Here is a 572,475-nt window from a genome sequence, read left to right as displayed (position 1 = left end):
TAGCTGTTGGTCTTAATGCATCAAACACTGACACTGGTGAGTAACCCCACAGTGGAAAAATAGACACAATTCTGGTCAGTTGCAATACTGTAATACCAGTTTCAAATTGAGCTCAAACTATTTAAGGTTTTGATACACAGCGAAACATTCTGGGCAACTGTAACGACTAACGGTGCCAATAAGTTTCAGGGCAACCGTGTTGCCAAGAAAAACATTTTGGACCCTGTGTTTCAATGTCTGTTGCTGGGATTGGTGCCCATATACAGCAGCCAATAATTCACTCGGAGTGTGAACAACACAGCAGAACCTGAATGTTCTTTTCTACTGTATGTAACACCCGTGCTAAGTAAACCAGCTAGACTGCCACAAAATTTCTTTAAATTTCCTTTATGTACATGGCATAGAGGTTGACAGGAAACAGGAAGAGAGAGCAAAGGTCCCTTGCCGGAATCAAACCAGGGACGCTGCTATTATGTGGCATGCGTGGTAACCACTCAGCTACCAAGGTGCTCCTCCTCTATTTCTTAAAGAAATATAAATATGATCATTTCTGAAAACTAGGTAGCAGAAATGTAGAATTTACCCTAACCCTAACCCTAACCCTAACCCTTTTTTTACATTTTGAGATCTGTAAAAAACCCCTATACGCATTTTTTTAAAGCCAGACTTTTCCTAATCTGACCTACAGTATAGAAAAATATAAATAAAATGCATTATCTTATTTTATTTTTGTGCAGCTGATACACATTTTATATATGCAAATGTACACATTTACAAATTTACTAAAAGAATCAAAAAGTATTCAAACATGTTCATCATACTGTATTCTATAAAATGTTCTCCTGTAATATATTGATTGTAAATGTCTTTTTTCTGCATAAGATTAATCAAACTGATGGGGAATTTATGAATGTGAATTGTTGTAGAGACTAATTATGCGTCAGAATATGAATAGTATGTAAGGGTTAAAGGGTAAATCCTACAACAATTAATTAACAATCCTTTGACCAAGCCTCTCCAACCCCAGCTGTGGCTGTAACATAGCTTCAGTGGTTGCTTCCTCTCCCAACTCTATTGTGTCTGTTTCCACAGCACAAAATTCGGCCTCGTGACAATAGCACCTTAGCCTATGACTTCAACATTATATTGTAAATCTATATTATTTAACAAGTACATTTTAGATTCAGTTGTCAGTCCACCAGAGGCTCAAAATTCTCAGGGTCTTTGTCGGCAGGATCACAAAGCGTATCCAAAAGAAACTCAGCAGCAGCCTCCATACTCTGCTGGTCTGATTCCACAGCATGATAATCAGCCTTGTAACATGACGCCACATCTCTGATCCCAACATAACATCATGAAACTAGTCTTATTTCCAAATATAGTGTTATTTTAGTGCCTGCTTTTCCTTTTTCTTTTTCTGCTTATTGCTATCAAGTAAAAAAACATGTTGGGTGGAGTATTTTTGGAGACCCCCCTTTGAAAGTCCTTGAAGGCCCCATTACAAAAAATGAGGAAAAATAGTTTGTAAGTCCAAGGCAGATCTCCAAAGTTTTGCAGTTATGGTTTTTATTACAGGGGAGACGGAGGATAGTTACTTTCATTCATATATAAGCACTATGCACATCAGAACCACAGGAATCAACTTGTAAATTTGTGAAGTCATCCTTTTAAAGTCCAGCGTTGACAGTGTTTGCCCATTTATAGCAGCAGAGTTGATGCGTCTGTCTGTATTGTTTCTCACTAAAAGCAAGTGGAAGAGGGAGGAGGAGCAGAAAGCATTGCAGCCTCATCTCATTGAGGTGTGCTCTCCCACACCATCTGTCTCTCTGATTCTTTGCCCATTCTTGCTCTATGTTATGACACCACCATAATCTCAGTTCATCCTTGCTCCATTCTGACATTTATCTGACTCTCTTTGTCTCTCTCTTTCTCAGTGCCTGCATGATGCCACCGCACGTCTAGGCCTTTCCTAATCCTGCTGCAGTGACAAAGAGGATCCCCCTCAGTCCCCGGACACCTCGGTGCTACATATTTGGCACCTTTACTCATCCAGCTCGTCATCTGCAGCTATCAGCTATCAGCCACTGATCAAACCTAACCCACTCTCTGTATTCGGGCTTTCCTTTTCCAGACTTTAGACTGGGATTACACACTAATCTGCTCCTGAATCCTGGTACACCAGCTGAGTCTGTTGTGGACCTCTGACGGCAACACTAAAACTTTTTATTGCTCTGTTGATTGGAAGCCAAAGCCATAGCTCATCTGTCAGTGATGAAAGACTCCTTGTTATGAGGGGCTCTGGGACCAAAAAGACTGAAAGCCATTTCTATTCTCAGCTTGTCTTCGGTAGACCCTGGCTGTGGCAAAATAAGCTTTTCTCAAGTGCAAGTTTTAACTTAAGCCATTGGAAGCTGTGATACGGAGAGGATTGTTGCGCCCTGAGACTGAAAGGTTGAGCAGGGTGCATTCTGTCTTCATTACCTGATCTGAGCTGCTCAGTCTAGAGCAGCGTTTTTTCCAGATGCTGCCATGCCCATCATTAGCAACGCCAACCATGACTTCAGCAATCTGTCCGTCAGCGACGACAGCAGCCTTGACCGCATCTTCACAGAAATCCCTGAGACTGAGACCATCAAGGTATGAATAAAAGTTGGCAAACAACATTAAATGAAAAAACAGAAAAATATCAAACACTTGAAGTCGTGGAAAAGTCATTGTGGTGCATGCATTGAAGCTCTTCATTTTTCTCTCTACAGGGTGTGTACTACAAAAGGGCTCAGTTCATCCGGCGGCCAGAAGACCTGGTGTCCGTCGACCATGGCTTGCTGGCAGTGATCAACGTTGGGGGGAACCGCTACACCTTCCCCTGGAGCACCCTGGAGCAATTCCCCCTCACCCGACTTGGCCGTCTCTGTGGTTGCCGATCACCAGAGGACATCGCCAGCGTCTGCGATGACTATGACGAAGCCCGAAAGGAATTCTTCTTTGATCGCTCGCCGTCCGCCTTCAGGGTCATCCTCAACTTCTTGGCTGCAGGGAAACTGCGCCTGCTACGGGAGATGTGCGTCCTCTCCCTGCACGACGAGCTTACCTACTGGGGAGTGGAGATGGCCTACATGGAACGCTGCTGTAAAAGGAAGATGTACACGCGCATCGAGGAGGTTCACGAGCAGGAGAGGCGAGAGGAAGAGTGCAGGCAGAGGAACGCCATGCAGCGTGTGTTGGTGGAGGAGACCAGGTACAGAAAAGTTATGAACTGGCTGAGAGATATGGTGGAGAACCCACAGTCTGGCTTACCAGGGAAGATCTTCGCCTGCATGTCAGTGATCATGGTGGCGGTGACTGTGGTCAGCTTGTGTATCAGCACCATGCCAGACCTCAGGGAGGAAGAGAAAAGGGTGAGTATGCCTTCGTTTGTTGGCATGTTGTGGATGTTGCTGTCAGCAGCATAGGACCCTGAGTCCAAGTCTGCCTAATACTAAATTATCAATTATAATTCTTTAACTTGAAAGCCTACTGTGACCCTGTCGGTCAGAGAGATTTATCACGAGTGGTGTGAGCGATCACAGTTGTTTGTTCTCACGGTTCTCTCCTGCTCAAAGACATAGTGATCATGATGTTTCATGATCAGAGTAACAAAGCTTCTCATAACTTATATGAACCCTATGAAAAGCCATTTGAATTTTTTTCAGATTCTGTTTTTTCCATTTTACAATTTAAGCTTGTTTTGTCATCATGGTGGATAAACTAAATATCCATAATTGAATACGAATGTAACATTGAATGAAATGAGTGAATATCAATGAATTTGCAACAATACGACACAATGTTGCACTACTTTTTAACTCAGTACACTCAGGCATTAGCATGAAGAAGTGAAACAGATATGTAAAAGGTATGGCCTGATCTTACACATTTTTGTGAAGGATTGAACTGTGCGCCATAAAGAAAATAACATTGGTAAAACAAGACTTATAGTCCATCCATCCAGTACATATATTCCCTTATTGGTCTGGTTCATACTGTTACTGGATTACTGGCTTTTTCATCATATTTCCCTAACCCTAACCCTCCCACTTCTGTTTCCACAATGCAGAAATTATAGGACCCTAAAAATGGATGCTCATTGAGGCATTATCTCAAACTGAATGCTGAAAAGTTTCTACATCAGTGTATGTATTAAGTGTTGTTTTATTCATTTCAAGTCACAGCTGACATTTTAAATAGTCGGGCTTCAAAATTCAGCAAAACCATAACTCCTTGTCGTCACACCCTCTCAAATATAGCTGCAGTGCGGCGGTATGTGTGTGTTGGCCGTGCATGTCCTGTGATCTGTGTCTACCCGGTAGCAGCGTGGGATAATGAAGCCCGAGCTGCTCACTGAGGCCTGTCCAGTATCTGTCAGTAAACACTGGGGACTAATGAAATGGGCTTACTGTATCCCTCACCAAAGACACCCACACGCACGCATACAAAATGTGCACTTTAAGTAGACGCACATCCGGTCACACAAAATTTACACAAGTAAAAACACGCACATGCTCGCACAAACACACAGTCACATGCACATCCAATAGTAATGAACTCATCCACTGTAACCGATACGGCTGTCTCTGAATTTTGCACACATTTACTCTCGAGTCTTCTGTTCCCTTCAAACTCAAATTTGACTGTGGCTTCTCACTCGTGGGTTTTCATGGGATTCCTGCTACTTAGTTGATGTTATATATACATTTTCAACTGCAGACTGAAGACTTTCCATGTTTTCATTAGTTTGCCCCCATCTGCAAAGGCACAACCTGATAAAGAAAAAGTTCCCACACCTAAAATAAGAGATAGTATGTATAGTATATGTGGATCCTACTGTACACATGTGCTGGAAGCAATTGTCTGCAGGAAGAATCAGCGCACCTGTTCAACAGCAGCTCTTTGGGGAGTCACTGCCTCTGTATTGATTTTGAAATGAACAGTCAAAGGATCGAGTGCAGGAGCGAGTGATATGGGAGAATTTAGGAAGGCAGGGGAGAGTGCTGCCCGCAGAGGGCTTGATTAGTTGTAAAGGCTGAAGAGAGGATTTGGAGCCCCCCCCCAGGAAAAGAGTCCAGTCATCGGTAACAGTCACAGGAGTACAGATGGAAGAGCTTGTGTACAGGATTAGACAGATTTCACATGTATGATTCAGTGGATGCTGTAAACCCACAGGACTGGGTGATGCCTTTGATATGGACCTTTTACAGCATATGATAGGACAAATCTGTATGAATTAGCCTTGAGGATAAAAAAGCCTAGCAGAGTCAGATGCTCTGCTAGATTTATTATCTGTACAGTGACAGAAATGACAACAAAAGAAGCAGGTGCACAGCAGAATTCACAAGCACGCACATATTCAGGCAGAGACAGACACAATACTATTGTTGTTGAATGCAAAGGGATTATATTTCTCATTCCCAGTCCATTGTATATTATCAAGATTGCATTTTGAATGTAAACAGGAAATTGGAGTTGTCTGTTTGTGATCATTTTAAGTAAACACGGTAGCATTGATGGAGACAGTGGAGCTCCTTGGGAGAAATCATACTACCCTTGGGGGGCGAACAGTGCACTTATTCAATCTCCTTCTTACACACCCAACCCCTATACACACTTGGCATTAGCACACTATATTGATTCCTGGCATGAGAGTTTAGATAAACTTTATACTGTACGTGTGTGTCTGACATTTCATCGCCTTGTGAGGACACTGTGTATTGTAGGGACATATTTGGCATGTGTGGCTGTCCAAGCATCTCTTTCCATATCTATGCTCATTTTTGGAAAGAGGAGGGCAGCTCCCTCCACAAGTAAATAAATCCATCTGCTGCTTTCATCTTTATTCTCTCTTCACAACCCCAAGTTTCAACCCATTCTCCTGTGCTTAGCTACCGAACTCAGTCAGAGGAGTCCAGCTAGCCTAGCCTGGCAGGAGCAGCAGGACTCCTGTCATCTTTAATTCACATGGCCCTGCTGTTTGTCTCTGTCTTTGGTCTGCATTGTACTGGAGCGGGCCAAAATTCCCTCATCCACTCATCATTCATCCCCCTTCTCCGCCTGCCTCTGTTTGGGTAAGGAGTGTGAAAGGAGAGATAAAGTAAGTGGAATATGGAGGAGGAGGAGAACAAACAGAGGATGTGTCCGAGACGAGGAGAGAATGAGACATGGAAGAGATAGAATATGCTTTGGGGAGAGAATTAAAAAAAAAAAAAGGAGAGAACAGATGAGCGTGAGATTCTGGTGGAAAGAAAGCAAGAGATAAACATTTCTTCATTTTCCCCCTCTTCTGTTTATCCCTATGTAATGTGTTTCTGCTTGTCCTCAGCTGATCCCTTCTATCAAACAGTATATCTCTATGAGCTAAATGCTTTGGGAGGGGCCTTTATCTTACAGCTCAGTTCCAAGCTCACTGATAATAACCACTCTGTCATTCCTCAGTCTCCTGCTGTGGACGTGTGTCTCTCCACTGTATAAGCACTCTGCTCTTTATGTAAAGACTATCTACATAATTCTGGAGCCACTATTATTCCCCCGGACTTTGTAAAGATGCAACATTTTGACGGGAAGCCCAACCCTTAACTTGATGTTGTTTTGTAAATGCAAACAGATGCACAATCAATACTGATATCAAGTCAGAGGGTCAAAACAGGATTGTTAGATTTTTGGACCAAACCCATATAGAGGTGGATTTTGGATGGCTGAAATGTTTCAAGATGTAGTCTTTGACATCATTGATTTAACTTTTGGACATAAAGGATCCCAGATAGCAAAATTCTTTTGGCCCATATCTGGCCCACACCTGACATGGTCATCCGGCCCACATACAGCATGGAATGATGGCACTTGGGCGGTCCGCTCATGTTTGCCAAAAGTGGGCCATAACCAAGCCATCACAATGCCAGATGTCAACCAAAAACACACCAAATAAACTAGTTCGGCCAAGACTGGCCCAAATATGTTTCAACAAAGGTGGGCCAAGTATGTTTCCTTATATGTGGGCCTCTTTAGGCTCACATCCGGATTAGTCATTGCCATACTTGCCATATTTCGGCCAAAGATGGGCCATATTCGTTTTGTGATATTTGGCCCAAATGTATGGGCCAGTTTAGGTTCACGTCTGTTTTGTCCGGGCCAGAAGAATGCCTACAGTGCCGGATCATTGCCTCAAGTGGCCCACATTCGCATGCTATCTGGGATGTGACATCATAGGTAACTCAAAGTAAGAATTGGGACTAGACTAAAGTTTGGAAGTCTTGTTACAGAATTTGTTACAGAAATATACTTAAATATCAGAAGTCATAGCAATACATTTGTACAATGAGCACACGCTCTAAATTACAGATAATGTGACATGTGTTTGAATTATCAGAACACTGCATATCCCCAAAATCGATCAAAATACTGCATTATTTGGAAAGCTCAATGCTCACCTGTTTGTAATTGGCTAAATGCTACATTTCCATAGTTTAGATTTAGATAGTTAAAGCAGCATTAATTGGTTTGTTTCACTTGGTGGTATCGGTACAAACTGTAAACACAACACTGACATATCAGCTTAAAAAGTTGTTAATATCATAGCTGGCAAATCATGTCTACATGCCTACCGATTACATGTGTATCACATACATAAGACAGTGCTCCGCTGCAGCTCTCATCCTTAGGGAAAGAGTGTCATCAGAGTAGATCTTACCTCTCCATGGATGGAGTCACTGCTCCAGCAAGTTCAATCCTACCTGTTGTTTCATCGTCGCTACCAACGGACATCTCTTCTGCTTCCCCTCAGTCAGGACCATGCAGAGAGCAGCATTATGCAGCCACTTTCCTGTGTTTACTGTCGAGGTCTTCCTCCATTTCAACAAGTCTCGCTCCACTGTGACAAGAACAACCTGGAGCTTGATAGATCTCTGCATGGATGATAAGTCCTCTGCTTTGAAGATGTCATCCTCTCATCTGTGTCTGCAACATTGCTGATTTTCAAACATCCACCTCTGTCTTCAGTCCGTGATTCCAAGGTAGCAGAACATACAAGGCTCAGACTGCCCCCGCCTATCACCCCTAAACCAGTTAGCTGACCAGCTTTCACGGCTCATATGGCTCAACCAGCCTTTGTTTCACCCCCTCTTCTGGACATTTGTGTTGAAGCATCCAGGATTCGCATTTGAATTATTAGTATTCTACTGTGTTGAAAATGTTTCAACGCTCCCCTCTTCCACATCTTCAGCCTTCCATGATGCTGATAATAGCGGCCCAGTCTGCTTCATCCAGCTGGTCACAGAGGCTGTGTAATGCAGAAAGGAGTACAGTAGAGGGCTCCTCCTGTCCTCATAGGGTTACAATATTGTAACCTTCGATATTTGCTCCTGCTGTGACCACCGTGACCTTGCTTTAATATTTTAACAAACCAGGCTATTCTTTTCTAAGTATTGTTAGAATAACCTACCTGTGGGGGCCTCCTCTTCATTGCATAAATTTCTACTCTGTAACCCAGCGCTGACCCCACTAATCTCCCTGAGTCAAATCTCTGGCAGGACCGAAATTGTGTTTAGATTGGAAAAGAATGGAGCAAATGCAGTTTTACCCTCCCTGGAAAGCAGCAGGTCTCAGCACACATTGATAACCTGCTTGAGTTTACATCTCGTTGCTGTTCAAATGTCAAACATCCACCAAAGACACTGACTTCCTTTGCACATATGTCTGAGTCGCACTTTTCAGCAAAGCAGCAACTTTCCCTGCATTCATTTTCATTTCATTAATTTACCACATATCCATCAAAGTGTTTCACTCTTCAGCGAGTGTCACTCGGATTCATGGCTTTAATATTCTCGTCGGATGATGGAGTATTTTCAGACAGCCTCATCTGATTTGCTCTCTTTTTCCTAATTCAGTCATAATCTGGCCTGGGGAGTAATTGAAGTGGCCATTTTATGTCTTTAATGCCATAAATTGAAGTGGGATTTGCTGTTCAATAATTACGTCCCATGGCATCAATCACCAGTATCTAGAGAGAGAGAGAGGGACAGAGAGAGTGATGGAGAGAAAGAGAGATAGCATGACTGCAAGACTTAAGCTTCACACCGTGAGATTTGTCACGTTTTCTGATTGACTATCCGCTTGTTCTTGTCAATAATCTTTTTGAACCATTGAACCTGTCTGGGCAAGTGAATGTAGAGAGAGCAGACGGTTATGTGATTTCTTATTCTATTACAAGACCAAAAAAGAAAGAGACATACTGTAGCGAGACAGAGATCATGTGTCTTGTGCTGTCTGAAGGGAAGATAAAGTAATTCTTTAGGTATTGGATGGGAGGGAGGAAATGGAGGAGTCAGGGTTGAGAAGGAAGAGTAAAAGATAAAAAAGAGAGGAGGATGTAAACACTAAACCAGGCATGAAGCGTCCTTCCTCTCCTTCTTCGACCTCATCCTTTCTCTCATATGAGATGTTCAAAGTTTAAAGAGTGTCTGAGACACAAATGATATTACCTGGGCACATAAAGAAGAGCATACACACTCCTAATACATGCTTGTACATTGTTGCCATACTTTGGTACGTAATAATGTTAGGCATGTATCCAAAAAGTAGAAATGAATAATGAAATAATGATTGTGGAATTATGACACTTAAAGGAATAGTTTGTCATTATAGTTTGATGCTTATTCTCTTTCTTGCCCAAAGTTGTGAAGATTGGTGCTGATATTGTCCTGTACACTAAATGTGAGATTAGACACATCAAATAGCAATAGTAGTAGTAGTAGTAGAAGGACAAACAACTACAAAAAAGTAATTGAGCTACGTTACAGAAGGGCAGAGAGAGATATTATTTTTTCAGTTCTTCTCTGACAATAACAAGCAGAATAATTTCTGATCTCCCGATAAAATTATTTTCTTGCTCGTCCTTGATCGTGAGTTTGTCTTTTTCTATGATCTTGACAAGCGGCAAAAACTGTAACAACAACCTTTTGTTGTGATTGCCACATCATCTTTGCATGACTCGAAAAATACGGTTTGTTATATCAGTATCAGACAAAGCAAGAGACATCACTGCATGTGTGTGTCCTCTGCAGGGATTGTGCTAAAAAGGATCTTTAGAGATAAATTGCTTGTAGCATAGCATACTACATTTGATTTAACACATGCTAATGTAATTAAGGTAAAGTGTGCATAGTGTCAGTTTATGTAAAAGCGTGTTATCACATTGAGTCTGTTTCAATAGAGCTGCAGTAATGAAATATCAATGTTGCTGCCTAGAATAATAACCTGAGAACAATCACTGTCAAGAATCCTTCTCTTAGTGTAATTTAAATGCAACACTGGTCATTCACAAGGTCATTCATTAATCATATTACCACCTACTTCTCTTTTAAAAATGGTAACTCCAATTTTCCAGGGTGTGAAAAAATATGGGTCTGCTTGTAATGAGTAACTAGTACCACAGTGATCTACAGTATGCCAGCGGATCCAATACTAGCTCACTGGCAGTCTCATATCTTTATTAGACCGGCTGTTTAACAGTAAGGCTTATTTACAGATCACAGGCAGTGTTCTGACCACAGAGCTGCTTCTCGGATATTTGTGGTAAAGCCTGTAATACAAGCATACTGATGTACAATAGTGAACAAACCCTTGCTATAATAGGATTTCTAGTCGTATCTCCTGTAGCCTGAAACTACAAGTGAAATTTGCTCTCTTATCTGCCATTCTTCATGACTGTCCACGTCCATTGAGAATCATTTGGAAAAATATCAAAGTGTTGGCTGTGATGAAATCTCACAAGATTGGTCTGGCTAACTATGTGGTATTATGTGAATCCACAAAGCCATGTTTCCAAAACTATTTTGACTGAGGGGGAGTTGTGATATAGGATCCAACATTTTTTACTGTCTGGACATGAAAGCATGAATGAATTTCCCCTGCAGCTCCAAGCAAGACAGCTAACAGTGATCTACACAAAAAAAGACTCAATTGTGAGTCTTGTTGTAGCATTATACAATCATATTGAGGGTAATTTATTTCTATACCTGAGATGTGAAACACAAACTGTAACAGCAGAAACAAAGTAATAACGGCAAGGCTTTTAATGTCTCAGTTTGTGTGTGTGTTCATACACTCTCCGTCTTTCTGCGCTACATCTGCCGAGCTGTGAAGACAAAGCACGTCATCGTCATGAGCTTCATTTGAGTGTTTAACAACAGAGGCACAATATTAGGAATGCATTCTTCATGTGCCTCATTTTTTATCGCCCCCCTCGTCGTAATTTAAGCCTCCATTAAATGAACATGAAGGGAGCATAAATAGAATGCGTCTGTAAACTCTGTTGGCTCAGTAGAGCGAGACAGAGGCTGGCAGTCAGAGCGACTATAAGTCAAGGAAAGTAGACTTTACAAAGGTTGATAGCTGGAGAGGATGGAGGGAGATGCAGATAAGAGAGGGGTAACTACATGTCACCAATAACTCACACACACACACACACATATATGTATAGACACACATTTACAGCATCAGAAGGACCTGACCTTGAAGAAGCTGCAAATTGCCTTATTATCAGAACTGATATAACATGAAATGAAAAATTCCAGATGATAGAGAAGTAGAAAAATATTTCTAGTGAGGAACATATTTTATTTTTCATCCTGAAGGTCACAGTTTCACCAACAAGGTTGTCTTATCACGTGACACATTATCATGTGTGACACATCATCCTGTACAGTAAATGTATCAACATGTGACAATAGAATAATTATATGTTTAAAATCATTATAGACAGCTTGACCTGTTGAGTTTTAGCTAGGTAGCTGCTGACCTATGGTGCTTTAGCAGGTGAAGTGAGAGAGAGAAGAACACAGTTGTTTGAAAATATAATTGATGGGGTCCACTTGAAAATACTGTATTGTGTTGACATGGCTGGTCCCAATCATGCCAGTTGTAGGTGCAACGTGGTAATAGACCATGCTGCTTGCAGGCAAGTAAAGGACGAGGAGCCAATTCAGCTAACTGATTGCACCTGAAGTCTCTAGGCCCCATTCTTGTGCCAGCATAGGGCACAAAGTATAAATGACACACCAGTGAGCTGCTAATTTACTGGGGCGGACTGAGGTTCTTTCCTTGACAATACCGATTTGGTATCTTGGTGACTTGCCATGTGCCACAGGGGGAGGAGAGGTGCAGTTTGAGCGTGTTGGCATTTCAATCCAGTGTTGCACTGGAATCTTGGTGCCAAGAATAAGTGCACCTTCTGAAAAATGAATCCAACTTAAAAAAAGACATCATATGCTTTTGGCAGCTTATTTAAAATACTGTACGTTCTCATATTTGAAACTTTTTACATTATAGCCAATCATATGTTTCCTCTGAGGAAAACCCTCCTGAGGATTCCCTGTGTTTAAAGGGGGTGACCTGATTGGCCATGACTGTCACATCCCCCAACACAAACACTCATAATGTAGGTTAATGCGTTCTTTCTGATCCCAGCCCGTACCCAAGGGTATGAGAATATCAAAAGTGTACTGGACACACCCCTGGCACTTAGCTGGGCACACTCGATTGTGATCTTAACTGCTGGGGACATGAAAGTCAGCAGTTGGTGCTCTCAGTTCAACAAACCCATGTACAAGGATTACAGCTACAAACACACTGTGTCTACTTGATGTGATTGTCCTTGATGACACCACAAAAAAGGAATACAAGTGAATGTTGACACTGGAGTTATTTTGTCAGTATTGTTCACTAAAGTCTTGGAAGTGAAAATTGTTCTAAAGATTGATAACACTATATCAGTTACTTGATGTGATATAGCACTGTGTTTATTATAAAATGAAAGTCACAAGTAAATGCATTTCAAGCTGAATTTGAAACACATATGATTATATTTTGTCTCTTTTTAGAAAAAAGTCCTACTGATGACTTTCCTCCTGGTGGATCATTTTTGACCCACAATGATTTTCCTCTACATGGCAAGACAGAAAAACATAGAATGAATTATGATAACGAAGAACAAATTAATTCATTATGTCTTAAAATCCTGCATGATATCATTTTGTTTCAAAGATATTCCAATGAAATATTCAACTACATATCAAATACTATTGAAAATTAATGTTGATAGGCACTCAATATGTTGTGTATCAGAGGGTTAAGGTTAGAATTGGGTTTTCGTTTGGCTTTTATGTCACTGAGTGTCCTGAGTTTGTGACAATTCTTGTTGTAATAGTTGCACAGTCATGTCTGTAGAGTAAATATAATTTTCAATCGTATACACCCTCCAACCACAAGAGGATTTGTAAAATGTGTATATTGAGCTGTTAACGGCCAGATTTATATAAATGACATTACATGTGTGTGAATATGCATGTACAGTACAAACAAGTGTGGATTACCTATGTGTTTTTGTATGCAGGCATGTCCTCTGTCTGTCAGTGTATAACACATTCCATGCCTATTACAGCCTATCTTATGAGCTGTATTCTTTCTGTCTCATGTGCTGCATGGCTGCCAAGTGGGATTATGGGAGAGAACAGCAAAGTATGAGGTGTTTATCCTGTCCGTGCCAGGATCGGATTGTACAGCATAACAGATGAGTGCAACACAATGCAGTGGTGCCTCTTAGATCTGAATATGTGAGTTATGGAGTGTGTTGATCTACAACTGTTAGACCTCTGATAGTTTCTTCTAGATATTGTCAATATATTATTATCTTCACATTATTAAGTTGTGACTTTTTAATCATAATTGTATTCATAATCAGCCCCTCCTTTCCAAATCAGAATCACCAGACCAGAGCTAACAATGTGTTTGGCAGCTGGCTGATGTGCAGTGGACTATGAGAAAACTTTGTGCCAATGATGGCTGAATTTCTTGGCCTCATTTTGGGAGCCGCTGGACCAAAACAATATATTTTGAATACCACTGCCAAATGCAAAACCCTTCATAAAGCGTCTGTACTGTCATTGCACAGTTACTACCAGTAAAATGTTTCATTACAACTGAGCCTTATATGGTTGTACCAGTTGCTAATTACCTTCATTGCCAGTCAACAAGTAAAGGATGCTGACCTTACCTGAAACCCTAGTGCACTTGACTCCACTCATTCCCTGCAGTGCCACTCACTCAACTGCACAGTGGACGAGCTAGGTCTGGTCTTCTTCTCATCTCAACAACAGCAGACTGAGCTCATCGTTAGCGTTCAGTTAAAAAATGGACACAGATGGAAACACTTCAGGGATGACTGTTATCATTCATTGTCCTTCACGGGCTCAATGAAAAGTTGCTCTTGCATTCATCTGCAGCAGACTTCTCTCCATCCATATATCTCCTTCACACCCACCTTTTTGACCCTCAGCGACCAAAAATGACAAATAACAACCAATGACTGTGGCAGTGTGCTGTAATTAAATGCATTATTGACTAGTAAGAAATGATTGACTAACTCTATATAGATCTGTTATAAGCCTTTAAGGCAGAAATATCTTGGAGTGGGCTCATCTGGGGTGATTTTGAGAGAACTGCCAACAACCAAGTGAGATGGAGGACATTGATTAGTGGCCTATACTCCCTAGAGAAGCAAAGGGCTTAAGTCAAGTAAGTCCTAAGCCTCAAACAACTTTCAGGTTGTAGAAAATCCACCTCTAGCATGACACTTTCTTTGTCACTTTTAATTCATCAAGAAATTCTCTCAAATGGACTATTTGGTTGATGTTAATAAGTAATTAAGTATATTTAGGTCCAGATGTCCTGCGGCCTCCCTCCTTAAATTCTGATGAGACCAGGGCTTTGAACGAACAGCAGAAATGACCACAGCAAGTTAACAGACAACGCAATTCAAACATTTCGAGACACGGTTCCGATACAGGTACATCTCATTATGTTACTAATGTAACAAAACTCACAGAAATGAGTCGTTTCACTTGAAGAATTTGATCCATTCAATCTGAAAACATTTGGAAAGTCTAGAATAGCTGCATGATTAAACTATTTTATTCACATTCAGGATAGCACAGAGTTAACAAATGGTCAGCCAGCTGGTGCAACGTACCATAATTACTGGAAATGGAATAACAAAAAAATTGACAGAGCAAATGTAAGGAGGCTTGGTACTAAAATATGAGCAAATATTAAACAGAGGGAATTAGAAATAAAAGCTTCTCTTGGACATATGATGCCTGATACCTTGTGCAGTTGTTAGGTTATTTAAGTTATTCTACCTACATAGTGTTCTTGATATTTGAAACCATTAAAAACAAACAGAATATACTACACACACATTACACAGAAAACAAACACAGTAGTCGCTCCACTCCCATAAGTTCTATCCTAAGCAGCTGGTGTCCACCCCTGCAGTGTCGCTCTCTATGGTCACTGCAGCACATCAGAATCACATTCTGCCAGCGGCTACTGCAAAATCAAACATCCCCTTCACACTGCTGCTTCACCCCATCATAACTGAAGTCAAACGCACCCTTTGTGTCCACACGGCCTGCAGAGCCGAAAGCAAGCCTGCACACTATTTTCTTTTCGATCTTATTTTCTGATATGTTTACTGATGCAAGAAATTGATGAGACATGCTGTAATAGATTTAAAAAACAAACAAACACACACACACACACACATATAAAGCTTACTGCTTGCAATAATAAAAGTGGATCCTCTGCTGTGTGTGTTTGTATACTCAAGTCTCCTTTGTGTGTACATTGTTCATGCAACTACAACAGCTTGAATTAGTGAAACACTAACCTTACAGTATTGGGGACAAACCTGCTGGCCTTCATTTGAATTGTAGCATGTGTGAAAAATTAATTTGCTTCTGCTCTGAGTTCTGTGTGTCTATATATACAGTATATGTGTGTGTGTGTGTGTGTGTGTGGTACCTGATAGGCACAGAAAAGAGACTTATGGGGTATGAAGGGAACCCTATGCTTCAGATATCACCTCATCTTTTCCTTATCAGCTGATCTTGTAATCCTCCTCTATCCCTTTTACACCGCTTAGCCACCTACTCTCATCTCATATTTTCTCTTCTCTCCTCCGCTACATCTTTCTATTCCCCCTCGCACATCCACACTTTCATTTTTCTCCATTAGGATGTTTTGTGCGTGAACAAGCTGTTGGTGTTTGTCAGTGATAGGACAGTCTGCAGCCTGTATTATCTTCACATATGGAGATAAAACTGTTCAACTCTGCTGTCAGGCTCATGTCAGTGTTCTGGCATATGGAGGTCGTTATAGTGTCATTAGACCAGCTGGAAGTGTGGCAGTTTTTTAAAAGGAAACTCAAAACCTACCTGTTCAGTCTGCCTGTTGATTAATAATTTAATAGTTTATAGTCTTTTTTATTTGGTGTATTGTGTTTGTTTTGATGTTTACTATTTTATTATTTTCATTCTATAGTTTTATCTTCTCTATTAATTTTGTTGTTTAATCTCTTTCTTAACCTGGCTTTAGTCCAGCTTTTATTAAACTTCATCTTTTATTTTGTCTTTTTAATCTATTTTAACCGAGTTTTTACTCTAACTTTTAATACACCCTTTCTCTTATTCTCTCTTATTTTAGTCATTTAAAAAAAAATATTGCTATGTATTTTCACGTATTTTATTTAAATTTTTAAACATTTGTATTATTCTCTTGTGTGTATTGGTCTCCATTTCTGGCTTTAATTAGTTCTTTGTTTTTATTCCTTTTTTAAAATGTATTAAATGTGTAAATATTTATGTTGTCACTTGTTCTGTCTTATTATCAGCTTGTCAATCAACTAACTATAAAGCACTTTGAAATACACTAGCCTGTATGACAGGTGCTTTCTAAATAAAGTTTGATTGATTGATTGATTGCCTATAATCAGTGGACATTGTGTCTTACGGGGCTGAGTAGCAGCTCGTCCCTCTTCAATCATAATACATATCAAGGCTTCTTGCAAATGAATGGGTGCAAGCAGCAGCACAAGTGCATGTTTACCTTGTGTACTCACATGCAGCTCTCAGGTTGCAGGAGAACAGCCTGATGATGGATGGAAGTGTTACACAATACAAGCCCTTTAATTACCCATGACTAGTGAATGCAGTGCTTGATGGGCTATATTTCTGGTGAAGGCCAGCAGTATGGTGTTCAACCACACCCCCTATTCTTCCTCCATCTCCATTTTTGCTACCTTTCTCTCCTCCTTTCTCTTCTTCCTTAGAGAGGCTTTAAAAATAAGCTTAGGTCAGTATAGCAGAATAGAGAAGCAGTGTTCAGTGGCGCAAAGGAATGTATGTTCAAGGTCTGCTGCAAGGGAAAACTGATTGATGGTCTGAATCTTGTCTTTTCTTTTGTTCCACTTTACACCCAAACTTTTGGGTCCAGTTGGATTACTTGATCGTCATGGGGGGCTTTTTGTCTGATTGGAAGATGGAGCCCAACATATATATATATATATATATATATATATCTTTTATCTCTCTCTCTCTCTCTCTCTCTCTATATATATATATATATATATATATATATATATATATATATATATATATATAGAGAGAGAGAGAGAGAGAGAGAGAGATAAAAGAGAGCCATGAATGTAAGTGACATACTTGTGAAAGAGGTGGAGAATTGAATTTAGAGTTATAACTAAACCCCAGGGAGCACTTCTTTGAGTGATAACCAAAGTTTAAACAGAACGCACTGCAGTTTGTAGTCGTGGTGTGGCACGTTCATATGTCTTCATATCATTAATGGTGATAGTACAGCAGTTGCATCCATCCTAATTGCCAACTGAAGAAATGTGGAGCTTTATCTCATCCACAAGTAGGAAAAAACACATGAATAATTCAGAACAGTAGAAGCATTCTCTTGTCCAACAATGAAAAGACACATTTACACTTCAAACCCTTAGTACACAAAGTGACCCCGCTGTCAAGGCATCCAGCAGCTGTCTCATTGCACACTGATGGGTCACTAGCAGAGGGTAAGATGGGAGGCTCTCAACAAGAATGTAAAACTCAGCGGATGCTGGCTAAACAAGAAGATGTGGAAAGCAGTAGTGAGGATATGCATAAATAGCAATTTTTACACAAACTGTAGGCTCCAAATTAAGAATCAGGTTTTTTTTAAAAATCTTTATAAAGAGGAGGGAGTGCGCACGGAGGTCAGGATTAATTTATATTTAACTGCTGAGTCAGTGAAAGACAGTTGTGTGTGAGTGTGTGTGTGTGTGTGTGTGTGTGAGAGAGAGAGAGAGAGAGAGAGAGAGAGACTATGATTCACCAACTCTAGCTCTCTGATCATCTGCCCAGCCATTAATGCAAATGCTGACATCAAAGTGCTGAAAATGATTATAATTATGCAATAAATGCCAGATGTTAAATCAGGAAGCTAAGTATAAAACATCCAATTACATTGCGGAGCCAGAGCCAAATATTAGCTTGTCAATATAAAAATCATTCAGTATAGACTTCAACAGAGTCAACGTCTCTTCTCCATCACATTTCACAGCATCACATCTGTTTTTTGTCTCCTCCCAAGAATAGAAATGAAAAGGGACATGATGATTTGGAATGATTTTAACAATATTTTGGATGTCAGCCACTCATTTTTAGCTCAGCTCAAACACACTATTTTCCACATCTTTAAAATATGGTGGATTTCATGAGTTTCAATTTTTGACAACAAAAACCTACATCAATAATGTTTTTTAAACTCATAAAAGACAGGTCACCATTTCAAATGATTTTAGTCACCATTTTTGGATATGGATTGTGAATAACTGTGACAGAATCTCACAAATAGTCCAGTTATCCATCTCTCACCTATTGCAAGGACATTTTAAATCAGTCACTCACATACTGCACAATGAAATAGTCTTTTTAACTTTATTTTCTATAGTCATGGCCAAAAGTATTGGCACCCCTGCACTTACTACGCTACAGTAGGAGACCAATGTTGACAATAAGGCATAAAAAAGCCAGACTAGAGTTTGCCAAAATTTACGTGACAAAGCCAAAATCCTTCTGGGAGAATGTACTATGGACAGATGAGACCAAAGTAGAGCTTTTTGGTAAAGTACATCATGGTACTGATTACAGAAAATGAAATGGAGATCATGGGTCTTCCAGCAGGACAATGACCCAAAACACACATCAAAAAACACTCAGAAATGGTTAAAGACAAAGTGCTGGATGGTTCTGACATGGCCAACAATGGATCCAGATCTGAATCCCAGAGAACATCTATGCAGAGATCTCAAAACAGCAGCTGGAAGAAGGCATCCTTTAAATCTGAAAGACCTGGAGCAGTTTGCAAGAAGAGTGGTCCATAATTGTTAGAGGTGTTGGAGAGGTGTAATAAAACTCCTAAATGGTTACAGGAAGTGATTGATTTGAATGAGATTGAGTTCTGTGTGGAATTGTATCAAGTTTGACTTTTTGTTGTGTTGTTCCAATGCAAACCAAAGAAATACACATGTGAAGACCAAAACATTTGTAATTGCAATAATTTCCTGCGAGAGGTGGTGCATTATCTGACAGAAGGGCAAGGGTACCAATATTTTTGGTCATGACTGTAATTCGCTTTTGACATTTGATCACAATAAAGTACAGATATCACACACAAAACTCTACAGTGATTATGGTTAATGGAGATTTTCCTTATGAAGTTGAAGAAAAGATGCGCAATGAATATGGGTTTGAATGCATGTTGTAGGAAATGCATGAAAATGCTCCTCTTCATTCAGGTATTCAAGGTTATTGGCTAACCATTGTCAAAAAGGTATGAGTGAGGCCAAATTATTAGATTATTTCTTATTGTGCCTCTGCTATCTCTAACCTTCCGCTTTGTGTGATTCTGTAGCATTTGAAAAAAAAAAAAAGTAAAAAGAAGAGCTATAATGAAATAACAGCAATTCCCCATGTGGTCGCTGCAAATGTCCCTGCTCCTAATATGTCCCTGCTCCTAATATGTCCCTGCTCCTAAAATGTCTTGTACAATGATTTTTACCCTTGCTGTGGTCTTTGTCTTAATTTGACATTGAGATGTGTTAATACGGATAATGTGAAACCCCGTGTGAGACAGCTGCTGGGGTGAACAGTGCCTTTGCTGAAATGAGCTGTCACTGACATTAGTTCCAGAGAGAGTCATACAGACGAGATAAGGTCAGGGAGATAGTGGGTATTGTGCGAGAAAAGAGAGAGAGACAAAAGTAGAAAGCTTCTAGCTGTAACAAATGGCCTTTCATGCAGACGGTGAGAACAGCACCACGAAACCCTGATGGTCCTAATGTCAGCATGAGAGAGAGAGAAAGAGCAGCGAGGAATGGAATAAATGGGGAGATAGACTGTGCACATGAGAGACATAACATGTGAGCCGAAGGGGAGAACGTGTCTGAAAGATTGATACAGGACAGGCAGCTGGAAATCCCAAAGTGAAGCAGGACTGGATAACACAGAATAAGTGTGAGGAATGTAGGCAAGATGAAGGAGGAGGACAGGTATAAAAGGTTAATGTTTGATAAAAGATTTATTGAAGTGGAAATTCTCAACAAGGGAATACGTCTTTTTCTTTTGTAAATGTCCTCTGTTTGAGGGACAAATATCCCCCAGCTAGTCCTTCAGACCTCTGGAGGAATCATGGGCTGTTCCAATGAAAGCATTGCGGTTCCACCTTTCACTGTGCATGCTCTTTTCAGTGCAATACCTCTGGACTCACGCGCAGTGATATCAGTTTGATACGCTGAAACAAACAAGGAGAATGAATTCAATAAAATGGATATTTATCATTTTATGTATGGGTCAATGAGGTTTTTTTGTGTCCATGTGGTTTAGTCAAATTTGAAGGGGTTATAATGTAAAAATAAATGTATAAATACCTTTCACCTTGCTTGTGCTTGCTGACTTGCTTTTGTGGACCAAGCATGAAGTTTCTGCTTTTAATCAATTTTGAGAGATTATGGCAAAAATGTCTAAGTGGTGTAACCATAAAAACTTTGTACCAAATAATTCAACTTGCTTAAAAACGCTAAATGCTCAATAAAACACCATATCAACTAGTTTGGCATGATCTTACATTATAACTTTATTTATATTAAATAAAGGTAATGGAATATAAGTGTTGTAAATATCAAATTTTACTTGTATAAGTTCACTTAAATACATTGTAGGTGGATAAAATATTTAACATTTATCATTATTTTGTGGTAACACCATTTAACATTTTCAGGAAAATGTTAAATGGTGTGAAATGATATAAAACCAACAAAAATACAAAATGTACATTTTAACAACCCTGATTTTAAAACTATTTTAAATAAACTATTTTTGAATTTCTCATCTTGCCTTCCCTTATTTTCCAACACTTGTTTGTGTTAATACAGATTTGACACCGAAAAGATCTGTAACCGAAAAGATGAGATTTGAAACCGAAAAGATAAGATTTGAAACTGTAAAAAGAAAAAGATTTGGATGAAAATAAATATTTTATTCAAAATTTAAAAAAGATTGTGCAAATACATTGTTGTATTTTTCAAAATTCACTCAACGTTTCAAATCTCTTTTTTCAAATGAAGAAAACTAATGACCCAGATTTGGCACTATACTTAACAGCAATAAAGACTATCACATGAATGATTATGAAGAATGATAATGGTTAGCTACAATTAAATTAATAACGCATGGCCTACTTAACTGAATGACAGTTTATCTGTTATATTTTAATGCATGCTAATAAAAATGAAGCAAAAGACATATAGAACCAGACCATTTAATAACTGTAACACACATTTATTTCTGATTGGAGTGACAGCTGACTGAACAAATAAGATCAGAATTAATCAAACCTGGCTGTTAGCGTGGTCTGCAGCAGGCTAGCTGCACAGAATAAATCTCCATGCTAAGTTATGTGCCCCTGCTTTTGAAGAACTGTGTCACGTCTAAAGTCAGCCAGGATAACTGATAAATCCCAGCTTTATCTGCTATCTAGGTTTTGTGGAATGGCCCTTTGATATTGTTATTGGACATAACTTCAGACTATACCAAATACATTTTTAAAAAGTCTTTCCTAAGGCATTTATTAGTTCCTGAGTCTGGGTAAGTGGGAAAAACAGTAAAATTCCTCCAGACTATTCTACCTCCGAACTATCGCTTTAACCAAATCACATATTTAAACTATTCTGCCTGTTGTTCTTTGATAAATAATGTAAAGTAATGGCTCTTCTCAAGCTGTTAGGAGCCCCTCTTCGGAGGCCCACCTTCCACTTTGAAAACCTCTGTGATAACAGAAACGGTATGTGAACATGTCTCAACTCAATAGTATCACTGCCTGTAAGAGGGAGGCAAAACATTACAAATTACGCAGATACATGTATCTCTGCAGGAATGAAGTAAAGGGATAAAAGTCCCAGTGGGATGAGAATCGGTGAGAGAGGCAGAGAGGACATGAGTGATAAATGAGAGTGAGAGGAATGGTACACGCATGTGAAGGTACATCATGCATAGAGAAAGAGTGGAGGGAGTTGTGTTTCACCTGGAGGAACACTGAGCAAATGAAGGATTTAAAGGAGAAAGAGAGCTGTGTGAGGGGACCAACAGAGAATGAAGGATGAGAAGGAGGGAGTCCGGAGAGGGTGATGGAAGAGGAAACAGAATGAGTAATGAGAAGGTGGAGACAGAGGCAGGAGGAGAAGAAGAGGGTGGCAGGGAGAGAAAAGAAGGATGATAAGGAAGGGAAATGGATGAGACACAGTCTGAGCTGGAGAGATGAATGTAGAGAGTGAACAATGAGAAAAATGGGAGAAAATGAAAAGCTAATGAAAGAAGGAACACACAAAATAATGTCCACCCTTATAATGTGGTTTCATACTCAGTGATAAAATGTTATTTTGTTCATACAAAGTTAGGAACTGAAAATAGAATATCACCCTCCCAAAAATACAGAACATGCATACTGTCCAAAACATATGGATACTCTGTCTGTTTCACACCAATCAATTGCTGAAGGGACGTTTCTTTGACAGTTATTGTATCTAAAACATTCAAAAATGAACAGCCTGATTGTCTCTATGATGGGATAAAGTAGTAGCAACCACCATGGAGAGGCTTATCGGATATTCAAGTTGTCGAGCTGTCTGCCAATTTTACTAACTTTCCAAAACTTGTGTATTTCAGTTACATTTTGTGTGTATAAATGAGTTCAACACCATGAATGCCTTTGTGAAGAGACAGTCCGAAAGATAGCACTGTTATCCCTATTGGTAGAATATCTTGCATCGTTACACCGACAAGCTTTTTGACCTGTATTTAAGTGTGGTAATTTGGGACTCCCAAACTCTGCAATTTTCTTTTCAGCAGAAATTGTATTGCATAGTACGAGGAAAATGCCATCCATGTTTATTTTGGTACAAGAACACAGGATAATTGTTCTCATGGGATATGTATGGTCGTCAACAACCAGAATTCCACACATTACTGACCATTCATTCAGTGTGTTACCTTTGGCTTCTCCTGACCTTCAAAGACTAAAAAGTGGATATCAGGTAGTGGAAACAATCTTTTATGTGTATCTTACCAGTCTTTGTAGGTTTCAGCTACAGTTTTCAGGTTTGTCCCCAGTTGTCAAATATCCAACTAAAAATCTAGGACTCTCTGTCTGTCTGTATGCGTGTATGGATGTATGTCCTTCAGATATCTCAAGAACCATTCATCCGATCTACTTCACACTTGGCAGGTGTGTTGCTGTGGACATAAGGGTGTGCAGTGTCAAATTTGAACATGTGACATGCTCAATATTAATACCCTTTGCATAAACTAGAGATCAGCAAGCCTCTATGCTCTGCAGCAGTGGGGTGGAGCTTCTGGGTTCTATGAGTGACCAACAGAGATACAACACTGTGAAGACAGACAGCAGTGGAAAGCTTTATGACAGAGAGAAAGCCTGTAACAGAAGTGAAACATTATTTTCTGATTATTTCACACCAGTTACAATTTAAAGCACATAAATAAACCTTCTACAGGAGATTTACTATAAGGAGAGGCACTCTTGGTTTCTGTTTAGTTTTCCTCCCTTGAATTTATCCTCATTTATTCAAGTCATGCGGCAGTAAATACAAAGAACAACAGGATAAATCTATGTTGTTTTCCCTATGTATGAATGCTGTGTGTTTCAAGTACAGCAGCTGAGCAGTTTGCATGTGTGTAGAGACAGAGTGAAAGAGACATACCAACAGCATGGCAGAGTGAGCAACGGAAGAGGTGGAAAGCGTTCTCTGAAACAGTGAGCCTGCAAATGAGATAAATGACTTACAGTCATCATCAGTCATCTGCAGTGTTTTCATGTCACCTTTTACTATCAGCTCAGCTTGAGAAAAGTTTTTTCACATGGCATGCTCTAAAAAGAGAAAAGTGGACAGTGAAAACAGACACACTGTCCTACGGGCAGTTCAAAATCAATATGACTCATAAAAGCATATCTTTTGGGCAAATATACCCACTGAAATGATCTGAATGGGCATAGCACTAGTTCACTTACATATGCTTCAACGAAGGACTCCTTTAATGGAACAACAACTTTCAATATGCCAAAGAGAAGACCCATTAGAAGAATTATAATTAGCTATAGACACTCTAAACTCATCTTTGAAAGTAATATAGAGTACCAGTCAAACGTTTGGACACACTTTCTCATTTAAGGGAACAAGAAAGTGTGTCCAAACTTTTGTCTGGTACTGTATGTGCAGAAGATGGGTATTTCCCTTCTGAATTCAACACAGCAGACAATATTTTTTTCAGCCAGCAACAACTATGAGGACAAGTACACTTTGTATGAACCCTTTTTTTCCTCATGTAAGAAAAAAGGCGAGAATAAATTGCATGATTATGGATATTTTCTGCAATGGTATTTGGGAATGTGAGGAGGCGGAATAAAGGGTCCACATTAACTTCACATAATGTTAATGGTAACATCTCCACAGAGTTTCCAGGTGCACTATTATGATACAGGCTGAAAGAGCAGGATACCTGATGATTTGGCAATCCTCAATTTCTTCTTTTTTTTTTTTCAAATATGTTTTATTGAGCACCAACCATACAACGTGTATACAATGTGAAACAGTGCTTGAACATATGAGACAGTGCACACATTTTTTCCCATTTTTTCACCCCCCCCTTCCCTCCTCCCCTCTCCCTCCTCCCTCCAATATACCATCTCTATCCCCTACCTGAAATCCCACTCCCCTACTCTTAGGTGACAGACACAAAAAAAAAAAAAAGGGGAAAACAGGACCTAACAAAAGTGAAACTAACAACAACAACAGAAATAAACACTAACAAAAAAAAAAAAAAACCCCTTTGCATTAGTGGTTAATTACACTGTGAGTCTAAATGATATATTTCACTCAGAATATTTCACTCATCAGGTATGATGTCTAGGGAGTCTATGATGGAGAGCAAGGGTCTCCAAGTTTTATCAAATTTCCTCAAGGAGCCTCTAAGGGAGAATCTTAGCCTCTCAAGTTTTAGATTATATAGAACCTCCTTAATCCATCTGTCATGTGACGGAGGCAGAGCCTGCTTCCAGTTAAGTAATATCAAGCGCCTGGCAAGCAGGGTACAGAAGGCCATAGAGTGTTGTGCTTCAGCAGTTAGAGTGTTGCCATATGGTATACCAAAAAGGGCAGACAAAGGATGTGGGTTTGCTACACAGTGGTAGGCCGTGTGAAGAGTGTCAAATATTTTAGACCAAAAGTCCGCTAGCATTGGACACGACCAAAACATGTGAATGAGGTCTGCAGGAGATTGGTTGCACCTATTACAAGCATCTGCAACATTGGGGTAAAACTTGGACAATCTGTGATTAGTGTAGTAGGTCCTATGTATTAGTTTACTTTGAATCAGTCCGTGCCGGGCACAGATGGAGGAATCATGGACTAACTCCAGAATATGGTTCCATTGTTCTTCTTCAATATGCCCCAAGTCCTGCTCCCATGAGTCTCTGGTTTTTTGGGGAAAATTAGAGAAGGTGGAATCAAGGGCTTTATAGATAAAAGAAATAGCTCCCCTCTGATCGGGGTTTATTTTCAGAAGTGTGTCTACCAAAGTCTCTGGAGGGAGACCTGGAAAATTAGGGTAGTTTTTTTGTACAAAATGCCTAATTTGAAAGAAACGAAAAAGGTGAGCAGACGGAAGTTGAAATCTGGCTGACAGGTCGGTGAAGGACATGAAGGTACCATTGTCATAGAGGTCTTTGATAGCTGTGATACCTCTGTCACTCCAGAGTTGAAAGGCAGAATCCATAATAGATGGTTTGAAACTATGATTGCGGGACACTGAAGCATCGAAGAATGTTGCAGGCTAAAATGCTTTCTGAATTGCATCCATATTTTAAACGATTGAATGACTACGGGGTTAACACTAATTTCAGTTGTTGACATAGGAAGCTGGGAGCATAACCATGACTGTAATGAGGTCTTAGAGGAAGAAAATTCCACTTGGACCCAGGCTGGCTGATTGGCGGTGGTTTCGACTGTCCAGTATAGGAGTTTTTGGCAATCCTCAATTTCAAGCTGTACGCATTGTTGACTAGCAGCAGCCCGACAGCAGCAGCAGTAGTCTAGTCAGTGAGGTGGAGAATTTGAAGCAGGTAGTGTTTATAGTTGAAACGTTCCAAACATCACAGAATTGAAAATTACTTCATTGGACAAAACTAAGATACTTTGATATCTTCGGGCATTAGGTGTTGTCAGCTAATTTGTGATTGTTGCTCAGACGTGCTATTAAATTAAACAACTTTATTACTGAAGGTGATACTTCGTCCCAAAAGCAAGTCATATGGTCCATATGTAAAAATACAAAATGTACATTTTAACTAACCTGATGCTGTTTTAAGACCATTTTTAAAGATTTTTTTTTTGCTTATGATAGAGAAAAGAGTGAAAAAGTACAGTGACACAATTATTTTGGCCGTACAACAAAAAAAATGTGCCTACCAAAGTGAAAACCAAGCCTATGCCCCTGAGTGACAGAGATAGATATATAATGGCAATTGGACAAAGCTTTGAAGAAGAGGATCAGTTACCAGCAGGGTTCTACAGTATGTGCCAAAATCACTTCTGTTTTTTTATCGCATTGGTCTTCATTGGCGCTGTGGTTGGAGGGCATGCAAGCCTGATTGCTTTCTGTCACCGTTCCCACTGAGTCTTATTAATCTTTGAATCCTGTCCTAATGAAATAATTGATTGATTGTGTCACTGTATTATCCATCAGTATAGCTACAGTAGCTTTAGCATACAGAGTGACTCTAGCTCATGGTTTATTAATGATTACTGACGGTGATTATCTAACCTCAGGATTTTTGTCTTCTCCCTATCTCCCTATGCCTTTCTCCCCATCTGTCTTTCTTTCCGTCAAATCCCTGCTCCTCTTGCTCTCAATCTCTCCGTCTCTCACTCTCATTCTCACCCATACCTGTCTCTACCTCAGGGCGAGTGTTCCTCCAAGTGTCACAACATGTTCATCATAGAGACGGTGTGTGTGGCCTGGTTCTCCCTGGAGTTCATCCTGCGGTTCATTCAGGCCCGCAGCAAGCTGGACTTCCTCCGCGGGCCGCTCAACATCATCGACGCCATGGCCATCCTGCCCTACTATGTGTCCCTAGTGGTGAAAGAGGAGGACGCGGCCACAGAGCACGAAAGGCCAGGAGGAGGTAAGGGCTACTTGGACAAGCTGGGTCTGGTGTTGAGGATTCTGCGGGCGCTGAGGATTCTCTACGTGATGCGGCTGGCTCGCCACTCCCTTGGCCTGCAGACACTCGGGCTGACTGTCAGACGCAGCACCCGGGAGTTTGGCCTCCTCTTGCTTTTCCTCTGCGTTGCCGTCACCCTCTTCTCCCCGCTGGTCCACTTGGCTGAAAGTGAGCTCACTGGCACCCATGACTTCAGCAGCATCCCTGCCTCCTACTGGTGGGCCATTATCTCCATGACGACTGTGGGCTACGGCGACATGGTGCCGAGGTCCATCCCGGGACAGGTCGTAGCACTGAGCAGCATCCTCAGCGGGATCCTCATCATGGCCTTCCCCGCTACCTCTATCTTCCACATGTTCTCCCGCTCCTACCAAGAGCTCAAGATGGAGCATGACCGATTGTTCAAAGAGGAATGTGCAGCTGCTGCGGCTGCTGCTGCTGCCTCCGGGGAGCTGCAGGAGGCGGGAGTTGATGGAGGAGTTGAAGGAAGGTTGGTGGATTCGGCTCCGCCTGGACTAGGATTACGTCTGGAAAAGGATAGTATGCACTCACTAGAGTCTTTGGCTCTGTTAGGGAAAGGTGGTGATGCTGCAGGAAATAATAACCATAACCTGCCAGCTGGAGCTTTTTGAATGAGCATCACAGTACTCGCACTGACTGACTCAATCCAAAACTTCCAAGAAGACACTGTATGAGTTCCCTTAAATCTGTGTTGCAAACAGTAAATGTACTGCAAAGTGACCATCTCCTCAAAGGCACCACTTGCCATGTGGTTGTGAACACATCTTTATTGCTAAAAGGAGATCAAAATAACATTTCTTTTGCTCTTCGGTCTACTGATATGGAGCAGAAGTGTGCATCTGATCTACGTGTATAGACACACATAGACTGCACAGAAACTGAAAGACTTCTTAAAACCCTTTAAAGTGGACGGTCCAGTTTGCCTGACCTCCCCAAAACAGAAAGCCTCCTCACCGCAGCAATATTAGTAACCGTCTGCTTCCATAAACATGCAATATTCAATCCAAAGTTGCTTTTTCCTTCCACTGTGAAAATACTTCTAAGCCCAATTGCAACTTTTTGTTTTATTCTTATTACATTTTAATATGTTGACTACAGTATGAACTGAAAATTTGTTTCATACTGTATAGTCTACATTTCTGCCATGAATTCAAATAAGTGCTCCTCTTACTGTAGTTTATTTTTTGAGAAGCTTGAAGCCATGTTCTGAGAAGAAATATAAACAAAATGATTTTTGAGTTTTGGCTATATAGGATGTAATGTATGTTTGTATGATTGGACTCAAAGTGATGATGGTTTCTCCATTCTCTATTATGGATTCCAGGTAAACTGTGTGAAGCTATTGCAGAAGTAATGATAGAAAATTGTATTTTTTAAATGAGGCAAGACATGAAAGGATGGAGAGAAAGTAAGTATTTGCATTAGAGAGGGAGAGGGTGAGTGAGTGAGACAGAATGAGCGCTAACAACCATGAAATGTACTTTGCAATGCTCCAAATAAAAGCTCTCCTAGTAATCTGAGAGAAATCCATTTTCTGGGCTGTAGTTTTTTTTTTGTATGTTCTGGGTATGATGGTCTAATCTCCTTGGATAACCCGGGATGCTCAATCAGAGTCAAACATTTCTGAGAGACGAAGAAACAGAAACATCTGTCCAAGCTAGACACCCAGATAAGTATTCTGTGACAATCCCCTTCTTACGTCACCTACTTGTTTTTATGTGCACAATTACACCACTCATGGAAGGGTGCCATGTCTCATTACAAATCTGCAGTTTGTAGACGGGGGGGTTGGGAGGGTGGGATCTTTGTAATGCAGCACAACTAATGAAGCTCTGCTTAACGTTAGATCTCCAGGTCTGGGATAAACCAATCCTTTCATCCTCTGTCAAATCCTGAGGTGGCCTCCAAAATGAAACGGGGAGGGTCATGCTCCTTATCCTGAGAGGAGTGGTCAGCCACACTATGGGGTCCAAGAGGGATGTGGAGGCACGCACAAACATGCCAGATGTGGATTTAATCTAGATTAAAGTTGGGATTAAAAGTCCCCACGGGCAAACAAGCCTGAAACGTAACTTTATCCATTTGCTTTAAATTTGATTTGACTTTTTTCCTCTGCAGAATGGCGTATTTTGGCATCTTCGGCGTGCCATATGGCTTCCCATTTCTCCAACTAGTGAGATTTATAGGTACAATGGAATTTGTAATTGGGGCCCCTGCTGTAACATATAGCCCACTGTATATCAGTCTAAATGCGACAATCCAATTTTGCATGATGAGATAGATATATGATGGATTACACAGACTAAGGCTATTATCCATCTGCATAGGTAAGAGACATATCGTAAGTATAAGCATAAGAAATACTTTTAATACATTGTTTGAACTCTTTCAGGGACATTTGCTTAATGTAGAAGTCTTAACAGAATAGTTTGACATTAAAGGAAATGTGATGATTCCCTTTATTGCTAAAGAGGTTGGATGCAAACATGAATGCCACTCTTGTTTTTGTCCATTAAAGGTGCAGTGTGTAGAATTTTGTGACATATACTTGAACAGACTGGGCAGAAATGGAGTGTAATATTTGTATGTTTTAATTAGTGTGTAATCACCTGAAAATCGTTTTGTTTTCGTTACCTTAGAGTGAGCCCTTTATATCCACATTCATGTTTTTTGCGAAGTTCATGGCCACTATGGGTTCTCCTGCATGCTTGGCTGCAATGTGCAACCTCACCAACTACTTCTCCCTGTAGGTTATATTGCTTTCTAAATCATGTGGGAGCAGTTTGAAATTCCCAGGTGATTTCTTTATTTTTTTGTAGTTTTTCTTGAATTAATTACTTTATAGATTAGAGAGATTGCAGCAAAATTAAAAACTATAGTTATAAAGTTGACAGGACAGAGGAAACAGGATTTATCCGGGGCACGGCTGCTTTACTCCAAACAATTTCACTGCATGAACCTGAACTATGTCCGTGTGTATTTGTGTGTGTGTGTAACAGCTGACCTTTTGGATGTGTAGAAGAACACCGAACATTTAGATCCTGACCGATCCTGTCAGCGTGTCTGGACATTTAAATAATCAATGAAGTCACGCCGCTGTGCCTCGTGCGTAAATGTGCATGTCTCTCTGCGGGACATCACTGGAATCATATTCCCAAAGCTATGAAAGAGCATACTTCCTGAAACTTTTGCTTTAAGAGTGAAATTTAAAAGGGATATACCATGCTTCTTTATACCTATGTCAGATGTCTGTGTCAAACATGGTCAAATAATCGGGTCAGATAGAGGCTGAACTGAGGTGCTGTGTAAAAGGCTAGTATAAGACTACAATAACTAGAATCATACAAAGATATTCCAGTTGAGCCCCAGAATATAAATATAGGCCTGAAAATGTGCGTATTTGCTCCATTCTCCTTTCTTAACGTTATTATTATGCTGAAATGGTCACAAGATCTGGCATGCTTCCTTTAAACTAATGAGAGTCACAGAAATCTTAATTGTAGCCCATTAGACAAAACAAATAGGCCACTATAAATGAGAAAAAAAATACAGACTACATCAATACAACTTTTTATACTTAGGTAGACAGTAATTGCAGTAAAGACAGCATAAAACACTGCACAGGTTTTATTGTGACAGATGGCCATGATCAATCATGTTCATGATAATAGCATTCCATACTTCTATTAAGCAAAAGTTGTTAGCATCTTTTCAGTCATAGATCTCTTCCCTAATTTAAGACCATTTACTCATCACAGTGTAAATCAAAGGGTGGATGATAACTGTAATTATTTAAATGTTTCTACACAAACCTTTCACTATGTTTATACTTGATAAATGACTCACATTAATTCTGTTAATTGACTATTCTCGACCTGAAGCCACGAGAACTAAATCGAGATGATTTTCAAGGCACTTGTTCAGTCTCCGATAGCTCTCTGAGAATGAATTGGGGTGATACCGTAAGGCTATTAGGCCACATCACTAGACTGATTAGACATTACATTACAAAAGCACTTAAAGACCCAGTAAATGTTCAGTACTTTCCAAAGAAACAAATAGAATAGAATAGAATTATTTTAGCATATACCATCTTATTTGTGCAAACACACTCACATTCTTGCACGGACTTACCCACACACACACACGTTTTTATTCCACCGTGAGGACCCGTCACTGGCAGCAGCTTGGTGGGACCCTTTCTGAAGGTTGGATCCCACCAGACTGCTGCCAAAACAAAAAGGTCAAGACCAACCAGGGTCACCGTGAGTTCCGATTTCAGCCATATAGCCCTTTTAGAATTGTTTAGTAATATCGGTAATGGTGATTAAAATTAGGCAACACTAACTCAATGCAGGTCAGCAATGTCACAGTGGTACAATAGTTTTGTGTTTTTAAACAGAAGGTTGGTGATTTAAGACCACCCAGGTTCATAGTGAGGTCCCATTTCTGCCATATAATCCTAATATAAATTTTGTATTGTGTGTAATTGGGGATTGAAAATATAGAGCACACTTGGTTAATATAGTTCCAATTTCTGTCACATAGAACTTTTAGAATTTTTCAGTAATGAACATAATACAGGAATAAAAACTATACAGGTTAGAACACACGACAAGCATAAAATCTCCTGTTTAAATGTTGAGTAATATAGCGGTGGTATGTTCAAAATGAAAATTAAATGGAGGAAAAAAACCCAATAATATAGCTTCTTTGTTCCACATCCCAAAAAATGCATGCTGCAGGCACGAAATGTATACTTCCCATTGAAATACACTACTCTGAAAGTCGTGTTGTGTGACATGAAACAATGGAAAATTTGTGTTCATGGACACGAAACAATAGATCAAATTTCACAACTATTTTATGAAACTGCCATGAGACTGGGTTGCAAACCAGAATAGAAAAACAGAAAAACACAAATACACACACACACACTAGCAGGAAAAGCAGAGGTTGTTTCTTGGGAACTCATTGGGATGGATCTCCTGTCTACTCTCTGTTTTAGCCCTCTCTTAGGATCAGCAGGCTCATCACATACATTGCTGCTGCCAAAGACATCTACGCTCCCCTGCTGAACACAAATTGTACAGCTATTACAGTTTCACTCTGGAGCTAGAATAAGGCTGCCTTCCTTATGGTATCAACACAGTCTTTTCTTTATTGTACTTTCTTTTTTTGTCCTTTTATCATTGTTAGATTGTTTTCTTTTCCTTCCCCTCTATGAGTCTTTGTCACAAATCAACTCATTAACTTGGTGACTGCTCATGTGAAACTGTATTACTAAAGCATTATTCCAAAAGTCATGCACCACTGGGCAACAGCAGTTAATGTATTCCAGAAGTTAAAACATGTACACAAATCCATCAAGAATTTGTAAAAGCATCTCTCTCTCTCTCTCTCTCTCTCTCTCTCCCTTTCTCCCTCTCTCTCTTACATACACCTACACAAACTTGAGACCAAGGTTTTATCGTGGGAGTTTTTCTTGCTCATTGAGAGTCTAAAGGTTGAGGTGGTCACTGCATGCATTCATTGTTCCCATGATGTGGGCATTGGGAAGCCCTTTGAGACAAGTAACAGTGATTAAGAAGGCTGTACGCACAAACTTAACTTGCAAATGAGTTGTCTCTTGCTGCTTTCTGCTGCAGCTGCTGGTAAAGTAAGCGATGGAAGGTTGAGAGGGTTCAGTGTGGTGGAGTGTGAGACGTTTTCATAGAACAAGGTGATGATGATGGAAACACAGCGGACACGCCAGATGGATAGTCTGTCATGTGTGTAGCCCCTACATCTAAATAAGGCTATAGCCTTACTACAGTCCCTTCATCTAACTAAGGCTATAGCCTTCAGAAGTAGTTTTTCTTAAAATTATACAGCCTCTGTATAATACAAGAGAAGACTCAACTAACAATTTGGACCAGCATCTCAGAAGTCTAAATTCACTCAGGAGAAATGGGCATCGAAAACAAACTGTTATGATTAAAAGGTAAGTAAAACAACTTATTTAATTTCATTAATCAATTCTTCTTTTTTTTCTCTTTCTCATATTTTCTCAAAATAACATTTACCAGACATAACTATAACACTAACACATGTATAGAAATAAATAAATACAAAAATAAATAAACTTTTACAAATGGTATAGCAAAATCAAAATGTTTTCTACAAACCCCACTAGATTCTTGTTCTACATGTTGCCAACTACCTCTGTGGTGATTTTCAAGTTGATTCACTGAACCATTTTGAGATAATCTGATGCTGAAGTCATACACAGCATACAGTACAAAATCTGCTTTCATAGGCAGATGAAAATATTAATTAAAAATAGAAATCAAATTGTTTTCTACAAACTCCACCTGATTCTTGTTCTATGTGTCCTCAACTACCTCTGTGGTGATTTTTAAGTTCTTTCACTGAACCATTTTCTGATAACCTGATGCTCTGATGTGTGTGTGTGTGTGTGTCTGTCCATATTCCAGGACATCCCGTCATCCCAGCAGCAGCCCAATCAACCAGTCATTTCCCCCTTCTTTGCACCTCTTATCAGTTCATCATCCTGCCGTCCACCAGGCTCACCCTAAACTGCTTTGATTTGTCTACCTTGTATACCTGCATGTTATCATGTGTAACAATGAAGATGTGGACCCACGATCAGGATAAAAAGATGAATGGCAGATCCAGTTATTTAGTCTCTTCATCGGCTTTGAAGTTTATTACACAAAAGCACAAAAACACTACTGACAAGCGGGAAAGAGACTGAACCAAACTGAAATCATCACCAGAACACCAGACAGTGAGCAGACTGAAAACTAAGGAAACTAACACAAAATTGTGTAGCACACTCAAGGTGCTATGTTCCTCTTGTTTTTCCATGTGCTGAAAGACAGCAGTGGTGATATTAAGGTTATGAGAGTGAACTGAAGTGAATGATGGTGCAATATTTCTGGACATATGTACATTGTGTTTATTATTTTATGCTGATGTGTATATAATTAAAGGGCAAGTGTTTTATTTTTCTAATGCCAAGTTAAAGGAAAAGAGTAATTTGATATGTTGTGATGAATGTAAAACAATATTTTATCCCGAGGTGTTCGCAGGCCAGCCGAGAGACATAGTCTCTCCAGCGTATCCTGGGTCTTCCTCGGGGTCTCCTACCGGTTGGACGTGCCCTGAACACCTCAACAGGGAGACGTCCAGGAGGCATCCTGATTAGATGCCCGAGCCACCTCATCTGGCTCCTCTCGATGCCGAGGAGCAGCGGGTCTACTCCGAGCTCCCTCCGGATAACTGAGCTTCTCACCCTATCTCTAAGGGAGAGCCCAGCCACCCTATGGAGGAAGCTCATTTCGGCCGCTTGTACCCGCGATCTTGTTCTTTCGGTCACTACCCAAAGCTCATGACCATAGGTGAGGGTAGGAACGAAGATCAACTGGTAAATCGAGAGTTTCGCCTTTCGGCTCAGCTCTCTCTTCACCACGACGGATCTGTGCAGAGTCTGCATTACTGCAAAGGCCACACCGATCCGCCTGTCGATCTCCCGCTCCATCCTTCCCTCACTCGTGAACAAGACCCCGAGGTACTTGAACTCCTCCACTTGGGGCAGGATCTCATCCCCGACCCGGAGAGTGCACTCCACCCTTTTCCGGTTGAGAACCATGGCCTCGGATTTGGAGGTGCTGATTCTCATCCCGGCTGCTTCACACTCGGCTGCGAACCGATCCAGTGAGAGTTGGAGGTCACGGTCTGATGAAGCCAACAGGACCACATCATCCGCAAAAAGCAGTGACCCAATCCTGAGGTCACCAAACCGGACCCCCTCCACACCCTGGCTGCGCCTAGAAATCCTGTCCATAAAAATTATGAACAGGATCGGTGACAAAGGGCAGCCCTGGCGGAGTCCAACCCTCACTGGAAACAAGTCCGACTTATTACCGGCAATGCGGACCAAGCTCTGACACCGGTCATACAGGGAACGGACGGCCCTTATCAGGGGGTCCGGTACCCCGTATTCCCGGAGAACCCCCCACAGGACTCCCCGAGGGACACGCCATGGCTTCTCCAAGTCCACAAAACACATGTGGACTGGTTGGGCAAACTCCAATGCACCCTCAAGGATCCTGCAGAGGGTGTAGAGCTGGTCCACAGTTCTACGGCCTGGACGAAAACCACACTGCTCCTCCTGAATCCGAGATTCGACTATCCGACGGACCCTCCTCTCCAGCACCCCTGAATAGACCTTACCAGGGAGGCTGAGGAGTGTGATTCCCCTGTAGTTGGAACACACCCTCCGCTCCCCCTTCTTAAAAAGAGGGACCACCACCCCAGTCTGCCAATCCAGAGGCACTGCCCCCGATGTCCACGCGATGCTGCAGAGTCGTGTCAACCATGACAGCCCCACAACATCCAGGGCCTTGAGGAACACAGGGCAGATCTCATCCATCCCCGGGGCCCTCCCACTGAGGAGCTTTTTAACCACCTCGGCAACCTGCACCCCAGAGATAGGAGAGCCCACATCCGAGTCCCCTGGCCCTGCTTCCTTACTGGAAGGCATGTCTGTGGGATTGAGGAGGTCTTCGAAGTATTCCTTCCACCGATCCACAACGTCCCGAGTTGAGGTCAGCAGCACACCGTCCCCACCGTACACAGTGTTGACGGCACACTGCTTCCCCCTTCTGAGATGCCGGATGGTGGTCCAGAATCTCTTCGAAGCCATCCGGAAGTCTTTTTCCATGGCCTCACCGAACTCCTCCCATGTCCGGGTTGGACACCCTAATGCTTGAACATGGTGTTCGTTATGGACAATCTGTGAGCACAGAAGTCCAATAACAGAATACCGCTCGGGTTCAGATTGGGGGGGGCGTTCCTCCCAATCACACCCTTCCAGGTCTCACTGTCGCTACCAACATGGGCGTTGAAGTCCCCCAGCAGAACGAGGGAATCCCCAGGGGCAGTGTTTTCCAGCACCCCCTCCAAGGAGTCCAAAAAGGCTGGATACTCTGAGCTGCTGTTTGGACCATAGGCACAAACAACAGTCAGGATCCGTCCCCCCACCCGAAGGCGGAGGGAGGCTACCCTCTCGTCTACCGGAGTAAACTCCAACATACAGGCACCAAGCCGGGGGGCAATAAGTATTGCCACCCCTGCCCGGCGCCTCTCACCAGTGGCAACTCCAGAGTGGACGAGAGTCCAACCCCTCTCGGGGAGACTGGTTCCAGAGCCCTTACTGTGCGTCGAGGTGAGGCTGACTATATCTAGCCGGAACTTCTCAACCTCGCGCACCAGCTCAGGCTCCTTCCCCACCAGAGAGGTGACGTTCCATGTCCCTAGAGCTAGTTTCTGCAGCCGAGGATCGGACCACCAAGGTCCCCGCCTTTGGCCGCCGCCCAGCTCACACTGCACCCGACCCCTTTGGCCCCTCCCACTGGTGGTGGGTCTGTGGGAGCGGGGTCCCATGTCCCTTATTCGGTCTGTGCCTGGCCGGGTCCCATGGGCGAAGGCCCGGCCACCAGGCGCTCGCCCCCGAGCCCCACCCCCAGGCCTGGCTCCAGGGGGGGGCCCCGGTGACTCGCATCCGGGCAAGGGACACGAAAAACCAACTGTCGTACTCATCATTGGGGTTTTCTGAGCTACCTTTTGTCTGGCCCCTCCCCCCGGACCTGTTTGCCATGGGAGACCCTACCAGGGGCATAAAAGCCCCCGACAACTGAGCTCCTGGGGTCATTGGGACACGCAAACCCCTCCACCACGGTAAGACATCTGTGTTATTTCAGCTGAGTTTAAAGTAACTAGAGGGTAATTTTTGGTGCATGTTCTCTCACATGAATAGGCCTATAGTGTGAGAGTAAATTAAGCACATTTCTTTAATACCTCTAAGTCTAACTCAAAATGTGTACTGTTATGTTATTTACACATGGTTCTGAATTTGGTTGTGATAAATGATATTTTGAATGTTAATGGTTACTTACCATAAGTATTATTGCAACACTGTTCTCATGAACATGTGAATGTGTGAGCACTTTAATGTTTAGTTCTCATAAATGATGCACTTAAGACTAAACGTTGTACAACTGTAATGGGCATGTAGAAGAAGAATCATGTGGAGTTTGTAGAAAACAATTTGATTTCTATTTTTAATTAATATTTTAATCTGCCTATGAAAGCAGATTTTGTACTGTATGCTGTGTATGGCTTCAGCATCAGATTATTAGAAAATGGTTCAGTGAATCAACTTGAAAATTATCACAGAGGTAGTTGAGGACACATAGAACAGTAATCTGGTGGAGTTTGTAGAAAACAATTTGATTTCTATTTTTAATTAATATTTTCATCTGCCTATGAAGATTGAAATTGTACATACTGTATGCTGTGTATGACTTCAGCATCAGATTATCTCAAAATGGTTCAGTGAATCAACTTGAAATTTACCACAGAGGTAGTTGAGGACACATAGAACAATAATCAGGTGGAGTTTGTAGAAAACAATTTGATTTCTATTTTTAATTAATATTTTAATCTGCCTATGGAGAGAGACGTTGTAGCTACTGTACTGTATGCTGTGTATGAATTCAGCATCATATTATCTCAAAATGGTTCAATGAATCAACTTGAAATTCACCATAAAGGTAGTTGAGGACACATAGAACAATAATCTGGTGGAATTTGTAGAAAACAATTTGATTTCCATTTTTAATTAATATTTTAATCTGCCTATGAAAGCAGATTTTGTACTGTATGCTGTGTATGACTTCAGCATCAGATTATCTCAAAATGGTTCAGTGAATCAACTTTAAAATTACCACAGAGGTAGTTGAGGACACATAGAACAATAATCAGGTGGAGTTTGTAGAAAACATTTTGATTTCTATTTTTAATTAATATTTTCATCGGCCTATGGAGAGAGACGTCGTAGCTACTGTACTGTATGCTGTGTATGAATTCAGCATCAGATTATCTCAAAATGGTTCAGTGAATCAATTTAAAAATCACTACAAAGGTAGTTGAGGACACATAGAACACGAATCTGGTGGAGTTTGTAGAAAACAATTTGATTTCTATTTTTAATTAATATTTTAATCTGCCTACGAAAGCAGATTTTGTACTGTATGCTGTGTATGAATTCAGCATCAGATTATCTCAAAATGGTTCAGTGAATCAACTTGAAATTTACCACAGAGGTAGTTGAGGACACATAAAACAATAATCAGGTGGAGTTTGTAGAAAACAATTTGATTTCTATTTTTAATTAATATTTTAATCTGCCTATGGAGAGAGACGTTGTAGCTACTGTACTGTACGCTGTGTATGACTTCAGCATCAGATTATCTCAAAATGGTTCAATGAATCAACTTGAAATTCACTACAAAGGTAGTTGAGGACACATAGAACAATAATCTGGTGGAATTTGTAGGAAACAATTTGATATCCATTTTTAATTCATATTTTAATCTGCCTATGAAAGCAGATTTTGTACTGTATGCTGTGTATGACTTCAGCATCAGATTATCTCAAAATGGTTCAGTGAATCAACTTGAAATTCACTACAAAGGTAGTTGAGGACACATAGAACAATAATCTGGTGGAATTTGTAGGAAACAATTTGATTTCCATTTTTAATTCATATTTTAATCTGCCTATGAAAGCAGATTTTGTACTGTATGCTGTGTATGACTTCAGCATCAGACTATCTCAAAATGGTTCAGTGAATCAACTTGAAATTCACTACAAAGGTAGTTGAGGACTCATAGAAAAATAATCAGGTGGAGTTTGTAGAAAACATTTTGATTTCTATTTTTAATTAATATTTTAATCTGCCTATGGAGAGAGACGTTGTAGCTACTGTATGCTGTGTATGACTTCAGCATCAGATTATCTCAAAATGGTTCAATGAATCAATTTAAAAATCACTACAAAAGTAGTTGAGGACACATAGAACAATAATCAGGTGGAGTTTGTAGAAAACAATTTGATTTCTATTTTTAATTAATATTTTCATCTGCCTATGGATATAGAAATTGTAGATACTGTATGCTGTGTATGACTTCAGCATAAGATTATCTCAAAATGGTTCAGTGAATCAACTTGAAATTCACCATAAAGGTAGTTGAAGACAAATAGAACAAGAATCTGGTGGAGTTTGTAGAAAACAATTTGATTTCCATTTTTAATTAATATTTAAATCTGCCTATGGAGAGAGACGTTGTAGCTACTGTACTGTATGCTGTGTATGAATTCAGCATCATATTATCTCAAAATGGTTCAATGAATCAACTTGAAATTCACCATAAAGGTAGTTGAGGACACATAGAACAATAATCTGGTGGAATTTGTAGAAAACAATTTGATTTCCATTTTTAATTAATATTTTAATCTGCCTATGAAAGCAGATTTTGTACTGTATGCTGTGTATGACTTCAGCATCAGATTATCTCAAAATGGTTCAGTGAATCAACTTGAAAATTACCACAGAGGTAGTTGAGGACACATAGAACAATAATCAGGTGGAGTTTGTAGAAAACATTTTGATTTCTATTTTTAATTAATATTTTCATCGGCCTATGGAGAGAGACGTCGTAGCTACTGTACTGTATGCTGTGTATGAATTCAGCATCAGATTATCTCAAAATGGTTCAGTGAATCAATTTAAAAATCACTACAAAGGTAGTTGAGGACACATAGAACAATAATCAGGTGGAGTTTGTAGAAAACAATTTGATTTCTATTTTTAATTAATATTTTAATCTGCCTACGAAAGCAGATTTTGTACTGTATGCTGTGTATGAATTCAGCATCAGATTATCTCAAAATGGTTCAGTGAATCAACTTGAAATTTACCACAGAGGTAGTTGAGGACACATAAAACAATAATCAGGTGGAGTTTGTAGAAAACAATTTGATTTCTATTTTTAATTAATATTTTAATCTGCCTATGGAGAGAGACGTTGTAGCTACTGTACGCTGTGTATGACTTCAGCATCAGATTATCTCAAAATGGTTCAATGAATCAACTTGAAATTCACTACAAAGGTAGTTGAGGACACATAGAACAATAATCTGGTGGAATTTGTAGGAAACAATTTGATTTCCATTTTTAATTCATATTTTAATCTGCCTATGAAAGCAGATTTTGTACTGTATGCTGTGTATGACTTCAGCATCAGATTATCTCAAAATGGTTCAGTGAATCAACTTGAAAATTACCACAGAGGTAGTTGAGGACACATAGAACAATAATCAGGTGGAGTTTGTAGAAAACAATTTGATTTCTATTTTTAATTAATATTTTCATCTTCCTATGGAGATAGAAATTGTAGATACTGTATGCTGTGTATGACTTCAGCATCAGATTATCTCAAAATGGTTCAGTGAATCAACTTGAAATTCACCATAAAGGTAGTTGAAGACAAATAGAACAATAATCTGGTGGAGTTTGTAGAAAACAATTTGATTTCCATTTTTAATTAATATTTAAATCTGCCTACAAAAGCAGATTTTGTACTGTATGCTGTGTATGGTTTCAGCATCAGATTATCTCAAAATGGTTCAGTGAATCAACTTGAAATTTACCACAGAGGTAGTTGAGGACACATAAAACAATAATCAGGTGGAGTTTGTAGAAAACAATTTGATTTCTATTTTTAATTAATATTTTAATCTGCCTATGGAGAGAGACGTTGTAGCTACTGTACGCTGTGTATGACTTCAGCATCAGATTATCTCAAAATGGTTCAATGAATCAACTTGAAATTCACTACAAAGGTAGTTGAGGACTCATAGAAAAATAATCAGGTGGAGTTTGTAGAAAACATTTTGATTTCTATTTTTAATTAATATTTTAATCTGCCTATGGAGAGAGACGTTGTAGCTACTGTACTGTATGCTGTGTATGACTTCAGCATCAGATTATCTCAAAATGGTTCAATGAATCAATTTAAAAATCACTACAAAAGTAGTTGAGGACACATAGAACAATAATCAGGTGGAGTTTGTAGAAAACAATTTGATTTCTATTTTTAATTAATATTTTAATCTGCCTACGAAAGCAGATTTTGTACTGTATGCTGTGTATGACTTCAGCATCAGATTATCTCAAAATGGTTCAATGAATCAACTTGAAATTCACCATAAAGGTAGTTGAGGACACATAGAACAATAATCTGGTGGAATTTGTAGAAAACAATTTGATTTCCATTTTTAATTAATATTTTAATCTGCCTATGAAAGCAGATTTTGTACTGTATGCTGTGTATGGTTTCAGCATCAGATTATCTCAAAATGGTTCAGTGAATCAACTTGAAATTTACCACAGAGGTAGTTGAGGACACATAAAACAATAATCAGGTGGAGTTTGTAGAAAACAATTTGATTTCTATTTTTAATTAATATTTTAATCTGCCTATGGAGAGAGACGTTGTAGCTACTGTACTGTATGCTGTGTATGAATTCAGCATCATATTATCTCAAAATGGTTCAATGAATCAACTTGAAATTCACCATAAAGGTAGTTGAGGACACATAGAACAATAATCTGGTGGAATTTGTAGAAAACAATTTGATTTCCATTTTTAATTAATATTTTAATCTGCCTATGAAAGCAGATTTTGTACTGTATGCTGTGTATGACTTCAGCATCAGATTATCTCAAAATGGTTCAGTGAATCAACTTGAAAATTACCACAGAGGTAGTTGAGGACACATAGAACAATAATCAGGTGGAGTTTGTAGAAAACATTTTGATTTCTATTTTTAATTAATATTTTCATCGGCCTATGGAGAGAGACGTCGTAGCTACTGTACTGTATGCTGTGTATGAATTCAGCATCAGATTATCTCAAAATGGTTCAGTGAATCAATTTAAAAATCACTACAAAGGTAGTTGAGGACACATAGAACACGAATCTGGTGGAGTTTGTAGAAAACAATTTGATTTCTATTTTTAATTAATATTTTAATCTGCCTACGAAAGCAGATTTTGTACTGTATGCTGTGTATGACTTCAGCATCAGATTATCTCAAAATGGTTCAGTGAATCAACTTGAAATTCACTACAAAGGTAGTTGAGGACTCAGAAAAATAATCAGGTGGAGTTTGTAGAAAACATTTTGATTTCTATTTTTAATTAATATTTTAATCTGCCTATGGAGAGAGACGTTGTAGCTACTGTACTGTATGCTGTGTATGACTTCAGCATCAGATTATCTCAAAATGGTTCAATGAATCAATTTAAAAATCACCACAGAGGTAGTTGAGGACACATAGAACAAGAATCAGGTGGAGTTTGTAGAAAACAATTTGATTTCTATTTTTAATTAATATTTTAATCTGCCTATGGAGAGAGAAATTGTAGCTCCTGTACGCTGTGTATGACTTCAGCATAAGATTATCAGAAAATCGTACAGTGAAAAAACTTAAAAATCACCACACAGGTAGTTGGCGACATGTAGAACAAGAATCTGGTGGAGTTTTCAGAAAACATTTTGATTTTGCTATATAATTTGTAATCTGCATTGTAGGCCTATTGTATGATTTTGTTTCATCAATTTGTTTTGATAATTTAACAGAATGTAGTTAAACAACAACCAAGTAATGACCGGTATATGTATTTCAACAAAGAATAAAAAAACGAAAGAAAAAAAAAATTGATATAAATTGCTGAGTTCACGAGGTGTGCCTGAATGCACCACGAAGATGCACCGTACGAGGCAGTGTAAGAAAAAAAAAAGTGTAGAGAGCGCGACAGAGCTTTTCAGAAGCATAGCTGGCGTGACTGCAGTCTGCTAATGCTAGCGTTTTTTTTTTCCTTTTTTCTTCTTCTGCTTTTCAGTGAATATTGCTATAAACTCAAACAAATTGGTATAAACTCACCGGGATTTTACTACGGCAGAAAGAGCAGTAGTAACGTGACTGCTCCAGGTTTAGCTCTTCTTTCAATCAACTTCAATTCAAAACACTCTGGGTTCGGCTCAACTGTCTGGTTGTCTGGATCAGCTGTTGCTTTGACAACTGGGTGACACAGGCTTTTATAGTGTGTGTCTCTGGTACAGCAGTTATTCACAACGGTTATTCATTTATTTATTTATTTATTTTGTTAATTAATATCATTATTAAAATCAAACACACATGAATTCACTTTTCTCTAATCAATTTTCTAAGTTATCCAATTTATTTTATTTCACTGTTTTGGTAACCGGGGGTTACACTTACCTTTATTAGATCAATGTGTGGATGACTCATAAAATTATAACAACTGATTAGTCTACATCTAAGTATGGCTATATAGCCTATAGCCTTACTTTGATGAGATCAATGTGTAAAGGACTCAACAACTGATTAGTCTACATCTAAGTGAGGCTACAGACTTACTACAGCCCCTACATCTAAGTAAAGCTACAGCAATGTGTGGAAGACTCATAAAATCACAACAACAGATGAGTCTACAACTCCGTAAGGCTATAGCCTTACTACAGCCCCTACATCTAAGTAAAGCTATAGCCTTACTACAGCCCCTACAGCTAAGTAAAGCTATAGCCTTACCTGGATGAGATCAATGTTGTTTGGATGACTCATAAAATCACAACAACTGATTAGTCCACATCTAAGTTAGACTATAGCCTTACTACAGCTGCTACATCTAAATAAGGTTATAGCCTTACTCCAGCCCCTACATCTAAGTAAGGCTATAGCCTTACCTTGATGAGATCAATGTGTGGATGACTCATAAAATCAATACACCTGATTAGATCAATGTATGATTGACTCATAAAATCACAACATCTGATTAGTCTACATGTAAGTAAGGCTATAGCGGTGATTGTTGGTGATGTACAGTATTTGTGCTTGTGTGTGTGCATGCGTGTGTGTGTGAGTGCATGTTGGCTCATTTGCAAAAATGAAATACACATAGTTAATGTTAGGCCTACACACATTAAATAAATAAATGGCACAGAGATGAATCAGTTATTTGCTTGCAATATGTTTGATTTGTTGCATACCCTATGGAACAGTAATTACTAGCCTAAGTGAAGTATTGTGCTGATGTAATTACGTGTGTGGGTCAGTATATGTTGGCTCATTTGCAAAAGTGAAATGCACATAGTTAATGGTACATACATTGGTTAGGGTACAATGCACAGTGGTACAAATAAATGGCACAGAGCCAAAGATGACCTTGTATTGAGTTTTTATAGGCAAAAAAATGTCAACCACTTAGGGATGGGGGGCTCATAAAGTCCTGTAGTGGGGGTGCGGGGTTGGGGGGCCTCATACAGTTCTGTAGCCCAGTTGCCTCCAGTGATGTTAATGCGCCTCTGTGTGTGTGTCATCTGCTTCCCTCTTCGCACTGTGAAGTGAGAAAAAAAAATCTTGGCAAATGTTTATTGAGTGAATGAGTTTAAAGAAATACATTTGAAAAAGATAAGCGGGAAAAACTTTCTACTTTGATGATATTGTCAAAATGTTCATTCTCGCTTGTCTTGCCAGACTTTCTTAATCCACTTTTAATTGTACTGTAAATTATCCAGCTTATAGGGAAAGTTTTACTTGACTTAGTGAATAATTTAGAGTCATTTTTTAAAAATAATTTCATTATTAGTGATGTGGCCAACTTTATGTATTTCTAAGGCGACAGAAAGAGCAAGGAGGATGTCAGAAATTGTATAGTTTATGTAAATTGAGAGCAATGTTTGAGAAATATTGTGAAACTAGAACATATAATACAAAATCAATCCAAAGATGAGACATTTTTTATTAGGTAAGTACATTAGTAAGTTTTATTATTCAGTAGTCTAACACGTGTTTAGACAGCTTCAATTTTATATGCGTACTACATATATGTCTGATTTTTACACTGTGGAAATCCTTGAAGGACGCAAGAAGCTGGAAGGAAAGAAGGAAGGCTATTTTAAAAATCATTGCCAGCTTTACTTTCATCCTATATTTATATACTGGTGACGGCTCTGCAGCTACAGTTAAGTGCCGCCGGGTCATCTGAGCTGAGAGGTGCTTTGCAAAAACTGCAATAAGTTCTGTAGTGAAGCCAGCCAATTTGACTTCCAGCATTATTCCTACATGAATTGATAAAGGTTTAATAAAGGAGAAAAACTGTGTGTATGAGTATGTGTGTGTGAGAGAGAGAGAAGGGAAGAAGGACGCTTATATCTGGCTCTTGGTTCTAGAAACGCCTTTTATTTAGATTTATGATAGCCGCAATGATCATCTCTGACTTTTTCACACTGGACGCTCGGGAGTAGTTGTTTTTTTTCTTGTTGCATGTTTTCTGCTTTTTTTAATCTCTAAATGTAACTTGTGTTTTTTCAAATGTATGAATATTTTGGCATCCGTCTTTAAGAAGACAACAAGAAGCAATTTATGAGCCACAGCAGTACACAGGTTACCGTGGGCAGTAGCTAACTGTGCTTTTAGTTCTGAACAGTCTCTAAATAAAGACTAAATAAACTCCCACTCTCAAAACTAGCAGGAGAAATAACAGATATCCCCTCTAACTCCCTGCTAATCACAGCTACACTATCTCACATAAATCACTGTCATACAGTAGCTCAAATAAGTGACAGGCTTTACAGTGTCTAAGCTGATGACATGTTCAGTGGCATCCGGGAAATTGCAATCTTTTTTTAAATTATCTTTAGCTTTCTAGGTGATCTGACTGAACACAGAGATATATTAACAGTGAAGGAGGCTTATCTGAAACTTATATGAGGCTTCAGCAGTCAAAATCAAATTTTGCCACATTTACAGTCTTTTTAGCATCAAATTCCCTCTTTGTGTTCCCCTGTTGAGCTGTGCTGGAAGTAAACAAAAAAGAGGGATTTCGACACTAAAAACATTGTCTACTTGATTTGATTTTGTACAGTGTAAGTGCATTATGAAGGGATCTTCTGATCAGTGGTGACCCCAAAAGTCATTTTTAAAGGGTGGCCATGGTCCACCCTAGCAGCACCATGCAGCACAATTGCTTTTAATGGCTAGTATGAGCAGGAGGAATGATTATGATAAGAAAAAAACACATATTTCAGTGTCATTTGGGCACCTGACTATTGTTTTAAGACAAACTGTGAACTCATCCGTTAACATTTCACCCAGTCTGTTTCAGTCTGTTTTTACCAATGATGTTGGTCTCTCTTATCTCCTGTTGGTGCAATTCAATGACACTATTACTAAGCTATTAGTCTTAACAGAAACTACATGATCTTACTGTGTGTGCTGCATAAATCATCTGGTCACATTCAAAATGATGAAGATTTTTGCAGGTGATAACAGAGTACTCGTTTTGTAGAGATAACAAAAAACATGCCTATGTTTTAGTGAATGTATTTCACCAATGTTCTGTGTTTTTTATTTTTAAATATTAATATTTTTCCCGTTTCCCGTCATTAAATTTCAGGAATCAGGAAATAGTTTTGATTGGATTTCCCGGAAATTCCCTTTCCTAGGATTAAACCCAACAGTTTGCAATTCTTTATATTACAATGCTGACAGATCACCACATGACAGATTACACACTAAATGTGCAGACACACATGTGGCCTACAGGTTTACATAACCAATGACATTACATAAAAATTACAATCAAAAGAACAATAACCCAACACTGAGCACTTACATTTCAAATATTGCTTCCTTTACTGCATATATGGACTCCTGGAGATATTTATCTCCATTAAAATGAAAGCTCTATTGTAACTCTCATCAAAAACACACAAATGTACTTAAAGTTGATGAAAGATTGTCACAGCACAGAGCAAGTTGTAGCTATATTCTACTTTGCACTGACTGACATGTGAAGCATCATTTCAAGAACAGAGTATAGCAGTATCTGGTATAATAATAATAGTAATAATGTTTGCTGCCAATATATAACCAAGTGTTTGCTACGTTGTAAAGGCAATGTCATCACAATCAAGACCAAGTTGCAGTGGATGTCATGCAATGGATTGAAATCTATTGGAATGTGAGATTATGCTCTCTTTCTCTCTCTCCCATCATTTCATCTTGTAGAGTGTGGAAGGTCGTACTGGGAAATGCATCACAGAGTTGTTTTTCTTCTCTGTTGTAGCACATGTCTTTGAATTCCTTCTTAGTCATGAGCTACATGATGAGCCAGTGTTGGCTGCTCTCTGCTGTTTGCATCATGTTGGATGCACACCAAAAGATTTCTGATAAAACGTAGATCCCATTATATAACACAGACACAGAATATCAGGATGAAAACCCCTATAGCGGCTATATTACAACATTTAGATAGAGAACCCTGCTTAGTCAGAAAATATAGAATTTAATCAGCTGAACAGGTCTTCAAGGAGTCCTGAATTGTCTTCTATCTGTAATTTAGAGGAATGAAATGCAAAAGTGAAGAAACTCTGTGTTGGAATACGCTAACAAGTACTGTATGGCCATAACCAATTTACTGAATAACACAAAGCCTTTATATCAATAAAAAAGGAACAAGAAGTTATTTTGCAGGGTTTCTTCCCTGCTTCTCAAAGTGGAAATGTGTAAGTCGGTTTAACAGAGCATTGTGGGGGGGAATTGGGAGAGATGTGGGGGTTTAAAACAAATTTATAATGCTATAATACTGCTGCAAAACAGACCACCTTTTTGGGTGACAGAAATGAGGAGAGACAGAGAGACAGCAAGGGGTAAGATATCAAAGAGAGGAAGGGGGAGGACAGAGAGAAGGAGTCTGCTTTATCTGCCATCTTATCTGAAGCCAAGCACATTATTCAGCTTCATAATGAGCTGAACTATGTGCTCGGACTCAGAATTAGTCCTTGATGTGGTGTTTCCTCTGATGATCCACCTTTCTTTTAAAAAAAAACTTTAAAACCTAAAACGTACACTTGCAAAAAGACAGTAAACAGCATACGAAATGGACTCACACAGAGAGAAAGTACATGGGAAAGCTCAGCAGGACAGCTATGAAGCCTGTAATGAAAACAGAGGGCTGTCCTACAGGAGGCTCTTCATAGTGAACCACTAGTCCTGAGCTGTGCACCACAATGTTCGCTTCAGTTATGAATGAGTCAGTAGGAGAAACACAGTTAGAAACAAGCTACTGTAGATGCAAATGAATGAATGTATTCTGTATTATCAGAAAATGCAGTTCAAACATCTTTAGGGCAAAACTTTTACTGGTCTGATTTGTGGTCTTGTGGCATTAATTGCAATCATAATGTGATATAATGATGAAAACATATGACAATAAATGGCATCAAAATGTATAGCTTTTTTTATAATTTTGCATGTTGTATTGCTGCCAGATTGTCTTATATAAAACGTTGAGTGTGGGGGTTTCCCTGCTCCTCAAAATCAGTGCAGGTCAGCGTTTGAGAATTTCCATTATTGCTTTCAATCACAGAAAAAAGACACTTTTTCCTTTTGACCCAAACAAAGATGGCAGCTACTGTAAATGATCAATAAGATACTGTATTTGGAGTTAAACATCAGGAGAATATAATAATATGGACTCCTGTATGGACTCATGACTTTCTAATAACATTGCACAACTCTGACGAAGATGCAGAGATGTCCATTTCTACACTGATTATAGAGTCTCAAAACTGCTCTCTCTGTCTGACTTTGTCTTTGTCTTTGTCATGAAGACTAAAATGATGCCTTCTGGGAAGCCAGGTATGCTCTATCAAATGAGTAATGGGCTGATTTTCCTTTCTTTATCTTTTGCAGTAACAGAAAAATTGCAAGGCTTGATCATCTGAAGACACTTTTACTCTGTTCTAATTTGTTCATTATGACTATTCATTAATCAGGACTTTGTGCATTTGTGATGTTTGTCAGATATGAAAATACTTTTGGGATCTGCTTTAAAAGCGGACATCAATCACAGTTAGTATCTATAAAGATGAAATGAATGAGCATGCATGTGTGCAGTTTATCTCATGGTGCAAGCAACAAATAGATGAAATTATAGTTTCAAATGTTATTTGATGAATTGCACTTTAATTAAGGGCCCTGCCAGGGATTTGGGGCCCTATGAAAAGATATCACATTGGGCCCCCCACCACACACAGGTCACACCAACCATGCACCGTTTGTGTAACCACACCTCTACCTGTGAAGACTTGCAATTCTCTTGTAGTCCAATACTAACTGTACAATATCTACTAACACTGAGCTGTGAAAATAGACAGGGCTGAACCATTTCATGTAAATAGAGGGGGGTGAATGGGCAATACAGAGGCTTTGGGTGGCTCATTTTTGCCAGAGACCAGAAAAATAAAGTGTTAGCTGTAAATAAAATAGTTTATTAATGTCTATTGATGATTATAAGTTAATTTAGAAAAAAACAAACAAACATGTTCTAATATTTTTAAGGCCCCTGTCAATAACAATAAAATGTTCTAACCCCTTCAAAGTCTAAATTGGCCATATACCTATTCCAAACATCGTCAACGAGGACAGTTACAGTTTCTGTATCTTTTAGATTTCCTTTCATATTGTATCTCCCTCCTGTCCATCCTTTTCCCTTTCTCTCACTTTTTTTCTATCCCTAATCGAAAAACTGTTAACCACTCAAATGGAAACAGACCACATAGCATACTTGAAGTTTGTGTTAAATCAATACCCTCATCATGAATTTACACTAAATCATTTTTCCGTGGGTTCTTTGTTTAACTGTTCAGGGAGAGGAGCTGCAAACAAACTCAGGGGAGTTATTCCCCTGAGAAATATTTATTTACAAAGAACACTCTAGGAAGCAGCTGATCCCACTCATTAAGGTCTAGCTCTTCCTCCTGCTTGCATCTACCTGTTTACACCTGTTTGCACTTCCTGGAAACAGTCTCCAGACTCAACACACCTTTCACCTAGAGAGTAGAGCTCGACATGAACAGGTAAGATAAACCCTTAACATGAACTGTTTATTTCTTTGAAAAGACAAAACAAATGTCCAAGACTAGGTGTTAAATCTTCTTTTATGACAGGTGAGTACATGAGGAGAGGCTGGAATGCTTTTATTAGTGCTGCTCTTGTTTACTGTGGTGTTATGGTGACTGAAAGACCAAACTGGAATGTATCTCAGTTTTGGTAGCCATTGACATGGAGGCAATGTTGTGTCAGTGCATGTGTAACAAAGGCATCAGGAATCCAGCAATATCAGCAACTGTAAATGATGTAGATGATTGAGAGAAAGACATCTATAGTGGTTAGACACAAAATTGTACAGGAACAGTTCAACATTTTCACGATGAAGATGACGATCAGAAGTCACTGCACCCAGCCTATAAATAGTTCACAGTTCACGTAAATCCCTGTAAAAGTTCAAACTGTCATTTCTGGAAGTTGTTTTATGTTTCAGTTAAAACGATAAGAAAAGATATAACATGTTAATTAGGGAGCTTTAGAGGTGGATTTAAGAAAAAAGTCTAATTACATTACAAAATGACTGCCTTTAGAAAGTAACTAGTTACATTACAGCATTACCTTCTGAGAAAAGTAACTGGTTAGAGTACTTTAGTGTTACCGAAAATGAAAACCTCTTTGTGATTAAAAAAAAATAATGGTAACAGATTACCTTTTTGAAAATGTAACTAAACAACTGAGTACTTAAATTGTGGACCCAACATGTTACGTTACTCGTTCCATCAAAAAAGTAATCAGAGTACTCTAATGTGTTTCCTTCAACACTGGAAATAACAATTTGTGATTTTACAGGGAGTTACTAACAGTGACTGTTTCCACCTGCTGCCAGGCTTAATGCTAAGCTAAAATAATTACCACCTGACTCCAACTGAGAAGGTGTTATCAACCTTCTCATTTTACTCTCAGCAAGAAAGTGGGAAGGTTCTTTGCATAAAATATCTAACTCTGTCTCTGTTTTTTTTAAATGACAAATTATATGGTAATTATTTGGTTCCTACAATGATTATCCTCAGATAAACTGTGGTTTCTCACCTAAACGAGAGAGCATTTGTTTACCAGCCCGCAACGTTTGTAGAAATGCGACTGATTAAAGTTCTAGCTAGAGTTAGAAAAGGTTTTCCATGGCTGGTGGATGACCTGTGTGCAATCAGCTAGTTGGCTGCTTCCACTCTGCTCCGCCATCTGGGTAGGCCCACACACATCTGTGCTTTCTGGGAGTGTGCCACAGACCACAGAGAGGCAAGCAAAGGGCTGAAGCACTGAAGCTGAGGAACCTATGGGTACAGTGCTAGAAGGGAAAGGTCATGCAAGTATATAGTGCTTCACTTTATTTTGTTTTAAAGCAAAAATATCACTAAATGCTCCAACCAGTAGCTCAAAAGTGAAACTATAAAAAATTATTCAAATAGCAGCTATGTGGCTGAGAAGTAGTGTAAAATACATTAATAAATATTAAATTACTGTTATTATAAATTAGTTATTATTAGAATTGATTCTCTGCAATAACATGGACCTGACCTTTGGACCCCACTACACATAACACATGTTATCCCTGAGTACTTCAAATACCTACACACTTGGACTTGGAATTAAATGTAATTCCTGTGGATGAGTGGATTAAAAACAAAAACATGTTTATTACAAGAGACACTGGCATGTTTTCTTTGTATCACTCCTACAAAAGTAGCTTAGGGAAAAGAGGAGGAGGGTTTAGTGACGCACCTGTTCCCGTACCCAGTTTGGCACAGTATGACCTGATCCATGGATTAATGGTTATCCACATCAAAAGGTCAAACCTATTTCCCCCCTGGCTTGGCTTGGAGTTTGTGTGTGTCTGCAGAATTTCTGACAAGGCTGTCAGCTGCTTTCCAGGGGACCCCATATCCCACTCCCCTCCGCTCTCTCCTCTCCTCTTCATTCAACGGTATAAATCGCACTCAGCTGAAAAGAAAAGAAAAAAAAAACCCACCAAACTTTCTTGGGGGCTGAGAAATGTGTGTGAAGATGGATGAAAGGATATCTGCAAGCTACAGGGGTGTGTGTGTGTGCGGATGTGTGCTGCAGCATGGTAGTGGCAGTGTGTGTGTGAGTGAGTACGCATGCATGATTTGGTTTTTAAGCAGGATTGAATCTTAAATGATCATTGACTAAACCATTTTTGGAGAAGACAGAGCGAAAGTGCCGAGGGCCAGTTTTACAGAAACCTGACTAGCGTGAGAACTAGCCCACAAACACAATCTTAAAAACTTTGCTCAACCAAGGAACAAGGAATACAATGTTTACAACCTCACAATTTTAACCAAATTAAATCATTAGAGACCAATCAAGCTCTGTCAGGATGCATAAATGAATTCATATTCATGCTTTAGAAGCACATTTCACACTGTTTCTGACTAACTACAAGGACAGAGTCATTGTAAACACATTTGCATCCACTTAACCTGATAAGAAAAACTAAAGAAGCACCATTATCACTGAAGGGCGTGTGTGTGTGTGTAGGTGTGTGTGTATCAGGTATTCCTCATGTTGTGTGGCAAGCCTCCAGCAGCAGCATTTGAGATAAGACTTGATTCTTATTGTGGACAACTACACCAAGATGGGTTGTGATAGGCTATGATTGGCCAGACTTTTGGCATCCACCACAAATCAGAGGGGAGGAGCGGACTCCTCTCCCTGTATGATTACCACCTCATTGTTCTTTCACAATGACCTTGGCTCACAACACAATCAAGTGTCTGATTGCATCACATATACACCCCTCGACTAGCTTGTTAGCTTTTATGGCAATTACTCTGGTGCATGTGTGAGTGGCTGTTGGACACATTGTGGGTGCATCAGTATTCAGAGAAGTTCCTGGTCTGTCTGCTGCTGCTTTGTGCTCGGTACATCCACAAATCTGTCCATGCTGTTAACACAAATCACAACGCCACACTGGCTCATGTCAGTTGGGCAATATTTCTTCAACTGGGCAGTTATTTGTGGGGAATGAAGCCATGCTGTACTTTGACTTATTTTCAGTGGTCACTAGGGCTGTATCCCCCCAGTCTGAAGATGAGTGACACACTTGCAGCATAATCGGCAGTTGATAGATAAGCAGCCATGCTAGCAGCACTGTGAGGCTGGACTTAGGCACTGTGGTGCTTTGAGCTAAACATTAACATTAGCCCGCTGACATGCTAACAATGACTAATTTAACTAATAAGCTGATATTTGGAAGGTATAACTTTGGCATTTTACATAATGTAGTATAGCATGTTAGCAAACCAACATATGCTATTTAGCACTAACTCAAAGTCTTAAATCTCAAATCTTAACCCTTACATACTTACATTCATTGTTGTATTCATAATATACTATAAAATATAAAGAAGTGATTGCGCATGTCTTTTTTCTATAGATAAACACTTTGTCTGCTCTCTGAGGGTTAATCAACCATTTATTAATGACTGATGGTGAATTTATGAATGTGAATTGGTGTAGAGACTAATCTATGCTCATACTGCTCATATTCTGACTATGAGTCAGAATATGAACAGTATGGGTTAAAACAATACAAGCATGCGCATGTATTATCGGAACTGTTTTTGCTAATCATTCCTTACTGACACCAAAGAGAGCTATTTCCAAAACAATTTAGGGACAGAGGTCCACAGTCCTGTTTTTATGTAGAAAATAAACTCCAAAGTTTAGTTAGTTTAGTTAATATTAGACACATGAAGTGGGTACCTTCCTAAGTTATGTCTTTTCTAGTTAAAGATTCCCTCACTGTGTTGATGAGCTGCAGTGTACAAAGTACAACACAAAAAGAGGTTATTGGTACAAACAATACTAAACTAAACAGACTGTGCTTTATACCCACTCTTAATAAGTCTAACACACTACTGAAGTCTTATATTGGCTGAACTTAAGAATGCATTTTTGCTCAGAATGAGGTCTGTCCATTGGCCCCCATCACTGACAGTACATTGAAATTGCTCTACAAAAGATTTCTTTCTTTGTTGCTATTATGACCGTGAGGAACAGCTGCCAATAACTCTTAACCTGATGAAGGAAAGGTTGGGGGATCACTGTTAGAATTCAGTCTGAGGGGGCATGAATGTCTGTACCAAATTCCATGACAAGCCATAAAATTGTTATCAAGACATCTCACTCAAAACCACAAGTGACAAGTTCATGCTGGTGCTACAAAAACAGTCAAGAGATCACCTCCATCATTAGGATTCATAATCTTGGAGCCATGAATGTCTGCACAAACATTTGTGCTAAAATTAGATGTTGAGATGAAATGAAATCTTAGGGACTGAAGTCAGGGGATTCGCCAACGTTATCCCATGAATGTCTGTACAAACATCAATCTATCCAATAATTGTTGAGATTTTAGTTCAGACCAAAGTGGTGGGCTGAAAACCAACATTGCCAAGCAGATAACACAGAAGCCACTAAAAGACTAAAGCCTGGGTCAAGCAATACATTTTCCTTTAAAGACTGAGTAAAAACCTCATTTCACAGTCATTGAATGAACAACTTGTTGAAGTTTTTGAAATTTGAAAAATAAGATAAAAACAGCAGCAAAGGTTTAGTCAGCATTCACCAAAAACAGTGTGCTGAAATTCTCTACAAGCTTGAGATTTTTTTAAGGTTTTGAATTGCATACATTCTAAAAATACAATACATAAAGGCTATGCTGGCTATTTGAGTGTATGGCATGCACCCTGATGAAAATTTAATGTTCATGGATGAGACCAGCAGTATGTTTTAGTCTTTTTCCATGCTGCAGGGTTAGTAGTATGGATAGCTGAGTGTAGAAAAGACAGTGTAACATTATTTCTTCAGGACTTGTTTGGTGACATTTAGGGGCAGCCTGTGCAGACAAACAAGTCTCTGCTTCAGCAACAACTCAGACATAATGTCAGACACAGTGAAACCTGAGGAGCTGTCAGCAAATAATACAAACAAAAAGACATCAGAGGAGTCCATCCTCCTCTGGAAACCCAGCTAATGACACTTCTCTGTGTGCCCACTGTGTCGGGCCTCACCAGTACATATTTATTATTCAGAAGGTGTCCTCTCCATCTTTACCACTGCCCTACCCTTCCCAGTCATCCCCATCATAGATTTATAATTTATCACCCGCGCCTATAAATCTTTAATTGTTTTTAGAACACCCGTTGGGGATGTTCTGCACCAAAAGCAAGCTTTTTCAAATAAAATGACCAAATATACTCTGAAATGGGGCAAGCGCTGCACTTGTAGATTGAAATCTCCTTATTCGTATTATGTAATTATCATGATATTTTATTGGGATCTTATGCAACAGAATCTTGGAGATCAATCCCCATCGTCTGGACGTTGGGCAGATGCAGAGAAACAAGATTCTTTTTCATTCCACCCCCCTCTATCTGTCTGTCTTTCTTTCCAAGCTCTAAAACCCGAGCAAAGCTGCGACACAGTGACCATCACCAGAAGACAGCCAAATGAAAGTTTGAAATCAAACAAAAAATGTGATCCTACAATAATATTAATAAGTATTTAAAAATACAACAAATAGAGCATGATGGTGAATGTATGTAAAAGCAGGCCAATGAGTCATCCCAACTCTTAAAAGTAGTTTGGTGTTGTGCTGACAGTACCAAGCTTTTTAATGTGAACAATTTACCATAAATGATCATTTGTTGTCCTATTAAAGCAACACTACAAATGATCTTTGCTACTGTCTGCTGACTCAGGATTCCTTGCAGAAACCTGGGCCAAACAAATTACACATGGCTTTGTAAATCTGCTCGTCCCCAGTGACAATCCGGCACACCCCTAACCTTGATGCTGTGCCTCTTTAGTGAACTGTAACACTCATAAAAGAGGCAATTCACAAGATTCATTAATAGTTTGCAAACGTTTATTGGTAGGCAGAACCACTGAGATGCAGTTAAAGGTAATTTATGGGTCATGTGTCTGAGCTGTTTGTAGGACATAAAGCCATTGGACTGTAAGATGTCTTGGCGTGTTTCAGATAATGAAATATGTTTGTTAGTGAGAATGTCAACATGACATAAAGCATGCAGATTTAAAAGGACAACACACATTAATCAACATTTTTCGGTACACGGGCCAGTGTTGTTACAGTATGGCTGATTTTCAACTGCAGGCCATTGGCTAGATGTTTTTAAACCTATAAAGTGATATAATTCACAGAATGAAGATTAGAAGATGCCATACAGACAGCAAGTACAACAAAACAAGAATTCTCAAGACAGGACACAAGACATGTGGGGCAACAGTAAAACATCAGTTCATCAATAGGGTTGAGATGGGGGGTCATCGGTTCAGCAACACATTTCTCTGCAATTTTGGGGATGATGGGTAAAAGACTGATAGGTTTGTAGTTGCTCACATCAGTCAAGCCTCCTTATTTATGGACTGACACGACAATGGCTGACCTCCAGTACTTCCTTTCTTTGATATAGATATTAATCATCTTTGTTATTGGATCAGTGAATGTCAAACATGTTTTTTGGGTTTAGAGTTTTTTTTTTTTTTTAGCAAATTCAGAATTGTATTGTTAACTGGTCAGTAGTCAATAGTCACTGAGGCTAGTCGGTCACTCTAAAACTGCGCGTAGGTGTGAATATGAGTGTGTTTTTTTTAACCCCTTTATGATTTAAATTATTTGAAAAATGGCAGCAAGACGAATATTTCAAGCTCAACATCCATCTTTCATCCAATCTTGAGAATTGTCTCTCGATTCAAACAATTTTTGTTTGTTTGTATAGTTTTTGAGGGTTTTTTGACAGCATCTAACTGCATTTCATCCACTGCAAACTAAACAATCTGAACACCTTGTTACATTGATGTTCACAGGATTCATGTTAGCTGCCTGTAAGACAGCAGGAGAGATGTCAGTATAGGGACGCTTATCACTTATTAAAGGACTTTTTGATCGCCCCACTGTGTTACTTGCCCCACGGAGAACATTGTGTGGGGTAAATTGCCTGCATGTTGCATTTTTGCTCTTATCACTTGTTCCAAGTGGGCATGACATACAGCATATGACATGTATTGTCTTTGCACCATTGAGTTAAAAAGAACTGAAATCAAAGTGGGAGAGTTTCTGAGCATTGAACTCTTTAAATTATTGTCTAGTGTTGTTCATCTTGTCATCTCTCATTATTTGTTTATCCTTTTGATGATATTATCCTTGCTACAGTAGATATATATAGAATTTCTTCACTGTCATTGTCAGTTTCTAATTATTCAGAAGAAGGCAAATCGTGGTGTTAAATGCAAGATATGATTAAATTTCCATTCATATCTTATTTTTGTCTCTTATTCATGACCCTGAATCACATGTACACACAAGCTTACGAAATATTTGATGAAACTTTGCCCTGCGTGTATCTTTGTCTCTAGCAACACTTAGCCAATTACTTGTATATACTTTAGTACATTACATTTTATTTTATTTTATTTTATTTGCTATTGTTATTTTGCTATTTTATTATGTATAGTTTGTTCTTTATATTCTTATATCTATCTATCTATCTATCTATCTATCTATCTATCTATCTATCTATCTATCTATCTAGCCAGCCAGCCAGCATGCCAAGAAGAGAAATTCAGAGTATATGAGTTACAAAGGTCTCATGTCGTGGTTACTCTGCTCATGTGCACATATGTTACACATAAGTTCACCTGGGCATAAACCCTTTACTCAGCATGCTTTTTGGCCCACCTCTGCAGTTACTGTCTCTGTTTGACCCTTGCTCCCTTTGGAACATACATCGTGTTTTCCCTGAAGAGTGCCTGTTGCACAATTTGTTGTGTAAGTGATACCACCATCACCACCACCACCACTTCATGTGACATGGAAAGAGTGCCAAAGCCATTTGGTGATAAAACCAACTTGGACAACTCACCAGGAAGAGCATAATGGCTTTAGTTTGACCATGAGAAGTAAGGTGAATTATTTTACATATAACATCATGTGTGTCAAATTTGCGAATCATATAACAATATTGTTTTGACTTATCTCATATTGCAAGCTTTCTAGGTCATGGTCCAGATTTGGGTCAAGACCTCTTTCAGTCCAATCACACATGAGGTGGGTAATCCTTTGTAAACAGGTTCTTAAGCAGTCTATGAAGCTCCATTATTATAATGTGTATTATGTATTTTCATCAACTGAAAATGGAATTGAGCTAAATCCTATCACGCATGGTAAATCTAATCTGCTTGTGCTGACTATTGTCCAAAAAAGACAAATAGCTCACCATGGTAAATTTTTAGTTTTTATTTCCTTCTCTAGGTTGGCATAAACACTGTTATGTCATCCAAGATTGGCTCTCTTTCATAAATGATCTATTCTGCTTAAATAGAGTGGTTGTTAAATCCAAATAAATCAAATGTAGTAATGAAAAATGCCATGTTGGCGTATACCTAAAAAAAAGGATATTCAAAGAATCTTAGAAGATAGATGTTGTATGGTGGATGTAAACTGCTTTGGATGAGTACTGCTTTGAGAAACAAGGAGAGCAACATAAAACCTTGATAAATCATGAAAAGTTTGTCAGTGTTCTTAAGAATTAAGTTACATCGCCACCACTACTACTGGTTTAATGATGATATACGTTTTATCACAGTAGTCCCAGTTGTGAGTAAACTGTAAACCTGAAAATTCATGTCACGGTTGGGTTAAGATAAGATGTTATAATGTTAGCAGAAAAAAGAAGACAGCAGCTGTAATAGATAATGACATGAGATGATAAAGGCACTGATGATTCTCACACTAAATGGGCAAAAGAATATTGACATGTGAACATACCTCGTGAGATTTCTCATTCCAAACAGTTTCCGCTCTTCTGGGAAGGCTTTTTTCCAGATTTTGGAGCATTCAGCCAGATCATTAGTGAGGTCAGCCAATAAAGCCTGTCAATCTCAGTTAGCATTCCAGTTCATCCTGAGGGTGTTGTGTCTGTGTGGGCCAATTGTTCCATACCAAATTGTAAAAAAACATTTTTGTATGGACTTTGCTTTGTGCACAGAGGTATTGTAATGTTGTAAAAGGACTTTTGAACAAGGGCACTATAAAAGAAGGAAGGGTCATTATCGATGTTCTAAGACCTGCTTGGTGCTAGGTACCAGTTCTATTGAAGCCTATATTATATGACCTTTCATGAAGGAATGCCTCTACCAAACGAAAGAACACACTTTGTTAACATTTGTTTATTAGCTGTATGTCTCTAAATGGGGCGGCTGTAGCTCAGGAGGTAGAGTGGTCATCCTCCAATTGGAAGATCCACATGTCGATGTGTCCTTGGGCAAGACACTTAACCCCAAATTGCTCCTGTTGCTGCGCCAACGGTGTATGAATGTGAATGAATGGTTAAAATTCCCCCTGATGGCACCCTGCATGGTAGCTCCTGCCATCAGTATATGAATGTGTGTGAATGGGTAAATGACATGTAATGTAAAGCGCTTTGAGTGGTCGCAAAGACTAGAAAGTACAGTCCATTTAAATAGTATCAAATTATGATAATAAGCAGGGAATAACAGGGAACATTTCAATAAAGTGTAGTGAAGTGTCCCTTGAAAATAGTGTTGTTTAGGATAAATAAATATTGTTAACAAAATCAGTACCCTGTATTCTGTATACTTCCTTATTTCGATCAGGAGGCACCAAAGTATGTTCATGTGCCTTACAGTGACGTAATGACTCCTCCTTGTTTTATAGTTTCCTTACTATTGAACAACTATTGGAGGCATACTGCTATATATAGTGTAGTATTAATATCTACTTTCATCAGAACTAAACATCAAGTGTGTCCACATATGTTTGGCAGTCATTAAATATGCGTATACTTTGTTGGCAAAGTTTTGTAATTACTGTGTAAAAATGACTCCTGTGTTCCTCCCTAGACATCTGAGTACTGCAAAACCCAGTGCAGATCAATATGAACTCTCCAAAGGCTCAGAGGGTGAGGGTAGCCATGACACCATCAGAAGCTCCTGAAGGTTGCTACGCCTGGTTTGTCCTGCTGGCCTGCTTCATGGTCTTTGGATTAACCTTTGGTGTCATCAAGGCCTTTGGTGTATTCTATGTTGAGATACACCAATACTTTGAAACCACAGCAACAAGGACATCCTGGATCACCTCGATTGCAGTGGCTATCATTCATGTTGGGGGTGATTATCACAATCTTTTTCTTTTACAAAGATGTAACTGCTGTGTTCATGTATTAAGTCATTTCAAAAACAGGAAGGTACTACACTGGTAGAAAGACGTCAGTATCCGTTTGATAGCTATAGATTACTACAATATTCCTAACTTTCATATTTGTATCTTTCAAAATCCCCTCACCCATTTTGACCTTCATTTCACCTTCACTTTTCACTTCATTTAGATGGCTCTCTCTCATTAATGTTAAAAAAACTGTGAAACTGGATGGCAGATGAAATGTCTTGTGTTGAATGAACTTAATCTTCAGGGCCCTTTACAGACATTTTGGCGGGCAGCTGCTCAAGTGGAGAAAAAAAAGGGCAGTGATAAATCAATACATGAATCTATATTATACATCTGTTGGGTTGTCTCATGTAATGCTCAGTGTTGCTGCAGTATGAACACACTCACACTCGTACAGTGAGCAGAACAACCAACCAGAGTAACCAATAAGAAACGTTGATCAATTTTTCAATCAAAAGGGAATCAATTAAACTGTCAAATTGAGCATCATCAGAACAAATCACCCTGAACTTGATCTATATCTACACTTTTACACCTTACTGATGCCCTTTCACAAGTAAAAGGAGTCTTGTTCACCTTCAAAGAGTAAAAATTAAAGCTATCAGTCTTGTTGTCCTGCTTCAGCTGGACCACAGAGGAAACTGCACACAGAGACGGGATGGAAGGAGGAGGAGGGCTTAGCGTTGGCTGGCAGAGTGTTTAAGTGCAGGGTATGAAGGTGTGAGGGGGATGGGGTGGGGGGTGGGCTTTAATATAGCCTGCAGCTAATTGCTCTGGTGACATCTTAAAGCCTCTCTCCCCCAAAAGCCCTTGGAACATGAATACTACTGCTAACAGAAGAGTTGCTGACACATGAAGAGAGAAGGAGAGGAGAAGAAGAGATAGGCTATTATACTAGATTTCACTCGTTTTCATTGACACCAAAGTTACACTAGACAAGCTTGCTTTTTGCAATGGTTAATGGTAACTCACCTGCTGTTAGGCTATCTGTATTTAGATGTTTTAATAGTGTTTTAATTTCTCAAGAGTGGCACAACAATGCCTATGCTAAGAGCAAACATTATGGTTACCTGACCAATAAAGGCAGGGACATGTGGATCATATTTCCTCCACAGGTAGTAACTCAATTGGGAAGGGAAAGTGAAGGGGTTAGGGCAGGTGCTTGTGTGGACCTGCAGAATTATTACTCAAATGTAGTTGTTCGGTGATACAGCACACTTTTAACTGAGAAGTGATGACATGGGCCAAATTTCAAATTAAAATACAAATTTAGAAAAAGAAATAGAAAAAAAATGTTGTGTAAAAAGGGCACTTGTCCAGTTAGAGGCCAGAAGGGCAGGTGCTTAAGTACTACCTGGGGTCTATTTGTGTTTGGGCCTGTTAATCTCACAGGAAACTATTAGGAAAAGTACAATAAGATTACGTTTGATCATTATGAGTTTGTTTGTGAATTAAATTATTATCTGCTGCAAATGCTCTAGACATCAAAAAGCACTGGGATTTATTGAAAACTTCTTAAACCTCTGAAACCTCATACGGTTTAACTTAACTTATTTATTCAATGGCAATCTTAATCAAAATGTTTTCAGTATTCAGTTTGCATTCAATTAATAAATAGGACCTCTCCCTGCTGCAAAATACATACATGGCCATTACACTGTAATTTTGTTGCCCTGAATAAAATGACTGTAAATGTGCTGCGTATTATACATGCATGTCCTGTGTGTCCCTCTGCAGCTCCGATAGCATCTGCTCTGAGTGTGCGATTCAGCCATCGCTCTGTTGTGATAATTGGCGGACTGATTTGCAGCGTAGGAGTGGTGATTGGGGCTTTTGCAAGGAACATGACTGAACTGTACTTAACAGTGGGATTCCTAAATGGTGAGTGGTTTGATGCAAATACACACATAAAAGAAAAACACACACACAAATATGTAATTCACTGGTCTCCTTCTCTACAGGTTTTGGCTATGCACTGACCTGGACCCCCACAGTGACCATGCTTGGCTTGTATTTTGAGAGGAGGCGTCCTGTGGCAAATGCCTTGGCCAGTGCAGGAGAGTGCATCATTACCTTTATCATTACACCTCTGTTCCAGCTGTTGATTGACAACTACTCCTGGAGGGGTGCTATGATGATCCTGGGGGGTCTGCAGCTTAACCTATGTGTGTGCGGGATGCTGCTGAGACCCCTGAAAGTCACCAGAGATGTGATTCATTCAAGTGAGGAGGAAGGCTTGTCCCTGGAACTCCTTAAAAAAGAGGACTTGGATCAGGACAAACCAAGCTATAGTGGGTCAAAGGAGCTGAGAATATCTGAAGGGGCTGATCATGAGACCATCACTGCTGAAGATGGTAAAATATACCAGGCCCCAGAAGAGATACCTAATTCAACTATGACGTCACAAAAATCAAATAGCAGAGCTAAGAGGGCCGAACTCAGGACCAATATCCTTCGTTATGTAGATTATACCCTCATCACCAATGCACGATTCATGATCTACTCAATGTTTGGGTTGTTTGCTGCACTCGGTTTCTTTGCACCAGCTCTATTCCTCGTGCCATATGCTCGTAGTAAGGGGATCGGGGAGTACGAGGCAGCTGCACTCATGTCTATCTCTGCAGCGATGGACCTGTTCGGGAGGGTGTTCTTCGGCTGGGTGGCAAACTTGAGACTGGTGGAGATGGTACGTTCAGTTGAGTAGTTAACCCAAGCAATGGCTTTTAAAAAAAACACATATGTGAAACCAAATGGCATAGTTTCAGTGTCTGCACCATGTGGCACAGTGTATGCGATTAAATGAAAAGTTTAAGCATTTTTTGATGTCTTGCCAAAGGTTAAATTAGTAGCTAGAGAAAATATTAAGTTGCCAGCAACTGGCTAGCTTAGTTTAGCATAAAGACTGGAAGCAGGGGGGAAACAGTCAGATTGGCTCGAAATAAGCCAACTAGCTACTTAATTAACATATTGATTGAAAAATTGACTTTGTGGAGCCTCCTGTTGTTGCCTGGCAACCTCATGGTAGATGCCAAATTTTTTTACACGAATGGGCCAGGCTAGCTTCCAATCTTTAAACTAAGCTAATTGGCTGGCTGTAAATGTCTGCATATAGCACACAGACACGAGAGTGGTATCGACTGTCTCATTGAACTCTTGGCAAGAAAACAAACAAGCATATTTTTCAAAATGTCAAACTGTTACTTCAAACGAGCAACGCAATACCTGTTAGCATGACAAGTGCGTCTGGGTTGATGCACAGTCTGTTTCTTTCATCTCTACTTCCATCAGGTGCAGCAGCTGACAGCTACAGTGATTCTGCTGGGCACCGTGTTACTCCTCTGCCCATTGACCTCCTCGTTCTGGGAGATGGCTGCTTTCAGTGCAGCTTACGGCCTGGTGTATGGCGCCACGGTTGCAATCCATATCACTGTGCTGGTTGAGATTGTGGGCGCCAACAGGCTCGGAAGCGCACTTGGGTTCTTCATGCTCATACGCAGCAGCGGAGGCCTGCTTGGGCCGCCCATAGCTGGTGAGTGAGAAAGATTATTTGATTATCAACTGCAAGTACACAGTATACCTACAAGAAATGGATTTGAGCTTTGATTTATTACTGCAATGTTCCCTCTGATCCATACCACCATGTCAACTGGCTGACAGCACGAAAATTAACTGGATGTTAACATTTTTATTAACAGAGCTTTAGAAAAGACCCAAATCATTAAGTCAAGGTTACAATGTCTGTCAGTCTCCTGGTTCTATTCTTCCAACACATTAACTCTCACACAATAGATGTGCTTATGCACCATTCTGCATTATAACAGGCCAGTGAGCCTATTCAACCACAATCAAATTTTTATACCTCCTTAAAATGCAGCATCACCCTTCGGTTAATCGTGGATTTCGATGCTTTATGGTCGTGTTAATTTCATGGACTATCGCTTTCCACACATTTATTCCTGTTAAATTGAGTTTCTTCTCTGCTGACTCTCCATTTGGTCTGTTGGGACATTTTTCCCAATTCATATAATATGTATTACAAAACATGAGAAAAGCTGTGGTAACATACAGTGGGGAGAACAAGTATTTGATACACTGCCGATTTTGCCGGTTTTCCCACTTACAAAGCATGTAGAGGTCTGGAATTTTTATCATAGGTACACTACAACTGTGAGAGACGGAATCTAAAACAAAAATTTTATTGCATGACATAAGTATTTGATCACCTACCAACCAGTAAGAATTCCGGCTCTCACAGACCTGTTAGTTTTTCTTTAAGAAGCCCTCCTGTTCTCCACTCATTACCTTTATTAACTGCACCTATTTGAACTCGTTACCTGTATAAAAGACACCTGTCCACACACTCAATGAAACAGACTCCAACCTCTCCACAATGGCCACGACCAGAGAGCTGTGTAAGGACATCAGGGATAAAATTGTAGACCTGCACAAGGCTGGGATGGGCTACAGGACAATAGGCAAGCAGCTTGGTGAGAAGGCAACAACTGTTGGCGCAATTATTAGGAAATGGAAGAAGTTCAAGATGACAGTCAATCTCCCTTGGTCTGGAGCTCCATGCAAGATCTCACCTCGTGGGGCCTCAATGATCATGACGAAGGTGAGGGATCAGCCCAGAACTACATGGCAGGAACTGGTCAATGACCTGAAGAGAGCTGGGACCACAGACTCAAAGAAAACCATCAGTAACAAACCTGGTCAAGAACTACAGGAAATGTCTGATCTCTGTAATTGCAAACAAAGGTTTCTGTACCAAATATTAAGTTCTGTTTTTCTGATGTATAAAATACTTGCATACTTAAATGCAAATTAATTACTTAAAAATCATACAATGTGATTTTCTGGATTTTTGTTTTAGATTCCGTCACTCACAGTTGAAAAGTACCTATGATAAAAAATACAGACTTCTATATGCTTTGTAAGTGGGAAAACCTGCAAAATCAGCAGTGTATCCAATACTTGTTCTCCCCACTGTAACAGTTGCATAAAGAAAGAATTTATTAATTGCCAAATAGGACAATAACTGTTACTTTGGCAGCAGAAGCAAGCTGTAAATATGACACTGACATATGATCACATTGTAATGGTTGCCTATTTGCACATCCAGAAGTTGCAGCACAATATTAGCATTCATTTGGAGCTGTATGTCCAGATTTTCTTTTAGCTCTGCTGTGGTCTCTATCGACCAGAGGAAATATCAGGATCTTAAACTGCTTTAATTCTACACTATCTTCACTGGCTAGTTGCTCTTTGTCTCTCATTTGGAGTTGGATAGTTTATCATAGCTTGTTCAATTAGCACATGCCTGTTACACCAAATAAAAGTGCACAAAATGTGTGATGGGTATAGAATGAAGTACTCAGCTAGTATCAGTATCAGTTTAAGGGTACTTGGATTGGTACTGGTATTGTCATTTTTAAATGAAACCCATCCCTAGTGATAATCCTCTTTGGGTCTGTCACTATACATGAGACCGCTTTCACATTACACATGGTCATTTGATTATTTAATATAGAAACATTGATGATGATGAGCCAATTTTGCGTAATCCACATCTTACTTCTCTCAGTATAACAATCCTACTTGTCAATTTTCTGAATCCTACCGCCACTCCAAAATGTATTTAAACAAATTTGTTTTCACAAGGGCTGGATAGCATGTCAAATCTGGCAGCTAATTTGCCAATCTGTTTGCAATCAACTTCATTATTTCATTATACTGGGAAACATACTTAAGCAGTTATGAATTTAAAATGTAAGATTATGTTCTTCACAGCCAGCAGACTAAAATGTTTTTCTGTCCTCTCAAGACATGCACTGCAGCCCCACCGGCGCTGTCCTACAAACGGGCGAGCATTTGAACTTGATTACTGAGGTTGTGACCCATTTTCACACACACAAACTATAAACAATAGCAGTAAATAAAGCCTGAAAAACACCCAGCATTGACTTTGGCACTCAGGCACCATAACCCCTGCCAGAGAGTGTCCTGCCTGTGAGCACAGCCAGCAGTAAATCAACTGGGGAAACCTCACCAACTGAGTGGAGGGAAAAAAACATATTCTCATAATTGTACTTTGGGTTGTTCATTTGATGATTTTTATGGATTTCTAAGAAGGCTGTTAGCAAAAAATAAAACAGGGAATGAGAGCAATTTGAGTTATTCGAGTGTGACTGCTTTTCTCACCCTCTTCAGAATTTACTGTATGTTTCAAAAAATCTTTCCTTTGGCACAGTGTGTATTTTTTTGTATTATAAATGAAGAACAGTCCATTGTGACTGTTCTTATATGAGGAAAACATAAACAAATACTTTTTCACTCCCCTCCTCACTCTTTTGAAGTTGTATTTCTTTGTTTCCTTCTAATATCTGTATCAGCCTCCTCTCCTGAAAACCTCTTAATCTGGATTCAAGTAATCCCACCGCATGTAAATGTAATGCAATTTAAGATTATGCTAAAGGCTGAAACTGACCTCAAATAAAGTTAAGTGCTAATGAAAGAGAAGCAGATCCAAATATAGCCTGTGGTGTCCTATTTATAACTCAACACGCTCCCTCTGACACACAGGCTATTTCTAACTTATTTACTGTACCATTTGCTACTTTGAGCACTTCTGCTACTTTGAAGAGCAGAGAGTTGATGGATGTTGAGGATGCATCAAAGCTTTCTAATTATGTTTCCGTCACAGGAGGAAGGCACTTGCATTACCGCCTCAGGATAAAATTAATCTTCGTGCAATCCTCTCGTCCTTATCTCTGCCTCAGTCTTTCGCCTTATTCATATCTCTCTGTCTCTGTCATTAAGTAAAGGCAAAATGATAACATCGTTACGATATTGCTCATAATCAGAATTATTCAAAAACTTCCATAATACACACCCAGCCTACATGGGAATGAAATGTCGTTCCCGACAGATCAGGGTGTTCACACTTAAAAGCAGACACTTATATGAAAACAAAAGACATATTTAACAAATTTTAAAAACATTAAAACAAAAGATCATACAAATAGCTTTAATCTCATGAGACCTAAGCTTTTTTTTGGCATACATTTTTAATTTCTCCTAGATATTTGGGATTAGTAGGATTAATTCACCAGTGTATTCACTGAATGATAATACAGTCCCAATGTCCTCAAACAAATACTTCCTGATAAGCAGTGTCGTAATTTGTTGCTTTTGCTAAAATCAGTCAAATCTTTATAGCATATCCAACTGCAAACATTATTAAGCATAAATAAACAAGTTTCAACCATAAAATTTGATAAGGTTTTGTACCCGGTCCACTTTTGTCTGGGGATCGGCTGTTGATTGATCACTCATTAATGTATTGTGCTTTTGCTGCCACTAGGTGGCACAAAAATGTGTATGAAAGAGAACAGGTCAGAGTTAAGCAGAATTAAGTATAAGGTCCAGCAAACCCAAAATGTAATGTTCCCATACGAGGACGCAGGGTCGCAGTGCTGATGCATTTACATGAGCAATGTGGGGTAACTCATGTACTGGTTTTCGTAGCTTGTTGTTATTATTAAAATTTGTCAAATTTATATAGCATATCAAACTACAAACATTATTAAGCATAAATAAACAACTTTCAACCATGAAATTTGATACATTTTTGTACCTGGTCCACCTTTGTCAGGGGATCGGCTGTTTATTGACTTGTTGTTGATGGCTGCCATCTCGTTTTTTTCACTCATTAATGTATTGTGCTTTTGCTGCCACTAGAGGGCACAAAAATGTGTATGAATGAGGAAAATGGGTCAAAGTTAAGCAGAATGAAGTATAAGGCCCAGCTAACCCAAAATGTAATGTTCTCATATGAGGACACAGGGTCACAGGAGGTTAAGGTAAAGCGCTGATGCATTATGGGATAGCTTATGTACTGGTTTATTAAAAAAGTGTTGATGTACTTAAAGTGCTGGTGCATTTGTATCCAAATGTATCGTCTCATGATGTTGGAGGGAGGGATGGGGGGAGCATATGGAGAGTGCTCAGAGCTAGAGGAGACACATTCCAGTCCGCAGTTCAATTATCATTAGATTAAAATATTACAAATGTAACTGTGGCAAAGCTGCAAGTCACTCACACATGTACTTTTCCTTTTAGGCTTCTTCATTGACAAGATGAATGATTACGGCACAGGTTTCCTCATGGCCGGTGTAGCTCTCATCGTCTCCGCTCTGTTCCTGCTGCTTCTCCATCAGATGAATCGAATGGTCAAGGGGTCAAACTCCAAGAGCAATACGCATACAGACAAAATGGAACAAAGCTGCTGAGGAAAGAATTCAAGAAAAATAGCTGAACGAGACATGAATGAAGGAAAATCTGTTTTTATAGCTGATGGATTTAAAGGTGTGAATGAGATCTTGATCTCACAGTTATAAAGGGGAGATCTGCCCCTTATGGAGTCCACTGTGGTCTGTCTGCAGGTGATTATGTGTCAGGAAATGATAATTTGTATTAATCATTAAGAGCCAGTAACTTATACCTTCATTCTATGCAGATAATCTGTCCTGTTTAGTATCATTGTGCAAATACTGAAAAGGAAAAACAGAACCTCTGAAGAAGTAAAGTCACTCAGTTTTTTACAACTAAACTCACTTTCTGGAATGATCTAACCTGTATTAACCCTGCAACAAAACAGCATGAATATAAGGAGGGTTTGCTTTCATATTTCACCCAGATGAATGCTCAATAATCTTTCTACAGAATATACATCACAAAGAAGCACAAAACCTTGTGATTCTAATTGAATCAGAAGTTTTAAATGAGTAATATCACTGCGCCAAGAGGTGCTGAACAGGGGTGTGTACAAAGAGAACAGTGTTATGCAAAAAAAACATGACTGTTATATGTAATTGCTTTATTTTGGTGTGTCACCTTCAGGCTGGTGCACAGAAACAAGATGCAATACTGTAATATACCTAAAAGGAAAACTGCAGATGTTGTTTATTTATGTCACTAACTTCTTAACTCAATCACAGGAACCTGTTCATTTAAAAAGTAAATTATGTGTTTTTCAAACATTGTGTTAAAGTCACTGATTTTTGTTCTCTAATGCAGTTGTGTCGTGCTGGATTGCAAAGTGAATATATGGCAATGGCTCCCTCCAGTGATAAGCTACTGATATTGCATTTGGAACCCACACAGCTGCAGCACTGAGCTGCTAAGTGCAGATAAATGCAAAGATGATACCACACAGAGCATTATCAATATATAACTCAAATAACCAAACAGCAGTGTTTTGGTTTTGGTTTGGTTTAGTATTCAAACTGTGATATCCTTGGCTTTTTACACTTAAACAAACCTAAACTTACTTTGAAAAACAGTAAGTGTTGAATTACATTGCAGAAATAGCAAAATAACATCTTAATGGTTCAGTGAGTTTCCATCCAAAGTCTGTCCCCATGCAGCCTGAAACCCAATGACAAAAGCCTTTCTTCATTTTCCCCCCCCTTCTGCTGCAGAATGTTTGGTATGTGCAACCATCAAGAAAACTAGCTTTCATAACCCTGAACCAACAAGAGGCACCAGATAAACATCTTCAGCCTGGTATAATGCAAATATAACAATGTAAACAAACATTGCACTCTCCATAAACCTGCAATAACAAACTCCACACTGTGGTATACAAATAATGGAAGAGCCCCCACCCCCCCTCCCCACGCGCTAATATACAAGCTACACACACACTCACACTCACACATACAAAACTCGCCACAACAAGAGAGCTGGTCACAAAATACCACATGCCTTTGATCTGGCAGACAGGAACAAAGACATAATCCATGTTTCACAGAAACTCTACATGAAAACCAAACACACTCACACACAGTATGAAACGCTTGACTGCCAACAGAGAGAAGAGGCCACCTATTATCAGAGAGAGGAAGACTGCCGGTTCAAAACTATCAGCGTTTCCAATCCAGTGAACCTAAAATTTACTGTTACTCAATACGTCAGGAAATTTGATCGTTCAATTACAGCCTACCAGAAATATAGATTACTAGGCACCTTATTTAAATGTCATAAGTAATGTAACTATTTCAATGACTTAATCAAACTAATGGAACTTATTACATTTGATTACTATTTATTTCTAAGAAATGTTTTCAGCTGTTAAGGTAAAAATTTAATGACCCATTTTTTCTCAGTAACTGTAACAGATTACATCTATTTTGTAATTCAATTATGTAACATCATTACATGTAACTAGTTACTCCCCAACACTGCTGTCTGTAATGCACAATGAAAGTGTAATATAGATTTTTTTATTGAGGAGATTCATAAAAAAATATAAATACTGCAAACAATTTACTTAATTAAGCTTTACTTATCCAGGAGATCTATGTGTGACAAGCTAATCGAACTCAAAGGTTCACTTACTAGCTTTTTGACTGAGATGTGGCCCAAGAAATACAGTTGAAAGTTCTTAATAAGGTAGTCAATGGAGCTGAGAAGAAGGAATAGAGAAGTGGTGAGAAGAGTGCAAGTGCTTTAACTTCTAGCAGCTAAGTGGGACAAATTCAGTTTTCACCTGGTCAGCAGCCCACTGCGCTTGTGTGTGTTTGTGTACAGACAGAGAGGAGCAGCAGGGATATGAAGTTGTCCACGTTTGACCCTTTAAATATCAACTCCAATAAAGCAAAGAACACAGTAAGAGCTTTGAAGTCCGGCAAGACTTACTAAAGAACCTCCCGGTCAATTTGACCCCACTGCGGAACCCCTGGGCTTTCAGGGTCGCTATAGAAACAGCTGAAATACTTTTGAAAAGTTTTCTGCTTTCACTTTTTTTTTTCTAGCCGACCTTGCTCCCAGGGGTCATGTTGTGGAATGCTGCACAGCTACCTGAGTTCAAAGTGTTCGGTAGTAGCACGAGAAAGACGGGAGTTGAGAGGAGGAGGAGGCAAAGAAATAGGAAGGAGAAGAAGATATGGGGGACAGCAAAGGGAAGAAAAAGGATGATTGCTGCATGTGAAAGAGGCAAAACCAGCGGGGAGAGAAGCTGAGAGAAAAAAGAGAAACTAAAAACTGAGGAGGAGCATGAGAGGGGAATGAAACAGTGGGCGAGCTCAGAGTAACAAAAAAAGGCAAAGGAAAATGAAAAGAGCCAAGGAATGTGAAGAAAGAGAAAGAGAATGACAGAAAAGAAGCAATTATGCTGGGGGAACCCTCAGAGCTAGAACTGAGTACAATCACACTCAGACTTACTAGTTGGGGCCATTACAGGATAAAGGATAATGATACAGGAATGAAATAGTCATGAAGGGAAAAGCAGTGCAGTTCCAACACGGTTCTAATGTCCTAACTGATTACAAGAGAATGGACAGACATGGTGGTAATGAGTAATGATTAGTCCAGCTACGGGGGGTTTAGCTTAATGAATGGAAGTAGCAAGCAGACCCACACACCACCTGCACGGGCGAGCAGAAACACACTCTGAAAATGCACATTGACAGTCTCGTGCCACAAAGAATGATGAAAAATATATTTGTGTGAGTCCCCAATTCAGTCTCCCAAAGAATGTGGGGATAGATCTTGTGTTCAGGCAACATAGGGATTAGTTCTGCATATAAATATACTAATTTTGTATCTAAAAATGTGAAAGCAAGACAGAGAGTAAGATGATACAGGAGTCAGACAGATGTTTCGTCTTCATGAACCCCCTTTGTCTGTTCTCAGACATTCCTCACAGCCCTCTTTCCACCTTTATCAACACATCTGCGTTTCTTCTGTCCTCCAGCATCTTGTTATGTTCTGTTTTTTTTTTTCATTCTCCTTGATCTTCCTCAATATCTATTTTTCCCATCAGCCAGTGCCAGCCCGCAACTTCAAAACATCTGTCCTTTAACTCATCAAGGCCACACACATAAAACGGCACATAAGAAGGAACAAAACAACATATTTCAGACACCAAGAAATACGTTTTAAAAGGATTGATGTAGAGGTATATAATTAGTAGAAAGTTTTCCATTCCTGTGGGGATGTATCACATTGGACAGTTTGTTAGTGGAGTGGATGGCGCCAGTCCTACTCTCCTTGTGTCTTTATAGTCAAATAAATAATATAAAAACCACTACACAGTCTTCTATTTCATCACATTGCTCAAACTGGAATTGGACGAAGAACACATTTCCTATAACTGACTAAAACGGCTATAAAGTCCAAGATTTATCTGCCCTCTTCAGCAGCTCATGGTTTATATTCTATCGGACACACATTAAAAGCAAATGCCGGGGTGCAACTAATGTTCTCTGGACTTTTAAAATGTGACAGTAAAACAGATCACGGCAGACTTTTATTGCTGTTGATGCACAGCGCGCCAATGTACAAAGATTAGCTTTAAATGAACCATATGAGGCAAAGTGTTGTAGTAACTTTTTCCTTGGCTAGAGCAAAAGGATGGCGATGTGTCTCATTCACCACTTGGCACAAACAGCACAGGATCAACTCATGTAATAAAGCTCAAAAATGTATCTACAACTGTATTCTGTGTGTTAGAAGTACTTTACATGTACTGTGTTATTGTTCTGCGTACATGCTCAAAGGTTACAGCCTATACGTGCAACTTTCGCTTCTGTCCAAATCCGGCAGGTTTACTCATGCCAACCAATCACACCTGACCTCTGACCTTTCAGGCTGACCTCTGACATAAGCTGACAGTGCTGATTTTGAATGAATGGCTTTGACAGGCTTCTGCTTTCTAGCGCACCAGCAGCCCACTAGAACAGCACGCTAATAAACATTAAAATGACAACAAACTAATAAATAACCAAATCGCCTGCTCATCTGCTCATTTTGTAGCACTGGCTTTTTTAATATGAAAATAAGCAATTCAATTATTAGTTTTTGAATTCTTATATTAAAATAAGAGCAAATGTAGTCTGTAGAAAATAGGGTTTTTGTTTGTTTTGCTGTTGTTGTTGTTGGTTCCCCTTTCAAAATAATGTTTCCTTTAGTTAAATAATTCCACAATCTACTTTTATCCCAGTGGATAAAAATGATTTCCAAACAGCTCAAGATTTTTCACAAAGCATTCTTGACCGTTTAACAATTTCTGAACGCCTCCTCCCTGATTATGTGATGCATAAAATTCCCATTACCCACGTCATTGTCCCAGTCTCCCTGCCCTCACTTCCAGTCATCTCTCTACTGCTGTGGTCCATTTAAGTCATACACTGCACAATACCAAACAAAATATGGGTCAATGAGGGTTTTTTGTGTGGTTTAGTTAAATCTAAAGGGGTTCAAATGTTAAAGAATAAACATATGAATAACTTGCACACATTCTTTTTTTGTGGACTAAGCATCAAATTTCTGCTTTTAATCCATTTTGAGAGAATATATTAGGAGGATTATGGCAAAAATGTCTAAGTGGTGTAACCATAAAAAACTTGTACCAAATAATTCAACTAGCTTAAAACTCTAAATTTTTAAAAACACCATATCAACTAGTTTGGCATGATCTTACATTATAACTTTTATATTAAATAAAGCTAATGGAATATAATTGTTCTAAATATTATATTTAATCTGGGGAATCATGGAGATCAGGAAACATTTCAAGTTGTATTTGTATAAATACACTTAAATACACTGTAGGTGGGAATATATTTAATATTTATCATTCTTTTGTGGTTACACCATTTGACACTTTCAGGAAAATTCAGTTTTACTTTTGGTTAAACAAATGGTGCAAATGTCATTTCAAACTATTAACATATTTTTGAATTGCCCATCTCTTATTTGTCACTGACCCATATACACAATATACCTACAGTATCACAGCATATAAACTGCATTCATGTCCCATTAGTGTATGTTACTAACTTGACTTCTTCTCCAAAGTACTCAAAGTTCTCTCAACCCAAACAGTCAAGACTAATGGCCACCCACCTAGAGCCAGGTTCTGCTCTAAGTTCCTTCTCGTTAGAGGGAAGTTTCTCCTTGCTTCTGTCAAGTGCTTGCTCATGAGGGAATGTTGGTTTCTGTAAATATGGTCTTGACCTGCTCTACATGAAAAGTGTCATGAGATAATGTTTTGTTGCGAATAAAACTGACTTTACTTGACTTAAATGTCCTGTCCCCTGAAAAGCCATACACTGTCAACACAAATAAATAGCTGTGCATAAACTTCCTCAAAGGGCACATATTCCATCCAGATGCACAGACTGCACTTCACTTATAAAATATGACACACATATTCACATTTGGCTTGCATAAAATCATATAATCCTGACATGGGGAAGCCCTAACTGCTGAGCCAGATCTATCTCTGGACAGCTACCAACTATTACACCATAAATCTGACTGGAATTCATTTTGACCATCAGAGAGTAGAAGCATGTGATATGAAACCCCCCGAGATTCACAGACACTCCACTCTGCAGAAACACCTACAATGCATCTCTGCCTCTAAGTGAAAAACTTCTCACATGAAAAATGAATTTGTGTCTCTGAACAGCTTGATCATCCGTCATCAGACTTTATTATCTCTGAGATGCTCTCTTCCTTCAGTCTCTTATATACTTATAAAGCTCTCAGCATATGTCCTGTTGAGTTATGTGTATGGAGTTACAGTATGTGTGTGTTCACTTAATGTTCTTGTATCTGTGGCTTGGATTCAATGTCTCACACTATATCCTGTTCATGAATACAATTGTTTACTTTATTTATTATTCATGTATTTTCCAGATTTAGAAAGGAGGCAGGATATGGGTGATGTATGTGAGAACCCGTCTGGGAATATTTTCGCTGTGAAACTGTGCAGCTGCAGTTTTCCCCATTAACTGTGGAAGAACTGTAGATAGCTCAGTGTGTGGTACAGCTTTTAGAAAAAAGTTCACAGGATAATACATCCAGAGCTATATATGTAACTCATTCTAGTTAATAACATCCCATTTCACCATTTTTTTGTCACAGTAACTGTTCATGGCTCTCCGAATGGTTGAAGTTGGTAAGAAATTATATTTGTTCTCTATAGTTATTGCTTTATTTATAATATATATTATTTTGTTATATTTTCTGTAGGATGAGATCATTTCTAGATATCAAAATTATGTTGATCATAAAATACCTTCCTGTCTTGTTTTAAATAATAAGGTTAAAAAAACAACTATTCTGCTGTAAGTCTACTGAAAGATTTCTATGTAATGACAACAATGTATTTCAATATACAGTATGATCACATTGCTTAGGCTACAGTTTGTTATATTTACAGGAATAAAACATTTAAATGTGAATTTTGCTGGATGGGTGCATAATTAATCATTGTGAATCAGAATCATTGTGTTTTCATTACATTAGAATGAGCCCTCAGAAGGAGCAGATCCTCTTCCACAGAGGCCGCCATATTTCTACAGTAGCCCAGAACAGACAAACCAAAATCCTACACACTGCACCTTTAAATTGATAGTTTGACATTTTGGGAAATGCAATAATTTTCTTTACGAGTGTTAGATGAGAAAATTGATAGCACTTTAACATCTTTTCATTAAACATGAAGCTACAGACAAGTAGCCAGTTAGCTTAGCTTAGGTCACCTTAGCTGACTGGAAGCAGGAGGAACAACTAGCCTGACTCAGTACAAAAGTAATACTGACCACCTCTAAAACATAACCTGCTATTTAACACATTATATCTTGTGTGTTCTTCCCCAATTTGTGCCAAGCTGTCTACTGGCGATAGCTTAGCATACAGACATGGAAGTAGCATTGATATCCTCATCTAAAAGAAGAAACAATTTCCCAAAATATCGAATTATTCCTTTAATTTATTTTTTTTAGGTTAGATATATTTGAACTTCCCGCCACATAATCCTCAATTCCAAAATACTGTATCTTAAATGCATGGTGCTAGCAAACAAGCTCATCTCTCTTTCTTTCTCACACTTTCATTCATATAGTCTCTCCTACGCCAGCTCAAAATCTCCCCCTTTCTGCTTTTCTCTCACTCTTTCTCTTCAATTTTGTCTTTTGTGGAAGTGAAGCCGGGGCCTCTCCGTGACATGAGCTCCGCTCCTGTAAAACTAATAATGACTGAGATTTGTGCGGGCTTAGCATTCTTTCTCCCTTTCAGCACAAGTCACTGAGAACTGGTTGAGGGGAGGGGACGGGGGGAGAGGGGAGAAAGGTCCAAGTGGTAAAGGTGGTGGTGGAGGGGGGGTAGGAAGAGAAGCCGAAAGTGAGACCAGTGAAGCACATGAGATGGATAGTGGAGACAGAGAGGCCCCCTTTCCCTGCGAAACACCACATGGTTCATTCTTTATGGGTCAATGCTACAGAAACCACACTGAATCTTCTTCAAACATATACAGACACAGGCATGTACTAAGACACGCCAAATATTCATCAACATTCATACTCATTCAGATGCTTTCAAGTGATCCTAGCTGCATTATCATATGAATCAAGCATATCCTTAAGCAAAATCAGGGATGTAAAACACCGATTTTGTGCATGTTATAAGTAACACCATATTGAAGTCTAAGGTTAGCAATCAGCAAGTTTTACGAACCCCATACTTAGCAAAGCCATTCATTTTCCTCCTACAATACCACACGCAGGCAAAATGTGAAGAATGCCACAGAATATAAAACATAGCCCAACCGCACATGACACAACTCTGTCAAATTCACATAAAGATCCCCAGATGTGCTGCGAGATGCAACAAGAGGGCAAGGGGGAGGTCTCACACACACACACACACACACACACACACGCACACACACACACACACACACACACACACACACACACACACTACTGCCCTCTCTAACGCCGTCCCCTCCCTCCTATCACCCCCTCCCCTCCTCTTCCCTCCTCTCTCCCAGAGACATGTGCGCACACTGTGCCAGCAGACAGTTTCAACTCTCAGCAACTGATGCACAGACAGCTGCTGTTTTTCCCTTCCCCTCCTTTTGCTCCCCTATTCTCCTTCTTCTTTCGTTTCTCCCCTACACTGCCTCCATTCATCCCTTTCCCCTTCCTTCCCTCTACTCTTGTCATTCTGCCGTGCACTTTTCCTCGGGCGGATATAAAGGCAGGTCCTGTTTGAGGGAGAGGGCTTGTGTAATCTCTGGCTGCACATGAGCACCAGAGAGTCATTGCTTCAGCTGGAAACGTGAACGCAACAGAGGACTTACAAACGCCTGGAGGACTAACTTTTGGAATAAGGAAAGGAAGAAGGAATACCTCTCAGACAGGAAGGGAGGAGAAGGAGGGAGACGTAGAAAGAGATTGGAGTTGGGGGTGCAGGAGCACTACACAGACCATGCCGGGCTCTCTGGTGCTGCTGCTCTCCCTGTTGGTGCTGTCCACAGGAAGTGATGCCAGGAGGATCAGGAAAAGAGGACTCAACCATAAGGTGGGGCTGCTAACCTCACCTTAAACTCTTTTATAGGTGCACAAATGAGGGTGTGAATTCCTTCTTACTGTATGTGTGTTTTGAGATAATCTTTTAAAGTGGAAGTAGGTGAAAGCTCACATCGATACAGTACAATACCGGCTCTGTTACAGAGAGCTGGTTTCACACTGTGAGAGCAGTTTTGAGGCTGAGGTGAGAGGTGGTCAAGTTGACCTGAGACCTGAAACCTGAAGCTGGATTAAAAAAAAAACACTTACATTTACTAAGCACATTTACCCAAGTACTGTACTTAAAGGAATTATTTTACTTTAATATATATATATATACTTGTTTGCTTACTTGCAGAAAATGATGCCAACCATACACTAGAAGACTTTGAAAGGTTTTTAAAAAAACGTTTTTAGTCACGCATTAATATTTTGCAAACAGTGGGAATTTTGCTGAGTCACTATTTGCAAGACCATAAGATTCCTTTTGAGATTATTTCCAATCGTTATTTCTGCTCTTGATGGAAGTTTACAAGAAGAAAAACTGTTGAAGAATGCAGCAGCTAAAGACACAGCTTTTGGCCACATCTGGCCTTGTGTGTGCAGTGGTTTGTTCTGAAAAACCAGCTAAACTCCACAATTCCACCAGTTTCTTCTCCTTTTTCCACAGTCCAAGAGAAGTGAGACTTGTTCATATTCTTGCGCCTCCCCAAAGTCCCCACTGTGTTTACTATCTACCCATTTTGCTGTTTCCTGTTTGGTGCAGGAGAGAGTGTATCTATTGTTTGTTGACAATGTTCATGTCATTGAACTTCACTATTTGCATGAACCAAGACGAAAAAAACTCAGATAATATATTAAACATGTTTGATATGATCAGTCAAGATATGAAAAAGACTGACCTAAGACTTACACCAAAAGATGACGGGGGTGCACCACAACTCTTGCAAAACTCTCAGGATTATATTACAACGCAGGAAATTCAGCAGCAGTGAATTTAATTTAATGTAAGGCCAACATTACATGAGAAGATCGATACCATGGTAACATTTCAACTCTCAGCAAGAAAGTGAATAGACAATCGGATTTTTCACACAAAACATTTTTAAAAGAATCTTTTAAAATATAATACGAGCATTTAAAAAGTAAGCTATCGTAACAATAACGATACAACAAATAATATACTACAGATTCTGCTGAGCACCTGTGTTTTTTACACACATGTCCAATTTTCAATACTGTGATGAGTCTTTTTACAATGTATTTTTGCCTAAGTAAATAATCTTAAAATATCTCTCACCACTGGAAAAGAATACGTTTTGGACCTGGTAGCAACCTGAGTGAAAGTTTAATGATAACACTTTGATTTTTAAGCATGAAAAATCGACATGGACAGGAGCGTTTTTCAGTTTGGATGGAGAGCAGAGATTGGAGTGTGCAACAGGTTGGAATAAGTCGCTGATTTTCAAGTTTCCATATGAGTAATTGAAGAGCACACTGGATGTACAACCTTTGTCCGTGTGTGTGTGTGCGCAGTGGATTATTAGGGCAGGAACTGAACTTGCAGACTGGGCCCCTGCTTGTTAACTCAGCTCAGTGTAGCTGATTGATCATCTTTAACAAGGGCTCACTGTAGCGTGCTGCCTTCTCTTTTATTTTCTCCCTCTTTGCTTTCTTTCCTCCGCTCTGCAACCTCTCGTGCTTCAATGTTCTCACTTGCTGACTGGTTTATGCCCTCATTGGCCCTTTTCGCTCTCCCCCTCTCTCGTATGAAGCAGTTAGCCTTTCACCCTCTTTTCTGCCCCGCTTTCTCTTTCTCCTCGCCCGTGTGCTTCTCTCTCCTCTCAGTATACCACCCCCTGTTTTCCCTCTTTCGAATCTCTTTCTCTCTCTCCTCCTCCTCCTCCTTCTATCAGGATGGGCCAAAAGCACCGACTTACTGGACTCTGCTTCAAAGCTGCTGTAATTGGAACATGCTGAGACGGCTGTGCAGATGGAGTTTGCGTCTTTCCCTCTGAACCTTTTCATCTTTGCATCTTTGCATCTTTCAATCTTTCTTTCTTTTTGTTTTTTGTAACCACCTCCCCCACGTGCACATAAACACAAACACCCTCAGCCTCATCATCCATAACACCGGGGTAGTGCAGAAAGACAAATTATAGTCACTCAGTGTTTCATGTAGGCATCAGTCTATGAAATAGTGTGTCTTGGAAGGAAAATTGGTACAGAATAAAATGGTAACGAACCCCAAGGCCACCAGCGTGCTCAGTACCTGTATCACAGTCCATCTTGTTCTTTGTTTGAATATAGGTTTCACCTGATTGCTAAACACACGCCCAATTCAAATGACTGTACTCACAACCTCTACATGAAGCCAATAAGTAGGAATGTCTCATCAAGAAAATTAGCAACTACCTTAACTAAAACCCCAAAAGCTCAATTTAATTACACAGTACAATAAATATGACGATGATGATGTTTTTATACTGTTTTCCTTTACTTGATATTTTGCTTTGCATGCTGCAGAATGAATACAATACAATAGCAAAAATGACAGTAATCTCTACATGTCATTTTCAAAGGCAAAATATAGTTTGAAAGACAAAGAAAGAATAAACAAATGTCAGCTCATGTCACCCCCTCATTCCCTCTTAATGTACTTCACAGGAATTCATGTTACCCATTTGAAATACATGTACTTTTAGCCTAAATGTTGGATTTGCAGGATGTGAGTGATGTCTTGTTCCAGAAATTAATATAACCTGACAGCTTACAAAATACATCGAGTTTAAAATATAAAAGCAAGGGCAGGCTTGGCCTTGACTTCCTTTATCTGACCTGTATGTAAGCTCTTACCAGAAAAGTATCCGTTTGACCTGTAGTTCAGATGTTCTGACTCACTGGAGCGATGGCCTCTCTTATCTAGACCTCCTTCTCCCACATAGTTCAAAGGTCACCAGTAGCACTTTCTTCATTTCCTCTTGGTGAAAATGCCTGTGGAAAAACAGAGATAACAGGGAGGTTTACTTCAGGGAGAAACATGTTTAATAGATAGGTGAAAAAACAGGTGAGGTGAAAGAGAATGGTAATAATAGTGGCCTTAAGTTTTTTTTTTTTTTGGAAGCTTGTTGATAGAGAGAGTGAATGAAGAGAGAGAGCAGTACTGGTGAGAACAAAGCTGTGAATCAGATGAATAAAATGTTATTTTCTGTTATTTTTCATGGCAGTTATGTTCTAAAGCACAAAGCAGGAAGGTACCGCATTGCCAGATTTTGTATGAATGCAGAGCTTCATCCTGTCCAGTGTGGCCTCTCTGCTCTGTGTGTGTGTGTATGTGTGTGTAGCTCAGCCAACGCTTTCAGTAAAGCAGACACAAAGACCTGCAGCTCTTTATACATCCCAAAAACACAGAAACAGAGACAGAGAGGAACAGAGACAGAGAGCGGAGCAGAGGAGAGAGACTGAAACAGTAATGTAACCTTGGTGCTACGCTACAAGTCCCGACCTCACACCTGCACACTGTTATTGGCTGGGGGCTACACACCCACTGCCCAATGGATGATGCCCAGAAATGTCCCGAACACAGCAAAATAAAAAATAAAATAAGAAAATACAGGAAGAGGGCAAAGTCTCTGTAGATACATACACGCTTCTAGTTGGTCACCGTGATGATTGAGAGCGATTACTTTCATGAGTCTATACTTTTTGTTTTGGGTTTTTCAAGACTGTTTTTGAAAATTAAAAGAACAAATTCAAAATAAAAGGTTTTCCACCCAACAACAGCAACTCATAAATCTTGAATGAACATTTGCGCCTCAAGCACCTCCCACACACACACACACACACACACACACACACACACACACACACACACAGAAAGATTGTTTAGTCTCATACAGCCACAACAGACAGACTCAGGCGCCTGCCTGGGCCTGTCAATGCGCATAAAGAGAGAGTGAGGCTACTATCATAAATCATTACAGTTGCATTTATTTGATGTAGTGTGGATACCATCCTGCTAGCACCTGGTATTAAGACAGGGGCCTTGCAGATGCTCAGAAACACGTGTTCTTCCTGTTCTTGGCCTGGCCGGCTGTTTGACTTGGCCTGGGGCCGCTATGTACAACGAAACAGATCCACTGGGGGAAAGTTCTAGCTTTTAAGGAAGTGATACTTATTAAAGATAAGATTACTGTGTAACAAAATACATTTTGGTACATAAATCATGGATTAAATCTAGCAATTAGAGTGCAATGATGATGATCAGCATGTGTTCAATTAAATTACAGACTTTTGAGAGGAGACTTACTTTTTTCAGTACAAAAGTCTGTTTGAGATTAGAATTACAATGTGTATAATGTGCTTCTATGTCACTGTTGAACAAAAGACATGCATTTTAGGTTATTAGGAGAATAGTTTGTGACCTTTATCCTGAGAATGCGTTGCAAATGCAATACAGCTTCCATGAAAGCTGTATATGACTGCAAGTAATTAACTACAGATGAAATGAATGCAACAGAAACTTAGGAGTAATACAATACACATATTGCATACAACATACATGTTTCTGCAATTACTCAGACAGATACAAATTTAAACACCAAATTAAATATTATGGATTTGAGTCAAAAAAGCATTTGTTTACAGCAATCTATATTTCATTTATTATTCTCAATGGTAGATTGCACTGTGTCATACTAACAGAAGAAGATTATAAGAGTGGTGCTTGTTTTTCTGTAGTAGTTTATGTTTTAGTTTAGAGAAAACACAAGTCATTGGAATTTGATAACCAGACTCAGTTCACAGTAGCATTACAAAGATATACATCAATTCACAGTGTACAGTAGCAGTCAATAGTTTGGACACAGCTTCCAATTACCTTGGAAGAGAAAGTGTGTCCAAACTTTTGACTGGCCGTGTACATATATCACATGAATTATAATTCAGTGGTCCTAGATAGGCTGAGGAAGCAGTATATATATACAGGGAGATAAATGCAGAAGAATGTCATCCAGCATTTTGTATTACCGTAAAAACCCACTGGTGTGTCCTGTTCACCAGTTTTTCTTCAAAAATGTTTAATTGACACTCATAGCCTAACCTGAACCCAGTCTGAGTTAATATACAGGTGCAATTCAGTTAAGCAAATCATTACCATACCATTAACCATTAACCAGACACACAGTTTCAGGTGTATTATGTGTGTTTTATTGCATTTCAAATGAAAGTAAATTGATAAAGTTTTGGAGTATAAACATATGTATTTATAAATATATATAAATAATTACTGGTGCATTCAAATAAACTTGTCTTTAATAGAAAAGTGCTTTTCCCAATATGAGAGCCCCCAAGATAGACTGCGACTTATACACCAGTTTTTATGGTAGTTGTTGTATGTTTTAAAATATATATATTTAGATTAGAACTTATTTTGTGGCAATCAGAAGTTTTGTTTTGTGAGCTAGTGTATGTGGGTCTAAACAGGGCTAATCCCAGTCAGATGATGTGAGCCTGCTGCTGGTCAGAAGCACATTACTGGATTTATATCGGAGCAGATAGCTACTCAATTCAACCTTCACGTACCACGCAGACACACACATGCAAACATTAACCTCAAAGACAAAATCACCTCAACATCAACTGATGCTTAACTTTTTCACCTGAAGCCTGCAGTGTTATAGACATTCCTTTTTCTTTTCTTTTTTTTGGCAGTAGAGGGTTTTCCATCTTATACCATCTTCAAAAACAGTAAGGATTGTAAATCTGAGGGGCCACAGGCATGTCTACATATCAAACTACAGACATAACAGTGTGTGGTTGCTATACTACAAAAAGAAAATACAGGTATAGCAAAAAAAAAAAGAGTTGAGAAGGATCTTTATCATCTCTATTAAAACTGTTTTGAGCTACAGTCATAGTTGATCTACCTCAGTCCTGTTGTGTAAAGCACACCTCATATGGGTTCACTCTGTTCATCTTCAACTCAAGGTTAGAACAACACTCCTTTGCCAGTGTGTCCACATTTCAAGAAAACTGCCTTTCCCCAACTGTGCATCTACCTGTCTGTCTTTCAGCTTGTCTTTCCATCTTTCATCTCTGACTGATTTACAGGCAGACTGTTTTCCTCACGGTTTGTCTTCATCTATCTGCACGTCTGTCTATCTGTCTGTCAAACTGACTGCTGGTATACAGAGACAGGAAATAAGTCCTGACAACCCAAAAACTAACCAGATGTGTGCTGTGGGCTACTTCATTTAATATAGATGGGAGATCTAGTAGATTTGATTTGACACTCTCGTGAAAGAATGTTATGTTATGTCTTGTTTAAGCTTCATGTGTGCACAGCCTTGACCCTGACTCTGCTATAGTATGTGTGTATACGTCTGAGATTGGGTGTGTTTTTGGGGTGGGGGGTATATGCGTGCATGTTTCCTTACAAAAAGGAAGCAGAAAATCTCAGTATCAGTCTGAATGGTCTGATCTCAGCTAAGTTATGGAGTCTCTGGTGGCTTCTCTCCACAAACTCTCCATAAACCAAAACAAAAAAAAAAAGAGCGGTTGAGATCATTTGTTACAGCTAGATATCATACCACTACTTTTCAACACCAAAAAGAGAAGAAGAAAAAATCAAGGAGATGGCAAAGAACAGGGAGGAAAAGAGATAGCGAGAGTGATACAGATGGAGACAGATAGACAGGCAGAGAGGGGGAAAACATGCCCACAGATAGACATGAACATCACACGCGGGGCCCGCTGGCATTGTCTCTACGGGAGAGCAGCAAGGCAGACAGGAGTGTAAATAAACAATGCGGAACATCAGAGAGATGTGTGCAGGATTGTGCGATAGAGCTCAGGATGTAGAGCATGGCGGCTCTTCTGGCACACAGAGGAGCAGACACAAGGGAAGGCTTAAGAGCAAAGCAGTCAAGAGGTGAAATGTTTGTGCAGATCAGTAAAAAAAAAAGAAGAAAATACTCATGTTAGAAAGTGTAAGTGAACATAACACTGAAGGATTGACACATTCACCTGTAGCAAGCACATACATTTCCACACAGTCGCAGCCACATAAACAGGAAGGAAACATTTGACCCTTTGTAAGAGACGTTTGGAGGAGGAGACAGATCGGATATGAGATAAGGAAAGACGGCAGCAGTCATTATGTCATTATCCAATCACAGTAGACTTTGTAGTCCCCATTCATAGATGTAATTGTACCAGGCGACGTCGTGGATGTGCTCTGGCTCCACCCTGTTCACGTATTTCAAGAGCATGTAGCTGGACTAACTGCAAAAATGGCTTTTTAAATAAAAAAAACCTGTTATTCAAATTTTCAAAGTAATCCCAAACTTCTCAATGCATGCGTGTTTCATTTGATCTTAAAGGACCATTATGTAACATATTTACACTGTTATTATATTGTAATATTATATTTCTACTTTGAAATTTCCATTCTGGTGGCACATCATTTTAACTCAGGGCACGCTATCACCATGTAATGTGGTAATTAGAGGTTATTTGATGTATTTCTGTGAGATCAGGTTGACGCCCTTTTCAACACCCCAGGGTGCCAGATATGAAACAATGGTATACAAACACAGTGTGTTGCAGCCATGTAAGCAAACAAACTGGATGAACTGAGATAGATACCACCTAACCCAAACATCAGCATTGAGTCTGAAGAAGAGGGGACAGAGGGACACAACTCTCTCCAATATTTTGAATTTGTTGTCATGGTAAGATTATTCTCTTTTAACTCAGCACAACTCTACAAGAAATTTGACAAAATGAAATTAGAATTGGCACAATTGTTATTTAAAGCTAAATTAATCTATATTTTACATTAACCATGGATAAAATGACTAGGTGTAAAATGAAAGATGTCACCCGTAGTGACAAGCCCATGGATTATCTCCAACTCTATAGTTCCCCTTAGCTTCCACCTGCAGCAGACACCTGTCTTCAATGAAAAGGCTTTGATAAACCCACTACACAGCTCCAAACAAAGTAAAGAAAAGTTAGCAACTTGCTGGTGAACACAATGTTGCATTTAGCTACTAAAGAGCCACATATTTTCATCAGGAGTTGGTTGAGACAAAACCAGAGCTAAAAGGAGAAACACAACTCCAAATGAATGCTAATGCTGGTCTGTGTCTAATGAATTTGTAAAAAAGCAACTATATGCTAACATACATGCACCCACCACTGCGTTAATATGTTGGTGTTGTGATTACAGCTTGTTTTACTGCTCCCAAGTGGCAAAAAAATAAATGATTGCTACTTTAATTCAGTACTCAGCAACATAGTTTGGGAGATAACCAAAAATACATTTTTCCCAAGCCTACCAGTGTAAAAACGTGAAATGATAATAATCTGTTCTTTTAACACAAATCCGGACCCTAAACTCTCGTTTTAAAATTTGACTACTTTAACGATTAGAGTCATTTGCAGGATCTCAAAGTAACTTTTACAAGCTCTGAGCCACACATTGTTCCCTCCAACCTTCCATGGTGCGAATCCAACCCCCGCACCCCAGCACCCCAGCACCCCCTCACGCCCCCAAATAACCATCCACCCACTAATCTCACTGCTGCCAGAACGAATTAATGTGTGTGAACACACATACAGAGTGTGTGATACCACCGTCAGCGCCAAACATTTGCTTTCGTTTTTCCGGTTGGTTTGTAAGAGTGTTCAGTCAGCCTGCCAAATAAACAGCACAGTTTTAATGATCGTGTGCAACCCACAAGCTGATTATCTAATTACTAATCTAGTGTAAGGAGAGAAAAAAAGACCAATTTCTTTCTCTCTCTGTTTTTCCCTCTCTCTTGCTGGAGACTCAGACAAATCCATCCACACTCCTGACAAATTTAACAGATGTGCATTTGTGCTCAGTGCTCACAGTATGTGTTCTCAGCCTTGTCACAAACAACTTTGCATTAATGAAATCTGAGTCATAACCATGACAACTGTATTAACATTATGCATGAAAACAGAAATGCAACTGATTGCAACCTTTTTTTTCCATAGCAGGAGAAAGACATTTGACTTAACTAAAAGTAAATGTTGTTACCAGTCAAGAAATTAACCTTGAGGCGCACCTTAATTACATAACCAACCAGCCAAATCACTTCTTTGCAATAGAAGCGCAAACATTTCAAAGTAGACCACCTACATAGAATCCCAGCAATACCCTACAATTAAAATATCCTTAAATTGTTACCCTTGTTATGCGTTTGAGTGGTTGTTGGTTGGTTTACTTGCTGTCAAGCCAGCAAGTAAACAGCAGTTGTACTCATTTGTAGCAGTAAAAAAACACAATGGAATGAACTGGAAACTTGAGCACACTGTAGTTTGCTATGCAAAAGCAAATACAGAGTATGAGAAAATATGGGAGTTAATGTTTAGCCAAGGGCAGCTGTGCTTCTTGGGATTGTATTGCAATAATTCCCATGTGTACATAACCCTAACATTGAATGGCTGCTTACACTGTGGCACAAAACCTGTGATACTTGACACCAGCTGTGTAAAAGAGTATACAAAGTTCCCTCACACTCTCCGTCCAAACCAATGAGAGGGAATCAATAGAGAGCTGCAGCTTGTTAAAACAATTCAACCACAGAGACAATAGCTGTGATACAGATTCCGTTATGCTGGCTTCTGCTAAGCATGCCAGAGTTTATCTTCTCAGCACCATGTGGGAAAGTTTGTGCATTGCTGATTGTGTGTGTGCATCTAGGCCTACACTTTATCTTGCCAAAGCTGCCAAAGAGCGTTGTTGCTTGGCCCAGGGTCCTGTGGCCTACTTTCTCCCTCTCACACTCACCAGGGAAGTGCTTGTTCCCACAGTGAATCACCTTCCCAATCCAGGTCAAGACGTTTGCAGGCAGGCATGCATACTGAAGCCAAACCCTCAGTGTATTTGCTACAGTGCTGCTATGCTGAAAAGTGACCTCTCAGATCCTTTGCCGCCATCTAGTGGTTGTTACACTAAATTGGAAGTTTAATTTCCCATCTAATAACTTTCATGAATATCTTTCATCATATGTAAAAAAGCAGAACCATGTGTGTTTTTACATAAAAATGTAATGTGTCTAATATACCTTGCATCTACTGTATGACGCCATCAACTCAGTAAAAATAGTATTAACTTGCCAGAATTAGCTTTTAAACAGGCACGTATAAGAAAAACGTGTTTCAAATAACTGAGGGAAGGCATTAAGCCATATGAGATAAGGCATTCAATTATTTGACTTTTTCATGACTTCTTCTTAGCCTTACAACTCTACACAATCATACAGTTTTTACAAGGCCTTCTCATACTGTTCTTAATTTGTTTTCTCACCCACATATGCTTTTTCAGCAGGGCTAGAGTTTGTAGGAGTTTTTAAGAGACCACAGAACCACTGGTGAAATATTTAACAGTCATCACCTACAGGAACCACCCAAGACAGAAACAAACCACATCTACATTCACATTAACACCCTGGACATTTGTCTCTTGTTCTGTTTGTCAGGACTATGAGTATCTCAACCACCCACAGTCCACACAGCACCAGAAGAATGACCGGTGTCCACCACCACCCCAGATGCTACCAGAGAGAGCCTGTGAGGTGCCAGGCTGCCGCTCAGACTCAGAGTGTGAGCGCCATAAACGCTGCTGCTACAATGGCTGCATCTATGCTTGTCTGGAGTCTGTTCAGCCACCACCAGGTCAGCAGAAGTAACAGGCCTCACAGAGCAGTGTTTGTATGCTTGACAATATGCATTAACAGTTTGGTGTGTTCTGAACAGTGCTGGACTGGCTGGTGCAGCCCAAGCCTCGGTGGTTGGGGGGTAACGGCTGGCTGTTAGACGGGCCTGAAGAGGTTCTGCAAGGTGAGTACAAACCACTGACCTGCTGAAATCTGAAATCATTTTAAATTATGAAGTTAATGGTGTCACTACATCTTATTCTTGAATGAACCTACAACACTTTTTTTGAGATCAGGACAGTTTTCATTCAGCACATTAAAGAATAATTTGACTGTGTGTTCATGATTTTTTTTTGGGGGGGGGTTTTTACAAGTCTTTTGGGTGTTAAACAAATTATTCCAGTGCAGGACTGCATCTAATGACTATCATGATTTATTTAGTAGTAAAGTTGATTACGTAGTTGTTTTATGGTTAATTTTGGGCTACATGTGTTGAGGAAATGGTTTCTGCAAGGACCGATTTTCTTAAGCCACTAAAACAGTCCATTTAGAGTAGACACACTATAAAATGGACAGAAGGAAGAAAACATGATCTTTGTGTTTCTCTTCTTAATCTCTATAGATGTTATTCCAAGTATATTAGATTTTCTTTCCATGAAAATGTGGAAAATGTCAATCACTGTCGCCCGAAGCCCAAGGTGATGTCTTGAAATGTCTTCTTTCATTCTGACCAACAGTCCATTACAATAAGATATTCATTTTACTGTCATGGTAGACTAAATAAACTAGAGAATATTCACATTTGGGAATTTGGATTTTTTTTCTCAAAAAATGACAATTAGTCGATGATTGAAATTGATTTAATTGTTGGAAACTAATCGATTAATCAACTAATCATTGCAGCTACATTCCAAAGCCACAAAAAGCTTTCAGTGATCTCAAACATCAACAGTACACAAAGTTCACAAGATAAAAAGCTGATTAAAGTGTGTAAGAATAGCTAAAGGTGGATTGTTTATGCATAGACATGTGTGCTTGTGCTTGTGTTAATGTGCATTTCATGCATGTTTGCTCCTCTAATGCACAGTATGTATTCTGCCCATTAGCTGAGGCCTGCAGTACGACCGAAGATGGAGACGAGCCCCTCCACTGTCCTACAGGCTATGAGTGCCACATTATCAATCCCGGAAATCCTGCCGCTGGCATCCCTAACCGGGGACAGTGTATCAAGCAACGTGGCAACTCTGGTATGGCTAGAGGGCCTCCAGTGACTCAAATAGCTGAGCCATTAGCCATGTGATTGAGATGTGGCTTTGAAACATATATCTCCAATCTTAATTTTTTTTAACTAATCTCTTGTTTATCTATTGTAATGGGACTGCATGCAGGGCTATGCCAGCAGCTGTCTTGAGTTTGGTCTGGTATCTCTTGGCAGATTACTTACAGCCAAGTGCCAAGTTCTCCTATTGAATAGATCTATAAATACAAATATACAAACTAGGTTGACCTGGCAACAGTAGACTGCCACAAGATGTATTTGAGGACTGTAGAGAAAGGTGTTGGCATTGGAATGAAACTAAGGATTTAATCAAAAGAGCATAACGTTTCTGTAGGTCTTTATTATTTTAGCAGGATTCAAAATGCCACATTTTTACTTTGTCTTTCCACTCTGGCTATTTAATCTACAGATGGACGTGGGCTGAGGCACAAATACTTTAAGGACTACAAGGACTACTTAGGTAAGTGGGGTAATGTGGAGAACTTGAAAGCCTGTACTCTTACTGAACCAGATACAATCTGTCTGACCTGATGATGACTTTTCCCTGACAGGTACCAGCTCGAACAATGCTGTAGGCTATGAAAAACATCATCACAAGCACCTGGGATGAAGTATGTTTTCAGCCACACTGAACTTCTTCATATATATCTCCAATATAAGACAAAGCCTCATATTATTTTTGTATTTGTAATATGTGCTCTCAGATGAACGTGACCTCAGCCTCAGCTACGACCATAACACAACCTCAGACATCAGCCCAGTCCTGTTCGATCTGCTCTCATCACACCTGAAACCAGAGTCAGATCTGACCTTTTTACTAGACCTACAGCTGCTACCTCCTCTTTGCAAAGCTCCTGTCTTCTTCTAGCCTCTCATCAGTCACAAAGTCCTATTGGGAGACGAGTCTACAGTACACAGCCAAAGAAAAAATGTTGAGGTTTTTTGTCTCTTTGTCTGATATCTGTGAAAAGATGGAGCAGTTGGGGTTCATGGTGAAGTAGAGGAAGAGAGAGCAGGGCGCACACCAAAGCTTTTTTTTTTTTAATCAAATGTGTCTTTACAACCTTCTCCCTCCCTGTCAGTCTGCCTTATTTTCATACACAAACACAAAAGGCTGGCCAGCACAGAAAACCAAAACCATGTGGCCTTGTATCATTCTGCCTCTCTCATTCTCAGAAAGACACAGCTCACATTTCCTGTCCTGAAATCTGGAAAGTTTTATACACAAATAGGAAAAACTGCAGCTGTGATGGTTGCATCTTTGAACTGAATCCAAATGTGATATAATATTCTAACTAATTACTCTAATTCTAGTAATAAATGCCATATGAGTGTGTGGATTGTGTCAGTTTTGGAAAATTTGGAACCGAAGCAGGTTAATTTCAGCCAAGAGATATATAAGCTGATATATAACATCACTGCTATGAGAAGTAAGTAAAATGAGATAACATAGTTGATTTGGTGAGTAATTTAAAGGGATACTCCACTTGTGAAGGAGGAAACTTTGAACAACTTTCAACAAACACTTTTAAATAAGCGTACAAAGGGATGAGTGATTTTCATCATAAATTGATGGACTGTAATAAACTTACTGAGGTGACTTTTTTAAAAAAGAAGTCATATGACAAATATCTACCAATGCAATATGATTATTCAAGCATTTAAAATTTGGAATTTACTTTGCAAATTGGATTTTATGGATGTGTATAAGCTGCATGTGTGTGTTTTATTTGGTGATAAATTTGGCTTATCTGACAAACAAAACTAATCCAGTTTGTCTATTAAACTATCACACTGTTATCACACAAGACAGATGATGAAAAATGATAATAGAAAAAGCTTATGTGCAAAGCAGATGTTTAAAACTGGTCTAAAGATCTTCTGTGTTATTCTGAAACTCAACTTGCTTCAGTCAACTATTCAACTGTGGTGAACTGGCCAAAACACTTGCGTGTGTCAGTGTCGCTCATATCAATACAAATGGTGCTCAGTTTCATTGCTGCCTATAATAACAGGAAAATAAGCTGGTCTGCAATACAGAGACACACATTAAGCTGAAGGTGGGAATCAAAAGTTGTAACCATTATCTGTGTGCAGAACTAAAGTGATGTCTGAATGTTGCTCCAACTGGTGCTGTAATGCTGCCTTGTTTATTTTAAATAAACTATACATTGTTGAAAGGTTTCTTGAGTTTTGTGTAGATTTCAGATTGAGATGAATTGAGATTTAGGAGTCAGGAAAAAGACGATGTTTTACAAGTGATCGTAAATAAGAGGAAAACTACTCTGGTTCGGTTCTTAAGTATTTGACTAAAACAAGTAAAGTGCACGGGTTACCCCAAAAAATGGGCGATAGATTGTCCAAAACATTTCTAAAATGAGTAAGGGGGTTGGTTTGTTTCAGAAATGTGTAAAATTAATGAAAAATGGATACAATACCCCAAAATTTCTAAAATGAGTAAGGGGGTTGGTTTGTTTCAGAAATGTGTAAAATTAATGAAAAATGGATACAATACCCCAAAATTGCTAAAATGAGTAAGGGGGTGGGTTGTTTGAAAAATGAGTAACATTTATCACCACGGGCATGTCACCTGAAAAATGGGTAAAATGCTGAAAACGAGTAAAGCACGTGGGTTGGGCAAAATGGGCAAAATGACAAAGGGTGACAAATTATTTTAAAAAATGTCAAAATGAGTAAGGTGGGTGGTTTGTTTGAAAAATGAGTGAAATTAATGACTGCAAGGTGTTACCCAGAAATGGGTACTATAGGTAAGGGTGGGAGACAGTGGCTTGCACAGACTTTTTCAAGGACAGGGGCGAAAATTAAAAAAAGGTCACATTCAGCGCATTCTCGCCTACACTCTAAGAAATGATTCATGGAGTTAGTAGGTACAGCTCAAAATCAACAGCTTTTTTCTCTATAAAAAAATAAGTTTATTATGTTTATAAATTATAATGAGTTGATACCTGAAAATAAATAAAAAAGTTTTAACTCAATAATGAATGGATTTTCAACGGATATTTCTGCCTCAACTCAACATGTAGGTGTATTCAGTTTGCACAACTTAAAAATCCATGTCCATGTTAGTTAATTAGCTGAGTACAAGGCTGAGCATGAACAGACCACACGGCATTGCCAGATGGAAGTGGAGGACACCAGTGAGCACAGCACACATCTGCTAACTTTGCGGTTTGGTGAGTAAAAATTGACTCATATTAGTCACAGCAGCTAATCAGTAGTCAATATAAGAAATAGTTTTACTCAACACTAGGTGATTTTTCTTGGTCAGCCGTGCTACTGTGTAAGCTAGCAGTAACTCCTAGTAATTCGGTCTAACCGTATTGCTAAGTTTAGTTTTTTAGGTTGGTTTAGTCAGCCATTGCAGCACCAAAATCCACATTGACGAAGAGAATATTGAGTTGCTGTTGTTAACAGCGCATGTGTATTTCTCCCTTCCCATTTCGTTGCAGGAGTTTGTGTGAATTTTCTTTTGTTTTCCATCTTGAAAAAAACAGTTAAATCAAATGTATTGTTATTAAGTTGCAAGTTGTAGGCATCATAGCTTAGGTCTAACCGTATTGCTAAGTTTTGTTTTTTTAGGTTGCATTGGCACTGGTTAACTTTGTTTCTTTCAAATGTATTTAAAACTTGTAATGTTTGAGCAGCAATAGCCTCATGGCTAGGTCGTTGTAGGTTACTGCACTCATTTGGTTTGTTTTAGTCAGCCATTGCAGCAATACAATTCTACAATTAAACAAACAAATAGCAAACAAAATGCAAACAACAAACGTTCCGTCTACAAACAAACTTAAAACATTTATGCTGATTCTGACCAACCAGGATGGTGATGGGGATGTCACAGGCGAAGTGATGAAGATCGTTCCAACAGGTGGCATACTTGCAACCAATGCAAAGATTGTCCTGGAGGGAACCGAGGTCCTAATGGATGACATGGATATTCCCAGAGCCTGTGCCTTGCTAATGGGGCTAATATATGCACTCAACCTCAGCTACTCAAAAGAACTGAAAAGCACTTTCGAAGTCTTTCAAAAGCTCTTTCTTGAGCTGGATAACCTCAAAGCAAGCCCCAAGATAATGATGCTTAAAAATAAGCTGTTGTGCTGAAAAGGAAAGAGGTATCTAAGATGTCCTCTTATTAAAAAAGAGATGTTGCCATGTTGTTTGGAATGTGTTGATTACTGTGTGTTGTTTAATATTGTATTGTGTATTTAATGTTGAGAGTTTAGACATTTGGGTTGTCCTCAAATTAAGAGGAAATGTTGCGTTATTTGCAATGTGTTGTTTAAATACTGTAAAGTATCTGTACTGTTCAGAGACTGTTTAAGAGTCTAAACTCTAAACTATACAATAGTTTAGAGTCTCAAATTAAGATTAAGTATTGCATTATTTGCAGTGTGTTGTTTACAGTATGTGCAGTGTTGAGAGTTAAGACATGTATGCCATCCTCATTTCTGCAAGAGGACATGTTACATTATTTGCAATGTGTATAGGCCTTGTGCATGTGGGTGTACTGTTGAGTTTACAATGTATCTGAACACCAAAAGGCTTCATTTCTCCGAGTCAGTCTTTGCAAAGCATTTATCTATCATCGGATAGACTCCAAGGCCTGTTTGTAAAGATGATACAGCCCAACAAGTTTATCCAGGTCTTTCCTTCTGTTTTACAATCTCAGTCCGCACAATCTACAACTACAAATGACATGCTGTATGTGTTGATATAGGCAAAACAATACTCTATCGGAATTACACATTTTCTCTTATACAATATATAAATAAATACAGCTCACATAAATGCTATATGACAGAGATATTCATTCAAACCCTGTGTATTTTAAATTAGGTTGTCTAGACCTCTTGATTTCACACCTCAGGGGGTCGGTGCCGATACCTGCGAGAGACAAAAAGTGTTGAATCACACCTTAGGTAGGAGGCTGACCCCACAGCAGACATAGGACGTTAAACACACCCCAGAGGTGGGCCTTTCTCTCAGGTATAAATGTTGATGTTTTCCAATGTTCGGGGTCCTTCTTCAATTCAGAACCGCTCGCATGTTTTGTTGATTGACCTTTTCTTTGCAAAGAAAATAAAACCTTGTCGGCCGGCAGAAGTCTCTATTTCATTCTTCACCAAGAGCACAGAATTTCAACGACATCATCTACAGCATGTTTACACTAAAACTACAGATAAAAAAACATTATTACAAGACTGAGAACTCACACACACTTTGATTGAAATAATAAGTTCATCAACAGAAACATGTGTCAGTTGAATGCTAATATGTACAGAAGTATTTTCAGGAAATGTGTGTGATAATATCTAAACACGTGATTCATACAGAAAAGAACATTTTCATCAGATCACAAAGTAACATAACGTGTGAATCATTCAACATAAAATCTAATATTCCATCGTTTATCATATTTTATCTAATTTTAAAAAAATCAGTAGGCCTATCACAGCACTGTTTCCACAGAGCATGAAAACCTACACAAAATAGCAATAATAACAACAACAATAATAATAATAAAACGTTATTCATAAAGCATTCATACAAGGGATTCAAGTATTATCAACAACCATATTAATTAGTACTTCAGTAAATACTAAATGATTGACGTGTGTGATGGGTTGTTTGTTCAATTCCTTGTTAGTATAGTGGACAGTATATCAGTCTGTCACGTGGAAGACCGGGGTTTGATTCCCCGACGGGGAGGTTTCACTTTTCTACCAGCTGTTCATTATTTACCAACATATCAACAACATGATGCATGATCCTCCCTGTCAAATGCAGACAGGATATAAACCTGTATCATTCACACACACAAATAAAGTCGTGGCAAATATAACTACATTTACTCTAATTAAAATACATACAGTATATATAGATATAGTATGAATTTCTACGCTGTTTTCTACAGTTTTAACTAGTGTTGTACATTGTAAACAGAAATATATTAAGATTTAAATCAATAAAAATAGAAACTGTATTTAAAATGCTTTAATAACATAATTTATTAGGCATGGTGAAGTGTTATCAAATTAGTTTTAAACAAAGTTTAGCAGTTGTGAGGTTTTATTTGTTCTACAATGAAAAAACAAAGAAATCAAATTGTTTCTGCCCAGTTTCAAACCACAGACCTTTCATGTGTGAGGTGAACATGATAACCACTACACTACAGAAACTGTTATAAACCCCCAAAAAACTGTATATGAACATTTAAAGGACATATAACTTTATCAAGTTGCTCAGATGAGATGAGTGCCATGCCATCTTTTCTCACATAGACTACCAGTGCAGTGGAGCTGTGTGCAAGCAGGTGATATTATCATCAGTCAGCTTAATACTTGCATGAAACAATTCACTGGTGTTGTCATTTCTTGTTTTGTACTGTTTTTCCTCAACTAGTATAATCACTGTCACACACTGCTGTATATGAATGACTATTAGCTCTGTTTTATCTGAACACCAACTAAGTTTTTTCCACCTGGTTGCAAACCAAGGACCTTTCGTGTGTTAAGCAAACATGATAACCACTACACTACATACATACATACACACTAGATAGTTTAGATCATGTATGCATGTAGTCAAACAAAAAGGAAACGAAAAAAGGACAGATACCCAGACATTCATTCTAGTGTTTTATTAAACTGTGAGACAAAATCATTCACATCAAATGTTGTCATCCTGCAGTCATTGTTGTTGACAACTCAGTCACCTCATCTTTAGTTGGTAAGGGCTTATGGTTCATTTAAAGAAAAAATCCTTCATCTATTTATATTTGCACTATTTACCTACAGGTTTATATCTTCACTGTATTACTCTGTTGGACAGGAGGAACAAGCCAAAAAATAGAAATGTAATGTATAGCTATAGGCTGCAACACAAGAATTCATGCATGAACTATGATCTACTGCAGGTGTGTTTTCATAACTAATATGACCAATGGATGAAATGACTTTGGCAACCGCAAAATAAAAGGGCTGCCACGGCTCCTACTGCAGCTATGATTAGACTTTAACACAGAGGTCTGTAGGATCTATTCTATGTTACCCGTGTGCAATTACGCATTGCGCATGCACAATCATTTACTTTGGTTGTGCTGACTGTGGGCACTTTGTTTTCTGCTGGACCAGTGTGGGATGGATAGGGTCATATTTTATTGATTCATTTATTGTTCAGTCTATGGGAGAAACAACATGGCTGAAGAGACAGCTTTTCACATTCAAGTGCTTTTAAGAACTTTGTCTCGTCACTTCAACATTTGAATTCATTTATTTTTCGTTCTCATAACAGCGTATACATAAGCATATTTCTAAATTAACTTAAATAACAAAACAAAAAATCAACTCAGTTCATAATAAAGTTCTCAAACAGTGATCGAAACATTATATCTCTACCAATTTTTTGGCTACCAAGAAGGCACTTTAGCGTGTGTTTTTCAACAATTGGAACACCACTGGTGGGAGATGAGTAAGGTGTGCAGGTTACCTGAAAAATGAGTAAGGGGGACGAGTTGCTTGAAAAATGAGCAAAATTAATCAATGTGGGGGTGTTAAACAAAAAATGGGTAAAATGTTGTATGGGTAAAATGATGATATGGGTATAGGTAAAATAATGGACAAAATAAGTAGGGTTGGCAGACTGAGGATGGAGATGATGACGATGATTGATGAGCTGAGTATGAATGAACCAGCAAATGTGCTTTAAAGTAAATCTGAAAATGCTCAGGAATATTCCCTTCACATGAATGCATCTTAGAAATAAAAAGACATATTTGAAAAATATTGATGTTATGAATTAGTCATGATCTGAAGATTTTGAAATGGAAGAGCAGATGAGATATGTGACTCTGATTGGGTTGCAATCCTAACAAAATGTTACTGTAGGATCCAAACTTTACGGAGAGTAGTAGGAAAAGTTCTCGCCCAAACTATATTACAACATCTGATCTGATGCAATAAATAGATTTATATACTTATGTACATAGACTTATGTACACCATGTGAAAGAGACATATTTTCTATTTAAAATTAAATAAATGTTCCCTCAACAACGTAATCAACTGTAAAACAAGGTTTGTTGAAATCTTGAGTAATTTTCTTGGTAGGCCTGTCAAATGGAAAACATTAATTGAAACTAAGACTAATACCATTCATAAACTTTTGATATGCAATATCAGCATTATTTCTTCTCATATACATCATCCTAAGAAATACTGGCAAGCACAACTTTAAATTTAGATATGTTAGACTTGCTCATAATTTCATGAATTATTATTAATTTAATTATCTTGGTATGTTTAACTTTAAATAATAAAGAATACTGGATGGGGGAATGATCTGGCAAGTCTGGATACAAGATCCCAGATTTCATGACATCACTTGAGATGGTGAGATGCTATCAATGTTGCTGAATAATCTTTAACTCATGTAGATTTCTGAATAAGATGGAAAAAATAACTAAAACAAGGAATTCTAATAACTCTTGTGATCCCTTGTTTTGTTTTTTTTATCGCCAAATATCTACAAAACTAATGACATTCCCATCAGCTTCAGCCTCAGAAAACTTTAGGCTAATGACTAGTTTTAAACTAACATGTGACCATGGTTCCAGCATTGTTATTGTGAGAATGTTATATAATCAAACTTTTATTTTTCAGCTTTATTCCATTCAGCATAGAATTACAAACATGTGCTACAACATACAGTATACTACATGACCCTATAAATCATAACAAACCACATATGTTAGCAAAGCTTATGGATTTGTATGCAATGAATTGAAACTGCAGTACATTACAGCGGTATTAGACAGTAGAGAAGTGGGCCTGGTATGCTAGAAGATATCCATCATTGTACATGTAGATCTGCTTGTTGGTGGGGTTGTAGCTCAGACTGGCCACTCCTTTCACAACCTTCTCTAGTGGCAGTGCTAGTGAGCTGTCATGTGTGCCTGTCGCAGTATCGAAGGCATAGAACACCTCCTCACGGTATTCGTCCACATAACGAGTGGCATACAGTACACCACACACCATGAAGGCATTACTCACTGCCTTTTTGAACAGCCTCGTCTCCCAGGTCTGTGAGACATTGAGTGTCTCAGCTTCATTGTCCCATGCTAGCCGGCTCACCACTAGATTACCATGATTACCAACAGTAGCATAGATGGCCCATAGTCCTGTCTCATCTGCCTCCACATCCACATCACTATGGGTACGACAGTCATAGTAACAATATGGGAACTTGTTGTTGAAACCCACACCAATACCTGGAAGTGTCACACGTTTGACGGTGTTGCTGTTCAGGTCATAGCGGCAAACATCTGCAGAGCGGTAACAGTGATAGTACAATGCTTCACCATACAGGACAGCACTGGGACCCTCGATGGCATTGGCATGAGTGTACGATGACGCAAAAGTGAAGTCATTGTGCTTGACAGAGGCTATAAAGTCTTCATAAGTTTGGTATACACGCAGGGTGTTGCCCCAGATGTGGCTGCTGAGGAGAGTCTGAATCCAGTAGCTGTTCTTCTGGCCTTCGCTTTCCATCTTAGCCTGTTTGCCCCATGAACCAGAAATGTAGCTCTTACCGTATGGAGTGGCCTTAGTTACAACTGGGTCGCTGATGTTGGTGATCAGGCCCTTAAGGCAGTACCTGTGCTGGCCTGAAAACAATTAGGATGATCAGGAGGTGTACAGTGCAGCCTAGAGTATACATGTTTCTGCTGTTTCTTCCAGTTACTAGTGCTAATAATAGTTTTTTAAGCTACAGGCTTTCAAACTGACACAAAATGTGTTTGCCTGTCCTATTGTTTTTCTCTATTACTTGAAACATATTTCAAGATTCCCATCATGTTTTGGGTAATGTAAATAGGAAATGTAATATTACCATTAAGACTGTGAGTTAACTAGTTAGCTGTATCTTGAGTATTGTTTTTTTTAGTCATCACTATTTATTCAATTTTTGGCAAATGCCGATGTTGAAAAGCCATGCTTTATAAGCAATGACATTTTGTTAGGCAACATGTTTTATTATGCATGTTTCCTCAGAACTATTGTAATAAATCACTCCCTTACACACATACACACGTTCACAAGACACACGCCTTTACACAGCAGACTTACCTCGGAAATCTTTAGGAATTGATTTGCAGGATTCAACACTGTTCTTCAAGTAGCGCAGTTTGTCTTTTACAGACTTCATATTAATGATGTCTGCCACTTGCATCCTGTTTACATTTGTACGCAGTTTACCCACCTAACACACACACAAAGACAGTGTTTCAATCACTTAGATATAGACATATGTATATATAATAGACATATATATGTATATATGTCTATGATATAAACTAGCTGCTACTCTCTCATATGATATGTACAGTACAACACTGAACCGTTTTCTTCACAACTTGTTTTTAACTATAAAGCACCATCTGGTGGCAGAATTTATACAACACTTAACTTGCAAAGTAACCAGCTGCAATGCAAATTAAACTATTAAGTGAAATAAGTTACTCACAAAAAATACAAACTTAGATGATTGTTCTGTGACATTTAAAAAGTCACATATCTTAATATACTATAATTCAAAAATTAAAAGTAACATTTTTTTTTCAAATCAAACATAACTATCAAAGTCAAATCACCTATCTTTGTCACAGCTCTTCCTCTCACTTCCTCCTCTGTTTTCTACCTTTGCTAAACCTGTTTTTTACAACAGTTAATCTAGCTATGGGCTTGCAGGATCTGCCTGTTTTTGTGCCAATAAATATGTATTAAATTGTGATCTGCATGTCTCTGTCTCTCTGTCTCTTACTGTCACACCACACACTATTAAAGAACAAGCAATGTATGTCAAATAATTTCCAGAGTGAAATTTTTGCTTAACATACAAGTAAAGACAGCTATCACAGTAGGTTTTGTCTAACCCTGTCAAAGACAAAATATATTACATAAGAAAAAAAGGCATTTTCTCATATACTCCTGGATTAGGGTTAGGATTTAAATCCGTGTATCATTCGTTCTTTCTATTTTCGATTGGAAATCAAAAATCAAAAAAGGAAAAAGTGACAAATTATTTTGTTTTTTGTTTCTAACACAAAAAAAAAATGTCTGGTTTTTCATATTTCAATTTTAGGCTCAAATAAAAAATACGAAATGGAAAAACGGGCCATAGGACTGAATTTGATTTTAATATTTAATTGGTCGGTTTACGTGACCCGGAAATGGCTCTGCACGCAGCAGAGAGAATTTATCATAGCCCGTACCATGAATTCCTGCGTCAGGTGATGCTTGTGCTTTAAAAAGTGCAAATGAAGCAGATAATGATAACCACATGGATACCTGTGGGTCTATAAACAGCTGAGAAACAAGTCACAAAATACATGGAGATTGTTATCTTTAGAAAGCAAACAGCAACACCCACTGATAGGTTTACATGAGTGAGGGTAACTGGTCATTGTAAATATATACTTACAAATCTGGGGCCTCATTTATCAAAAAGGGTGTAAAACTGCAACCACATTTTTGCATACGGCGAAAAGACAATTTCGCGATTTTCCATTGATATATCACACCTCATACTCTGCCCCCGGAACGCCTGGACACAACCATATATGGTCAGCACGTGCATATTAATTAGCCATGTGCCCTCTGTGGAGCGGCTACAACGTGACAACAAAGTGACAACAAAGTGACAACAAAAACAAGGGGGGAGGGCGGGGGAAAGAAGCGGAACTTCTCCGAAAGCGAGATACACAGCGATATTGGGCAATAAATCAGTCAGAAAAATTCTCTTGCATTTTAATAAGCTACAATAAAAACAAAAACCTCCCAGATCTCATGGAAAGTGAGCAGAAAGAAGAATAATCTTATGTAATCTGAAAATCCTGCTGATTTTATCAGTCATGTCCTCCTCTTTTAGCGCTTTGTTCCCTTAAACAGCACATAGCTCTCCATGGTCGATGGTCACGACCAATTAAATATTAAAATCAAATTTAGTCGGGTCGTCCGTTTTTTAATTTCGTATTTTTTATTTGAGCCTAAAATTGAAATATGAAAAACCAGACATTTTTCTTTTTTTGTGTTAGATTTAAAAACAAAAAACAAAATAATTTGTCACTTTTTCCTTTTTTGATATTTGATTTCCAATCGAAAATAGAAAGAACGAATGATACACGGATTGGGGGGGTTAGGGTAAGGGTCAGAGTTGACAACAGTTAATGTTGAACACAGACACTGTGCTTCTCCAAGATAAATTGTGGGTTTGTTAGTAATTTAGTTCATTTAATGGCTTAACTTGCATTGCGGTTGGTCCATTCATGAGTTAAGCGTTGTATAAATTCCACCACCAAGTGGTGCTGTAGAGTCAGTAAGAAACAAGTTGTGAAAGAGTCAAGAGAAGAAAAAAACTTGTACGTAGCATGAGAGTAGCAGCTAGTTTATTTCATAGACATACGTATATGTGTCTGTAGTTTATGAAACAGATGAGGAAACATACTGGTGTACTGGTACAGACTGTCGCCACCCACTTTATCACTTCAACATCACATCTGGTATTTGGTACTTTCCCTTTCCAGAGGATTGTGTCATTTATAAATGTATTTTCGAGACTTGTAAAATTGTTTCACTACTTGTAAATTTGTATCAGCGCTTGTAAAAGTATTTTGCTAAGGTAATTTAGTTTTACTTTTGTTTGTAATATTGTTTTGAACTTCCCAGCCACAAGTGCCTGTGTAAACAAAAGTCCCCACACTGTAACAAATAGGCTACCTGTTCCAAATATTCATAACAATTTGCACACAGATCATTCTGTATTCATACATTTGTCAACTTAACCTTTTAAATTGAACTTAAAACAGAACATTTGAAACAATTTAGTCAACGTTTTTCTTGATATATACCACATATTTAAGTATATTAGATTTTAAGTAAATTCCTGTGCTTTTTTTGTTTTATGCTCATGTCAGGGAATTCTGATTCTTAACTTAACATCCCCTACACTACCACAATGTAGCGCCATATTTATATCATAGTGTTCTTGTCATGTGACTCATTTAATACTGTACATCTTTAGTAATCATACTCATCTGTACCTCTTTGGAGAGTTTCTGTGTTTGGGCATTGTTTAACTGGCTGTGGATGTCACTGACGTCTGTCTCCAGCTGGCTGAGCTCCTGGCCCAGCAGACGCAGAGACAAGGCTGAATACAGGCCCTGATTATGCAAATACTGGTGAGGCTCCAGCCGAGCTGTCACATTCTTAATCACAGCCTCAATCTGAGGGAGACGCTCATGAGACAACTGCACCTGAGAGAAAACAAAGACTAATTTCAGTCATTTCACAATGACTGAATATGGAAACAAGATTCTATGTTAAAAATAAGAACGTATGAAATTGTAATTAGAATCACATTAGAATTAATCTAGGTAATTGCATGGCTTGGTTCCACAGAAGCCACATTATCCATCATTATATCCCTAAAATCAGTGGTGAAACTGGACTGGAATTGACCAGTCTGAATGTAACAGTAGTGTCAGTGACTTTAGTTCTCACCTGTTCCTGCAGGTTGTTCAGAGTGACTCCACAAGTTTCAACCTGTTGCAGCACGGCCTCGTACTTCACAGCAGGGAATGACCACATGGTGGAGTTCACCTCACATGCACACGCATCGTTTTTCTTTTTGCCCGCCACACGCTGAGCCTGGCCGTCACCCTGCATTCACACATATGTACATTTTAAAAACATCAACAAAACAAAATGTATAAAGACTCTAAAGAGAGAAAATATCAGTGTAACATCACAATGTCCTCTTATTTTATGCCTATTTTCACAGAGCAGACTAGTAGAACTCACAGTGGATGCCAGTAGCAGGAGGAGCAGCAGCAGCATGTTCAAAGCTGAAGATGTGAATAGTGGAGTGATGAGGAGAGAAGCTGTCACTGAAATCACCTCCACTCTTGTCCTCACTCTGTAATATTCTCTGACTCGCCTTTGCTGACTCACCTCTCGCCACTGATAAGTCACCACACAGGCATTCAAAACTTTTCACAAGGATGTGAAACTTCCTTTCAAAACAGTTGGTCAGCATAGAAATCCCCATATTTCCTCTTTCCATTATGCAATGGCTGTTATTTCCTGTTTAAAACATCCTTTGCTGTGTTGTTTGATGTCAATTTAAAATTATAATGAAATATTATACTGAAGGTTGAGTTACATATTGGTGGGGCAGACGGCACTAAAACTCATTTAAATGTAAAAACAAAACAAAAAATCCTGCACAGTAGCTCATTTACTGCTTAAACAACAAACATAAACCAGCAGAAACTGAGTATTATTAGCTTCATCTTGATTCATTATTTCAGTTGATGGAATTAGTAGGTATATTTCATGAAAAATATTTAATGTTTTTATGTAGTGAAAATGACAGTCAAATATGCGTCTCTTAATTAAATACCTGTTCAGTACAACTTATTCATAGTATTTATGAGAAAACCTTTCTTATAAAGCAGGATTGTTAGGGTTTCTGGATAGCTTTGTTGAACGGTAAATTGATGCATTTATCTAGCGCTTTTAACCAAAGTGCTTTACAACTGACCTCTCATTCACCCATTCACACACACTCACACACTATAGCATGACCATTGGCAGCAGTTTGGGGTTCAGTGTGTTGCCCAAAGACTGTTTGAAATGCAGGAATTGCCAGTCAAACCACCAACCTTGTAATTAGTGGACAATCTTCTCCATAGCCACACCAAACCTGGTTCAAGTCGGTTTATATCATGCCCCAGAGGGTTAGGGTTAGGGTTAGTAGAAGCAAAAGCGTAAAAATGAATTGTGTTCCCCTTCAACATGGAGGACGTTTGCAGCATTTCACATAATTCTGTGAAAACTTACTTGCTTTAATGGGCACACCACCATAGTTTGTGGACTTTGTTTTCGTTATGGCATGGAAAAATGCTCTGGTGTCAGTAGGCCTACACAATATCAACAGTACAACATATACAAAGATATAACTTATTAAACTATAAATAATAATGACAGTATTTCTAGACTATGAACAGCTGCATGTAACACAATGCAAGATGCAGAAATTAGTGATAAAGAACAGAATCTTTACTGAACCAGTAAAAAGCTGTTCTTGAACTTAGTTGTTTTAGTGGACAGGCATCTGTATCTACTAAGAAAGCGCCTTCAGTATTTTGTGTGTTTAGTGTTAAGACTGCTGTATACCAAACAGTTAGAGATGAATGGAGGATATTTTAAATCATGGTTGTATAAAATTGTTAGAGAATTGTGTGTCACTTTGATTTTCTCAAGTTGTCTCAGGTAGAATAGAATTTCCTCCTGTTCACTCTTAATGTATCTGTTGGCCATTATACATGACTAATTCCTGTTATTCTTATTTTATGTTAACATTTTCAGTTTACATTCACATGCTTTCATTTGGCAGAGTTCTATCCAAAACGACTTACAAGTTAGGCAAGGCAATCAAGCATTAGAGGAGAGTGACTCTGAAAGAGTTGTGGCACAAACTCTCAACTAGCTGACCAGGTACAAGTGCAATGAGAAAGAGTGCTAGACAGCAGTTTTATTTTAGTTTTGGCTTTTTAGGTATATATATATAAAGGAAATTAAAGTATGTAGATAAGTTACCATAAGCAAAGAGAAAGAAGAGTAACAATCAACAAAGTACTAAAAGGTTAAGGGGCTTAATTGATGGAAGTGCTAAGTCTTCAGGCATGTCTTGAATGCACAAGGGTGTCAGCAGACCTAATTGGGTTGGGTAACTCTTTCCATCATCATAGAAGTACAAATGAGAAGAGTCTGGATAGTGAGTTCATACCAGGCAGTGCCAGTACTACCATGCACTGTTCATATGCAAACCACAGCAGATGGGAGGGGACTTACAAGTGTAGGAGGGTGCCATTCTATTTGTGGCACTGAGGTCAAGCATCAAAGTTATGAACATGAGGCGAGTTGCCACTTGGAGCCAGTCGAGGGAGACGAACAGAAGTGTGATATGAGCTTGTTTGGGTTGATGGAAAACCAGATGTTCTGCTGCATTCTGAATCCTCTTTAGAGTTTAATGGTGCATGCTGGTAGTCAAACCAGGAGCAAGTTGCAGTAACCCAGTCATGAGATGACCATCACTTGGATTGGGAGTTGTGCTGGATGCTCAGACAGGTATGGACAAATCCTCCTGATGTTACGAAAAGTGAATCTACACAACCAGGAGATTGCTGCAATGTGTTTAGTGAATGTCAGCTGGTCGTATAAACCCCAAGGATTTTGCAGAGCTATACAACCAGGTAGTAATGAAAAGATGGACTTGCAATAAAGACAGTTTTGGACATATTAAGGTGGAGATATCAATCTGTAGTCCAAAAAAGGGCTACCCTGTTGTATTTGCTGCCTTTGTGTCCATACCCTGGAGGGAATACAAGGCTCAGCAAGACCCCAAACCCCTGATGGTCAGGCCAGCACTTTACATGGCAGCTCTGCCACCATTGGCGTATGAGAATAAATACGAATGGATAAAAAGATACACATATTTGCAACTCATTTACCATTTATCAAATCATATGTGTTTATTATTTAGTGAATTTTCTAAAGAGTGTTTGAAATGTATGATTGTCTTTAGTGACAACTGCCACATGCACAATGATCAGCGATCGTGTACTCACATTATCAAACATTATAAATGTTTCTTTTACACAATGAACTGGGTAAACATGGTTAATATTTTATTTTTTCAAATATTTTGCTGGACACAAATGGAGCTTCAGAAGATTCTAAAGCTAGGTTCTCTTATTTCATTCAAACTCTTTTTAAAGGTTGTAGTTGAGTGTTGGCAATCCTGCTTGCCTCCTAATGTGTAAATGTATGTTAGTGAATTATTTGTCTGTTTATCTATGCTAAGCTTTGCTGGTTCAGGATCACAATGGGATGTATTGACCTCTATCAAGTGTACTTAATTTTAACTTCAACAAATACTCGCCTAACATTTTGAATAGCTGTAGTTGTTTGACCATTTCAAAACCTACAAATGTTGCAAACAGTGCAATCTGAAATGGGCGGGGAATTGTATTTTGTGCAGAGTGGTCACTTTCTGTTCCTGAACTGTAAACCTGAATACAATGTTTGCACAGTATTGCTACATCTTCAGGACATGCACATATATCTTAAATCCTCAAAGCACTAACAACTACTAGATACTTCCTCATTTGACTTTTATCGGTCACAGCACTGTGGCCAACATTTTCCAGTCTCTATAGACTGTGACCTTTGAATCCAAAATCATTCTTACATGTTTTCTCTCCACAGTGCTTTGTTACATTCATCTGAAACTAGCACTTGACAAGTTGAAAAGTTGTATACACACCATAAAAATGATGCACTTGCCAACTCTGGTTGAAGATGCTGTTTTGGGGGAACAAGACTCACACCAGTAATGGATTTAACACTGCAAAGACTGTGATATGATTATTCTCTGGGTCACCTAAGAGCAAACTGCTCACTGCACACATCCAAACCCTTCAAGGTTCTCTTGCTGAATTTGTTGATTGTTATAAATACTTGAGACTCTGGCTGGATGCCAAACTTACTTTCATGGTGTATGTGGAAAATCTATCAAGCAAACCAAAGGTCAAAATAGGATTTGTATAGAAACAAAAGTTGTTTCTCTTTTGCTATTTGCAAAAAATTGTGCAAGTGCAATTTTGCCTTTGCTTGATTATGGTGATACTGTACACATTGGTCCTGATTTACCAAAGGTAAAAAACTGTGCAAAATTGACATCTCCCGCAAAATAATGTGGAAGCTGATCTACTAACATGGTGCACTGAGGCTTGCGTCTTTCAAATGTGCAAGATAACATGCACTGTCCATTTAGTACATTTAAATGCATGTATTTTGTTATTTAGCACAATTATTGCACAAATTATGTTTTCAAAAAATAATCAACTACCATGAAATATTCAAAGACTGCCCATTGAAAGAGAGGGTTGCTATAATTCAAGGGGATTATTGCATTTCAACACTGTTAGGGTGCATACAACATGGAGAAGTTTTTGTATTTCTGTCTGCGGGATGAGATTATGGAAAAGTCTGAATTTGAAGTTAAAAAAATGTTCAAACATGAAGCAGTTTAAAACGAGATACAAAGAGATGATTTTTATGAGGTACAGGGACCGAAGTGTTAAACTAACTTGCCTTTTGTTTGTATGTGTGTAAGTATGTGTTTGTAACAGGGTAGGCCTGTATCAGCTTGTTTTTCATGTGCAGTGATCACAGAGTGTTTGTGTTTTGTGTGTGTGGCTTTCACTTGGGATGGGGAAAATTGCATGTTGATGGGCTGATAGTATACAGGTGTGCTCTGATGTAACCTCCAACCTGCAAGTACTTGTGGTTGTGGGCTCTTTTTGGAGTGTTTTCTGATATAGTTGTGGGAATTTGGGTGTTTATGGCAGAATGTTGTATTTTGTGTGTAAAGTGTTAATGACAATGTACAGTGATTTCTTTGTCTCCTCTGATGTTCAGTGTGGAGGTGTGCTGGACCTGTTGCTGCTTCTATATATATAGATGTATATAGTGATATTACACATAATATAAATTAGTAAGAAATGTGTATATTGTATGATGTTAATTAGCAATTAATTTGTATTATTTATTGATAAATAAGTATTCTTGGGATTCATATATATGAGGAAAACTGTTATACTAGGGTTAGGGTTATCATTGATTTATGGAGAAGGGGCGGGATTTAATAAGAGTTCACTTCTTCCCACTCCTTTTCGGATGTGGTTGACAATCTTGCATTGCATTATGCTTCCTGTTATGTGTAAGTCTATTGTTTTCAGTATGGCCATTGTGCTTTTTTTCATATTTGTTTTTCTCTTTTATACATTTAAAATAAAGATTTTAAATCCAAATCAAATCTATCTGTATGTTTTAATGTTCTTGTACATGTCTTTCTTGAAAACGAGAATCATATCTCAATGAGACTACCTGTTTAAATAAAGGATTAAATAAAATCAATATTGGACAACTGCACAGTACTGTAAATACTTAAGGCAACCAAAATAGAAAATTACACCCCCAAAAATGATCTGAATGAGGCTTAAATGCTTCATAGTGCTCTCTCTGTTTTTCTCTGTGTGTTCATCAATAAACACCTGTAACACTATATATAATACTGATTAGTGCATCATTAAGTACGTTTTGCTAACTAATGATACTCCTACATTTGCCCAAGTAAGATTTTGCATGCCGAAGGTTTGCTAGTAATAGAGAATTTTGTTTTGTTTCAGTTAAGCATCTGAATACTTACTGAATACTAGTATAGTACACAACAATGAGGCAAATCATAGTGCTTTACATAAACATACAATGCAACAAGACAGGATAGAAAAGCAACATAAGGCAATATAAAATAAATACAATTTAAAGTGTTATAGCTACGTGTTACTTCCAAAAGATTGACTCCTTCATTAGTATTTTGACTTTTACTTATGTATCACTGACAATTTCTGCAATTTTCCTTCTTCAAGTTAAAAAAAGGTCATGTTGCTGAAACCTCAACCACAAGGAGGAAGTGATCTAATTCAGAAGGAATCATGCTTCAAATGCGTGCTCACCAAAAATACACACACATCTACTCATTTGTAGAGGTGCATCAGAGAGGGAGTGTTTACAATTTAGAGGCTACTGCAACAGTCAGACACATATTCAAACTGTGTTCAGGGACTGTTTCATTTAGCTCTGCTCTCTGATCCACCATGAAGCTGTGTGTGATCATCCCACTGTGTGCTCTGTTCACTCTAACTCAACAGGTAAGAAAACACACAAGATGAATTCATCACCTTATATATTCACATTATTGATTTGGGTTTGTCTGTTTTTTTCCTATAATTTACCATAATAAAACTACTACCTCTTTCAAAAGTGTGTATTCATTACAAATATAGTCTCAATTTTCAACATGTCATTCATTAATATCTCTCTATCTATTTATTTAATCAGGTGCCGTCACAAGATAAGTGTGTGTGTGATTTGACTAACTCAGCAAAGGCATTCCCATATGACAAACTCAGCTCAGTGGAAGACAATGCATCCAAATGTAACAGCAACATCACCCCGAAGAAGGTAACTAATGTGATGTTTTTTTCCCAAACTAGCCTGTAAAGACCATACCCTCATACCTTCTCAGCTGTAAAAATCAAACTTCTGTATGTATGCTGAGTTTTGAGTGATGTGTGAGCACAGTGTGTACCTGCTGTCTCTGCAGACTCTGGAGCTGGAGAGTTTGATGCTTGGTTTGGAGCGGCGTTTGCCTCAACTGCAGGAAGATGTGTCAGTTCTGGAGAGGGAGGATGATGGTGAACTGTATGGAGTTCTCAGCCTGTTGGTGATAGAGAATGAACTGACGGAGATCAAGCAGCTCATCGACAAGCTCAACATGACCAGCCAGAGACACCAGCAGCTCACCACTGACACCACTGAACAGGTAGATCCACACATGTAGACAATAATACATGAGAGAAAGAAGACTAACTGTCTCGTAGAATGGCCGCAATATACTGCCATTAACACTGATGTTCTGGCAAGTAATGTTCTGTCACTTTTTCTTACATGTTTATTTGAGTCTAAATTGTGCAACGATGTCCACGGGTATGATCCACGAGGATCACTAAGAGCTCAAGTAGCTCAATAACCACTTTATAACCCCTTTTGTACAGGGTTGCTAACATTGTCAACTACTTATGAACTCACATTCTGCACAGGTGGAACAACATTATCAAGGTTGAGTTCGTTACAAGGACTAAATGAAACCTCCATTAATTTATATTTTTACTGCTTGGAGCCTCTGTGGTCCTGCTTGACACCCACACCTGCTATTATTACTATTAGTCATACTTCAATCATGCTTATTATTATCATCGTTACTGTTATTTTTTTGTTATTGTGCTTCTCTGTGCGTCTTTCTCCCCCTTCTTCTAGTTCAGGGACCCCTGAATAACAAAACAATTATGATCAGGTTATGATCAGGTTTTTGGTGCATGCTTTTTATGTGTTACACCATAACCTGGTTTCAGAAACCTGACATCTGGCATCCAAACACTGTATCAAGGTTTTACCAGTCGTTAGAGACGTGCATGACAGATTATCAGAAATCTGGATACTGTAAGAATAATCAAAATAACCTAGATAACAGGTCTCTCATGTTTCATATAAATACAGACTAGATACACTAGTTTTTGCCGTAGCCCACTGGTGCTGGAAATTATGATGATAAGTTTATTGGACAGAACAACAAGAACAAGTAAGTAAACAATGTTAAACAGTAGCTAGAGCTAAGAGGAAATGCATAATTCAGCAATCGTTCTTTTCACACTTCATTTCATTGATCAGCTGTTTATGTTGATTTAAAACAAATAAAAATACAAAGATCAGTCCAGCTTTCATGTCTGTTCTTTGGTGTTTAGTAATTACAGAAATACCTGAAAGAAATCTCACATTTAGCTCAGAAACAGCATTTTTCACCAAATAATGTGATGTCTGCTGTGTATATTTCTCAGCTGAAGGAATTGAGAGATAAGATGGCAGAGCTGCAGGAGTATGACACCATGCAGGTGGTGAAGAGACAACAAGCTAACCAGCGTCTGAAGAGAGATCTGGACCAGTGCAAGAATGAACATCAACCCATTCCCCACCCCACTCAACCCCCACAAGGTATCACCCCAAATCTGCACTACACACCACAGTTTTTTTAATTATTGTTTCAGTTGTCTTTAACATACACTGGAAACCATAGAGTTGAAAAGAAGTGTAGGATAAGTTATGTATGACATTTGAATCTTTTCATTTAACATTTTGCCATCAGGTATCTGTCCCTACGGCAAGTTTGTGAACGTTACTGGCCCCGTGGTCTACACACCAGGAGAGTATCCAGGCTCCTACATGTATGGAGCTTGGGGTCGTGATCCAAAACCAGCGGTAGGAAAGGAGAACTGGTACTGGCTGGTAATGTTGACCTCCAGCAACGTATACTCCAACTATGTCCGTCTCTACTCCAGCCTGAGCTCTCTGATTGTCGGAGTGAGCGTCCCGGGTATGAATCTATTATGTACTGAAGACTAAAAGAAACAATTCCAAAAAGTCTTTACCTCATTTCTTTTTAGAAAAATACTGTACTAGGTACTTTTTCTGAGGATCTACAGTCATATATTGCTCTAGTGAGTATTTTGAGTATTTACAGTTGCAGAATGGACATTAAGAACAATGACTGAAGGAGCTCTACTTTTGGAGACTTGACATGTAACCATTGACTTCAGCTTGGTGACAGTTTAGTGGGCCTGAAGAAAGGAGGAAACCTAATCTGCCACGTTATGATTAGCGAAGCAACTCGTTAGGTCATGCAGGACACGAAAGTCATACGCCCCAGCTGTAATCAGCTGACAGCCACTGAGTGAATCAGCACACCCCATCAGTCTCGCACCAATCACAGACAATCTCACCTCGAGGCGGACCATTTAAACCTGACTCCCACTTACACTAACATCCCTCCAACATTGCTCACACTGCTGCTGGTAAAACTTGCCTCCACCACCCCAGCCTCCACCTTTCTGGTTCAGGGTCTCACCATGGCTCTCGGGTCAATCTGCATTTCAAGTCCTATTCTGCTCATTCTGGGGGGTTTTGCATTGCGTCTTGCATCTAGAGTGGGGCCTCCAGCACCAAGTTGAACTGTATTCCATTTGTTACAATAAATGGTTTAATCTATGACGAAAGTGTTCTTGACTGAACATTTACTCTCTTCCAGGTAATGTACTAATTCACTCCTCTAACCCAACTACCAACACCATCCAAGGACCAAATGTTGTGCTGTATGGAGATGCCTTGTACTACAACTGTTACTACAAAGATATTGTCTGTCGATTCAACCTCACCACCAAAACTATTACCACCATGCAGTTACCCGAAGGCACCAGGTTCACTGCTTCACTTTGTCTTTTACCTCAATGTCTTAACTGCCAATGCCAGAATGAATACTTGTATTAAAATGAATAAATAAAATAAATGTATTATTATAATTTATTATTAATGGCATTTATAACATATTTGTGTGAACATGTTTACTGGTTTTGTAATAACAACATATTTAATAATATTAAGTAGAGTGCATCACTCTAAAATATCATAAATATGATGATGAATGTGTAAAATCAGAGAAGAAAAAAAAGGTTTGTAAACATCATGACTGCGCTGTATTTTCTTCAGATTTAACTCCAAAGGTAACTTCTGCCATCTTGATGAGTGCTACCCATACACTGACCTGGACCTGGCAACAGATGAGTCTGGCGTTTGGGTGATCTACACCACCACCCAGGATTTTGGCAACCTGGTTCTATCTAAGGTAGAAGAAGGTGAGCAACCCACGTTCAACCAAACCTGGCACACCTCGGTCTACAAGCAGGCAGTGACCAACACCTTCATGGCTTGTGGCGTGCTCTATGCCACACGCTACATCAGCAAAGAAGTGGAGGAGATCTTCTACTCGTTTGACACATCGACAGGGGTGGAGAAGTTCAACATTGGCATCTTCATCAAGAAGATGTCTCCCAACATTTACTCCCTGAACTACAGCCCTGTGGACCAGATGCTGCATGCCTACTGTAACTCCTTCATGGTCTCTTATAAAGTTTTGTTTGAGTAAATGAAAATCATGAAGCTCAATCTGTAAAATCCAGCGTTAATATCATGTCACAAACAATAGCATGAACAAGTAACAATAAATGAACTAATAAAGGCTGATTCCTCATAAAGAAGTTGGGTGAGAAGTTTTCATTTTTTTAAAGATGTAATGTTTTTATTCTCAAATTTCAAACATTTCCACTTTTTTCAATCCCTGCTAAGCTGCTGTCAGTGACACTCAACACCCTCTCACATTTCACATTAAATACCTACCAAGGTTATTTCCTCTTAACTGCCAATAGGAAGAAACTTAACATGAACTGAAAATATGGCAAAGTAGAATGAGGGATGCTTTATTATCTGTATTTGTTCTTTGTTTGTTCAAGCTGAAGATGCTGAGGAGATGTATAAATCATGTCCAAACCAATATAATTGATGAATACAGTGTGCAAAACACTATACTAACTCTATATTATTTATTAAAGGAAACCATCAGGTAAAGATGGTGACATACACATTTCAATTAATGGATGAGGTTCTGTGATGAACTGTCTTGTTCTCTATGCCCAGTATTTTCAGGATTTGTCAAGATGTACTTTTTCCTATTTAACTATTACACAGTTAGGAAAGTTCAAACAATTAGTCTCTCCAGCTTAAACAAAATGAAATTATTTTAATTGGAAGATTGAAACTACACCCATTTTGACAGAGGACCAAGGGGTTTTTGTTAAACTGGAGACATGAGGTCACCATGGTTAATGAATACTTAACATTACAAATCTAAGACATCTTGGACCTCATCAATTATTTCTGTTCACGAGGTGGTCTAGGGTTATAGCAGGCTACAGTACACAGTTTCCTTTGCATGTGGGACTGTTTGCGTATTTTCTTTGTCTTAGTTCCTTTACAGCACCCACATAGCTTTCACATAACATGCATGTGAGAATGTATGTGAAAATATGTGCAATTGTGGATATATTGTGTGTGTGCAGCTTGTACATCCACAATGAGGGGATGGGGGCTGTAGGGGAAGGCATCTGCAGGTTTTAATCATAACTGCTAGAAGAATAAACATGCAATAAACACTAGTTAAACGGTTTCTGACACATCAATCTGAAGTGATGACTGATGGCAAGCAAACTTATAAATGACAGGTTGGACTGCCACAAATTGGTGCATACAGTATGTGAGTGCAAAGTGTTGGGTTCATTGTGCTTAAAGGTATTTACTAGGTGTTGCTGATTTCAAAAGCAATTTGCATTATTAATTAAAAAAACATATAGATAGATAGTGATCTGAAGGCCATGATACTGTTATTTTATCCATTATGTTATGACATTATGCTTATGTCTTTATTGTTTGTACTGGACTGCATAAAATGGTAGTACAACTGTCCTCTTTCCTATAACATGATACAAACACATGGTTGGCTTCATGTTAATGACCCAAAATTAATCATAAAATGATCTCCAGCAGAGTGTCAAGTAGTGTGAAAGTTCATTTGTGATAATACCCAGTGAGCTGTGTTAGAGTTAGGGTTAGAGTTGGTTTCACTGCTGGTCTACACTCTTTCTGTGCACTGTAATCAATGAACTTTTAAATCAGCATGAGCAGTTTTTATTAGAAGTCAAATCATGTTTCTTGATTTAACAATGCAGTTCAAATCAAATTTTAAAAATGATGAAATACTGCCTTTTAACCTTTCTACACATCATATTACTTTGTATTATTATTCATTTTAACTAAATATTTGAGGTTTTAGTCACAAGTGACACTGGTTGTTTGTTGGTAAACCACATTAAAATACAAGTACGAGATGGATTTCCATTCAATTTGATCGATACATTCATGTTGACCACAGGTGAGATTCTACTAATTCTCTAGTGACCCCTGATTTTTAATGATCAGGTCAAATTTCTATGTATTATTTGTACAATAGTTTATGATCAAATACCAACAAAAGTAATGACATTCCTATCGGCTTTAGCTGTACTTGGTGTTTTATGATAATTACCAAACATTCATTTAATGACTCATGTTAAGATTTAAGATCATTCATAGGAAGTTGTGAGAATGTTAGCGTCCTGACATTAGCATTTACCACTATGTGCCCACAACAGAATAAGTAGTAGTTTGTATTTTATTATATAATTATGTTTTTATTGATTTTTCAGCTTTATTCCATTCAGCATTGCATTAAAACATGTGTTAAAACAGTATGTACCATGACCATGATAAATATTAACAAAACAAAGTATTTAACTACGAACGTTAGCTAAGCTTATGGATCATTATAACTGGACATAGCTTGCAATCGTCTTTAAGCTGTGTGTGTTATGTAAATCAAACATGGCTGCCATTTGGAAACTGCAGTACATTACAACAGTATTAGACAGTAGAGAAGTGGGCCTGGTATGCTAGAAGATATCCATCATTGTACATGTAGATCTGCTTGTTGGTGGGGTTGTAGCTAAGACTGGCCACTCCTTTTGCAACCTTCTCTAGTGGCAGTGCTAGTGAGCTGTCATGTTTGCCTGTCGCAGTATCGAAGGCATAGAACACCTCCTCACGGTATTCATCTACATAACGAGTGGCATACAGTACACCACACACCATGAAGGCATTACTCACTGCTTTTTTGAACAGCCTCGTCTCCCAGGTCTGTGAGACATTGAGTGTCTCAGCCTCATTGTCCCATGCTAGCCGGCTCACCACTAGATTACCATGATTACCAAGAGTGGCATATATGGCCCATAGTCCTGTCTCATCTGCCTCCACATCCACATCACTATGGGTACGACAGTCATAGTAACAATATGGGAACTTGTTGTTGAAACCCACACCAATACCTGGAAGTGTTACACGTTTGACGGTGTTGCTGTTCAGGTCATAGCGGCAAACATCTGCAGAGCGGTAACAGTGATAGTACAATGCTTCACCATACAGGACAGCACTGGGACCCTCGATGGCATTAGCATGAGTGTACGATGGAGCAAAGGTGAAGTCCTTGTGCTTGACAGAGGCTATAAAGTCTTCATAAGTTTGGTATACACGCAGGGTGTTGCCCCAGATGTTCTTGTGAAGTAGAGTCTGAACCCAGTAGCTGTTTTTCTGGCCTCTGCTGTCCAACTGGGCCTGTTTGCCCCACGAACCAGAGATGTATTTCTTACCATATGGACTGATCTTAGTTGCAACTGGGTCGCTGATGTTGGTGATCAGGCCCTTTAGGCAGTACCTGTGCTGGCCTGAAAACAATTAGGAATATCAGGAGGTGTACAGTGCAGCCTAGAGTATACATGTTTCTGCCTTCCACACAGTTACTAGTGCTAATAATAGTTTCTTAAGCTGCAGGCTTTCAAACTATTACAAAAAATATATTTGCCTGTCCTTTTGTTTTTCTCTTTTACTTGAAACATATTTCAAGATTCCCATCATGTTTTGGGTAATGTAAACAGGAACTATAATGTTGCCATTAAGATTGAGTTAATCAGTTAGCTGTATCTTCAGTGCCAGTATTTCTTTATTTGTTGGCAAATCCCCATGTTGAAAAGCCATGCTTCATGAGCTACAAGCAGTTCCTGTTTTCAAGAGGTACATTGCAAATTTACTCTGGTAATTTTCCCACTGCCCTTATATCCTGCGCTTCCTCAGAGAGTCTACTTACTTCTTTGTAGATGTTGTAATAAATGACACAAATTCACAAGACACGCTTTCACACAGCAGACTTACCTCGGAAATAGTTTGGAATTGATTTGCAAGACTCAACGCTATTCTTCAAGTAGCGCAGTGTCTCTTTTACAGACTTCATATTAATGATGTCTGCAACTTGCATCCTGTTTACATTTGTACGCAGTTTACCCACCTAACACACAAACACACACACAGTGTTTCAATTACTTACAGTGACAATATATGCCTAACCTTAATTTAACTTTAAACCAAGTCTTCACCCTAAAAACATCAATGACTGATGTTATGAGGAGCCAGTCCCCAAAAGTTACTGTAAACAAAAGTCCCCACAGCATAATGAATACCTGTTCCACATATTCATAACAATTTGCACACAGATCATTCTGTAAGTATAATTTTGTCAACATAACCTGTTGAAAATTTAACTTTGAAAACAGAAATGGGAATTCTGATTCTTAACTTAACATCCCCTACACTACCACAATGTATATATCATATTGTTACTCATTTAATACTGTATGTCTTTGTCATTTAGTGACTTCACAACATAATCATCTGTACCTCTTTGGAGAGTTTCTGTGTTTGGGCATTGTTTAACTGGCTGTGGATGTCACTGACGTCTGTCTCCAGCTGGCTGAGCTCCTGGCCCAGCAGACGCAGAGACAAGGCTGAATACAGGCCCTGATTATGCAGATACTGGTGAGGCTCCAGCCGAGCCGTCACATTCTTAATCACAGTCTCAATCTGAGGGAGACGCTCATGGGACAACTGCACCTGAGAGAAAACAAAAACTAATTTCAGTCAATTACTATTACATTAGAATTAATCTAGGTAATTGCATGGCTTGGTTCCACAGAAGCCACATTATCCATCATTATATCCCTAAAATCAGTGGTGAAACTGGACTGGAATTGACCAGTCTGAATGTAAGATCAATCTCAGCAACTTTAGTTCTCACCTGTTCCTGCAGGTTGTTCAGAGTGACTTCACAAGTTTCAACCTGTTGCAGCACGGCCTCGTACTTCACAGCAGGGAATGACCACATGGTGGAGTTCACCTCACATGCACATGTATCGTTTTTCTTCTTGCCCGCCACGCGCTGAGCCTGGCCGTCACCCTGCATTCACACATATATATATTTTTTTTAAAAACATCAACAAAACAAAATGTATAAAGAGACTAAAGAGAGGAAATATCAGTGTAACATCACAATGTCTTCTTCTTTTATGCCTATTTTCACAGAGCAGACTAGTAGAACTCACAGTGGATGCCAGTAGCAGGAGGAGCAGCAGCAGCATGTTCAAAGCTGAAGATGTGAATAGTGGAGTGATGAGGAGAGAAGCTGTCACTGAAATCACCTCCACTCTTGTCCTCACTCTGTAATATTCTCTGACTCGCCTTTGCTGACTCACCTCTCGCCACTGATAAGTCACCACAGGCATTCAAAACTTTTCACAAGGATGTGAAATGAACATAAACGTGGAGTTTCAAAACAGTTGGTCAGCATAGAAATCCCCATGTTTCCTCATTCCATTATGCAATTACTGTTATTTCCTGTTTAAAATATCTTCCACAGTGTTGTTTGATGTTATTTTAGTATAATTAATTAATGTATTATACTGAAAGATGAGTTACATAATGGTAGGTCAGATGGCACTAAAACTCATTTAAAGGTTTAAAATAATAAATAAAGAAATCCTGCATAGTATCTCTCTTACTGCTGTCATTATTATATTTATGCAATACTGATGGAAATTTCCTATCATGAACAACTGACATACACCAGCAGAAAGTGAGACAGTGAGCAGTAGTAGTTTCATCTTGAATCATTATATCAGTTGATGGAATTTGTAGGTATATTTCATGAAAAATATTTTAAAATACATAGAAATGTAATGTATTTATTTGAATAAAGCCCTACTGTTAATACTTGTTCACTACAATTTGTCCATAGTATTTATGAGATGGACTTTATGAGAAAACTAAATCCAGCACTTGTATTCCATCATTTAATTGAAGGACAGTTTTGGACATGTTAAGGTGGAGATATCAATCTGTAGTCCAAAAAAGGGCTACCCTGTTGTTTTTGCTGCCTTTGTGTCCATACCCTGGAGGGGATACAAGGCTCAGCAAGACCCCAAACCCCTGATGGTCAGGCCAGCACTTTACATGGCAGCTCTGCCACCATTGGTGTATGAGAATAAATACGAATGGATAAAAAGATACATATATTTGCAACCCATTTACCATTTATCAAATCATATGTGTTTTTGATTTAGCAATATTTATACAGAGAGTTTGAAATGTATGAATGTTTTAGCGACAACTGCCACATGCACAATGATCAGCAATTGTGTAACAAAATGCAAGCATGGGATGTATTGACCTCTATCAAGTGTACTTCATTTTTACTTCAACAAATACTTACCTAACATTTTGAATAGCTCTAGTTGTTTGACGCACAAAAAACCCACAAATGTTGCAAACAATGCAATCTGAAATGGCCCCGAATTATATCTTGTGCAGAGTGGTCACTTTCTGTTCCTGAACTATGAGGCTGAATACAATGTTTGTACAACAGTTAAATCCTCAAACCACAGGTAAGTATTAGATGCTTCCTCATTTGATTTTCTTTCCCACCTTTGGGTTGCAGCACTGTAGCCAAAATGTTCCAGTCCTTGTATATTTTTAACAAGTGACTGTGTTGGTGATGACATCTTCTGTTTCTTTCCTATAAAGCACTTTGTGACTCATTTGTGTGAAATAAATCAATCCAAAATCAATCTAGCATGTTTTCTCTTCGTACTGCTTTGTTACATTCATCTGAAACTGGCTGGATGCCAAACTTACTTCAGGGTGTATGTGGAAAATCTATCAAGCAAACCAAAGGTCAAAATAGGATTTGTATAGAAACAAAACATGTTTCTGTTTTGCTAGTTCCATAACAATAGTGTAAGTACAATTTTGCCTCTGCTTGATTGTGGTGATATTGAACCCATACATGCCTCTTGCTCCACTCTAAAGCCTCTTGATTCTGTGTATCACATTGAACTTAGCTTTACAACAGGTGATACATTTCTTACTCACTTAATTACAAAACGGTGGGTTGTTCTGCCTTAACACATATAAGGAAGCAGCATTGTATGCTTTTTACCTATAAAGCCTTATTGGAAAAAGAGAATCATATGTCAATGAGACTACCTGTTTAAACAAAGGATTAAATTTAAAAAATAGACAACTGGACAGTGCTGTAAATACTTCAGTCAACCAAAATAGAACATTTTGGTCCAAACAACCCCAAATATGAACTAAATATGGCTTAAATGCTTCATAGTGCTCTCTCTGTTTTTCTCTTTGGATTCATCAACAAACATCAGTAACACTATACATAATAAAATACTGATTAGTGCATCATTTAGTACGTTTTGCTACTAATAACACTCCTGAACTTGCCCAAGTAAGATTTTTTGTTTCAGTTAAGCATCTGAATACTTACTGAATACTAGTATAGTACACAACAATGAGGCAAATCATAGTGCTTTACATAAACATACAATGCAACAAGACAGGATAGAAAAGCAACACATGGCAACATAAAAAAATAGAAGAAGTTACTTTTACTTAGGTATCACTGTCAACATATGCAATTATGTAATTGTCTTTCCTCATGTAAAAAAATCTGTGTTGCTGAAATCTTAACCACAAGGAGGAAGTGATCTTGTGTCATACAACATATGCACGCATACCAAAAACGCACACACAGAGGTGCATCAGAGAGGGAGTGTTCACAATTTAGAGGCTGCTGCAACAGTCAGACACATATTCAAACTGTGTTCAGGGACTGTTTCATTTAGCTCTGCTCTCTGATCCACCATGAAGCTGTGTGTGATCATCCCACTGTGTGCTCTGTTCACTCTAACTCATCAGGTAAGAAAACACACAAGATGAATTCATCACCTTATATATTCACATTATTGATTTGGGTTTTGTTATAATTTAGTGCGTATTCATTACAAATATAGTCTCAATTTTCAACATGTCATTCATTAATATCTCTCTATCTATTTATTTAATCAGGTGCCGTCACAGGATAAGTGTGTGTGTGATTTGACTAACTCAGCAAAGGCATTCCCACATGACAAACTCAGCACAGTGGAAGACAATGCATCCAAATGTAACGGCAACGTCACCCCAAAGAAGGTAACTAATTTGATGTTTTTTTCCCAAACTAGCCTGTAAAGACCACACCCTCATACCTTCTCAGCTGTAAAAAACAAACTTCTGTATGTATGCTGAGTTTTGAGTGATGTTCGAGCACAGTGTGTACCTGCTGTCTCTGCAGACTCTGGAGCTGGAGAGTTTGATGCTTGGTTTGGAGCGGCGTTTGCCTCAACTGCAGGAAGATGTGTCAGTTCTGGAGAGGGAGGATGATGGTGAACTGTATGGAGTTCTCAGCCTGTTGGTGATAGAGAATGAACTGACGGAGATCAAGCAGCTCATCGACAAGCTCAACATGACCAGCCAGAGACACCAGCAGCTCACCACTGACACCACTGAACAGGTAGATCCACACATGTAGACAATAATACATGAGAGAAAGAGGATCACTAACACTGCAAACACACTGAAGAGTGGCGGAAAGCGGCACACCACAAAAATATCATTTTTCTGCGGCAGGGGGGCATGACCTTTCATTTCTGTTATTCTTTGTGCCGCAGTAATAAACAACTACCCATGTGAACAAGTAACATTGTTGACGTATCTGATGGTGTTAGATGTGTTCACAGCATAAGAGCTCAAGTAACTTAATAACCACTTTATACCCACTTTTGTACAGGGTTGCTAACATTTTTTACTGCTTATGAACTCACATTCTGTACAGGTGAAACAGCATTATCAAGGTTCACTATGTTTTTCTATTTGAACTTGTTAAAATTACAAGATTAAACCTCCATTAATAGATTTTTTTACTGATTTGGGCCGCTGTGGTACTGCTTGACACCCACACCTGCTATTATTATTATTATTAGTCATACTTCTGTCATACATATATTATTTTAATTGTTACTGTTATTTTGTTGTTTATTGTCCTTCTGTGTGTGTCTTTCTCCACTTTCTTCTTCCTCTCTCAACCCAACTGGTCAAGGCTAATGGCCGCTCACTTAGGGCCCAGTTCTGCTTGAGGTTTCCTCCTGTTAAAAGGAAGTTTGTCATGCCTGGTGTCAACAAGTGCTTACTCGTGGAGGAATGCTGCATCTCTGTAAAGTAAAGATTACAGTAGTTTGAAACATGCAGCTTGTGTGTTGCACATGCAAACACCATAACCTGGTTTCAGAAACCTGAAAAATGCTACATAGAGTAGTCCATGTAAACCTGGATAACAGGTCTCTCATGGTCCATATAAATACAGACTAGATACACTAGAATTTGCTGCAGTCCACTGCTGCTGGAAATGAGGATGATAAGGTAAACAATGTTATAACGGTAGCTAGAGCTGAGAGGAACTGCAGAACTGAGCCTTCTTTGCACAGTAAATTTCAGTGATCAGTTGTTGATGCAATAATAAAAATTTAAAAAAAGATCAGTTCAACTTAAATGTCTTTTACCTGAAAAAATCTCACATTTAGCTCAGAAACAGCATTTTCCACCAAATAATGTGATGTCTGCTGTGTTTTTTCAGCTGGAGGACTTGAGAGCCAAGATGGCAGAGCTGCAGGAGTATGACACCCTGCAGGTGGTGAAGAGACAACAAGCTAACCAGCGTCTGAAGAGAGACCTGGACCAGTGCAAGAATGAACATCAACTAATTCCCCATCCCACTCAGCCCCCACAAGGTATCACCCCAAATCTGCACCACAGTGTTGAGATTTTGTTTCAGTTGTCTCTAACTTCCACTGGAAACCATAGAGTTGAAAAGAAGTGTAGGATAAGTTATGTATGACATTTGAATCTTTTCATTTAACATTTTGCCATCAGGTATCTGTCCCCACGGCAAGTTTGTGAACGTTACTGGCCCCGAAGTCTACACACCAGGAGAGTATCCAGGCTCCTACATGTATGGAGCTTGGGGTCGTGATCCAAAACCAGCGGTAGGAAAGGAGAACTGGTACTGGCTGGTAATGATGACCTCCAGCAACAGATACTCCAACTACGTCCGTCTCTACTCCAGCCTGAGCTCTCTGATTGTCGGAGTGAGCACCCCAGGTAAGGAACTTTTATGTACTGAAGACTAAAAGAAACAATTCCAAGAAATCTTTACCTGATTTTCTTAGGGAAAAACTGTACTAGGTACTTATTCTGAGGATTTACAGTCATATATTGCTCTAGTGAGTATTTATAGCTGCAGAATGAACATTAAGAACAATGACTGATGGAGCTCTATTTTTGGAGACTTGACATGTAACCATTGACTTCAGCTCGGTGACAGTGTTGTGGGCATGAAGAAAGGAGAAAACCTAATCTGCCACATTATGATTACATGTTCTCTCTTCCAGGTAATGTACTGATCCACTCGTCTAACCCAACTACCAACACCGTCCAGGGACCAAATGTTGTGCTGTATGGAGATGCCTTGTACTACAACTGTTACAACAAATATGCTGTCTGTCGATTCAACCTCGCCACCAAAACTATTACCACCATGCAGTTACCCGAAGGCACCAGGTTCACTGCTTCACTTTGTCTTTTACCTCATTATTTTAACTGCCGATGCCAGAATAAATACTTGTATTAATGGCATTTATAACATATTTGTGTGAAAATGTTTTTTAATAACAACATATTTAATAATATTAAGTAGAGTGCATCACTCTAAAAATATCATAAATATGATGATGAATGTGTAAAATCAGAGAAGAAAAAAAAGGTTTGTAAACATCATGACTGTCCTGTATTTTCTTCAGATTTAACTCCAAAGGTAACTTCTGCCATCTTGATGAGTGCTACCAATACACCGACCTGGACCTGGCAACAGATGAGTCTGGCGTTTGGGTGATCTACACCACCACCCAAGACTTTGGCAACCTGGTTCTATCTAAGGTAGAAGAAGGTGAACAACCCACGTTCAACCAAACCTGGCACACCTCGGTCTACAAGCAGGCAGTGACCAACACATTCATGGCTTGTGGCGTGCTCTATGCCACGCGCTACGTCACCAAAGAAGTGGAGGAGATCTTCTACTCGTTTGACACATCGACAGGGGTGGAGAAGTTCAACATTGGCATCTTCATCAAGAAGATTTCTCCCAACATTTACTCCCTGAACTACAGCCCTGTGGACCAGATGCTGCATGCCTACTGTAACTCCTTCATGGTCTCTTATAAAGTTTTGTTTGAGTAAATGAAGATCATGAAGCTCAATCTGTAAAATCCAGCATTAATATCATGTCACAAACAATAGCATGAACAAGTAACAATAAATGAACTAATAAAGACTGATCCTTAATAAAAGTTGTGGGAAAAACATTGAGGGGTTTGGAGTTAGCTTTACACCTTTGGAGTCAAATTACAAACATTTTCACTTCTTTCAATGAATGAGGGATGCTTTATCTAACTGTATTTGTTTGTTCAAGCTAAAGATATGGAGGAGGTGTTTAAACCATGTCCAAACTAAAACAATATGAAACAATCCAAACAAGAAAAAAAAATCTTAATGCTCAATACAAATCAATCATAATGGCAGAAGAAGAATAGTAGTAGTACACATGAACCAATGTCATTATACCAAGATGACCTCATAGGAGCTGTCGACTTTCACAAAACCCTACCAAACTTCACTAGCAGCAGGAAGGGGCTTTGTTTTCATGTACAGAGTGAAGATGTGGGGCCAGGGACAGAAGTGCAAATCATAGGGAGGGGGTTCTGCAAGGATGAACATAGGTTGACAATACTGTACAGCACTTCAAAAAAGGGACAAAATACATTCAAACAGGTTGTATTTATTTTTTGTGCATCTGCATGATGAAAAGTCATACTTCATAAGTTACTAGCAGTAGCTGATACATAAGAGCTTATTTCTATGTAGTAATATCTAAGGATGTACAGAAAACTATGACTGGATAAGTTTTGATACAAAAAGAAAACATGTAACCATGATGGCATTACAGCATTACTCCTGAGTAGATTTATTTATACTGCTATTACTAGAAAATAGTCTATTGGCAAATTGGTGATGCTAAATTAGCATCATAGCACCTGTGTTGTTTCAACATCAATCAGGCTCAAATTCAATTCCTCTCCATTTTTTTGTCGTAAGGGTGCACCTTACAATGCAACCCTATTGTTTGAGAAACAGGTATTTCAACAAACTAGCAAAAGACACTTAAAATCACTTCCTGTGTATGGAAGGAATTCCATTCATAATTGGTCCATACCGGATCTGAGTGCAAAGTGTTGGGTTCATTGTGCTTAAAGGTATTTACTAGGTGTTGCTAATTTATTATTAATTTAGATAGATAGATAGATAGATAGATAGATAGATAGATGGATAGATAGATAGATAGAATCCTTCCCTCTAATAACTCAGCTTTGCAGTTCCATCTGGTGGTAGAACAGTGCATTGCTTCCCTTTTCTCAGGCTTTAACTGTGTTGAGTTAATGGACATTTAATATCATGGTGGTCTGCAAGCCATGATACTGTACTTTTATCCATTATGCTTCTTTCATGTCTGTTTTTTGCATTGGATGGTGTAAACTGGTAGGAAGTACAGCTATCATCTGTGATAATACTCAATCAGTGAGCTGTGTTAGGGTCAGGCTTGCTTTCAGTCACGGGTGACTGGTTGTTTTGTTGGTAAACCACTTTGTTCCACATTAAAATACAACTACAAGGTGGATTTCCATGACATTTGATCCATACATTCATGTTGCCCACAGGTGAGATTCTACTAATTCTGTAGTGATTCCTGGTCTTTCATTATCAGGTCAAAGTTTGAATTTGTACAATAGTTTATGTCCAAAATTACGAAATTCCTATCAGCCTCAGCTGTACTGTTTAGTGATAATTAGCAAACATTCATTTAATGACTCATGTTAAGATGTAAGATCATTCATTGTTGGCATTGTGAGCATTTTAGCATTCTGCCATGAGGATAAGCACAATGCACCACTTTGTGTAAATTTAGCCTGACAGAATTATTAGTATGGCTGTAGACATAAACTTACGACACAAGTCTGCACTGACCAGCCAACAACAGAATAACTATAGTTTGTATTTTATTACATAATCAGGTTTTTATTGATTTTTCACCTTTATTCCAATCAGCATTGCATTAAAACTATTGTTAAAATATACAGGACTGCATTACCATGACTCTATACATCTTAACAAAACAAAGTACAGTATTCATCAACACTAGCAAAGCTTATAGATCATTATAATTGGTCATTGCTTGCAATTGTCTTTAAGCTGTTATGTAAGCTGCCATTTGGAAACTGCAGTACATTACAACAGCATTAGATTAGAAGTGGGCCTGGTATGCTAGAAGATATCCATCATTGTACATGTAGATCTGCTTGTTGGTGGGGTTGTAGCTCAAACTGGCCACTCCTTTCGCAACCTTCTCTAGTGGCAGTGCCAGTGAGCTGTCATGTTTGCCTGTCGCAGTATCGAAGGCGTAGAACACCTCCTCACGGTATTCATCTACATAACGAGTGGCATACAACACACCACACACCATGAAGGCATTGCTCACTGCCTTCTTGAACAGCCTCGTCTCCCAGGTCTGTGAGACATTGAGTGTCTCAGCCTCATTGTCCCATGCTAGCCGGCTCACCACTAGATTACCATGATTACCAACAGTAGCATAGATGGCCCATAGTCCTGTCTCATCTGCCTCCACATCCACATCACTATGGGTACGACAGTCATAGTAACAATATGGGAACTTGTTGTTGAAACCCACACCAATACCTGGAAGTGTCACATGTTTGACGATGTTAGTGTTCAGGTCATAGCGGCAAACATCTGCAGAGCGGTAACAGTGATAGTACAATGCTTCACCATACAGGACAGCACTGGGACCCTCGATGGCATCGGCATGACTATCGGATGAAGCGAAAGTGAAATCCTTGTAGTTGGCAGAGGCCATGAAGTCTTCGTAAGTTTGGTATATGCGCAGGGTGTTGTCCCAGATGTCGCTGGTAAGTAGAGTCTGAACCCAGTAGCTGTTCTTCTGGCCCTCACTGTCTATCTGGGCCTGTTTGCCCCACGAACCAGAAATGTAGCTGTTACCGTGTGGACTGACCTTAGTCATGACTGGGTCACTGATGTCCGTGATCAGGCCCTTGAAACAATACTTTTGCCCGCCTGGAAACAATGAGTAAGATAAAGGAATGTAAAGTACACCCTGAGAACATCTACATCTCTGTTTTTTTTCTCACACAGTTTCACACATCAGATGGAAATGTATGGAAGCATCTCTGGTCCTTCAACTTTCAACTATTACAAAGATGACCATATTTTTGGCAGCATTCACTCTCCTTACTTTCAGGTGTATGGCAGTTTAGCTAACACATTGCCTATACTTGTGAAGGACTACAAAGATGTGAGTTGAACTGTTCACTACAGATGTGAGAACCATGTTGATACTTTGAAACTGGGGTCTTTCAGAAACGTATAGATAGTTTTAAATCGCAGGAAGTGTATGTTCCTGCATTTGTCTACCATTTTTTTTTATTTCTTTTTGGTATGGAATTTGAATTTTTTGAGAGCTTTCTGCTGGGGTTTCCAACGTGTTTTGAGTAATGTGACCCAAAAGTACAATATGGGAGACATGAAGACAATTAGTTAGTTAGCTGTTAGCTGTTCTTTAAGCTTGTATTTGTTCATATTTTTGTGCATCTACATGATGTAAAGTCATGCTTCATAAGCTATAAGCATTAGATGGTAGCAATGCTTAGTATCTTTCACAATATCCATACAAAAGAATACAAAAGAAAGCATGTAACCATGATGACAATAAGGCATTATTCCTGAGTAGATGTATTCATGTGGGGATACTGCTATTACTAGAAAAGAGACTATTGGCAAATCAATGATGCTAAATGAGCATCACAATCAGACTCAAATTAAATTCCTATCCATTTTTTTCTAGTTATATGGGTGCACCTTACAATGCAACCATATTGTTTGAGAGCAGGTATTTCTACCAGCTAGCATTAGTAACTTAACTTACATTTAAAATCACTTTCAAAGTTCAAAAGAGTTCAAAGTTCCATTTTTTAAGAATATCGATCTAACAATCCCTCCATAAAACAATTTCATGGTACAACAATATTTAAATTATTCTGTTATTTAACTGAGAAGCTGTTAAATTATGCTGCTAATGTTTTTTATTTTATATTTTAATATCACTTGGCAACATGCTTTATTTTACTGGATATAATGCACACTTTTCCTCGGAGTGTCCACTTACTTCTTCATAGTTAATGTAATAAATGAGTGGCACGCACACAGCAGACTTACCTTGGAAGTCTTTGGGAATTGATTTGCAGGACTCAACGCCGTTCTTCAAGTGACGCAGTGTCTCTTTTACAGTCTTCAAATTAATTGTATCTGCCATTTTCATCCTGTCTACATTCATACGCAGTCTACCCACCTGACACACACACACACACACACACACACACATAAATACATATTTATGACACTTATCATCCTTTAGTCTACATGTACCAAACTGTACCATCTTATTTATATCATATTGTTCTTGTCATGTTACTCTTTTAATACTGTACAACTTTAGTAATCATTAAGTGTCTTCACTGCATAATCATCTGTACCTCTTTGGAGAGTTTCTGTGTTTGGGCATTGTTTAACTGGCTGTGGATGTCACTGACGTCTGTCTCCAGCTGGCTGAGCTCCTGGCCCAGCAGACGCAGAGACAAGGCTGTATACAGGCCCTGATCATGCAGATACTGGTGAGGCTCCAGCCGAGCCGTCACATTCTTAATCACAGCCTCAATCTGAGGGAGACCCTCATGAGACAACTGCACCTGAGAGAAAACAAAAACTAATTTCAGTCATTTCACAAATACTAAATATGGAAACAAGACTCTAAGTTCAAAATAAGATTTGCATCAATCTAGATAACTGCATGACTCAGTTCCACAGAAGCCACATTATCCATCATTATATCCCTAAAATCAGTGGTGAAACTGAACAGGAATTGACCAGTCTGAATGTAACAGTAGTGTCAGTGACTTTAGTTCTCACCTGTTCCTGCAGGTTGTTCAGAGAGACTTCACAAGTTTCAACCTGCTGCAGCACGGCCTCGTACTTCACAGCAGGGAATGACCACATGGTGGAGTTCACCTCACATGCACACGTATCGTTTTTCTTTTTGCCTGTCACACGCTGAGCCTGGCCGTCACCCTGCATTCACACATATATGAATGGAGAGACTAACTAACAAAATAAAATAAAATAAAGAAACCATAAAGAAAACTTGTCATCAAATGCTACATCTTCATTGATTCCTATCTTCTCAGAGTAGACTAATAAAAGTGTAACTCACAGTGGATGCCAGCAGCAGAAGGAGCAGCAGCAGCATGATCAGAGCTGGAGAAGTGGACAGTGTCTTGGTGAGGAGAGAAGATCTTACTGAGATCGCCACCTCTCCGCTCTCTTTAACATACTCCGAGACAAAATTACTACAAACACACACACATTGTGCTGACTCGGTTCTCTTCACCGATGACTCACTCACCACAGACACTTCAAACCGCTCATGGGGACATGAAACTCTAAAAATTGTCAATTGTTGAATGATTCAATAGTAACATTCCACACTTGCAATAAACACTGTGCATCTACATGATGTAAAGTCATGCTTCATAAGCTATTAACATTAGATGGTAGCAATGCTTAGTATCTTTCACAATATCCATACAAAAGAATACAAAAGAAAGCATGTAACCATGATGACAATAAGGCATTATTCCTGAGTAGATGTATTCATGTGGGGATACTGCTATTACTAGAAAAGAGACTATTGGCAAATCAATGATGCTAAATGAGCATCACAATCAGACTCAAATTAAATTCCTATCCATTTTTTTTCTAGTTATATGGGTGCACCTTACAATGCAACTGTATTGTTTGAGAGCAGGTATTTCTACCAGCTAGCATTAGTAACTTAACTTACATTTAAAATCACTTTCAAAGTTCAAAAGAGTTCAAAGTTCCATTTTTTTTTTTTTTTTTTTTTTTGTCTCAGAGTTTTCCTTTAAACAGGTTGTGACACATCCTGGACTTTGGGGGGAAAAAACATAAATCTTATGTGATGATTGATGGCAAGCAAACTTGCAAAGTGTTGGGTTCATTGTGCTTAAAGTTATTCACTCGGTGTTGCTGATTTCAAAAACTAATTTATTATTAATAAAACGATAGATAGATAGATAGATAGATAGATAGATAGGTAGATAGGTAGATAGGTAGATAGATAGATAGATAGATAGATAGATAGATAGATAGATAGATAGATAGAGGTCCTGTTGGATACAGAATGCAACTGTTTCTTTACTCAAGTTGAACTTAAAAGAACTTACACTTCAGTTCAATCTCCCAAAGCAAAAATTTACTGAAGCTTCTCGGCTCGAAATGTTTCTAAACTTTTTACATTTTGTATAGTGTAATGGGCCCAAAACAAATATGACAGTGAAAAGGGGAAAAACATGGTTTATTATCATTTTTCTTGCTAATGACACCTCAAAAAAGTTTTGAATCAAGCACTTAGTAATTCAGTCTCTAGTGACAAAAAAATATAATATAGGAATAAATGTTACATGCTGCAGTCTGGATCAGACAGTGGATGTTTTGCAGAGTGGTCACTTTCTGTTCCTGAATTTCTAGCTTCAATAAAGAGTTTATGTTACAACGTCTTCAGTTTGGATACAGTATGTGCGTGTCTTTAAAGCCACAAACCAAAGGCACATATTAGTCATCGCTCCTCTTCATCATTTAGACTTCTTTCATACATTGTGGTCACCGCACTGCAGACTGAATGACTTCCTCCAGTTCCTCCAGAGATATTCAGAATCAGAAATATAATTACAAGTATTAAAGATAACTGTATGCAACTGAAGAAGATTGGCTCTTGTGACTAATATATTATATTACATGATTAATATTGATTTTTAATACTAAGCAGCATTTTAATGTTGCACTGCAGGTGATCAAGATTGAGATCATTTGAAATGCATTGTGTACAGTTAGATTGGTTGATCCAGTGGTTCCTACAGAGGGTCACGTTGTATTATACAAATCATTATATTGGGAGGAAAGAGAGAAAACACAAGTTTAGTAACACTTCACAAACAGTGACTTTACATCCTTAGCTAGAATTTTCTCATATCCAAACTACTGAACATCAGAAGTATTTCCAAAGAGAGCTAGATGAATTGAATGTAAAAATGAGTGAAACTTCCCAATCACCCAATTAAGTGCAATAATCTTATATAGGTTACACAATTTGCATTTGATTCTGCTGGAGAAACAACCATCTTGAAAACACTTGTTGCAGTACAAACACTTGCTTTTCAGATATTTTGCTCAGTAAAACCTCAGTGATTTAAGGAAACATAAAACATAACTCAGTGAGGGTTTTTTTTAGTCTTGTCTTACAACAACCCTAACTCAGTTGGCTCAAAAATGGAGAAATGCTCAAATATTTGTTTCTCCTATAATCAGATGAATGAATTCATTCATTCATTAATTCATTTATTAATGTGCTTCTTTTTTAATTTTATTTATTTATTTTTTATTCCTTTTTCATACAGCAGATTTCACCAAAATAATTATCTATACATGAGTAGGTACCCCTTCCCACCCTGCCCATACCCAAGGACAATGCCATCAGGGAGATAAATAAATAAGATAAAAATAAATAAGATAGAATTTAACTACTCATTCATCAATGAAAAAAAATCCATAATTACTTGGCATAACCCATAATTACTTGGCTGCTTAATGGACCAGACCTGCTTTGCTTGTGTGTATTTTTTAATGCACAGTAATGCTATTATTGCATTGAACTCTGTCAGTCTGAGTCTCTTTCCAATTCTTTTGTAATATTTGATAAGTTAAATGTTGTGGAACTACCAAAACAATACACAGCTGTCTAAACAACTGTTAACCTTCTAGGTAGTCCTTGCCGAACAAGGAGTGTGTGATGTTCTAGTTCCAGGGGAGTAGAAAGACTTGAAGGAATTAACATTTTTAGGGTCGCACCAAGCATTGTTGACCATGAAATGTACACCCCTCCGTTGCCTTTCCCAGAAAGTCTCTTGACTTGTGCATGCAAAACACAGAGAACCCCAAAGGTACAATGGCACAGTCTGGTATCTCTTCAAACAACCAAGTCTCTGTAAAGCAGATGATGTTACAATCCCTGGTTTCCGCTGGCTTGCTCTCATTTTTCACAGCTTGTTATGCAGGGATTGCACTATGGCTAGCAGAATGATGGGAAGCAAGAGGCAGCTTGCAAGCTGCCTCAACAGGATGCAGGCTCCTTTCCTTCACCTTGGCCTCTGATGCCTTTGTGGTAGTGCCACTCTAGTGAGCAAGTCCTGAGCATTTCAATAATAAGCAAAGAGCTGCAAGGTCACTAAGGAACACAAAACAAGGCAGCTATATTCTGTGCCACCTTGTTGAATAAAAGCTGCGGTCTGAATAGGGTTTGGAATGTCTGCAGTGGACTGCAGAGTTGTCACTTTCTGTTCCTGAATTGTGGTTTTGAATAAAGTGCTTACATTATTATAACTTTAATTCCGACTACTAACGGTACATATTAGTCATCCACACTCTTCTTCATTTAACTTTCATTCCCATCTTTTGGTCACATCACCACAGACTGAATAACATCTATCTACTTCAGAGATATAAAACTAGGATATTAATTTATAAAAATACAGAAATATTGTTGTACTTGGATAAAAGCTAATAGCTACAATTATGTTACTTAACATAATTAATTAATGTATACAAACTCTAAAAAGAAATGTTTAGACTCAACAAAAAAAATCAACGCAACAGTTTCCAATAGTCTTTCTTGGTTATGACAACTTAATTTGAAATTACATTGAACCAACAAACTATATTACTTTGAGCGAATTAGCTTTTCCTTTTCAGTCAAAGATGTTATTAAGTACTGCTTACTTAATAACGGTTAGCCTAAAGGCAAGTTTTTAAGTTGATAACTCATAAAAATTAAGTTACTCCATTAAGTTACCATATTACTATAAAGTTGTTGTTTTTTTTGGGGTTTTTTTTGTCTAGTTAATTACAATAATAATGCAACTTTTTAAGTAGCAACAATATTAAAAAAATGTGTTTTTCTTCAAGTTTTTCTTCTATTATTATTATTTTTTTTTTTGTAATGTAGTAGCTTTCAAGAAAGACAGTTCAACCACTGCTTTTGCAATTAACTTGGCAATTAACTTGGCAAATGGCAAAAACAAAATAAGAAAACAAACTCAAATTTCAACTGGTCCTCAGTGACAAAAGCATTATGTAATTCCCTATGTGTTATGTATTCCTTAAACATCTTAAATAAGTGTGACCACCTCAAAATCACTGTCTCTATGGATGCATACTATAACAGCAAAAGCCAAGTATTAGCCATGGAACTTTGCAAGTGTTATGGCAAGAGACTGACTGCATAGTAACACAAGTATAATCGTCACAAGTAAGCCCACATCATTCATTTCAAAAACACATACAAAAATATTCTCTTTGGGCTAAAATATGGACATATTTCTTTAAACAAGACCTTTGTTTTGTCCACTGTCATGACATGATTAAACAGCATAACATTAACTAACCTGACAGAAACATTCTAAGTTTTTGGTTGCTTCATCTGAAGAAAATGTGACAGTGATGAATCTGAGATCTTTAGAAAATAGTGTTTTTCAGACGCATGACTTTAGCACTGCATCTCAGTCCGCCCAGGCCAAGGAACAACTTTTGAAAAACTTCAAAAGTGTATTTAAGTTCTTTGCAGTAGCTGATGTTGAGGGCATAAATTAAGCCCATCAACAAGGCACAGGACCTTGGAATATCCTTCTCAACCAAACATTTGGTTCCTTCCACGACAATTGTTGTCATCCAGTGATCTGATCCAGGGGTAGACCTGTCACGTGACTTTCAAAGCTGGTCTCAAACTCTTCATTGTCCTTGTAAAGCAAAAAAAGAGGGAATTATTGTCTTCCATGATTTAGAATTGACCTTCAGTTTGTTTGTACATCTTGATATTTTTCTTGATGCTTTCCAGGTTGCATAACATAACTGAACCAGTAAACAGTCATTTGTTGGTCTTTTCCTTTACATTGCTATTAACAGTCATTTACCATGCTGATGTGGTATGAAGTACATTTTACTTAAAGGGAAGAAATTCCAACTTAATTTTAATTTAATTGGAACAACACAGCTTTACATGTGAATGAACAATATATATATATTATATAAATTGTGGCTGTGACAGTGGGTAACATTAGCATGTAGCTGGCAGCCGCATGCAATGAGCTAAATGTGAATAATCCTTTTCTCAACAGCTCTGTCTTGCTGGTCACACACTTTTATCTGAATGAAAGTCACCGAAACAAATGTAAACCCAATACTTCAGTAGAACTATTAGAATTAAATTTTACTCACCATGAAATGTTGCTTTTATCAAGGTTGTTCAGCCTCCTAACACACCGTCTCTACTAAATTCAGTTATCAAGTTTTTTAAGTTACAACAACTTGAATGTTGTTTTAAACACACCAACAATGAAATTTGAGTATAAATGTAGAAATGTAGAAAATTAATTTGATGTAATTACCAACATTATTATTTGAACACAACTTTAAAAATAAAGTTTGCAACTTAGAAGGTTTATCTAAATTAACTAATTACAATTTTTAAGTTGCGTCTATGTATTAAATCAAGTGGTGTTAACAGGCCCTCTGAGTTACTTTTTAGAGTGCAGTTGCAATAATCTACAATGTGTGTTCATAAATGATGAACACACATATATACATATAATGGACAAATACTGTACATTGATAAACACTTTAAAATTGTGTAATATCTGCTTACAACAATCTTACAGTGTGTTAGTGATAATGAAATACATTAGGTGTATTTACATATCACTTTACAAAACACTTACAAGCTATACAATACAAACAATAGGCAAGGCAAGACAGTTTTATTTATATAACGCATTTCATACACAATGGAAACTCAATGTGCTTTACATAAAACAGAAAAACATGTAATTTGAGAAAAATCTACTAAAATCTATTCTATAGCTGACTGGGAGCCAGTGTAAAGACTTTAGAACTGGAGTAATGTGCTCTGATCTCTTTGTTCGGGTTAAAACTCGAGCTGCAGCGTTCTGAATGAGAACGCACACACATTTACTTACACACAGATCCATTGATGATATAACATTTTGATTAGCACAGCTTGAGAGACTGTGAATGCAGATTGCTTTCTTGTAATGAGGTATTTCATATTTTATAATAGATCTAAATACTGACTGACTTTACTGATTTAATGCTTACGTGTCATTTCCAAAGAACCTTTTTCAAATTGACCCCCCCCCCCCCCCCTTCCCTTCGTAAGAAACTTTTACAAAAGTGTTATTATCAACATCTGTCCTGTCTGCATTTCCCTTAAATACATAAATAAAATCCATGTTGCTGAAATCTTAACCACAAGGAGGAAGGAATCACGATATGTCTCACGCAAGCCCACCAAACATGCACACACATTTACTTACTTATCAGAGAGGGAGTGTTCACAATTTAGAGGCTGCTGCAACAGTCAGACACATATTCAAACTGTGTTCAGGGACTGTTTCATTTAGCTCTGCTCTCTGATCCACCATGAAGCTGTGTGTGATCATCCCACTGTGTGCTCTGTTCACTCTAACTCAACAGGTAAGAAAACACACAAGATGAATTCATCACGTTATATATTCACATTATTGTGTCATTTATTTTCTTTACAAATTCATCACGAATGCAAATCTTTTGTTACTGTCATTGTACTATTTAGTATTCAGTATTTCAACATGTCATTCATTAATATCTTTATTTCGTCAGGTGCCTCCACGTGATCGGTGTGTGTGTGAGTTGATTAACTCAGAAAAGGCATTTCCACATGACAAACTCAGCACAGTGGAAGACAATACATCCAAATGTAACAATAACATCACCCCAAAGAAGGTAACTAATCTAATGTTAGCAAGTTTTATTTCTTAAACTAGCCTGTAAAGACCATAACCTTTCAGCTGTAAAAAATGAGCTTCTTTATGTCCTCATGCTGCGTTATGAGTGATGTCAAAGTGTGTACCTGCTGTCTCTGCAGACTCTGGAGCTGGAGAGTTTGATGCTTGGTTTGGAGCGGCGTTTGCCCAAACTGCAGGAAGATGTGTCAGTTCTAGAGAGGGAGAATGATGGTGACCTGTATGGAGCTCTCAGCCTTCTGGTGATAGAGAATGAACTGACGGAGATCAAGAAGCTCATCCACAAGCTCAACATGACCACCCAGGGACACCAGCGCCTCACCACTGACGCTAATGAACAGGTAGATTTACACAGAAAGGTCAGACAGTTGATTATAATGTAATATACAGTAATCAGTAAATTATACAAATGAATGTTTCTTTGAGTCTTACATGCAATTGAGACAAGAGATGAAGCAATATACTCTTGTGCTATGATTCCATTTGAGCTCCTCAGGTAGCTTAAATGCATTAACATTTTTCTAGAATTATTCCTTAATTATGAAGTCTGCACAGGTTGAGACTGCACCAAGCTTGACAAGGCAGAAAGTTTTAGTTATTAAACAGTAATTCCATATGGGAGCACTATTATCACATTCAATGGGTCTTACATTTAGAATTTGTTAAAACGGCTGAAGTCAGAATTAGTCACATTTGGAGTTTTATTGATAGCCACCTGATGAGTGTTAATCACTCTAAGTTTAGTTCAGTTTGATCTTGACCAGTTGCTGGGAAAATTGTGGTAAATGGAAAATAGAACTCACTTAGCGCCTTTCTTCGTCTTTCGTCCATCGACTCAAAGCATTTTATACTCACACCAATTCACTCACACTGATTCACCAATGGCAGAGGCTGCCACACAAGGTGTCAACCTGCTAATCAGGAGGAGAATTTGATGCATTAACATATTTCAGGAGCAATTTCGTGCACTTAGCAGCTACAGTAAATGAACCACTTTCTTTACCACCTTGTTGCTAATTTTTTGGTCTGTCAGTATTATGATATGTTTATCAAAGCATTTTTTTCTGCTGTCTGCAGTTGTTGATCAGTGGTTCCCATAAAACGTTTAATTACCCCAGCTTAAAAGTGTTTGTTCATCTGTTTAGCAATTCATAAATATAAATTTAAATATCTTTCAAATCTCACATTTAGCTCAAATGCAGTATTTTGTGACTGAATATTGTTGAAAAGGCACTTGTTCCTGCAGGCTTTTGTCGGCTAAATGTGTATGTTTTTGTCTGTGTTTCTTGTTATTGTGAAGCGACCTTGGGTTTCATGAAAGGCGTTATACAAAATAAAATAAAGTTATTATTATTTTGATGTCTGCTGTGTTGTTTTCTCTCAGTTGAAGGACTTGAAAACAGAGATGATAGAACTGGAAAAGTATGACACCCTGCAGGTGGTGAAGAGAAGACAAGCTAACGAGTGTCTGAAGGAAGGACTTCAACCCACCTCCCAGCCCACTCAGCCTCCACATGGTAACACCCAGAATGACACAGCACACGAGAGTGTTGGGATTGTTGTTTCAGTTCTCTTTTACTTCCACTGGAAACCACAGTACAGATTAAAAGAACATTTCTACTTGTGTGACATTTTTTACATTTATTTGCAAATATTTGCTCTGCTCCTTGCAGTGTGTGCAAATAAGACATACAGTAGGCAATCTATTAGGATGCATAACGGTTTGTGAGTTGCTTTATATTTTAGCTAGGGATGAGATTCAATAGCTGTTCATAGACTTCAAAATAAATATAAAATTAAAAATTCTTTAAGTTCTTCATCGAATCTTAACCAGTTAACCTTTCAGTATAATATATTAAATGTTAGTTATATGTATCTGACACATTCTTTGGCTGAATATAGAAAACAGAAAATTATGTTTTCAGGTGTAACAAGCTAAAGCGACAGACAGCTGAAAGAGTGCCTGCTACCTATATGTTTCCATATCCATGTGAGGAGTGATAAAAGGTTTAATAAGAGATCCAGGGGTACTTTGACAACCTTGAACCAGATCCAAAATGGAACCAGCTCTCAGGACTAATACCTTATTTCACCAGAGCAAAATCAATTGAGATCCTAACCACCAGCAAACCTACACTCAAACTCAAAGGCTATTCTGGTTATCTACCTACTGCGTCTGCTTGAAATGAGGTGTCTGACAGCTGTGAAGGGCTCAGTCACCACAGCCAGCTATGTTTATTTAGGGTCTTCACATTTGCAAAATGTCTTTATCTGTATTTCATTTCACATTTCCTCTCAGGTATCTGTCCTCATGGTAGGTTTCTAAACATTACCGGGCCGAGGATTCACACAGAAGGAGAGTATCCAGGTTCCTACCCATACGGAGCTTGGGGTCGTGACCCCAAGCCAGAGGTAGGAAAGGAGAACTGGTACTGGCTGGTAATGTTGACCTCCAGCAACAGATACGCCAACTACGTCCGTCTCTACTCCAGCCTGAGCTCTCTGATTGTCGGAGTGAGTGGCCCAGGTATGGAACTATTGTGTACTGGTCTCAGAAAGGTACGACCTTTCAGTTCAGTGTAAGTTACCAATGTGTTATACAGTCTGTATAAACTGTATGTTAAAATGTAAGCATTGGTGAAGACCTCTTTTGATTGAATGTGCAAAGAGTTTTGGGAAATGAGCAGTGTGGGAAAGCAGCGGTGAGATGTTTTATAGTATTTGACTAATTATTTGTTGAGGTTTTCTGCAAGTGAAATCGGAGCTGCAATGTGATTTGTGATACTGAACATTTATGTGGGGAAAGTGTTTAATCTTGCATGCTATAATGTTGAAGAAACACAATACATCTGTACAACCAATATACAGGACATAATAATAATACTTAATTTTTATTTCATTCGCTCCTCCTCCATCCTCTCTACTTCTTCTTCAAGGTAATATGGAGATCGACTCCTCTAACCCAAACACCAACACCATCCAAGGACCAAATGTTGTGCTGTATAGAGGGGCCTTGTACTATAACTGTTACAACGAATATGCTGTCTGCCAATTCAACCTCACCACCGAAACTGTTACCACCATGCAGTTACCCGAAGGCACCAGGTTCACTGCTTCAAAAACTCCATTGAACATTTGTGTGAAAATGTTAAGATCATCGCTCTTTATTTATTTATTCATTTAAAATTAATTTATTTGTTTATGTATTTATTTCAGATATAATTCTAAGGGGAACTTCTGCAATCTTGATGAATGCTATTCATATACCGACCTGGACCTGGCAACAGATGAGTCTGGCGTTTGGGTGATCTACACCACGTCCCAGGATTTTGGCAACCTGGTTCTATCTAAGGTAGAAGAAGGTGAACAACCCACGTTCAACCAAACCTGGACCACCTCGGTCTTCAAGCAGGCTGTGACCAACACGTTCATGGCTTGTGGCGTGCTCTATGCCACGCGCTACGTCAGCGAAGAAGTGGAGGAGATCTTCTACTCGTTTGACACATCGACAGGGGTGGAGAAGTTCAACATTGGCATCTTCATCAAGAAGATGTCTCCCAACATTTACTTCTTGAACTACAGCCCTGTGGACCAGATGCTGCATGCCTACTGTAACTCCGTCATGGTCTCCTATAAGATTTTGTTTGGTTAAATGGAGATCGTGAACATCAACCTGTAAAAGCCAGTATTAATATCATGTGATAATCAATAGCGTGAACAAGTAACAATAAATAAACAGATAAAGGTTGATTCCTAATAAATGTTGGGTTAAAACACTGACGAGGGTTGGAATCACTTTTACTATAATGGCTGCACTGCACTAATACAAGATGCAAGAAATACAGCACAGTGATGTAATGCTTACAAAATTGCTGCTCTGACTTCTCCTTTTTTCATTCTGTTTCATTCCAGTCACTACTTGTTGTTCTTTCAATCTGTATCAAGCTACTGTCAATGAACTGGAGATGTTTCACTCTAAAAACCTACCAGGAAAGAAGAGGGTTATTTCTCTTTAAAGCAGGAACTTAACATTGAATGAAAATACAGCAAAATGGAATGACTGGAAGTAAGGGATGCTATGCTCTCTCTGTAGTCTCTGTGGTGCTTGTTCATAGGTGAATGTTGGGTAGGGCTGGGTATCGCTACTCAATACCTTTAAGGTATCAACCAAAATTAATCAATACCAAGTATCACAATGTCTCCCGTCAAACGATACCTGCAATCGATCCTTTTTTGCACCCAGAGATAGATAATATGACAATTTATATGGACTTGCTCACAGCCAGTTAACACAAGCATTCTTCAATTTAATGTGAAATGTGATTGGCCCACTGCCACAGCAGCTACAACCAATCTGTGGTGGTGAAGTCTCAGCAAATTTCAGTTAGTGTGCTTAGCAGTTCAGCAGCCAAGATACCACCACAACACTCTAAAGTGTTGCTACACTACACGTCTGTAAAAAGCAAGACACTGCATAAAAGTAAGTGCACAAAATGTGTAATGTGTAATGGGTATCGAGTGAAGTACGAAATTGGTATTGATATAATTTTAAGGATAATTGGATTGGTACTGGCATTGTACAGTGTAGACCTACTCTATGTGCAACATGCCTTGAGATAACTTGTTGTGATTTGACACTATATAAATAAAGATTGATTGATTGATTGCTCTTAACTAGCTGCATTTTAACTTTTTTCATGCTGAAGACATTGAGAAGCTATATCAATCACGTCCAAACCTCCCACCACAACAGATCAACAGAGAGTACAAAATACCATGAACCACGACACATAAAAAATGAATAAAAAAAATTGTAAACCATCAGGAAAGTTGTAACATGCGTTACATTTTCTGTATGGACGGATATTTTACAATCAAAACTAATCTATCAGCTTTATAATTTAATGTAGAACTGTGACAGAAATCATAGAAAGGATATTCTAAATCAGGAACTTGGATGAGGGGCTGCAGCATCCTCATGTATTTTAGCCAGTAGAATCATTCTTGTTGTGTAATAATTATATGGAAATAGAAATTGTCATGCATTTATCAGGAAAACTGTATGTAAACATTGAGTAATTGTTGATTCTGGGATAAAGGCCTGTCTCTATTATACCCTTTTGTCAAATGGTGTGGCGGTCTCTGTATTGGATGTATCTACTTGGAATAAAGTCTAAATAAAGTCTCACTAGTTTCTTGATAAGTACATGGACAGAGACAGCTTACTGTACTTATTTAATTACTATCTATCTATCTATCTATCTATCTATCTATCTATCTATCTATCTATCTATCTATCTATCTATCTATCTAAGCAAGTAAGAGTCCATCTACTGTTATGAATCGAAACAAGCTCATAGGAAGACTCGAACAATATGAAACAATCCAAACAAGAAAAAAACCTATTCCTCAATACAAATCAATCATAATGGCAGTTAAGAAAAATAATAGTAGTAGTACACATGAACCAATGTCATTATACCAAGATGAGTGGCATACAAACTTCAATTAATGGATGAGGTGAGGAACTATCTTGTTCTGACTGTCCAATATTTTCAGGATTTGTCAAGATTTTCTTTTTCAAACTATAACAAAGTTAGGAAAGTTCAAACAATTAGTCTCTCCCGCTTAACCAAAATGACATTCTTTCACTGTTATCATAGACAGATAAAACTAAATACCATACCTTGGACATATAAACATTGACAGTTATTTCAATTATTTGCATTAATAATAATAAATAACTTTTATTAATTCACTATCTATCACACCAGAATCTCTCGCTCTCAGTTTTTTCCCTGCATTAAAAAGAAAAGCATAGCCTTTTCTCTGTCCATCTGCTGCCCTCTTGGGCCCCCTGGTGTTCAGAAACATGACCAACACTACCAATATTTTTAGAAGTGACTTCAATCAATTGCCCTTCAAGCTGTGACTGGGTTTGCCTGTGGGAGCCAGGGCACCTTGTGTTTTACAGGAGGCCTCAGGGAAGAGGGCACCTTAGTGACTGGAAATTGAAGACTGAAACTACACCCATTCTGACAGAGGACCAAATGGTTTTTGTTAAACTGGAGACATGAGGTCACCATGGTGCATGTACTATGAATACTTAACATTACAAACCCATCTTGGATCGGAGGACCTTATCAATTATCTGTGTTAACTACGTGGTCTAGGATTACAACAGGCAACAGTACACAGCTTCACTAGTCTAAATATCTAATTACATACAGTACATTTACTGAATTGGTTAGATTATGGTTAGGCAGCACAGAGCACATACTGCAGCAATGGATTACTTCTTTGGCTTAATTCCTTTACAGCACCCACATAGCATGCATGTGAGAATGTGTGTGTACACATTTGAAAATATGTGCAATTGGGGATATATTGTGTAGTGCAGCTTTTTCATCCACAAAGAGGGGCTGGGGGCTGTAGAGGAAGGAATCTGCAACTTTTTATCATAACTGATAGAAGAAGAAACTTGCAATAAACACTAGTTTTCCTTTGACAGGCTTCGACACATCCTGGATTTTTTTGGGGGAAAAACATAAATCTGATGTGATGATTAATGGCAAGCAAATTTATAATTGGTCCATACAGTATGTGAGTGCAAAGTGTTAGGTTCATTGTGCTTTAAGTTATTTACTAGGTGTTGCTGATTTCAAAAGCTATTTTACTATTAATAAAAAAGATAGATAGATAGATAGATAGATAGATAGATAGATAGATAGATAGATAGATAGATAGATAGATAGATAGATAGATAGATAGATAGATAGATGCCCAACGCACCACTTTGTGTAAATTTAGCCTGACAGAGCTGTTAGTATGGCTGTAGACATAAACCTACAAAACAAGTCTGCACTGACCAGCCAACAACCGAATAACTATATTTTGTATTTTATTATATAATTAGGTTTTTATTGATTTTTCAGCTTTATTCCAATCAGCATTGTATTAAAACATTTGTTAAAACATACAGTATTACCATGACTCTATAAATCTTAACAAGACAAAGTATTTAATCATAAACTTTATCAAAGCTTATAGAGCATTATAATTGGTCATTGCTTGCAATTGTCTTTAAGCTGTGTGTGTTATGTAAATCAAACATGGCTGCTATTTCGAAATTGCAGTAAATTACAACAGCATTAGATTAGAAGTTGGCCTGGTATGCTAGAAGATATCCATCATTGTACATGTAGATCTGCTTGTTGGTGGGGTTGTAGCTCAAACTGGCCACTCCTTTCGCAACCTTCTCTAGTGGCAGTGCTAGTGAGCTGTCATGTTTGCCTGTCGCAGTATCGAAGGCATAGAACACCTCCTCACGGTATTCATCTACATAACGAGTGGCATACAACACACCACACACCATGAAGGCATTGGTCACAGCCTTCTTGAACAGCCTTGTCTCCCAGGTCTGTGAGACATTGAGTGTCTCAGCCTCATTGTCCCATGCTAGCCGGCTCACCACTAGATTACCATGGTTACCGAGAGTGGCATAGATGGCCCATAGTCCTGTCTCATCTGCCTCCACATCCACATCACTATGGGTACGACAGTCATAGTAACAATATGGGAACTTGTTGTTGAAACCCACACCAATACCTGGAAGTGTCACACGTTTGACGGTTTTGCTGTTCAGGTCATAGCGGCAAACATCTGCAGAGCGGTAACAGTGATAGTACAATGCTTCACCGTACAGGACAGCACTGGGACCCTCGATGGCATCAGCATGACTATAGGATGAAGCGAAGGTGAAATCCTTGTAGTTGGCAGAGGCCATGAAGTCTTCGTAAGTTTGGTATACGCGCAGGGTGTTGTCCCAGATGTGGCTGTTGAGTAGAGTCTGAACCCAGTAGCTGTTCTTCTGGCCCTCACTGTCTATCTGGGCCTGTTTGCCCCATGAACCAGAAATGTAGCTCTTACTGTGTGGACTGACCTTAGTCATGACTGGGTCGCTGATGTGGGTGATCAGGCCCTTGAAGCAGTACCTGCAACAGCCTGGAAACAATGAGGAAGATAAAGGAGTGTAGAGTACCTCAACATCTCTGTTTTGTTCTCACACAGTTTTACACATAAGATGGAAATGTATGGAAGCATCTCTAGTCCAAAATTCTGGATTTATACACGTTTTCATTTTAACCTCAAATATAAAAACAGTATTTTTATAAAGAGAGCCAGTGGTTCTCAGACTTTCTCTGTCATTGACCATTATGGATGCAGGAAAAATGTGTAGTCCTCTCATCTCTTTATAAACCAATGATATGTTGATAAACTCTTAACAATATTGGGAAAATTTGTCGCCAAACTAAGTTGAACATTATTTAATTGAAATTAAGAACATGTTCTTCTTTCACCTTCAAATTTCAACTCTTTCAAAGGTGCCAGATTTTTTTAGACAAAAAATATAATGTTATATTAACTACCTCGAAACAATCTTTTGCAATGCTTTTGCTTTCAATCCCTTTATTTACAGGTATATGGATAGATAGAGGTAAGTGTAACTGTTCCCTATAGATGTGAGAACCGTTTTGATCGGATACTTTGAAACCGGGTGTGTCAAAACATATTGATAGTAAACTCAGGAAGTTCCTGCGTTTGTCTACTATTTAATTTATTTCTTTTTGTTATGGAATTAAATTATTTAAAGAGTCTATTGGAAAATTGTTGATGCCAAATTAGGTATTTCTACGAGCTAGCAATAGCAACTTAATTTACATATAGAATCACTTGTGTATGGAAGGAATTTAGTTCAAAATTTTGCAGTTACATTTTTTAAGAATTTCACAACCCTCTGTATAATTATTTCATGGTTCAACAATATTTGAATTATTCTGTTATTTAACTGAGAAGGAGTTACATACGACGGCGTATTAGGGCCATATAAGTGTAAAAAAAAAATACTGACCTGGAGGAGGGGGGCTAATATTCTGAGAAAAAAACTCTTGAAAAAAATTCTGAGATTAAAGTTGCAAATTTGTGAGAAAAAAAGTCAGAAATTTGAAGGCAAAGAGTCACATGATATGTCAATGTCACTGTATCTCCTTATTGCTAAACCCAATTAAAAAGTACAATTTAATAAGTTCTTCCACGACAGGCATAATGAACAACGAGCGACCTCTCTCCAATGTTGCAAAGTGAGGCTACGTGATTGCTTGGCAGAATAAAACACCTTTTTCTGACTTTTTTTCTCACAAATTTGTCGTAGTTACATTATACTGCTAATGTCTTTTATTTTCTAATCTTTTCTATTCAATTGTACAAATTATATTTTAATAGGCAACATGCTTTATTTTACTGGATATAATGCACACTTTTCCTCAGGGTGCACTTACTGTATTTCTTCATAGTTAATGTAATAAATGAGTGACACATGCACACAGCAGACTTACCTTGGAAGTCTTTGGGAATTGATTTGCAGGACTCAACACCGTTCTTCAAGTGACGCAGTGTCTCTTTTACAGTCTTCAAATTAATTGTGTCTGCCATTTGCATCCTGTCTACATTTGTACGCAGTCTACCCACCTGACACACACACACACACACACACATACACACACACACACACACACACACACACACACACACATATTTATGACACTTAACATCCTCTAGATTGCTGAACCATCTTATTTATATCACATTGTTCTTGTCATGTGACTCATTTAATACTGTACATCTTTAGTAATCATTAAGTGTCTTCACTGCATACTCATCTGTACCTCTTTGGAGAGTTTCTGTGTTTGGCCATTGTTTAACTGGCTGTGGATGTCACTGACGTCTGTCTCCAGCTGGCTGAGCTCCTGGCCTAGCAGACGCAGAGACAAGGCTGTATACAGGCCCTGATCATGCAGATACTGGTGAGGCTCCAGCCGAGCTGTCACATTCTTAATCACAGTCTCAATCTGAGGGAGACGCTGATTGGACAACTGCACCTGAGAGAAAACAGAAGCTCATTTCAGTCATTTCATAATGACTGAATATGGAAAAAAGACTCTATGTTAAAAATAAGAACAAATTGAAGAAAGAAATTGTAATTAATATTACATTAGAATTAATCTAGTTATTGCATGGCTTGGTTCCACAGTAGCCACATATACATTATAACCCTAAAATCAATGGAAACTCGAATTGACCAGTCTGAATGTAACAGTAGTGTCAGTGACTTTAGTTCTCACCTGTTCCTGCAGGTTGTTCAGAGAGCCTTCACAAGTTTCAACCTGCTGCAGCACGGCCTCGTACTTCACAACAGGGAATGACCACATGGTGGAGTTCACCTCACATGCACACGCATCATTATTCTTCTTGCCCACCACACGCTGAGCCTGGCTGTCACCCTGCATTCACACATATAAAGTTTTTAAAAACAATTATTGAATGGAGAGACTAACAAAATAAAATAGAGAAATCATAAAGAAAAGAAGTGTAACTTACAGTGGATGCCAGCAGCAGAAGGAGCAGCAGCAGCATGATCAGAGCTGGAGAAGTGAACAGTGAGGAGAGAAGCCTTTACTGAGATCACCACCTCTCCTCTCTCTCTCTCTAATACACTCCGAGACAAAAATCACAAAAAACACACACACATTGTGCTGACTTAGTTCTCTTTACGGATGATTCACCACGGACACTTCAAACACTTCATGTGGATGTGAAACTCTAAAAATGATCAAATGTGGAATTTCTCAACAGTTGCGGTTATTGTTATTCTAGTAGTTCCTGTTCTCCTTCATGCAATAGCTTTCTCTCCCTTTAAAAATATCATCTGCAGCACAAGGACACAATGTCCTTGTTTGAAAAACTGCAGTGCAAGGCCTAGATGCTTGCAAGGTGTCAAAAACGCTGGGAAAAAAATTAAACAAACAATGGTGTTCTATCTTTGAACACCTGCATGTGTTAAAGGTGTGTCAGATGACAGCAAAACGTCATTAGAAGTTAACTTCATTTGTACTCACGCTGGTTTCTAAAGTAAAACTCAATGTTGACACCTGATGTCACTACTGGAAGATTTTAATGCAAAACCATTTAATATGAACATGTGTTTCTGTTTTGTCACTACATCCAAATTATGTATGTCTTCATCTGTTCACAAGTGACATCAGTCACTACTAGTGTTAATTTGCTGCAAGAAACACACACTCAGATCAGAGTGTATTCAGATAGGAGGACATGACCGTGTTTCAGTTGGCACAGGTAAAACAAGTTTTTTTTTGTCAATTAAATTTTTATTGAGAAATCAACAGAAGTAAATACAAATACAATCAACTATAACAAAAGCTGCCTGGGAATACAACTTATTCTTAGAGTATTCATCAGTTACTATTCCTGTCCGATATCGTCTTGAGTCTTGTATAATGTCCATTTCTCCCACTTCTTGTCCAGTTGAGCTTCTTGTAGCCTCAGTATGTGTGTCAGTTTTTCCATTAAAAATATTTCTTCCACAATTTACAGCCACTGATCTTTCGTTGGTGTTGTTTCTTTTCCCCAGTTTCTAGTGATGGCTTCCTTGCCTGCTACCAGCAGTATTCTGATCAAATAACCATCTCTAGTGTTAACGGACTCATCTGAAAATTTACATAGATAAAGCACTGAACAGGTCTTCGACATACCATATCCTAATATTTTCCATAACTCCTTACATGCTATTTCCCAAAATACAGTTATTTTTTGACAATTCCAAAAAACATGAGAATGGTCTACATCAAAAGATTCACATTCTCGCCAACACTTTTACATTTACTTTTTTACATTTACTGTACATTTTGTCATTTTGTAGATGCCATTATCCAAAGTGACTGTTGGATGTTATAGGTGTTATACCATACTTTTGAGAGTTCTCTTTAAGAAGCAAGTCAAAACCAAAACAGTGTGAAATGCAATCCATCAGGACCCGGATGTTATGGGACCTGCAAATCCACCAAGACCTGGATGTTGATGCATCCACCTGTGAGCTAGAGAGAGCACAAAGAATTCCAGGGAAGAAGTTTAAGTTAGTGAATGCATTAATAGTACCTGAAGGTAAATGGAATCATGTCAAGAGTTGGTTAATTTCACTGAAATGACACTTTGGGGCATCAATCATCAATTAATGTGTTTTTTTTAAAGACCCCACAGCTTTTTTAATATAGGCCTCTACCAAATGGTTGAGATGTCAATCCCTAGTAAAAGTATCAAACTGAATTTACAAATACCAAAACATTAAGGCAACATTTTGATGAAATAAAACTGACTTACTCATCTGTCTGGTAGTGCAACAGCAGAAATGTATTTGGGTATTAGATTCAAACACAGTGAAACATTGCATTTCTGCCATTTCCATCTCAACACACCCTTTGAACAGAGATTACACCGCCCCCACTTGTCACAGTAAAATGGCAAATAATGCACATCTGGTCATTGTTGTGAGGGACCTAGGATGTAGTGTTTCTTCTGAGAAACCCTAGTGATGGAGAGGATGATGATGGTCGACCAACTTAGGATGACGGTTTGTTGACTTGCTTCAAACTGGGTTACTGTCAGGTGGAACCTTTTCGGAGGCAATGGTTTCTCAATCAGTCGGCCACAGTCCATATTGTAGAACAGCCGGGAATTTGAGATGCATAGGTCAAGGATGTATCTGAACAGGGGAAAGTACCATCACCTTGACATGGCTGGGGTCTTGTATATGTGCACCAGCATGTCATAAATATCAACGTCTCCCAATTGTTGTCAGGAATGAGTGACAGGCGAAGGGCAGCAATCGGTGTCATGAAAAATGAGGGCGCTGCACCACACGTCATTTTTTATTTACCTTGTGGATTAGCTTGGAAACATTGGTGTCAAAAAAAGCCCTTGACCCAGTGTTGGATGAGGAATCAGTCAAGGCAGTCTACACATTTTTAAAAAACTGATAACTAATGGTGAAAATTCTCAGACATATGGGAATTTTCACCATATGGACCAGCCACACACTCTGTTATTTCTATTATAAATCTATTATTGCATTGAAGTCTGAGTCTCTTTCCAACTCTTTCTAATATTTGATAAGTTAAATGTTGTGAGCAACCTGTTTCAACAGGCCTAACAGAGGGATCCATATTACCAGTACAGTAGGCCCACACAGCTGTCCTATCAATACTTAACTTCATAGGCAGCCAGAATTGCCGAACAAGGAGTGTGTGATGTTCTAGTTCCAGGGGAGTAGAAAGACTTGAAGGAATTAACATTTTTAGGGTCGCACCAAGCATTGTTTACCATGAAATGTACACCCCTTCCTTGCCTTTCCCAGAAAGTCTCTTGACTTGTGCATGCAAAACACAGAGAACCCCAAAGGTACAATGGCACAGTCTGGTATCTCTTCAAACAACCAAGTCTCTGTAAAGCAGATGATGTTACAATCCCTGGTTTCCGCTGGCTTGCTCTCATTTTTCACAGCTTGTTATGCAGGGATTGCACTATGGCTAGCAGAATGATGGGAAGCAAGAGGCAGCTGGCAAGCTGCACATATTACTCATTACCACTCTTCCTCATTTAGATTTCCTTCCCATCTTTTGGTCACAGCACTGAAGACTGAATAACATCCTCCATCTCCTGCAGAAGAAACTGGGATATTAACTTAGAAAAATACAGAAATATTGTTGTAAAATATACTTGGTAAAAGGTAATTGATACAATTATGTTACCACAGAAAATTGGATCTTCAGACTGATATACTACATTTTTAATACTAATGCATCAATGCCTATGCAGCATTTATTTACTTCATAATTGGCCACTAACCAGACAACAATGTATTTCGTTTTGATGATCAGTAATGTAATTTATGTATGTAATGTATACATTATATGTGAAATTCCTGTTTTAAGTGCTTTCTCACCATATACCATCATACCACTGCTAATTGAAATGTTATGTTGGTATCTCATTAAATTTATGTGACAGGAATGTTGACTACTTTGCAGTTACAATTTGACATTCAAATGACTTATCAAACATTCTGCACTGTTTTATATGAAACTCCCCAAGATCTAATTTGGACTACATTTGTAAAAAAAAAAAAAAAAAAAAAACTAGTGTTATACGTTTAACATAAATTAGCTCTTTCTTGCTATTTCTTGCTGTTTTTTGTTGAACTTGGCCACTTTTATTCTCTGCTTTTTGTTGTTATTCTAGTTTATTACATTGTGCCGCTTATTTTCCTTATAAAAACAAAACAAACTAAGTTAATATTATGAAATAACATTTAAATGGTGCTAACACATTCATGACAATGCATTAGTAACACTAATCCATCAACATAACTACTTTCTACATAATGAGACATAAGTACAATTTCTTTATACTTCCAGGTGCATTCATTGACATCTGGCTGGTACAGATCAGCATTATGGTACATTTGTTTAGAATCGTGGTTCTTGCCATATGATGAATGTAAGTCCAATTTTGGCCCCAATCAGCTCCTTAGAAAAACAGCTCAGCTTGAGAGACTGTGAATGCAGATTGCTTTCTTGTAATGGGCTATTTCAGATTTTATAATAGATCTAAATACTGACTGACTTTACAGATTTTAGTGCTTACGTGTCATTTCCAAAGAACCTTTTTTCAAATTGACCCCCCCCCCCCCCCCCTTAGTAAGAAACTTTTACTGAAGTGTTATTATCAACATCTGTCCTGTCTGCATTTCCCTTAAATACATAAATAAAATCCATGTTGCTGAAATCTTAACCACAAGGAGGAAGGGATCACGATACATCTCACGCACGCACACCAAACACGCACACACATTTACTTACTTATCAGAGAGGGAGTGTTCACAATTTAGAGGCTGCTGCAACAGTCAGACACATATTCAAACTGTGTTCAGGGACTGTTTCATTTAGCTCTGCTCTCTGATCCACCATGAAGCTGTGTGTGATCATCCCACTGTGTGCTCTGTTCACTCTAACGCAACAGGTAAGAAAACACACAAGACTAATTTATCACCTTATATATTCACATTATTGTGTCATTTATTTTCTTTAGAAATTCATCACGAATGCAAATCTTTTGTTACTGTCATTGTACTATTTAGTATTCAGTATTTCAACATGTCATTCATTAATATCTTTATTTCGTCAGGTGCCTCCACATGATCGGTGTGAGTGTGAGTTGACTATCTTGGAAAAGGCATTCCCACACCACAAACTGAAGACAGTGGAAGACAATGCATCCAAATGTAACAATAACATCACCCCAAAGAAGGTAAATAATCTAATGTTAGCAAGTTTTATTTCATAAACTAGCCTGTAAAGACCATAACCTAACTCCCTCTCTTAGCTGTAAAAAATGAGCTTCTTTATGTATGTCCTCATGCTGCGTTATGAGTGATGTCAAAGTGTGTACCTGCTGTCTCTGCAGACTCTGGAGCTGGACAGTTTGATGCTTGGTTTGGAGCGGCGTTTGCCCAAACTGCAGGAAGATGTGTCAGTTCTGGAGAGGGAGGATGATGGTGACCTGTATGGAGCTCTCAGCCTTCTGGTGATAGAGAATGAACTGACGGAGATCAAGCAGCTCATCCACAAGCTCAACATGACCACCCAGGGACACCAGCGCCTCATCACTGATGCAAATGAGCAGGTAGATTTACACAAAATGGTTCAATGGGTATTTCAATTTGAACTTGTTAAAATGCCTATAGTAAACCTGCATTAGTCACATTTGGGGTTGTATTTCTAGCCATCTGATGAATGTCAATTACTCTAAGTTTAGTTTGGTTTGATCTTGACCAGTTGCTGGGAAAAATGTGGTACTTATATAGGGCCTTTCTAGTCATCCGACCACTTAAAGCACTTTACACTGCATGACAGCATGCACCCATTCACTGACATTGATTCCACAATGGCAGAGGCTGCCACACAAGATGCCAACGTACTAAACAGAGAGTCAGATACAGTTACACTCACACACTGAAAGAACAGCTTTCATGAGCACTTTTGGGTACTTAGGCTAAATGCACCACTTTCTTTACCAACTTGTTGCTAATTTTGTAGTCTGTTGGTTGGGTAATACAATAGGTCTATCAGAACTTTTCCTGCTGTCTGCAGTTGTTGATCAGTTGTTCATATAAAAACTTTGATAACCTCATCTTAAAAGTTTCTGTTCATCTGTTTAGCAATTATAGAAATATCTTTAAAATCTCACATTGAGCTCAAATGCAGAATTTTTAACCAAATATTTTGATGTTGGTTGTTTTCTCTCAGCTGAAGGACTTGATAACAGAGATGACAGAACTGGAAAAGTATGACACCATGCAGGTGGTGAAGAGAAAACAAGCTCAGGAGCATCTGAAGAAAGGACTTCAACCCACCTCCCAACCCACTCAGCCTCCACATGGTAACACCCAGAACGACACAGCACACCAGAGTGTTGGAATTGCTGTTTCAGTCAGACTGCTGAAAGAGTCAAACCTACACTCAAACTCAAAGCCTATTCTGGTTATCTTCCTACTGCATCTGTTTGAAATGAGGTGACAGCTGTGAAGGGCTCAGTCACCACAGCCAGCTACTGTATGCTTATTTAGGGTCTTCACATTTGCAAAATTTCTTTATCTGTGTTTCATTTCACATTTCCTCTCAGGCATCTGTCCTCATGGTAGGTTTCTAAACATTACCGGGCCAAGGATTTACACAGCAGGAGAGTATCCAGGTTCCTACCCATACGGAGCTTGGGGTCGTGATCCCAAGCCAGAGGTAGGAAAGGAGAACTGGTACTGGCTGGTAATGTTGACCTCCAGCAACAAATACGCCAACTATGTCCGTCTCTATTCCAGCCTGAGCTCTCTGATTGTTGGAGTGAGTGGCCCAGGTATGGAACTATTGTGTACTGGTCTCAGAAAGGTCTTACCTTTCAATTCAGTGTGTGTTCTCATTGTGTTATACAGCTTGTATATTAGAATGGAAGGGTTGGTGGAGGGCTCTTTTGATTGAATGTGCAAAGAATTTTGGGAACTGTGATTGTATGTAACTTTTGTATTTATGGTTGTTATTTCCATAAATACCAAAATGATCCATCTATAAAATATCTATAAACCTTTTACAGTGCTGTATACTGCATGATAATTATATATTTAGAAAATAGAACTAAAGTGATTCATTACAAGATGATTAGTTAAATAGTTGTGAATTTCAAATAAAACAACATATATTTCCTCATTGAAGTTGTTTCAAAAATATAGTTAAAATCTTGTCTCATCTCGATCTCGTGAATCCAATATCGTGTCTCGTCTCGTCTCATGAGCTGAGTGTATCGTCACACCCCTAGGGGATATGCTAAATGTTAGAACGTACAATACACCTGTACAACCAGTACACAGAACATAATACTGATATTTATTTATGATTTAATTTGCTCTTCCTCCTCCTTCCTCTCTTCCAGGTAATGTGGAGATCCACTCCTCTAACCCAACCACCAACACCATCCAGGGACCAAATGTTGTGCTGTATGGAGGGGCCTTGTACTATAACTGTTACAACAAATATGCTGTCTGTCGATTCAACCTCACCACCAAAACTGTTACCACCATGCAGTTACCCGAAGGCACCAGGTTCACTGCTTCAAAAACTCCATTGAACATTTGTGTGAAAATGTTAAGATCATTGCTCTTTATTTATTTATTCATTTATCATTCATGTATTTGTTTATGTATTTATTTCAGATTTAATTCTAAGGGGAACTTCTGCAATCTTGATGAATGCTATCCATTTACTGACCTAGACCTGGCAACAGATGAGTCTGGCGTTTGGGTGATCTACACCACGTCCCAGGACTTTGGCAACCTGGTTCTATCTAAGGTAGAAGAAGGTGAACCACACACGCTCAACAAAACCTGGCACACCTCGGTCTTCAAGCAGGGAGTGAGCAACACGTTCATGGCTTGTGGCGTGCTCTATGCCACACGCCACGTCAGCAAAGAAGTGGAGGAGATCTTCTACTCGTTTGACACATCGACAGGGGTGGAGAAGTTCAACATTGGCATCTTCATCAAGAAGATGTCTCCCAACATTTACTCCCTGAACTACAGCCCTGTGGACCAGATGCTGCATGCCTACTGTAACTCCTTCATGGTCTCCTATAAAGTTTTGTTTGGTTAAATGGAGATCATGAACATCAATCTGTAAAAGCCAGTATTAATATCATTCATAATCAATAGCGTGAACAAGTAACAATAAATAAACAGATAAAGGTTGATTCCTAATAAATGTTGGGTAAAAACATGGATTGGGGATGGAGTCACCTTTACTATAATGGCTGCACTGCACTAATTCTGCAAGTAACACAGCACAGTGATGTAATGCTTACCAAATTGCTGCTCTGACTTCTCCTTTTCTCATTTTCAGTTTCATTCCAGTCACTACTTTGTTGTTCTTTCGATCTGTATCAAGCTGTCAATGAAGCTGACCATTTCCTGGAGATGTTTCACTTTAAAAGCCTACCAGGAAAAGAGAGGCTTATTTCCTCTGAGCTGCTTTGAGGCAGGAACTTAACATTGACTAAACAAGAAAACCTTTGTTGAAATTTGGAACTATATCAATAAAAAATGATTGATTGATTGATTGGTTGATTGATTGATTGATTATTCTCAACTAACTGCATTTGAACTTTTTTCAAGACACAACAGATCAACAGACTGTACAAAATACTATGAAAATAAGATTTAAAAAAAAGGTTTAAACCATCAGGAAAGTTGCAACACGTTATATTTTCTTAATGCATGGGTACTTAACAATTAAGACTAATGTACCAGCTTCATTATTTAATATAGAACTGTAACTGAAATCATAGTAAGGAAATCAGCAGGGTCAGAAATCAGTAAATCAATGAACAGGGGATGCAGCACCGTCAGCATCTCTACTTCCCACAGGTATTTTAGCAAGAAAAATAGGTAAACATTTAGTAATTGTTGATTCTGGTTCTGATACAGGCCTGTTATATGCTTGTTTCAAATAAACAGTCAGTTTCTGTACTGGAAACATCAAATTAGGATACTTACTGTATTTACCTGTGTAATTAGTCTGTATGAGTTGAGAGGAAATGTACTCACAATATGATGTTGACATGTTGTCCATGTCCCATTAAAATCTGTTCATCTAGGGAGGTGTCTTTGCATGAAATAATATATCTGAAATGCATCCAGGAAATGTGATTGAGAGATCTGTTTAAGCTGAGATGAGAGCTGCTCATCATCCAATCAAAACATTTGTTAACATAACTTAAAAAAATGATCCAGTGTCTGACTCTTCAAATTCTGACATAAAGTCTTTATTTCTCACTTGTTACTTGATCAGTACATGGACAGAGACAGCTTACTTTGTATATGTATTTATATTTAACATATTTAAACTTTACAGTACACGTTTGAATGACAACAAAGCAGGTAAGAGTCCATCTACTGTTGTGAATAGAAACAAGCTCATAGGGAAGACTCCCACAATATGAAACAATCCAAACAAGAAAAAAAAGAACTTATTGCTCAATACAAATCAATCATAATGGCAGTTAAGAAGAAGAAGAAGAAGAAGAGTAGTAGTACACATGAACCAATATCATTATACCAAGATGAGGCTACACCCTATTGTTGCCTATAAAAAAGAGAAACTCCAAGGGAAGAGGAACAGAAATATGTCAAAGATTTTTCACAATACAGCAGTGTTAGTGTTCGGATTGGATAACCTGCTCTATAAATAAAAAGTATCTACAAGTGCAAGGAGGACCAAGGTCTATACAACCAAACTGATCCAGTGCCAGCTCATAGGAGCTGTCGACTTTCACAAATCGCTACCAAACTTCACTATTTATAAGCCTTGAATAGGGAGCAGGAAGGGGCTTTGTTTTCATGTACAGAGTGAAGATGTGGGGCCAGGGACAGAAGTGCAAATCATAGTGAGGGGGTTCTACAAGGATGAGCATAGGTTGACAATACTGTACAGCACTTCAAAAAAGGGACAAAATACATTCAGGAGTCCCCCCCCACCCTAGGCAGTTTGGGTAGAAGTTGTGTAAGCGTAAAACAAAGTGTAGCTGGCAGAAAATTGTGTAGTGAAGAATATACAAACTCATGAAAATCATGGGTGAGGTTCTGCGAGGAGTGACTGAGGTGGTTGTTCTAACTGTCCAATATTGTCTTATTGGCTTGCCTTTCCACGTCAGTATTTTCTTTTTCAAACAATTACACTAATTAATTAGTTCAACAATTCAACAATAATTAATCTCTCCAGCTTAAACAAAGTGACATTCTTTCTCCATTGACATTCATTCACTATTTCTCAGGTCAGAAGTTTTTTCCTTTCATTAAAAAGAAAACTAGTCATAGCTTATTTTCTGTTAGTCAGTTACTCTCTAGGGCCCCCTGGTGCTTAGACACATGACTAACACTACCAACATTTAAAAAGTGACTTCAGCTGATAGCCCTTTAGGGTGCGACTGGGTTTGCCTGTGAGGGCCGGGGCACCATGTGATTTTTTTAGGGTGGCTGGGGGTTGCCCTACATTCCGAGCTTGGCGCCCAAATGGCTCCAAAAAAGCCCCGCCCCTTACAGGCCGCCTCAGGGAAGCGCACACCTCAGCGATTGGAAGCTACGCCCCTTCTGACAGGGGACCAAAGGGTTTTTGTAAAACTGTTGACAGGAGAAGGTGACTATGATACATGAATACTGAACATTACTAAGCCAAAAATCAGGGGACCCCAATCTCTGTTAACTAGGTGGTCCAGGATTACAGACAGCAGCACACAGCTGCACTAGTCTAAAGCTCTAATTACATACATGTACTATACTGATGACAATATGATTACACAGCACATCAAAACTTACAGTGACCACATACTGTAGCAATAGAGTCCTTCTATGTGGGACTATTTTCATCTTGTCTTTGGCTTAGTTCCTTTACAGCACCCAGCCCACACAGCTTTCATGTGACGTATGTGTGAAAACGTGTGTGTGTTTGTGACAGTGTTTGTGGTTGTAGATATATGTGTGTGTGTGTGTGTGTGTGTGTGTGTGTGTGTGTGTAGCTTTGGTACATCCTCAGAGAGGGGCTGGGCATTGTAAGGGAAGACAGCTGTGAGTACTCTGGTGGTGACCTGGCCAAATAGAGCCAGAGTCAGGTTGGCCTGGTCCTGCCTCGGTCACCCTGGTCTGGTTTGGTTTGGGTTGCAGTGGGATTGTCATGTTAGAGACCATAAAGAGCCGACTATGGCCAGAACCAAGGCCATGCACTGGAGTTACATACTGATGATGGTGGTTGCAATCATGGTTCTATTCGCTAGCCACATTTAAGGTGCCAATGAAGAATTCCCTAATACTAGACACTACTCAGTTACTAAAATGTCCTAATATTACTGTCACATTCACATGCATATACATGTTAATACATATTTGTATAGCCTATATTTATGTAATGGATTGTCTTGTAAATGTAAGATGACACATAACTTAAAGCTGCACTCAGCAATGTTGCTCTAATGTTGTTCCAAATGGCTGTAACGGGGGTAAATTGAATTAAACAGCATGTGATGTGGTGTGCGTAAACTGCTCATCCTATCTTAGATTCTCCATTAGAGCTTCAGAGTTTTTTCATCACTTAGTCTCTTTCAATTAGTTCAATAATTTTCTCTATAAGATATTTTTCATTTTATGTTTACTCAGTTTCACAGAAAGTGAATATGGTTATAGCAATACAAAGTAGTGAAGCTGCACATTTGTAACAGCAAAGCTCCCTGGTGGTGTAGTGGCTAGGTTTTACTACAGGTGGACTGCAGTTTTGAATCATGATAATATAGGCCCATCTATAGAGAGTAGGCCCACCTCCTCCCACCACAATGGTGTTGTAAGTGGGTACGCTACTGAAATCTATATATGCCAATGATATCATTCTTTTGCATTATAACTGTAGTTTGACACAAAATCTTACCAAGTGCAGCTTTAATCAGCATGTTATACTCTAGCTACACTCTTAAGTCTAAAAAAGCTAACAAATCCTCTCTAAGCACTACAGGTGCACTTGGCTATGATTGGCTGTGTTCTGCTGTCTGTCCAATTCTGGACACACCCACCTGGCACTTGCCTTTTCATTCAAGGAAAGAAATAACTTTTGCCTAACAAACAATACAGAGAAAGATACTCAAACAACAAATTAATAACCTGCTTGAAAAATACTGATGCATAACACTTTTTTATTGTGGCACCCCCTAAAAGTTTTCCTTCCAATATCCTGTACTGCTACCTTCTAATCAGATTATCAACAGCAGCTCTTGATCGCATAATACTATGTAGATTGTTGACAGGCAGGGTTATTTTCTCTTTTCTGTGGGGAGGGGGGTGGGGGAAGTGGTTAAGGTGGTTTAAAAAAGGGCACAGGCAAAGAATGAGGAGACACTTAGCAAACACAAGTATGACACTTCAAGAACAAAAACAGTAGTCTAAATCTTTAAGTGTTGGGCGACTGGTGGGGTTGAGGCGGATATATGACGGTGTGGTTGGGTTTTTTTTTTAGTAGCAATACGTATGGTATTTTACAGTGGAGGAGGGAAGAAGATGGCAGACAAAAGGGATCTTAAGAAGATAGATAAAGACAGAGAGAGATGTCTCCACCTCTTCCATAAACTTTCTTTTCTCTTGTTGTCTCATTCTACTCTAAATCATGTCTAACTACCTCTCACACACCTTTAAACCTTTTTGGTTTTCCAACATTCCTCACACCATTACCTCTGACTCTCCCTTCCTGCCTCTCTCTCTTTCTCTCTCTGTCCCTCTACCCCCCTCCCTCCCTCTCTCTATGGCTCCTCAGCAGGACACTTCCATGGTGTGGGTGACCGTACCGACTCCCTCAGTGCTGTCGGAGTGGGTGCAGGCCCGAGAGCGGGACCCATCAATGGAGCTTGCGCTGGTCAGGGAGGCCGTCCTGGAGCGAGCCAGGCGGGTCATACTGGCAGAGGGCACTGAGAGGATGAGGATGAGAAATGAGCAAGAAAAACCATCATTCAGCATTATATTTTGTGTTGAAGTGTATGATTAGTTAATGTTGGGGAGATGGGAGGACATGCTCATGTGGAGAACTAATGATATCCCTTTTTGCAGCTGGTGAGAAAAGATGCCTGACTGGCTCATACAACAGCCGTGGATGGTGGATTGTTCAGTAATGCTGTTAATGTGCTCACAAACCAACACATCGTCAGCACCATGCAACTTAGGGTTTAGTTTGTGTTATAAAAAAGAAATCCTCCTACAGCAGTAGAACTTAACTCAAACTTTAAAGAGACCTCTGCTCATTTCAAAGATTTCAAAAATGTCTACTCTAAAAGTTGATCTGTGTGTGTCAACTAACACAACTGACTGAGGCACAAAATTGTCACTTCATGCTCAAATGATATTAATTGTGTTTTTGAATATGGTATGATTAAATTTGAGTTTTACCAACCTCTGAATAATTCAGCAAAGCAGTCGAGTAGTTTGATGCATTAATGCAGTAAAACACTAAAACGTTGCTTTGCTGATTATATTAATGTAATTATTCAATAGCTCTTTTTTTAGGTAGATATGTTTTCTATGTAATATGTGTGTAAGCTGAATTACTTTCTTTCTCTATAGCCAACACAGGCAGCAACATTAGCATACATTTGGAGTTGTATTTCTGGCCCCCTGGTCACTGTTTAATATTCAGTATTTCAGTCTACTTTTAGCACTGAAGCTTGAGGCTGTAAATGGTTAGCTTAGCGTAGCATAAAGACCAGAAACAAAATCTTACCAGCACCTCTAAACTTCTATAAGAATCTCCAATTTCGTGAGTTTATCAGAGCTTTTTTCTTAGAGGTTGAAAAAACAAGGTTAATGAGTTTGTGGGTTGGAAAACCAAAACAATGAGCTAAAAGAGACAAAAATGCTTGGAAAGAGTTGAGAGAGAACTTCTTTCATTGAGGTTTCAGTGTCTTGTTATGCAACAAAAGCCCACAAAGCCCACAGGCTTTTAGGGAAATGTTTGAGATTATATATTGTGCTTGTGTGGTTTAAAATCAGCAGTTTAGTGCAGAATCTGCATAGCCCTAAGGACAATTTTCCCCTTTAAGTCATGTTGTTGAGTCAGCAGTTCGTGCAGTTTTAATAAGCTTAAGTTACATGGAAAAAAAACCCTTTGTAACAGTGGATTAAATTCTGATTTGATTTGAAGTGATTTATTGGCCATTCTCCATGTAAGTGTAAACTGTTACTTGCCAAATATATTAAGACATTGTGCATTTGTTATCAATTTAACGTAATAAAAAGGCATTGCTCAAAGCTAGCTGAGAGCCATGCAAAGAGCAATATTATAGATGCAATGGTAAAAGAATGGGGGGAAGGAGGTAAGGGCAGTTTATTTTTCCATTTAAGGAAAAATCATTTTTTGAAAAACAAAGATGGTGGTTAATTTCCTTACGATTAAAAATAAAAATACTAGAAATGACAGCAAAAGTTAAAAAAAATTCATAACAGCCCAAAATATTGTATTTGTAACATAACAAATTAAAATAAATTTCAAAATGCCATTGTCATTCAACAGGGCAGCAATAAGAGGTCAGAGGTGAACAGGGAGGAGGAAGTACCTGGCCCTCCACTCAACCTCCGATCCTTCACATAAGCGACTGAGAGAACGGGGCAAGGGAGACAGAGGGCAAGATTAACACAACTCATGTCCCTCTACATGAAATACATCATCACCCATTAGCATTCACACCACAACCACAATGATACTGCTGCTGAAATAATTACTTTTTACACAAGAAATTACTGTAAGATAAACCAGGACAAGACAAAAAATGTACACGTAAAACCTCTCACTCACTCTCACTCCTTACAGTCATGTGCATGTAGTGGATACTCACTGTAGCCCATTCCCTGCAGAAAGTACTTGAAGGCTTCAGTCAACTTTCCAGGCTGTAAAACAACACACGGGTTATTTTGATGATCTGTTTAGGGTTTTTTTTCTTATTATTTCATTTGATTGCATTAGGTTCTGTGTTGGGTGTGTTATACCTGTGTGAGCTGAGGGAGTCCACCAGAATCAGCCATCTGTCACAAGATTAGAGAAGCTTTAACTATGTTGCTATTTATTTTACTTTACTTTATCACACTTGCATTGTGTTTTAATAGTGAACTTTTTTTCCCTGACGTATTAGATCTAGGGTTAGCGTTAGGTTTAAGTTCAAATAATATACTGTACAAAACCTCATTATTAAAAGTCCCAAAATGTTCTGCCAAGGCTAAATCTTTGGACTCAATAATATAAAAAGTTTGAATGACCTAAATAGAGTTATGAATTTAGGAAATGTTAGTGATTTTTTTTTTTGCCAATATGTGAGTAAGTACCTACTGTATAATACCTGTCTTTTTTTTACTCCTGAAAAGATAGACTTTATTGATTTTTGATTGATTATCATTAATCAGCTGGTCCTTTATTGTTTAAGGATATTCTGTTATATCTGCAGAAGCTGTAATTGACAGAGACGGTTACCTTTAGGAAGGTGGTATTGGTTGGGTCCAGTTTAGAGTTGCACTCGACCTTGAGGATAGAAAAAGCAGGTTGAAATGAATAAATGTGCCGTAACAAGAAACTTGATGAGTTCATGTTGAACCAAACATAACTTGGAGAAAGAAGGGACTTGGAGAGAAGTGTGGCTGTACTGTATGTATAGACAATATATAGATACTACCTCAGTGTGTATGAGAGTGTGTGTGTGTGAGTGACCCAGATACTGCAGTCTGCTGCTGCAGAGATGAGTCACTCCAGCAGGCTGAGAGTACAGCCGCAGTGTACACACACACACACACACACACACACACACACAGATACACATGCATGAATACTCACACATGTGGACACACACAAACACATACATAAAAGTGAATTAACACTCAGATTCACACACATGGGACGTGCTCTTGGCTGCTTCCTGTCCTGCTGTGTTAATCTTTAATCCCTCACACAGGTTGCCAAATTACACATTTTACTGCCTGGAACATATTAAATATGAAAACACTACAACTCAAATGTGTGTATTTGTCTTTCTACTGACTACACGTTTTCTTTATATAGCTGCATCTGTTGATTCAGTATCACATAATTATTACAAATCACATGCAGGTTTGCAAATATTTACAATAAAACAGTTGCAAATGAATTGTAATATATGCAAATGTACTGATTCTAAAATGTATGCCTCCATCGGTCTGTGTGGAGGAATGTGTCATGTTAGTGGGAGCAAACACAGCAGCCTCAACTGGTCCAATCAGCGGATATAAAATATTAACATGACCTCCATCTGTCACATCCAATAAAACTATCGTTGTTTATATCTCTCGCCTCCTCACGCTGCTTCCATCTCTCCGTCTCTCTCTTTCCAAGAGGTTTGGTAACAACATACATCATACCCCCACTCTCACTCACATCCCTCCCTCCTTCCCTATGCACCTCTATCTCATTCCTCCCCCCATCTGATTTGATCTAGGTTTAAACATGCGGCAGATTAACTGGTGCAGAAGCATACAAATCTGGGCCACTTCAAGCTGTGAAGCCCCAGAGACAGAGCAAGGCCATCTGGCCCTTGGAGAATACATACACCTATAGTATCAAATATACACAGACACACAGATGGACAGACACATCCAGTCCCTGGGGGGGTGGGGTCATAGAGAGAGTGAGCCATGCCTCTGCTGGCTAGTGAACCATGTCTTTGCTGGCTGACCTGTTTTTGTTTTATTGAATAAGGACAAACAGTCACTAACTGAATTTACATGCCAAGAACAAACCACTAAATAGAGCAGGAGCAGTGCGAGGAGGGGAGGGGATGATCTGCTATTTAGAGCTTCAGATAGACTCATATTGCTTTCTTAGACGTTGAACTCAGTTGGGGAATTAAAAGAGTGAGACACAGCAAGGAAGAAGTAAACAGAGGCACTACATGATTGGTTCAGGTGGACAAAGTCAGAAAAAGAGAAGAAAGATGATAAACTCACCACTCCCTCTTCAGCAGGGGCGTTGTCTCCCACAACCAGCATCACAGGACACCTGAAGGAATTCATGGTGAACAATGACTTGACTTTGACTTTAATCAGAATTGTGGGAACATTTTATAAAATCAACTAACTAATTGTTTAGTCTATAAAATGTCAGCACAGTGAACACTCAAAATCACAATTCATCAGTCCCAGGTGACATCTGCACATTGCTTCTTGTGCCTGAACAACAGAAGATATCTAACCTACAAAGATATTAAGCAGTACATTTCACATTTAGAAGCTGGAACTTTTGCAACCTTTTCCTTGATGAATTACTCATAATTGGCAATTAGCTGATTATGCTTACAAGCTGATCCATCACTTAGTTATGAAAGGTGTGTGTGTAGACTCACTTGAGGGTCTTGGCGTTGATCACAGTCCCACTGCGGTTCATGTCCAGGTCCCTCCGACTGAGAGAGAGAAGATATGTAAATGATAAGATGTATTTGCATTTCTGTGTGTGTGTAACATGCATGTATTTGCACACTGTGGGGACTTGCCTCCCTTTTTTGGACAAAAAGCAAGTCCCCATAATGTTAATTATTATATTTTAAAGGTTTGGTTGAATGATAAGATAAGGTAATGGTGAGGGTAAGGGTTGGGGTTAGATACATTTCTGGGAAATGTCAAGATAATCAATGTTATGTCCTCTTAAGTGATGGAAACATGACTGTCTGAGTATATATGTGTCTCCACCTGTTATACATGTTCCAGAAAAGCTGCAGGTTGAACTGGTTGACGGTGTTGTTGATCTGTTGCCGGTAGCTCTGCACCAGCTCTGTGTTGTTCATCAGCTCCTCCTGCACACACACACAAGAGAAACTGCTCACCGGCTTGGCAAAGATTGCTAAGACAACAAGTTGAAAAAATTGGAGAGACCATGGGGGTTGTATGTCAACCCGTATTCCTGTATTCTGATCTTACCTGGCTGAAAAGATGTGGCAGCACAGTATCTGGCAGGGCGCTGGTCAGACCTGAAAGCTGGCGTGACAGACAAGGAGATTATTATTGAGCGATAACAGAATGTGTGTATCTCCCCACTTCCAACAGTAACAGTCCCAGATCTGAAACACTTATAGACAAGTACCTTGGTGGCAGCCCAGTCAATCCAGCCTTTGCCATTGGGGTCGATGTTGAGCAGAACCAGACCTTCCACCAGGTCAGGGAAGATCAACTGAACAGAGAGAGATTTTAAGACTGTTTAAAGCTGACTGTTTAAAGGTGAATTTATTACACCTACCAGTTGACTACTACACTGATAAATGACCAATAGAACAGGAGAATCTGGATGTGACTTACAGCAAGCTTGGCCAGGACGTAAGCTCCAGCTCCAACTCCAATCCCAACGATGCTCTTGAATCTAAAAAAAGGTCATTACTCAATTAGATGCTGTGTAAGAGGGCTGCAAGTATTATGACAGTCTGCTGTGCCTGTATTATGTTACAGCATAGTATTATTGCATGCTTGTGCAGAGCCAAGTGCTTGTACATCTCTGCTGTGGCTGGTACTGTGTGTCCAGGCTACAATTACTTCTCATCAGCAGGAAGCTAGCTAACCCTTCAATCGATATTTTCTAATCTAAAGGCTGCTGAAACTGCTCATGAATCAGAGAGGCTATGTAGTATTTAATGCTTTAGTCAAAAGGTTAGCAGTAAAGGTGGATCATACAAATTTACATGAGTAGTAAATCAGAGCTACAATTTTTCCTACAGTATTTTAATACACTGATAGACCATCTTTTCAGCAACAGTGGCATATATCGTCTTTGCCAGCCAGTGGAGTAAAAGGAGAACATGATGTCCTTGAAGATGGCTGCTATTGAAGCAATGGCTGTGTTGGCTCTATGGTTAAGTGTAGAATGTGAAATCTGACAGTGAAAAGCACCAACCCAAAATGCTGCACCACAGTGGGCAGCATCCCAGCCAACTGGTCCATGGTAGGGTACTGGTACCTATGGAGAGATAAAGAACATGACTTCTAGCTATCATTGCTTCACATGCTGCGTTTGCGTGATCGGGACATTTTAATAATCTCTTTCTACTTTAAAACCACAACCAATTTATAGTCATTTTGAATACTTTATTTTCACATTTCATGGAAAATAGTAAGTATAACATTATTTACTTGTGTTTCTCTTAAAGAGTTATAGTTGTTTAATTTCAAGATATTCTGTCAATCCATGGAAACAGGCCAACTACTACATTAGCTATTCATCAGTGGCCACCAGTTTGAGGTGGGACAACCAAAAAATAATGATTAACACATGTTAAATAAAATGCATTTATGTATGTTTTGTACCCTTGTGGCAACTGTGATGCTCCAATCTGCTGCCCCGGGGCATCGACATGGCAAACCACAAAGTGCTTGGTGATCTCCTGCATATCCTCATTATTGAAGAAACTGTTGAAGCACAGCTTGTCTGTAGGAGAGCAAGGGAGGAGAGGAATAAAGCAAGAGGTAGCATGGAGTGAGAGCGGATAGAGAGATGGGTTGTGTGTCGGTACAGAACATGTGAGGGAGAGAGGGAGGAAGAAAGCAAAGGGCAGGGCGAGGAGGGAAGAGGATAGAGGGATGAGAGCAGAGGAATGTGATTACATGAAATATGCACCACAGTCAGAGGACATCAAAGGTGGCCATCTGTACAACTGATCCTGTGCCAGCAAGGAGAAGGCAAAGACTCCTTGCAACAATGCTGATATATACTGTCACATAACACTCATTCACCTTCACTTTAACAGAGGACTGACACTATGAATAACCCTTTTATGCTGTATGTTTTTGATAAGGCAAAAGAAATAAATAGCTCCAACACTAATTCCTCATAAAACCTCAATGACTTGATAGACATGATAGAACACAAGACAGCCAAGTAGGTGGGAACTAGCTAGCCTAGCTTAAGTTTCAGATTTGACTGAGTTTTAGTGTGCTATGGCAAATGTTACAAATCTGGCAAATGTGATCTAAGTAGTCAGTTATTCTGTGTCTTCTTATAGTCAGGTGGATTTTTAAAATGTTTTAGTTTGCTTGAATTTTTATTTATCATTGAACTGTTGCATTGTCACTAAAATGTGTATATTAAGTGGGATAATGGGGAATTAAAAGCATTGTTAAAATATTAAGATCATTTATTTTCTTGTCTGTTTTGAAAGGCATTCTTCTTGAGAGTGACACACAAGATTTCTCTCAGAATTTAGAGCTCTATTTCCTGAACTAGCATAACACTGAAATCTGAAATAACTGTATGTATAATAGATATCAGCTCTCCATTTGCCCTCCTTCCACTGGCGCTGCAGTTGTCCTACTTTCAGCCTGCGTGTGTCAGGCTCGATGAAACCATGCAGCAACATCGTTTCCTCCTCGGGCTGTGACTGAGCAGCGTTAATTAAACGGACCAATTAGCATGACAACTGGGTTGTGGATATAAAAAAAAAGTAGGGACGTCAGGAAGGTGACCTCTCAAATCTGGCGCCAGCTAGTCCGTTTTATTATGCACACAAGAATACCGACGCTACGTGAGGATTGAGGTGAGAAGATTTTCAGTTCATGCTGAATCATTCGTCAGCAGCTCACCGTCTGCTCCCCTACTGACTTCATGACCCACTTTCTCCCTCTGTACTTTCTTATCTCTCGTGTTGATCTCTATTTATCATTTCTCCTCTTATTCTTTTCTATTCTATTTTCCTCACCCTCATCTTCTTCTGCAATCATAAGAACCAAATAGCAACAGATGCCTCCAAGTATTACTTTACTTTCTTCCTTATCTCCTGTCCCAGTTTTACCTCTTAAATCAGTTTGCTTGCCCTCTTCTTTCATTCCCACACTTGTAATCTCTTTCTCTTCTTTTCATTTTCTATTTTGTTCTTCCTCCCTCCTGTTCTCTTCTGTTCTCTCTACTTCTCTGTTTTTAATCGTGGGTCTGGCACACTGCTGTGCCATCTGTGATTGGGACTCAAGTGGAGCAATAAACTCCAGACTAATTTTCTTTTATGTTTTTTTTTTTTTTGTATGTGCGCAACTCCCTGTCATTCCTCACCTTACTGCTCTTTGCTGCTGATTGTGCCCTGCAGTAGAATGATTTAGTGGCTGGCTCTGAATACTAATAGCCCTGTGGTTCTGCAGCAGCCTGCAGTAGCAGAATAAACGTCTATCCTGGTCCATTCTTTACTCGTCTTCTGCATTATATCTGCCATTATAACTGCCATTGTCCTCCATTTTTCCATTGTTAGTCCCTATTATATTTTTTTTTCTAAATGAGATGGATAATTAGTTTATTAACAAAACAAAAAGGCAGCAGGACAGACAACAAAAGCCAGATATCTGCAGTCAGCAAACCCTGAGCAAAGAGATGCGCTGTGGACCGTGATAATGCTGCCCTGCAACCCCCCCCTACCCCCAAAACTTCCTCCATCCCTACCCCACCTCCGCCCATTAAGGCAGCACCGCAGTGCCGCCGGTCCCACCCCGCCTCCCTCCGTAGGATGGGGATGTTTTTCTGACCTACATTTCATCGATGCCTCTCGCACTCACCCTTTCATCTGCCTCACCATCTCCTCCTCTTTTCTATTTTTGTCGCTTCCTTTATTTCTCTCTCATTGTCTTTTTTCTTTGCCTGCACCTACACACATGGGTTGATATCATTTATCCTCCCTTTATTCAATTATTGACCACTCAGCCTGTATTAAGTGATGGCATGTGGGGGATGCTGTGACTTTGTAGAATGACATGAACATCGTGATGCTGGACTTCAGCATAGTGCTTGACATCATTTTTTGTGTTTATTGCAATGAAAAACCTTATTGAATTCATGCAAGACCATTTTATAATATGCAATGATTTCATAAAAGCCATTTTATTACTTGACCTTTTCAGGTGCAAGTAAGTGTGCTCCTGTGACTTCCTCATAAAACACATACAGCATTGGTATGATGGCAACTTCAAAAAATTAACTAAGACTAATTTCTGCTTTGTTTCTTTCAATTATCTGTAAAGTCATGACATTGGCGACAAGGACCTCCTGCTGGAGATGATAATGAGTGTTAGCGTGTGTATGTTTGCATGGAGGCTAATTATCACCTCTGATAAATGTAGAAACACCTCACAGGAAAGTCTGAAACATCTGTCAAGACACACACACACACAAAGACACACATATTGGCGGACACTCACGGTTCAGTCCAACATCATGATAGGTGAGGATGGCGGGCTTGTTTCCTTTTGGTGCACCGCGAATCACCACATGCAGCATCCCATAAGGGGTTTCAATATCATGTTCCTGTAAAACACACACACAAAAAACAACACTCTCACTCACCTGGTGGTTTGCACATATTTGCACCTTTTTGTAAAATCATTTGCACCTGAATCCTCCCAGAGCTGCGAGGTGTGAGGAGGAGCAAAAACACACTGCTACTGCTCAGTAACCTAAAAACATTATTTATCTTATACACTGTAAGATATTTATAATTGTAGCTGATTTTTATTGAGCTTCAGTCAAATGCTGCTTTAATGTTAAAAGCCAATCTGTGCAGGGATGTCCCTCATTAATCTTGAGTGACTCTCACAGTATGAGGGAGATGCAGGGGCTCAGTCATAGATAGGCAGGAGGTTGGTAATTAGCATGAACAATGACTAATCCTAACAGTCAATTATTGGACATTGATTGGCTTAAAATGTCATGCTCTGCAATAATTCAATACTAAATGGGCTGAGAGGAATCTACAGACAACAGTAAAAAAAAAAAAAGAAGAAATTAATCATTTAAAAAAATCAGCTGACTTCAATTAAAAACATGTCTGCAGACTTATTGTGCATCCAAATCTCTCTTTGTTATGACCCACATTTTGTCTGCATCCATTGGTCAGAGAAAGCCAAACTCAAAATCTCAAAATGGAGGTGTGTGTTTGCATGAGCTGCGCAATGTAGACACACACACACACACACACACACACACACACACACACACACAAACATGCTCACACACACACACACAAAAAACAAAAACACTTGGAGCAGAGTGGCGTTTTGGGATTATCATGACTGGTTTAGGCGTTTAAGCTGCAGTGAAGCCTTTATTGATGATGCTGACAGTTTTGTCTATACAGACCACTTAACACACACACACACACATCCAATACACACTGACACGCCTTCATTATTGTCCTCCGCTCCCTTTGGAACGTTTTTTTCTTCTCCCCTTTAGCTATTCAGACATAATAAAAACAGCTGACTGAAAATCCTCTGTCAACCTGCTGCTGTCAATCTGCAGCATCTTTCAACAACCGCCTGCTATTTGTAATACAATACACGTTCACTATGGAGTTATTTAAATCCCTCCCAATTGACTTTCAGTACACAGACAAAGAGTATTTACTCTATGGATAGCTCCTAAAACTCTATATAACCCTACCACCCCCCACCCTCCACCCCCCACAGTAGACAGTCATGCAGCCATCACTTATAAATTAATCCAGACAGATTATCTCTATTATTTCAGCATCAACATGAATGTTATCTGCCATCAGCATTCTAATTTGAGGCAGTTAGTGCACCAGGGGATTTGTGCACCATCTGTTTTCAATGACTGAATTCTGCAAAAAAAAAAATACGAGGAGACATTGCAAACACATGATGACCTTCAGATGTGCAGGAGGAAACACGCTGGGAGGAATTTGAAATATCTTAAGGTGGAAGTGGAAATTGAGCGTTCAAATTAAGAAAATGTCAAAATGATCCATTTTCTTTCATTTTTGCAAATTAATTACATCACATTCAGCAAAAAAAGACAAAAAAGCTGCCTGCATCAATTTTCCTCTGATTGATCCTCCCTTCACTTTCTTGCTCTGCTTCAAGGTTGCTAAAATGGATGATACTGCAGAAGGATTAACACTTCCTCTATACACACACACACACACACACACACGTGTATTTATCCGCAGAGGAATGCGCATCAGTGCATTGCACAGCATCTGTGATAACGTGTGGAAGTGTGTCAGTGGGCCACAGCCAGAGAATGACCCATCATTTGGCCCTGACTCGGCAGTTTCTCAATACACTATACATATTCCACAAGAGCATTTCTACACAAATACAGTTTGATAACTTCAACAAAATTATTCAAGGCTAATATTTAATTTTTTTTTTTTTTGCAAAGAAATACACTAAATTCATCATTTAGTCACAGACATAAGCAGTGCAAAAACCATCACCAGACAATTTTCTAAGACAAAGACATTCTGATCATTCTGTTTTAGAATGTGTGTGTGAATGTGTGTGTGTGTGTGTGTGTGTGTGTGTGTGTGTGTGTGTGTGTGTGTGTGTGTGTGTGTGTGTGTGTGTGTATGTTTGACTCACACACACTTATGAATAAATCTCACTCACTCACAGCAAGCATCCTTCCATTATACACACACTCCCCTGCCACTCACCCCATCCCAGCACTCAGGCATGGCTTCACAGTAAGTGTTCTCTCAGTCGAAGAAGAAGAGGAGGAAGAGGAGGTTGCAGACAGGCAGACGAGCAGCCAGGCCTCTCCTGTTTTAAAGGACTAGGTCCTGGTGAGCACTCGCTGTGTGATGGATAGCTGGGTGATGCTGCAGGCTGCTGCAGTGTTTGCTGCGCTACACTCCCACACACACTCTTAAAACTAGGAGCTGCTGTCTGCCTCCTCCTCTTCCTCCTCTCAACCCTCCCCTTTCTTTCACACTCTATAGGCGCCAGAGAAAGGGAGTGGAGCAGGCCAGAGATGATTGGCTCAGAGTGCTACCTCCCCTTAGCAGCATTGGTCGTTTGTATTGTCAGTCTGTAGTCTGAAGGCACTCTCTCTCTCATCAGCACCACTGCTCTAGTTTTCTCTGTTTTCCTCATTAACCATGTTATTGTTCCCCCTTTTGGCCAAAACAAAACAGCTGTTGTTCAATAAATTTGCATTAATGAGACCAAATCCTCTGTTATCATATTAGAGGACCTGAACTGGAGCGCTGCAGTCAGTCTGGGCATGACATGTTTGTCCAACAAAAGAGCACATTTGTTTCAGCTGCTCTTTTATGGCCAGGTCACACCAGCACTTAAAGCTGCAACATCCTACAGTGAGATAAAGTAATACAGGGAATCAATGTGATCTGTGGATTTACTTTCTCATATTAAGTTCAATTTTGGTGAACTTTCATGCAACTTTGCATCATTAACCAAGAGCAAGCTGACCTGGTTTAAGTTAAGGGTCTGAACAACCTGCCTGGGGAAATCAGGCTGGCTAAGTAACAGATTTTACATCTCTTTTTACAATATACTTTTATTAATTCAGTAATTATTATTTTACCGTCACCTTTTTATTGAGTTGTATTTGAATTGTCTCTGTCTGTTATTTCTGGAAGTGGTTTAACTTATTTTATTCTGGTTGAGTTAATGTCTTTTCTTACATTACACTTTCTCTATTTCAATCTTTAAACTGGAGTTTGAAAACCTAGAATAACTCATTTTTGTGCCATTTGCCATTTTGAATGTTAGCAAACTATTCCAGCAGATACTTAGCAACATTAGCATTTCATTTGGAGTCACATTTGGATGCACCTGATGAATGTAAGTTCAATATTCACTCTCCTTTTTACTCTCTGTTTTCGTTTTCTCCTCCTGAAACAATATGTGGCTGTTTAGCAGCTAAATGCTCCGCTATGTTTACTAGTTGCTAACGTTCTCTGCTAACTGCTGGGCAGCTAGTCGGCATTTAGTTCTTTTTTAATAAAAAAGTAGAGTCAGAAAAGGTCTGGTTAATTTTAGACAACAAAGACTTTTATTAAAGGAAATAACTAGCAATTTGGGGTCTTTGTGCCCCATTGTAATTTTCTGAAAAAAATGTGTGATACAGTATCTTACATACCCAAACTCCTCATAAAGAAGGAACATGTCACTCAGTGTAGTGATGTAGCTCATTGACGTCTTTTTGAGTTTTTTTTAATACAGTATAGAGGAATAATGGATACACACACATTTGTAAATAGAGTTGAGTTCATTGTTGGTTTGGCTCCAAACATGAGATTTGTTGATATTAAGAAAAATATGGAAAATTGAGGCATATTTCCAAGTTCAGACCAATATTATCTTTTAGCAATACAGGGGAAGTGATTCATGCTTTTATTTTTTCACATTTGGACTATTGTAACGCCTTGTTTACCTTAGCTCAGCTTTCTGAAGACAACCCATCACACTAGTTTTAGCCTCGATGCACTGGTTACCAATTTCTTCTAGCATCTATGTTAATCTGTTAATTAAATCTTACTCTAGTCATACAAGGCTTTACATAGCAGCACCTCAGCTCTGGAACAGTCTTCCAGTTAGTATTTGATTTGTTGACACTGTTTCTGCTTTTAAATCCTGTCTCAAGACACATTTTTACAGACCTGCCTTTTTATTTTTGTTTATTTAAATGGTTTCACCTGTTTGATCTTTTTGGATAATTCATTTGTTAATTTTTGCATATGATCTTTTAACTGTGTGCTTGTATTTTACTGTTATACAACAAAAATTGTATTATTATCATTATTATTATTATTATCAGTAGTAGTACTAGTAGTAGTAGTACACATACTCAATCCTTCACCAGCAATGGTTGAAATTTGACACAGAAAAAGACTTAAATAAAATATTATATTGAGGTTTGGTGAAGGGTGAGAAGCATACGTGCATATTCACATGACTCTGATGGTGTCGCTGTCACTATGATGTCACTATGATGCTGACTACAGCACACGCACACTCTCACTTATACACAGACACACACAAACACACACTGGTCCTTCCATCCTCTCTGCTTTGCTCTCTGGTGTCAGTCTCTTTTTCCTGTCTCTTCAGCCCCACCCCCACCCCTTTTCTCTCCCTCTATCCCCTCTTTTCTTTCTCCATCTATCCCCCCCTTTTCCCTGTTGACAGAACACGCGGTGTGCTGACTCAACTTGAAACACCACTCTTTGCTTTCCCTTCCTCCCTCTCTGACTTTGTCCCCCTTTCCTCCACAGAGATTAACTCTCTCCCTGCTGACTCAGCTTGACACTGTCTACTTTAAATATACAAAATCTGCCAGCAAGCGTTTAACAGACATTGATGGGGAGGAGAGAATTTGAACAAATATGATATCAGAACGATATTCAAGCCCCGATTTGATAACATGCTGCAGTTTTTTAAAGATTTAATCACAGTACTCATCCAAACGTTAGCTGGGTTTTCTTCTGTTTTATCATCTATTCAGGTAGTTATGCCACATTTCCTCTCCTGATAACTACTATATATGCAGTGCCATAATGCATTAGCACCCCTCTCCCAATGACACACACATGCATGCAAACACACATCACTGGTTTCTCCATTCATTTTGTAAATGTGATACTTTGTGCTTTTCATTTTAAACTCGTTTAATTTCTATTTCACAAGACTTAAAAAGCAGGTGCTTGCATCTACAATACCTGTGTCTATTACTGCATCATTATACAGTAGACTCGTAAAATGCTCTTATTGACTTACAAATAATTCAGCTTGACATTAGATTGTCATTTTTTGTGTGTAGAAGTCTGTCTATCTTTTCCAAACTGTAAAACTGTTGTTCAGTCCAAACTATTGTTCAAATAAATATAAAAATGCCTGAATGTGAAGAGCACAGATTTACAGTTAAACTGGCACACTATTTACAGAGTCTGTTCATGATCTGAATTGAAAAGATGTTGACTTTAAATCCCTCTCAGCTCTTCCTGATGACACATTCTGCCATAGTTGTTTAATAAAAGTGCGAGCTCCCCTGAGCCGTATGTGCTTCCACGCAGAGTGAGTGATCTTGTGCAGAATAAGATCATTTGTCTGTCAAGGTTTTATAAATAACTGCATGATGAGGACACCAGAGAGCTCTTTCAACAGAAAACAGAGACAAAATGTTGCCTCATTAAATGAGAGCCTTGAAATATTCAGTTCTTGCACTACACCTCTTCTTCTTCTTCAAAATAGAGAATAATAGATTTTCATTATCTACAACTTTTACAGATGAACACAAATGAAAAGGTCTCTAAAAAAAGGTATTAATTATTATTATTCTAGAAGTGAGATAGAGGCAGCCAGCAGGCAGATGCAAATGCTGCTCTCAGCTTTTTGAGACCCTGAAGTGTCAGGTTGAAGTGTGAAAGAGAGGTGTTTCATGAGAAATGTTGCATCACTGCTGTCTGACACTCAGCACATGTTTGATTAAAGTAAAGCAGCCGAGCTGTTATATGTGTGAAGTTGAATTTCTCAAAGAAAAATAACAACCTAGAGGACTTCTCAAACTGATGGCGTAATCCTTTCTGCGAGTTTTATAATTACAGATACAGATGCTCTGATTAGCGAAGTTTAAAAGTGATCGAAGATCGAATGAATGCACTCTCATGGTACAACAGCTCTTAGCACTTCATTTTAATTAATAATTAATATAACATCTTGTAAAGTGTCCATGCTTTGAAAATACACACTGCTTTCCAAACTCCATTAACATATTGCTCAATTTAACACACCTGAGTTCCCAGATGACTTTCACAGATACTCCTCCTGAATCATAACATATGACTTTGTATGACTTTATATTTTGGCTGATATTTAACTTTAACAGCAACAACAAGTTACAAGTTATATAGATTAAAGTACGATATGTAATGTTACTGTCCACACAATTTTTATAACCTATGATTTAATGAAATGAGAGTTCTGCTTTATGAAACATGACACTGATTTTTTTTATGTATGTTTAGTGTGGCAATACTGAGGTAAAATAAATGGTTTTCTGCATGTATCATATGATAAGTCGATTTATAGACATGTGATAATTATTGCACAATAATTCAATAACCTTTAATTAGAAGGCCTAGGCAGTGGATTTAAACGCTGGACCTTATGTCTACATTAATAACTTGTGCTGAATAATCTTTACATAAGCATTACTGTATAATCCCTGTTATATTTTTAGCCTTGTGAAATGACACATATCTATCCTCCACCATCCTCTCTGTCTTTTCTCTGTTGACTCAGGCATTACTGTTTACCCAAGTGAAAAAGCGAGAAAAGATGACAAAGATAAGGGACGATAAGAACACAAGGCACAGTGATAAGAAGAGAAAAGGTAACAGAGAGGAGAGAGGAAAGAAGGAGGCTCAATCTCAACATGAAAACAGCAGCACACACACATCAAATCATACCTTCCAATCTCCTGCTGGCATCAGCTGCTCACAGCTATCCTGCAGAGAGAGAAAGAGGGAGAAAACAAGAAGAAAAAAGTTAAAATTGGAAGTGGATAAAGTGAGACACTCACACATATTTCTCAGGTATTAAAGGGTGAATCCACTGTTGGAGATGAGGGCCGCTATAGTCTCACAGAAGAGCTGCACAAGCTGTGCACTGTAGGTCCAAACCACAGACAGGAAAAACCCAGTTTCCCAGAAGCACCTTAGTAGAACTGCACTGTCTTAGTTAGGGTTAGTTTCAATTCAGGAGGTGTATATTATATTTAACAATCATTGCTGCTCAGAATCCCAGAATTTAGCAGCTAAATTGGAGTTTGTGTAGTGTGCTCCAGTGTATCACATTCTAAAAAGACAGTGAAGATTATTTACTGAAGTGCATGTGGGAAACTTGGAAGAAATCAGCAGTAAAAAGTGAGGAAAGATGGTGATTTAATACAGGATGAGAGAGAGAGAGAGCTTAGCAACCAGATTCTCCCCTAAAACACCCCACATCTGTGAACAAGGATGAGCCGGGTCATATGATTGGAGCATTAAAAACAATTGTCATCTGACCACATTGAGTGTGGTGAGGCGAGTCAGAATCCCTGCGAGCAAGTCTGACTCCCTGACTGCCAAAATAGACTGAAAATTTCAGTGACATTGATGTATGACAAGCTGGCATCAGTACATGTGACAGCTGTGCTAACATCAGCTCAAGTGTTACAGTTTTTAAACACTCTGAATTGAATTAAACATCAAACAAAATAGCATTTTGGATACGTTTTTCATGTATTGAAGAAAATTGTATCCTGCAGTGGAGATGCTCACTTTTCAGTTGGATTTTTTAAGGGGAATCTGTTGCTGACTTTTCCTTTAAGAAGAGATGTATTGAAATAAAACAGCTTATTTGAATGTGTACCAATGTGCTGGAAAGTAACAAACGCTTAACAGCAATATGTGCTTCTTTTTTTATTATTATTATTATTACTGGTTTTGTTCTTTTCCAGCACAAGCACATTCTAACCTGTGTTACTTCAGCACATGTCATTTAAGAGCTTATATTCCTGCTCTGCTGCCTCCGTAAAGCTCAAAAGCGGAGCAGGAACATCTGACACATCTGGATTGAGACATGCACACAAGGTTAGACACCAGTTACGCATGCACACGTTAAGGTCTTAGTTTCTGAAGAGATTTCTGAAAGAAAATATGACAGGATTAAAGATGGATATATAAATACAAAGTAAAAAGGAATAGTGGTGGGTTAATGCAGGTGGGAGGGAAAGAGAAAAGAAAGACTTTGTGTGTGTTATTAGCAGTAAAGAAGATTGGAGGGAACAAAGTTAGATCAGGGACACACCTAGAGAGAGAAAGACATCACTAAATCAGGACCTGAAGCTGCCCTATAGAGGAATATGACATTTATAAATAACACCAAATGAGCTGTTAAGTTTTCCAATATGCTGCTGTATCATCACCAGACCAGCAGGAGATGTGAGGGGGGAAGAAATCCAATAAATTGATGTCTCCTCTCAACTGAGATGTGCAACTGAAAGGCACCTCCTGTGGATTTCATGCAAATGGCTCTCGGTTGTATAAGGGAAACAGTTAGCGGTGACAGTACGGTGGTCGGACCAGCAGGTGGCACTCTTCTCTTTCTTATCACTCCCAATCCAGCCGTACAGTGCTCAGAAGGGTGTCCAGAGGCTCAGCTCAGTGAGAAGGGGGAGATTGTCGAGCTAAAATGTGTTTTGTTTGACTGGAGTTTGCTGCGTTTAGAGGATGTGAGGAAGAAATCATTCTCTAGTGGTGTGATCCTCCTTTAGCTGCATAAGCTGATGTTGAGATGTGTTGAATGTGGCTGCAGCACTGCTGTGTTGTAATGTAAGGTGTGTGTTTCTTCCCTGTCTGATCTTGGAGTGTCTGGAGGTTGTTTTTTTTAAATGTAGATTTTGGCCTAGATTTGGGGCTTTTCAAAAAAAAAAGAAACTGGATCAGAATTACTGCAGCGGTAAATTTTATTCATCAGGTCCAGGAGGAGCAGAGGACTCACTTGATTAAGTCTGATTTTAAGAGACGCCCATGAGTGGAGATGTCCAGACTCAGAGGGGAACAAGTTGTCTCGAAACCAGTGCATCTAAAGGCTACAATACTGTAATATTAAGTTCAGCAGAGGTGCTAACAGATGTGGATGACCCTTTATGTTTGGTGTTGCTGTATTTAACTCGAATTCTACTTCTATTGGTTACCACCGACTAGTTGTTATTATATGACTGTATGTGGTCAGTGTGATGGGATATTAGACATGTTGTAGGTCATCAAACTAGTAAGGTTTTTCAACAGCTGCTATTCATAATCTAGTCAGCAGTGGTCAAATACTTCACTGTACTTAAGTATCAATTTAATTACATTTATGCATTATTTTGAAGATCAAATATTTGCATAGAAAACATATCATTTTATAAAATATGACAGCCATAGATTAGCCTATCCAGCTACTGTAGTCTCACAATTATCTCCCACAACATTTAAATGTTGCTTACACGTTAATGTTTCAGTAATAATCAGATTGGATTTGAATTATTTGTTATGATAATGCATCACAGGTATTATTCTGCTGCATAATGACTTCCACTGATACTTTAAATACATTATACTGATAATATTTCTGCACTTTCACTTTGAATGTGTTGCTTTTTCTTGGAGTTATTTATTTAATAAATTAATTGGTATTTTTTACCTGAGCAAATTATGATTTCCTCTCCACTACTTCTTACACCACTTAAACTCACAATGGAACAGTAATATGTTTTTCTACTACACTTTACCTACTTCACAGCTGTAGATAATGAGTGTTTTCTAGGGTAGATACAACTAAAGACACATTCTGCACAAGAACTACTTTTCATATAAATTCATAAACTGCCTAATATATTTCCTATTAATTTTTGCTCCATGATTTAGTTCTTTTTTTAAAGATGAAATGGTCTTGTCATTAGGTTAGATAGGCGGTCCGGTGGTCTGATGTCTCTGGTGTTTCTGGTTGTTCTGGTAGTTACCGGGAGGACCCCGCTGGTCCGACGGCGGGTCTGGCGGAGCCAGTGCCGTGCGATGACATGCCAGCGGTGAGTGGGGCGACTGGGGGGAGGGGGGTTGTTAAGAGGCGCAGGGCTGGCGGGGCTGGCGGTGCAGGCCGGCCCCCCTGACGCCTCCTCTCCTTTTTCCTGCTGTGTTGTGAAACAAGCACAAGGTGGTTACTGGGTAAAGACCAGGAGCAGACACAACAGCAACATACAATAAACATACACATCATTCATTTTCTGATGCAGTGTTTATGGAGGACCCTGAAAAGCTCCTTTCTAAGCCTTTAAATGTCACAAGAAGGCACCTATGTCCTCTCTTTGCTTGGTTTCAATCAATCGTTACCACAAAGGTCAACCTGGCACTTTCCTTTAATTGGAAGAGAGGAACAGGTTGTGGGTGGAGAGGTGGAGGAAAACCACAAGGATCAAGCCGCCAGCTGCAGCTCTACACCTGAAATACACTGCATTCATGTCACATAAGAATTAAGCCTCCAGGCAGAAAATGTTGTAGCTGCTATGATATACTTTCAGGGCCGCAACCAAATATCCTAGAAAGACTGAGGCCATGAGTCCGTATATGAGACTCTGTGTATATCTAACTATCTAAGAAAGCAAATAAACACAGGAAAGCTTTTTGCCAAACTGCTTTAATAAATAAGTCAAATTGAAATATATTGAGTTTTAAAGCCACTGAAACTAATATCGACCATGGCAGAATACAAAGGACATGACCTCAGAATTCTTGGTGGTAGCTACGGCCCCTTTTCTTTGAATACAGTAAAGTCTGATAATACAGTATATATCACACTTGATTTACAGTATTTTTTCATTTTCACATATTTGAAAGAAAAAATCTGAAGCAGGGTCAAGAATTATGTATCTATTGTGAGTAAAATTCCCCAATGGAATGATTATGATGTTCCTGTTTGGACACTGCAGAGTCTAAAAGCACCAATCAGTCTGAAAACTTCCTTCCTGACTTCTTGATGGCTTAAAAGAAAGTTTCCACAAACAAAAACATGAATCTCTCTGAGTTGTAAAACCTCTCTGTAAGGTCTATGCAGAGAATGCAGCATTAGCCCGATATGGCTTGCAGTGAGTCAGACCATTGTTTTACCACTGGTTTGTGCCAAGAGGTAATCACTCAGTAACTGAACTTAAAGGTCACTAACGCACTATTGCACAACACCACGGCAACAGATCCAAAACGAGCTGGAGGAAGAGAGAAAGAGAGAGGCCGGAGATTTAAAAAATCTAGTCTGAGCTGCACTCATAACAATAAAACCAGCGGACTGACGAGTCATGCAAACATGTAACCGGATCGATGAAGGAAGTCGATGGCCTCGATTATTTACGAGCAGCGGTACGTAATAAGCCGACCGAACGTCTATCTGGCTTGGATGAGCGGATCAATAGCTGGATTAGTCATTCTTATTGATGCACGACATTTTAGGCAACTTCTAATAAGCTTCTGAGTCACACAAACCCCGACCTACTGTATCTCCTCCGTCATTTCTGACACCGGCCAAGTGAGTCACGGCCAATGTGTTTAGTCAGTGGCTTCATTCACCACATTCCTCCTGCACAGAGGCTTATCAGGAGTAGGAGAATACTCCACATTTGTTTATCCTTAGTTCAATATGTTGTTTTCGTGCTATTCTAGCCAGTAATGATTTCTTCGTCTGTTTGCTTTCCCGAACGATAAAAACAACATTTGCTTCTCATAATGGGCTGCCATTCATTTTTCTCTTTGAGCTCGACCGTTCTGCTATATTAGCTCGAGCGCTCTTTATCTACTTTTTTTACACTTCCTTCACACGGCTTTCACGAATAATAGCCGACTCGCTTCACTTAGAAATGGTTGTTTGACAGATTTAACTAGAAAATTGGTCTTTTTTTCAGGCGTAAGTCACGATCGGGCATCTCCGTCGCCTCCATTGTTGAGTGGCTCTCAAATGTTCGAGAGCCCCTGATTCAACCCCAACCTGTTGCTGAGGTAATAAACAAGTGGACTGGAATAAGTGGCCTTTATGTAACCACCCACTGCTTCATCTATGCCTGTTGTTTTTGCCTCTCTCTCTCTTTGTCTTCCACCACTCTCTCTCAGCTTAAATGAGCTTTCATCTTTTCATAGTGTTGTTATCAAAGCGTCACGGTTGGATGGAGTTCATTAATTGCCTCCTCTGCTGGTAAACAAGCACATTGTCTAATTATAAGCCATCACAGCTAATGAGTGCGAACATCTCTTTCTTAATACGGCGAGAGCTTCAGAGTGGTTCATCAGAGTGGCACACACACTGATCAAAGTGTAGACACCTTGACAGGACACACACACAGCGAATAAAGCCGACTGACTGACCATGTCTGAGTCCAGCCCTCTCTGCTCCGGCAACAGGGGCTTCTCCTCGGTGAACTGCTGCTCCTTCATCCCCGCCATCCTGGACAGCAACCTGGAATCACCATGGCAATGTACACAAACACACACACACACAGAGACACACACATCTAAGGTTACACTATCATTTCATCATGTGGGATGTCTGTGTTTGACCTTAAAAAAAATACATAATTCATCTGCATTTGCATTGCTCCCGGTGGGTTACGTGAGGATGGAGGTTTGGTTTCGATTAAATGGAATGAAACGGTGACATCCTTCATGGAGTCATTTCACAAATCCACATTGTGAAATGATGGAAGGAATCAGTTGGCTGATTAAACTTCTGAACTAGAATAATCTATAGAGCTGGTAGATGAGGAACGGATTGGAAACGGAGGAGATGGAATCAAGATGGGAATTAGTTTCACTGCACACCTATCCTGATTTATTGGAAGATGCACTTGTTAAAAAAACCACACACACACAGCTACAATAGGACCAGAAATGGGTGAAAACTGACTGAAGACTAAAGGCATTGAACCAGTGTTGCTTCAGATTCAAACTGGAAGTAAACCCTAAACTTTATGGTGATCTGTGGAGTTTTCTTGTAAACAAACACTTTCTGTTTACAGTCAGTGTTTCTCACCAGCATACGTTTTAGGTGATGCCTAAAACACATTTAAAATGGCATTGTTTACATCTAAATTTGCTGTCTAGCAGTCGCTAATAAAAACTATTACTTTATTACTCTATATCGCCACTAGTGGACATAAACTCTACATAGTGCCTTTAATTGTGCTATAATTATTAATGTGTAAAGTGTCATTTTCCTGTTTATTCTAACAACAAGAGTAAAATTATGAAACACTACTACAGCCCGACCTATACTTGATTTTTGGGTCTGATGTGATACCAATATTAGGGAGTAAAAAAATTCTGACATCAATATACCTGTTGATAATCTTACATATACAGAATATATATATAAACAGACATTTATTGCAATGATCCCTCAAATGTGGTTACCAAACAATTAATGGAGGCATGATATTACAGTTACAGTACAGTTTAAGAATAAATGTCATTTTTATAAAATGATAGTAAACGATGCTGTGAATTTAGTATATATTAAACTTGAATTTTAAAAAAAGGAACAAGTATACATAAAATGTAACATATATAATATATCGGCACATATCGGACGGCATAAACACAAATATCGATATATCTGCAATAAGTCATTATCGGTTGAGTTCAAAGTATCTCCAAAAACGCACTTAAGTGATGTTCTAGTTTGAGAGATAAAGACATGCTCCAAATTGGAGTCGACATAGATGCTTACTGACCGAGATCACTCTGTAAAAGTGGAGCTCGGAAGTTCACAGTCTAGTGTCCCAACAGACAACAAGAACACTGAGGCTGTATTAAGGTCTAATTAAACTGGCCTTTTGTGTTTGGGGACACAGACACACACCATGCACATACACACACACACACACACATACATACAATCATAAACAGACACAACAAACAAACATAACACACGCAAAGAGTGAGGTCAGTACAATAAAGCCACTCAGTGTCCACCAACACAGGAACACTGAAGCGCACCACACACACACACACACACACACACACTAACCAGCTAATTTAGCTTCTATTGACACTTCATCACCTCCCTGAGGTAGTGCTGGCCTCAATGCTTCATGTTGCTGTTGCCTTTATGTTGTCCGTCAAGCTCTCTATATACAGTTTACAATGATAATCTCAGTGAAATGTTTACTGCTCGAAATTCAAAGTAAGTTTTTAATCAATGGGTCCTTGATTTCATACAAAAACGGGCTTCTCACTTCTAGCCAGCAACCATTGATTTTGCCAGCAGGAGATGACAGCTGTTTGTTGTAAGACTTTATTAGCTCAAATCAGCCAGCTAATTAACATTAGCTCTGTGTTTGTGAGTTGGCTGAAAATGTAATACTATAGCTCAGTTAGGCCCGACCCTGACTGTGTTGGTGCCATAGGTGAGATTTTTGATTGGAGCTCCATACCCCTGTCACGATAAGTACTTTTGTTGGACGATATATTGTCTCAGAAATAATTGTGATAAACAATATTATTGTTATTTGAAGACCGTTTTATACCACTGATATAATGCAAATTTCCCCATTGTGTGAGTCTCTACTCAGGACGTACACAGTGAGAAATGGAAAAAAGAAAAGAAAAAAGCAAGTGGGAAGTCAAGTAGAATTTGGTGGCAAGTCCTGAGGTAGCCTGAACAAAACTTGATTGCAACATCAATTAGCATGGCAACTTTTCAATCAAAAAATGCAATGTGAACAGTAATTGAGGTGACATTTTAATACATTTCAGCAGGAATGAATTATTTAAATTGAATGATTACAAATTGAGCCCTCTTCAAAGACAGCACAACGTTATCACTCCAGCCTGGTGTTCGTCCGGAGTTGGTGAAAGTCTTTTGCAGAGCCTCGGGTTACTAATTTAAATACATGGAATTCTAGTTTGTTGGTTCTTTCTTTCTCTCTTTCAATTTTCTTTTTCTTGTTTTGCAGACACTATTATTGTCCAGAGAAAATACACAGAATTCAAACTTCTCTACTGGAACTACTGTTTACTGATAAAGTAGTTCCCAATGGTGACTGTTGACAGTGAGGTCTGTGGTCTGTCTGGATCAGGGACACTGGACATTGCTTATAGCAACACAAACAACATTCCATTCACTTCCACTTTATCAGGGCGGCAGCAAACGGCAAATATTCCAAACCCTGACAAACATAACCAAATCTACCTCCATGTATGATTTTTTTCAATATTGATTTGTCTTTCTAACCCGAAAGGGCTTGCAACACCTTCACTGTGGTTATCAACACCAACCCAGCTCTCTGCCTCCTCTTTTCTGCCTCGTATTTCCATTTTCTCCCTCCAACCTCATTTGTCCTCTTCTACTTTCTCTCTTCTCTCTCTCTGGCAGTTGTTCAGCGCAATCTGTGTTTTTATCCGACACCCTTTAAGAGACAAAGCCCAGATGCCACTTACAGTCACTCCCTGCAGCTGATGAAGTGTGTGCATTTGTGTGTGACCCTGGAGTGTCAGAGCCAATGCTTACAAGGGGAAATCCGCCTTAAGAAATTATACAGCGCATCGTTCCAGCACTGATTTCTTAAAGTAAATCCCCACCTGTCAAAGATATAATATATGACTAATCGGTGCCGCTGGCAACAAGACACAAGGTGACTTTGTGAACAGAGATGGAGCTGGACACAATTTCTCCAAAATCAGCTGCATTTCATAACAGTGCTAACAGCTCTAAAATAGACAATGCACTCAAATCACCCTGAGCCACTTGTTCAAGCATCCACATGCTAATAAAACATCCAAAGTTATTAAATCAGCTGCGGTACGGTACATTTTTAATATAATATGGATTTAACAACATCATCTTATTCTAGTGCTGCAAGGATTGGTGAATTAATCGATTAGACAAGCACAAGTTTTGATAACTTTATCAGGCAGAAATGCAATAGATACAGTTAGTTCCATCTTCTACAATGTGAGGAATTGCTGCTTTTCCCTGTTTTCAATCATTGTAAATTAAATATGTTCAGGACAGAACAAAACATGTCATTTGTAATGGGCATCTTTTACAGTTTTGTTTGCCATTTTATTACTAAAAGATGACCCTAACCCTAATCCTATTAATCACACAAGTGAACCCTAACCCTGCTTTGTGCCCCTGGTAAACAGTACACTACTTGGCCCCCCTGGTACACCATATACTACTTTTTTCTAACCCCAACCGTAACTTAACTCTAACCTATAGTTATGTTTATGCCATCTTGTGTTGTAGGAAAGTGATGCAGTTTAGATGATGTCAAGATAAAGTGACTTGACAAGATGTAGTTGGTTGGCTGGATAGCTTGCTATAAGAATGGACATGCTATGGGACACTACGGTTCAATCACTTCCCACTTCTAACCATGAGTGTTACATTTCCAACCACGACATAGGATATTTTTATAAATCTGTCACATTGTGGTGTTTACTGTTGCCACAACGATAAACACTAACAAAGTATAAACCATTTTTCAAGTGATCATGATATTTTCCTAACCCTAACCAAGTGGTTTTTGTGCCTAACATATTTTGACCACATCCCTGTCATAACATAAAATATAATTGTTATATTAAAAGTAATTTGAAACTGTTTTGGAAAGCAGAATATTACAGTCTACAGGTGATTTATAAACACTAAAAAAAAGGCAGTCAAACCTTCAGAAAAGATGTAATGTTTTGTTTTTCTGTCTTTTTCACCTTGCCTCCCCCTCTCTCCCTCCTGCCGTGACAAGTTTAATAAATGGGTGAATGTGACCTTTCTAAGGCCACTGGAATGGAACCATGAGGAGTATTAATATGACAGCCGAGACCAAACAACACCACCTCTCTTCCTCTTGATCGTCACTTTACAGCTGTCTGTCTGCTGTTTTTCTCTGTCATCACCTTTATATGCACTTCACTCCTCTCCAAAAATAATAAGTCACTGACGTGTTTAAATCCGTCATACATTTTCCTGTTCTGTATTTCTGAATGACATTACTCTGTGGTGATGATGGGTTTTACATTTGCCGTACTGAGCATCATGTCTGGAATCCTTGCGAACCAGTTTGGTGGACCAAAAAATATTTACTCTAGCAAGGAAGACATTTTTTTAACATTCATACAAAACAACTAATCACATCACAGTCACCATACCTGAACAGACAAACACATGCAAACTTAATCCACAGATAATCCAAAGAAAATTAATATTACATTACCGCCCACACTGTCGAAATAGCACAGAAATGAGCACAGAACATCACAGATGCAAAAACAATAGAGAAAGGATCTCAAGGATTACATCCTTATTTAAAGGGTTAGTTCACTACACCCACCAACTGTCTCACTATGTGGAAGGAGGTTTGCATCAACCCAGACTAAAACTCTGTAGAAAGAAAATAGTTCTTACATGAAACTGCTCACAATAAGGTCTGTGGATTATCTTGAGTAACTAGGTCATGATTTTGGGACAGAGACATTGCTGTTTTTCAAATGTATTTTTTTGGTGTTTTGAGCACCATAAGATGAATACCATCCAGTTCCATTGTTTTCAAGGGATGGCAGATATCTATATAGCCAATATTGCCAAAACTCAGCAACTCACACCAAAATGATCTAGATGAATAATAGCACTACTAATAATAGTAATAATAGTACTACTGATAAGAGCGAATATATATCCCTTAAACCTCCAATAATCCCTGCTTTGTTTTGTTTTTGTTTTTTTCCGTCTTTGGCTCTCTTATGTAACTGCTTCCAGCGTTCTATCATTTTGCCTCCGGAACCATCTGTGTACATCAGACAGAATTTTATGTACATTTGCATTGCTTTGAAAATGTTTTCTCCGCCAAAGGCTTTTTTGTTTATTAACTATCAGCACTAAACACTGGCTCTACACAGTACAAACAAACTGAAATATATCTATACAACACTACACACTAACAGTAGCATACTTCTCACTTATTAAACCACAAACTACAGCAATAATGGATATATATGACTATGTATAGTAACAGTAAGTGAACATGCCTAAAATATTACTTAGGCCAAACTACATAAGTGTAATAAGCAAGTTTTAAAGGACCAGTGTGTAAGATTTAGTGGCATCTAGTGGTGAGGTTGTAGATTACAACCTAATAAATACCCCCCCCCCCCCCCCCCCCCCCCCCAAGGGTATAGGAGACAGTGGCTGTGAAACTCACTAGAGCCAGTGTTCGGTTTGTCTGTTCTGGGCTACTGTAGAATCATGGGGGCGCTAAATTAACGAAAACAATTCTTAATTTCATGTAATTATACAATAAATAAAACATACTTTTTTCAATTATATAACAGATCAGACTATCATTGCTGATGCATTAATTTGTAAATAGCATTTACTAGTGTAATTGTTTGAGGTAGTAAGTTTAACAATTTTATATACTGGATAGTTTAATCTATAAGAATACATGTACTTTATGAACTGAGCATATGTCTTTACATGTTAGTTTTGATTATGTTTATACATTTAAATTTAGTGTATCAGTAATATATTTCTTAATGTCAGAGTAAAAGAGTGAAGTGGCATGAAGCTGAACTCAAGTACTGTTCTACTTGAGTGATGTACTTATTTACATTCCACCACTGAGGACTGAACAGCCAGGTGACAATTCAGGCTCTCCTCAACTCTTATTTCTTTTTTTGTCTGTGTTTTTCAAATTCATCACCACTGTTTGACAGTTGTTTCTTTTTTTCTTATTTCAAAGCACTCTCTTTTTCTATCTTCTAGTGTCTCATCCCTTTCTTCCCACTCCAGCATATGACTCTCTAACCTCCTCTGTCACTTCCATTCTGTCGCTCTCATTCCGCTTTCTGTTTCATCTCATCATCCCATCTCTCTTACCCCGGCTCGTTCCTCTCTTTCTCACCATATCTACTCAGTCTGACATGCTTATGTAAGGCAGCTGGTTGTGAAATCAATTACCATTGCATTACATCGGCTATATTTGGCCTAATGACGCCACTGCTGCCGGTGGAAAGATACCAGTGTTGTCCTTTTCAGATTCAATGCTTTGACGTGTGTGCAACTTCACATCTATGATGGCCTTCTTTTTGGTCTTTTAATTAAAAAAAATGTTGATAATACATTTCAGAACTCACAAGTGAGTCTTGTGTGTCTCCTGTAAGTGTATGGGTGTGAATTTGATGGCTTTTAATTTTGGTTGATCTGTTGCTCACTTGGTCTGCTAAACACTTTGATCTGTAGCAAGAAGTCTCACCAATTACTGTTCAGGTTGTCATGACATTTGGTGAAAAGTATTCACAGTACTCAGAGGATGATTCAGAATCATTTTAGTGCTTCTTTGCACATTTTGTTCAGCACCACCATCAAGTCAAAATTTCCACTTATTTGGTCCCTAAGCGGCTATATTGAAAACTTTGGCCGGATAGAGTTTGCTGTAGTTGTGGTTCTCAAGTGCCACCATCAGGCAACAGGTTTAATTCTACCCAAAATATGTCAAAATCAATGGGCAGATTGCTACGTGTAGTCACTGTGTAGTCTTTGCATTTTTTGACTTCCACCTTCAGGATAAACCTTTTTATTGATGCTAAGAGTAACACTTTAAGAATAGTAAAATTCTCAGTATTGCTGTTGGTTCCATTTAAACATTTTAGTTATGCAGCATATAATGGTAAAAAAACAAAAGGTGTTTTTTTAATAGGTTGTGTTTGTACAAGTCTGTACATTTTGTATCTGCATATAATGGGGAAAATCTGATAAGGTGAATATTTTATACAATGCATACAGTTTTGTATATTTTGTCGTTAATGATAGGTTCATATTTGTCATGTGCATCTTAAAACAACACTCACATATCCATCACTTCACTTTAATTGTCCCTCCTATCTATAGAGGTAATCAAATCAAGTGGGGGGGGTTTCTCCTAAAGTCACAGTCTTTTAGAAAAATTACTCTTTTTGTTACTATCCCTCCATCACAGCCTAGTACAGAAATACTGTATGGGGAAACACACAATGACAGTATTTTTGTACCAATTCTTTAATGCATAGTTCTTCCTATGCACAGTATTAAAGTGTTGTAGGAGCAGTGTGTTTAGATAGTTCAGACTTTGTGTTTGGACAGAAAGCAAAGAAAATTGTCTCCTCACATCAGACATGCAAATTTGACTTCTGGATCGTTTGTGTTTATTCACCCCAGACAGTCAATAGCTGGAAGCTAGCTAACAATGGATGCATCTCTTTGAAAATGTGTGCATGTGTGCATGTGTCATAGACACCGATGTGTGACAAAAATGTGATGTCACACATTGGTTTGCATTGGAGCCAGTCTGAAGTTCAAAGTTATGTTTGGAGCCAGGACCTTTAAATAAGGAGTGTAGAATGTTGACTTTTACACTCTGGGTCACTTATCCTGCTACTTCATTTTCATCAGCTAAATTGTGCTTACAGGGCAGGTATCATAATCAAGTAACATTAAAGCCTGTGATACAGTGCTTGGTTTGTGTTCAGTTCAGCCTCTGACAGAACTCAGAACTCACCAGAGACCCTATTTCTTTTTGTTATTTCCCTCTCTCTCTTTATTCCTCTCATCTCTGTATGTGTATGAAACAGATTCATAAAGCTTGGGATACACCTTTTATTTCTCAAATTGAAACATTTCCAACTGGTGTGGATGCTTGTTTCTGTCAATTTTCACCACCGCAGACAAATTTGTGTCTAAGCGTTTCTCTTTGTTGTTGAATTTGTAGACAATAAGCACTACTTCATTACACATTTTGCCTAAACACACAGTCAAAAGGAGGACAATTTTAAGTAGGTGTATTTTGATAAATTGACTACATACTACCACATCTATATATCTAATCTTATCTAGCTTATCTATCTAAATTTAAAAAAAATCAAAACTAAATTTGACACAAAAACAATAATAAAAAAATGATGTCCTCTGCCTTCACAGCTGGTTGATGCAATGGTTGTGTAAACTTCAGATCTAACCCAGATTCACACAAGTCAGCTTCAGAAGCTACAATTGGAGAAGAAAACCTTTGGACTTTAGTACTTTTCTTGGCTTAAAGTGGACTTCGGTAGAATACTTTATCCGTAACTGCTGATGTTTTGTAAGATAACACAAAGACAAAAATGCACATTGGGAAAGGTCAAGTTACCACGCAGTTTTCTTTACATTATCCTAGACAGCAAGTGTGTTTTCATATATGTAGATGATTTTATATGTTGTATACATTCATATATTTTGTTTTTTGGACATATCACTGTGTCTTTCCACACCATGGATCCTTTATGTTTGGTGTCATCTCCTTAAGCGGTGTTGTGCATTTGACACTGCCAGTAAAAAAGACACTGAGTTAAACATTGAGGTCTGTGTTCATTACAGTCCACTTTCCACAGTGTAGGGCCTAACTTCAAAGCCTCCCTTCATCCCTCAACTAACTGCGGTCATGTAGCCAAAGTGTCAGTGGGTGAGAAGTTATGTACCAGCCTGTTTTCTGTCCTCGCTCTCACAAAGAAGAGTTGCCAAAAAAACAGCTTTTCTTTCAAACCAAAGAGGTTTTTTTCCTCTAGTTTGAGGAGAAAATGGCCCTCTTTTACAGCAGTTTAATGAGGAGAACAAATTGAACCTGTCCTCTTTTCTTTTTTCTCCCTCCTTCGCTTCTTTTTTTGCCTTTCTTTTTAGTTCTGCTCAGACAGGGTTGCTATGACAACCCAGCTTAGTCCCATCGGGTCTGCCGCACCTTCTACTGGCTGCTTTTTTATTTTCCCACCATCTCATAAGACCATCCTGTCAATTTACACATCTCCTTTGTTATCATGTTGCTTTCATTTGTTTCTTACTGTCAGCTTTGTAACAAATCACATTTATTTCTTTAGACTTTACTTTTCATTTCATACTGTGTTATTCATAAAGCATCAAAAGCAGAGCTGATACCATTGTATGAACACTATCTTTACATTATATAACTCATAGATATGTCATTATTGCTGTACCCTTTCCATTTACCTGTTTTGAATTACACATAATACCCTCTTTTTTCTCCATTCATAACAACAACTTGCCAAATTACACATCTCGCACAGTAACCTTTTCTTGTTTTCTTCCTCCTCCTCAGGTTTATACAGGCTTATAAGACCCTGTTCCTATTGTCTTGGATTTTTTGTCTGTGCTGCTCAGATACAGACAGATTAAAGGCGGCCACATTATCGTCTTTTTACAATGATCCGAGCAGAGGCAGGGATCCCAACCTCCAAAACAACTTGTGATCATCTACAGGCTCACGTTTGAGTGGAGAACATGTCATCAATCTCTATGAGCTGACACCAAATCAAAAAAACTACTGAAATTAAACCTGCTGATGCAAGTAATGATCATGTTTTCCAGTTGTTTTTTTTCCTGGTTATCATAACTCACTGTGAGTGTGTGATTAGCAGCAATTTTAAAGAATGAGTCTAATCTAGCATTCAAAGATGGTGCTATTTTTAACTTTGACCAAAATTAACTGTTGACAGCCTATAACAAAGAGATCTGTGGATGTTTTTTTTGGAGCCAATGGTGCATTTTTAACACACACACACACACACACACACACACACACACACACATACACACACACACACACACACACACACACACACACACACACACACACGTTCGCTCGTCAAGCTGCCAAACTGTCAAATATATAAGCATAATACGATCACATGGCTATCAAATTTGGAGATATTAATACGACAATAAAAAACATATTAATCAGGGGCTAACCATTATATGCAGTGGTGCAACATATCGTCAATGTACCATGGACTGTAAATATTGGTGGAAATATAGTAAATATTAAGATTTAAATGTACTAAAATGAATAAAGAATAAACATTGGTAGCAGGCATGTAAAGAAGTAGGTTATATAGGATATTTTATGTACTGTATGTATGTTATATGTATTGCATGTTGTTAAATAATAAACATACACTTACCAGGAATGAAAATGTACACTTTCTTTTTTTAATTAGTAAAATCTATTACAACATTCAAAAACTCATATTTCAAATAGAAGTAAAGAATACCTGGTGTGCAATGAGATTTAAAGTTCTACAACAGTTGTGCTGGAGTATCTGAACTCTTTAGACCAGTACTAAAGTAGTTTACAATGAAGCTGGAAGTAGTTTGAAATAATTATTTTAAAGCTGCATTAATTGATTTTGTGGCCACCTGGGGGCAGAAAATCTCATTCAAACACAATATTGACAAATAGCATCATCACATGACTGACGTATTAGCAAACAGTGACCTAATTACATCAGAGATGGAGCAACATTAACATTCAGCTGTAATCATGTTTCTGACCACCAATTACAATGATTAGCCTGCTATTTCCTCTCCTTTTAGCTCTGTGTTCAATTTGTCGGTCTAGTGCACAGCAGGTTTATCACAAGTTTTCCTGCCTGCTGTTGCTGCTGGAGACGGGGCTGATGAGAGTGGACTTGTTGGCTAAAAGAGGCTAAAATTCACCATAGCGAAGGGTCCTAATTTTTATATGAAAATATTGATTAGTCCAGATTTAAATTTGTTTTAAATTTACTGTCTAAAAAATACAACTATTCCCTTTTCTAAAATCCCAAATATTATTTTTCTCAGGGTAAAAGACCTCTGAAATAGCAATAAAACACCATTTCATGTGCATGTATCTGTATATTGCATATGTCTCTGCTACACAACTCTACTAGACGACACCAATTTTTGTGTTATGTACACATGGGTGCACTGTGAAAGAAATTCAGGCCTGCACTTATCTACTGAGACCAGGCTGGGACCGGGTGTTACTTTAAGAGGATGCAGGGACAGTAAAAAGGTTCACAGTGAAGCTTCCTGTCAGACAGAAAATCAATTGCACAGCCATGTGGAGGGGAAACATCTGATCTAATGTACAATCACAGAATCAATACCTGGAAACTGGTACAGCAGAAAGCGAGAGAGGCAGAGAGGAAGAGAGAAAATATGTGACAGAAAACAAGACAGGTTCAGAGTGGTTTGTCTAACATAGAAAAATGTGGAAACTGCCGTCATAAAAGTACTGAAGCTGAAACTTTGGTAGGGGGACACAAGTGTCACATTGAATGTACTTCTTCCCTTTCATTTTTATAGTCTGCTCAACATACTAGAAAAGCTGTACAGTCAATGACTCCAACATGTTGAGTAAAACTGCTGAGGCTCACCAATGTCTCCTGCCTCTCCTCCAGTTCTGTCAGGCTACAAGGTTACCGACTCTGCTCAAGTGTATTAATTAGACATATGGCTGCCACACTTCAAAGAGGATAACAGCCCTCTAAAGGATATGGATACTCTATCTCTCCCTCCCACTCCTCCATACACACCATGCGGGTGGTAATATTTAGAGAAAAAAAATGCCCTAATATGCCGTCGTAGCTTTGAAACTAGTCTTCGAAAATGACTAGCTTTTTATAAACATAAGAAAACATCGGCGTTGAAACAATGTGGTTACACTAACAGCATATCCTCATGAGTAAGCTAGCTAGCTTTCAAGAGTAAGTAAGCAAGATGGGAGTTTTTAGCTAGCTAGCTGCTTACCTTATGTCCTCAAATAAAAAATGGTAGTCATTTAAAAGCCAGTCCAAAAGAAAGGCAATGGAAAAAACAAGTGTGGATAAACTCCTGGTGTGTGTTATAGTCTGCATGTCAGTTAAGCATAAATAGTGTAATGTAACTCCAGTTCTATGAGAAGATATTTAGCCCACTAGCCAAAAGTTACAGAGAGGGGAGGGTAATGGAGAAGATGTAATAATACGGGGACGACAGTGTATTTTTTAATAATAGTAATGACAGCAACACTACATGAGCATTGGTAACCATGGTAACAAGGGTAACTTGGCTAAAGAATGCATGCATGTTGGAGTAAATGGATTATAAGTGATGTTTAAAATACTGAAATACAAGAAAATATACTTCTGAAATAAGAAATTCAAACAAAGACATGCCCCACTCTGCAGTTCAGTTAAAAAAATGCCCCGGCCACTGTTTGAGGAAATGCAGTAGTTAGTAGTATGAAGTAGGGTTAATCAACATTAGCATGCTAACGCAAAAACTAAGATTATAACTACCTTATAAAAGAAAAAGAAGAATGGTTAACTAGGGAAGGCACACATTCATTTGCAAAATATACATTTTTAATTTAATTAATTTTACAGACTGTATGTAAAGCAACAATTGTTAAAGCTGCTTAAACACTTCCAGACAATAGTAATGTAGCCTATATTCCTTCAGCTATTGAATGAGACACTAATAATTCTCTTTTTGTTTAAAACAAATTCTGGTTTATATCAAAACCACATAAAGAATGTGTAAAAATCTACCTGTATTACAGTGAAGTTAAAACTAAACAGACTATATATAATCTATATAAATAAGTAACAGCAGTCTTCATTTCATTTATCTGCCATCATGTTTCCTTTTAGCTGATTTGATGTCTTTCGGCTGGTGTTACTGAATTAAGTGGATGTGATTCCTGGAGGAACTTCTCCAGTCAAGCAGAGCAGAGGTGTTAATAACTGACTGACCTGTTGGTCTGTGGGCAAAGTTGGAGTGCACAAACACATAAAATGAACCGATACACATCCTACAGATATGCGTGTTCTTACACCCCATCACAAGAACAGAAGTAGCCTACTACAATCAGGGCACTACTTACAAATATCTTTTAAATCACAGTGAGTAATCCAGCTCTTTCCAACATTTGAAATGAAACTCTAAATTATTTATAGCTGCTGAATGTCTGGAGGAGTCTTCTGTGGCTTAGCAGCCAGAGCAGGGAGATCAATGTCGAAGTGGAGAATTAAATATTAAATATCAGCTATCAGCTCCAGACCCTCAGCAGCACTTTCTCTTATGGCAGAAAAAGCTTCCTTGTCAGTACTGTCAGATGAAAGCTCTTTAAAAAGTGTTACACACCACACCCAAAAAGTCAGCATTACAGGCTGTAAGAAAAGCAGCCTTACTTTTGGATTGAATGCCATGTATTTCAGCCTTCATGCTATGAGCTTTGCAAGACTATTCAGGTAAAACAAAAGGGACACAGGGAGTGATTTAACTCACTGTTGTAATCTCACACTTTTGACAACACACTCACTCAGAGCTCTATTTTCGCCTTAGCCCTCAGTGGTGGCGTCAAAGTCGGGGGCATAAGACGGTGACTCCCCCTAAAAGGTCTGAGGCTCTGCTGTGAGCTGGACTCATTACAGCAGTCACAGTGCAAGGGTAAAGCTAATGTTAGTTTCTAGCAGTTAAGATGTGCAGAGGACACAGCAACAAGACTCTTTAATCTCCACTTTTCCTCTGAGGTCTGGGCAGGTTTCACAAAGACAAATGTAATGTTAAAGCTTTTTAATGCTACCTGGAATTCAATTGTAGACCCATTTAACATCTGGTATTAGGAAACTAGACTGTTCCCTTTTCTGATTGAATATATATAGAGAAAGCTGAAATACTATAAGTTAGCTGCAAACAAACAAGCTTTTAATCATAGCAGATGAGAAAAAAGAGCACTCCACCTATTTAGCATCTCACTCCTAGCCCTGTCAGATTTTTTTGTTTAGTTTTTAGTCTTCAAACTCAACCGACGCTGACTCAAGTGACATCACTTGAGGCGATGATAAATGACTTCAGATTTACAACAGCTGCCTCTGGGGACTGAGCAAGGCTGATCAATTAAATATTGTAATTAAATAATTGTATTGTGCTGACATAATTGTATTGTGCTATTATTTTACCAAATTATTCAACTTTAACTTTTTTGTCCATACCATGTTGGACACGAAATGCAGAAAAGAGGTGAAAATAAGGGTGGATTTTTAGCTTTTTATGTATGAAGTGTTATCTGATGAAGTATTTAAATGTGACACACAATTAATTGCACTCAACATTAGTTTGATTCGTAATTTTGCAAACATTTTCCATCCAGTAATATAGTTTGATATTGGGAAGATATCCTAATTAATATTGTGATATTGATTCCAGCTATCTAGCCCAGCTCAAGTTGTTTTATAGCATAGCAATTTAAGAGGGCACAAAAAAAAATCATTATATGATGATAATTTAGATACAGAGTTGTATATTTGGACACTTTATAATAACCTACATTATCTACAACCTGCATGCCAAGAATTATTTTATACATAACTGTTACTCAAACCTGCTCTGATATCCTGCTCTATATCCTTAAACATGCTTGCAGGAATGATGGAGTGTGTTGGCTCGTGAAGAGCTGGCACTTCCTGAGATGTGAGCAGTGATTAAGGTGAAGCCTGTCCATGTCTGGGTTTGCATACAGTTATTTGCCTCATTAATTCCATCCTAAGTGGGACTGTGGACAAGAGGCCAGTGCTACTCTGTTGGTCATTTTCACAGTATTTTAATCAATCAAGGCTGAGCACATCTGTTCTTTTAAATCATCACCTTATTTAACACACACACACACACACACACACAGATAAGTGTTCATAAATAGCCCCAGCCTCCGCAAATTTGAATGCAGTGTGTGAAGTTTAATAAAACAGCTTTAATACTGAAAAACTGCACAACCCTGTGTACTACCAGAATAAAGGCTGAGAAGACACTTGCAGTCCCCTATAGCTGTTATCTCCTTCATTCTGTAAATTCAGACCCTACTGTAAATAATAACATCAACCCACTGCCTCATCACAGGCTCTCCCTTTGATTCATAGCCCCAATATAAAGTTGAGCAAGCTTAACAGTCTGTGGACAAAAACCTATTCCCACCAAACCAAAGCACGGTGGCATTTAATATTAAAGGCTTGTAGACTGCTCCCTAGAATCTGCTGATTTAGTCAAGTCAGTGTTAGAATAAAGCTAGAGGGCAGGTCCAGCAAGACTGCACCAGTGTTCCTGAAAATTGCACCTTGTTAACCCTCAGCTCTTGGGTAAATGTTTTTGCAGTTCATTTTGTTGAGTTCATCAATCATCTCAATGTTAGTACCGTTAGTACTGCTACTGTTTCATGTACATCCTGATTTATTCACTAAGTCAGTTCCCATGTCACGTTTGCATCAATAAAATGTGACACATTGTATTGTGGGATTGTTAGCAGCAAGCAGGGTACAATCATGAATATTCCTTTCTTTGTTGAATTTCTTCAATTTTTTATGGGGCACAAAATAGAGCACTGTGCTAATTATGAAGTGGAAATGTCTAGAAGCAACAACAACTCAACCCTGAAGTGGTAAACCAAACAAGCTCACAGAACCAAACTGTGTTGAAAAACAGACTCCACAAGAACTGTTTGTTGGGAGCTTCACAATGTGGGTTTCCATGGCAGAGCAGTGGCACTCTTAAGATCAACATGAGTAATGCCAAGCGTTGGCTGCAGTTGTGTTTATCACACCGCCATTGGACTAGAGCAGTGACACATGCTCCACTACAAATCTGTTATGGTGGATCTCAGGAGAACACTACCTGCCTGAATGCATAGTTAGAGATAATAATGGTCTGGGGCTATTGTTGTTGTTGTGTGGGCTAGGCCCCTTTTGTTCTAGTCAAGGGAAATTTTCTGCAGTGTTTAATGATATCTTAGATAATAGTGTAGTCTTTAAACTGTGTGGCAAGCGTTCGAGGAAGATTCTCTCCTATTTTCCATAGAATTCATAGGAAAAATAAGTGTCAAGAGAAAAATTTAAATAACTTTCATCCTGTACTATTGTGCAAATTTTTGGACCTGTCAAACATAAAACAGTGTGTATTTTTCAATGTTTGAAATTATTCATATTGTATTTCTGTGTACTCTTTAATGTTTTGCCCAACTGCTGGTGTTGGTTGTCTATATATGTTGACAGGTCTAGCTTTGTAGAGTCCAAATCAAATTTACCCATAGGGACAATAAAATATCTATCTATCTATCTATCTATCTATGACTGTGAAAAACGTGATGTATTTATTTGAGGACTATTACAGAGAGGAAGCTTGAGTGATGTGTAATTCACGTTACATGTACATCATGATTTATTCACTAAGTGTGTTTCAATAGCGCTTTGTTGAAACAGATGCATATTCAAACAGGTGGATGGAAAAAACAATTCTAGTTTGGTTTGGAAGAACTTAATCTCAACCCCATCCAGCACATCAAACTGAACTGAAGCAAACTGAACTGGATGAACTAAACTGACTATGTCTTAAGGACTTTTTAATCAACATACAGATGATCTGCTGACAAGTGTGACATCAACCTGTCATCTACCAGCAAACTAAGGCCATCAGCAAAAGCCAAACAATCCATCCTAGCCTTATTCACCAACATTAGCACAACATGACTTGCATTCATTTGGCTCAAGTTGAATGGCACAGTTGGATCGTCCGGCAGGCACTGAAAAATTCAACCAAATGTCCATTCTAGGGGTTGTGTTTCTATGATCCAATCCCAGAGCTGCAGGGTGGATGCCAGCAGGGGCAGACGGATAGACAGTGTGTGGCCACCAGCAGTACACTTATGGGAGAGGGGAGTGTTTGCCGGACTCCTTCCTGAAGCCGAACGGAGAACCAGGTGTCAAGAGGCAAAGCTCAGTGAAGCACGCTGAGGGGATGAATGGTTTCCTGAGCAAACCGCAGTTGTTTCCTTCACAAACACATGGTTTTTACCAGAGTGTCCCCTGAAAAAGAGGCTGTAACCCAGACTGGTTTGTATTTTATTTCCAACTAGGACTAAAGGTGTAAAGCCAAATCATGTAGAGGGATAAAGGGGTTATGATTTCCCAGAAAAAGCTCTATGATATACCCCATCTATAATAAAATAATAATGAAAAACAAATAAAATGGTTGACTCTTTTAAATTATATAAATAGAAGTACTTCTAGTGATATCTAGTGGTAAGTATTTTAGATTCATGACTTAATAATAATCATTTAAAAAAGAATTTGAGTGAAATTTTGTTTGGACTGCCAACTTTGTAAAATGTGTCTTAATGTTAGCTTTTAACATTGAAGCAAAGGCCACCAATAAAATAGCTCTGAAATGTTTTAACTTTATCTTTTGTAAAGTGACAGTTAATCTCATTACAGTGGAGGAGAAATATTGATTTTCTTTTTTTTTAATACTGTGAGCACCACAAATGTTGCATTGGAGACAGAAATCTGAAAGAGAAATACATTTAAACGTTAGCTAAACTATTTCCACACCACCAGATGCCACTAGAGATAAATGGAACAATAGATCTTTTGGGGATTTTGGTTCCAGCCCTAAAACTAGAAAATATAATATACATAAAGTCCATTAAAAAAATGAAGTCACCTCTGCTACTCATCTCTACATTTATTGAACTAGTAGACCACACAGTGATTCATTTCTACGACTAATGGTTAGCTATTGCTAATTAGCGACACTAAGTTTGTAAAATGGATGTGAATGTGAGGAGGCTATTTGAAAACACACTGCATATAATATATTTGGCTTGGTAGGTCACTATTTTCTTCTGCATAAACAATGAACACACAATCAGTTATTAACATTTCTATTTCAGTACAACATCTAGCTGCACAGAATTTTACATCATTGAGGTTTTTTAATAACAGCTTGTCTTGAGGGCAAAAACCAAACTCATGTTTCCACACATTACATGACGCTATTGCCTCTGGTGTGCCATCCTCCATTTTAATAGAAGTCCTCCATTAGTGACCACAGAGCAGCACAGTGCAGACATTCAATAACCAATATGTCAGCAGCAGAGTTCACTTAATGAAGTCTACACATCATGACATCCACTCTGGCTCCAAACACATACTGACGATGAACTTGTTTTTCTGCTGTAACCACGTGAACACAAAAAAGTATTTCTGCCTTTTAACACATGATGAATATGCTGCACTTCTACTGAGGTAATGATCGTCACCATAGCTCTTCTAAGCCTTCTTATATAACTATATTGCGTACACACTAAAGCTCTATAACAAATGAAAAGCATGCAGAGATGTGTGGAACCTGCAGTTCCTTCCAGACTGACTCAGACAATCAAACATGACAACCATTGGCGAGGCTGGCATTTAAAAGCTGATGGGTGACAGCAATAGATAACACAAATTTAGAAAAAAAAATCATGTGTGTATGTGTGATGACAGGACATGCTTTATGCTCCATTTCTTTGTGAGTATATTAATCAAGCCGTGTCAAGTCTTTTTGATGTTGAGAAATGGATCCCATGCAAAATGTATCTCACGCACAGATGGGATTTGACATACAGGGGTAGGTGGGGGGCTGCTAGCAAACATGGGCCTTGTAGATATATGATGTGGTGTTTCACTGAAAGACAGTGAGGGATAAGCAGTGTCACTGATAGTCCTGATCTCAAATGTTATCATACACCTGATGATTTATGGCAACAACAACAAAAAAAGACAACGGACCCCAAGCTAGCGTCTACTAAAAATAAATAAAACAATGCATGTATTCTTTTGCAACTGTGGTGCATGATTACAAGTGAGATTATTACAGAACAATTCCAGCATGAAGGCATGTTTTGTTCAGGTTATCGATCTTTCTTTTCCAGCACAGACTGTAGCTTTGAAGTAGTTCTAGTTTTGTCATTTTTAATGGACAATTTTAAGTGCATACAACAATGTCAGGCATGACTTTGAGTAAAACTAGTACCAGATTTGAAAGACAGCAATATGCCACACACTAACCAGTTCAAGTTCAGGTCTGAGAGAAGCTCTGCTGTACAACCATAACCACAAACAAACCAGCACGGTTGAACTGGGAGCCTATTTAGCAATAAATTCTGAAGCTAATCTTGCGATAGTGTATATTCTTATACAAAAATATAGTCTGACAGCTATTGGATGGTAGTTAAAAAGCATTTGATATGTGTTGTAATATACATTTATTAGAATTATCATTAAGTTATTTTGAAAAAGAACCTCAAAGTCCACTAGCTTTTTGTCAGAGCTTTCAACTGCATCTCACAGTCTGTCTTAATGTTGAAAGGATGAGTGTGTAAGGTGACCTCTAGCGGAATGTACATGGCAAAAATGGAAATATAATATTTGTAAGTTTTAATTAGTGTAAAATCCCATGAAAATAAGAAATGTTTTGTTTTTGTTACCTTAGAATAAGCCCTTGAGCTTGAGGAGGTGTACATCACATGGTTTTAAACTGACGAATCATGTTCAAACATACTTGGCAGGCTCATTTTTATACAGCAAATGATGATATATGCCGCCTAACATCACTGCTGGTCTCTTGTCTGCAACCCCAATCAATCTCATTCTATACTCAATATGGCCTGGTGGCAACAGAGGTGTAGGCTGATCAGTTTCCTGGTAATACTTCAATTGACACCATCTACCTGCCATGCTCCCGAGATGATCGGCCCAATCAGCGTCCATCGTCATCCCATTGGGGAGAAAATGATCTGATGAACTGATCGTTGCAGCTCTTTGCTGAGGTACTGCTGGCTCTAATGTCTCCGCAGCATTTTGATATATGATATAATTTCCTTTTGGAAGATAAATGTTGGTCTCACAGACGAAATCTAACAACAGCTACCACATTACTTTGTCTGAATGTAAAGTGAAGCGCTGCCTCTGTGGCTCTATATGTACAGATATCACCACATTTACATATTATTCATTGATTAAAATAAATGTATTATTTTGATTGATTGATATTTTGTGATTTGATTAAACTAAATAACACATTGGACTTTTATTATAGCTAAATTACAGACTGAATAGCATAACCTGCTTTATTTTTGAGAGAAATAAAATGTTAGTGGAGCTTTGAGTTGAAATTATTTTGTCACAGTACTGTCAGGTAGTTGTGTTGAAGCTGAGCTGCTGCTGTTAGCGAGTACGCTGCGTGGACGCCGCGTGTTGCCACTTCCTGTCTCCGTTGTTTCAAATTAAAATCCCGTTTAGCGTACACGATCCAGCCATATACCAGGTTTTTACCTAGTCTTGCTTTTTGTCAACAAACCTTTTCTAATGTCAGGAAATTTCACCTTCAAATAAGTTATTGTTTAATTGTTACTGATGTTTAAAAAGTAGATATTTAGAATGAGCACAGTGTGGATATGAGAAGTATCTTTATGAAAAAAAGTGTTATTTTGTTTTGAATTTTATTTTGTGACCTTCAAATTAAAATTGCCTTATACGTTTTTGTGTATAATGTAAGATTTATTCTGGAGAAGAAAAGCACATTATTGTTGTAAAATAGTCATTATCTATTTATACAAGCTATTCATTTGAAACAGTGAAGGACTTTTCAAGCATACAAGCTCGCTGCCTGATATTGTTATTATTGTGCTGTAGCAAAATAGAAATGTGAGCTTCTAATTTTCACCTGTTCAGACTGAGTTGGAGGTGTTTTCTGGACTGAATCAACTGGCAGTAAATGACTCCGAGAGAATTGGCATAACATATTTTAATTTGTGTCACATAATTGTGATACAATATAAAAACATCCACTCTGAAAGGGATGAATACCAAACCACTCATGCTGGAAGAGTCTCACCACCACAGTGTGTCACCAGGAACAGGTTGCCGCCAAATGTTGTCGAGGGGAATTTTCAGTTTCAGGGTCTGGCTTTACTCCCAGTCTAATTCCCAGTATCTGTTCCAGTATCTGTTGTGGTTTAAAATGACTTTTTAAATAGATATTTGTCAGATGACAGATGGACTAATGAGTGGTCCTTTTGAAGTCTTATGCATGTTTGTTTAACGACTAGATGATGAATTTTTCATTAGATTTGTGGGGGCATCATTTGTCGGCTGCTGCTTGCGGAATGAGTATATGAAACACTGGACTGACTGGTTGACAGAATGGAACGGATGGACGGAAATGCCATAGATAGATCCACACAGGCTGGATAAAGGAGGGACCTGTGTGGCACGGTATGGTACGTTATGTGAGTTGGTACGGTGGCTTCACGAATCCTACGTACATGGTCTGCAGGAGGCTCTGTGGAACCGTGCAGCCAGCCTTGGGAGGGAAGTTCCAAAACAATCCAGGCCCCATCTAGCAGCGGGTATAAAAATACAAGAGACAAGATCTACTGTACTGGTGTTGGTGCATTGCAGGTGCAAAGGCAGTATTAATATGCACAGAATTAGAAAAGGAGATTTCATGCAATAATACTACATAGAGCAGACTGTGAGTATCATTAGGTAGGAGGAGCCTGCAGAGATTGCCATAAGAGATGGGGGAGAAAAATGTGAAGGTTAACAATTAGTAAAAGAAGAAGAATGGAAGAATGAAACCCCACTTTCAATATTGTAGCTATAAGATCTAAAAGCCAGTGTGAATCTTTAAAGCTGGACTAACTGTCTTTAATAGTGGCCAGAAAGACGTGCAACAACACAGACTGTAATTAACATAAATAATAGTGTAGTCTCATTTCCCAATAGACACAAGGAAGCTATCTAATTAGAGCAAGAGATACAGCAACATCGAGCAAAGAGGAAATATATCAGCATGCAAAACACGGTAATAACAACCCTGCTTTTCCCAGCGACTCACTCGCAGTGCCAACCTCCATTGTTTAGCTGTTGGAAATGCCAGGGAGTGGGAGGGCAGAGGGGGCGAAAAGTGGGGTTTGGGGACTCCAAGGAACAAGAGGTGTTGTTTCAAAACAGAATGAACCAGGAACACAAAAAAAGAAGGTTCAAAATGTACCAAAATCAGTGAATAACCAGTATTGACCAGCAATTCTATGAATCATAACTAACAGATCATTTAGTAATCTGAAAGGACAGTTAAAACCTCACTTACTGCCTCTTTATCCTTGAAGTCAAACTGAAATTGGAATTCTCCTCCCATTCTGTGTGTGGAAATATATGGATACTGAAGCTATTGTGCATATTTTTTTTAAAAATATAGGATAAACCATGCCAGTTTTTGGATTTGAGGGAAAAGCTTGATATTTCTGGGACGGGCGTTTCCCCATGAAAGCAGTTGACTGATATCCTCTCTTCACACATGGTCTTTAGAACTGGAGCAGTGATAAGGTGTGAGCTAGCATTGCTGTGCGGCTCCATGTTGCTCATGTAAGGGGGAAAAAAAAGAAAAGCAGAAGTGTATTGCTCTTTGTAAATCTATTTATAACCCCCCCGAGCTGAGAAACAGACCCGCTCCCAACGGGAAGACAGGCTCAGCTTCGATGACGGGTTTCATGTGCTGAAAGAGCAGTGGCGTAGAGTGAAAAAAGCTAGTAAGTTTTAATAGCGTTAAAAAAAAACAACCCCCCTGCAAGGAAACGGTAAGGGAGGTGGAGTTCTGGATCCTACGAATAAATTATATAAGAGGACCAAACAAAAATGGGACATTGACAGTGTCGCCATGGCGAATAATAAACTTTGTTACATGTTCATCTTTCTGCTCATAGTGAAGTCATGGTTTAAATCACCCACATACTGGAAAAATACATAACTTTTGTGAATCTTATTATCATTTCAATGTCAAAAATAGGATTATCCTGATAGATTGAAGTGTTTTAACAGATTTAAGTGTCTAACTGGATCATTCATTTTACAAAAGAGCACCCAAACATCATATTTTTTTCCACCATCCTCAATCTTTCAAGCGTTGCCAGCAGCGTTCAAGCAAAGACTGGCAGATTCGGGGCAGCGTTAAACCCGAGCCTGCACCAAATTCAATCAACTTTTATGACTTCCACCTTCTGTAAATTCATCATTCACTTGCCTCAGTCTGCTGCAAATCCAAACATGATTTTCTTTTCCTCCTCTCTGCAGTTAGACACCACTTTAGAATTAGATCTGGGGTGTTTACTCAAAGTACACTTTTTTCTTCTAGATGCAGCAACTTCAACACAGCATTAACGTGTCAAGCCAAGTTTAGTAATACATAAAAGTAAGGCAGGCTATCATACAGTAAAGGAGATAGCTGATAGGCAGGGTTTGCTCTGCTTTACAGTAAATGGCTTTGTTTTCCTAACGGGGTCAATAAATTCAACCTGTCGACATCCTATTCACGCCAATGCAGAGGCTGCTGGAGGGAGGTGTGTGTGTGTGTGTGTGTGTGTGGTGTTGGGGGGGGGGGGGGGGGGGTGAAGTAAAGTATGGAGTACAAAGCCTCAGCAGCAGTTTTCACACACATCGTGCCAAGAATCCTGTCCTCATTTTAACATCCTCCTCCTCCTCCTGTAAGTCCTCTAACACAAAAACAAGAGCTCTCCTCTTACTTTACTGGTTAGATCATGAGGAAAGTTCAAATGATATGCTTCACGTAGAGTTTTAGCCTCGATTATGGCACAAAGACACTTCAGAATGACTGGTTTAACACATATTCTCAGGCAGAAACTGTTAAAATGAATGTCATGCTCCAGAGAGACAAAGCTTTACTGTACCTGTGGTGTAGTTCAGAGCTTCACAGAGCTTCACAGGGCGTTACGGTCTGGTTTAGCTGTGGTTTTGGCGTCTGTGTCGGGGTGCGTGTGTCCCTCGGACTGCTAGGAACTGTAAGAATGGAGTACGTTGTCGAATGTGTGTGTGCCTGTGGGTGCACTGGATGAAATGTGAGAGAGAGAGAGAGAGAGAGGAAGAGAGAGGTAGGCAGTCTCTATCTATCTCTATCTCCCTCCCCTTCCTGATGATAAACAGAGAGCACGTGGCTTCACCAATGATGCAGCACACTGAAGATCACAGAGAGAAGTGTCAAAACGGAGGAGAGGAGAGAAAAGTGCTGAAGGGGGAAGAAGAAAGTAATGGGGTTGAGTCTGGTGGAGAGAAAGAGAGAGGATAGAAGTGTGTGTGTGTGTGTGTGTGTGTGTGTGTTTGTGTTCTTTTTGTTCTTGAAAGCAGGACACTGCAGCTCTGAGTTGGCAGATGAATACCAGCTTTGTAATTTCTCATGTTTTTTAGAGTATGCTGGCTAAACGAGAATGAATTCATCTAAATCGGAAAGAGAATGTCCTCTTCTGCACATCAAATTCTGACACACGTTGGGTTCACAGACATCCCCACTTTCACACAGGCAGACACCAGCCCACACGCAACAAGAAGAGCTCTGTTTTTTGTCTGGTTAAAGCTACCATCAAAGGAGCTGACCATGTTTGGTTAACTGGGGCATGAAATGATGGAACACTGATAGCAACGTCAACCGTGTGGTCCTGCTGGCCAATTGATGGTTTCATCATACTCTTGTAACAACTTTAGTGTGCATTATGTTGAATGTAATGTAACATGTCTATGAGGACAGATAGTTGTTTCACCTTTCTTTTCTTTACAAGAACAAACCTTGTTTTCTAGCGTCAGGTTCGGAGTGTCCTATTTGCACCTTACATTGCTGTTGTAGCCTGGTTCAGACCTATGAATCTCAGATTTGTTTTATCAGTGTCTCGAGTACATCTGGCTTTGCACTAGTGAGAGGTTGTTTCCAGTTGAAGGAACAATCTGAGCCAGTCAGAGGTTTTATTTGTAGGACTGAAACCCAATGAACATGGTGTAATCTAAAGCCACCCAAGTCCAACCTTATTCATTTTCTATTAGATGAGATTCACAAAGACAAGTTGTTTACTTCCCTGTAAAGATGAACGTTGCCTAGAAACTCTGTAGTGATTTGCCACAAAAACAGACAAATAAAATGTGATGCAGTGGTGGGAAACAAAGTTTAGTCTTTTCCAGTTTTGGACAAATATGTGGAGAAGAAAATGATTACTGTAGTGTCTGGAATTCCTTGTATAAAGATTAGAGATAGTAGATTAGAGAAGTAAAAATGGAGTTCTGCTTGGCACATTTTATTGGCATATTGCTGGACAAAGTGCTTGTTTCTACAATGTTAGCTACCAAGCTACTTACTAGCTTGTGAGTGTTGAAACCAAGCTCCAATGGGAAGACACTGGGCAGTGAAGACAATTTGACATAGTGGCCAAAGCGTTTGATTCCAACTTCCAGGTCTGTCACATGACACCCACTGGCCCAAAAAGCCTTTTATCCTAAACACAATACAGCATTAGGAGACATTAGCTACACTGGCTAACATGTTAGATCATAGATGTCCCTGTTTATTGTAATAACCATGACCTAAGGGTGACTCACTGGCAGCTATGGTAACTAAACTTGCAAGCCATTTATCTCATTATCTGTCTGCTCAAAGTATAACCCATTAGCTACTTTGTAACTGCCTCCTTGAGCTAATGAAACGCAAAGGAAAAGAGCTTTTTCTTTTTTAAGTACCTATCATGTAATCAAAACCCTTTGATAGCCTCATTAAGCTGGTTCATTAAGGTTTTCTCTCAAAAAAGTTGGAGAAAACTTCTATCTACTTCTATTATCATTGCCAAAGTTGAAGGGATAGTTCAGTGGATGGGTGTTGCCTAGGGCTAGGGGGGAAAAAACGATTCTTATATGCATCGTGATGCGGATGTGGACGATTCTGCATCAACTCACAAACGTCAAAAATTGATTTTTTAAATGTAAGTTAATAACGTTATGTTGACGGAACGAAAAAGGTGGAACTCGTACAGCACCGACGATCTGCAGCGTATATACATGAGTTCACAAAAGGCAGCGGTTGCAAGTACTTTATAGTTGCCTACACATATGTACAGTAGGCACACAGACAAAATCATTGTGTGATTGTGCTACCGCTGATCCATATAGGGGCGCTTATTAATTAGCATTATTTCTTTGGAGATTTCGTTCCACTTCCCTTGCTTTTGGTTATTGGTAGAATTCAGTTTTTTAGATTAAATTTATATCTGAATTCATTTTTATTTCAGCCAAGAGTGGCAATTCATGAGTTTAAGTGATGTTGGTGTATTACATATTGCTAATAAAAAAGAACCAGCTGGCTCTTGCTCTAGGCTACAAAATAACGAAAAATACGCTTAGAGCGTTTGCTCCTTACAGGATGTTGATAATAACTGCAATAAAATTACATATCTTAATTTGGAATTGTATGCACATTCCAAAACTACAGAAACTACAAGAAAATGCTCATTATAGTCAGTATGAACAGGCTCAAGTAAGGTAAGTATTCAGTTCACGCGTATACTTTAAACTCAAGCAATAATTCTTTCAATTGAGCTATAATGCCTTGTATTGAGGTAGATATTACGTCACCATAATGTTTTGTAATACACATGGAATTTTCAAAACTTCAAAATTGGGAAACTCAACCTCATATTAACTTCAACTGAGCCATGCACTGGTCAGTCCATCCATCCATTCTTCACTTTCCTTTCTCTGCCTTGTATGTGTCTCTTTTTTCTTGTGGATAGTAGTCATATTTCCATCTAATTGTCAAACAAATTTGAGCAAACTTTTGAAATTTCAAAAAAAAAGGAAAGAAAAAGGGAATTAGATGCATTTCCATCAACTGGGTTGGAGTGATTAAACTATGCTACACAAAGCATAGCTTCATCTGAAGTTGGTGGTATAGGCTACATTACACATAGCTGCATAGAGTAGAAGAAGCAGAGGTTGTGAACCGGAAACAAAATCAGTCGCCTTTGCCATCTACAAGAGAAAAAAAGTCAGTACTTAGCCCATGTCAGAAACCTGTACAAATGATTACTCTGTTTTTCCAGTGATATGATTGATCAATTAGCTGGCTGTTGGCAGGTTTTGATCCAATCCTCTCAAGTTAACCTGCTGTGGAACAGATTAGCAGCAAAGTTTATCATTGTGATCAACCAAGTTTAAAATGAAGCAGCTTCCAGATACTGGAGAACCTGAGTTAAAGGACAACTCCATCTGCATTTTTTCCAGGTTATTCACATAGAAACACCCATTCAGCTGTTAAGACAAGCAGTGATGTGGGTTAGATTCATCGATTGTATTTATTTGTATTTGTACATACAGGAAAATGTATGTTACTTCTCCATTTTGCTCATTGACTACTTCATCTGTTTTATGGAGGTATTGCAGTATATGCTATCAGGCTAATCTCAGTAGGTGGGCCACCCTGCAGTGAGGCTGGAGACTGTTACTGTGCTGTAACTAGACACCCACAGGCTTAATCTCTGCAGTCTCCCAATATGGCCATCAGTAGTCATGTATCCTACAAAAGTGGCCTGAAACCAAAGAACCAGTTTACTGCAAATTGCTCTAGATGACAGTGCCTGCTAAATGCTTAAATTGTGAAATACAATATACAGTAAAGGTAACATTCTTTCTTTCAGAAGAAAGACGACTACCACTACTGCAAATGACGTGCATTGCTATGTGACATATTTCCTCTAGGAGAAACGGAAGTCTGAAGAATGAGACATGAGATCTTTCATAAACCCACTGACAGCCTGCAGCAGTTTTTTTGTGACGTGCTTATGTCATGTGGAATCATTTGATAATGGTTGACATATGTCACATGCTTTTAGATCAAAGTCTCAGAATTGTCTTGTTCACTGCCTGGTAAATTCGACGTGCTCCTTCTCTCCCAAGCTGCTTCCATCACACTACTAACAGAGACCATCTTTTCCACTGCAGTCAGTCATGCACTGTGATTCAATGTGACAGTTATGTAATGTGAATTAAAACATCATTGACACAGTACCAAATATATAACGATCCGGTCAATTGAAAATGTTATAACTCCTGATGTGAAACTGTAATTATCTCTAAGGAGAGGGTTAACTTCTGTGTCTACTGTCTACATTGACCATGTATTGTTTTATAAGGCCATGTGGTTACAAGAACTTGATTGCCTACAAAAGTTCAGACAGTATTTTTGACTGTCATTAGATTCTTTTTTTTTTATTTCGAATGCGTGACAAAAAACAAAACAAAAACAGCACATAAAAAATGAAAGCACAGTGTTCTCACCGAAAATAGCGAACCTACACCCGACAGAAAATATAATGCACTGTCAACAACATTCGAAATGGAGTGGGAAGAAGTCAAAACTTATTGAATCCCACCCCCACCTCTCAAATCAGTGCTTGCCAGTTCCCAATCAAATCACCCTTTCACAAAATCCTACAATTTCCTACCAACACCATATGCAATGTCAACATTCACATCCATACCCACTGTTATCAACACCACAAATCATTGCCACATTGTTGTAACAGGTTGGTTAGTAATATATATGATATTGTCAATAGATCTCGTGCAGAGCCAAACCAACAATAAACTGATCTACTTACAGTAGATAGACCTCCATTATTATCCAGAAACTATTAAAACACATCAATGAGTCACACCACTGCACTGGGTGACATATGTTCCTTTATCCAAGAAGAGTTTGGGCACTGTAGCTTGTTTGGAAGTGGCTCCAAAGATAAGACAGTAACCCTCAGGAGTGAAGTACCTGTATGGTAGACACCACTGAGCACGCACAGGAACATGGTTCCATGCACAGAACTTCGCTAGCTTGTTGTGCTACATAACACAACCTCTTGACTTTTTGCTGAAGTTATGTAAGAAATGTATAATGTAGTACAAAGACAGGTTATAAATGGTTGCGTAAATGGAATTTCATTTCTACCCATGTGCAGTGCTGTGTGATCACTATTTTTACTCTTTCGAGCCATTTCTAAATAAGCTACAGTAACCAAACCTTCATGATGAAATAACATTTCAACCAGTACAGCAGTGTGGCTCATTGGTGGGTTTTTATAGTTTTCAGACAGAGGTCTACAGCAAAGAGAAATAAGAAGTCAGGCTTTGCATACATGCATAATACTTGTAAATAGGACGAGTTTATTGTTCATTTGCCTCAAATTATGAGATTTGTTGACATTAAGAAACATATAGAAGTCAGAATCATTTACATTAAAATTGCCCACTCTTAACTATTACTAAGTCTTGGCTAAACAAAGAAAACACACATTAAAATCATCCTTGTGTTCCAAATAATGCACCCAAACTACTGATCATACATAATGAGTAAACTGGGGTGTGTTTGCGGAGGTGTTTGTTTGCTAAATACATTAATTTCATGTCAATCCAAGACACTTGCATCATGGAATTATCCATTTACAGCAAATGTTTTAACAGCTAGATTCACTGGAAGAAGCTCTGCTATTTGAGGGAACTCCCAAAGACACCAAGCAGCAAGGAATATTCTGCTGGGAGAGCTAATCCTCTCTAATAAACACATACACTACATGAACATTAAGACTTGGGGGAGTAAACAAAACCAAAAGCTTAGAACACAAAGAAGATGCTGGGGCATTGGAGGGAATTGCAAAACAAACACTGTTGGCATGAACACATGGTTATAATGGGTGAACTACAGGCCTGCATGAGTATGATTGGATAGCACTACTTCAGCTGGTAGCCAAGCAGCTAATGAAGGATCAGATAACAATCTAATAACACAGGAAAAAACATAAACTGTGTTAAAATCAATCATTTTATACAGGACTTCAGGAGATTAAAACAGCATGTACCACATACATAAAACTAAAATGGGACAGGGAAACCAACAGCTGCCTTTCAGAAGATATCTGGACAAAATACTGTGAATTCCAATGAAGCATATCAAGCTCAACCTCATGGAGATTGTTAGGTAATCTATTACACCTGCTCAGAATGGTCAGAAGAATTTAGGCTTTTCCAGCTGCTGGAGGATGTGTGGCTCCCAGGAAGCCAATCATTACCACTTGTTTTGGGCCTTTCCCAAAGTAAATACTTTCTGGTGTATGATTTATTCAGAACTAGTGATTATTTTTGGGATAGACATTACATTTACTTGGGACAAACTCCTTTTTGGGCTTGTACACTCAATAACTATAAGTGTTAAAACCAAATATTTATTTGGAATACTGAGGGTAACTGCTAGAAAAGCAATAAGCCAGACATCCCATCTATAGACGACTGGTACAATATCATTTATGAAATATTTGTAATGGAAAGAATTCGCTTTTTTCATATTACGTTTATTTATTTTATTACAATGGAAAACACCCCATGCTCATGTTATACTTGCTCCATGTATGTTATTTTATAAATTCTTTGATTAAAAAGAGTGGGAAAAAAATGGATCACTGTGTAAAAATAAGTCATTACGTAATTAAGATGACTGTATGTAATGTTGACACGTGATTCAAAATAAATGTTAAAAAAAATCAATGAATAAAATCAATAATTTTACTGGCAAGGTAGTGTCTATTTTTAGTGCTGATTCAAAACGAATCTTTTTGACTCAGACTTTATATGAGGTGTCTTGATACACAATTTTAAGTGACAACCAATCAGAAACAAAAAGTTTCCATGGTGAATGGCCATAACATATAAAAGAGGGTCGAGTGCTGTTCCAGAAGTAAGAAAACATCATTCAAAGTCCTTCTGACATTTGTAATAACATAACTACATGTGTTAAGACCAGGATGGCATTTTTCTAGTGATCGAATATCATTTTTTATTTAATATGTCGGTTTTGTGGCCTTTGCAGGTTGAATGTCACAGCTTGACAGACATGCAATGGGCAATTTGAGGGTTGACGGTTACAACAGACATGTCTGAACAGCAGGATGAACAGGAGAGAACGCTGGAGCTGCTTTTACACAGCAGAGATTAAAAGCCTGAAAAAATGACATAAGAAGATTCTGTTGGTGAATTTTATGTGTATGGACAAAACCAAGTATCATTTCTGCCATGCTGGTACATTTTTATGGCAGCTGTAACTTTTGTATGCTAAAAAATAAACCTTTGCTATGAAGGTTTCAACTTCTGATAGCAAGTGATGAAGTGGATTCTTTAGATGCCCTAAAATATTTAAAGTAAACTCTGGCAACATGCTTTTTTTCAGAATGGCTTACGGAGTTGCGGAAGCCAGTGGAACAGAGGCTAACTGGACATGACATCATGACCTCAGCTCTCTATTGTTAACAGCAGCTGGTAGTGTAATCCCAGAGGGGACAATGTAAGAATATACTACTTTGCAGAGGGTTAGTGACTTTTACAAACAATATTTTTACTAAAAAAAGTGACAGGTCGTTCTCCTTTTTGCAATCATACATCCTACTGTAGAAATGCATTTATGTTTATGTGATGGGCAACAGGAGACTGCTGTATGTTGCTGCATATCACTACACTAGTGGATGTAAACTGCTCCTCCAAAATAAAGTATTTCCAATTGTAATTAAATCCAGATCATCTTATTTTACATTACCAATTACCTTCTATGTCTTACCATAATGTATGACATAGAAGAAAACACTACAACTAGCAATATTCTGTTGACTGGACTCAAACCTTCACCCACCAACAAAATCACTAAAAACCCTCCTGACCAACCACAGAACAGCCTAAACACTGGAATAGACCATTGTATACTTCTGTTAACCACAGATATGATGAATTTCTACATTTCAATACATTTACTATTGTAGCATACCGACATTTCTACAATACGTATCATAGGGAAGGTCATGTGGTTTAGATGACATCTACATGAGCGCACTTCGATGTTAAGAGGAAGCAGGTCAGGTGGTTGGTTAGGGAGTTAGTTGCATCAAAGCAGAAGAGACCACTGTTCGAGATCACTGCTCACTTCCTGTTTCAACCGTCACAACCAGTTTTTAGCGAGATGGTGTGACATTTGCAGCTACTTTTTCTGGTGACAAAACTGGGTATTTTAAACCAAACGCAATCTTTCCCTAACTCTTACCAAGTGGTTTTTGTGCCGCAGAATTCAACCACAGCCTCGATCAACAGACAATCAATTGTAGAGAAATGTAGAGATCCGGCATATCCATAGTTCGCAGAAACTCACAATGCCAACGTTTTATTCTGGTAACCGGCTTGCACTGAAACTGATGTTAAATGTTGTTATGCCTGTCCTAAACCCTACACGCAAAGAGAAATACGATATGAAAGTGCCACAATCAACACACAGGCAGAGGTTTTAAAACTCAGCATGGGCCAGTCACAAAGTCAACCCCCCGGCATGTCTGTCCCCGATGTCCAATCCTCATTGATCCGGTCTAAAAAGCACTCACCCTGTGCAGCAACGTCACAGGAACCCACAGTGTGTGTGCTGCCAACAGACTGACCCCTGGGAGGTCTGAGCTGCTGTTATTATTATTATGACTCATCGGTCTGTTATGCTGCAAATTGGCCTCTGTAGATTTCCATAAGTGTGTCTGTTTGTGTGTAAGACAGATGCAACCAAGGGTAATTAAATGAGGAAGAGAGAGAGAGTGAGCTGCTTGTGCTAAGTACTGCTTTAAATGGCAACCAACCGGAACCAGGCAGTGTCAGAAGGTAACTACGCATATTTATTTAAGTACTGCACTTAAGTACAGTTTTGATGTACTTTACTTAAGTATTTCTATTTTATTTTGTATTTCTACTCCACGATATTTCAGAGTGAAAAATTCCCCCTTTTTTTTTTTTACCCCCGAACATTTATACTATAACTGTAGTTTCTGGCTACTTTTCCAGCTCTATTTTATACTAAAAACTATATAAAATAACTATAATCACATTATTGTAAATTAGACTACCCAAAAGTATAAATTTACATTTAAATATGCTTTTAACATCTACAGTACATATTAATAAACATGTATTAATATTCCAATAATATATTTCTAAATGGGAACAGTTTGTATAACAAATAATATTAGGTTTAGGCTAAGAGTACATTTTGCTTCCACTACTTCTGTACTTTAACTAACGGTTTTGAATATTTGTAATGAAGATTTTATTTTTTTTCATTGTAGCATTGCTACTTTTACTTCATTTGGTCAATATGATGGGCAAACATGCAAAACATTACAAATAAAAGGACCACAATGGGAATTCATATTATGATGTACATCAACATATTAAAAATACATGTCATATTAGTTAGTCACAATATTTATCAGATTTAATTAATTGTAAAAAATGGAGAGTGCCGTTGTGGACAGTCCTAACAACCTATGAAAGTCTGTAGCCTCTGGTGCTGCACAGAGCGCAGTGCCATTACGCACAGCCACTCACTGTTTATTAAATCAGCTGATGACACCAGGCTGCTGAAGTATAACCACATACACCTCTACACTCATCAGACTGGTTGGTTATATCTCCATATTCTTCCTTTATATGAATTAAATGTGAGGTTAGCAGCTCATCAGCTAACTTTCCTTTCAGCAAAAGTAAGTCATGTTATATTATTGAAACGCATTGCTGGTAAATGTGCTGTTATAATAGCAATCCGCCAATGTGACAGCGCTCCTTGATATTAAAGGGAATGGGAGATGACACTCTGATTGGTTTACCACGTGTTACGCCCAAAACATGCCTATGATTAATGAGGGGAATTAAGTCCATCCCTCTTAGAGCATGCGCCTGGTGCAGTGACCATTTTTCCGCCGTTAAAATATCAAAAGTGGATTTGGATTTGCCCCAAAGGCACTTGCGCCACGCACTTCACGCCATGCGCTATAGAACATTAAAATAGGGCCCTCAGTGTTTAATGTTGGACACTTTGTCCTCCATACATGCTGCATGTAGACAGATTCCACATTTTCTATTTTCAGCAAAACTTTCTTGGTTACACCCAGAGTCAATTGAAGCTAATTAACTGGAAGTGTACCAATTAAACACTGTCTCTATTCTATTTTCCCTAGACCAAATTACTTTTTTAGGAAACGTCTTAGAAATGATAAGGAACTAAATCAAACAAAATGTTTTGTTGGAAAGAAAAGTTTGCTTTTGCAAATGTAGGATACTGGAAAATGAATGTAATAACCAAATAATATAAACAGATTTCTAAGCCCAATTTCCTTTGGGTTAGAACCCTAATTATTCATTAATGGGTTGTTACATTGAATGTTGTAATTATAATAATACTGGTGGCTCACTGGAGCACTTTTTAAAAGCACCAAGTCTGAGCTAGCTTCTTTATCATTAAGACTCTGCCAGACGATGAGGCCCCTGGAGGTTTGCTTCATTGCTCTTTCTAAAAAAAAAAATCTAAATTATGAAACTGTGCTAAGTGGACATCTGCTGCTGTACTAGACAGTGGAATTTGAACACCTAATCATTATTTTAAGGAAGATAACATTTTTTTAATTAACATTTAAAAGCCACAGGTGCACTAAGGTGTTACAGGTTTGTACATGCAAATAAAAAGAGGCAGGCTGACTTTTGACTCTCATGAATCTGGAGCTTTTTGGTGTGTTTTCTATTGAACATAAAATTTACAGCTAGTTATCATCTGTTATTTTAGTCATTTTTTGACATTGCCACTAAACTACGTGCAACATAGTATTTAATTTCCCAAGCAACATGGTTATATTTTTCTTCTAATTAAAGTTATATGATAGAGAATTGGGGACCACTGTTATCATGTCAGCTATTTTGATTAAAGCCTCTTTATGTTTTGGGATGGAAAACACCTCTGTGCTTCCTTAAGTTTAGTCCACAGTGATTGTCATCCTGTCACTTCTGTAAATTCAATGTCCTGCATTTTGTCCTGGCATCCTGGTATATACAGTCAAGTCCAGCAGTTCAGTATGTACTATGTTCATATCTCTCTCTTCATCAATGCCACCAATGACACAAAATAGTATTTCTGATTTCTGACTCTGACTGGTACCTGTGTTATAAAAATTGCAACCCATGTCAGACCATCGATTGCCTCAAAATGTCATATGAAAATCGACCTGGTCTAAACTGTATAATTTAGAGAAACGGGCTCAATGAATTGAATTCCTAATGAATGGAATGTCATCACTTTACGTAACATTGAATTGTTTAACATTTGCTAAAACCTCAGCGTGCCACCTGAGCTCACTGCAGGGCACCCGTGGGTCCAGTTCAAATGCTTTGTTTCCCTTCAGCTGCCTGAGCAAAATTTTACATTGATGGATGTGAATAGATTTAATATTTTTAAACTGTAAAACTAAATGACATAGAGCTGTGGAAAAAAGTGAAAAAATATCTCTGGTTTTACTATTTAAAGTTAGCCACCTTACTAGTTTTTTTTTTTTTTTTTTTTAAATGGAGTTTGCTCAATTCTCATTGATACATCTGTTGAAGTGAAGCTCAGTAAAAATTAGTTTCATCCATAGCACTTTTAGGACATTTCATTTTCTCTCAAATTTAAGCATCAAAGTCAAAGAAATATCTATTACGAAACTGTACCTACGTAAGGTTCGCTTACTTATAAAAGCTTATAAAGTTGACGTGGTGTCCGGTAGACACAGAGTAACACTAGTATTAGTTTGGAATCGTGTTTCTGATGACTGAAACATAGATATGACCATAATCCTTTTAACTCTGCTTTGGTCTCCACCAACTCCAGAGAAAATATATTGTCGTTAGCTGCTAAATGCTATAATGTGTTCACCCTTTAGTTGCTAACTTTCTGTGTGTCAGGGAGTGTACTGTGGGAGTTGGGTGATCATTCTTTTTTGTGGGTTAGTCATACAACCAACTTCTTGCACATTACATATTATTGGACCCATTTTTGTTATAAAAAATATTGATTAGTGTAGCATTATGGGCCATAGGAAACACATGTAATATTAATTAATTCCTGTATGTGTACCAATAGGTTATAAAAGAAGAACAATGACCAGCTTTGCTGTCATATCTGCCCTTTCACTTCCAAAGCATAGAGTCCAAAATCATCCCTGTCCAAATACTTGTATCACTATTGCATAGTCAGACACATAAATCATCAGCTAGCAAATAGCTGCCTATTTTTTCCTTGCGACTGCGTGCCACCTGCTACAGATAATGAAGCGAGGCCTACAGCATGTTGGACTCCCTCCTCCTTCCAGCACTGACAACATGGCATTGTATGAGCTGTTGCTCTTGTGCCAACAGAGTGGAGGGGAGTGAGAGGAGGGAGGTGGTGGTGGTGGTGGGGGGGGGGTTGAGGGGGAGATAATACTCATTTGGAGAGCATAGCGGGGGTGTTGCTTGAGATACAGCTAATCCTAACACCTCATCGCCGAGACGTGGCTGGCTGCTGCAGCGTTCGCCTCCGCTGCTCCCTTTCTCCTTCTCCTTACTTTCTTTTCGCCATTCTCTCTCTCTACTTTTGCGGACACCCAGTCCATCTCCCGCTGTCTTTGTTCTCATCTCTAAAGCCCTCTTCTCTTTTTGCCTCTCCTCCTGCACTTATCCCGTCTCTTCTGGGATGAGAACACAAAGGGCAAATGTGCTGGGTTCTTTTTGGAGAGGAAAGGAAAAAATAGAGAGGATTTAAAAAGATAAGATAAGGAAGACAGATTAAAAAGGAGACAGAATTCAACACAGCAGGGAGGACTAGAGAGACATTCTTCTTTCATGTTTGTTCTCTAAATATAAGCTACCGTTAACCTAACTTAAACTGGGCCAGCTTAGCACAAAGACTGAAACAAGGGAAATAATGTTACATAAAGCTTATAACTAAAATAAATGTAATGCATCTAGTCTATTAAGTATAAACATCAAGCCAGGGGATTATCATTTCTACCACTACACCAAAATAACACTGCTCAGCCCAGTGCAGTTCCTCAGGGACTGGATTTTATAGGGATGATGTATTTATTCTGAGTACAGTACCTTGTCACTTCATGTTGGCAAAAACTCATCGGGCTAATAGACACACTCAAACCGACTTTTTCTTCATAACAGGTCAAGAAAACACAGATCGGTGACCTGACAGTTTCTGTACCTCCTGCAGCGGGAGCCATAAATAAATATTCTAGTGCAAATCAGCAAGTTTACAACATCTCCACTGACCTACAGAGGAGTACAACTACAATAAAAGTGTAATAAAAGTGAAAGTCAATTCATTAGCAAAGCAGAACCCTGTAAAATAACTTCTTAGTCTTGTAATTCAATCCAGCATTGGCATAAATGAAGGTTGAGTGAGGATGATCAAATGTTAATTGCATGGTAAGATTGTCTATGATGTACTGGTAGCACACGCTCAGAATAGAAACTCCGCCTGCACAATGTTTCCGCAGTGAGAGAAAGTGATGAAATTACTCGCAAGGCTAACTTAAAGATACAGGGACAAAAAGCTCTGTGAATAAAATGAGATAGAACAGAAATGTCATTACAATTTAGGGTGCTTAAATGTAGAAAATGAGAGACAAACCAAGTGAGAGAGAGGGCAAGAATAAGCCTTGGGCTCCTCTCAGCATTTCATCGTGTACACAAATGATTTCTCAACAAATACCAAATGTCAGAGGCCCTTAAACTAGACAGAAGCCAGAGGCAGCATTAATGTCTTGTATGTCAGCTTCCTGGACGCTCGCCCTCAGTCTGCCCTTTGCTGGGGCTAAAAACCTTTGGCTGAGACTGCCCACCAGGATCCACACACAGAAACAATGAAAGGGCCTGTAATAGATCTGCCTGCAGAGAGGTATCTAGTCAGCCAGTAACGGTTAGATCCACCTACAAACCGATATTCACACTTAAAACCATAAAACCTTCCCCTGTGGGTGAGATTGATGTCATTGTTCCTTGCGGGTGATGACGCAAGTGCTGAATTTATTATGAATTCATCCTTATTTTTACGACTGATGTAACTTCCGTATGAATCTGAAGAACATCTGTAGTCTGTAGGATTTTAATTGACTTCCTCAGGCGGTGCCAGCTCGCCTTTGGGTGTTGACCAAAATGAAAAACCAAAGCTACATGCAGGTCATCCAAATAGGTAATGACAAGAAAAGAAAAGCACTACACTTGTTTACCTCTCCCTACTGAAATTCTCTGTTGTTGTTTTTTTTGTTGCCTTACTGCTGTTTTATTGACGCTGTCAGCAGGTGGAGGATTTTCACATCTGCTTTCAAATACTGGACTTAATGCCTGTAATGTTGATTTAAATATTCACCGTCAGCCTGTGCTTTGCATTTTTATAAAGAGAAAATCCTTGTGTTGCTCTTTGTACACAGAAGCGAGACACTGACTAAGCCAAGAGCAAATGAGGCTCATTGGAAAGAGGTCACGACCCTATTTAAACATTGATTTCTTTATAACCACGAAGATCCTCTCCTGACTTTAACCATGACCGCCATCTTTCCATATATGTAACCAGGTCCATTTTGCTACCTTGGAAATACATCAACCAAAGGGCTTTTTTTGTCCTTATTAATGGATTACTACTAGGCTAAAACCAATAGTAGTGAATTATAAACCCTTTAAAAAGGATGCTTAGCAGGAATTGATGGTATTTTTAGTATAGGGCTTTGTACGGGTAGATACTAGGATTTGTCCAAAAGAAAAACAAGACTAAAATATTTGTTCATGAAGAATTTAAAGAATTTAAGGGGAACGTGTAAAAAACATGAACCAACAGGAAGAATCAGAAAGGAAGTAACATATGTATTAGACGGTAAAACAAATGTGAGTGTTTTCTGTGCAGGTCAATCTGTCAGGACAATCGCACATCAGGATCAATAGTTACAGCCCAGAGGCGCATCAATACGTTCATCAACAGGGACCTATGTACCAACTCGCCGACCCACATTTAACATCTCTACAAGCAGCTATGCCTGTGCCACCATCACACAGTCAGTAAGTAATGCCTTTTCCACGTAAACCCCCACGTATGACCAGTCCTACCAGTCTGTGGATTGTGGGTAAATATTATAACAGTCTCAAAAAAACAGGTGTTTCTGAGCTGTGGTCATGTTGGATACATGTAATGCATGTTGAAATTATGGCAAACAAACTGATCGAGAGATTTGTAAATGATTTAATATAAACTCCTACAACAGGTTATTGACTGTGATGCATTTGTTTTATTGACTTTTCCTGTCAAATAAAATCACAGAAATCCAGGTCATTTGCAGCCAGTTTGTGTGTCCTAGTTTCACAGCTAGTATACGGGGGGGGGGAACATTATTTAGTGTACTGTTCTTAATTTTACTCTCAATTCTTTTCAGTTATATAATTATACATCAGATTCACTTTTTCCTAATGCCAAATAAAATGATCAGTGGAATATGACACAAGGATTGACAGCAGTAGACAAAAACAAGACCTTTTAACTTTATCATAAGTAGCAAAAACACAAAAGCCACTCCATTACAAGTTAAAGTACTGCATTTAAAATGTTGTTAATGTACATTTGAGTCAGCTGACAAATGTAATTGAGAATCAAAATGAAAAGAATGAAGGGATTATGCAGAGAGACCTTTAAAACAAACACACACACACACACACACACATAGACTGAGATGTCTCAATGTCACCTTTGGATAATAAACAGTGCCACTGCAGGGGCAGCAAGCTAATGATATCAGCAGCTAAAGGCCAACACACTCTCACACATACAGTATAGAGGGGGGTGGACAAAATACCAGGAACACAATTAGTTTTTTATGTGTTTGTTTAATAGACTGTCAGAGTAGTTGATTCGAATCTATTGTTGTGGGTTATATTATGATAACTGTTTCACTTTGTTACTGTAATGTAGTTTTCCTGTTTGGCATGCAGCATCATTATTTGTAAGTCTACTTTGCCATGCAAGTTATTTTTCAATGTTTTTCACGCAGCAGTGATTCAGGCGGTGATTAGTGTAAATCACAATGACAAAGGAAGCTTGCACAAGTGAGTAATTAAGTTGAATATCATTAAGAAGCATGAGTCAGCACTAACAGAGGTCTGACAGTAAACCACTATCAACATTAGCATAATAATCACAACTATCTTGATGAGGTTGCCTCACATGGCTGCTTTCACAATAACACAATAACAGATGAAATGTGACACATAAAACACAGATGCAGTAAAAGAATGGGAACAAAACCTTCTGTAACTTCTGCTAGTGATACTGGAGGTATAATTAAAGGGTCAAATAGTTGATGAATGAACCGTTGGTGCATGATGAAATCGAAATGGAAAACTGCTCAAGACCGTCTCAGAAATGACTGAGTTGAATGGACACAGTTTGAAAAACAACCAGTTTTATCAGAAATTAAGTGAATGCAGTGCTAGCATACTGTATCAAGTTTCTGATACTGTATTCTATCTACAAAATCAAATAAATCTGATAAATTGTCTCAAGTGATATCACCAAGCACCATGTTTTCTGTTTGGAGCCAGGACCTTTCATATAAGGAGTGAGGAGTATTGCCTTTTCATGCTCTCGAAACGCGTCCCGCAACCTCAGACCTAAGCTAACGTTAGCTAGATTAGCTACATTGTGCTAACATGGCAGGCGTCGCAATCATGTAACATTAAACTTAATGAAATAGCGCAACAGTAGTCTGACTCAGTGCAAGTTCTGGAGCCGGGGAGAGCAGCAGACGAGCTAATGTTAGATACTTTTTAGCTCAGTTGTGCTAAAAGGGCTGGTATCATAAGCACGTAACATAAACTTTTGTGAAATATCGTGATTCAGTGCAAGGCCCGGAGCCAGGGAGAGCAGCAGGTGGGCTAATGTTGAGCTAATGTTAGCTACTTTAGCTAAATTGTGCTCACAGGGCAGGTATCGTAATCATGTAACATTAAACTTAGTTAAATATCATGGCAATAGTCTGACATAGTGAGAGGCCCAGATTCAGCAGGTAAACAAACACACTGCCCACACAGCAGACATCAAAGTTAGTAGAAGTCTTCAAATCTTATTAACAAAGCAGCAATTTCCTAAATGACCACCACCAAAAATGACTAAATTGTAGGCCTGAATGTAGAGATTGAGACAATAATGTCTATTCCCAGAGCTACATTGACACTTCTTGAATGGGAGTCAATTGGAGCATGCGGTGGCTGTCAGTGGCACGTTGAGGTATTGGTCTAAAGCCGTGGTAGTTGTCGCTGTAAATCGACTTGAGCTGCATTGTCGGTAATTTAAGCATGAGGTACTGACAAGGAAGAATGCATGGGAAATGTTATAGCAGTGCAATGCTAAATCGATGAAAAACTCTTAATATACAGGCTTTATAGCAGGAAAAGCACAGGTGTAACATTGACTGCATTATAGAGGTGCAGCTTCCCGGGCAATTGTGCGCTGGCTCAGTGGAACATTATTGTTACTGTTATTAGTAACACCTGTCCTACTATAAGACAGAATGTTTGCTGTGAAACAGGTCTATAGTTTATATCAAATAAAATAGGCATTGACTGCCTGATGTTCAGTACATTATATCATGCTTTTTAGACTTGACATCAGATTTACAAAGAAATATGCACAAAGGATCCTTTGCCTTATGTCTAATACATGTTGCAATGCATATTTTATCATTCACACAAATACTTACATACTGTAATTACCTAAGACAAGCGAATCTTCCACCAGCAGGGGACAGTAATGCTCCATAGGAACAAGGTCTCTGGGAGGTGAAGTCTGCATTTGCATCCACTCAAACAATGCTTTCATATCTCAACTTGTTATTTGTTAGGAATGTTCAAACTCAAGGCAGAGAAGCTGTGGAAAAATTTGTCACAGTTTGTAAGACATTGCTTTTTTTAGTTAGTTTAGAGCAGCAGAGAAAGAAACAGCTAATCAGCAACCTGCTACTACTTGTTTTGCTTGGAAAATGTGGTGCCAATCAGTGTGCTGGATGACCCATAATGATAATTCTACCAAAGACACATTTTTCCAGCATTTGTTATCTGGCAGAAGGCCCTACAGATTCAGCTCTTTAGTGTGTTGAGCAATACAATGAACTATAGTTAGTATGTAGAACTGAACTCAATGTGTATGCCGATGTATACAACCCTGTAATGATATAAAGTAGAAAAAACAAGAGACTCTTTGTATTTGTAGAGCTGTCACCAACAAACCTTTACTTGATATATGATTAAAAAAAACAAAAAAAACAAAGTTACAATAACCAAATAATTATCAATGAGCTGAATGTCCAAAGACATCTACTTAGTGATGACAAAATGGGCACACCATCATACTGTACAGTTTACATGAAGTTCAAACAATGTGACAGAATAAATAGGAAACAAATGTATACTCTGCAGGATTGATGGATTCCCCACAACAGAGAACATGTCTCAGATGTGGAGGACAGATGTGTCCGTTGAAAATGAAAAAGCAGGTAAGCAGGAGTCTGCTGCTGCTGTGCTAACTGGTACAATCTTCCACCTGTTGGCTGAGGTCAGGTCTGTATGTCAGTTATCTTCCTCTTGCGATAGTTGAGTACCAGACTGGAAGCGGTGAGCTGTGAAGCCTGACCTTTCTCCCAGCTCTGGAAGCCGTTGAGGCCACTCTGCCCTGACCTGAACAACGCCTTCTCCAGACAGTCCAACCGCTCCACCAGGGCAGACGTATCCTCATTGTAGGCATTCTGGGAAGAGTCCATGGTCCGCCTGAATCGACCAATGAACGTCTAGATGAAGGATTAGAGTTTGGGTTGATATACAGAGTTTGTCAGTCTTTGGATTAAAAGGAAAAGGGAGAGAAATCAGATAGAGTCTTGTAGTGAAGTTTTTTTTAACATTAAAGCCTACTGGTTTTTAAATTAGACTGACCTAGTTCAGCCACCTTTGATAAAAAAGACCTAATGTTAAACCTCAGATATGTATAATTTTTATCATTTTGTCCTTAGGCACAACTTCAAATCTTAAAGGGAAAAAAGTCTTCAGAAATATTGGAGACCACTTCAAACAGAGTGTATCCAAATTCAGCTGGTGTGTACAGTCATTCATGTCATCATCTAGAAATCTGCAATCAGGTACAATCCTTCATTTCCATCTGAAAGTTTTCATCAGTGCAGTGCTCAGGGTACATTTTAAAGACTCTCCAGAGTGATGCAAATATGCATCATTTGGGAGCAAATGATAACCACAGGCGGTGTGCAGCAAACAGGTCTTCATAACAAGATTTCACCACTCTCATTCCTGGTGGACTATTTTAAATAAATAAAAAATCAGACTTAAACACAGCAGCTGTGGAAATGTGGATGAGACCAATCAGATTTTCTTCAGAAGCCTGTGTGGTTAAAAACAACCAAGATACCACTTAAATGATGAGAAGGAGGAACCATCAACCTGCATAGTTATTCACCACTCCTTTATGGTGAAGAATAGTGTTTGTGTTTCTGTCTGTCAGCCAATGAGATTAGAGTCAGTCTGCCTGGTAACAGCTGCAGCAGACAGCCAGTAGTCTGCCATGTTTTCTGATCTGATTGCACCCCCTAGTTGTAAAGCTTTAAACAACACTAGCTGGATTTGTATCAGAGGGATATGTGAAGGCATTTTGTACAATACCATCTGACAGTGTACAATGATGTGTATTAAATGTTCAGAAGTGTGTCAGGACTTCAAAGAACCGACTGCATCTGTCCCTCCTGGAAGAGGGAAGGGTTGTTAAAGGGTCTCCTGGAGAGTTTTTCAAAGGGTCAAAAGACAGAGGTGCTGTATGCTGCACAGACTGTAACTACAAATGTCTACATATTGCAGATAAGTTCAATGAAGGACGACAAGCTGTGCACCGCTCATCGACAGCACATATGTCCCTGAGTTAACAGGCAGCATTAAAGAAGGCATTTGAATAGAGTTACACTGCTTCTTTTGAATGTGGCCTTCTATTTGTTTTCTTTTGGATTTGGCACTTTTAAAGAAAGCATATAAATACAATGATTAAGGTACTTTTTTCTGATAATACAGTGGGCAGAAAAACATTCCTTATTGATGTATCTAAAAGAGATGTTCAATTTAATGTCATATATGACAAAAACCCAAAACAAAACAGCAAAGTGTCACATTTGAGCAGCTGGAACTATTAATTATTAAAAAAAAAAAAAAGAATTATCAAAATAGTTGCTACATACATAATTTTCTAGTTAATAGTTGCAGCTCTAATGTAAATGTATCAATGAGTCTGATCGACACTGAATGGTGTTTAGCAGGGGTGTAACAAATAAACGATTTGATCGGAAAATCGGTTTTGATTTAAACAATGTGAGTGCATCGGTACACGGACCCCTGAACCGGTCTAAACGTAGCATGAACTGGCCGATAGCTGTTTGCTCCCTGTCTGCGTCTCTCTCTTTCTCCCATAAAGTCTCGCAATACTCGTCACAGTCACGTCAGGTAGAGCTGTATTTGCAAGGGAAAGATAAAAGTTCATGACTGGCACCGACACTATTCCTATTCACAACGCACCATCGAGCTTCAATTATATACATGTATATACAAAGTGTAAAATCGCACTAAAGTACACTGGTAGTAAAACAAATCTCAACACTCACTTGATGAGACGGTATGGGGAAACAGGCGATGAAGGAGGCTTGCTCCGCTAGCACAAAGACAGACATACAAGACTTCTTCCAGCCAAAACTCAGCCACAACTGGGCTAGAGCAAAGGCAATAATGCCTTCTATAGCCCGGTTCATTGTTAAAGACTGAAGACCATACTGTGTCGTGGAGAACGAAGGCTTTCGGGACAAGATAAAAACTTGTGTAGTTGTTTCTTTGGCTCTAATTTGTGCCAATAGTGAACTTAAATATTGTTTGTTTTTCATTGTCATAAAGGCTTTGTAGAGTTCATACAGTGCAATATGTTACACTAATCAACATGAGATGTTTTTGAATTCACGTCTTGAAGGCAAGAAATGCCACATTTATAGTATTAACTAATGTTAATTCATAATGTAAAATGATTGTCTATTTTAAACAAGGAACTATTATACCCCATCAAACTGAACTGTACTGTATCAAATTGTATTGTATTGAAATCCTACTGAATCGAACTGAACCGCTCCATTTTAAAATGTATCGTTCCTGTGTCTTATCGTATGTCCATGTATCGAGATACATATCAAATCGTCATATATTGGAGAGATGCACACCCCTAGTGTTTAGTAATACTGAGATCTGTTCAAAGCGCAGACCTCACACAAAACTAAAGACAGCAATTTCTGTTAATGGTTACAACGTCAAATTGCACTAATATGGTCATTTTAAAAATGCAATGCCTTTAATGAAGAGTCTAAGCCAGTTATATATCTTTAACAATCAGAAGAAACTGCTTTTTCATCTCCTGCAAGTTGGCTGACCTCCCAGAGGTCACTGGCACATTGTGCCATTGATGAAGGTAATACATCATCATAAACGACAAAGAAGTCCCAAACTTTTTAAGTTGTCATTATTTGTTAATGGTTGTTCAGTATAGATTTGTTGGTAGCTCCCTATGTTGAATGAACTCACCTGCAGCAACGTCTGTGCAATCTCTGGGTTCTCTGGACTTTCAAAGTGCAGCATCTGGGATCCCAGGCCATAGTAGTAGGGGCCCATCTTATGCAGGTCTACCACGTTGGAGTCAGCGTTGAACACGGTCCTCCAGCCTTCTTTGTATACCTTAGGAAGTTCGACCGACAACACCCTCCTCTTCCTCTCATACAGACCCTTGGACAGCCACAGAGGAAGCTCCATCTTTGTGCCCTGAGAGGTAGGAGACAAACTTAAGAGCTGGAGGAATTGTCAAGGCTCCTGCTGTATACTGTCTGTATATTGTGTGTGCTGGTGGAGGGAGAGTGTTGAATCCCTTGTGTCTCAACTTTGGGGTACAGTGATACATTTATGAGAAAAGCTCTTAACCGAGTTCAATAACAGAACTGCCAGACTTAAAGGAGGAATAGATGTTACTAATAACCTTAATAATGGCTCTGTTCTATTAAAGTACCCCAGTAAGCCATGGCAGTAAACCAGTATGAACAATGCCTTGAAACTAAAGCAGTTAAATGGAATTCAACTACCATTCATTTTTATCATTTACACCTTATCATTTAGATCTTTTCTTTTCATTCTCAGGTTCCCTTAGAGGTGAAGAAGGGCTGTCATGATGTGTTTGCGTGTGTCTAACATGAGTCACTTGTATCTCTGGTGAATTGGAAGTGTAGGTTTACTCATAAAGTGTTGCGTTTCATTATATAGAACATAAAGTCAAAAGTATGTCACTCAAACATCCCCATGGATGTGACTAAAACATTGTACTGTGTGGTTAGAAGTCTGGGCTCAGCCAAACTACATTTCAAAAATAGGCAACTTGCACAGTTGGATTCTGACTCATTACAATTATACAAAAAGTGTAAAAGTAAACAGTTAAATTATAATAACATAGCTGCTGCTTTGTAGGATGCAGAATTAAAAAGTGGGTTGCGTTTATGCTGATTTTGTAGTTCGTGTCTTTTCCTGTAAAGGTTGTAAAGCATAAACTGCTAAATATTGAACGGGGTTTGGTGTAACTCTCCCTTTATGACCAAAACAACTACATAAGGACTACTTTTGAGTGACGCTCTGCCAGGAAGGATTATGTTAAGATGAATTCATTTACAAAATCTTCAAACGTCACCGCTTTTCATGTGTTTTTCTTCATACCTCCGGTATATCCTGTGTGTCACTGGACTTCTCCAGGAATCCAAGCCGGGGGAAAGCGCACTCTGTCCGGATAGGAAGTCTCTCATGAGACAGCAAAATATCATCGAGAGACAGGTAATTTTCCTCCATCCCCACGCCAGGTTGTACGGGATGATACGACTGTGTATCCATTTTTGAACCTAAATGTGACTTAAATCGTCTGTAAATTAGAGATAAATACTGCTATGTGACGCAGAGACTTCCTCCTCTGGAGTGTTTACAACTCTGCCTTCATGGTGTTTTGGCGCCAGGACGTGACAACCAATCAGAGCGCTGCTGTGAAGTCTAGACCAGAGCAATCGATTCAATCTGAATCGAACCAAGTCGAACAATACCTCCTTCATTTTTAACGATAAGTTTGAAACTTTGTTTTAAGTGATTATTTTTTTGTTCGTTTTTTTTCTTAATGCTATTTTGACATTTTACAGGTTAGTTATATTTTATAACTGTCAATGAGATTTATATAAATGTGAAATAAAATATGTTTCATATGGTAAATGTAAAACTATAATCAAAAGTTATTCTTATTAGTGAAATGCATTATACATTTCAATGTATCTCTTTTCCATTAGTCACTTGCAATTATGAATTCAGCCATCAGAGGTCAGAATATAACCATTACAAAGTCCCCTCGTGTTCTGTCTAAGAATATAATAATAATAATAAGTAGGAGAAGAAGAAGAAGAAGAAGAAGAAGAAGAAGAATACAGTTAAATGATAATCATGACCAAGCACTGGAAAGTCAACCTTGAATGTGTACTAATTTAAAATGGAAGTCAGGAAAGCAAATTAGGATGCAACATGCTTCTCTCTTTCTCTGTTCCTCTTTTTGTCTATCCTGACACACACACAGCTGTCATCACATTTATCAGTTGTTAATTGAAAATTGACAGCTGGTCTATACTGTAATCTCACATTTTTTCTCATCTGTCAGGACACCATCCGTTTACAAATCTAATACAAGAGGAAGAACAGTGCAGTCATCTTTCTTATTTTGACATTTTTTTAATATTATAGATTATTATATATGTCATTATTAATACTCATCCCACAGATTGCACATCAAAGTCATCAGACATGTTAGTCGGCGCCCCCAAAAAGCAGGCTGCCATTCATATCCTCAGAAAGTAAAACAAGTCATGAACTAAAAAGAATCAAATGAGATAAAGCAAAAATGAAGGTACTCTATTCTTTTAGCTGTGTGTCTGAGCTGAGTGGGCAGGCAGGCGGTACAGTGGGTCTACTGTCGACTGTGGCAGCAGTCTCAGACACTCGGTGGATATTTTCACCCTGCAAACCAGACTGAGGCGGATGTCATTTCCCAAAGAGATCATCCCCCTCCATTAGCTGCAGGCCATGATACACAAGGAACATTGTGTGTCACACAAATAGACAATGAGGTTAGCAGTTATCATTATTATTTGGCTTCTTATGGCCTACTGCTATGCACGCTGATGTTAATCCCCATTCCTGCAGAAGTGAATACTGCCCTCTGTTTCAAACCCTCCACTGTGTCATGGCATCACTAAGGAACTGGGATGATCTCAGCACTAACAAGCTTGTAAACACTTTAGTTGAAGTGGTGCTCACGAGGCATCATAACTGCAATATGATTACATGTGCTTTAATGTTAGGTGTGATATAAGGAAAAAAATAAAGTGGGATTTAAGTCTCTCTGCCGAATTTCATACCAGATCCAAAATACGACTACAGCTGGATTAGACATTGTCACACCATGGTGGCTATAAATGGCAGCGAGCGGTAACTGTATCGCACAATTTGAAATTGAATCCTCCAAAGTTACCAGCTTTACCAACCGAGCCAATGTGGGATGCTTTAAAACATTAGACAGCAACATGATTATGTCAGGAAAAGGTTTCAAATCTAAACATTGCAGATTGAATCACTCATTAACTGGATGAAGGTGTGACCAGTCCCTGCACAGACAGTGTTGATGTAGTGTATCTCATATACTGTAGAGTTGGATGATAATTATTTATGGGTTCATCACAATGGGTCTAACCCTAACCCTTGTGATTTTATCCATTGCTGATATAAAAATGTCTGTTAGTGTAGCTTTAAAGGTGCAGTGTGTAGGACTTAGCGGCAACTAGCGGTTACAGATTACAACTAACTGAATACAACTAGCCTCACTCTCCCCTTCCAAGCATGTAGGAGAACCTACAGTAGCTGCAAAACTGGCCTTCTCTAGAGGTATGTTTGGTTTGTCCGTTCTGGGCTACTGTAGAAACATGATGGTGCAACATGGTGGACTCTGTGGAAGAGGACCCACTCCCTATATAAAGGGCTCATTCTAAGCTAACAAAAACACAATGATTCTTATTTTCACGTGATTATACACTAGTTAAACATACTTATGGATATGAGATCTAATTTCTGCCAAGCCCATTCCACTAAACTCTACACACTCCACCTTTAATATTTGGCTTTTTAGCTGTGAAATGCTCCGCTATATTCAACAGCTAGTCACTATCATTATGTGTCTGTTGTTTGGTGATGGGCAAGTAGTGTACAGTGGGTTTATTAAAACCTTCTACTTATTGCAGGTGGAAAGAAACAAAACAAAACAATGAGCTAAAAGTGGCTAAAACGCTCCATTCAAAGCTGATGGGATTAGCAAAGTTAAGCAATACTTCCTTGTTTGTTCGTAACTATTAGCAGCCCTTCTCATGTCATACATAGCAAGTTGACCCATTGTTTATATAGAAATATTCATCGGCGCACCTTTAAGACAGTATGTAATGGTGCATACATGTTCACAGTCTTTATAATGCCTCGTAATGCACTTCAAGTAAAGTTCCATGAAAGCGCTGCCATGATAAATATCCCCAGTATGGTCTCCGTCTTGGATGGATGATAATTGGCAGTATGCAAGCACAGTTTAAGTACAGATCAGCCCTATAGTGTAAATGGTTAACTCCCATCTTATCAGATCAGAGGCAGTTTTCCTGTTAGCATCAGAGCACTACAGAGGGCCCCTTTGGGACTTGACTGCATTAAATTGTGTTAAATCCCATCCTTGCTGGTATTAATGACAATAAAGGTGACTATGGAGCAATAAAGCAAAAGCATAAAAGCAAGGGGTGACAACTTCAACACCCAGTAAATAGGCTTCTTTTTTAAGGTTAGTGCAAAGTTTTACCTCAAGAATTAGAATCAATTAAAAAGATTAAAATACAGTGTACTGCCTGTTCCCCAGTTTTTTCCAACAGACACAAACACAAATACTTCCAAAAGTACTGGTTGGATTACCCCAAACAAAAGCTGATTAATGGTGTAGCATCTGTTATTGGTAAAAAAAGAAAGATAGTTGTAGTGCTCTGAAGCTGTTAGGAAGTTCAGATCAATGTATTCCTGCCAACAAGATTTGGTCTTGACAATTCTCCCGGAAGCTGAGTTTCCCCTAAAAGCATCTTAGCTGTAAGTCCGTCTCTTACACACTTACTTACAACAGTAGTACAGGAGTAAGAGTGTAAGAGTGAGACTCACAGAAGGAAACGCTTAAGGAAAAATCCACACTTGAATGATAAATAAAAAGCAATCATTGCAATAATTATACAAGATATAATCACCGTCTGTTGCTGTTACTAACAGGAAATTCAATTCAGGATTTCAATCAAACTGCGACTATTTAAGCTGCTTATTGTTAAATGTGTGATCATTAAAAGGAAATGGATTTGTACATTAACATTCCCAGTTGTACCTTTCAACACACAATCCATTGGTGTGGATTTTTTGTTTGCTTTTTCCTGAAGACATACATGTTGAAATGTAGGAAAATAACCGAATGAACTAGGATGTCACACAAGCCCGGTTGGAAGAAAGTGGATACTTGACATTCAGTCCTAAAATAACTCCTGGGGTGTGTTGAACATTTCTGACTTATGTAAGAGTGGACGATGATTCAAGGGTGGATTTTTCCTTTTGAAGCCATGTTACAGGATGATTCTGCTGCAAGAAAAAACAAAAACACCAACTGTTGCTTCGTGTCTCATTACTATGCAGGTATATTACATACTGTGTGTCTATAGGATTAAAATGTTTTATGGGAAACCCAGTGCTGGTCTGGTTTATAAGTTGTGTCTGAGCCACTGAATGAAAGTTGATCATAGAGTCTGTCATCTAGCACAATTTATTCCACCATTTGTTTTACAGTAGCTTTGTAAATGCAGTTGTTTGTATGTTGATTTGTAGTAGTTGTCATACATCAGCTCTTGGCATTCTGAAGAGTGAGTAACACCTCACGTGATTGGAATATTAAACAAATATTGTTAAATATGAACGAATGAATAAATAAGCCCCGTCCAGTGGATCCACAGTGGGACTACAGAGTCCTTTTTTTTTCGGGGTCCAAGTCGCTCACGTCTCCAGTCGGCCACACACGCAGTCAGCCAGACCTATACTCTAGCAGAAACACAATGTGGGGAACCGACAGTAGCATAGACCAAGAGGCGCCTTTTTGTATCACACACACACACACACACACACACACACACACACACACACATACATACACACCCACGCCCACAAACAATCGTACACATGGACACACACACACACACACACACACATACACGCTCTTGAGGCTCTCACGAGAACATGACTAATCCATGATCACATGAAAAATCTGGCAGGTCTAAAAAGAAAAGAGGAGATGAACCGAGAGAGGTTACATGTGTAATTTACAATATGTCATGTCGCTTCTCTGTAGCTGTAAACATCAGCAAAGTAAAGGGAGGACTGCCAGTTGCACACAGGGAACATGGACATCTAGACTGTAAACATTTCAATATACAGACCCACACACACACACACACACACACACACACACACACATACATACATGAGGCTTCAGCAAAAGCTATGTTGTCATCGTCCTAAGCTCTCACACACACACACACACACACACACACACACCCCAACACACACACACACACAATGTACATACACATACCAGGTGAAGCCTGACACACATGTTACACAGTCGGAGTGTAAACTACATTGCTGGCCCGTCTTACCCCCCCCCCCCCCCACCCCCCACCCCAAACTTCTCCCGATCAGAACTGAGCATGCTCAGATGGCTCCTCTCCAGCTCCAGTCCATCTTTACAAACCCCGCCCCCCCTCCTCCATCCAGTACATACAAGACAAGCTGACATCCAAGTTTTGTGTTTTTACTTTTTTTTTTCTTTTCTTTTTTTTAACCCTCTATCCCTCACTGCCTGCCCAGGTGTGCACTCTGGTGTGGAGGATGTCTCAGGAACCAGATCTAAGAAGCAGTTTGGGCATTATTTAAATTGGATTATTATTAGTTACATTGGCGAGTAAGAGCACAGAACCGAGGCGGGGACTATTAGAAAGAAAGCACACCGGGGGGGAGGGGGGGGGGGGTCCGGGCTCTTATGAGACGTCACCAACTTGGAGTTGTGAGATGAGAGGCCCACCGAATAATGTACAAGTTAGTCCGCTCTGCAACTCAACAATCCTCCGTTCATCAGTTCCCTCCACATTCTCATCCTCTTCTTCTATCTTCCATCTTCCTTGTGTGGTTTCCTTCCTCCTCCCTCCTGCCTCACTGCTGCTCTGCTTCCTCACCTCTCTCCAGTTAAGGCCATGGGATGGCTGGACACAAATGTGACTGACGGGGCCTCGATCCGGATACAAGAAGGAAGGCCGATGCCTGGAGGCTTGTGAGGACCTGAGCATGTCAGGGAGGCAACTTGCCTCGGTTGAGTTAGGGAAGAGTCGAGAACGGTGAAGCCCTTTGAGGGACTCTGTTAGAGCGGGAGGAGTGGGAGGGAGGGGAGGGGAGGGAGTGAGGGGGTTGTAAGCAGCCTCTTCAGCAGACATAAAATGGAGGGCTCGGGAGGGGCCCTTTAATGTACGATGGCGTCGATTTGACAGTCACGTCTTTTTTTTTTGGTTCAGTTCACGAGGAGAATTATCTGGGTTAGGATGATGGATTCTGTCAGGATAAGTATGTGTTGATCGCTTTGATTGTTTCTTCAGATTTGGTTGCGCCTGTGTCCAGATATCCATGACAGGACCACAAGATGTCCTAGAGACAGAGGGAGGGGTGGGGAACAGAACGAGAGATTGTGAGAAAAAGAGAGAAAGACGATGCAGCATGTGTGACTGTAATGACATCAAAGCGTTGTAGTTTTATGGCTTATTAAGCAACATATTCAAAGGATGAAAAACAGTCTCGGTGGCTTAAGTGACAATAATGTGCGAGTGTCTGGATGTGTCTATTTGGACAAATATGTTTTTTTAAAGCAGATTACACCATCCACAATCTTTGGAACAACCTATAAAAAGCCTGTAGATTGAAACCCAGGACACCAGTAATGCTAAGTGCTAATGCTAAGGCCGACATTGGCAGCCCTATCATTTGCATGGAGCCAGTTGGTTGATGCACTAGGGGGGAAAAAATGAGGGTCGTCTCGATAAAAAATCAAAAAGTTTTGCATCAACATGAAGTATTTTTATTGTTTCAGTAGACATGAGCATTCATTTAAAGTAGTGTTTCTGTCGGCCTAATGAAGAACCGGTATTTACTGTTTTTCTAGCTCGGTTTTTGGTCTCCACCTCCTGAGAAAAATATCCGTCTTTTTAGCTGCTAAATGCTCCACTATATTCACCAGTTATTCACTAACTTAGGTGAAGGGCAGGTGGGTTCATAAAGGCTCTTTTTCTTATCTGTTTCGGCTTGAAAGAGATTTAATACAAATTGGTGAGACTGAACAAAAACAGTAAAGTTAAGACCAAAACAAACAGCTGAAAGACACTAAAATGCTCTACAGTCAGATGAAAGATCTGTGCGTGTTAGTTTCTACATGTGACTCCTTTTTTTCATTTTTCATTTGATCAGATGTTAAGACAAAAATATTGATTAGAGCACCTTTAACATGCAATACAAGTATTTACCCTTTCTACAACGAATTGGAATTCAATCAAATGCATCTGATCCATCATATTAATGATAGAAGACATTGATTGGACTGGGTATGAATTTTAATGCAAAGTCAGTATCTGCTTTTGTATACTGGTTACCTATACAGTCTTACCTTGCTACTTCAAAGTGTGTATGTGCTTTGTTTCTTACCTTGAGCAGTGTTCTTAATGGGCCTAGTGGTCAATCAGTCAGAGGGGTGTTCAGGGCAAGACCGATTGATCTCAAACCATGAGTCTATACAGCTGCAGACACACACACACACACACACACACACACACAAACACACACACACACACACACACACACACATTCAGTTATATACAGCTGCAATATAGTGGACACCTCCTTAGAATACATAATGTGAACAGTCATAGTTCATTAAGGATAAGGTCAGTCAAAATAATTACAGAAGGAGGAGAAATAATATGACAAGAAATTTCATGAAGCAAGACAGCTACGTAGAAAATAACTGAATTCTAGTTTTAAATGCATTTGGTACAACAGATGCTTGTTGCTAAAGTAACATGTAGGCGTGTTGGATGGACTCCATGCACTCCAACTTTAGCAGAACATGTACAACATAGATATAAATGAAGACCTGAGGGAAAAAGCAGTGTTATAGTTCATTCAGCATGTACTGTACATTATTTTAAACCTGTTTTTCCACACTCTTATTGTTGACTATGGTATACAAGTAGAAAGCAGCTTTAACAGTGTGTTATATTGTTATCTATGAAATACTATACTATAGGACTTTTTCCGCAGAAGACATGCTCACATGCTCACAAATGAATCATGGCTGAATTCCATTTAGCTGCTTCAGTTTTAGGGTCCTGCTATTGTTCATGCTGACTCACTGTCACACTGTCATGACTGATGGGGACACTTGAATAGAATGGAGTCATTGTTAATGTTATTAGCAACACCTTTGCCTTTCCTGCTGTGTAAAAGGCCTATTGGATTTTTTTAATGCATTTAAATAGTTTTATAAAGTAATATATAATAATTTTCGATGGTATTGTTATTATTGATCCTGTGGTTTTGCTTGATTGTAACCATCAATCCAATTTGAATCTCTTTGCAAAGCACTTTGGTCGATGTCTGTTGTTTTTTAAATGTGCTATATAAATATATTGACTTGTCTTGACCTGTTGAAAAGGAGCGATGTTGATTTGGATGGTCTTCATTGGTCAACATTCATCTGTAACTTGCCAGATAAATGAAGTGGTGTAAAAAATGTACTTTTAGTCTGAATTATAGGTTTCCAAAGCAGATAATGGCATCTAAAAGGTTTTGGAAAAACCTCTAAATGCATCATTAATATTAAAACCCCAAATACTAATGCTAATATTAATGTAAACAGTAATTCTAATAACAGCATATCCACACGTATGTGTATCTAATCCCATCAGAAATAGTACCTAATAAAAGTAAAAGTACCTTAAAAGTACCCTAAAATTCAAAATACCTTACTTGACAATGAATGTGATTTAAATTTGAACCAGTGTGGGTTCTCAAGGCAGATAAAGCATTCATGTTTTGGATGAACCTCTTAATTTTAATTTACATTGAATGTGGGTATATTAACCTTCATTCTTATTCAACGCAAATAATAATTGTATAAAGGGCATATCCACTTCCTGTATAAAAGTGTGAAGTTCAATCAAAGTGCCATATTTCCCTGTGAAATATATAGTAATGTAAGATGAAAAAGCTCAAGTGAAGTATTTTCAGATTGTACTGGACGTGGATGTGTTTTTTTCAACCCATACAGGTTTTTAAGACAGATAAAAACATCCAAAAAGTTGTTGAAGTTGGATGAAACTCTTAAAACTGAATTTAGATTGAATATTGGATCATGCTGGATTGCTTTATGGTACAAAATAAGAAGAAGGCAGCGTTCTTCCAGAGCCTCCCACAGTCTCAGTTGATAGCAGATTGCAGGAACGTACAGCTGAAGGAAAAATAATTTTCTGCTTGTTTATTTTTTTCGTTACAGCTGATGGGAAAATCAAAGTAAGTAATATCTGTTTGGGACACTAAACATAGAGCCAATGAGAAATACCAACCAACAGCTGCAGGACAACCAACAGCTTAGAAATGTTAGCAGCTATCAGTCGTCTCCAGCTTGCTCGTGTTTGTTCGTGGTAATTATCCTACGCTATCACAATTAATCTGATGGTGATATATCACAGTTTAGAAATGCTACACGCAGCACCTTTATTATCCAATGATATAATATGAATAACCTCTAAATCAAATGCAACGAGTACTGTCCATCTTTAAGGAATGTCTTTATTGGAGTGCAGCGGATTTAATTAGAAGAAGTGCAAAATTACATAACGGGCAGTGATTCAAATTTGTGTGTGTGTGTGTGTGTGTGTGTGTGTCACCTTTTGTGGTAGATGCAGAGGCACGGCAGTCTGGCTATGGTGTCCCCTTGCTGCAGTTCCTCTAGACAAATCACACACTCACCGGCATCCCTCGCCAACACATCATCTAAGGTGGCAGGCACACACACATACACACACACACACACACACACAACAAGACACGTCAACAGTTTGCACCAAAAACAGTGTCAATTCCACACTCTGACAACATATCAAACACAGCAGAGAGCAGTAGGGTGAGCAGGTTTTAAACATTACACATAGTAGATATACAGTAGTGGTTAGTTTCTGCTTATATCAGAAATTAGTCTGTTTCCAAAGTAGAAGTGTTGCATCCATCAGATGGAAATATATTTTTTATTTCCCCTCCATCTACTTACTGTGATGAAGGCAGGCTCTTAAAGTCTTGAATGGCCTATACAGTATTGAATAGTTAATATATGAATCAATCTAAAAAGATTTTACGTTCAGTCAAATGGTAGTTGCAAATACACCAACTGACAATTAAAATATCATCTTAGTGGTTAAATTGCTTTCGTATGAATATTCCAAGCTGCTTTTAAACTGTATATTTTAAGTAAAACCTACTGTATAGTTATCTTGTTTATTTGACAGATAAAGTGAATGCAATAAGGATCAGGGCCACAGAACAGTGTTTCACAAAGTGGTTGCTGCACCCTAGGGAGCCTTAAGGATAAATACATGATGTCACAACATTACCCAGCATACCACAATCAATTTAATGAACATTTTAAATAATATAACTAGATTTTGATGTTATGTCCTAAAAAATATGAAGAAATAACCAATAAACATTGAAATCAACACATTAAAAACGCTGTGCTTCTAAACTAACTTTTGACGGTTGTCACATTAACTCAAGCATGAAAATATTCTGAGCACATGACAGAAATAAAGCAACTGTCACAGTAACCAGTGGAGATATTTGTCACTGTAAAAACAGCTCAAAGAAATGTTCAAACATATCAACTCTCAGCACAGTCGGAGATGACTTAAACAACTAAAAGCAGGTTGTAGCCTACAGTGGTACTGTATGTAGGATCAGGACACATGTTGACACAAAACACCCGCTGACAAGACATTGATTATTTCAGGGCACTATTAGATGTGAATACAACAGAATCAATGCAAGATATTATATAAGTACATTGTTTTGAACAAACCAATGTTTTAATTACCAATTACCATCATTTTTAAAAGATTATTATGAGCATATGCATATGATATGATGCATAACACACTGTGCATACACTGGGCATGTGAAAAATAAAGTTTTGATGTTCTGAATTTGAAAAAAAATACCAGAAAAATATAGTATGACATGTCAGTGGGATTCTTTACACTCAATCTCTCTGTGGGCCAACAGGTCCCAAAAAATTCATAACGCTTCATTTCACATCTGCCACTGTGGGGCACAACTACAAAGGCTCTGGAAGCCTGACTGCTGCTCCAGTTTGAGATTGGCTGGTTGGTAAAGCAGAAACCCAGCTTCTAATCCACAGCGAGTCAATTAAGAGCCAAGGCGGTCGCAGTTTGTCACCAATTATCTGCTTGTTTTGTTTTGGGTGTCTTTGGTGCTAAGATGACTGGGTGTATTTACTGCATTTGTTCCTGCTTTGACTGCTTATTATTACTCTTCTCTTTGTCTGTTCACTCATGGTAGGAATTCAATTCAATTCAAATTACTTTTTTCCTCCCTCAAGGGGCAATTTGTGGCAAGCTGGTTTGCAAACATGAAAACAAAAAAATTCATTCAGATGCATAAAAAAGCAATTAGAACAGATTAAGGAAAAGCGAAAAAATGACATGAGCTGATGACAGTGGCTAATCTATTGTTCACCAACAGTGTCAAACACCAAAAACATTATGTCGTAAGTGTATTTACATGTATCAGTCAAACTGAACATTACTTATCATGACTGACATGTTTTGCTTTTGGAAGAGACCAAACTTTCTCGATTTGTTTTTTATACAGGATAAAATATGTTTCTTGTGGCATGAAGAGATGCAGCCAATTTTTCCCAGTGGCCACTCGAGGTATTGCAGTAAAAAAATAGACCACCACTGTAAAAGAGATCTCTACAATTGTTGACAGGACACCGTGGAAAGCAAACAATTCTATTATGAGTTTTTATATTTGTAAAACTTTCCATAAGCCGAGAAAAACAATTAAAAAATCAGTGACGTCATCACAATGTAAAGTCTATGGGCTGATTAGGAACTCGTGGGCAGGGCCAGCAGGGGACACACTACTGCGCATATTCAGTGGAACACATAATGTGGAAGTAAGCCCCTAAAATACTAACTTTTTTTGGTGTATGCACCAGCCGAGCAACTCTTATAGAACTGAATGTGCGCCATTTTGGCCCAGTATCCAGCTCTTTTAGCCTAATACATCCATGGTGAACAGTCAATTACTATATAAGTCCTTTAGTCCATTCAAAGCACCTTATTATAGCCTAATAATACTGTAATACTTCATTAAATCTCTAACACACAAAGTTATATTGTAAAAATTCACAGTAAACCATATCTGATTATTAAAATTAACAGTGTTAATTTTAAGAATGATTTATATGTAGGAACTGCATTGGCAAAATTAAGTATGTGTAGTGGAGTAGTAGTACAGTAGTACTTGAGTAAATTAACCAGCATCTCTATTGGTTCAATCACTAGTAATAGCGCTATCTACCACAGAGGGAACCAACAATAACATTCATTAATGTTAAATGTCACAGATTACTGGATTGATACCAACAAAAAAAAGGTATTGAGGATGTGCCAGAATTATAATGGATGATTTTTGCCATCTGTCAAAGAAAATGTGAATGCTGTCGAGCTTCAAGCAAAAGAAAATGCAGTTATAGTTATAGAGAAATGCTGAGTGAGTAAGAATCTTGTAATAAAACATATCATACTGATTACTGACTGGCAGATAGAGTAGACAGAAGGTATGTTGCAGTGTTACAGGCAGAATATGGGGCAGATAAGGAGGTGGGGGTAGACTGTGAGATGGAATAAGAGACAGGAGACATATGCTCTGACTGCAAATCAGCTTAGTTCCTCAAACAAACTCCCATAACCCCGCTCTACTCCTCCTTCTGCCTGTCTATCTCTCTCTCTCTCTCCTGTCCTGACCCTTCTCCTTTCTTCTATTGTTCACTGTGGCACATCCCTCCATCCTTCATCCTCTGTCACCCCCTCGAAGACACCCAGCATCTCCCAGACTGAGCACTCCGGATTAAATTGGAGGAACACGTCTACATACACCGTCTGATGATAATATAGCAGCTCTGCCCTCATCATCCTCCTCTTCATCTTCCTTGAGTTTCCTGAGTATACAAACCCAACCAGGAAACACTCGATTCTCAAAAACAGACACGATTTTGCTAGTTTGACAGCACGCACAGAGTGTATTAAATCTAAAGACAACATCTGACCTGAGCTGTAATAATCAACTAAAGAGGGTAGTTCAATCTTGTTTCCCCTTCACCTGCAAAAACGGTTGAAAAATGAGGTCATTTACTTCCGATGATGATCTGGATGAAGTTAGTGCCCTAACTCATCAGCCGAAATTTCTTGACATTGATTCAGATGGTACAAAATTCAGCTGTGAGGCTTTTAACTGGATCAAATGAGAGTGTATCACCTTTGTTCTAGTTAACCACGACTGACTGAAGATTTCATTGTTAATTTTTATAGCCTTTCATGATCTTGCAGCTACATTTAACCACACTTAACCCCTCATGTACCACCATATGACCTCAAATTACATTTTCCCGGATCTGGAACTAGGTCATTGCAGTAAAGCACGGAGTAACACACTGTAGTACATTGTAGTAAAGGTTTAAAAACCTCTTAGAGGTTGATGTAGGAAGAAGTGTCTATTTAACAAGACACTGGTTTGAAGAGGAAGGAATTTATGTTTGGATTTTTTTAAGAGCATCATGAGTTGTAGGTCTAAAAACCTTAAGTTTGTCCTGATGTTGGTGCTTGAGGTAAGGTCATCAGATATTGAAAATGAGAAAGGTTCATCCTCTGGAACATGACTGTGGTCAGAGGTTTCATGATAATCTGTCCTCTAGATTGTGTTATTTTTTGTGTACAAAGGAAAGCAATAATCATAATGATTTGGCCTAAGGTGACCATGAATAAAGCCTAAGCCTAACTGACAGTGTTTTTTTTTTGTTTTTTTGTTTTTTTTACATCCAATCCTTTGCTTTCTACAATGTATGCATAGGAACTTCGGTATGGTTAAGGTTCAGGAAAGATTGTGGTTATGGCAAACGCATTATGGTTAAGGTATGGTTAGGCTTAGTCAACCTAGGAGCTTGGTTCAAGTTACCGAAAAGGCAAACAATAAACACAAGTCTGTGATTGGATGCAAACCCCAGACTCCTGCATGAAAGTCGAACTCATGCATCCACAACCCCGACCTCCATACCCTTATTTTCTGCTTCATTACATCCCAGGAACACTATACTTCCTGCGCTGGCACTGGATGTTGGCATTAGACTAAAATCATGAGGTATGGAATTTATGTCCTAATTGACACTGTCATCCCCATTCAGAATGACACTTCAGGCTGCGTGGACTTCTTTATATGTCATGTGCATGTTATGCTTTTTCTTATCTATCTCAACATAATCATTACTAACCTGCTCTAACAGCCTACATGGGTCTCATATCTTTACCTTTAAGACATGTTTTAATGCTTTTATTCATCGTGTAATGTGAAAACGTCAGATTTCTACACTGTCGAAGAAATGCAACTTGAGAGTCCTGGTATTAGATCATTTTGAAAAACCTAGCACACCACGGAGCATCACTCCTGCAGGCTGCTGACAGCGCTGTCAGTCGAGAAGTCAGTCCCCCAGGACGGCAGTTGCATGCGGTTAAAAGCTGTTTAGTCGACTTTGCTTTCTTTCAGCACTGGAGCAGTGAAACAGAAACAAGTTGTGCGCTGTTCTGCATCATGTTGTCCTCACTTTCACTGTTGCCATCAGTTATGTATTATGTAATTCTTAGACAAGACTATTTGTAAAGTTTACAGGCTGTCATGCTGTTATCCTGTATTACTCTGCTTACAATGAGGCGGCTAAAACAAGGCAGACTGACAAAATGTTTCTCAACTAATGATTCAAATAATAACTGCAACATGTTTCAGCTTTTTAGAGAGACCGATGAACCAAAAACTCTACAAAAAGCTTTATGACAAAATACAATGAGCAACAAAAGTCAGAGGATCGCAATCAGTGGCCTTTATTACAGTAGTGGAGCATACAAATCCTTAATAAACCAGAACAAATAGATAATTAAGATATGAAAATCAACTATGTGACTAACGAGAACACAGGGAGATAGAACTGATTTGGGATGTGTGTGCTCTCAGGTTGAGCAGACTTCCCCAGGTCTCTCAATCATCAGCTCTCTCCTCACCTGGCCCTCTCTCCCTCTTGACTTTCAGCTGTCTCTCCCGATTGCTGGCTTGCCAACAGACATTTGGCATCCTGCACCTTCCCATCAATTATGAGTTAGGCAGAGTTGCTGCCTTGCTTCTCTGAATCACAGCACTAAATTCCCTTTTTCCCAGTTTTTTCGGTGTCCTCCAGTGACCTGAGCTGTAAGAGCTATCTTTTCTTTTATCTCTTAACCTCCCTCTCTCTTTCTCTTTCCCTCTCTCTAAAACACACACACACTCTCTCTCTCTCTCTCTCTCTCTTGCTTTCTGTGTCTTCATACCACCCCTGACTTCTATGTCTGTATCCGGCCCCCTCTCACTTGGTGCGAGTGGCTATATTTAGCAGGAGGCATTAAAATATCATCATGCAAAGTCGAAGCCCAGAAAAGATCCAGTGGTCAGCTCACGTGGACTTGGTGTGCCACCTATAACCCTCACCTGCTCCACACAAACTCACGCACAGTACACCTACAGTACAGTATGTACCTGACCTCACTGTAGTGTTTAATATACAGATAAATATAGGATGATGGTATATTCATAACAAAAACATTATGGATGTCAGACTTTAAAAAAGAAACTATATATAAAAAGTGTAATGAGAAATAAAACAAAATAGGTTTTTGTGCATTTCCAGTGGTGGAAAGTAACTAAGTACACTTACTAAAGTACTGTGCTTAAGTGCAATTTCAAGGTTCTTGTACTTTGCTTGAGTATATTTTCATTTGATGCTACTTACTTCCACTTCACCTAGTTAACTGTATATAAAGTAGTATAAACTAGCTAACTGTATATAAAGTAGTGTAAACTAGCTAACTGTATATAAAGTAGTATAAACTAGCTAACTGTATATAAAGTAGTGTAAACTAGCTAACTGTATATAAAGTAATGTAAACTAGCTAACTGTATATAAAGTAGTGTAAACTAGCTAACTGTATATAAAGTGGTGTAAACTAGCTCCACCTCCAGCAGCTACAACAGTAACATGCTGCTCTAACACTGATGCTTCACTATTAATAATCTAATGATGTCATATATAATAATATATCACTACTTTTACTGTAATACTGTATACTACATCACTTATAATACTGCAGTACTTTTACTGTAATACTGCATACTACATCACTCATAATACTGCAGTACTTTTACTTTAATACTGCATACTACATCACTCATAATACTGCACTACTTTTACTGTAATACTGCATACTACATCACTCATAATACTGCAGTACTTTTACTGTAATACTGCATACTACATCACTCATAATACTGCAGTACTTTTACTGTAATACTGCATACTACATCACTCATAATACTGCAGTACTTTTACTGTAATTCTGCATAATACATCACTCATTATACTACAGTACTAGTGGTTAATGCTTATTTACTTTTACTGTAGGGGCATCTTTCCTACAGGAGTTTTACTTGTAATGGAGTATTTTTTACATTGTTGTATGGGTACTTTTAGTATCTGGGTAAATCTGTGTGTTTCTTTCCATTATTGATTGTGTTGTATGTAGTGCGTTTCTCCTGCCAAATGTGCTTCACTGATGTGCAGTGGGTTGCTTGTAGTCACCCTGTGCCAAAAGAAAAATGCCCATCTCAATTTCCCAAAGCCTAAGATAACATATTCAAAAATGTTGTTTTATTCCAGCAGTTCTTTACTTTTTTTTCTTTTCTTTTTTTTAATGTAGCCCACACGTATAATGGCTGTAGTTATTCACAAAAAGCTGAAGAAAATAGTTTTGATGTTTAAAACTACACTTGGCTGTGATTACAAGCACAAAGCACAAGTGAAATTAAAGAGATACACAAACTGATTTGAGGCCGCTGTATTGATTAAAATAAAGCTGGAACACTTTGTGTAAACGCTGTCTTAGGAGTCAAATAATTACTCAACAAGCCTTTGTGGAAAACAATGGATACCTTAAGGTCTTTCGGCCTCTAAAAATCTGATTTGAGAGAATTTTCATTTTAAAGTCTTTGTTTTTGTGCTACAACCTGTAACAACTAGCCTTCATTTTAGTTTAAAGAGTCACAAGCCAAAAGAGTTGTATCACAAAAGCAACCCTAACCCTAACATGACACATGACATGAGAATATGTATGCAGATGATTGGCCGCTAATAATGACACATTGAGAAAAGTGACCATTCCCAGAAAGTCAGTGTAGTCTGTTAACCGTCTGCATGTATTGTACAAACATTGCAGTATGCATGTGTAACGGCCTTGCTCAGAGATGTGCTGATGTGTGACAGTCAGCGGGCCCAGGTGATTGACAATAGACCCCTGAGCATGCTGGGAAATGAGATAAGCTGCAGCTCGGCCCATTTTTGTGGGTCTCAAAAACCCATGAGAACAGAAAGAGAGAGAAAGAGAGAAATTACAGAAAGATTACACAGTGGGACAGAAAGACGGACTCACAGAGTAGAGAGGGACAGAGGGAGAATAGGAGAGAGTAATTTGTTGGAAATAAAGAGTGACAGGACAGACAGAGCTAGAGAGAAAAAAAAGAGAAATTATGGGAGTCTTTCTCCTTTTACCCTCTCTCCACTCGTCCGTTATCAGCCATCAGGGTACTCTATCACCCTGGATCCCATCTTCCTTAAGACAGTTTCACTCTCCTCTTTCTGTCTCTGTCACTCAATCTTCTTCTCCCCCCACTGTCTGAATTCAGCTGCAGGGTTGAAACTTACATTATTTTTACTGCACTGGCCTTGTGGGCCCAGTTGACAGCTATTTGTGGAGCTGTAAGATTACCTCCCTTCCCTTTCTGCTTCGAACAACTTTACATGATTTATTCTGTGTGGTTACATTATTGTAATAATCGGAAATGCATCAACACTATACCCACTCTGCATACAGTATGAAACACAGACTTCTACAAGGTGACCTTCTGGCTCCAGATCAGACGTACATGTGCACAGTCTTGAGTCCAACAAGTAACCTGTCAATCAAGGAGTTGCTAGGGGCAATGAACAGACATGTTTGCTGTCAATCACCTGTCTCCATGGAGGCAACCAGGAACACCATCCCAGGCCATAATTAAAACAGCAGCCGGTTCAAGGAAATAAACAGCTGACTGGAAGGTAGACAGTGTGTCTGCGATGCAGTATTACTGAGTCATTTCCTTGCTCCTTATGTACATCTCTATTTCTATTTCATTAACCTCCCTGAGTACCACTATGGACACAGAGTAATAATAAACCTGATGAATGATGTACGGGTGTCATACCTCCTTTCATCCTTCCAAGTCTTAAGAGTGGTGAGGTCAGTTGGTTTCTCAAAACATCTCATTTAATGCAATAGTTAGTAGACACAAAAATGTAAAACAACAGTTGATTATAGCCTTTGTAGCCTAAACTTGACTAAATTGTAACAGTTATTTTAAGGTCAGAGCTCAGAGCCCAATGTCTTCAGATAGATAGGGCGGCTGTGGCTCAGGAGGTAGAGTGGAAGATTGGCGGTTCGATTCCCGGCTCGTCCAGTCCACATGTCGATGTGTCCTTGGGCAAGACACTTAACCCCAAATTGCTCCCGTTGCTGCGCCAACGGTGTATGAATGAGAATGAATGGTTAAATTCCCCCTGATGAGCAGGTTGGCACCCTGTGTGGTAGCCCCTGCCATCAGTGTATGAATGTGTGTGAATGGGTGAATGAGATGTGATGTAAAGCGCTTTGAGTGGTCGTAAAGACTAGAAAGGCGCTATATAAGTACAGTCCATTTACCATTTACCATAGATTGTTTTGTCTAACCAACAGGCTTAGACATTCAAATTACAATTATATATAACAAAGAATAACAGCAAATCATCACATTTCTAAAGCTGGAACCAAGAAACTGTAGATGGATTCAGCCATAAAAAGAACACACCACTCATTTGACTATCCCTTAACTGTCCGTTGACGAGGACATGGACACATCTTTCTTTCTCTAAATGCGAACAACTTGTGTTTATATTTACGCTTGTAAAACTAGCATAAAATGAAGAAAATGAGACACTGCCATGTTGCAAGTAAACTCCTTGGTAAACATAAAATATACAACAGAAATAACATTTCTAATTACTAAGAGGGCCTACTTTTTCCCTTTTACCACAGAAGGTGACATGCTATTTAATGTTGGATGGTAAATTGTGCAAATATTACAGTGCAGTGGCTTAATAAAGGATTGCTTAATCACAAAATACATTTGTCTACATTTGCTAAACTTTACAAGCTACAATGCGTTATATTATTACTTAGAAGAAATGTTAGGATGAAGGATAACAGCCAGACACACAATGATTTACCCAGAACACTCACATGATTTTGTTATCTCATTACTCATTGGTTGACCAATTTGACAAATTCTCAAGTTTGCTGTATTCCTTTTACGATCCACTGCATCTAATAGTATCTTAGTATCATTCCCCAAAAACATGAAATGTACTAAGAAGTAATAGATTAGCGGTCATGAAATTGAATCAGTGAACTGGTGGTTGAGGAGAAAAGAGAGTGGGCCCTGGTGGACAGACAGTGAGGGATGAGCTAACAGAGCAACACAGCAGCGCTTACACAGACGATCAATAAAAGCAAAATAAAAGAGCCTGACGTGCGTGGCTCCCACAGACCTGCACTGGCACACCATGGCCTTTTATATACCACATGGGACCTCATGCAACCAAGCTGAGCATTGATCATTAAGGTTATTGATGGTAAACTTCATTGCATGTGTATAAGGACACACTAAATGTAATTTAAAGATGCTGCTCCACCTTTTCTACTTCACGTTCTAAAATTAAACCTCCGGTTTCTGAACACAATTGTTCAGCTTGTAAGATGTGTTTAAAGCAGAAGGGTCAGCTTATTACAGTTATTCTACTTTTTTTGGCAGTCATCCAATCTGATTAATTTGAAAAATTATATCGAATAAAACTATAAAGCTTAGAGCGTTGCATGTCATAAATTCCTATCTGGAATATGCAATTATTTGCTCGATGAAGTTAACTGTAGATCAGTATTGAGAAGACTACAGCAGTTCCTGGAAACTCTTGCATTCAAATCGACTGCTGTGTTTTCTTCGAATAGTTCTTCTCAGACTCCTGGCCAAAAATGTAGTAGCAGTACTAGAACTTCTTGTGTGGATTTTATCTTGGAATTGTCACTCATTGCTATAGTATTTTACAATTGATCTTCGTGATAAAGCCACAATTTTGGTAGGTGGCACTCAGCCATGATGTGTAAAACTGTTCATACAGTTGTTCTAACAGATCATTTCTTGTATGTTAAAGCCAACAATGGATTTTCTTATAAAGTGTTTCTTGCATGTTCACAAGGTACCAACATGATACTATTTTTTTGTCCTCTTCATTCTAAACTAATTGAGTATTGACTTTGTGATCCCTTTGTTATTTTAACCAGGGTAATACAATTACTCTGTTAGCATTCAACAACAACAGATAAGATTTTGATATTTTAGTGGATGCTGGATTCATGGGAGCTGTAGTTGGTAATTACTGATAAATTATTGTTTTTTGCCCAATAAATATGACAATGTGCTCAAATTTTGCAGTCCTATACAGTAGTTGATATCAATTAATCTTTTAACATCTGTGATATAGCTCTACTCAAACTACTCTACCTGAAAGCTAACGTTAGAACTACAGAAGCTACTTTCGTTAGCTTAGGGAGAGGCTACTTCTAACATTCACTTAGAGCAGAACTAGTTCCCTGTTAAGAGGCAAAATGGTTATGTATTGACAAGAAAATGTGGTGAAATTGGTGTAACGTCATGTTCACACCTGAAGTTCAGTTTATTTGATCTAGATATAGGAAAAATGACATATTGTTGCCTTTTAGTTCTGGTCATGCTAACACTGATTTACTAGATTACAAACAAACAGGGAACTGTACACGAAGAGCCATGATGAAACAGAAGTTTGAGTGTCTTTAGCTTTGGTAATGTGACGCATGACTGAGTAAAATGGTATGTGAGGGTGGAATTTAATTATGAGACATTGAAATTAAATCCTACAGATGGGATTGGATCACTCAAAAGTGGCTGGAGTTTAGCTAATACAGCACAATATGGAGCTATATAAAGATATGGAGCTGAAGAGGGCTGTTGGCCTCCACACACACTTCCTCACCAGTGTTGTTAGACCAGGAGGAGGGGGGCGAGGGTGAAATTAATAAATCAGATTTAAACCACAGGCTTTGGAAATGTAAATGAGTTTTTGCCAGTTGAAATCCAAACACACACCTCCTACTAAGATACTGCTTTTCCACTCCTTTTCCATGAGCTAAGGTTAAGCGTGGTTTTATATGGTGAGAGTCACCCAAAATTACATTTGATTTAGACACATTTATGTAACTGCCCCCAAGTTTAAAATGAATCATTAAGAATATTTTTACATTTTACAGGATTAATGACGAACACAGGGACACCAGAGAGAACCTGAAAAATGTATGACTGTGTCTTCAAGTCATATGGTTACAAAGATACACTGAGAAAACTCTGACTGACAGGAAGTCACGCAGCACTTTACTGTGCCTTTTTTACAGTGTGTGCCTGTTTGCTTGTTGTTGCTAATGTCATAAAGCACAGCAGAAATAAGAATTGATTATGAACATTATCAGCCAAAACTGCAACAAGATATGCTTCTCAGGCACTCACAGTCTGGTTGTGTAATCTGCACCAGAATTTGATTGACAGCTTTCACACCAGAATAGTGGTTAATGCTATCTCTGTTAGAGGCTGTACTTTACGCTGTAATTTTGGCTCCATGCACAGACCTGTAGTTTACTGCTCCAGTGAAGTGAAATCAAATGTGAAAAGAAAAAAAAAATACAGACATAAGAGCCTCAGATGGGACCAGTAACATCTTGTGAAACTAAAGCGGTCACATATTTCAGCGAGTGCTGATGCCACTGGGCCTCAGTTGTGTTTGTATTTCCAAAAATGCTTGACTGAATATTTCAGGTTGTGTAAACGCAATCTATGAATTTTTATGACTTTCCTCATTTCCCTTTTTCATATTTACTAGTTTTTAAAGGACGATCTTGACAACAGGCGCCAGTCTGTAGAAACATCCACCTACCCATGAATATTTATTAGCTCAGAATTTCTCGCAGAAACGGTAACCTTGGCACCATATTGGGAAGACCCAATGAATAGGAATAAAAGTACATAATCTTGAAAAACCAGTGCCAAAATCAGTTCATTATTTACCTTAGTGCCCAGCTTTCCCCTCCAATTAACAACAAGCTTCCTGTCATGGGAAAGAAATAGACAGAGACGATGCTCACCGTTGTAGGAGAGGCGAGGCTTGCTTAGACACATGATGAAGTGAACTTCCATTTCATTGGACGCCACAGACTTGGAGCAGACAGGACACTTGAATCCTAAGAAGAACATCAGAAAAGAAAGGTCAATATTCAACAAACTTATGCAATAAACATCATCATGAACACCTTTAAATGCGCAGTATTTAGGATTAAGTGGCTAACTGAATGATGCCACTTATTTCTACACATTACACCTTTAACCCATCATTACAAAGTACATTTCATGAAAGGGTGTAACTGTACATAAAGAGTACTTGAAGGAAAAGCTCAAAAATTAGTTTCAAATTTGAATGACGATACACATTTATCCTCTTAGGTGATGATCTTAAGTCCAGGAGCCCTGATGATAAATTACCCATCAACAGAATTAAGTGCTGCTGGGCTCCTGGATACCATCTGATGTTAAAATGTGACAAAGTAGGCGTGGATGCTGTGCCACATATCTCTGTCATAAGAAAGCACAGAGCAACCCGGACCACACAGTCTACTTGGAGCATCAAGCACAATGATGTTCAGGTCAAATGTTGAAATGCAAGGCTATTTAATGATAGTGATATTTAATACTTCTTTATTGCCCTTTAAAAATAGGTCCACCTTGGCCATAACAGATTTTTAAAATCTATCATGAAGCTGAAATCTAAAGACAAATAGTCAGTGTCAGAGGTACTTGGAGGCATTCAATCATGTTACACTACTCATTTTCCTTTTATTCTGGAAAAGCTATTGAACCTGAAGGAATTGGAGCTGCTGCATTTCATACAAGGAAACGTTAAGTGAAGCAGGATAAAGGTGTTATATTCATCTAAAGGTCAGCACAATGATTGGAGATAAATACTATGTCAACACAGTAAAATGAAACAAGCCAGTGTGACAAGGAACGACTTGTGAATGGAAATCACTGCCTTCCAATGAAGTGTGTACATGCTTGTAGATCTGAGTGTTTGTGTTGTCCTTTTTACAGCTAGTGTGCTAGGTTGTGCAGCATATTCCACATGTTCACTTAAAGCAATAGCTATTCTTGGCACATCCAAACTTTAAATGGGTTTGGGTTTCCAAGTTGGTCTCAAAGGTTGTCACAGACAGCAATACATGCCAGCAGTCGCATGTAGATTTGTTGTTGGGACAATAAACTAACAGGACGTAGAAACCCACTCGATTTGGGCGACTGAAACCTCATGATGGCTAGACTGAACCTTAATGTTTGTTCAGGTTGTACATGAATGGATGCAACTTGATCAAACATTTAGAACTTATACCAAACCTGAGGCCAAGACAAGAAGACACAGGACAAAAACCTAAAGGAAAATAACACAAAGAACTCATGCACAGTTGCACAGCACACGCATATTCACTATATACATTGCTAGCTACAACTAACATCTGTATAGTTCATTTATTGGCTGTTTGAGGTGATTAAGCAAAGACTGCAAAAAAAAAAAAAGTTTCCCAAATTACACCTAGTGAAAATTGGTACACTAACAATCATCTTTTGTTATCATCTAACAAAAGTAGTTATCGTGACAGGTTTAAGACCAGACGATCATCAAACCGTCATTGCTATCTCTAGATTGCCATTGTATTAAAACAAACTCTGGACCTATCTTTTCTCTGTTCCCCTAAGTGAACATCTGTCGTCTTCAATATGACAAATACCTTTCTTTGATAAATGTTTGAACGTTAACTGGGTTCCTGTACTTGTTTTTCAGAGCATTCTTGCTTGTTTACCCACTTTGATCCTCTCTCACACATTTACACACACACACACTACAGTATCTCTCCTGTTTCTTTTATAATGCCAGAGCCTTCTCACTCGTCCCCTCCTGTGCTGTTTGGATAGGACCCATTAGGCCTAACTATATTAGTTTAACACATAACAGATAATTAGATCAGCTACTGGGCCACATGAGCCGAGTTTGCACACAGCTGAAAACAGACACAACTGCTCTGTGATAAAAAGAAGACTTCTGATCAAAACAGCAGCAATCTTTCACTGTAAACAGAGGGATGAGATAGATTGTGATGTGTTTTAGCTGCTTTTAGTCGTGCTTGCTGTGACCCTATTACTTAAGCTTACCAAGCTTACTGTATGTTTAGTCACTATGCAAATCAAGTTTGGGTACAAGCAACACCAAAAAAACCACACTGTGCAAGCAAGCTTCATCATGCAAATTCTTTTTTAAAACCTTAATCCACTGATGCCCTCATACACTAAAGTGCCTTTTATCACAGCCTTTTTGTTTTCACTGATTTGATTAAAGATTTTAAGGTCGATTATGTTCTCTGGTGACAATGCCACAGTTTTGTTGTGATTATAGCATCCATTCTGAAAATGTTCTCCAATCATGTGCTGCTGCAATGAGATTATTTACATTTATATGACCAGTGGCTTTGCCTAGGTGTTTTCTATGTGAGCAGTTTTAGCTTTTTGAACATTTTACATTTTGAAGTTGTATCTCTTTAGGGATTTTTTTTTTCATTTCTATTATTTTTCTGAAGGGATGTTTTCAGAAGTTTTTCTTTTTCTGCATGGTGTTGGGCACTCCTGTCAGTATTAGATAGGTCTGTTAGTTTGTTTTGTCCTGTTCATTGCCTTTTTCTCTTTGCTTTTCTTTTTTCTTTTTTCCTTGTCCTTTGAGTTCCTTATACACATCAAGGGCTTGTATAAAGAAATTCATTTGAACTTTAAGGAGCACTGCAGGGATTTTGTTTGTACTTCAATCAGAGTTAAGTTAAAAGACCTGTGAGAAACAGAGGCCATGATATCCTGACTTCAAGTCCTTATACAGTACTATATGGTAAACTTTTAAAAAAAGTATCCTACATTTCCCACAATGCACTATATCTAGTTAGACTACTGGTTCCAAACCTTAACAGAGCATAATATCTATCTTGTGATTCTACTTCAAAATTACATCCTTACAGTGTGGAAAGAGTTTAGATAATTTTGACAGAAGAGTAAATGTTTCACTTTCAATTCATTTTTTACAGGCTTTCCTTAATCAGTGTCTTACTATGATAAGGTCCTATATGAACACACAAGTTTCAGCCAAAGTAAGAACAGGTCAAGTGCCCTCGAGTGAAATGACCAACATTTTAGGTGCTCTTCTCACTGGTTTGAGGGAGAATCAGTGATGTCACATATGTCTATGCACCAATCAGGATTTAACAAGACTTGAATTAAATGTTATGACAGCTGTGGGTTTGTTTGCTTATGTTGTCAGACCGCTGTCAATCAAATCTGGTTAAACCACACCCACACCGTTTTTTGAAAGGGAGGGAAAAAATATATTTTTTAGTTGTAAGTGCTGCAAACCTGTTGAGTGTTACCTGTGTGCTGCTAACACCATGATCCATGCACTTAAACGTCTGTGTAGTTGTAACCACAATCAGGTGTTTGTAATGTTTTGCACAGCACTTAAATAAAATAGGGGGAAAAAAACCCTGACATGTAGTCCTGTGACAATTTGTTAGATTACACACACTCAAACAAATTCACTATACACAGACCCCCCCAACCCCCCCTCCTCACACATGGCAGCTGACCCACTTTTCCCTTGGCTGCTATTTTCAGATGCTCCATAGGGACGACCACAGAGAGAGACGGAGGAAATGAGTGAAAAAGAGGTGCAGTAGGAAGGTGAGAGAGTTCAGGCATTCGAGGAGAAATGAAGGGTTATGATACATGGTCCAGCAGGACTCTAGCTGTGAAGGCAGGGAGGTGTGGATGTAAGTGTGTGTGTGTGTGTGTGTGTGTGTGTGTGTGTGTGTGCAGGTTTGCCTTCAACCCAGCCAAGCACCACAAATCCTTGAAGACATTTCATATTCAAGGAGCGCATAAGGTCAGATCAGGACAAAAATAAATCATAGGACTGGATCATAAATTAATTATAGTGGTGCCTGTGTGAGAGTGTGTGCACGTGAGTGTTGTGAGAGCGCACAAGGCATGTGCGTTTGAGCAACCTGTGCCAGTAATCCTGCACTGTATACTCAGAGGATTTGGTTTATGTCAAATTGGCACATTTTCTCTCAAATATTTTTCTTGACTGTCATCACTGTGGACTGCAGGTGATGTCGGTAAACACTCCTGCTCACTCACTGAGATGCGCTTTAGACCAAATAACACTGAAAAGACCAGTGAGTCCAGCTCTCTCAGGACTGATGAGTGCTGAGAAGACAGTTTAGATTTCAATCTCAGATTGTGATATTTGTATCCAGTGTTTAGAAGAGTCAATAATTCAGTTTGGGCATTTACAGTTTGGTCATATTTGAGGATGTATTAATAATAAGGATACTTTTTTGTGCTGCTTCATCATTTAGGCAAGTAAATGAGAGTACTTTTACATAACAAAGATTGCCTCATATAGTTAAAGTTATATTCAAATTAAAAACAAGAATGGCACAGATACTAACAGATCTACTAAACAACAGTGCGCTAAAATTAAATGAGACTGAAACACTAAAATTAAAGTCGGCTGAATTCCATTTAGCTTCTTAAGTTTCAGGGTCCCGATATTGCACGTTGACTCACTTTTACACCAACATGGTTTACTGGGACCCTTGAACAGAGGCATTTGTTAATGTTATTAGTAACACTTGTGCTTTTCCTACTGTGACAAGTCAGGTGCTGGAGTCAGGATGTGTTTAGCCTAGCTAAGCATGACTGGAGGCAGTGGTTAACAGCTATCCAGTTAGCCAGTTCTATCCATGGCACTAAAATAGAGCTGCCTCTAAAACTCACCAGTTAACATATTGAATCTCATTTGTTTAAACCATACATGAACAGAAATGTAAAGACAACAAATCCTGAGATTTTCCTTTGCTTTAAAGGACACATCTAATTCTAAATAAACAAAACATCCATCTACTTCAATTAGGAAAGACACATCAAGTGAACAATTAAGATGTTTAATAGAATCAGGAGAATCTTGTGATGGTCTCATCTGTTAGATCAGTTTAAAGAGCTCAAATTAGTCCAATTAGCCAAATCTGTCCTGTGCAGCATCTGGTGGTGGAAGAGACGAGGACAAATGTAATGAATGTGATAACCTGACAATGTTAATATAAAGGAAGAAAGTCTGCGTTTGTAGGTACCTCAATACCAAAGCAGCTCCTGACTGAGGATATTTGGAGACAGCTGTTATAAATGTGTCTTGTCATTTGCCTGTATGAGCATGTAACCTTTATAAAGAAGATCTGAAAAGGCACACGAGGAATTTTACCCCAGGCCGCTGGCCCTAAACACAGAACTGATGACTGTTGCAACTACAACACTTAACGAAACTTTTTAGCCTTTTAACAATTTTCACAACATGTTATATAAGGAGTCATTTCCATCAGGCTTTTATTCTTGTCACAGTGTTAAAGCATCTGAAACAGATTTCAGACCATCATGGGACAGTCAAACTCTGCATTGAAACCCAGGCTAATGGATTTAAGGTTAGTAGCAATTCAAAGCTGAGATCTAGCTTTGTAAATGTTGTCAGCCTCTCCAGCGGTGAGGGGTTCTTTAATTTTCCTTTTATTGTTTATCTTTTGTTTCCCTGCCACTTCTTAGCTGTCTACCAATATTTCTTTTCTTGTTTCAGTTCATTTTCTTGCCAGTTTATTCTTCCTCATTATCTCCAACAATGTCTGAACAAGTTATACATTTGTACTGCCTTTCTCTTGCAATACATAGAGTTTATCTATAGATAAGATGTACAGTTTGACTCCATGCTCATTATGTGTATGTGTGTGGCCCACCCTGCCTATCCTGTGTACTGTGTAACTGATAAAACAAACAACCCAACCAACATTTCCTGCGGTAGCGAGAATTTAAAAAAATGCCCCTTTGACTCCAACTTTTAGTGCTACACAAAACTGTTCTGGAGCTCATAGCTATTCAAACTTAGCCAAGTCACAATATAAGCCTAGATGAACATTTACGAGTCGCGAAATGATAAAGCACACAAAGTAGTGGGTAAATATTAGTTTTTACTAGATATTTACAGCTGCTGACTGCCAGGAGTAAATGTCACACAGCTTAACCGAACAAAGACAAAACTAACATTAGCTTGCGCATTCATGACCCGTTAAGACTGAATACAAAATGTGGTTGACAAGTCTAACGTGACACTGAATAAAATGTCATATGTCATGCCATATGTCATGCTAATACTGTTTCACTAAATTAGCTAGGTTAGCATAATCTGATATTTCCTACTCATGCTAAACTGCATGAGTAGCATTAGCAACTCTGAAACACCTATCTTCATCTATGTATTTATGAATATAACAAAGTTTTGCATTTATAAATGATTTGCTTTAAGTTTTATCTATCAATTGGTTTCCTAAAACTGTTCGTTTTTGGGAAGTTACATTATTTTACAGTGCCTTTAAGCTAACGATGCTATAAATATTTTAGCATTCTAGTACAAATAGCTGGTGCTGGTGATTATACTCATACTAATTTACCTTCTGTACGCATTCAGTGATAGGGAAACTGGAACGGCTTTTAGGTAAGGAAATCATTTACAAATAATGAATATTATATTCAGACATTTTTTTAAAAAGCATCTCATTCATTTTCATTAGTTTTTTGTAGTGGCTGCAGGGGTTGCATACATTTCCTTTTCTGCATTTAGAGCACACACTTGAACTAAAATAAATGCTGTGTTATCCTGTTTTTTGACAACACTGTGATGTTTTAGTGATGAAAAAACATCAGTGAATCAAAGTTGTACGAGGAAGCAACTCAATGCAGTGGTACAATAATTAACATACAGCAAGCAGCATCGCTCAAAGCTGGATAACGACTCAAAATGCAAGATCAGTTGTTAGACTTCTAGTCTGGATTTTCCTGCAGCTGGTTCATCACTGTGACAATTGCTTCTTACTAAATCATGATTTTTGTCAGGAGGACTGCCACATGATCAGCAGCCATGCTTGATGGGTCACATTTAACCACAGATGACTTTTCATACACTGTAGCCAAATAATGAAATATGAATGAAGTGTAAAGACTAGACTGGAATGCCACAGAGTAGATGCATGTTTTTACCGACGTATAATGATTTCTATGATATTTACGACCAATTAATATCCATACATTTTTATATATTAATGAAATACTGCTTTATTAGTATTTGCCAATTTATTACAAACACTGTTTTAAAGTGTGTGCAGTCACTGAATGAGATGAGTACAAATTACAGTACTTAAGTGGGAAAAAAAGATTTATTTTGGCAGAACATTGTCATCTATCTTTGTTCTTGGATTTTTTTTTTTTTTTTTTTTTTTGCTGCAGCAGATGGATGCTTGAAAACTTCCCTGTCAGACAGACACTGTCACACTTCTGCCTCAAGTGGAAAATATCTGCTCCCTTCAATCACAAAAGAGTTGAGAAATGTTTGAAGAGAAAGTTAGATATTGACTATATCCATTCAAATATCTCACAGCAGAAACAGGCAGTTATCATCATAAGTAATTGAAAACAAAGTTCTGTACTTGTAATGAGTTGTTCTCATATCATGGGTCATAAGCTTATATCAATCAGACGACAGGTGACGTATTGATTCCAATGATAACTAAATAAACCTGTGTGTTCTTTTTTGCAGCAAAGGGATTTCACAGAAAGGGGGAGAAAAATAATTACCCTTGATGCTTTTTTCAGCACAAGTACTTTGCTTTCAACAGAAAAGGGAAGCATCACAAGGGAATAGAAGCACAGATAATAAACTAATGCAAATGATGATTATATAATACAATATAGCCAGTATACAAACAAGTTCTGAGGATTATTAGGTCAGAGGAAGACCGGCTAGCCCACACAGTTCAATACAGGCATCTATGAAATGGAATCTGAGCGTATAAAGCGTGATGTCTAGCCATCAGAGGTGCCCCCCACCCCCAGACGACCAGACCCTCAGACTATCCACCTCTGCTGTACAGTCTGCATTGGACTGAATGCATTGAACAATTGTCCAAGGTATTCACTGACATCTTTAAGTTGTCACTGGCCCAGGATGTTGTCACCATGTGCCTCAAGACCACAACCATCATGCCGGTGCCTAATGAATCCACTTCAGGAAGTCCAAATGATTTCCGCCCAGTAGCACTCATCCCCATAATCACCAATTGCTTTGAGAGACTGGTTCTGCCTCACCTCAAGTCCAGCCTGCTTCCCACACTAGATCACAACCAGTTTGCATATCATGAGGATGCCATATCCATGGGTCTTCACGAAGCCCTGACCCACCTGGACAGTAACAACTCCTACATTCGGCTGTTATTAATTAACATTAACTCCTCATTTAATACAGTGATCTTGGCATCAGCAAATTCCCCTGCAACTGGACTTCCTGACCAACAGACCCCTTCTGTTCGGTTGAACAACCTCACCTTGTCCACTATGACCCTGAACACTGGCATTTCAAAGGGCTGTGTGCTCAGCCCACTCCTCTACTCCCTCTTTACCCATGATAGTGTTCCTGCACATGGCTCCAACACCATTGTCAAGTTCGTAGATGACACCACAGTGGTAGGCCTGATCAGTGTCAACAAACAACGACAAAGCAGTTATCAGGGAGGAGGTCCAGCACCTGGCAGCATAGTGTGCTGACGACAACCTTGCCCTCAACAACAAGAAGACCAAAGAGCTCATTGTGGATTACAGGATGACCAAGGTTGCACTCTCTATTAATTTATTTTCATCTGTATATATGGATTATCTCTTGAGTCTGTAAATATAGACTTGGCAGCACCTTCTTTTTATTATTTGTGTATAATTAATGTTTATATAACCATATATTACATAAACTCTCCCCTCTTAATATTGCCTCTTCAGCATCTTATTCTAGTATTTGCACTTTCTGGTTGCAAAACTGCATTTCATTGGATTTGTACTATGTGCAATAAAAACAAAGCTGAATCTAATCTTATCTAATCTAATGTCATTAATGACCATACCTATAAGCATCTATGTTATTTATGCTCATTTTGTAAGGAATTCATTTCTGTGCATGCTTAGCCCTATTCAGGGTCCCCATATGCATTAAGTGTATGACATCAATCTCAATTTATGCACATGTATAAGACATATTTGGTAGCTATTAACTTCCACCATTACCACTTGGACCATTACGGTCATATTATTGAGTACATAAGTGAAGTCAACTGCTAATGCACACTGATTTGCTAGGAACAGTATGGTGGCAATAGCTGAAATGGGATATCTGTGAACTTCACTATTCTGGGTGACAGTTGCTCCACATGCTAACACTGCTAACAGGATATGCTCTAAGAGTAATAGAAGAGGATGGGTCATTACATTGGGAGACAGCTTTAGCAGACATCTGTAACAGTTGGGTTTGGACTCTGTTTAAACTGTATGATTGCAAAAGCTATTTATGAAATCATGTATTAACTTTTTTTCCCTCTCTCTCTTCTATTACAGTACTATGTGGAGTGTTTCTGCCTTAACGTACATTTGTGTTTCACAACAGGACTTTAAAATGGTGGCATATTGGGTGGAAATCACTGTAAAAACATGTTTTGTGTGGATTATAGAAAACATGAAAATAAAAGATTATTATTCCTCGCATGGTAATAATGTATCTTCAAAATATAATGTATGTGCAGGCAACAAATCTTTTTCTGTACTCGAATTTCAGAATTGAGGAACAAACATAATTTCATACAAGTAGAGCAAAAGGAGACACTCTTCACAGAAGCTCCAATTCAAACCTGCAGTCAATCTCTTTTCCAATCCACCTGTCTGTGGGAGGAATACCCTGAGAGCACATGAGCAAAACACGCACACACCCACGCACACCTTGCATGACTATGCAATAACAACAGTGAGAGAGGCTCAATAGCTAGAGCTGTCACACACTCTGAGCTGAAGTGCTATTAAATGGTCCCATGGAGACGTATTCTTGTCATCCCCTTCACAGACAACACACACACGCACGCACACACACACGCACACTCACACAACACTTCTCAGGCGAGGTCACTCAACTCAATCTCTGGCCAATGCATATTTCATCAACCCTTGGCAGCCCGGCTCAGGCTGAGACCCTGATACAGCTCCCAAATAACCAGTGTCCACTGATGAAGACCTCAAGACTAACAAAGACACTTGTGCCTGGGCAGCGTTGTAAAGTGTCTGTCAGCAGGAAGCGGAGCTACAGATTAACTGTACTGCTACAAGGGATTGGAAATGTTTGCACTGATTGGTACTTTTTGTGCCTGTGCTGCTGAGGGTTATTTGTTACTCTTACCTGAGATTAGAAGACTTACATCAATTTAATCTCCAGGACAAATACATTCAGGATATAATTTAGCACAAAGAAGAGATGAGATGGAAATACACTTTCTCAGTGCCTTCCTAGTCTCAAACATTTATACTGTTGCTTGGTTGGAGTAGGTAGGTTGTGGCTCATGTCAGATTTGTATCCTACACCTGATTCTAACAAAGTTGTATCACGTGTTGCTTGTAAACCACATTTTGAAAATAAGACAAAAGTGAATGAATAAGCTTCAGTTAAAATGACAGGAATAAATAAAAAATAGTGAGATAGAGAAAGCAGAGACATGTCCTTTATTCATTCTTAATTCAGTTTCAGTTCAGGAGGATATAGCTTTATCTCTCCCTTGGGACACGGCTAGTGGGGGGAGCAGAAAGGCCACTCTCACAATTAATGGTATCTTATTCCACTATTACCACTGAGGGCAATACGGTCATCGTCTAGACTACATAACAAGTGAACTCAACTGCTAATACACACTTAATGGTACACTGTGGTAGCATTAGCTTAAATGGGCTACCTGGCAAACTTATTTTGTGCCTCTTCAAACCTTAGATATCACTTTAGCTTGCTGGGTGAAATCCGCTCTGCATGTCAACAATGCTAACGGATGGGTCATAATACTGTCGATAGCTTTAGCAGCACTGTGAAAGTTAAATTCAAACTGTTGTTTTCAGTTTGCCATCATTTTCAACAGAGAGTCTTTTAACAGAACATTATATTTATTAAACATGTATTGTCACTGCATTTTCTGGTAAAAATGTTTGACTTTGAAAATATATCTGCTAGCTTGTTCTTCCTAGTGCTAGCTGCTTTGAAACATTTATTTGACAACACTGACTCATACTGTAAGCGTTTTATAGTATGTGGACTGTTACTACTGTAGTTGACTTCATGTTAGCAAACTAACTTTTGAACTTACAGCAGTTCCATGTTTTTTTTAAAGAAAGTAGTTTGAACACAGACACAAAACTGTACTAATGCTTTCAGGGACTATTGGCATCACTATTGCCTGCTGCTGAAAGACATAGTGATTTTGGAGAAAGGAGATTATGTGTAATTCTAAAGTTGCCGCACAATTGAAATACTTTAAAAAATACATTATCAGCTCATGTATTGAGGTATAATAATATCTAAACTGATTGAAACCACAGGACATGAAAACAATAGTAGACCATTGTTATTTCACTCTGGTTGTGGGAGCTTAGGACAGTTTTTTGGTCAAGGGGTTTTGTAGCATTCTGTCATGTCTTGTTCTGCAATAATTGCTGGCTCACTGTGTTTTCATCCTTTATTTAATTGCTTGTAATTACCCAAAGGTCAGAGTTGTAAAGCTAGTGGCTATTATCACTACTATTGGAGTGTTTTCAATTGCTGTGAAGTATTTGTGTTTGATTACTTGTTGTTTTAAATATACTTTAAGTGACTTTAGGACTGACCTTAGTCTCATTCTCGCACCAAATTAAAAATATGTGAACTGAAAAAACAAACTGCAGATGCTCACAATAGCGAAGCAGCAATGTTTTCTCGCAACACTCAGTTTCAGTGACTAAAACTGTATTATCCAAGTCTTCGCATGTATATTTACTCAATTTTAGTTTTACTGCTGTTGTTTTTTTTATAGTTCTCTTTCAATAAAATTAGATGTAATTTTTAATATGGTTGTGCATTAATGATACAGGAATTTAGGCAGCATTTATCATTCTTGTGTTAAACTTTTAAAGGGACAACATGTGTGTATGTGGGGGTTTTTTTCATTGTGTCACTCCAATTTCAGAACCCAAGCCTTAACTGTAACCAAGTGGTTTTGTTGCCTAATCTTAATCACACTTTACCCATTGTTTGGAATAACCATGACCAAGATTTTGAAAAACGTTGGCATTGAAACTTGGTTCTTGAATGTAACTTGTAATTTCATTCAATTGTGGTCCATTTAAAACTCAGATGTTGTTGCAAGGTTTGAGTTCTGGTATATGAAGATGTATTTTTAAAAGAGGTGGAAAAATGTCACTCAGCAAACACTGACTCGTTCCTTAAGTCACTCACTGATTCTATATCACCAGTCACATAGAACGACACTTCAACTAGTCTTTAGTGAAGATGCTCATAAGCAATGAATGACGGTGAAGCGTAGCAATACTGCAGCAGGCAATACGATTAAAACACAGATGATGAATGATGTCCAGAGGATGATGGCTGGACTGTAGAAAGCCACAGTCACCAAGAAGAGCCAGTCTAAATCAAACCAGTGCCTGGGAGCATAATGGCTGCACAAACAACTCTACCAGATCAAATCAATAGCACTGTGGAATCCTGACTATATTCAAACCGCACATAAAATATCTGCAAAACAATAATTACTCAGCCAATGGAGGCTCAGTTGTTCCAGTCCAGGCAGTTATCTGTGTTAACAGTAGACGCTTTGGTTGATAAGTGTCAATAGCTGCAGAGGACAGACAGACTTTGGAGGAGGAAGGGGGAGTCTGGTTTGGCTGTGCAGTAAAATAAGGATCACAACAGTCCGGGGGCAGGGAGAGAGAGATGAATCATCCAGCCGTCTACTTTATGGTGCAGAAGTGAGGAGGAGGAGGAGGAGAGGACAGAGCGACAGAAACAGAGGGGACAGTAAAAAAGAGAAAAGAGGAAGGCGAGATGGAAAGTTGAAGGGGGAATTGATGAAAAAGAGAGTGCATGAGGGAGCAATAGAGCGAGAGAAAAAAAGTGAGCATACTAAGACTAAATAGAGGGAGTGAGGGCTGAATCATGGGACTGAGTAGGGAGGGAGCAGCGGAGGAAAGAGTGAGAGGTGGAGATACACGGCGGTAAGATAAGGAGGAGGGGAGTCAGGAGGACAGGAGAAGGGCGGATTGAAATGGAGAAACAAGAGAGAAGCAAAAATGAAAAGAATTAGAGATAAAATGGAGAAAAAAGTGTGATTTAGTTTTGAAAATATTTCTGACTAAGGCTATTTTCTCAAACCCATCACAGCGCAGTATCGACAACTGTGCCATTCTTACATTTCCCAATAGTAGCACCTGTGCCAAATTTCTTATCCACAGGATTGCATATATATCAAGCATTTTCCATCAGTTGTTGGACGTGTTAACAATCAATAGTGGGTTAGTCATTAAATACCATAAAACAAAGTGCATGTCGGTATGTACATTGGTCCACTTTGGTCCAGACTGAAATATCTTCAGAACTGAATGAATGGCACTAAATTTTGTCCAGACATTCATGGTTCTCAGGGAATGACTCCTAATGACTTCAGTGGGAAAGTTCAGAACTTTCCTCAAGTGCCACCATGAGGTTGATCCTTAAGGTTTCAAGTGAAATGTATTGGATGGGACTGGAACTATTGGATGTCTTGCCATTAGGGCTGAGCAATATGGTTAAAATCCAATATCGCAATATTTTCAATCAAATATCGATATTACGACAATATTGTTGGGATGAGAAAACTTGGTACGAGTACCTAGTGAGGAAGGGCTGAATTTTCCTGATGTAAAAAAAAGAAAGACCCTTTCTTCATGATCAAATATTTGCAACCAATGACAAGTCTGATAGCTGACACGCTAATCTCAGATGGTGAAAATAGTTAATATATATGGTCCCAGGTAAACATCACTATGTTAGAAAGTCAATGTTATAGCACTGATGTGCCCACATACATGGCTGTAGACTCTTAAGGCACCATATCCAAACAGACAAATGGCTGTGGACAACCCGCCTTTCTGACGTAAGAAAGTGGGGGCTACATCCAAAACTGACAATCTGACATTCACACCCACTTCACACAATGATTGGTCAGGTGTGTGGAGGGGAGGAAGTAAGCTCAAGCTGTCTTTTTAATGTGTTACACAACCACTGGCTATGTTTCATGTTAATGACCGAGTGCAACACTATGAATGCCTTCCAGGAGAGACTGTCTAAAATGTGCACTGTTATCCCCATATTAGTGCTTGTGTAAGAACTAGCTGTTTTCTAGCATATTCCAGCCATTAGTCCAGGTAAACTGTTGGTGTAGTGCATAATAGCTGCAAAATCCAATCCAATTTGAATTAGAATAACAATGTAATGCAAACATATGACCACACACACACGTTTAAAATAATAAATAGAGTGAATAATACTGTGCCACTTCCAGGCTTCACTGGAGGACCTAAAGTAGATGAGAAGTATTATTGTGAGTACAGCATAAAGTAATACTGTGAAAATCTGAGCCAGGGGCATTAGCAAGCTATGTATGGAGAGCAGTGGAAGAGCAGCACTTATTTATTCTGTGTGAGGCCTTTATACAGACAGCCAGCACACAAAACTCAGTGCTACACTGAATAGTACATTTTTTGATAGATTGCACTGTACTTCTCATCCCCTACAGTGTTGATTGATTACAGCCTTAACCAATAATTGATTGATGATTGGCATCCCTATTTCCCACATAGAATATTTAAACCATTTGGAAAGTTTCAGAAGAGCAACAACAGTCACATTACTGCTAATGTGTTTAATTATTCAAATAAAACTATTACTAATTTTGTTGTGGACCTTCCTGAAGGCCCTCAAGGACCAATAGAGGTCCCTGGATTCCACTATGAGAACAACTGCTGCGAAAGATATTATAACACTGCTAGAGATGGGTACTTTAAGATAACAAAACAGATGATAAGAGATGCTCAGTGTTGGGTAGCAGCCTTAAACACAGTGACACAGCAAAATCAGCAACAGAGTGAACATCAAATGTCACCATCCGCACCAGTTTGATCAATATCACCTCTAGTGGAGATGGGGACAAATGAAATCAAGTCAGTACAGGTACAGGAAAAGATTTAACAGGAAAAATGTTGATACATATAATAGTTGACAGGTTTTTAATTTCTGAAATCAAGAATGCTGCTTCAAAGACTTTGGTGCTTTCATTTTTCTTTTTCAGACTGGTTTCACCTCTTTTACTTGCATTGATGGAAGTAGACTTTCACTTCCACTTTCTTGCGCTGTTTCCCTAGAGGAAGGCAAGTTAAGGGATAGAGAATCCTGCCTGTTGCTGGAAGTTGATTGGATGACAGAGTATTAATCAGAGGTGGAAAGTAACTAATTACATTTACTCGCGTTACTGTAATTGAGTAGCTTTTTTGTGTACTTGTACTTTTTAAAGTAGTTTTAAAAATCTGTACTTTTACTTTTACTTAAGTATGTTTTGTGTGAAGTATTGTACTTCGCTACATTTTAAATCACATCCGTTACTGAGTAAAAAATGTTGAATGGCTGAATGTTTTTTTTTTAAAGCAAAGGGGATCATACAGCATCATTAACCAGCATGATACAATAACTTAACATTCATGCAGCCTGTTACACCTGGCAGCTAGCTCTCATAGCGACATATAAACTCTAACACAACACAACAAACTCTAAAAGAAACGTCCATTAGACGTTGTGCTGTCATCTGTCTCACTCTGCAGCTGTCTCACTCTTCGTGTAGGACGAGGCATTGAGCATGATGCGTTCACGTGAAAAGGACAGCGTCGGAAATGAGAAAATTTAGCGAAAGCTGCACAGGGGCACAGCCTTTTAAACATGGGTACTTAAAAGTTTGGTCTTCTTTGGGTCATTTAAAGAAAAGTTATTGCTCTTGTGACTTTGACCCGTAGTGATTCATAGATTTGCATTATGACTGTTGGTTTACAACAGGGTGATTGTAGGACTAGGATCAGACCTTTAGAGGGGCTCAGCTCCTAATCACAATTTGACATTCAATGCCCTGCAAGTGTTTTAAAACCCCCCAATAATAATTCAGTGTTTCCCACACAATATTTAGAGACTATGGAGGGTTTATCATTTATTTTTAGGGGTACTGAGATCAAATTTAGGGGTGTTAGAAAATCCCCCAAAAAAGTCTAAAATCGCTCTGGGTTTACAGAATCCACAATTATGCCATCTTCAATTTAATGGTTGTGTGATTTGAAAATGTTTTATGGGATGGTCTTCACTAAAATGACACATACCTCCATAAATGTTTTAAATGTTGTGTGTCGACATATTTTGTCATTGAAGCTGAATTTGTAAATGTATACCTTTATCTTTAATTAAAACAACAAGTTAGAGATTTATGAGCCATCACTTTGTCCTCCGCCCCCCCCCCCCCCCCCCCGTTATAAAAGTAACTAAGTAACTTTTACTCAAAGTATTTTTTTAACAAGCTACTTTTTACTTTTACTTGAGTATATTTTTAGACCAGTACTTTTACTTGTACTCAAGTAAAATTTCATCAAAGTAGTGGTACTTTTACTTGAGTCAAACATTTCAGTACTCTTTCCACCTCTGGTATTAATTATGTAAATGGTGTTTGATCAACCTTAGGCAAGATAGTTAACCTTTACATAACACATTATTGATGGATTTCTGGTCACAAATTCATGTAAAATAGCTTTACTTAGCAAAGCTGACAGGAAATAATGATTGGTAAGAGTTACTCCAATAACAGTCAGAGGATGAAACTGCCCCAATAATGCTAGATAGACACAGCAGCTACACTCCATGCTAGAGTATTTTACTGTGTCATTATATAGATGTATCACATTCAACAACAATGTATTAAAATTCATTTTAATTCAAGTATTCACATTATTTTAGCCAGTTTAGCTTGACTGAAAAAGTCTGGTTAAAGTACAATTCTACATCTGCTTTTTAGCCCAGATAGCGGCGCAGGAATACACCAAGCTAGTAGCGGTGTTGATACATTCATGGCCTTGATTAAAATGAGGGAAGATTGAATCATCTGGGATAACTGACTTCCAAATACAGTTCTAGCACTACTCGGCTTGACTCGACTCTACTTGGTTTGGTACCAGGTCGCTTTCCATTACTTCATAGTACCTCAACATGGGTGGGGTCCTCATAGCTCTCAATGGATCCTCTGGTCTGCCACCACACACAGGAATGTCTGCACCTGCGCTCATGATTCTGCCAGTGACGACACTCTCTGACCAATCAGTGGCCGGCAGTCTGTTGACGTCACATTTTAGTATCGGCTCGGCTCGCTTGGAACCTCACCAGAGCAGGTATTAAAAAAGCACCGGGTACCAGGTACTACCGCTAACAGAAAAGCAAAAAAAACAGAGTAGAGTAGAATCGAGTCGAACCGAGTAGAGCTAGAACTGTATAATGGAAAAGCCCCACTATTGGATGAAATGTCATACCATTTGAGATTAATTATATCATCACATCATGCGGCAAAATCAGCCTAAGCCAGTATGTTCTGTGCTTATTAGCAAACGTTAGCATGCTAACACTCTAAGTCTAAACTAAGATATTATTAGGGTAAACATTATATCTCTCTTAAGCACAATTTTACATGGACATTGTGAGCATGTTAGCATGCTGTAGACTGTCTTATTAAAAATATTTTCATTTCAAATGGTTCAACTTCAGCTATTACCTGCTGGGATGCCAAATTAACTTTTCACCACATGCTGCTCTGCCTGTGGGATGCTAACACTGTGCAGCACTTTCAGAGATTGCTAATACTGTAATAAGTGTACTGTAATAAATACTAACATGAAATACTGTCACTGAAACCTTAAATACAGTAACTATTTACCTTCAAAGTGGTGTGGGAGTCCAACATTGGATAAATCCCCCAAAAAAGTCATGACCAAACCCTAATTTAGGTGAACCTCTACCAAAAGGGCTAAATAGATAGAACCATGCACACTGGGCATTCTTAAGGTCTTAATATATACAGTACAGGACACAATGTATTTTGAACTTAATTTACAATACCATTAAAAATGTAAGAAGACTAAATACATCTTTATAAGTGCAAGAACAAGAACACAAACACAGAGCAGAGTCACTCAACTCAAGGTAAGCTAAGAGCACACTCAGCTCAACAAGCTCAAGAAGCCTTTGTCAGTTTCCCTGTCTAATTCAGGGTAAGCCAAGACTGAGGACACTGGGGGTTTTTAGCTGTGTAGCAGGCAAGTTGGAAAGTGATTCAGCTGCAGATGCACACACACACGCAAGCCATGCTGAGATTTAGCTCTACAGCAGACAGGCTGAAGGCAGAGATTCCACTGCAGAAGCACAACAAAGCCACTCTGGGGGTTTAGCTCTGTGGCATGGCAGACTGAAGGCGGAGATTTAACACACAGAGGCACTCCAGGCAGGCGGTGTCAGGCAGACAGATCAGAGAGGAGAGAGAAGACACCATTAATACTACAGATGGAAAGTCTGAGAGCAACTCTAGTCACACTGCTTGTCACACTGCAGAGCCAAGCGGGCACAGGGATGGATGGGAGGACAGAGAGGAAGCTAGAGTTAGACTCCCCGTGTTTAGTAATGACACATATTTTGTGAAAATGACCAAATTCCAAATGTGGACATGAAGGGAAAATGCGAGGAGAGATACCAGAACAAGGTATCGGAGAAAGTGGAGGACTGACACGTGTATGATCAAAAGAGTCTGAAACATTAAAACATCACTAAGGGTTCTGGTTGCAAACTAGATGAAAGGAAACTTTAATTTGTCTCAGTGTAACCCTTCACACATCTTAACTGATTGCCTGAATTCGTGAGTTGTTGTAATGTGCATGAAAATTGAATCATTTTCTGTGTTTATCAGAGAACTTTGTTCTCTTCAGCATTCCTCAATTTTTTTTAATTTAATTTTAGTTAGTTTGAATATCTATAGACATAGAATGTCCTTCCAGGAAACTTGACTGAATGAAATCAAAAAGCAGAAATATTACTAAAAATGTATTCAAGCTAGACCAGCTGAATACTGACATCTTTGAAACTGACATTACCATTACCACTCCAGCAAAGAGATTTGTAGTCTTGTTTTGTGCAGTTACAAACCTTATCTAAAATTGAGCGGTTTTCATTGTTCGTCAGTCTGGAGGAAGCCAATCTCACTTTTATTTCCTCTCACCCAGTAGTGTAGCCAGAAATATTAATTTAGCTAGGCCTGTGGGATATGAGGCTTGCAAGAACAGAAGTGATCTGTAGAGCAACCACAACAGTTTGTCTTAAGATTTCATCAGTATTAGTATTTTCTTACTATTCATTGTAACGATAGCAAGCTACTGATATTATTTAATTTCAAAGAAATAAGGGAGTAGAGTAGAGAAGAGAACTATTATTCTTTCATTTAATGCTGCAATGATTTCCCCAATAATATTATATTACAACTGTTGCATAAAAGCAATGTCAAACCTGGAGCTGTGGCGACTGCAGTACTCACTGAACATCTGCTGCATTGAACATGCAACATCACATCAGATATTTTAATACCAAGGGGAACCACACAACTGTAAGGTTTTTTTAAGCTAAGTCTAAAATATATTTGCACAATGTCACAAATGGCAAAAACAAACTGACAGCGAGCAACTTACATACATTAAATAAAAATATCCAACAGTATACCAACGTATGAGATTAATACGATTAGATTCATTTATAAGCTATCATTACACTCGCAATCCCTCAGCCAATAACACAATAGGCTGCACCAGCAGGTCCCATTTCAAAAATTACTTCTACCATCAAATATCACAATTTATACAAAAAGCTCATTAGTATGACTTACATTTGTCAGCACATCTTCAAAGTTTAAAAAAACACTGCAATGTGTCATTTACACTGCTTCTAGACTTTATCAGAATTAGATGACAACCAGAGAGGAGTCACAGAAATGTAGCTGCAGGATTTTAAGTGAAATAATATTTGCACATTACAGTACACACAGGACCAGCTGTTTACTGTACTGCCTTTAAAATCTTATGAAAAAACATGTATCATGTATCACACAAACCCTCATTTTATACTTTACATGCAAAAATATCCCTCAGACCTTACAATACTATGGTTAGTTATTAAAATACAACACAGGCTGAAATGAAGTCATGAATGAAGACATTTTAAGGACCAACCAGCAGATCTTCTACACAGGCCCCAAACAACCACCTGTCACAGACAAGCAACAGCAACAGGTGCTTTAACAACCAACAAATAACTTATTCAGAGTTTCAATGGGCACCACAGACAGCAGCAACAACACAACAGCTTCAGCATCCAGACAAGAGCTCGACCGATATATCGGTCAGCCGACATTGGCCCATCACAGATATATCGGTATTGGTGAATATGTTGTCCCATACGTGCTTTTAAAAAAATGTTTATAAAGTTATATAAACAGCATTTTATGTGTATTTGGTCCTTTTTCTTCTTCTTTTTCAATTCAAATTGAATACATGTCATTTTATACTATAAAGTATATTGTTAAACTGTTACATATGAATATTCATTACATATCTTTGTCACAAGTATTTGATAACCACATTTGAGGAATCTTTGCAAAAAATTGTGTGTTTATGTAAATACTCTGCACATATAACACTATCGGCCAATATATCAATATCGAGTTTTTTTTCTCCCTAATATCGGTATTGGCATTAGCCCCTAAAATCCAGTATGGGTTGAGCCCTCGTACAGACAAACCACAATAAGCACAAAATAAGAGCTACAAATCAACAATACACAGCAAAAAGTAAAATCATGTTCCACAGAGAGTCACGGTGGGACTGTAATGATGTAATGATGGGGATATCATTAAGTAAAGGTAAAAGCAAAGTTATTCAAATTTGTCCATGGCAAGAAACATGAACAGAAGACCCAATAAGTTGTAAACAAGACATTGTAGGTAAATATAAAAGTAAGTCGTCCAAAATTCTTATCTTAGTAGGTCAAAGTTTACAACGGACAGTCAGGGTTCATTATTTTAGTGTCCGCCTTTGTTTTCTCTTCCAAATAAACTTCCAAATTCAGCTGACTTGAAGGTTGAGTGATGATCTTAACTGCTCCTGTTTCTCACTCGATTAAATTTCTTTTTAGCGATGTCACCAGTTCACCAGAACATAACAACTATGAAAATAAGATCCAAGCTGTAATAAACCACAGCTGTCTTCTAAAGGAGTAACACAGACAGAGTGCCAAACCTTAATCAATGAAGGTGGCCAGCTCTTGGTCCTCACAACATCTACAACTACAACAACATCTCAGGTTAGTGTTTCAGTTGTGTTGTACTGATGTAAGTCTTTCTACTGTTGTTGCACTATATCGATTTATTCTTTCTTGCCCCTTAAAATAATCTCTCTTTCTTCACTGTGAACCACCGTTAAAAATTGGTGTCATATAACACTACATTGATTATTTTAGTATAGTTTTACTCCTTCCCCCACTTTCTGCTGTAAAGGGGTCACCTTGCCCCCTCTGTTTCATTTTTGCCATCTTGAACAGCTACATTCAGAGCTCTACAAATAAGGCTATAAATATAAGCCAATGTAGATAATAACTGGATGAGACAGCAGTATTTGTAGTATACGGTTCTGTCTCACAAACAGTCAACACACACAGCCTCCACCTCAGAAAGCTCTTTTGTGCCACAGTCAGACGGGAGGAAGCCTGATCGTCAGCAGCCTTCTCCTGTCATGACCATAAACGGCAGCCCTGGAAACGGTTGGCTTGATTACATCACAACTTACAACTAATGTAACTCTCGCCAACAAACTCTCCTTACCATACCGGAAAGACCAGCAGTTTCCATGGGAACAGGACAGAACAAGAGAAAGAGAAAAGTAGACAGAGAGAGATGGAGAGAAAGAGGAGAGGATGAGATGTTGGGGGTGTGGAGAGAGAAGAGAGCGTACAGAAACAGGAAAGTGAGAAACGTTTCTATTGTGTTCTGTTTGTCACACGGGGAGATAATGTGACCTTAGATGGACGTAAGGTGGAGGGAGGAGAGAGGTAGGAGTGCATCGGAGAGGTGATGTGGGAGGGAGAGAGAAATGTATAATTAGAGGGAGAAGAAAAAGAAAGGATGGGGCCACAGCTTGAAAATGGTGTGGTCTGTGCTTTGGGTTTACACGATCCAGTGACACCAGAGGTTAAATTAGCTTGTTTGCGACGAAAGACTCCCTGAATGCCCAATCAACACCTCAGAGCCTGTCTCTCCAGAGAACACAGTGGGCCTAACTGGGATCGGAAAACAACACGGTGAATATAACTCATTCTGAACAGCAACCACACATACGCCATGCTGTTTCAGCCATCAGGTAACGATGAGGTTTTACATGAGCAATACTGCAACTACGCATGAGAAAGAATCAGTGTTTGCAGTATTAGTTACACTGTGGATTATTTTAGCAATGAATCAATCAATCATGTTATCTACACAAAATTACAAAGATGTTCAAAATCTAAGTTTAGTTTGATCTGGTTATCTGGGTTGCTAAAAGGGCTGAAGTCAATGACTTGACATTTTGGGACCTTTTTATTTTCTTTCTCACTAAGAATTTAAAGCCAAAGCAAAACGTGCTGCCTTGACATCATTTGTGTTGTCATACCAATAGCCTCAAACCAACAGGTTACACAGTGTTTTGTAGTGGTAACCCTAACCCTAACCCTCTTCTTACATCCTTAAAAAGAGACAGGAAACTGGGGTATGACATGCAACACAGAATTAAAACATGGACATTGCAATTATTTGGTGTATCTAACCAGGAGACTACGAGGGATACAATATACTTAAAGAAAAACAAAACTCACAGCAAATGACTAGGGCCAGACCGATGTATCCGGTCAGATGATATTATCAGCCAATATTATATATATAATATTGATATATCGATATCTGTATATATGTTATCCAATATGCACCAATATATTTAGTTATATAGGCAACATTTTATGTATATCTCACCCTTTTTCTTGATGTTTTTTTGCTATTGTTGTATTATAAAACTCCAGTATCAGTCAGGCCCTACAAATCACATATATTTAATATATCTGACATTAAAATGAAAGTATGTTGAAACCAGCAAATGTGAAGCATTTTACCTCGACAACAAACGTGTGGTTCTAATCAATTATTCAACTAATTGTTCCAGCACTAATTTCAGCCACATAAAGCTTATGAATAATGAATGATTTCATGCAACAAGTTTGACCTCCTCCCCTGTTGGATCATCACAAGGGAATTCTAGAAAATGCAAGAAATCTCTGTAAGTGACTGCTGAAGTAGAAGTACATAAACTTAAGACAATTACACCAAGGAAAACAATGCCAGTGTTTCCTCAGAAAATGACTACAATTGACTGAGCTGATCAGATGATATGTGACACTATATGAGGCTCCATGGGGATGTTTTTTCTGTAAATATCACTCTGAGAAAGACATTCACATCAGTCAGGCGCAGTACAGAACTCTGTAAATTTTGCTGCTCTGCACAAGTCAGAGTTTTATCTTTAGAAAGTCTCTTTCCTCTGCCGTGACGACATTTAGTCGCTGTCCATAGCAACAGTCGCTGTGCCCATCGACTGCCGTGGTGACCACCGGAGCCCTTGCTGCTCATAATTGGCCAGCCTGTTGCAATTACAGTACATATGGTGCTGACATGCAGCCACACGACTGGTGATGCAACCTTTACTATCTGTTGAAATTAATGTTTGGACTGCTCTGAATGAGACAAAGACAAAGGTAATTCAGACAGGAAGTGAGACTGGAATGAAATACAGCATTCAAGTGCAAAATGGTAAACAAGTCAATAATCTACTCTATTCAAGACTGTCTGTTCTGGCTCTTTTTCTACTCATTTGTGTGTAAATAGCATTTGTGTGTGTGTGTGCGTGTGTGTGTGTGTGTGCGTGTGTGTGTGTGTGTGTGTGTGTGTGTGTGTGTGTGTGTGCCAAAAGTCAGCCAGAGAGGGAATATTGGGGTCGTGGCGACATTTGTAAAGGTGAGGCGTGTTTGTGTGGGAGCGTGCACGTGTGTTGCTTGTGCGTGCATGTGTGTGTGAATGCCTAGAAAAACAGCAGTGATAGGCAGCTATGTGGTTGTCACAGCAACAAAAAACCCATCTCCAAACCTTGCCTCGAAGCCTCTTCTTCATTCAACCCTCCGTCCTTGTTCTTCATCCCATTCTGCCCCTCCACTTGCATGTATGCTGAATGTGTACGTGTGTGTGTGTGTGTGTGTGTGTGTGTGTGTGTGTGTGTGTGTGTGAGAGAGTGTGTCCTCATATGCCTCCTCTGTGTATGCAGTTAACAAGGAGGAAAGAGACAAGGAAATATGGGGATAGTGTGTAAATGTGTGTGTGTGTGTGTGTGTGTGTGTGTGTGTGTGTGTGTGTGTGATAGAGAGAGAGAGAGACAGGCAGAGGAAACAGAAATAAATTGCAGTGCTGACCTATATTCTCGTATCCTGCAACCAGACAGTTCAGCGGCACAGATGTTCCTCCAATCCCTGTGTTCCTGAAACCCTCGGCCGTGAAATCCAGCCACAACACCCGACCCTATGGACAAGACTCGCTCTAATTGCGCCTGTGCATTATGCATCAGCTGTGTTTTTATTTGTGTGCGTTCGCGTGCCGCTGCGGTGTGAGTGTGGGAGGACGTGCGCCGATTTTATTTCTGTGCCTTCGTCTCCGTGTATATGTTGTATACGGACGCCATTATACACTTGTCAAGAATCTGCATCTGGTAGGAAGGCTCTTTACATCTCCTCAAAATCCTAAACCTGATGATGCAAGCACAGGACAAGCAGCAGCAATGAAGACTTATTTCAGGCCTAAGACGTCCAATCATCTACCAGACAGAACAGGGAGACCGTTTTTTTCTACACTCCATGGCTCAAATTCAGACATACAGTATAATGAAGGTTTCTGTAGAAAATATTGGGGCAGGCACAAAAATGTACATTTTCTGTTCATTTGTTGGTGATTTAATGAAGTAGTAATTTCAGCAGAATTACAGCTGTGTGGTGAATTACAGTGTATTCAAAGTGCAAGCAAAACACTGATTTCTGAATGGTTGATACTTCTATCATAATTCTATTTAACCAATGCTCTAAATCAGTGCACAAAATGAAATTATATTTTCTCACTTGTCACTAATGATGTCCAGCAGTGCAATGTTTTTTGGCTTTTGGTTTCATTGTGCAGTTTTTAAGAAATTGCATCTAAATCTATCAATATAGGGATCAGATCCAATGAAAACTGTTCACAGTGAGATCTGTGCATTCGCATGCATTTTCAGAAAATGTGCTGGTAAAATTGTTTTCAATCTTTTAAGCACCGAAACAAAAAATTCTAGTTGTCTCCGTTTAATTGGATTGATGTAGGAATCAAAGAGATGAATATCTGAAAATCTGTACAAATAAAACCTAAGCTATCTCCATGACTAACAAGTAACATAAAAAAATATCTGCATAGACAATGTGAGGGGAGTCACTGTTCAGGAAGAAGTCTAAGGTAAAAGCCTATGTGCACAAAAACATAAGATGGTAAGTTAACTATGACTCTCACTAGGATTTTCGGTATTAAAAAAATCCAATCCTAGAGCTTAAAATGCTGTTACATGAGCTGCTAATGGTGGGCTAAAGATTACTGTGTTGAGAAAACCTTTTCAAATAATATGATATGATATGATATGATTCAAATTATAACTTAAAACTATGTATATAATAACCTAAAAGTCCACACACTTACATAGCGCTTACATAGATGTTTATCATATTCTGTCCCGCTCATTATTACCTTAAACAATATTAAAACATAATCAATCCACCACATGCTTGAATTCAACACTGATTTGTCTCTATATATGTTAATTAATCAAGGTGTCGTCAAGGTGGTTGCTATCCTGTGACGCTCGTGGCTCTTTCTGACAGAACCTGTCAGTATGCTAACGTTTAGCTATAACAAAGAGAGTCAGTCTTTTCTAAAGTGCTCCAGGAGCTTACTCTTTCTTTCGTTAAGTACCAGGCAACGCACGGCAAGGGTATATTTTCAGTAAAAATGGAGATCATGTTAGGATAGCTAAATATAAGCGGTGGCTTCTCTGAGTGCTGGGAGCTCCAGAAAAGTTATTTTTACGATATAGCCTATAAAGTTATTTATAGGAAACAGAGAGATGTATGCCTCGTTTTGTTTTTTAAAAGATTGCACACATTGAGAAAACTTGGTGGATTTTAGGAGATAAAACCTATTTTTTGGTCAGCTGAGGCGCTGTCCATGGTGTTGAAATCTTCGCATTGGTGTTCAACACTTAAGGGTCCTGATTTTGGGGGGTTTGAAAATATGGTCTGTGTGAAAGCTGCAGTACTAGATAGTACACAGTAATAGTGAAGTCTGTGAAGTATTTCATATCTATGTATTGCTATGTATGATATCTCTGAAATGGGACCTCTGGGATTCTGTCTGTCAAGCTAATGTTACCGCTAACTCAGTCAGACATTAACAACTTTTACATAGTAAAACACTGCGAGTGTGGACTGCAGCTTAATAAATTATGCCACTTTTGAATGTCCTGAAATTTGAACTAAACCAATCTATTTTTCTAGTGAGTTCTTTGAAGTTAACTGTGCTTTAACTGACTAGTTTGAGAAAAGGACATCAAAAACAAACTGCATCATTTCATCTTTTTGCTTTTATACTTCATGCTTGGTTAGACATAGAGCTTTAAATTAAAAACACTGACACATTTCCTAATACTTGTAATATTTAGTTCAGTTTAAAGTTTGTATTGAAGTTAACAGGAGTATATTCTACAGCATAATGTATGTGTGTTTGTGTGTGTCCACGTGCCAGATTTATTTTATTACTATTTAAATCTAAATTAAAAGGTGCTGGAGTATAAAGGTAGAAGATGTGCTCATGTGTCTGTCTGTAATCTGAGAACAATAGCATGAACAATGGCAGACATCTGCTCAGTGAGAGAGAGAGAGAGAGAGAGAGAGAGAGAGAGAGAGAGAGAGGGAGGAAGTGATGGGCTTGCTGAGTAATTGCTTTGCACCTCACCTGGGTGAGTGAACTCTTAGGCAGGAGATTACATGAAGCTTTGTGACAAGAGTCATTGGTTCACCCTCTAACCTGGTTTAGAACAAACTGCATGCATTAGTGTGTTTGAGAGGCTAAAACATGTTTCTGTGTGACTATAATGTGTGTGAATAAGAACGCAATTGCTTAAATATTTAAAATGTTGTTTTTTCTCAGTGGGTTTGGGCACTTTTACCTCTTCCTGGTTCTCAATACAAATACATATTTAAAATTAACAGAATTTGACAACAATAGCACATTACAGTAATTTTATAATTAGATATTTTGATTGTCATAGCAGGAAAATCAGTGTTTCTAGTAACATTAACAATAATTATAAGTTGTTTGTTGTTCACTTTTTAGTAAACCATTGAGTTATGAAAAAGCATTACGTGCATAGTCACCAGATTGAAAGTTAACTTTTTGCATCATCTGCAACAATAACTAGATTTTAACATTTTGAATCTCCAGAAAAAAATATTTACTGGTGGAAATAAAAGACATGATTGTATTGTAAATGTATTACATTCCATATCACTGCAATGCAAACCGCACTGGTATCAGTACAGCTATGCGCATGCAATGTTTGTAGGAATATAAACTCATTGTCACATGGCAATCATACCCACCACTTTTAATTTCCCAATGATGATAATGTCCAGACACACTGCTAGAAATGAAAACAAATTATGTGTGTGTGTGTGTGTGTATCAGAAAGAGTAACATGGTTAAAGAAAAACCATGTGGAAGGAAAACAATTTGACGAGAGTTGTTCTCAATCACTTGAATCCCAACAGTGATAGTGGGGAAAAAGACAAAAATGTTGCACTTACACCAAAATAAAGGTGGCACTATCCTGTGTGGAATTCAGTTTAAAAGACAAAATTGTGCTGCTTTTGTTGCAGCAGGGTAACACAAATCTGTACTAACACTTGAAAACATCATCATAAAATATAATATGATGATTCCACAAACAGCATGAAAACTACCCCAATCCCTTCTGAACTGATCTGACACGCATTCATAAGAGTAAACTTGGTGCATCCATGTAACCCGCAACTGAGAACGTCTGTACTTGTCTGTACTGCAATGCAAACAAATAATGTTGTTTGTTTTAAACAGGAAGTTTGCAACTTCGACTGACTGCAAAATTCAAGTGTCTTTGTCCTGCGTTTATGTTTTCAAATGTGTGCAGTCACAGGCTTAACTGATCTGAAAATCTGATTCAGTTCCAGTGGTGAACTGATTCAACTCAGCCGCTTAAAAGTATTGTTCAAATGAACAATTGATTTGTGCGTTGACCCATCACTGCAGCTCCACTATGTTACAAACAGGCTTCAATAATGGCACCAGTTGTGGCTGCTGGGTAGACCTGTGAAGGAAAGGTCTCTATTGAATTGTATTGAGTTTTACTCATTTCTGCTCTATTCTGTTCAAACAGGCGATGTAATTAAGTGTTAAAAATGCTGTTTTCACTTTCAAGGTGCAGCTGGGGAATTTGCAGCCAAGGTCAGTGGGGATTAAACTTGTTGGTCAGAAAGAGAGTGCAAATGCTGTATTGATTAAACACTGATGCTGTATCGACAGGCGGTGTCAATAAAGAGGCAGGAGGGTGGAGGCAAGGCCTTTTGGTTTTGAAGAATGACTGACGGATATAATGATCAAAGGCTTGCTAAAGCACTGAGCTGTACTGTAAAGACAGTCATTTGTGTTTGGGTTGAGAGCAGGATCTCACCTGTCTGTCTCAGTTGGGTCTGATGTAGTGTATCTTTCCCTTTAAAATCCCTTTCTTCATACATCTGTCTGACACCTAATCATATGATCTAATTATGACACTGTAGAACATTTCAAGCTGGTTCGAGTTAAATTAAAGTTTCCCTGCTGCCTCAAAAATGCGCCCTAATTAAACTTAGTTGAAAGTTATCTCGTGAGTCGTCAAAATGTAAACGCGATTGCATTTAGTTTTGAGAAAACAAGTCAATCAAATTTTAGATATGTCGAATCAACAACTTTTTAGTGACTCTGATAATCATCAAAGTTTTGCTAGGATTGCTTTGCAGTTACATTAAAATGTCTGCATGTGAGGCTGCTCTCAGTGTCAGAACTGTAACCTTTATCATGGTTTGCTTTGTCTTTATTATCATGAAAAGAAAAAAACATGACACAGCAAGTTCCCATCATGTATTGTATGTTTTCTTCAAACTACAAAAAAGGTTCCTTTGGAGAAAAATGTGATTTGGCTTAACTTGAAATGAATAAAACTAGACATTTAACTTAACCTAACCCTAAAACAAAAGATTAACTGATTCCACAGAATTCCTGTATGATGTTTTATAGTGTGTGAGGTCTGGTTATAAAGCTTGACATAAGTCAAAAAAGATAACTAAATTGAGTCTATGTGGCTTTATTCGTCCCAGCTTCCCAGCTCTGTCTGTCTCCCTGCCTCGTCCTTCAGTTACATCACACTGATGCCCGACCACAATGAGCAGATTTATCCTTTTCTATCTGCTTCCTTTAATGATTCATTCACTCTGACTGTCTTTCTCTCTTTCTCTTCCGGCTTATTCATTCCTGTCAAATATGTATGTTTTTCGACATATTAATTTCAAGGACTGCAGTCTTTAGTGGCAGTTCTCTGGGTTCAAACTCTTTTCAAACTGTCCAGCCTTTCATACTTGTCACAGATGTGGAACATTTGGACTAATCAAAGCAATCATACGGCAATTTTATAAAACAAAGTTTGGTTTCTGTTACTTAACGTCTGTGAATGTTTAAATCTACATATTTTAGACTTTTTTGAGACAAAGTTAAGTTCTACCAGGTGCAGTTGTATATTTAAATGTAGAATACAACACAGTAGCTTTGGCCAGTGTAAACATGTTGCCTCATTCATACAGCGGGTGTGGAGGGTAATGGTCGCGTCATTTTCAGACAGGAAAAGTATGCAGTTGTTAAATTTCTTCCAAACCAACCACCAATACAATGTTTGGAACAAATCTGAGAAATAGGCCAATCCACAACAAAATCATGGTTCGTTTCTTTCAAAAACATTTTATATAGCTGAGATTTGGGTGTTTTGAGTGGAAATGACAGACCATTTTGTCCACTTGTAGCTAATTGTTTCAGTTTTCTGGCATGGAATCCCCACTTCTATCCTATCCAATCACAGGACAGATATCAGACCAATCACAGGACAGATCAGATCAGTCACAGGACAGATTAATCACAGGACAAATTGGACCAATCACAGGACAGATCAGATCAATCACAGACAGATGAGACCAATCACAGATCAGATCAGATCAATCACATGACAGATATCAGACCATTAACAGGACAGATAACAGACAGACAAACCTGATGTACGCTAGCTGATATATCATAAATCATAAGTGTAGGTTACTGGACGGAAAATTGAGTTTCATGTTTCCATGTTTAGGTCCATATTATACATTCCACTGTATATGCACAGTAGTGTTTCCCACACTGGCCCTGCTTGGAAGTACCCACTGGGCTCATAGACTTTACATTGTGATGACATCACAGATTTTAAAATCACTTTTCTCAACTTGAGAAAAGTTTTTCAATTATACAACCTCCATGAATCAAAACTTCATAATAGAAAGATTCATAATAGACCTTGTTTGCAGTTTGAGGTGTCCTGTCAACAGTTACAGACACCTCTTTAACCATGGTGGTGTATGGAGAGAAAAAATGCTTTTTGGTTGGGTTCAATACTGCAGGTGGCTAACGGGAAAAATTGTCTGCAAAGCTATCTGTGTATTTGTGTTGGTACCATATTGTTTGTGTTGAATGACCCTACATGGAAAGATAGTGGGGTAAGAAAAAACAGGCATAAGACGAGCAGCTCATAGACCCATTGATGCTAGTTAGAAGTGTCTCAATCAGCCCAAGAGACCTGGAACACAATGAAGCTGCTTACTGTGGACATTACACTCCATCTCTACCAGTCCCTGTAGGCTACATTGCTTTTTAAATTACGTCAAGCAGCACAAGCTTTCCAGGTGATTTCTTTATTGTGTGCTGTATTGATGTATGAGTGTTTTCTTTAACGATTTACTTTAAAGATTAAAGAGGCCGCTTTCAGTCATTGTAAATGTTTCCACGCTCGCAGTAATGTCTCTGCAGCAAATATCGTGGGACATTTAAATAGCAAAACTAAAAACTGTACTTATGAACTTGACAGCTCTGACGGAGAACAGGATTGATCAGAGGCACAGCTGCTTTACACCAAACAATTTCACTGTATGAACTTGGACTTTGTGTTTGCTGACCTTTTGGATGTGTGGAAAGACACAGAACATTAACGTGTGTGGAGATTTACATAATCAATGAATTAACACTGCTTTGCCTCATGTGTAAATACGCACAGCTTCTCTCTTTAGTGGGGAGATGCACATATCAGTTCTGCTGCACGGGGGAATCGCTGCAACTGAAATCATCTTCCCACAGTCATGATGGCCTTCTCAAGCGCCACGCTCACTCATTTGGTTTTGTATAATGGGCTGATCAAGCAGCCCACATAGCAACCAGAGATTTCTCCCACTGCTCCCAATAGCCAGTCCAACTCTGAATTTAGGGAAAGCTTAGACTTCTCTAGCCTATATTACCTGCTGCCCCTAGGGCTAATAGGGCCTTTATGGTTTAAACTACCAGTTTTACACATATCTAACAATGAAAAGTGGTAGAGAAGAGGTAGAATACAAGTGACATCTTATTTTTATGTAGTAACTAGCAACCACATGCAGTTTACAATTGATAATCTAAATATGTTTGAAAGGAGTGGATATATGCCAGTGGAACACTAGTGGAATACCATTTAGAAGCTGAATATGCCAACAAATCAACAGCAGCATATCAATATTTTCTAAGCTGTGTGCATATCGACAGGAAAATTCAATAAGGCTCGTAACACCGAAGACATTTGACATAACATAGTAGGAAAACTGAAGGTGTAAATAATAAAATTAGTGATGCCTAACTGAGACGCTTGAATAAATGTGAGATCGTTAACGTTATTAACGATGTGCTTTCACTGCAATGACAAGTCTAATTGTCTGCTGTCAAAAAAAAAGCCAAAGTAAAATAAAACTCTATTATAGTTGTCAGAGGGCTCTATTCTTAATTAAAAACAGAAAAAGAAATATATTTGAATCATTTCATGATGCCCAACTATGGTGCTTAGTACTGAATAACAAATATCAACCTCAGACACAACACTGTCCCTGTGTGGTCTGATTCACACACATTCAAGCAGCCATATGTTCTGTCAGCAGAGGTATAGTGAGATGGAGACGGGACCCAAAATAAAGCTGTTGTAAATACATGAATGAATCCTAAATCCTCCAACCCATTCATGTTCTTGAATCAAGCAGCAGCCATTTAATCCGCCCCAGCGTAGCTTGTTTGACCTCTACCTGCACCGCACCAAAGATGGATGGGAGGAAGAGGAAACTTGACTGCTGCTGTTCTCTCTGTGTGTGCGTGTGTGTGTGGTCAGTATGCGTGCTACATTACAAATGCAATAGCTCTTACTGGTCTGTGTTGTGATTAACATTTGCCTCCAAGCGCATCTTTTAATGTGTGAATACCTGCGCTCATCAAAACACACTACACACACTCTGCTTTACCGCCATCCTTTGTCTTGAATTTAAAAGAGACAGATCTGTTTTTCCTTATGATGACAATTCAGTCTTTCTTTGTAAACCCCCCCCCCCCCCCCCCTCCTTGTCTCTCGTTCACAAACACACACCAACCTGCCAAGGGCAAACGGGGAGAGGCACCTGTGGCCTGTCTGATTAACAGCCATTTTACAAAGAAGCAGCAAGTGTTTTCTGTACAGCAGCGATGTGTGTCTTCTGAGAATCCATCTAACAAAATGTGTCTGTGTACATGTGTGTAGATCTGCTTAACTATGTCAACAACAATCCATCTCTATGTGAATATAAAGGTCATGTTTTCTTGTTCTCTTTGTCTAACACACACTATATGAGAATATAATGGTACTGCAAGTACACTAATGGTTTCTCTACATGGCTGTATAAACATACTTGGGATGTCATGCCAGGCCTTCATGAGCAGGCAAATGCACTCAGACCATATTGTGATCAGAATGGGATTGGCTAAACCACATCTGGAAGTGCTCTGATTAACCCTGTGATTGGATCTAAGTCAGGTATAATTGTAATCTGTTTAGGGTGACCGTATTCATAAGAAGAACATTGATCCAGCAAGTTTACAGATCACCTTCATGATTGCTTAAGCACGCCTGGGAAAAAACCTACAAGTAGAAGCAGTGGCTAGAAGTCTTACCTAGCAAAACATAAACGACACCCAACATTGCTTGACCTGGGCATTGTCAACATTGACAAGTCCACCGAGCTAATTTGCACATTGGGATCCACTCACGGTGCAGGTAGAATCAAGATAACAAGAGCAATATAATCCAGATAATGTCTCCAGATACAGATCACATGTCCAAGGCATAAATAAAGCATAGAAAGTGTTGCATATTCCCAAAGCAAATTGTAATAAATTTGGCAGAAAACTAGTGGCCACACAGTAAGATTGGACCTTTTGGAGTCCCTGGAGTTCTGGGGTCCTTAGGTCCCCACTTTGGCCAGTTGGTAACCCAGCCTCAGTCATGTATATGACATTCAACCTGTGTTTCTGAGGAAATACATCACACTTTGCAAATCTCAAAATCTCTAAGTTTCAATGAATGCAGAATTAATCTTCCAAATGCAAATAAACAGACTGAATGTGTGACGTTTTATGTGACAGTCTTGAGCTGTGCATGATTTAGCTCCGAAGAGAGACATTGAATGGTTTTAGGAAGCACATCAATCAATCACAACTTGTACAACACCCACTGGATTTCACCAGTAATTGCTAGTCCACAAACTCGCTATCTTATATGTCTTTAAGCACAGTCACTCTGTTGTGTAGAGTAATTCATTAGGTCTACAACCCAAATATCCACATGTAAAGTAGTATTTTACATGATTTTCTTTTGATATTCCTGGAGGTCCCTGTTTGTAGAAATCCCTGTCTACATCAGTGCAATCTGCATCAACAGAAGATCAACTTTTGGATGGTAGCTCAGTCCCTCCCAGTGGCATAGTTTGGATGATGGTTCACACTAATGTGATTTCTATTCATTGGGCTGAACCATGAAAAAACGCTGGTACGTTCCTTTCATTTTTCATTGTACAATTCAGCCATTTCTTCATATTACAATTCATAATCACAAACAGCATGTTCATTGTGTTAAATCATATAGCACAGTGCTTCCTTTAGCTGGATTGGATCACAGCTGCATGAGTCCCAACAGATTTGGTTTGGAAGTATATTAAGAAACCTCCCTGTTGACCAGGTCTTGGGTCAACTGGTTTGCTCTCAAATGGAAATGCCTGTTTTTAGATAAATGCCTGGAACAGGGCAAAGACCAAACCAGGCTAAAGAAAGCAGAAAACAGTCTTACAGGCACCACCTTGGACTTAATTATCAGTCTTTTACTTTAACCATTAAATACCCAGCACCAAAGCCACAATGTTTGTGAGGTTCAAGCATTATGCTATGTTGTTCTTGAATTCTTTTCCAAAAATGACTACAATGATTTAAAGACAAAAGCCGTGACAATGACTTACTGTGTTTGATTGTTTGTGCTTCCACATATAAAACAATATATGTAAATGACACTGAAGGCTTATTTTCTTATTTGTATTCACCATACTGACAGCGCTAGACAGCGCTATGAGCTATGTTCAGAGACTAGCCTGGCAAACATAGAATTTTGTCGCAGGCACTAGAATAGTAAAATGGATGCTTGTTTGAATCTGTGTGGCGAGATCTGTCACTAACCACAACTTAACTATTTGTCACAACAGATACCAAATCGTAGTATGTATAGGAGTGTGTCTACTGTCTGCATGCCACTCTGCAGCTTGTGTCTAAATCGAAGTATGAACTAACTTCACCCTTTGTGGCACCCTACTGTGCCAACACCACAGTGGTCTAACTGAAATAAATGGGGACCATGCATTCTTAGACACAGCTCTACTGTTGTTCTGAACACAGCCTAAGGCAGCCAATAAGTTTCTCGAAAAATCTCTTCCACCAACAGAAAACCCCTGTGAGAGGAACATTTCTGTCGGAGTTACAAGTGAAATGAAAGGTCATGCTAAGCAATCGGAGCAGAGGTCGAAATGGATGAAAAAGGGCAAAACTCCCCACAGTAGCAACAAGTCTTCTGTTACAGCATTAAAGATTTGATATTTTGGTAACAGAAACCTCCATCAGATACTTCAGACTATATCCTGAGAAAAGGACTACTAGATTAGCTGTGCAAGATGCAACTTTTCTCAAAGAGACAGGAGGAGTATTTGCAGTCTTGCCCTTTTCTCCATCAAATGGTCAAGTTCTCGCGCCAATGCTTGTCACTCATCTTCATGGGCTGTCTGTCTTTTTTTTATGTCATCTTGTCTGAGGCTGAGATGTGCTGCATCTATCACCAGGATCAATTGTTGTTCTTCCTTCTTCTCCTGCTTACCTCTCCTGTTTTTGTTGCTATGACCTCCAGCAATGTGGTCACGACTAGCCTCACCTTTTTAGTCACATGCTAGCAGCTGACCACACCCTACTGCCCCACAGTCACAGTGCCCCCCAAAATGTCAAGGCCTTCACTTAAATACTACTTTGAGCCATAAAGGGGGGGATTTAGTGGTGAACACTCAGGTGTCTCTTTTATATCGACTCTTTCCTAAAGGCCTCAGAGCTCAATCTCTCTTTCTGACATGTGTACCTTCCTCAAATTCTCCACCTCGTCCAACAGTGTTATCTCATCTCACTGATACAAAAGCACATCAGGGTCGCTGGGCAATTTCGGCAAGGAAAAACAGCTGAGATGTTGACGTTCAACCTGCTATTCTCCTGCTGTGAGCTGGTCATGGCTTTGGTAATGAGAGCCTGGGGACCTGGCTGTGTCTGCTGTGTGTGTGTGTGTGTGTGTGTGTGTGTGTGTGTGTGTGTGTGTGTGTGTGTGTGTGTGTGTGCCTATAATCTTCCTCGAGGACTTCATTGCTGAGTGTTTACGTGTGTTTCTTTACATGCAGTTGGGATGGAAACAGCTGTATGAGTGCAAGTGTAGGTGTGTGCACTTGAGGCTGATGGCCTGACAGGTTCTATCACACGCAGAAACACATTGTGGAGTGAGAGGTAAGCCAATGATAAGCATGAATAACTCCTCTCAACCCTTCTCTCCATCCTCCACCCTCCCCCTTTTTTCTCCCTTCCCTCCCTACCTCACCTTCCTCCATTCTCTTCTCTTCCTTCTCCAATTTCTCCTCCCTCCCTCACTCCTCTCTAATCGCCAGGCTAATTGACTCAGCCAGATTTGGCAACAAGCTTATTAGTGTCATTTCACACAACAAGGAATGACCTATGCAGACAGTGCAGTGGTGACAGTCAAGACGGAGAGTACCCTGCAACAATATGCTCACCACAACCCATTTCATACACACAGCAAAATAAATGACCTATTAAGAGCACTTCTCACTGTTTCTTATGACCAAAATGGCTGTTTAAGTGTACTTTGACTCATTAACTGCATCTGTAAAATTCAATATCTTATATTTCAGACAATTTTATGCAGAAAAATGTCAGGTGGCCAACTGTTTGCTGCTGTTATGGTGAGTGTTGCCCACATCAGCCCACACAGAGTAAGACCCTGAGGGAAACATGCTGTTTTACATACAGGTCAGCTTATTTTTTTACAGCTAAAGCTGCATCCAAGAACTGGGCTGAACTTCCCTTCATAGGGGTGAGATTTAATGGCACTGCATTAGTGTCATTCAGCAGCTTACCTGCAGATAAACACGGTGTGCGTGATTGTAGGTGTCTGTATGGGCTGATGTCTGAGGGGAAATGCGTTCATGTGTGATGGTTGATCAGTCACGCTGACTGACACCCACATTTCTGCTTGATGTGCGTGTGTTTGTGTTTTGTGTGTGTGTGTGTGTGTGTGTGTGTGTGTGTGTGTGTGTGTGTATGTACCGCCCTTACCGCTGTGTGCGCTGAACCAGCGGGGTGCGATGTGCAGGGGCAAGGTGTCAGCCAGCGACCCCCGGGACCCCAGATAGAGCACCCCGTCTGTGTGGTGCCCTCCGCCCCCAGTGTCCTGGTAGCCGGTACCGTGAGGGGCGGCGGTAGTGCCCCCTGACCCCCCTCCGGCTCGATCCGAGTCAGTCCCTCTGGGGGTGTAGAAACCGAAGGGCACCGCGGGACTATGCTCGATGCCCATCCCGGCAACGGAGCTCACCGAGCGGCTCCGCAGGCCCATGGTGCCGCTCGGCCGGTAGTGGCCGAAGTGGGCCGAGGGTGGCACCGCGCTGTCATCCGTAGAGACACCGGGGAAAGCACCCCGGGGCCGCCCCGCCGTGCTCTGCTTTCCCCCCATCCAAAGCGGGAGACAAATGGGTGGGGGTTCTGGGTGGAAACAGGAGGGGGCTCGGCTCGATCCGCAAAGGGGTCGAGAGAGCCGAAACAGGCTGTCGCCCCCCTCCCCTCACTCCTGTCTGTCTCTCGGCCTGCCTGCCTGTCTGTCCGTGTGTCTCAGCAGGCTCGTCAGCTGTGACTCTCTGCAGACGCAACAGCCCGTTTCCCTGCTGAGCGGAGCATGAGCCAGCCCTGACGTCTGGATTCACCTCAGCCGCAGACAAAACCTCGACACGATCGGAGGGGGGGGGGGGGGGGTGGGGGGTGGCTGACACGCTGAATGACAAACTGACGTCCACGCTCCCCTCCTCGCTGTCCCAGCTGATTAAGACGGCTGTATCATTCCCGCCCGGCCCGGATCACAGCAGAGCCGCAATGTTCACTCCGCTGCTCTCGTCTCATCTGATCTCAGACATCGTGACAACTGTTGCTGTCTGTCTGATCGCCACAAAAAAAACCCCAAAAAACCGACGGTCTGTCTGTGACATAAAATGACGTCGCCGTCCGCGCTGTCTCTACGGTCCTGGTGGTCTCCCCCAGCCTTTTTCTCCCGGAGATCGGGGTCACAGTGTAGCCGCTCCCCTGCGCTCAGATGGGCGCTCCGCTCCTCTCCGCTGCCGGTCAGACAATGGAGGCGCTCAGTGCGCAAGCTCGGATCATAAATACAGACAGGACAGGAGACAGTGCTGGCAGATACAAACACACTTTGTTTTTATTCCCACTGTAGGGGAATTGGGCTTGAAAATGATTTACTTTGAGGGCTTTTTTTTTTATTATCATGGAGCATTCTGGAGCTGTGGCCATCTGGTAGCCTACTTTCACAAACCTAACTGAGACTAAATTGGATTTTGTAGTTTTAAAATATAAAATTGTGATTAAGAGCAAAGAAAAAAAAGGTGTGCTTTTGATTTACTTTTAATCAAAATGTATCAATATCTTATAACTTGCACAGAAATCCAGTTTTTCATATAAGCAAGTCTGGAAAATGCACATATTTAGAAGTTAGAGGGAATCTCCTTTCTTGATTTAATTTCTTCATTAATATGTTAATTGTGGAATAGACCTGTGTAGTCTTTTTCATTTCCCATGATCCTGTTCTGCTCTGCTACATTACCAAGTTATGCACAGATTTTTTCGCCATATGCTAAATTATTGGGATTACTGGCTCACATGTTTTGTTGGGGATTACTTGGTCTAATCCTGTGCATGTGTGTGTGTGTGAGTGAGTGTGTGTGTGTGTGTTTAATTAGGCTGGTTTCATTCTGTTTGGTTATTTGTTTCTTCACAATAACACGCAGACAGCCTTTTACTGTCTAGTTGGCCTCGTTACCCAATAAGGTAAACTATGGTACTGTACTTACTGAGATAGGTGTTAATCTATCCTGCTATAATGACAGCAGGCCTATAAATGGTCCCCTCTTGGTTCCTCGGGCATGTAAACACACACGCACACACGCACACACACACACAAACCATATCATCTCAAATAGTTCTAATATAAATATAAGACTAGAGGGAGAAGATGCAGGCACTGACAAGGCTGTGGTGCTTTTAATTTGAGAGCTTCCTGCCATTATGATAAGATGTACAGTAATACTCAGCAGGCTTAGCACACATTGAAAATAGGTGATGACACAGAAAGAATAGTGCAATCACTAAAACTGGGTGCACAGGTGTGTTGCCAGGTCAGTCATCTCACACAGTGCATGTTAAGTAACAAAAATACATGAAATTGTGTCATTACATAAATGTAGTTCTATAAGTATTTTTGATAGATCTAGCAGGGCTGTAGCTAGGATTTTAGAAATATTGAGGTAATGAGTCCCATCTAACTAAAACACTGTTGGTACCACTTTCTGATAAGTTGGCTTTAATAATGGGTTTCTAAGTTGTAATTAATAGCTTTAAACTCCTCTCCTATCCTCAATTCCTGTTAATTCATTAGGAAGACACTCTAACAAAGCACTTGTGGGTAGAAGTGCAGAGTTGCTGTGGTTTATTTGGCACTGAGAAATACTCAAATGGGAAAACATAGAATAAACACTAGCTGTCACAATGTGGCAACCCCAAAATGTGTTATTAATGCTCCTAACTGACCTATAAACCACAATCTACTAACCATTAATAAAGCCATTACATAGAACTTTTCAAACCTTAAAGAGTGACTTCTCAGAGAGTCATTATACAATTATTACATAAGCCACCAACCAAACCCTGTACAATTTAAATGTATTTAATGAAGAAAATCACACAATTTCATATTTTATTTATCAAACTATTCATTATATTTCCACACTTTACATGTCAGCCTTCTTCACACTACCAGGTATGTCATTTCGGTAGATAATACTTAATGATTTTGATTGTAATTTAGATTTTTTTTGCCAAAGCAGTCCAGTGTTAGATATTTACCCTAAAGAAAACTTCTCATCATCTAATTAAAGCTCCCAAAATTCTTAGAAATATTAAAGAGGACATGACTTCAGTATCCTCACGCTCTTGAGTGCAAACAGCTGAAAGACATTTCACTGTCTTTAAAACGTTCATGCATGTGACAGATATTACCCTGAATGAGGCTGAAGCACTAAGAAGGAGCCTCTCTCACTATTTGTTTTACATTATGTAAACAATTTAGCATGTGCACGCTAATAGCAGCTTTTTTGTAGATCACAGGTTTAATTCAAAACACTTATGAGTCCCACAGTGTAATGTTATTGCATTAAAACACTATACTTAGTATGTACTCCATTAAAAAGATAGATCATTAAAAATGGAAAGACTTTATTGGCCCTCGGTGGTAAAACATGCTGTGTTTATTCCATAAGGTTCAGTTAATGGCTACAAGCTGTGACACTAGTATTTACAAGCAGAAATCTGTTAACACCATCTTATTTAGTCCATCTTCTAATGTGAGCCACATGACTGAGGCGCTGCATGTTTGTTACCATGGGGACACACTGCTGACACTCTGTGGTGGAGCAGGGTAGTGTTTCTTCACTGTGACACACACGTGGTGACAGCAGTCAAACAGTCTGTATGCCTCCTTTTCAGTCCAGTTCAATGTCTTTGTGACAGTGATGCTTGATGCAAACTGAAAAAAAGGAAATCATGTCTCACAACCAGCCAGCAATATTCTTCATTTTCCTTTTCAATTTTGTTTTCTCTGGAGCCAAGAAAAACATAAAAAACAAAGCATCATACAAACATAGGTTTGTGTATAGAGTACTGTAGGACACAATTTAGCAGGTTGTCAGTGACAGCTGACATGGGACAAAGTAAAACCTCACTTTTTATTTGGGTTGCTGACATTAGGTACATACATGTAGTTAAACTAAGACTATTATGCATGTGGCTTGCTTTAAACACATTTGCTGCAGTTATAATAATAAAAAAAAGATGTTGCTTTATAGATGTCCATGGTACGTAAGTGGAAGCAGAAAATTCACTCCAACAGCACTTCATGTTCACAACCTGAAACGTGTCATTTTGTACTTGAATTTTCCTTCAAATCTGTTGGCGAGAGCATTTCAACAAACCTGTTTGAAGGAGTAGTTTGACATTTTGGGATATACTGTCATTCTTGTTTGTTTCAAGATGGACAACCCTATGCTCCCTGGACCTGTGCACCAATGCTGCGTCCAATTTACCTCAGAAATTGGAAGTCGGAGCTGGGAATGACATCACACCCGAGTTTGTGTCGTACCAGTTTCAAGTCAGAAAATCAGTTCTAGCCAGGTTAGCCACTGATAGCAATACCAGTTGAACGCATTTCACTGTATTTTGATCATATAAATAATGCAACATGTCCACACATAGAAGTTGGACAGTGCTGTGTGTGTGACTGATTTAATGAGACACAATAAAACATTCAAATTAACAGTTTCTTTAATGAAATACCTTTTAAACATTTGAGATTATTTTTTCACCTCTAGTTATTTACATGTATGTATGTATATATGTGTATGTATGTATGTATATATGTGTATGTATGTATATGTATATGGGAAGTGTTGACTTCTTCCCACTCCCTTTCGGATGTGGTTGACAGTGCATTGCATCATGTTTTCTGTTAGGTTAGTTCACTGTTTTCAGTGAGAACATTGTGCTTTCTTTTTTTTAATATGTTGTTTTTGTTTGTTTTTTTCTTTCACACATTCAAAATAAAATAATCTAATGTAATCTACATATATTTGTCTAAGGTGAAACATTTTAGACTGGACTACAAGTTCATTAAAAAGAAGAAAAAAAAAGAAAAAGAGAGAGACACCAGACACTATGTATGAATCTATGCAGATTAGATTGTCAGTGGTACATTTAATAGGCTGGGACCAGCCAAAGATTTACATTTTAGCTTGATGTCAAATAACAATAAACAGAGTGAGGAGACAGAAACCACATATAAAATATTACATTTTCAAAACAATAATTTTTATTAACAAAAAAGTACAAAGCAGTCCAATTCAGTTATTGATAGTTTATTTAACCATAATTATTGGCAGTTAACAGAATTAGCCTGAGTATTTAAAGGCTCTTTGGTCAGGCAGAGTAACCCTAATTCAAACAGACATATAGTGTTTGCATGACAAATGCTACATGGTGAGGACTTACATCATAATCCATTCACTATCTTGATTCTCTTACATTTTCAGATTAAATGTCTACTGCTTACATTGGAAAACAGTACATTGTTCATTAATGGCGATATGTACAATTCCCAGTAATTCCCATTATAAATAGTAATGTATTTCGTAGAATGTCCTCTTGTCATTAGATTTATCCCTGCCTGGATCCCAATTCCTGCTTTAAGAAATACTTCTAATGTGCAAGGTGCTGTTAAAACGTCATTTCATTCATTCATTCATTCATTCATTCTTTCTTTCATTCAAGCATGCCACCGACTGGCTGTGTCTTCAAGCTTCTCTTGGGTGCAGAATTTTCCCAGGATTCATCAGGTTGTTTGGGTCGAGGGCGTCCTTGAGAGATTGCATCACCTGGATGGTCATGGGTCCCATCTCCTCACACAGCAGAGCTCTCTTGCCTAAACCCACTCCATGCTCCCCTGTACAGGTACCTCCCATGGCTAGGGCCCGCCTGGAGGGGACACAAAGCACTATTATATTTTCCAGCACCAAAATCACAGAGTACCTTCCAACTTCCAACAAAGGTATCTTTTAAAGGATGCTATCTCATTGACAAGCTTTTGGATTCCAGTTACAGTTGTGCACTATGTTTTGTGAATGTCCTGTCACACTTTCTCCTTCTACTTCTCTGTGCCTTTGGGATCTAGCACTGCATGCAGTAAAGCCAGTGGTGTTTACAGGGTCACAAAACACATTTGGAGAAGCACATATAGGCATTTTGCAAAAAAAAAACTTCCCTGTTTACAGATAGATCCCACAGTATCCAACATCCTTTTCAAAACCTCAGACTGAAAGTTTTCTATTCTGAAATCGATATGAGCTAAGCGATATGGGTGAGAGTGCCATGCCAAAGGGGAGGTGAATCTGTCTGAAGATAGGCGAGCTGAGTGAAAAGGATTAGGGAAAGTGTGGGGAGGATTAAGTAGAAGAGAAAGGTGTTGAAGAGTGAAGGAAAAGTTGCTAAAAGGGAGCAGTGAGGCCTATCTGCCTGACTAAATGTGCAGAAGCTTGAGGCGTATGCACATGAATGACCGTTAAAAATCAGTTTATAAGAGAGTAAAGCAAAGCCCTGTCTGGTGGGTGGGGGGGGGGGGGGGGCATGGCAGGAAAGAAAGGTTACCTGGCCAGTCTCTCAGTGAACAGGTGAACCCTCTCTACCTCTCCTGGATCGTTGTGGTCCAACACCATCAGACAGTGAAAGTTACCATCACCCACATGACCTGCTATGGGACCTGATGGCAGACAGAAGTCAGAAGTGAATTGATATGAGGTATTTCTGGTGTGTCCCTCCCCTCTCCCGTCTCTCATTTTGATGACCTACCCACTAGGAATGGGTACAGGTGATAGATCAATTGATTAATCTAATGCACTGTGTGTATTGTGGCACTGTCTCTAAACAATGTACATGCTCGTTTTTGACTAGATATTATTTAGATTACATAGACAGATTTGCTGTTAATATGACACTACATGTTGCATATAGGGTTCAGTGTAATTGCCTCTTGTTTACTTTATTTACTGACAATATGGTTGAAAATGTGGGTGTTGATGTGTGCTGTTATGGTTATATGCTGCAATTACTAAATAACCAAAACTAAGGATGTGCTCCAAATTCAGACTGGCAGCAAATGATGGCGCATGTATCAACAATGCGATAAACAATACAGACTAATAAACATGTATCTCAGATGGCTTGTTGCAGTTGAATCCATTAGAAAAAGATCTGTGCTTTCTATGCCAGCTATTAAAAGCTGTTAAAAGAGTACCTGCAGCAGTTTGGGTCAGTTAATAGACAACAGCACTTCATTTGCACATTGTTGTTGCTACACAAAAAGCAGCTTGGCCACATTAAATGAAGAGAGGAAAAGTAATCTTGTACTGTGCTGTTAGGAGGCTTGATCTGAAGGTTATTTTAAATGACTGTAGTTAGTCTGTTAAATAGACCGTTCACACAATACACACTTCTAGAAACTAATTCATTTCAAATGGATGAAATCTATTATGACTTTTACTCCACTAACATTCTTAAGATTGTAATGCAGCACTATAAGGTTTCCTGTCAGTCCTGTTCAGTGTCTACGCTTTGTTTAAATACTCTGATTGTAATAAGTTTTGTATCATGCAGCTTTATATCCACTGGAACAAGCAAATTAACATCATTAGGTCTGGGTCGACTTCAAATAAACACCATTAATATCGCTCTCTGCAGCGCTCACCTGTAAGTCTGTTCTCAGTCAGGTCCTTCTTTGTCTCCACTATGATTTGAGGTAGTCGAGACAGAGGGACACACACGTCTGTAGAGTAGGCCTGCAGACACACACACACACGCACACACACACACACACACACACACACACACACACACACACACAGACACACATACATACACACATACAGGCACACAAGGAAGTTAAGGTCACCGCACTGGAGCTACATCAAGTGATTGTCTTTTGCAACCACTAAGATTTAAAACGTTAATAAAGCGAGACATAAAAGTGCCTCAGAATGGTTATGGTGTTAGTTTAGTACAGAGCTATGAGGCAAAGCCTTTCAGCCACAGTAGTCATTAACTGCCCTGTTGTTCAATGTTAAATGGCAACACATTTATCTAGCAACACTACCTTGAGCTCTGACAGTGCGGAGTTTGTGACACAGCAGAGTAATGTAGCGCAGAACGAGGATAACATGATACAGTGAACATTGTTTTATCCCTTTGGAATATTACTCAGTGAATTAAAGAAGTTAGTTGATGGTTAAATGTAGTCCCTTTTCTGCTCTTCACTTTTGAATATTCTTTGTAAACTTCATATATTTCGACTCCTGCAGTAGTTTTAAGACTTGTATGTTTTTGGTCATTAGTTTCATTAAGTATTTCAGTGTTAAAACCAGCTTTTTAAATCCTGATACATTCACTGCAGTGGAAAGTGGAAGGTGACTGTCTTTACCTTGCAGCCAGGTCTCAGAGCCAGAGCAGCATACCAGGCATCATGACGAGCTTTCCACAACCGGCTCCGTGTTTCCGAATCTTGAGCCCACTGGAAATCTGAGCCTCCATTACTCTGCGTGATGTCCTCTGTAGAAACAAAAAGAGAGAAAAAAAAGTTTTTGTTGTGACACTGGTATCATTTTTATAGCTGTAGGATTGTTAGCACGTAATAGTTGAACTGCCATGTTTAACAATGACTATGGTTTTAATGTTTAGAACTGATGGCCTGAAAGTTACTGCACCAGCTCATTCTACCTTCCACTACTTTAGGTTTTGAAAAGTGTTACAGATTTAAAAGTGCATTGTGTTAGCTGTAATGTTAATTACTTAGCTGCAATAGAGAAGCACTATGTTAGCAGTGAGTCGCATTTTCAGGCAGTGGAGAAAAGTGTTATTGCAGCCCTACATTGCTCATTCCACACCAGTTAAGAGCTTAGCATGCAAATGCACTAGCTTGAATACAGGCTTACTTGCCAAAGTTCTGCTATTAGCATGAAACTTTAATGTTAAAAACCTGAATATGAATGCTGAGTATGTTAACATCAAGCTTGTCACATTTAGAATTTTAGCATGATATGGTTACTCTGTTAACATGTTAGCCAATAGTTTGCAAGATTGTGTCCACACTTTTGACTGACTATATGCTAAATGTTACATTGTTAGCATATGAATAATGAACTCTTGTTTACTTTAGGTTATGGAAAGTGTGACTTTCACACATATTGATGGCTTAAATGAAGTCAGGAGATAACTGGAGTCATTGGGATTCATCTTCTGGAGACAATTAATGTCTGCACCGAAAATTCCTTCCAATAGTCCATCTTATAGTTATCAAGACCAGTGTATTAGACTGACAGACCGACACTGACATGCCAACATAACGTAATTTGCCTCTAACATTTCTCAGAAAGGCTTAAAAGAAACATTTTAAAGAAGCTAAAAACTATATTTCACGATTCCACATCAAAACACAGTGTGATAAGCTTTAGTATGTGAGAGTAGTAAAAGCAATAGTATGTGACTTTAACGCGAGCTAGAAATGTATGACTACAATTGTTTGTGATTTGCAACCTCACACACCAGCTGTGTTGACTTGTTCCTCCAGGCTACGCTCAGAGCCGTGGAACTCCAGAAAGAGAGTCGGGCTCACAGGATAGGACAGAGAGCTGAACCTGTTGCAAGCATCTATCATCACATCATCTAGAAACTCTGTATGACACACACACACACACACACACACACACACACAGTCAGAGTACACAAAGAAGGAAGACAAATGTCAGTCTGATGTATCTAAACAGGTCATTTTTCTGACTTGTGTCAATGTTTTTGCTTAATGGTCAGATACATATTTTCCATCAGCCAAAATTGATATTGATCCAATTGTAAAATTTCAAGATGTATTTTCTCTGCTGTATCTGATCATCCTCCTACTGCAGGGATCTATTTTCTCTAAGGGATCAATAAAGTCTAATCTCTTCCTTGTTTTGGCCTTAAAGTCAATTCTCCTGAACTCTGCTCAGTTTTTCATCCTCCCTCCATTTCTCGGTTCATTTGTTTTTAATTGCATCCTCAGTCTTGACCAAAAACTGTGACGAAAGAAGCCGATCATTAAAGATACAATCAGAGGAGATGTCTTCCTCTGTGAAAATCTGAGACTCTAAAGTTTGATTTCACTGTTAAAAATTCTCTTTGTCCATCTCAGTAAAAGAACAACGTTCTTCAATTAACTGCGCTAGCCCCATTCTCAATGAGTAGGCATACGGAGGCCAAGCTTCAAAAGGTGGAATAATAGTTTTTAAGACACTACATTATGCCCTTTATATGTATAACATGTTGGTGATTTTATTTTGAAATCTTTACTTGGAGTTTCAGTTTCCAAGACTTTCAAAGTACATTTTAACGACATCATCTATTTGTGACATGTGTCTGTCTTAAATATCCCTACGGAGGAAGCTGTCAAGTCAGATCTCACCATCAAACCATCACTTATTAACAGTCTGATCAGAAAGTGCTCCCCAGGTTTTAAATACTTGGGTTTTGACTCAAGACGTTTGTCAAAGTAAATTAATTGAAACAGACAGCCTTAGCCCTGTTTAGACCAGAGCCAGATGGGGAAAATAAACAGGTCATGGGTTTTTTTTTTTTGGGGGGGGGGGGGGGGGGGCGTGATTGATTACTTATCCCCCATGGTCCCAATGTAGCACACAATGGTGGGCATTCACAGTCAAAACAGTCCTGTGTTGAAGAATTGCAAGGATTAGGATTGGAAATAGAAATATAATAGAAATATGTCGCTCATATTACAAAGTAACATACTGGGAAGTTGTGCGCTTTTTTATTTGGTAATGCAGCACTTGCTGGATGACAAAAGTTGAACCAGGTTAAAACATTTTGTCAGGGTTTTTGTACACAGTGCTGATGTCTGTCTGAATGCAGCCTTAAACCTTAAGCTTTAATATGTATTCAAGATATATAGTTATCATAATTTTGCTTCAAAACAGTACTCAGAGTAAGGCTGGGTGTTATTGGCCAAAACAATTTTTTTCAAGTTTGGCATTGTTCCATGATTTCTACTCAATTTTAGTTTGCCAGATTGAAATGTTAAATTTTTAAGACAGCACCTGCAGGGCTGTCATCATTATACAAAAAAATCAGCTCACTAATTCATCTTGTCTGTGCTTGTTGACATGTCTTGATATCTGCAGACTCCTGGCTAGTTAGCGTTCTCTAGTCAGCAGGAAGAGATAAACTGAACAAAGTAGAATGTGGAAAATACATGTTGAAGGTCCTCCCTTCAACCTTTGAAGGACAAATATCATTCAGAATAATATGATCTTTTATGTGCATTAGACCTTACTGCTTCAAGATAAATCAATGTAATTGCCTTATTACTCCTTCAAATCCTTTTATGTGATTATATCAGTGTCATTTGAAGCTCTAATGCAGTCTAGTTTGTCCTACTTATTTGTTCTCAATATGAAAATAAAGTAAAAGCAACAAAGCTGTCATGACCCTGAGCTTGTATAGTGACAGCACTTTGTGTATATTTGTGAAACGTGTGCTTTACTCTCTCCCTGTGTGTGCCTGTTGCTCTCTCTCTCTCGCTCTCTCTCTCTCTCTCTCTCTCTCTCTCTCTCTCTCTCTCCCTCCCTTTGGTAAACCTGCTGTGATAGCTCTGCATATAACAGGTTACAGGTGAGTCTCTCTGATCGCCTGTATCAGTGACTGTGTGATTGAGTGTGTGTAGGCTGTTCCAGCGCGCTGATTGGTTGCAGCCTGAAAGCTAGAGGTTTACAAGCAGACAAAATATATTGATATTTATTGACGGTCTTAAAGTCCATATGTTGTTGTAAGTATGTTCTGAGTTTGACATACCACACAAAAGTGTGTTGTTAACCACCCTGCCAAATTTGAATGATTAAAAAAAATTAACAAAAATATGAAATTAAGCTCCCAAGTTGTGTAAAGATCATGCTCTCGCCCCCTACCAATTGTCACCTGTCAATCAAAATCACCACCACTACCTGAAACATGGGCTGTGTTCGAAACCGCATATTACATACTACATACTACATCTACATACTTCCATCCTACACACTACACACTAAACGATCAGATAGTAAGCAGACCGTTTACACTGTAGTAAACTACACGATAACCCACAATGCATACCCACATTTCTAACCTTTTTAGGCGAGAAAGTAAAGTAGCCCTTTAGATCCACAATGTGACGCTAATTTGTCCATTTTCATAAAATAAAACACCTGTTGCCTTTTATTATTAAGAAAACCATAACGATAGAATTGGTGCTTTTATTTTGAAAACAGGAAGCGAACATACCCTCGCTGTAGCTAACTTGAAACCACCAAGGTGGTGATCTGTGATGTTTGTATTTTGGGTTTTTTTCAGAAGTTACGTTGCATCTTGGGTAATTTGAGTGTGAGTAGTGAACTCTTGATGCATACTCTGCATTTCTGACGAATCTAGTAAACTATCTGGGAACTTCTCACATACTACGCAGTTGAAACACACTACATACTTCAAATGATGTCAGAGTTAGTACGAGTAGTAGGAAAGTACGCGGTTTCGAACAGACCCATGGATACTACGTCTGAGAGCTTTCTGCTGCTAACTCAGCTAACTGGCAAATTGTAGACCAGTGGTCTCCAACCCTGCTCCTGGAGAGCTACTTCCCTGCATGTTTTAGGTATCTCCCTACTCTAACACACCTGATTCTAATAATAAACGTGTTATCAAGCCCATTGACAAGTTTCAGCTGCATGATAACAAATTAATTATTAGAATCAGGTGTGTTAGAGAGGGGAGATACCTAAAACATGCAGGGCAGTAGCTCTCCAGGAGCAGGGTTGGAGACCACTGCTGTAGACTGTAGTAGTAGTAATGATAGATGTAGTAACAATAACCAGCAGGTTAACCACTGAGGAGAGAGGCCTCTCGGCCTAATATAGTAGGGGAGGGGCCAAGGTCACGTGGGCATACCACTACGTCACGGTGTAGCCATTTTTTGCTCCGAAAATCAGGAAAAATGAGAGGCTGAGAAACAGTTTAAGGCTCTATCTCCACAATTCAGTACTGCATAGTTATCAGCCTTTTCACATGTTTTCTGTAACCATTTTCCAACATGTATAATGTGTTTAGAAATAAATCAGTGAATTGACTTTACACAGACTTTAAAGAAAACTACTTGTGGTGCAGTCATCCTAACTTCAGCATTATTTTTCCTCTTTCCACACACCGATTCGAGCGATGGGAACTCCAGCTTGTAGAATCTGCACGGTGCTGTCCACAGCAGCTTGGACGGAGGGAAAAGAGCAGACGGCTGACACCATGGCCTCTGGGATGCCGTAAAGACGCAGTGTCGTCTTGGTGATGATCCCCAGGGTGCCCTCTGACCCCACAAACAGGTTTGTGAGGTTGTATCCTGCTGAAGTCTTCCTGAAGATTGATAATAATGGAGATCACAAAGGGAAGGCATATATGAGATTGATAGAACTGCACAAGGTAATATAGCATAATTGTGGCTCCAAAAGGAAAATGTATACACATACACTAAAGGAAATCCTGAAAGGCAAACATTAATCAGAAAGTACGTACTATTTCCTTTTCTTTCCTTTTTCCTTTGTTATTGACTTACCTGGGACGTCGGCCCTTCCCAGCAGTGTGTATGATCGTCCCATCAGCAAGTACCACCTCCAGGTTTATGACATTTTCTCTCATGGTTCCATAACGCACTGCATTGGTACCAGATGCACTAGTGGCGGCCATACCACACAGAGACGCATCAGCTCCAGGATCTAAGAAGAAAAAAGCACACCGATAGTGCTTCTGAAGTCATTTTACAGATGGATACAAACAGCAGAAAATACATATCTGCTGCTCAGTGTGGTCTTTTTTAAATAACAACTGATTTATCTTGAAAAACCAATGAAGAAGTGTAATTCAACCTGTTCAGGCCTGTTTTTTATGTTTAAACCTCCCTTGGCTTTTTTATGAAGTCCAAAATCTCTTTGGGGTTGTTAACATTTCTTACCCAATATCACCACCTGCTGGATGTATGAATTCAACATTTTTCATGACAGCTGAAAAATGAAAAGAAGACCTATAGAATTGCTTTACATGTTTGTTATATAACATCACATTTTCAAAAGGAATACAGATATGTATTATCATCGACCTGGCTTATATTTTCTGTTATAACCCATTCATCACCAGACAAACCAGTGGAAAACCAATCTGACACTCCAGACTTGCATCAATCAATCAATCTTTATTCATATAGCGCTAAATTACAACAAAAGTTATCTCAACTTTTCACACTCTCTGAGAAGATGAAAAAGTGTTTGCAGGGGAAAAAGTCTTCAATTGTTCACATATATCCTTGGTAGATGCCAGAAAAGAATTATCTTGTAAAATGTTTTTTATGTGGCTGACCAACAGGGAAATGGACAGTTGAGCGTATCCACATGCTGGATTGATGCTGCTGGCATCCATGACTGAGCAAGCTGAGCTGAAACAGACTGCCAAACTGACAACAGTGCAGACGGATGCTGCATGTGACACCCAGGATGCCAGGGATTGCCTGGGCTGGCTGCCCACACCAAACAAACACAAGTCACCTGGTAATCAGACTGAATTGCCACTTTGTTTCACTTCATTCATTCAGTCTATCATTAGCATGTATCTTATTATTTTATTAGGATTTGTCCTAACCAATCAACAGTGAGCGTTTTACGTGTCACATTGATATTATTTTCAGTTTAGATGGAAGCTGCAGTGTAGGTCACTAGGAGCAGTTAGCATTTATAACATAAAATGTATATATGTGGATTTATAATAACTTGTACAGCTGTGTCCATCTTATCAGAGCCATTTTTCTGTCACTATTTTTGAGTGTAGATAGGTAGCTACAGACACTTTCTCATGTAGTGGTAGTCATGTCTGCATAAAACTCAATGAAAAGATTTGGAAAAAAAGGGGGAAAAAAAGAAATTCGTCAATTCATTATCTCACTACTCCAAGACACTGCGACATAACAAAGATGCCTCCACTCTTCCCTGTCAAGATCGTGCTTATTCAGTGACATTTACCCATGTCTCAAAATTAAGGTGACATTTATTATTATCATTTATTAATATTAAAACACCACATATGGCACCTTAAGTCTAGACAACATAAACTCTTAATTTACTAGTCTTCTAACTGTGCTTTACCTTTGAGCTTCTGGAAACTAAAGTGAAAACTGGGAAACAGTGTGACTGACCGACAGGAAACCACAGGCCAGTGTCTCGCAGGTAGGCATTGAGGGCCTTCCGGGTCACTCCAGGCTCCACCATCACATCAAAGTCCTCCGGATGGAGATCAAGAACCTGGTCCATGTTCCTCAGACTGAAGCATACACCACCCTAAGAGCAGGAGGAACAATGTACAGTGTATGTACCCAGAACCTCATTTTTGTTGTCTATTTTTCATATTTATAGCGCGTTTTATATGACAGATATTCAATTTCCCATTGTAAATTTTCATATTCCATATTTTGCAGTCTCCATACGTATGTATTTTTATACTTTACATTAATTAATTTCTACTTTTTTAACTTTTGTAAAAGATATTTTACCTGCTGAAATTTTGTTTTCATTCAGCAAAAGTAATCTCGTCATTGCTCACCTATTTGCAAACTGTATTACTGTATATCACTATTAATAATGCCATTACTTCTAACTGGGAGAAAAGCATCACTAAACACATCAAGTCACAGATACAGTATCAGTTAAAGGTTTGGACACACCCTCCAATTCTCTGTGAAAAGGTGCATCAACATTTGACTGATGCTGTTCATCCACAGACACAAACATGTATGCAAGGGGCTCCTCTCTCACCTTCACTGCACTGACCCCTCCCTCCAGGCCAGTTCCAGTGCCAAAGGGGATGATAGGAAGGCAGTGGTTGTGGCAGACCTTTGCGAGGGCGCTGACCTCCTCCACACAATGAGGAAACACCACAACATCTGGCTGGCGACATCTGGACAGTGACAAAGCAACACTGTCACTGTGACTCCATAAAGCGTCACCTTTTTGTTATAACCTCTTAAACCTTTTATCTACAGTCATGTACTTTCACAAAGGCATCATTAATCTCCAGGAAACCCACACTGGTGAAATAATGGAAGTCTGTTCTGTGAAATGACAAGCTAAACTCATTGTTTTGTTTTTTTTACCTAAAACTCTGTTCTCATCAACCTCTATTCCATCAACACCACAAAGCTTTTTCTTGGCAAAAAAAACTGAAACCTACTGCATACTGTCTGCCTAGCACCAAACAAGACACATACTAAGTTAGCATCTAACTGGTGAATGAATTGAAGCATTTAGTAGATACATTTTTTCATAAGGTGTTGGGAGAAACTAAAATGGAGCTAGAAACACAATTCCAAATGAATACTGATGTTACGCTGTGTCTGGTGAATATGTAAAACGGCAGCTGTTTTCTAACTTATTAATTATGACAACTTTTTAAGGTATTATTGGTTATATTGGCGACTCTAAAAACATAATGGGTAGAAATACAGTTATTAGCATAGGATGTCAGTTGTGGTCCTATGAAATCACTGAGTCTCTTTGTGTCTGTCCTTTCCTTTTCATGTAATGTCACTCAACGTGTTACAGTATTATATATTGTATTTTTATATATGATGCTGCTCTTTATCCACACTAGAGCCATGGTTCAATTTTGCCCACCATGTTGTCACAGAGAGATCCTCATGGAGCAACCATGAGGTTCATATTTGTGGTTTTAAATGAAATGTCTCAAACACTATTGGATGGATTAATGCACAAATTCATGTTCAACAAGGCCATCATCTGGTCTAAAATTACATTTGTCCAGTACTTTGGTTTATGACCACATTCTTGAAAGCCTCATAAAACTCACATCAGCCTCAGATTTCAGTGTTTAGTGCTGAATAGCATGTCCTATATAATTATACATTAGAAAAATAGAGCCGATAGCATGCCTGTATAATCTTGTTACATTTTTGTACAAATTTGAACAAACCATTAACATGCAATATTAATCTTTGTATATGTAAAAGAGTGAGAGAGACTAGCCTGTGCATAGATTCATCTTTCCCATGTTGTTGTCTGATAGCATCACCCAACGAGACGCCGTCTTCACCACATACTGACCTGAATGCAGAGACAACACTATCCAGAGATGCACCCTGTGTGGTGAAAGACCATAGGCACACACACACACACACACACGCACGCACGCACAAATACACACACACACACACACGAAAAAGAAGATTAAACATCAAAGATGGTGGCTAAAATGTACTATTTTATTGGAAATACAAAAAAAACTGTCAAGGCAGATCAATTCAAAACTCAACTCAGTAGTGGTAACACCGCAAATCAGTCGATGAACTGCTGTTGGTGCTGAGCTGACCGCTATCTGATCTGATTGGGTGAATGCTAGTCAGCCAGTCGCCGTAGCTCCTGGACCTTCTTGCTACTGTACTCATTGCTTTCCCCTGCCAATTTTTTCCCCATTGCACACTAGTTGGTCCACTACAAATCCTCTGAGGAGGTGAAATGACCTTCTCAGAGCTTACAAGATTGCTAAGTGTCGCCACTTAGCACCACACCAGCAATCTTCTAGCAGATGTGTCTTCACCTTGCCAGCGCGTCATTCCGTATTGCACTCGGTGATGGAGCATTGGCGGAAACCGGGCGGAAACACTGAATTTTGTGTTCACTCTGAGTAATGGAATCAAACTGTGCTGTCTCAAATGACTGGTAATTAGGACGCATCGACGCAAAGGTTTGTGCTCCACATCATCTGAGAACTTGCTTATGTCTTCTTTTGAATTGCTTCTCGTTTGGACGGGCATGCACGATGTGGACGATGTGCCGCTTTGGTCTGTCCTGGCAAATTATCGGCAGCTGCTTGAAAACTCAACTCTCCCCGTCGGGGAATCGAACCCCGGTCTTCCGTGTGACAGGCGGAGATACCGATGAACAGCAAATTTTCACTGTTCATCGTATGACAGCAGGAGCAGTGTTAGCTATGGATAGTAACTGCAGATACTGCAACAATTCATTGCATCAATCACACTGCAAAGCAGTCGATGAACTGCTGTTGGTGCTGAGCTGACCGCTACCTCATCTAATTGGGTGAATGCTAGTCAGCCAGTCGCCGTAGCTCCTGGACCTTCTTGCTACTGTACTCATTGCTTTCCCCTGCCAATTTTTTCCCCATTGCACACCAGTTGGTCCACTACAAAGCCTCTGAGGAGGTGAAATGACCTTCTCAGAGCTTACAAGATTACACCAGCAATCTTCTAGCAGATGTGTCTTCACCTTGCCAGCGCGTCATTCCGTATTGCACTCGGTGATGGAGCATTGGCGGAAACACTCTGAATTTTGTGTTCACTCTGAGTAATGGAATCAAACTGTGCTGTCTGAAATGACTGGTAATTAGGACGCATCGACGCAAAGGTTTGTGCTCCACATCATCTGAGAACTTGCTTATGTCTTCTTTTGAATTGCTTCTCGTTTGGACGGGCATGCACGATGTGGACGATGTGCCGCTTTGGTCTGTCCTGGCAAATTATCGGCAGCTGCTTGAAAACTCGACTCTCCCCGTCGGGGAATCGAACCCCGGTCTTCCACGTGACTAGGGCTGGGAATCGATCCGAATTTCCTGGATCGATCCGATTCCGATTCATAAGGTCACGATCCGATTCGATCCACGATTCGATCCGATTCGATTCGATATCGATCTATTTACAGACATAATGCAAATAAATACTGTCCCATAGACAAAACAGCTCCATGTGTTTGTGATTGTGTACGTGTAAGAGTGACACAGAGAGAGAAGAGTTTTGTCTAAAATAAATACTTGATTATTGATCAAGTATTTATTTTAGACAAAAATCCAAGTATTATTTGAAATTTCAGTAACATATCCATGGCATTAAAACAATGACCAGAACTAAACAACAATGACCAAATAAAATATAAATAAATTAAAATTAAGTGGCCCTCTATATTGGAAAACTACAAGAACCCCCTGTACCCAGTCTTTGACAACCAGATACTTGTGTAATGCCATTTACAGGTTGTTCATGTAACAGATGGCTTGATTGAAAAAAAAAAAAAAAAAGTCTATTCTTTATACAACATCACACAGAAGGAGACACAGGTGACTACATTCAGGAAGAACTTTTCTGTACTGCAGTATTCTCCAATGCAGCCATACAGGACAATCACCTTTTTATGCTCAGGCGTGAGAGAGAGAGAGAGAGAGAGAGAGAGCAAAGCCAGTCTGTCATGTCAGCTGACTATCAGCTGATCGTAATGGCAGCATTTTGGACGGAGGGAAAGGGAACAGTTTTCTCCGTTTCATGTTTTTATGTATTTAATAGGTAAAGATACAGTATGCATAGACAGGCTAGTGTTGCCAAACATCAGCCTTCATTCCAGAAGGTGATTTTAGTGGTGCCGCTTCAGCCATCTCGCTATCTTAAGTTTCGGTTTCGTTTAGCCGGCACTCGCTTTTTATAGTGCGCCTTGAGTGTCAAAGAAAATAGTGCCTTTAGTCACCTGGAAAAGATCGATCCAGATATTTTTGGATCGATATCATGCTTTTTCAGCGTGAATCGATATCTGATCGCGGATCGATTTTTTGACCACAGCCCTACGCGTGACAGGCGGAGATACTGTCCACTATACTAACGAGGACTGCTGCGTGGGTGAGTTATGGCACGTCAATTGCACGGCAGGGCAGTTCTGAGGTTATGTCTTGCAGAAAAGGCTTTTCCTTAGGCAACAGAGGACACTTTTTAAAGTATAGAGTTGTCACTGAGCTGTGAGTGATAAACATCCTCCTGCTCTGCTAAACTTGTACTGTGTAGAACGTGACAGATAGACAACTCACCAACTAATGGCAAATTCTTGGAATATCGATGCATGGGGTGTCTGGATTACAGGGTCCAATGTCAATCTAAAACACCAGTGTCAGAATTGGGATTCGAGTGATAAACATCCTCCTGCTCTGCTAAACGTGTACTGTCTAGAACGTGACAGATAGACAACTCACCAACTAATGGCAAATTCTTGGAATATCGATGCATGGGGTGTCTGGATTACAGGGTCCAATGTCAATCTAAAACACCAGTGTCAGAATTGGGATTCGAGTGACAAACATCGTCCTGCTCTGCTAAACGTGTACTGTCTAGAACGTGACAGATAGACAACTCACCAACTAATGGCAAATTCTTGGAATATCGATGCATGGGGTGTCTGGATTACAGGGTCCAATGTCAATCTAAAACACCAGTGTCAGAAGTGGGATTCGAACCCACGCCTCCAGAGGAGACTGCGACCTGAACGCAGCGCCTTGGACCGCTCGGCCATCCTGACTTAAGTCACGCAGCCCAACTGCATTTTCTGTGCCAGTACTTCAGTCGCGCCCAAGACAAGAAGTTCAGGGCAAAATTGCTGTTGCTGCAAACAAGTCAAGTTCATCCTGACACAGTGTCAGTCCACATTTGGGGAGGTGGTTCAGTGGTAGAATTCTCGCCTGCCACGCGGGAGGCCCGGGTTCGATTCCCGGCCAATGCAGCAGCAAATTTTCACTGTTCATCGTATGAAAGCAGGAGCAGTGTTAGCTATGGATAGTAACTGCAGATACTGCAACAATTCATTGCATCAATCACACTGCAAAGCAGTCGATGAACTGCTGTTGGTGCTGAGCTGACCGCTACCTCATCTAATTGGGTGAATGCAAGTCAGCCGTAGCTCCTGGACCTTCTTGCTAATGTACTCATTGCTTTCCCCTGCCAATTTTTTCCCCATTGCACACCAGTTGGTCCACTACAAAGCCTCTGAGGAGGTGAAATGAGCTTACAAGATTACACCAGCAATCTTCTAGCAGATGTGTCTTCACCTTGCCAGCGCGTCATTCCGTATTGCACTCGGTGATGGAGCATTGGCGGAAACACTCTGAATTTTGTGTTCACTCTGAGTAATGGAATCAAACTGTGCTGTCTGAAATGACTGGTAATTAGGACGCATCGACGCAAAGGTTTGTGCTCCACATCATCTGAGAACTTGCTTATGTCTTCTTTTGAATTGCTTCTCGTTTGGACGGGCATGCACGATGTGGACGATGTGCCACTTTGGTCTGTCCTGGCAAATTATCGGCAGCTGCTTGAAAACTCGACTCTCCCCGTCGGGGAATCGAACCCCGGTCTTCCGCGTGACAGGCGGAGATACTGTCCACTCTACAAGGACTGCTGCGTGGGTGAGTTATGGCACGTCAATTGCACGGCATGGCAGTTCTGAGGTGATGTCTTGCAGAAAAGGCTTTTCCTTAGGCAACAGAGGACACTTTGTAAAGTATAGAGTTGTCACTGAGCTGTGAGTGATAAACATCCTCCTGCTCTGCTAAACTTGTACTGTGTAGAACGTGACAGATAGACAACTCACCAACTAATGGCAAATTCTTGGAATATCGATGCATGGGGTGTCTGGATTACAGGGTCCAATGTCAATCTAAAACACCAGTGTCAGAATTGGGATTCGAGTGATAAACATCTTCCTGCTCTGCTAAACGTGTACTGTCTAGAACGTGACAGATAGATAACTCACCAACTAATGGCAAATTCTTGGAATATCGATGCATGGGGTGTCTGGATTACAGGGTCCAATGTCAATCTAAAACACCAGTGTCAGAATTGGGATTCGAGTGATAAACATCCTCCTGCTCTGCTAAACGTGTACTGTCTAGAACGTGACAGATAGACAACTCACCAACTAATGGCAAATTCTTGGAATATCGATGCATGGGGTGTCTGGATTACAGGGTCCAATGTCAATCTAAAACACCAGTGTCAGAAGTGAGAGTCGAACCCACGCCTCCAGAAGAGACTGCGACCTGAATGCAGCGCCTTGGACCACTCGGCCATCCTGACTTAAGCCACGCAGCCCAACTGCATTTTCTGTGCCAGTACTTCAGTCGCGCCCAAGACAAGAAGTTCAGGGCAAAATTGCTGTTGCTGCAAACAAGTCAAGTTCATCCTGACACCGTGTCAGTCCACATTTGGCGAGGTCGTCAAGCATTGGTGGTTCAGTGGTAGAATTCTCGCCTGCCACGCGGGAGGCCCGGGTTCGATTCCCGGCCAATGCAGCAGCAAATTTTCACTGTTCATCGTATGACAGCAGGAGCAGTGTTAGCTATGGGTAGTAACTGCAGATACTGCAACAATTCATTGCATCAATCACACTGCAAAGCAGTTGATGAACTGCTGTTGGTGCTGAGCTGACCGCTACCTGATCTAATTGGGTGAATGCTAGTCAGCCAGTCGCCGTAGCTCCTGGACCTTCTTGCTACTGTACTCATTGCTTTCCCCTGCCAATTTTTTCCCCATTGCACACCAGTTGGTCCACTACAAAGCCTCTGAGGAGGTGAAATGACCTTCTCAGAGCTTACAAGATTACACCAGCAATCTTCTAGCAGATGTGTCTTCACCTTGCCAGCGCGTCATTCCGTATTGCACTCGGTGATGGAGCATTGGCGGAAACACTCTGAATTTTGTGTTCACTCTGAGTAATGGAATCAAACTGTGCTGTCTGAAATGACTGGTAATTAGGACGCATCGACACAAAGGTTTGTGCTCCACATCATCTGAGAACTTGCTTATGTCTTCTTTTGAATTGCTTCTCGTTTGGACGGGCATGCACGATGTGGACGATGTGCCACTTTGGTCTGTCCTGGCAAATTATCGGCAGCTGCTTGAAAACTCTACTCTCCCCGTCGGGGAATCGAACCCCGGTCTTCCGCGTGACAGGCGGAGATACTGTCCACTATACTAACGAGGACTGCTGCGTGGGTGAGTTATGGCACGTCAATTGGACGGCAGGGCAGTTCTGAGGTTATGTCTTGCAGAAAAGGCTTTTACTTTGGCAACAGAGGACACTTTTTAAAGTATAGAGTTGTCACTGAGCTGTGAGTGATAAACATCCTCCTGCTCTGCTAAACTTGTACTGTGTAGAACGTGACAGATAGACAACTCACCAACTAATGGCAAATTCTTGGAATATCGATGCATGGGGTGTCTGGATTACAGGGTCCAATGTCAATCTAAAACACCAGTGTCAGAATTGGGATTCGAGTGATAAACATCCTCCTGCTCTGCTAAACGTGTACTGTCTAGAACGTGACAGATAGACAACTCACCAACTAATGGCAAATTCTTGGAATATCGATGCATGGGGTGTCTGGATTACAGGGTCCAATGTCAATCTAAAACACCAGTGTCAGAATTGGGATTCGAGTGATAAACATCCTCCTGCTCTGCTAAACGTGTACTGTCTAGAACGTGACAGATAGACAACTCACCAACTAATGGCAAATTCTTGGAATATCGATGCATGGGGTGTCTGGATTACAGGGTCCAATGTCAATCTAAAACACCAGTGTCAGAATTGGGATTCGAGTGATAAACATCGTCCTGCTCTGCTAAACGTGTACTGTCTAGAACGTGACAGATAGACAACTCACCAACTAATGGCAAATTCTTGGAATATCGATGCATGGGGTGTCTGGATTACAGGGTCCAATGTCAATCTAAAACACCAGTGTCAGAAGTGGGATTCGAACCCACGCCTCCAGAGGAGACTGCGACCTGAACGCAGCGCCTTGGACCGCTCGGCCATCCTGACTTAAGTCACGCAGCCCAACTGCATTTTCTGTGCCAGTACTTCAGTCGCGCCCAAGACAAGAAGTTCAGGGCAAAATTGCTGTTGCTGCAAACAAGTCAAGTTCATCCTGACACCGTGTCAGTCCACATTTGGCGAGGTAGTCAAGCATTGGTGGTTCAGTGGTAGAATCCTCGCCTGCCACGCGGGAGGCCCGGGTTCGATTCCCGGCCAATGCAGCAGCAAATTTTCACTGTTCATCGTATGAAAGCAGGAGCAGTGTTAGCTATGGATAGTAACTGCAGATACTGCAACAATTCATTACATCAATCACACTGCAAAGCAGTCGATGAACTGCTGTTGGTGCTGAGCTGACCGCTACCTCATCTAATTGGGTGAATGCAAGTCAGCCGTAGCTCCTGGACCTTCTTGCTAATGTACTCATTGCTTTCCCCTGCCAATTTTTTCCCCATTGCACACCAGTTGGTCCACTACAAAGCCTCTGAGGAGGTGAAATGACCTTCTCAGAGCTTACAAGATTACACCAGCAATCTTCTAGCAGATGTGTCTTCACCTTGCCAGCGCGTCATTCCGTATTGCACTCGGTGATGGAGCATTGGCGGAAACACTCTGAATTTTGTGTTCACTCTGAGTAATGGAATCAAACTGTGCTGTCTCAAATGACTGGTAATTAGGACGCATCGACGCAAAGGTTTGTGCTCCACATCATCTGAGAACTTGCTTATGTCTTCTTTTGAATTGCTTCTCGTTTGGACGGGCATGCACGATGTGGACGATGTGCCGCTTTGGTCTGTCCTGGCAAATTATCGGCAGCTGCTTGAAAACTCTACTCTCCCCGTTGGGGAATCGAACCCCGGTCTTCCGCGTGACAGGCGGAGATACTGTCCACTATACTAACGAGGACTGCTGCGTGGGTGAGTTATGGCACGTCAATTGGACGGCAGGGCAGTTCTGAGGTTATGTCTTGCAGAAAAGGCTTTTACTTTGGCAACAGAGGACACTTTTTAAAGTATAGAGTTGTCACTGAGCTGTGAGTGATAAACATCCTCCTGCTCTGCTAAACTTGTACTGTGTAGAACGTGACAGATAGACAACTCACCAACTAATGGCAAATTCTTGGAATATCGATGCATGGGGTGTCTGGATTACAGGGTCCAATGTCAATCTAAAACACCAGTGTCAGAATTGGGATTCGAGTGATAAACATCGTCCTGCTCTGCTAAACGTGTACTGTCTAGAACGTGACAGATAGACAACTCACCAACTAATGGCAAATTCTTGGAATATCGATGCATGGGGTGTCTGGATTACAGGGTCCAATGTCAATCTAAAACACCAGTGTCAGAATTGGGATTCGAGTGATAAACATCCTCCTGCTCTGCTAAACGTGTACTGTCTAGAACGTGACAGATAGACAACTCACCAACTAATGGCAAATTCTTGGAATATCGATGCATGGGGTGTCTGGATTACAGGGTCCAATGTCAATCTAAAACACCAGTGTCAGAATTGGGATTCGAGTGATAAACATCGTCCTGCTCTGCTAAACGTGTACTGTCTAGAACGTGACAGATAGACAACTCACCAACTAATGGCAAATTCTTGGAATATCGATGCATGGGGTGTCTGGATTACAGGGTCCAATGTCAATCTAAAACACCAGTGTCAGAAGTGGGATTCGAACCCACGCCTCCAGAGGAGACTGCGACCTGAACGCAGCGCCTTGGACCGCTCGGCCATCCTGACTTAAGTCACGCAGCCCAACTGCATTTTCTGTGCCAGTACTTCAGTCGCGCCCAAGACAAGAAGTTCAGGGCAAAATTGCTGTTGCTGCAAACAAGTCAAGTTCATCCTGACACCGTGTCAGTCCACATTTGGCGAGGTCGTCAAGCATTGGTGGTTCAGTGGTAGAATTCTCGCCTGCCACGCGGGAGGCCCGGGTTCGATTCCCGGCCAATGCAGCAGCAAATTTTCACTGTTCATCGTATGACAGCAGGAGCAGTGTTAGCTATGGATAGTAACTGCAGATACTGCAACAATTCATTGCATCAATCACACTGCAAAGCAGTCGATGAACTGCTGTTGGTGCTGAGCTGACCGCTACCTGATCTAATTGGGTGAATGCTAGTCAGCCAGTCGCCGTAGCTCCTGGACCTTCTTGCTACTGTACTCATTGCTTTCCCCTGCCAATTTTTTCCCCATTGCACACCAGTTGGTCCACTACAAAGCCTCTGAGGAGGTGAAATGACCTTCTCAGAGCTTACAAGATTACACCAGCAATCTTCTAGCAGATGTGTCTTCACCTTGCCAGCGCGTCATTCCGTATTGCACTCGGTGATGGAGCATTGGCGGAAACACTCTGAATTTTGTGTTCACTCTGAGTAATGGAATCAAACTGTGCTGTCTCAAATGACTGGTAATTAGGACGCATCGACGCAAAGGTTTGTGCTCCACATCATCTGAGAACTTGCTTATGTCTTCTTTTGAATTGCTTCTCGTTTGGACGGGCATGCACGATGTGGACGATGTGCCGCTTTGGTCTGTCCTGGCAAATTATCGGCAGCTGCTTGAAAACTCTACTCTCCCCGTCGGGGAATCGAACCCCGGTCTTCCGCGTGACAGGCGGAGATACTGTCCACTATACTAACGAGGACTGCTGCGTGGGTGAGTTATGGCACGTCAATTGGACGGCAGGGCAGTTCTGAGGTTATGTCTTGCAGAAAAGGCTTTTACTTTGGCAACAGAGGACACTTTTTAAAGTATAGAGTTGTCACTGAGCTGTGAGTGATAAACATCTTCCTGCTCTGCTAAACTTGTACTGTGTAGAACATGACAGATAGACAACTCACCAACTAATGGCAAATTCTTGGAATATCGATGCATGGGGTGTCTGGATTACAGGGTCCAATGTCAATCTAAAACACCAGTGTCAGAATTGGGATTCGAGTGATAAACATCGTCCTGCTCTGCTAAACGTGTACTGTCTAGAACGTGACAGATAGACAACTCACCAACTAATGGCAAATTCTTGGAATATCGATGCATGGGGTGTCTGGATTACAGGGTCCAATGTCAATCTAAAACACCAGTGTCAGAATTGGGATTCGAGTGATAAACATCCTCCTGCTCTGCTAAACGTGTACTGTCTAGAACGTGACAGATAGACAACTCACCAACTAATGGCAAATTCTTGGAATATCGATGCATGGGGTGTCTGGATTACAGGGTCCAATGTCAATCTAAAACACCAGTGTCAGAATTGGGATTCGAGTGATAAACATCCTCCTGCTCTGCTAAACGTGTACTGTCTAGAACGTGACAGATAGACAACTCACCAACTAATGGCAAATTCTTGGAATATCGATGCATGGGGTGTCTGGATTACAGGGTCCAATGTCAATCTAAAACACCAGTGTCAGAATTGGGATTCGAGTGATAAACATCGTCCTGCTCTGCTAAACGTGTACTGTCTAGAACGTGACAGATAGACAACTCACCAACTAATGGCAAATTCTTGGAATATCGATGCATGGGGTGTCTGGATTACAGGGTCCAATGTCAATCTAAAACACCAGTGTCAGAAGTGGGATTCGAACCCACGCCTCCAGAGGAGACTGCGACCTGAACGCAGCGCCTTAGACCGCTCGGCCATCCTGACTTAAGTCACGCAGCCCAACTGCATTTTCTGTGCCAGTACTTCAGTCGCGCCCAAGACAAGAAGTTCAGGGCAAAATTGCTGTTGCTGCAAACAAGTCAAGTTCATCCTGACACCGTGTCAGTCCACATTTGGCGAGGTCGTCAAGCATTGGTGGTTCAGTGGTAGAATTCTCGCCTGCCACGCGGGAGGCCCGGGTTCGATTCCCGGCCAATGCAGCAGCATATTTTCACTGTTCATCGTATGACAGCAGGAGCAGTGTTAGCTATGGATAGTAACTGCAGATACTGCAACAATTCATTGCATCAATCACACTGCAAAGCAGTCGATGAACTGCTGTTGGTGCTGAGCTGACCGCTACCTGATCTAATTGGGTGAATGCTAGTCAGCCAGTCGCCGTAGCTCCTGGACCTTCTTGCTACTGTACTCATTGCTTTCCCCTGCCAATTTTTTCCCCATTGCACACCAGTTGGTCCACTACAAAGCCTCTGAGGAGGTGAAATGACCTTCTCAGAGCTTACAAGATTACACCAGCAATCTTCTAGCAGATGTGTCTTCACCTTGCCAGCGCGTCATTCCGTATTGCACTCGGTGATGGAGCATTGGCGGAAACACTCTGAATTTTGTGTTCACTCTGAGTAATGGAATCAAACTGTGCTGTCTGAAATGACTGGTAATTAGGACGCATCGACGCAAAGGTTTGTGCTCCACATCATCTGAGAACTTGCTTATGTCTTCTTTTGAATTGCTTCTCGTTTGGACGGGCATGCACGATGTGGACGATGTGCCGCTTTGGTCTGTCCTGGCAAATTATCGGCAGCTGCTTGAAAACTCTACTCTCCCCGTCGGGGAATCGAACCCCGGTCTTCCGCGTGACAGGCGGAGATACTGTCCACTATACTAACGAGGACTGCTGCGTGGGTGAGTTATGGCACGTCAATTGGACGGCAGGGCAGTTCTGAGGTTATGTCTTGCAGAAAAGGCTTTTACTTTGGCAACAGAGGACACTTTTTAAAGTATAGAGTTGTCACTGAGCTGTGAGTGATAAACATCCTCCTGCTCTGCTAAACTTGTACTGTGTAGAACGTGACAGATAGACAACTCACCAACTAATGGCAAATTCTTGGAATATCGATGCATGGGGTGTCTGGATTACAGGGTCCAATGTCAATCTAAAACACCAGTGTCAGAATTGGGATTCGAGTGATAAACATCCTCCTGCTCTGCTAAACGTGTACTGTCTAGAACGTGACAGATAGACAACTCACCAACTAATGGCAAATTCTTGGAATATCGATGCATGGGGTGTCTGGATTACAGGGTCCAATGTCAATCTAAAACACCAGTGTCAGAATTGGGATTCGAGTGATAAACATCGTCCTGCTCTGCTAAACGTGTACTGTCTAGAACGTGACAGATAGACAACTCACCAACTAATGGCAAATTCTTGGAATATCGATGCATGGGGTGTCTGGATTACAGGGTCCAATGTCAATCTAAAACACCAGTGTCAGAAGTGGGATTCGAACCCACGCCTCCAGAGGAGACTGCGACCTGAACGCAGCGCCTTGGACCGCTCGGCCATCCTGACTTAAGTCACGCAGCCCAACTGCATTTTCTGTGCCAGTACTTCAGTCGCGCCCAAGACAAGAAGTTCAGGGCAAAATTGCTGTTGCTGCAAACAAGTCAAGTTCATCCTGACACCGTGTCAGTCCACATTTGGCGAGGTCGTCAAGCATTGGTGGTTCAGTGGTAGAATTCTCGCCTGCCACGCGGGAGGCCCGGGTTCGATTCCCAGCAGCAAATTTTCACTGTTCATCGTATGACAGCAGGAGCAGTGTTAGCTATGGATAGTAACTGCAGATACTGCAACAATTCATTGCATCAATCACACTGCAAAGCAGTCGATGAACTGCTGTTGGTGCTGAGCTGACCGCTACCTGATCTAATTGGGTGAATGCTAGTCAGCCAGTCGCCGTAGCTCCTGGACCTTCTTGCTACTGTACTCATTGCTTTCCCCTGCCAATTTTTTCCCCATTGCACACCAGTTGGTCCACTACAAAGCCTCTGAGGAGGTGAAATGACCTTCTCAGAGCTTACAAGATTACACCAGCAATCTTCTAGCAGATGTGTCTTCACCTTGCCAGCGCGTCATTCCGTATTGCACTCGGTGATGGAGCATTGGCGGAAACACTCTGAATTTTGTGTTCACTCTGAGTAATGGAATCAAACTGTGCTGTCTGAAATGACTGGTAATTAGGACGCATCGACGCAAAGGTTTGTGCTCCACATCATCTGAGAACTTGCTTATGTCTTCTTTTGAATTGCTTCTCGTTTGGACGGGCATGCACGATGTGGACGATGTGCCGCTTTGGTCTGTCCTGGCAAATTATCGGCAGCTGCTTGAAAACTCTACTCTCCCCGTCGGGGAATCGAACCCCGGTCTTCCGCGTGACAGGCGGAGATACTGTCCACTATACTAACGAGGACTGCTGCGTGGGTGAGTTATGGCACGTCAATTGGACGGCAGGGCAGTTCTGAGGTTATGTCTTGCAGAAAAGGCTTTTACTTTGGCAACAGAGGACACTTTTTAAAGTATAGAGTTGTCACTGAGCTGTGAGTGATAAACATCCTCCTGCTCTGCTAAACTTGTACTGTGTAGAACGTGACAGATAGACAACTCACAAACTAATGGCAAATTCTTGGAATATCGATGCATGGGGTGTCTGGATTACAGGGTCCAATGTCAATCTAAAACACCAGTGTCAGAATTGGGATTCGAGTGATAAACATCGTCCTGCTCTGCTAAACGTGTACTGTCTAGAACGTGACAGATAGACAACTCACCAACTAATGGCAAATTCTTGGAATATCGATGCATGGGGTGTCTGGATTACAGGGTCCAATGTCAATCTAAAACACCAGTGTCAGAATTGGGATTCGAGTGATAAACATCCTCCTGCTCTGCTAAACGTGTACTGTCTAGAACGTGACAGATAGACAACTCACCAACTAATGGCAAATTCTTGGAATATCGATGCATGGGGTGTCTGGATTACAGGGTCCAATGTCAATCTAAAACACCAGTGTCAGAATTGGGATTCGAGTGATAAACATCCTCCTGCTCTGCTAAACGTGTACTGTCTAGAACGTGACAGATAGACAACTCACCAACTAATGGCAAATTCTTGGAATATCGATGCATGGGGTGTCTGGATTACAGGGTCCAATGTCAATCTAAAACACCAGTGTCAGAAGTGGGATTCGAACCCACGCCTCCAGAGGAGACTGCGACCTGAACGCAGCGCCTTAGACCGCTCGGCCATCCTGACTTAAGTCACGCAGCCCAACTGCATTTTCTGTGCCAGTACTTCAGTCGCGCCCAAGACAAGAAGTTCAGGGCAAAATTGCTGTTGCTGCAAACAAGTCAAGTTCATCCTGACACCGTGTCAGTCCACATTTGGCGAGGTCGTCAAGCATTGGTGGTTCAGTGGTAGAATTCTCGCCTGCCACGCGGGAGGCCCGGGTTCGATTCCCGGCCAATGCAGCAGCAAATTTTCACTGTTCATCGTATGACAGCAGGAGCAGTGTTAGCTATGGATAGTAACTGCAGATACTGCAACAATTCATTGCATCAATCACACTGCAAAGCAGTCGATGAACTGCTATTGGTGCTGAGCTGACCGCTACCTGATCTAATTGGGTGAATGCTAGTCAGCCAGTCGCCGTAGCTCCTGGACCTTCTTGCTACTGTACTCCTTGCTTTCCCCTGCCAATTTTTTCCCCATTGCACACCAGTTGGTCCACTACAAAGCCTCTGAGGAGGTGAAATGACCTTCTCAGAGCTTACAAGATTACACCAGCAATCTTCTAGCAGATGTGTCTTCACCTTGCCAGCGCGTCATTCCGTATTGCACTCGGTGATGGAGCATTGGCGGAAACACTCTGAATTTTGTGTTCACTCTGAGTAATGGAATCAAACTGTGCTGTCTGAAATGACTGGTAATTAGGACGCATCGACGCAAAGGTTTGTGCTCCACATCATCTGAGAACTTGCTTATGTCTTCTTTTGAATTGCTTCTCGTTTGGACGGGCATGCACGATGTGGACGATGTGCCGCTTTGGTCTGTCCTGGCAAATTATCGGCAGCTGCTTGAAAACTATACTCTCCCCGTTGGGGAATCGAACCCCGGTCTTCCGCGTGACAGGCGGAGATACTGTCCACTATACTAACGAGGACTGCTGCGTGGGTGAGTTATGGCACGTCAATTGGACGGCAGGGCAGTTCTGAGGTTATGTCTTGCAGAAAAGGCTTTTACTTTGGCAACAGAGGACACTTTTTAAAGTATAGAGTTGTCACTGAGCTGTGAGTGATAAACATCCTCCTGCTCTGCTAAACTTGTACTGTGTAGAACGTGACAGATAGACAACTCACCAACTAATGGCAAATTCTTGGAATATCGATGCATGGGGTGTCTGGATTACAGGGTCCAATGTCAATCTAAAACACCAGTGTCAGAATTGGGATTCGAGTGATAAACATCCTCCTGCTCTGCTAAACGTGTACTGTCTAGAACGTGACAGATAGACAACTCACCAACTAATGGCAAATTCTTGGAATATCGATGCATGGGGTGTCTGGATTACAGGGTCCAATGTCAATCTAAAACACCAGTGTCAGAATTGGGATTCGAGTGATAAACATCCTCCTGCTCTGCTAAACGTGTACTGTCTAGAACGTGACAGATAGACAACTCACCAACTAATGGCAAATTCTTGGAATATCGATGCATGGGGTGTCTGGATTACAGGGTCCAATGTCAATCTAAAACACCAGTGTCAGAATTGGGATTCGAGTGATAAACATCCTCCTGCTCTGCTAAACGTGTACTGTCTAGAACGTGACAGATAGACAACTCACCAACTAATGGCAAATTCTTGGAATATCGATGCATGGGGTGTCTGGATTACAGGGTCCAATGTCAATCTAAAACACCAGTGTCAGAAGTGGGATTCGAACCCACGCCTCCAGAGGAGACTGCGACCTGAACGCAGCGCCTTAGACCGCTCGGCCATCCTGACTTAAGTCACGCAGCCCAACTGCATTTTCTGTGCCAGTACTTCAGTCGCGCCCAAGACAAGAAGTTCAGGGCAAAATTGCTGTTGCTGCAAACAAGTCAAGTTCATCCTGACACCGTGTCAGTCCACATTTGGCGAGGTCGTTAAGCATTGGTGGTTCAGTGGTAGAATTCTCGCCTGCCACGCGGGAGGCCCGGGTTCGATTCCCGGCCAATGCAGCAGCAAATTTTCACTGTTCATCGTATGACAGCAGGAGCAGTGTTAGCTATGGATAGTAACTGCAGATACTGCAACAATTCATTGCATCAATCACACTGCAAAGCAGTCGATGAACTGCTATTGGTGCTGAGCTGACCGCTACCTGATCTAATTGGGTGAATGCTAGTCAGCCAGTCGCCGTAGCTCCTGGACCTTCTTGCTACTGTACTCATTGCTTTCCCCTGCCAATTTTTTCCCCATTGCACACCAGTTGGTCCACTACAAAGCCTCTGAGGAGGTGAAATGACCTTCTCAGAGCTTACAAGATTACACCAGCAATCTTCTAGCAGATGTGTCTTCACCTTGCCAGCGCGTCATTCCGTATTGCACTCGGTGATGGAGCATTGGCGGAAACACTCTGAATTTTGTGTTCACTCTAAGTAATGGAATCAAACTGTGCTGTCTCAAATGACTGGTAATTAGGACGCATCGACGCAAAGGTTTGTGCTCCACATCATCTGAGAACTTGCTTATGTCTTCTTTTGAATTGCTTCTCGTTTGGACGGGCATGCACGATGTGGACGATGTGCCGCTTTGGTCTGTCCTGGCAAATTATCGGCAGCTGCTTGAAAACTCTACTCTCCCCGTTGGGGAATCGAACCCCGGTCTTCCGCGTGACAGGCGGAGATACTGTCCACTATACTAACGAGGACTGCTGCGTGGGTGAGTTATGGCACGTCAATTGGACGGCAGGGCAGTTCTGAGGTTATGTCTTGCAGAAAAGGCTTTTACTTTGGCAACAGAGGACACTTTTTAAAGTATAGAGTTGTCACTGAGCTGTGAGTGATAAACATCCTCCTGCTCTGCTAAACTTGTACTGTGTAGAACGTGACAGATAGACAACTCACCAACTAATGGCAAATTCTTGGAATATCGATGCATGGGGTGTCTGGATTACAGGGTCCAATGTCAATCTAAAACACCAGTGTCAGAATTGGGATTCGAGTGATAAACATCCTCCTGCTCTGCTAAACGTGTACTGTCTAGAACGTGACAGATAGACAACTCACCAACTAATGGCAAATTCTTGGAATATCGATGCATGGGGTGTCTGGATTACAGGGTCCAATGTCAATCTAAAACACCAGTGTCAGAATTGGGATTCGAGTGATAAACATCCTCCTGCTCTGCTAAACGTGTACTGTCTAGAACGTGACAGATAGACAACTCACCAACTAATGGCAAATTCTTGGAATATCGATGCATGGGGTGTCTGGATTACAGGGTCCAATGTCAATCTAAAACACCAGTGTCAGAATTGGGATTCGAGTGATAAACATCGTCCTGCTCTGCTAAACGTGTACTGTCTAGAACGTGACAGATAGACAACTCACCAACTAATGGCAAATTCTTGGAATATCGATGCATGGGGTGTCTGGATTACAGGGTCCAATGTCAATCTAAAACACCAGTGTCAGAAGTGGGATTCGAACCCACGCCTCCAGAGGAGACTGCGACCTGAACGCAGCGCCTTGGACCGCTCGGCCATCCTGATTTAAGTCACGCAGCCCAACTGCATTTTCTGTGCCAGTACTTCAGTCGCGCCCAAGACAAGAAGTTCAGGGCAAAATTGCTGTTGCTGCAAACAAGTCAAGTTCATCCTGACACCGTGTCAGTCCACATTTGGCGAGGTCGTCAAGCATTGGTGGTTCAGTGGTAGAATTCTCGCCTGCCACGCGGGAGGCCCGGGTTCGATTCCCGGCCAATGCAGCAGCAAATTTTCACTGTTCATCGTATGACAGCAGGAGCAGTGTTAGCTATGGATAGTAACTGCAGATACTGCAACAATTCATTGCATCAATCACACTGCAAAGCAGTCGATGAACTGCTGTTGGTGCTGAGCTGACCGCTACCTGATCTAATTGGGTGAATGCTAGTCAGCCAGTCGCCGTAGCTCCTGGACCTTCTTGCTACTGTACTCATTGCTTTCCCCTGCCAATTTTTTCCCCATTGCACACCAGTTGGTCCACTACAAAGCCTCTGAGGAGGTGAAATGACCTTCTCAGAGCTTACAAGATTACACCAGCAATCTTCTAGCAGATGTGTCTTCACCTTGCCAGCGCGTCATTCCGTATTGCACTCGGTGATGGAGCATTGGCGGAAACACTCTGAATTTTGTGTTCACTCTGAGTAATGGAATCAAACTGTGCTGTCTCAAATGACTGGTAATTAGGACGCATCGACGCAAAGGTTTGTGCTCCACATCATCTGAGAACTTGCTTATGTCTTCTTTTGAATTGCTTCTCGTTTGGACGGGCATGCACGATGTGGACGATGTGCCGCTTTGGTCTGTCCTGGCAAATTATCGGCAGCTGCTTGAAAACTCTACTCTCCCCGTCGGGGAATCGAACCCCGGTCATCCGCGTGACAGGCGGAGATACTGTCCACTATACTAACGAGGACTGCTGCGTGGGTGAGTTATGGCACGTCAATTGGACGGCAGGGCAGTTCTGAGGTTATGTCTTGCAGAAAAGGCTTTTACTTTGGCAACAGAGGACACTTTTTAAAGTATAGAGTTGTCACTGAGCTGTGAGTGATAAACATCCTCCTGCTCTGCTAAACTTGTACTGTGTAGAACGTGACAGATAGACAACTCACCAACTAATGGCAAATTCTTGGAATATCGATGCATGGGGTGTCTGGATTACAGGGTCCAATGTCAATCTAAAACACCAGTGTCAGAATTGGGATTCGAGTGATAAACATCCTCCTGCTCTGCTAAACGTGTACTGTCTAGAACGTGACAGATAGACAACTCACCAACTAATGGCAAATTCTTGGAATATCGATGCATGGGGTGTCTGGATTACAGGGTCCAATGTCAATCTAAAACACCAGTGTCAGAATTGGGATTCGAGTGATAAACATCCTCCTGCTCTGCTAAACGTGTACTGTCTAGAACGTGACAGATAGACAACTCACCAACTAATGGCAAATTCTTGGAATATCGATGCATGGGGTGTCTGGATTACAGGGTCCAATGTCAATCTAAAACACCAGTGTCAGAATTGGGATTCGAGTGATAAACATCGTCCTGCTCTGCTAAACGTGTACTGTCTAGAACGTGACAGATAGACAACTCACCAACTAATGGCAAATTCTTGGAATATCGATGCATGGGGTGTCTGGATTACAGGGTCCAATGTCAATCTAAAACACCAGTGTCAGAAGTGGGATTCGAACCCACGCCTCCAGAGGAGACTGCGACCTGAACGCAGCGCCTTAGACCGCTCGGCCATCCTGACTTAAGTCACGCAGCCCAACTGCATTTTCTGTGCCAGTACTTCAGTCGCGCCCAAGACAAGAAGTTCAGGGCAAAATTGCTGTTGCTGCAAACAAGTCAAGTTCATCCTGACACCGTGTCAGTCCACATTTGGCGAGGTCGTCAAGCATTGGTGGTTCAGTGGTAGAATTCTCGCCTGCCACGCGGGAGGCCCGGGTTCGATTCCCGGCCAATGCAGCAGCAAATTTTCACTGTTCATCGTATGACAGCAGGAGCAGTGTTAGCTATGGATAGTAACTGCAGATACTGCAACAATTCATTGCATCAATCACACTGCAAAGCAGTCGATGAACTGCTGTTGGTGCTGAGCTGACCGCTACCTGATCTAATTGGGTGAATGCTAGTCAGCCAGTCGCCGTAGCTCCTGGACCTTCTTGCTACTGTACTCATTGCTTTCCCCTGCCAATTTTTTCCCCATTGCACACCAGTTGGTCCACTACAAAGCCTCTGAGGAGGTGAAATGACCTTCTCAGAGCTTACAAGATTACACCAGCAATCTTCTAGCAGATGTGTCTTCACCTTGCCAGCGCGTCATTCCGTATTGCACTCGGTGATGGAGCATTGGCGGAAACACTCTGAATTTTGTGTTCACTCTGAGTAATGGAATCAAACTGTGCTGTCTCAAATAGGCCTGTCGTGATATTCAATAAATCAATTAATCGCATGATAATTAAAATTAGCTTGATAATTTTTCTGGCCGCGATAAATTCCATTTGCATGCTTGTTTGTTTTCCTCGTGTCTCTCTCTCGGGTCCTAGCGATGAGTGAACCCCCATGTCAGTCACTTGTCAGTCGCATGGTGTGTGGGGAGGCGGGACTCCTGGCGTAGCCTACCACAGAGTGCAGCTGAGAAGTATACCGGTAGGCACTAGGCAGAGAGAAAGCTAGTTGCCAGTTCGAGTACGGCTAATAAAATATTTAAAGAGTTTTTATTTTTTATTTCATAGTAGCCTATAGACCTGTAGAATAACCGGTAGTAGGGTTGGTCCGATCGGGGGGTGTCCATCGGCGATTGCACGCATTATTCCCAATCTGACCATTTTTTGTGTATTATTTTGTCATTATTAAGGCAAAATAACTGAATGTATGTCCATGGACATTATAATGAATAGGCTATAGGCTTAATATTAGTTTGCATCCAGCGTGCTGCGTGGACTTCATTACATCTGCTGCACCACTGCTACCACAATTATCAAATGCTAAGTTTATTGTCTGTGACTGTGACCCTCATAAAAGTAATATTTTACAAATCTGCATTATATAAACTAACGAAATTCATTAAAGTAAGTCATTTGGCGACTTCTAAGTCATTAAACTAAGTCTTACTTTTACTGGAGTAATCTACCTCGTTCTGTCATTGTACGTCTTGCTTTGAATTAAAACCTACTGAGCGAACTCTCCCGTTCTCTCCTATGAACGAGTCAGACGACAACGTGTATCAAACATGAAGCACAGTGAAAAAATAATAAATTACGTAACAACTACCATTATCATTGTATTAGATGAAAATTATCTCAGAACGACAAAATTATCGCTTATCGCAATAATTTCTGAGACAATTTATCGTCCAGCAAAATTTGTTATCGTGACAGGCCTAGTCTCAAATGACTGGTAATTAGGACGCATCGACGCAAAGGTTTGTGCTCCACATCATCTGAGAACTTGCTTATGTCTTCTTTTGAATTGCTTCTCGTTTGGACGGGCATGCACGATGTGGACGATGTGCCGCTTTGGTCTGTCCTGGCAAATTATCGGCAGCTGCTTGAAAACTCTACTCTCCCCGTCGGGGAATCGAACCCCGGTCTTCCGCGTGACAGGCGGAGATACTGTCCACTATACTAACGAGGACTGCTGCGTGGGTGAGTTATGGCACGTCAATTGGACGGCAGGGCAGTTCTGAGGTTATGTCTTGCAGAAAAGGCTTTTACTTTGGCAACAGAGGACACTTTTTAAAGTATAGAGTTGTCACTGAGCTGTGAGTGATAAACATCTTCCTGCTCTGCTAAACTTGTACTGTGTAGAACATGACAGATAGACAACTCACCAACTAATGGCAAATTCTTGGAATATCGATGCATGGGGTGTCTGGATTACAGGGTCCAATGTCAATCTAAAACACCAGTGTCAGAATTGGGATTCGAGTGATAAACATCCTCCTGCTCTGCTAAACGTGTACTGTCTAGAACGTGACAGATAGACAACTCACCAACTAATGGCAAATTCTTGGAATATCGATGCATGGGGTGTCTGGATTACAGGGTCCAATGTCAATCTAAAACACCAGTGTCAGAAGTGGGATTCGAACCCACGCCTCCAGAGGAGACTGCGACCTGAACGCAGCGCCTTAGACCGCTCGGCCATCCTGACTTAAGTCACGCAGCCCAACTGCATTTTCTGTGCCAGTACTTCAGTCGCGCCCAAGACAAGAAGTTCAGGGCAAAATTGCTGTTGCTGCAAACAAGTCAAGTTCATCCTGACACCGTGTCAGTCCACATTTGGCGAGGTCGTCAAGCATTGGTGGTTCAGTGGTAGAATTCTCGCCTGCCACGCGGGAGGCCCGGGTTCGATTCCCGGCCAATGCAGCAGCATATTTTCACTGTTCATCGTATGACAGCAGGAGCAGTGTTAGCTATGGATAGTAACTGCAGATACTGCAACAATTCATTGCATCAATCACACTGCAAAGCAGTCGATGAACTGCTGTTGGTGCTGAGCTGACCGCTACCTCATCTAATTGGGTGAATGCTAGTCAGCCAGTCGCCGTAGCTCCTGGACCTTCTTGCTACTGTACTCATTGCTTTCCCCTGCCAATTTTTTCCCCATTGCACACCAGTTGGTCCACTACAAAGCCTCTGAGGAGGTGAAATGACCTTCTCAGAGCTTACAAGATTACACCAGCAATCTTCTAGCAGATGTGTCTTCACCTTGCCAGCGCGTCATTCCGTATTGCACTCGGTGATGGAGCATTGGCGGAAACACTCTGAATTTTGTGTTCACTCTGAGTAATGGAATCAAACTGTGCTGTCTCAAATGACTGGTAATTAGGACGCATCGACGCAAAGGTTTGTGCTCCACATCATCTGAGAACTTGCTTATGTCTTCTTTTGAATTGCTTCTCGTTTGGACGGGCATGCACGATGTGGACGATGTGCCGCTTTGGTCTGTCCTGGCAAATTATCGGCAGCTGCTTGAAAACTCTACTCTCCCCGTCGGGGAATCGAACCCCGGTCATCCGCGTGACAGGCGGAGATACTGTCCACTATACTAACGAGGACTGCTGCGTGGGTGAGTTATGGCACGTCAATTGGACGGCAGGGCAGTTCTGAGGTTATGTCTTGCAGAAAAGGCTTTTACTTTGGCAACAGAGGACACTTTTTAAAGTATAGAGTTGTCACTGAGCTGTGAGTGATAAACATCCTCCTGCTCTGCTAAACTTGTACTGTGTAGAACGTGACAGATAGACAACTCACCAACTAATGGCAAATTCTTGGAATATCGATGCATGGGGTGTCTGGATTACAGGGTCCAATGTCAATCTAAAACACCAGTGTAAGAATTGGGATTCGAGTGATAAACATCCTCCTGCTCTGCTAAACGTGTACTGTCTAGAACGTGACAGATAGACAACTCACCAACTAATGGCAAATTCTTGGAATATCGATGCATGGGGTGTCTGGATTACAGGGTCCAATGTCAATCTAAAACACCAGTGTCAGAATTGGGATTCGAGTGATAAACATCGTCCTGCTCTGCTAAACGTGTACTGTCTAGAACGTGACAGATAGACAACTCACCAACTAATGGCAAATTCTTGGAATATCGATGCATGGGGTGTCTGGATTACAGGGTCCAATGTCAATCTAAAACACCAGTGTCAGAAGTGGGATTCGAACCCACGCCTCCAGAGGAGACTGCGACCTGAACGCAGCGCCTTGGACCGCTCGGCCATCCTGACTTAAGTCACGCAGCCCAACTGCATTTTCTGTGCCAGTACTTCAGTCGCGCCCAAGACAAGAAGTTCAGGGCAAAATTGCTGTTGCTGCAAACAAGTCAAGTTCATCCTGACACCGTGTCAGTCCACATTTGGCGAGGTCGTCAAGCATTGGTGGTTCAGTGGTAGAATTCTCGCCTGCCACGCGGGAGGCCCGGGTTCGATTCCCGGCCAATGCAGCAGCAAATTTTCACTGTTCATCGTATGACAGCAGGAGCAGTGTTAGCTACGGATAGTAACTGCAGATACTGCAACAATTCATTGCATCAATCACACTGCAAAGCAGTCGATGAACTGCTGTTGGTACTGAGCTGACCGCTACCTGATCTAATTGGGTGAATGCTAGTCAGCCAGTCGCCGTAGCTCCTGGACCTTCTTGCTACTGTACTCATTGCTTTCCCCTGCCAATTTTTTCCCCATTGCACACCAGTTGGTCCACTACAAAGCCTCTGAGGAGGTGAAATGACCTTCTCAGAGCTTACAAGATTACACCAGCAATCTTCTAGCAGATGTGTCTTCACCTTGCCAGCGCGTCATTCCGTATTGCACTCGGTGATGGAGCATTGGCGGAAACACTCTGAATTTTGTGTTCACTCTGAGTAATGGAATCAAACTGTGCTGTCTCAAATGACTGGTAATTAGGACGCATCGACGCAAAGGTTTGTGCTCCACATCATCTGAGAACTTGCTTATGTCTTCTTTTGAATTGCTTCTCGTTTGGACGGGCATGCACGATGTGGACGATGTGCCGCTTTGGTTTGTCCTGGCAAATTATCGGCAGCTGCTTGAAAACTCTACTCTCCCCGTCGGGGAATCGAACCCCGGTCTTCCGCGTGACAGGCGGAGATACTGTCCACTATACTAACGAGGACTGCTGCGTGGGTGAGTTATGGCACGTCAATTGGACGGCAGGGCAGTTCTGAGGTTATGTCTTGCAGAAAAGGCTTTTACTTTGGCAACAGAGGACACTTTTTAAAGTATAGAGTTGTCACTGAGCTGTGAGTGATAAACATCCTCCTGCTCTGCTAAACTTGTACTGTGTAGAACGTGACAGATAGACAACTCACCAACTAATGGCAAATTCTTGGAATATCGATGCATGGGGTGTCTGGATTACAGGGTCCAATGTCAATCTAAAACACCAGTGTCAGAATTGGGATTCGAGTGATAAACATCCTCCTGCTCTGCTAAACTTGTACTGTCTAGAACGTGACAGATAGACAACTCACCAACTAATGGCAAATTCTTGGAATATCGATGCATGGGGTGTCTGGATTACAGGGTCCAATGTCAATCTAAAACACCAGTGTCAGAATTGGGATTCGAGTGATAAACATCGTCCTGCTCTGCTAAACGTGTACTGTCTAGAACGTGACAGATAGACAACTCACCAACTAATGGCAAATTCTTGGAATATCGATGCATGGGGTGTCTGGATTACAGGGTCCAATGTCAATCTAAAACACCAGTGTCAGAAGTGGGATTCGAACCCACGCCTCCAGAGGAGACTGCGACCTGAACGCAGCGCCTTAGACCGCTCGGCCATCCTGACTTAAGTCACGCAGCCCAACTGCATTTTCTGTGCCAGTACTTCAGTCGCGCTCAAGACAAGAAGTTCAGGGCAAAATTGCTGTTGCTGCAAACAAGTCAAGTTCATCCTGACACCGTGTCAGTCCACATTTGGCGAGGTCGTCAAGCATTGGTGGTTCAGTGGTAGAATTCTCGCCTGCCACGCGGGAGGCCCGGGTTCAATTCCCGGCCAATGCAGCAGCAAATTTTCACTGTTCATCGTATGACAGCAGGAGCAGTGTTAGCTATGGATAGTAACTGCAGATACTGCAACAATTCATTGCATCAATCACACTGCAAAGCAGTCGATGAACTGCTGTTGGTGCTGAGCTGACCGCTACCTGATCTAATTGGGTGAATGCTAGTCAGCCAGTCGCCGTAGCTCCTGGACCTTCTTGCTACTGTACTCATTGCTTTCCCCTGCCAATTTTTTCCCCATTGCACACCAGTTGGTCCACTACAAAGCCTCTGAGGAGGTGAAATGACCTTCTCAGAGCTTACAAGATTACACCAGCAATCTTCTAGCAGATGTGTCTTCACCTTGCCAGCGCGTCATTCCGTATTGCACTCGGTGATGGAGCATTGGCGGAAACACTCTGAATTATGTGTTCACTCTGAGTAATGGAATCAAACTGTGCTGTCTCAAATGACTGGTAATTAGGACGCATCGACGCAAAGGTTTGTGCTCCACATCATCTGAGAACTTGCTTATGTCTTCTTTTGAATTGCTTCTCGTTTGGACGGGCATGCACGATGTGGACGATGTGCCGCTTTGGTCTGTCCTGGCAAATTATCGGCAGCTGCTTGAAAACTCTACTCTCCCCATCGGGGAATCGAACCCCGGTCTTCCGCGTGACAGGCAGAGATACTGTCCACTATACTAACGAGGACTGCTGCGTGGGTGAGTTATGGCACGTCAATTGGACGGCAGGGCAGTTCTGAGGTTATGTCTTGCAGAAAAGGCTTTTACTTTGGCAACAGAGGACACTTTTTAAAGTATAGAGTTGTCACTGAGCTGTGAGTGATAAACATCCTCCTGCTCTGCTAAACTTGTACTGTGTAGAACGTGACAGATAGACAACTCACCAACTAATGGCAAATTCTTGGAATATCGATGCATGGGGTGTCTGGATTACAGGGTCCAATGTCAATCTAAAACACCAGTGTCAGAAGTGGGATTCGAACCCACGCCTCCAGAGGAGACTGCGACCTGAACGCAGCGCCTTGGACCGCTCGGCCATCCTGACTTAAGTCACGCAGCCCAACTGCATTTTCTGTGCCAGTACTTCAGTCGCGCCCAAGACAAGAAGTTCAGGGCAAAATTGCTGTTGCTGCAAACAAGTCAAGTTCATCCTGACACCGTGTCAGTCCACATTTGGCGAGGTCGTCAAGCATTGGTGGTTCAGTGGTAGAATTCTCGCCTGCCACGCGGGAGGCCCGGGTTCGATTCCCGGCCAATGCAGCAGCAAATTTTCACTGTTCATCGTATGACAGCAGGAGCAGTGTTAGCTATGGATAGTAACTGCAGATACTGCAACAATTCATTGCATCAATCACACTGCAAAGCAGTCGATGAACTGCTGTTGGTGCTGAGCTGACCGCTACCTGATCTAATTGGGTGAATGCTAGTCAGCCAGTCGCCGTAGCTCCTGGACCTTCTTGCTACTGTACTCATTGCTTTCCCCTGCCAATTTTTTCCCCATTGCACACCAGTTGGTCCACTACAAAGCCTCTGAGGAGGTGAAATGACCTTCTCAGAGCTTACAAGATTACACCAGCAATCTTCTAGCAGATGTGTCTTCACCTTGCCAGCGCGTCATTCCGTATTGCACTCGGTGATGGAGCATTGGCGGAAACACTCTGAATTTTGTGTTCACTCTGAGTAATGGAATCAAACTGTGCTGTCTCAAATGACTGGTAATTAGGACGCATCGACGCAAAGGTTTGTGCTCCACATCATCTGAGAACTTGCTTATGTCTTCTTTTGAATTGCTTCTCGTTTGGACGGGCATGCACGATGTGGACGATGTGCCGCTTTGGTCTGTCCTGGCAAATTATCGGCAGCTGCTTGAAAACTCTACTCTCCCCGTCGGGGAATCGAACCCCGGTCTTCCGCGTGACAGGCGGAGATACTGTCCACTATACTAACGAGGACTGCTGCGTGGGTGAGTTATGGCACGTCAATTGGACGGCAGGGCAGTTCTGAGGTTATGTCTTGCAGAAAAGGCTTTTACTTTGGCAACAGAGGACACTTTTTAAAGTATAGAGTTGTCACTGAGCTGTGAGTGATAAACATCCTCCTGCTCTGCTAAACTTGTACTGTGTAGAACGTGACAGATAGACAACTCACCAACTAATGGCAAATTCTTGGAATATCGATGCATGGGGTGTCTGGATTACAGGGTCCAATGTCAATCTAAAACACCAGTGTCAGAATTGGGATTCGAGTGATAAACATCGTCCTGCTCTGCTAAACGTGTACTGCCTAGAACGTGACAGATAGACAACTCACCAACTAATGGCAAATTCTTGGAATATCGATGCATGGGGTGTCTGGATTACAGGGTCCAATGTCAATCTAAAACACCAGTGTCAGAAGTGGGATTCGAACCCACGCCTCCAGCGGAGACTGCGACCTGAACGCAGCGCCTTGGACCGCTCGGCCATCCTGACTTAAGTCACGCAGCCCAACTGCATTTTCTGTGCCAGTACTTCAGTCGCGCCCAAGACAAGAAGTTCAGGGCAAAATTGCTGTTGCTGCAAACAAGTCAAGTTCATCCTGACACAGTGTCAGTCCACATTTGGGGAGGTGGTTCAGTGGTAGAATTCTCGCCTGCCATGCGGGAGGCCCGGGTTCGATTCCCGGCCAATGCAGCAGCAAATTTTCACTGTTCATCGTATGAAAGCAGGAGCAGTGTTAGCTATGGATAGTAACTGCAGATACTGCAACAATTCATTGCATCAATCACACTGCAAAGCAGTCGATGAACTGCTGTTGGTGCTGAGCTGACCGCTACCTCATCTAATTGGGTGAATGCAAGTCAGCCGTAGCTCCTGGACCTTCTTGCTAATGTACTCATTGCTTTCCCCTGCCAATTTTTTCCCCATTGCACACCAGTTGGTCCACTACAAAGCCTCTGAGGAGGTGAAATGAGCTTACAAGATTACACCAGCAATCTTCTAGCAGATGTGTCTTCACCTTGCCAGCGCGTCATTCCGTATTGCACTCGGTGATGGAGCATTGGCGGAAACACTCTGAATTTTGTGTTCACTCTGAGTAATGGAATCAAACTGTGCTGTCTGAAATGACTGGTAATTAGGACGCATCGACGCAAAGGTTTGTGCTCCACATCATCTGAGAACTTGCTTATGTCTTCTTTTGAATTGCTTCTCGTTTGGACGGGCATGCACGATGTGGACGATGTGCCACTTTGGTCTGTCCTGGCAAATTATCGGCAGCTGCTTGAAAACTCGACTCTCCCCGTCGGGGAATCGAACCCCGGTCTTCCGCGTGACAGGCGGAGATACTGTCCACTCTACAAGGACTGCTGCGTGGGTGAGTTATGGCACGTCAATTGCACGGCATGGCAGTTCTGAGGTGATGTCTTGCAGAAAAGGCTTTTCCTTAGGCAACAGAGGACACTTTGTAAAGTATAGAGTTGTCACTGAGCTGTGAGTGATAAACATCCTCCTGCTCTGCTAAACTTGTACTGTGTAGAACGTGACAGATAGACAACTCACCAACTAATGGCAAATTCTTGGAATATCGATGCATGGGGTGTCTGGATTACAGGGTCCAATGTCAATCTAAAACACCAGTGTCAGAATTGGGATTCGAGTGATAAACATCTTCCTGCTCTGCTAAACGTGTACTGTCTAGAACGTGACAGATAGATAACTCACCAACTAATGGCAAATTCTTGGAATATCGATGCATGGGGTGTCTGGATTACAGGGTCCAATGTCAATCTAAAACACCAGTGTCAGAATTGGGATTCGAGTGATAAACATCCTCCTGCTCTGCTAAACGTGTACTGTCTAGAACGTGACAGATAGACAACTCACCAACTAATGGCAAATTCTTGGAATATCGATGCATGGGGTGTCTGGATTACAGGGTCCAATGTCAATCTAAAACACCAGTGTCAGAAGTGAGAGTCGAACCCACGCCTCCAGAAGAGACTGCGACCTGAATGCAGCGCCTTGGACCACTCGGCCATCCTGACTTAAGCCACGCAGCCCAACTGCATTTTCTGTGCCAGTACTTCAGTCGCGCCCAAGACAAGAAGTTCAGGGCAAAATTGCTGTTGCTGCAAACAAGTCAAGTTCATCCTGACACCGTGTCAGTCCACATTTGGCGAGGTCGTCAAGCATTGGTGGTTCAGTGGTAGAATTCTCGCCTGCCACGCGGGAGGCCCGGGTTCGATTCCCGGCCAATGCAGCAGCAAATTTTCACTGTTCATCGTATGACAGCAGGAGCAGTGTTAGCTATGGATAGTAACTGCAGATACTGCAACAATTCATTGCATCAATCACACTGCAAAGCAGTTGATGAACTGCTGTTGGTGCTGAGCTGACCGCTACCTGATCTAATTGGGTGAATGCTAGTCAGCCAGTCGCCGTAGCTCCTGGACCTTCTTGCTACTGTACTCATTGCTTTCCCCTGCCAATTTTTTCCCCATTGCACACCAGTTGGTCCACTACAAAGCCTCTGAGGAGGTGAAATGACCTTCTCAGAGCTTACAAGATTACACCAGCAATCTTCTAGCAGATGTGTCTTCACCTTGCCAGCGCGTCATTCCGTATTGCACTCGGTGATGGAGCATTGGCAGAAACACTCTGAATTTTGTGTTCACTCTGAGTAATGGAATCAAACTGTGCTGTCTGAAATGACTGGTAATTAGGACGCATCGACACAAAGGTTTGTGCTCCACATCATCTGAGAACTTGCTTATGTCTTCTTTTGAATTGCTTCTCGTTTGGACGGGCATGCACGATGTGGACGATGTGCCACTTTGGTCTGTCCTGGCAAATTATCGGCAGCTGCTTGAAAACTCTACTCTCCCCGTCGGGGAATCGAACCCCGGTCTTCCGCGTGACAGGCGGAGAGACTGTCCACTATACTAACGAGGACTGCTGCGTGGGTGAGTTATGGCACGTCAATTGGACGGCAGGGCAGTTCTGAGGTTATGTCTTGCAGAAAAGGCTTTTACTTTGGCAACAGAGGACACTTTTTAAAGTATAGAGTTGTCACTGAGCTGTGAGTGATAAACATCCTCCTGCTCTGCTAAACTTGTACTGTGTAGAACGTGACAGATAGACAACTCACCAACTAATGGCAAATTCTTGGAATATCGATGCATGGGGTGTCTGGATTACAGGGTCCAATGTCAATCTAAAACACCAGTGTCAGAATTGGGATTCGAGTGATAAACATCCTCCTGCTCTGCTAAACGTGTACTGTCTAGAACGTGACAGATAGACAACTCACCAACTAATGGCAAATTCTTGGAATATCGATGCATGGGGTGTCTGGATTACAGGGTCCAATGTCAATCTAAAACACCAGTGTCAGAATTGGGATTCGAGTGATAAACATCCTCCTGCTCTGCTAAACGTGTACTGTCTAGAACGTGACAGATAGACAACTCACCAACTAATGGCAAATTCTTGGAATATCGATGCATGGGGTGTCTGGATTACAGGGTCCAATGTCAATCTAAAACACCAGTGTCAGAATTGGGATTCGAGTGATAAACATCGTCCTGCTCTGCTAAACGTGTACTGTCTAGAACGTGACAGATAGACAACTCACCAACTAATGGCAAATTCTTGGAATATCGATGCATGGGGTGTCTGGATTACAGGGTCCAATGTCAATCTAAAACACCAGTGTCAGAAGTGGGATTCGAACCCACGCCTCCAGAGGAGACTGCGACCTGAACGCAGCGCCTTGGACCGCTCGGCCATCCTGACTTAAGTCACGCAGCCCAACTGCATTTTCTGTGCCAGTACTTCAGTCGCGCCCAAGACAAGAAGTTCAGGGCAAAATTGCTGTTGCTGCAAACAAGTCAAGTTCATCCTGACACCGTGTCAGTCCACATTTGGCGAGGTAGTCAAGCATTGGTGGTTCAGTGGTAGAATCCTCGCCTGCCACGCGGGAGGCCCGGGTTCGATTCCCGGCCAATGCAGCAGCAAATTTTCACTGTTCATCGTATGAAAGCAGGAGCAGTGTTAGCTATGGATAGTAACTGCAGATACTGCAACAATTCATTACATCAATCACACTGCAAAGCAGTCGATGAACTGCTGTTGGTGCTGAGCTGACCGCTACCTCATCTAATTGGGTGAATGCAAGTCAGCCGTAGCTCCTGGACCTTCTTGCTAATGTACTCATTGCTTTCCCCTGCCAATTTTTTCCCCATTGCACACCAGTTGGTCCACTACAAAGCCTCTGAGGAGGTGAAATGACCTTCTCAGAGCTTACAAGATTACACCAGCAATCTTCTAGCAGATGTGTCTTCACCTTGCCAGCGCGTCATTCCGTATTGCACTCGGTGATGGAGCATTGGCGGAAACACTCTGAATTTTGTGTTCACTCTGAGTAATGGAATCAAACTGTGCTGTCTCAAATGACTGGTAATTAGGACGCATCGACGCAAAGGTTTGTGCTCCACATCATCTGAGAACTTGCTTATGTCTTCTTTTGAATTGCTTCTCGTTTGGACGGGCATGCACGATGTGGACGATGTGCCGCTTTGGTCTGTCCTGGCAAATTATCGGCAGCTGCTTGAAAACTCTACTCTCCCCGTTGGGGAATCGAACCCCGGTCTTCCGCGTGACAGGCGGAGATACTGTCCACTATACTAACGAGGACTGCTGCGTGGGTGAGTTATGGCACGTCAATTGGACGGCAGGGCAGTTCTGAGGTTATGTCTTGCAGAAAAGGCTTTTACTTTGGCAACAGAGGACACTTTTTAAAGTATAGAGTTGTCACTGAGCTGTGAGTGATAAACATCCTCCTGCTCTGCTAAACTTGTACTGTGTAGAACGTGACAGATAGACAACTCACCAACTAATGGCAAATTCTTGGAATATCGATGCATGGGGTGTCTGGATTACAGGGTCCAATGTCAATCTAAAACACCAGTGTCAGAATTGGGATTCGAGTGATAAACATCCTCCTGCTCTGCTAAACGTGTACTGTCTAGAACGTGACAGATAGACAACTCACCAACTAATGGCAAATTCTTGGAATATCGATGCATGGGGTGTCTGGATTACAGGGTCCAATGTCAATCTAAAACACCAGTGTCAGAATTGGGATTCGAGTGATAAACATCCTCCTGCTCTGCTAAACGTGTACTGTCTAGAACGTGACAGATAGACAACTCACCAACTAATGGCAAATTCTTGGAATATCGATGCATGGGGTGTCTGGATTACAGGGTCCAATGTCAATCTAAAACACCAGTGTCAGAATTGGGATTCGAGTGATAAACATCGTCCTGCTCTGCTAAACGTGTACTGTCTAGAACGTGACAGATAGACAACTCACCAACTAATGGCAAATTCTTGGAATATCGATGCATGGGGTGTCTGGATTACAGGGTCCAATGTCAATCTAAAACACCAGTGTCAGAAGTGGGATTCGAACCCACGCCTCCAGAGGAGACTGCGACCTGAACGCAGCGCCTTGGACCGCTCGGCCATCCTGACTTAAGTCACGCAGCCCAACTGCATTTTCTGTGCCAGTACTTCAGTCGCGCCCAAGACAAGAAGTTCAGGGCAAAATTGCTGTTGCTGCAAACAAGTCAAGTTCATCCTGACACCGTGTCAGTCCACATTTGGCGAGGTCGTCAAGCATTGGTGGTTCAGTGGTAGAATTCTCGCCTGCCACGCGGGAGGCCCGGGTTCGATTCCCGGCCAATGCAGCAGCAAATTTTCACTGTTCATCGTATGACAGCAGGAGCAGTGTTAGCTATGGATAGTAACTGCAGATACTGCAACAATTCATTGCATCAATCACACTGCAAAGCAGTCGATGAACTGCTGTTGGTGCTGAGCTGACCGCTACCTGATCTAATTGGGTGAATGCTAGTCAGCCAGTCGCCGTAGCTCCTGGACCTTCTTGCTACTGTACTCATTGCTTTCCCCTGCCAATTTTTTCCCCATTGCACACCAGTTGGTCCACTACAAAGCCTCTGAGGAGGTGAAATGACCTTCTCAGAGCTTACAAGATTACACCAGCAATCTTCTAGCAGATGTGTCTTCACCTTGCCAGCGCGTCATTCCGTATTGCACTCGGTGATGGAGCATTGGCGGAAACACTCTGAATTTTGTGTTCACTCTGAGTAATGGAATCAAACTGTGCTGTCTCAAATGACTGGTAATTAGGACGCATCGACGCAAAGGTTTGTGCTCCACATCATCTGAGAACTTGCTTATGTCTTCTTTTGAATTGCTTCTCGTTTGGACGGGCATGCACGATGTGGACGATGTGCCGCTTTGGTCTGTCCTGGCAAATTATCGGCAGCTGCTTGAAAACTCTACTCTCCCCGTCGGGGAATCGAACCCCGGTCTTCCGCGTGACAGGCGGAGATACTGTCCACTATACTAACGAGGACTGCTGCGTGGGTGAGTTATGGCACGTCAATTGGACGGCAGGGCAGTTCTGAGGTTATGTCTTGCAGAAAAGGCTTTTACTTTGGCAACAGAGGACACTTTTTAAAGTATAGAGTTGTCACTGAGCTGTGAGTGATAAACATCTTCCTGCTCTGCTAAACTTGTACTGTGTAGAACATGACAGATAGACAACTCACCAACTAATGGCAAATTCTTGGAATATCGATGCATGGGGTGTCTGGATTACAGGGTCCAATGTCAATCTAAAACACCAGTGTCAGAATTGGGATTCGAGTGATAAACATCGTCCTGCTCTGCTAAACGTGTACTGTCTAGAACGTGACAGATAGACAACTCACCAACTAATGGCAAATTCTTGGAATATCGATGCATGGGGTGTCTGGATTACAGGGTCCAATGTCAATCTAAAACACCAGTGTCAGAATTGGGATTCGAGTGATAAACATCCTCCTGCTCTGCTAAACGTGTACTGTCTAGAACGTGACAGATAGACAACTCACCAACTAATGGCAAATTCTTGGAATATCGATGCATGGGGTGTCTGGATTACAGGGTCCAATGTCAATCTAAAACACCAGTGTCAGAATTGGGATTCGAGTGATAAACATCCTCCTGCTCTGCTAAACGTGTACTGTCTAGAACGTGACAGATAGACAACTCACCAACTAATGGCAAATTCTTGGAATATCGATGCATGGGGTGTCTGGATTACAGGGTCCAATGTCAATCTAAAACACCAGTGTCAGAATTGGGATTCGAGTGATAAACATCGTCCTGCTCTGCTAAACGTGTACTGTCTAGAACGTGACAGATAGACAACTCACCAACTAATGGCAAATTCTTGGAATATCGATGCATGGGGTGTCTGGATTACAGGGTCCAATGTCAATCTAAAACACCAGTGTCAGAAGTGGGATTCGAACCCACGCCTCCAGAGGAGACTGCGACCTGAACGCAGCGCCTTAGACCGCTCGGCCATCCTGACTTAAGTCACGCAGCCCAACTGCATTTTCTGTGCCAGTACTTCAGTCGCGCCCAAGACAAGAAGTTCAGGGCAAAATTGCTGTTGCTGCAAACAAGTCAAGTTCATCCTGACACCGTGTCAGTCCACATTTGGCGAGGTCGTCAAGCATTGGTGGTTCAGTGGTAGAATTCTCGCCTGCCACGCGGGAGGCCCGGGTTCGATTCCCGGCCAATGCAGCAGCATATTTTCACTGTTCATCGTATGACAGCAGGAGCAGTGTTAGCTATGGATAGTAACTGCAGATACTGCAACAATTCATTGCATCAATCACACTGCAAAGCAGTCGATGAACTGCTGTTGGTGCTGAGCTGACCGCTACCTGATCTAATTGGGTGAATGCTAGTCAGCCAGTCGCCGTAGCTCCTGGACCTTCTTGCTACTGTACTCATTGCTTTCCCCTGCCAATTTTTTCCCCATTGCACACCAGTTGGTCCACTACAAAGCCTCTGAGGAGGTGAAATGACCTTCTCAGAGCTTACAAGATTACACCAGCAATCTTCTAGCAGATGTGTCTTCACCTTGCCAGCGCGTCATTCCGTATTGCACTCGGTGATGGAGCATTGGCGGAAACACTCTGAATTTTGTGTTCACTCTGAGTAATGGAATCAAACTGTGCTGTCTGAAATGACTGGTAATTAGGACGCATCGACGCAAAGGTTTGTGCTCCACATCATCTGAGAACTTGCTTATGTCTTCTTTTGAATTGCTTCTCGTTTGGACGGGCATGCACGATGTGGACGATGTGCCGCTTTGGTCTGTCCTGGCAAATTATCGGCAGCTGCTTGAAAACTCTACTCTCCCCGTCGGGGAATCGAACCCCGGTCTTCCGCGTGACAGGCGGAGATACTGTCCACTATACTAACGAGGACTGCTGCGTGGGTGAGTTATGGCACGTCAATTGGACGGCAGGGCAGTTCTGAGGTTATGTCTTGCAGAAAAGGCTTTTACTTTGGCAACAGAGGACACTTTTTAAAGTATAGAGTTGTCACTGAGCTGTGAGTGATAAACATCCTCCTGCTCTGCTAAACTTGTACTGTGTAGAACGTGACAGATAGACAACTCACCAACTAATGGCAAATTCTTGGAATATCGATGCATGGGGTGTCTGGATTACAGGGTCCAATGTCAATCTAAAACACCAGTGTCAGAATTGGGATTCGAGTGATAAACATCCTCCTGCTCTGCTAAACGTGTACTGTCTAGAACGTGACAGATAGACAACTCACCAACTAATGGCAAATTCTTGGAATATCGATGCATGGGGTGTCTGGATTACAGGGTCCAATGTCAATCTAAAACACCAGTGTCAGAATTGGGATTCGAGTGATAAACATCGTCCTGCTCTGCTAAACGTGTACTGTCTAGAACGTGACAGATAGACAACTCACCAACTAATGGCAAATTCTTGGAATATCGATGCATGGGGTGTCTGGATTACAGGGTCCAATGTCAATCTAAAACACCAGTGTCAGAAGTGGGATTCGAACCCACGCCTCCAGAGGAGACTGCGACCTGAACGCAGCGCCTTGGACCGCTCGGCCATCCTGACTTAAGTCACGCAGCCCAACTGCATTTTCTGTGCCAGTACTTCAGTCGCGCCCAAGACAAGAAGTTCAGGGCAAAATTGCTGTTGCTGCAAACAAGTCAAGTTCATCCTGACACCGTGTCAGTCCACATTTGGCGAGGTCGTCAAGCATTGGTGGTTCAGTGGTAGAATTCTCGCCTGCCACGCGGGAGGCCCGGGTTCGATTCCCGGCCAATGCAGCAGCAAATTTTCACTGTTCATCGTATGACAGCAGGAGCAGTGTTAGCTATGGATAGTAACTGCAGATACTGCAACAATTCATTGCATCAATCACACTGCAAAGCAGTCGATGAACTGCTGTTGGTGCTGAGCTGACCGCTACCTGATCTAATTGGGTGAATGCTAGTCAGCCAGTCGCCGTAGCTCCTGGACCTTCTTGCTACTGTACTCATTGCTTTCCCCTGCCAATTTTTTCCCCATTGCACACCAGTTGGTCCACTACAAAGCCTCTGAGGAGGTGAAATGACCTTCTCAGAGCTTACAAGATTACACCAGCAATCTTCTAGCAGATGTGTCTTCACCTTGCCAGCGCGTCATTCCGTATTGCACTCGGTGATGGAGCATTGGCGGAAACACTCTGAATTTTGTGTTCACTCTGAGTAATGGAATCAAACTGTGCTGTCTGAAATGACTGGTAATTAGGACGCATCGACGCAAAGGTTTGTGCTCCACATCATCTGAGAACTTGCTTATGTCTTCTTTTGAATTGCTTCTCGTTTGGACGGGCATGCACGATGTGGACGATGTGCCGCTTTGGTCTGTCCTGGCAAATTATCGGCAGCTGCTTGAAAACTCTACTCTCCCCGTCGGGGAATCGAACCCCGGTCTTCCGCGTGACAGGCGGAGATACTGTCCACTATACTAACGAGGACTGCTGCGTGGGTGAGTTATGGCACGTCAATTGGACGGCAGGGCAGTTCTGAGGTTATGTCTTGCAGAAAAGGCTTTTACTTTGGCAACAGAGGACACTTTTTAAAGTATAGAGTTGTCACTGAGCTGTGAGTGATAAACATCCTCCTGCTCTGCTAAACTTGTACTGTGTAGAACGTGACAGATAGACAACTCACCAACTAATGGCAAATTCTTGGAATATCGATGCATGGGGTGTCTGGATTACAGGGTCCAATGTCAATCTAAAACACCAGTGTCAGAATTGGGATTCGAGTGATAAACATCGTCCTGCTCTGCTAAACGTGTACTGTCTAGAACGTGACAGATAGACAACTCACCAACTAATGGCAAATTCTTGGAATATCGATGCATGGGGTGTCTGGATTACAGGGTCCAATGTCAATCTAAAACACCAGTGTCAGAATTGGGATTCGAGTGATAAACATCCTCCTGCTCTGCTAAACGTGTACTGTCTAGAACGTGACAGATAGACAACTCACCAACTAATGGCAAATTCTTGGAATATCGATGCATGGGGTGTCTGGATTACAGGGTCCAATGTCAATCTAAAACACCAGTGTCAGAATTGGGATTCGAGTGATAAACATCCTCCTGCTCTGCTAAACGTGTACTGTCTAGAACGTGACAGATAGACAACTCACCAACTAATGGCAAATTCTTGGAATATCGATGCATGGGGTGTCTGGATTACAGGGTCCAATGTCAATCTAAAACACCAGTGTCAGAAGTGGGATTCGAACCCACGCCTCCAGAGGAGACTGCGACCTGAACGCAGCGCCTTAGACCGCTCGGCCATCCTGACTTAAGTCACGCAGCCCAACTGCATTTTCTGTGCCAGTACTTCAGTCGCGCCCAAGACAAGAAGTTCAGGGCAAAATTGCTGTTGCTGCAAACAAGTCAAGTTCATCCTGACACCGTGTCAGTCCACATTTGGCGAGGTCGTCAAGCATTGGTGGTTCAGTGGTAGAATTCTCGCCTGCCACGCGGGAGGCCCGGGTTCGATTCCCGGCCAATGCAGCAGCAAATTTTCACTGTTCATCGTATGACAGCAGGAGCAGTGTTAGCTATGGATAGTAACTGCAGATACTGCAACAATTCATTGCATCAATCACACTGCAAAGCAGTCGATGAACTGCTATTGGTGCTGAGCTGACCGCTACCTGATCTAATTGGGTGAATGCTAGTCAGCCAGTCGCCGTAGCTCCTGGACCTTCTTGCTACTGTACTCATTGCTTTCCCCTGCCAATTTTTTCCCCATTGCACACCAGTTGGTCCACTACAAAGCCTCTGAGGAGGTGAAATGACCTTCTCAGAGCTTACAAGATTACACCAGCAATCTTCTAGCAGATGTGTCTTCACCTTGCCAGCGCGTCATTCCGTATTGCACTCGGTGATGGAGCATTGGCGGAAACACTCTGAATTTTGTGTTCACTCTGAGTAATGGAATCAAACTGTGCTGTCTGAAATGACTGGTAATTAGGACGCATCGACGCAAAGGTTTGTGCTCCACATCATCTGAGAACTTGCTTATGTCTTCTTTTGAATTGCTTCTCGTTTGGACGGGCATGCACGATGTGGACGATGTGCCGCTTTGGTCTGTCCTGGCAAATTATCGGCAGCTGCTTGAAAACTCTACTCTCCCCGTTGGGGAATCGAACCCCGGTCTTCCGCGTGACAGGCGGAGATACTGTCCACTATACTAACGAGGACTGCTGCGTGGGTGAGTTATGGCACGTCAATTGGACGGCAGGGCAGTTCTGAGGTTATGTCTTGCAGAAAAGGCTTTTACTTTGGCAACAGAGGACACTTTTTAAAGTATAGAGTTGTCACTGAGCTGTGAGTGATAAACATCCTCCTGCTCTGCTAAACTTGTACTGTGTAGAACGTGACAGATAGACAACTCACCAACTAATGGCAAATTCTTGGAATATCGATGCATGGGGTGTCTGGATTACAGGGTCCAATGTCAATCTAAAACACCAGTGTCAGAATTGGGATTCGAGTGATAAACATCCTCCTGCTCTGCTAAACGTGTACTGTCTAGAACGTGACAGATAGACAACTCACCAACTAATGGCAAATTCTTGGAATATCGATGCATGGGGTGTCTGGATTACAGGGTCCAATGTCAATCTAAAACACCAGTGTCAGAATTGGGATTCGAGTGATAAACATCCTCCTGCTCTGCTAAACGTGTACTGTCTAGAACGTGACAGATAGACAACTCACCAACTAATGGCAAATTCTTGGAATATCGATGCATGGGGTGTCTGGATTACAGGGTCCAATGTCAATCTAAAACACCAGTGTCAGAAGTGGGATTCGAACCCACGCCTCCAGAGGAGACTGCGACCTGAACGCAGCGCCTTAGACCGCTCGGCCATCCTGACTTAAGTCACGCAGCCCAACTGCATTTTCTGTGCCAGTACTTCAGTCGCGCCCAAGACAAGAAGTTCAGGGCAAAATTGCTGTTGCTGCAAACAAGTCAAGTTCATCCTGACACCGTGTCAGTCCACATTTGGCGAGGTCGTCAAGCATTGGTGGTTCAGTGGTAGAATTCTCGCCTGCCACGCGGGAGGCCCGGGTTCGATTCCCGGCCAATGCAGCAGCAAATTTTCACTGTTCATCGTATGACAGCAGGAGCAGTGTTAGCTATGGATAGTAACTGCAGATACTGCAACAATTCATTGCATCAATCACACTGCAAAGCAGTCGATGAACTGCTATTGGTGCTGAGCTGACCGCTACCTGATCTAATTGGGTGAATGCTAGTCAGCCAGTCGCCGTAGCTCCTGGACCTTCTTGCTACTGTACTCATTGCTTTCCCCTGCCAATTTTTTCCCCATTGCACACCAGTTGGTCCACTACAAAGCCTCTGAGGAGGTGAAATGACCTTCTCAGAGCTTACAAGATTACACCAGCAATCTTCTAGCAGATGTGTCTTCACCTTGCCAGCGCGTCATTCCGTATTGCACTCGGTGATGGAGCATTGGCGGAAACACTCTGAATTTTGTGTTCACTCTAAGTAATGGAATCAAACTGTGCTGTCTCAAATGACTGGTAATTAGGACGCATCGACGCAAAGGTTTGTGCTCCACATCATCTGAGAACTTGCTTATGTCTTCTTTTGAATTGCTTCTCGTTTGGACGGGCATGCACGATGTGGACGATGTGCCGCTTTGGTCTGTCCTGGCAAATTATCGGCAGCTGCTTGAAAACTCTACTCTCCCCGTTGGGGAATCGAACCCCGGTCTTCCGCGTGACAGGCGGAGATACTGTCCACTATACTAACGAGGACTGCTGCGTGGGTGAGTTATGGCACGTCAATTGGACGGCAGGGCAGTTCTGAGGTTATGTCTTGCAGAAAAGGCTTTTACTTTGGCAACAGAGGACACTTTTTAAAGTATAGAGTTGTCACTGAGCTGTGAGTGATAAACATCCTCCTGCTCTGCTAAACTTGTACTGTGTAGAACGTGACAGATAGACAACTCACCAACTAATGGCAAATTCTTGGAATATCGATGCATGGGGTGTCTGGATTACAGGGTCCAATGTCAATCTAAAACACCAGTGTCAGAATTGGGATTCGAGTGATAAACATCCTCCTGCTCTGCTAAACGTGTACTGTCTAGAACGTGACAGATAGACAACTCACCAACTAATGGCAAATTCTTGGAATATCGATGCATGGGGTGTCTGGATTACAGGGTCCAATGTCAATCTAAAACACCAGTGTCAGAATTGGGATTCGAGTGATAAACATCCTCCTGCTCTGCTAAACGTGTACTGTCTAGAACGTGACAGATAGACAACTCACCAACTAATGGCAAATTCTTGGAATATCGATGCATGGGGTGTCTGGATTACAGGGTCCAATGTCAATCTAAAACACCAGTGTCAGAATTGGGATTCGAGTGATAAACATCGTCCTGCTCTGCTAAACGTGTACTGTCTAGAACGTGACAGATAGACAACTCACCAACTAATGGCAAATTCTTGGAATATCGATGCATGGGGTGTCTGGATTACAGGGTCCAATGTCAATCTAAAACACCAGTGTCAGAAGTGGGATTCGAACCCACGCCTCCAGAGGAGACTGCGACCTGAACGCAGCGCCTTGGACCGCTCGGCCATCCTGATTTAAGTCACGCAGCCCAACTGCATTTTCTGTGCCAGTACTTCAGTCGCGCCCAAGACAAGAAGTTCAGGGCAAAATTGCTGTTGCTGCAAACAAGTCAAGTTCATCCTGACACCGTGTCAGTCCACATTTGGCGAGGTCGTCAAGCATTGGTGGTTCAGTGGTAGAATTCTCGCCTGCCACGCGGGAGGCCCGGGTTCGATTCCCGGCCAATGCAGCAGCAAATTTTCACTGTTCATCGTATGACAGCAGGAGCAGTGTTAGCTATGGATAGTAACTGCAGATACTGCAACAATTCATTGCATCAATCACACTGCAAAGCAGTCGATGAACTGCTGTTGGTGCTGAGCTGACCGCTACCTGATCTAATTGGGTGAATGCTAGTCAGCCAGTCGCCGTAGCTCCTGGACCTTCTTGCTACTGTACTCATTGCTTTCCCCTGCCAATTTTTTCCCCATTGCACACCAGTTGGTCCACTACAAAGCCTCTGAGGAGGTGAAATGACCTTCTCAGAGCTTACAAGATTACACCAGCAATCTTCTAGCAGATGTGTCTTCACCTTGCCAGCGCGTCATTCCGTATTGCACTCGGTGATGGAGCATTGGCGGAAACACTCTGAATTTTGTGTTCACTCTGAGTAATGGAATCAAACTGTGCTGTCTCAAATGACTGGTAATTAGGACGCATCGACGCAAAGGTTTGTGCTCCACATCATCTGAGAACTTGCTTATGTCTTCTTTTGAATTGCTTCTCGTTTGGACGGGCATGCACGATGTGGACGATGTGCCGCTTTGGTCTGTCCTGGCAAATTATCGGCAGCTGCTTGAAAACTCTACTCTCCCCGTCGGGGAATCGAACCCCGGTCATCCGCGTGACAGGCGGAGATACTGTCCACTATACTAACGAGGACTGCTGCGTGGGTGAGTTATGGCACGTCAATTGGACGGCAGGGCAGTTCTGAGGTTATGTCTTGCAGAAAAGGCTTTTACTTTGGCAACAGAGGACACTTTTTAAAGTATAGAGTTGTCACTGAGCTGTGAGTGATAAACATCCTCCTGCTCTGCTAAACTTGTACTGTGTAGAACGTGACAGATAGACAACTCACCAACTAATGGCAAATTCTTGGAATATCGATGCATGGGGTGTCTGGATTACAGGGTCCAATGTCAATCTAAAACACCAGTGTCAGAATTGGGATTCGAGTGATAAACATCCTCCTGCTCTGCTAAACGTGTACTGTCTAGAACGTGACAGATAGACAACTCACCAACTAATGGCAAATTCTTGGAATATCGATGCATGGGGTGTCTGGATTACAGGGTCCAATGTCAATCTAAAACACCAGTGTCAGAATTGGGATTCGAGTGATAAACATCCTCCTGCTCTGCTAAACGTGTACTGTCTAGAACGTGACAGATAGACAACTCACCAACTAATGGCAAATTCTTGGAATATCGATGCATGGGGTGTCTGGATTACAGGGTCCAATGTCAATCTAAAACACCAGTGTCAGAATTGGGATTCGAGTGATAAACATCGTCCTGCTCTGCTAAACGTGTACTGTCTAGAACGTGACAGATAGACAACTCACCAACTAATGGCAAATTCTTGGAATATCGATGCATGGGGTGTCTGGATTACAGGGTCCAATGTCAATCTAAAACACCAGTGTCAGAAGTGGGATTCGAACCCACGCCTCCAGAGGAGACTGCGACCTGAACGCAGCGCCTTAGACCGCTCGGCCATCCTGACTTAAGTCACGCAGCCCAACTGCATTTTCTGTGCCAGTTCTTGCCCAAGACAAGAAGTTCAGGGCAAAATTGCTGTTGCTGCAAACAAGTCAAGTTCATCCTGACACCGTGTCAGTCCACATTTGGCGAGGTCGTCAAGCATTGGTGGTTCAGTGGTAGAATTCTCGCCTGCCACGCGGGAGGCCCGGGTTCGATTCCCGGCCAATGCAGCAGCAAATTTTCACTGTTCATCGTATGACAGCAGGAGCAGTGTTAGCTATGGATAGTAACTGCAGATACTGCAACAATTCATTGCATCAATCACACTGCAAAGCAGTCGATGAACTGCTGTTGGTGCTGAGCTGACCGCTACCTGATCTAATTGGGTGAATGCTAGTCAGCCAGTCGCCGTAGCTCCTGGACCTTCTTGCTACTGTACTCATTGCTTTCCCCTGCCAATTTTTTCCCCATTGCACACCAGTTGGTCCACTACAAAGCCTCTGAGGAGGTGAAATGACCTTCTCAGAGCTTACAAGATTACACCAGCAATCTTCTAGCAGATGTGTCTTCACCTTGCCAGCGCGTCATTCCGTATTGCACTCGGTGATGGAGCATTGGCGGAAACACTCTGAATTTTGTGTTCACTCTGAGTAATGGAATCAAACTGTGCTGTCTCAAATAGGCCTGTCGTGATATTCAATAAATCAATTAATCGCATGATAATTAAAATTAGCTTGATAATTTTTCTGGCCGCGATAAATTCCATTTGCATGCTTGTTTGTTTTCCTCGTGTCTCTCTCTCGGGTCCTAGCGATGAGTGAACCCCCATGTCAGTCACTTGTCAGTCGCATGGTGTGTGGGGAGGCGGGACTCCTGGCGTAGCCTACCACAGAGTGCAGCTGAGAAGTATACCGGTAGGCACTAGGCAGAGAGAAAGCTAGTTGCCAGTTCGAGTACGGCTAATAAAATATTTAAAGAGTTTTTATTTTTTATTTCATAGTAGCCTATAGACCTGTAGAATAACCGGTAGTAGGGTTGGTCCGATCGGGGGGTGTCCATCGGCGATTGCACGCATTATTCCCAATCTGACCATTTTTTGTGTATTATTTTGTCATTATTAAGGCAAAATAACTGAATGTATGTCCATGGACATTATAATGAATAGGCTATAGGCTTAATATTAGTTTGCATCCAGCGTGCTGCGTGGACTTCATTACATCTGCTGCACCACTGCTACCACAATTATCAAATGCTAAGTTTATTGTCTGTGACTGTGACCCTCATAAAAGTAATATTTTACAAATCTGCATTATATAAACTAACGAAATTCATTAAAGTAAGTCATTTGGCGACTTCTAAGTCATTAAACTAAGTCTTACTTTTACTGGAGTAATCTACCTCGTTCTGTCATTGTACGTCTTGCTTTGAATTAAAACCTACTGAGCGAACTCTCCCGTTCTCTCCTATGAACGAGTCAGACGACAACGTGTATCAAACATGAAGCACAGTGAAAAAATAATAAATTACGTAACAACTACCATTATCATTGTATTAGATGAAAATTATCTCAGAACGACAAAATTATCGCTTATCGCAATAATTTCTGAGACAATTTATCGTCCAGCAAAATTTGTTATCGTGACAGGCCTAGTCTCAAATGACTGGTAATTAGGACGCATCGACGCAAAGGTTTGTGCTCCACATCATCTGAGAACTTGCTTATGTCTTCTTTTGAATTGCTTCTCGTTTGGACGGGCATGCACGATGTGGACGATGTGCCGCTTTGGTCTGTCCTGGCAAATTATCGGCAGCTGCTTGAAAACTCTACTCTCCCCGTCGGGGAATCGAACCCCGGTCTTCCGCGTGACAGGCGGAGATACTGTCCACTATACTAACGAGGACTGCTGCGTGGGTGAGTTATGGCACGTCAATTGGACGGCAGGGCAGTTCTGAGGTTATGTCTTGCAGAAAAGGCTTTTACTTTGGCAACAGAGGACACTTTTTAAAGTATAGAGTTGTCACTGAGCTGTGAGTGATAAACATCTTCCTGCTCTGCTAAACTTGTACTGTGTAGAACATGACAGATAGACAACTCACCAACTAATGGCAAATTCTTGGAATATCGATGCATGGGGTGTCTGGATTACAGGGTCCAATGTCAATCTAAAACACCAGTGTCAGAATTGGGATTCGAGTGATAAACATCGTCCTGCTCTGCTAAACGTGTACTGTCTAGAACGTGACAGATAGACAACTCACCAACTAATGGCAAATTCTTGGAATATCGATGCATGGGGTGTCTGGATTACAGGGTCCAATGTCAATCTAAAACACCAGTGTCAGAATTGGGATTCGAGTGATAAACATCCTCCTGCTCTGCTAAACGTGTACTGTCTAGAACGTGACAGATAGACAACTCACCAACTAATGGCAAATTCTTGGAATATCGATGCATGGGGTGTCTGGATTACAGGGTCCAATGTCAATCTAAAACACCAGTGTCAGAATTGGGATTCGAGTGATAAACATCCTCCTGCTCTGCTAAACGTGTACTGTCTAGAACGTGACAGATAGACAACTCACCAACTAATGGCAAATTCTTGGAATATCGATGCATGGGGTGTCTGGATTACAGGGTCCAATGTCAATCTAAAACACCAGTGTCAGAAGTGGGATTCGAACCCACGCCTCCAGAGGAGACTGCGACCTGAACGCAGCGCCTTAGACCGCTCGGCCATCCTGACTTAAGTCACGCAGCCCAACTGCATTTTCTGTGCCAGTACTTCAGTCGCGCCCAAGACAAGAAGTTCAGGGCAAAATTGCTGTTGCTGCAAACAAGTCAAGTTCATCCTGACACCGTGTCAGTCCACATTTGGCGAGGTCGTCAAGCATTGGTGGTTCAGTGGTAGAATTCTCGCCTGCCACGCGGGAGGCCCGGGTTCGATTCCCGGCCAATGCAGCAGCATATTTTCACTGTTCATCGTATGACAGCAGGAGCAGTGTTAGCTATGGATAGTAACTGCAGATACTGCAACAATTCATTGCATCAATCACACTGCAAAGCAGTCGATGAACTGCTGTTGGTGCTGAGCTGACCGCTACCTCATCTAATTGGGTGAATGCTAGTCAGCCAGTCGCCGTAGCTCCTGGACCTTCTTGCTACTGTACTCATTGCTTTCCCCTGCCAATTTTTTCCCCATTGCACACCAGTTGGTCCACTACAAAGCCTCTGAGGAGGTGAAATGACCTTCTCAGAGCTTACAAGATTACACCAGCAATCTTCTAGCAGATGTGTCTTCACCTTGCCAGCGCGTCATTCCGTATTGCACTCGGTGATGGAGCATTGGCGGAAACACTCTGAATTTTGTGTTCACTCTGAGTAATGGAATCAAACTGTGCTGTCTCAAATGACTGGTAATTAGGACGCATCGACGCAAAGGTTTGTGCTCCACATCATCTGAGAACTTGCTTATGTCTTCTTTTGAATTGCTTCTCGTTTGGACGGGCATGCACGATGTGGACGATGTGCCGCTTTGGTCTGTCCTGGCAAATTATCGGCAGCTGCTTGAAAACTCTACTCTCCCCGTCGGGGAATCGAACCCCGGTCATCCGCGTGACAGGCGGAGATACTGTCCACTATACTAACGAGGACTGCTGCGTGGGTGAGTTATGGCACGTCAATTGGACGGCAGGGCAGTTCTGAGGTTATGTCTTGCAGAAAAGGCTTTTACTTTGGCAACAGAGGACACTTTTTAAAGTATAGAGTTGTCACTGAGCTGTGAGTGATAAACATCCTCCTGCTCTGCTAAACTTGTACTGTGTAGAACGTGACAGATAGACAACTCACCAACTAATGGCAAATTCTTGGAATATCGATGCATGGGGTGTCTGGATTACAGGGTCCAATGTCAATCTAAAACACCAGTGTAAGAATTGGGATTCGAGTGATAAACATCCTCCTGCTCTGCTAAACGTGTACTGTCTAGAACGTGACAGATAGACAACTCACCAACTAATGGCAAATTCTTGGAATATCGATGCATGGGGTGTCTGGATTACAGGGTCCAATGTCAATCTAAAACACCAGTGTCAGAATTGGGATTCGAGTGATAAACATCGTCCTGCTCTGCTAAACGTGTACTGTCTAGAACGTGACAGATAGACAACTCACCAACTAATGGCAAATTCTTGGAATATCGATGCATGGGGTGTCTGGATTACAGGGTCCAATGTCAATCTAAAACACCAGTGTCAGAAGTGGGATTCGAACCCACGCCTCCAGAGGAGACTGCGACCTGAACGCAGCGCCTTGGACCGCTCGGCCATCCTGACTTAAGTCACGCAGCCCAACTGCATTTTCTGTGCCAGTACTTCAGTCGCGCCCAAGACAAGAAGTTCAGGGCAAAATTGCTGTTGCTGCAAACAAGTCAAGTTCATCCTGACACCGTGTCAGTCCACATTTGGCGAGGTCGTCAAGCATTGGTGGTTCAGTGGTAGAATTCTCGCCTGCCACGCGGGAGGCCCGGGTTCGATTCCCGGCCAATGCAGCAGCAAATTTTCACTGTTCATCGTATGACAGCAGGAGCAGTGTTAGCTATGGATAGTAACTGCAGATACTGCAACAATTCATTGCATCAATCACACTGCAAAGCAGTCGATGAACTGCTGTTGGTGCTGAGCTGACCGCTACCTGATCTAATTGGGTGAATGCTAGTCAGCCAGTCGCCGTAGCTCCTGGACCTTCTTGCTACTGTACTCATTGCTTTCCCCTGCCAATTTTTTCCCCATTGCACACCAGTTGGTCCACTACAAAGCCTCTGAGGAGGTGAAATGACCTTCTCAGAGCTTACAAGATTACACCAGCAATCTTCTAGCAGATGTGTCTTCACCTTGCCAGCGCGTCATTCCGTATTGCACTCGGTGATGGAGCATTGGCGGAAACACTCTGAATTTTGTGTTCACTCTGAGTAATGGAATCAAACTGTGCTGTCTCAAATGACTGGTAATTAGGACGCATCGACGCAAAGGTTTGTGCTCCACATCATCTGAGAACTTGCTTATGTCTTCTTTTGAATTGCTTCTCGTTTGGACGGGCATGCACGATGTGGACGATGTGCCGCTTTGGTTTGTCCTGGCAAATTATCGGCAGCTGCTTGAAAACTCTACTCTCCCCGTCGGGGAATCGAACCCCGGTCTTCCGCGTGACAGGCGGAGATACTGTCCACTATACTAACGAGGACTGCTGCGTGGGTGAGTTATGGCACGTCAATTGGACGGCAGGGCAGTTCTGAGGTTATGTCTTGCAGAAAAGGCTTTTACTTTGGCAACAGAGGACACTTTTTAAAGTATAGAGTTGTCACTGAGCTGTGAGTGATAAACATCCTCCTGCTCTGCTAAACTTGTACTGTGTAGAACGTGACAGATAGACAACTCACCAACTAATGGCAAATTCTTGGAATATCGATGCATGGGGTGTCTGGATTACAGGGTCCAATGTCAATCTAAAACACCAGTGTCAGAATTGGGATTCGAGTGATAAACATCCTCCTGCTCTGCTAAACTTGTACTGTCTAGAACGTGACAGATAGACAACTCACCAACTAATGGCAAATTCTTGGAATATCGATGCATGGGGTGTCTGGATTACAGGGTCCAATGTCAATCTAAAACACCAGTGTCAGAATTGGGATTCGAGTGATAAACATCGTCCTGCTCTGCTAAACGTGTACTGTCTAGAACGTGACAGATAGACAACTCACCAACTAATGGCAAATTCTTGGAATATCGATGCATGGGGTGTCTGGATTACAGGGTCCAATGTCAATCTAAAACACCAGTGTCAGAAGTGGGATTCGAACCCACGCCTCCAGAGGAGACTGCGACCTGAACGCAGCGCCTTAGACCGCTCGGCCATCCTGACTTAAGTCACGCAGCCCAACTGCATTTTCTGTGCCAGTACTTCAGTCGCGCTCAAGACAAGAAGTTCAGGGCAAAATTGCTGTTGCTGCAAACAAGTCAAGTTCATCCTGACACCGTGTCAGTCCACATTTGGCGAGGTCGTCAAGCATTGGTGGTTCAGTGGTAGAATTCTCGCCTGCCACGCGGGAGGCGCGCGGGAGGCCCGGGTTCCCGGCCAATGCAGCAGCAAATTTTCACTGTTCATCGTATGACAGCAGGAGCAGTGTTAGCTATGGATAGTAACTGCAGATACTGCAACAATTCATTGCATCAATCACACTGCAAAGCAGTCGATGAACTGCTGTTGGTGCTGAGCTGACCGCTACCTGATCTAATTGGGTGAATGCTAGTCAGCCAGTCGCCGTAGCTCCTGGACCTTCTTGCTACTGTACTCATTGCTTTCCCCTGCCAATTTTTTCCCCATTGCACACCAGTTGGTCCACTACAAAGCCTCTGAGGAGGTGAAATGACCTTCTCAGAGCTTACAAGATTACACCAGCAATCTTCTAGCAGATGTGTCTTCACCTTGCCAGCGCGTCATTCCGTATTGCACTCGGTGATGGAGCATTGGCGGAAACACTCTGAATTATGTGTTCACTCTGAGTAATGGAATCAAACTGTGCTGTCTCAAATGACTGGTAATTAGGACGCATCGACGCAAAGGTTTGTGCTCCACATCATCTGAGAACTTGCTTATGTCTTCTTTTGAATTGCTTCTCGTTTGGACGGGCATGCACGATGTGGACGATGTGCCGCTTTGGTCTGTCCTGGCAAATTATCGGCAGCTGCTTGAAAACTCTACTCTCCCCGTCGGGGAATCGAACCCCGGTCTTCCGCGTGACAGGCGGAGATACTGTCCACTATACTAACGAGGACTGCTGCGTGGGTGAGTTATGGCACGTCAATTGGACGGCAGGGCAGTTCTGAGGTTATGTCTTGCAGAAAAGGCTTTTACTTTGGCAACAGAGGACACTTTTTAAAGTATAGAGTTGTCACTGAGCTGTGAGTGATAAACATCCTCCTGCTCTGCTAAACTTGTACTGTGTAGAACGTGACAGATAGACAACTCACCAACTAATGGCAAATTCTTGGAATATCGATGCATGGGGTGTCTGGATTACAGGGTCCAATGTCAATCTAAAACACCAGTGTCAGAAGTGGGATTCGAACCCACGCCTCCAGAGGAGACTGCGACCTGAACGCAGCGCCTTGGACCGCTCGGCCATCCTGACTTAAGTCACGCAGCCCAACTGCATTTTCTGTGCCAGTACTTCAGTCGCGCCCAAGACAAGAAGTTCAGGGCAAAATTGCTGTTGCTGCAAACAAGTCAAGTTCATCCTGACACCGTGTCAGTCCACATTTGGCGAGGTCGTCAAGCATTGGTGGTTCAGTGGTAGAATTCTCGCCTGCCACGCGGGAGGCCCGGGTTCGATTCCCGGCCAATGCAGCAGCAAATTTTCACTGTTCATCGTATGACAGCAGGAGCAGTGTTAGCTATGGATAGTAACTGCAGATACTGCAACAATTCATTGCATCAATCACACTGCAAAGCAGTCGATGAACTGCTGTTGGTGCTGAGCTGACCGCTACCTGATCTAATTGGGTGAATGCTAGTCAGCCAGTCGCCGTAGCTCCTGGACCTTCTTGCTACTGTACTCATTGCTTTCCCCTGCCAATTTTTTCCCCATTGCACACCAGTTGGTCCACTACAAAGCCTCTGAGGAGGTGAAATGACCTTCTCAGAGCTTACAAGATTACACCAGCAATCTTCTAGCAGATGTGTCTTCACCTTGCCAGCGCGTCATTCCGTATTGCACTCGGTGATGGAGCATTGGCGGAAACACTCTGAATTTTGTGTTCACTCTGAGTAATGGAATCAAACTGTGCTGTCTCAAATGACTGGTAATTAGGACGCATCGACGCAAAGGTTTGTGCTCCACATCATCTGAGAACTTGCTTATGTCTTCTTTTGAATTGCTTCTCGTTTGGACGGGCATGCACGATGTGGACGATGTGCCGCTTTGGTCTGTCCTGGCAAATTATCGGCAGCTGCTTGAAAACTCTACTCTCCCCGTCGGGGAATCGAACCCCGGTCTTCCGCGTGACAGGCGGAGATACTGTCCACTATACTAACGAGGACTGCTGCGTGGGTGAGTTATGGCACGTCAATTGGACGGCAGGGCAGTTCTGAGGTTATGTCTTGCAGAAAAGGCTTTTACTTTGGCAACAGAGGACACTTTTTAAAGTATAGAGTTGTCACTGAGCTGTGAGTGATAAACATCCTCCTGCTCTGCTAAACTTGTACTGTGTAGAACGTGACAGATAGACAACTCACCAACTAATGGCAAATTCTTGGAATATCGATGCATGGGGTGTCTGGATTACAGGGTCCAATGTCAATCTAAAACACCAGTGTCAGAATTGGGATTCGAGTGATAAACATCGTCCTGCTCTGCTAAACGTGTACTGCCTAGAACGTGACAGATAGACAACTCACCAACTAATGGCAAATTCTTGGAATATCGATGCATGGGGTGTCTGGATTACAGGGTCCAATGTCAATCTAAAACACCAGTGTCAGAAGTGGGATTCGAACCCACGCCTCCAGCGGAGACTGCGACCTGAACGCAGCGCCTTGGACCGCTCGGCCATCCTGACTTAAGTCACGCAGCCCAACTGCATTTTCTGTGCCAGTACTTCAGTCGCGCCCAAGACAAGAAGTTCAGGGCAAAATTGCTGTTGCTGCAAACAAGTCAAGTTCATCCTGACACCGTGTCAGTCCACATTTGGCGAGGTCGTCAAGCATTGGTGGTTCAGTGGTAGAATTCTCGCCTGCCACGCGGGAGGCCCGTGTTCGATTCCCGGCCAATGCAGCAGCAAATTTTCACTGTTCATCGTATGACAGCAGGAGCAGTGTTAGCTATGGATAGTAACTGCAGATACTGCAACAATTCATTGCATCAATCACACTGCAAAGCAGTCGATGAACTGCTGTTGGTGCTGAGCTGACCGCTACCTGATCTAATTGGGTGAATGCTAGTCAGCCAGTCGCCGTAGCTCCTGGACCTTCTTGCTACTGTACTCATTGCTTTCCCCTGCCAATTTTTTCCCCATTGCACACCAGTTGGTCCACTACAAAGCCTCTGAGGAGGTGAAATGACCTTCTCAGAGCTTACAAGATTACACCAGCAATCTTCTAGCAGATGTGTCTTCACCTTGCCAGCGCGTCATTCCGTATTGCACTCGGTGATGGAGCATTGGCGGAAACACTCTGAATTTTGTGTTCACTCTGAGTAATGGAATCAAACTGTGCTGTCTGAAATGACTGGTAATTAGGACGCATCGACGCAAAGGTTTGTGCTCCACATCATCTGAGAACTTGCTTATGTCTTCTTTTGAATTGCTTCTCGTTTGGACGGGCATGCACGATGTGGACGATGTGCCGCTTTGGTCTGTCCTGGCAAATTATCGGCAGCTGCTTGAAAACTCTACTCTCCCCGTCGGGGAATCGAACCCCGGTCTTCCGCGTGACAGGCGGAGATACTGTCCACTATACTAACGAGGACTGCTGCGTGGGTGAGTTATGGCACGTCAATTGGACGGCAGGGCAGTTCTGAGGTTATGTCTTGCAGAAAAGGCTTTTACTTTGGCAACAGAGGACACTTTTTAAAGTATAGAGTTGTCACTGAGCTGTGAGTGATAAACATCCTCCTGCTCTGCTAAACTTGTACTGTGTAGAACGTGACAGATAGACAACTCACCAACTAATGGCAAATTCTTGGAATATCGATGCATGGGGTGTCTGGATTACAGGGTCCAATGTCAATCTAAAACACCAGTGTCAGAATTGGGATTCGAGTGATAAACATCCTCCTGCTCTGCTAAACGTGTACTGTCTAGAACGTGACAGATAGACAACTCACCAACTAATGGCAAATTCTTGGAATATCGATGCATGGGGTGTCTGGATTACAGGGTCCAATGTCAATCTAAAACACCAGTGTCAGAATTGGGATTCGAGTGATAAACATCGTCCTGCTCTGCTAAACGTGTACTGTCTAGAACGTGACAGATAGACAACTCACCAACTAATGGCAAATTCTTGGAATATCGATGCATGGGGTGTCTGGATTACAGGGTCCAATGTCAATCTAAAACACCAGTGTCAGAATTGGGATTCGAGTGATAAACATCGTCCTGCTCTGCTAAACGTGTACTGTCTAGAACGTGACAGATAGACAACTCACCAACTAATGGCAAATTCTTGGAATATCGATGCATGGGGTGTCTGGATTACAGGGTCCAATGTCAATCTAAAACACCAGTGTCAGAAGTGGGATTCGAACCCACGCCTCCAGCGGAGACTGCGACCTGAACGCAGCGCCTTGGACCGCTCGGCCATCCTGACTTAAGTCACGCAGCCCAACTGCATTTTCTGTGCTAGTACTTCAGTCGCGCCCAAGACAAGAAGTTCAGGGCAAAATTGCTGTTGCTGCAAACAAGTCAAGTTCATCCTGACACCGTGTCAGTCCACATTTGGCGAGGTCGTCAAGCATTGGTGGTTCAGTGGTAGAATTCTCGCCTGCCACGCGGGAGGCCCGTGTTCGATTCCCTGCCAATGCAGCAGCAAATTTTCACTGTTCATCGTATGACAGCAGGAGCAGTGTTAGCTATGGATAGTAACTGCAGATACTGCAACAATTCATTGCATCAATCACACTGCAAAGCAGTCGATGAACTGCTGTTGGTGCTGAGCTGACCGCTACCTGATCTAATTGGGTGAATGCTAGTCAGCCAGTCGCCGTAGCTCCTGGACCTTCTTGCTACTGTACTCATTGCTTTCCCCTGTCAATTTTTTCCCCATTGCACACCAGTTGGTCCACTACAAAGCCTCTGAGGAGGTGAAATGACCTTCTCAGAGCTTACAAGATTACACCAGCAATCTTCTAGCAGATGTGTCTTCACCTTGCCAGCGCGTCATTCCGTATTGCACTCGGTGATGGAGCATTGGCGGAAACACTCTGAATTTTGTGTTCACTCTGAGTAATGGAATCAAACTGTGCTGTCTGAAATGACTGGTAATTAGGACGCATCGACGCAAAGGTTTGTGCTCCACATCATCTGAGAACTTGCTTATGTCTTCTTTTGAATTGCTTCTCGTTTGGACGGGCATGCACGATGTGGACGATGTGCCGCTTTGGTCTGTCCTGGCAAATTATCGGCAGCTGCTTGAAAACTCTACTCTCCCCGTCGGGGAATCGAACCCCGGTCTTCCGCGTGACAGGCGGAGATACTGTCCACTATACTAACGAGGACTGCTGCGTGGGTGAGTTATGGCACGTCAATTGGACGGCAGGGCAGTTCTGAGGTTATGTCTTGCAGAAAAGGCTTTTACTTTGGCAACAGAGGACACTTTTTAAAGTATAGAGTTGTCACTGAGCTGTGAGTGATAAACATCCTCCTGCTCTGCTAAACTTGTACTGTGTAGAACGTGACAGATAGACAACTCACCAACTAATGGCAAATTCTTGGAATATCGATGCATGGGGTGTCTGGATTACAGGGTCCAATGTCAATCTAAAACACCAGTGTCAGAATTGGGATTCGAGTGATAAACATCCTCCTGCTCTGCTAAACGTGTACTGTCTAGAACGTGACAGATAGACAACTCACCAACTAATGGCAAATTCTTGGAATATCGATGCATGGGGTGTCTGGATTACAGGGTCCAATGTCAATCTAAAACACCAGTGTCAGAATTGGGATTCGAGTGATAAACATCCTCCTGCTCTGCTAAACGTGTACTGTCTAGAACGTGACAGATAGACAACTCACCAACTAATGGCAAATTCTTGGAATATCGATGCATGGGGTGTCTGGATTACAGGGTCCAATGTCAATCTAAAACACCAGTGTCAGAATTGGGATTCGAGTGATAAACATCGTCCTGCTCTGCTAAACGTGTACTGTCTAGAACGTGACAGATAGACAACTCACTAACTAATGGCAAATTCTTGGAATATCGATGCATGGGGTGTCTGGATTACAGGGTCCAATGTCAATCTAAAACACCAGTGTCAGAAGTGGGATTCGAACCCACGCCTCCAGAGGAGACTGCGACCTGAACGCAGCGCCTTGGACCGCTCGGCCATCCTGACTTAAGTCACGCAGCCCAACTGCATTTTCTGTGCCAGTACTTCAGTCGCGCCCAAGACAAGAAGTTCAGGGCAAAATTGCTGTTGCTGCAAACAAGTCAAGTTCATCCTGACACCGTGTCAGTCCACATTTGGCGAGGTCGTCAAGCATTGGTGGTTCAGTGGTAGAATTCTCGCCTGCCACGCGGGAGGCCCGGGTTCGATTCCCGGCCAATGCAGCAGCAAATTTTCACTGTTCATCGTATGACAGCAGGAGCAGTGTTAGCTATGGATAGTAACTGCAGATACTGCAACAATTCATTGCATCAATCACACTGCAAAGCAGTCGATGAACTGCTGTTGGTGCTGAGCTGACCGCTACCTGATCTAATTGGGTGAATGCTAGTCAGCCAGTCGCCGTAGCTCCTGGACCTTCTTGCTACTGTACTCATTGCTTTCCCCTGCCAATTTTTTCCCCATTGCACACCAGTTGGTCCACTACAAAGCCTCTGAGGAGGTGAAATGACCTTCTCAGAGCTTACAAGATTACACCAGCAATCTTCTAGCAGATGTGTCTTCACCTTGCCAGCGCGTCATTCCGTATTGCACTCGGTGATGGAGCATTGGCGGAAACACTCTGAATTTTGTGTTCACTCTGAGTAATGGAATCAAACTGTGCTGTCTGAAATGACTGGTAATTAGGACGCATCGACGCAAAGGTTTGTGCTCCACATCATCTGAGAACTTGCTTATGTCTTCTTTTGAATTGCTTCTCGTTTGGACGGGCATGCACGATGTGGACGATGTGCCGCTTTGGTCTGTCCTGGCAAATTATCGGCAGCTGCTTGAAAACTCTACTCTCCCCGTCGGGGAATCGAACCCCGGTCTTCCGCGTGACAGGCGGAGATACTGTCCACTATACTAACGAGGACTGCTGCGTGGGTGAGTTATGGCACGTCAATTGGACGGCAGGGCAGTTCTGAGGTTATGTCTTACAGAAAAGGCTTTTACTTTGGCAACAGAGGACACTTTTTAAAGTATAGAGTTGTCACTGAGCTGTGAGTGATAAACATCCTCCTGCTCTGCTAAACTTGTACTGTGTAGAACGTGACAGATAGACAACTCACCAACTAATGGCAAATTCTTGGAATATCGATGCATGGGGTGTCTGGATTACAGGGTCCAATGTCAATCTAAAACACCAGTGTCAGAATTGGGATTCGAGTGATAAACATCGTCCTGCTCTGCTAAACGTGTACTGTCTAGAACGTGACAGATAGACAACTCACCAACTAATGGCAAATTCTTGGAATATCGATGCATGGGGTGTCTGGATTACAGGGTCCAATGTCAATCTAAAACACCAGTGTCAGAATTGGGATTCGAGTGATAAACATCGTCCTGCTCTGCTAAACGTGTACTGTCTAGAACGTGACAGATAGACAACTCACCAACTAATGGCAAATTCTTGGAATATCGATGCATGGGGTGTCTGGATTACAGGGTCCAATGTCAATCTAAAACACCAGTGTCAGAAGTGGGATTCGAACCCACGCCTCCAGAGGAGACTGCGACCTGAACGCAGCGCCTTGGACCGCTCGGCCATCCTGACTTAAGTCACGCAGTCCAACTGCATTTTCTGTGCCAGTACTTCAGTCGCGCCCAAGACAAGAAGTTCAGGGCAAAATTGCTGTTGCTGCAAACAAGTCAAGTTCATCCTGACACCGTGTCAGTCCACATTGGGCGAGGTCGTCAAGCATTGGTGGTTCAGTGGTAGAATTCTCGCCTGCCACGCGGGAGGCCCGGGTTCGATTCCCGGCCAATGCAGCAGCAAATTTTCACTGTTCATCGTATGACAGCAGGAGCAGTGTTAGCTATGGATAGTAACTGCAGATACTGCAACAATTCATTGCATCAATCACACTGCAAAGCAGTCGATGAACTGCTGTTGGTGCTGAGCTGACCGCTACCTGATCTAATTGGGTGAATGCTAGTCAGCCAGTCGCCGTAGCTCCTGGACCTTCTTGCTACTGTACTCATTGCTTTCCCCTGCCAATTTTTTCCCCATTGCACACCAGTTGGTCCACTACAAAGCCTCTGAGGAGGTGAAATGACCTTCTCAGAGCTTACAAGATTACACCAGCAATCTTCTAGCAGATGTGTCTTCACCTTGCCAGCGCGTCATTCCGTATTGCACTCGGTGATGGAGCATTGGCGGAAACACTCTGAATTTTGTGTTCACTCTGAGTAATGGAATCAAACTGTGCTGTCTGAAATGACTGGTAATTAGGACGCATCGACGCAAAGGTTTGTGCTCCACATCATCTGAGAACTTGCTTATGTCTTCTTTTGAATTGCTTCTCGTTTGGACGGGCATGCACGATGTGGACGATGTGCCGCTTTGGTCTGTCCTGGCAAATTATCGGCAGCTGCTTGAAAACTCTACTCTCCCCGTCGGGGAATCGAACCCCGGTCTTCCGCGTGACAGGCGGAGATACTGTCCACTATACTAACGAGGACTGCTGCGTGGGTGAGTTATGGCACGTCAATTGGACGGCAGGGCAGTTCTGAGGTTATGTCTTACAGAAAAGGCTTTTACTTTGGCAACAGAGGACACTTTTTAAAGTATAGAGTTGTCACTGAGCTGTGAGTGATAAACATCCTCCTGCTCTGCTAAACTTGTACTGTGTAGAACGTGACAGATAGACAACTCACCAACTAATGGCAAATTCTTGGAATATCGATGCATGGGGTGTCTGGATTACAGGGTCCAATGTCAATCTAAAACACCAGTGTCAGAATTGGGATTCGAGTGATAAACATCCTCCTGCTCTGCTAAACGTGTACTGTCTAGAACGTGACAGATAGACAACTCACCAACTAATGGCAAATTCTTGGAATATCGATGCATGGGGTGTCTGGATTACAGGGTCCAATGTCAATCTAAAACACCAGTGTCAGAATTGGGATTCGAGTGATAAACATCCTCCTGCTCTGCTAAACGTGTACTGTCTAGAACGTGACAGATAGACAACTCACCAACTAATGGCAAATTCTTGGAATATCGATGCATGGGGTGTCTGGATTACAGGGTCCAATGTCAATCTAAAACACCAGTGTCAGAATTGGGATTCGAGTGATAAACATCGTCCTGCTCTGCTAAACGTGTACTGTCTAGAACGTGACAGATAGACAACTCACCAACTAATGGCAAATTCTTGGAATATCGATGCATGGGGTGTCTGGATTACAGGGTCCAATGTCAATCTAAAACACCAGTGTCAGAAGTGGGATTCGAACCCACGCCTCCAGAGGAGACTGCGACCTGAACGCAGCGCCTTAGACCGCTCGGCCATCCTGACTTAAGTCACACAGCCCAACTGCATTTTCTGTGCCAGTACTTCAGTCGCGCCCAAGACAAGAAGTTCAGGGCAAAATTGCTGTTGCTGCAAACAAGTCAAGTTCATCCTGACACCGTGTCAGTCCACATTTGGCGAGGTGGTCAAGCATTGGTGGTTCAGTGGTAGAATTCTCGCCTGCCACGCGGGAGGCCCGGGTTCGATTCCCGGCCAATGCAGCAGCAAATTTTCACTGTTCATCGTATGACAGCAGGAGCAGTGTTAGCTATGGATAGTAACTGCAGATACTGCAACAATTCATTGCATCAATCACACTGCAAAGCAGTCGATGAACTGCTGTTGGTGCTGAGCTGACCGCTACCTCATCTAATTGGGTGAATGCTAGTCAGCCAGTCGCCGTAGCTCCTGGACCTTCTTGCTACTGTACTCATTGCTTTCCCCTGCCAATTTTTTCCCCATTGCACACCAGTTGGTCCACTACAAAGCCTCTGAGGAGGTGAAATGACCTTCTCAGAGCTTACAAGATTACACCAGCAATCTTCTAGCAGATGTGTCTTCACCTTGCCAGCGCGTCATTCCGTATTGCACTCGGTGATGGAGCATTGGCGGAAACACTCTGAATTTTGTGTTCACTCTGAGTAATGGAATCAAACTGTGCTGTCTCAAATGACTGGTAATTAGGACGCATCGACGCAAAGGTTTGTGCTCCACATCATCTGAGAACTTGCTTATGTCTTCTTTTGAATTGCTTCTCGTTTGGACGGGCATGCACGATGTGGACGATGTGCCGCTTTGGTCTGTCCTGGCAAATTATCGGCAGCTGCTTGAAAACTCTACTCTCCCCGTCGGGGAATCGAACCCCGGTCTTCCGCGTGACAGGCTGAGATACTGTCCACTATACTAACGAGGACTGCTGCGTGGGTGAGTTATGGCACGTCAATTGGACGGCAGGGCAGTTCTGAGGTTATGTCTTGCAGAAAAGGCTTTTACTTTGGCAACAGAGGACACTTTTTAAAGTATAGAGTTGTCACTGAGCTGTGAGTGATAAACATCCTCCTGCTCTGCTAAACTTGTACTGTGTAGAACGTGACAGATAGACAACTCACCAACTAATGGCAAATTCTTGGAATATCGATGCATGGGGTGTCTGGATTACAGGGTCCAATGTCAATCTAAAACACCAGTGTCAGAATTGGGATTCGAGTGATAAACATCCTCCTGCTCTGCTAAACGTGTACTGTCTAGAACGTGACAGATAGACAACTCACCAACTAATGGCAAATTCTTGGAATATCGATGCATGGGGTGTCTGGATTACAGGGTCCAATGTCAATCTAAAACACCAGTGTCAGAATTGGGATTCGAGTGATAAACATCGTCCTGCTCTGCTAAACGTGTACTGTCTAGAACGTGACAGATAGACAACTCACCAACTAATGGCAAATTCTTGGAATATCGATGCATGGGGTGTCTGGATTACAGGGTCCAATGTCAATCTAAAACACCAGTGTCAGAAGTGGGATTCGAACCCACGCCTCCAGAGGAGACTGCGACCTGAACGCAGCGCCTTGGACCGCTCGGCCATCCTGACTTAAGTCACGCAGCCCAACTGCATTTTCTGTGCCAGTACTTCAGTCGCGCCCAAGACAAGAAGTTCAGGGCAAAATTGCTGTTGCTGCAAACAAGTCAAGTTCATCCTGACACCGTGTCAGTCCACATTTGGCGAGGTCGTCAAGCATTGGTGGTTCAGTGGTAGAATTCTCGCCTGCCACGCGGGAGGCCCGGGTTCGATTCCCGGCCAATGCAGCAGCAAATTTTCACTGTTCATCGTATGACAGCAGGAGCAGTGTTAGCTATGGATAGTAACTGCAGATACTGCAACAATTCATTGCATCAATCACACTGCAAAGCAGTCGATGAACTGCTGTTGGTGCTGAGCTGACCGCTACCTGATCTAATTGGGTGAATGCTAGTCAGCCAGTCGCCGTAGCTCCTGGACCTTCTTGCTACTGTACTCATTGCTTTCCCCTGCCAATTTTTTCCCCATTGCACACCAGTTGGTCCACTACAAAGCCTCTGAGGAGGTGAAATGACCTTCTCAGAGCTTACAAGATTACACCAGCAATCTTCTAGCAGATGTGTCTTCACCTTGCCAGCGCGTCATTCCGTATTGCACTCGGTGATGGAGCATTGGCGGAAACACTCTGAATTTTGTGTTCACTCTGAGTAATGGAATCAAACTGTGCTGTCTGAAATGACTGGTAATTAGGACGCATCGACGCAAAGGTTTGTGCTCCACATCATCTGAGAACTTGCTTATGTCTTCTTTTGAATTGCTTCTCGTTTGGACGGGCATGCACGATGTGGACGATGTGCCGCTTTGGTCTGTCCTGGCAAATTATCGGCAGCTGCTTGAAAACTCTACTCTCCCCGTCGGGGAATCGAACCCCGGTCTTCCGCGTGACAGGCGGAGATACTGTCCACTATACTAACGAGGACTGCTGCGTGGGTGAGTTATGGCACGTCAATTGGACGGCAGGGCAGTTCTGAGGTTATGTCTTGCAGAAAAGGCTTTTACTTTGGCAACAGAGGACACTTTTTAAAGTATAGAGTTGTCACTGAGCTGTGAGTGATAAACATCCTCCTGCTCTGCTAAACTTGTACTGTGTAGAACGTGACAGATAGACAACTCACCAACTAATGGCAAATTCTTGGAATATCGATGCATGGGGTGTCTGGATTACAGGGTCCAATGTCAATCTAAAACACCAGTGTCAGAATTGGGATTCGAGTGATAAACATCCTCCTGCTCTGCTAAACGTGTACTGTCTAGAACGTGACAGATAGACAACTCACCAACTAATGGCAAATTCTTGGAATATCGATGCATGGGGTGTCTGGATTACAGGGTCCAATGTCAATCTAAAACACCAGTGTCAGAATTGGGATTCGAGTGATAAACATCGTCCTGCTCTGCTAAACGTGTACTGTCTAGAACGTGACAGATAGACAACTCACCAACTAATGGCAAATTCTTGGAATATCGATGCATGGGGTGTCTGGATTACAGGGTCCAATGTCAATCTAAAACACCAGTGTCAGAAGTGGGATTCGAACCCACGCCTCCAGAGGAGACTGCGACCTGAACGCAGCGCCTTGGACCGCTCGGCCATCCTGACTTAAGTCACGCAGCCCAACTGCATTTTGTGTGCCAGTACTTCAGTCGCGCCCAAGACAAGAAGTTCAGGGCAAAATTGCTGTTGCTGCAAACAAGTCAAGTTCATCCTGACACCGTGTCAGTCCACATTTGGCGAGGTCGTCAAGCATTGGTGGTTCAGTGGTAGAATTCTCGCCTGCCACGCGGGAGGCCCGGGTTCGATTCCCGGCCAATGCAGCAGCAAATTTTCACTGTTCATCGTATGACAGCAGGAGCAGTGTTAGCTATGGATAGTAACTGCAGATACTGCAACAATTCATTGCATCAATCACACTGCAAAGCAGTCGATGAACTGCTGTTGGTGCTGAGCTGACCGCTACCTGATCTAATTGGGTGAATGCTAGTCAGCCAGTCGCCGTAGCTCCTGGACCTTCTTGCTACTGTACTCATTGCTTTCCCCTGCCAATTTTTTCCCCATTGCACACCAGTTGGTCCACTACAAAGCCTCTGAGGAGGTGAAATGACCTTCTCAGAGCTTACAAGATTACACCAGCAATCTTCTAGCAGATGTGTCTTCACCTTGCCAGCGCGTCATTCCGTATTGCACTCGGTGATGGAGCATTGGCGGAAACACTCTGAATTTTGTGTTCACTCTGAGTAATGGAATCAAACTGTGCTGTCTCAAATGACTGGTAATTAGGACGCATCGACGCAAAGGTTTGTGCTCCACATCATCTGAGAACTTGCTTATGTCTTCTTTTGAATTGCTTCTCGTTTGGACGGGCATGCACGATGTGGACGATGTGCCGCTTTGGTCTGTCCTGGCAAATTATCGGCAGCTGCTTGAAAACTCTACTCTCCCCGTCGGGGAATCGAACCCCAGTCTTCCGCGTGACAGGCGGAGATACTGTCCACTATACTAACGAGGACTGCTGCGTGGGTGAGTTATGGCACGTCAATTGGACGGCAGGGCAGTTCTGAGGTTATGTCTTGCAGAAAAGGCTTTTACTTTGGCAACAGAGGACACTTTTTAAAGTATAGAGTTGTCACTGAGCTGTGAGTGATAAACATCCTCCTGCTCTGCTAAACTTGTACTGTGTAGAACGTGACAGATAGACAACTCACCAACTAATGGCAAATTCTTGGAATATCGATGCATGGGGTGTCTGGATTACAGGGTCCAATGTCAATCTAAAACACCAGTGTCAGAAGTGGGATTCGAGTGATAAACATCCTCCTGCTCTGCTAAACGTGTACTGTCTAGAACGTGACAGATAGACAACTCACCAACTAATGGCAAATTCTTGGAATATCGATGCATGGGGTGTCTGGATTACAGGGTCCAATGTCAATCTAAAACACCAGTGTCAGAATTGGGATTCGAGTGATAAACATCGTCCTGCTCTGCTAAACGTGTACTGTCTAGAACGTGACAGATAGACAACTCACCAACTAATGGCAAATTCTTGGAATATCGATGCATGGGGTGTCTGGATTACAGGGTCCAATGTCAATCTAAAACACCAGTGTCAGAAGTGGGATTCGAACCCACGCCTCCAGAGGAGACTGCGACCTGAACGCAGCGCCTTGGACCGCTCGGCCATCCTGACTTAAGTCACGCAGCCCAACTGCATTTTCTGTGCCAGTACTTCAGTCGCGCCCAAGACAAGAAGTTCAGGGCAAAATTGCTGTTGCTGCAAACAAGTCAAGTTCATCCTGACACCGTGTCAGTCCACATTTGGCGAGGTCGTCAAGCATTGGTGGTTCAGTGGTAGAATTCTCGCCTGCCACGCGGGAGGCCCGGGTTCGATTCCCGGCCAATGCAGCAGCAAATTTTCACTGTTCATCGTATGACAGCAGGAGCAGTGTTAGCTATGGATAGTAACTGCAGATACTGCAACAATTCATTGCATCAATCACACTGCAAAGCAGTCGATGAACTGCTGTTGGTGCTGAGCTGACCGCTACCTGATCTAATTGGGTGAATGCTAGTCAGCCAGTCGCCGTAGCTCCTGGACCTTCTTGCTACTGTACTCATTGCTTTCCCCTGCCAATTTTTTCCCCATTGCACACCAGTTGGTCCACTACAAAGCCTCTGAGGAGGTGAAATGACCTTCTCAGAGCTTACAAGATTACACCAGCAATCTTCTAGCAGATGTGTCTTCACCTTGCCAGCGCGTCATTCCGTATTGCACTCGGTGATGGAGCATTGGCGGAAACACTCTGAATTTTGTGTTCACTCTGAGTAATGGAATCAAACTGTGCTGTCTGATATGACTGGTAATTAGGACGCATCGACGCAAAGGTTTGTGCTCCACATCATCTGAGAACTTGCTTATGTCTTCTTTTGAATTGCTTCTCGTTTGGACGGGCATGCACGATGTGGACGATGTGCCGCTTTGGTCTGTCCTGGCAAATTATCGGCAGCTGCTTGAAAACTCTACTCTCCCCGTCGGGGAATCGAACCCCGGTCTTCCGCGTGACAGGCGGAGATACTGTCCACTATACTAACGAGGACTGCTGCGTGGGTGAGTTATGGCACGTCAATTGGACGGCAGGGCAGTTCTGAGGTTATGTCTTACAGAAAAGGCTTTTACTTTGGCAACAGAGGACACTTTTTAAAGTATAGAGTTGTCACTGAGCTGTGAGTGATAAACATCCTCCTGCTCTGCTAAACTTGTACTGTGTAGAACGTGACAGATAGACAACTCACCAACTAATGGCAAATTCTTGGAATATCGATGCATGGGGTGTCTGGATTACAGGGTCCAATGTCAATCTAAAACACCAGTGTCAGAATTGGGATTCGAGTGATAAACATCCTCCTGCTCTGCTAAACGTGTACTGTCTAGAACGTGACAGATAGACAACTCACCAACTAATGGCAAATTCTTGGAATATCGATGCATGGGGTGTCTGGATTACAGGGTCCAATGTCAATCTAAAACACCAGTGTCAGAATTGGGATTCGAGTGATAAACATCCTCCTGCTCTGCTAAACGTGTACTGTCTAGAACGTGACAGATAGACAACTCACCAACTAATGGCAAATTCTTGGAATATCGATGCATGGGGTGTCTGGATTACAGGGTCCAATGTCAATCTAAAACACCAGTGTCAGAATTGGGATTCGAGTGATAAACATCGTCCTGCTCTGCTAAACGTGTACTGTCTAGAACGTGACAGATAGACAACTCACCAACTAATGGCAAATTCTTGGAATATCGATGCATGGGGTGTCTGGATTACAGGGTCCAATGTCAATCTAAAACACCAGTGTCAGAAGTGGGATTCGAACCCACGCCTCCAGAGGAGACTGCGACCTGAACGCAGCGCCTTAGACCGCTCGGCCATCCTGACTTAAGTCACGCAGCCCAACTGCATTTTCTGTGCCAGTACTTCAGTCGCGCCCAAGACAAGAAGTTCAGGGCAAAATTGCTGTTGCTGCAAACAAGTCAAGTTCATCCTGACACCGTGTCAGTCCACATTTGGCGAGGTCGTCAAGCATTGGTGGTTCAGTGGTAGAATTCTCGCCTGCCACGCGGGAGGCCCGGGTTCGATTCCCGGCCAATGCAGCAGCAAATTTTCACTGTTCATCGTATGACAGCAGGAGCAGTGTTAGCTATGGATAGTAACTGCAGATACTGCAACAATTCATTGCATCAATCACACTGCAAAGCAGTCGATGAACTGCTGTTGGTGCTGAGCTGACCGCTACCTGATCTAATTGGGTGAATGCTAGTCAGCCAGTCGCCGTAGCTCCTGGACCTTCTTGCTACTGTACTCATTGCTTTCCCCTGCCAATTTTTTCCCCATTGCACACCAGTTGGTCCACTACAAAGCCTCTGAGGAGGTGAAATGACCTTCTCAGAGCTTACAAGATTACACCAGCAATCTTCTAGCAGATGTGTCTTCACCTTGCCAGCGCGTCATTCCGTATTGCACTCGGTGATGGAGCATTGGCGGAAACACTCTGAATTTTGTGTTCACTCTGAGTAATGGAATCAAACTGTGCTGTCTGAAATGACTGGTAATTAGGACGCATCGACGCAAAGGTTTGTGCTCCACATCATCTGAGAACTTGCTTATGTCTTCTTTTGAATTGCTTCTCGTTTGGACGGGCATGCACGATGTGGACGATGTGCCGCTTTGGTCTGTCCTGGCAAATTATCGGCAGCTGCTTGAAAACTCTACTCTCCCCGTCGGGGAATCGAACCCCGGTCTTCCGCGTGACAGGCGGAGATACTGTCCACTATACTAACGAGGACTGCTGCGTGGGTGAGTTATGGCACGTCAATTGGACGGCAGGGCAGTTCTGAGGTTATGTCTTGCAGAAAAGGCTTTTACTTTGGCAACAGAGGACACTTTTTAAAGTATAGAGTTGTCACTGAGCTGTGAGTGATAAACATCCTCCTGCTCTGCTAAACTTGTACTGTGTAGAACGTGACAGATAGACAACTCACCAACTAATGGCAAATTCTTGGAATATCGATGCATGGGGTGTCTGGATTACAGGGTCCAATGTCAATCTAAAACACCAGTGTCAGAATTGGGATTCGAGTGATAAACATCCTCCTGCTCTGCTAAACGTGTACTGTCTAGAACGTGACAGATAGACAACTCACCAACTAATGGCAAATTCTTGGAATATCGATGCATGGGGTGTCTGGATTACAGGGTCCAATGTCAATCTAAAACACCAGTGTCAGAATTGGGATTCGAGTGATAAACATCGTCCTGCTCTGCTAAACGTGTACTGTCTAGAACGTGACAGATAGACAACTCACCAACTAATGGCAAATTCTTGGAATATCGATGCATGGGGTGTCTGGATTACAGGGTCCAATGTCAATCTAAAACACCAGTGTCAGAAGTGGGATTCGAACCCACGCCTCCAGAGGAGACTGCGACCTGAACGCAGCGCCTTGGACCGCTCGGCCATCCTGACTTAAGTCACGCAGCCCAACTGCATTTTGTGTGCCAGTACTTCAGTCGCGCCCAAGACAAGAAGTTCAGGGCAAAATTGCTGTTGCTGCAAACAAGTCAAGTTCATCCTGACACCGTGTCAGTCCACATTTGGCGAGGTCGTCAAGCATTGGTGGTTCAGTGGTAGAATTCTCGCCTGCCACGCGGGAGGCCCGGGTTCGATTCCCGGCCAATGCAGCAGCAAATTTTCACTGTTCATCGTATGACAGCAGGAGCAGTGTTAGCTATGGATAGTAACTGCAGATACTGCAACAATTCATTGCATCAATCACACTGCAAAGCAGTCGATGAACTGCTGTTGGTGCTGAGCTGACCGCTACCTGATCTAATTGGGTGAATGCTAGTCAGCCAGTCGCCGTAGCTCCTGGACCTTCTTGCTACTGTACTCATTGCTTTCCCCTGCCAATTTTTTCCCCATTGCACACCAGTTGGTCCACTACAAAGCCTCTGAGGAGGTGAAATGACCTTCTCAGAGCTTACAAGATTACACCAGCAATCTTCTAGCAGATGTGTCTTCACCTTGCCAGCGCGTCATTCCGTATTGCACTCGGTGATGGAGCATTGGCGGAAACACTCTGAATTTTGTGTTCACTCTGAGTAATGGAATCAAACTGTGCTGTCTCAAATGACTGGTAATTAGGACGCATCGACGCAAAGGTTTGTGCTCCACATCATCTGAGAACTTGCTTATGTCTTCTTTTGAATTGCTTCTCGTTTGGACGGGCATGCACGATGTGGACGATGTGCCGCTTTGGTCTGTCCTGGCAAATTATCGGCAGCTGCTTGAAAACTCTACTCTCCCCGTCGGGGAATCGAACCCCGGTCTTACGCGTGACAGGCGGAGATACTGTCCACTATACTAACGAGGACTGCTGCGTGGGTGAGTTATGGCACGTCAATTGGACGGCAGGGCAGTTCTGAGGTTATGTCTTGCAGAAAAGGCTTTTACTTTGGCAACAGAGGACACTTTTTAAAGTATAGAGTTGTCACTGAGCTGTGAGTGATAAACATCCTCCTGCTCTGCTAAACTTGTACTGTGTAGAACGTGACAGATAGACAACTCACCAACTAATGGCAAATTCTTGGAATATCGATGCATGGGGTGTCTGGATTACAGGGTCCAATGTCAATCTAAAACACCAGTGTCAGAATTGGGATTCGAGTGATAAACATCCTCCTGCTCTGCTAAACGTGTACTGTCTAGAACGTGACAGATAGACAACTCACCAACTAATGGCAAATTCTTGGAATATCGATGCATGGGGTGTCTGGATTACAGGGTCCAATGTCAATCTAAAACACCAGTGTCAGAATTGGGATTCGAGTGATAAACATCGTCCTGCTCTGCTAAACGTGTACTGTCTAGAACGTGACAGATAGACAACTCACCAACTAATGGCAAATTCTTGGAATATCGATGCATGGGGTGTCTGGATTACAGGGTCCAATGTCAATCTAAAACACCAGTGTCAGAAGTGGGATTCGAACCCACGCCTCCAGAGGAGACTGCGACCTGAACGCAGCGCCTTGGACCGCTCGGCCATCCTGACTTAAGTCACGCAGCCCAACTGCATTTTCTGTGCCAGTACTTCAGTCGCGCCCAAGACAAGAAGTTCAGGGCAAAATTGCTGTTGCTGCAAACAAGTCAAGTTCATCCTGACACCGTGTCAGTCCACATTTGGCGAGGTCGTCAAGCATTGGTGGTTCAGTGGTAGAATTCTCGCCTGCCACGCGGGAGGCCCGGGTTCGATTCCCGGCCAATGCAGCAGCAAATTTTCACTGTTCATCGTATGACAGCAGGAGCAGTGTTAGCTATGGATAGTAACTGCAGATACTGCAACAATTCATTGCATCAATCACACTGCAAAGCAGTCGATGAACTGCTGTTGGTGCTGAGCTGACCGCTACCTGATCTAATTGGGTGAATGCTAGTCAGCCAGTCGCCGTAGCTCCTGGACCTTCTTGCTACTGTACTCATTGCTTTCCCCTGCCAATTTTTTCCCCATTGCACACCAGTTGGTCCACTACAAAGCCTCTGAGGAGGTGAAATGACCTTCTCAGAGCTTACAAGATTACACCAGCAATCTTCTAGCAGATGTGTCTTCACCTTGCCAGCGCGTCATTCCGTATTGCACTCGGTGATGGAGCATTGGCGGAAACACTCTGAATTTTGTGTTCACTCTGAGTAATGGAATCAAACTGTGCTGTCTCAAATGACTGGTAATTAGGACGCATCGACGCAAAGGTTTGTGCTCCACATCATCTGAGAACTTGCTTATGTCTTCTTTTGAATTGCTTCTCGTTTGGACGGGCATGCACGATGTGGACGATGTGCCGCTTTGGTCTGTCCTGGCAAATTATCGGCAGCTGCTTGAAAACTCTACTCTCCCCGTCGGGGAATCGAACCCCGGTCTTCCGCGTGACAGGCGGAGATACTGTCCACTATACTAACGAGGACTGCTGCGTGGGTGAGTTATGGCACGTCAATTGGACGGCAGGGCAGTTCTGAGGTTATGTCTTGCAGAAAAGGCTTTTACTTTGGCAACAGAGGACACTTTTTAAAGTATAGAGTTGTCACTGAGCTGTGAGTGATAAACATCCTCCTGCTCTGCTAAACTTGTACTGTGTAGAACGTGACAGATAGACAACTCACCAACTAATGGCAAATTCTTGGAATATCGATGCATGGGGTGTCTGGATTACAGGGTCCAATGTCAATCTAAAACACCAGTGTCAGAAGTGGGATTCGAACCCACGCCTCCAGAGGAGACTGCGACCTGAACGCAGCGCCTTGGACCGCTCGGCCATCCTGACTTAAGTCACGCAGCCCAACTGCATTTTCTGTGCCAGTACTTCAGTCGCGCCCAAGACAAGAAGTTCAGGGCAAAATTGCTGTTGCTGCAAACAAGTCAAGTTCATCCTGACACCGTGTCAGTCCACATTTGGCGAGGTCGTCAAGCATTGGTGGTTCAGTGGTAGAATTCTCGCCTGCCACGCGGGAGGCCCGGGTTCGATTCCCGGCCAATGCAGCAGCAAATTTTCACTGTTCATCGTATGACAGCAGGAGTAGTGTTAGCTATGGATAGTAACTGCAGATACTGCAACAATTCATTGCATCAATCACACTGCAAAGCAGTCGATGAACTGCTGTTGGTGCTGAGCTGACCGCTACCTGATCTAATTGGGTGAATGCTAGTCAGCCAGTCGCCGTAGCTCCTGGACCTTCTTGCTACTGTACTCATTGCTTTCCCCTGCCAATTTTTTCCCCATTGCACACCAGTTGGTCCACTACAAAGCCTCTGAGGAGGTGAAATGACCTTCTCAGAGCTTACAAGATTACACCAGCAATCTTCTAGCAGATGTGTCTTCACCTTGCCAGCGCGTCATTCCGTATTGCACTCGGTGATGGAGCATTGGCGGAAACACTCTGAATTTTGTGTTCACTCTGAGTAATGGAATCAAACTGTGCTGTCTGAAATGACTGGTAATTAGGACGCATCGACGCAAAGGTTTGTGCTCCACATCATCTGAGAACTTGCTTATGTCTTCTTTTGAATTGCTTCTCGTTTGGACGGGCATGCACGATGTGGACGATGTGCCGCTTTGGTCTGTCCTGGCAAATTATCGGCAGCTGCTTGAAAACTCTACTCTCCCCGTCGGGGAATCGAACCCCGGTCTTCCGCGTGACAGGCGGAGATACTGTCCACTATACTAACGAGGACTGCTGCGTGGGTGAGTTATGGCACGTCAATTGGACGGCAGGGCAGTTCTGAGGTTATGTCTTGCAGAAAAGGCTTTTACTTTGGCAACAGAGGACACTTTTTAAAGTATAGAGTTGTCACTGAGCTGTGAGTGATAAACATCCTCCTGCTCTGCTAAACTTGTACTGTGTAGAACGTGACAGATAGACAACTCACCAACTAATGGCAAATTCTTGGAATATCGATGCATGGGGTGTCTGGATTACAGGGTCCAATGTCAATCTAAAACACCAGTGTCAGAATTGGGATTCGAGTGATAAACATCCTCCTGCTCTGCTAAACGTGTACTGTCTAGAACGTGACAGATAGACAACTCACCAACTAATGGCAAATTCTTGGAATATCGATGCATGGGGTGTCTGGATTACAGGGTCCAATGTCAATCTAAAACACCAGTGTCAGAAGTGGGATTCGAACCCACGCCTCCAGAGGAGACTGCGACCTGAACGCAGCGCCTTGGACCGCTCGGCCATCCTGACTTAAGTCACGCAGCCCAACTGCATTTTGTGTGCCAGTACTTCAGTCGCGCCCAAGACAAGAAGTTCAGGGCAAAATTGCTGTTGCTGCAAACAAGTCAAGTTCATCCTGACACCGTGTCAGTCCACATTTGGCGAGGTCGTCAAGCATTGGTGGTTCAGTGGTAGAATTCTCGCCTGCCACGCGGGAGGCCCGGGTTCGATTCCCGGCCAATGCAGCAGCAAATTTTCACTGTTCATCGTATGACAGCAGGAGCAGTGTTAGCTATGGATAGTAACTGCAGATACTGCAACAATTCATTGCATCAATCACACTGCAAAGCAGTCGATGAACTGCTGTTGGTGCTGAGCTGACCGCTACCTCATCTAATTGGGTGAATGCTAGTCAGCCAGTCGCCGTAGCTCCTGGACCTTCTTGCTACTGTACTCATTGCTTTCCCCTGCCAATTTTTTCCCCATTGCACACCAGTTGGTCCACTACAAAGCCTCTGAGGAGGTGAAATGACCTTCTCAGAGCTTACAAGATTACACCAGCAATCTTCTAGCAGATGTGTCTTCACCTTGCCAGCGCGTCATTCCGTATTGCACTCGGTGATGGAGCATTGGCGGAAACACTCTGAATTTTGTGTTCACTCTGAGTAATGGAATCAAACTGTGCTGTCTCAAATGACTGGTAATTAGGACGCATCGACGCAAAGGTTTGTGCTCCACATCATCGGAGAACTTGCTTATGTCTTCTTTTGAATTGCTTCTCGTTTGGACGGGCATGCACGATGTGGACGATGTGCCGCTTTGGTCTGTCCTGGCAAATTATCGGCAGCTGCTTGAAAACTCTACTCTCCCCGTCGGGGAATCGAACCCCGGTCTTCCGCGTGACAGGCGGAGATACTGTCCACTATACTAACGAGGACTGCTGCGTGGGTGAGTTATGGCACGTCAATTGGACGGCAGGGCAGTTCTGAGGTTATGTCTTGCAGAAAAGGCTTTTACTTTGGCAACAGAGGACACTTTTTAAAGTATAGAGTTGTCACTGAGCTGTGAGTGATAAACATCCTCCTGCTCTGCTAAACTTGTACTGTGTAGAACATGACAGATAGACAACTCACCAACTAATGGCAAATTCTTGGAATATCGATGCATGGGGTGTCTGGATTACAGGGTCCAATGTCAATCTAAAACACCAGTGTCAGAATTGGGATTCGAGTGATAAACATCCTCCTGCTCTGCTAAACGTGTACTGTCTAGAACGTGACAGATAGACAACTCACCAACTAATGGCAAATTCTTGGAATATCGATGCATGGGGTGTCTGGATTACAGGGTCCAATGTCAATCTAAAACACCAGTGTCAGAATTGGGATTCGAGTGATAAACATCGTCCTGCTCTGCTAAACGTGTACTGTCTAGAACGTGACAGATAGACAACTCACCAACTAATGGCAAATTCTTGGAATATCGATGCATGGGGTGTCTGGATTACAGGGTCCAATGTCAATCTAAAACACCAGTGTCAGAAGTGGGATTCGAACCCACGCCTCCAGAGGAGACTGCGACCTGAACGCAGCGCCTTGGACCGCTCGGCCATCCTGACTTAAGTCACGCAGCCCAACTGCATTTTGTGTGCCAGTACTTCAGTCGCGCCCAAGACAAGAAGTTCAGGGCAAAATTGCTGTTGCTGCAAACAAGTCAAGTTCATCCTGACACCGTGTCAGTCCACATTTGGCGAGGTCGTCAAGCATTGGTGGTTCAGTGGTAGAATTCTCGCCTGCCACGCGGGAGGCCCGGGTTCGATTCCCGGCCAATGCAGCAGCAAATTTTCACTGTTCATCGTATGACAGCAGGAGCAGTGTTAGCTATGGATAGTAACTGCAGATACTGCAACAATTCATTGCATCAATCACACTGCAAAGCAGTCGATGAACTGCTGTTGGTGCTGAGCTGACCGCTACCTGATCTAATTGGGTGAATGCTAGTCAGCCAGTCGCCGTAGCTCCTGGACCTTCTTGCTACTGTACTCATTGCTTTCCCCTGCCAATTTTTTCCCCATTGCACACCAGTTGGTCCACTACAAAGCCTCTGAGGAGGTGAAATGACCTTCTCAGAGCTTACAAGATTACACCAGCAATCTTCTAGCAGATGTGTCTTCACCTTGCCAGCGCGTCATTCCGTATTGCACTCGGTGATGGAGCATTGGCGGAAACACTCTGAATTTTGTGTTCACTCTGAGTAATGGAATCAAACTGTGCTGTCTCAAATGACTGGTAATTAGGACGCATCGACGCAAAGGTTTGTGCTCCACATCATCTGAGAACTTGCTTATGTCTTCTTTTGAATTGCTTCTCGTTTGGACGGGCATGCACGATGTGGACGATGTGCCGCTTTGGTCTGTCCTGGCAAATTATCGGCAGCTGCTTGAAAACTCTACTCTCCCCGTCGGGGAATCGAACCCCGGTCTTCCGCGTGACAGGCGGAGATACTGTCCACTATACTAACGAGGACTGCTGCGTGGGTGAGTTATGGCACGTCAATTGGACGGCAGGGCAGTTCTGAGGTTATGTCTTGCAGAAAAGGCTTTTACTTTGGCAACAGAGGACACTTTTTAAAGTATAGAGTTGTCACTGAGCTGTGAGTGATAAACATCCTCCTGCTCTGCTAAACTTGTACTGTGTAGAACGTGACAGATAGACAACTCACCAACTAATGGCAAATTCTTGGAATATCGATGCATGGGGTGTCTGGATTACAGGGTCCAATGTCAATCTAAAACACCAGTGTCAGAATTGGGATTCGAGTGATAAACATCCTCCTGCTCTGCTAAACGTGTACTGTCTAGAACGTGACAGATAGACAACTCACCAACTAATGGCAAATTCTTGGAATATCGATGCATGGGGTGTCTGGATTACAGGGTCCAATGTCAATCTAAAACACCAGTGTCAGAATTGGGATTCGAGTGATAAACATCGTCCTGCTCTGCTAAACGTGTACTGTCTAGAACGTGACAGATAGACAACTCACCAACTAATGGCAAATTCTTGGAATATCGATGCATGGGGTGTCTGGATTACAGGGTCCAATGTCAATCTAAAACACCAGTGTCAGAAGTGGGATTCGAACCCACGCCTCCAGAGGAGACTGCGACCTGAACGCAGCGCCTTGGACCGCTCGGCCATCCTGACTTAAGTCACGCAGCCCAACTGCATTTTCTGTGCCAGTACTTCAGTCGCGCCCAAGACAAGAAGTTCAGGGCAAAATTGCTGTTGCTGCAAACAAGTCAAGTTCATCCTGACACCGTGTCAGTCCACATTTGGCGAGGTCGTCAAGCATTGGTGGTTCAGTGGTAGAATTCTCGCCTGCCACGCGGGAGGCCCGGGTTCGATTCCCGGCCAATGCAGCAGCAAATTTTCACTGTTCATCGTATGACAGCAGGAGCAGTGTTAGCTATGGATAGTAACTGCAGATACTGCAACAATTCATTGCATCAATCACACTGCAAAGCAGTCGATGAACTGCTGTTGGTGCTGAGCTGACCGCTACCTGATCTAATTGGGTGAATGCTAGTCAGCCAGTCGCCGTAGCTCCTGGACCTTCTTGCTACTGTACTCATTGCTTTCCCCTGCCAATTTTTTCCCCATTGCACACCAGTTGGTCCACTACAAAGCCTCTGAGGAGGTGAAATGACCTTCTCAGAGCTTACAAGATTACACCAGCAATCTTCTAGCAGATGTGTCTTCACCTTGCCAGCGCGTCATTCCGTATTGCACTCGGTGATGGAGCATTGGCGGAAACACTCTGAATTTTGTGTTCACTCTGAGTAATGGAATCAAACTGTGCTGTCTCAAATGACTGGTAATTAGGACGCATCGACGCAAAGGTTTGTGCTCCACATCATCTGAGAACTTGCTTATGTCTTCTTTTGAATTGCTTCTCGTTTGGACGGGCATGCACGATGTGGACGATGTGCCGCTTTGGTCTGTCCTGGCAAATTATCGGCAGCTGCTTGAAAACTCTACTCTCCCCGTCGGGGAATCGAACCCCGGTCTTCCGCGTGACAGGCGGAGATACTGTCCACTATACTAACGAGGACTGCTGCGTGGGTGAGTTATGGCACGTCAATTGGACGGCAGGGCAGTTCTGAGGTTATGTCTTGCAGAAAAGGCTTTTACTTTGGCAACAGAGGACACTTTTTAAAGTATAGAGTTGTCACTGAGCTGTGAGTGATAAACATCCTCCTGCTCTGCTAAACTTGTACTGTGTAGAACGTGACAGATAGACAACTCACCAACTAATGGCAAATTCTTGGAATATCGATGCATGGGGTGTCTGGATTACAGGGTCCAATGTCAATCTAAAACACCAGTGTCAGAAGTGGGATTCGAACCCACGCCTCCAGAGGAGACTGCGACCTGAACGCAGCGCCTTGGACCGCTCGGCCATCCTGACTTAAGTCACGCAGCCCAACTGCATTTTCTGTGCCAGTACTTCAGTCGCGCCCAAGACAAGAAGTTCAGGGCAAAATTGCTGTTGCTGCAAACAAGTCAAGTTCATCCTGACACCGTGTCAGTCCACATTTGGCGAGGTCGTCAAGCATTGGTGGTTCAGTGGTAGAATTCTCGCCTGCCACGCGGGAGGCCCGGGTTCGATTCCCGGCCAATGCAGCAGCAAATTTTCACTGTTCATCGTATGACAGCAGGAGCAGTGTTAGCTATGGATAGTAACTGCAGATACTGCAACAATTCATTGCATCAATCACACTGCAAAGCAGTCGATGAACTGCTGTTGGTGCTGAGCTGACCGCTACCTGATCTAATTGGGTGAATGCTAGTCAGCCAGTCGCCGTAGCTCCTGGACCTTCTTGCTACTGTACTCATTGCTTTCCCCTGCCAATTTTTTCCCCATTGCACACCAGTTGGTCCACTACAAAGCCTCTGAGGAGGTGAAATGACCTTCTCAGAGCTTACAAGATTACACCAGCAATCTTCTAGCAGATGTGTCTTCACCTTGCCAGCGCGTCATTCCGTATTGCACTCGGTGATGGAGCATTGGCGGAAACACTCTGAATTTTGTGTTCACTCTGAGTAATGGAATCAAACTGTGCTGTCTCAAATGACTGGTAATTAGGACGCATCGACGCAAAGGTTTGTGCTCCACATCATCTGAGAACTTGCTTATGTCTTCTTTTGAATTGCTTCTCGTTTGGACGGGCATGCACGATGTGGACGATGTGCCGCTTTGGTCTGTCCTGGCAAATTATCGGCAGCTGCTTGAAAACTCTACTCTCCCCGTCGGGGAATCGAACCCCGGTCTTCCGCGTGACAGGCGGAGATACTGTCCACTATACTAACGAGGACTGCTGCGTGGGTGAGTTATGGCACGTCAATTGGACGGCAGGGCAGTTCTGAGGTTATGTCTTGCAGAAAAGGCTTTTACTTTGGCAACAGAGGACACTTTTTAAAGTATAGAGTTGTCACTGAGCTGTGAGTGATAAACATCCTCCTGCTCTGCTAAACTTGTACTGTGTAGAACGTGACAGATAGACAACTCACCAACTAATGGCAAATTCTTGGAATATCGATGCATGGGGTGTCTGGATTACAGGGTCCAATGTCAATCTAAAACACCAGTGTCAGAATTGGGATTCGAGTGATAAACATCCTCCTGCTCTGCTAAACGTGTACTGTCTAGAACGTGACAGATAGACAACTCACCAACTAATGGCAAATTCTTGGAATATCGATGCATGGGGTGTCTGGATTACAGGGTCCAATGTCAATCTAAAACACCAGTGTCAGAAGTGGGATTCGAACCCACGCCTCCAGAGGAGACTGCGACCTGAACGCAGCGCCTTGGACCGCTCGGCCATCCTGACTTAAGTCACGCAGCCCAACTGCATTTTGTGTGCCAGTACTTCAGTCGCGCCCAAGACAAGAAGTTCAGGGCAAAATTGCTGTTGCTGCAAACAAGTCAAGTTCATCCTGACACCGTGTCAGTCCACATTTGGCGAGGTCGTCAAGCATTGGTGGTTCAGTGGTAGAATTCTCGCCTGCCACGCGGGAGGCCCGGGTTCGATTCCCGGCCAATGCAGCAGCAAATTTTCACTGTTCATCGTATGACAGCAGGAGCAGTGTTAGCTATGGATAGTAACTGCAGATACTGCAACAATTCATTGCATCAATCACACTGCAAAGCAGTCGATGAACTGCTGTTGGTGCTGAGCTGACCGCTACCTCATCTAATTGGGTGAATGCTAGTCAGCCAGTCGCCGTAGCTCCTGGACCTTCTTGCTACTGTACTCATTGCTTTCCCCTGCCAATTTTTTCCCCATTGCACACCAGTTGGTCCACTACAAAGCCTCTGAGGAGGTGAAATGACCTTCTCAGAGCTTACAAGATTACACCAGCAATCTTCTAGCAGATGTGTCTTCACCTTGCCAGCGCGTCATTCCGTATTGCACTCGGTGATGGAGCATTGGCGGAAACACTCTGAATTTTGTGTTCACTCTGAGTAATGGAATCAAACTGTGCTGTCTCAAATGACTGGTAATTAGGACGCATCGACGCAAAGGTTTGTGCTCCACATCATCGGAGAACTTGCTTATGTCTTCTTTTGAATTGCTTCTCGTTTGGACGGGCATGCACGATGTGGACGATGTGCCGCTTTGGTCTGTCCTGGCAAATTATCGGCAGCTGCTTGAAAACTCTACTCTCCCCGTCGGGGAATCGAACCCCGGTCTTCCGCGTGACAGGCGGAGATACTGTCCACTATACTAACGAGGACTGCTGCGTGGGTGAGTTATGGCACGTCAATTGGACGGCAGGGCAGTTCTGAGGTTATGTCTTGCAGAAAAGGCTTTTACTTTGGCAACAGAGGACACTTTTTAAAGTATAGAGTTGTCACTGAGCTGTGAGTGATAAACATCCTCCTGCTCTGCTAAACTTGTACTGTGTAGAACGTGACAGATAGACAACTCACCAACTAATGGCAAATTCTTGGAATATCGATGCATGGGGTGTCTGGATTACAGGGTCCAATGTCAATCTAAAACACCAGTGTCAGAATTGGGATTCGAGTGATAAACATCCTCCTGCTCTGCTAAACGTGTACTGTCTAGAACGTGACAGATAGACAACTCACCAACTAATGGCAAATTCTTGGAATATCGATGCATGGGGTGTCTGGATTACAGGGTCCAATGTCAATCTAAAACACCAGTGTCAGAATTGGGATTCGAGTGATAAACATCGTCCTGCTCTGCTAAACGTGTACTGTCTAGAACGTGACAGATAGACAACTCACCAACTAATGGCAAATTCTTGGAATATCGATGCATGGGGTGTCTGGATTACAGGGTCCAATGTCAATCTAAAACACCAGTGTCAGAAGTGGGATTCGAACCCACGCCTCCAGAGGAGACTGCGACCTGAACGCAGCGCCTTGGACCGCTCGGCCATCCTGACTTAAGTCACGCAGCCCAACTGCATTTTGTGTGCCAGTACTTCAGTCGCGCCCAAGACAAGAAGTTCAGGGCAAAATTGCTGTTGCTGCAAACAAGTCAAGTTCATCCTGACACCGTGTCAGTCCACATTTGGCGAGGTCGTCAAGCATTGGTGGTTCAGTGGTAGAATTCTCGCCTGCCACGCGGGAGGCCCGGGTTCGATTCCCGGCCAATGCAGCAGCAAATTTTCACTGTTCATCGTATGACAGCAGGAGCAGTGTTAGCTATGGATAGTAACTGCAGATACTGCAACAATTCATTGCATCAATCACACTGCAAAGCAGTCGATGAACTGCTGTTGGTGCTGAGCTGACCGCTACCTGATCTAATTGGGTGAATGCTAGTCAGCCAGTCGCCGTAGCTCCTGGACCTTCTTGCTACTGTACTCATTGCTTTCCCCTGCCAATTTTTTCCCCATTGCACACCAGTTGGTCCACTACAAAGCCTCTGAGGAGGTGAAATGACCTTCTCAGAGCTTACAAGATTACACCAGCAATCTTCTAGCAGATGTGTCTTCACCTTGCCAGCGCGTCATTCCGTATTGCACTCGGTGATGGAGCATTGGCGGAAACACTCTGAATTTTGTGTTCACTCTGAGTAATGGAATCAAACTGTGCTGTCTCAAATGACTGGTAATTAGGACGCATCGACGCAAAGGTTTGTGCTCCACATCATCTGAGAACTTGCTTATGTCTTCTTTTGAATTGCTTCTCGTTTGGACGGGCATGCACGATGTGGACGATGTGCCGCTTTGGTCTGTCCTGGCAAATTATCGGCAGCTGCTTGAAAACTCTACTCTCCCCGTCGGGGAATCGAACCCCGGTCTTCCGCGTGACAGGCGGAGATACTGTCCACTATACTAACGAGGACTGCTGCGTGGGTGAGTTATGGCACGTCAATTGGACGGCAGGGCAGTTCTGAGGTTATGTCTTGCAGAAAAGGCTTTTACTTTGGCAACAGAGGACACTTTTTAAAGTATAGAGTTGTCACTGAGCTGTGAGTGATAAACATCCTCCTGCTCTGCTAAACTTGTACTGTGTAGAACGTGACAGATAGACAACTCACCAACTAATGGCAAATTCTTGGAATATCGATGCATGGGGTGTCTGGATTACAGGGTCCAATGTCAATCTAAAACACCAGTGTCAGAATTGGGATTCGAGTGATAAACATCCTCCTGCTCTGCTAAACGTGTACTGTCTAGAACGTGACAGATAGACAACTCACCAACTAATGGCAAATTCTTGGAATATCGATGCATGGGGTGTCTGGATTACAGGGTCCAATGTCAATCTAAAACACCAGTGTCAGAATTGGGATTCGAGTGATAAACATCGTCCTGCTCTGCTAAACGTGTACTGTCTAGAACGTGACAGATAGACAACTCACCAACTAATGGCAAATTCTTGGAATATCGATGCATGGGGTGTCTGGATTACAGGGTCCAATGTCAATCTAAAACACCAGTGTCAGAAGTGGGATTCGAACCCACGCCTCCAGAGGAGACTGCGACCTGAACGCAGCGCCTTGGACCGCTCGGCCATCCTGACTTAAGTCACGCAGCCCAACTGCATTTTCTGTGCCAGTACTTCAGTCGCGCCCAAGACAAGAAGTTCAGGGCAAAATTGCTGTTGCTGCAAACAAGTCAAGTTCATCCTGACACCGTGTCAGTCCACATTTGGCGAGGTCGTCAAGCATTGGTGGTTCAGTGGTAGAATTCTCGCCTGCCACGCGGGAGGCCCGGGTTCGATTCCCGGCCAATGCAGCAGCAAATTTTCACTGTTCATCGTATGACAGCAGGAGCAGTGTTAGCTATGGATAGTAACTGCAGATACTGCAACAATTCATTGCATCAATCACACTGCAAAGCAGTCGATGAACTGCTGTTGGTGCTGAGCTGACCGCTACCTGATCTAATTGGGTGAATGCTAGTCAGCCAGTCGCCGTAGCTCCTGGACCTTCTTGCTACTGTACTCATTGCTTTCCCCTGCCAATTTTTTCCCCATTGCACACCAGTTGGTCCACTACAAAGCCTCTGAGGAGGTGAAATGACCTTCTCAGAGCTTACAAGATTACACCAGCAATCTTCTAGCAGATGTGTCTTCACCTTGCCAGCGCGTCATTCCGTATTGCACTCGGTGATGGAGCATTGGCGGAAACACTCTGAATTTTGTGTTCACTCTGAGTAATGGAATCAAACTGTGCTGTCTCAAATGACTGGTAATTAGGACGCATCGACGCAAAGGTTTGTGCTCCACATCATCTGAGAACTTGCTTATGTCTTCTTTTGAATTGCTTCTCGTTTGGACGGGCATGCACGATGTGGACGATGTGCCGCTTTGGTCTGTCCTGGCAAATTATCGGCAGCTGCTTGAAAACTCTACTCTCCCCGTCGGGGAATCGAACCCCGGTCTTCCGCGTGACAGGCGGAGATACTGTCCACTATACTAACGAGGACTGCTGCGTGGGTGAGTTATGGCACGTCAATTGGACGGCAGGGCAGTTCTGAGGTTATGTCTTGCAGAAAAGGCTTTTACTTTGGCAACAGAGGACACTTTTTAAAGTATAGAGTTGTCACTGAGCTGTGAGTGATAAACATCCTCCTGCTCTGCTAAACTTGTACTGTGTAGAACGTGACAGATAGACAACTCACCAACTAATGGCAAATTCTTGGAATATCGATGCATGGGGTGTCTGGATTACAGGGTCCAATGTCAATCTAAAACACCAGTGTCAGAAGTGGGATTCGAACCCACGCCTCCAGAGGAGACTGCGACCTGAACGCAGCGCCTTGGACCGCTCGGCCATCCTGACTTAAGTCACGCAGCCCAACTGCATTTTGTGTGCCAGTACTTCAGTCGCGCCCAAGACAAGAAGTTCAGGGCAAAATTGCTGTTGCTGCAAACAAGTCAAGTTCATCCTGACACCGTGTCAGTCCACATTTGGCGAGGTCGTCAAGCATTGGTGGTTCAGTGGTAGAATTCTCGCCTGCCACGCGGGAGGCCCGGGTTCGATTCCCGGCCAATGCAGCAGCAAATTTTCACTGTTCATCGTATGACAGCAGGAGCAGTGTTAGCTATGGATAGTAACTGCAGATACTGCAACAATTCATTGCATCAATCACACTGCAAAGCAGTCGATGAACTGCTGTTGGTGCTGAGCTGACCGCTACCTGATCTAATTGGGTGAATGCTAGTCAGCCAGTCGCCGTAGCTCCTGGACCTTCTTGCTACTGTACTCATTGCTTTCCCCTGCCAATTTTTTCCCCATTGCACACCAGTTGGTCCACTACAAAGCCTCTGAGGAGGTGAAATGACCTTCTCAGAGCTTACAAGATTACACCAGCAATCTTCTAGCAGATGTGTCTTCACCTTGCCAGCGCGTCATTCCGTATTGCACTCGGTGATGGAGCATTGGCGGAAACACTCTGAATTTTGTGTTCACTCTGAGTAATGGAATCAAACTGTGCTGTCTCAAATGACTGGTAATTAGGACGCATCGACGCAAAGGTTTGTGCTCCACATCATCTGAGAACTTGCTTATGTCTTCTTTTGAATTGCTTCTCGTTTGGACGGGCATGCACGATGTGGACGATGTGCCGCTTTGGTCTGTCCTGGCAAATTATCGGCAGCTGCTTGAAAACTCTACTCTCCCCGTCGGGGAATCGAACCCCGGTCTTCCGCGTGACAGGCGGAGATACTGTCCACTATACTAACGAGGACTGCTGCGTGGGTGAGTTATGGCACGTCAATTGGACGGCAGGGCAGTTCTGAGGTTATGTCTTGCAGAAAAGGCTTTTACTTTGGCAACAGAGGACACTTTTTAAAGTATAGAGTTGTCACTGAGCTGTGAGTGATAAACATCCTCCTGCTCTGCTAAACTTGTACTGTGTAGAACGTGACAGATAGACAACTCACCAACTAATGGCAAATTCTTGGAATATCGATGCATGGGGTGTCTGGATTACAGGGTCCAATGTCAATCTAAAACACCAGTGTCAGAATTGGGATTCGAGTGATAAACATCCTCCTGCTCTGCTAAACGTGTACTGTCTAGAACGTGACAGATAGACAACTCACCAACTAATGGCAAATTCTTGGAATATCGATGCATGGGGTGTCTGGATTACAGGGTCCAATGTCAATCTAAAACACCAGTGTCAGAAGTGGGATTCGAACCCACGCCTCCAGAGGAGACTGCGACCTGAACGCAGCGCCTTGGACCGCTCGGCCATCCTGACTTAAGTCACGCAGCCCAACTGCATTTTGTGTGCCAGTACTTCAGTCGCGCCCAAGACAAGAAGTTCAGGGCAAAATTGCTGTTGCTGCAAACAAGTCAAGTTCATCCTGACACCGTGTCAGTCCACATTTGGCGAGGTCGTCAAGCATTGGTGGTTCAGTGGTAGAATTCTCGCCTGCCACGCGGGAGGCCCGGGTTCGATTCCCGGCCAATGCAGCAGCAAATTTTCACTGTTCATCGTATGACAGCAGGAGCAGTGTTAGCTATGGATAGTAACTGCAGATACTGCAACAATTCATTGCATCAATCACACTGCAAAGCAGTCGATGAACTGCTGTTGGTGCTGAGCTGACCGCTACCTCATCTAATTGGGTGAATGCTAGTCAGCCAGTCGCCGTAGCTCCTGGACCTTCTTGCTACTGTACTCATTGCTTTCCCCTGCCAATTTTTTCCCCATTGCACACCAGTTGGTCCACTACAAAGCCTCTGAGGAGGTGAAATGACCTTCTCAGAGCTTACAAGATTACACCAGCAATCTTCTAGCAGATGTGTCTTCACCTTGCCAGCGCGTCATTCCGTATTGCACTCGGTGATGGAGCATTGGCGGAAACACTCTGAATTTTGTGTTCACTCTGAGTAATGGAATCAAACTGTGCTGTCTCAAATGACTGGTAATTAGGACGCATCGACGCAAAGGTTTGTGCTCCACATCATCTGAGAACTTGCTTATGTCTTCTTTTGAATTGCTTCTCGTTTGGACGGGCATGCACGATGTGGACGATGTGCCGCTTTGGTCTGTCCTGGCAAATTATCGGCAGCTGCTTGAAAACTCTACTCTCCCCGTCGGGGAATCGAACCCCGGTCTTCCGCGTGACAGGCGGAGATACTGTCCACTATACTAACGAGGACTGCTGCGTGGGTGAGTTATGGCACGTCAATTGGACGGCAGGGCAGTTCTGAGGTTATGTCTTGCAGAAAAGGCTTTTACTTTGGCAACAGAGGACACTTTTTAAAGTATAGAGTTGTCACTGAGCTGTGAGTGATAAACATCCTCCTGCTCTGCTAAACTTGTACTGTGTAGAACGTGACAGATAGACAACTCACCAACTAATGGCAAATTCTTGGAATATCGATGCATGGGGTGTCTGGATTACAGGGTCCAATGTCAATCTAAAACACCAGTGTCAGAATTGGGATTCGAGTGATAAACATCCTCCTGCTCTGCTAAACGTGTACTGTCTAGAACGTGACAGATAGACAACTCACCAACTAATGGCAAATTCTTGGAATATCGATGCATGGGGTGTCTGGATTACAGGGTCCAATGTCAATCTAAAACACCAGTGTCAGAATTGGGATTCGAGTGATAAACATCGTCCTGCTCTGCTAAACGTGTACTGTCTAGAACGTGACAGATAGACAACTCACCAACTAATGGCAAATTCTTGGAATATCGATGCATGGGGTGTCTGGATTACAGGGTCCAATGTCAATCTAAAACACCAGTGTCAGAAGTGGGATTCGAACCCACGCCTCCAGAGGAGACTGCGACCTGAACGCAGCGCCTTGGACCGCTCGGCCATCCTGACTTAAGTCACGCAGCCCAACTGCATTTTGTGTGCCAGTACTTCAGTCGCGCCCAAGACAAGAAGTTCAGGGCAAAATTGCTGTTGCTGCAAACAAGTCAAGTTCATCCTGACACCGTGTCAGTCCACATTTGGCGAGGTCGTCAAGCATTGGTGGTTCAGTGGTAGAATTCTCGCCTGCCACGCGGGAGGCCCGGGTTCGATTCCCGGCCAATGCAGCAGCAAATTTTCACTGTTCATCGTATGACAGCAGGAGCAGTGTTAGCTATGGATAGTAACTGCAGATACTGCAACAATTCATTGCATCAATCACACTGCAAAGCAGTCGATGAACTGCTGTTGGTGCTGAGCTGACCGCTACCTCATCTAATTGGGTGAATGCTAGTCAGCCAGTCGCCGTAGCTCCTGGACCTTCTTGCTACTGTACTCATTGCTTTCCCCTGCCAATTTTTTCCCCATTGCACACCAGTTGGTCCACTACAAAGCCTCTGAGGAGGTGAAATGACCTTCTCAGAGCTTACAAGATTACACCAGCAATCTTCTAGCAGATGTGTCTTCACCTTGCCAGCGCGTCATTCCGTATTGCACTCGGTGATGGAGCATTGGCGGAAACCGGGCGGAAACACTCTGAATTTTGTGTTCACTTTGAGTAATGGAATCAAACTGTGCTGTCTCAAATGACTGGTAATTAGGACGCATCGACGCAAAGGTTTGTGCTTCACATCATCTGAGAACTTGCTTATGTCTTCTTTTGAATTGCTTCTCGTTTGGACGGGCATGCACGATGTGGACGATGTGCCGCTTTGGTCTGTCCTGGCAAATTATCGGCAGCTGCTTGAAAACTCGACTCTCCCCGTCGGGGAATCGAACCCCGGTCTTCCGCGTGACAGGCGGAGATACTGTCCACTATACTAACGAGGACTGCTGCGTGGGTGAGTTATGGCACGTCAATTGGACGGCAGGGCAGTTCTGAGGTTATGTCTTGCAGAAAAGGCTTTTACTTTGGCAACAGAGGACACTTTTTAAAGTATAGAGTTGTCACTGAGCTGTGAGTGATAAACATCCTCCTGCTCTGCTAAACTTGTACTGTCTAGAACGTGACAGATAGACAACTCACCAACTAATGGCAAATTCTTGGAATATCGATGCATGGGGTGTCTGGATTACAGGGTCCAATGTCAATCTAAAACACCAGTGTCAGAAATGGGATTCGAGTGATAAACATCCTCCTGCTCTGCTAAACGTGTACTGTCTAGAACGTGACAGATAGACAACTCACCAACTAATGGCAAATTCTTGGAATATCAATGCATGGGGTGTCTGGATTACAGGGTCCAATGTCAATCTAAAACACCAGTGTCAGAATTGGGATTCGAGTGATAAACATCCTCCTGATCTGCTAAACGTGTACTGTCTAGAACGTGACAGATAGACAACTCACCAACTAATGGCAAATTCTTGGAATATCGATGCATGGGGTGTCTGGATTACAGGGTCCAATGTCAATCTAAAACACCAGTGTCAGAAGTGGGATTCAAACCCACGCCTCCAGAGGAGACTGCGACCTGAACGCAGCGCCTTGGACCGCTCGGCCATCCTGACTTAAGGCGATGGCGTCATATGCACCGGATGTCTTGCGAGACCACACGGTATTTCAGTGATCGCGCGATATTTCGACAATGTTTACAGCAGTGGGGTAATTTACCAGATACACTGGTGGTCCCGTTAGCGCCTGTACTAAGCCATTCGGCTGATGGCTCTAACTCCACTATTTTCCAACCAAATGAAAATAAACGGCTGAGGTGGTGTTTAGATAGACCTCATGGTGCATATGACGCTAGGTCGAAATTACGCCAAACCATCGCTTCAAGTCACGCAGCCCAAAATCAGTATTCAGTATATCAACAGAAACTACACATTTCAAGCATAGTCCCTTACACAAATAAAATAATGCAGCAAATTATATATCGTAACTGCCACGCAAAGCCTGCCACAATGCATGCTACCTGTGGATGTAACTGGTAACCAGTTTCTGGTTTTGGATTTTCGCCTCTCCGTCTTACGTTCTTATATCCACTGCTGGATTTAGCTTCAGGAAATCATTATTAATCAGTTGTCCTTCTTAGGATTTATATCCTATATATGCTTGTCAGTAAATTGATATGATCTGATGTAAATTAGCTAATACATACATAGGAGAATACATACAAACTTTGGGCAATACATTCTGTATTAGTTGTCCTGAGGTAGACTTTATACCTGCCATACGGGAGACCAGAGGCCTGTACTACGAAACTGGATTAACATACCCAGGATATCTCTCCCTTACCTGGGTTGATTTACCCAGACATTCGCAATCTGGATAAGCCGTACTACTAAACTGGTTATCAACTATGTAATTTAACCCAGGGTATTCCAATCGGGATCACTTATGTGAGTGCGCAGTGATCCTGATTGGAAAACTCTGGGTTCAATTACCGAGTTGATAACCAGCTTCGTAGTACCGTTTATCCTAGATTGTGAATGTCTGGGTAAATCAACCCAGGTAATGGAGAGATATCCTGGGTATGTTAATCCAGCTTCGTAGTGCAAGCCCAAGGCCTCTGGGTTCAATGCCCAACCATTGTAGCTTGTTCTTTGTTTTGCAAATTTATATGCAAGTATCCAACAAGGTGAACAGACATTTTTGTAAGTTAAGTACTAACGCCATTCGTGTAACTTAAGGTTATTTGACCCCTAACAGCAACCAGCAAGTGAAGAGGTCATCATGAGGTCAGTAGATTGCACAGTTTACATTAACATTAAACTTAAGGTTTGCCAGATTTAAATGTTCATCATATACAGAAGATCAAGTAAAGTACCACCCCTCAAAAAGAAAACTGCTAATTTTCTAACATTTTAAAATTAATAATTTGTAATGTTATAAAATGTTCATACAACAACAAGTAAGATAGCAGGTCTGTCCAAAATGCTATACGTTGCGTACTTTGATATTTTGCTGGGTTGTTTATATGTTAATAACTCCATAAGGTAAGACACAGCAGAAACAGTCTCCGTCAGTCTCTACTACAAACCATAGACTGTATAAAAGAAAGCGACAAACATGAATCCTTCAACCTGCTGCCGCAACACGTGACGTGACCTCCTATATCAAATCACTTCAAGACAACAATGAGTTGTTTTTTTAAAAACACTTACTCTGGCGCCAATTCCTGACTTTATGTTGCGACATAGCACGAAGCAATGTTGAAGAGACAACAGCTGCCGGCTCGCTGTCAGACCCAGCACCATTATCAACTAATGCCCGATGTTTAGCAAATGAAGAGTACAACATTAAAGATGGCTTCCGTTCAATTCTTTTCAGAATAAATGTTTCATTGTAAAGAGTAACAAGAACCTCACTACATTTAAATGGAAAAGTTATATTTTGGTACACTCGGGATAAATGTTAGTTAATTCACCTTACAATTTAATCAAGCTTATTTACAGTATATTTTCTGTTGTTTTTTTTCTTTAACTCATTAAGCAGTTCCTAAACCTCTGTGATGTTATGCTGTTAATGCTGACCTCAGCTTCCAACATTATTTAGACCAGGGTTGTCAAACATAGATCCCATGGGCCAGACCTGGCCCACCAAGGGGTCTAATCCGGCCCACTGGATGCCAGATTTCAGGAGCAAATTAAACTGCGAGGAGCCTACTTCATGTCAAATGCATTGTCTCAGAGGTTTTTTCCACCCTGACCTGAATACAATTCTCTGAGAAAAACAATAAATACATATTGTGGTCATATTTAAACCGTTCATATATTAAGCATTGTGCAAAATGTTGTCAATCAGCAGCTTCTGTGCAAAATAATCTGCAAAAGACTGAGACATAAACATTTTTCTTTAGACATCTCAGGCTGATCATCTGTTTTTTTAATAGATGGTTTATCATAGTGAAGTTATATTACATTTTATATATATTATATTTTATCTGTATGTTATTATGCAATGATTGCACTGGTCCGGCTTCCTTGAGAGCAAAGTGGGCTGTATGTTGCCCCGCACTAAAATTAGTTTGACACTTGATTTAGACATCAATCAAACATTTCCATGACATGTCACAGACAGTTTGTAAAAGCTGGTGCACATTTATTTCCTGCATATTACGTTACTCCCATATCCTCTTGTCAAAAATACTTAAGGCTTCTCATGCAGACTATGGTGGAGCTACACCTTTTCACAATTCTGCAGCCAAAGTTCAGACTGAGACCAACCAGGTGACACAGTATCATTTGGTCCTTTTGACTATGCTTTTGTGTGTTCTTTCATATAAGTAGTAACCAAGACTTCAGTAACAATTTGAGACCACAACTTCTTGTTTGATGATATTTATGTGATCCATCACATACGCTTTTTTATTCTAATAATATTCTAATTTATTGATTCCAATCATTACATTGCATTGTACCACAAAGTGGAAAGAATTGATGAGAGATTATCATGCCGATGTCTCTTATTTTGTTAACTTCTATTTTTCCGGAATTGACGAAGCATGCAGAGGGTCAGGTTGATGTAATGCCTCTCTTCTGCCAGAGGGTGGCGGTGCAAGTCAAAGAAATGACATGTCCAGGTGGATTTAAAGTGACATTTAAGGAAGTTACAGGTGGAGCCAAATGTCTGTGTGAGACTCGACCATACACATTGCGACCGACGTCTTAAAGTAAGTATACCAACTGGAGCTGTTGAGGTGGAATGCTTACGTGATAACTTGTTTTTGTTGGCAGTCCAAAGTGCAAACAGCTTGTAGTGGCAAATGTTGTCAGTCATGTAAATAGCGTAACCTCTCAACTTATAATCACTTAAAAACATATTATGAACCACCAAAAGTAACTTATTAAGTTCAAATATGTTGCTAACGATAATACACTCAAATGGCTCAATCAGTTTGAATTGAAACATCCTGTTTCACACGCAACTATCCACCCTTGAATGGACTGTGACCTGAAAGTTAATGTTTAATTTAAAAAGGTTCACCTGCGTTATTTACTGTAACTCATGTGCCGAATTTACCACAAGGAAGTAACAGCTTTCTACAGATCATAATTCATTTACTATTTTATAATGCGTGTTAGTAGTAGCAAGGCAAGTTTAAACTGCTAGAAATTTAAACGGAGTCTGGTGGAAAGAATTTATTTTGTAAGAGAAAACTGGACAAAATACAGTCAGTTGGAGGTGATTGTTTAATAGTGCAACCCAATCACTACTAGAGTCATTACATCCATAAAGTAATAGGGCATGTTTGTTGCTTGTTGATATTTTTTAAACCATTGTAAACGTGTAACTGTCCCTTAAACAGCTGTATTGCCACAGGGAGGGCCATGTACCCTGTAGACCTTCCAGCTGTGGATGACTCTGACCTGACATCAGCAGCTGAACAGTACTTGTCTTCTTTGGAGTCCAGGCGTCATGATGATGAGTGGTTTCAGTCATCACAGAACTCAAAGGTACTATCATAAACTGGATGTCCCTACCCATATATTCATGACGATGTTTTTTACTGTCTTGATACATATTTCAGCATATGTATCCACAATGTTCAAATACTTTTGACATTAGTTGTAGGAATGAGGTTAGTATTTTGGCCGTTGAGATGTCTCCTGTAAAATATAAACATTTTGCCGGGAAGTATTTAGTACAGTGTTTGCAGATGTTCATGAAGTGGTTTTCCTGTCATCCTACTCAGGTCGCAATAACACCAAATAACGTAAGATGGTTGCGGGTGTTTGAAGATGACCAGTCTGAATTTTCAGTGTTGGCGCTTCACCCTCCTGATCATCTAACACAAGGTCTGGAACTACACACTCATATATGCACAAAGACACTGTAGATACTGTAGACTCCTTCTGACTGCTTCTTCTCTACCTTCCAGTGGTGGCTTTACACCTGCATGGGAAATGGTGGTGCGTGGACGAAGTTTTACGAACCTCCAGCAAATCTAGGAGTGGCTTGGTGTCGGTAACCTGGCTTTCCTAGTGTGTTTAGTCTGTGTTAGTCGGTTTTTATGGCAACATCACTACCAAACAATGATAAACAGATCAGGGTTCATAAGTGTGGAAAGAATGGAAATTTACTAAATTCCAGGTGCTGAAAAGTTATAACATTGTACAAGAAGAAAGGTCTCCAACAATTGATTACTTTCATAACTGATGAATCTGTCAGTTGTCTCTATTAATTATTTAGTCTATAAAATGTCAGAAGATAAGGACAAGGAAGTGTGTTACTTTAGACTCAGTTGCAGTACATTTCAGCTAGGTTTCCTCCCACAATCTACAGAGTCTTTTCCTTTGTGATTGGGGAAGTTTTTTTTCTCTGTGCTCTTGAGAAAAACACGGAAGATACTCACTATGGCCAATCCATGCTCACAGAAGACTGATGCCAAATTATGTAATACGTACAGTATTTTTTTCACCAAAGTGTAGGTGTTTGTACATTGGCAAGCAAATAATAGCCCATTGTGTGGGCTCGTTGGTCTAGGGGTATGATTCTCGCTTCGGGTGCGAGAGGTCCCGGGTTCAAATCCCGGACGAGCCCTATAAGCAAGTATATGACTCAGAGGGCAGCTTTTAAGCCTTGAATTATATACCACACGGTAGTCTGATACTGTCCATTAATGAGTCACTATGCCCATCCCAAAATTTTAGCAGTGTATCCTATAGTTTCCTCTTCCATGACTATTGGTTGGTCAGCATGTTGCATGGAGCCACATTTATTGATCCTGATTTGAACAAAGATGAGTCAGAGTTCAGACCTGAGGATTAACTTATAGATGATTACTCATGTCAACAAGTCAGTTACTTAACACTTAAGTTTTAAGGCCCTTTGTATGGAAGCCAAAAGCTGCCATGGTTGCAATGATTTGTTTTGCTTTACCATCAGCTCAAAATCACAAATGAAATGTCTTATCTTTGGAAAACAACGTAGTATTTTCATGATAAGTTAATTATCTTGAGGAAATTAATCATATTATCCCAAGATAATAATAATATTTTTTTATTCTTATGTGCTTTATTGAGGTACTTTTTTTAAAAACCAGTCATTCAGAGAAATACTAAAAAAATGGTCCCAGTTTTCTACCAGTTTAGCTTACATTTCTGTAGCTATTACACATTGTTGACATTACTGAATGAAGTTATATTCAGATACAGACATTACATTAATGTCAGTTATTTATGGAAGTTCTTAGCTCTTGTATGTAAACTTAGCTCTTGTAATTTGAAAAAATGCACATAGTGAAATTGTGATTTTAATATTAACATCATACACTATGTACAACATATAACGTTCAGCTGTAACTGCAACCATGGCAGCTCTCAGGTCTCCAATTCCAAATGAAACAACTGAATTCCTATCACTTCTGGTATGAAGTCGTTAAACTTAACATTGCATATTTGAATAAAGCCCAGTCAATTCGTTGAACAACAGTGTTGGTTTAAGAATTCAAAAACTACAAGACTTAACCCCGATATATTAGCAATAGTAATCTAAATATAGTACAAATCGTAAAGATACTATTTTATTTATTCACCATATTTCTTTTTTATCAGAACTGTGTGTGTTTACTTGTCTGTTTATTGTTTGTTTTCATCCACCCTGCTGAGCCTTCTAATTCTGGGTATTTTTTTCCCAGGTGCAGACCATTATGGAGAGGGTGATTGTGTTCCTGCTCAGTCAGGTAGTGGAGAGGCCTTTACAGGAAGAGTTGTTGTTCACCCTACACCCCCGCACAGAGAGTTGCAAATTACTGTGGAGAGACGGCCAGGCTGTTGGCTTTTACACTATCAAACAAAAAGGTACAATAGAGGAGGAGAATGAAATGTAAATCTTGCCTTAGTGCAGTCAACATCGATATTTGTTTCTCAAAAAAGATGAAATCTATGTACCACATGTTTAGTTACCTCCCCTTCACAGTAAAGTAAATCTGCCTCAACCAACAAAAAATACAACCACATGTTAAAACAATGTCCACAAACCTGTCCTCAGATGATTTACATATGTATACATCATTTACATTTATCACCATTACATCAGGGCTACATGTCTGTTAGCTTGTTTTGGGTTGGGTGAGGATGTTTTAGGAGTTTTTCTGTCCCCAAGTGGTGTAAAAAAAAATTAAGAAAAACATTTTGACACCTGTTAGATTAAGAGACATTCCACATGCAAAAGTTGACATAGTTTATGGGTGTCACTATAAGGAAACTACAACAATACAGTAGCAGTCATAGTCAAGTTGGTCACTGGTTGCTGAAGGGTTATTCTGTTTATGCGCCATCAAAAAAAAATACTCAAAATGACAGTTGTCTTGTTTTGTAAATGCATTTTTGATGAATGATTGCTATTGGCACTAACCGCAGTAAGCCACTTCATGTTGCGCCAGATGAACACTCTTAATGTGAAGCAGTGGCAGTAAGTTACTGGCAGAAAGTTAGTGGCTTTCCATTAGCACTAACTCAACACAGATGGGATACAGTGAAAAGAGAATAAACAGTAGACAGATGAAACCACACTGAGTTACATGCAACTTGAATCCAGTGCAGTAATGGCAGACTCCACCACTAACAATGAAAACTACTGTACAAAGGTAACTACTGAATGTAAACACATTAAACGGCTATTGCAGAAAAAATCTGGCCATAAAGTTTCAGAAATTGGGGTTTGATTTTATGAAAATCAGATGGATTATAGCTGTAAATGCAAAAAAAGGGCAGTATATAATTGTCTTATTTTTTAATGCTCAAATATTGTCTGGTTTTGGCCTTTTAAAATCCAGCACTGCTTGTACTGTGTACCAGAGCAGACTGAAATACTTACTGTGGCTAACATTTTTTCAAACAGTAACTCTTCCACTGCTAATGTTTCAGGCAGTCTGTGTGACAGCTGGAGCAGTCAGTGCTACTTGCTGCCTGTTCTGGACACAGTGCTGGTGAGGAGGAGCTGGAGGAGGAGAGGCTTTGGCCTTCAGATGCTTGATGATTTCTGCTCCTCCTTCTCCAGAGAGGAGGTGCTGGGGGTCAGCGCTCCACTATCACCCAGCATGGTGGCAGGTCAGCTCAGTTAATCTTTTCCTAAAAAAAAAACAAAAAAACAGTTTGTTTTAATTACATTCTTGTTTCCTTCCTTCATTTCTTATCTAAGGGAGGTGCTTGTCAGATGATTTGCCATATTTGGCAGGAGATTACATATTTCCAATCAGTGGTTGTTACAATTGCACTGACTGCCACATGGGAATAACTAACGCAATTACTAAGAAATGTTCAGACGCAGCCATGATGTATTTATGTTTCATAACAGATCAAATATCTAACTGTCTAGACGCTAAAACTGAGGAAGTTTTGCCCTTCTCCCATCCTAGTTTTGGGTTTTTTCCTTAAATAAAACTATCCCATACTTGCCTACAACCCCCAACAGAGATCCCAGGTAGTATCTGAACAGCATTTCAAGTATTTAGAGGCATGTGATGTCAATGTGGTATGTGTGTTATGCTCATACTCTGCATTCCTCATCATGATCCTCCACTCCAACTCATTGACAGGTGATGTAATTGTGTCTCCTGTGTGCTCAGTGTGCAGGAGGTTCCTGCAGCTGCACGAGCAGCATGGAGAGCGTCTGTACGAGGTTGAGGCTCCAGGGGGATGGACTCAACGACGAAATATCTGGCTCAACATCCAACTAGGCCGCTACTCCTCTGGTAGAGATTATGTCAGATTTTATGTTGAGCATGAAAAAATAATTTTAATTTAAGGTCTGCTTACTACAGGCAACCATCAACTATTGTCTTCCCAGGTATCAATGAGGAGAGCAACCCAACTTTCCTGAAGAATGAAGGAGACGACTCGTCTGAGAAGGTGAACATCATCATTTGAGAGATCTCTGTTCAGAGATACAAAAAACATAATCTGATGTAGCTGTTCGACTCCTTGAATGAAGTACACACCCCCCCCCCCCCCCATATGTTTGACATGTAATGATGTTCAATACCCTTACCCTAGTCATACATATTATAAAATAGGCAGGAAGACAACTTTGTAAAACAACAGCAGCAGATTCAGTAGATGAGAATACAATGCAGCCACAAGAGATGTAGAATATGTTGACCATACTGTTATTCAGTACACTTGTTGGGTATCTCATGAGTAAAATACTATTAAATACAAATTTGACAAAACCAAGTCAGTGGTAATTTTTAAGAGAGCTAATGATGTTTTTTTTTTAAATATTTTTCTCAGTACATTATCACCACAAACTACAAAATACTGTTGGGCTTTTCTAAGTGTTTCTCTTACTTGGTGACTTTTGGTTGGGGTATGCTCCAGCAACCTTTGATTAAATAAGCAAATATATAAACATTGGAGGATGGACGAAAGTTCTCATGGGCTTTACTGAAAGGCATTCTTGGAAATGTAGGACATAACTGATTGAAGTAGACAAGGGAATTTGATACACAAATTCATCACAGACCAATACCTTATATCACAGTGCGTACAGTGAATTACAGGCTATACTCTGGGCAGTGTAGTGTTTTTCAACATGAGATGTTCAGTATCATTTGAGGTCACAGGCAAACTCATTGTTCAGAACAAATCTATTATGTATGATCACATCCTGATTTAAAGTCATTGACTCTGATGAGCTGAGGGACTTGAGTCATAAGGGCAGTAAGGAAGATTTATTTCTCAAAACAGTGCACCTGGACTCCATATGCAGAAATGAGTCTCATCTGTCAATGCATTGCACAAGAGTCTGAGTCTTTTCTGATTTGTTTTTTAAAATGCAGACTTCCAAACTGGACCTGGCCTCATCGAATACCTGTAATGTGACCATTCCACTGATAATAGGTTCTTCTGAGCAACAAATTAAACCTTGTGATCCAAGCCCAGGAGGAAGCTCCCAAAGCAGCAAGACCTCTGGAACAGGATGTAGCCCTGCAGCCCACGCTCATGATCTGTACTCTGGACCTCCCACCAGACCACTGAAGTCTCTAAACACAAAACAAGCTCTGAAATCCAAACCCTCTCTATCTACAGACCCTCGCAGAGAGAAGCCAGAGGCAGAGGAAACCCACCGAGGTGCCAAACGAGTCAGAAGGACATGAGTTAAACCTCTCATACAGAGATGCAGAAGTCTTGTGTATGAAACCTGCTACAGATTCTACAGATCCATGCTATACCAACCTAAACTTTGTTGTATTTTATACTGTATTTATGGACTTTTTAGAATGGTACATGAATAAATTAAGAGTATACTACTTTACCAGTACTACCACAAAACATAAACTATTATGGTTAAACATGCAGTAAGGTGTTTTTTGTTATTTGTTTCACCCTTGTCTAATCATTCACATTGTTTCATTGTAATGTTAAGGCCCTGTACACTCATATTGCTGTAAATCCACTTGAGTGACTTTAATTATTTTGGCTGATTAGAGCTCTTCTCAGGACTGTGGAAATATACAGAATGTGCTCAAATGACGTTTCCCTGACTCTCCTGGTAATTTGGCAGGCGGGACAAATTACACCTTTTATGATTCTCAATAGCTCATACAGTTTGGTGATCTCACAGAACGCCCATCCTAGTTCCCCAGAAGACTCATCAGGGTAAGTGAAAACACCTGTGGGGTTGTGCAGGGCCTTTAAAACTTATTCACTGCACAGACAAAGCTGTGATCAAATTATACACGATGTATATGGACAGCATGGGATTAAAAAGTATTGAGAAATCACTCTCACACTATAAATCACTGGATACTGAGTATCTTTAAATAATAGTGTAACATTTCAAAATAAATGCAGTAGTTGTAGACTTTCTTGCCAAGCTCAGATGAGAAGATTGATGGCTCTCGTATATTTTGTCATATATGAAGCTACAGCCAGTGGCCAGTTAGCAAAATCAAAAACAAAGAGTTTTGCCCTAACTAATAATATATGTAGGAAATATGTTATTATTCTGATGTGAATTCCATTGTAGTGTTTACACAAGTGTTTATGGGCCTCAAATAGGCTTCACATCTACTTTTAAATGACTGTGTGGACACACTGGATTTTTCCCTCCATCATTTCCATTGAAAGCACATTTGAAGGAGATCTTTTAATGTCTAGTATGAACAGGAGGAATGATTACTGCAAGGAAAACCTCTTATACTGTTCATATGGACACAACTGTTTTAAGACACTTTTGAAAAAATGTGAACTTGTCCTTTAACAACAGTGCACAGTGCAGGCAGCATACAAATTCATTGCATTTTGCATTTCATATCATTATTTTCTCATATATTCTTAATTTCCACGTATGCACTAGGCTATTTAAATTCTGATCTGTAAACTATATGCGTGTTATACAGTTGACCTGAATGACCACAAACATCATTAGCTCTTGCACAGCTGTGCCGCCGTCGGCACTCGCCGTCTGAAAAGCGAGCGCACCTCTCTGAGGCGGCTACATGACAGTAGAAACAGGAAGTCAGGAACAGGAAAAATCTCGCAGACTGGAAAAGTTACAATATATTTTTATGAAAGATGAGCCGAATATATCACAACACGTCTTTACTAAACAAACCAGTACACAATGACAGATTTGACCGTGTGTGGTCTCCCTCTGCGTATGAAAGGTAGGAGCTTAAATGATTGAAGTCTAGTTCAAATACTTCAAGAGTTAAAGTATTTTGATGAATTCATTTTCAGTAACTGTCACCGAAACAATACCAAACTCCATTGAAAAAAAAGCTAGCTCAAACCATCACTTTTCAGTAATTATTCCTTATATTTGTGACATTCAAATGAATATTCAATAAGCATTAAATTGTCATGAAAACGTCAGATAGCCTACAGTTGTTGTGTTTTAAAGAATAGACCTTTATGTTGTTCAGTTTGACAAAGTGGGTTTTTTTAATGGAGTTTGGTTGGCAGGTCTCCATCCTTAAGTCTGAACACAAGGTAGAAGAAAACAATTGATGTGTTGCACATTGGTTTACTATAAACAACAAAATGCGCTGTTTCAAATAGAAGTTGAATCATTTTAATATGTAATATTTTCCACACAGTGGTCAGGGAGTTCTTCTAGAAGGAAAACTTCTGGATCTCTCCAGACATGCAGTCACTGATGTCAACAATCAGAAGGTATTGAAGTTCAGTCTAACACAACACAAAGCCAGGCAGGGTTCTATGAGTATGGCACTTTCTTCTCTCTCACCAAGAAACTCTGTGATGCATCTGTTTGAAAACAATTTCATTGTATTTGAGTTTTCATTATACTGTTTCAGATGACTAACTACTACTAGGTCCATAAATATTTGGACATGACATAGTTTTCATAATTGTGGCTCTGTACACCACCACAATGGATATGAAATTAAACAATTAAGCAATTGAAGCTCAGACTTTCAACTTTAATTCAAGGGGTTTAATTGCAATGTTAGGAATTGCAACCATTTTTATGTACGATTACTTTGTTGAGAATCCTTTGCACGCAGGCAATGATTGCCTGAAGTCTGGAACCCATGGGTATTGTCAAACACTGGGCGTCCTCCTTTGTGAGGCTTTGCCAGGCCTTTACTGCAGCTGTCTTCAGTTGTTGTTTGCGGGTCTTTCAAGTTTTGTCTTCAGCAAGTGAAATGCATACTCTATCAACTTGAGATCAAATGACTGACTTGGCCATTGCAGAATATTCTAGTGTGTTTTGGATCATTGTCCATCTGTACTGTAAAGTGAGACTCAATCAAATTTGCTGAATTTGGCCAAATTTGTGCAAACATTATATCCCTGTACACTGTTGAGTTCATCCAGATGCTTTTGTCTTCTGTCACATCATCAATAAACACTAGTTACACAGTGCCATCACCTTGTTTCACAGATGGTGTGTATGCTTTGGATCATCAGTCCTTCCAAGCCTTCTCCACATGTTTTTTCTTCCCATCATTGTGGTACACCTTCATCTTAGTTTTGTCCGTCTAAAGAATGCTGTTCTTGAACTGGGTTGTCTTTTTTTAGATATTTTTTAAATCTGGCCTTTATATTCTTGGGGGTTTATGAATTGTTTGCACCTTGAGGTGAACCCCCTGGTGAAGTCTTCTCTTTATGGAAGACTTGGATATAAATATGTCTACCTCCTGGAGAGTGTTCTTCACTTGACTGGATGTTATTAAGTGGTTTATATTTACCATTGAGGGGATCCTGCTATCATCCACCACTATTGTCTTCCATGGATGTCCAGGCCTTTTTGTGTTACCAGTGCTTTTTTTTCACAGAATGTACTAAACTGTTGATTTGGAATCTCCTACTGTTATCTTGATCTCTTTGATGGATTTTTTTTTGTTTCACCTGCATTGAGAGCTCCTTTGACCACATGTTGTGGGTTCACAAGAACAGCTTCCAAATGCTATCACCACACCTGAGGCCTGTACCACGAAGCTGGATTTTCTCTTATCGAGGTAACTTCAGGGTTAACCCTGGGTTTTCTGTCCTACGACGCTGGTTCACTTCTTACCGGGGTAAATCACCATGGTAACTTATGCTGAACAGCTAACCTGCTCCGGAGCAGGTTATGTTCTGGATAAGTGTTTTTAGGTAGATGCAATCCTGTAGATGTCCCCGATGACATCCTATACGAAAGGTACAGAATGATTTTCAAGCGACATTAAGTTAGTTTAATATTCAACATTCAAAATACAAACCTATTATGCGCTTCAGCCATTTGAGTGAATGATGTCAATCCAACTGTATGACATTCAGACTAATGTCCCTCATGTGCAACCAGGCTTATCTTTCAAATATATCTTTTCTTCAATTTTTTACATATACAATAAATAAATAACCTCCAATTTCAGAACTTGTGTCAGGAAACCTGACAGAAAGTCTCAATAAGAACATCTTGAGAGTAATCGCTGCAAAAGTGCAGAAAAGCATAATTTTATTAATATATTTAAATTGTAAAAATATATATTTAAAAAAGAATCCTTGTGGCACATGAGGGATATTAGTCTGTATGTTATACAGCTAGTTTGACATCATTCACTCAAATAGTTAAAGCGCATAATAGGTTTGTATTTTGAATGTCAAATGAATGTTGAATATTAAACTAACTTAATGTGGGCAATTTTCTGCCAGCATTCCTTCCTGGCTTTTGCTGCATCAACAATGTTGCTTTTGGCCTGGATGATGTGTTTGAATTCTTCATATTGTTGAAGAATAATTGTCTGCTTCTCCATGGTAAAGTAGTCTGCTCTGCAGGGTTTCTCATTTGCGATTGGTCAGACGCTGCAAACACCTCCCCTTTATGTGAGCACAGAGATCCAGATTGGAAAACCCTGGGTTAAATTACCAAGTTGATAACCAGCTTCGTAGTACCGCTTATCATGATTGCGAATGTCTGGGTAAATCAACCCAGGTAACGGAGAGATATCCTGGGTGTGTTAATCCAGCTTCGTAGTACAGGCCTCTGGAATCAACGCCAGACCTTCAATCTGCTTAATTGATGATGACATAACAAAGGAATTGCCTACACCTGTCCATGAAACAGCTTTTGAGTCCATTGTCCAACTACATTGGGTTCCTTTAGAAAGACAGGGTTACATATTAAAAAGCTGTTATTTCTACACCCTTCCTCCAATTTGGATGTGAATACCCTCAAATTAAAGCTGAGTCTGCACTTTAAGCCCATATTCATTATACAACTATGTTAAGGTAAACAGGTAAAATAGCCAAACGTGTCAATGTCCAAATATAAATGTACCTAACTATATTTTACTTCAGTTAAGAAACAGGATTGTTGGGTCTTTCAGCCCAACATACAGTTAATATGTACTAGTGTCCATTTAAATAAGTAACACTTTGAATTAAATTTAGATGCAAAATGTTTTTAAAAGTAAGGAATCACCCGTACTTGTTTGTTCCTCTCCTCAGATTTGACTTAACGGAATTAACAGGCCCTATTACACCATCTGCCAACAGAAACATTCAGCTCTGTTTTGGTTTTAAAACAAACTCCTTTCTCCTGTGTTGGGTCATGTTGAACTTGAGATCTCCTGGTGGAAATCCATATCACTGTTTGCATTTTTGACAGACTAAACAAACAAAACGTTGGGTTGTTGTTTTTTTATGGTAGGTCCGTTTCTATGTGCTGTACATCAAACCCGGTCGCATCCATCAGAGGAAGTTTGATGCCAGTGGGAAGGAGATTGAGCCAAACTTCAGTGACACTGGAAAGGTCAACACTGGCTTTCTCATGTCCTCCTACAGTAAGTGGAGCACAACAAACAAATTGAATTTATGTTTGAATATTTCTTTTTTTGCCCCCAAACTTAATTCCATCTGGATTGTGTTGTCAGGACGTGAGAATGGCCAAGTAGGTTTATTTGAATGTTTTTAAATAGTTACAATGATCAGGTCATAGTTTCCCTTGACGTCCGTCCTCTGATGTAAGACATTTTTGGACTGCAATTAAACTCCCAATTTTGTAATAGTTGGACAAAGACTTTGTGAGAGGCTGTTAAAGAGTTGAGGGAACTGCAGTTGATGTTTTGCAGAGACCCATGTTCGACTGTGACTGCACAGAACTCTTCATTTCTTTGGAATAACAAAAACATGAATAACTGGAGCTGGTCCAAGACAAACCAGGGTTAGTCCTCCTTGTAAACTTTATCAAAAAGGAAAGTTTTAATCCTTCCATCAAACAGAGAGGGTATCTGTCTCCTGGACCCAAACTGGAAGATGGTTCCACATGAGCCTGATAGTTGATGACTCTGCCTCCCATAGTACTTTTGGGGATAGTAGGAATCACAAGTGAATCTGCATTCTGGGAGCGGGTTAGGGTTAGGGTTCCTGATTCCTACTAACATGGTGGTATGTGTATTTTCTGTCCATGCAGAGGTAGAAGCTAAAGGAGAGTCAGACATTCTGTCTGAGCAGCAGCTGTCAGCAATGGTGAACAAAGCTGAGCTGGTGAAGATAACTGACAAGCACAGACCCAGTGGGACCTGGGCCTTCTGGTACCCAGAGTCAGAGATGGACAACATAGAGCTGGAGACCGGACAGGACGTACGGCTGAAGACCAGAGGAAACAGTCCTTTCATATGTGAGTCTGTGTTAACACGCCGAAGCTGATTCCACATATCTGGTATTGAAAAACATAAAGTGCACATATGTCAGAATACTGACCTGAACTGTCCTGAACCCTGCTTTCTGCTTCAGGCTACCCATTAAAAAAAACAAGTAGCCTCAAGTGGATCTTTGTCAGGGGATAAATGCAGTACAATATTTTGCTAGAGCTCTTTAATTTATTTTCAAAGTCCTAAAGACAAGCTTGTTTTTCAAAGCCAGAGGGTCCTTTTCCATGGTCTTCACATCGATTAAGTCTGTCCTATCGCTGACCTCGATGGCAGCGTGGGGTGAATGAAATTAAGGGTGAATTGTATTTTTCTAGCCTGCTTTCACAGTGTCATAAGTAACCTCAAGGGAAATGACCAGAGTTTGAACCCTCTAATACTTCAGAAGATTCATTCAGTCCCTTTGATATTCAATAGTCGGTTTTGAGTTGAGCGGAGTGCTTTGGTCTATTCACAGTCTCTATGTTTACACATTTTGACTCAGTATTCATTATGACGTCATGGGATTTTTGGTTCACAATCCCGTGGAGAGTAAAAACAACGCCTATTATCTAGAGCCACCCCAGCAGCTCTGTGAGAACATACTTTGACACATCAGCATGTTAACTTAGTCATTATGATAAGGTTAGTGTGCTGATGTTAGCAGGTAGGATAGAGTTTATACTGTGTGTTCATCATCTTGATTAAGTAACGTCATTAGTTTTATAGATGTTATATCAAAGTATTGCACAACATTTAAGTTCAACTTGAAAAAAATCAAAGTCATTGGGATTCATACTTGATTTTTGTCGTGAAATCGTTGATTTTCAATGTGCTGCTCTTTCCTCTCCTTTCTCTCTCTCCTCTTTATTTCTCCTTTGCCCTCTCACTCAACCCCAACCGGTCGAGGCAGATGGCCTTTCCCGTTAAAGGGGAATTTTTCCTTTCCACTGTCACCAAGTGCTTGCTCATGTGGGAATGTTGGGTCTCTTTAAACTAAGTGAAGGAGTACGGTATAGACCCGCTCTATGTGTTTAGTGCCTTGAGATGACTTTTGTTGTGATTTGGCTCTATACAAATAAAGATTGATTGATTGATCTTCTGGGAACCATGAATGTCTGTTACAAAAAGTGTTAGTTCGTCATATCTCTAGGCTATATGACATCTTGACAAATTGTGTAAAGAACTAATCATTTATTATCAGGTTGCGCTGCTATTTTCAGCCACATCCATCTAACGTAGTTTTTTATAGACATTTTGCAAATAAAGACAATATTACAGTAATCTGCATTCTAAAAATGATGTTTGCAGGTACTTTTGCCTCGTGCTTTGGTAGACAAATAGATGGATCTTGTTAAGTCTGCACTATGTACTTTATTGATTACAACATCCAGAGCCACGAGTATGGTCCTTTAAGAATTCAAATGTCACTGTTTACTGTGTTGTGCATTTCTAACAAGACATTAAATGCAGTAACATTGACATATTGTCACATTGTAAAGTTGATATAGAAAATGTTATGTTAGCAAACAGTTGACTTATTGCACACAAAGCAATGACAGTAAAACAATGATGTTGAGAATATATCTAAACATTAAAGGTGCGTGCCAGAAAACCAAAATAATAAGCTGATAATGGCTAAAACTGAGGAGAACTGATGAGTACAGTGATCATTTCCTGTGGCTTCATAACTACAAGTGAACCCTCTCACATTATCAAGTAATCTGATCTATTGGTACTGTTGGAAATATTAATTAATGCAGCTTTGAAGATCTTACGGAAGTGATGCTCATTTTATAGCATTTTTAAATGAATAGTTGTTTTGTTGTGAGCCCCAAGGTTCTGTTCTGGGTCCTATGTTTTTATACCTTTGGCAGCCAAAAAGTAGTTTTCAATTATATTGCTATTGATGATATTCAACTTAACATTTAGTTTAATCCTCAAAATGTCACAAAATTGTCAATATTACACAACTGCCCAAATGGGATGACATATAATTTCCCAGATCTTATTGTTGATGCACCCTTATACTGTGTAGACTACTGTAGCAAGACATTCATTGGTTACACGTGGTCTAAAAGTTTTTCGCCAAGTCACTGATGTTTTTTTTCACTGGCTTCCCATTAAATTGAGAATCCAATTTAGGTTTCTTGAGATCATTTTTAGTAGCTGTACTTTGCTCCAAGCTATAAATAAAGGAAACTGTGGTTTTTTGTGATTGTGGCCTTTTCTTTGAAACTGCCTGTGAACACCTCATTGCATCTTCCTCATGTGTCTTGTTATGACTATATTTTCTGTCTTTTTTTTTGTGTTTGTCTTTTCACTTTGTGACGTCTGCTCCTGAAAGATTCCATATAAATAAACTTCATTGTGCACTTGCAGTCTCCTTAGCTAAAGTGGACGGTGGTACGGTGACTAAGTGTAACTTTGCTGGAGATGGAAAGGTCGGAGCGTCATGGACAGACAAGATTATGGCCAACAAAGCAGAAGCAGGCGGCCCACAGAAGCCCAAGGCGGAAGGAGAGGCGGCAGAGGAGGATGAATGGGTGAGGTTAACTTCTATATCTAAAATAAAACCTTCGTCATTAACACCCCTAATGTTGTAGGAAGGTATTGTGGGTAAGGATGTATGTGTAGAGTTTATTTTCACAATCATCTGCTAAAGGTGGAAAGTTCCTCAGTGCAATTACTTTGGAGCATAGTCAAAGTCATAGTCATAGTCCAGTATGCAACTTCCACAAGTGTGATGTAGAAACTTGAACTATCACTAGATGTCATTTTAAGGATTTTAACAGGTAATACTTTTATTGTGAAAAGACAATATTAGACACACATTATTCTTCAAAGCAGAGCATTTTTTTATATTGTTTTAAAAAAGGGGGGGGGGGTTCAAGGGGCTCCACGTGTACGCCACAACTTCAATGTGATCAGAAAGTACAGGAAATGAGGTCACTCTTCATGTTGACAGTTATTTTATACACCCCGTTAACCTCCGTGTGCATGTGATACTTGAATGGGATATGGAAAACAACCCATAAACTGTGATTTGACCTGACAGTGAAAGCAGGGGAACAGAATCCCTCTGCGGTCGCAACTGTTCAGAGTCCATACAGAGCAGGTTATGCCTGGGACAAACCGAAACTAGAGAAGGCTGATTTTCTTTTACTTTGTTTCTTTCTCAGGATGATTGAAGAAACTTTACTATCAGCTTGGCATCATTACAGCTTCCAGGTTGGACCACTCCTACTTGGCTTGAAGTCTGCTCTGTTCGAACCTTTTTACGTAATGGCCTTGGGACTGGAAACGTTATGTCACTTCTACAGTACGAGACTGGACCCTTCAAGCTCCTTTAGAGTGAATCTGGCTATGAACTTTTAAACTGCACTTTTTGTATACTTTGGATATAATCTTTCTAAATGTACACCAGTGGGACACCCGCTCTTGCACTTTCATTCTTACTTGGCTTTTTTTCTGCTTGTACTGCAATAAAAATAAAAGGTTACATAAGGCCCCATTGAGACAGGAATTAATTCTCAATGGGACGTTGGCTGATTTTAATATATCATCCACTGATCAGTGATTTATGTTCATCTGGAGTACACATATGCAATCTTTCTTCCCATACCCTGGTACTAATTACAGTCCCAAATATCCAGTGCTTTGTAGTGCACTCATTGCCCCCCCCTATACTTTTACATGTGTATTTTAAAACGTATCTCTAAGGGATTGTACTCAAAGAGTGTTTCCTCTGTTCTGTGTAACAGCTGAAGGAACAGGTTAAAGGTGAGTTTTTTGAAGTCTGTCTTTATTGGTACTGATGTGCCCATATGTGTGTGGAAATAGAAATGACAACTCAAATATTAATGTTATTATCAATCTCCTCCTCACATTTTAATCCAGTCTGAAGGGGGCTATGGAATCATGAGTGTTACAGTTATCTTGTATCCCTAATTTCTGAAAATGACAGTCAATTGATTCCATTTATTGAGCAGTTATAATTATAATTTTGTGATATGCTCCCTGGTTTTTACAGCATCCAATAGTACCACAACAAACCTTTCAATACTTCAAGCAATATTTTCATTGACTCGCTAACACAAAGAACTGCAGAGTTACTTGTCTCAAAATTATTATTCTTCTTCACACAGTACGGTATTCCTCTCCACAATACGATCAACCATGTTTATCGTATCAATTGTGACAGTGAGCATTGTCATTGTCATTGATGTACACATACAGTAATACATCAACATATTTACATATACATACCCATTTAAAAACAGAAATAAATTGACTGGAATATGGTCTTACACATTGTTGATTTTTTTTATTATTAAAAATAACAATTTCAGTATCACACAAGAATAATTTGTCTTTCTTGATTACAACATACATACTGTAAGACACATATATGACAGACATGTTCTCCTATAACACTCAGAGGGGGTTTCTGCTCTTCAGCTCTGACTTGTGCAAATGTTGTCAAGCTGGTCTGGAAGGTGACAGCAGACAGACGCTGGTCGATTATAGCCGTTGCATGCTCACAAACTAGCTTGCATTGATTTAGTCTTAATTTAACCAATGAACGTTTTGATTTGTTATAGAAGGTAAACACAAAGTTTAGATTATGAAATTTTGACCAGTGCTGTATAAGCAGACCAGTACTGTACCAGCATCATGTGCAAAAATTTAAAAAGCAGCTGAGTAAAATCTCCTTACTTTGATAGGGTTTGTTTTTTTTAAAGAACCGTGCATATTGGATATAATGTATAAATAATGCATATTGAGTATATACACAAACGCTGCTGTGTGTGTGTCATTATTGTTGATTTAATTGCAACATTTCCCTCATATAGTGTCAGTACGATAGTTTGTATCAGTCTTACGTGCTGCACAGACAGGGTTCAGTTGGGTAAATTGTTTGGTGGAAAAATTGAATCTCTCATTTCATGATTATTTTTCTGGTCCATTTTCCTGGCAAAGTGGGATTTATGTTTGATCTGCTCTTGTTTTTTGGAAGTGGATTTGATGGAAGAGGAATGTCTCAAAAAGAGTTTTCAGCTTGAAAAAACGGGGAAAAAAAAGGATTGAAAAGTGCCAGCACCACTGATCTCTGAAGGACTCGGAGTGGGGTGGGGGGGGAATCAAAGATTGTAGTTGTTCACGGTAGTTTCAAACCAGTCCAGTACAATCTCTTTGTGCTCAAGGACCCACTGGATGTTGACTCGGGTTTGCTCTATGGCCTGTTCCACCGCTGCAGTAGCGGGACCCAGGTCATAGGTTTTGGCAAAAAGGTCCAGCTGTACAAACAGACAAAGAGAAACAGGTGATGCAGGTATGTAATAGCATTGAAGGTTAGCAGAAGTGAGATTTTAAAATACAAGGGTGGGAATTGCTTTATCTTTTTTTTTATCATTAACTAAACATGTGCCACAAACAGCAATTGACCAATCATAGCTTAGCAAACCAAACATAAGTAGACTCATAAGGAAGCATTTCATACTACATTATTTTGTGAGGCTACAGCTTATATTATAGTTTATATTTCTACAATAGAACTTGCAGCCAATTTGCATTGCAGATAGAAGTCCAAACCCAAACACAATTGATCATACTCTCAAAAAGTAATTGTATATCCAAAACCTACTTATTCTGATCATTTCTTATTCCTCTATGCTGTAGAGCTTCATCGTTTTCCAAAAACGATTAAAAACACATCAGTGAGTCACAACATTGCTTTGGTTGACATTATCCTCATTACCATGAACACACACAGACACACTAGTTTATTCTGACTCAGTCTCATACGCAGTAGAGCGACAAATATGTATTCATTTATGGATGAATATAGCCCCCCCCCCCCCCCCCCCAATACATTTATATATAGGAAATGGGATAACATAAGTACATTTGGGTTATGGCTCATTTCAAGGTATGGCTGTCTCAACATCAATACATACAACTTATAATGACAGAGACACATCTGATAGCATATCAGGGTGAATGTAGTGACTGGAAATATAAAACTATTATTAGTACATGATTACAGATAGCGATTTCTCTCTGACGTCATTGCAGGTTGGTTATATCTTTGTTAGATAATAAAGCATCAATGAATTACCTCTTCCAGTTCAAATCGTGTGGAAAAGCGTCTGGTCACTCCCTCGATCAGCATGGCTCCATCCCTGAAGGGTGGACAAAATATTAGAAATGGTATATTATGAAAGACATATTTAAGACTTGGTGGTCATTTTTAAATCTTTACTAATTTCTTGATTTAGATAAACCTCAGGTCTGTTTGCTTATGAAATGAAAGCTTGTGTATGTTTAAACTTTGATCCATATCAATTGATTTCCCTGGAAACAGCACAAACAATGGGGACTTTATGATGAAGAGGTAGCACTGATTCAATTTGAGGACCTTTGTACCTAATGACACTGTGCATGATTTTTATGAGCCACTGTTTTTTATGGCAGTGACTGTTTATTCAAGTAATTTAACTGCAGGCCACGTCAGGCTACTTTAAGCAACAGCATGCATCGCAACGCATAATACTTCTCGACTGGCAGCTCATGGCCTCAAAGCAAATCATGAGACAGAAGCATGAAAAACATGAACAAGCAAATACTGTGCTCAGGGTTAGAGTGATAGGTTAGTTCACTGGGAAACAGTGTGGGAATAATACTGCCCTTTAATTTCACAGCAGATATGGAACTGTGAGATGGTGGAGGTTTTTCCATGACACAACATTATATTCTTCTATATCCTGCTCTGTGGATACATTTTGGCAGCGTATTTGATCATTACTACATTACTAAGCTACCTTTAAAGTACCCTGGGCCGACAAACCTGGGCCTTACTAATCTTTTTTTTACCTGATAGCAGTGGAACAAGCCAGAAACATTAACATTGACATTATAAAGGCTTATTACAGTGGCTTATTCGCACATTCAGCAGTTTTGAGTTGAGTCGTATGTCTGGTGACCTAAATCCAAGTCCAATATTAAGTCTCTTTTTTTAGTTGTTTGGTTCTCCACGAACAACAAAATATTTGTTTGCCTTGCTAGAGGTCTGACCTGTCTGACTTTCTCCATCACCCAGTTACTAACTTTAGCTGTCTGCTGTTAGGTGCCGGGCAGGTAGTCAGTCAGTCTAGTGCAGTGGGGTTGATGACGGCACTGAGCAAATTTGTGGTCCAGACAACCAAAACTATGAGCTAAACGTGGCTAAGAGGCTCTGTGGAGATGAGAGGAGCTGCAGATTTGGGTGATAATTCTATGTTGTGACTGGAACCTTTCATATTACGCATATAGTCATTTAATCTATTGTTTAAAAAATATTAACCGGTGCAGTTTTATTTATCTCATCACCCACGGGATTCCATAGCAAACAAGTATATTCCCAAAATGTCAGATTGTTAATGTAAAGCTTTATTGATCAATATTTTTATATTTACAACGGATCAAATGACTGTATGCAATGTCAAGTGTAGTGATACACCAGTGAATCATCATTTAATACTGTAATTCAGAGTTTATTTAGCCTTTTTTGGCTCATTTAGGATTTAATCTCATTTCCAAATTTGCCAGGCAGCTGTTTTCATTAAAAAAAAGCTCTGATAAATCTGCTGTATGCTGCCTGCCCAACACCAAACACCAAAGTTAGCAACTAGCTGGTGAACATAGTGGAGCATTTAGCACCTAAAGAGACAACTGATTTCGGAGTTTTAACGAGCTGTACACCATAACAAGAATTTCATTTCTGCCTTAGCAGAGAGTTTTAACTTCTCACAATCCAACTGCTGGCTTCTCCAACATCACAAGCATATATTCTGGGGTAAACCATGAATACTTTTAATTTTCTTGTAAATCTGTTGGAATTAAAATGTCTAGAATTAAACATTTAGCGCTGGTGAAAAACACCAGCCTATCATGAACCTCAAACCAAAAGTGCTGGTATCATGCTGTTTTTTTTTTCTAAATTGGTCCAACCCAAGTACACAATCTCAAAAACGTATTCATGACTCAGACAATGAGGCGTAATCGGAGAGACGTTACAGTCCAAACAGCAACCTACCCCAGACTGACGTAGTCCCAGTGTGCCCTGATAAAGTTCCATGCCAGTGCCTGCCCCGCCGCATTATTGGCAATATAGTTAATAGTGGAAGCAACATCCATCAGCCGTATCTTCTCAGGGTCCAAGGTGTACTCCAGGTATCTGTAAGATAAGGAAGGTACTGCCTAGCTCTTCACTTAATTAAACTTGCATGTTTGGGATTCACACCTTATCACGGGTGTGGCCATAATGAAAGAAGTTATGTACACATTCAAAATAACAGTTATGATTCACTATTAAGATATGACACTAGGGGCTTAATGTTTAATGCTTGTTGGCTTCACCTGTTGAGCAGCCAGGTCTTCTTGGTGCAGGACAGAGCTTCTCGGAGCTGGTCTTTCTCTGAGGTTTTATTGGAGCTCTGAAATTTCTCCCAGGCAAACTCCCACTCTTTCTTCCCACCCTGAGCCACAGCTTGGCAGTAGATTACAGACCGCAGGTTGGGGTGGATCCTGAATCCCACACACACACATATACACAGTCATTTCCCTGCATCAGGGCTGTCTCATTTTCAAGTTTTCTTGGTTGTCCTGAACTATTGACTTTGCCTTTTCCTGACTATCAGCAAATCTGTAGACATACTGAACATTTTCTCCATCTGGTCTATTTCCATGTGTTTTCTTCTACCACTACAAAACTTTAAAGGGATTACATCTGGGGGATATTAAAGTATGGTCTTTATACAGTTATGGACAGAATTTCTCCATTTTAAAAAAACCAACTGACTTAAAATCAACTGGGTTTTGGCGTGCAGGTGGTCGAGTGGTTAGAGCCCATGCCATATGCGCAGCCGACCCTGGTTTGAATCCCGAGCGGAGGTCCTTTGCTGCATGTCACCCCCCCTCTCTCTCCCATGTTTCCTGTCTGTCTACTGCTTAATAAAGGTGTCTATGCCAACAAAATCTTTAAAAAAAAAATCAACTGGGTTTTAACCCAGTTTGTTGAACCTTGGTGTACATGCAAATACAACGTTTGTAACACATACACATCCACTTACAAATGTGGGCCAGTGCAAATGTATGGACACTTCCATGCATATACAGTACACACATGCATATGTGTTGAAGTAATTCATGAATGCACAGCATACACACTTAAGAGTCACAATGTCTCAGTTATTTAAAGTTCCACCTGGACACTTTGCACATTACAGTCTCTTAAAGGTTGAAAAGTAACTGTAAAGGCACCATAATTTTATTTTGGCAAATGCATTTTAAATAGGATTATAGTCTCCACTTTGTGATTTTTGATTCAATTGCACATCAGCATAAAGATCCTGCCAGGCACAACTTTAAAAAACAACAACAACCAAAAAAACAGAGTGGTAACAACCACCACCAACTAACACACACACACACACACACACACAAAACAATTAAATGACATACCTCTACTAAATCAATGCCAGAGGGTAAGGCTACAGAACATGATTAAATCTTTTATAGTTCATCATATATATCATATAGATCATTTTTACTGGCAACCAGTCACTTAATTCACAGTAAAATTATGTGCAAGTTTAGGATAAATGCAGAAAGTAAGGAATAGAAAGGGGAAAGAGGACATATGTAAACACATTTCTCTACTTCATTCAAATGCATGTAATGTTCAAAGTCAAAATTATGTATCTATACATATGCAGTTGTGTACATACTCGTTGGTGCCGTTAGGTTCCATCCAGTTGTGATACAGCCTTTTAGTCATGTCCAGACATGCTTGGAGCCCATTGGAACAGGCCACATCTATAGCGGTGATCTGATTATGCCTTGGGATGAAACCAGATGATATTTTATATAAGTGGAAACATATAAAATTATTATTATTTAGTTATTTGATACATTGCAAGTATAAAATATTGATTAGTGCTGTTTTAATATAAAATACATTTATTTCTGTGATGAATCTGATTCATCACAGAAATAAATGGTTTGGTCACACTGATTTGGTAAACGTGTTAGGTAGGTGTCACCTGTATAAAGATAGAGAACAATCTTATATATATATATATAATATAGAAATATAGAACAATTAACAAAGACATCATTTAAGAGAGTTTACAGTCATTGTAATTTTCATTTAAACTATACTCCCTCATGTCTTAAGAACTGGTTCTATAATGAACAGAGTATTGGCAAGCCCACAATACACAGCTGCCTATAACATGTACAGCTGATGATGTGTAGGCAAACAATGCAACCTCGCCCATCTGCGCTGCATTGGCACACTTGGACTGGACTTTGTAAAACTGTGAACTTTAAACATGTGTAAATCTGTTGATAACCAACTGAGAAGTCATTAAAAAAAATCATATTTCCTTACTGTAGGGAGTGCTTCACTGGGACAGTGGAACTGTCAGTGTAGTTACTGAAGAAGTTATACAGGCCTTCAACCTGATAACGGAGGTATGTCTGCAGGAAGAAACAGCTTTACAACCGAGTTTCAAGAATACACGTCATAATATAATATTTTGTATGCTTTGACAAGGAATGAACATTAACACCAGCAGGAAATCACATTTAGAATGTTGAATCTTTTCCATCCAGTACAAGTCAAATCAGTTAGTAATATAATAAAGCTGGTGAACTATTAAGAATCTATTTAACACAGTCTATAAAATCCATTTTTAAAATCACAATGACACTTACCTGCATTGGTCCATACACCTCAGAGCGGTCAAACATGAGGACAAAGTACTTGAGGTTCCTCACTGCAGACTCCCAAGGGAGGTATGCTGTCTCATTATAAAGGAACTGGGTGAAATTCAGAGCTAGAGGCACGTCGACCATTTTGGCTCTGAGAGAAAAAAAGGGATTCGATTTAGGAAGATCAGAGCGGAAAATGAACATCACCTTAATTTCAATCATGCTTTTAACATTCAAGTAAACTTAATGTGGCGCGATAGAAGGATCACAACGCAAAGTTAATCTATAATTGAATTGTAGTGGTTTTGAATAACTGGATGCTGAAAGGAAAGGTTAAAGCAGTCAAAGAAAAAATCATTACCTTGCCAAGTTAAATGCATCATCAATAAGCTGCCCTCTGTTCATCACTGGAATCATCTGGAAAACAAGCAAGATGAGGAAAAGTTGTGAGATACAAAGTTCTACTAGCATAATCACTCAACATAAGAGTAAGAAAATTTTAACCTCACTTCTGACATTGTAGTGCCATAGAGAGATACACATTGAGATTTTGAGTCTACTACTTTTGTCCAAAGTGAAATATCTGGACAGCTTGGATAAAGTGGCGCTACATTTGGTACAGAGATTCATGGCTTCAAGAGGATGAATCCAAATGACTTTTGTGATCTCCTGACTTTAATTTAGTGCAAGGATGGCCAAAAAATTCCATAAAGGGCCATACGGCTGCAGGTTTTCTTTCCAACCAAGAAATAGTTGGACTCAGTCTTCAGACAGTTGATTGATCAAATCATTTGCTCTTGATTGGTTGGAATAATAACCCTTCAGGCACATGGCTCTTTATGGAATAGTTTGGACATGCCTGATCTAGTGCCACCAAGTCTTTACTCCAACAACGACTTCAATTTCCATTAAATTCGAAAAAAGACATTCATGTTCTCCACTGGATGTATTGTAAAACTCTGCTGATTATATAACATCTCACAAGTAACTTAATGGCATTGGAGCTGTGTGTTGGCACTACATTAAAAGTTAGGGGAATGCCACACTCAGTAAGATTCATCCTCTAGGGAGCATGAATACCTGTACAAAAGTAAGTCTGGATTTTAGTTTAGGTCAAAGTGGTGGACTGACCGAGTGACCTTATGGAAAGAGTCTAATCCAGAAACAAAGGTACATATTTTCAGTAGAATCAATACAATGCCTCTATTGCAGGATCAGTTCAAAACTATGTTTCTGCTGGATGGATTCAACCCTTTCGGCAATCAAGACATTTTTATTTTCCCTAGTTTATTTGGATCAAGTCTGCATCTTGTCTCTTTCAACCACACCATTCGACTGACATTTAGATTTTTGTCAAAAACATGTTTTTCTTCCTTTCCAACAAAGTTGATCCACTTGTCATCATATGAGAAAGGGAGCATATTTTGAGTGACTTTATTGTTGCTTAAAATAAAGGAGTCCATTGAATTTGGACAATCCAAACCATATGGTCTTTATATGCAAATGAATTTGGCATTAAAACCAAAAGAACAAACACTAAAAACTTCTTCATATCATTTTCACTTTTCAGTTTTTCATGTAGTCTTGTCTTTTTTATACAGCCTTGTCAATCTAAACTTTATTTGACTTAAATGTTGCATTAAACGGTGCACCCACAGCCCACATTATCCCTGGAGCCTGATTGGGGAGAAGGATTTTTTTGATACTTATATTTTTTATTAGTTTTTATGACAGGAATAGTCAAACATGACAATATCACAGTACATTCAAATGAGAAATAACATTGCCAGGCAACTGGATCACTTGAGGGTAATCAACAAATACAATTTTTGTTCTACTCAGTTCAAACAGTGTGTCCCTTGGAAAGTATCTGGCGGTTATACACCACATCAAACAGAGCATTAGCAAGACAATAAAACAAAAGTAGAAAGGAGGGGGAGGTCATGAATGACCCTCCTCTTTCGTCAAGAACACCATCCATTTTTCCCATCTTGCGTAGTACAGGTCTCTTTTTAGTCTGAGCAGGAAGGTTAGTCTCTCCATCTGGTGAATTTCTTTAATAAACTCTAACCAGTTAGAGGTTGTGGGTGGGTCTGACTGCAGCCACTTACGGGTAATAGCTTTTTTTGCTGCTGCAGACATTATTTTTAAGAGGTATTTATCAGTTTTTGCCATCCCGTCAGGTAAATCACTTAAAAAAAGAGTTGTAAATGGTAGAGGAATATGTTGTCCCAGTATCTGTTGTATGATGTTCACAATATCGTCCCAAAAAGGCCGTAGTCCTGGGCAACTCCAAAAGGTGTGATAGTGGTTTGCCTCGTCATTTCCACATTTCCTCCAGCATGTGTGAACCATTGTTACTGAATATGTTTTCATTTTAGGTGTTACAAAAAAACGAACAAGGTTCTTCCAACAGAATTCGCGCCAATACATAGAACAAGAAGTGGAAAAAGCATTACCACACATATTATCCCATTGTTCACAGGTTATTTTGTCATTTGATTCTCTCTCCCATCTCTCTTTGATGTATGTTGTGGTATTATCTCTGCTCTTTGCAATGCCTTGGAAAAGCCTTGAAATAACAGATTTACAGGTACCATTATATGCCCGTATTATTAGTTGTATTATTTCGTTTGATTCTGCAGTTTCCTTTTCCCGGACTTCTTTCATAAAATATTGACATACTTGTAAATATCTAAAAAAATCCTGATTTTCTAAGTTATATTTTTCTTTCAGTGCTTGAAAACTTTTTAGCGTATTTTTTTCCATTATATTACAATAGGCAGTAATACCCATATTTGTCCAGTACTTAAACCTGGAGTCCATACCATTCGGTTTAAAGTCTGTGTCATATCCAACCCATCTGATTTTTTTCAATTGAATCCACAAGTTGAATTGCTTCACAACCCCAAACCAGGTGTGTAATGTAAAAGAGACAAATGGGCTCAAATGCTCTTGAAGTGTTGTCATTAATTTGTTATCACCAATCATCGCTTTTATAGGGGTGCCCCTGCATTCTCTTTCCATGTCCTTCCATTTTGCCTCATATCCACTATCACACCAGAGAACCACATATTTTAACTGGGCAAAATGGTAATACTTCCTGAGATTAGGGAGAGACATACCACCTCTTTCTTTATTAATAGTCAATGTGCTGTATTTAATCCTTGTTTTTTCCCTCTCCAAATAAAACGTGAAATTTGCTTGTCCCATTCATGAAATTGACTAATTGGAATTTTAATAGGTAATGACATAAATAGATATAGTTTAGGTAAAATAGACATGTTTATAAGGTCAATTCTTGCACTGAAGCTTAGTAAAAAGGCTGTCCAGTTACCAAGATCTTCTTTGATTTTTTTGTTCACAGTGTCGTAGTTTTTTTTTGTACAAATCATTAGGACAGTAAGTCAACCAAATTCCCAAATATTTAATTACTTTTTGAGACCAATCAATTGGTATTCTGTGTTTGAGCTCTGGTGAGGGGATATAATCGAACATTAATACTTGAGTTTTCTGTATGTTCAGTTTATAACCCGAATATGTGCCAAATACATCAAGGAGATCTAAAATGATAGGAAGGCATTTTTCTGGGTTATTAATGTAAAGCAAGACATCGTCTGCGTACATCACTATTTTATGTTCTGTATTATCAATCAGAACTCCCTGTATGTTACAGTTTTCTCTTATTGTCTGTGCCAAAGGTTCCAAGTACAGCGCAAAAAGGGCTGGCGATAAAGGGCATCCCTGTCGTGTGGATCTTTCCAGATTTATGCGATCAGTGAGGCTTCCGTTTATCCTAATTCTTGCTGTAGGGGCAGTATATAATGTTTTAAAATTGTTAATAGCTTTTTCATTGAAACCAAATCTTTTCAAAACTAAAAATAAATATTCCCAGCTAACACAATCAAAAGCTTTCTCCGCATCTAAGCTTGCCAGCACTGCACTTATTTTATTTTTCCTAATGTTCTGTATTATATGAAGAGAGCGTCTGATATTATCATGTGTTTGACGCCCCCTGATAAACCCAGTTTGGTCACTATCAATTAATTCTGGCATAAACGAGTCTAATCTTCGGGCCATTATTGATGCATATAGTTTATAGTCTTGGTTTAGAACTGAGATCGGCCTATATGAACTATTTAATCATTTATTCTTTCCTTCCTTGGGGATAACAGAAATGATTGCCTCACTCCATGGAGGTGGAGATGACTTGTTTTCTAATGTCCAATTAAAAGAGTTAAGAAGTATTAGATTCAGCTATTCTCTAAATATTTTGTACCATTCAGCTGGTAGTCCATCACTTCCTGGTGTCTTATTATTTTTAAGTTTATTCAGTGCCGTTTCCAGTTCTTTTTCTGTAATCAGTGATGTCAAACATTTATTTTGATGACCTCCGATTGTAGGTAGATCTAAGGAGTCTAGAAAGGTTATTATATTTTCTTTAGTTTCTAGCACTGGCTGCGAATATAGGTTCTTATAATATGATTGAAAAGCAGCATCGATTTGCTCTAAATTATGATATATTTGTCCCGTTTTACAGTCCAATATTTTGTATATTGATTGGGACAATTGCTTTTTGTGTATTTTCTTTGCGAGTAATTTTGTAGCCTTAGGGCCCACTTCGTAGTATGACTGTTTTAAGAATTTGTGTTTCTTCTCAAGTTCCTCTTTATAGATGTCTGATATCTGATTTTTAATTTCCTTAATTTTAAACAGGGTTTGGGGGTCTTGGTTTCTGCAGTGTTGCTTTTCCAGTTCTTTTAAACTGTCCTCAAGCTGTTTTAGTTTATTTTCTTTTGCCTTCTTGATTGCCGTACTGAGGGATATCAATTTACCCCTGACAACTGCCTTTAAAGTATCCCATAATATATTTGGGTTCACTTCTCCATTGTCATTATGGCCAAGAAAGGTCTTAATTTCAGATTTCACATCTTTTATGAATGATTTATCATTAAGCAGACTTGTACTCAGTCTCCAAGTAGTTTTCTTCGGCCTACTGTCTAGATATAATTTCAGATAGAGTGGTGAGTGATCTGAAATATCTCTAGTTCCGATTTCGCAATTCAGAATTTTATGTCTATCATTTTGAAAAATAAAAAAATAGTCTGTCCTTGAATGTACTTCATGGGGAGCAGAGTAGAAGGTGTAGCTTTTGTCTAACGGGTGAAGATCCCTCCAAATATCAAGTAAACCCACTTCGTCCAGCCCTTTCTTCAGCACTTTAGTTTGAGAAGTTATATTTCTCTTACTGTTAGACGTGTCTAATTTGCCATTCATTAACCACTTAACACACGCCCCTGTTTTTCATGCTGTTAGCCTAAACGACATGCCCAAGTTGTGAGCAGCACAGATCCCACATAGTTTGAGACTCAGAGATGTGTCTGTTATCGTTGGAAAGGAAACACTCTCAGGATTCTTGTAAAAGTGTCTGTGTGATTCTGTGACTTACTGACAAAGAGTGGCAGAGGTTACAATGATGGGGTTGTTTACTCGCCCATAGGTTTGCCTTTACAATGACATGTGTACAGACATTCAGGGACCTCTCAGCAGGATATAGACACAATGAGGCCACAGCCACAGGTCTTGGCTTCATGCAGTCCAAATTTGGAGTCAAAAGACCAAAAGATGAATTTTTCAGAATTATTTTTCAACGGGTATGTCCATGCGTTTTCCTCAGGTCCTTTTTGGAGACTCCAAATGGACACTTGGTTACCAAAGCTGTATAACCACAATCAAACACCTATAACTTCACATCCCCTTTGCCTACAATCAAAATCTTGGTCTCTAATGAAAGCTGATGCCATATTATTATTATTATTAATATTATTAATATTATTATTATTATTACATATAACCATATCTTTTTGTTTGGCCATATCTATCTATCTATCTATCTGTTTATTTTGGTATAAGTCATATGTTAAGTCGAAGAAGAACCAACCGTGTACCAAAATTCCGAGTGCGTAATGATACATGGTTCAACTCTTTTACGCACAGGGCGCACGCCGGTTACGCTTGGAGTTTGTTTATGGACAGCCAAACTTAATAGCTTAGTGTCATACACCGTTGGAAACCTCTGACTATTGGCTAAAAGGTTATCAACTTCATTTCACCGAATATTTCCATAGGCTAGAACAGCAGTCAATCAAAGCCATGTCGTCATTGTTGTCGGTCACATGTCCTCATTGGCTTTGGAGACATGTACTGCCTAATCCTAAACACCGATTGGCTTGTGTGTGGTGTCGTCAGAAGCAGGAGAGGCTCACGGTCGTAAACATCTCGTCACGTGTACTCTGAGATGGACGCGCAGGTCAGGAAATGACGTAAACGGACCGTGTATGGTTTGTTATTTGTGTTATTACGTTACGTGTTGGACTAAATACATGTTGACATATTGAGGAAAGTATTTCGGTTTTATGGAAACGGATTTCATATTTCACAAGAATGGATACTTGGCGAGCTGTACAGAAAGTCCTGAGTCATAAGATGAACGTTGTGGATAAAGGGAAGACTTTGAAGGTATGTAGGCATTATAGCTTTTCTTACTTAGCTCAGGGGCTAGCCGAGCTAATTGCTAATACTATTACGGCTGTGAGCAACCATATAAGTCGTGACTGGTCTTGACTGAATCAGGACAATCTAAGCTTTCCAACGATGTACGGCATGAATATATATGTTTAAGGGTTGGTGTTTAAAACATTCAGAAGAACTTGTGGCTACCTCCTAACATCCGTCCCGTCCCGTAGACGGAACTGCGTGCGTTAAGTGGTTAATATGTTAAAGTCTCCTGCGCAGATTAGTGTGCCTTGTGATTCTGAACCAATCAATTCAAGGAGCTTTTTTATAATGTTTTGATCACTTAGTGGGGGTAAGTAAACTGAAATGAGTGTGGTCAGGTGATTTTCTATATTACCTTGCACCAATAGCTATATATCTGCCTTCACTATCCCCATTCTCCCTAATTAATTCAAAATGAACAGAGTTGTGTAGTTAAATTGCAGCACCTCTTTTATGACCTGATTTGAATGTGTTGTAGAATGTGTTTTTGTATCCAAATCTTTTTAATGTTTCATGTTCATTTCGGGATAGGTGGGTTTCCTGCAAAAATATAACTTTATTATTCTCTCTTCTTATTTTTGCCATTACTTTACCCCTCTTAACAGGATTATTCAAGCCATTTACGTTCCAAGAAGCTATTGTCAATTTGCTACAACCCATAATAATAGGTTAATCCACATGTGCTGGCTTTATGAACATATGTACTGTGGGAACAATAGCAAAAAACGCTTACATGAACAGTAAGTACAACATTGACTTCCAACCTCAGGGTCTTACACTGCCCGGTCTTCTTCCTACACCTACTCATTCACTGGTGGAGAATCAGTCCTACTTGTGTAGGGGCTCCCTCTTTGCAATTAGCAAAGTGTCCTTCTTCTCTTGAGCCAAACAGTCATTTACTCTCCTCCCGATCAAGTTTGCGCCTGTCGGGCGGGGGGTTGTGGTGATAATAATAACAGGCCACGTGAGCTCTAGTGTGGTGTTTACGTTATTGCCGATGAAAATCTCTGAGCCTCTCCCGGATGCGTGTGGATCGATCTCCGTCCTTTCTGCTCTAGCATGCGTCCTGGGTGAGTTTCTGCTCCCAGTTGGAGATAGTTTTTTGCGGCAAGTCGAGCTGAAAGCCTCTCTTTCTCATGTCCTCGCTTACTTCAACTGCGTTGTTGTAGAGGCGCGGTCCGTTATCCCAGTGGATTTTCATCCGGGCGGGGTAGGGAGTCTGATAACGAATCTGTTTTTCTTTAAGTGTCTTCTTTATATCCCTGTACTCCCGGAGTCTGTTGTTAATTTCTGTGGGGAAATCGTGGGCAAATGTGACTAGTGTCCCGACACAAGTGATTTTCTTTGACCAAGCCCTCTTCAGTATTTTTTCCTTGGTGTCATACCTCTGAAAGTTGACTAGGATAGACCTGGAAACTGCTTCATCCTGAGCCTTTGGGCTGATAGACCAGTGGGCTCGTTGGATTTGTAAATCAGCTGTACTATCCAGCGCTAGCTCCGTCTTCAGCAAGTTGTCAATAAACGTTAACATCGAGCTTCCTTCAGTGCCCTCCTTAATGCCGTATATGCGAATGTTATTACGGCGTGATCTTCCTTCCAGGTCCGTTACTTTGTCTTGAAGCAGTTTTTGCTGTTTCAGTGAGTCGAGCAAAGCATCCCTCAGCTCAGTGTTAGCGGTCTCCGTTTCTTCCATTTGTTGCTCCGCTTCAGTTAGCCTTATACCGTGGTTGCGGACATCACTGGCAACACTCTATCTTTTGATTTGTCTCCGCTCTGAAGTTATTAAACTCCTGCTTGATGTCGGTCTTGAAGTCCATTAGATCTCGCTTGAATTCTCTATACATGTTTTGAATGTCTTTGCTTAAGTTTTGAATGGCTTTGGTCGTTGTGAGGCTCTCCTCTTCACTGCCGGATTCCTCCATGCTAACGTTAGCTGTGTTGTTGTTCATTGTTTCTTTCCCCTTCTCTTCGTCTTGCATTTTGTTTTCCTGATTTTTATTTCCCAGCGTCTTTTTCTTGCTTCTTGTCCCACTCATTCTAAGTCATATTAGTTTCTTGTGATAGCAATATTCGTAGTTTGGTGGGTTTTTCTATTAAATTGATCGGAAGAGCTTTCTACCTATGTCGCCAACTTGAAGCGCTCACCGGAAGTCCAGCCACATAAGATTGTGTAAAATATAAATGTAACCATGACAAATGAGCTAGTGAGTAACAGAGGACATAAAGCAAAAACTTGGAAAAGACAAGCTACTTAAGATCCCCAATGATTGAGGAAGGGCATTGCTTTGTCAAAGAGGTACATGTGGTGACAACATTTAAAAACCTGCAATGTTTAGAGCATCCTGTATAAAGTTTTGTTCTGGATGAAGTTCAGCTATAAAGAAAAGTTTTGACTTTACCAATCATGTTATTCAGTAAAGTTGAAACTGATTTACTGACCAGTAAGACAATCTATTAATTTTAGATGCTTTGGTGTTACATGTTGGTACTTGACTGGCATGTGTCTATTGCCATTAAACCTATGGCTAATCAGCTCAGTTATATATACTATTTTTTGGGCTGGCGGGCCTTTGTGTTGGTCTATTGCTGTTGTGTGAGAAAAACTTTTCAAAGAAAGCATATAACTTTGTCTTGGAAGAAAAAAAAATAGCCTCAAGTTAGGTTCAGTTCTCACATTCTAGAGCACAAGGCAGGTTCAGCTGGGTCAGGTCTGAAAGGCTAAACTTCAGGAAAGAACCTGTTGTAATTTTACATTCTCATAAACCACAGCTTGTAAAATTATTTTTCTTTCCATCACATGAACAGTATGTCAGCGGAGGTTTTTTTCTGCTCAGATCTGGGATTTGTTAATTCAGGATTTGGGTCAGTACTCACATTGGGGTTTGTCGATAGCTGATCCAAGAGGCGTTGCCAGTTGTCTGGGTCGTAATTCACTCTGTAATATCCAGTGCAGTTGACATTTGCTAGGATCCACTCTCCATCTTTTGACTGGAATCCATCTTTAGTTGCTGTTTAAAAGACACATTTTGGTTGAAGGTAAATTAGAGTTCATTGACGATGAATCACAAATATAAAAACATAGTTGTTACAAATTGTTACAAATTTGAAGAAGCAAGGGGTTTATTTCAAGGCTCTGTATTGTATATTGTGTTACCTGACTCTGTTGTCAACCAGTCGGGACCAAATTCAGTGTTCTTACTTGTCATGACTCGGATAGGGATGTGCCACGCAATTCTAAACAGGATTAAAAAAATAGAACAGGTAGGGTATAATCAGGATCCATGAAAAGCCTCTGTACAGTGAGCAGAATGAGCTGAGAAAAGTCTGGAAGCAACTTTAAACTCGGTCACCTCACAGTAGGTTAAAATATTGTGCAACTCACCATGGCAATGTTATGGAGCACATAGTTACAAAACATTGTTTTAAAATGCTCTGCATGGCCAAAGGTATAATCTACTGTAATCAACTGCAATGATTTCACACATTCCTGCGAGGGAAATACTTGGTTAACAAGGTAACATTGATATAATAACTCGCTGTATCTTGCCAAATGAAGCAGACACAAGAAATGGACTATTTAATTATTTGGCACCAATTATACTCAGAGGGAGTTGGCCTTTTTAAGTTGGTGAAGGATTGATAACCCAACCTTGGCCTTTGGAGAGACACTGAAGTAAAGGATCTCTAATCCTAGTCAGAATGGGTTACAACCACACTAAAAATGTAAAATTCAAATGCACACAAAAGGTAGAAGGTGGAACCAGTGTCTTACTATACATTTTCTGTCAAGGTTTTTCATTGGTCAAAAATTCAAGTATCAATGGCAATGAGTGAAAATCCCATTTAAACAGACTTTACTGCAGTCCTTCAGACTAATGTGTTGACCACAAACTGTTGTGTAATATTACCTTATCATTAAACCCACTTTTTGTGTTGTCTTTTGGGTCATTTGGCATGTTATTGACATATTATGACCTTAAAATAAGTCCAATAATCTTTCTCTTTTAGCTCAACTCCTAAGAGAAATATTTGTCTCTTTAACTGCAAAATTTTCCACTACATTTATACTAGCTACTTGCTAACTGTACGCTGACTGTTATCTGCTAAAAAACAGCTGATTGCTAAGCCCTGAAACAAGTCTAAAGTGAGCGGTGAGTGTCAACCAAAACAGTGAGCTGAAAGATGTTAGAAAGCTCTCCAAAGCTACAGGGAACTACAAAGTCAGTAGACATTTCCCTACGGGTTCATGAGTATGAGAGACCTATTTCCTATTACACATAGCATGTGATCCATTGTTCATATAGAAATATTGATCAGTGGTATAATATATACACAAACATATTCACAAATTATATACATAAACATGTAGGGTTCAATACCAATCCTTGCACGACTCCACCTTCTTATATTCAAATTTATGACCATGAAAGTAAATATATTGCTGTCTCTTGTCCAAACAACTACACTGAGACATATATGTACTATACCTCTAATACATGTAGACAATAGAAGAGAGAAAAATATATCATGTACTATCAAAAATGTCTTTTTTTTATCAAGAAATCAATAAATACCCCAACCATGAGATCCTTATTTTTTTCCCATTGTTGTTGTGATTTCTTCCATTGTTTCCATTTACACTAAATATGTGGATATATTTGTTCTGAAAACACACTGATTCACTCTCAATAGTTTGTTATTTTCAATAACCAAATTAAACGACTTTCCAGGGAAAGCAAAAACACTGATTAAAGACACTGGTTACAGACATTCAAAGACACATACCTAGACTCAGTATCAGTAGCAGTATCATTGAACAGGAAGCGCTTCTGGTAAATTGCACCACTGGTAGTGTTGATGGTGACGACAGGATATCCAACTTGATTGGTCCACGTGTCCATAATCTCGGCAACCTCCTCATTACCGCGATCAGCGTATACAGCCTGGAAACACAGCATGATATTATAGTGGTTTGTAGAAAAGCCTGACTGAATCTTCTATTTATCAAGACTTTACCTTCTGTATATACTCCCAGAGGTCATTCTGGTCAGCGTTTTCAAATTCGAAGGCCTTGAGATACCACTAAAACAAAGAGAGAAATACAATGAGAGAGATGTTATAGTAAACATATTTTTTTCATCCTGTGTTCTTTTTTTTCCAGGAAGAAATGTAGCTTTTAAAAGCCAACGCTGAGACTAGAGAGCTAGATCAAGATATGCAAACACAGCTGCCGAGAACATATGTTTGGCTGAAAACTCTGTTTTTTCAGTCATTTTCTAACGTGCTCGAACACAATGATGCACCAGGTGTGGGAAATCGTTCTCAATTCTGAACGTACTTGCCTTCCTTAAAGACCGTGTAAAGTGAATTCAGAAACTTTCTTCTAAACACATTAAATAGGTCATAAACGTATTTCTCAGCTAGCAGCTGAGTTAGTAGCAGAAAGCTCTTTGATTGACAGGTGACACTTGGTAGAGGACAGGGTTTCAGTGTTTGGGTTGGCAGAGAAAGAGGCTGATTTTTACACAACTTTGAAGCCCAATTTCATATATTTGGCGATTTTTTTAATCATTCAAATTTGGCAGGGTGGTTAACAACACACTTTTCTGTGGTATGTCAAACTCAGAACACATATTTATTCTTACTTTACACAGACTTTAAGAGATTCTGGTCACTATGGCTACTAGGCATTATGCCGATCTGATCGGCTATATCTGATCGGCCAATATTCAGCATTTTATGCAATTTGTGAGATTGGCTGTAATGTCTTAATTCACGATCCGATCAATGTCGTCATGTTGAAACTTTTTGCAGATGCTCCCGTTGCATAGATTGCCATCTGGCTTGTGTTTTATCTGTCTCATTTACTCTGAAGAAGTTCCACACCACCGACATGTTTGTTTGAATCCGAGTTTTGAGCCCTGTCACAATGTGACGAACAATAAAGTTTTTTGAATATTGAATCATTAGCTGTCGGGTTCAAACAAACATGTCGGTGTTGTGGGCAGACAGATAAAGCACAAGCTATTTGTAATCTGTGCAACATTGAAGTACCTCGTGGGGAAGCAATCTGCAAAATGTTTCAACACCACAAATGTACCTGGAGGGAACACGAGGAGGAGCATGCTGAGTTTAAGAAACGGAGTGTGGACAAAAAAGATGTTAATCAGCATAGTGTCTTGTTTAAAGTTCAATAACCAAAAGATGCATAGATGTGTGAAGAATGACCTTTCTCTGGAAGTAGACTGCGGAAATGAGTAGCATTACATGGTGTTTCAGCTTAACTACAACTCTGTTCTCCTCAATCAAGCTTCAATAAACCTTCAATTAACAGTGAAAATAAAGTACCTTTACTGATTTTGCTTGAGGCTGTGAGAAATAAGAGTGGATTGTCGATCTTTTCCAGACCAGATATCAGAATGTTTGACCTTAGAATGGCAATGATTGTGTTACTGTCAGTAGATCAGTTTTGGATACTGTATGATGGACATTTTGTTTATTGATGTTTAAAAAACCTAATTTAGCTGACTACATGACCCCTTCTAATTGAGAGTTGGATTATCAACTGCACATTCGGTGCAACCGCTCCGAGGCCTCAATCCCTAATCTCTACGTAATCTTGAACCGTTATTGAGTGAAACAAAATTACCTGAGCTAGCTAGCTTCCTAAGTGCCAGTTATCTAGCTCACTAGTTCGGTCAGTAACAGAACAATAAATTCACACTATTAATTCAAAAAACATATTTCTGCCATTAACGCAAGAATCATAATTGTATGCAAACCATTGCTCTTTTGTGGAACAGTTTATCCTTCAAGACAGCAGACATCGATGTAGCAACATAGCTAATGAAACATGAGCATCCTCCATTTTGGGCTGAACGTTATAACCTCCATGAAGGTAGGATTTATTGCAGGACACTGTTGTAGTAAACTCCATTAATTTAAGATAGCTCTCCCTAATAAAATAATCAAGAGTGTAAGCTGGAGAAAATACAAGAACACAATATAATAATATCATACAATGCACCAAAGCTAAGTGAAACTTGTTCTTTACAGGGTGAACAAACCCCAAGTACTGTACAAAAAACATTTTTCTGAGAACCAATCAATGCATTGTTGTTGGCTCACCAAGGTCTCATCATACCACATGTTCTGAGGAAGCTGTGGCCACATGAGACTACATGTGCCAGTATCTGGCACTACTTATGGCCAAACGAATCAGCTCCTTTTCATGCATCTAAAAGAAGTCCATGAGGCCTGACAGTTTTGTAATGCTAAGGGTAAAGTAAGGTCCTCTACTTTTCTGGTTGCACGTGGTTGGCTTAAGCCAGGTATACATTATATATTTCTAAAATGTGATTTTGAAGCAGGCATTTTCCTTTTTCCTACCACCACTTAAAGCATCAAGTTAAAAAAAAACCCACCATGTTGTAAATCATGTCACATAGTGAGCCATGAAATTATTGACCGGCATCTTTTCACAAACAAACAAAAATTTCACCCAGTCACTATACCTGGTCAGTCCTGGCATGGAAGTGGGACCCTTAGTCTAGAGCAGGTCAGAAACCTGTGGCACGCAAAACCATTAACATGGCTACACGGAGCAACTCATTATACTTTAAAAAAAAACAAACAAACGTCCAATAAAATATTGCCTAAAGAAGAACTAAAGGAAAAATTCAATTTAAAATAACTTTAAAATAATGTAATGAAACCACAGGATAGCTAATTCATTTTCTTTTTTGCTTTATTTCAAGAACAACTGAGAAAAAAAGCAGGTTGTCTAATATTTGCTTCTTTCAGTCATGGACAAACCAAAGATTCAGATCAGATTCATTTCACAAAAGGACAGAGTTGTGTACACTCTGCTGCGAAAATGTCATGTGTCCAACTTCATGTGCAAAAAAGTAATTTTTAAACAAGGCACAAGAATAACTTCAAAGATAAGGCTGATAACGCTTAATAAATCAAGATAGTAATGGCCCAAACAAAGCAGTGTGTTCACAACCCTAAGTGCTGCCAAACACCAAGCTATTGATCAAGAGGCCTCCAGTCTGGTCTGTTGGGAAAGCTTGCCAGAGAAGTTTGACTGTCGTAAGAAGGTGACTTTTGCATTGATTGTAGCATTTGGAATATATATATGTATATATATATATATATATATATATATATATATATATATATATATATATGCAAACAGATATTCTCACATATGAAGTCAATTTTGAGCTGAATGACTGTGGATCAGAGGCATGTGTCCAATTGAAAGTCTGCAAATACAGATCAGTGATCATGCATCTCAACAAAGAAAAGCAGGGATAACGTGTATGTGTCAGTGTGTGCGTGCCAGTGTGTGTAGAGCACAGATCATTTGACATGTGGAATCTAGACCTCGAGACAAGCAGCAGCAGTAAATTAATAAATAGATAAGCGCTCATTATGAAAATGGATTGGCACTGGGTCTGTGGCTTTTTTTGTTTGTTTTTTTTAAACATTGTAAAGTGGCACTGGACACTCAAGTGCCACTCAAGACACACAAGATTGTCAACCTGGTCCTGACTCTAGTTTCAGCCCATCTGAATGAGGGTTAAAAATATTACTTACATTGATCCCTTTGTTGAAAGTATTTTGCGATACGACGTCTGCCAGCATTCTCAGGACAATAGCCCCCTACAGAGTGAAAAACAGATACACGTATATATTAGTATTTACAGTACAATGGTATGGGTGAAATGACAGGGAAAAATAGATATCTAGTGTAAAAATCTAAACTCTTTGATATTGATTCCAGGACTGTGATTGTGTGTTGCACCCTGTACTGTGGTGCATATTCACTGACTCTCTACCTTGCTGTAGGTTATAGTATCAAACATCTCAATGATCTCATAAGTCTTCTGGATGTCGCCCTGCGGAACACTGAGAGCATGGGACGAAGCCAAAGCGTCGTCCTCAAATGCTGTATGGAGGTCGTTCATGATAAACATGTCTTCCTGAGGAAAACAGAAAACACATGTTGCATAATTAAATTAGGAAAATACAGTGCACTGAATATATCATAGAGAGAGAGCTTCTGTTTATGTCTTGCCTAACTGACTCGTTTGCTACACAGTGAACGGCTGCTCTTTGAATTTTTCCACAAGCAGAAGTGTGGGGTGCTTACTACTTCAAAGGTGGGGTCAACATGGTCCACTGCGAAGTATGACATGTAAGTGGCAAAGCCCTCATTCAGCCAGAGTTGGTTCCACCATTTCATTGTCACCAGATTCCCAAACCACTGGCAGGAAAAAGAAAAGGAATCATGTTATGGCTGCAAGACAAGGTCATATCACAGTGTTGATTTTTACATTCATGAATCTTGACCTCTGACCTGGTGTGCCAGTTCATGTGCAATAAGGGTGGCAATCACTTCCTTGTGCAACAGTGATGACACTCCTTCTTCATAAAGAAGGCCTGCTTCCTGGTATGTGACCAATCCCCAGTTCTCCATTGCCCCAGGATTTAAGTCCGGCAGTGCAACTTGAGCTAGAGGAATCACACATCGACATGGACAAATCACACACCTATGTTTATTTATCTAGTAGTTTATCATACTGTTCATGAGTATCCAGTTAGTATAGAAGTTATAACTTGACAACGTTTTACCTAGCTTGTTCAGACCATACGTAATTCCAAAACGGTCCTCGTAGAATTTGAGAATCTTCAAGGAGATGCTTTCTGCATAACCAGTATCGCCAATGGCCTCAGGGCGAGCATACATCTGTATGAGCAGAACACAGAGGTGAGATGAAGCTACTTCAGCAAGTAAAATGTGGAAGGTTAAATCTCTCAAAACAAATGAAATAAAACAGTTTGGGATAATGAAAATAGTTTCATTATTGGATACAGTTTTGGTGTTAGGTATATGAAATGGCTTTTTTCATGCCATTAAAACCATACTGTAAAATAACCATTTGCAGGTTGACAGTAAAATTTTGATCAAATTGCAGTTTGGAGAATAAAATGGAAAAAAATGACTGGCAGAAATGACAGTCAAACTAGTCAAGATTTTGGTCAACACCATACCAACATCACAAAACGACGAAGGAGCATACATACACATAATTCCACACGGTCATGTTGGGTGCACTTTAGATCCAACTCTGAAACAACGATGGCAAACAAGTACGTCGACATCTTTGGTGTTGTATAAAATACGGTTGTTTCCCATTCTCCATCGATGTTGTCAGCTAAGAGAGTTGAAACAAAGCAGGTCAGTATAAGGAAGGACATCTTTTAGTCTGTTACTATACATACATTTGTTGCCTAGTATATTATGGCATAAGCTTGTTTTTTTCACTTTTCTTCTTCGCGTTTCCTATAGCTGACATGGATTTCCTGTGTTTGACGGTCACATCAAACGTTGCTTTCATTTCTGGCTCATCGAAACAAGGAAACACTTTCCTGGCATCTGTTGGTTCTAAATTAGTGGCAGCAAGGTACCTGTGAATACAGATAGACAGTCAGCCCATTATTCATGTGATATAAGAAGATTTTTTTTAAATTAGGAAGTGACTTGGATTTCATAAAGTACCCATGTCAAATGATTTAAAGATAAGTTCAAAAGCATCGACATTAATGAATGAACAGATATTGACATGTGGAATACAGGTTCCAATTTAGTTTGTTGTTGTTAGATGGTAGATTGCGTATTTGGGACAGACAACAACAAATATACAAAAGTTAACCCAAGAACACATTTAGTGGTCAGTATGAGGAACTTGAATAACTGTATATGAATGTGTAAAAATGCACGTTGGGCCCAGAGGGATATGGAGGATACGACAGGACAGAATAGAGTACATGTGTGTGTATAGACACACACCAGCACAATCATTGTGTAAACACACGTCTCCACTCAGTGATTTCATATTGTGGGTATTTTTATTACCCAGCCTGTCATAATAAAAATACAGACAACAGTCATTTGACAAGAAAAAAGCCTAAACCATGAATCCAATGCAGTTTGATTACTCTGAATGAAATCTATCTTTATAATGTAAACAAACATATACATGAGCTACTAAACAATGACACACTTTATTTTACAAAACTATAAACAGATCTAATCTCATGCAGCTTTTTTTCGATTTTGGCTCAAAAATCAAAACTTTGAGATGGTCAGGCTTGTTTTCTCAAAAAAATAAAAAATGTTTGATCTGATATTTTATTGTATTATAGCTATCAAGACACAGATTATGGTCCAAGTTTGATTTCAGTCTTCATTTTGCACATTACCTCATACTTTGCAGCCAGCAACCTAACACAATGCCACGTTAGCAGCTTTGTGATGAATTCTGATGTCAGCATGCTACACGCTCACAATGATATTTAGCAGGTATCATTTGTCGTGTTTACTGCCTGAGTTTAGCATGTTAGCATGCATTATCTAATCAGTACTAAACACAACAGCAAGAGCTGCTGGAGCTGATTAGAATGCCATTATTACAAATATTAAGTGTATTACATATATACATGACATCATTGTTTTATTTATTTTGGATAAATAAAAAGATGAAGGGCTCATAAATAAAAAATAAATACAATGACTCATCATGAATACATTATACTTCAATGAATTTACATTTTAGTATCGTAGCACATGTGTTTATTTGCTCTGTAATACCTAATATTGTTAAAATAATATGTGGAAGTGGGCTGAACGTATCACTACTGCACTTCAACACTTTGTTGCATAGTATGTAAGGGATTTCTCTTTTTTACCGTAACTGTTTTTGTACAATGTCTGCCAAGAAATATGTCATTATGTTCCTATAGACACTGTGACACTGCAATAGTTATCTACATACAGTTGAAACCACTGTCACATATAAGGTACAAAACATGTTGCAATACATAATATCTCCTACACCTTTTCACCTACTTCCTGTTGACTAGGCTGCGCTCTTATCAGCCACCTAGACAACAAACTTCCAGATATACACTATGTATATTTCAGATCTAAAAAAAAAAAAATCATATTGAGTAATTGAGTACAGTGATCTGAGAACATTGTTACTCAGATATTTATTGTCTGTTAGTCATCTTAACATGAGATTGATGGAGGATTGATATCAGTTTGTGGATCATGTTAGCTGTGTTGTGAAGTTGGCCTGGAGGAGGTTTCTGAAGCTATTTGTTTGTCTGATAAGCAGTTCTGACAGTATAGAGTATATATACTCTTTATATCCTTTCTGAAAATCTTACAAAGTTAGTCTTTTTAGTACAACATTCTTTATATGTGTTACTTTCCAGCTCAGTAAAGAAATAACAGAGGAAACAAAAGGAGCAAACTTTATAATAAAATTCTTGTAACCTCAAGTGATCCCCACTTGATTCGCCTAACTCAGACTGCTGATGCCTCATATTAACTTTAGAAAAACTGTGAAAAACATTCACTTTGGCTACTTTCATCCATCAGAGGTGGTGATCATAGACCGCAGTGAATCCATTTATACGTTCTTTCACTTTCTGTGAAACAGTTTTTTTCATTTCAAATCTCCTGATACCGCAGAGTTCTCAAAATTGCTGCTTCCCCTGTGTTTGTACCAAAATATGTGTGCTTACTACTTCTTCTAAACAATTCACTGAGAGAAAATCTTAAAGGGGTGTTTCATTTTTCTATAAACACAAATGTATGCCATCAGAATACTATAACCACAAATTCTACCCTTTTAGGATTTAAAGTTATTATTCCTTGTTTTACTTACCTCATTGAATCTGAATGAACTTCATTGGATGTGACATTTTCTGTGTACGTGCTTACGTACAGCGCTTCAAGATTTTCAGAAATTTCTCCAGTGAAATCCAGATACAAACTGTAGTTCTTTCCTTTCGTCAATGATTTCCCCAACTTAATCTGCAGGAAGTCGCTGCCATCTTTGTGGTGGTCCTTTCCGACCACATTTATTATGTGATTATTATCAGTATCCTTCACCGTAGCATTTTCAACCACCAGGTCCCTGCTGTGGAGGTAGATGCTGCTAGTTGGCGTGACACAGTTAAAGTAAACAGTTGAGTGTCCTGTGAAGAGCATCGTTTGGTTGGGACTGGTTTCATTCACAACCTCAATGATTTGAGAGTAGAGGTGAGGTTGGATGAAGACCTCGTAGTGCTCAGGTATGAGATTCTTCGGCAGCCGCATCTCTGGTTTTGGTTGTGCAGTTGTGGGTCCATTGGTTGGAGCTGGTGTCATATTCAAGCCCTCGGTCTGCACCTGAAATATAATGACCATGGTTACAGTCCCAGCGATGACAGACGCGGTCAGTACCACAGCAGTGGCAGCCATGACCATGGATGTAATAGACCCTATCGGCATGGTGGCTGCCTTTTGCGACTCCTGAAGCTCTTGGTGTTTGACTGGTAGAGATGAGTCTGATGAGTCCCTGAGCTTGTATGCCTCTGCTGTGCAATGACTGATCTGTATGCATCCAAGTAACCTCCCTCCCATAAACGGGGCTTGGCCTCAGTGATTAGGGACCTTTGCTTAGATTAAGCATTAACTTGGGCATTGCCGAAGGAGCAAAGAGTAAGTGTAATAGTGTGAAGAGGGTGATGTTTATTGCCTTGTTGTAAATAATCCGTCTGATTATGCTCCCAAACATCTGGAGGTGGTTACTGTGGTCTTGCCTCTAATGCAGGGGTTAGGTAAACCTCAAGGAACACTTTATCCTCACGCTGCACTCTCCAACCCATCACACATACACACCTCCTCACATTCCCTTTCTATGAATATTAGTGGACACTATTCGAACCGCATATGCCTCCCTGGACACATGAACTGCCAATGAAGAAAATCCATCGATAAGTTACAAGAACATGAGCATCATGTAGTTGTCAAGAGTTCCAAGCTGCAGTTGCCTTTAGTCCAACTTCTACCATCCGGGCCAGGTGACACCTTAGCAATGGGAGGGGGGGTTCAGATGCCAGTTCTCAAACATAAAAGTCAATACAGATCCTGTGCTATTGACAGCCTCCAAACAAATGAGAAGCATATGAAGGGAAGAGTGCTAAGAGGGCTGGATGAGAGAGGAGGGGGAAAAAAAGAGGAGGAGAATAGAGGACAGAGTGATTTAGGAAATTGTTGAATTTGCTGGAAAGGCCCCAACCTTACGACCACCGTGACCAAGACACACACACAAACACACACAGACACACATTCCTCACCTCAGGAGAGGAAACACAGGGAGACAAATAGGCAAAGTGGGAACAGTGTAGGAAAGAGGGCTTTGGGGTGCGGCTATGGTTATTTTTTCTGAGAACAGATGTTCCCATTGCAGGGTCAAAGAGATCAAAACGAACCGATCATACTGAAACACTACGATGGCACAATGATGGAAAACCATGGCAGCGAGGCCACATTCCTGTTTCGCATTGTACATGATCTTTGATTAATGTGCTGTCAGAGAGGTGATGATGTTCATGACACTTGTGAAAGTACTTTTTGGTTTCATGCAACTTGAAGAAACTTTAAAGTGAATTCCATTAGTTGAGCCACAGTTAACATGTTTAACAAAGCCAATAAAGAGTCCAGAAACAAGTCTCTAGTGCTCACATAAAAACATTATACCATTGTTGTACTATTTGGACTGTAAAAGCGAAATGTGGAATAGACCAGGGGCCACACACATAAACAAAGCCATCTGAGGGTGATGTGATGAGCTGGAGATGAAACATAAGACGGAATCTGCCAAGGAAAGGCACATTTCTAAGCATAATATTAATTTTGTGTGAATCATTTGATCATTCGTTTAATTTATATAGGCGTCAAACATTTTATTTTGCTCTTAATATTTTTAGTTTATCTTCAGTTGTGACACAGCCTGTTTAGATATGAGGGCTACAACCTAATCATTGATGATATTTCTTACATCTCACTGCTGACGATGGTTTATAATTCCATGAGAACAATTAATGACATGAGTGGTATAAAGAACCACACTGACAATGTAATCTCAGTTGTTTTGCAGCTGGAGAAACACAATCTGTGAAGCTGCACGTCTTATTTCCAGTTTGTCTCACTGACAGGTGTACAGACTGCTGGAGCGGGCAGCGAGCTGATATGAAAACATCTAGTTGAGGGCGGGTCTTCATCCATTTATGGAGAATTGTGGGAGTAGAAATGAGGCTTGTGCATGTGCGCCCAATTTCACAATAGCTGAGATTTCTAAAACACAACCATGCGTATGCACAGCTTGATCAATCTAAAGAAAAGAATGGCTTCATGGGAACACAGTTTTCGAGTTTTATGCATCTGGCCCCAGATTTTCCAACAATGCTAAATGTGGAAGAGACCAGATGTTTGGAACATCGGTCCAAATGTTAAAGCACTCTGTGCTGTTTTCAGAGAGTACTTATTTCTTAGAAAGCAGGAGGTATGTGCTGGAGTGAGTTGTCACCAGTTAAGGATTCCTGCTGCTTTGTGAAACTTCAAGTACACAGACACAAGCTTATAAATGACAGTTGCGATCAAGGACAGAATCACGTGAAATGTTCTACAGGAGTTTTTTATCATTTCCACCAAACATCACACATACATTGATATATTCCAAAGAGCATAAATACCCTCAAGCACACATCTGCTACTCATACAACACACGTCATGGAGTGAGCCGATCTGAATCTGATGATTTAGACGACAATGTTACACTAGTGCAGCTGTAAACACAAGTTTCTACTGTAAGACAAGAAGTCTTCATGGCCATACCTTTGACAATAATGACCTCTGCTGATTGGGAAGATAATTGCAAAAGCACTGATTCTATTTCACAGCTGTCACAGGCAAATGGTTGAGGTTCATGGTAAAAAGGAATGGAAATACTTCTTTTTTTTTATTTTTATTTTTTTACAAACTTCATATACATTATCTGGGGTCCATGATCCAAAACTTAATCCACACATGGAAAACAGCTGGACTTTGGTCACTCACTTGCTGCTGTGATTTGAGCAACAAGAAGCTTCCATGACAGCAATGGAAATGTGCAAAACGCTCCAAACAGGAATAGTTGATACATTTCTTAATATTAAGACAGTCAGTTGAAATGTTTTACCCCTCATAAAAATCATTCCATTAGCTCTCGTTGCTTTTGGGAGAAACACACGCAATGAAATTCCACCAACTCCACACACACACACACACACACACACACACACACACACACACACACACACACACACACACACACACACACACACACACACACACACACACACACACACACACACACGTCTTGATATAATGAAACAACCCAAAAAAAATTCAAGAGATTTCAAGATAAAAAAATGTTGGGTGCAATCTGGATCCAGAACTGGAATGAACTCTGGTTTAGTTGTGCAGCATTCCTGACAGGCTGTAATAAGAATTACACAAGCTTAATGCTGCCATGTGCCAAGTATTGAGCAGCCATGACAGAGTGCTGATAAAGAACCAGTTTGGGTTTTCAGGATATCTGGTACTCTACAGGATTGGGTCTTTACATCACACAGATTGTCGGTTTATTTTTCTGTATTACTAAAAATGACATAGTTTAAACGTGTCATTTGGGTCACAATTTATTATGTGTTCTATGAACACATGATCATTAAAGTCCACTTTTAAAACTATTTACAGCATGTGCACACCTGCTCTGTGCAATTTTCTAGCAGAGGACTCTATTCCTGTATTTTCAACACAGCCTGGTCTGTCCATTGGAAGCAGTGTATGACTGTTTGAGAATAAATACTAGGCCTGTAACTGCATTTGTTGGACGATATATTGCCACGGAAATAATCATGATAAATGATATTATTGTCATTTGAAGATCATTTTATACCACTGATATAATGATAATATAATAGTATAATAATGCAAGGAGGATTGGAGAGTGGGAGCTACACTTCTATAAAAACAGACTGTCATTATGGGCCAGGAAAGAGTTACCAACGTTTACGTTATTGTACGATAAACTGATGATGAAATTATTGTGACAAGCCTAATAAATACAGATGAACTCAAATTAATATCCATAGTTGAATTTACCGTACAGTACAAACACGTTTTTTATAACTGCTGTATTCAACTTCTCAGTAATGAAAATGAAGTCAATGTATTTTGAGGTTACATCTGTTATATTCTGAGAGTAAATCTTAATATTTCGAGATAAGGGTGGGGCTATTTTAAGCAAATAAATTGAGATATTTAAAGGTTTTAAAAATCATGACTTGCGCCTTAAAATAACAACTTTTATCTAACGTTCAAGCTTTTTTTTCTTATTACAGTTTTCTGCTAAAAATTACAACCTTTTCCACAAAATATAATGCCTTTTTCCTTAACATTATGACTTGTTTTGTAACAGCACAGCTTTTACAACATTTTACAACTATTTCTCGTACAAATACGACTTCATTATTAAAAATATTTTTGCCTTGATTCTTGAAATCTCAGATTGGTTTTTATCAGTGCTCTTATTACTCCACTGTAGTGTTCTTTTCTGGAATAAGCTCGGGCTAAGTTTAAAATGCACAACTTTCCACTACTGCATTTCACTTCTTTCTCACAATATACACACACACACACACACACACACACACACACACACACACACACACACACACACACACACACACACACACACACACACACACACACACACACACACACACACACACACACACACACACACACGGCTCAGGTGGAATAGAGTGGAAATGAATTCGGGCCAGCACAACACAGTCCGGTCAGCAAGAAGCAACTTTGCATTTTTTGGGAGATATCAGATAGAAAAAAATAAAATAAAATAAAACAATAGAAGACAAGGGTGTGTGTGTGTCATTGTCTGGTCAAATTCTTGTGGCAGAGCTGGAAACATCCTGCAGTCCTTTGATTTACCTTCAAGTCTCAGCTCTCATCTGTATCTCAACTATACTGCATCTGTCTGTGTAAATAATGAGTTCATTCAGATAGGGTCAAAGTGTGTATTTTCTGGAATCTACCGGTAAATGACCAGTACGCGTTTGATTTAATGTAAGTCATAGATTCATCTACCACAGCCAGCTGTCTAGATGCTGGATGCAGTAACAGGACTGTTCCAGGATGGCAGACAGCTCTCCATAGCTCTCCTCTCTCCACGTGGGGAGGAGCCTCTCATTGTTAAGTGCCTGGAGCTTGGGCGTCCCCTCTCGGAGTACGTGGTACAGGCAGGGCCACCGGCTCTGGATCCTGAGCCTGGTCCGCCGGTCCAGTGTAATACCACGGACGATCTTCTTGGCTCGTAGCTCGCGCAGGGCAGGAAGCTTCAGACAGGAGAAGACCAAACCGCGACTTGGCGACACGTCTAGGAACTCCAGAGAGAGCGACTCCAGAGTGTAGGAGATGCCCAGGTTCCTCAGAGGCACCAGGATGTGCAGAGTCAGAGACTTCAGGTTAGGCAGAGATTTAGTGAGAGTCTGCAGCGTGGAGGGAGTCACTCCTTTGAAGACCCAGAAGTATTTGAGCTCGAGGACCCGAAGCTGCTGGAACTGGGTGAGCAGCGACACGGATAAGTCTGACCAGTCGAAGTGTAAGCGCATTTTGGAGATGCGAGGGCAGCTGTGTGTGAGTTTGGTCAGCAGCTCCTGGAAACTGGTCACCTGTCAAAATCAAATCAAACAGGTGAAACATGTACCTGGAGATCTGTCAGTATGGACAAGCAAACATTATAACAGTGGCTCCCAAACCTTTTATGCCATACCTTGGATTTGGAAGCCAAAAGAATGCCACATCTTCCTAACATATGAATTGATTACATTTTTAAACTAACAGGTAGCAAAACTAAGGAGAATAGTAGTGATGAGGAGGCCTGTCACAATAATTATGTTATCAGCTTTTCCTACAATAACATAATTATCAACATCATCATGTCTATATATGGACTTATCATATGATACATGGACATTGCTTATATGGAATTAAAGGTGAATAACTCCGGTCCTGACCCATAATGACAAGTCTGTGTTTTTACAGAAGTGAAGCACCAACTCTCCAATCCCAGCCCCAGCCCCTTTGCATTATTATGCTATTATATTATTATTATGTCAGTGGTATAAAATGATCTTCAAATGCCAATAGTCATCCTTACAATATTGTCAAAATATCAATATTGAGGTATTTGGTAAAAAAATATTATATTATAGTGATATTTGATTCTGCCCATATTGCACAGCCTAACTTTGAAGGGATATTCAGAGCTAAGCGCTTCTCATGATTCATTTTGTGCAAAAGCAGTCCAGTTGTTTTAATGATTTTAAAGCAAATCATTATTTTATGCTACAACCTTATATTTAAGGCTCTATTCTAGTATTTTATTTCTCTCTCTCTTTCTATTTTTCTGTACTTCGTTTTTACCATGTTTTTACTATTATTGGGTTTTATTTTTGTTTTTTATGTTTTTTGTTTCCGATTCTTACTGTTAAATGTTTGTTTTATATAAAGCACATTGAGTTGCCATTGTGTATGAAATGTGCTATATAAATAAAGCTGCCTCGCCTTACCTTGCCTAGTAATGTGTCTACCAGGTGCTGAAGTTCAGCTTTTTTTCATGCTTGCTACAATCAGAAGTCACCACCAACATGTGAATCTGCTGCATCTTTAACTCTAAATAGAATCAATGTAAGCATGTTACCTGGTCCATCTTGGTGATGCTGTCCTGATGGGAGCTAGAGCTGGAGTGGACCCTGAGGTCCAGCGGCTCCAGCAGAGTAAAAGTCCAGTTGAGGTCGAGATGGCTGAGGTCCCTGCAGTGAATGTTATCCAGCAGGTGGCTCAGCAGCTCACCCCACTTGTTGCAGCGATCCCCCAAGTCAAAGCTGGCCTTCAGCGTGAGCAGGCTAGCCCTCCGGGAGATGAGGTGGTGCGTGTAATGATGCACCCAAGACTTCCACCTCTCGAACTCGCGGTTGGACACCAGCAGCCCCTCTTGACCCAGGTGGAAGACGCCGCGACGGGAATAGTCTGCCACCCGCCACAGCTTCCACGAGCGGACCAGGCAGCTCCAGCTCAGGCAAACCAGAGCGCAGCTACATTTATCCACCTCGTTCAGAAAAGACAAGACATGCAGCTGGCACTCCACCGGCAGGAGGTTGAAAGGGAAGTAGTCGTCCACCGCTTTCCGTCGGCTGCTCACGGGAACCAGGGGCCTTTTCCGCGGTGACATGATGACAGAGGTGGAGATGATGTTGGTGGTCATTAGTGGAAGTCAGAATCTCCACCGGGAGGTCTTGTGGTCTGGCTTTGCCATAAATCTCTCTATCCTGGTGAAGGTTTGAAGAAAATAAACAGACAGGAAATGAATACATGTAGCCATTTTTCATTATTTTCATGTGCAAACTCTGCACACTTATAAAAGAAGGATCTTGTTCCTCAGGGTGTTCCTTCTGAGTGTCAATAAAGGTTGATTATGATTGTCACTTTAAGGACTGTGGCAGTTTTCAGGACACTGGCTGGTTCTGGTTTAGAGCAGACAATACAACTTGTTACAAGCACTATGAGGAGATTATCACTTATATACATTAAATCACTGTATGTTGACATCAGTTTGATCCACCTGGACAGCTCTGGTGGGACCTTGCACCACTTTTAAAACTCATAAAAAAACATTAAAAGTAACACTAAAGTATTAGTATATATATCTAGAATGTTTGTGGTCTGTCGACTAACTTGTCTACATTTAAAGTTATTGTACCTTAAACTTTATTGATGTACTACTTCAGCTTCGCACACTATGGCTCCAGTTCAAAAGGATTCACAAACACTGACTCAGCTTTCTGGGTCCACATACACAACAATAGCATACGTGAACTCTTAACTAAAGGTGACATTCTCCTTTAAAGTCATGTAATAGAAATAAAAATGATTATGAAATAGCTCTCATTACTTAACTAACCCAGCCCGTTTGCCATAACCCTGGTACTTCAACGGCCTCTCAGCTGACCACCACTTAATATAATACACGTGTGATCACTTTTACTAACGTATTAATAATGATAACAATACAAATAGTGAAGTGACACGTCAGTTTATAGGTTCATCTCAGCTTCATGGGCGAATTCAACAGCTGGAAGCTTCTATACGTAGTTTATAATATGAGTAATCTAATGGTGAAGCATTCTTTTTGAGTTATGAGGTCGTGTCGTTACCTTTTGCTGGAACAGGCTTCCTCCCGTCCTCAGTTTAAAAGGCTAACATGCTAGTAGCTAACCCAGAGAGGAGACAAAGGAGCTCCAAATACATACATATTGTTCAACATGTTGTATGTTTCCATGTACAGGAGTGTGTTAAGGTCTGTGTGGCAACTTGATATACATCCAGAACTTTAAAAAAAAAAAGCTGTAAAGACCAAGTATTGAGTAACTAGGCCGGCTAGTTAGCTGCGAACAGCTGAGCTCTGTTGTTGTTTTTGTTGTGGCTCACTGGTGATGATGTCATCAAACGCCGCCGAGCTGCACGTTCTTTACTCCTGGTTAGCGCCGCCGGGCGGGGGTTGGTGTTTGGAAAATATGCTCTATATTCAGTTTGACCTCGGTGCAAACAGAGTATATATTATTATGTGACATTATTAAACACATTAACCAAAATGGACACAGCTGGTAGGCATTATTTGAAGTATTTGTAGATATCTAAATATTTCGTTATGGTATAATAAAGCATGCCCTCTGCTGGTGAGTGTATAACTATAGGTAGGAAGACACGAGGGTCAACTACTGACTTACGAGGTTTCCCTCCAGGACGCTTCCTATCAAGGCCAAAGAACACTGTTTAGTAGTTAGATCTATTCCTAGTGGATTATTAGAAATAATAAAAGACTGTAAAAAAGCAACATGAGACTCCTAGTTCTCAAGGTATGCTTTGTATAGATGGCATTGAGTTTATGAGTAATACATGTACCAACAAACATATCAGAAAATGTTTCTACAACATTAAGATGTTATTAAGACATAAGTTGGCGTAGAGCGTGGCTTGCTCCTTTTGAACTTTTAATATAAAACAAAATTAGAGAACTACATCTAAAAATATCACACATCTATCCAACCAGTGCATACCTCTCTAGATTTTTAGTAAACAGATGACCAATGCTGCTTTTGCAAAACTGAAGAACAGGATGTTATTCATTTATTTTGTAATTGCTCATTTTGAGTTGTATTGGGGGGTGGGGGGTGTAGAAAAATATCAATATTTATACCATTGTAAACCTTTTAATTTTGTTAGGTAAGTTTCATATCCACAAAGCCAAAATATCAAAAACAACCCTATCATTTAAGTTATTTTTTAAATGAAATCAATTATTATTTTGTTTTAATTGAAGATGTCAGTCACTTAGACCTTTATTTTTGTTGTTTTTTTTCTTTCCTTCTACTGAAATTATATTACTATTTTTATCTTTTATATATGAACTGAATTGACTGGTTGTCTGTATATTCTTTGTTTTCTCTATTGTATGTTCTGTTCAACAAAGAATAAATCATCTTTCCCTGCTATTTTCTACATGTGTTATATTTCACACTTTCACAATATTAATTAATTTGTTTCCATTTCTTGTTCACATGTTTTTAAAGTGAATTTGCTCATGATATGCTGTTTTATTCTTATTTAACCTGAGGTGCATGTTTCACCAGTAGATGGTATCATAACACAACATACGTGTGTCTGGTGATGCAGGATAACTGTGGAGCAGCAGCATCCTCTGCAGCTACTCTGCTTGGCGGAGCTCAGAGATGGAGGTCTGCCCCCCTCTCCTTTAAAGGTGTGCACATGGTCATGTTGTTGCTGATATGTTTTACACAGAACCTGAGAGTGTACATCCTCTCCCCTCCCTGGCAAGACATTTATCCTCTTCTATTTCCTCATCAACCACAGAGATCGAAGCAAGTAAAGTGTCAGACCAGACAGACGGCTGCACTCCTACATGAATAAATGAAATAGCTTAGCGTATGACCTATGACTAACCAGTCGACCTGGTTAGTCGACCTGTACCAGGCTGGTACATAAAAATCATGACTTCCTTCCTGCAGCCTGTATTTGGTGATAAGTTTTCACATTGTGCCTTTTCTTTGTTCAACCAGAGGAAAGAGGGGAAGGGTGTCAGAGGGGTTTAAAGCGTTCCATAGCTATATCCTCTATACTAAGTGTCCAAAAGTAATTATTTTCCACATACACACACAGAAAACAACCTGTTCCCTATTAGAAGCTATTACAATGCCAGATTTCTATTAGATTAGAAAAGTAAAAGGTTTTCTGGCAACATGACTGGATGTGAGGGAGAGATGTGACAGATGTTGTCTTTAGGGACTCCATGGAGAGACTTCTTTGGCAACGTGGAGCAACTTGATGGCCATGGTCATAGACATATTATGGTGATAACAAATTGTGGAAATAATTCTCCAAAAACGAGAACATCAGCCTCTTGAATGCAATCCTTTTCTGAACATTACAAATGGGTTAGGCACCTTTTTTTCCCACCATTTTGGTGAGAAATGTTTCATGTAAACAAAATCATGTTTGTTTAGGCTACAGTGAAAACTCCACAAGGTACCTTTAAATGTTGTTGGTTGGCAGGAATTCACAGGCTCTGTACAGCACAGTTTCAATGCTGTACTGATCCTTTTCTGTCTAACTGTACAAAAGGATCTGTCTGGGCTCAGTTACACACTTTACACACACTACACACTTTAAAATCTATGCAATCATTCAACACCAATATCAGTCTTGTATATAATGTTCCTATTTTCTTTACTATATATATTTTTTTACTACTTCTACTACTGTATTTTATTGCTTTTGTACTTACTCATCAGTTATTGTTCTTTCTTCTTTTTTATTGATACTCTTTCTATTTTTACTGTCCACTTTGCTGCTACAATAATGTACATTTCTCCACAGTGGAAATAATAAAGGAATATCTAATCTTATCTTATCTTTATACGTATAAATGACACAGATATAATATAAAACATTATCATATAAAGGTAGATTACATTTTAATGTAATAAATATAATAATAGAATAAAAGACATGAAAATACTAAACAATTATTTTATTTACATTTTTTTCCGTGTGTCGCACAGAGTCATGAGTATTTTTTTAATGTCCCACAGCCCCGAAGGCACCATCTGGTTTGTTTTGGTCCTGCGGGGCTGTGTCTGAACCAGCCAATCAGAGAAGAGGAAAGGCGTGTGACCCGCCCTCCCCGCCCTCCCCTTAAATCGGCGCGTCGCTCAGACTCGATTCATTCTCCGACGATCCTCATTGCTGTTCACATCCTCTGTGTGACTCCTCCACAAAGCTACAACGCCTCTTCGTATCTTCTCTTACCACCGAATAATAAAGAAAAAGAAACAACATTTTTTTTCTATTATAAACTTACAGAGAGAAAGAGTGAAAAAAAGAAGTCTGGTGCTCAAAAATAGCGAAATATAAATTTTGCTGCGACACAAACTAGCTCGCTGCTGGGGGGGAGCAATTCAGCTCAGAATATTTGAGTTTTATTCCACCTTATTTTAAAGACAACAATGAAAACTAAATTTATCAACGGGGTGTCTTCCTCTCCTTCCATGTCACTGGGTCTGCTGGTGACCGAAAACGCCTTGCAGGTTCAGCCCGACACTCAGGAGGAATGCAAGGATCTGGTCCACCCCGACGAACCCGACCTGGACACCCAGCACAAGGCCTATCTGTGGTGCAGGGAGTTCCTCCACGGAACCTGGAAAACCATGTCGGAGGACGATTTCCACATCACCATCATAAGGTACAGTGTGTTCATCTGCTCGTGTGGTGGATGCGGGCCCTGCTGCTGGAAGCTAGTGTGTGATAATGCCCTGAAAGCAGACAGTTACCTAGGCTAAACCCGCCTTAAAATATTCAAATAAAGGCTGTTGCTATGGTGCTGTTCATGTAAGCAAGAATATATGAGATTCAAGCTGTGTCATGATGGCATCCTTGGAGCTACTCAGTGAGCTACACTGTCCACGACAAAAAAAAAAAAAAAAAAAGGATTTGTGTGGTGAAAAGCTATACTGCAACATCACAAAGAAAAGCTTCATGACACACCTAAATTCATTTCCACAACCTTCAGAGTCAGTTGTTAAATCATTGTTTTGCTGTCAACACTGGTAGACTGCAGTATAACTTTCACCTTTTAACCCTAACATACTCTTCATGGTCAAATTTGATCCTTTTCCCTCCCTAATATAACAAAATAAAATGCACCATTAAAAAAATGTGTGCAGCTGATACACATTTTTGTATATACAAATGTAGAAATTTAACCCAAAACTCAAAAAACAGCATTCAAACATGTTTTTTGTATTCTTTATATTCTATAAAAATGTTCTCCTGGACCATAAAATAGTGATTGTGAATGTCTTTTATACATACATAAATAGAATACACTCTGTTTGCTCTCTGGCAGCTTCATGAAGGATAATTAAAGTGTTAATGACTGATGGGGGATAAGGGAAAGGATACATTCATTGATCCCACAGTGGGGAAAATGCATTGCTACAGAAGCTCAAAAAATAGTGATATAGAAAAAACAAAAAAAACCCAAATGTATACAACAATAAAATTAAAAACTAAATAAAACGACCCTAAAACGCAATTATAATTATTATATGTGGTGGTTTGGGATACTAGGGCAATTAAGATGGTAGAATTGATCTTATTTGCTATAGATGCAGTTTCAGTTGTTGTCAATCCAAATAGAGGTTTATCCTCATTTTAAAAAGCTGTGGCTTTAAGTATGAACTCATTTGTAAATGTGAAACAGCACAATATAGGACTAACAAAGCAGCCAAAGTTGTACCAACAATTTATTTAGAAGATTCATGAGCAATAGTTTAGCCACTGTAGTTAAGAGGAAACTGTTTGGTCAAATAAGTATAATCCTAATGTTGTTACCATTATTATTAAGTATTAAGATAGAGAGGAAATGGCTGAATAAGATCCTGTAATAATAACATTGTTTATCATATTCACTGACATTGACCATCTGTCCTCCAGGGGTGGTCTGAGCAACAAGCTCTTCCTGTGCAGCATCCCTGACAGCCTGGACACTGTTGGGGACGAGCCAAGGAGCATCCTGCTGCGCCTCTATGGGGCCATCCTGCAGGTGGGAGCCGCATCTCTCATCACTTCACTTTGACAAACAGCTCAATGCTGTTGTTTTATTGTACAAAACAGAGTTACAAGTAAGCCAAGCACTTCACAAAGGATGTGTTGTCATGTCAGACAAACCAGTGTCCGCTCAGTAGTTTGTAGCGGTTAGTCTGTAGTTATTTAGCTGCTTGTAATGACGATGTGCACACACAGCTAACATCAGAAATGTAAACATAATACACTGATTGTCTTTTAACTAAAACTACATCAATGTTTGACTTTTCTATCGTTATCACCAAAGTGACACCAAAAAGTTACTGAATTGTGAAGTTTATTAGAAATCAGACATTAAACAAACAAACAAAAAGATAATAGCTGTGTGATGTGACCACCAGAGGTTGTTATTGTGTGTGTGTGTATGTGTGCGTGTGTGCGTTGTTAGGTCATATGCTTATGTTAGTGTATGCATGCATGTGCAGTTATGCCTTCACGTGTGTATGTGTGTGTGTGTGTGTGTGTGTATGTGTGTGTGCGTGTTAGCCATTGTTGTACATGGTGATGTACCCCCATGGCTGTACATGCATGTGTTCTTTGCCGTAGGCTTCCCAAAGGAGCGTGCCTTGGGCACTCTTGTTCCCAGGTGAACCCACCAAAAAACACGGTACAGTATGAGATCTCTGAAATCTCAGCCTAATACAAAGACGTAACACACATTCATGTAGCACAACCCCAGCTGCCAATGCTGGGAAGATACAGTATGGAGGGAAAACAAAGTGCTGAAACACCTCTCCTGTCTGTCTCTTTTCCTCTCTAAATCCCTGCCTTGTGATTCTTAATCATTAAGAAGTCAGCTGAATATTTGCACTAGTGGGAAAACTGAGATTGAATCTGCACACTTGCAGCCGAAAAAACCAAAACAGCAACAAGAATAAGCACTTTCCTAAGTGCAACTTGACTCGTTGTTGCTTCACAGTTTGCACAAAAAGACGATAGATAATGTATTTTGTTGCTGCCCTGCATTGATTGCAGTTAACGCGGCAAGATAGAGACGTTTTTATCTCTCTAAGATGATGTGGCTGTTGCGTCCAGAGTTCATGATACCAGCCACTCTAACACAGATACATTCTGCAGTATTACAAAGTGTAACCAAACTGCTCCTAAGATAACTGTTGAGTCATCATCACACTTCGGAGTGTATTGATTTCACTTGCAAAATACTTAGTGACAAGAGTTCAAGGACTTCAAAATATTTGCACAGAACTCCCGAAGGCAGCACATTCTAATCTTCTGCTGGTGCTTCACCGTTGGAAGTGTTAGATTTTGAGCATGAGCTGTTTGTTCCAGCCTGCTGTGATAAATAAAAGCCAAAGCCAAAACAAAGGCGCAGAGATATATTCACCCAGTCACTTTCTGCTTCTCCCAGCTTTAAAATCTGTCATTTGTGGCCATTAAGTGATTCATTTTCATGTGCACATTAACTGCAGCCCTGATGAGACCTGCATTACGTATTAACTAAAATCTGTGTAGTTGCTAATGGGCTTATAAGCAGTTAGCTTTTATTGCGAGGGATATCTGAGAGAGCGCTACGTCCTTCACCAAGGTAACTGCAGCAATCTCCGTCAGGACAGAGCTGCCTCTTAGGAATTAGTGATGTCTAATCAAAAGCTAATATGATTAAGGAACTCAGATGTCATTGTCAGAGTGCACAGCTACTAATGATTAAACAAACCTTCACCTACGCCGGAGACAGCGTTTCTCGGCAATGAAGATATGTGGCTCGCATGATGATTTAATGAGTAAATTCACCAAATAAATGTGTGTATTTTTAGCTCAGTTAAAAAGTAAAATATAATACCCAACAGCAGGTTTTAAAGTTGCGTAATATAAAATAGTTTGATCTCTCTTAACATCTGCTATCTTTGCACTGTCTGACTTCTATCTCTGCTCTATTTTTTCTGGCTGTTGCGTTGAGCGGGTGGCAATGGGAGCGCAAGCGAATAGTCTGACCGGTCTTCTGCACGGTCACGTCCAAAAGACTTAATGTTTGTTTGAAATCATACTGTACTATCTGCGCTGCAGGCATGGTTACGTTGTTGATGTTGACGCTCCTTGGAAGGCTTCACATGTATTCATGGATAGTTCTTTCCTTTTTCTCTTGTTGATAGATGTCCTGTAATAAAGGGGATTCCCGACAGTCAAACAAAGAAAATCACTTGCAAGTAAGTAACTGATGATGGTGCAACCGTACAAGCTTGTCTCTCTGCCCAGTGTTCATCCAGCTGTTTGAGTCGACACATCACTCACCATCTCATGTTTCAACTCCCCCCTCACTGACTGTCCTGAAAATGTTTTTTTTTATTTTTTGATTCCCTAAATCCTCCTGTTACTCATATTTCTGTCGGGATGGGGTTTCATTCTCCTCGTGCAGCAGTTGTTTCGGGGAAATTACAGAGATGGCAGAACCTTTGTATCCCTGTGGGTTGTTGAACTTGAGTTCATGATCGATTTCACACCTGCTTCCCTTTGCTCACCCCCTGCTCACTGTTACTGTAAAAAACTGAGCAGGGAGATGCTACAGTCATGCTAGAGATATCATTTAGCTCAGGTGGTACAGTCATTAAACAAAATTGATTGTTATATTGGTAAACTTAGCAATGGTTAATCGATGCCAGCTATTGGATTGATATGGATGAATCATTATGAGACATTTTTTAAGCAGGCGATTTCAATAATTTCTGGCCCCAGCTTCTCAAATGTGAATATTCTCTGGTTTCTTTAGTCTTTCATGACAGTAAACTGAATATCTTTGTGTTGTGGACTGTTGGTTGGACCAAAACAAGATATCTGCTCGAGCTAAACACTGATTGACACTTTTTCCCACTTTCTGGCATTATTATTGACCAAAAATTCTTGACAGAGTAAGTTCTAATCAGAATAATCATTCATTGCAGCTCATATGGCATGAATTCAACTGCAAAGTTCAACTGAGGAAATCATATGTGAAACATAGGACAGTACATGCCAACGCAAAAAAGCATCAGACAAGGTTTTTTTTTTTTGATTGCACATGAATACAATATTTTCAGGAAGTCACTGGCAGCCTCAAGCACTGCCAAACCTACTGAACTAGAAAATTCCTTTACCCTAGATCATATATCATGTGATCATGACGCCTGACTCTCAAATTACGACGGTGAGTCACAACTTCCCCTACCATGTGACGGAGGCGAGTTCATCAGATAGTTAGCCATTGTTAACACTCATGAACACTGCTTGTAGAGGCAGGTTGCCTTGCCTCTAATCCCAGCCTCCAGTAAGCAGTGCAGGGATTATGCAGGACTGACCCTGTGTCAGTGTTTCAGGATAGCTTCACCTGGACCCTTCTCGGTAACAATGCTGTCTGGTGTAGGTAAATCCTATTTGGATTAGATGGGGTGACACAGTATTAATCCCTGTGGGGATATTTCAAACGTCACCGCAACGTAATCACACGTTAGGCATAGTGTAGAAATGCTGTGTCCGAGGAATGGACGCTGGCAGACAGTGTATATATAAAAGTTCCCACTAGATGTATCTGTTTATTAAAAGTTCCCACTAGATGTATCTGTTTATTAGAGATATATGCCTATAAAAATACACAAATGTATAACAGACAAATATACTATTGTGAGATAGTGTCCATAGCCTTTATTTAACTCATCTGCAGAGGCCTTTATTTGAAGCAGATTATAGCAGAGATAGGCTTTCATGTAGACCTAAAACAATTGGTTGATTAATCCTTTGACAAAGAATAATTTTTGCCTTCATTAAGTCTAACTGAAGTCACATTTAATCATCCCTCTTTGCAGTCCAAAATACTGTCAACTTGCTTTTTTTAATGTATTGGTAATCCTTTTTTTATTATTAAAATTAAGAAAAAAAGGTTGCGTCTGATGCTTGTTCGATTGACATGAGCTGGCAAGCCTCTGGTTTTACATAATACAGAATGGAGACAAAGTTAAACTGCTGTTGTATAAGTTCATGGACAGGTATGTTTACATTCCGTTGCAGCTAATTGGCTTTCAGCTGTACTTTACACTGGTTAATATTTGTTTGGTAGGTCATTCAACAAGCTACAGAGCATATTTGTAAGTTACATAAGGAGACTTTAGTAAGAAAGCTAATGGGGGTTGTTGTTCTGTCTGTGTCTCTTGTGTCGTGTATCAGGATGCTATCAGGCTCAGTGTGACCGCTCTGCCCTGTTTGCGATAAAAAAACCATCACATTATCACTTTATGCAGTAGATGTTTGACAGAACAGAATGCTAAATTTCCATTATGAAACCAAAGAATTCAACATATACATTAGATTTTTGTCAAAGGGGACAACATGTATGCTGTAGTAGAGAAGAAAAGAATATAAAGTGGGTCTCTTTGTCTTAATGGCAGTGAATTGAATATGTTTTGAAGGCTGACATTTTATAAACTAAGCTACTAATCTACTTTAATAATTAATTAATGAAAAAATGAATCAGCAGATACATTGGTAATAAAAGTAATCATTAGTTGAAGGCTTTACTTTAATTTATAATCCATTGAACTTTGCTACTTACTCTAATGCTAACACAAACTCAACCATTATCCTATGTTTGTTATGTAATTGGAGCTGTGGAAATGTACATTACGCTAAATTTACCATGTGAGCGATTAAGAGATCAAATAGTTTGTTTTTTTACCTCTGCATTTTTTTAGGGTATAGCCTATTCTGTACTAGCTAGTATTAGGAAAAGCACTTGGTCATTATTTCAAAAACAGTCTTTCATTGAGGATTTATGGAATATTACCCACAGATATACATTACCTAGTGTAATAACTATGTATAAACTGTGTAGAGAAGTATAGAAATCCCAAAGATATGTTGTAAGTAAAAAAATGTATTTATGTAACTCCTTATCACTGTCCTTTGACATGAGGTCATTGTAGACAGATACAGACAGATACTTAAGATGGACGTGGCTAGCCTGTAGTTATAATCTATCCCTATACAGGCTTATTGGCACACATTACAGGACAGATAAGTATTGAGGTTGAAGCAGCAGCTGTCGGAAGCTCCCAGTACACCTGCTGCAACACTCCAAGGCCAGCTGTTAAATACCTCTGAGCAAAGTAGAAGCACTGCTATGAGACTAGTGTAAATATAACAATTCAAATGTAATCAAATATTTGCTGAGAACAAGATCAGCTGTCATTAACCGCCATTTGGAGGTGAAATAATAGGCATAGCTCCTTTTAACAGGAAGGGGTTCTTCAAAAAGGATATTAAGATTTACTACAGGACGTTGCTGTTTCCTGTCTGAATTGCAGGAAGTAGTAGGCGGGAGGTGCTGATTATGAATACTGAAATTCTTCTGTCTTAACACTGAGCTGACTTGACAGCTACAGTATGACTTGTTGATAATTATTAACTTTTGAAGCAGTGGGAGACTTGCGTGGGAGAGTGAGTGAAATCAAACGAGCTGCAAATCGAACACTGGCCTTTTTAAAAATAGGTCAGAGGAAATGAAAGAGAGGTTGATAGGAGGACTGCAGAGCTGTCGGGCGGTCAATGAGCCCACTGCACTCACTTTTAAAGCATCTAGACAGCAGCTTCAAGGATGAATGGTTGTCATTTTTTCAAACATATTTTTGATGTCATTCCAGATTAGAAATTAGATCCTAATTCATTGCCACTGCTACAGCTGTTACAATTATTCGCAGCTAAATTTAAATCTATGACCTACTCAAGAATATCTTTGTTATCATTGTTATAGCTGGCATAGTTCTGAATGAAAGTGATAGCACAGCTTATTTGCACACCTTATCACTTAAATAAATATCACAATTGAACAGGATCCTAGATTTCTCTTACTGTTCACTTGGCACGCATGTAGGTTAGAACAAGCCAAAAATAAGCTCTGAATATACATATGCAGGCTGGATGCTGCAGATCTAGGTCAGTACATCTACGTTAATGGAGACGATGCACTCACTGACTCACTGAAATATCGTCAGTGGAGTGATCCGTTTTATAATCCGAGCCCAATGGGTTTTGAGTCTTTTTTGCTCTGCGTTACACATGGACTGGGCAGCTGGCCTGTTGTCTCGCAGTATGTGTGTCAAGATGATTATGGTAATGTGGATAATTCACGTTGGGGGATTTGAAACCGCGTGTGATCAGCAGTGTGCAGATAAGGTGTTACGTAACGTTGGAGAGTTTTCTCTGAACAAATGCCCAGGGAGTGAAGCAGAATGTGCTGCGCAATCCACAGGAGTTAGATATTTAGTTTGCTCAAGATGTGCAAAACTTTGCTAAGTTCTACACAGTTTCGTCTTATTTATATTACGCTGATAGAAACATCACGGATTGTTCTGTGCTTCAAACAATTTGCTCCTCATGGGACATAAACATTAAAGATTTCTTGATCCAGTTGTAATTTATTGAATAAAATATCTAGATGTTAATAGTCAATAGTCAATATTTTAATAGCCAATAGTCTTGGACAACATTTTCTGTCCAAGCCTCTTCTTAAGAGTACTACATTGATTTAACATTGCACTCATATAACATAGTTGGACTCAGGATGGACAGTTCCAAAAAAAAGATCAACATCGATGTAGATATCGTCTTTTTTATTCTGTGCTTTCTTCTCCCATGTCAAAATCTGCCACCTACATTATCCACAATGCAATGTGGCTAATGTAGTCAGGAGCTGCTAGCCTCAACCAGGAAGGAGAGAGGAGTGGTGGGCTGCAGAGGTCTGATAACCTCCCTTCTGTCTTTTTCCACATCCCCAATTTTTTTGTCATTTTCAAATGTATTGTCTTCAACGCGACTCAAATTACATCACTTGAGGCGATTTATCAAACTGGAGCAACAATTTGCAGTAATACTTGTAATGGGATATGAATGCGCAGTTTCTATGCAGACGATAACGCTCGCCTCATCTGCAAAAATTGCGAAATGAGATTTTCAAAGTCAAAAATGCAATCATTTATTAGTCATCAGCAATCATTTTCTTTAAGATATATAAAAGGAAACACAAACGGTACAACATTTTTCTGATCCTGTATTTGACAACTTGTTACAAGTAGGCTGTTGGATTATAGTCTCTACAATAACATTGTCAACTAGGAACATTGTCTCTTAAATGAACAACTCAGAATTCTTTATCAAGAATGTGACTCTGCATTTAAGTCATTGCTGAACAGAAATGTTTCACTTGTTATTTCAAGTGTTGTGTATATAATTACATATTGCCGTCTTTTCAAGTGAAGAGCTTAGTATTGAGCCTCTCAGTAGGTGGTGCGGTTATGTTTTGCGCCATACTTGCACCATGATTCAAAATAACATCTTGGACTCCACAAAGGAGGCAGTTTTGTTTCCTTTCAAGTCGGCTTCCTGCGGGACAATCAGCATGAAACACATTCCCTGGCTGCTAGCCCAGCGTTCAGATCCAAATCTCTGTGTCTGAAGGCTATAAGAGAGTTACCTTAACAATATGTTGCACTGCTTATTATTGCAGCCAACCAATGAAATTTAGTTGCTAGTTGCTAGTGTTTGTTACTAGCCAGGAATATCAAGGTAATAATTTCATTATCTGTTATTAGGATTAATAGTTGATATTCTTTTAAGTGAATCAGCTGTATGCTGAGCGTTGGAGCGCTAACAGTCTTGCTCTGCTAATTAGCCAACAAACCCTCTCCCTTGCTTATGACCTCCTGCCTATTTGGTTTAAAGCCCAGTCTTTTGTCTTCTCAACACAATAAAGTGAAGCTAAATGAAGTGGGTGAGAAGCCAGCACTCAGCTTTAGTCTTTCAGGTCTTGGACATATGTTTGTTTTAGTATAAGAGAAGGTTCCACTGTCAGTCTTTGGCCACTGCTGTGCTCTAGGCCGTGTGTGTTGGTGTGTGAGTTTCTGTGTGTCTCTAAGATAAAAAGGAAGAAAGACGAGACATTCTTCTTTGCTTCGGCTGCTTCTAACCGTGACTGGTGCTCCGAGTGGGCCAAACTCTTCCTGGAAGTTTTAATCTACCTCTTGTGTTCTCCTCACCACTGTGACAGGCAAACCCATCTAACCCTGACCACAGCATTTCTCCTCATTTCAACTCTTACCATCTTTCTCCCCCTCCCCCTACTTTCCACTTAGAGACATGCACTTTATCTTTTCCTGTCAGACCTATAAAGTTGCCTTGGCTGTTTGCCTGTTTAGATACCTTAGCTTAGAAAATATATGGCTACATGGCTATTAGCACTGACATCAAATGATCTTTTCTTATTCGCCTTACATATTCTTACATATTCTTTGACATATGGTGCCAGTTCTAATGAACCATATGGCACACTAAAACCAAACATATCTACATTGTATGACTTTTGATGATGAAATATCCAATTAAAAGAACACACTTTAGAGTCTACTGATCGTTTCTCCAAATCAAATAAATTTGTTTATTTGCTGTCGGTTTCCAAATAGCATCCAAAGATGATTACATTCATACTTTACAGGGCTCGTGGCGGGTCAAATTTAAAATGCTCACCGTGGCAAATGCATGTGTTTGAAAGGAGCTGACCAGTCAAAGTCTTGTTTCCTTCATGACTCTCCTTCAAACCATCTCACTCCATCTTTCATGTTTGCAGAAATTGGGACGAGGAAAAGCTTTCTGGCTAATGTTCTATGCTTTTCCTGTTTCCATTTTACAGCACGGATAGGTAGTGGTGGCGGAGGCGGTGGTGATGATATGGGCTGCACACATACTCGTTTTGCTGTTAGGTGTCTTACTGTTGTGTGTGTGTGTGTGTGTGTGTGTATTTACAGGGAGCAGAGGCCATGGTGCTTGAGAGTGTGATGTTTGCGATCTTGGCGGAGAGGGAGTTGGGACCTAAACTCTACGGTATCTTCCCTCAAGGCCGACTGGAGCAGTACGTTCCAGTAAGTTAACCTCATTGTTATTCATGTGTAGATGTGTTTGTGTATGTTAACTCATGTGCTACATCTTAGTTTTGAACTAGTTATATTGCTGTATTACCAAGTAACTGACAAGTTTTTAAAATGTCTGTTCAAATATTTGTTTTCTTTGCTTAATGAAAATGTGTCGGAGGTTGTTTGATTATGGTGTCAGTCAAATGAATCCATACCCAAACAGTCCTGATAGAGCAGCTTAGTGTCAAACTATTGATAAATGATATCCAACAAGAGCTGGGCCATTATGGCCAAAATCAAAATCACGATTAATTGAACTTTTAACCTTTATTACGATTAATGAAGGATTATCTCCACCCTCGATGAACAATGATGTATTTTCACAGTTTCTTTAGTTTAGTATTTTCCACTGCTGCCCTCACACATGAGGACCTTTAGGGAGTGAAAATAAAGCTGTTTTAAGGTGTGACGCTGTGGTTAATGTCTAGTTGACTTGATTAGAACTATGTAAAGATCATGGTTTAAGTTAGAATGATCACTGGAGACACGTTTTACAATTCCTTAAAGATATGCAACCTTTACTGTCATGGCAACAGTGAACACCAACATTAATTGACATGAGCAAGATTAAGCCCTATATCCAACATATTCCACTAAACTTTAACACATTTTACCCTAAATACTAAATTAGCACTGTAAGTCATTCAAGACATTTATGTTCCTTAAACTGGATGGAACTGAATGGATTTACTACAACAACAAAAATCTGACTGACCTTCGTACTTAAATACTAGTTATCATGAAGTGTTTGATAACGCCAGTAAAGTGTACATAGCCAATTCATGTTTGCCAAGCCGGCAGGGTTCAACAACATTGTTGACTCATGATGTCTCAAGATTTCGATATGGATTGATTCCAACTGTGAGCGTGCAGTTCTCAGTGCTGCTGCATATTGTGATAAGGGCTACTATGACATTATTTCATAGCAAATAATGGTGATTAGGGTTAGGTGATTAATGAAATAACATTATAATATAATATCCTGTTAACAGAGCCGTAAACTGGACACCTGTGAGTTAAGCGACCCCAGTATCTCAGCGGAGGTTGCAGAGAAGATGGCCAAGTTTCATGCAATGAGGATGCCTTTCAACAAGGAACCCAAGTGGCTGTTTGGTACCATGGACAAGTAAGTCAAGACAATGTCCTCGCCTTGTCCCCATCTTGATTTTAGGGATATTCCTGCGCTCATTCTGTCCCCTCTCTGGCTAACACAAGTGAGAGGAAAACATTAAAGACCGCGCCAATACGTTTTACGATAACACATTAAATCACTGATTACTTATTGACAAGTAATGAGTTGGCAGTGAGTTTATCATGACACATTTCTGATTGAATTGCTTTCAGATTTATTTATAGTGTGTTTACAAGGTTTACATTGCACAATGTTTGTTAGCGTGTAGTGATAAAGTCCATTGTCGATTTCAACTTTTCCTCACTGAACGGACCTAAAAACTGGTTTATCACTTACTTATGTGTCATAAACATGACTCATGGATAACTTTAGAAGAGATGATTAGAACAATCCACACAAAATGCTTGCTAGCTTAGCCAATCTTGTATGCTATACCGGTCCATTTGATAATGCAGCTACACAGAGTCTGATTCATACTGAGGATCTTGTTGTTCCCATAGATGCCTTATATAACACTCATTTATAGAGGCATCACAGTCATACATATCAATGGTAGAGTTAAATGGAGCTCATTTGCTATGAATCTCACTTCTGACCATATCTTTGTGTCGTTGTCAAATAGAAGTGGTGTGATAGTGGCGGTAATGATGAGTCCACAAACGCAGCTGCTGTTGCTACTCATCTGTGTTAATCAACAACCGTTCAACCTCCTGAAAGAATGTTTTTCCACCATTCTTGTGAAAAAAAGAGAACAAATGTGAATATTATTTCTGACTTAGCACAGATCTCTGTTCGTCTTCTCTGTTCCTGCATCCATACATACTCTGTGTTCACACTCTCTCACACACACACACACACACACACACGCAGAACTACTACTCTCTAAACTGTCTTATTCCAGGACTACTGCATCTGCTAGTACAACCAAAACGCCACTATTACTACCACTATACTATTACTAACTAATATTTCGTAATATTTCTATTTATCCTTTTTTATTTTTTAATCATTTTTACAAATGTTTGTGTTGTGCATTTATTCAGCATTTATAAGCAGAATATAAACATTTAATAAAATTCTTTGTAATACACTATAATACAGTTGTAAGCCGATACAAGGACATTTTAAGTCTCCTATGAAGATTTTATATTATTACAACACTGTTAAATGTTCATTTATTATATGTTTTTTTCAGTATACTAGTTATTTACAAATCATTACAGTGTATTATAGACCATCTTTTAACTATTTATGTACTGCTTATGAATGCTAAATTGGGGGATATAAAATAATGTGTTACTTATTGTAATTGTATTAGCCAGTAATAACATCTAATTCTCTGTTTGTTTGTGGAGATGTGTCATCATTGCTATCAGTGAGTCAGGATGACATTAAGGTGTAGTTAGGGAACGTAATGTTTCTCTCATCGTGTATTACACTGCTTTATCAGATTAAAGACAAACACGTATGATTGGAAATAGTGGAGTAACAGTTTGTGTTTAACTCTCACCAGGTACCTGAGACAAGTCATGAAGCTCAACTTCACCAGAGAGTCTCACCTGCGTCGCTTCAACCGCCTGCTCAGCTACAACCTGCCTCAGGAGATGGATATGCTCAAGTACGATGCTGTATATACACACACACACACTAAATACCTGAACCCAACCATTACCCTAAACTGAACCTAAACCCAAAACCAAGTCTTAACCCTCAAATTGACTGTTTAAGTTGTGAGGACTGACCACCTCCCACCACAGAAATGTTGGTTTTCACCTGAAACACACACACACACACACACACACACACACACACACACACACACGTATACCAGCACAGAGTCAACAGGCACACATCACATGCATGGAGAGTTTCCAGCTGTGGTGTTATGCAACAGAATGTACAGAATGTGTAGGTCCTGTGATGGTGTTTACAGTAGAAAAACCTCAGTTGAACCTATGAGTAAGAACTTTAACAAAGCAAACTGGAACTCTGGACTCTGTCTCATTAAAATTGCAAAGTGCTAACCTGCTCGTGTTTTAAATAGTGACTGTAGAGAGAAAGTGAAGTTGTATTTTTCACTCAGTTCTTGTTCCAAAACTGGAATTCAGCCCAGAAAGTGATGTTGGAAAGCAGAACTATCAGCACCTGGGTAACTCTGTGTTGTTATTCTGAGCACCACACTTATTAACCTTCACTGTACATATATATATTAGGGTTATTCAAATCATGTATAATATGCAAACCTTATTGGAGGGTGGCTTAACCAAACTGCCAAGTAAATAGATCAAACTACTTGTTTGTTCCAGCAGCTCTGTGGGTTTAAAGCTGTTAATCCAGACCCAAAGGAACCACCATCTGTTGTCTCTAAAGGACTTTTTCTCACATTCCAGGATTTGAAAAAAAATAGTGTCACGTTCAGTTTTTTTATACCTGGTCTCAAGTTTGTTGCAAGCCTTTGAATAAGCTGTATAATAAAGTCCTCCTTGGTGATATCCAGAATATTTGATCCCAACATAGTGATTGTTGTAGTCAGTATGTAAAGATGCAAACCGTTTCTCTTGAGCCAAAACCTCATGTCCAGAACATTTTAAATATTCTGCAGACTGATCATCTTCTAACTTGTTTATGTGTAAATCAGGTCTCTGCTGGACTCCACCCATGCTCCTGTGGTGTTCTGCCACAACGATTGCCAGGAAGGTAAAAAAAATACAGACACAGACACCAAAATCCTCTTACTGTAGGCTGGACACTTACTTGTCTGTTTAGTGATTTAGAAGAAATAACGTGTGTGTGTGTGTGTGTGTGTGTGCGTGTGCGTGTGTTGCTTTCAGGGAACATCTTGCTTCTGAAGGGCCGCCAGAGCTCAGATAAACAGAAGCTGATGCTCATCGATTTTGAGTACAGCAGCTATAACTACAGGTACGTTTAGCAGCTATAGATTGACAGATAAGTCTGGTGACACTCTTATCATTCTGTCAAATCATCAATGCTACTAGCAAGTGTTGTCTCCGTTTCCAAAGTGTGGTATCTCATTCCTCTGTGCCGTTGAGCTCCAAACTCTTAAAAACACATCAAAGAGCCACACCACTAAACTGGCCAACACACACATTGAAGTTCATTTTAAAACAATCCCACAAACACCATCTTGCAGCTGTAAATAGCTACTAGAGCACTAAATGTGTATTAATCCACCGCTGAAAATAGTCCCCCAACAAACATACCATTTTCTATTGTTTGCATAACAGTTGCTAAAAATTGCAGTACATATTTTTAAAATGACATTATACATTTGTGACAATTTTTAAAGATGTAAACAACCAAAATATAAGTGTATCAAAAACATGTTGAATAATATCAGCTTTATCCTTTAGGACTTAGCTTTTATTAACAGATAACCATCATTGTTGACTTACTTAAATCTTACTTTTAAGGCTACATTGTTCTTGTTAGGGTTTTCACATTGTTCAATTACATACTGTAGTCTTATATCAACACTGAATTTATACCACTAAGACTTTCTGCCTACATTTGAAACTGCAGACTGCATCTAAAAGTCAGAACAGGCAGCTAATAGGAAACGCTATCTAAGGAATGTATTTTGTGAAGTTGGCCTTCACATCATAACACAGAGAAGCGAAACTAGACGACAAAGGGTTCCTTCCCTTCCTCAGTTCCTCCACAGTTAATCTTGGTGGTTTTCCCCCAACCTTCCTTTTGTCCTTGAGCTTCTTCTGAATGTACTTTTTGAAAATACACTGCGAGTTGTCATCAAGCAACTGTGAGATTCCATTTTCGCACAGTTTGTTAGTGAATTGTAGGGATATTTTGAGTGCTATCAGGATTTCCTGTCTAGTTTGCACATCTTCTGTCTAAAGTCTAGCTCAGCTACCAGTGTTTAAAGCCCCGACTACAAGTGAGTTTAATAAATACAGTAGAATTGATCCACCTGAATGATCTGAACCAAATGCCCTGTGCAGACTGCCTGTTATTGCTGATTTTGGGGGTTTAAATCTCTTTCAACTGCCTCTGCTGCGTCACTGTCCCTCATCCTCCTTCCTGTTCTTTTCCTAAACCTTGGCTATGCACCCAATAGTGAGGGGGGGGGGGGGGGGGGTGAAATAGACAAAGAAACAAAGAGAGAATAACCTAGATATTGAGCCAGCAAGAAAGCAAAATCAGAGGGAAAAAGAGAGGAAAAAGACCGCAGCCTGGATTTCATCTGTCTTCCATTAATATTTCACCCAGACAGCCATAATGCACGGCTCCTTCCCTCTGTTAAAATATTCACTGCAGCTGTTATGTAACCGCAATTTGGCAGGCCAATGATAACGCACAGGATGGAGGCCAAGGAAAGACCTGTCAGTGTTACAAATGGAAATGATGATGCAATAGATTTCCTGTACAGTGGTGCACACAGAATAAAATATTATAACTGTACACATGAAGGAGAGCTTCTTATCTGCACCTTGGAGGGACTTAAAATGTGTGTGCGAATTCCTGAGTGGCTCATTTATGGGAAACGTGTGTAGATCACACTGGCCTTGATGATCTCAGACAAAGCTCCCTCTCTCCTCCTCTCTCTCACACACACACATACACACACGCCCACCTCCCCTGCAGCTCCCTTCAGCATGGCCCCTTTAAGTCTCCTCATATGTTCACAGAAAACACGTGACCGTCTGTACACAAGCGACCCACCGCACACACACATGTGAACACGTGTGCCATCATGTATGTACAGGAAGAACATGCCCACAAATGGACACACAGACATATATATGTTGTGGATTGTTTATTCTCATTAATATGAGCTAGATGTGAAAAAAAGAAGCGGAGAGGAGTGGGAAGGGCTGAGCCTCCAGCCATTAATAATGGCAACTCCATTTTGGCTTAAAGCATTAGAGAGCAGTGGGGGGAAATGGAAAGGTTTCCCTGCATCTGTGGGTATTAACATGCACATGTTGATTTACACACATGCACTACATGCATCATAGTCTATTTGCTCTATAAATCAAATTGTCAAATAGTGGCCTTTATTTACCAGTTTGCCTGTACTCGATATTAGCTTTTATTAGAAGTAGACGTTTATTTCTCATTTTCCTACTTTATGAGTATATTTTTTATCATACTTTTTAGTTAAAGTCGCAGTGGGACTGTAGGGATGGTACTGGTGCTGTCAGTCAGCTGGTCCATCACTTTGGTCCAGGCGGAAATATCTCAACTGTAGGAGTGATTGAAATTTTGTACAGATACCCATGGCGCCCAGAGGTTGAATCTTATTGACTTTGGTGTTAATGATTTTCATCTAGTGTCACCAGCAAAGTAAAAAAAAAAATCCATCCATTTTGGCTACCATTGGGTCCACCAATCACTTGGAACACTTGGTGGACCCCTGACTTTTATGGCCACCAGCAGCCAAAACTTAAGTTCATCCAATTCTTTTGTTTACCTGCAAAATGAATGACATTCCAGTCATCCTCAGGTGTACTTTACGTTTGGTGCTAATCAGCAAATGACACTATAACCTGTGTTTTTGCAGGAAATATACTCAAACTAAGGCAGAGCTAACAAAAAAATCAAATAATACAAAAGCTTTATTATTTCTGTTTCAGAAGCTAAAATTACAAGGATGTAGAAACTAATTCTACCCAACTGTCAAGAGTTAGTTTCTACATCCTGTTATTTAACACAACAACATAATGATGTCATCAATCAACACAACGACATCGTCATCCATCGTCTCTAATTGTTCATCTGTCATTGTGTCTATCCAACCTTGCAGGGGATTTGATCTCGGCAACCATTTTTGCGAATGGATGTACGACTACAACTGTGACGAGTTTCCTTTCTTCAAAGTGAACGCTCAGGCCTACCCTTCAAAGGCCCAGCAGGTGTGTATGTCACTGGTGACTGTCTTCTTACTATGTTTTAGCTTTTTATTTGGTTTCATTTATTGACTGCTTGTGGTGTCTCTGTACAGCTCCACTTCATTGAAAACTACCTGAGTGAGTCCGACCAAGGGTTCGACAACCTGAGCGAAGAGGACCAAATGAAACTTAAGGAGGAGCTGTATGTGGAGGTGAACAGGTGAGCTCAGGTGTAGACACAGTGTCAGGTGACAAGGCATAATACAACAAGAAGGTAAACTAAATAAACTATGTGTCCACGTGTTTCTGACTATAGGTTTGCTCTGGCATCCCACTTCTTTTGGGGTCTGTGGTCCATCATTCAGGCCCGGCTCTCTACCATCAAGTTTGGATACCTGGTGAGTCCTATATTGTATTACTTTTATGCATGTTGAGGGAGTTAATGTGAGTTATTATGTTGTTATGAAATAAACCGTATTGTCCCGGAGGGTGGTGCACTATCAATATTTACCATGTTAAAAACAGCAGAGGTAAGGTCAGGCTGTCATGTCAACCTGACAAGATATCACAGAGACATTGTTTCAATGTTTCACATTAAATGCCTTCCTGTGGCTCAAAGGGCATAATCCATCTCAAGCTTGGTAGGTTTTTACTGTGAAACATCTCCAGGAAATGTTCCATTAATGGTAGCTTAACAGCAGTTAAAAAGATGGAAAAGTAGAAGCCATAAATGGTGAATGAAAACAGGAATTACAGCAGCAATGTAGTGAGTATGCATGTATATACTAATATTTACTTGACTGTGTTCTAGGAGTACGCCATGGCCAGATTTGAAGCCTACTTCCAGCAGAAGAAGATCTGGGCTGTCTAATGGAATGAGATGATTGGATAGATTGACAACATGTTAAGCCAAACGGCAGGGGGAGGAACGTAGCTGATAAAGATTCCACGATACATGCTTTACTTACACTCCCTGCCTTGAGAGTATTTGCTGGCTGCTGTTGGTGATGCGTTGACCAAAGCCAAAACTTGATCACATGGCTAGGTGCTTAAAGTTCACCCCTAAATCCATTGCAGCTCAAAATTTACACTGCGTTACTCCATGAGAGCCAAAAAAAAAGAAAACATCAACTTGTACTAACCTTCATCACTGGTGAGAACTGCTCTCTGCTTCTGCCTTGTTTGAACCATACCACTAACACGAGGGTTACGTTTGGAGCTGGAGAAAGGTGGATTTCGGTTACAGCTAGGTTGGAAATGTTAACATTGCATCAATGTATATGGATTGATCATTCCTTTATGGAAGTGCTCTGTGGGAAAGAACCAAAATGTGAACTTCTCTTGGTAGGTTCCTGCGTACTTAAGCAGCCAGCTGCTAACTATGTATATTATATATAGATCTCAATGTGCCAGTAACCTGGCCCTATCTGTTACTGATGGGCTGGCTTGTTGGCTGGTGGAATCTTGACTTGATCAACAGGTCAAATCGATGTCTACACTTCTAGATATTACACACTTGGTATTTGTTCTATTTTCCTTTTTTAAGCAGCTGTATTTAATATTGCCAGGGCATCCAATTTTGTTGTATTTACATGTATGTAAACAGTTGAGGCTCCTTTTTCTGTGTTAAACTCCGCCAAATCAAAATCAAAGTTAACATACTTCAGGTATTCCCTTTACAGATTTGCCTGGCTTCCTTGTTAACAAAGCCCTTACATTGATGAGCTTTTCGTAGGCGTCTGTACTGACAGAGGTGTGATAGGTTTATGATATTAATATGGGTCACTGGGACAAGTAAATTCACACCTTTGTATAATTTATCCATTGGATATTTTCAAAGAGACATTCCAGTTATACTCTATGAACCTGAGAAACAGTTGCTAAATTCCTCAATATAGTAACTAGGTAGCTACAGTGAATGACCATAATTTTGCATTGAAGAAAACTTTATACAGTACATTTGTGATTCCTTATTGTGGTTATGGATTCTATGATGACGTCACTGTTTTTCTGGCACAAGTGCCTCCTGCTGGGTTGCCTCATCATGGTACCCATAATCCAGAATAACGGCAGAGGCAGACAGACCATACAACACAGCTGAATTTTGCACACATTACTTTAAATAGGTTGCAGCTGCAACTGTGTAGCAACTCTGTAAAAAGGGCATTTGGTAAAATGTTGCTTTAACCATATCTATCAGTGACAAAGAGCACTCTTTGCTGCTGAGAACTGAGTCATTGGTGTTAATCATTTTGTCAACCTCCCCCAAACAAACACTGGCTCATAAAATGGTCTTCTGTAGCAGAATAGTCTTACTTAATGCACATTAACAAAGGAATTCAGTACTGAGATAGAGAGACACTGTGCTTTGTGTGCGCCAGGCTTACCTCATAGGTTCTGCTTTCAGGCTCTCTCATACACAGTGGGATAATTGTTCAAAATTGTTTAAAATGAGAAATGGTGAGAGTGAAAACTGACTAATCTGTCCTGCTCATCCAAACATCCTGAGACCAGCTCAATTCTACCTCACCAGAGCAAGTTATAACATGTGCACCAAACTCTCAAGAACTATACTATTACACCCAGATACACCAATTTATCATCTGCTGCTAGGACAGCCTTAATTTTGCCTTTAAAGGAGATATCGCTATGTTTAATTTGAGTGCATTTTTTTGTGTGGCACTTGTCACAGTTGTTGAAAATCAGCTTTTTTTGTCTTGTTAGCATTTCTTTTTTCTCTAATTGGTACACCTGACCCTGGGCTTGTCACTACAGTAGCAATGGCTATTAGACTCATTTAGAAATGCTAACAATGGCAGCAGAGCTTTCCATGATTGATGTCAACTGTCTGGACTTTTTTTATATTTATAGTATTTGGAGGGTACAATACCCAGTAGAGAACATCCAGACTAAAACTGACCTTTTGCTAAGTCTCAACCCATTCGTCACTTTTACTCAATCGACGACTTCTACATCAAGCTTTCCATTCTCACACACATATTCAGTTTACAATAGTACGACTGATCTATCACTTATAAATTCTTAATTCTTTGCTGTGTCAGACTTTTTAAAAAAAAAGTTTCCAGCTAACTCCAGAATTCCATAAAACACATCATGCATCCTAAGCTACAGACTGTTGGGCTAGCTAAAATACTTGTTTGCATTTTTTTCATTTTTACAGAGAAAAAGCTTTTATGATAAGGACCAGCCAGTGTGTTTGGAAAACCTAACCACGATATGTGTTGCTGGTATTAAGTTAGCCAAGTCCAACAAAGGGCGGGACAGAACTGCTACCTTTAGCCTAAATTCTAATGGTATCCAGGACATGCTTTCAGACAGTGGGAATCATGAACGGGGCTTTTTTTTAAAAATAGAATCTGTAAATCCTTAACATACACTTGTGATTGTGGTTTTAGAAAAGGCAAAAACATCACTTGAACATGAAGAAGTCCAAAACTTGACAAACCCGCTGGTCCTAGCTATAATTGGTTGCTAAGCTATTATTGGACAATGGGGATTTAGCAAATGGTCAATTCAAAAGGTCTATGGTCTTGCTCGACATTTAGTTTACTTATCATACAATACTGGTTAGAAACACTTTATTTCACACTTATTTGCCATAAAATGTATGATTCATTGTTGAAATGCTGTGAAAAGATACAAAAGTAAATGCAGCTGTGTGACTGCTAATACAAATGAAAGCTGTGCAATTACTTCAGAAGTTGACATGCATATTCATGTTTATTCCAGTTTAGTTGTAGCACGTAATACAACAGGGTATATATTCCCTGTGTGCTTGTGAGCCACTGGGTTTTAACATGGAAACTACCAAAATGACTGATTTTGTGACGTGTACAGTAGGCATTACCTAATACTTCTTGCGATAATGGCTACACAGTCATCTATAGTGTACACAAACAGAACGAACTGATCCGGATCACAAAACTTAACAAATGACTGCACCAGTCACCTGATACTGGGACCATCCAGAGGTATTTGAATGTCTACTGTGGCACTTTTTGATCCTAAGGACCGAAAAAAAAACGAAATATACTTGAGTATTTTCATGTTTAAACATTTGGGGGTTGTTGATGAATTTATGTTGTTGAAATGTTAGTTTCACTTTACATGCAAGTGTATTTTTGTATATTTCAATGTTATGTTTCATTTGGAATGTGCTTAATGTATAGTTTTATCTTTATTTGAAATGAGGGATGCACCAGCAGAATGTCCAGTGGATTCAACTGAACTATTATAAAAATGTAGTGTTACTGGTACATCCTTCATCTTTATTTTAGTACCTGTTATTTTCACATGGGCAAGCATTTTTATCCTCTTTCTACCTAACCTGACTTTGTTTTTTCTTATTCAGAAAGTTGTTTTTCTTTTTTGAAATGTATCATTTTCCCTTACCTTTCACCATACACTATATCTAACTTAATTCTCTTGTCCTTTGCCATGATTTTATGTGTTAAATAAAAGATGGACACCATGATCTGTAACTGCTGTACATTCCATACTTGTTCAGTATTATGTACACTCTGGACCGAAAGAACTACTATTTTAACCTAATTGGTGATTCCAGTAAACATGTAATTTGTCCCTGGTTAAGAACAAAGAAACACCCTCACTTCTGTTAACACTGTACTGTAATATTAAATTCACTAACACAATATATAGAGGGTCATGCTATAAATTATCCAAATCTAAAGAATGGCAAACTTATACTTTTACCATTCTAAATATTATTGAGAATGTACATTGTGCTAATGTATCAGTCTTATTTTTGTGTGGGGGGAAAAAACACGATATACTCTGACAGAACCCATAACTACATTATCATGTGACTTACAGTGGTAACCTTTTTTTTCTATCTATGCAGCTATATTGAATGCATATGGTATGTACTCATAAATACATACTTGTCGTATAAAATGGTTTTTGGTGAACTGCTGCAGCATAGAAATGACCTTGGCTGTAAATGTATGTTTCTGCTTTGCACAAATAAAAGTTAAAGAGAAAACAGCTGGTATGGTTTCTTTTCAGTACTGCATACACTCACAGCTGCATTGACATGTACTACTGGTAAATATGAATATAGAGAACATGATTATTTTGTATGTAGACATTTTCAATTGTTAAGATTTATTAAGAATTTAAATACAGTTACTCATAATAGTAACAGATTGAAATAAGTTCACGATGAATTAATATTTGACTTAGAATTGAGCTTTAACATAAAGTTAACAGTTTTTTTACACTTACAAAAGAGAATGGCTGTATTTTTATCATTATGTTTTTTTGCCATGGTTGCCATAACAAAATAATGATGCATATATTATTTCATGATATCATTTACAGATAACGGTTGATTGATTTATTGATTGATTTACTCTGACACTATACGTGACACCATACATGTCATCCTAAAGTAAAAAAAGAACACTTGTAGGCATAAAGTATTGTATTTGTTGAATCTTAACAGTGAGATTTATTTTGGTCCAGACAAGCATTATAGAATGTCTACAAACTCCGATATTCTTCTTGTTTACATGTAGTTGGGAGTTTGCATTGAGATGAGGGCGACGCTGACGTACACACAGCCGAGCCGTCAATACTGATTTATGTGGAATGCTCATTGATATAACGGACGCCGAGGTGGAATGTCACATAGAGAGCAGCGATGAGTCAGACTTGGCATGGTGGAGTGAAGCTCCAGCCAATTGCACTATCCATACACAAAGTCACCTCAACCAACGTCACGCTGTTGATAAAAACACCATTCATTCATGTTATTCAGGCCAACACAATGCACGGCTACTGTTGAGACCAGCATTTTGTTTCTTAAATGAAATGATAGCCACTTAAACCACATTTTCTTTTCGAAAATTCAGACAAACCATCAACAGTGTGATTCAAAGTCATAGTCCAACTTTATGCCAAATCACTCAGGAGTGTTTATCAGTTGTTGACGTTATACTCTGGCTAATGAGGAAACGCTAATTAATGACTCACGATTCATCGGATGTTGGTGGCACCACTTTACAAACAGTTGTGATAACCTGTGCACCAGTTCCACAGTGCAGCCACGTTTGAGATGAACTCATAGATAGAAGCATCTGTGAGGTCAAGGGAAGCTGGGATTTCAATGTCTTTACTGGTAGAGCATCTAAAAAAAATCCAAATCAGGACAAAGGTCAAAAGTCTCAATGGAGCAGTGAGACAATCAGTCTTTTTAGACACTTCATGAAATCATGAAAACATTCTTTTAGCCTTTAAAACTTAATATGTATTTGATGGAGCAATTATTGTCAAAATCACAAAGACACAAAATAAAGTATGTTAAATGAACTACTGTTGTATTTACCAAGATAACCCTCCTGTTGTCTTCGGGTCAATTTTGTGTAACACCTGTGGTAATATAAGTGTAACACCTGTGGTAATAAGTTGGAATGAAGTTGGCTAAGAATTGGGTGCTAATTACCTTGTGCTTTATAAACAGTCAAACCAGACAACAAGAGGGATATGTAAGAACTAACACTGATAACGGCACATGAATGATCATAAATTCATATACAGTGACTATGTATACTGGAAGCTTTACGTTTCCACATCACATGGGTGTAAGTTAAATATTGGACCAGGACTGGCTTCACAGTTGTAGTAGTGGTTGTGTATGTGTCAGCTTGCTTTGATGCTTTCATAGTGACCAGATCTCGATAAATGCAGCTTTAACTAAAAGTTGTAACTACTGAATTCCCCAACAACAAAACACAAACCAATTCAAAGCACATTTAAGCAATGCAAATGACCGCAGCCCAGGTGCTTGTAAAATCTGAGGTTGTGCAATGATGAAGGTTGAATTTGCTGCTGCAGTAATCAGTGTGAGTGGGGTACAGAACAGTGGGCCAAAATACTGCACTTGCTGACTTGCTGAATAAATCAATAAGACATATGGTTTGGACTCCCTCCATCGCAATTTTGGTGGTTACATTTTGGCAAAGGGGGTCTTTTGCTGTCGGCAGTTTATGGTAATATATTAAGTTACCCCCACCCTGAACAATGAATTTGTACTTTCTTTCAGTGGAATGTCAGTTTCCCCCTTAAAGATTCCTTTCGACTGTTGCTAATAAAGAAGAAAAAGCAGGAAGACGAGGATGGTGAATAAGAGAGAAAGGTAATGACAGTGACAGTGAGGGAAAGAAAGCGGGGTGTGTTTGTGTGTGTGTGTGTGAGTGTGTGTGTGTTTATGGTTGTGTTTGAAACTGAAAGGAATGCAAAGTCACAGCAAGCAGAGACTGGGGGAAGGTACAGAGGTCACCGACCACTGCTTGGAGGGCTAGAAGCTTTCTCTCTCTCTTTTCCTTACTTATAGTGTGTGTGTGTGTGTGTGTGTGTGTGTGTGTGTGCATGAACTCAGTGTCCTTCCCCTGGACAGAAAAGTGGACATTGTGTTTACATACAAGGAGAGGTTAAGCAGGTTCTTCTAGGGTGGTGACCATGTAAACATTGCTGAAGAAGAGGAACGGTGCACCTTTAAAGTGAGCAGAATGTGCTTCCTTGTTGTGAAAGAGAGATAACAGATCATTTTAAAAGGAATAACCCCCCTCCCCCAAAATGGTTGACTCAAGGCAATGATGGCCAAACATCTTGATACCCAGAGAGGAAGAGTTTCAGTGTATATCACAGAGTCATGTGGAGGCCTTGGCTCCCATTGCTGACACAGAGACAGACAGGGCAAGAATGCAGTGTAGAGGAATGTTAACAGAGAGACAAAGAGTAGTGGGAGGCCAAATGGTTGGAATGGTCAGCTGGGGCTTTTGCCCAGGCAAGTTGCTTGTTTACATCTATGTGACCCAGCCAGCGGTTGTGCTTTTGGTAAATAAGATACAGATTGTGACAGCAAAATTGACCAGGCCAGTCTTTCACCAGCACAGAAACAATGCATGACTGAATTCACCGATACACTGTCTCTTAAAAACTGTCACAAGGTTCCAGTCAGGCTGGACAGAACAGCAACAAGAGAGAAAGTAAATATGGTCGGTGCAGACAGACAGGCTGCAGAAAACTGACCTTAGAGAATAGGCATTGTGTTAAAACATGTCAGAGAATGGTACATAGCTCATAGTCTGTCATTGTGAGCAATTTTGCAGATTGACTCCACATACTTGTCCGTGCATGTAAATATTTGGGACTGCACTGAGTTTAAACTCGTGCAGATTAAAGGTGACACTGTCATGCATTCAGATAATTCAATAAAAATGTGCTTTCCTCTATTTCTGAATCAAGCTGTATCCAATTTTTCAAAGTCTTCATATTTGTTGCTGATGCTGCTGGAATTTCTCCAATGTAAACAAAGACATTGCATTACATTTCCAGCCGCAGTGACAAAGAGAGACAATTACAGGAATATAAATAAATAGAGTAGAAATAAAGTAGCATAAGTTGTTTTATGGCACTAATCAGGCTCATGCACACAGTTTCATTATTTGAATATCATTAATCTATTTATAATTGGAAGGCTGGAGTTTAAAGTTTGCTTTTTATCATGTGTCCTCTTTGTTTGTCTTCATGTAAAACAAACAATCCCTTTGGGTTACCAAAGTCAGTAAACAGAGTGATCTGTGTGCAAGGGATTATCTCTCTTGTTTTCTTTAAATGCCATTCACAATAAACTGAAGTTGTTGCTCCTGGTAGAGTGACTGTGTAAAATACAGTGAGCATAGAGGGTTGAGCTGCTGTAACAAAGGTTTAGGATCATTTTACCCTGTCAGATATACTGTTACTATTTACTCAAGTAGTCATCTGAGTATACATTTACAGTAACGTTTGCTTGATTGTGGTTCAACAGTGCCACCTAGTGGTTACCAAAAATGATGGACCTCACTCCCAATCTCCTTAATTGGCTACAGTTGTGTGAACTTTGCAGGTTGCTGAATTATGATATCAATACCAAAGGAGAGTTTATACCAACAATATAAGAGACAGCCCAGTTAAGGTCAGAAAAGTTTTAATAGATTTGTTTTAAATAGTTACACTTATCTCTAGAAATTCTACAGTTTTGTTTTATAAATATACTATTCCTTAAGAATAGTAGATAATAAAATGACAGACATACAACTTTTGTCATTTACATCCCAGAACACTAAACACTTGAAACAGAAAGAGGTGTGTGTTTTAATGTTGATGCACTAATGCCACAGTTGGGGGTTTGCGCTTGTCCTGTGGAAATGATGTGGAATGAAATGAAGGTTAGAATAAATTGTTTTTATAGTAGACATTTTGACTTGTCACATACAAGTGCTACAACTAACACAAAACAGTATTGATTGCTGTATTGCATTACAGTAAATGCTGGAACTCACGTCATTGTTAATGTAAGTATTATGTCTAATGAAGGAACAGTAAAGATGTAAAGATGTAAACATGATTTTTTTGTTTTATCCTTCAAATGACATGATTTTTGACTTTGTGAAAAATAGAAATAATGTCTTCACAGATGCAGTTCCAGCTGTTAGTCTCTTTTTGTTTGCTCAACCAACAATAATGAACTGAAGCAGCAACAGCAGTGCTCCTTATGCAGCCTATTTCTTCAATGAAGAGGTTTCTGTTAAAGGCTGTTAGCAAAAGACACCAGACATATGTCATGTTGTTCTTCTTGACTCTAACAAGCAGATGGCACTAAATAGTGGCTTTGACTTACTGAAAAGCACTATGCATGTTGATGATTCCTCCTTTCCTGAGGTTCTTTTGTCTGTTTCATGATTATTTTTGCAGTCATGAAGTCATGTTGCTTTTCTGGGGGTTTTGTGACTTTCTAGAAGTGTATTTCCATTCATTAGTTTACCAACAGTTTACCAGAACTTTCTAATCAGTGACTCACCTGTCAGTCAGGTGTCTTTATGACTTTGTTAGTTTGTAACAGGGCAGTGTTAACATGTTAGTCATTTAATGAGTAATCTATTTGAGGACTTAGGACTAATTGTGTTGTGATGAGGAAATATATAGACTGGATTTCAATTTGATGTCAAGTGTAAGATATAATCCACCTAATGTACATCAGATCTGTTGCTCAGAATGTAAATGAGTCACAGAAATCCCTCGTGTTAAAATTGAAATAACTCTTAGACAGAATTAAACTCAGCTGAAAGTCTGTAGGGGGTTGTGATATTAAAGAAACACACTTATACACTTATTCTACAGTTATCTTTTATTTCTCGATTATGGTGTTGTTGGATGTTAAAAACATTCATTTATTCTGATTAATATTTATCTGACTCTAAATAAACCAATATTCAGTCTTGATGCATTGTATGTTTTTGTAAAGGTAACATATGGGACTGTACCACTGTGTCATTCTGTTGTTATATAGACCTCAATACCCAGTAATACGTTGATGATCTGAAAAACATTGTTGGCCTAATTGTTTTTGATAGGCAGGTTTTTACAATCAACAAATTCTTAATGTTTTTCACGTGTTCTCTTGGTGGCTCAGCTTCGGCCAAACATCAACTGTGTTTTATTACTCAGATTTTGAGATAAAAAAGTCCAGGAACTAGGCCATCACCTGATTAGAGTTTTCTCAATACAGGAAATACTGTACACACTTGTGATGTGTATAATTTGACCCCATGATGTGTATCATTTTAGTATTGGTGACCGGAACAGACAATAAGGTCACACTCCCTCTGTGTGTGTTGTTATCTGGGCTTCATTGTTCTTTGGTGCGTGCATGTTAGTGCATGAGTCCATGTATGTACCCCACATCCCTTTCCAACATGCTGCTGTGCCAACAAACCGTCTCAAATTCCTGCTAAACACTACACTGAACATGTTTAATAAATTAGAAATAGGCAATGAACAGAATCTTGATCCATACTTCTTTTTTCCCCTGTACTAAACTGTATTGAGTAGATGAGACACACATTTGTTTTGGTCTGAGATGTTGGTGCTACAGGGAGACATCTAGTGGCTGATTGTGTGCATTGCAACTTTGAAGTTAAGAAAGACAGTGTAAGAAGAACAGTGTGAGTATCGTCAGAAATTGGCTTTACATTCAGTTTTAGCACATCTTAATACATGTTGCTTTATTTTTTAAAGGAGTAGTCTTTAAGGAAGGAATAATCATTAAAAGGAAATATGCTGATGCTAACAGTTAAGATAAAACTATTCTTTTCAGTCTTGTGTCTGTTTTAATTATTGACTTTAAAGATTGGCAACGGGGAGCCTAAATCTGTCCAAAAATGTTTTTAAAAAAGCAAACAAAGCTAGCTAGTTAACCAGTCTCATAACATTTGTTCTCTATCGTGTCAAGACTATCTCTCCACCCTACATATTCCATATGTACGGTGGAGAGATAGTCTCTCCACTCAGAGAACCTAGGTTACCATGTAACCATCCGTTGCTTTAACCCTCATGTTTATAACAGTCTTTCTCATTTTTAACAGCAGAGATTTTGATGTGTCATGGTAGGAAAAGCACATGTTACTAATAACGTTAATAATGGTTCTTTTGTATTCAAGTGTCCCAGTAAACAATAGCAGTGTGACCATGAGCCAACATTACAAGTTAGCACCCTGAAAATGAAGCAGCTAAAGGAAATTCAGCCATTTCTAATTTGGCACATTTATTGTTAAAAAGACCTTGCAATGCAACACCACCGCCACCTCAATGTATAGTCTCCAAAATGACCACAGATTTCAAATAACCCCTAACTGCTATGATTAGAAACAGCTTTGGTTGCTGTTTGACTGAATGGGAAACTAATAATGTTTATAAATGGAATAACTGAACTCATGAGCACTTATTTCCAGATGTTTCTTAGAATTTTATTTGATAACTGGTTTACATTTTACACAATTCATATTGGTGTTTAAAATAATTGACACAAACCCTTAGCCACGAGTACAGACAGCTATTTTAACTTAAACATCCTTCAACCCTCCATGAAAAAAATAATGGAATTTTCAACTAAATAAAGATGAAGAAAATGAAGAGTGACTTATACATTTAAAAAAACAAAAAAAAGGCTCTAAATATATGATCATTTTCCAAACATGGTGTCATGCACGTATATAGTCACCAGTGGAGATGAGATCATCAGTGACAAGCTTGTCCACATCTTCATTATCTAGATAACTCTGAAGGGTTAAATATTTTAGGCAAGATTCACTAAGGATCTGATTCATGTTGCTCCAGTGTCCTCTTGAGGAACTGAACCAGGAGGTGATGAGGGAAACCAAAATCCATCTGAATGATCACAAAGCCCTGCAGCATGGAGAGAACAAATCCGATGAGAGTTGAAAGAGAAAAGAAACAGAAGTAAAACAACAAACAAAAGCACCTAAAAGAACGAGTAAAAGTTAAAGAAGACTCACATCCCGAGGAAGCACTTCTGGGTTAGAGATGTCGAATAAGTTTGTTCCCTGTTTGTCCAACAACCTGGTCAGCTCAGTCGCAAGAACTGGAACACACAATACCAATGTATTAGGGAAAATCACATTTCTTTACTTCTTTTCTACTGCAGACTTGACTTCCACTTCCAGGAGCTATTTTACGCTTTGACCCTGGTATAAGTTGATAGCATTTTCAGGTAGTGCTTTTCAATTGGTCATACAAGTATTCCTACAGCACACACAAAGCAATGACCACAATGTTACTACTGTATTTGCAACAGCAAAAACAAGACACATACAGTTGAAAGGAAATACTGGACAAACAATAGTGTGTGTGTGTGTGTGTGTGTGTGTGTGTGTGTGTGTGTGTGTGTGTGTGTGTGTGTGTGTGTGTGTGTGTGTGTGTGTGTGTCTGTCTTACCAGAGAGGACCTTAGGAATGCCTATCTTCTCCACAGCTTCTTTTATGAACTCCAGTTGTGCTGAATCTAGAAGCTGTAAGCAGCAGTGATTGAACAAGTCAAACCAAACATTAGCATCACTTTAGCATAATAATTAAAATGGCAGTGAATATTTTTGTATTCTTTCTCAAAACCTTAGTGTTGTCTTCCTAAGTACTAATGGATGTCAAAACATAATCTGGGAACCTCAATATATGTCGTTTTCAACTGTGTCGGCATGACATATTGCATTAAATAATGCATTACACTTTGAGAATAAATGATAGTCAGTATTTTCATATGCAAGTTGTGCAGTTTTGAGCCAAATTAAATTTTTCTCCTCAAGGGTAGCACTTTCATTTTTAAAGGCTTCCGGCAGCCAACACAAAAATATAACTCTTTAAGAATGATAAAAGTTTTCTTAGGATAACACAAAAGTTTTGCAGGAGAAGAAGAGTATTTTTTTTCATTCCCATGTACTAGGGCTCTGTAGTACCAGCTGAAATTCAAATGCATTTGAGTGTATCTTGTTTCTGTCAAATTTCTGGAATAATTTCCTGTGCAATTGTGTGCCATTGTGCAAAAACCACCAATTACACTTTTAAAATATTGTAAAGTGTAACTGTAATTGTCAGTGAGCTATCTTACCGGTAGATTTTCTAAGGGCAGGTCAGCTTGGACATGAATCCTAGAGAAAAGTATAAACTCCATCACTCACCAAGCACGTAACATGAGAATAATGGACTTATATAGTGGAGAAAAACTTGCTTTAGTGTTCATTTGGACATTTAACTGTTGTTTTAAGACAGACACAAAAACTGTGAACCTGTCCTTATCATTAGGTATTAAATGAGAACAAGAGAAGATTTGTAAAAGCCAGATGATTAAAAAAGAAGTGTAAAGGTGTGTGTAAAACGTTAGAATTCAACTAAAATCACAGGCATGGAAATTATCATCCGCATTTTGCAGTTCAAAATAATGTGAGGATATTTTTTAAAGTTGCTGTTGATTGTTTTGTGAGTAATAAAGAAAGAAAAAAGGATATTTAGGGAAATATCAGACATTTGTCAGGTTTTGTCACAGTAAACTTGGAATAAACTTGTGTTAAAAACTGCAGAATTCATGAGCAGTCAGTGTTTTGTTATGGGGTATTGGGTAGAGAAGAATAAGACCATACCATTTTGCAGGATTAAGCAAGGCTGTCTAAACAAACATGCTGAATACGGCAGGCAGGTTGCTGCAAGCTCAGTAATTCTTGTGAAAATTAAAGCTCTTACTCTGATGGTTTACCCTGCAGGGAGAGTTTCTTGTCAGCATAGGAAGCTGTGACATCTATGGAGTAGAACTAGACATAAAAAAACAAACAGTGAAACAAACTGAAACCTTCACAACAGATCCTGCCCACAAATGAAAAGTATAGCACAGTATGACAGATAATGTTGTCATAGATTGTCAGAGCTATGTTCTCTCTCCCTCAAAGTTCACTCAACACAGTATTAAGCTTTCAAAGCTCAAATGTTGCAACAAGATGAACCAATGCCATGATGATGGTCTTGAAATGAATCGTTCTATATACAAATGTAATACCAAGCCAGTAGATGTCACCACTTTTAAAGCAAAGAGTCCATGTCAAATATTGAAAAAACAGATATCTGGAGATTCGTTATGCAGCTTAATTGACAAGAAGGCACATAGAGTATTATCTTCTACACTAGTGGATCCCCACAATGTGTCTCTGACATAGTCCTACATCTATGCACTCAAGAATATCTTCATTGACACCAACCATCATGTTTTTGAATGTGTTTTCATTCATTTTAAAGTACACATTAAGAAACACTGTTACCTAGTAAATATTCTTTCATACATACTGTATAATGAATTGTCAGTGTAGACATCTCCTGGTCAAAACTGTAACAGAATTACATTACATTTCACTAATTGTTAGAGCTTTATTATATATCATATTTTAAAAAACTATTTACTGTAGATAGTTACTCCAAATGTGAATTCATTATAACTAATTATTTTAACTATTTGCCCATTACTTTTAGCAAACAATTCTAGCTGCTTAGAAATAACTTTCAGTAAACTGTAGTGGGATCTTGGATGGACAGAGAGGAAATTGAGGAAGAAGTCTTTTGAAGTCTTTTGTGATGCATCAAAACAGGTCAGCAATTGAGATTCTTAAGTCATTATCTTTTCTATTCTTTGTAACAGTAGATGGCTGAAAATATTCTAACATGACTAAAATCCCTCCCCCCCTCCCATCTGACCATTTGGAGGAAGAGTGTTGGTGTGTCTTGACTTCCACAGTAGAGCTCTCCAGAGACATCTCCCCGGACGGTTGTACCCAGGGTGGAGGTGTTTAGAAAGGGAATGGATGAACTCCACACTCTTAGCTCTGGAGAGCTGGATTCCAAGAGACACTGTGACACACACAAATCAAGACAATATTATTATGTTCCTGCTCTCTCCATGATGACATATGCTTTGGATATGTTCTAACAAAGGTGTGTATGTGTTGGGCAGTGTGCAGGGATGAAGATGATTTCTGCATTACCTTTCTAATCAATTCAGGCATGGCACTGTCAAGCTTTGTCGTGAAGAGTTCCTAAAATCACATTCATCAGTGTAAAGTAAGTAACCACCAACAAGAGATCCTCAACAAGAAAGGCATATAGCAAACTGTCTATTATGTACTTTTTGTATATGCAGAGCCAATGAGAATCAGTCAGGTTCCAGAAATCTCAGATCAGTAAGTAACATCAATGTTACTTAATTATTTTATCAACAAGTTAGCACATCAATGCATGACATGAAATGTAGCTTCTCTGGGAGTTTTAGAGTGATGTACTTACAGTAAGCTCTGCTTCAGAGATGTTGAGTTTGAAGCGGCCATCGTGGTGGGCAGCAGTCATCATGGGGTTAAAGACCTGGTCTGAGGTGAAAAACAAGTTAATGCTAGCTACACCACACTAAATTATATTTCAAGAGAGTAAAGAATCTTGATAACTAAGAAGCTGATCTAGTCGGATTTTTTTGGCTGCAACACTAGAAGAGAGTGAAGTTAGACTAGACTGGATCTTAAAGTGCAACCTGTAAGTTGAAGGAGGTACTGAAGTTCTTTGAGAGATGTACAATGTAGTGCAAAGTTAAAAGGTTGTGATATGCAGCACAACAAGCTAACAAAGCGGTGAATAGAATCATGCTCCTGTGCATGCTCAGTAGCATCTACATTACATAGAACTACTCTCTGGAGACTGAGATCGATCGCTGTTATTAGTCTTTGGAGCCATTTCTAAACTAAGGTGACCATAATCTTCATAATGAAGGAATATGACACTCATTTATGTGTTCTTAATAGTTAATAATAATAGACAACACAAAGGTACAAGATATATCAGGCTTCAGGCTTGAGTTCATTGTTGATTTGGCTCTGCACAGCATTTGTTGAAAGTAAGAAAGATAATCTCGTTCATATCCTCATGAGCACATAGTCAACTAACTCTTTGTCATCTACTCATACAGCAGGTATGAGTGCATTTTCTACAACAAATAAGTGGGGAGACTGTCTGATGTGTGGCGTAAGAGATTTCTGCAGCCTGGTGTTGAATTTGAACATCAAATGAAGAGATAATTACAGATAAAGACCATATTTTAACATCAGTCCCAACAGACCATCGTAGCAGAAATTAAGAGGAAGAAAAGGTCACATATGGATGTCCCTATAGAATGCACTATAAGGCATAACTATGAGGAATTGCCACACCTTTCTGTTCTATTGAATCTGCAATCTTATATTTGTAAAGAAAATGCAACGGCGACTGCTGACCTGAGACCCAAAAGTACAGCATCCTGTGTTCAGTCAGCTGGCTGGGGTGGAAAACTGAGTCACTGATGACAGCAGTAGTCTTGTTGTAGTTGGTCAGCCCCTGGATCATTTATGAGAAGGAAAAGGTTAAGACTGTACCATCATCTCATTTATACTGCTGTGTATTTGACTGTATTTAAAGGTATTGTTTACCTTGTGGTAGGATTCTATGTAGTTAGCAGTGATGACAGGGTTGGCAGTCACGCCGATATCGACACTGATATCTCCATCACTGAGGAACTGCTCTGGAAACACACACACACACACACACACACACACACACACACACACACACACACACACACACACACACACACACACACACACACACACACACACACACACACACACACACACACACACACTGTTGCTTAAAGGCATTCCAACAGTCATACCTTTAAGAATTTACAGAAAAGGACAAGGACATGGACACACAACCTTGCATACACAGATAACCAAATGAATGCTTTCTAGATGTTTTGACGATATCTCTCTCACACACAGACACAAACACACACAAATACCCACCTGCTGTGTCTTGTATGAAGTCAGCCAGTATATTTGCCACCTTGTTGATCTCCTTACAAATCTGCATTTGAGACCAGACTCATCATTGCTACAGTATTGACTTTACTTTGACAATATGAAGACATGCAGCTTCCTGTGATTCATTGATTTATTCTCACTGTGTGGCTGACATGTGGTGGTCTTTTTTTGCCCTCACCTGTCCCTTGACGACCAGTTTGACAGTGAAAGTGATGAAGTTAGTGAAGAGCTTCTTCAGCCAGTTCGGTCTGAACAGCAGCAAACACATACGAAACAGGGTCAGACAGTGTGAACTAGGATTATGTAATGAAGATGCTGACTGTCAATCAGGTTTCAGGCACAGCGTTCTGTAACTTACTCTTTGTCTCCCTGCAGATGCAGATGGAGCTTGTGAAAGCTCAGATAGCAGTCTGATGTGTCGGCTGCCACCTTCCCTTTACCACAGTCTGACAGAGGAGACAGACAGAGATAACAGAGGACAGTTAATTGGTATCTCTCTATATTTTTCATGGCTTGTGGTTTTTGATTGACTTAAATGGAAGAGACCTTTCTGTACAGGAATATGGCCTCTTTTTTTTTTACTTTGGAGCTGCCTGACCTTGTTTTTAGCTCACTAAGAAGATTATGTTCTTAAAATTCTTCCAGAGGCATCATTAGGAGTCAATCTGTATCTTCTGTGTGTTTTTCTGTTAGCATTCTGAATCATAGAGCTGACATTTTTTATTCAGTATTTAAGCTATTATGCAAATGTGGGGAGAAAATAAATATTAAATCTGTGATGATCTATTTGGATTCTGTGTTCACTGTGAATACAACATCTATTATATTTTAACTATTGCATGACCAAATTTTCTAAAAATGTGGCAGCCTCTCTGAATGAATTTCAACATGGATATCTTTGGTACAGTTTCAGTTTGGGTTTTGTTATGTTCTTAGACCTCCATTTAACCAGAAAACAGGACTAGTGAGAATTGGCCTAATTCAAACCAGTACCTCCTGTTAAGGAAGAGCATTAAACAACAGGTGCTCAGTATACAATAAAGTACTTACAAAGTTTGGGGTTGATTCCAAGGTCAATCTGAGACTCAATCTCGAAGTCAATTGATTGTGCAACATTGACACTAGATAAAAAATAAAATACAGATGGCAGTCAGTGCAAAGCAATCAAATTATCAACAGCAATTTCCTGGGAAATGTTCTTGGTGCAGAGGAGGTGATACATTTTACATTAGAAGTTTGCTTAATGAGAAACGACTAAAAAGTCGGAGTTAACCACAAAGTGATGGTAGGATGATGTTGGTCACACACACTCAAGACTCACAGCCAGCTGCCATATCCATATTGGATGGTCCCTTTGAATACTGCAGACACATTGCTTATCTCCATGGCGATGCCTTCACCTGGATGCAGCTCAAATGTACTCCGACCAATTGTTAGGTTGTGAATCTCCAAACTAGGTGGGTCAAACATAGAAACACCACATGACATGGCATGATGACATGATGGCATTTTGTGTGTGTGTGCGTGTATGTGTGTGTCCACTTACTTCTCCAGGCCATATGTGACTTTGCCTATGAAGTTCAGTGACTTCTCTCCCTTCACACTCGGGTATCTGGCATGTTGGAACGCTGCCTCGATCACTTTAGTGGTTTTCTCATTCACTGCAAGCAACATAAACATGTGAGCACTTACACACAGATCTACGGCAGGGAAACACAAACACACACCTGCACTTTCATATAGAAATACAAAAGACAAAACACAATAAGGGAAACGTGGTTATCTGCTTTAATTCAGTTTTTTTTACCTCCTTCACTTTGAGTTGTTAGTAAATGCTGGAAATGTGGTTTTAAAGTTGATATAACATTTGTGTTTTCACTTTTTGAGAAATAAACTATAATGAGACTACAGCTAATGTGCATATTTTTTTAATTCTTCAAAAGAGGGTAAAATAGTTTTTGGATATACAGTATCTGTAAAAACAGTCTCTAAGCTTCAAACAACAGTGACTGACTGACATCTTGGTGTTGCATAGAGATACAGTATCAACTTCCATGATAACATATTGATTGATGACCAGATTTCTTATCTCTTTCTAACTCTGCTCATGGATGTTGAAGTGTGTGAAAGTTGAGGACAACATCTGATCACACATGAACCTCTTTTGGGTGATTAATTTTCCATTTAGAGTCCTGCTTCAAATGCATTCACGGTTTCAGAAGCAGATAGTAAGGATAATAGAAAGAAATAATTACTGAACTCATGTATATGATTTCATTGGACACTATTTCTGTCATAACTCTAATGAACCCTTATGTACTCTCTGTGATCTAATATCATAAATCGTTTCACAATTGATGTAACACAGCATTAAATCTCAAGAATAAAACATGAGATGGCATTTTTGCTAAAAGCAGTTACAATCGACCGATCTAGTGTGTGTTGAGCTGTGTGTGGTTGTTCTGTAGTAGCCTGGTGTTATTTCATGGTGATACAGTGAACAGTTGTGTATAATGACTGTGCCCTGACTGCAGATTCATCAACATATCAGTCCAGTTGCATTCGGATGCTGAGAGTCTCCCACATTCATTTATAGATCAATGCAGACTGATTTACTTGCGCTTTATCCACTTTAAACTGGATACATTTTTTATGCTGATTTAAACACATCGTTGGACGGTGTTAAATTGAAATAGTTCAAATTTTAAGCATTCATTTGTTTTTTGTTGTACATTTGCAGCAAGTATTATTTTACTTTTGTTGGTAAATGTGGCAGTGGATTGATGCAAGGGAAACATATGTGGGAGGGGCAGACTGATATAAAAGACCTACATTTTGGTAAAAACATATTATGAACCATTTTGGGGGGGTATTTGTTCATTAAATATGTCATTTGTTAATGAAGTAAACACCAAAACAGGGTCAAACTTCCACTCACACACAACGGCAGCAGGGTAGGTGAGGCGGCAGACAGCTCCGGTGAATCTGTAGGCTGATTTAGGGTCCTTAAAGCATTCTTGAGATGTCCCAAACGTAGACAAGAAGAGCAGCAGGATCAGCGGCGGGAAAACGTCACAAGGCATTGTGTTCGCACGTGGAAGTTTCACCTCTCAGACAGTCAGGTGAGGTTTTTAACCTGGTGGACTGTTTACAGTTCACTGTGTCCGTGCAAGTTTCCCTCTGTTGCAACCGACTCACTGCACACCAAGAGCAGTGAGTTCTGTATTTCCGCAGGCTATAAAATTCCTCTTCTCTTCTTTTAGACTCAACTTCCCATGAGCTGAGACTCTTAATTATAATAATAATAATAATAATTTCAACCAGCCTTTTTGGACTTCCTTTTCAGACTTTGTCTGTTCCACTGTCAGGGAAAACTCTGGGTACGACAGCTATCTAGCAAGAAACAATCTTATTCACCCAATCAAGGACAAACTTGCGTGAGTCACAAAATCACTTGATAAAAGGACAAACACTGACTCAGGTTTGTTTTTCACGATGGGTCCCCTTAAAGTAAACTGACCAAAGTACGACTTTTTTCTTGCTGCTAGTGCTATACAACCTCAGATAAAAACACAATCTACAATGGCATATACAAGACCCAGACGATACAAGAGTACTGGAAAGATGATTCATGTAGAAACTTTACATTTCAAATAGATAGCAGTCCAGACTTGTAGGTTTTAGGAACATTTGGAGCCACTGTTACTACAACCGGTATACATACCCCATAAAGACGCATTTAAAAATGACCAGATACCCTAAATCCACTCACAGAACAAACTTCGAAGAGAAATCGGTTCTTTCTTCAACACATCTAGACTTTACATGTAATTCCTTTCAAACTGTGTCCACTTTTCCTGCTTTCAGCAGGTGAAAAACGCCACTGTGCTCAGGTCCAACTTCCTCTGAACAAAGACTCTTTCATCATCTTCATACAAAGGCTGACTATCCATTCCCTGGAGGTGATCTCCTTAGAATCCAATGAATATGTCTGTATTCGTCTGAGCCTTGTAGCCAATTGGGTTTGGTTTGGTCCGAATTTAAAAGATCGGGGGGAGGTACAGTGAGACGAAGAGAGATGGGAGATAAGAACAAAGAGAGTAACTGCTCTGGATAACAGATCTAACAGGGGTCTTTGTGTGTTTGCATACCCTCAGGCATGATCTAGTGTGAGCACAGGTGTAGTTAGAACTATGTTTACTACTTGATGTGAGGTTATTGCAGAGCAGTAAATACAGTGGCTTGTGTAGACAGGGCACAACCCCCCCAAAAGAGCTCCAAAAGTCACATGGTCGGTGCAACTGGGTTTGGTCATTAGATTAATTGCAAAATAATTGGTGAATTAGCACCAATAAGGCGCAATATCGACTAAGGTGGGTCCTGTATTATTACCCAATGATGTGGCATACGCTACCATAATAAATCTAGTTTTAAAGACCTATATATTGCGCTCACATGGTACATATTCCTTAATAAAGGACAGGTTGGGTCTGTGGTTTTATTCCAGCAAAGGACTGTTTGGTCTCTGGATGTCAGAGCTTTGTATGGGACATTTAATCCAGGATGTAGGAGAACAAATAAACAAGCCTCCATTATTGTGATAGCACCTCAATTGTAAATCCATGTATTACACTGTAATGTATGTACAGGGAGAACCCATAAAACCTAGCGCTATCAAATTCCATTAAACTAAAGGCTATAATCCACAAAATGTCATAAATGTAGTCCGGTGTTAACAATAACACATTAACCGTTCTATTCTGTGCTGTTATCAGCTGCTGGCACACACACAAGCCTCGGCTCCTTGAAATCAATTTTACTTCAACGAGTAAAGTAAATCCTCAGGTTTGTGATTGCATTCTGAGAAAGGACAAACCAGTGTCCTCTGAAGACTGATCAGCCTGCCTACGCCGACTGAAGAGCTGCTGCATAATGTTATCTCTTCCTGTTTGTACAAAGCCTGTGTGTGTTGTAGGGTTCAAACATTTACATAGAGGGGGTAACTGGACCAAGGGGTCAACAGCAAAAACTATACAGACAACTTAAAAAACTACAGGACAACATGTGTGACAGTCGAACTGAATGTAAACATGTGGAAGAACACAACTTTGGAGCTGATGACCTGATTAAACCTTGACCAGATATATAAACCTGCACATTCCAGATAACAAGAAACAGCATTAAAACCAGAGGCATTAAACTCACTTCCGCCTAATTCAGATGCTCAATGATTGTAAAAAGGAGAATAAGGAGTTTTCATCTATCCCATGTGCAATAAATTCTTAATTCTTAATTCCAAACTGCCTCTTGATTCCTCACACAGATAAGCACTTTATTTTTCTTGTCCTTATTATTATAAGCACCAACATTATTTATTCTTTTTATGATTTTTATTATTATTCTCCTGCTGAAAACAAGTGTTTGGAGAATGGTTATTGGTGAAATTTCATCTGTCTCAATTCAAGCCACATCTGCCTCAGATCCCGATCACTAGAGGGCGCTCTGGCATTAAACGAAACTCCACGTCCATGTATGAACAAGACTGGGTTTAAATACAGACTATAAAGATTCAGCCAAGGGATAGAGTCAAAGACAGGCTCCTCACATCTCCACCAGACACCCTGACAGGCAAATATGTGTAACCCATCCCTGATCAGCTTCAGCTTACATATAATCAGATCCAATTTAACCCACATCCGCCTTCGACTCCGCTCACCGCAGGCAGCAGTAGTGCTACAAAGAACCACAAACGCAGCTATCAGCTACATCTGTGGTGACCTCTACGTCAAGCAACATCAAGCAAGGATCTGAGCTACCATGAAAGTGTGGTTGCTTATCACCCATCCCAGATAAGGTTCAGCTCACATCACATCATCAGACCCAACACAGACATCCTCAACTACCTCATGCTCACTAGAGGATGTACTAACACTACAAAGAGCTCATAAATTCCTCAAACCATGTCCACCAATCTCCAACTTTGGGCATAGGAAGCACCACTCTATGTCTGAACCATGAGGTCCAAACATGGTCGGGCTTCTCCTGTTTCTACCAACAATTCTTAATAATTGAAAACATGAAAATCATTTAAAACAGTAATAAAAATGTAAAATCAGTCAGTGTTCTTTTGTTTTTTGGTCAAACATCATTAGTAGCCTGCCATTTATAGGAATCTGTACAACTCAAGGTACTGATAGCAGTTAGGATCAATGAAACGAACCCAAGAGGATTTGGGTTTAGTTAGATTTGCTTTGGTTTTAGTTAGTTCTCCCTTTTTTGTGTGTTATATGGTTTGGTCAAGTCACTATAGTCAATAAGTCAATTGTTCAGTTGTTATATTGTGTATAGTCAGACTTTGTTACCTCATTTTTAGGCCTAGTTGGTAAAATTATTCTCACAGCTTGGTCCCTAATATGCCGACTTGGCTGAAAGTGGGCTGGTATCATGCATTTCTCTCTGATTTTAACATTCTATCTTGCTGATGGACTTAACTATAAATCTGAGAGCAAAATGTATATTTATAATTAACATATCACAAACTGTCACAACAAATGTTACAAGAAAATAAATGTATGGAAGCCTGTAGGTAATGTGCTTCTCTGTTTAAACCAACTAGCTGCTGTGAGGTTTTCAAAGCTCACCTGAGAATCACTTTGTTTGCTAGTAATGAGGAAACAAGACTAGGTTTGTGTATCAAATGCTAGAGGGATATTCTTTTGAAATAATGGATACAGGAAGTGGCGACAACCGGCAAGTGTCAGTCAGTCAGTCAGACAGACTTTGGAAGAGAAGGAACAACAGCAAGAAACACGGAAGCACTGACAGGAATAAGGAAATACAATTGATGATGTTTTCAATGAAAGAAGTGAATAACAGGTAAAGGTAAAATAAGCTGATGTCTGTTGAAGAATCTTGTTGTGTTAAAAAGTGTTAGGAATAAAGAAGTATGATCAAGATTGAATAATAAGATAGGGGAATTGGGATCTTTGTGCATGTGCAATTAAGTCTGCAACTGCTGCTCCTATTTATTACTGCATCTATATATTTATCCGTAGTGTCTTCTATGTGTTTCATTGTCTGTTGTTTTATGTATATTGTCTGTTTTTTATTATCAGCCAATGGGGACACATCATTTCATTGTACTGCTGAGCAATGACAATAAATGCATTTAATTAAATTGAATTGAAAGAATCATAACTACTCAGTTGTTGTTGTTGCTGTTTTTCATGCTTAACATAAATCCTTGTAATCTGAACTCCATGCATAGTACCAGGGCCAGCCCAAGGCATAAGCAAACTAAGCAGCTGCTTAGGGCCCTGTGACCACTAGGGGGTCCCCAAGAGCAATTAACTTAAAAAAGAAAAGGGATTTTTTTTTTTTTTAAATTGGTGGGACATCCACCTCACATAGGAAGGACTGGACGCTGAGCAGAGCGCCGAGAAACACGTGTCTCGTCTGAGGCTCGGTGTGTGGACGGAGTCTTGCCTGTTTAGGCGGGATGCTAACGCTAGCGGAGGCAGGTGTATGCGCATTTACAGCGGTGTGAGGGCAGTTCTTCTTTGACATGCAACATTGAAGCAAGAGTGAGGATCTTAACCACCATCAATTATCCATCTCAAGAATCGACGTGACGAGCGCAGAGTGGTAAAATGACGTTTTTCTATCATGCCTTGGATCAAGCTTTGCCAGCAGCAGTGTGAGCAATGGTTAAGCTAGAACAGTGTAGATAAAGGGACCGCCTTATGGTGAGAATGGCTGTGATTGGTGTGTGACTGATCAGATGATTCAATCAGTGGCTATCAGCTGATTACAGCTGGGGCTATGACTTTCATGTCCTGCATGAACTAAGGCGTTGCTTCATTTTCAGTTGGCCTAGATGACATTCAGTATCCCACTTAGTACTATACCATTGAATATTAAGTGTAAATCAACCCCAGGCTGCTCTTGTAGCTGATGCTACCATTTCAGATTAAAAACCATACTTGGGTAAAACATGCTTTGAGGTTTTATGTATTGATTCTCTGGGTGGCCAGTAGGGGGAGTTGCAGATTTTTAATTGCAAGATTTTTCTGTAAATTTGCAAATCTGGTGTCTGCTTCCATGGCATTAATCACCTTGGATTACAATCTAACTATAACAAAAAGTTTTCACATTTAGTTTTACGAGTGTATTCGTAATGACAGAGTAGAATAAGTAGAATACGTTTATAATAGGTGTGTGAATGAGGGCCCCATGGAGGCTTGGGCCGGCCCTGCATAGTACTGTCACTTGTTGTGTTTTCAGGCTCCCTTGTTGCAATAAGTTCCTCATTGCGGGACTATAAAGAGATGGACTGAATTTAGCAAAAAAGGAGAAGAAAACAAGTGGAAATAACAAGTATAAAATACACAGCTACAACTCTCATCTTGTTTGAATAAAGTTCTCTGGAACTGTGCTTACTTTGTAACTGGTCAGTTGATGTGTACAATGTGAGCTGAACTGATGAACTAGAATAACCTCTTCAAAGTACTGGAAACATATTCTAAGAAAATACCAGAATACACGTTGACGTCCTAGAACTGCAAACTATAGCATGCTTCATCTAAAGACAACACGAGCTTCATGCAGGATGATGAAAGAATATCTATGTTTCTATCGACATACATTGTGATAACTTAAGTGATCTCTAACTTTTCACGCAGTGGAATCAAGTCAAACTTTAAATTTGTTTAATACTTTACCTGCTGCTGTTGGCAAGTGCTGCTCTTGGGGGAATGTTGCTTCTCTGTAGAATAAAGACCTGCTCTATGTGAAAAGTGCCTCTGGATAACTTCTGTGTTGATTTGGCGCTATATAAATAAAATTGACTTGAGTTTGGTTTATGACCAAATTCCTGAAAGACTAGGAACTTTCTCATCAGCTCAGTTGTACTTTGTTGGTGATGATGGCAAACACTAGAGAGGCATATGGATGAACTGTAATAGCTCTGTGTGTATTGGCAGTGTGGTCGATGCAACTAGGACATGTACACGATATCAAAGCACTGTCTATGGTGACATGATGAGTTCACACGTTTAAACATGGGGTCAACAAACTGTCCTCACAAACCACATCTGAAGCACATTAACATTAAAGTTGAGGAACTCCTATATATAAAGAACTAGGCTTTAAATAATAATGGTTGTTAAAATCCTTAAAATTGCATGTAATCCATTTAATATGAAAACAGCCTTCTAGTGTCAAACATCACCATGAGGAGGACTTTAATATTTATTGCATCTCATTATTGCAAATTTCCTTCAACACACTCATCACTCTACAGCATCCATTAATAAGCAATTCAGACAATAAGACAAACAAACAAAAGAAATTCTAAGTCGTAGCATTAAAAATGACTATACACAGTGTCCAATGTCAGAAAATGTTGTCATTCCCTTGAGGGAATCTGAGCGCTAATGTGGAATGAGCCCGAGGCTGATGCAGTACGTGAAGTCTATTGGCTGACAGATGACTTTCCACTTGTTTACTGAAAGGTGTAAAATAAGCTGACATTTGGCAGTTAAACTTTCTATAGATCAATAAAAGATGCACAGAATACAGTTAATGAATGCAAATAAAAACAAGTGATGGGGCTTCTAGTCACATATCTGCACAACTGGGCTGACTTGTGAATAGGTTGCACTTTTGTAGATAAAGCTGTCTGGATGTGGTGATATAAGATATAAAAGAAGACCGTCCTTGTTAACTTGATTTGATTGCACAAATATGCTAAATATACTATTTCATATTAAAAATAAAAAAATAATAATTTACTGTAATTTAAATACTATCGATTTGACCTTTAACCTTTTGTTTTAATGGGATTTTAGACTTAACTTGAATTTGAGGCCTTTAGGCACCATCATTATTATTATTAACCCCTTTAAATGGAAGCTTGCTTAAGACACATGTTGTAAAGTGCTTTCATACAGTATATTTACAAAACTTGCCTTTTTTAACTTATTTTACAGAAAATGTACATAACTGGCAGAATGAAGCAGTCCATTTGTATATTTGGTCTCAATCACCATTGTCTGAAACACTCAACAGAAAAACAAAACAGAAGAGCTTCAGGAACCTTTTAGTCTCTGCTGTTCAGTGTTCATTACAGTGACTGTATGGAAGCAAATAAAGGCCAAAATAATTTGAAACTTACAAGCAACAACAACAAAAAAAGTAAACCACTACTGAATACTTGATGTAGAATATTTAATACTAATAGATCTCTGAAAATTCAGTCTAAATGTATGGAGGTTAAATCCTTTCTAGAAGGTCATTTTAATTTTTACAATTTAAAAATCACTTAAAATTAAACAAGTTTCGTTGTGATTTAATTTTTAACCACAACCGCATTTTTGATTTGATACTAATCTTTTACTAAATCACTCAATTTAAAAAATCTATATTTTTACTGGAAACTTAAGGAGGGGGTTTCAAAACAAACACTGTTGTCAAAGTCAAATAATTTCAATGCTATAACTTGAGTGATTTCAGTATTGAGTTGTGGTTACATTTCATCATTAGGTGTTAAATTCCTCATAAGATTCAAATCTTTATGGCCTTTCTTCAGTTCTACTGCTGAAGCTGTAATTGATTAGTTTATAAAGAAGACCTAAATCTCTGCCTAGACAAAAACGAAACAGAACAAAACAAAAAAAATTAGATTCTGATAGTCGTAACATACAGTACTGAGTTAGTCGGTGCATGGATTTTCACTTAAACTGAACAGGGCTCATGATAATCTGGATTTTCAATGTGAAAACTCAAGACAAGCTGCTTTCGAATCCTAAGGGATCATAACATTTTCCTCACAGGAAGAATAAAATCAGTGTCAGCTAAGAGGATACTGATTTTTACTATCAGCTGCCACCTACTGTTGTTTGACAGATAAGGACACCATCCAGGTGGCTGCTTGTCTTACAGATTGGTAGAGGTTTGGCCAGATCTAATTGAACAACGTATTTTTACGTAACGCTTAACTTTTCCAGGCCACATATTTGGCAATTCAAAGGTCTATCAGGGTAACAAAAAAAAAAGAAAAAGGGAAGTGGTGCTTGGATATAGATCTAGGCACTACTGTTCTAGTTCAGCGGGGCAGTTCCAGTCACTGTTGATATGAACATGAATATTTTTTGTCCATCTACCTTCTCCTTCCACAAAGAAGATTTTTCAAGCGTGACTGAAAACATCTCCGTAGATGACTGTACCCCATTGAATAATAATTAAAAAAAGAGTCTGCTGTCTCTATCAGTCGTCTGTCCGGGGTTGGTCAGTTGGCTACACCCTGAGGAGCCTCGGGTATGAGAGAGGAGAAGAATGTTTTGAAGAAAACCCAAGCCGTCCACATGACTGACACTCTGTGAGGAGGCACTAAAACTGCCGTCATCTCTCCTTGTTCGTCTGATTCTTCTGCTGCTTCAGCAGGTTCCTCCGTTTGTCTGTCAGACAGCTCTTCAGCCTGAAGAGAGAGGACACAAGTTTTTCTTTAGCAACAAGTACAACATTTCAATGAGATTAACTGAGAGAGGTCTGTTGAGAACGCCACAGGTCTTAGGAAGAATTTGAAAAAACAAGCTGGGAGATGGTTTTCTTACAGGAGTTGGGTTCCTGTTCTCATTCTGCTGGTTGTGCTGGTCCTCAGGAGGTTCCAAGTGGTTGGGTGCTTGGACCTGTGCTCGCCTTCTGAAGGGAAACAAGCCAGTGGTGTGTCTGTAGAGCAGAGGAACAGGAGAGGAAATAGTTAAGTACTGAGAATCCAAATACCAAACACCAAAACTGTGGCAGAGCCTAACTTCCTCTACCAGACCGCTGGTAAGAGGTTACATCAGTCTGAGAACTTAGACTGTTGGCGTCATGTCACCCAAACAATGAATAGCACTCTTATATTTGGAATGACCAGTAGACAAAGTTAGTACATGGTGCTTTCCTGTATGTGGTCTAGAGCTCACTACCATGCATTAATAGAAACTGATACAACTCATTTAGCAGCTACGATCGTCATAGTAGAAAACAGATGTAACACGTATGAATCTCCTTTGGACACAATATGCACTGTTCTGCTCTTTCTAGAAGTTACAGTCAACTTAACTGACTATAAATGTCTTTCACATTTTTCTCTCTCTCAAAAAAGACTCTTAGCAATACCTTCTGTGTGGAATAAGTATGAAAGTGTGTGTGTGTAGGAGGGGGGGTTGAGGGTTATGTAACGGTGTAACGGAGCGTGAGATGGTGACATGTGCAGGCGAGCGGATGATAACAGTGGCGTAGATGCTGACTTTGACCCGGTTTAACTGTGTTTCCTGAAAGTGAGCAACTGATTGTGTTAGTGTCAGTGAAGAATGAATAAAAACACACTCTCATGTTGAGTCAATTCAACTTATCCAGACAGACTAGATAATAACTACAAGATTGACAAGAATGCAGATGATCTCCACCAATCACAAGACCTAATTTATCTATTTCAACAGAATGAATCAAAAAAATCTGTAATTACCCTCAATTCATTAAACATTGTATGGAAGCTAACGAAGGCCAAAATAATTTGAATCTTACAAGCAACAACAAGAACAAAAAAATTAAACCACTACTGAATACTAGATGTTGAATATTAAATACTCTGACTTTATAACATAGAAATATTTTATTTTGAAGATCTCCGAGAATTCAGTCTAAATGTATGGGGGTCAAATGCTGTCTGTCTTTCTAGAAGGTCATTTTAAGTTTTAAAATTTGAAAATCATTTCAACTTAAATAAGAGTTTCGTTGTTTTTAATTTTTTACCACAACCTACATTTTGATTTGATATTAATTTTCACATTAAACTAAAACTGATTTTTATGTGAAAATTGCACTTTTTAATTGAATTTTCCATTGAATTTTCCCCAAAATAAAAAAAAATGTAAAAAGTTTATTATACGACTTACAGAAGCTTAATTTTGTGCGAGAATTGTCAGATAGCACGTCAACTTTCTATGAGAGCGGCATTAAATGAATGTGTTATTAACTAATGAATAAAGAAGGCCTTCTATTCACATTTAATGCAATTAACACATTTTTATGTGGTTTAAAAACTACAAAATAAGTAAATTAACACAAATAAAACCATGATAAGAATACTGTGTTGAGCTAAAACAAGATTATAATTATTCAAGTATTAAACTTTTAGAAGATTAATTGGTGAATATTTTGATGCCTCAGTCTTCCTTAAATGATACATGATTTGCTGCTTTTCTCTATCATGTATGACAGTAAAGTGAAGATCTTGATGGTCAGAGAAAATCTAGACCTATTTCAATTAGAAAAGCTTCAGTTCGAGTCACTATTGATGAATTTAGACAGCAAATTTACTGCTGTCATGATTCACTCAATCAATGTGTAAAAGCTGCATATGCTGGTAAGCGTATCTAAAAAAGTATGTAGACATGTCATGTTTAAAAAAGTCTAAGGTTGTCAGGATATTCTGGGATCCGAGCCAGGTCTGGACACACTGTGCTTTGATAAGCAGAGGCAAATGGAAAGTTCTCTGTATACTGTGGGTGTGTGACTTAAGCAGCTGCCATTCAAAAGCTAACATCAGGATCTCCTCCCTTACCAAACACTGAAGCTTTACCTTGAAATGCAACTGTTTTCTTCTTTGTTAACAGACTTGTTGCGTCATTTGAATAAAAATGTGTTTCAGGAAGTGAGTAACCACATCCTGCTGTGTTACACAGGTGGAGAGTCAAGCAAGCTGAGAGATGAAGCACAGATATACAGTGTATTATGCAAATGAAGGTCTACTATGGTTACAAATGATCATTGTTATATATCAACTTTCTTTTTCTTCAGTGAATCAATTCATTATTTATTTATATAACACGAATATATATATTTTTTTTAATTGACGTTGTGATTGCAATAGCCCTAATGTATTGCTCTAGGAGCTCTATCTGTATGTCTATAGATACATATCATTATATACTTATATAACTTACTAATAATAAATAATAATATATCATTTTCTTATTTATTATGTTCATATTATTATTATTTTATAAAATACTCTTATGTGTTGTATTATCTTCTTTATACTTACATGTACATCTGTATGTACACATATCATGTGACAGTCATGTGACTGGATCCTTGACCTATTTAAGATAGCGACTAAACATTTGTTTATTATATATCATTTCTCATTTATATATATTTTTCTCATTTCGTAGTATTATTATTGTTGTTGTGATTATAATCATTATTGCTATCATTATTTATTATTAATATTATTATTATTATTATTATTATTACTACTACTATCTGATAAGCTTGAGCTTTGCAGTGAAGTGCTCAACAGCAAAATGAAGCTGAGGTCTGTTCAGAAAGTCTCAACAGTATTCAAGAACTAAACAATCACTGAAATATGGTTAAAGTACATTAAGACTAAATGCAGCTATTTGTATTTCTTATTGTTGGATTTGATCTTGATGCACTGTGACATGCGCTGTATCACTGAGCGTCGAAGTGCTTCACCTTTGGCAGTCACTGATCCAGTGTAACAGGAAGTGAAATCACTTGGTGTTTCCACTCCACACATTTTCTGGCATAGATCCCTGTTTTATAGAAGTGTGCAGCAGATAGACTGGCTGTGTTTACTGTACATGTGAGCCTGCTTCCTTAAACAAACCGTGACTTATCTGGTTAGACGAGAATATTGCATGACGGAGCTGCTGCTGTGCTGTATGTATACACAGGGAGCGTCAGATGTAAAGCGTAACAGCTGTTGGAGCAGGCTGGACTTACAGGTACATGAGGAGGAGGGTGCTCATCACCAGCAGGAACCGAGTCAGGTTGGAGTTGAAGTACACGATCACGAGCAGGACGCCGAATCTGGCGGCCGAGTACAACCAGTCCAACCAATCGCGCTCCACGTCGTCCTCGTCCTCCATTACGGGCCCGCCCTGAGCGTTCATTCGCATGTTCTGGTTGGCCGCGCCGGGGTTGATGAAAGCGCCGTCCTGAGCCGGGTTGGGATTCGCTGGCAGGTTGTCGATGGGGTTCTGATTGGCTAAAGGGGCCGGGACGGGTACCTGGTGGGCCGGGACGGGGGGATACTGGGCAACGGTGGCGGCCGGCACTGAGGGAACGGTTCCGGCTGCTGCCAAAGCTGCGTGACTGTTGGTGGGAAAATAAGACAAAACGTTAAGAATAGGAGAAACCAGTTCATCCCTCGCTACCACAATGAGATTATAATGACAAAGACATGACCTAAATATGAAGTTAAACTCACTATTGCATGTAATACTGCCTGGCGTAGACATGCTGGAGCCACAGCAGCTGTTGAGGGCTGTACAGAGAGTAGGTGGGGAAGGCTGGCTGGGTCATCTGTGGTGCTCCAGGCCTGCAGGGAGAAACGGAGACACAGAGAGACTGTTAATAACTGTTCCAAACTATGTGAAGAGGAACGGATGCAGCATATAAGTCTTTATTTACACTTCTCTAGTTATCAGAGGGGAGTCATCTTGTCATCGCCTCATGTTATGTGTGGATCCAGCTCTTAAACTTCTTCTATATTTGCAACTGCATTATTATCAATCAAACTTTATTTATATAGCAGCTTTCATACAGGTTAATGTAGTTCAAAGTGCTTCACTGTTGATTGAGAAGCTGAGAACAAAGACAGAACAAGTGACAATATAAAGAAGAGGAGTAAAAACGATGAGGAGAAAAAGAAAAGAAGAAATTACAAAAGAGAAAAAGAAAAACTTGAGACCAATGCACGCGAGAGAAACTAAGATTTAAATGAAGTAAAATAAATAAGAAAGAACAAGAGAAAAAGTTAATTCAAAGTTAGAGTAAAGAACTAGGTTAAAATAGATTAAAAGATATAACAAAAGTATAAATCAAATAAAAGATGAAGTTAACATTTATAGAATGATAAAGTGCAACAAAATAAAAACTGAATAAAAAGACTGTAAATAATTCTTAATCAAAAGCCAGGCTGAACAGGCAGGTTTTGACTTTACTTTGAAAAACTGAATTAGAAACTAGTCAGGAAATGGAAATGCAGAGATTTGCCCTCAGATTGCTACAGATGCTAAAATACATCTGTTGAGTTCCAGTCAGTGATGCGTTTCACTAACTATTGGACGTGCCCTCTTTCACTTCCCCTTGGTGCACGTCAGTGTGACGACCGGAACGACGAAGGTTTGAAAAAAGAAACACTCTCAAACCTTCAAAAGCTCTAATAATGCATGTTAATAACTGATGCTTCAATCTACTTTTAAAAAAGGAATAAAGGTCACTGATAATTAACAGTGCTTATCATCATTTAACGTCAGATTGCAATGTGTTCTGGGTAATATGTGACCCTTGAGTAATGAAATGTCAGTCAAGATAGTGACTGGTGACAGGGACCCCCCCCCCTCCCTTGAAGGGAAGTGCAGAGGGGAACTTATTGAAGGCTTTTTTTAATGACTAAAGCAGTGTCAGTCATCTATCACATTATATATATAAAAGGATGATGGGATGTTAACTTGTGTAGGGGAACTAGAACAGTCAAAACAGGCGTTACGTGTCACTGTCGAAACTCCTTTTTTAAAAAAAGGAACTGAAAGAGAAAAAGAAGCCTGGCTTCAGATTTTTTATGATGTTGATCCAGTTTTAAGTGCAGGTTTTTTTTTATGCTGTTTTCACTGGAAACGCCCACGTCGCTGTTATTAAAGCTTTAAAAGTAAAACTTCAACAGGCACACAGGTTTTCTTCTGCTCTGGCTTACACTGCAGCGGGAGGCCATGCAGGGGTCTGTGGAGGGGATGCGGCGGGGGTCTGTGTGTGAGACGTCTGCCTCCTCTGCCTCAGCTCTGGTGTGCTGGGTGTCTGGGCTGTGGAGGAGGAGGATGAGGAGCTGCTGGGAGTGGGTGAAGCGGAGGTTGGCGCAGGGCTTGGACTAGAGGTCTGAAAAAAGAGAGAGAGAGAGAGGAGAAAAAAGTAGTTTCAAATTAGAGCAATATCTACAGCAATTAATGAGAGACTTCTTAGTTTTGCAGCACCAGGAGGAGCAAATTATTTTTAGTTGCGCTCTTGATCTCAATATCTGTCACCGACTTCTGAAAGATGCCAACTGAAGTGAGACGGTTGTGCTCTGTGGCAGGATGGTAATGAAGCGCACCTGTCAGTCTCTCAGCCTGACTTACTTCAGAGGCAGCTGAAGCTTCTCTTAACTCCTACAAAAAGCTGATTTAGGTCTCATGATGACGAAAAACAAGGTGTAGGAAGTGTATTTCTATTAGTTCAACTCATTTAGAGTCAGATGTGTGACTGTATTTAGGATACAGAGATAAACTGCACATAGGGAAGGTATTGGATATATGAGCTGTGTCCAGGATGCAAATCTAAAGCCATCAAACAATGGAAATAAGCTGCTGACTGAAGCAAAAACTGAAACCAGCTGTTTTGCTTACAAGTCAAAAATAAAACCGACGGGAATTTCGCTGAACACTCGTTTGTTTCATTCACCCAGCCGCTGTGGGTTTAAAAAAAAAGAAGTAGTGTGCTACTTTGTATGTCATTGGATCAGAGGTTACACCAGGTGTCGAGTCTATCCACTAACTTCCCTGTGAGCGGTTTTAATATAACTTTTTAGTTCAAATACTACTCCATTTTTAAGGAATATGAATGTGAGCAAACGCTATTGATTCTTACCTTCGGTCCAGCACCCGGTGATCCCTGGGGTGCATTCCTGAACGCAACCACCAGGTGCAGCATGGGAATGGAGTCAGTCTGAGAAAGCAAAGGTAAAAGTCTGATTAGAAAAGGCCATGTGTTCAACTGTAGGGCAAACAGGAGGAAACTTATCAAACCTGTTAGACTGAGTGTGAATGAAGTCACTAACAAAGCTTGAAAACAACAGCAGCAGCAGATCAGTCTGACACCCAAACACAAAAAGCTGGTTTGTCTTCATAAGCTTTTTAAAAAAGGACTTTGGATGGTTTTCATCTCCAGTTATATGAGCCTCTGCTGGGAGTCACACACAAAAACCAGTAACCAGTATGACATATTATACTGGACTGGTTTTAGACAGCACAACAACCCTTTGACAGCCCATGAAAATCCCTCTGCCTGCCAGTCATCAGAGAAATATCAGTGAGAGAAGCTCAGCATAGCCAGCCGCGTTAAAAAGGCAGCATGTAATCAAATTGTGTGGTTACGTGCATGTTACACTGCATGAGCATCTGCATGAAGAGAGCAGTAAAGTAGTGGTTGTACACACTTTGCAGGCTAACACGTACCTGTCTGAAGAGATCTTTAATGTGCAGGTGGTCAGGCAGCAGTTTACCAGCATAGATCAGCCTCTGGTCGCTCACAGCCTGAAGGAAACACAAAAGAAGGAAGACAAGTTTAACAAGAGTAAATTCTATCTACTTTTCTGCAGGTGACGTTTGACGAATGTGCTGCCTGTTAGATACAAAACATGAATCAAAGTCTCCCTCCCAAGGACACAGCATGATATGACCACCTGCTGTTAGGTGGATAAGGAGAGGCCAGTGTAAATATATATAACACGTGTCATACAGTACTTACACCAATGCTGTTTTCAAGGTTTAAAGACAATAAAAGACAAACTATAGATAAGAGTGCTACAAATTTAATGATTATTTCCCATCTCTATTTATTTGATGATTACTTCCTTGATTGACTGTTTAGTCTATAAAATAATAATAATAATTAATCAGCTTACGGTTGCAGCTCTACAGTTAACTTTTGATACTAGCCATCAAACTAGAAATAAAAAGATTGAAGCAGCAACAGAGCAACTTTTTAGTAGGTGAGTATTAACCCTTACATACTGTTCATATTGAATCATAATTAGTCTTGACACAAATTCACATTCATAAATTCCACATCATATTTTCTCTTTTTTACATGACCTGCACTGTAGATGACCCCTAATTGAATTGACTCAACTCAAGTCTCTAACTAACTAACTACCACAAGAAATGACCCTCCCCCCTCCTCCCTTCCCTCCTGTGATATCTGTCTTGTGACAGCTTGGTACCAAGGAATACACATTACAGTCTACTTCCTGACTCCACCTCATCTGTACATTTTGCATCTGCATCACCTTTAAGCCTGTCCTCTGTGCTGCAGCCTGGATGGGCACTGTTACCCTTGAAGGCTGCAGTCATGAGTGAAACTTGGCAGCCACATGCACTTTCACTCCAAACTGTGTCTAGCTTTTGTCATTTAGTATGGATTTTATGCAGTCATTCCATATCAGACAAGACCTATTGTTCTAGCTGGAGTATTTAAAAAAAAAAGTATTAATATATCAGGAAGAGATGTGACTCATATTTAAAAGGGTGCAGCTTTTTATGTCACTCAACTTTTTATTCCCCCTATCAGTCATCAAGCAGCCTCCAACTAACTACTGCAAAGTTTGGAGTGACTGTACAGAGTTATGTTTTTCCTGTCACCTTCCTCCACACTCTCATTCTGTCTGTTTATCTGAGAATTCACAAGAACAACAGTAGTGGAATTTCTACGAGCAACCAGACAGCAACATAACACAGCTGACATAGCATGCCAACATTAGCCCAGCTAGGCTAACTATCCGTCTCATAACTCACCGGTTTGGTTGTGTAGACAGCCGATAAATGTGTTTTTAGTTCCTTTACAGTCCAGTTCAGACAGACGCCATCGATACTTTGGTCTTCCTGCGCCTGGTTGGGCGTTTTTATGACAAGAGTTAGCGTCTTTTGTTGAGATTCGCCTTCATCCATTTTTCCTCTCTTTTTTCGTCGTGCGTGTAGAATGATACTGTTCACTCGCTACAGCTATAGTCGTCAAAATGAAAGCAGTTTTTCTGCTACAGTTGTTTACAAGGACGAGAAAAAAAGCGAAAGAAGCGTCCCGTCAGTTAGAAGCTGCTCTGCTACTAAGCGTCCCTGCTTGTGATCATACGGGGCTTTAGTGAGCTGGAACGTTGTTGCCAAACACTCTGTGGCCGCCGCTGATTGGTTACAGTCCGCTCGTGCTCAGACGTGGAGGCTTCGGGGACTGGTCGTCCCTATGAGCATGCGCAAATTGTTAAATACCTTTACAAAGATCGTCTATTGAAGATGAGACAATGTCGGCTACATAGTGTGAGGGCAGCAACCTCTCTCTAAATGTTGAGAGGGTTAGGGTTAGGGTTAGATTATTGTGGATTTAGGAAGTTAAGAACAGTTAAATCACCAGTTTAAATCAATGGTATCTCATCTCTGTCCTTTGTATTCAAATTTCAGACTCCTTCTCTTGGTGTCATAATACGTTTCAACACAAGTTGTGTCATTAAGAAGGCACAACAAAGACTATACTTTCTCTAATGCCTTAACCCTCACATACTATTAATATTCTGACTCATAATTAGTCTCTACATCAATTCACATTCATAAATTCCCCATCAGTCATTAATAAATGTTTGATTAATCTTACTATTTTATGGTCCAGTAGAACATTTTATAGAATATGATGAATACAATATGTTTGAATGCTGATATTTGCTTCTTTTATTTTAAATAAACATGCCAAACTTGTTCATTTGCATATTTAAAACTGTGTATCAGCTGCAGAAAAATAAAATATAATATATACCTTGGGACACATTAGGAAAAGTCTGCCTAAAAGAAATATGTATATGGTGTTTTTACAGCTCTCAAATGTAACAATGGGTCAAATTTGACCCTAAACAGTATGGAAGGGTTAAAAAAATATGGAATATCCACAAAAATCCTACTGGGCAACCACAGAGAGTATTCTTATTGAAGGCACACTGGTGTTTTTTGGGAACATGACTGAACAAGACCACAAACAGGGCTTCAAAGGTCATGGGAACATTACTGCCAAAGAGAGTATTGTGGAGAACATCAGTCACCCAACACACAGTCTGTTCTCATTCCTTCCTTCAGAGTGTCAGAGTTCAGACCAGCTGCCTCAAACTGTTTTTACCCGCAGGCAGTTAGATTACTGAACAGTAAGCACTTATATAACTGGCAGTGATTTATTATTTGTGCGTTTTTGTGTTTATTTATTTGTTATTTATATATAGTTTTGAGGGCAGAGAGAGCCAAGTCAGGCGCATTTGAATGTACATTTAAATGCTCTTCTGTGACAAATTATGTTAATGCACATTGCCTCGACAGACATTAAAGATTACCTCTAGATGTGTTTAAATATGTATAAAAACAATGTCTTCTGCTTCACTGAGAAATCCATTCTCATTGTTTGTAAACTGGAGGCTTCAAGTTTCTACATCTCACTTGTTGCTGACATGAGCCATACCAAAAGCCATCAGAAATCTTTCTCTCATTCATTATACATCTTACGTGTTCCACAACTTCATCCTCAAAATCTATATAAATGTCAGCAACTGTTCATACAGTTATTTTATATTAGTCCTCCTCTCTTCTGCAACTATTCTCAGTGGCAACTGCTTTTTGTTGTTTGCGGTTCATTGAAATCAAAACAGAGTGAGAGCTCTTACTTCATCTACCCTCCCAGACAGTGGCACTCTTTTTTTCTGACAACAAACATTCATCCGCTGAAGTTACATCAGTCATGTTACATCAGCTGTAAACTAACCAACCTAATTTGCAAGATATCCTGTTTTGAACACACCGGAAACAAAAAAACAAATATTGAAATGGTTAGAGTGAAGTTCTGTGCATGGGAGCCTGCTTTAAAGTTTGGATGATATAGATTACATATTCTTTATAAGAGTTAAAAGACACAATCTGCCTTTAAAGGAGAATGTGTGAACCTGTGTGAACAAAAATGGCAATATGTCTCAAACTCAAATATATACAAACATACATACATATACATACATACATGCATACATACATAGGGGAGACTGGGGACAGATGCAACACTTTTTACATTGCTCTCAGTTACTCAGAGACTATTTGGACTAGGCCCACCAAACCTTTACATATTAAACTTACAGATGTCTGCTAATTACCCATACCATTTAAAGATGGTTACATATAACATATCAATCACAATATTGATTTGAATAGAAAAATTCAGATGTTGCAACTGACCCCAAACATGGGGACAGTTGCAACACGAATCAGGGACGGTTGCAACATATTAAAAATACATTAAATTTAACTAATTAATTATTATTTATTTAGTAATATTTATCATAGGCCTACCTTGTGTCAATGTGTAGATGTTACTGAAGCTATTAAAACTCAACATTTCAGTGTGAGAAAAGAAGAATGGAATAATTTGCTTGGTCCTCTGAGAATACTTTTTTTGCTGGTCCAGTACCCTGCAAGCGGTATCTTATTTGATGTCCCGCTTGCAAGTCCCTCTTTTTTTGTGGAGCCTGAATAATCTGGTGTGGCATATGTCGAAGGCCTTCTCTACTGCCCTGACTGATTTGCCCTCATCTCTTACAATATCTGAGGCTCGTTCTAAAATATTGAGGGGAACCCCTCTGTTAGTGACTCTCTTCCTCACTCTTGGCATACTGAAAACAAACGGAATACAATTTCTACTTTTAGATGATTTATTCATTATAGGACAACAAATAAATTGACTTTTCTCCTGTTTTCACATGAAAATGTATGTGGCTAGTTGGTCCCATAGCACAACAGATAGAACAATAATTTCTAATTTTTGCTCAACTATATATTTGGGGAATTATTTTGTTTGATCAATAGCATTAGCCTCTCATTGTCTTATAATATAATTGCCAGTTCTGTTCATCATGAGCATAGGCACAATAAAATACATGAATTGTGCCTATTTTGAACTTAAAATCTTCAAACATACTGTTTTGTGGTCTGTTTTGATATGACTAGCCAATTTAGCATGGTATCAGTCATGACAAAACATCATGTGCTTGCTAGCCACACTGACATTGACACATGCTAACCATGTCAACAAAACAATGATTAAAACTAGGTAAGTTTGGATTCACTCATATAAAAGGTCAGGACAGAATGACAAAAATACAGCTCATGAAAAAAGATACTTTCATACCTCCAAAAAACTTTTCTTGATAAAAACAGGACCAGATGCTCAATATGGCCTCTCTCTTTTTAGTGGGCAGAGGGTCTAACTGAGCATGTGCAGTGTGAGTGTCATCACTCTAGCATGCTTCTGATTGGAGAAATAAGACTTGTTGCAACCGTCCTGTGTTGCAACTGTCCCCAGTCTCCCCTACATACATACATACATACGTACATACATACATACATACATAGATAGATATTGATGTATATTGCTTTTTTTAGAGCTTGATACCAAAATAATCTAATGGAATGTACATTTTCCCTGCAAAAGGAAATATCAAATGTCAAACACCTGTGTTGCTGATAAGGGTTCAGGGTCTCAAGGACACATCTAGCAGGCCACGTGCCACATTATTAACTCTACTGTACCTGCTGTCCAAAACAAAGTGAGGAATATATATATATATATATATATATATATATATATATATATATATATATATATCAAGAAATACTCAGGTGTTTATTCAGGATTTTCTGAAAAGATTTATCACTATTCAACAACTCTAGATAAAGTATACTTCTACAAAAACTCTATCTTTACCAACTGATACAACGTGCCACTGCTCAGAATCAGCATGCAGATTAATGATTGAAAGGAGTGGGCTAGAGGGTGAAAGTGCCTCTGCCGTTGTTGATTGGTGACTAACACACACACACACACACACACACACACACACACACACACACACACACACACACACACTGTATTTAACATGCAGCACACTGTTTAGCATTTGCCTTCCATTTGTTCTTTCTTTATCTTTATGTTACAATTATAAACAGGAACTAATGTAACTCCCTCGATGCATGAATTTGTGCCACAGATTTAAAGAAAAGAAACTAAATAATTAATGAGCACATAATTGGAAATGTTTTCAAAAAATGACAAATCAATTTGACAAAGAAAAGGCTTCACAATCAATTATGGCTTCAATTTTAAATCTGTTCCCATGAGTGATTCACTTATACAGCAATTCTAAAATGTGCAAATCATCGAGGATTAAAAGGTCTAATTACATGAATCATTCATTAATTACAAAATCATATAATATAATCATTGTAAAGTCATTGTTATGTCAGTTAAAAAGGTCAGGATGATGATGGTGTGGTTCATTATCTGCACATCAAACAATCAAGAAAGCATTTCATTGGCAGTAGAAGGTGAGGACGTTCTCTTGGTTTCCTCTGACCAATAGGACTGGAGGTCTCAGATCACGTGACAAGAAGTCCAGCCACGCCAGGTAGAGAATACTGGGACACACTCCTCTCCTCCCCACCGGCATGGTGCTGTCAGGAGTCATACCAAAAGAAGATTTAATGTGGTGAGCAGTTTGTGTTAGTCTAATATGATCTATGTGAATCATCGTCTGTACTCACATAACAATCAGTGCAGCATCTCTGGAGTAGTCCTGCAGAACCTCGCTCAGACGGATCTGACGGAGGGACTGAATCCCACAGAGAAAGAGAGGAGGAAAAAAAAGACATTTTGGTTGATTCTTCTTCTTAAATTCTACATGTTCTCTATCCAAATGTGTGTGACTCAGGTTGCATTGGTGTGTGTCAGACCTTGGCCTTGTTCTTCTCCAGATCCTGGTCGCTGATCCTCCAGGGCTCATCCTGTGCTCTCGGCATTCCAGAGTCCTGCTTGGGGTTCATCTCCAGCCTGTAGCGACTCACCATATTCTCAAACTGATGAACACTGAAGCACACAGAGACATGGGATTTGGATTCATTGGTTCTTTTTTATATTGTAAGAATTGTTCGTCTACTCTCAACATGTCGTCTGAAAAACCTCATCATGACCTCCTTTTGCTGAGGTTTTGATCGCATTTGGCATCACTTCATTCTCATGAACTAGCTTTGACAGGCTTACTTTCCAGTCTGGGGGCTCTGGAAGATGTCAGGAAGCACTTCAACATCATGGAAACCAAGACGGAACTTCTTGATCAGTGCCAGCACCCTGAAAAAAGAGTGTGTAAATCCGTAGTGAACGATAAAGATATTTTAACTTTTTTTTTTGTTAATGACAGGCATTTTAACTAGCTGGAAAAGGTGTACTTAAAATAATTCATGAATAATACTTTGTTGCTTTTATTCATGCTGCTTTACTGATATGGCCTACTTGAATACTTCAAGATGCTCTAATCAATTTTGATCGAACAACAAATCGCAAGAAAAAGACTTGTATGTGTGATGTGACAGAGGTCAATTTTAGAGACAGATATACAGAATACAGTATCACCAATGCAGTTCCTCTAAGCTCAGTAAAACTTTATAGCATCTCTCAACTTATTGTTTCAGTTTAAATATTGCACATACATTCATCAGGTAGCCAGAAACACAGTTCCACAAATGCTCTGTGCTAATAAGATTACTATATCAACTTTTTAAAGTGCCTATAGGTCAACATTGTGTTGGGTCTGCTGCCCCCAAGTGGCTTAAAAATCAGTTGCTGAAGTTTAAATAGACTGGAGTCATTGTCAACGTCTTTAGTTAGACTTATTGTTTTCCAGCTATTTATTGCTATGCTAGTCAAATTGTCTGTTGTGAAAAGTATCTATAATTCATTCATATCCGTAAGCCGAGTTCTTACTCTTCTTTCCGTTCCTCCTTCTTGTCTGTATCTCCTGCCACAAACACTCGAACCTTACATCTGGCCCAGCGCTTCCTCCGAGTCAGCAGATAGGGCAGCAGCAGGGTCAGACCTGGTGACACACACAAACACATACACACACACACATGATGATGATGATGATGATGATGATGATGATGATGATGAGGAAATGTGGAACAATACTCAAGAGGAATGAAAGGAGGAAGGCGATAGATGAATAATTGGTCAGACCTCCATCATCAGATAGCCAGTACACATCGATTGTCTTCTTGTCTTGCTTTTTCTGAAACACTGTACTTGGCTGAGGCTCTGGTTCAACAGACACAGCAGCTTTAAACAATGTTGAAGACACAGAAAAAGGTTATTTTTATAGAGTCCATATGTGTGTGTGTAGTTTACTGACAAAAGTATATAAATCATAATCATGCATATGCTTACAGGTAGTGATGGTTTGAAGGCGGGCAGTGGGAGATTTAGTGTTTATGGTCTCTGGGCCTCCATCAAAGCCTGCATTAACTGAAATAAAAACAGGACTTTGCTGTGTTAATGGATTCATTTATAGTCAGTAAATATAATGATGATGGATGAATGTGTATGGCAATGCCCCTTGTTAACTTCAAGCAAGCTGACATTGATACTGTAACAGCAGTCAGAGTTTATTTATGGTATGAAACTAATTTGCTCTCAGCGTACTCTACTCTAATTTGAATTAAGGATCTCACCATGTGATTGAGATGGATGAGAGAGATCCAGTCCCTCCCTCATTCTCAGCACGCACACGCCGTACTGCAGATCGAATGCATCTCTGTAAGATGAATATGCAAGCACATGACATGAGCACACACATTCTTTGTTTCAGGCAGTTTCATTGCATAAAATAAGATATTCAGTGCTCATAAAAGTACACAAAGTACATCAGTATACGGTTAACTTATTCACACTGTACTCACTGTAGTATTCCTATGTAGTTGTGTGCAGCTTCAGGTGAGTCACTGCACCAGTCTCTCTTGAAACCCATCAGGAGAACATTAGGTCTGATACGACCTAAACCTGACCCCTGGTGGACAGTTAGCAACATGGGAGCAAGTAGAGAATAGATGTCTGATAAGATTTTTCTCATTTATTACTTTTTAAAAAGTGTTTTAATAGCATTATTTATTGGTGAATGTCAATGTTTTAATGTATGCACACATTTTCATAAGATATGTTGTTTAATTATATTTTTAGGGTGTCTTTTTAACATCTTATTTAACAACCCCTCATAACAGATGAACCTTGCTAGGAGCTCTTAGCTAAATGCTAACAAATTCATCACATTTATCACAATGACATAGTTTCCATGCTGATATTAAGCAGGTATTAATCACATTCTCCATCTTAGTTTAGCATATTGGCATGTTGATATTTGCTCGGGCTGATGGGAATGCCATTGCCTAGTTTTTACAGGTATTTGGTCATAAAGTTCAAATAATTATTTATGAGATTTGACATTTGTTACTTAATATTGATGCTAAAGAAAAATGATTACCAAATTCGTAAGGAAACATCTTGAGAACCACAAATATCTGTACACAATTTCAATTCAGTGTGTAGATGTTGATTATTTGACTTGAAAAGTGGAAAGTTTGCCCTGCTAGTGGCGCTATAGTCGTTGGCGATCATCATAGTCATTAGAATGAATCCTCTGGGGACCATGGATGTTATTTACAAAATGTCACAGAAATCCGTCAAATAGTTGTTATTATTATTTCAGTTTGGACCAAAGTGGTGGACTAACCAGTAGACCAATGTGCATTGCCTCTGTTACATAAACAGTGCTGGTGTTATTCTGACCTGTAGCAGCATGTTAACCCCTGATCGCAGGTCTGTCGCCACCACATCTCTGAAGAAAGACTTCACCTTCCTTTGGTTCAACCAGGTGATATGACTGTCGCTGCTCGCCTTGTCCACTACTGATGGAGTGGGACCAGCCTGAAACATACAGGGTGAAATGAAAATAAAAAAACAATCTTTTAAGATATAATCTCCACTGAATGATGCAAATGTGTGTGTACATGTTGAGTTGTACTCACAGTGACCACCTGGCCACACATCATGAGACTGAGACCCTTTGTGAAACAGTTGACAAGATCCACCAGAGCTGGGCGGCTGCTGGGAGGACCTGTGAGCACCAAACACTGTGGTCTGAAAGGAAAGCAAGGCTACGTTAACTTGAGTCAGATGTTGAAAGGTGTAACACGTTCCCACACATAAATGCTTGAATACTCACTGTTTCCTACTCTGTATAGAAATGAGACTGAATAAGAACGTGATTTAGTTTAAATACAGTGATCTTGACCCAGACTTGAGCAGACCTGATCTCACAGTTGACACAGATCAGTCAAAGTCTGTCAGTTATTTCTTGTTTTTTATTCTTGATACAGTGAATATTTAACATGTACACATTAATACATATTCATGACTGCTAGATCATGCTTGATGAGATCAGAGGTCCTTACATACCTAACATGTTTTCAAGTGAAAAATTTCCTGGAGTCTTGAAGTCATCCTGGGGTTGCCAGGCAACAAGCAGAGACTCCAGGAAGTCACTGCTCCCAGACAAAAATAATCCAGTCCATGAACCTCAGTGAAATTACTTATTACACTTGGGTTTGTATACAGATTAAAGAAACAAGATAACATTTGTTAATTAGTGAGCTTTGGAGATGCAGGTGGGTAGACGTTTTAATCTTTCGATAGCGCCAGGCAAGTTGTTTCCCCGTTTTCAGTCTTTATACTAATCTGAGTTAAACTTCTGCTGGCTGTAGCTTCATATTTACCGTACAGACGTGAGAGAGAGAACAGAATCTGTACAGGAAATGATCATTGACATTCAAGGTTGTAATGCAATGCAAACCACAGTCTGAACAGAAGCTCATAACAAGCAATTTCTCTATTATATAAACACCAGAGAACAGATAATCTAGTAAGGACAAGGCCATCATGCTCAACTAAAGACTACAATTTTACAGTACACTTTTTTTTTACCCTTGCACCATTGCCAAATACTAAAAAGACTAAAAAGAATAAAATAATCACCTGTAGTTCTTGACATGGTCCTCCACCTGGTTGAGGCTCACACACTGGTTCAGAGCAATGTTATATGAGCCCGCCTGGACTGATGATCCCCAGTTCACAGCTAAGCACAGAGCATAGCTGAGTTACAATGATGTAGCAGAGGAACTGTTTGTTCTGTGACTCTTAACTGGCCTTTCAGACTGTGCATGTGTGTGTGGGTATGAGTTTACCAGGCCTCTTGTAGAGTGTGTATCCCAAAAGGAAGACAACAAGGCCAAAGGCAATCAGAGCCGCCCACCAAGTCAGCAGGAACATGATGACCATACAACACACAGCACACAGCAGCGACAGCCATTTACTGTAGAACCTAAAGGAAGGACGCCAACCTGCACACACACACACACATTCATTTATCATACACACACAAATGCCCACACAACCAGAGATTCTGCTTTCTCAGGTCATAATCTTTCTGCATTTCATTGCTAAATGTTGCACAACAACCTTTTTCATACTTATTGTTGGAACATTGTCCTACCTGGTGAGTTGGTGATTGAGGCATGGAAGCAGCTGAAGTTGATCAGGCAGTAGGAGCAGAGGAAGAAGTTGGAGATGATGGGAGCAATGGTGTTCAGCTCAGCTGATGGAGATGAAAGATGGAATGTGACAGAAAAAAACTTTTTTAAGACAGAGGAAAAACACAATTAAATATACTGTAGTGTATCTCTTTTGTCTCAAAACTTGAGTAAAGTGTACCATACTGTGTTATTTAGAATATTGGATGTGGATATATGATATTTGCAATTTGTCTGTACCTATTTTGTCCATCATTTTGGCATAGTTGATGGCTCTAAATAATTCAGTACCAATGAGACTAAACCACTGCTGTAATGGAGAATAAGCCAGTAAGAGTCATTGACAGTGCTGTAGTGAATTTAAAATGCACCATCATTGCATTTGACATTCTATCAAAGAACCACATATTTTCTAATGCATTTGTTCTTGAGAGTTTTAGGCCAATCCAAGCAGTGTGAGTCAGGTAGAATTGTGGGAAGAATGAATGGGACTTTCACTTCTGGAGAAACAGCTCTCCCCACTTTGTAACTAAACAGTGGTCAGCGAATCCCTTCAAAACCTCACCAATGAGGATGAAACAAGCAGCGATGATGTACGTCAGGAGGTAGCCTCTCAGTGGTTCGTCATTCTTGCCGTAACCTTTGCCAAAGAAGCCAATGAAAGGGTAGAGTTTGTCCTTACACAGACACTGCCGAAAGAGAATAAAAAGGAGACACAAAAAGTAAGCCACAAGATTAAATTAAAGATAAGATAATTTGGCGTTGACACAGGTACAAGAAGATGGACATGGTTACTGTTAACTTTGAAAATTATTTTATTTTCTATGAGACACTATAAAGGCTCATAGCTTATTTAGAGTGTGTTTCAATGTGTGTGTGTGTGTGTGTGTGTGTGTGTGTACCTGGAACACTTTGGGGGCAGAGACCAAGCAGGCCAAAGCAGAGGACAGTGTTGCACCAATTATACCGGCAGTGATAAGGGGAGCGAAGGCCGACACCATGCTCATAGACTGGAGACAGAAATGTTCTGTTTAGTCTGATTTCTCTCACAGAGGTGAAATTGCTTGTTTGTTTGCAAGGTGGCCCACTCTTAATGTAAGTGATTATTACAAAGACAGTATTATTAATGCAGAGCAACATTACTGCTGGCTTGCAACTGTAACTGTTTTTGCAGTTGTGTCGTCTTTAGCAAAGTCAAATAAAAGTCTTTGAACTGACAGCAGAATGAGGCAGATTTAGCTGTAGCGACCCCAAGTGGCAAAATGAGGTAACTGTTTGGGTTTAAAAAGGATAGGCTCTGTCTATAAAATACTCACATCCCCCATACTATATGGAGCTCATGTGAGTGACTATAATTTAAGTAATGTATTAAAATAGACTTGAAAGAAATAGAACCTATCCTTTAAGGACTCTATTGCCAAGAAATTGTGGGAAAAGCTGTCCTCTTTGTAGCATAATTGCGATTCGATCTGTTAACCATACTGGTACAGTAACACAACCTATTACAGCTTCACATAGAGAAAATTTATTAAGAGATATATAAATAGAGATAAACACATATCAATCATGTTCATGCTGTGTGTGTGTGTGTGTGTGTGTGTGTGTATGCTTGTGTTGACCTGATAATAGTTACTGATGCCAAAGGTGCACGTTGCATTTTTAATACATTCAGTGAAGTCCCATCCATAATGACAAGCTAAATCACCACAATCCTCACTGGATGAGGAGAAGTACAGCGTGTCGTTTAACAGGCCGGATGCATCCCGTACTACGCAGGATCCTGGAAGGATGCAAACAACCCACGTACACAAGCATACATGAACAAATATGCATATGCAAACACACAAGCTCATTCAACCTCAAATACAAAAGAGACTGCAGCCGAACAGGATTTAGAACTCAACATAACAGTTTCATACCGCTTGTTTGTAACCATTTGTATACACCTGTTAATGGTAGTAATTATTTTAATGCATTTAATGTCCAATCATTTTTTGTGTGGAGATAGATGTCAGATGTAGTTCATACTGTACCAATGGTAGCAGCGATGATGAGGTAGGACAAGGTAGTCCAGAATATAGCCATCAGTGTTCCTCTGGGGATGGCCACTGTTGGATTCTGGAAGGGAGAGGAAAAAACATTTTAACATGGTAGATCAATGCATAGTAAAGTATAGGTAATTAATTTGGTTTGGTTTGTAATTTGCAGCAACAAAAAAATATCTGACACATAAAGCTGCCATTTATGCCATTGAGAACAAAACATGATATTTCAAAACACGATTAGACAAGAAAAGTCTGAGGAAAAGGGAATTGTTCATAGAGAACAATAATAAAAAAGAGAAACTAGTATACCTTCAGATCACCAGAAATGTTAGCACCTGCCAGGATACCAGTGGCTGAGGGGAAGAAAATGGAAAACATGCCAAAGAAACTGCCCTCTGGCCCTCGCCAGTTGGGCACAAAATTGGCAGCAAAGATATCCGCTGTTGAGGGCAAAATGGTCAGTTTATTGGAGAGCTCTGAGAGAGAGAGATATTTACTTTCAGCAAGCCGCTAATCATAGCAAAATGCTTTACTTCTATCATTTGTGATTAATACTGGTGAGTCTTGATTTGTGTTTAAACAAGCACTCCCACATTATCTTCAGTGCATATAGAAACAGGAAAGCCTTGCATGGACAGAACAGATCAAATTCACCTTTGTAGCTAAAGAAACCTTTGGCCTGTTTCTCTGGTGAAGCAGGAATGATTGTTCCGACAATGTAATTGGCAAATGACACCATGATGACCAGGAAGAACAGAACTTGGGCCTGTGGAAGACAGTAAAAATATGGATGCACACAGACTCTTACAAGCAAGAACAACCAACTGTACAACTACTTATTAAGTGGTCAAAAAGAGCACATGGTAGCTTTAAGTACATTAGTAACATTACATTACATTACATTAGTAAATGTATCTTACATTTTACCACTAAGAAACTTGACATTATATATGATGGAATCTCAGACAATGACGAGCCAGTCTCTAATACTGTATACATCCATGAAAAAAGAAAATGCATGCTTGTGATACTTGGTTTGGTTGAGCAAACCTTTGATTCCCATGCCATGCCAGCCATTGAGATGCCTAGTAGGCATGTGACAGTGATGATGCCAATGATGCGGATGTCATTGGTTCGGTCCACCATGACAGCTCCATGTTCCTGAGGAAGAAAGTTTAAAGAAATTTCAGGAGGGTTTAAAGAGAAAAACAAAACACTGTCTTCTGTACTGTAGGGTCTGTACAGACATTAATACACTGTATTCTACCGTACTCACACGCATGAGGTCTGCAACAGTCTCAGCAAAGCCCACAGTGTGCATGGCCACAGCTACAGCATTGGCAAAGGCAAAGATCAGACCAATTGACCCACCCAGCTCTGGGCCGAGGCTGCGACTGATTAGGAAATAGGTCCCACCTAAAGGAAATTAAGTTGGGGGCTGTGAGATACAAGTATTTGGGGCAATGTGCTCAAAATGTTCGCAGTCACAGGAAATATAAAAGTACCAATGTCTTGTACAGTCTTGGTGTTAAACTTCCTTTGACTAACATTTCAAACACCACTTTGATATGACATTATTGTATATGCTGGTACATGTCAGCCACATAAGTTTTTGACTTTTGTTGCGGCAACATGCAAATGAAGATTGTTGCACATATCCCTGAGTGAACAGACCTCCTTTGACTTTGCCATTAGTAGCAATAGCTGAGGTAGACAGACCAGTGATCCCAGTTATACAAGAGGAGAGTAGGATAATCACCCAGGTCATACCTGGTAGAGAAATGCAGAGAGAGAAAAAGAGAAATAATAATAATCACAGTGAACCTGACAGAAGATTTGTACACTGAACCATCTAAGATATATAAATAGTGCTGTATGGATCAAGCTTATAAAAAGTGAGTTAAAAGGTTTGTTGTACATACCTATACCAGCCTGAGCAGTGATCCAAGGCAGCCGCAGGAACAAGATCACCCCCCAGATGTTTAACATGCAACGGATCTACAAAAAGATAGTTACTGACTGAACTGTATAAATGTACCAGATCTGATTAAACAAAGGAAGCATCAAGTTAATCACCAATATCACATTTAGTTATTGAATAGAACTGAGGTTGTCAAATCGAGTCTAGCTTCACTACAATTTAAACAGCTTAAGTACTCCGACACTCTGACTAATATATGGTATATGTGTGATGTAATGCTTTTATTGAAAATAGGGGGCTCATATTACTTGTTTTTTCTTCATCACTGAGTAATTTTCACATTACACTCATTTGTTTTTTTGTCATTACAGCAGTGTAAATTTAATGTTTTACACTTTAAATTGTTTAAGTTCATTTTTAAGGTATTGCTGATCTAAGAAAAAATGAGAAAAATAGTGAATATTTGTAATTTTTGGCTTGTAAATAGTTAAATATATTTAATATATGTTGTTAATGTCTGCTACAGTTGAGAAAGTTTACTTCTACATGTATACCAATACCAATTTCGGCTTACAGACTACAATTACAGGCTTACCAGATCACACACTAGTCTAACGCCACCTACCATGACTCCCTGTATCCAGCCAAAACGAGTAGGTTCAGATGGCGGCTCTTTTTGCTCCTCATCGTCGCAGTCAGAGCTGTCTCCTTCCATCTGTGCACCCGTGGTTTCCTCATACAAGGGAGGTTTGGAGTCATCCTAGTCAAGTCATTTTAAGTAAGGTCAGCTTCATACACTGTAGCTCAAAAATAAGAAATCACGAATTTGCCCCAAGTGGCTTTACAGCATACAGTATGACACATTTTAGCCTTAGACTACCAGTTCTAATATAGTCAAACTCCAAAAAAAACACCTTTTTAATAGGAAAAAGGAAGAGCAAAAAGAGTGACCCCCCTTCCTGGGATAGAAACATTACAAGTGATGCAGATCAATTAAACATCATACAGAATTGAATTTGAATTTTTTCTTTAGGATTCCTCACCTCTGGGTTGGAGTAAAGCTGGTACAGTGATGGCCTGAAGCGCCTCCGTCTGCCCCACACCTCTGTGTTAGTGTAGAAGTCATAGTGTGGTGGGGCGTCCAGAGTTTCGTAACCGGTTACAGCATCAGATCCATGGGATGCTACGCTGTTCCTGTCCCCATAGTACTGATAACAATCAGACTCATTAAATCCACCTGGAATCACATTGATTCCTGACTGAGAAAGTCTAGGTCTGTATGCAGCTGGATGAACACCATCACTGGCTGCTGGTAGCTCCATTCAGAATGGCAGAATGGTCTTTTCTGTATTTAAGTGGATTTAAACCTCAAAGACAGCCAGATCAGTTAGTCTTTGATGCAGTTTTTGTCCAAAATCCTTTTCTTCAACTGCTTATTTACTTCTACTCAGGTCAGACAGTCAGTTAATTTCATGGAGCCATCCTGTAGTTTAAGGTGAATGAAGGAGGCTTTATTGTGAGGGTTGGTTTTATATTTGACCTTAACCAAGCAGGAAGGGCTCCAGGCTACGTAAGGCTGGTTCACTGAACAGTCAAGCAAGACTCATTACAGGAACTATTAAGTCTGACATGGGCAATTACACATTGTAGGGTCACCCAAATTCATTCAATTCATTTCTGGTGCAGGAAAGAAAAATTATTTATAGTGTGCTGGACTGTCCTTCTGAAGAGTCAATGTTTTCCGCTTCAAAAATGTGAATTCAAATACTAATGAATTGAGTATAATAGTATCACAGTCTAAATATTGCTGCCTTAAATGTGTTATTAACCACCATTTCTTACATGTTTGACATTTGTTGTATAGCTCTGTTGAGTTTGGATCAGTGTAGGTGTTTTCTTTCTGGTATTTTTGTTAATTAATGATTAATGATTAATCACCCGCAGGAATTTTTAGTTAGAATGTGAGTTGTAAACAGCATCATTACACACAGCAGCTAACCTAGAGGAGACCTTGACAGAGGCAACACAAGGTATTAAAGAAGGAATAAATTAAATGTAATTTTTACTAAAAAATCAGTATAGATATTTTTGGTGTTCATTTTGACTTATGTACTTCCATCCATTCATCCATCCTTTTTCTTGACTGTTGATCCTCTAGTTTAGAAGGTCTCCAGGGAGCTGGAGCCAATCTCAGCTAACACTGGGTGAGAAGCTTGGCTAACATACAGTATAGAGACAGACTATGATTCACACTCACATTCACACCAACAGGTAATTTAGAGTCATCAAAATACCTAACCTGCAAGTTTTGGGTCTGTAGAAGGAAGCTGGAATACTCAAGCTAACTCATTTGCTCTTTCTGAGTGGAGGCTTGATAAGAACTGAGCATACTGAATTTAAGTGTTGGAGCATCTTCAGTCTGCTCCGTTTGGTTTGTATCCGTAAGCTTTATGGAAACGTGCAGAAATACGGACGAAATGAACGCAGAGCATGGACAGAAGGAGCATAAATGGGCCTTAATAGTACAGGAGAATAATATATTTTAAGTCAAGTGAGGCTACAGTCTCATAGGGGCTCCAACACCCACATCATTATATTTGATATTGACAAACTTTGAGTAACAAACTGTCCTGGCTGCAGTTGTACAGTACAGTTACACAGCGTCCTTGATTACAATGGAAGTGCAAACTTCCACTGAAAATTGGAAAGTGAAGGCTGATTACACAGAACTACTTCTTTGGTTTTCAGATATTAAATGTTAAATGATTAACCTTTATCCTTTATCCTTTAACAGCTGAAAACACGTTTTCTTTATTCTCTGCCATAGCGTTTCTCTGAGTTGTGAACTGTTGTTGGTTTATGCAAATCTATCTAGGATTTCTGCGGTGTCCTGGACCTTTCATGTTCAGATACAATATAATGATAGCTAACGCTTTGCTTAAAGCAATACATGCTGCTCAATTGTCTGAGACCTCAGTTTACATAGTCTTTTACAATAATGCTTAACTAGCACGCACACACACACACACACACACACACAGACACACACACACACACACACACACACACACACACAGTATTCTACAGGGACACAATAGCCAAGGTCATTGTTCATAATGAGTAACATAAGTAGTTATTTGTCTTAAAAAAGGTGTCCCAAACATATATTTGTAGATGAAACAAATATTACTCAGTGTGGCCTTACATTACAATCATAATGAGCAATAAACTGCCATACATATGCTATACCTATACAGAAAGATACCAAAGGAAAAACAAACAACCCCCCCCCCCCCCCCCCACTCCACCCAGTGGTGGACAGTAACGAAGTACAAGTAATTCGTTACTGTACTTAAGTAACTTTTTAGCGGATCTGTACTTTACTTGAGTATCATTGTTTTGTGAGACTTTATACTTTGACTCAACTACATTTGGAAGAGGAAAATCTTACTTTTTACTCAACTACTTTCCAAAAACCTGTCGTTCCTTTCAATGTTCCTTTCCACAACATGCATGCATGACCAGCTGCTGTGACAGGTCCAAATGAACGTGCACCGCAAGTGTACCAATCAGAACACATCGTGTGTCGAGCAGTTTTGGCCCGGCCCCCTACCTGGCTACTTGTCCCAACTTGCCTTCTCCTCCATCCATATCTCTATTAGCATTCATTTGACAAAGTTTCGCCGTCCAGTAGCCTGCCCTGCCAACACATGGAAGTTAAAGAAATATGTGTCTAGTGTGGTTTTCCCCCTCCCTATTAATTCCTAATCAGGTGATTTCCATTTAGTATGATGTGCTTATGATAATTTCAAAAGATATCAATACCAGATATCACAAATGGAAAACATTTTGTTTTCAGGGTGGTGTTAGTGGGCTTTTTAACCTTAAATGACTTGATTGAGTGTATAAAGGACATACCAAGACATTGGAACTACATTACACCAAATTACTTTTACTTTTGATACTTAAGTACATTTGAAGCCAAGTACTTTTATACTTTTACTCAAGTCGACATTTAAAGGGAGCACTTTCACTTTTACTGGAGTAATATTTTACACTAGGTATCTCAACTTCTACTCAAGTACGTGGTCTGTGTACTTCGTCCACCACTGACTCCACCCCAGCTTTAGCTGCTAAATGCTTAAGAAACTTTTATGTACATCTTTACAGTTGTAAGATGCATTAAAGCAGGCTGGACTTTGGGTAGATATGCTTATTAGTGAAATACAGTAAAATGAGAAGGTCTTAAACCACTTTCATATCTATATGATAAAAGGTTACAGCAAGCAGCCTGTTAGCTTAGCTTTGTCTGAAGGTAACAAAAATCCATCTAGCACCTTTAAAGCTAATTCATTAACATATGTCAGTATAGGAAGTTTTTTCACTCAGTTAACTCCCTGCCAAACCACAACTTTCATTTTTACTCATACATTTTTGTAGGGATTAAACCATTAACCAGCCAAGATAGCTGATTCCTCTTTTTCCACACTTTGTGCTGGTCTCCCCCAGGACACCATGAAGTTTTATCCGTGGGGCAGGGCTGGAGGGCAGCAGGGTTCTTAATGAGTCTTCCTTTCACTGGCTCCTCAAGGGCCCACAATCCCCTCTGCTGCTTCCACAGTCTTCTTCCTCTCTGGAATCTACAGAAGTGGAGAGAGAGGAAAAAAATGAAGGATCAGGTCAGTCAGAGCCCGTCCTTCACACTGAGGAAGAATATGATCTCTTTGTTCGGCCCCAGGAGCCTTTTGTGAGATCTTTGCAGGGCATTTTACTGCAACTGGCAAGCTAGTATGAATGCAAGTACCTCTTACACCACATGTGTGTAAGAACAGTACTTGACCAACTGTGAGTTAGGCTTGAGAGGATTCTATTTTCTACTTTGGATCGTTGGGTTTCCAGATGACGCAAGTTTACAGTCCAAACACAGAGCTCAGTGGATCAATTGCCTGACTCAACTTTAACGTATTACTGTTTTATTCCAATGATAAATCTGCAGACCACTGATCAACACAGTCATAGAGCAGTGCTGCAATAGATGTTTTCAACCCAATGCTGTAAAGTGAATAAATGATGGAAATCGATATGGTCCCTCCACTTTGGTATGAATGATGCATTAGTAAAGAAGGGGAAAGAGTTAATACAGTGTTCTGTAGCCCAGTGCCTGGCATCACTAATGAGAGGGAGCTTCACAGTGTACCAATATATATCATATTCACCAATGAATCTGTACTATTCACACAATATTTCAAGCAAAAAAATAAAAGTACAGTACCAGTATCTACCATATGAAATGCAACTACTAAATGTATTGTTTACTGTCTATATTCATCAAAAGTCCTATGAAATGGAATTATTACTGTGTGCGTTTCCTTTCAAAACAGAACTACAGAGATTTGGCCATTTGATTTTATTGGATAGGCAGAAAGGTGATATTTTTATAAAATAAAATTTAGGACCTTTTTGTATACTTTACAAAGACAGCCCTGAAAGGACCAGTGAGTAGGATTCAGTGGTATGTAGTGGTGAGGTTGCCCCTCACCTCACCCTTCCCTCCCAAATGTATAGGATAAACTACGGTGGCTGCAAAACTTGCCAAAAAATGCAAAAGTTCCTCTGTAGATCCAGTGTTTGATTTGTCTGTTCTGGGGTACTGAAGAAACATGGCAATTCAATATGGCAGGACTGGCTACCTATGCTGATATAAAGAGCTTATTCTAAGGTTATTTTCAGGTGATTATACACTTATTAAAACATACTATATTATATTCCATTTCAATTCAGTACCACTAAATACCAATACACACACGACCTTTAAAAGCTCAGTTTATCCAAGATAAAAGGAAAAAATATAATTTATTAGTTTGTCATCCAATTGCTGAAGATTTGCTTTGGCTCTTCCCTCCACTACAATACAATGGAAGTGGATGGAAGTCTGTTTTTCATACTTATCTTTGAAGAAACACATTTCTAAAAATAATGTAGGTCTGTTGCCCCTGCTGCGCTCATTTTATTTAAGGAATATTGGTTTCATGCTCACTTTCAATTATGGGTTGAGTAACAGCACATGACAGTGTTTGACAGCCTTTTAAATCTTTTAAACCAACTAGTGAATGCCACCTAAACAAGTCAATTTATTATTAAAGAAGTCTGTGATTGATCCACAAGTGAAAAGTTCAGTAAAGAGGTCAAATATAACGTAAGTACTGCTTATGATACTGCTTCTTTGTATGCAACTTTTTAGCTTTTAGCTGCAATATGCTATAAAGACAGTTACTATGTAGCACAGCACTCTACTAAGCACTGAGATACTGATCAAAACCATAATAGCTGGAGATATTAATTTTTAAAAATCTGAAAAGAATCTGTTTTTCAAGGGACTAGGAACAAGTAAGGTGTGCAATGCTGTGGCACCAAATTGACTTCATGTTTCCCGTCAATATCCATCACAAAGAAAATAAGCAGCCAGACTGTTACATAACCTGACTGGTTATGTACAGATAGTTCACAGAAGTGACATTACCGAAGGTAACCTCAACAAACAAGTAATGACACTGATCCAACCGGCATGTAGCTGAATCCTTTGAAGTGATCACACCTCTCTCATGAGACCGCCTCTAACAGCAGGAGCTCCTTTGATCAGTGATTCTTTTGAACATGTGCCCTCACAGTTGTGCGAGATGCTGCCAAGTTATGCTGCACACAGTGGCATGACTAATCCTTTGTGTATCAAGATCAAGTTTTGACAGATGTCACTATTTAATTCAGCTGAAATAAAAAATGATTTGATACTTATGTGCTTATAAAATCTAACTAAAAAAGATTTCACCCAGAAATGACTGAAGTTTGAGATATTGTTTGTGATATATTGGGGGGACAAAAGACATTTCTGGACTGTACAAAGTCAATGTAGAGAGCAAAAACTCTTGAACATCTTCTCCTATTCCATTTCTGGTTAAATTGGGAGATTTTGATGGTTGATTAAATATTTAACAAAGCCACGAGACAGTTAACTTAGCCTGGGACCTTTTCATAGAAGCAATGTGCGAACATTACTTATGGATTGCAAAAATTGCCATTGCCCCGTTTCACAAATGTTTGTCACTCAAACTGCTAATGAATGTGTATCCTGTGCACTTAACTTTTCAAATTTTACACAAGACATGTTGCAAATTTGGTGAAATGGGACCAAGGATCTGTCTGAAATTCAAAAATAAATTTACCAATTACTCTCATTTTTTTCAATTGGTACAATAGATATGTACAGAATAGTTAAATTTGACCAGATTTTATTTCTTTAGGCCCAATAACTTTCTGGAGTCTTGGCATCACTTTTCCCTTTGAAATCAGTCAGGCTAGCTTTTCCCCCTGCTGCCAGTCTTTATTTAAACTTATTACCTGCTGGTTCAAGATTAATATTTAATGCAAAACATGGGTGTGATAACCATCTTCTAAGATCTCAAGTGAATTTTCCCCAAAAATTGTTTTAGAAATCTCCTTAAAAAACAAAACAACAAAAAACAAAAACAGCAGAGCAGATGCAGAGCAGTGATTTAAAGACTCAAGACAGGATAGAGCTTGAACACTTTAATGAAAACAGGTGGGTTGTAGATTATCCTCCATGTACTGCTACAGATAAGACTGTACCTATGGAGGAGAAAAAAGAAAAGGTTCAAATTAGTGCAGCACCATGAGATGATTGAAACCCAAACAAGCCAGAGTGGTGGGTGTATTAAATATCTACACATTAAAGATTAAAGTAGGTCTGAGGAGTATAATAACCCACCTTTTCTTCATATCCCTGAGACGGTGAACTTTTCCCAGAGGGCATCAATAGTTGTAATACTGTTCAGATAGTGTAGTGTCCATGTGTACCAGTTGCGTAGCAGGAGCATGGTCAGTTTGAGTTTGACTTTCCCCAAGGTTTGGCATGTTGTTTCACTTGATCTGAAGATGTGCTGCCAGAGGGATTTTGACTAATAATTGAGACGTATGTGTTCGAGTAATCTATTCTATTGACAGAGGCAGGATTTTGGGTCACCACACTCTGGTCACTTGTAGGTTTCATTTGACCAATGAGATATTGTTGTTGGTCAAAGTTTGTTGGAACAAATACAGCATTTTGTTTCTGAGGGTTATATGCATGTTGCTCTCCTTCACCATCCTTAAGGGGAGTTTGGTCATAAACAGGCATGTACCACTCAGGTTTGGTGCTTGGGTGAGTCTCAAAAGTTGTATCATGTTTCTCGGTGCCTTTCTGTTCATATTCAAATCCAGTGCTTTGATGACCCACAAAATGAGATTGAGGTTCTGTAGACAGGGGACTGGGATTTTCAACAGGTGGTACTGCAGTGTTCTGTCCAGTCCATCCAACAGAGTAAGGATCATAGTATGCTACTGGAGCTACATCAATGATCCGTTTTGTGTAACTGGGTTTTCCATCCTGTTGAAATCCGTCAGTAGACTGTCCAGGAAGTCCTACGTGAGCTTGATACTCAGTTGACAGGTGCTGGAAATTTGGCAAATTGTCAAAAGCAGTCAGATGATCAGGCAACAGAGCTTGTCCACCCTGAGCTTTGTTGTAGTTATCGGGAGAGGAGGAGGAAAAATCAATTTGCCCTGTCAGCAACATGTTATCTTTTCCATCATAATTTTTGGTGGTGACCACTTTCCCATTGGGATAACCAAATGATGGTTCATATTGTAATGAAGGAATAGTGAGAGATCCAGGGTTTGAGACAGTCTCTCCATTCTGTCCATAACCAAAGGAAGGCTTAAAATGGCCATAGTTATACTGTTCAGAAGCAATGGTATGTTGGGAATCAGTTGGCTGCCCAGTTTGACCTTGTTCAAACTGGGCAAGCTGACTACCATAGTAATGCACACTAGGAGTGCTTTCATGGGATAGAGTGCTGATTGCTGGCTCCATATTATTGGACTGAACAGTAACACTTCCAGGTTTTTGGACATTTTCAAAATAACCAAGATTACTGCTTGTGTGTTTTGTAGGTGGAGTACGAGATGGAATAGGAACTGAAAGGCTGAGTTGAAAACTTGGCTTGGAGTCATGGGTATTTTTTCCACCATCTGGGTTATTTGTGGAACCTTTGTCTGAAAAACCATCTGAACCAAACGGCCTGTTGAAACTGCTCTGGATCTGAACACTGGTTGGCCTGTATAATTGTGAATCACCTAAACCGTCATTCTTACCACCTCTAGTGATTGAACTGGTCTCTTTGTTTTGGTCAGGTAAGTTGGCAAAAGGAAGTCTTAGGCTGAATTCAAAGCTTCTGGGCTTGGGCTGCACGTGGTTTCTCTGAGGTGGGGACAGTTTTTGTATCAATTTGTTGGCAACATCAGGCTGTGTTAGATATGGGCTCTGAGTTTGGTGATACAGACTAGGTCGAGTGGTTATTACTGGATCCTGGCCATGGACATTGGGTTGTAGTTTTCTCTTGGTCTGCCTCAGGGCCCGGAAGTATTGGAGAGGGCGACGGATCCAATGGGCATGTTTCTCTTGTGAGGTCTTCCTCACACCCTGCCACGCTGCAGGATACAAACTTCTCGCTATGAGAGAACAGTTTACATGTCAAAAGAAAAAAATTGATCACTTTGTTTCATAAAAGGCTCAAATTGTTTTGGATGTGAACAGCAAACTGATTCATAGTCACAGTGCAGTAGTAAAGAGGAACGTTGTTTTAACTCTTTCAGTCTGCACGATTTATTGTGACACTGGTTCAGCTTGAAAACTATACTGTATACTGGTGTAGGTTGCCATGGTATCTTAAGCGAGACTTATTTAAAACCACCTTCATGAAACTTCCTTAGAATAAACCAGAAGCCCTTCATTTCATGAAACAGTCCTCAGGCTTTCTGGACTGTAAAAAAAAAAAAAAAAAAAAAAAAAAAAAAAGTTCACTACATTTCCTATTTTCTCTTAGCATGTAGGATATTTAATTGGGGATGAACATTATAATTTCCTAGAGTCAATAAGTGAAGTCTTGATTTGTTGGATGAAGAGTTCAAATCACCCAAATATTCAACATGTATGCCAAAAAAGGGTAAGAAATCACTGCATTTGAAAAGCTGAAACTAGATTTGGCAATTTTCTTCACAAAAACACAAACAATCGATTTTTTCCTGTGTGAATCAGACATACCTCTTGGAAAAGCTGAAGAGTAGTTCACCTCACTCAAGAAGCAAATCAGTAATATACTGTGAAGGAAATGCAGATACAACAAAATAAATTACAAACAAGTATTTGCATTAAAATCACTCAAAACATCTCAAACTGATTTTATGGTGTTACCTTGTAATTTGGAACCCAGCAACCATGACTACTGCTGCAGCATACACTCACTATCTATCCTGACAGATCAACCAGCTACTGGAGATGAGCTGGACTGAGCATGTAGAGCTGCCCTGTCAGACCTGGATCGACTGGAACCAAACTCTCAGAGACAGATGCTTGCTCAAGTCTACAAGTAAGCACACCTGTTGTTCTTGCAAAACAGATTTAGGCTTAAGTGCGCAGGGTATGCCCTGGCTTATGAAAAACCCAACAAGTTTGTCTTTCCAACTCCCAGGAAGCTCTCAGGTGTTATTCATCTTGCATTTTTAACGAGCAGTTCAGCTGAGCAAACCAGAAACACTGCAATCACACACACACACACACACACACTACATCACACAGGTGTGATCGCTTGATGTGATTGCCCTGGCCGAGAATGCTTATCCCCTGGAGAGGATGCAATCAATGTGAGTAAATGTAATTTCATGAATTGAGTGTTCTGGTGAAGTGCTGCATTATAATAGACCTTTTTTCTGTTAATCTGCCTCATCTTAAACCGGAGGCCCCTGACTTATGCAGGTTGTTAAAATTTAGATTGTGGGCACGTTTAGTTTTTCATAGAGAATTCAGTGAAAACAGAAATGCTGTCAAGCTGCACAGCATGTGCACTCCTTACTCTTTATCTCAAACAGCTTCTCAAACACTGCATCTAACTTCTGTCCAAAGATTTCTGCCACAGTAGATCCATACTGACACTCCTATACAAATCTATTCAAAATACTGTAAGCACCAACACAAAATAATATAACACAGCATCAAAAGCAACCTTTATGCAGGTTGTATTTTCTCCTGGTGGAGCTATTTCTGCTGTCAAAAAATGTAAGTAGCTTTACTATAGGCTTACTTCAGCCTAAGTATGCACTGTGCAGCTGTAACAATAAAACATTTAATTGAAATAAACCAACAAAAACTGTTAACAGACAGAGCACGCAGGTTTGTATGGTCACTTCAGTTCTTTTCAAATTGTGTTTCACAGTGATAGAATAGAATAGATAGATCTTTATTGTCATTCCAAGTATTCTACGAAACTCTGTTTGAGCAGGCATAAAAAAATAAAAAAAGATATATACACATAACACTAATACACACACACACATGATCCAAGCACATCTCACCTATACCCATGACAACATACACATTCATACCACTACCCATACAACTTTAAAATGTGGTCTAAAATATAAATAACTGAATAAATAAATAAATGAATAAATAAGGGGCAATGAGACACAACAGTATTCACAGTTCATTATTGCACTGATATGTTCACATGCTCAGGATACTTGCTGGTGTTTTAAGAGAAAGTGTTTAGAAGTCATGCAGCAGCCTTCACATGTAGCAGCCATGCCTTCTAGCACACTAGTTAACAGGCACACCAGCGTTTGCCACACCAGTCACAAGAAGACAAATCAGTGGAGCATTAAACATCGAACCCCAGCATTGGTCATGCTTTCATCCACGAAGAGCTGGGCACCCACCGTTCCACCCTAATGATGACAGATCTCCTCAAGGTGTTCTCTTGTTTATTTTTATTTATTTATTTACTCGTCTGCTTAATTACTCCCAAGGGTGTGAGGCGGTGGTGGTGTTGGGGTGAGGGAGGACTTCTTGATGAATGAAATTGATTTTATAAAGTGCTGCATCTTCTGCTGAACTGCAGGTGAAACCTAAAGGACCCTCTAGATAACAATGATGACATATGGAGACACTGACTGCAGAAGTGCATTTTGATAGACTTTACTACTTCTCTTCCATCAGAGCCTAGTCTTTCTTCCTTACAGTAGTCATACTGTGTTTCATACAGGTGTTGAGAAAGTGAGAGGAGCCAAGATATGGATGGATTCCTGCCAGAAAAAAAAAACAGGGAAAAACTGAGTTAGTAAGTCAAAAATGTATTGACTGAATGAACATTATAATATATTAAATCAAAAAAATATCAGACAATAAGTCAAGATGTGATTTACCAGGTGTAAGTAGCTCTTATTAGGTCTGATGTTTAACTTAGTAAGTCAAAATTTTAACTAACAATTTAACTTTTTGATTTACAAAGTCAAAAATTGGATAGTAAAGCAACATTTTTACTTGCTCTATTTAGTGCATGCACAAGATAAGCTTGACATTTAACTGAATGATGGAATTAATGCCAGAAAGACAGACTCAATATCAATGAGTCTTATCAGCATCTGTCATCCTCAATAGCTAATTGCTTATAATGATGACCTTTCCTGGTGACTCTCTGTACAGCCATCTAAAGGCAGCAGGTATCTGTTCCATCTGCTGTGTCTAACTGGATTGATGTAATGCCCTGTCAAGCAACACTTACACACAGCGGATCCACTGGTTGAATTATGTGCAAACAGCAACCACATGTGCCTTTCTGTTTTTATTAATCATCCTACACACTGTCTACTGCAGTGTAAATTATCAGCTATATTAGAGACTGACACTTTGAAAACAGTCCCATAAAAAAATGTAGATCAATTAAAATTTCACTCTCCAGATGCGCCGTAGTATCCTAATGGTTAGTGCCACATAACAGCAACATCCCTGGTTTGATTCCATAATCGTTAAATAAATGTCTTTCTCCACTAATAATAATGTGTTATTTTAAAAATCCTTACTTATTTATTTATTTATGGATCATTACCAGGATCATTGTATTCAGCTTTTTTTCTAGTAGAACTGCATGATGTAACTGAATTCAACTTAAATTTTTTTGTTTTTGTTTTAATCAGCACTTTAAATAGTGGATGACATTTTGAATTGTGTTGCGATGAAAGTGGAGAATGTGATTGATCAATTTCACTATGATGTATGTTCTCTTTCGTATCTTGGCACACACATGAAAATACAGTCCTGTTTTTCATAATTTTAACTCAGTAAGTCTAAAGATCTCAATATTTCTACAAAGGAAGTCAACATTTTGATTTACCATGCAGATTTGATTTTGTCATACCTAACTTTGCTTCTTTTTTTTTTTTAGACAGAAATTGGCTTCCATACATTGATAATGGGAATGCACAGGTATAAAGAGCTTTAAAATGGAGAACTAACACCATGAATCACAGCTAACTGTTCATTTTGTACTCTTCAGAGACAAAGTGAAGGTGTTAAGAAGATTATTTACACCTTTAAAGTTGGCTTCCAGTCAAGTCTAAAACAGTTTTTTTTTGTTAACTTTATCTCATCATCAGCAATAGCTTAGTTTACTGATGCTTGGCAGTCATTTGTTTGGCCTTTGCTCTCCCTATATGCATTCCCCTCTCCCTCTCCTCCTGATTGATTCCTCTGTGCTTTGTGTCATCCTGCAGTCGATGAATGATGTTGTTTGTCTCTCTGACAACCAGTCAATACCTCATTTTGTTTCATTTTCAGGTGCCTCGTTGTGTGTGTGTGTGTGTGTGTGTGTGTGTGTGTGTGTGTGTGTGTGTGTGTGTGTGTGTGTGTGTGTGTGTGTGTGTGTGTGTGTGTGTGTGTGTGTGTGTGTGTGTGTGTGAACATCTGCTTTTTGTTTCTGTTTACATTTGTTTATGTGTCTCTGAGAAAGCCCTCACTGACTCCCTTGTTAATTGCTGCACTGATTAGGACCTCATCCTTGATTTAAACAATCCTACTCGCTGTGTGTTTTTGTATGCTCGTATGTGCTTATGTGCGCTATGTGCATGTGCAGAGTTGTCACAGGCAGCACAGCGAGGGACTGAGTGGGTGTTATGCTGGAATAATGATGACAAAGAGCCACCTGTCAGAGCTCAAGCTCTTTCAGAATGTCATTTCACGCTGAATGGGTAATCAGGTCGACGGTGTGAGAATTGGAAGGCTGCAGAATTAAGCACGTCTCAAACTTTTTAATGTCAAGTATCCTTTCGTGGAAGCAGGGGAAGCAAGAAAACTCACATGGGGGAAAATAATATGGTATGGGACAGCTGTCTGAAAGAAAGAGACTTTAGACTTATTAGATTTAATACAGCACAAAGAGGTGTGTGTTGTAGAATAATGAGTTGGAGACAACAGGGAGACCAGAAGTCTGTTCTTTGCTGATAAATTATAGGGCTGCTATCTGGTGACTGATGTGGCGCTATCTATAGGCCTATAGAGCTCATTTCTGCATGAATTAAATGTGAAAGGAAAACTTTTAGTTGACCAAGTAACTGAATATATTTATGGTATTCACAGTTTAAATTGATAAAATGGCAACCAAACAGCATGGAGTGATTGTTGGGGCAGTTCTAAATTATGTGCGTTAAGTCAACCTGATCTCGTATTTCTGTGAAATCAGGTTGGTTAAGTACAGAGCTGGAGAAAAATGTGTAGTCTAGCTTAGCAAAAAGACTGAAAGCAGCTAGTGTGGCACTGTCTAAAGTTCAAAATATGACATGACATAAAAAAGAGAATACACGTTGACCAGTAGTGTGATCTGTCAGTCTCTGTACAGATTTCAGCTAACTGTTGTTCACATCGAAATACTTACAGCACAAACTCTCCCTAAAACCACAAATTGACATTTTATATTTTTAAATATACAACAACAAACAAATGCAACATGTTAATATATGGGCTTTAAAGAGGTTAATTTGTGTGTTTTTGTTTTTTTTAGACTGTAGGCTAACCACATCCTGATGGTGCATTCAAGTTGTACTGGGAAGTCAGAATTTCCAAGTTCCTAGTTGGAAATGTCAACGATACAAACTTCAGTGAGACATTATTCCCCACTCCAAGTTCCAACTTCTGAGGTAAATGGAGCGCAGCATTACTCATGCTCCATACCTGTGAGTAATACTGATCTTATGTCACTCTGTAAAATAAAGTAAATAAATTGTATTTTTCTAGGTGTTTAAATATTCTCTTCAGCTCAATTTCAAACCTATTTACTTTGAAGACGTTGAGGATGTTGACAATTATTGCTAGATATCCACACACTACCCCAGGTGTTTTCTGTACATGAATGGTGCTTAGCTGTACATAGACTTAAACAACATTCATACATTTTTGAAAGCTGACTTAACACTTAACTTAAAATGATCCTCTTTCAACCTGTGTGCATGTGTGTCACAAGTATTTAAATGTTTCTCTTTTGGATGAAAATTCTCTGAGCTAAATTGCTATCTTATTGGAAACCTTGCATCTCGTCCATAGCAGAACAGTTTAGCTGCCTGAAGGTCTCATAATTCAAAGGGAAAGGCTTGGCACTTACATTTGACCTTGTTTAAATTGCTTGTCAGGTCCTGCATCTTAATGCTGTCATTTTTAAAGCTTTATATGTGCGTATGGATCTGTATTAAATCTGATTAGAGCACAAATTGATAAGTAGAAGTATCCCCTTTTTGCATTTCTTTACTCTCTTACAGCTGTGCATCCCCAAACCTGCTATTACTGAAAACAGCCACTAGGAGGCAGAGTGTCAACACAGCTGTGTGCCAGGAAGACTTTTGATGAGTCTGATTTCTCTAACTGGTCCCTCCTGTACTCAATGTAAATGTGATTTTAGCTGCTGTATTGTTTGTTTGAAATTAAAAAACATGAATACTGTTGGGTTGTTTATGGAGTGCCACTGCTGCAAGACACTTTGTGCTCCTTAAACTCACTATTGACTAGTTATTTGTGTGATTTCTGTTAGAATTTAAACACACCAAGGCAGTCAATACTTACTCACAGTGCTTTAATTGGCAACAGTTTAAAAAAAAAGTTTTTTAATCAAGAAGCATTATCATTTTCCAGAGAGCAAGACCTATTGCCCTATGTGGGAAATTATTTGACTCACAAATTCTCTACCTCTTGGAGAAGGACCAGGGCTTAATGTTAGCTGCCTTTTCTCATCCAGCTAATCAATGATCACCCAGTGATGACAGCAAGACGTTATATACTTTGTCACTGGAAATTGCTCTAATGTTCTTCCTCTATTTTACACTACAACTCACTTGTCTTATAATAATCTTTAAAATATGGAGCGATTACTGAAAACCTTGTGTCATAATGATAATTGTGTTGTAATGGCTGGAATTAATGTAAAGCTGAATAACTGAACAGCAGGCATTGGTAATTAAGTCATCCATCTATGCTGGAATGTCATTGTGTTTAACTTCAGGGCCAAAGTTTTCTACACAAGGACGATGCTTCTCATAAAAGCTGTTGTTCATACTGTAAGTGGTGTATCTGAAAAGGAGCATTCAGTGCTGTTAAAAGATCTATTCCATTTAACACAGTTTTGCACATGGCAAATGAGCACTTGTTTGCCACAAGTTTGCCATATCAACTTAAAAGGTAATAATATGTGTTGGGCTTAAAGCTTGTTTCTCCTGCCAAGTGGCCTAAATATTAGGCCACTTATGTGATGTGCACATGAAAGCTGATGATATAAAAGATATAGCGTGTTCCAATGGTGTTTTAGAGCTAATAATTACAGAGACACAGTTTTACACACCTGCAATTTCCTGAAATCTGGATGTGCGCTGAAATTCCACATTTTGAACATTTTCGGATAGAAAACCTTCTAGAAATATAACAAAGACTTTGTTAACAGTTAGCTTACAGAACCGCAATGACTTCAAGACAAGCAGAGAAAGAATAAGAAACATAAATTTATATAGTTATTTTTGTCACTTCATTTACATGAACTCAACAGGCACAGAGCACTGAATAATTAGTGTTTTTATTTTTTACAGGCATCCACAGAAATTAGCTAGCTAACTAGCTAGCAACACACAGCCACTGTATGTTGTTGAGGCTGTTGAACCTCAGGCTCAAATTTATCTCAAAGAAGAACTCCAGTAGTTTCTCTTATTTTGCTCCAGAGCCTCTTCCCCCCCAACAATATATCCATGAATGACAAAACAAGTCATTTGTCTTTGCCTTCCAAAATGGCCTATATGATGTGTGGCCTGCCTGGAGAGCTGACACAGGTGGTCAACATATAAAAACACCACCAAAAAGAAATACAAATGAATAATAGAAAAGAAGAATAGCTTGTTGTTGCTATGCTGGTAAATAGCTAGTCAAATTTCAGATAGACTGCAGAGCTACCAGCAATACTACCTCCTTTTGAACCCTGACACAGCACACAAGAAAAGTGTTGTTGAGGTACAAGGGCAAGATGCACTCTGTTGCCAAAAGTGAAGTTACCCCAAGGACTAAAAGTTGTTTGTGTGAGTTTAGTGATGAACCATAGCTATATAAACCTGGCAGTAAAGCAAAGGTAGCAGTGAAGGTGATTAAAGTAAGGAAATGGAAATCACATGCAGGGTTATTCAAAGTGAAACTGGGGGGAGGTCAGTGGACAAATGAGCAAAAATGGAGACCACAGAGATCCAGAAGTCATGAAAAATGTTAGATGTTTTAAATCAAATAATACACCAAGGATGTAGTAATATGTAGATCTGAAGCCACCCACTTTTCTCTCCTCAATATTGATGACGTCCTCTGTCATCTGTCAGAAGCCAAGTGTTCACAGTCTGTGGTGTTAAATATTGTTTCTGGCATGTTAAATTAGCGGAGAAATCAAGACAGCTAATCACCTTCTGCATGCAGCCTGCCAGGCTTCTGTGGCTTCTGTAGCTCTTCTGGGAATCAGTCTGCACCTGAGATTTATCAAAGGAAATTGACTCATGCGCCGGAGGGCTTACCTGACATGCACATAATATATATAATTGCAGATGACGTGTTGATTCCAGATGATGGTGGAACAGTCAAATGGGGATGGAAAACTTCCTGAACAGTTGCAGGGAAAGAGCATCAAACTGAACGCCGACGAGTTCACACTGTGTCAGCAGGGAGTGCCCCACATTGGACACCTGCTGACAGCACGGATGCTGAGAATCGACCCCGGAAAGGTAAATCTCTGACTCTCCTTCTGAGATTATAATACTGTAGAAAAGCAACGGACACTATAACATTACACTTCCGAGAGAGGATTAGAAGCTGTTCTGGTTACAAAACTTTTAGGAACAAAGCGTCAACACTCAGAAGTATTCATACCCAATTTTTACAGGAGTGTTTGGCATGAAGAAGTTCTTTCAGTAGACTGTGTGTGCAAGTGTGCATTAAGACTGCTTCTCGACGCCACTGTACCCTACGTGTTGAGCACCAAACAACACACTGACGTTAGTGGATAGCTTGTGAACACTGTGGAGCATTTTGCAGCTAAAGAGATATATTTTTCTCATAAGTTGATGCAGACCAAAGCAGAGCTAAAAGAAGAGTGACTGATCGACTCACAATCACAGGACTCCTGCTCTGGAAACTGTCCTCAAGGCTTCAAAACGAGGGTTCACAAAGCAGTGGGCTATGTCACAGTGGCTACATCCATTATTCTTTCCAGTCTATGATCACAAACTGTTGACTGATGCAGTGGTTAAAATCTGCTGCACAAAGGCTTTGACCAAATTCACTGAAGCGAATGATGCATTCTTAATATTGATTCGATGTTTTGTAGTTCACTAGTTTTCACTGGCATGTTTCTGGTGCTGGCTCAATTTGAGTTTTTCTGTTGTGTATTTGCAATAAACAGTTATTTTCTACTCATGTCATTTTTCTGTATAGGATCCAAGTGCACAGCAAAAGGGTATGTTCAGTTGCCAGCATTTTATAACTGGCAATTTTATGAATATAGATTGTTGAGTCGTGAGGTGAACAAAATAGACACTTTTTAATAAATTATGCTCCACCACAATCACATTCTGAAAAGAGGATGTGGAGAGAGAGAGAGAGAGAGAGAGAGAGAGAGAGAGAGAGAGAGAGAGAGAGAGAGAGAGAGAGAGAGAGAGAGAGAGAGAGAGAGAGAGAGAGAGAGAGAGAGAGAGAGAGAGAGAGAGAGAGAGAGAGGGGGAGAGAGAGAGAGAGAGAGAGAATAGTAAATAAATACATTTCCTGGTTGAACTTTCACGAATCTTCAATTATTGCAGTGACATTGGCATGAGTATTATTACATTGTACATGTATTACAATGAGAATTATCATCATTTCAAGACAACAAAATTATAGTACAGGTACTGTAGTTAAAAACAATAATAACTGAAATAAAATTTAAATAACAAAAACAACATGAAGCACTATTTATTGCACTCCAGGTTGGTTAATAGTGTTATGCAGCTTTCATATCACACTGTGATGCAGTAAGTCACAATACATTCAGGATAATAGTTGACCAGCACCCTTTGGGGCAGGTTTGCTCTTTTCAGTGTCCTCACATAGTACATTTGCTGTTGGGCTTTCTCTACTATCATGGAGGTGTTGGTGGTCCAGGTCAGGTCCTCTGTGATGTGATAAAAAATTTGAAGCTGGCAACTTTTTCCACTGCTTCACCATTCATATACATTCCTATGATTTTTGGGGGGTTTTCTTGATAGTTATGATTATGACACCATGTATAGTCTTTGCCCCTCTTTTCTATAGTGTTTTTCATCTTGTAGAGATTCTGTGCGACTATTTCTATAACCGTTTTGTCAGCTGGGAATTTGCTGATGGAATTGGATGTACAGAATAGGGGACAGTCGTGAGTGTAGAGGTGGAGGATTGAGATAAGTGGTCAGACTGAGGTGAGACGCTCTGTGTCTGTGCACCTTTAATATTAGTGCATATATGATCCAGTATGTTGTTTCCCCTGGTGTGAAAAAACACATTTAGAGCATATTTAGTGAATACTAGCGGTTATAGATTACAACTAACTGAATACAACTCGCCTCACTCTCCCCTTCCAAGCATGTAGGAGAACCTAAGGTGGCCATGAAACTTGCGAAAAAATACAGAAGGCCCTCTCTAGAGCTGTTGTTTAGTTTGTCTGCTCAAGGCTACTGTAGAAACTTGGTGTTGCAGCATGGTGGACTCTGTGGAAGAGGACGCACTCCCTGTGTAGATATAGGGCTCAATCTACAGTACAGTAAACTGTAAGCTAAAGAAAACACAATCATTATCATTTTCAGGTGATTATACACTAATTGAAATGTCACCCAAGTCCATTCCACTAAATTAAACACACTGCACATTTATGTTGTTTTACAGAGAAAGTCACCTGCTACAACAAAATACTTAAGTGCAGTTGTGCTAGTGCTATCTTAGCATTAGCTTATGATGGTTGCTATGATGTAAACAACACAGAAGTCTCTGGGCAGATAGAAATATCTACACTTAAGTAGTAAATATTCCAGGTCCATATACCAGGTCCTGGCAGCCATGGATATTGTTGATGACAGAGTTTGCACACTAAGCAATGTTTATGTTGACACTCAGGCCGCTTTCTTTTCGTCTTAGCGGAAGACAGGATGTGCAGTCTGCTAATTGAATAACAGCGTCTGGTGTATTTTTGTCACCCCACATTTCAGTGAATCTTAGTGTATACCATTCATGTACATTTGCAAGGAAGACGCTGGGAAGCAGTGGCTTGAATGGTGAAGCCTTTAGCTTTGCACACAAGGTCTGTGAGATCGATATGATGACCCTTGATGCTGTTAATCCCATAACTATATATGCAGTTCTTGCCATGTGTACTTTGATGCATTCACCCAGTACGCTATGCCACTGTGACTGTTCATGCCACTATCTTGCTCAGAAATTTAGAATATGAACTTGTAGGTAACAGTCCAGCAGTAAATACAGCAGCAGCAAAGACTTTTGGTCGCTTCACCCTCATTGAATCTTTCTGCAAGCTCTGCAAGGTGATTTTAAACTGATCTCACGAACAAGGGCATGTCAGTGAGTTAAGGGCATCATTTTCACTTTTCAAAAATCCCACTTTTGTCCCTTTTTTTACACTAAAATACAGGTTAAATGTTTACCTGAAAAGAAGAGAAAGCAATGTTGGCTCAACGTTATGCTCATTGTGGAGTACACACAGAGGGCTTTTTGTCATTTAGCCAACTGTGATTAATATAAATGCATAAACACTTGTCTGTATGATGCAATAAAACTCAACAGCAACACAAATCCATTGTTTTTTTGTTACCTCAAACTGCTTCTCTCTTCTTCTGAAACCCAAACTCACCTGATAGATTTATTTGACAGTCATAACATATACACAACACCGCTTAGTTTTTTCGAGGTCCTTAATCTAAGAGGGTATTTGCTTCATCGCCTCTTCATTTCATTCTCCTTAAATGAGCTTCAGTGATACTTCAATTGCAGCTGTATGTTTTTGACCCTTGAATTGCTGCTCTCAGTACAATTATAATGTTAGAATTCATAAAACCAGATCAGAAGACATACTGCTACATAATGTTATGCATCTTACCAAACACACCCTAAAAATCAACAAACCATTAATTTTTACTACTTCAGAAAATCAATGTATCTGTACTGCCTGTACTCAGAGATTACATTTCCATATCTAATAGAGATTGTAGTTTTATTGCTTTTGGAGAGGCCTCAGAGCAAACAAACCCTGACACTTATAATCTATCCTGTGTTAATCAGTGTTCATTTTTCAGTGGTAATTATTTGGAACTGTTACTAACGATTAGAGAGTTGTTTGTTGAATCAGAGCTGATAATGCTCTGAGGCCGAGGTTCATGAGTGTTAAATTAACTCTGATAAATATGGCCTTTTTGTACACTGTTAGTATGCTGCATTTTCAGATGTAAACGCAATCTTTGTCGTGGTAATTGTATGAAAATGTTGTCCCGAGTTGGCTGTGTGTTCAGAGTCGGTCAAAAAAGGCCCAAATCCAAAGATCCCTGCTGCCTAGCGATAGTCACACTCGACCAAAACATTACAGCTCAGAGACACCACTCTCTCTTGCCTGAAGTGAGGATTTCTTTATTTAATCAGAAATGTGTGGCTCTGTAATAAATGACAATCTCCTAGTGAGCTTTAAGGGATTTGACGCCGAATGCACACTGAGGGGGGGACGCAGCATTAACCAAGTGAAATGAAACGGAGTGTGGCCAGCGCTCAGTGCAGCTGAGACTAAGGAGATCAAGAATGTGAATGAGGCAAAAAATTCCACCCAAAAACTGAACGATTTACATCTTCCCCTGCAATGCTGAGAAGCATAAAGAAGTAGCTGATGGTGAAAAGGTGAGGCAAAAATAAACATAAACCTAAAATTTTGGAGTCACAGAGAAGACTTTCTAAAAAAGCTTCCTCTTTTTTTTAACTTCCACTTTTCTCTTTAGTGCTCTTCTCTTACGCCTGAGTTTCCCCCTGCACTCGCAGTGCTGTGCCTACTTTTTGCTCAAGTGACATCTCAGGTTAAAATGACTCCTTCCATTTCTTTCTTATTTATTTATTTATTCCCTCTCTATTCGCTTGTCCTCAGCTCATGATTACTTGTTTGCAGCTGTCTCTTTCTAGGCTTTCACTACACTCTGCCTCGTACAAGTAAAGAGCAAACATCTGCTGATGGTCTTGTTCTGTGTGAGTGGAACCTACATGCCTGCAATTTATTTGCCATTTGGAAACATTTATTCTACTTCAGCCTAGGCATCCTGCTATCCACTGTTGTGAAATTGCAATGTGACAGCAGCTTTTTACACCTGATGTTGAATGTTCATTGAATATTCGTTTTAATCTATTTTCGGTGCTGTGATAAAATTAGGTGGAATTTAGTGCCACAGAAAAAGATTGCATTGTTATAGACCAAGCAGCAAAGCAAAGGATGTCAATTTGTTGGTTTCAAAAAAGTTATCCCCCCAAAAAAGTGATTCATAATTAATTTGTGACCTAAAGAGGTTGAGCAAAATACAGCAAACATACCTATAATATAATAATAATAACCTAATGATCTCAAGCTGACCTAACTAATCCTCTACTCCTTGTTTGAATGGTGAATTAAAACCAGGTGGCCCATTATCACCACCAACTATACAGAGTCTGTCTATTCTTGTTATCATGCTGTGTTCATGTACTTTGGGATTGATAGGAAAGATTCCCATCAGAAATTACCTCTGAAGATTTCTTTAAGGTCCAAGTGTTTAATCCCTGTATGTTCCGGTTTGTTCTTTTATTTGCTCATTGGGTCAAATTAAACTAAATTAACTAAACTATCTAAACTAAACTAACTACCTCAAACTCAATATTAACTATACAAAATAATTGATATTTGAACCTAGAAAAATTAACTGCCAAATACACAAACCCCTCTCCACATACGATTCGGGTCTATTACAGCCAACATTTTCTGTTCCCACATAAATCAAACTTTGATCACACTGCTGTTGCCTCTGATAATTCATACATTCATTTATTTCTCACTTCAGTGCATATATGCATTCCTGCAAATTGTTGATTTTCTTCGAGGTGTCACAGATAGCAGGCACAAAAAGATTACTTTTTCCCCAAACACTGATGGCGACGCTTATGGTAATCAAAAGCATTTCCACAGCATCAACACTCAGATGGTAATGTCTGTAAACAAGATGATCTTTAATGATATGGGCAAATGTCTTGCATCCTTAAACAAGTTGAGGGTCCTCAGTGAGAGAGAGGACCCTCAACTTACACATGCTTACTCTTAGTTAGCCTTCTAGCTCTGTCTGTGTAGAAATCCTGGCTCATTGAGAGTGAAGAGTTGGAAATCATTTAAAGGACCAGTGTGCAAGATTTAGTGACATCTAGTGGTGAAGGTGCAGATTTCAACCAAATGAATATCCCTTTTCACCCCTTCCCCTTTCCAAGCATGTTGGAGAAGCTACGGATGCAACGAAAAAACACAACAATTCTCATTTTCAGGAGATTATAATGAAAACATGCTTATAAATATTATATAAATCTGCCAAGTCCATTTCTGCTAGATACCACTATATTCTACATACTGCACCTTTAAAGAGAAAAGCGGGTCGGTCCAATTCTCCTCAGCTACGATAAGAAAATTTAAAGAGGGTGATCTCACAGACTTCTCAAGCTCTCTGTTCAGTTTGCCAATTACACCCCTGAGAAGTACAAGAAACACTGCAGTCTTATTAACCACTTAACGCACACCCCTGTTTTTTATGCTGTTAGCCTGAACGACATGCCCAAGTTGTGAGCAGCACAGATCCCACATAGTTTGAGACTCAGAGATGTGTCTGGTATCATTGGAAAGGAAACACTCTCAGGATTCTTGTAAAAGTGTCTGTGTGATTCTGTGACTTACTGACAAAGAGTGGCAGAGGTTACAATGATGGGGTTGTTTACTCGCCCATAGGTTTGCCTTTACAATGACATGTGTACAGACATTCAGGGACCTCTCAGCAGGTTATAGACACAATGAGGCCACAGCCACAGGTCTTGGCTTCATGCAGTCCAAATTTGGAGTCAAAAGACCAAAAGATGAATTTTTCTGAATTATTTTTCAACAGGTATGTCCATGCGTTTTCCTCAGGTCCTTTTTGGAGACTCCAAATGGACACTTGGTTACCAAAGCTGTATAACCACAATCAAACACCTATAACTTCACATCCCCTTTGCCTACAATCAAAATCTTGGTCTCTAATGAAAGCTGACGCCATATTATTATTATTATTATTATTATTATTATTATTATTATTATTACATATAACCATATTTTTTTGTTTGGCCATATCTATCTATCTATCTATCTGTTTATTTTGGTATAAGTCATATGTCAAGTCGAAGAAGAACCAACCGTGTACCAAAATGCCGAGTGCGTAATGATATATGGTTCAACTCTTTTACGCACAGGGCGCACGCCGGTTACGCTTGGAGTTTGTTTATGGACAGCCAAACTTAATAGCTTAGTGTCATACACCGTTGGAAACCTCTGACTATTGGCTAAAAGGTTATCAACTTCATTTCACCGAATATTTCCATAGGCTAGAACAGCAGTCAATCAAAGCCATGTCGTCATTGTTGTCGGTCACATGTCCTCATTGGCTTTGGAGACATGTACTGCCTAATCCTAAACACCGATTGGCTTGTGTGTGGTGTCGTCAGAAGCAGGAGAGGCTCACGGTCGTAAACATCTAGTCACGTGTACTCTGAGATGGACGTGCAGGTCAGGAAATGACGTAAACGGACCGTATATGGTTTGTTATTTGTGTTATTACGTTACGTGTTGGACTAAATACATGTTGACATATTGAGGAAAGTATTCCGGTTTTATGGAAACGGATTTCATATTTCACAAGAATGGATACTTGGCGAGCTGTACAGAAAGTCCTGAGTCATAAGATGAATGTTGTGGATAAAGGGAAGACTTTGAAGGTATGTAGCATTATAGCTTTTCTTACTTAGCTCAGGGGCTAGCCGAGCTAATCGCTAATACTATTATGGCTGTGAGCAACCATATAAGTCGTGAGTGGTCTTGAATGAATCAGGACAATCTAAGCTTTCCAACAATGTGCGGCATGAATATATATGTTTAAGGGTTGGTGTTTAAAACATTCAGAAGAAATTGTGGCTACCTCCTAACATCCGTCCCGGCCCGTAGACGGAACAGCGTGCGTTAAGTGGTTAAAGTGCTGTGCACAGATATTAGCATTGAATAGAGACTCAACCAAAAGATAATCCTGCTCAATATACTGACTATTTGTTGACATTAGTTTGTCCTGTATTGTTGTTTTCTGTTAACAATGGAAATATAAGCTGCATCACTGGGGTGCAAAAAATGCCACATTGACGAAGTCCCCCACTACCTCTAAACAAAATGGGTCTTAAGCAGTATTAGAAGAAGGTGCATTAATTCAGACTTTTGACATTTACTAATGATCAAATGAATATCTGATCTGAGGTGGTATCACTGAGCAGTAATATCACTCTCAGCCATGAGCTGCCTGTGGCCTTTCTGTTGTTAATATGTCCCTGTGTGCCTGGTGATGTCAAAGTACAACCCATAACTTGTTGTCTTCCTGCTCCTATCTGACCCCTAGAAGGGATCCAGAGGCTAGAAGGACCCTCCCTGGCCTTGCTCAACTCTGAAAATACATATTTCTGCAAATATTATTTGTATTTCTTTGGCTGTTGTTATATGTGTTATGCGTATTGCCTTCTTAATATAACCTCAGCTGTCCTTCTTAGTCCTTAGTCCTTCTGAAATGCTTGATAAATGTAGGTCCAGAATTTTTGTGTGCAGGCTGCCCTGGGCTGGCTGGGAGGTTGTGCTGCTGAGAAATGATATACTTTACCTTTGTGAATAAAACATTTTTACCACACCATTAGAAATTCTGTTCCTTTCTGTCCATACACCCCACCACCATCATTATCTATAATTATTATAGAAGAAATGTTACAGAATGAATATTATGCAAAGAAAGCCTCATTGACACATGACGTAGATTCAAGCTGCTGACGTAGATTCAAGCTGCTCACTTCCCGTCTGACTAAACAGTTCATTGTGGAATACTTAACTGCAAGGTTCTTACAAATAAACACACACACACGCACATACACACATATACACAATTATCATCCAACATCCAATTCAAAGATCATGAATATGTAGAGTTTTGTAAATGCCACGCTCAGAAAATGCCAAAAATGAAACAAATGCACCTTGTGAGCGATCCTCAGGGACCAGATTATAGGATTAGAGGGAATAGGATTTGTTTACACTCATAAACACACTTTGGAGGGAACTTTTGCGACAAACTTTTCATGATCCAAACCAAAATGTCATGGGGTCTGTCAGAACACGGGAAGCACTTATTTATAAATGCTCATCTGCATCTACTCCAGTTAAACAAAAAAAGAAAACTAAAGAAAAAAGAAATGGTGTGCTTGAACCTAAGGTTACCGTAATGACACAAAGTAGTAAAGTAGAAGGAAGGTATATTAGTGTGCCTGGATGTAATTGTTCTCTTAACATTTAGGGAGCAAAAAAAACAAAAAACTGTATAAGTCGATGTACTTAGAGAAGGCAGTGAACTGCAGATATACATGGTTTGTTTGGAGATCAGTACTGATGGAGGGCAGACGCAGGGCAGAGCAACAGCTTCTGAACACTGTGTGACCCAATTATGAGCTTTCTATATCAAGCTTGAAAGGAAGAGATTTAGTAGGGAGTGTGTCTAGACACAGGTTTGATATCGTAATATTAAAAAGAAATATCTTGATGGCAATGTTGCTGTGTTGAAGTTCATTTTTTTCATCTTCGACATTTCTTGGAATTCATTTGAGATATATCTTCTTTTCATTGGATAAACACATTTCATCATGTGGGAGATTAAATCTACAAGTTGTTTGTAGGTACCATCTGATTTCTGAATACAATCACTGTGCTCAGTTGACTTTCGACATAGAAATGGCTCAATTTTGGTAAATCAAGTTTAATCTAAGACAGGGGTGGATTGGCCATTGGGAGTACCGGGATTTTCCCCGGTGGGCCGATCAATAATGGCCCGATGGCTGCCCGTTTTTATTTTTTATTTGTTCATTTAGTTTTTGCTGCGCCTTGCCATGGTAACTCTTCCGGCCCAGGGTCAGAGACATGCACCGGCCCACAGAGCTCTGCTGCAGCCTGCAGACACAGCAGAGGCCCATTGGCTTGTCTGTCTAAAGAATACCTGGCCCAATGGCCCTATGATACACAGGCCCAGGAGTCCCACCCACGCATGTTGTAGTCCCCCCCCGTCCAATCACCTTTAATGACAAGCAGTCATGATGATAGAGCGAGTGAGAGAAACAACAACACACCAGCACACGAAAAACAAAGCCAGAATTACAAAATGGAGAATGAGGGTAAAAAACGAAAAGGTGGAACTGAAAAACGGAGAAAAGAAAAACTCTCGCGACCGACGCTGCTAAGAGCAAAAAACTGTCCGAAATGTTAGCTGCGGGGGCCAGCGTGGCCAGAGCTAACAGCAGTGGTTCCTCTCAGCAGCAGGTGTGTCAGAGTGAGGCTCCTGCTGCCATGGTGGTGCAGCAGCAGGTTCATGTCAACGTGTTCATGAAGGACATTGATCTAACAACATAACACATATGTAGCACTATGATGCTTTACATATTTTTTTCAATCAGTGTTTATGGTTTATTTCCCTTTCAACAGTTTCACATTATACAGTTAATAATGTGAAACTACTAATTCAAGCCTATTCAAGTCTCCAGAATATAAGGGATATTGTTCAGTATACTACTGTTATTAAGGGCTTGTGTGTTTAAATGTACATCAACGCGAGTTGGCACAGTAGTGCCCAAAGTCCAGGACTGAATTTCTGAAAAAAACTGAAAAATCTGCAGGCACACGGCCCTTTATGGATTAGTTTGGACATACCTTTTTTAGGGCTTTGCTACCTTGTGATAGATAAGTTGCTACCACAGCAACAACATTGATAACTTAACGTAACCATGTTGTAACCCCAGATTCACAGAGTATAAACATAGTTATTTTACATTGTGTTTTCAGTTCATGAAAGGTATTTGATGGAATCCCCAACACTAACCACTGAAGAAGGATAAATGAATAAATTAAACAAGGAGGTTATTCAGTTAATACTTGTCATTGGAGCAAACAGTATATAAATGTAACAAAACAAACATATTTTCATATATTTAACTCATTTGTCATAAAGTTTTATAGCTCTATGTAGCCTATTCATCTCACATTACCCACACACATCACATTTGCATCGACTCATTTGCTACAGCTGTGTTGTTTGGCTTGATGAAACATTTTAATGGCTATGATTGTTTTCATATTGTTATCGGGGTCTGAGGAGAAGACAGAGCTCCTGATAAACCTGAGAAGAAATGGGCCTTACTTTACAGTGAAGCACAATACTTCCAAACTGGCCTGGGGATGACTTTTCATTTATAGGACTGCACTGCATCTTATGAATGGCCTTCAAGATGATTTCAAAGACATATCTTTATCGGTATGCTGCTAATTGTATCTATAGTCAGTGGTGGACGAAGTACACAGACCACGTACTTGAGTAGAAGTTGAGATACCTAGTGTAAAATATTACTCCAGTAAAAGTGAAAGTGCTCCCTTTAAATGTCGACTTGAGTAAAAGTATAAAAGTACTTGGCTTCAAATGTACTTACGTATCAAAAGTAAAAGTAATTTGGTGTAATGTAGTTCCAATGTCTTGGTATGTCCTTTATACACTCAATCAAGTCATTTAAGGTTAAAAAGCCCACTAACACCACCCTGAAAACAAAATGTTTTCCATTTGTGATATCTGGTATTGATATCTTTTGAAATTATCATAAGCACATCATACTAAATGGAAATCACCTGATTAGGAATTAATAGGGAGGGGGAAAACCACACTAGACACATATTTCTTTAACTTCCATGTGTTGGCAGGGCAGGCTACTGGACAGCGAAACTTTGTCAAATGAATGCTAATAGAGATATGGATGGAGGAGAAGGCAAGTTGGGACAAGTAGCCAGGTAGGGGGCCGGGCCAAAACTGCTCGACACACGATGTGTTCTGATTGGTACACTTGCGGTGCACGTTCATTTGGACCTGTCACAGCAGCTGGTCATGCATGCATGTTGTGGAAAGGAACATTGAAAGGAACGACAGGTTTTTGGAAAGTAGTTGAGTAAAAAGTAAGATTTTCCTCTTCCAAATGTAGTTGAGTCAAAGTATAAAGTCTCACAAAACAATGATACTCAAGTAAAGTACAGATCCGCTAAAAAGTTACTTAAGTACAGTAACGAATTACTTGTACTTCGTTACTGTCCACCACTGTCTATAGTAAAGGTTAGATTAGTGTTACTGTTACTGTTGTGTTTTACTACCTACAGGACCTGAACCCCCCCCCCCCTATAGGAGCAGGCACTGATCAGAGAGAGACAGCAGCAGACAGCTGGCAGTGGTTTTCCCTGATGTATGAGGCAGTTGTGTCACGGCCATCGATTAGTCCTCCGCTCCTTATTGCCTCATGCTCAGGGGGAGATCAACCATCATTCAGCATGGCCACTGCCAAGGCTCCCTGAAATCTCATGTGAGAAAGGAATCCCAACACCACAAGTCACTTTATCCCTCCATCAACTAAGCAAAGTCAGTCCTTTGGTGGAAGCAATACAAGGAGTAGAGAGGCCGAATATGAGGCACCTGGAGGCCCAAACTGATAGACTGCTTGGAATTGTTGAGAGAAATATTGGCAAGACATAAAGATTAACTGTATAAGTATTTTTGCTGTAGCTACTGATTTTCTAATAAGATTGTCTCCTGTAGAGTTGTGTTATTGTTACATATTATTTATCATATTTATGCCTGCTGAGTTTCAGTGAATTTAAATAGAATCAAAAAGACAGTTTAAATTTTCTCTTCTTTCATTGCCATCGAAACATAAATTTCATTCGAGTTTTTTTCCCCCAAAAAAGGTTAATGGTATGCAGCTTTAGCTTAACATCAAGACAAGCAAGCGCAAACAGCTAGATTAGCTCTGTCCAAAAAATAAACCCATCAACACAGGTAAAGGTCACTAAATAACATGTTATATCAAATTAGTTTAACACACTGTACACAAAGACAAATGACAAGCTGTAGTGATAAATAAATGGTTTTAATTAGGTACAAAACCAGCAGGTGTTGTTTGTTGTTACCTTTCTTTCTCCTGACATTGCCATGGCAACTGTGACAAAACAGTCACATCAACAATGTCTCACTGTTATGTCATACTGCCAGTGAAAGGTATCTTGTTCTTGTAGTTCTCAGTTTTAGCTTCAGGTTGTCATAGTATCAGTGAGGAAATGACCTCGTTCTGCAACAGTTTTAGAAGCAGTAATTATTACTGCAGTCTACAGCAACCTTTTTTTTCTAATGAAATAGCTGTTTTTGAGTAAATTGGATTGTCAAAGTTAATATGAAACAGGAGAATAGAGAGCAGCTTGTGCAAAGAGTAGAAAAAGAGAGATAAAGCTCCCAGAATCCCATAGGTACCCTTACTTGTTTTTTAAGAGGAAGCATGTGACCAGGCTAATCAAACTATAGGTAATCCATAGACAGTGGTGTGTGGAAGTAAATTCAGTGTTGTATTATCTATCTATTATTAATAAATGAGTAGTTTTTGTATCCTATCTTTGTTGTTGTGTTGTAACACCTTCTTTATACAGGCCCATTTTCAAGTAGCATAGCGACGATGATGAAACATTGAAATCTAGCTCTTTTTAAAAAAATACCGTTCTGAAGTGACACAACTGGCAAATTCTTAGAATTCCAAACTGTGATCTGTCAGGGTTTCATCCTGGTTAATATGGGGATGTTCATACAGTACACGCTTCTTGAGCAGCTACTTTGTACAGCAGAAGAGTGACTGGTGTGTCTGTTTACAGCCCCGTCAAATGAACTCATGCTGTGCAGTCTGCCGCCTGCGACTCTTGATCTTACAGCTCTGTTTGCTGCTCCTTCTTGTTTGTTCTTGTATAATCCAAAGTTTGTAATACAGACTCTGCGTCATCAAACATTCCAAAATGGTCTATTGTCTAGTTAATAGATGCATTTTTAATGGATGAAAGGTTACAAATACATTACATTCCCCGTGACTGCTTCCCAATAAATACCACCCTAGTATCTCACCACTTGACATTCTTAATGTGAAGCACTGGCCTTAGAAATGGTTGTGCTTGCATTATCAGTTGATACAGACACTGATACAGCTGAGGGATCGTACAATGAGCTGATATCAGTAAGATGAATTAAAAACAATAACACTGAATCACGTGCTGCTTCATTTCTTGTGAATCCCTTGTGCATATGAAGGTAATTTGAATCCAGTGCAGACCCTGTCGTCAAACTATGGAAACTACTTCATAGAGAAGTAATTACAGAGTGTAAATAAATTCAATGGCTGTTGCTGAAATAATGCAAACCAAAACACCTACATTTTTGTCATGCATTTTGTGCATTCATAAGATGTAATTTCTCATTGAGGATAACACACCTCATTTTGTCTGAACAATACATTATAACATTGTTGATTTCAAGTTATAAAAGGGATATACAGTACAGAAGCAGAGAGGTAATACATAGAAAAGAACTACATACAACATACAGTTTTTGATGCTCATATTTAAATACTGAGCTACACTATAATATAATTCATAGCCACACTAGTGACTCTGGGGAAAGGAATGACAGGCAGTCGGATGGTCCACAGCTTCAGTCCAGAGTGCAATATCTCTGGAAGGATGGCAATGAAACATACACATTTGTTTACTGTCTTGTACTAATTAGCAAATATCCTGCTAGCATGCTAAACCAAGATGGTGACTATGGTAAACATCAGAATGTTAACACTGTCATAATCAGCATGTAGGCATACTAATATTAATAAGCACGGCTGTACAAAGTCGCAGATCCAGGGGTCATCCCTGTTCCCACAGCCCATGTTCCCTCACTTCTAAAAAATGTTCCTCCCATCAAAATTAGACCATACGTTCCCTCAGCCTTATGTTCCCTCAAAGAACAGAATAGCTGTACCACTTACATACCACTACATGCGTGTTACAGAAAGTACAATTTCATTTTACAGCAGTGCATACTAATGAGTATCTACATGAGATGTAAATACACTAGATTATAGCTACTAGTGGACTGTTGTGAACTGACAGTTATCTTGACCTTTGACTACCAAAATCTAAACAGGTCATTGTTGAGTCCAAGTGGACGCTGATACCAAATTTGAAGAAATTCTGTGTTGAATTGATAGTGATAGATTCTTGAGATATCACACTAACGCGAACTGGCGGGACGGACATACAGTATACGTACGCACAACCCGAAGACATTATGCCTCTGGCCACGGATATTGTTGGCAGAGGAGGATCATTTTTCTAAGCTTTTTTGAAAATGCTTGAAAGACAGGTGAAATTCTTTATTTTATTATTAAACTGAGAGAACATAGGGCTGTGGGAACATAGACACGCTCCAGAGAGCCGCTAGCATAGCTGTAGACTCTTGTTCTTGTTTCTTTACATTTTTATATTTATTCTAATGTATTCTACCTTTTTGGCAAAACTGCCAATAAAATCTATTTTATCAACAACACAAAGTTGCTCTGGGAGGTGAGTATACACTACATTAAGTGTTCAAAATCTGTGCATGTTAGCGATGCTATCTTGCACCCTGTTGCCCTGTACCAGGTAATCCTCTCTATGCTTTAGAGAAATCTGTGGACCATCTCTGTTAATCTCTCCACTGCTGTATAGTTGTGTATACCCAAGGCTTTTCTTAAGCTTCCCGCCACAGATAAGTCCAGAGAGAAAACTTGGTGGAATGAAAATCATGCTGGTTCTGTTATCATATTTTTATCACATCCTCCAGGTTTAAATCCCAGGACTGCTCAAGTCTTTGCTTGCAGGGAACTTCATAGAAACAGTTGGAAAGAAGGAGAACAAGAACTGAACTGGCTGGTGAAGATTTCCTCTGACAAGGGGAAGTTAGTAGAGAGAAAGAGAGACTAGAAGCTACTCAGCACAGCAAACCCCTGCCAAGGCTGCAATATCCTCTGAACTGACTTTTATATGTGGTGGAAAATATGTATCTTTGAATATTTTATGTATTTTTTATATGTTTTAAGTGAGAGCATATAACTGTGTGTTGGACAACAAGAGCATACAGCTGTGTAATCTCATATTAATTCTGATTGCCCAACCATGTATTTAGTAACTACAACATCTCTATTTTTGGTAGTACATCTTGACCCCTTCTTCCACTGAAGGGAGCACCTGTCTCCAAAGACAACAGACTCTTAAAAGGGAATGATTGGGATCCCCTGATCATGTTTATTTCTGGGGAAAGCTTATTTCTCAGGAAATATGTCAACTTGATTAGCTGACAGGCATTAAACAACACAAGCTAGAGGCACTGTCCCATTGGTGGAAGAGGAAAAAGGGGTTATGTGTAGGAGGCTATGTAAGATTTGTATTTGTACGTGTTGCACTGTTTCTTTTCTGCAGAACTAACTGCAGGTCTTTTACAATAAGGATCTTGAACTTGGACCTTTTCTCCTTTAGTCTTCATTTGCAACTACAAAAACAAGGAAAATGACTATTGAAATGAATCTGAATACTGTAGCTACCAGCCACCATCAGTAAACTGCCCATGCATTTTGCAAGATTGGAAAATGAAGCATGATCACTTTAAAGTTTGTATTGTTTAGGCATTCATAGCGTAAGACTGGTGTCTTGGTTCAATATTATAAAAGTAAACAGTGGCACAAAGTAAAATCAAAATCTTTCCCTAACCTTAATCTAAGTGTTTTAATAATGTGGACCTAACAACACAGTGGTTGCAATTCCTGATCTTGCAATTTCTTGTCAAAGTCCTGGGTTTGTACAACCATTATCTATCCCTACCAGGCTCTATCACTTCAGTGTGTTACAAGAACATTGCTCCTTGTGGACCGGAACAAATGTTGCCACTAAACAGAATCTGTTGCAGCAACGACATTTCACCCGAATCCTATAAGTTTAGCATAATTAAGTATATACTTTCAGGAGACAAGGTTACAAACAGCCAACCCCCAACTGAATAAGTGTACTTTTTTCCACAATCACAAGCAAATCAAACAAAAAATGATATAAATAATCAAAAGTAAGCCATATTAAAACAATATTTTTTTGATTTTCACATTGAATTTAACTACTCTTGGTAATACCACAGTGTAGTTGACTGGATATATGGCACAAGCTAACATGAGTTAGGTACTGTAGGCAGAAATGTGACTCATGTTGCTCTTTGTGTGCTGGAAGTGCTCACACAGAGCAGAAAAGAACAATATGTCAAGGCTGTGTTTGTTTTCAGTTTTTCCACATTGTATGATGTGTAATTGTTACCAGGGAGCTACTTTTGTGCTTATTTTGAAAAATCAGAGTGGACACATTTTGATTACTGAATGACTGGTGTGTGCTTGATAGTCTGATACACACTTCAGCAGATCAAAATGTTTTCTCAAGAAGAAAATTCTTAGAAAGGTGACAAATGATCATCACTTATTTCGTATTTCAGCTCCAATATCCAGCGTTATATTAAGCTCGGTGATGCTTGCTTCCAATCTTAGCTCAGCCAGTGACATTTTGTCACTCCATTAATGAGGCAATGTGAAAACTGACAGTGGAGCTGTCAGTGTTAACTGAACTCTGATAATGATGAGTGTGAAATCCACCAGTGTGGTAATAGGAGACCATATGAGGAAGCACTTGCTCATCAGAACTAGAGTCACATCAGCTCCCAGTTGTAAAACAACTGTCTAATCAACACTTGTCAACTCTTAATATTTTTCTTTGAATATCACCATAAATCAACACTGCAGTACTTGCTGTGTGTTACTTGCAAATATATTCAGTATCTCATTAGAAGTAATGTTTTCCTCTGCGTGTTCAACTGTTTGTCCTCGTCTTCCCCCACTGATTGCGATTTTTGGTCATTTAATTAATTGTAACTTTGGGAATATGCACCACTAAAGCACAATGAGTGACAGGATACAGGATTTTGTGATTAATCAAATTATCACAAACTAACCAAACCATGTGTCTGACTTGAAACAAACCCAAGGCTGGGTTGAATCCAAATTTGTGCAGGAAAAAGACTTACACTTATTGACTGCTGCTGTTACTAATGTTTGGGCATATTCATGTTCATGGAATTTGTATCAGGTCTGCTCAGAAATTATTTTTTTTTGGATCAGGTCTCTTTCTGCATGCTGGTCTCTGGGAGTTCTCCACAAAAAAAGGGTTTCAGTTTCAGACTGGGTCCAACATTTTGGACCTGTTGTGATCTTTACACAGTAACATTCCATCCTGGGGATACTGAGATGGTTTCTAGAGTTAAAATCAAAATTGAATAGAGCAGGCTGTTGTAGTTTGCTCTGTACCTGACAGGTACATAAAGGCAACATGATGCATGTGTAGCTCACATCAATAATTTGTACTAGATAAGACTATGACTAAGACTTCATGTGCTACTGGAGCCAGTGATAGCAAAGCTTTGAAAATGATCAATACACTTTTAAAACGAATATGTCAGCTAACAGGTCACCAGGGTAAAGACACTAACACGGGATGATGTGTTCTCTGCTTTAAGCATCACTTAAAAACCCACATTAGCTGCTGAATTTAGAAAAAGCTGGAGGCGTTAGAGGCACTTTTTGACTAGAAAGCGGTGAGGAGATCAAATCCAAATGACCTTCTCCACATCAGTAGAGGGTAGAGACGATTTAATTTTGGAGATTTGTCTCCGTTGAAGGAAGGATGAAGAAGACAGCTCTCAAATCTCTAGACTCATCCGCTGAAAAAGTCACTGTCAAAACTCCTGGCATCCTGTGTGGTTCGGCAGATGACGTGAATGACACACTAAAAAAGAAAAAGGTTGTGAAACTTTCTAAGAAAGGCGTGTTTTCCACTCGATTGCTATATAGAGTGACACGTCTTACCCCTCTCACTTCTCTCTGTGGGTCCCTGTAAGGATGCAGTAATTGCAGCATCTGTCCTGCGGTAATGTCTGAAATTGAGGTTGTCCTGTTCCAGTGTGTGTGGGTGACTATGTAAATACACCCCTGTGTGACTGAGAGGCCATTTATTAATTACAAAGCGGCCTGGAATAGTAACTCCTGCCAAGTTCAAGATCTACAGGAGCAAATTATTGACTCTGACAGCTACACAGTCAATTCCTGACCTAACAAAGGCATCTTTTACTCTTCCTGTTGTTATGTCAGTGTCCCACGGCTTTTATTTTCCCCTCCATCAATTGCTAGTGCCTCAGGATTTGACTACGCGTTGGATCGGATGAGCCTCCATGCCTTCCTCTAAAATCTTGTCAGCAATCAAGGCTTTTCCTGTTTTGCAGCTCCCTCGATACAGTGTGTGCCAGTGTGCTGTCAGAGATTTTCATAGATTTGCTGAACACTTGTCATTTTAAATCTTGTCTGCATGCAATTTAATACACTTTTGTTTCAGCCTAGCCATAAATATACATCTACATTAGCTTAATCTGTTTGCAATCAGTTTTCCCAGTCCAAAGGGTGGTGGTAACACATTTGGGGCCCTATTTTCCCTCAGTGGCAAGGCCTGCACCTTTTCCAGAAGTGCAAGTGTACCTTTTGTTTGTCTGTCCTTGTTTGGCCATTTCTAGCCACCAAAAGAGTGTACTTGTAGTGACATGGGAAGACAGGTGCAGCTGAGGCCGTGTTAATGCAGATTACGTGAGACGCAGGTCAATTTTCATGGCTGAGCAGGTTGGCAGAAGTGCGCACAAACAAATGTCTAATCACAGAACACCTTTCATTTATTAAGTTTTGCCCCTTTCAGTTTGCTACATGCTTTTTTCATCTACTGCCGATTAATGTGGGGTTCAAAACGCAAAACATTCATACCAATAATATCATCCACATGAATGTAATCCAATGGCCCAGAGTTTAGAAACCCCTATGCTCTCTCAGATGCCGTTTTCCCCACCACTGCCCTCCCCCTTCCTCCACTGATCACTGCAGCTGTTCTCTATTGCCATCAGCTCAGCATATAAACTCCATGGGAAACTAGACTAGTGCCACTGGGCCATCCGGCAGCATTGTGGCTGTTGCTGTGTCTTTGCGCTCTCTTGGCTCTCTTGGCTCTCTTGGATCGGCTTCATTTCATTGAAGTCTGTTTTCTGTTAATTGTGTTTGAGTTTTAGAGTTTTTATCTTTTTCTAAGTTGTCAAATAAATCCTTGGTGTTGTAATTTCACTTCAGATGTCCTTTTGTTTTTCCCCCAGGTTATTTTTCGGGGTTGTAACAATTTTGGGGGCTCATCCGAGATCTGAACCTGGGACTTCTTGCATCCAGAGCAAGAATCATCCCTTATTCCAAGTCAACACTAAAACACTAAAATAAAGTTTGAACTCTAAATCTAGATATGTTCCCTGTAATTGCAGTGAGTTTTCAGTTATACTCCTTACAGCCAAGACATATTTGTAGCAGTCAGTTATCTGCATGAATCCATATAATCAGTGTGTAAAAATAGCCTCTGACAGCCAGAGGTCTGTGCCTTATGTGCTTCTTCCTTAACAGTGTAGACATACTGTACATCTACATCCTCTATGTATGTAAACAAATAAAACCAGTGGTATCTCATTGTCATGGTAACCCTTATTATTTGTTATTTTCATTTTTTAATGATAAGACATTTAATAGTGTTTGTTTCCATCCATTCATTTCCATTTTTTATAATTGGCACAGCTGCACCCCTCACATCTAGTCTGTAGCTTTTCCAAACGCTATCAGCACCCAGATAGATGTGTTAAGTCTAGTGTGGAGGTCAGCAATGATGCCCACACGCTCTAAAGGGAATATTTTTGATAGATTTAGTTACCTCCGTGATGTACTCTGTGTGCAACACATTATCAGCTGTTTCTTGCATCCTCCACCGGGACCGATGCATCCTTGTTTCTTCTCCTCCTGATGACCGAGGAGAACAGTGTTACGAGTAACGGTGACCTACCAACACCAGGCCAGAGTTCTGTTCTTCTGTCCCTCATACACCCACTCCTGAGCCATCTTCTTCTCTAAACCCATTAAGGCCCATTTATGCTCAACGTATGTACGAAAATGTATGCGTCCTTTTCAAACAATGGTACCGTCACTGCTCACATACTTCCATGAGTCCTTTACGTTGGCATGGATTTTAACCAATACATCCACCAGGGGGCAGCGCAGAGTCAAAAGTGTATGACAACAACAACAAACATGGCGACTGTGGAGGAGATATTGATAATGTACCTTTTGCATAAAAGACAAAAACGATATGTTTAAAGTTTCTAACCAACTCACACAACCTTTCCTTAAAAAGTTCCGCCATTGTTATTTCTTCTTCGTGTCTCACTAGAGCTACGTATCGGGTAGTGACAGCAATACTGCCCCCTATGGTTTCCGGTGGTACTGTTCCGTTTGGGCGGTATCCGTAACCTTTATGGAAACGTGCAGAAATACAGACGAAATGAACACGGAGCACGGACAGAAGGCTCCGTCCGTATCCGTATCCATATTTAACATTGAGCATAAATGGGCCTTTACCCACACCATGTTGTGGGCTGAATGGTAGCCCAAGCAAGGGCACCCAGAGTGGGCATTGACAGGAGGAAATGTTGAGACTGTGTAAACAATGGGATAATCCACAAACGTTACTCTTATTCAGGCAGCATGGCATCAGAGAGTACGGACATGCCAGTCAACAGGGAAAACTTCTCTGGTTATCAACACCGTCACTTAGGACTTTGGACACTCAGCTGCCGTTACATTTTGCTCTAGAATGTAGCATGTGGGAAAAAAGACAAGATTAAATAATAGCTCATTAATATGCGCACTCGCCGTCAATTAAAAAATTCAGTCAGTGACAGAAACTGTTTGTTTAACATGACGTCTGAATAAAACCATGTTGGTGGAACCGTTTTGAAACTGGTTTAAACGCAGCCTGCTGTCTTCTTTGGACTCTTTTCTTCTGCTTTAAGAGCACTCAGCAGGTTTGTGTAAAAGGTTATTCTCTTTTCTCTCCAAAGCAACAGATATGAGTTCTGAAGGATGGAAATATGAGTCCAGTCAAAACCAAACACATTCTGAACACCTATTTGCAAAAGGTGTTATCTTAAACTGAAAACAAATAAGTGGGCCTATGTTCGGAGTTCTCTTTCTACAAATACTAACCACCATTTGAAGCTGTTTCTACTATCCAGTTCTTTCCCCTCTTAATCTTCCATACCTGACATATTAGCTGACAGACAGTCAGGGCCAAGGTTTACAGGGAAAATGACACTAGTAAATGCATGCTGCTGTTTTAATTAAGTTGTGACCGACAAAAGTTTGTGGTGTATTCATTGTCTAATTTAAAAAGACAGCAGCTCATTATGCAGCCGGCTCATGGACTCTGCCTGGTACTGCCCTCCAGACACAGAGTGCAAGTGAAAAGTGAGCTCATGCAGGTGCCGCTGGTTAATGCGGGGCACCACCCTGATCCACTTATCCATAGAAAGAAGGCAATTATGCATAACATAAATGATTAATTTATGACAAAATGACTGAAATAATAATGCTTATTCTTACTCTGTCTTGCAGCCATGTCGGCATAATATTAAAAATGTGTTTTCAACTTGTATGTGCTTGTGTGAATATGTCCTGTGTGAGGGGTGCAGAACTGCTGACCAAATGAGTGAGTCTGTGTGGGTCCTTCAAAATTTGGCTTGCAGGTGACCTGAGGCTGCCTTTTAATTGTTAGTGTTGATGATGGTCACATTTTATTATTGCTGGTAATAAGCCCATAAAAAAATCTGCAGTATCAAATTGCCCATTTTTGCTAACTTAAGCAGTGGTGCTTCAGTGCATCCTACTGTTAATACATGGTTAGAGAACACCTGTGTAATTACAATTACTGCACATTCAGTCTTGTGTTCCTGAATTACTGATATTTTAACCAGCCACCACTGGCTCATAGGTGCAGTTCTGAAGCAGGTTTTCTAGGAGATCATCAAGCTGAGAAAAGAAATGATATATGAAAGAAATAAGAGAGCATGGAGCAGGAGATAGCACACTTAACATACATATATAGACTTAACAAAAAAGAACTGAACCAAAGGAATCTTTAAGCTACTTTTCAGTACACTAACTGGGCAACCTCTTCTACTAAACTAAAGCTGTAAAATCCTACAATCTAGTCCAGGTAGTTAACTGAACACTGCTAATTTCACATGACAGTGAAAGTACTTGAAAGCTTTTGTGATCCTTGCTTGCCCCCTAAGGAAAAGGTTAGGATTGTCACCCCCCCTCCCTCCCCTCTCTGCTTTGCTGAACTTGACATTGAGTTTTGCTGAGTGACGAGCAACACTGTTTTTTAAAATGTATTAAAATACTTTACAGTACTTTTTTACAGCATTGGTAAAAGATTATTGCCTCCCTGCCTGTCTGGGATAATGAGTGGCTTGAAGTAACATGATACCCCATTGGCTGATACATGTCTGGCTGCACATAATTGGTTATTTTTTTGTATATATATTTGTTTTTACCATATTGAATTGCTTTCTATTGAAATGTGTTTTATGATGACCCTGATGAAAGCTGCTATAGCCAAAATGCGCTGGTCTAACAATAAAGCTGTTCTGTAGACTACAAATGTTGCTGGAGCTTTGACCTTTTAAAAAGTTTATTTAGGGGAAGGATCGTCTTTTTATCTAAGCGGGGAAAAAATAACACGCTGTTCTCTTTTCAGGAGGGAGATAAGCCACGAAAACTGACATCTAATTGTGCAGGATATGAATCAAAGGTAACGATGTAATGCAACGTAATGCTCTATTTGGCAAGTCATCTCTCCGTCTTTACTGTCGACGTTTTGTAAGAGATGACGCATTACACCTATACACCAATACACCTTATCAACTGCAGACTGAAATATGGGTCCAGCATAAATGGAAAACAATAACCTCACAAAGAGACAAAACTTTTGCGGTGCTTCACCTTAATTGATCGCCCAGTAAAAAATGTGTGGGTGTATCATCACATCTAAAACACAAGGGGGCTTTAACTCATGATGCAGTTATCTTTTTTCATTTATTACTAGACACAGCACCTGCCTCAGTCAGTGTTGGCGCGTGCTCTCCTGCTCCTTTTTAACCGATAATGTATTTCAGATATGTAGCACCTGTAAGTTCTCCAGGATTTAAATGGAGCGCTGCCTCTTCTCATATTTCTCCCTCTCTGGTCAACAACTGAGTCAGGATCACACCCTGACTATAAATCCCTGCTGGAGTCAAGGACAGCACTGTAATTAACACAAATATTGTGAATGTGCAAAGCAAAAGCAGGGGTGTGTACGTCTGTGTGTGTGTGTGTGTGTGTGTGTGTGTGTGTACGTCGAAGCATCACGCCAAAATAAGAACTGTCACATAAATATCCAGCGAGGATGAATAGATTGTCGTAAAATGTGACATACGAAGAATAAACACTCTACTCAGTGCCAGAGGTTGGCTGCTGCAGCGGCAGAAAATCCTTCACACTGGTTTATGGTGTTTTGTTCTGTGAGATAATTCTTCCGACAAATTGTCATCATTTCTGGAACTCATCAGCACATACGTATGTATTTACCAGGCATCTCCCCGGAGCTATTAGAACCAAAGAGTGATGTCCCTTCTTAAAAAATAGGAAGCAGGAAAAAAAAACCCAGCAGTGTCCTTAAACAGGGTCGATCTGCCTTAAGAAATAGAGAGCAGTCTTTGCCAGCATTAGTTTCCTGAACATTTCATTTTGAGCAGTTTTTTATGGCCTGTAGTGATTTCAGTGACAAAGCATGCTTACAATGACAGATTAAATGGCTGTGACCCCATCTGCTGAATCAGCAGCGAAGGCCATTTGAACTTTTTTTGAAAGTAAACTTTTGAATGGAGCTGTTTATTTCTCACTAGGTCTAGCCACAACATTCATCTCCCATGGTTATGTATGTTTTCTGAGGTAACACCTGGAATACATGGGTCAATGACAATTTTTTGTGTCCATGTGGCTTAATCAGATTTAAAAGGGTTAAAATTTGAAATAAAATTTCTGCTTTTTCCATTTTGAGAGAATATATTAGAGGATAATGGTAAAAATGTCTAAGTGGTGTAACCATAAAAACTTAAATAAATAAACAATTAAACTTAAACTTAATAATTAAATTCTCAATAAAACACCATATCAACTAGTTTGGCATGATCTTACATTATAACTTTTATATTAAATAAAGCTAATGGAATATAATTGTTCTTAATATTAAATTTAATTTAGGGAATCATGTCAATCAGAAACCATTTGAAGTAATTATTAGTATAAGTCCACTTAAATAAACTGTAGTTGGATAAAATATTTAATATTTATCATTCTTTTGTGGTTACACCATTTGACATTTTCAGGAGCATTCAGTTTTATTTTTCGTAAAAAATGGTGCAAATGTCATTTAAATGATATAAAACCAACAAAATACAAAATGTACATTTTAACAAACCTGATGCTGCTTTTAAAACTATTTTTAAAGACATGTTTGAATTGCTCATCTTGCCGACCCTTATTTATCACTGAGCCACAAACAAAGCACACTCCATATTGTACCCAAGAGTATAGATTGCAGTAAACTCTGCACAGTGACTGATTTGAATAATAATAATAATAATAATAATAATAATATTAATAATAATAATAATAATAATAATAGTACATTGTATGGATGTGGCATTTTTCAGGGTACTCAAAGTCACTTTGCATAAGTTAAAATAATTATGAAAACACTAGTAATGGTAAAAGCACACAGTAGCACACAACATTAATCACAGATAAATGACACATTTCACAGGCTCTGCACACCTGAACAGCTGTTTTCATGATTAGACATCTGCTCAGGTTTAGGCTGCAGAAGAAAGTTAATTAGTTGTATTGTGTGTTCTGATTCCCAAGCAAATTGGATGGGTGTCAGTCCCGCATCTTCTCGGTGTTCATGTCAACGAACAACAATGTACACAGCAGCTGTGAGTGCAGGTTTTCGGGTCCGTTCTGTCCTCGCTACACAAATAAATCCCAGTCTGTTTAAATAGCAGAATCACTGATGCACTTGTTGAATATAAACCAACACATTTCTGCTGTTGTTAATCACATATTTGACAGATGTCTGCCAGTGTTACAGACTGGAGGAGGTTTGTGTGTGTGTGTGTGTGTGTGTGTGTGTGTGTGTGTGTGTAAACCTTTTTCACAGCAGATAATTAGACTTGTCATAGCAGTCAAAGGTCTTACGAACTAAAGCAGCTAAGTGGAATTTATTCATTAATAATTTCATACTATGTTTTTCATACTGTTACGTTGCCTCTATGAAAGAAACTGTGGACTACAATGAATGCTGCTACCAAACCTATAATGTATTGCATTTTGTCAATGCAAGAATTACCGTTGTATGACTCTACAGCTGTCAATGATGATGAAAATCTCTGAAATCTCAATTTACTCCTCACTCACTATACAGTAAACTATTGAGTGTGTATCATTGGGAAAAGTGATATAAAATGATCTTCATTTTTATGCAAACAAAACATTCTTGATTTTTGAATGTGCTGTTGACTTTTCCTCCCACAACTCAATGCACACAGCTAGGAACATTCAAACTAAACATGGATGGTGGTGAAACATTTCAGGAACACCTCATTAAACCAACAATATAAATAATACATTTCTGAAATTTTTAACATTTTCTTTTAAGTTTAAATGGCAGCGACACTCTAAATGCAATCTGATGCATCATTTTCTAGTACTGTTAGTGATGGGTTAAATATGTTGATTTGTAACTGCAAAAACTGGACAACAAGACTCCACACAATTGGAAAACAGCACTTGAGCCATTATAGAAGTGGTGTTTCATACACACTGCAGACTATAGTCAATTTATTTCATTTCTCTTCACATCCAAACAGCTGTTTTCAGCAGCTGTCCTAGATTAGACCTTCTGAGGTTAAAGCTAGCTAGAGCCATACTGAGAATTAGGCCTGTCACCATAACTACTATTGCTGGACGATATATTGTCTCAGAAATAATCGCGATAAACGATATTATTGTAATTTGAATACTGTTATAATGATAATGTAATATAATAATGCAAGGGGGTGTGGGGGCTGGGATTGGAGAGTGGGAGCTACACTTCTGTAAAAACACAGACTGTCATTATGGGCCAGGACATTCCATATAAGCAGCGCCTCATGACATGATGATGTTGATAATTATATTATTGTACGATAAGTCGATCATTATTGTGACAGGCCAAGTGAGAGTTTCCTTGATTTCAGCACTCCCCACATTCAGAAGCTGAAATTCTGCTTTTCTAAAGATGAACACAGTGTCTCATGTGAAACTATGCAGAGAAGGGTGTTATAGGTAACACTCGAGGTTGTAGACGTCAGCACACACACACACACACACACACACACATACACATGCATGCACGCACACTTCCAAAAATCTCAACAATGCGTCATGTAAAGACATGATTGGGTGATTCAACTAAGAGGCAGGTCCAAAGACAAAGGTAAATGTAATACATGCAAGTATAAATAAAACATCCATGCAAACAAATCTATGTGAACATTTGCATGTTTGTATATGTGCAGCACAGAGAAGTGTAATTCAAGCTTAATAAGAGTGAAAAAAGATAAAGAAAAAACAGCTAATTAGCAGTTAATTGAAACAAGGTGCTGGCAGTTATTTGTGTCAGTAGAGAATGGTAGGAGGTTAGGACTAAAATATTTCTCATAGACCATTTGTACTACAGCTTGCACAATAGCAGATCACCTCACTGGAATGCAGCCATCATTAATGTTATGTGTATGTCAACTACAAAAGAAAAGATGTATTCAGGATCCTCAGAGGGATGTGGCCCATAAAGCTTTGTTCATGAATCATTATAATAATATAGCAAAAGGAGTTTTCATATACACAAATAACCTACACAAAGCAGTGGAGCTTATCACATGTCTATTTACTATTTATTACTTTGAATATAATGAGTGTAATGCATCATGTCTCAGCTTTTATCACACAAACAAAAAAGTAAAAGCTGAACCTTGATGGATGTGTATTATTCACTTAAAATGTATTACCATAAATTCAGCCCTTTTTATTATAGTAATTTATCATCGAAGTTGTTATTTTAAAAAGGGAAATTATGGAATAAAGGAATAAATATGTAAATCTTCACAGAATTAATATATAGACATGATTTAAATAAATTAGTCTGGCTATCCAACAATGGAAATGAAATAATTACATACTCGTAGCCTCACAACATATATGTATATAAACATGATTTACATGTGTTATACTGTGTGCAGACATGGAAATATTTGCTAATGACTGCATTAATGAGTTGTACTGATGAGCTCATTAGCATGATTGGTTGTGGTTGAATATGCCACAGCAGGTCAGGTGCTGCTTCATAACTCTTGTTGCCAATGGCAACTCAAATGTCAGATTATTGACACTTGAGCAGTGGAAGCTTCTGTGATTTCTAATATAATTTTTTACATGATATGAATTGAAGTGTCTTATTTCCCTACACTCCTGCTACATTATCATCTCACCAGTACTTCACTGCAATTTCATGGGATTTGCTCACTGTATTTCTGTTTTGAACTTGAGGAGATGAACGCTGTTGTTGTGTGACATTTCATCAATCTCTCTCAGGGTCCGCTTGCTGCTCAAGCTCTCAGCATAGGATGGGATCATTGGCCCTTTCCGCTGAAAGATATGGAAAATTTCCTTCCTGCCATACTGTAACATTTCCACTCTCTCCCCTTCCCTCCCTCTCTCTCTCTCTGTGTGTGTGTGTGTGTGTGTGTCTGTATTTGGGTGAAAATTGGTTAGTGAAATGTTGTTTGCATCAGCTTTCAAGGCACCCTGTGGAGTTTTTGTCCTCTAGTAGCATGGGGCAGTTTTGTTTGAAAGTGTTTTGTTTGTCTCTTGTTTGCATCAGGACACACATGCACACACACGTGCATATGTATGACGCAAAACACAGTCCTGCCAATTTGTGTTTTACTGTTCCGCTGACGGTAACGCACCAAGATACACAGTAAGAAGAAGAGTGTAAGCTGAATGATAGTTGATTTCAAACTTGGATAAAAATGGTTACATTTTACACCAGCATTATAGCCTCAGTGTGTTGCACATTGCTGTTTTAGCTACATGTTCTAATATGGACATGCATCCTTTGGTGTCATCCATCTGCTGTTGCATGCAGATAGACTGTGTTGATTCTTCTCTGTGAACCATTACCATTTAGAAAATAATGCTATCCAAAGTCACACACTAGACCTTTAACATATACTGTAAGTTACAACCCTGCAGCAGTAGTTTAATTTGATATACTGATTGTGGAAGAAGCAGTTTGATAAAGTAACTTGAAAACAGCACAAGAACCTGAATGAACACCTAAAACAGACGACATCAGCTGGCCATGAACACCAGATCAAAACCAGCCACAGCATCAACTGGGAAGAGGTCAAAGGTCACTAGGACTCAGAAGAAGACCAGAGACTAATCAAGGAAGACATTCACCAAATCCAGAGAGCACCTGATCACAACGAAGCCATTTCAATGACTGCTATCTGCTGGGGAAGCCTGTAAGATGCTATAGAAAGATCTGGAAAAAAGTAGTAAGTGGACCTTGAGTTAATCTGAGAAGTAAGCATATGAAAGAAAGAAAAACGTGATTGGCTATAATGCTTGGTGCAATTGTGGGGATTTGAGATTTTGGTTTTGTATTTGAATAAAATTATTCAAAAGAATCATATGTTCTGATTCAAGTGGTGCAGCAGTTATATTGTTTTTCCACAAAATGGATTTCCCATTGTGCAACTAATAGCTTGACGATGTCTTCCGAACTCCATATCCTATGTAGTCTCCAAACCTACGCTGAGATAACCCTGATGATCATTTTTTCAGACATTAAAATGTTCCCTTTTTAAGCCACACAAGACATATAAGAGACCCTATTTCATTTACAGTAGTGAACAGGTTACAGATATTTGCATCTGCCTGTTTGCTAAGCAAAACTGTAATGTTAAATGATTCAAATGATCAAACAGGAAATCACATTACAGAGTTGTAGAATTACTCCAGAAAGATACTTTCAACATTATTCCATTATTTAAAAAAAACATATCAATGATTTTCAGTGGTATTCACGACAGATATTCTTCAGATCAGGAAAATGGGAGAATTGGGTTTTGATATCTTCCATCACTGAACAATTGCAGCTTATTGTAAATCTAGTGGAAATAGGCTTTATTGGAAATCTGAAGGCCATTTTTGCAGGGTTAGAAAATCAATTTAACCCTCAAGAAATGGTTCCTTTGAGTGCTCAATTCAAATAAATAGCTACAGCAAAAGGTTTTGTGCTTCCTGTTGTCTCGAGGAAAAAGCTTGTTGGAGGTCGAGTTTTATATTACATAAAAACAGCATGTCTACTGAGACATGATGTTTTAAAAGAATTGTAGTGGAAATACATGGTTCTGTTAAAAAAATACTTATGCTCTAATTTTATTTTATTTTTAAAAAATAAACTGGATTATTATGTTATTTATTTTACAAGTGTCTTGTCCATGGTAGCAGCATAGCTCCATTTATGGCAATGAAAATCAGTCCACCACTTTGGTTCAGACTGAAATGTCTTTACAGCTATTGAATGCACTGCTATTATATTCATGGTCCCCACAGGATGAATTATAAGAAGTGATTAATTGAATTATAATGACTTTTCAACTGTTCAATTCAATTTTAATTGAATTTTAATAAGTACACAGCTCATAGGGGTTCCCTATCACAATAAAATACAAAAACAAAACAAAAAAAGGATAAAAGAGAGAGAATAAATAAATGAACTGGTGTCATGACCTGATTAAATTTAATTTTGTCCAGATTTTTTGTCTTACCAAATACCTGCTGACTCATTAAATCTCATCAGCCTCAGCTGTACTTTGCCTTTGTGCAAATTTTTTTCACAACAAAGCTTTTAGGAACCTCTGGTAGCAGCTCATTTGAGTCATTTGACTGTATACAAATAAACTCTGCCATGTTCTGTGGTCCCTGTGAATCCATCGGCCCCTCAGGATACTTCAACCCCCTATTCAGCGCTCCTGCCTCATAACACCAATCCCCCTGCTATGGCTTTGCTCTTGTGTCACTTAGACACGCCTGCTGTCACAGCAGTGTGCGGTGTTTGCGTGCCCCGTATGGAGCTGGCTGTATACTAGGAATGAATGGGAGCTGCTGTTTGAATCCATGTAAGTAGTCAGTATGTCTGGCTGAGTTTTCTTGTTGTCTGCTTCAATCCTCTCTGTGCTTACAGAAGAAAGAACACACTGCCGACACACACACATGACGCAAGTCTTCACTGTCAGGGACAATTTCATCTATTAAGAAAGCGTTTCAACAGTTCAGAGCCTGTCAGTTCTGTGGTATAACGGTGGCTGCATGGCAACCGAAGGAGTGATTAGATGCTTCATGCAGTAGCCTAGATCTAACTAATACAGGTGAGGAGCACAGATAGGAGAGATGCTTGTGCAACCTAGTCAAGTTTGAGTGAAGAGTGAGATCGCAGATACAAGCAGCCGAAAAGAGTTTCCTCCAGAGAGTGTCAGGGCTAAGCCTTAGAGGAAGGGTTAGGAGTTCAGACTTCCGGGTGAGGCAAGGAGTAGAAATGCTGCTCCTCCGCATTGAAAGGAGCCAGCTCAGGTGGTTTGGGCACCTTGTCAAGATCCCTCCTTGTCGCTTAGAGGTGTTCCAGGCACGACCAACTGGGAGGAGATGCTGGGAGAACGCGTTGGCGGGATTATATAGCACTCCTGGCCTGGGAATACCTTGGGATCCCCAGGGAGGAGCTGATGAGCGTTGCTGGGGAGAAGGATGTCTGGGTTTCATTGGTCAGCCTAATGCCACCATGACCCAACCCCAGATAAGCAGCAGAAAATGGAAAATGGATGGATGGATGGATGGATGGATGGATGCATGGATGGATGGATGGATGGATGGACACTCTTACCTCATCATGCCTCATCCCAGATGGCCTTTCCACAACATCCAGACAACAAGGCCTCAATGGTGAAAATTGGAGTCTGTTGTTTGATTGAAAAGGTTTACTGGAGTCCATCACTGAATCAAACTTAGCTTTGGCTGGATACCCCTCCACATGAAATCAAATAATCTCTTGTTCAATTATTTATTCTGTTATTTATTCTTCTACTAAACAGTATTTCAGCTCATTTTAAGTGTCAAAGCAAGCTCAACATTCGATTTGAGAATAAAAAGTTTGCTTTTAAAGTATTTCCCCTTCAGCAGTCTGAAAAGAAAAGCAACATTTTTGCCTTTTTTATTGTAAAATTGTCTTCCCTAAATGGTGCTATCAATGTTCATTTCATATAATACATAATGAGTATTGTTTGTGTTTCTTTTTGTTTGGGTCTCTTTGTGTGGTGACACTACACAGCATTGTGACTAATCCTCAATTATATTCTACACAAATTTGGAAGATGGATGGATGTGAGTGTTAAAATTGTGTTTTTCTCTCGCACATCCTCCTCTGCATAATTCAGTATCAGACGACATGTAGGAAATCATGTACTGCTTATGCCCCACTAACACTAACACTATTTATAGCAGCAGTAAAACATTATAATGTAATTGTAAGCAGATCTAAGCTCATTTGAAAGTGTGTATTATTACATTAGTCCTCAACTCCTGTGAAAACATCCATACCTGGTGGATAAGTGTTAGTTATACCCCTCTCTCTCTCTCTCTCTAGGACAACGGAGCAAACCTCATTCACTGAAGAAGGCCATTAGACATGAATGAAAGATCAGAGAGTGATCTAGTGCATGAACCTTGGGTTAGTCAAGCTGCTATTTTTAATGTCAAGAATGAAACTTGGAGCTCCTCAACATGTGAGTGATACCAACATTTGTACAAAAGCTGAATAAATCTTTTACAACACACTGGGATTGTTCATGTGTGCAATAACAAATCATTAAATATGATTATGTTCTACTTTACAATCAGGGAGTCACTGATTATCTGTTTACATGTGGTCCCATTAGAAAATGCACATTCTCAACATGTACCATCCATACATCCATTGTCTGTATCCACCTGTTGTGTTTAGGGTCACAGAGAGGTTGAAGCCTCTCTTAGCATGCATAGAATGAGAGGCAGGGTTATTATAGTTCACGAAACTAAGACTAAAACTAAAACTAGCTGTGAAAAAAGAATTTAGTTAAATGAAATAAAAATAAAAACTACAATGAACAATGCAAAACCAACCAAATCGTTTCTTTTTCTCCTTCAATGTTTTACTGCATCCAGTTCCGTTTGACTTCTTGCAATGACATCCTTGTTCCAGCAGGTGGCAGCATAGCGGATGCCAGCTGCCGCACAGGAAGAAGATTTTCTAGAAATAGCTAAAGTTCAAGACAAATACCTGAATACCTGAAACACTAAAACTAAGACTAAAACTAAATAAAAACTAAACTAAAACTAGTCTATTCCATAAAATGAAAATAAAACTACTTCATCACATGTTGAACTAACTAAAACTAAACTGAAAAAAACTACTGAAAAACTAAATAAAAATAAAAACTAATGCAAATTTCAAAACTATACTAACCCTGACAAGAGGCAGGACAGGTTTGATCACATTTACACTCATGGTAGAAGCAGAGATGTTTGGGTTATTCACAGTCGACAGATGATGGCTGTCTGTGGAAGATATTCACTCCTAGAATTGGTTATTATTACACAGGCTTTGGGGAAAAGGTTATCACAACATGAAAATAACAAGACAGCAGTTCCTCTGACTCTCACAGTGGATGTTAATATGCTGTGTGGTGACATTAATGAAACTTGTGAGATCCTGTGTTGCAATATAATCAGATGAGGTACATAACTGAGTAAAAATCAGAAACACACAATGCTGTAAAAGTGAGATTCTTGCCCAGGAAACATGATGCTAATACTAAACCTAGGCACATTACTCAGTCTTTAGTCCTTGATTGACATGCAGCTCTGAATGTAACTGAAACATGTGTCTGTAATGGAGATTTATGACATATATCATGAAGAGGGCTGTAGTTGTAGCACAGAACAGGAAAAAAGTCTGTTAATCTGTCTTTTAAATTTCATTGAAAAGTTTCACATTTTTTAGATGATAACATTACTATAATGGCATATAAATATAATGAATATATTTTCAACAGACGAATGCTTTTATCCAATCTCCTAAACCAACCAACCACTCTCCTTTCCAGTTAGACCCTCTTATTTACAGTGATTTGCAAAAATGTTAGGTACTTTAGATTCTTATCCATAATGCAATACTGAATACCTGATTGGTCCCAAATGTATTCTGCAGCATGACAACAAGACCAAGCAGCCACTCAGAGTCATAAAGAACTATCTCCATCAACAAGAAGAACACTGCTGTTTACTCAACTTTGTATTAAGTTGTCTGATGATAAATAAAAAGCATTATTTTTTGAAAGCATCATCATTTTACTTTTAGTGTCTTAAACCTTTGCACAGTGCTGCTGTATATTTCAGTGTTATATGCAGATTTACAAGTGAGGTGTTATACCACAGTTATGGTTACTTGTCTATTTCTCTACTTTTGAATTGTGTGTTCAAGTATGTGTAGAATGTGTCTAGTGATTTATAGGTCAAGCTCCTTTTCTCCTTCTCTCTCTTCATAATTAATTAGTTGTCTTCTAATTACAGAACCAGAAGCTCATGATCCCATGTGCACGAGTGTAACCCACAGATGCCACCTCTTAATCACACACACACACACACACACACACACACACACACACACACACATTTTGTCACTGATGTAGTTTACAGCAAGCAAATTTGAAGGGTTGAGTTTGTGGCGATCACTCCCACAAAATGGTTTAATGATGATCTGTACGTTTTGTATTTCTTTGCCTTCTGTGTTATATTCCTGATTATGCAAAGTTTTTAAGTATCATCTTAAAAAAAACCTTGATTATGTTATGTTATGTGATTGCCCATATTGTTTTTTTTACTCACTTACACACCCCACCAGGCCAGTCAGCCAGTGGTTTAGCCCCATTAATACCACTCCCTCACAGTCCAGCCTCGCGCGGTTTTCATGTCGGGAGACTTAAGTCTGTATGGCGGGAGTTACAGATGAGTGAGCAGCAGGAGAGACGTGCTCTTCATGTCGTCCATGTCCGCAGCCTACCTCTGGCAAACAGCGCGTGTTGCAGTCCGCGTGTGTGTTCGCGTCCACTTTGGTTGCCCTCGTACGGTTTGGATACCGTGTCCTCTCCTCTCCTCAGGAAACCACCGAGCCACCGCCGTCCAAAGACCTCCGGACATCACTCTCCACTTTCCCCACTTACTCCGAAACCGTGAGTCGGCTGAAGCCGGGTGACCAAGTGTGTTTTTTCCGTTTATATTTTTCTTTTGTTTTGACTGGGTTTTTGGGGATGGCTGGACTGTGCTAAACAGAGCTACTTCCTTATTTTGATTTTCGTTTGGGATTCCGGGAAAACCCGAGGTGGATTATTTTGCTTTATAAACTGAACTGTTTGAACTGAACTGGACTGATAACCGGAAAAACCCGGAACGGAGCACCCGGTACCATTATTCTTTTGTTTGGACCAGGACTGAGTTGTGAAGTTTTGTTTTGCTTGTGTGCTCTAATATTATTTTTGTGGAAATTCAAATGGTGGTGTGGTTGGCATTATTTAAGTATTCATTTTGTGTTCCTTTTGTGTTGCATATCTATATAAAATGTGTTGTGGAACATTTCTTTTCTGGGGTCATGGTTTTAACATGTATCCTTTGTGGGGTTGAAGAATTAAATCTGCTTAAACCGCTACAAGTTGATAAAATCAGTGACCTTTAAGTTTTTTATTTAAGTGTGTGTGTCTGTATGTGTGCATATAAGATCTGATAGATTTCGGGATAGAAAGTGCCAGAATGATACAGTCAATATGTTTCCTGTCAGACAATGAAGTACCCCTCAATATTTTCCCCCACCGACTCTGCAGATGTATAAAATCTACTGTATAGAGCTTATATATTATGTAGCAAAGTAATCAATGCCATGTTGAACTGAATTGTGAGTACAAAGGGTTAATTTGCCATTATTGTATGCAGCTGGTGTGTGTTTGCGTGGTGAGGAAATGATACAGGTGCTATTTTTGGTCACGTTTCACTACAGATTTTCAGCTGAAGATGTAGAATGTGTAAGAGACACCAAAGATGCAAAGGAAGAGCATGTTAGATGTTTCTAGGGAAAAAAACCCTCTATTGCTATATTTACAAGAGTGGCAAGGTATGTGTGTCTTATATTTCTTGTTTTATAGTTCTGTCTCCTGGGAAAGCTCCCTTTCATGATAAAAAACAACAACATTAAATAGTAGGAGAGAGATTTGCAAAGGTATGAAACATCACATTTGGTCACTTGTTTGAACAAATATGCATCACTGTGTTCTTTCTAATGACGACAGTCTGCTTTTAGTCCTGTTTAGTTAGACCCAATAACACTGTGAGCAAACTTGACCTTATTTACCTCCCAAAAGTTTACGTTACACATTTGGAAAAGAGCTAGTAAAATGTTTTATAATCAAATATAATGGATATCTGAGGACAGAGCTGTAATGATGAACCCATTGAGCATTATCACCAATGCTGCAGTTCCCCTCTGGAGCGTTTTAGTGTCTTTCTGTTAATTGTTTTGATTTTATGGACCACAAATTTCTGTTTGGTTCACCCTCATCTCTCTGAACTCTACACTATAGTGTACCCGAGCACCAAACAACAACGTTAATAACTGGTTAAAAAGAGGAAGACACAGCAAGCATTTAGAAGTTTACCTAAGAACTGTACTCAGGCAAATGCTATTGATTTCAGATAATCCAAAGAAACACTATTAAGGATGCAAAAAAGAAAGGGTTGGAGGATATTTTGTAGGAAACAAGGTGTCTTAAGGTTTTTAAGGATGTTCATAATTTGAAGTAACTAGGAGAAGAGGGCTTGAGGACAAGAGAGGAAGTCTTAAAAGCAGAAAACTGGAAATTAAATTATGTATGTGAAAGGAAACAGCTTGTTCAATGTATTTTTCTCTTTGTAAGAGCTGAAGAGTGTAGAGCAGGACCAGGGCAAATACCACTCCAGGCCAAGATAAGTTAAGTTATGAACTGCTTAAACATTTAGGTGGTATTGTGTCGAAATTCTTCTGACCAACACTGACAGTAATGGAAAGAGTAGTTACAAAAAGACTGGTTTATTGCCATGAAACTCAAAATGATTTCAAGAAGCACTTTAGATTCCATTGCAGTCTTAGACAAGGATATAAGGGAAAGCTACGGTATTATCAATGAGGAAGCTGTTATTGAGGTTATTTTTAGATACTGAAAAAGAGTATGATTATGTGGAGGGAGGATGTGCTTATTAAACTCCACCATGCAGGTATTAATGGCACTGTATGGAAGGTATTGTTTTACTGGATAGCCTAAAGGATATCCTCAATTATAGGTCAGTTCAAGTGAGAGTTGGACTAGTTTTTTTGGAAACTCTTGACATTGAAAATGGTGCGCCCCAAGGCTCAGTCATTAATCCAGTCCTCTTCAGTATTATGATAAATGATACATTTCAAGAAGTCCACCAAGGATTTGGAGAAGTCTTCATTTGCACACGACGTCACCATCATCCTCTTTAGATTATGAATGTGCTATGTTTGGGGCAGCTGCTAACTTTATTCTATTGGATCAGGTTCCGGCTATTAAAAATGACAAAATCTGGAAGAAGAAATCATGTTGGTCTAATAAGGCTGAGACTGTAGCATTGTGCTCTGGCCAGCTACTTGAAATTCATAAGCAAACATCCAGATGGTCTGTGTCCGTGCGGAGATTTGCAAACAGTCCAATGTGGTATGTTCTCATGTAGCCTAATAAATAGAGAAGTGAAAGGCAACAGTTAGTGTGGGAGTTGTCAGATCTGGGTCTTTTGACTTTTTCTTTCAAGTCTATTTTTGCATCTGAAGTGAATTTTTTTTAACCTATTGGTAGAGCAAGAGATTTCTCTGTACAACTGGCCTGTATTAAATAATATAGAATAAAATGTGAATCTCTGTCTGTGGAATGCCTGTCTGTGTCTGCTCTTTAGTGTACAGCCTACCAGAAATTAGAAGAAGTAGAAGAAGTAGATAAAAAGCCAGAAGTTTGTATATTGATGGAGCTGAAAAGGGAATTTGTGGTGGACAGAAATATGACTCCAAGTGAATGGTAATGTTACTACTTGCCTTCTATTTGGTAATGTTCACAAGCACAACTTATGTTATAGTTGTGTTGTGGTTTTTCTTGCTGCTTCTAATTGTCCAAAAGAGGGGAAAAAGCATTTTTCAGCTCCAGTGTTTCACTCAGTGCTGTTATTTTTCTAGTAATGGCCGTCTCCAATTACTCTTGTTTGTTAAGACCCAACATCAGTTTCAGCAAACTTGACCTTTTTTTCCTCCCTAATGGTTTACATTACATATTCAGACAAAAAAAAAAGCAATCTGCAATCCATTTCTAGGATTTTCACTCTGAATTTATGTCAAGATTCTGAACAAGATTAAAGATGGGAGAACTGTCGGGTACGTTCATACTGTGGCAGCAGATATTTTAAAAAGTCATGCACTTGCTCTTTCATGCCAGAGTTTTCTTTAGTCACTACTGAGTCAAATCTTCCAATGAACAAGCACTGATCAGATCTGCCTCAGTCATCAGACAGAAACAGGTGGCTCACCATGGAGCACATTACATTTTATAATGGCTAATTGTCATGTGATAATGATGGTGCTCAATATTCAAATTGCCAAACAAATCAAACAGAGAAGTAATCCAGAGTGTAATGTGACTGATGACAATTTTACACCGGTTATCAAAATTGTCTTGCATCACATTTACACGTCAGCTAACTCAATCCTGCTGGCATTCTCAAATTCATTTAGTCTCTCCTGACCTGTCTTTTCATATCTAGTGTCATTTGCTAAATCAGATATGCCTCCTCTCCCTTTTCTCCTTCATATTTCCGTTCTTTGATTGATTGTCTGTCTCATCGTTGCGACGTCTACTCTCGCTTTAAGTTTCTGACAAGATGAGGAGTGGATTTTCCTTTTACACTTTGGCAACACCAATTTTCCTCTCCGATGAGATGATGTGAAAGTAATTGCACATTTTCTTCCACCCTGAGTGTGAATGTGATGCTTGGTTGGAATAGCCAATGGGTAGCAGGAAGGGTTGATTGCCTTCAATCTCTTCAAACAAGTCCCTGTTATATAAAAGTTCCCCTGATCAACATTCAGAGAAACGTAATTTCTGGAGTGACCCATGATACACTGAGAGAAGGAAACTCACAAAGCTCTGAAATTAATGAGAGAAGACCAAGTATTACAGACAGGTAGTTGGAAGCCCATTTACTGTGTATCCTGTATACTGACAGTGAATGTTGTGTTTTTCAAAACAAATA

The 572,475-nt window shown here is 40.0% G+C and overlaps 23 protein-coding genes and 142 non-coding genes across 176 annotated transcripts; 55 read left to right on the top strand and 110 right to left on the bottom strand.

Annotated features, from left to right (window-relative positions):
* The first annotated feature begins 2,529 nt into the window (after positions 1-2,529).
* On the top strand, positions 2,530-28,346 carry kcng4a (potassium voltage-gated channel, subfamily G, member 4a). Its single transcript, XM_053320051.1, has 3 exons — positions 2,530-2,637; positions 2,757-3,398; positions 27,453-28,346. The coding sequence occupies exons 1-3, from the start codon at positions 2,530-2,532 to the stop codon at positions 28,344-28,346; spliced, it is 1,644 nt and encodes a 547-aa protein (XP_053176026.1).
* Positions 28,347-58,470: 30,124 nt separating this feature from the next.
* si:dkey-246g23.4 (uncharacterized protein LOC559426 homolog) lies at positions 58,471-69,418 on the top strand. Of its 3 annotated transcripts, none has more exons than XM_053320053.1 (7): positions 58,471-58,569; positions 58,659-58,717; positions 60,532-60,798; positions 62,594-62,737; positions 62,818-63,542; positions 64,145-64,385; positions 68,978-69,418. In XM_053320053.1, the coding sequence occupies exons 3-7, from the start codon at positions 60,567-60,569 to the stop codon at positions 69,145-69,147; spliced, it is 1,512 nt and encodes a 503-aa protein (XP_053176028.1). In that variant the 5' UTR covers positions 58,471-58,569; positions 58,659-58,717; positions 60,532-60,566; the 3' UTR covers positions 69,148-69,418. The 3 variants fall into 3 exon arrangements, with proteins under 3 accessions (XP_053176028.1, XP_053176027.1, XP_053176029.1); XM_053320054.1 differs by having other exon boundaries at positions 58,536-58,574; XM_053320052.1 differs by having other exon boundaries at positions 58,528-58,717.
* An 8,705-nt stretch (positions 69,419-78,123) lies between these two features.
* On the top strand, positions 78,124-91,735 carry wfdc1 (WAP four-disulfide core domain 1). The gene is made up of 7 exons (XM_053320068.1): positions 78,124-78,235; positions 88,737-88,932; positions 89,014-89,097; positions 90,020-90,160; positions 90,602-90,652; positions 90,744-90,803; positions 90,897-91,735. The coding sequence occupies exons 1-6, from the start codon at positions 78,143-78,145 to the stop codon at positions 90,800-90,802; spliced, it is 624 nt and encodes a 207-aa protein (XP_053176043.1). The 5' UTR covers positions 78,124-78,142; the 3' UTR covers position 90,803; positions 90,897-91,735.
* Positions 91,736-98,801: 7,066 nt separating this feature from the next.
* Positions 98,802-105,136, bottom strand: LOC128359500 (olfactomedin-like). The gene is made up of 6 exons (XM_053319993.1): positions 105,113-105,136; positions 104,072-104,230; positions 103,772-103,930; positions 103,312-103,524; positions 100,340-100,472; positions 98,802-99,879 (listed from the first exon to the last, which is right to left on the bottom strand). The coding sequence occupies exons 1-6, from the start codon at positions 105,134-105,136 to the stop codon at positions 99,023-99,025; spliced, it is 1,545 nt and encodes a 514-aa protein (XP_053175968.1). The 3' UTR covers positions 98,802-99,022.
* Positions 105,137-109,935: 4,799 nt separating this feature from the next.
* LOC128359558 (olfactomedin-4-like) lies at positions 109,936-113,960 on the top strand. The gene is made up of 7 exons (XM_053320057.1): positions 109,936-110,049; positions 110,240-110,362; positions 110,505-110,723; positions 111,796-111,949; positions 112,101-112,328; positions 113,040-113,208; positions 113,498-113,960. The coding sequence occupies exons 1-7, from the start codon at positions 109,996-109,998 to the stop codon at positions 113,931-113,933; spliced, it is 1,383 nt and encodes a 460-aa protein (XP_053176032.1). The 5' UTR covers positions 109,936-109,995; the 3' UTR covers positions 113,934-113,960.
* Positions 113,961-116,299: 2,339 nt separating this feature from the next.
* On the bottom strand, positions 116,300-119,043 carry LOC128359499 (olfactomedin-like). Its single transcript, XM_053319992.1, has 5 exons — positions 118,864-119,043; positions 118,560-118,718; positions 118,163-118,375; positions 117,641-117,773; positions 116,300-117,156 (listed from the first exon to the last, which is right to left on the bottom strand). The coding sequence occupies exons 1-5, from the start codon at positions 119,041-119,043 to the stop codon at positions 116,300-116,302; spliced, it is 1,542 nt and encodes a 513-aa protein (XP_053175967.1).
* Positions 119,044-121,391: 2,348 nt separating this feature from the next.
* On the top strand, positions 121,392-125,043 carry LOC128359557 (olfactomedin-4-like). Of its 2 annotated transcripts, none has more exons than XM_053320056.1 (7): positions 121,392-121,528; positions 121,679-121,801; positions 121,944-122,162; positions 123,363-123,435; positions 123,578-123,805; positions 124,096-124,264; positions 124,504-125,043. In XM_053320056.1, the coding sequence occupies exons 1-7, from the start codon at positions 121,475-121,477 to the stop codon at positions 124,937-124,939; spliced, it is 1,302 nt and encodes a 433-aa protein (XP_053176031.1). In that variant the 5' UTR covers positions 121,392-121,474; the 3' UTR covers positions 124,940-125,043. The 2 variants fall into 2 exon arrangements, with proteins under 2 accessions (XP_053176031.1, XP_053176030.1); XM_053320055.1 differs by having other exon boundaries at positions 123,282-123,435.
* A 1,991-nt stretch (positions 125,044-127,034) lies between these two features.
* LOC128359497 (olfactomedin-like) lies at positions 127,035-130,151 on the bottom strand. Its single transcript, XM_053319991.1, has 5 exons — positions 130,116-130,151; positions 129,815-129,973; positions 129,382-129,594; positions 129,065-129,197; positions 127,035-127,906 (listed from the first exon to the last, which is right to left on the bottom strand). Exons 1-5 carry the CDS (start codon positions 130,149-130,151, stop codon positions 127,059-127,061), a joined length of 1,389 nt encoding a protein of 462 aa, XP_053175966.1. The 3' UTR covers positions 127,035-127,058.
* Positions 130,152-136,467: 6,316 nt separating this feature from the next.
* Positions 136,468-140,485, top strand: LOC128359496 (olfactomedin-4-like). Its single transcript, XM_053319990.1, has 7 exons — positions 136,468-136,525; positions 136,691-136,813; positions 136,956-137,174; positions 138,218-138,350; positions 139,133-139,360; positions 139,770-139,938; positions 140,050-140,485. The coding sequence occupies exons 1-7, from the start codon at positions 136,472-136,474 to the stop codon at positions 140,483-140,485; spliced, it is 1,362 nt and encodes a 453-aa protein (XP_053175965.1). The 5' UTR covers positions 136,468-136,471.
* A 3,449-nt stretch (positions 140,486-143,934) lies between these two features.
* On the bottom strand, positions 143,935-149,403 carry LOC128359495 (olfactomedin-like). The gene is made up of 6 exons (XM_053319989.1): positions 149,307-149,403; positions 147,271-147,314; positions 147,015-147,173; positions 146,559-146,771; positions 146,229-146,361; positions 143,935-144,837 (listed from the first exon to the last, which is right to left on the bottom strand). The coding sequence occupies exons 1-6, from the start codon at positions 149,401-149,403 to the stop codon at positions 143,990-143,992; spliced, it is 1,494 nt and encodes a 497-aa protein (XP_053175964.1). The 3' UTR covers positions 143,935-143,989.
* Positions 149,404-151,710: 2,307 nt separating this feature from the next.
* LOC128359560 (olfactomedin-4-like) lies at positions 151,711-154,960 on the top strand. Its single transcript, XM_053320058.1, has 7 exons — positions 151,711-151,764; positions 151,930-152,052; positions 152,209-152,427; positions 153,051-153,183; positions 153,427-153,654; positions 154,225-154,393; positions 154,505-154,960. The coding sequence occupies exons 1-7, from the start codon at positions 151,711-151,713 to the stop codon at positions 154,938-154,940; spliced, it is 1,362 nt and encodes a 453-aa protein (XP_053176033.1). The 3' UTR covers positions 154,941-154,960.
* A 4,668-nt stretch (positions 154,961-159,628) lies between these two features.
* On the bottom strand, positions 159,629-203,206 carry ndrg4 (NDRG family member 4). Of its 7 annotated transcripts, XM_053320059.1 has the most exons (18): positions 203,133-203,206; positions 181,537-181,627; positions 179,154-179,303; positions 176,074-176,112; positions 169,040-169,145; positions 166,172-166,292; positions 165,762-165,824; positions 165,173-165,233; positions 164,961-165,047; positions 164,798-164,854; positions 164,570-164,673; positions 164,227-164,283; positions 163,832-163,883; positions 162,330-162,377; positions 161,852-161,887; positions 161,701-161,752; positions 161,422-161,460; positions 159,629-159,783 (listed from the first exon to the last, which is right to left on the bottom strand). In XM_053320059.1, exons 1-18 carry the CDS (start codon positions 203,204-203,206, stop codon positions 159,629-159,631), a joined length of 1,392 nt encoding a protein of 463 aa, XP_053176034.1. The 7 variants fall into 7 exon arrangements, with proteins under 7 accessions (XP_053176034.1, XP_053176035.1, XP_053176036.1 ...); XM_053320060.1 differs by lacking the exon at positions 161,422-161,460; XM_053320061.1 differs by lacking the exon at positions 203,133-203,206 and having other exon boundaries at positions 179,154-179,321; positions 181,537-181,614.
* A 20,661-nt stretch (positions 203,207-223,867) lies between these two features.
* gins3 (GINS complex subunit 3) lies at positions 223,868-228,623 on the bottom strand. The gene is made up of 3 exons (XM_053319432.1): positions 228,367-228,623; positions 227,197-227,430; positions 223,868-224,375 (listed from the first exon to the last, which is right to left on the bottom strand). The coding sequence occupies exons 1-3, from the start codon at positions 228,535-228,537 to the stop codon at positions 224,145-224,147; spliced, it is 636 nt and encodes a 211-aa protein (XP_053175407.1). The 5' UTR covers positions 228,538-228,623; the 3' UTR covers positions 223,868-224,144.
* Positions 228,624-234,410: 5,787 nt separating this feature from the next.
* On the bottom strand, positions 234,411-288,228 carry znrf1 (zinc and ring finger 1). The gene is made up of 5 exons (XM_053319567.1): positions 287,835-288,228; positions 250,554-250,649; positions 237,774-237,879; positions 235,531-235,622; positions 234,411-234,483 (listed from the first exon to the last, which is right to left on the bottom strand). Exons 1-4 carry the CDS (start codon positions 288,226-288,228, stop codon positions 235,565-235,567), a joined length of 654 nt encoding a protein of 217 aa, XP_053175542.1. The 3' UTR covers positions 234,411-234,483; positions 235,531-235,564.
* Positions 288,229-292,643: 4,415 nt separating this feature from the next.
* Positions 292,644-391,469, bottom strand: ldhd (lactate dehydrogenase D). Its single transcript, XM_053319034.1, has 11 exons — positions 391,360-391,469; positions 304,520-304,632; positions 303,293-303,434; positions 302,677-302,818; positions 301,051-301,210; positions 300,652-300,851; positions 296,973-297,101; positions 295,852-295,979; positions 295,123-295,213; positions 294,027-294,138; positions 292,644-293,357 (listed from the first exon to the last, which is right to left on the bottom strand). Exons 1-11 carry the CDS (start codon positions 391,450-391,452, stop codon positions 293,177-293,179), a joined length of 1,491 nt encoding a protein of 496 aa, XP_053175009.1. The 5' UTR covers positions 391,453-391,469; the 3' UTR covers positions 292,644-293,176.
* trnal-cag (transfer RNA leucine (anticodon CAG)) lies at positions 307,758-307,840 on the bottom strand. Its single transcript has one exon. It is a non-coding gene; the product is annotated as a tRNA-Leu (tRNA).
* On the bottom strand, positions 309,311-309,393 carry trnal-cag (transfer RNA leucine (anticodon CAG)). Its single transcript has one exon. It is a non-coding gene; the product is annotated as a tRNA-Leu (tRNA).
* Positions 309,538-309,608, top strand: trnag-gcc (transfer RNA glycine (anticodon GCC)). The gene has a single exon. It is a non-coding gene; the product is annotated as a tRNA-Gly (tRNA).
* Positions 310,229-310,300, bottom strand: trnad-guc (transfer RNA aspartic acid (anticodon GUC)). The gene has a single exon. It is a non-coding gene; the product is annotated as a tRNA-Asp (tRNA).
* On the bottom strand, positions 311,061-311,143 carry trnal-cag (transfer RNA leucine (anticodon CAG)). The gene has a single exon. It is a non-coding gene; the product is annotated as a tRNA-Leu (tRNA).
* trnag-gcc (transfer RNA glycine (anticodon GCC)) lies at positions 311,288-311,358 on the top strand. Its single transcript has one exon. It is a non-coding gene; the product is annotated as a tRNA-Gly (tRNA).
* Positions 311,972-312,043, bottom strand: trnad-guc (transfer RNA aspartic acid (anticodon GUC)). The gene has a single exon. It is a non-coding gene; the product is annotated as a tRNA-Asp (tRNA).
* On the bottom strand, positions 312,804-312,886 carry trnal-cag (transfer RNA leucine (anticodon CAG)). The gene has a single exon. It is a non-coding gene; the product is annotated as a tRNA-Leu (tRNA).
* Positions 313,031-313,101, top strand: trnag-gcc (transfer RNA glycine (anticodon GCC)). Its single transcript has one exon. It is a non-coding gene; the product is annotated as a tRNA-Gly (tRNA).
* trnad-guc (transfer RNA aspartic acid (anticodon GUC)) lies at positions 313,722-313,793 on the bottom strand. Its single transcript has one exon. It is a non-coding gene; the product is annotated as a tRNA-Asp (tRNA).
* Positions 314,716-314,798, bottom strand: trnal-cag (transfer RNA leucine (anticodon CAG)). The gene has a single exon. It is a non-coding gene; the product is annotated as a tRNA-Leu (tRNA).
* Positions 314,943-315,013, top strand: trnag-gcc (transfer RNA glycine (anticodon GCC)). Its single transcript has one exon. It is a non-coding gene; the product is annotated as a tRNA-Gly (tRNA).
* trnad-guc (transfer RNA aspartic acid (anticodon GUC)) lies at positions 315,634-315,705 on the bottom strand. Its single transcript has one exon. It is a non-coding gene; the product is annotated as a tRNA-Asp (tRNA).
* On the bottom strand, positions 316,304-316,386 carry trnal-cag (transfer RNA leucine (anticodon CAG)). The gene has a single exon. It is a non-coding gene; the product is annotated as a tRNA-Leu (tRNA).
* trnad-guc (transfer RNA aspartic acid (anticodon GUC)) lies at positions 317,213-317,284 on the bottom strand. The gene has a single exon. It is a non-coding gene; the product is annotated as a tRNA-Asp (tRNA).
* Positions 318,045-318,127, bottom strand: trnal-cag (transfer RNA leucine (anticodon CAG)). Its single transcript has one exon. It is a non-coding gene; the product is annotated as a tRNA-Leu (tRNA).
* On the top strand, positions 318,272-318,342 carry trnag-gcc (transfer RNA glycine (anticodon GCC)). Its single transcript has one exon. It is a non-coding gene; the product is annotated as a tRNA-Gly (tRNA).
* Positions 318,963-319,034, bottom strand: trnad-guc (transfer RNA aspartic acid (anticodon GUC)). The gene has a single exon. It is a non-coding gene; the product is annotated as a tRNA-Asp (tRNA).
* Positions 319,795-319,877, bottom strand: trnal-cag (transfer RNA leucine (anticodon CAG)). The gene has a single exon. It is a non-coding gene; the product is annotated as a tRNA-Leu (tRNA).
* Positions 320,022-320,092, top strand: trnag-gcc (transfer RNA glycine (anticodon GCC)). Its single transcript has one exon. It is a non-coding gene; the product is annotated as a tRNA-Gly (tRNA).
* On the bottom strand, positions 320,713-320,784 carry trnad-guc (transfer RNA aspartic acid (anticodon GUC)). Its single transcript has one exon. It is a non-coding gene; the product is annotated as a tRNA-Asp (tRNA).
* Positions 321,545-321,627, bottom strand: trnal-cag (transfer RNA leucine (anticodon CAG)). The gene has a single exon. It is a non-coding gene; the product is annotated as a tRNA-Leu (tRNA).
* On the top strand, positions 321,772-321,842 carry trnag-gcc (transfer RNA glycine (anticodon GCC)). The gene has a single exon. It is a non-coding gene; the product is annotated as a tRNA-Gly (tRNA).
* Positions 322,463-322,534, bottom strand: trnad-guc (transfer RNA aspartic acid (anticodon GUC)). Its single transcript has one exon. It is a non-coding gene; the product is annotated as a tRNA-Asp (tRNA).
* trnal-cag (transfer RNA leucine (anticodon CAG)) lies at positions 323,295-323,377 on the bottom strand. The gene has a single exon. It is a non-coding gene; the product is annotated as a tRNA-Leu (tRNA).
* trnag-gcc (transfer RNA glycine (anticodon GCC)) lies at positions 323,522-323,592 on the top strand. Its single transcript has one exon. It is a non-coding gene; the product is annotated as a tRNA-Gly (tRNA).
* Positions 325,192-325,263, bottom strand: trnad-guc (transfer RNA aspartic acid (anticodon GUC)). The gene has a single exon. It is a non-coding gene; the product is annotated as a tRNA-Asp (tRNA).
* On the bottom strand, positions 325,700-325,782 carry trnal-cag (transfer RNA leucine (anticodon CAG)). The gene has a single exon. It is a non-coding gene; the product is annotated as a tRNA-Leu (tRNA).
* trnag-gcc (transfer RNA glycine (anticodon GCC)) lies at positions 325,927-325,997 on the top strand. The gene has a single exon. It is a non-coding gene; the product is annotated as a tRNA-Gly (tRNA).
* On the bottom strand, positions 326,618-326,689 carry trnad-guc (transfer RNA aspartic acid (anticodon GUC)). Its single transcript has one exon. It is a non-coding gene; the product is annotated as a tRNA-Asp (tRNA).
* On the bottom strand, positions 327,288-327,370 carry trnal-cag (transfer RNA leucine (anticodon CAG)). The gene has a single exon. It is a non-coding gene; the product is annotated as a tRNA-Leu (tRNA).
* Positions 327,515-327,585, top strand: trnag-gcc (transfer RNA glycine (anticodon GCC)). Its single transcript has one exon. It is a non-coding gene; the product is annotated as a tRNA-Gly (tRNA).
* trnad-guc (transfer RNA aspartic acid (anticodon GUC)) lies at positions 328,206-328,277 on the bottom strand. The gene has a single exon. It is a non-coding gene; the product is annotated as a tRNA-Asp (tRNA).
* Positions 328,876-328,958, bottom strand: trnal-cag (transfer RNA leucine (anticodon CAG)). Its single transcript has one exon. It is a non-coding gene; the product is annotated as a tRNA-Leu (tRNA).
* On the top strand, positions 329,103-329,173 carry trnag-gcc (transfer RNA glycine (anticodon GCC)). Its single transcript has one exon. It is a non-coding gene; the product is annotated as a tRNA-Gly (tRNA).
* Positions 329,794-329,865, bottom strand: trnad-guc (transfer RNA aspartic acid (anticodon GUC)). Its single transcript has one exon. It is a non-coding gene; the product is annotated as a tRNA-Asp (tRNA).
* On the bottom strand, positions 330,140-330,222 carry trnal-cag (transfer RNA leucine (anticodon CAG)). The gene has a single exon. It is a non-coding gene; the product is annotated as a tRNA-Leu (tRNA).
* Positions 330,367-330,437, top strand: trnag-gcc (transfer RNA glycine (anticodon GCC)). Its single transcript has one exon. It is a non-coding gene; the product is annotated as a tRNA-Gly (tRNA).
* On the bottom strand, positions 331,058-331,129 carry trnad-guc (transfer RNA aspartic acid (anticodon GUC)). Its single transcript has one exon. It is a non-coding gene; the product is annotated as a tRNA-Asp (tRNA).
* trnal-cag (transfer RNA leucine (anticodon CAG)) lies at positions 331,566-331,648 on the bottom strand. The gene has a single exon. It is a non-coding gene; the product is annotated as a tRNA-Leu (tRNA).
* trnal-cag (transfer RNA leucine (anticodon CAG)) lies at positions 333,119-333,201 on the bottom strand. Its single transcript has one exon. It is a non-coding gene; the product is annotated as a tRNA-Leu (tRNA).
* On the top strand, positions 333,346-333,416 carry trnag-gcc (transfer RNA glycine (anticodon GCC)). The gene has a single exon. It is a non-coding gene; the product is annotated as a tRNA-Gly (tRNA).
* On the bottom strand, positions 334,869-334,951 carry trnal-cag (transfer RNA leucine (anticodon CAG)). Its single transcript has one exon. It is a non-coding gene; the product is annotated as a tRNA-Leu (tRNA).
* Positions 335,096-335,166, top strand: trnag-gcc (transfer RNA glycine (anticodon GCC)). Its single transcript has one exon. It is a non-coding gene; the product is annotated as a tRNA-Gly (tRNA).
* On the bottom strand, positions 335,780-335,851 carry trnad-guc (transfer RNA aspartic acid (anticodon GUC)). The gene has a single exon. It is a non-coding gene; the product is annotated as a tRNA-Asp (tRNA).
* On the bottom strand, positions 336,612-336,694 carry trnal-cag (transfer RNA leucine (anticodon CAG)). The gene has a single exon. It is a non-coding gene; the product is annotated as a tRNA-Leu (tRNA).
* trnag-gcc (transfer RNA glycine (anticodon GCC)) lies at positions 336,839-336,909 on the top strand. The gene has a single exon. It is a non-coding gene; the product is annotated as a tRNA-Gly (tRNA).
* On the bottom strand, positions 337,530-337,601 carry trnad-guc (transfer RNA aspartic acid (anticodon GUC)). Its single transcript has one exon. It is a non-coding gene; the product is annotated as a tRNA-Asp (tRNA).
* Positions 338,524-338,606, bottom strand: trnal-cag (transfer RNA leucine (anticodon CAG)). Its single transcript has one exon. It is a non-coding gene; the product is annotated as a tRNA-Leu (tRNA).
* Positions 338,751-338,821, top strand: trnag-gcc (transfer RNA glycine (anticodon GCC)). Its single transcript has one exon. It is a non-coding gene; the product is annotated as a tRNA-Gly (tRNA).
* trnad-guc (transfer RNA aspartic acid (anticodon GUC)) lies at positions 339,442-339,513 on the bottom strand. The gene has a single exon. It is a non-coding gene; the product is annotated as a tRNA-Asp (tRNA).
* trnal-cag (transfer RNA leucine (anticodon CAG)) lies at positions 340,112-340,194 on the bottom strand. Its single transcript has one exon. It is a non-coding gene; the product is annotated as a tRNA-Leu (tRNA).
* Positions 340,339-340,409, top strand: trnag-gcc (transfer RNA glycine (anticodon GCC)). Its single transcript has one exon. It is a non-coding gene; the product is annotated as a tRNA-Gly (tRNA).
* Positions 341,030-341,101, bottom strand: trnad-guc (transfer RNA aspartic acid (anticodon GUC)). Its single transcript has one exon. It is a non-coding gene; the product is annotated as a tRNA-Asp (tRNA).
* trnal-cag (transfer RNA leucine (anticodon CAG)) lies at positions 341,862-341,944 on the bottom strand. The gene has a single exon. It is a non-coding gene; the product is annotated as a tRNA-Leu (tRNA).
* trnag-gcc (transfer RNA glycine (anticodon GCC)) lies at positions 342,089-342,159 on the top strand. Its single transcript has one exon. It is a non-coding gene; the product is annotated as a tRNA-Gly (tRNA).
* On the bottom strand, positions 342,780-342,851 carry trnad-guc (transfer RNA aspartic acid (anticodon GUC)). Its single transcript has one exon. It is a non-coding gene; the product is annotated as a tRNA-Asp (tRNA).
* On the bottom strand, positions 343,450-343,532 carry trnal-cag (transfer RNA leucine (anticodon CAG)). Its single transcript has one exon. It is a non-coding gene; the product is annotated as a tRNA-Leu (tRNA).
* trnag-gcc (transfer RNA glycine (anticodon GCC)) lies at positions 343,677-343,747 on the top strand. The gene has a single exon. It is a non-coding gene; the product is annotated as a tRNA-Gly (tRNA).
* Positions 344,368-344,439, bottom strand: trnad-guc (transfer RNA aspartic acid (anticodon GUC)). The gene has a single exon. It is a non-coding gene; the product is annotated as a tRNA-Asp (tRNA).
* Positions 345,200-345,282, bottom strand: trnal-cag (transfer RNA leucine (anticodon CAG)). The gene has a single exon. It is a non-coding gene; the product is annotated as a tRNA-Leu (tRNA).
* trnag-gcc (transfer RNA glycine (anticodon GCC)) lies at positions 345,427-345,497 on the top strand. The gene has a single exon. It is a non-coding gene; the product is annotated as a tRNA-Gly (tRNA).
* On the bottom strand, positions 346,118-346,189 carry trnad-guc (transfer RNA aspartic acid (anticodon GUC)). The gene has a single exon. It is a non-coding gene; the product is annotated as a tRNA-Asp (tRNA).
* On the bottom strand, positions 346,950-347,032 carry trnal-cag (transfer RNA leucine (anticodon CAG)). Its single transcript has one exon. It is a non-coding gene; the product is annotated as a tRNA-Leu (tRNA).
* trnag-gcc (transfer RNA glycine (anticodon GCC)) lies at positions 347,170-347,240 on the top strand. Its single transcript has one exon. It is a non-coding gene; the product is annotated as a tRNA-Gly (tRNA).
* On the bottom strand, positions 348,840-348,911 carry trnad-guc (transfer RNA aspartic acid (anticodon GUC)). Its single transcript has one exon. It is a non-coding gene; the product is annotated as a tRNA-Asp (tRNA).
* trnal-cag (transfer RNA leucine (anticodon CAG)) lies at positions 349,672-349,754 on the bottom strand. Its single transcript has one exon. It is a non-coding gene; the product is annotated as a tRNA-Leu (tRNA).
* trnag-gcc (transfer RNA glycine (anticodon GCC)) lies at positions 349,899-349,969 on the top strand. Its single transcript has one exon. It is a non-coding gene; the product is annotated as a tRNA-Gly (tRNA).
* trnad-guc (transfer RNA aspartic acid (anticodon GUC)) lies at positions 350,590-350,661 on the bottom strand. The gene has a single exon. It is a non-coding gene; the product is annotated as a tRNA-Asp (tRNA).
* On the bottom strand, positions 351,260-351,342 carry trnal-cag (transfer RNA leucine (anticodon CAG)). The gene has a single exon. It is a non-coding gene; the product is annotated as a tRNA-Leu (tRNA).
* Positions 351,487-351,557, top strand: trnag-gcc (transfer RNA glycine (anticodon GCC)). Its single transcript has one exon. It is a non-coding gene; the product is annotated as a tRNA-Gly (tRNA).
* trnad-guc (transfer RNA aspartic acid (anticodon GUC)) lies at positions 352,178-352,249 on the bottom strand. Its single transcript has one exon. It is a non-coding gene; the product is annotated as a tRNA-Asp (tRNA).
* Positions 352,848-352,930, bottom strand: trnal-cag (transfer RNA leucine (anticodon CAG)). Its single transcript has one exon. It is a non-coding gene; the product is annotated as a tRNA-Leu (tRNA).
* Positions 353,772-353,843, bottom strand: trnad-guc (transfer RNA aspartic acid (anticodon GUC)). The gene has a single exon. It is a non-coding gene; the product is annotated as a tRNA-Asp (tRNA).
* Positions 354,118-354,200, bottom strand: trnal-cag (transfer RNA leucine (anticodon CAG)). Its single transcript has one exon. It is a non-coding gene; the product is annotated as a tRNA-Leu (tRNA).
* On the top strand, positions 354,345-354,415 carry trnag-gcc (transfer RNA glycine (anticodon GCC)). Its single transcript has one exon. It is a non-coding gene; the product is annotated as a tRNA-Gly (tRNA).
* On the bottom strand, positions 355,036-355,107 carry trnad-guc (transfer RNA aspartic acid (anticodon GUC)). The gene has a single exon. It is a non-coding gene; the product is annotated as a tRNA-Asp (tRNA).
* On the bottom strand, positions 355,544-355,626 carry trnal-cag (transfer RNA leucine (anticodon CAG)). Its single transcript has one exon. It is a non-coding gene; the product is annotated as a tRNA-Leu (tRNA).
* On the bottom strand, positions 356,462-356,533 carry trnad-guc (transfer RNA aspartic acid (anticodon GUC)). The gene has a single exon. It is a non-coding gene; the product is annotated as a tRNA-Asp (tRNA).
* trnal-cag (transfer RNA leucine (anticodon CAG)) lies at positions 357,294-357,376 on the bottom strand. The gene has a single exon. It is a non-coding gene; the product is annotated as a tRNA-Leu (tRNA).
* trnad-guc (transfer RNA aspartic acid (anticodon GUC)) lies at positions 358,212-358,283 on the bottom strand. Its single transcript has one exon. It is a non-coding gene; the product is annotated as a tRNA-Asp (tRNA).
* Positions 359,044-359,126, bottom strand: trnal-cag (transfer RNA leucine (anticodon CAG)). The gene has a single exon. It is a non-coding gene; the product is annotated as a tRNA-Leu (tRNA).
* On the top strand, positions 359,271-359,341 carry trnag-gcc (transfer RNA glycine (anticodon GCC)). The gene has a single exon. It is a non-coding gene; the product is annotated as a tRNA-Gly (tRNA).
* On the bottom strand, positions 359,962-360,033 carry trnad-guc (transfer RNA aspartic acid (anticodon GUC)). The gene has a single exon. It is a non-coding gene; the product is annotated as a tRNA-Asp (tRNA).
* trnal-cag (transfer RNA leucine (anticodon CAG)) lies at positions 360,632-360,714 on the bottom strand. Its single transcript has one exon. It is a non-coding gene; the product is annotated as a tRNA-Leu (tRNA).
* trnag-gcc (transfer RNA glycine (anticodon GCC)) lies at positions 360,859-360,929 on the top strand. The gene has a single exon. It is a non-coding gene; the product is annotated as a tRNA-Gly (tRNA).
* Positions 361,550-361,621, bottom strand: trnad-guc (transfer RNA aspartic acid (anticodon GUC)). Its single transcript has one exon. It is a non-coding gene; the product is annotated as a tRNA-Asp (tRNA).
* trnal-cag (transfer RNA leucine (anticodon CAG)) lies at positions 362,382-362,464 on the bottom strand. The gene has a single exon. It is a non-coding gene; the product is annotated as a tRNA-Leu (tRNA).
* trnag-gcc (transfer RNA glycine (anticodon GCC)) lies at positions 362,609-362,679 on the top strand. The gene has a single exon. It is a non-coding gene; the product is annotated as a tRNA-Gly (tRNA).
* Positions 363,970-364,052, bottom strand: trnal-cag (transfer RNA leucine (anticodon CAG)). The gene has a single exon. It is a non-coding gene; the product is annotated as a tRNA-Leu (tRNA).
* Positions 364,197-364,267, top strand: trnag-gcc (transfer RNA glycine (anticodon GCC)). Its single transcript has one exon. It is a non-coding gene; the product is annotated as a tRNA-Gly (tRNA).
* On the bottom strand, positions 364,888-364,959 carry trnad-guc (transfer RNA aspartic acid (anticodon GUC)). The gene has a single exon. It is a non-coding gene; the product is annotated as a tRNA-Asp (tRNA).
* trnal-cag (transfer RNA leucine (anticodon CAG)) lies at positions 365,558-365,640 on the bottom strand. Its single transcript has one exon. It is a non-coding gene; the product is annotated as a tRNA-Leu (tRNA).
* trnag-gcc (transfer RNA glycine (anticodon GCC)) lies at positions 365,785-365,855 on the top strand. Its single transcript has one exon. It is a non-coding gene; the product is annotated as a tRNA-Gly (tRNA).
* On the bottom strand, positions 366,476-366,547 carry trnad-guc (transfer RNA aspartic acid (anticodon GUC)). Its single transcript has one exon. It is a non-coding gene; the product is annotated as a tRNA-Asp (tRNA).
* On the bottom strand, positions 367,146-367,228 carry trnal-cag (transfer RNA leucine (anticodon CAG)). Its single transcript has one exon. It is a non-coding gene; the product is annotated as a tRNA-Leu (tRNA).
* On the top strand, positions 367,373-367,443 carry trnag-gcc (transfer RNA glycine (anticodon GCC)). The gene has a single exon. It is a non-coding gene; the product is annotated as a tRNA-Gly (tRNA).
* Positions 368,064-368,135, bottom strand: trnad-guc (transfer RNA aspartic acid (anticodon GUC)). The gene has a single exon. It is a non-coding gene; the product is annotated as a tRNA-Asp (tRNA).
* trnal-cag (transfer RNA leucine (anticodon CAG)) lies at positions 368,896-368,978 on the bottom strand. Its single transcript has one exon. It is a non-coding gene; the product is annotated as a tRNA-Leu (tRNA).
* trnag-gcc (transfer RNA glycine (anticodon GCC)) lies at positions 369,123-369,193 on the top strand. The gene has a single exon. It is a non-coding gene; the product is annotated as a tRNA-Gly (tRNA).
* On the bottom strand, positions 369,814-369,885 carry trnad-guc (transfer RNA aspartic acid (anticodon GUC)). The gene has a single exon. It is a non-coding gene; the product is annotated as a tRNA-Asp (tRNA).
* Positions 370,484-370,566, bottom strand: trnal-cag (transfer RNA leucine (anticodon CAG)). The gene has a single exon. It is a non-coding gene; the product is annotated as a tRNA-Leu (tRNA).
* On the top strand, positions 370,711-370,781 carry trnag-gcc (transfer RNA glycine (anticodon GCC)). Its single transcript has one exon. It is a non-coding gene; the product is annotated as a tRNA-Gly (tRNA).
* Positions 371,402-371,473, bottom strand: trnad-guc (transfer RNA aspartic acid (anticodon GUC)). Its single transcript has one exon. It is a non-coding gene; the product is annotated as a tRNA-Asp (tRNA).
* trnal-cag (transfer RNA leucine (anticodon CAG)) lies at positions 372,072-372,154 on the bottom strand. Its single transcript has one exon. It is a non-coding gene; the product is annotated as a tRNA-Leu (tRNA).
* On the top strand, positions 372,299-372,369 carry trnag-gcc (transfer RNA glycine (anticodon GCC)). The gene has a single exon. It is a non-coding gene; the product is annotated as a tRNA-Gly (tRNA).
* Positions 372,990-373,061, bottom strand: trnad-guc (transfer RNA aspartic acid (anticodon GUC)). Its single transcript has one exon. It is a non-coding gene; the product is annotated as a tRNA-Asp (tRNA).
* Positions 373,336-373,418, bottom strand: trnal-cag (transfer RNA leucine (anticodon CAG)). The gene has a single exon. It is a non-coding gene; the product is annotated as a tRNA-Leu (tRNA).
* On the top strand, positions 373,563-373,633 carry trnag-gcc (transfer RNA glycine (anticodon GCC)). Its single transcript has one exon. It is a non-coding gene; the product is annotated as a tRNA-Gly (tRNA).
* On the bottom strand, positions 374,254-374,325 carry trnad-guc (transfer RNA aspartic acid (anticodon GUC)). Its single transcript has one exon. It is a non-coding gene; the product is annotated as a tRNA-Asp (tRNA).
* Positions 374,762-374,844, bottom strand: trnal-cag (transfer RNA leucine (anticodon CAG)). The gene has a single exon. It is a non-coding gene; the product is annotated as a tRNA-Leu (tRNA).
* trnag-gcc (transfer RNA glycine (anticodon GCC)) lies at positions 374,989-375,059 on the top strand. The gene has a single exon. It is a non-coding gene; the product is annotated as a tRNA-Gly (tRNA).
* trnad-guc (transfer RNA aspartic acid (anticodon GUC)) lies at positions 375,680-375,751 on the bottom strand. The gene has a single exon. It is a non-coding gene; the product is annotated as a tRNA-Asp (tRNA).
* trnal-cag (transfer RNA leucine (anticodon CAG)) lies at positions 376,350-376,432 on the bottom strand. Its single transcript has one exon. It is a non-coding gene; the product is annotated as a tRNA-Leu (tRNA).
* trnag-gcc (transfer RNA glycine (anticodon GCC)) lies at positions 376,577-376,647 on the top strand. Its single transcript has one exon. It is a non-coding gene; the product is annotated as a tRNA-Gly (tRNA).
* trnad-guc (transfer RNA aspartic acid (anticodon GUC)) lies at positions 377,268-377,339 on the bottom strand. The gene has a single exon. It is a non-coding gene; the product is annotated as a tRNA-Asp (tRNA).
* Positions 377,938-378,020, bottom strand: trnal-cag (transfer RNA leucine (anticodon CAG)). Its single transcript has one exon. It is a non-coding gene; the product is annotated as a tRNA-Leu (tRNA).
* On the top strand, positions 378,165-378,235 carry trnag-gcc (transfer RNA glycine (anticodon GCC)). The gene has a single exon. It is a non-coding gene; the product is annotated as a tRNA-Gly (tRNA).
* On the bottom strand, positions 378,856-378,927 carry trnad-guc (transfer RNA aspartic acid (anticodon GUC)). The gene has a single exon. It is a non-coding gene; the product is annotated as a tRNA-Asp (tRNA).
* Positions 379,202-379,284, bottom strand: trnal-cag (transfer RNA leucine (anticodon CAG)). Its single transcript has one exon. It is a non-coding gene; the product is annotated as a tRNA-Leu (tRNA).
* On the top strand, positions 379,429-379,499 carry trnag-gcc (transfer RNA glycine (anticodon GCC)). The gene has a single exon. It is a non-coding gene; the product is annotated as a tRNA-Gly (tRNA).
* Positions 380,120-380,191, bottom strand: trnad-guc (transfer RNA aspartic acid (anticodon GUC)). Its single transcript has one exon. It is a non-coding gene; the product is annotated as a tRNA-Asp (tRNA).
* On the bottom strand, positions 380,628-380,710 carry trnal-cag (transfer RNA leucine (anticodon CAG)). The gene has a single exon. It is a non-coding gene; the product is annotated as a tRNA-Leu (tRNA).
* trnag-gcc (transfer RNA glycine (anticodon GCC)) lies at positions 380,855-380,925 on the top strand. Its single transcript has one exon. It is a non-coding gene; the product is annotated as a tRNA-Gly (tRNA).
* On the bottom strand, positions 381,546-381,617 carry trnad-guc (transfer RNA aspartic acid (anticodon GUC)). Its single transcript has one exon. It is a non-coding gene; the product is annotated as a tRNA-Asp (tRNA).
* On the bottom strand, positions 382,216-382,298 carry trnal-cag (transfer RNA leucine (anticodon CAG)). The gene has a single exon. It is a non-coding gene; the product is annotated as a tRNA-Leu (tRNA).
* Positions 382,443-382,513, top strand: trnag-gcc (transfer RNA glycine (anticodon GCC)). The gene has a single exon. It is a non-coding gene; the product is annotated as a tRNA-Gly (tRNA).
* Positions 383,134-383,205, bottom strand: trnad-guc (transfer RNA aspartic acid (anticodon GUC)). The gene has a single exon. It is a non-coding gene; the product is annotated as a tRNA-Asp (tRNA).
* On the bottom strand, positions 383,804-383,886 carry trnal-cag (transfer RNA leucine (anticodon CAG)). Its single transcript has one exon. It is a non-coding gene; the product is annotated as a tRNA-Leu (tRNA).
* Positions 384,031-384,101, top strand: trnag-gcc (transfer RNA glycine (anticodon GCC)). Its single transcript has one exon. It is a non-coding gene; the product is annotated as a tRNA-Gly (tRNA).
* Positions 384,722-384,793, bottom strand: trnad-guc (transfer RNA aspartic acid (anticodon GUC)). The gene has a single exon. It is a non-coding gene; the product is annotated as a tRNA-Asp (tRNA).
* trnal-cag (transfer RNA leucine (anticodon CAG)) lies at positions 385,068-385,150 on the bottom strand. The gene has a single exon. It is a non-coding gene; the product is annotated as a tRNA-Leu (tRNA).
* trnag-gcc (transfer RNA glycine (anticodon GCC)) lies at positions 385,295-385,365 on the top strand. The gene has a single exon. It is a non-coding gene; the product is annotated as a tRNA-Gly (tRNA).
* Positions 385,986-386,057, bottom strand: trnad-guc (transfer RNA aspartic acid (anticodon GUC)). Its single transcript has one exon. It is a non-coding gene; the product is annotated as a tRNA-Asp (tRNA).
* On the bottom strand, positions 386,494-386,576 carry trnal-cag (transfer RNA leucine (anticodon CAG)). The gene has a single exon. It is a non-coding gene; the product is annotated as a tRNA-Leu (tRNA).
* trnag-gcc (transfer RNA glycine (anticodon GCC)) lies at positions 386,721-386,791 on the top strand. The gene has a single exon. It is a non-coding gene; the product is annotated as a tRNA-Gly (tRNA).
* Positions 387,412-387,483, bottom strand: trnad-guc (transfer RNA aspartic acid (anticodon GUC)). Its single transcript has one exon. It is a non-coding gene; the product is annotated as a tRNA-Asp (tRNA).
* trnal-cag (transfer RNA leucine (anticodon CAG)) lies at positions 388,082-388,164 on the bottom strand. The gene has a single exon. It is a non-coding gene; the product is annotated as a tRNA-Leu (tRNA).
* On the top strand, positions 388,309-388,379 carry trnag-gcc (transfer RNA glycine (anticodon GCC)). The gene has a single exon. It is a non-coding gene; the product is annotated as a tRNA-Gly (tRNA).
* On the bottom strand, positions 389,011-389,082 carry trnad-guc (transfer RNA aspartic acid (anticodon GUC)). Its single transcript has one exon. It is a non-coding gene; the product is annotated as a tRNA-Asp (tRNA).
* Positions 389,681-389,763, bottom strand: trnal-cag (transfer RNA leucine (anticodon CAG)). The gene has a single exon. It is a non-coding gene; the product is annotated as a tRNA-Leu (tRNA).
* Positions 391,470-392,835: 1,366 nt separating the features above from the next.
* fam169b (family with sequence similarity 169 member B) lies at positions 392,836-399,490 on the top strand. The gene is made up of 9 exons (XM_053319655.1): positions 392,836-392,867; positions 393,504-393,651; positions 393,891-393,993; positions 394,077-394,162; positions 395,835-395,997; positions 397,066-397,248; positions 397,767-397,892; positions 397,988-398,049; positions 398,979-399,490. The coding sequence occupies exons 2-9, from the start codon at positions 393,526-393,528 to the stop codon at positions 399,294-399,296; spliced, it is 1,167 nt and encodes a 388-aa protein (XP_053175630.1). The 5' UTR covers positions 392,836-392,867; positions 393,504-393,525; the 3' UTR covers positions 399,297-399,490.
* trnap-cgg (transfer RNA proline (anticodon CGG)) lies at positions 394,667-394,738 on the top strand. The gene has a single exon. It is a non-coding gene; the product is annotated as a tRNA-Pro (tRNA).
* Positions 399,491-400,647: 1,157 nt separating the features above from the next.
* arpin (actin related protein 2/3 complex inhibitor) lies at positions 400,648-408,597 on the top strand. Its single transcript, XM_053318675.1, has 6 exons — positions 400,648-400,808; positions 401,241-401,316; positions 404,300-404,432; positions 405,062-405,268; positions 407,661-407,824; positions 408,461-408,597. The coding sequence occupies exons 1-6, from the start codon at positions 400,717-400,719 to the stop codon at positions 408,467-408,469; spliced, it is 681 nt and encodes a 226-aa protein (XP_053174650.1). The 5' UTR covers positions 400,648-400,716; the 3' UTR covers positions 408,470-408,597.
* A 1,825-nt stretch (positions 408,598-410,422) lies between these two features.
* On the bottom strand, positions 410,423-435,948 carry anpeplb (alanyl (membrane) aminopeptidase-like b). The gene is made up of 20 exons (XM_053319988.1): positions 435,341-435,948; positions 432,931-433,073; positions 432,690-432,820; positions 432,237-432,351; positions 431,962-432,116; positions 431,755-431,868; positions 431,441-431,584; positions 431,199-431,264; positions 427,611-427,676; positions 427,380-427,537; positions 425,749-425,828; positions 425,469-425,602; positions 416,398-416,453; positions 416,040-416,187; positions 415,714-415,802; positions 415,049-415,159; positions 413,679-413,846; positions 413,356-413,496; positions 411,400-411,463; positions 410,423-410,578 (listed from the first exon to the last, which is right to left on the bottom strand). Exons 1-20 carry the CDS (start codon positions 435,946-435,948, stop codon positions 410,423-410,425), a joined length of 2,847 nt encoding a protein of 948 aa, XP_053175963.1.
* Positions 435,949-440,447: 4,499 nt separating this feature from the next.
* On the bottom strand, positions 440,448-442,860 carry si:dkey-12e7.1 (uncharacterized protein LOC557553 homolog). The gene is made up of 2 exons (XM_053319535.1): positions 442,268-442,860; positions 440,448-441,236 (listed from the first exon to the last, which is right to left on the bottom strand). Exons 1-2 carry the CDS (start codon positions 442,829-442,831, stop codon positions 440,649-440,651), a joined length of 1,152 nt encoding a protein of 383 aa, XP_053175510.1. The 5' UTR covers positions 442,832-442,860; the 3' UTR covers positions 440,448-440,648.
* A 4,027-nt stretch (positions 442,861-446,887) lies between these two features.
* On the top strand, positions 446,888-469,096 carry chka (choline kinase alpha). 3 transcript variants are annotated; one of them, XM_053318671.1, is made up of 12 exons: positions 446,888-447,385; positions 448,639-448,747; positions 450,900-450,953; positions 457,569-457,682; positions 458,726-458,859; positions 460,379-460,483; positions 461,504-461,562; positions 461,697-461,784; positions 464,648-464,756; positions 464,846-464,952; positions 465,049-465,130; positions 465,544-469,096. In XM_053318671.1, the coding sequence occupies exons 1-12, from the start codon at positions 447,150-447,152 to the stop codon at positions 465,601-465,603; spliced, it is 1,257 nt and encodes a 418-aa protein (XP_053174646.1). In that variant the 5' UTR covers positions 446,888-447,149; the 3' UTR covers positions 465,604-469,096. The 3 variants fall into 3 exon arrangements, with proteins under 3 accessions (XP_053174646.1, XP_053174647.1, XP_053174648.1); XM_053318672.1 differs by lacking the exon at positions 450,900-450,953; XM_053318673.1 differs by lacking the exons at positions 446,888-447,385; positions 448,639-448,747 and adding an exon at positions 448,769-449,395.
* Positions 469,097-476,535: 7,439 nt separating this feature from the next.
* Positions 476,536-485,296, bottom strand: cetp (cholesteryl ester transfer protein, plasma). Its single transcript, XM_053318992.1, has 17 exons — positions 484,925-485,296; positions 483,533-483,647; positions 483,308-483,439; positions 483,037-483,107; positions 482,345-482,432; positions 482,165-482,234; positions 481,969-482,029; positions 481,594-481,685; positions 481,402-481,501; positions 480,428-480,507; positions 480,130-480,180; positions 479,843-479,995; positions 478,844-478,911; positions 478,215-478,254; positions 477,549-477,621; positions 477,110-477,195; positions 476,536-476,999 (listed from the first exon to the last, which is right to left on the bottom strand). Exons 1-17 carry the CDS (start codon positions 485,067-485,069, stop codon positions 476,904-476,906), a joined length of 1,521 nt encoding a protein of 506 aa, XP_053174967.1. The 5' UTR covers positions 485,070-485,296; the 3' UTR covers positions 476,536-476,903.
* A 5,913-nt stretch (positions 485,297-491,209) lies between these two features.
* On the bottom strand, positions 491,210-501,772 carry herpud1 (homocysteine-inducible, endoplasmic reticulum stress-inducible, ubiquitin-like domain member 1). Its single transcript, XM_053319576.1, has 8 exons — positions 501,609-501,772; positions 500,271-500,348; positions 499,684-499,761; positions 498,758-498,936; positions 497,270-497,380; positions 496,783-497,154; positions 493,599-493,713; positions 491,210-493,462 (listed from the first exon to the last, which is right to left on the bottom strand). Exons 1-8 carry the CDS (start codon positions 501,759-501,761, stop codon positions 493,274-493,276), a joined length of 1,275 nt encoding a protein of 424 aa, XP_053175551.1. The 5' UTR covers positions 501,762-501,772; the 3' UTR covers positions 491,210-493,273.
* A 4,376-nt stretch (positions 501,773-506,148) lies between these two features.
* On the bottom strand, positions 506,149-516,580 carry slc12a3 (solute carrier family 12 member 3). Its single transcript, XM_053319829.1, has 26 exons — positions 516,302-516,580; positions 515,884-516,018; positions 515,260-515,335; positions 515,012-515,107; positions 514,614-514,753; positions 514,388-514,498; positions 513,992-514,103; positions 513,647-513,777; positions 513,326-513,410; positions 512,912-513,072; positions 512,195-512,302; positions 511,858-511,981; positions 511,256-511,357; positions 510,948-511,103; positions 510,739-510,838; positions 509,733-509,844; positions 509,494-509,631; positions 508,611-508,717; positions 508,383-508,465; positions 508,099-508,176; positions 507,892-507,990; positions 507,640-507,751; positions 506,920-507,006; positions 506,613-506,745; positions 506,424-506,491; positions 506,149-506,333 (listed from the first exon to the last, which is right to left on the bottom strand). The coding sequence occupies exons 1-26, from the start codon at positions 516,578-516,580 to the stop codon at positions 506,192-506,194; spliced, it is 3,075 nt and encodes a 1,024-aa protein (XP_053175804.1). The 3' UTR covers positions 506,149-506,191.
* Between the last annotated feature and the right edge of the window lie 55,895 nt (positions 516,581-572,475).

Source organism: Scomber japonicus, chromosome 5, assembly GCF_027409825.1.
Source record: "Scomber japonicus isolate fScoJap1 chromosome 5, fScoJap1.pri, whole genome shotgun sequence".
Lineage (NCBI taxonomy): Eukaryota > Metazoa > Chordata > Actinopteri > Scombriformes > Scombridae > Scomber > Scomber japonicus.
This window is presented reverse-complemented; position numbering and strand designations above follow the sequence as displayed.

Excerpts from the sequence above, each read along its gene's own strand:
- arpin (XM_053318675.1), top strand. The coding sequence starts at position 400,717 with ATGAGCCGAATATATCACAACACGTCTTTACTAAACAAACCAGTACAC. Across the intron at positions 401,317-404,299 it reads CTGATGTCAACAATCAGAAG|GTCCGTTTCTATGTGCTGTA; the intron begins GTATTGAAGTTC and ends TTTTTATGGTAG. Across the intron at positions 404,433-405,061 it reads CTTTCTCATGTCCTCCTACA|AGGTAGAAGCTAAAGGAGAG; the intron begins GTAAGTGGAGCA and ends CTGTCCATGCAG.
- LOC128359495 (XM_053319989.1), bottom strand. The coding sequence starts at position 149,403 with ATGGACTGTGGCCGACTGATTGAGAAACCATTGCCTCCGAAAAGGTTC. Across the intron at positions 147,174-147,270 it reads TTCTGCTGCTGGCATCCACT|GGTGACAGCCAGGCTCAGCG; the intron begins GTAAGTTACACT and ends GTGTGAATGCAG. Across the intron at positions 146,362-146,558 it reads CACAGAAACTCTCCAAAGAG|GTGGGTAGACTGCGTACAAA; the intron begins GTACAGATGAGT and ends TGTGTGTGTCAG.
- ldhd (XM_053319034.1), bottom strand. The coding sequence starts at position 391,452 with ATGGTGCTGGGTCTGACAGCGAGCCGGCAGCTGTTGTCTCTTCAACAT. Across the intron at positions 304,633-391,359 it reads AGTCAGGAATTGGCGCCAGA|GGTGCATCTCTGGATAGTGT; the intron begins GTAAGTGTTTTT and ends TTCACCACACAG. Across the intron at positions 300,852-301,050 it reads GGGAAGGGCCGACGTCCCAG|GAAGACTTCAGCAGGATACA; the intron begins GTAAGTCAATAA and ends ATCAATCTTCAG.
- fam169b (XM_053319655.1), top strand. The coding sequence starts at position 393,526 with ATGTACCCTGTAGACCTTCCAGCTGTGGATGACTCTGACCTGACATCA. Across the intron at positions 397,893-397,987 it reads ACTAGGCCGCTACTCCTCTG|GTATCAATGAGGAGAGCAAC; the intron begins GTAGAGATTATG and ends TTGTCTTCCCAG. Across the intron at positions 398,050-398,978 it reads GAGACGACTCGTCTGAGAAG|ACTTCCAAACTGGACCTGGC; the intron begins GTGAACATCATC and ends TTTAAAATGCAG.
- si:dkey-246g23.4 (XM_053320053.1), top strand. The coding sequence starts at position 60,567 with ATGAACTCTCCAAAGGCTCAGAGGGTGAGGGTAGCCATGACACCATCA. Across the intron at positions 60,799-62,593 it reads GGCTATCATTCATGTTGGGG|CTCCGATAGCATCTGCTCTG; the intron begins GTGATTATCACA and ends GTCCCTCTGCAG. Across the intron at positions 64,386-68,977 it reads GCTTGGGCCGCCCATAGCTG|GCTTCTTCATTGACAAGATG; the intron begins GTGAGTGAGAAA and ends TTTTCCTTTTAG.
- slc12a3 (XM_053319829.1), bottom strand. The coding sequence starts at position 516,580 with ATGGAGCTACCAGCAGCCAGTGATGGTGTTCATCCAGCTGCATACAGA. Across the intron at positions 508,466-508,610 it reads AACTACATAGGAATACTACA|AGATGCATTCGATCTGCAGT; the intron begins GTGAGTACAGTG and ends TTCATCTTACAG. Across the intron at positions 507,007-507,639 it reads AAGGAGGAACGGAAAGAAGA|GGTGCTGGCACTGATCAAGA; the intron begins GTAAGAACTCGG and ends CTCTTTTTTCAG.
- chka (XM_053318671.1), top strand. The coding sequence starts at position 447,150 with ATGAAAACTAAATTTATCAACGGGGTGTCTTCCTCTCCTTCCATGTCA. Across the intron at positions 458,860-460,378 it reads CTGTTTGGTACCATGGACAA|GTACCTGAGACAAGTCATGA; the intron begins GTAAGTCAAGAC and ends AACTCTCACCAG. Across the intron at positions 461,563-461,696 it reads CCACAACGATTGCCAGGAAG|GGAACATCTTGCTTCTGAAG; the intron begins GTAAAAAAAATA and ends TGTTGCTTTCAG.
- znrf1 (XM_053319567.1), bottom strand. The coding sequence starts at position 288,228 with ATGGGGGGAAAGCAGAGCACGGCGGGGCGGCCCCGGGGTGCTTTCCCC. Across the intron at positions 250,650-287,834 it reads CTGGTTCAGCGCACACAGCG|GATTCAAGTGTCCTGTCTGC; the intron begins GTAAGGGCGGTA and ends TGTTCTTCTTAG. Across the intron at positions 235,623-237,773 it reads CTCTGCATCTACCACAAAAG|CTGTATAGACTCATGGTTTG; the intron begins GTGACACACACA and ends GTGTGTCTGCAG.
- anpeplb (XM_053319988.1), bottom strand. The coding sequence starts at position 435,948 with ATGCCGATAGGGTCTATTACATCCATGGTCATGGCTGCCACTGCTGTG. Across the intron at positions 416,188-416,397 it reads GATGCATTTAACTTGGCAAG|AGCCAAAATGGTCGACGTGC; the intron begins GTAATGATTTTT and ends TTTTTCTCTCAG. Across the intron at positions 415,160-415,713 it reads CCAGTGAAGCACTCCCTACA|GCATAATCAGATCACCGCTA; the intron begins GTAAGGAAATAT and ends TTTCATCCCAAG.
- LOC128359500 (XM_053319993.1), bottom strand. The coding sequence starts at position 105,136 with ATGGTGGTGTGCCCATTAAAGCAA. Across the intron at positions 103,931-104,071 it reads TCCTGCTACTGGCATCCACT|GGTGACGGCCAGGCTCAGCG; the intron begins GTGAGTTCTACT and ends GTGTGAATGCAG. Across the intron at positions 99,880-100,339 it reads AATTCCTAAAGATTTCCGAG|GCCAGCACAGGTACTGCCTT; the intron begins GTAAGTCTGCTG and ends AATTGTTTTCAG.
- LOC128359497 (XM_053319991.1), bottom strand. The coding sequence starts at position 130,151 with ATGCTGCTGCTGCTCCTTCTGCTGCTGGCATCCACT. Across the intron at positions 129,974-130,115 it reads TTCTGCTGCTGGCATCCACT|GGTGACGGCCAGGCTCAGCG; the intron begins GTGAGTTACACT and ends GTGTGAATGCAG. Across the intron at positions 129,198-129,381 it reads CACAGAAACTCTCCAAAGAG|GTGGGTAGACTGCGTATGAA; the intron begins GTACAGATGATT and ends TGTGTGTGTCAG.
- cetp (XM_053318992.1), bottom strand. The coding sequence starts at position 485,069 with ATGCCTTGTGACGTTTTCCCGCCGCTGATCCTGCTGCTCTTCTTGTCT. Across the intron at positions 481,686-481,968 it reads CTTCATACAAGACACAGCAG|AGCAGTTCCTCAGTGATGGA; the intron begins GTGGGTATTTGT and ends GTGTGTTTCCAG. Across the intron at positions 479,996-480,129 it reads TGCCTGAATTGATTAGAAAG|TGTCTCTTGGAATCCAGCTC; the intron begins GTAATGCAGAAA and ends TGTGTGTCACAG.
- kcng4a (XM_053320051.1), top strand. The coding sequence starts at position 2,530 with ATGCCCATCATTAGCAACGCCAACCATGACTTCAGCAATCTGTCCGTC. Across the intron at positions 2,638-2,756 it reads CTGAGACTGAGACCATCAAG|GGTGTGTACTACAAAAGGGC; the intron begins GTATGAATAAAA and ends TTCTCTCTACAG. Across the intron at positions 3,399-27,452 it reads TCAGGGAGGAAGAGAAAAGG|GGCGAGTGTTCCTCCAAGTG; the intron begins GTGAGTATGCCT and ends TCTCTACCTCAG.
- LOC128359558 (XM_053320057.1), top strand. The coding sequence starts at position 109,996 with ATGAAGCTGTGTGTGATCATCCCACTGTGTGCTCTGTTCACTCTAACT. Across the intron at positions 110,363-110,504 it reads GCAACATCACCCCGAAGAAG|ACTCTGGAGCTGGAGAGTTT; the intron begins GTAACTAATGTG and ends CTGTCTCTGCAG. Across the intron at positions 113,209-113,497 it reads CAGTTACCCGAAGGCACCAG|ATTTAACTCCAAAGGTAACT; the intron begins GTTCACTGCTTC and ends TATTTTCTTCAG.
- ndrg4 (XM_053320059.1), bottom strand. The coding sequence starts at position 203,206 with ATGGGGCCTGGATTGTTTTGGAACTTCCCTCCCAAGGCTGGCTGCACG. Across the intron at positions 166,293-169,039 it reads TCATGATGTTGGACTGAACC|ACAAGCTGTGCTTCAACAGT; the intron begins GTGAGTGTCCGC and ends GCTCTCCTACAG. Across the intron at positions 161,461-161,700 it reads TCTGCAGGGAATGGGCTACA|TCGCTTATGTGAAGGATCGG; the intron begins GTGAGTATCCAC and ends CCGTTCTCTCAG.
- LOC128359560 (XM_053320058.1), top strand. The coding sequence starts at position 151,711 with ATGAAGCTGTGTGTGATCATCCCACTGTGTGCTCTGTTCACTCTAACG. Across the intron at positions 151,765-151,929 it reads TGTTCACTCTAACGCAACAG|GTGCCTCCACATGATCGGTG; the intron begins GTAAGAAAACAC and ends TTATTTCGTCAG. Across the intron at positions 152,053-152,208 it reads ATAACATCACCCCAAAGAAG|ACTCTGGAGCTGGACAGTTT; the intron begins GTAAATAATCTA and ends CTGTCTCTGCAG.
- LOC128359499 (XM_053319992.1), bottom strand. The coding sequence starts at position 119,043 with ATGCCTGTGGTGACTTATCAGTGGCGAGAGGTGAGTCAGCAAAGGCGA. Across the intron at positions 118,719-118,863 it reads TCCTGCTACTGGCATCCACT|GGTGACGGCCAGGCTCAGCG; the intron begins GTGAGTTCTACT and ends GTGTGAATGCAG. Across the intron at positions 117,774-118,162 it reads CACAGAAACTCTCCAAAGAG|GTGGGTAAACTGCGTACAAA; the intron begins GTACAGATGATT and ends TTTGTGTGTTAG.
- herpud1 (XM_053319576.1), bottom strand. The coding sequence starts at position 501,761 with ATGGATGAAGGCGAATCTCAACAAAAGACGCTAACTCTTGTCATAAAA. Across the intron at positions 497,381-498,757 it reads GCATGGCCTCCCGCTGCAGT|GCCTGGAGCACCACAGATGA; the intron begins GTAAGCCAGAGC and ends TTCTCCCTGCAG. Across the intron at positions 493,463-493,598 it reads AGAACAGGAACCCAACTCCT|GCTGAAGAGCTGTCTGACAG; the intron begins GTAAGAAAACCA and ends CTCTCTCTTCAG.
- wfdc1 (XM_053320068.1), top strand. The coding sequence starts at position 78,143 with ATGCCGGGCTCTCTGGTGCTGCTGCTCTCCCTGTTGGTGCTGTCCACA. Across the intron at positions 88,933-89,013 it reads GTCTGTTCAGCCACCACCAG|TGCTGGACTGGCTGGTGCAG; the intron begins GTCAGCAGAAGT and ends TGTTCTGAACAG. Across the intron at positions 90,161-90,601 it reads CAAGCAACGTGGCAACTCTG|ATGGACGTGGGCTGAGGCAC; the intron begins GTATGGCTAGAG and ends TTTAATCTACAG.
- gins3 (XM_053319432.1), bottom strand. The coding sequence starts at position 228,537 with ATGGATACACAGTCGTATCATCCCGTACAACCTGGCGTGGGGATGGAG. Across the intron at positions 227,431-228,366 it reads ACACACAGGATATACCGGAG|GGCACAAAGATGGAGCTTCC; the intron begins GTATGAAGAAAA and ends CCTACCTCTCAG. Across the intron at positions 224,376-227,196 it reads TTGCACAGACGTTGCTGCAG|ACGTTCATTGGTCGATTCAG; the intron begins GTGAGTTCATTC and ends TCCTTCATCTAG.
- LOC128359557 (XM_053320055.1), top strand. The coding sequence starts at position 121,475 with ATGAAGCTGTGTGTGATCATCCCACTGTGTGCTCTGTTCACTCTAACT. Across the intron at positions 122,163-123,281 it reads CCACTGACACCACTGAACAG|CTGGAGGACTTGAGAGCCAA; the intron begins GTAGATCCACAC and ends GTGTTTTTTCAG. Across the intron at positions 123,436-123,577 it reads TCCCACTCAGCCCCCACAAG|GTATCTGTCCCCACGGCAAG; the intron begins GTATCACCCCAA and ends TTTTGCCATCAG.
- LOC128359496 (XM_053319990.1), top strand. The coding sequence starts at position 136,472 with ATGAAGCTGTGTGTGATCATCCCACTGTGTGCTCTGTTCACTCTAACT. Across the intron at positions 138,351-139,132 it reads GCCCACTCAGCCTCCACATG|GTATCTGTCCTCATGGTAGG; the intron begins GTAACACCCAGA and ends ATTTCCTCTCAG. Across the intron at positions 139,939-140,049 it reads CAGTTACCCGAAGGCACCAG|ATATAATTCTAAGGGGAACT; the intron begins GTTCACTGCTTC and ends TATTTATTTCAG.
- si:dkey-12e7.1 (XM_053319535.1), bottom strand. The coding sequence starts at position 442,831 with ATGACCACCAACATCATCTCCACCTCTGTCATCATGTCACCGCGGAAA. Across the intron at positions 441,237-442,267 it reads GCATCACCAAGATGGACCAG|GTGACCAGTTTCCAGGAGCT; the intron begins GTAACATGCTTA and ends TGATTTTGACAG.